The following is a 489049-nucleotide window of genomic DNA, read 5'->3' as shown; positions in this document are numbered from 1 at the left end:
TATACCCACCCCACCCACCCCGGATATTGCAAATGTGGAGGATGAAGCTGAAACATAGTGGCTTGCCACCTACTGTGCAATCCCAGGCATATTGAAACAGAAGAAGACACTGCTGGATCCAATGGGATTTGCTCCCATGTATGTGTGCATGGGATTGACGCCTTGGGCTTACTCCTAAGTAAGTGTGTATAGTATTGTAGCCTAAGGCTGCAATCCTATACCCATTTACTTGGGAGTAAGCCCCTTTGAATTCAATGGAATGTATTACAGTAGACATTTATTTATTTATTTATTTATTTATTACATTTTTATACCGCCCAATAGCCGAAGCTCTCTGGGCGGTTCACAAAAATTAAAACCACAGTAAAACAACCAACAGGTTAAAACACAATTACGAAATACAGTATAAAAAGCGCAACCAGGATAAAACCACACAGCAAAGTTGATATAAGATTAAAATACAGAGTTAAAACAGTAAAAGTTAAAATTAAGTGTTAAAATACTGAGTGAATAAAAAGGTCTTCAGCTGGTGACGAAAGCAGTACAGTGTAGGCGCCAGGCGGACCTATCTGGGGAGCTCATTCCACAACTGGGGTGCCACAGCGGAGAAAGCCCTCCTCCTAGTAGCCACCTGCCTCACTTCCTTTGGCAGGGGCTCACGGAGAAGGGCCCCTGTGGATGATCTTAAGGTCCGGGTAGGTACATATGGGAGGAGGCGTTCCTTCAGATAACCTGGCCCCAAACCATTTAGGGCTTTAAATGTCAATACCAGCACTTTGAATTGGGCCCGGACCTGGACTGGCAGCCAATGAAGCTGGAAAAGGACTGGCATAATGTGATCTCGCCGGCCAGTCCTTGTTAATAACCTTGCTGCCCGATTTTGTACCAGCTGAAGCTTCCGGACCGTTTTCAAAGGCAGCCCCACGTATAACGCATTGCAGTAATCCAAGCGAGAGGTTATCATGTATTTGCACAGTATTGCACTGCTAGTGTTTTTTGTGACATTCTTTTATCATGCTACAAAAATCTCATGGCAGAACATTCTTAATCAACCCCATTTCATATTTTAAAAAGAAAAAAAAACTTTTAAAAAACAAATAAACTCTACAAAGCTTACGTTGAATTCCTACATACTCAGAGCGTCCAGACTGATTGTCAAAAAACCAACCCACCCACCTACCCCCCAAAAATTCATGCATCCTAAGATGTATCAACTTGTGTTACTCTTTATTTCTTAGATAATCCAATCAAATGTTTTTCCCTCCTCAAGAGTTTGCCACTTTAAAAAGGGTTCAGCAGGAAGGAATTGGCTTCAATGATCCGTGTTTATTCTGGATCAACTCCCACCTGCAACAAGCTGATGTGTCCTGCAATCCTAAACATGTTTATTCTGGAGTAAATACCACTATATTCAATGAGGATCCCTTGCATGTAAGAGTGCTTGGGATTGCAGCCAATTCAGACCTTTGCCAAACTACATTTCAAACAAGGGTTTTGATTTGAACCCACCATCACCATTAAAAAAAATCACTGGTTTATTGGGGTTTTTTTCAGAACTAGAAGGGGAGCCAGGGAAATGAATCTTGAGTTTAAATCCTACCAGGTTTGGACACAACTTAAATCTCCATGACCCCAATATTGAGATAAGATTGTGTAAGAAGCAGTTAATAACACTTAGCTCTGGACAGCATCCTCCAGTTAATGATTCTAATAGAGTTCTGTGTTGAAATATATTTGATGCCTGGCTGAACTCAACTTTTACAAGAAATATAATACTGGAATTTAGAAGGGAAGTATTTGGACACTTTCCCTGCTGGTTTTACTAAGGGGAAAATGTGTATTTAGAAACACTTTGAAATATTGTTACAGGCTTTAGTATCCATTTCACCAACAGAAATCCCTTTAATATAAGAAAACACCTTAATTTAATCTTTAGAAAATGAAGTCTTTCCTCCCCCCCCCCGCCAAAAAAACAACAATGACAGTGCAGTGACTTCTTATGGACAGCTTTTATAAATGAATTTCAGAACAAATACAACTTTTCTTCTGTGGATTCTTTTCCTCTTCACCTTGTGAGTTTACAAATCTTTTTAAGATAACTTGGCTACTTGCCAGGAGGTTGCACAAACTGAATAAAGTTTAGGAATATGCAATGTTAAAACAACAGCATGGTTTTGTTTCAGTTTTCCAGGCCATTATTCTTTTGTTTTACTTTCATTTTCATTGCTTTTGTTGTAGATTGACTTTTGTTTTCATTTTTCCATTGGTTTTGATGTAGTCCCTTCTGCCGCTTGTATCTCTTGTATTTCTGTCCAAGTGAAATGAAATTAGTCTGCCTTCTATTATTCCAATAGAGAATTGGACCTGTGAAATTTCAGACAAATTGAACAAAGCATCCCAGTTTTAGTGACAATTAAAGAGGATGGTGTCTCTGCATTTCCAATTACTTTCAAAGGAGACCCGCCCTTTTTTCTGCTCCGTGTAACTTTGGTGTTTTCCTATCCAAATGGCATGATATTTGTCAGTATTATACTACTCCCTCTTATTATTATTTATTATTATTTATTTATATAGCACCATCGATGTACATGGTGCTGTACAGATAACACAGTAAATAGCAAGACCCTGCCGCATAGGCTTACATTCTAATAAAGTTGTAGTAAACAATAAGGAGGGAAAGAGAACGCAAACAGGCACAGGGAAGTGTAAACAGGCACCGGGAAGGGTGAAGCTAATATATCACATTTGCCAGATTTCAGTCATATTTTCACCTTGACATTAAATCAAGGTGAAAATCAAAACACATATGAAAAGGAAAACAAACACACCCAAATTAACTTTTGTACTTACTTTTGCTTTACTTTAAAACAAATGTAAATTGAATGAGGGTAGATTTGTTTAATTTTTTAAAGAATGAATACTTCTATAAAGTTATTCAAGTACCATCACGCTATGAAATATGGTAGATGGCCATGAAGAACAGGGTCTTTTCTGTGGTGGTGCTGAGGTCCTAGAACATCCTGCCAATGAAAGTTGGCTTCGCGCCTTGTTGCTATTCCCATTTCAGTGGGCAGTCAACACTTGTAATTCGGGGCATAGCTTTTTAAAATTGGTTTGTGATTGGTGCTTTTTGTGTTAATTCTGATTTTTATAGGTAGGACAATGACTGGACAAGGGAGAAGGTTCTATTTTCCAGCAAGAGAAACTTAGAGAAACTCCTGCCCTTTATACCCTTTAAATGTAATTTTAGCTTGACATTTTTGGTTTTATTTTGAAGTATTTATTTAGATATGTTTGCCACTAGAATATTTGTTTATAAAAAAGGGGATAAAAATACAAATTAAATTCCATTAAATTATTATTATTATTATTATTATTATTATTATTATTATTTCCCACCTTTTGTCCAGTGCTTGGCCTCAAGGTGGCATTACAAAATTTAAAACATATACATTTAAAACCTATAAATAGAAATATACAAAGTTAAAATATATTAAATACATTCCAATATTAAAACATTTTAAATGACAGTTTTATATCGAACATGAGCTCAATCACAGGGCTATAGTGCAATCCTACGCATGTTTAAATAAATAAAATGTTTACTCAAAAGTATGATTTCAATGTGGCTTACGCCATAGTAAGTGAATATAGGATTTTAGCTTGACACTGCAATTTCATACATGTCTCCACAGTCCCATGTCTCAGTCCCATTGATTTCAGTGAGCCTCATGCCCAGGTAATGATATCTACTTAAACTATCCAGCCTTAAACTATCACTTAAACGTAAGCCTACAACATTGAGGGTGCAGTTCTATACCCACTTATTTGGGAGCAACCACCATTGGAAATGTGTAGTTGTCAGTAGACATAGGTAAACTGATGCCCTTTAGATGTTTTGCACTACAACTCTCATAAATCCTGCCCATTAGCTATGCTGGCTGGGGCTGGGACTTGTAGTCTAAAATACCTGCAGACCATGAAGTTACCAGCCCCTGAATTAGTTGATCAAAACTAGTTTGACTAAAAAGGTACCCCTGAGTAGGTCAGCAGGCTTTTGTAAAGATATTTTTTAAAATTGTATTTTGGGTTGTTGTTGTTTTGGGGTGTTGGTTTTTTTACTGTTTTTAATTGTACACAATTTCTGTGTGGGTTTTTGGCAGATAAGGCACTATATAGATGTTAATAATAATAACAACAGAAATTTACCAATCTTCCCTGCCTGCAACCCTGTAGACGGCACATAGCAAAAAAAGGAGAAGTTCCATTTCCAATGCGAGGCCTGCTGTCTGTGACCATTTCTTTGCATCATCTACAAAGAGAGAAATAATGCTTCATCCAAATCATCCAATTGAGCTTTCTTTAAGCATGTGATAGACTACCTTAGGCTACCATCCTAAATGCATTTAATTAGGAAGTAAGCCCCATTATAGGACTTACTTCTGGCTAATATGTTTGGGACTAGACTGTCAAAATGCAAATTCCATCATGAACTAGTCAGATATGAAAAAGAAACAGGACTAAGGTGCTGTAATTGTTCATATACAATCTAATCCCATTGATGGCTACTCAGAGGTAAGGACCATAGGATTCAGCTGGGCCAGTTCCTAGGTAAACGTGCATGGGATTGTAGTCTTATTGATCCAAAACTAGGGATGGGTGCCCCAACTCTCCCCGAAGTGGTGACGGTAATTTGAGAGAATGCTGTGGGCACTCTCACAAAATGGTTGCCACGGGGGGGGTACCCATTCATAGGGTGACCATATGAAAAGGAAGGAGGACTGGGCTCCTGTATCCTCAACAGCTGTGTAGAAAAGGGAATTTCAGCAGGTGTCCTTTGTATGCACGCAGCACCTGGTGAAATTCCCTCTTCATCACAACAGTTAAAGCTGTAGGAGTCTTGCCCTCTTTTGTATCTGGTCACACTAGGAGGGCTCCTGCAGCTTTAGCTGTTACGATGAAGAGGGAATTTCACCAGGTGCCGCATGCACACAAATGACACCTGCTGAAATTCCCTCTTAAGTACCTCCAGTGAAGAAGAGGCCACCACTTCCAACAGCAGTCTGTTCCACTGTTCAACAGCTCTTTCCCCTAGAAAGTTCCTAATGTTTAGCTACAATCTGTTTCTCTAGTATTTCTTTCCAATGTTTCTAGCCCTGCCGTATTTTCTCTGTGACAGCCTATCAGATGTTTGACGCTATCATGTCACAGTTTAATCTTCTTTTGTGCAAGATAAACACACTGAATAAGAAAAAGATTAAGTTCAGGAATCAGCCCTCTTTTCTCAGGGCATCTACAAAGTAAAACTGAGAATAGATGGATAGATGTATGTTGCTTCTACTATACATCCATATAAGTGCATGCTAAAGTGACCATGCAGTACACATCCAGCTGTTTTACACAAGCAGTTGCTGATGATAACTTATTGTGGGACAATTGTTATTGGTATGAAAATTAGAAGAGGGAAGTGTTATAAGTATGTCCCTACTAGATATGCTTAAGGATTTCAGACTTTGTAAATTCCAATATAAACTGACCTGATCAGAACCTCTGAGACTTATGTGCAAATTGGAACTTAGTTATGCTTCCCATATGTTCCAATGCAGTTTTCAGCTCAAAAAACATAGCAAAATGTGTGTTCATTATAGGTATATTTTGAGAGAAAATACATTTAGGAATGCATACTTGGGGGGGGGCAGGGAAATGCCATGCGTTTTAAAATATTTATTTTTCATAAGATTTTTTTTAAAAAAAAGAATCAGAGATTAACATGGAAATGGCACAGAAGGGACATGGTTAAATATATGTGAAAATGACCAGAAAGAGACTTATTTGCCCATCCCTAGTCCTGATTTTTATCTGTGAAATATCTGGAAAAATGTGCCTTCCCATGACAATCACAAACAGAATATCCAAAGCAGTAAAATTATGCAAAGTTAGTGAAATAATACATGTTATGCTTAATTTGCATAATGTATGCAGCTTGCAAAATACAGCCTTTTGTGTTTCAGAATTTCCTTCAGAACTGTTTTGGGTTTTTTCAGCCCACCTCTCCATATAGATCCTTCATTCTGGTCTCTGTTCCACCTTCTTATCTATTCTTCATTGTCTTCCCCTAATGATTCTATGCAGCACTGAAGAATATTTCCCCCATCCCTGCCAGAAGCATTTCAAACAACTCTCTCCCCACCTGGAAACCAGGGATGGGGCACATTCTCTTCTCCACCCCCTCGTGTTTTCCTGAAAGTGTGAAAATATTCCGTGCTTTCTTGTGCTCTTCTGTGTAGCCCATAGTCAAAATAATTCATCTCCAAATTATTTTGGTCCATGTGGGGGGAAATAAACCTCTCACACTGAAGGTTAACAAGTCAGAGAAATTTGAGTGTGTCCCATTCAGTCGCAAATGGAAGGGAATCCCCTTCCATGACAGTCCCAAGAAAGTTTTGGGGCTTCTCCTGAGCCTCTTTTCCTTCTCACCAACCATTATTGAAAAGTATGAGGTTAGTGGTTTTTAAATAAATAAATAAATTCATAAACTTACTAATTACTTACAAATGGCGAGCTATACTTACTGAAATTCCCTGTTCTATGCAACTATTAAAGATGAAGGAGCCTTGTCCTCTTTTGCCACCCTAAGTGAAATTCTACATTTCCACTCAAAAGTAAGTACCGCTGAGTTCAATCGGTCTGACTACCAGAGAAATCATTATAAGATTGCAGCTTAAATCTCTTGACCTGAAAACAGTTGCTTTGCATATATTTATTGCACTATCCTTGCCTCGATAGTTTTCCCCTTCTTATTGAATGGTGTAATGGTTAGAGTGTTAGAACAGGAACATGGAACATGTAAGTTCAAATCCCAACACAGCCATAAAGCTTACCTAGGGCCAGTCACTCTTTCTCAGCTTAACATGCCTCTTGGGATTGCTGTGAAGGTAAAAAAAAAAAGTGGGGGCGGGCAGGGGGGAGAACGTGGTATACTGCCTTGAACCCTCTGAACATAAGGCTTAATTTAAATAGCCACAAGTTTTACAAATTATTAACCTTTTTAGCATCCTACTCTTCTTCAATGAGCCCAGGGTAACAAGACACAGAGCTTTGTGAGGTAGATTCAGCTGAAAAATAGTGACTAGCATTATGGGAACATGGTATACTGCCTTGAACCCTCTGAACATAAGGCTTAATTTAAATAGCCAGCATCAAGCCACAAGTTTTACAAATTATTAACCTTTTTAGCATCCTACTCTTCCTCAATGAGCCCAGGGTAACAAGACACAGAGCTTTGTAAGGTAGATTCAGCTGAAAAATAGTGACTAGCATTATGGGAACATTAGGGTGACCAACTGTCAGGATTTCCCCGGATTTGTCCTGGTTTTTGTTCTTTCCATGGTGTCAGGGGGGATTTTCTATAATTTTCAATAATGTCCTGGAATGACACACCTTCCCCTTTAAGGCTGCCATTAGCGTGGCAGGAGGGAATGACATGCTTTCTTGAGGCACATCATTCCCCCACCACGAGCTCCAATTGAGGTCTTGAAGGGAAAAGTGGGTCATTCGTGGACATTATAGAAAAGGCCCCCATTGGAGTGGATGGTGGTGGTGCAGAATGAAATCCTTTCCCCTCCTCCACACCAATCGGGTTCTTGAAGGTGGCGGGGGAATAACGTACTTTCTGCAGGACTCAGAAAGCTGCTTCCCCACACACACACTAGGAATCCTCTTTTTTGGTTTCCCAAATATGGTCACCCTAGGGAACATGGTATACTGCCTTGAACCCTCTGAACATAAGGCTTAATTTAAATAGCCAGCACCAAGCCACAAGTTTTACAAATTATTAACCTTTTTAGCATCCTACTCTTCCTCAATGAGCCCAGGGTAACAAGACACAGAGCTTTGTGAGGTAGATTCAGCTGAAAAATAGTGACTAGCATTATGGGAACATGGTATACTGCCTTGAACCCTCTGAACATAAGGCTTAATTTAAATAGCCAGCACTATTCTAAGGATTGCAATATGATAATGTGTGGCAGAGTAAGCAACATGAGTGAGCAGCTGCTCCTGTTGTGGCCCTAAGGGGGGAAGGCCAAGAGAAATGGGGAGATCTTTTTAAAAAGGGGGGAATGGCAAACTGCCAAATGTTGCTTGTTTGCAAGCTAAATTTGGCCCTTTTGGCACTGTAGCTGTCAAAGGGGCTACGTTTAGCTTGCAAACGAGCTAAATTTAATCATTGTAGCGCTCTATAGTGCTACGGAATGCTTTGCAGCCAAATTTTGGCAGCAAACTGACAATTTTTACAATTTGAGGCGGGCACCTAACAGACTGCGCTGTGGGTTAAAATTGCCCCAGATCTCTGGAATTTGCCCACTCCTGATGTATGGAAAGCATTTTAAAAACTCTACACATGTGTTAAATATTATTATTAGGATTATTGTAACGGTTACTGGGCTAATGATGGTGAAGTTCTTTGGACACTTAAAGCAGTAGGTTTGCTCCAGACTAAGGCTTTACTACTGCAATGTGCTCTATATGGAGCTGCTTTTGAAAACTGTTGGGAAACTTCAGCTGGTCCAGAATGCAGCAGCTAGATTGCAGGGTAGCATAAAATAGAGAGGCCACCAGTGAGGGAGGAAGCAGCAGCCAGGCACCTCTCCATCCTGCCTGGGTCCAGCTCCAGCTGAGAGCCCCCTCCCTCCTGCTACCAACTGTCTCTGCAGAGGCCACCAGTGAGGGAGGAAGCAGCAGCCAGGCACCTCTCCACCGTGCCTGGGTCCAGCTCCAGCTGAGAGCCCCCTCCCTCCTGCTGTCAACTGTAACTGCTGAACTTTCCAATTAAGACTGTAGTGCCTGAATTTGCTTTCCTTTCCCCCCTCCTCCTCCTCCTCCCTCCCAATCCCCTTTCCTTTTGTGTCATGTCTTTTAGATTGTAAGCCTGTGGGCAGGGACTGTCAAGAAATACTTTTGTAAGCCGCCGTGAGAGCCTTATTTGGCTGAATGGCGGCATAAAAATCCTTAAATAAATAAACAAAATAAATAAAAATAAATAAAATACAGCATAAAACTATAAATATATAAAATTTAAAACAATTTAGATGGCTAAAACAGTTTCAATAGAAAACTAGACCAGTTTAGATGGCTGGCGCAAATGCCCCATCATATGTCATTAAATGCCTGGGAGAAGAGAGCAGTCTTAACCTGGTGCTCAAAAGATCAGCATGTTGGTGCCAGGTGGGCCTGAGTGGGGAGCTCATTCCATATTTGGGGGCTACCATTTAGGCAATGGTAGCAGAAGGGTTTTTTAATTGATTAGGTGCTGTTTATTTCCTTCATTAACAGTGTGTTTAATTTAGTTGTTCTTATACTGTTTTAATTATGGTTTTATTGGTAATTACTTTGAAGTAGGACATAACCATCAGGGCTAGTAGCCATCGATAGCCATCCAAATTGGTGGCCATCACCACATCTTATGGTAGTGAATTTCATAATTTAACTATGCACTGTGTGAAAAAGTACTTCCTTTTATTTGTCCTAAATGTCCCACCAATCAGCTTTATGGGATAACCCCGGGTTCTAGCATTTTCAGAGAGAGAGAGAGAGAGAGAGAGAGAGAGAGAGAGAGAGAGAGAGAGAGAGAGAGAGAGAGAGAGAGAGAGAAGAGAAGTCTCCCTATTCACATTCACTGATATCTGCAGTGTTTGTGTATGTGTAGGGGTGAGGGGAACCTGAGGTCTTCAGTAATACAAAAACATATTTAACCAGTGTGTGCGTGTGTGTTCTTACAGAGGGAAATCCCTCTAAAACAGCTTACGAGGATTGAACATGCTCAGTGGGCACTGAATACTGTTGGAAGATGGCGTGGAAAAGGGGGATGCTGAGAGAGGGGGAATTGAATGGAGTATTCTGGCATGGTTGGCTAGAACCCTAAATGTGAACACTCCACACTTTTGTTGCAGGTCCCAGTTGTATAATTATAATATTAAAGTAATTGTTTTCAAGTAATTTAATAATGAATACAATTAATTTGCTATTTAAATCCAGGCCATTTACCAAAAAAACACACCTCTAGAGCAGTGGTTCTCAACCTTCCTAATGCCGCGACCCTTTAATACAGTTCCTCATGTTGTGGTGACCCCCAACCATAAAATTATTTTCGTTCTTCTCTACACGATCCATTGTCATGGGATGGTTTGCTAATGAAAATAATACATAGCTTTAATAATACAAAAGATGATACATGACATAGTTCAGTCAATACAGTTTCCTAAGACCATCGGAAATATGTGTTTTCCGATGGTCTTAGGCGACCCCTGTGAAAGGGTCATTCGACCCCCAAAGGGGTCCCGACCCACAGGTTGAGAACCGCTGCTCTAGAGCTATCAATGGAACCTACTACTCTGCATCTATTTGAAACAGATAAAGAGCATGAGCTGCAAAGCTTGGGCAATACAATAAGAAATATTTTTTTAAAAATTAAAACCGACCCTTTGGGGTATGCAGACTAAGGCCTTGTTGTAACTAATGTGATCAACCTGTGTTTAGACTGTACCATTGCAAATTGCGCAAGGGGAACACACATGATTAAATGCTTTCACATAAAAATAAAGAATCCTCCCTGAAGACCAAAAAGCTAGCATATCAAAGAGAATATCAGACTAGAACCATTTTTGTTTTCTAGGAGCAAGGAAATGTTTTGTATGGAGGAGTTCTCAGTCATGTGGGCAGGGTTGGCCCTACCATTTGGCAGAGCGAGGCAGCCTTCTCAGGTAGTTGATTTTATGAGCTGTGAAAAGGCGGGAGCTTATTTTTAACTGTGGTTTTTTAACTGCTGTAAACCGCCCAGAGAGCTTCGGCTATGGGGCTGTATATAAATGTAATGAATAAATAAATAAATTATTATTAAATATATATTTAAATTAAGAGTCGCTTGTAGGAGGCACCATAGCTGTTCCCCTAAAGCAGCAAAATGTCTTTGACCTGCAAGTCTCCTCCCACCCTTCCAAACCTTCCACCCTTCGAAAGATTGGAGCTCAGTCTGAGGTGATTTCTGTGCTCTTCCAGCCTACTGAGTTCACTAAATTCATTTTTATACATCTAGAACTACTTTTATAGATTCTCTCCCTCACTCTCCAGTTCTTCATTTCTTGTTTTCCCAAGCTGCCATGAACCTTGAATAGAGGAGATATAAAGCTCCATCACACCGGGGGTTAATACACTCCCTACCTTGCTTCTCCACCCGTTTTTCCTTCCTCAAGTTACTTCCTCTTTCAAAAAAGAAGAAGTACACAAAGAGCACGAGGCCCGTTGAATCCGCTGTTCTAATGGCGCTACTTCTCCTACACACAGCAGGAGAGAGCAGCAATTCTGCGCAAGAAAGTCTAGAAGGTGCGGAAGGTGCACAGGAAGCGGACGACATCATGTGAGGGACCTGAGCAAACTCCGTGAGTGCCCAGTAATGAGCGTGCAATAAAACGCTCGTTGGATGGAGCTTATAAACAGTTTAAATTAATCAATTATATTTTTATTAGGGCCATGCACTGCCTCGGATCCGAACCCCGAATCCGAAGTGGATCGGGGTGATTCGGACCCTTCCCAGCCAGATCCGAGGCAGTTCGGGTGAAGGCCGAGGCGGCCTGAAGCCAATTGACTCCAAAGCTTCAGAGCCGGCCCCCACCTCACCCACCCCACCAGTCTCCTTACCTTTTTTTTGTAGTTTTTAAGTTGAGAGCTATATAGCAAATTTCAAAGAAGTGCAAAAACTGAAGGAGAATGCTTTTTTTAATACTTTGGCAAAGTTTGGGCATCCCCCAAAGTTTGGTAATACTCCCTTCTTGTGTGTGTGGATGGTGTCTTTTTATCTACATAAGCATCTATTTCTTCGATTGTAAGATGCCATTGAATCTAAGGCGCACACTAATTTCAGTGCCACCAACAGGGAAAAAAAGCTTTGATTCGAAGAAAAAATAAATTTCTCCAATCAGCCAGCAAAGCAATTTTACAGTACATACACGCAGCGGAGGGGGAGAGGAACAGGGAGCGAGCAAGACACAGACACGCGCGCGCGCACCCACACGCACACGCATAGAGGCAGGTTACATGAATGGGAAGCAGGAACCAATCGTCCCCTGCCTGGGAACGGACAGCCACACATGCATTCAAAAGCTGGTCTGCACTATTCACACGGACGGGAGGGGGTGGGCGGGCGAGCCTAACCAGCGCTGCTCAGGTGATTCTTCTGCTTCCCATCTCCTTAACAGAGGCGAGGCCGAGCTCTTTGGAAGCTCGCTGGCCTGCCGGAGCTGGGGTCCCTCCCAGTCGGCTCCCGGCGGCAACGTTTGAGATGCTCCGAGACGTTGCCCCTCTCCCCCCCCCCGCTTCTCTCTCCACTCCCTTCTCTCTCGCTCGCTCTTCACCCCCTACCCTCTTTCCCCGCCTGTCCCGCTGCAGACTCGACAAATGTAATTACCGTATTTCTTCGATTCTAAGGCGCCATCGAATCTAAGGCGCACCCAATTTTTAGAGCTGTTACTTTAGGGGAAAAAGTGTGTCTTAGAATCGAAGAAATACAGTACATATCTACATATTAGTATGTAGGGTTGTATTGTACCTGGTTATATAGATGGGCATGTCTCTATTATCCTCTGTTTCTTTTCAGGTATTTATTTTCTTAATCCAGGATTTCAAGAGCCTGAAATTCTTCTCTGTGTTTACAGAACGAAAACTGTGTGTACACTTCTCTTTTCCTCTCCATGCCACATTTATATACCAACAGAGTCCTCTGGAGAATCTCCTTCTTTTCTGGCAGAAATTTGCCACTGAGAGCCTGTTGCTACTTTTTGTACAAGTAACAATGACTTGTTTTTCCATTCTCCCCTCCCTCCCCACTTCTTGTGAACCAGAAAAATGTTGCCAGTAGCCAGCTACTTCTGAAGTCCGAGGTCATGTATGATGGGTAGCAGTATTGTTGTTGGTGTGCTGGTGATACAAAATGCTATGATCCATAATCGCAATAATATGTAACCTTTAGTACAGGAATGGACAACCTGTGGCCCATGGCCAAATTTCATGTGGCTCAGCCTACTTTCGATAGCCCTCTGCAAGCGAAAGAAAGAAATGTTAGGCAAAGCAGCGTCCTCTTCTGTCGTCTTGGTTTTGGGGGCCTTTTTTTTTTCTTGTCCACCCTACTTGTAAGGTATTTCAATGTTACCATTCCTCCTTCCTCCGGCATATTATAGATGGAGGGCTGAGGCTAAGGCCTAGTCCTCAGTCACTGAGATGGTCAACCTGTGTCTGGGCTGTACCATTTCAGGCTGCAGAGTGAATGCTCCTCCATACATGTACACACACACCCTTGAAAGGACGCGAGATCTATCTTAGCATTCTCCCTCACCTGCTAATTTTTAGGTGCAGAGAATATGTGTATATGTGTACATAACACCAATCAGTCATCTCTGTCTCATTGTTGCTCATTTGCCCCATCTCTGGCCATGGCTAGACCTACCAGGTCTAGCGCGATGGAGGAGGGAGGATCTCGCGATATGGTTATCGTGAGATCTCCCCCTCTGTCTACACGCAGCATGCAACATCCTAGGAAGAAGAGGATGTGGCGCCCGCCATTTTGTGTGTTTTTTTTTCTTAAGGGAGAAGGAGTGCACGAGTGCTTGAGCACAAAATGTAAGTCATGTGAATGCACAGGGATGATCCCGGGGCGATACCCGGGATATCAGCAGGTCTAGCCATGGCCTCTGTCTCATTGTTTCTCATTTGCTTTTCTTGTCCTTGTGGACCAACCTGGTCGAGGGCAAGGTGAGTGGAGGGTGCTCCCCCTTTTTCTTTTTCCTGTTTACTGTTCGCTTACTTGGACAGGTCAGCAAGAGTGAGGAGGATCAGAGCCAGAGGGTTGGTAGTGGGCCTCCTGTGTGTGCCTTGGCAGATTTGGGCGGTGTGTACAAACAGCAGGGACTTAATCAACACGAGCTTATGACCTGTACTTACTGGCTCTGAAAGCAGATGCCACTTGGTGCAGTGGTTCTCAACCTTCCTAATGTGGTGACCCCCAACCGTAAAATTATTTTCGTTCTTCTCTACACAATCCATTGTCATGGGATGTTTGCTAATGAAAATAATACATAACAATAGCTTTAATAATACAAAAGATGATACATGACATAGTTCAGTCAATACAGTTTCCTAAGACCATCGGAAATATGTGTTTTCCGATGGTCTTAGGCGACCCCTGTGAGAGGGTCATTCGACCCCCAAAGGGGTCCCGACCCACAGGTTGAGAACCGCTGACTTGGTGGGATGAGAGTTGCCATGAAGTGCCATCCTGAAGTGAAACCGCAAGGGAGAAACGCATAACGAATTTTGGGGGGAGGAGAGAAAATGGTTTCTATAAGGCTAGCGATATTTCTCAGGCAGGTTCCTGTGTTTGTTGCTGGGTATCCTTAAGACCAGGGGGAGCCCCAAAACGATGCAGCTTGGAAGCAGGGTGCTGCCACTTTGATTTCCGCTTGCCATATCAAGTCCCTCTTCGTGGGTTGCACTCTTTGCTCTTAAAGTCAACCTTCCCTTCTCAGCTCAGCTGGAATCCCTGCTTCATAAACGCAAAAGAGGCTAATCATAGAGTTGAAAATAATTTGACTTGCTAATACCCAGAGGAGAAACATTTACTATAGCCACAAGTATTTTCGGGATTATGGTGTATAATGCTTCTGAAAGGCTTGTTTCTAGAGGCATGTTTGCATAAGCAAGATTGCCCCTTTTCTTTTCTCTCTCTCCCCTGAAGGAAACACTCATAAGCTATATATGCATTTCCCCAGAATGCATACAGCAAAACCCCACCACTGCCCAACCTTTTAGTAATCCCAAGCAATGACTTTCAGTATAAATGTTACGAAGCCTCCGAAGAAGAGGAGGGGATATTTCTTAGAGACCCGAAGCCCGTTTTGAGAATATAAAAGGGATGAAAGAGTCATTCCTTAAAGTCGAGCCCTGCTGTTATAACTGCTCTGCTCCTATTTGGCAGCACAAAATGCCTTCCCATGCCGAAGTGAAAACTGCAATTTCAGCTGGGCACTATTCCCCCCCTCTCCGCCCTTCCCGATTACATCAGAGGTCAACCATTAATATGCTCGCTAGGAGCCCCTCACGTTTCTCCAGAGCCCACAATGCTGCAGTTGTTGGATTGTTATTTGGGGGAGGGGAAGAGGGGAATACGGGACAAAGAAAGCAGGAGCCTGCTCAGCCAAGGGGTGAATGGAGAGAAGGTAAATCTGTCCTTTCCCTCTAGTCCAGCTAGTACCCATATTTGCACACAGTTACATCTTTCTATTTCTCTGGTAGGTCTGTTGGCCTGGGCCTTGTAGCCTCACTTATACATTTCTTTATAGCCGTGCCCATTTAGCAGAACTCCTTGTCATATTTGGTTTTTCTTTGAAATAAAGCGGCGAGAAGTACGCTAATAAAGTAATGATAAGCATATACAGAGTGCCGTTTTCTAATTGCTGAGAAATTGCATCCCTATCCTCACTTGCTTAGAATTAAGGGCCAGGGATTTGTTCTTTGTTACCACCATGGGTTGGCATCATTGGGCACCTGCCAGGGCCCTCACGTCCGCAGGCCCTCCTCCTCCTTGCTGTTGCTGCCTGTTCACCTGCCCTCTCCAAGGATGCGAACAGTGACAAGACGTGTGGAGACCAAGGAGCATCATCCCCTTGTTCTAACCGCTTCTTCTAGGCACATTGGGTCCAGAGAGAGAGAGCGCAAGCAAATGTGCAGTGATGATCGTGGCAAGGGCCTGCTCAGGTAGGGGGGCTCAGTGAGGAGATCTTGGCCCTGCCCTGCCCCCCCAAAAAAACCTGGAGGAACACTTGTTCCTACTCAGGTGTGAGTTGAAATCCTCCAATGTTTCATAGAGTCTCAATCATTTGTGCTTGCTATGAGAATTTTTAAAGTTTTAAACCCTGATTTTTGTATATTATGATTTCAGTTGTAAACTGCCCAGAGAGCATTGGGCACTATAGATGATGAAGATGATGATGTATTATGAGTACATAACTATATCCTTATTTTCATCTGTTAAATGCCAAGATGTCAGGGATAGGCACTCAGAGGCACCATAATCTTTAATAGCCCACCTCTTCTAGCATCCTAGCCCTGAAAATAGTTTCTGAGACCAAGAATCTTTTAAGTGGCATTAAAAAGAGTTAAATTTATGAGGAGAAAGACTATCAAGGGTAGGCACTAGTCAGTCAGGATACCAGCTGTTGTGGAGTAACAGTGGCAGGCGGTTATAGCTTCATGCCCTAGCTGTTGCCTAGAGGCATCCAGTTGACCACTGTGGTAAACAGGATACTGGACTAGAAAGCTGGCCTGATCCAGCAAGCCTTCAGTGTTCTTACACATTTCTCCCTGAGTTAGTTCAGCACCAACCCCTCCCTGCCCAATACCAAGTCATCCAGTCGGTCACTGTAAGTAGAGTTTCCAAGTCCAGGCCAGAGGGAGGGGACTGTTATACCTTTAAGAATTTCATAGCATGCAGAAATTCAGCAAAAGACCTTGATGGCATTCAGCATGTTTCATTGTATTCTTGTTTAAAAAACAACTACACCATCTTCAGAACCTCACTGAACACGGAGCTTTTCCCCTCTTTATTTTAGCAGGAAAAAACACAGAAAAAGGAGGTAAATGAAAGTGTCAAATAATGGCACTTTCCCACAATCCCGTTAAGTGCAGTAATTTGAAGCCCGCTAAAATAATCACACTAATTTCCTAATTGTTTTGGGGAGGGGACACCAACTTTGCTAGATTAAGGGCATTTAGCCTGTATATTCGTGTTTTTAAAAGGTAACAATAGAGGACCCTATGCAAGGTTCAATCCTGTAAAGCGCTGAGCATCTTCCATCACTGCTATAGTGCTTTTCAATCAAAGGTGCCACACTCTCTCCCAATCGGACATGTTTTTGGTAACTTGATGTGGTCACTGACTCTGACTAATCTAGCTAATTGCCCCCTCTTGTAATTTTACCTTTGTTTTGCATATGTCCCATTTAAATGTTTTTTTGGGGGGGTGTCGCCCCCCCCCCCCCGCTCCCAAACAACAGTAAAAACTTCAATGCATGAAGGAAACAGCTGTCGTTCGGCGGTGGCTTTTGTGAGCAGAAGGCAAAAATCAGTGGAAGAAATGCACCACCGCCCACTTGTAGGCTAATAATTACTCTTCTGAATGCTCCTAAATTAAATAAGTGTTTTAGCCACATGACTTTTTAAAGGTTTGAGATTTTTTGTTTTCTGTATGAAGAATAGATTTGAAATAGTTCCTGAAGGGCTCTGTTTGGAAGCGGATTATGAATGTATTTCTTCTGGAACTGTTAACTGTTCTTGTTGTAGCCTGGTATTTAATCACAGACAAATGTTCTTCTTGTGCTGAGGTTTTATCAAGTAATATGTGTGCTGCAGTGGAGAGAAGAAATCAACTTTTTAAAAGTCCACGGGCTGAAATTGTGTGTGATGCATTGCTTTGAGTTCAAGTGTGCCTAAGCTGCTCGTGGTGTCATGTTCAAGGAGAAACAGTTCTCTGGGACTTGCCAAGCTTTGCATAATGTGAAAGGCAGAGTTTCAATGGCTGTTATCTGCTCACCTCCTTTCGAGTAACCTACCGAACCAAATCCAGGCCTGGGTTTTGACTGGCAGCTCCAGTCAAACCTGAACGGCAGGTAGCATGGTTGTAGGAAGCTGGTGGGGGTGTAATACTTTTAGAGGTACTCTCTTCAGTTTAGAAATATGCAATTTGTTTTCGTAGGAAACCTCAAAATGTGTGACACTTGATACCCAGAAATTGCCCCCACTTTCCGAAAGAAAGAAAAAATGGCCTAACAGAATAGCTTGGTTCAGATCTCCATATCTTGGCTTATTAAATTGAGATATGCACAAATATGCTGGCCTGTGTGTTCTTTCCTCATCTACCTCTTCCCTCCTGCATTCTCAGAGTGCCACAGCTAAAGTATTCCTGGGCTAATTAACCATAATTTCCTGTTGCATCTAAATTGGGAAATGATAGTTACCAGATTGGAAACAAACCAGGATCTGGAACCATGAATTTTTATTTATTTATTTTATTTATTATTGCATTTATCTCCCGCCTTTTTTCCTCCAAGGCACCCAAGGCAGCGTACGTAATCCTCCTCCTCTCTATTTTATCGTCACAACAACAACCCTGCGAGGTAGATTGGGCTGAGAGTCTGTGACTGGCCCAAAGTCACCCAGTGGGTTTCCATGGCTGAGTGGGGACTAGAACCCATATCACCTGACTCCCAGTCCAACACTTTAGCTACTACACCACACTGAATGGGGTTTAAGATCCTGGTTTGTTCCAATTCTGGTACCCATCGTTTTCTGGTTCTAACGTAATGGTAAACTCTGGTTAATTAATCCAGGAAGTTTTTGATCACATGACAACAGTGCATGAGGGTACAAAACTCAGATATTTACTTCTCAAACAGGCCATTTTATATTGTGGGTAGCAAGATATCACAGTGTTATTGCTGTTTTTGAATTTGTAGTGATACAAGCTTGATTGCATCCCATGCAAAGAAACTGATTTCAGACCAGTATATGGACTGTGATGAGATTATTATTATTATTGCTGTGATTGTTACAATAATTACAATAATAGAAATGTTCAGTAAAGGGCCTCTTTGCTTAGCATACAAACAGCTCTCTGCTCACATTTTATGGCACGATGGGTAGGAGAAAAGGTGCTGGCGGAAACTGATGAGGTCATTATAGAGCAACTCCTTTGAAATACTTATTTTTATTTATTTATTTAAAACATTTGTATCTCGCCCTATATCATTAAGATCTCAGGGCAGCGTAGAGATAAAAGCATACGGTATAAAACAATAAATATGCACAGTTAAAAACAAATTAAACTAAACAGGTTCTATGGAACTAAACACTCATGGAGATCAAAAGCAACTGAGAAAGAACCACACTTTTTTGCTGTGAAGATAGAGGATGAGCCAAGCTTCTCTTTGAATGCTGTCAGAGGTGATGGTTATATGTGGGAATTAGTAGGTTCATCAGACCTACTTCTGTTTCTGAGCCTAACCTCATTGTCCTGGAGAGACAAGGCCCAGGTGGGAGACCTCAAAAGTAGTCCTTATAATATTTCTTATACCTCTCTGTTTTTTATTTTTAAAGGTGACAACGAGATTGTGAATAATATGTATGAAACAGAGGCAGACCTCCTAGCAGGCGAGAGTGGAGAGGAAGAGACAGAGGACAGCATCATGTCTCCCATTCCTATTGGACCTCCATCCCCTTTTCCCACGGGTGAGGATTTCAATCCCAAGGAAGGCTCACCATATGAAGCTCCTGTCTACATCCCTGACGACATTCCGATCCCTCCCGACTTTGAACTGAGGGAGTCCTCCATTCCAGGGGCAGGTCTGGGTATTTGGACCAAAAAGAAGATTGAAATTGGGGAAAGATTTGGGCCTTACGTTGCCTTTCCGATAACTACGTTGAAGGAAACAAGCTTTGGATGGGAGGTAAGACAGTTGTCATTGCATATATTTTGGCCTTGAGGTGCAGGAATGCTACAGTGCACCTTGACTGATGAATGGCTTCTGGAACAGGAAGGAATAAGAGGAAATGGTTGCTGATACCATGTTGTCTTGGCTATTCTGGGCTGTGATATATATTGTGCTGCATTTGGTGTTATTCATGGTACGACTTCATTCATGCTTACCCCCACCCCCATCCTTCCACCCGCACATGCACGCACATACTTCCCTGAACAGCAGGGTTGAGCAAACTGCCTCTAGGGCTGCATACCAAAGGGTCTAAGTTTGACTCTGCAAGCTATCAGTTCAGACCTCTGGGCGAGAGCAATCTGACCCTCCTATGGCCGGCTGTTGGGCAGGGAAGAAAAGGGAAAGAGAGTGGTGTGTGGCGAGAATAATGGGCATGACAGGAAAAGAAAGCAAGAAGGGTAGTCCCAACCACTGTTGTCTCTGACCTTGCCTTTCGCTGGCTCTGGCCCTGCCTCACATGAGGCCTCCAACAGGATCAACTTGCCATGGAAAGTTAGTGTGTGTGTGTGTGTGTGTGTGTGTGTGTGTGTGTGTGTGTGTGTGAGAGAGAGAGAGAGAGAGAGAGAGAGAGAGAGAGAGAGAAGAAATATTTCCAAGCTGTGAACACAGGGCTGTGTCAAGGTTCAAGGGGACTCTCATCAAAGTGGGCCGCATTCTACCTCAGTAGACTTTTTGTGGGCTTAACTGGCAATGGCCAGTGTTGGGGAATGGCAGCACTATGCACATGGATGCCATTGTAATTTCGTACAGTGCCCCGGAGCAATGCTACATTGTGGCCATTGCAAGGAAAATATAGTATCAGCTAGGGACGTATGAGAAATTTGTTTCTGTTCATTTTTGAACAGGGTTTACCCAGTTCACACCTTCCGGACTGAATACGGATTTCGACACAATCTGCGGTCGAAATCCATACATTTCCAAGCTTGCGATGTGATTCGCAGATCCCCCAAAAATGTATTTGGCAGCATACTTTTGAAAAACTGCATGAAAAAAATATGTACTTCGAAATGGAATTCAGAGTTCGGGTCTTACGCTGGTCAGCACTTCTCAGAGTGGTGCTTTTAAAGAGGATCTATGGTTTGTGCTGGGGTTACCAGATTGGGCCTGGGTGAACCTGTTCCTTTAGCACAGTTGATGCCATCCTCAGTCTCATTTCAAAAGCCCTCAGCATTTTATTATTTATCAGTTTATTGATTTAAAATACGTTTATCCTGCTCCCCAAGAACAACAACAAAAAGGTTTCTGGAGCAGCTTATAATCAATCAGCAAAAAGGACCGATCCTGCCCACAGGCTTACATTATAAAAAGACAACAACACCCAAGGGAAAATGGGATGGAGAGGGAAGAGATGGAACAGCCCTCCGTCCCCTTTCTTCTCCTGGGGGAGGGACAGTCCAACTGGAGTAGGCTCTGATGCGCCCTTTGCCTGCCCCTGACTCCCTTGCTCCTCTTTACCCACAGGGCAGCTGATGTCAGTCCATCTGGTTCAAGGGCTAGCAGAAATAGGAAAGTTGTGACCCAACCACTTTGGCCTCTGGTGCTGCAAAACCACTGCTTTCAGCCATACCCACCGTCAGCATTCTCCCCCACCCCCAAATTACTCATGAGGGAATGCAGCTCTCAGCAGAAAAGGGGTTGCCCAACTCTAGGGTGACCAACTGTCAGGATTTCCCCGGATTTGTCCCGGTTTTTGTTCTTTCCATGGTGTCAGGGGGGATTTTCTATCATTTTCAATAATGTCCTGGAATGACACACCTTCCCCTTTAAGGCTGCCATTAGCATGGCAGGAGGGAGTGACATGCTTTCTTGAGGCACATCATTCCCCCACCCCGAGCTCCAATTGAGGTCTTAAAGGGGAAAGTGGGTCATTCGTGGACATTATAGAAAAGGCCCCAATTGGAGTGGATGGTGGTGGTGCAGAATGAAATCCTTTCCCCTCCTCCACTCCAATCAGGTTCTTTAAGGTGGCGGGGGAATAACATACTTTCTGCAGGACTCAGAAAGCTGCTTCCCCACATACACACTAGGTGTCCTCTTTTTTGGTTTCCCAAATATGGTCACCCTACCCAACTCTGCTTTAGCAGAAGGGCTAAGCAAAACTTGCAAAATAACCAGACAGAATTCCATATTCATATCACAGAATTTGAATATTCTTTGCATAAAAATGAGGACTTAAAATATGTGTAGAATGAAGAGTTCACAGCTATATTGTATATTCAGTTCCCCAATGCAAACCTTTTTTTCATCAACTTTAATAAACAGCCTTTTCAAACTTACTGCTAAATGTCTCCAGCCAAGATCTCAACTCCTGCCCCATATAGAGAGTGGGGAGGAAGGGGGGAGAGAGAGAGAGCATCCATGTGTGATATGGACAAATTTCTCTGACTTGAGCAGGGACTGGGAAAGTGACACACTTTCTAGGAATATTTTTGTGTGCTCCTTAGGTTTTTTGGTCAGGCAATAAACTGAATTGCTGGCAGTTTTGCTTCCTGTTTGGAATGAAATTCAAGGCAAACACATGATGTAGCTCCTGGACAGGTTGCATTTAGTTCCAGCTAAATGCAACCTGTCATATAACAAGTACAACACAGGTCTTCTTAAGTATGGACCCTTTCACCAATATGGTGCATCTATATGTACTGATTGATTTCCATGGATAGATACATTCTTGGTTAGGCACCCCCAAATCTATTAAGCTGCATACACACTTCAAATAATATACACTTTAACACTCTTGCAGCCCAGTTCCTGCCCACCTCTTCTGCTTCCTGTTCCTCCCTGTTGGTTCCTGTGTTCTCCAAGAAACATAATGTTCTTACTTTGGGGAAGTGGAAGAACAGGCAGCAGAGTGCAGGGCAAACAGTATCATAAAGCCCTTGTTTTAAAATCTCTTCACTGGCTGCCAATTAGTTTCCGGGCGAAGTATAAAGTGTTGGTTAACACCTTTAAAGCCCTACATGGTTTGGGTCAAGGCTACCTATGGGATCACCTTCTCCCGGGCAGGATCTACACTACTGCTTATAACGGGTTATAATGGTTATGGCAACTGTTCAAGCCCAGGACACATTACGTATACAGTTTTCATACCGTTTTAAAAGTGTTATATATCCTGCTTGGTGTAGATTGGCCCCTGGACAACCCGCCCCACACACTCAGATCCTCTGGGAAGAATCTACTTCAGTCAGCCAAAGTTAGGCTGACGGGTATTACCCAGAGGACCTTCTCTTCTGCTGCTCCCAGACTGTGGGATGGCCTGCCGGAGGAGCCTCATCAACTTAAAAGTCTATCAGCATTTAAGAAAGCTATTAAGACTGATCTCTTCTGGCAGGCCTATTCAGTGTAATTTTAGGATGTTTTTTAAATGGTTTTAGGATGTTTTAACAATGTATATTGTTTTAATTCAATTTTATGTATTTTATATTTACTGTTGTTCCCCACCTCGATCAAAATGGAGAGAAATAAATTATTATTATTATTATTATTATTATTATTATTATTATTATTATTATTATTATTATTATTGTGGCATCTCCTGGAGCTGTCACTTGCACCTGGCAAGATCCACAATACCAGGATGCAAAGGTTTGTGAAGGTGGGGGCAAGCCCCAATGAGAACCTGAGTAAACTCAGGTTCCCTTGAATTGGGACCAGGGTGGCTAAAAAGCAATGATTTTTTTAAAAATAAATAAAAATCAGATTTTTAAAAAAATTTAAATCAGATTTTTTTAATTTAAATTGGATTTTTTAAATTTAAATTGGGTCTTTTTAACAAAATGCTTTTTGAGGAAAAATCTATCTAAAGAGAGTTTTCTATTTAAGATACATTATAGTCCAAAGGTTAGTCATCATAAAATAAGGATTAGTTTTTAATTATGTCATATGAGGCTGTTTAATTTTTTTGGTAAATCAGTTCCATTAATCCATCCACAATGTCATGCTCTTCCAGAGGTTTCTGTAAGATTATTTTTCTCCTTCTAATAAAGTACAGCAGAAAAGTTGTCCAAATATGAATGATTAACCTATTAAACCGGAGATAGTTCACCTCACAAAAATTTCATAATTATCTATCTATGATGTGTTTCTAATAGTATAACTAAATCAGTATTTTTTTGATATAACTGTAATCTGAAAAGTTGCTATTCTAAAAATGAAACCTTCATTTGGTTGTAAATATTAAGATTATACCATCCTGAATGAGTCTTTGGTAACTCTGAGTTGTGTAAAATATAGCGAGGAAGAGTGCACTTTTGGGGTGGGCAGTCACATGATTCATTCAAGTCTTTCTGAGTAGTGATTTAAATCGTGATTTCAATCATGATTTAAATCAAATTGATTTAAATCAAATCCACCCTGATTGGGACCATTGAATTGAGGCCTTTGAATTGGGGCACTCCCATTTTTTTGCAACCCTACTTTGAATAGCCCCTCCCTTGTCTATTCCTAGCTGCCATTAGTGGTGTACCTCTTTAGAGACTAGTTGATCTACAAGGACAGATATGTTTCTGGCTACTATTGGTGGCGTCTCTGTGTTTACCTGCAAAGGTAGATACAGTATGCTCCTGACTGACATTGGCAGTTATTTTTCTCCTAATCTGAGGATTGTCAAACACATCCTCCAATACTCTTCCATTCTCTTGCTTGTGTAGCCAGAGTCAAAGGCGGATAGACCTATGGCCCAGCTAGCCCCAGTAGGGCAATTTTGTGTGACAGCCCTGACTGAATGGGTTATTGAATGGAGGACTAAGTCAGATGAACCAATCAAAACTACTTTTTTCCCCAAAAGGAACCATTGCCAAATTTCTCAACTAAGCTTTCCACTGCATTTAACAAAGATGCCTCACAAGTTCTTTCTGCTCTAGGATGCTTCTACCATGAAACTCATAACTTTTTGGAATGTTTGATTAGCACCACCTTCCAGAGTTGCTTGTGGAAACATCTCTTCTTCCCACCTTCTCCTTTTCAGTCTTGGAAATATCGGGCCATTCCAAGGTGGGTGTAGACACGAGGTAACCTTTGAGTTGCACACATTAAATATATTTTTATGAGCTAAATGGAAACACCTTGTGGAATGAAGGAAAACATTCCTTAAGGAGTGCAACACATCAGTTTGAGGGCAGGGTTGGCTGCAAAATAGAGATGACTTTTAAGGCTGCATATATAATTATATATTAAGTTCCTGTAAGTTTAGGATTTCTTGTGAGTAGAGATCAACACAGAGTCCAATACATTTTGAGTGATATTTACATCCATAGGACAGTACTGATCGGTTTCTGGAGATCTGCTTAAAGTAGGGGTGTGGAACTGCTGCCCCCTCAGATGCTGTTGGATTACAACTCCCATCAGCCCCACCCAGCATGGCAAGGGGTCAGGGATGATGGGAGTTGTAGCTGGACAACCATCTGTCAGGTATGCTTTAGGGTGGATTGCTGCATTGAGCAGGGGGTTGGACTCGATGGCCTTATAGGCCCCTTCCAACTCTGCTATTCTATGATTCTATAACATCTTGAGGACCACAGGTTTTCCACTTCTGGTTCAAAGAGTAATCAGGCAACAGAAATAAATGTTTGCAGTTTGACATTGTGGGATACTGTTAACTGTAAAATGTAAACTGTTAATTTTCCCTGATGACTTTTAAGGCAATTAATAATATCATCTCAATCTTAAAATCTTATATTTCTAAAATCCCGAAATCTAACTGTATCTATTGTATGTATGTATGTACTTGTGTGCAAAATATTGTATATATGTTCCTTTCCTGGGCAAGGTTCCTGAACGAGTGGTGGCCAACCAGGTCCAGGAACTCTTGGATGAGACTGATTATCTAGATCCATTTCAGTCAGGGTTCAGGCCAGGCTTTGGCATGGAAACAGCCTTGGTCCCCCTGTATGTCAAGAGAGAGACAGGGGAAGTGTGACCTTGTTGATTCTCCTTGATTTCTTAACGGCTTTTGATACCATAGACCATGGTATCCTCATGGTACACTTGTCTGAGTTGGGAGTGGGAGGCACTCCATTGCAGTGGTTTCGCTCCTACTTGGATGGTCGGCTCCAAAAAGTGGTCCTTGGCGGATAGTGCTCTGCCCATGGATTCTCCAGTGGGGCTCTGCAGGGGTTAATTTTATCCCCCAAGTTGTTCAACATCTAAATGAAACTGTTGAGTGTGGTGATCTGGAGTTTTGGAGTACTGTGTCAACAGTATGCTGATGACACATAGGTCTATTTCTCATTCTCATTTTTGTCAGGTGAGATTACGGATGTGCTAATTGGTGTCTGGCTGTGAGAATGGACAGGATGAGGGCTAATAAACTGAAACTCAGTCCAGAAAAGATTGAGATGCTGTTAATGGGTGGTTCTTCTGGCCAGGTGGAGGATGTTCTGGATAGGATTGCACTCCCCCTGAAGGAGCAGGTTCATAGCTTGGGGATCCTCCTAGAGTTGTCTTTGTCACTTGAAGTTGAAATAGCCTCAATGGCATGGAGTGCCTTCTACCAGCTTCAGATGGTGATCCAGCTATACCTCTGTCAGGACAGGGATAACCTGGCTTCAGTTGTCTATGCTCTGGTAACCTCCAAGTTAGATTACTGCAATGTGTTCTGTGTAGGGCTGCCTTTGAAGACAGTTCATAAGATGCAGCTTGTGCAAAATGCAGCAGCTGGATTGATAACGGGGACCAGATGTTCCAAACATATAAGACCAATTCTGACCTGCTTGTACTGGCTGCCTGTATTTTTCCAAGCTCAATTCAAGGTGTTGGTTTTGAGCTATAAAATCTTACACAGCTCAAGACCAAAAGCATGTGCCCACAATGGTGACATCTACATATATGGGGCATAGTCCAGCCAGAATTAAGTACTTTTCAGGTCCTATTGTTTTTAATGGAAAAATAAATAAATGATGATATCAGCAAATAGATAGGCTCAGGGAGCCCTAAAAGGATACATATCTACCACAGCAAGTTTATGTGATTTTGTAACAAGAATATAAAATTATGGATATTTTCAGCATCCCAAAATTGCTCTTAAGTCTCAGTAATATCCTAGGTCACTTTACTATTACCTTGTGGCAAATGGCCTCCTTCTGTGCTTCTGAAATGAGACTGAGGCCTTAGCTAGACCTAAGGTTTATCCTGGGATCGTCCCAGTTCATGTAAATGACACACGGGGGATCCCAGGAGCAGGCAGGGGCGACCCCGGGACGATCCCGGGATAAACCTTAAGTCTATCTAAGGCCTTAGATTACTTTCACATTTTCAGTCATGTTTCATATCTCTTTTATTTGCTGAATGCTATGTTTGGTTCAGGCCATTTATTTTATCTGTCATATATGTTGTTGACTTTGTGAGACTATTTTCTACAGTGTATGTGAGAGAACACTCACTCTCTATGGTTCTCCTCATGTTTCTTCAAAGCTCCTTTGTTTCTTCAACTATTCCAAAAGCAACACATCTTTATCTCCCAGTTCAAACAATTCTAACCCACCTCCGTACTTTACTTTGGACTTAAGATAATAATAATCAGTTTCTCACATTTTTCCATTGCCCACGTTCCTTTGTTCTAACTTCCGTTCTCTCCATTAGACACATATAGCATTCATTGATAATTACAAGGGCTGCACCAAATATTCACTAGTTTTGATGTTTATTTTAGTCAACACTAGCAATTTTGGTTTTTTTTCTTTACCTGAAAATATTCACCTTTTAAATTATTAATTTGTGCTAGTGATGGACAAATCTGTCAGTTTTGCCTTCTCCCACATTTTCTTTTATTCTGAGGTTATTTCTGTCCTATTTTTTCCATACTGTTCTGTACTATTCATGAAAATACTGGTGAATGTTGATAAGTAAATTGAACGAAATTCTCACCCAGCTGCACTAGCCAAATTTAATAGGTACAACTACATCATACCTGCCTGTCAGAAGAGCCTGTCAGAAAAATGAGGTAGCAACCCTAATTCGGCACCATAAACATGGTTGAATACACAGGGATTTAAACACAGACTTTTAAGAGTTAAGCACTCAAAGGTAGGGATTTATGGATTTTGTAATTCATACCATCGCTCATTGGCAGAATCAGATTTTTCCCATTTCCTGAATTTGCACAAATTCGCACTTGCAAATATGCGCAACCCACCTCCCCAAATCCCCCCAATGCACATGTTCATGCTTTAGCCTATGGAGGAAATGTGCATTTTCTGCTGGTATTGTTTTTTATTTTATGTATTTTTCTACAACTAAATTTGCGTAAAATTCCAGAAAGTTAAAAGTCTGCCGAATCCATGCAACTCAGGAAAAGCCAGTCCACTGTGGAATCTGTAGGTGAGATTCATAGAAATCCAAACTCATTTGAGTTTGTTGTGGATTTCTCCAACATCCCTGCTATCAAAGCCCTCTTCCTGAATAGAAAAATAATTCAGTTTCTCTTTCTCCTGGATCCTTCTCTTGGGGGTGCTCCTGGATTTGTCGCTCCAAATGACAGCTCAGATAGATGCGACGGGCAGGAGTTCCTACTATCAGCTTCGGCTGATAAGCCAGCTGCACCCCTTCCTAGAGTTGGAAGACCTAAAGATGGTAGTGCACACGCTGGTAACTTTGAGGCTTAACTTCTGCAATGCGCTCTACATAGGGCTACCTTTGTGCCTAGTCTGGAAATTTCAACTAGTTCAAAATATGGCAGTCACCAGTACACCTAAGGGTGACCACATTACACCAATTTTAAAATCACTTCACTGGCTGCCAGTTAGTTTCCAGGCAAAGTATAAAGTGTTGGTTATCATCTTTAAAGCCCTACATGGTTTGGGTCTAGGCTACCTGTGGGATCGGCTTTTCGTGTACAATCCGGCCCACACACTCATGTCCTCTGGGAAGAATTTACTTCAGCCAGCCAAAACTAGATTGACAACTATTACCCAGATTGGCAAGTGTTACCCAGAGGACCTTTTCTTCTGCTGCTCCTAGACTTGCCGGGAGAGATTCAACAACGCAACAGTCTTTTTGAATATAAAAAGGCTATGAAGACTGATCTCTTCCAACAAGCTTACCCAGTCAAATTTTAAGAAGTCTGGCTGTTATTTTAACAATGTGTTCATTTTATATGTTTTAATCAGTTTTATGTATTTTATAACATTTTTGTATTTTATGTTGTTCCCTGCCTTGATCCAGAGGGAGAGGTGGGTAAGAAATAATAATAATAATAATAATAATAATAATAATAATAATAATAATATCTTTTAAAAATGAACTTCTTTCCATCCCATATATGAAAACAATTCAGATCTTGGTATGTTCTTATGAACATCTATCTAAAAGAAATCCTCACCCATTTCTATTTGGTATCTACTATTACTTCCTCCTTCATAAATTATTTATTTATTTATTTATATTTATTACATTTTTATACCGCCCAATAGTCGAAGCTCTCTGGGTGGTTCACAAAAATTAAAATAATTTTAAAGTATTATTCAAATGCACTTTTTGTGCAGATCAAAGTACAGATTTCTAAATGCGTTTCCTCTCAAAATATGCATTAAAAGGTATTTTGGTATGTGTTTTGAGCTGAGAACGATGTCAGAACATTTGAAAACCTAAGTTCCAACCCACACGTAAGCCTGGGAGGATCAGATCATGTCAGTTCATATTGTAATTCACAAAGACAAAATTTCACAATCGTCCCTATCTGTGAGTAACATCTCATTTGGCCCTGAAAAATGACCTGCATTAATTTGAAACTTTGGATTTCTATGCTTGCCTACATTTTCATTGCAAGGAAAAATTAGTCCAAAATGCAAGAAGTGGTTATACTGTGTGATGGGATTGCATTTCTACACACACCCTGCACTCCCAAGCCTATTACTCCCTTATTTGCTGACACAGAACGTCCAAGTCATGGCACCCAGAAATAAATCACACTGTATTTTCTCTTTATTACCCTTGGGACATTTGAAAACAAAACCAAAAGCGGGGCGGTGGGGGCGGTGGTGGAACTCACATGCATCCACAATGATCTTGATCATTTGCTGAGTAAATAATGACATTAATCACTGCATTGTTTATTTTGCTAATGAAGTACAGGCTGAGAAGTGACATCCTAGAGAGAGATATTAGGCACAGAATATTGGAGGCTTTCACATCATAAAAAGCAGGCAGAAAACAGAGAAAGCAGTCCTGCATGTTTGGTTTTTAGAGCAATCGGTGAGGTTTTCTGATAAATTCCCACCATTAAAATAATATAAATAATTTGACTATACTAGTAGTCTTGCTTCCTTTCTTTAAAATATCCAGGAGTTTTAAGAGGGGCGGGAATGTCTCAAATGTTTGAAAGATATTTTTTCGAAAACAAGATGTGTTACAATTTTGGAGTGGAGAATAACGGTCCCAGGGAGTGGGTTGCACCTTTTATTATTATCATTTTTATTATGGTTATTATTATTATTGTTGTTGTTGTTGTTAGATTATTGTATTAAGTAGTTTTCTTTATCGTTATTATTGTAGTAAAAATAAAAACAAATTTTAAAAAAATGGCCCCGGCCCCGGTTGATCCGGAGAAGCGCTGTTTTAGAGGAGGTCTCCAGGGATTTCCGGGTGGTCTGGTCAGGCTAGCTTTTTATTATCTGTACAGCTATAAATGGCATAATCTGAAGTAGGATTTGAGAAATTAATCTGTTCCTAGTCTATCTCAGTTTCACATGTTTTAAGATCTTTCTGTCCCATTTCTGCATCAGTTTGCAAATTAAAAAGAAAAAGAAACTACATACAAGTTTGCATTTACTTTCATATACAATTTCCCCAAACATATCCACTTTGTATGTAATTTGCCGTAATATACATGCTCTTTTATACAACGTTCCTTAATAGACACATTTTTGTATTCAGTGTTCCCTAACATACACCTTTTTGTACACATTTTTGAGATAAAAAATGCATCACAAAATGCTTATGCAATCCAAAGGATAACAGTGTTCTGACCCACATATTAGACCAGGTAGTGCATTAGGTTGGTTCACTTAAAAATGCAGACCAAATTAAACTCTCCCTGATCCATTGTCATGAAGATACTCTGGGTATCAAATTGCTATGATATCTGAGATTTACTGAGGAACAATATGACAATGCCATCTATGGGTGGAGATAGGCGAGGATTTCACTTGTTTTGGTTTTTCTTAAGCATTTTCTTCATGAATGGGGCATAAAGAATTCAAGGTTTGAAAATATTGAATGTGGGGGAAAGCAAAACTGGCAGGTTCATCCATCCCTCTCTATGGAGTCATGTTCATGAGCAAATGCATAAACAGTGACATGAGCCACTTTCAACCATTCAAAAGTAACACTGGTAGAGATTTTTAGCTGAGTAGCAAATGCAGAGTTTTTTTCAGGGACAAGGTCCAGTGTTGTATATCATAGAATCATAGAATCATAGAATAGCAGAGTTGGAAGGGGCCTACAAGGCCATCTAGTCCAACCCCCTGCTCAATGCAGGAATCCACCCTAAAGCATCCCCGACAGATGGTTGTCCAGCTGCCTCTTGAAGGCCTCTAGTGTGGGAGAGCCCACAACCTCCCTAGGTAACTGATTCCACCGTCGCACTGCTCTAACAGTCAGGAAGTTTTTCCTGATGTCCAGCTGGAATCTGGCTTCCTTTAACTTGAGCCCGTTATTCCGTGTCCTGCACTCTGGGAGGATCGAGAAGAGATCCTGGCCCTCCTCTGTGTGACAACCTTTTAAGTATTTGAAGAGTGCTATCATGTCTCCCCTCAATCTTCTCTTCTCCAGGCTAAACATGCCCAGTTCTTTCAGTCTCTCTTCATAGGGCTTTGTTTCCAGACCCCTGATCATCCTGGTTGCCCTCTTCTGAACACGCTCCAGCTTGTCTGCATCCTTCTTGAATTGTGGAGCCCAGAACTGGACACAATACTCTAGATGAGGCCTAACCAGGGCCGAATAGAGAGGAACCAGTACCTCCCGTGATTTGGAAGCTATACTTCTATTAATGCAGCCCAAAATAGCATTGGCCTTTCTTGCAGCCATATTGCACTGTTGGCTCATATTCAGCTTGCGATCTACAACAATTCCAAGATCTTTCTCGTTTGTAGTATTGCTGAGCCAAGTGTCCCCCATCTTGTAACTGTGGATTTGGTTTCTATTCCCTAAATGTAGAACTTGGCATTTATCCCTGTTAAATTTCATTCTGTTGTTTTCAGCCCAGCACTCCAGCCTATAAGCAGGGGTGGACAGACTTCAGATTTGTTATATCTATTTTGTTGTTTTTACTAGGACCCCCAAATCCAATAGCCAGATTCAAAAGTTAACCACCGAGGGCTTTATCCAGCTGTGTCATTCTGTTTGCACAGATGGAAACAAGGTTCTGAACTATGCACAAGAGAAGAATCCAACTAGAGTTATGTTAATACAGGCAGTTTTGCATTATGCTTGTACATTGTGTTGTTTAACCCATTGTGTATCCAGTTGCGCAGCCTGTTATGAGCCTGTTGTGCGACTGATTGCGCATTCCACCTGTACAACTGGTTATACAACTGCTTTGAACCATTGTGCATCCCATTGTCCAACTGTTTGTGCAACCAGTTGCATCAACGTAATGGGCAAATACTTGCGTAACAGAAAGATTTGACAAAGCTTTTCTAATGCCATTTGAGTTTCAGAATGTCACTGTTGCATACTGCCCTTAGAATTAAAGAACAGGGTGTCTCTGAGCATGTTCTGAGCCTAGGAATTTGTTTACCTTGCCAGAAATGACATGAACGCCAAACTGTCCTCATTGCAGCAGAGTAATTTGGGTTGAAAATATTATTTTGTTGCATCTATTGTTAAATAATTGGGAAAGGAAAGGAACCTCTCGTGCAAGCACTTGAGTCATTGCTGACTCCTAGAGGGACGCCTGCTTTCACTGACGTTTTCTTGGCAGACTTCGTAGCGGGGTGGTTTGCCATTGCCTTCCCCAGTCGCAGTTACCTTTCCCCCAGCTAGCTGGGTACTCATTTTACCGACCTCAGAAGGATGGAAGGCTGAGTTGACCTGAGCCGGCTGCCTGAGAACCAGCTTCCGCTGGGATCGAACTCATGCCGTGGGGAGAGTTTCGGCTGTCGCTTACCACGTCTATTGTTAAATAATTGGGACTGCTCTTAAATACCCGAGGGGGGAGCAGAAGTTACTTGCAGCTGCTTGGCAAAGGAGAGCAACAGCCAACACACACAGGTCTCCTCGCATTCAAACCCAGCCCTCTTTCAATATCTTTTTGTATTTTACTCCTATGTATTGTAAAGTTTTTGTGTGTTTACCTATGCATGTGTAAAGTTGATATGACCATGACGGTTGAAACAACGAATAAACAAACTTCCAATTGGGACTCAGAAGCTCTTGAAAATGTACTGTAAATTATCCAGTGATCTAGAAGTAAATCCCAATGTACCACTACCATAAGATCTTTATTTAGGCCATAGCTAGACGTAAGGTTTATCCCTGGATCGTCCAGGGGTCAAACCTGTTCATCTAGGTGACACACAGGGGATCCAGTGCTCAGGCTTGGGCGAACCCTGGATGATCCCAGGATAAACCTTAGGTCTAGCTGTGGCCTTAATCTGTAGTTTTTCTTTTCTAGCACTCATTTCACAGATATACTGAAGTATGATTTTCAGTCTAGATAAGGGATATATAAAACATTGTCCAAGCCGTTGAAAGCAAAAGTATTTCCTGCTGTCTCACTCTCCAATGTTCTATCAGAGACAGGATAAGAAGGTCACTTTTAGCCCACATTTGCCAAGAAGTCCAGAACTAAGTTTGGAATTGGTTGGAAACATGGGTATATAAGGAATGGGAGAGGGGAGGCATGTGTATGCACCCAGTGAAAGAATGACGAAGAATACTTCTGTGATATTTCTCCATTTATTTCCATAAGGGGTAATAACTTATCAGTAATCCGGCAGAGGGCATTTTCCTTAAAATAGAGCATTCTGATTCACAAGCAGAAATAGGAAATAAATGTTTTCTTTTCGTCTTCGAGAGACATCTATGAATACCAGCCCCTGAACTGGTATTTTATCATCTCTATTAAAAACAAGATTGAAAGCAAGAACCAAGAATAGCCCGTTTGTGACCACAGGGCTTGAAAAATAGCCCTTTTCCCTTGTCAGAAAAGTGTTGCAAGAATACAGGGTCCTGTTTTCTTTCTCTGGAATGTTATCCTTCCTACAATTACAATCTTCTACACTATCTCTGTTTCTCCCCCCTCTTCTCTTCTCTTTTTGAAAAGTCCAGGCAGGCAAGAACACTGAATCACAGTAGGTTTTTTTGTTGTTGTTTGGTTCTTTCTTCTTTCTTTTTAACGGCCATAATTTCTTTTAGTTTTTTAACAAACAAAAGGATAAATGTTTCTGGGCAGTGAAATTCCTGTTCAACACCAACAGCCAGGGAATGCTTACAGTAGGGATGTGCTCCGCTTCTAATCGGACCGTAGAAGCAGGAGCGGAGCGGGGGGGCTTCGCCTGCCCTTAAGGCGGAGGCGAAGAGGATTGGGGGGCCGGCGGAGCGTGGCGAAGAGGATCGAGGTGAAGGCGGATCCTTTGCCTCGATCCGGAGCTCCACTGGAAAGGTAAGTGGGGTTTACTGGGCCCTGCCGCTGTCGCCCATGCGGCGACGGGGGCAGGGCCTGGTAATCCCCCCCCTGCCCTCCTCTCCCTTACTTGCCTCCGTCCGCGGTCCGTCAGCATCTTCAATTGAGCCCGTGGTTCCAGCAGGAAGTCTGGGCCGCTTGCGGCCCAGACTTCCTGGTGGAACCGCGGGCTCAATTGAAGACAGCGATGGACCACAGACGGAGGCAGGTAAGGTCCCCCTCTCCCTTGGTCCATTACCGGGCTCTGCCACCATCGCCGCATGGGCGGCGATGGCGGCAGGGCCCGGTAACCCCCCCTATGGGGGGGGGAACGGAGCTCCGATCCGGATCCAGAGCTCCGAGCGGAGCGGAGTGGGCACAGGCGGAGTGGGGGCGGGGCGGAGCGGCCCGATCCGAAAATGGCGGATCTGAAAGTGAAGCGGAGTGGGGGGGTCCGTGCACACCCCTAGCTTACAGGAAGGATTGGGGTGATCACAACCTTGCCTGTAGGCTGGGATCACACTGATCTTGTGCGTCACCAGTAATGCCTCCCCTTTTCCCTACTCCAAGGCTCTCCAAAAATGTATCTCTGAGCAGAGCAAATTCAGAGACAGCTGCTTAAGTCATGTGTAGTCCCTGGCAGAACGTCCATTCACACCGGGGGACTGGATGGGTCTACAAGTCCCATCATCCCTAGTGGGAAAATGAAGCTGCCTGCCCTGTTCCTACCACGGAGACCCCTGATGTTGCTCTGCTTGGGACTGGGAGCATTTCTTGAGTATCTTAAGGTGAAATTCTGTGGGACTGCTGGTTGAACAACTGAGGTCTCCAAGATCAGAGGCTTCTGCTGGGCTCTTGTGGCAGGGTGGAAGGAGCAAATGATCCTTTTTTGCCTCTCTGTCCTCCTTTGTTGTATTTTTCACTAGATGAGCATCTGAATCTAGCTGATGTGTGTTGCCAAGAGTCAGGATTGTGAGGGGGCCTTTGGATCCAATGGATCATTGGACTGTCCTCGACGGTGCCCAGCAGCATGCCCCCAGCTCTCCATCGGCTTCCTTTTTCGGAGGTTGCAGCTCAGACCTCGAGGGAGGCAGTTCCGTAGCAGCTGGGAAGGATGAGTGTGTGTTGAGGGGCAGGATTCCTGCTCAGATTTCCCCCTCTGAAGTTGTAGCATTATCTACAGCCTTGGAGGGAAAACCTGCCGCTCCTATGGCCCCTCAGATGACTTCTAGGGAGCCATAGGCTTGCTCTTTTAAAGGCTTTGTTAGCATTCCCTCCAATCATCCCCTTTTGGGGAAAAACCCATGGATTCCAGGTCATCCCTATCAATAGCAGTATCACTAAGGGCCAAAAGCAGTTTTCCCTGTGGTAGATGCTTCATGCAACATCTAAGATCCTCCTACGGGTGCCTACTTGGAGGATGGCAACAAGAGAGAAGTCCTTCTCAGTGGTGGCCCCCCAGTGGTGGAATGATCTCCCTAACAAGGCCCGCCTGGTGTCAATATTGTTATCTTTTTGGCGCCAGGTCAAGTCTTCTCTTCTCCCAGGCAATTAACAGCATATGTTGAGTTTTTAATTGACCCCAGATCTATCTTTAGGCCTTACTGAGAGTTCAAAGTTGTTTTCAAATGTATATTGTCTTTGTGTGCCGTCTGTTTTTATGGTTTTAAATTCTGTAAGTCGATTTTTAATGTTTAATGTTTTAATCTTTGTAAACCACCCAGAGAGCTTCGGCTATGGGGCAGTTAGAAATGTAATCGATGACGATTATGATGATGATGATGATGATGATGATGTCATAGCTGTAAAATCTAGAGTGGCATTTTATTTAAGCATTTTATTCTCTTTATAACACACTTTCTCTATGTGATGGATTCAGCCTAAAAGGTGACCATGTTGCTCACAGCCATCCCCTTGCCCCTGGACATTCCTTGTAGTTCCAGAATGGAGGCTACACATCGTAAGCTCTGAAGAATGAGATTACTATTTGGCTCCCTAAACAGCCAATCTTTACAACTACGGCCTCAGCTAGACCTAGGGGTCTAAGTGGGACGGAGGGGTGAATATCTCACGCAATGACGTTGGAAAGCGAGGACGTTGCGCCCGCCATTTTAATTTTTTTTCTTAAAGAAGAAGAGCGCACGAATGCTCGTTCGCAGAAAGGTAGGGTTTTTTAAAATTTAAACTTAATTTCCCCCCAACAGAGCTCCTCGCCAGGAACCATGAGGAACCAGGACAACCCGCGATGCCCACCCACATGTTCCGTGGTCTCGGGATCATCCTGTGGAAAAAGTGGGCCTAAAGTGTAGGGCAAGATCCCGGGATCCCCTGTGCATCAAGTGGATGCACAGGGACCATCTCGGGTATCGCCCTGGGATTTCGCCGCATCTAGCTAAGGCCTATGTCTGTCATTGGATGGGATAAATCATTTCTATTGGAAAGGAATTTACTTTATACCTGGGATGGATAACCTGTTGACCTCCAGATGTTGCTGGACTATAACTCCTATTAGCCACAGCCAGCATGGTTAATGGTCAGAGATGATGGGAGTTAAGAGTCCAAGAACACCTGGAACGCCAGAGGTTTCCCACTCTTGTTTTATACAGTCAAGCAGCCACAAGGGATTGACTTTAACCTTCAGGAAACTAAGAGTGTCATCAGGCAAGATGCAGAAGGGATCGCGTTTCCCTACCGTCACTTTGCCTCCTGCTTCTGTCATACAGAAAGGACAAAAGCTTCCTCTTTCATCACATGGGGAAGAAAGCAATGACCACATGGCCCATTCAGTTGGCATCTGTATTGCACTGCTTCTCCTGCACCCAGCCCCCAAAATTGGATTTTACAGGTCTTTTTTTGTGATGGATAAATGAACAGAAGGAGCAGGAGATGCATGGGAGGCGGACGGCGTTGTGAAAAGGACCTGTGGAAATCCGTGAGTGGCCAGTAAGAAGCGTGCTATAAAACACTTGTCTGATGAGCTGAAGGAAAACTCCAACATGATGAAGGATGTTTCCCTCCTTGTGGTTATAAGACCCATTTTGAATACAGTTATACAGTTTGAATACAGACAAAATACAGCCATATGGATCTTAAGCCATGTAGGAATTTCACTAGTCTCAAAAGTTACCTTGAATTATTTGTAAATGTTTTGCCTAAGCAGGAACTTCCAAACTCACTTCATATTTTATGCTTTTGTTGAAAGTTGGTTGTGTTACTCTAATATGCATCCTTACTTATAATTAATTAAATATACATTATGTCCCATGTTGCTCAAGGTGGGATAAGTGGTTCTAGTTGACTTTCCCCCATTTTGTCCTCAAAACAACCCTGTGGGGTAGGTTAGGCTCACAGCTCCGATCTTCTCAATGTATAACCACTATGGTCTTAGCTAGACCTAAGGATTATCCCAGGCAAATGGAGGGGTCGTCCCTGCCTGCTCCCTGGATCCCCTGTGTGTCACTTGGATGCACAGGGATGATCCCGGGACGATCCTGGGATATAGGCCTGGTCTAGCTATGGCCTATATCACACCATGATCTACACCCAGGATGGGAGAGAATTTAGTTTTACTTTGCTTCTTGAGAAGAATGTACCCAAATTCACAAATTTCTCCATCAACAGGATAGAATGATTTAAAAAAGAATGTTGGTGCAAAACTGACCCATTTGTCCATTCAGGCAGGAAACTTTGAGGGATTAGCTCTTAAAAGTCTAGCTTTGAATATGGGGTTGAATTAGAGTTTCAGACAGGCAGTTCATGTTTTATAGCTATATGGCAGGCAGGTACAACTAGGATGTATGAAAAATTAATTTCAGTTCATTTCCTTTACCAGAATTTACCAAATTTGCATCTTTTGGATCCAAATGCAACTTGCAGTCAAAGTCAGTACATTTCTGAGCTTGTGATATAATTGGCAGACAAAAAATACAAGTGCAAAATGCATCTGACAACGTGTACAAGAGTTTTACAAATGAGCTTTGAAAGATGCACACAAACGCACTTTAATCAATGTGAGAAAAATGTATATATTTTTAAAAAATTGCACAAGTGATGTAAATGTTTTGAAATACGCATGAAAAAGAGCATAAACTTTTATGCAAACAGAAAAAGAAGCTCTCAATCTGAAATAGACACAAGTCAGAATGAGCTTTGAAATGGAATTTGAAGAGCATTGACAACCTCCATTATTATTATTATTATTATTATTATTATTATTATTATTTATATAGCACCATCAATGTACATGGTGCTGTACAGAGTAAAACAGTAAATAGCAAGGCCCTGCCGCATAGGCTTACAATCTAATAAAATCATAGTAAAACAATAAAGGAGGGGAAGAGAATGCAAACAGGCACAGGGTAGGGTAAGCAGGCACAGGGTAGGGTAAAACTAACAGTATAAAGTCAGAACAAAATCAAGTTTTAAAAGCTTAGGAAAAAGAAAAGTTTTTAGTTGAACTTTAAAAGCTGCGGTTGAACTTGTAGTTCTCAAATGTTCTGGAAGAGCGTTCCAGGCGTAAGGGGCAGCAGAAGAAAATGGACGGAGCCGAGCAAGGGAAGTAGAGACCCTCGGGCAGGCGAGAAACATGGCATTAGAGGAGCGAAGAGCACGAGCGGGGCAATAGTGTGAGATGAGAGAGGAGAGATAGGAAGGAGCTAGACCGTGAAAAGCTTTGAAGGTTAGCAGGAGAAGTTTATATTGGATTCTGAAGTGAACTGGAAGCCAATGAAGAGATTTCAGAAGCGGAGTAACATGGTCAAACCTCCATAGTTTGCTGATTCACCTAGCCCTAAGTACAATATCATCCTCTCCATGGTAGGAATACAGCCTGTACCTATTGAATTTGCCCAATGCATATGGATGAGTATTTCATGTGGTTAAGTTTTGATAAGAAGTTCCTGAAATTTTCAGATTTCTTCATAACTGGGATGGAAAGAACTAAATGTAAAGATCTTGAATGTGGGAGAAAGTGAAACTGACAGATTTATGGATCCTGACACTATACTGCTGTCCTTCATCATGAGAAGACATGGCAGGGCTTCTGTTTTGAGAAGCAGAAAAAGTTGGCTATGCCATACCAAAATGTGACACATGTTTTAATCCTTGAAAGATTTTTTTCTCCCTTACACGTAGACTCCATTTCTGGCCTTTCCCGAAAAGTAAACCCACACAAGTTCATTTGTGCAATTCTTCATTCTCCTTTTGCTTGCTTCATTTCTACTTTCTACTACAACAGATGGATAAGATGTTCCTTTTAGACCCTGAGGTTAGAAGTGGTTGTTGGTTAGGCTTAATTAAGTCCCAGACTGATAACCATTAAATTGGTTTACAATTAATGAGGACATGCCGGTTCAAGTGGAAAGAGTAAACAGAGGAGAGATGCAATACAGGAGAACTCATTCCTTCACAACACACTTTTTTTAAAAAACTATCTTGGTGATGTATCTGAAGAGAGGAGAACTGAAAATGTTCTCTATTTTTTCTTCACAAGTCATTTTGGTGGAATTCACTTGGCTATGTGTCAACAAGCCATTTCTAATTTAGAAGCTGGGATAACAGAACTTCTTTGTGAAATGCTGCTAGCCTTATTGGAACTAGAGCTAACACAAAATTTCTCAGAATTACACGGCTTGGGACCACAACGTGAATATACCCGGTCACTACGTTCAACATCTAAGGTCCTCCTCCGGGTGCCTACTCCGAGAGAGGCTTGGAGTGTGGCAACGAGGGACAGGGCCTTTTCGGTGGTGGCCCCCAGACTCTGGAACAATCTCCCTGACGAGGCTCGCCTGGTGCCAACGCTGCTATCTTTCCGGCGCCAGGTTAAGACTTTCCTCTTTGCCCAGGCATATGGCGGTACATCCTAATTACCCACATGTTTAGTTTTTAATCGGTTTTTAATGCTTTATGTGTGTATGTTCTGTGTTTTAGAGTTTTAAATTTTGTATACTTGTTTTTATCTCTATTTTAGAATTTCTGTAAACCGCCCAGAGAGCCCTGGCTATGGGAGCGGTATATAAGTGTAATAAATAAATTTCTCTTTTTCTGAGATTTTTCCTTTTCTCACCCTCCTCTCTAGAAAAAGAAGGCCACTTGGCAGAATTTTCTCATAATATCCACCACCATTATTTTTTTGTGGCAGCTGTCAATCTTCCATCCCAACAGTGGCCCAGAATGATACTAGGTCGTGGCATTGTGGAAGATGCAAAATAGTGGCCAGGCTATCTACATAATTGCTATCAATATATATAGCAACAGTAGCAGCAACAACAAAAAAGTGGGTGGGGGGAGAGCTGTCCTACTTCCACAACCTTACCGTTGTGCCTTACCGTCAAGAAATCCTTAGAGAATTTCTCCTCCTGCTGGATAAATTCAGCGAAATGATCTGCCCAATTTCTGTGCCCACAAATAGGGTGAACAATTTTGAGAGACCATCGGCCTCTTTTTGTGGGGGGTAGGGAGACTTACCTCAAAATGCCTCGGACATTCTGCCCAAGTAGGAACATCCAAATTCACTTCAAGATTTTCTTCCTTGTGAAATTCATTGGCAACTGAATTTGAAAGTAAATCTACAATACCCCCTTTATGTAAGAGCTCAGATTTATGATGAATGACAACAGTGTTTGTCAGTACTAACCCTTGAGGGTAAACCATTGTATTGCCTCTGGTTCTTATGCTCTGCCTTGCAATAAGCTTGCTGGTGGATTTGGACTGAGGGCAGGTCATTCTATAAAGAGAGGAGGTTGGCTTTCTTCCTACCTTCTTTTTTATCTGATTAGCCAGCAGTATGTTTCTTCCTTTTGAGATAATGCCCAAGTAAAGAAAATCTTCGGTTTAATTGCACATCTTATTGTGTCATCCCTGTTCAATCATGTTAGAAAAATACCTGCATTTTCCAATTCATCCACCTCCTTTTTTCCCATTTAGATCTTACTAAAGTCCATTCTACCTTATCAGCACAGTAATTTCACAAGCAGAGCTTAAAATTTCTGCCATTTAGGTCTCGGCCATTGTCTGTCGCAGCTGCAGTCAAGATAAACCCTCACCCAGAACAAAGTTGGCATGACCTTTTACAAGCTGAATCTGCCTTGTTTCCCTCCAGACTAATTTATCAGCCTTCATTTCAAGCCTAGATTCTCAGCAGAAGCCTGAAAGAACATTACAGAGAGCATGAATGAACAGGGGGATTAAGATGCTTGGCTTCTCCCCCACCTCCTTTTTCTTCTTTTCCCCTTTCTATCAGACACCTCCTGGATTTACCGAGATGTAAGCTGTAAATGACCGTAAGTTGCAAACTGCCTTAAACTTGGATTGTGAGGGCAGCCACTGACAAAAAAAAAAACCAAAACCCTATGCAAATGTTAAGGATAAAAGTAGAAACAGCAGCCAACACTTCCATTCCCCCAACCAATGAGAAGCCACAAAAGTGCATAGGCATTTGTGATAGTTAAAATTCTCCGTATCTGCTAACAGCTCTTGACTCTTTGGGCCAAGGCAGGCCTGCAGTTCTTCTGACCCACCAAACCAAAATTAGCCCATCCACTCTGTACTATGGGTTTACAAGATGCTAGCATCCCCTCTCTCTGTTTCTGCAATTCCAAGAAGTCAGCCCCAAAGGGAGGGTTACTGAGCTCTTGGTGAGCCTCTTTGGTAGATGACAGAATTCTCAGTCCAAATTAACAGTAAATAGCTGATAGATAAACTTCATTGTTTGGGGCTGCTATTTCAGCTCCTTTTTTTTGTGGGCCTGGAAAATTAAGCACATGGATCTTTGCGACAAGGTTTGCAGATGACTCAGTGAAAGCAGGCTTCCTGAGGCACACAGATGCTTGTTGCATGGAGACAAGTCATTTATTTGTTTGATTATTATTATTATTATTATTATTATTATTATTATTATTTATTTATTTATATAGCACCATCAATGTACATGGTGCTGTACAGAGTAAAACAGTAAATAGCAAGACCCTGCCGCGTAGGCTTACATTCTAATAAAATCATAATAAAACAATAAGGAGGGGAAGAGAATGCAAACAGGCACAGGGTAGGGTAAACAGGCACAGGGTAGGGTAAACAGGCACAGGGTAGGGTAAACAGGCACAGGGTAGGGTAAACAGGCACAGGGTAGGGTAAAACTAACAGTATAAAGTCAGAGCAAAATCATTTATTTATTTCATTTATATACTGCCCCATAGCCAAAGATCTCTGGGCGGTTTACAAAAGTTAAAAACAGTAAACATTACTGGTGATAGTTTCCACCAAGCATATATGTGTAATTATTATTATTATTATTATTATTATTATTATTATTATTATTATTTACATTTATATACTGCCCCATAGCCAAAGCTGTCTGGGCAGTTTACAAAGATTAAAATGTTGTACATTAAATATCGATGTAAAGAATTTAAATTCATAAAAGCATAAGAACAGACAACATACAAGGACAATATATATTTAAAACTACTGTGAACTCTCAGCCAGGCCTAAATATAGATCTGGAGTAAATTAAAAACTCAACAAGTGACAGAGATGGTTCAAGGAGAACCCCCAAGCTGTGAACCTGCTCCTTCAGGGGGAGTGTAGCCCCATCCAGAACAGGTTGAGCACCCAGGGTTGGTGCCAGACTATTTTGCGCCCTAGGCAAGGCCAGCGACTTGTACCCCACCCAAAAAATTGCCAACTTCAATTTTTAAGGACAGATGTTTTGTAGAAAAAAATAACACGCACAAAACTTGAAACTGCTAAATTTATTTTAAATTGCAAGAATATGTAATAATCAATTTTTGATTAACTTTCGCAAATCCAATTGGGGGGCACCAACCATCTCGCCTGGAGGGGTGCAAATGGGGTGCAGAAGCACAGCTTGGCCCCTCCCATGGCTGCACGTGGACATCCATGCATGCCCCACGATCACACACAGTACAAGATTTTACAGGCGGTCCAGAGGACAGCGTCTTCCACTTGTATTACTCCTGTGTTTTTCCACCTCTCTCTCTCTCCAGAAAAAAACCATTAAGAGAAAAAGATGGACTAGGTGTGTGACCAGCCTTTTGATTCATAGCTCTCAAAGCCCTCTTCCTGGAAGCACACTTAGGTAACGATCCTCTACTCAGTTACCTTGGAGTAAGCGCCATTGAACTCACTGAGGCTTACTTCTGAGTAGACATGTGTATGATCACCCTTAGTCTAACTAACTAACAAGTTAAAGGAAGCCAGATTCCGGCTGGACATCAGGAAAAACTTCCTGACTGTTAGAGCAGTGCGACGGTGGAATCAGTTACCTAGGGAGGTTGTGGGCCCTCCCACACTAGAGGCCTTCAAGAGGCAGCTGGACAACCATCTGTCAGGGATGCTTTAGGGTGGATTCCTGCATTGAGCAGGGGGTTGGACTCGATGGCCTTGTAGGCCCCTTCCAACTCTTCTATTCTATGATTCTATGATTCTAGACCAGGATTATTTATTTTTAAATGAAGGAAATATCTATGACAAAACACCCACTCACTCATAAGTAATGCCTCAAAGCAGTCACCACACTTCCCTTCCCCCCCGACTCCCAAGTATTTTTTCTTAGAATCTAGTCACCCCACTCCCTTTTGTTTCAGAATTATTAACATGGAAAAAATGTATACAGCTCTCCAGGAAATGTGCTAGATGCAAGTCAAGAAGCTGTAAGAATTCAAATCTCTTTTATGATAGCCAACTCATTTCTTAATGCTGCAGGGTCTGTCTTCAGAGCAATCTGTGCAGCAGCTCTTGCCCAGTCTGGTGCCCTCCAGATGTGTTGGACTACAACTCCCATACTCCTCAGCCAGCATGGGCAATTGGCTCAGGAGTGTGGGGTTTGTAGTGCAACATATCTGAAGGGGGCAGTTAGGGGAAGGCTGTGATACCTCCTCTCTCTTTCTCTCCCCCCCTCCTGTGTCCCGCATGATAAGAGTTACCGTATTTCTTCGATTCTAAGACGCCATCGATTGTAAGACGCACACTAATTTCAGTACCACCAACAGAAAAAAAAGCTTTGATTCCAAGAAATAATAAACGACCCGCGATTCTAAGACGCACCCCATTTTTAGAGATGTTTATATGGGGAAAAAAGTGCGTCTTAGAATTGAAGAAATACGGTAAATGTCATGTTATGCTGCTACTTGGGCTTGAAGGCAAAGCGACTGCAGGCTGCAGCTCTTGATTAAAGCAGACATTCTTGACCAGCTCTTTCAAAGGGGGCCATGGATTTGCTCTCGCCTTTCACCTCGCTCACTCCAACAACAGGAAGTCCAGAGAGAGAGGGAGAGTTTTGCTGGGGTCGCAAGCATTTCCTGCCTGCTGTCTCTGCTCAGCAGGGCTGCGCCAATTCCAGGCATCTTGTGGCTGCAGGTAGCGGCCACTGCCACCAAACCCCGCCACCGTGCTCAGGCGCGAAGTGTCTGTGCTGGCCAGGAAGAGCCTGCAGAGGCACTGGAAGCTGGAGACAGGTTGCGAGTCCCCGGGGCTGCGGACCAGGCAGGCCATGCGGCACCCCTCTGCGATCTGCGCCCTAGGCAGCTGCCTTGTTCGCCTATATGGTAGCGCTGGCCCTGTGAGCACCCTCCAGCCAGCCAGCAGAATCATCCACTAACAGCATGTCAGTCTTGTTTCAGTTTATTAGCCCTCATCCAGTACATTGTGTGCCAAGTGAGCACATCCACAGCCTCATCTAATGAAGATGAGAAGGGAAGTAGAGCGTACTGATGACAATTGACTCCAAAACTCCGGATGACCGCACTCAATGGTTTCATGCAGATGTTGAACAGCATGGGGGACAAACTGATCCCCTGCAGAACCCCATACTGAGGAATCCATGGGGCCGGGCAATGTTCCCCAAGCACCACGTTCTGGAGCCGACCATCCAAGTAGGAATGGAACCATTGCAATGCAGTACCTCCCACTCCCAACTCAGACGGTTGTCCCAGAAGGATACCATGGTCGACAGTTTCAAAAGCTGCTGAGAGATCAAGGAGAATCAACAGAGTCACACTCCCTCTCCTGTCTTTCTCCCGACATAGGTCATCATACAGGGTGACCCAGGTTGTTTCCGTGCCAAAACCAGGTCTGAAAACCGACTGAAATGGATCCAGATAATTGGAATGGAACATTTGCCACCAGCCTATAGTTATTAAAATTTTCTGGGTCCAGGGAAGATTTCTTCAGGAGTGGTCTCACTACTGCTTCTTCCAGGCGGCCTGCAGAGAGGCATTAATGACTTCCCTGGCCCAGCTCGCTGTTCCATCCCTGCTAGCTTTTATTAGCCAAGAGGGGCAAGGATCCAATACAGAGGTGGTTGCACGAACCTGTACAAGTCCCTTGTCAACGTTCTCAAGCTGTACCAACTGAAACTCATCCAAGGAAACAGGACAAAGCTGTACTCTGGATACCTTGCTTGATTCACCTGCTATAACACTGGAGTCTAAGTCCTCATGGATGTGAAAGAACTTATTCCGGAGGTGCTTAGCAAATATATTACAGCGGGCCTCAGATGGTTCTCCAGTGTCCTTGGGGCCAGCATGTAATAGCCCCCGGATAATAAAGAATAAGTTAATAAATAAAAATACAATAAATAAATTTAAAGCAGTCTTCACACAGATATCAGCTGCCAGCTAACTTTCTCCAGGAGGAGCCCCATCTGAAAATGGTCAGTGTTAGAGAAACAAAGGAAGTCAAGGAAGGTGGTTTCAGCAGCACCAGCAATGACCCCACAAAATTTTGAAATAAGCTTCCTCTGAGTAAGGCATGTCGGGCAAGGCATTTGTGACCACTTCACATGCTCCTTGGTGATGCATCAAAGCCATCACTGGTACCCAACCCGCTCTTGATGTGGTGACAAGAAACTCAGATATGACTATATCATGTCAGTATCACTTCTTGGTTCTACTTACATGTCAAGGTTTTCTTGGTAGCAAAAAGCTGTGATCGGGGCATTCTGAAGACTGTCCCCTATGCTAAAAAGTCAGTTGAACTTGATATTGGTTTCACCATATCACTAGTTCTAGTTCTAGTGCTATCTCCTGGCCGTGAGCAGGATTCCCTGGGGCAAGCTAGATTACTTGAGGAGCTGTACAGCAGGTAACGCCTGAGTTGTAGGACCTCAGAAAACCCCAAGGTCCAGAGTTCTAATGAGTCTTTCTGTGACCCATTCATTCCTAGAGAGTGGTGAGCTTAAAGGCCCAGTCTTTTAACTTGGAGCCTAGCACTCCATCTCTTCTCTGTTCATTCCCTCATAGCTCATTGCCTCCTCTGGTGATTAAGGAACATGGGGCCACAGGTGGGGAAGTGGTCAATTCCTCAGGCCCAGTGATTGTGTGCCCTGGGGATTCCTGTTCAGGGTCTCTTGACTAATGGGCTCAGGCCCAATGCCAGGTAGAATGGGATCTACTGGGTGCTTTCAATACATTGACAAAGGTTTTTGATTCCCAATTGTTTAACAATACCAAGTTAAACTGAAAGTTTAAAAAAATCTCAGACATGGCTAGCTTGCTCATCACTTGTCCGTCATCATCGTCATCAGCGTCATTGTCATCTATTACATTTCTATACTATCCCATAGCTGAAGCTCTTTGGGCGATTTACAAAAGATTTTCTTAGCTTTAGGTCTTTAGTGGTTGGAGGTAGGACTTTAGTTTTGTTGCCCCTGTATGTCTAAAAAGCAAAGCAAAATCTCCACAAGCAGACTAGGGCAAAATAAGGATAAATAATAAAGACTTGCTCCACTTACATAACATATTCCATGTCTCAGAATTTAGCTTTTCGTAGCATCGAATTTGGACTGCCTGGATGCAGATTTTTTTAAGGCAAGCTCACATTAGTTAGCCAATTACATAAACCCAATGGTTGCTTCAGACTTTACATTCTCATTCCAACAAGCCACAGTTTGTTGGAATGGGAATGATCCATGAAGTGGAGCAATTCCTCCTTGCTCCTCTTCTCCCCCTCTTTCACCTGCCCAACTTCAGATGAGACTTCCTTGTTTGTTGAACCATAATTTCCTGTGATATTCGAATTGGGAAACTGCAGTTTCAGCAATCCCTACAATCAAGAATCAAATTGTGTTCTTTGAGCTCAGCATTTGTTCTCACTCCCACAAACCATTGTTTGCTGGACTGGGAACATTACATCTGGATCAGGCCACTCTCTCTAATGTGGGTAGATCTATGCCAATCTACCTGATTTTAATTGTATTTTAGCAATAACATATGGAAAGGCAAGTTTGCAACATGTGCAGTAGGCTACGTGTGGGAGTGATAATAACATGGAAGACGAAGATTAAAAGGAAATATATTTCTTTTGTAAGTTTATTTTCTCAAGTTCAATGTTAACTTTTTCCTTCTCCTCTCTCTCTCTCTCTCTCTCTTTCACTTTAACAATGTACAGAATCCATAAATTCTGCCCCAAGGAGCTTGCAGGGTACCTAGAATCTCTGGACCCTTTGACATTGTCTTGTTAAAATCCTCCTTGCTCATTAAAATCTAAGCACAGCTGCAATGCACTCAAAAGCTAAGCTCCTCTGTTCGTTTCCCAGGAAACTGGACCCCAGCCAAAAACAACTTGCCCTATTTAGTGTGAGTATCTGTATTTTGCCCTAACAATATTTTCCCCATAACAGCCCTCCAATTCTCCTTCCCCTTCTACTACGCCTTCTCTTCCGTCCCACAGGATTCAGATTTGGCATAGTGGTGACCTCACCTCCTATCAGGAGTGAAAGTTCTTTATGTGAAGTAGAAACACTAGCTTAGTACCTATATATTTAGGTCCTTGGCCTTCAAGCTACTTGTACAAGCAGCAGAATTATCTGGATGGTGAAATCTCAGAAAGAGTGGGCTGTTGGATAATCATAGTGAAGCTTGCAGCCTTCCAGATGATGTTGGATGCCAACTCTTATCAGCCCCAGCTAGCATGGCCAATAATCAAAGGTGATGGGAGTTTTAGTCCAACAACCTCTGGAGGGTTGCAGATATATGAGATGCAAGACAGTACTACATTATTGAGAATGTCTGTTGGTATTGCAGACATTTTGACTGGGTAGGTGGTGGTAGTAATGGTGATGGGTGAACTGAGTAGATGTGTATGGGGACTCTTCTAGATACACATGAAGAGATGGATCAAGCTGGTGATAAATTAATTTTGCCTTCCTTTAAAGTGCCCCCAAATCTGTGTCCTCATCCTGGCTTCTGGCAGGGTTGGCCCTGGCATGTAAGTTGCATTTGACAGGGTGTGCCAAACAACAGCCTGTCATAAGAGCATAAGAAGGGTCCTGCTGGATCAAACTACCAACCTCCTGTTTTCTACAGCGGCCAATCACATGCCTATGGGAAGCCCATCAGTAGGACATGAAGACTTACCGCTGCTGCTTGTAGGTGTAGGACTAAAGTGAGTGGGCCAGTGGATAACCATGTGGATTAGTTATAGCCAGTTCTTTATTTTTGTGACCCTGGCAGGATCTACACTATTCATTACACCGTTGTTTAAGTGCATTGTTGCGTCCTCCCTTGCTACGTTACAAAATGCAACTTGAGCCCAGTCAATCGAAATACCTTTTCTTCTATCGTTTTACCCGGGCACACTCTTCTTTAGAACGTTCTTCATTATGCTCATACCGGCTCTGAAGTAAATCTCCTTCTTCCGGTGACTCTGAGCTAGACCTGCCGGGATAAGCCGGCAGGGAGGCGGGGCGACGCGTAGGGACGAGGGAAGCCCTGCAACGTCTTAAAGGGGCCACGTGCGCCCCGAAAGATAAGCAGTTTTTTTAAAAAATTAAGCCTCTGTCCCCTCTTTCACCGCCCTCCCTCCCCCTCCCCCTCCCCCTCGTCGCGTTGTGCCAGCTCTCCCTCCCCTAGAAAAGCCCTCACTTGTCCTAATCAGGAAGCAAAGACCATGGTCACGAGACATGACTTTGAAAGACGGCATTGAATACAACGAAAGGTTGGGGCACATTGTTAGTTTTAAAACGATTTTAACAGAAAGTGGAACGGTTTTAAAAGTCAGAAGAAACGTAACAACAACAGCATCACGTGACTGCTGACGTCATCTCTGCCAACTTGTTACGTTTCATCTAGACAAGTGTAGACGGGCTCTCTGTAGATGAAAACTCGTGCTAGCAAACTCTTAATTCTTTTTGTCTTCTATAATGCTGTAAGCTACCTATGGCTAGCTACTATTTCAGTACAGGCATGATAAGCAACGCCTCAGTTGGAGAGAATGAAGTTTCTTATCATCCAGCTTCCTCCTCCATCCCAGGATCCTTAGCAATTGTTTTGTGAGCTATGCAAGCACTCTTCCTGCCCTTTATATGCAGCTCTCAATCAGCCTAATCTTCCTCCACCCTCCGACAAAATTTTCTGGTCTTGTAGCAATGTAGGGAGACATCACCTTCCCCATGGAAATGGGGCCTTAAACTGCTCTCAGGTCCATGCCTTGGAGCTACACTGCTTTGCTCTGGTGCTAACTTCTTCGACTGTTGCCACTCCCATCTGTCCTGCAATGAGTAAATGTTACTTTTCCTCTTGGCCCAAACCCATGTTCCTCTTACAAAGGCAGATTCCCCTCCCACTAACATTTTCTCAGGTAGCAGATCAGCTCTTCACTCCCTTGCTCACCAGATGGAGCCACTATCAGCCCTGCACAATTATTTCACATGAGAACGAGTTGATAAAGAGGGAAGTAATATAGAGACAGACATGTGCTCCTGCTCTGGGATTGCTTGTTTTCTATATCCTTGAACTTGTCCCTGGTGAATCAACATCCCCATTTTGTGTTTTGGACAGGGGAGGGGAACCTGTGGCTCTCCAGATGTTATTGGATGCCAGCTCCTGCCATGGCTAATGGGTCAGGAATGATGGGAGTTATGGTCCAGGATTTGGAGGGCAGCCTTGCTTTTGGAGGCGATATCGGGGGTGCTTTTTTTTATTAAATCTTATGTGTTTGTGTGAGTTGCAAGAGTTGCCATGATTAGGTTTCATCTTGCTCTCTCAGGTCTCTAGAAGTACCCATCAATTGTTTGGAGATCTAACACATTCTCTAGTGAGAACTACAATCGCAGCTTTTAAAGCTCAGCTAAAAACTTTTCTTTTTCCTAAAGCTTTTAAAACTTGATTTTGTTCTGACTTTTATACTGTTAGTTTTACTCTACCCTGTGCCTGTTTGGTGCATTCTCTTCCCCTCCTTATTGTTTTATTATGATTTTATTAGAATGTAAGCCTATGCGGCAGGGTCTTGCTATTTTATTGTTTTACTCTGTACAGCACCATGTACATTGATGGCGCTATATAAATAAATAATAATAATAATAATAATAATAATAATAATAATAATAATAATAGTGCATATGTTCATAAATTAGGGTCCTTGAGGATCCTTAATTCATCATTGTGAATTCCAATATGAACTGAACTGATCTGCCTGGACTAATGTGTAAATTGGAACTTAGTTATCACTGGCTTTCATGCTTCCTGAATGTTCTAATGGAATTCTCAGTTCAAAATTTATATCAAAATAGATTTCAACTATAGATGTCAAGACCCAGAGAAAAACCAGGGGAAAATTGAGGGAAACTATAGTTTTATCCAGGGATTTGGGGGATTTTTTTGGGGGGGGGGAAATTCCTTCTATTTTTCTGCCCCCATTTTCCCCCAGTTTGGGGGGGTCCCTCACGTCTCTAATTTCAGCATTGTTTTTGAAGGAAAATGTGTTTAGAAGTGTGTATCTTAAGAGAAATTATATGCATGTAATTATATACATATTGAAATAGGAATGCTTGTGTTGATTTTTTTTTTAAAAAAAATCACAAATTAATGCAGAATGGAATGGAAGATTTATGGATGAATACATGCGAGAATGTCACCGACTGGAAATAGGTTCATCCATCCCTCACATAGTGTATCTTTCCCCAGTTTTGAGTCCCCAGATGTTGTAGAATTCCATCAACCCCAGCTGTCACGGCCAGTGGTCAGGCATGATGGTTGTTACAGTCCAGCATCATCAGGGCACTTAAGGTTGGGAAAGGGTGCTGTACTGCATGGCCTATCATGGTAACAATCATGTTTTTCTAGCATGACTTTAATGAAAAGAACAAAGACCATCTTGGCTTTTAAACTGATGAAGAATACGCTATTGTAGAATACATTAGTATGGCACGCTCAAGGCTGGTGTCAGGCTCCAAGTAGACACAAGCTTATGGGAGACCTCTTTGGAAGAGGAGGAGGAGTTCAAGCCCTCAGCATGCTTCTCACCTACACCATATCTGGGGTAACTTGAGGGGTCCTCTGTCAATGATGTCTCACTTGAGATCCCCAAGGGTCCCATCAATCCTGTCCTGCTCCATAGCACCAGAACACCAGCTGTGATGGCCCAAGTGGGATGCTCAGGCCATAGCTAGACCTAAGGTTTATCCTGGGATCATCCAGGGTTCGCCCCTGCCTGAGCACTGGATCCCCTGTGTGTCACCTAGATGAACAGGTTTGACCCCTGGATGATCCAGGGATAAACCTTAGGTCTAGCTATGGCCTCAGAGCCATCACTGGAGTGACTGCCTGGTGCCAGAAGACCATAGGGATGGACTATAGGAAATCAGTGTATTCCTTCCTGTTTCCTCATTCATATTTTTTTTAAAAAAAAAGCAGCATTAAATATATGTTGTAATTTTCTTTAATCATGCAGATTTTTTAAAAAATGTACTTTCTCTTATAATACCCATTTCTGAATTTATTTTCTATTTCAAAATATGTTTTGGTTCATTTTTGAGCCAAGAATTATGACAGAACATTTGGAAAGTGTAAAAGATGGTGGATTATTATTATTATTATTATTATTATTATTATTAATTTATTTATTTATATAGCACCATCAATGTACATGGTGCTGTACAGAGTAAAACAGTAAATAGCAAGACCCTGCCGCATAGGCTTACATTGTAATAAAATCATAATAAAACAATAAGGAGGGGAAGAGAATGCAAACAGGCACTGGGTAGGGTAAAACTAACAGTATAAAGACAGAACAAAATCAAGTTTTAAAAGCTTTAGGAAAAAGAAAAGTTTTTAGTTGAGCTTTAAAAGCTGCGATTGAACTTGTAGTTCTCAAATGTTCTGGAAGAGCGTTCCAGGTGTAAGGGGCAGCAGAAGAAAATGGACGAAGCCGAGCAAGGGAAGTAGAGACCCTTGGGCAGGCGAGAAACATGGCATCAGAGGAGCGAAGAGCACGAGCGGGGCAATAGTGTGAGATGAGAGAGGAGAATTAAGAGGCGGGGATGCAGTCAGTTTGTCTCAGAATTCACAAAACCAAATTCCTCAACCATCCCTACTTAGGATAGCTCTGGCCTATGGCTTAGGGGCCATTGAGTCCCACCAGCTTGTCCATGACACACATTTCCAACAATAGCTCCTTGATAATGGTATCTTTTAATATAAGTACTAGCGAATGTACCCAGCTTTGCACAAGTTGGAATAGCTGTTAGTTTGATACCATGCAGCCTTTAGGCAAAGTCACGCAGCTGTCAGAGTTGGACGCACCGTGCCCACATTGTGTGGGTTAAGCTGTGCCTGTTGGCACTGCTAGGCATGGTTCCAATCAGGGTGCACTCGTATAACCTCCAAAGGGAGGGGGCTCTCCTTTGCAAGGGGCTGCTTCACAGCAGAGGGTAGAGAGTAGCCTTCTCCCTTGGACTATGCCCTCCAGGCTTCAAACTGTCTTGGCTGGGCTGGTTAGGGACTCTGCCACCTGGTCTGTTACTTACTGACCTACAGCTCACCATGTCTTATTTAAGCCACAGTGGAGTTCAAACTGTGGCAAGTGGTAGCCATGGCTTATTGTGACATCCAAATTTGGTGAGGGTGGGTTGTTGGCATGGTTAACAAGCCACTCACAACCCATGGGCTGTGTTAGGGTTGTGGGAAGTTTGTTAACTGTGCCAACATCCCACTTTTGCCAGGTTTGGGTGTCACGATAAGCCATGGTGACTGACTGCTATGGTGTGCTGCAGTGATGGTATGAACCGGATCCCTATCTTTTAGCCACAACTCTCCATTGGCAGTGTGGATCATGATAATGCTGACCAAAATTATAAGATTTCTGTTATAACTACTGAAGTAATGTATGCAAAACATTACTTTTTTGAAATTTTAATTTTTGTGAACCGCCCAGAGAGCTTCGGCTATTGGGTGGTATAAAAATGTAATAAATAAATAAATAAATAAATAAATAAATAAATAAATGCAAAATGCTTTGATCAGAGATGCTTGTTATTGTTATTCCAGAATTAACAAGTTGCCATATGTTTCTTTTTTGCTTTGCTTTTTTTTTTTTAAAAAAAAAAAGAAGTAGTGATTTTCACATATTGGTTGGATTCATACAACACACTAACCCACGCTCAGTGGCTGAGTGTGGGTTGTTGTTGTACTACAGGTTATTGTGTTGTCTGAACACAGTATTGTGGGCTTCAATAATATGGACATATTTAAATTAGTGTAAATTAATTATTGTGTTTTAAAAACCAAATAACCCTGAAGTATACACCCCTAGGGTTCCCTTAATATGCATGATAAGTTTCAGGTGTCAGGTTTCAAGGACTTAGAACTCTAGCACTGACACACACACAACACACACACACACACACCCCTCTTCTTTTATTATTATAGATTTATAACATAGTTAAAATATGGATTACATTCCCCAAACCTTACAGTTACTTGTGACTGTCCTCGCCTAACTGCATTTGGAAAGGTGATGTGTAAAATAGACATTTTTTTCATCTCTTTTTCCCTTTGTATCCATTGGTCTGAGCAGATGAATTTAAGCCCATACAGAACACGACATATTTTCATCACCTATCAGTTCATTTCATTTCAGTCTGGTTTATAAAAATGAATATGCTCTTAATTTATAATCAGTAAAACTGCAGATGGAGTTCAGGGGTATAATGTGCCTTTTAGTTTATTACCTGTATTATCAGTGTTACATTTTCCACCCTGTTCCTTTATCCTTCATGATTTGTGTTTTCTCTACACTGGCGTTTTCCTCCTCTGATGAATTAACTGTCAATTGAAGTTAGTGAGATAAATCAAAACAAATGGATGCCATGCACCATATTGACTTTCTTACTGCCTAGTTTTGAAAAACCACTTTCGGAAAACTACACAATTATTATGTTCACTTGGTCCTGAGCCAATTTGCACAGAAGGGGGGAGGTGTTGGTGTAGAACCTCCACCACATTTCTGTTATATTCTACACATTTTTTCTTATTTTGTTTGGGGAAGTGTTTGGGATTTTTAGACAATAAAAATGTATATTTAATGTTGCCTAAGGGAGAATAATTGACTGCTGTGATGTACTTAGGATATGCAGAAATCAAAGCACACACTGGTTCAACTTAAGTGTTTCTCCTCAATTCCCATTCATATCGGGATTTTATATTTTAATATATTTTTTTTAAAAAAAACCAATTGGATTATTTCTGTTAGAACTTCACTCGGGATTCCTGTTTGTTGACAGTGTGGATTGACTTTTTTCTGGGTTCCTAGCAATAGCTGGGCACCCATCAGGGCTTGAAAGGCCTGAGATACAAGAGCAGTTGTCCAGTGGCAGATGGAGAAAGATAATTCTGGGTAGATGGTAAAGAAAGCAGGACCAGGCTTTTCAGTCCCTAGGAGAGTAGATGCTATTGTGTCAGAGTCCAAGGCCACAGCTAGACCTAAGGTTTATCCTGGGATCATCCAGGGTTCGACCCTGCCTGAGCACAGGATCCCCTGTGTGTCACCTAGATGAACAGGTTTGACCTCTGGACGATCCAGGGATAAACCTTAGGTCTAGCTATGGCCAATGATTGTAGACAAATGCAATAAAAAAGTAATCATAGAATTATTAAGGTGTGCAGTGTATTTGACCTTGTGTAAACATTATAAAAAAACTGATTGCAAGGAAGAACTGCTTTTTTCTTTCTTAACCCAGTAGTATGAGCTGGCACTGGTCATAGAATCATAGAATAGCAGAGTTGGAAGGGGCCTACAAGGCCATCGAGTCCAACCCCCTGCTCAATGCAGGAATCCACCCTAAAGCATTCCTGACAGAGGGTTGTCCAGCTGCCTCTTGAAGGCCTCTAGTGTGGGAGAGCCCACAACCTCCCTAGGTAGCTGATTCCACCGTCGCACTGCTCTAACAGTCAGGAAGTTTTTCCTGATGTCCAGCTGGAATCTGGCTTCCTTTAACTTGAGCCCGTTATTCCGTGTCCTGCACTCTGGGAGGATCGAGAAGAGATCCTGGCCCTCCTCTGTGTGACAACCTTTTAAGTATTTGAAGAGTGCTCTCATGTCTCCCCTCAATCTTCTCTTCTCCAGGCTAAACATGCCCAGTTCTTTCAGTCTCTCTTCATAGGGCTTTGTTTCTAGACCTCTGATCATCCTGGTTGCCCTCTTCTGAACACACTCCAGCTTGTCTGCGTCCTTCTTGAATTGTGGAGCCCAGAACTGGACGCAATACTCTAGATGAGGCCTAACCAGGGCCGAATAGAGAGGAACCAGTACTTCACGTGATTTCGAAGCTATACTTCTATTAATGCAGCCCAAAATAGCATTTGCTTTTTTTGCAGCCATATCACACTGTTGGCTCATATTCAGCTTGTGATCTACAACTCTCACATAAGGATAGGACTAAATTTTGGCACCTTGTTTCAGCTTCCAGGCATACTTGCTATCATTATGCCTGAATGGGAGAAGCATTTCCACTCTCTTTTTTAAATGTTAGTTAGATCTTCACCGTTGCTAGCAGATGATTTAGTTCTGCCACATTGTGACCTGGTTACCTGTGAGAGATAACACAAAGAAATTACAAAGGGGAGAGGGGGAGCCCAGGAGATGAATGGAATTCCTCCAGATCTTTTGTTCAGCTGTGCTGATTGGCGGACTGCAGTTCTACCTGCCTTATTCGCACTTACCCATAAAACTGGAAATTCTCCTATTGACTGGTTGATAGCAATTGTGGTGCCTATTTATAAGAAAGACCCATGATCTGACCCCAAGAACTTTGGTCTTATAAGTTTCTTGGATGCGGTCAGTAAATTATATGTGAGGCATCTTTTGGATAATTTAGGAAATTGGTGGGCTTAAAAAATCTTCTGTCAAAGGAACAAGGAGGCTTCCATAGCACCACCCTATGCTATTAACTCCATTCTCTGACTTCCAGGCACTACTCATTAACTCCCAGGCTCATAGAATCATAGAATAGTAGAGTTGGAAGGGGGCTATAAGACGATAGAGTCCAACCTCCTGCTCAATGCAGGAATCTGCCTTAAATCATACTTGACTGATGGCTGTCCAGCTGCCTTTTGAATGCCTCTAGTGTGTGAGAGCCTACTACCTCCCTAGGTCATTGATTCCATTGTCGTACTGCTTTAACAGTCAGGAAGTTTTTCCTGATAGCCAACCGGAATCTGGCTTCCTGTAACTTGAGCCCATTATTCCGTGTCCTACACTCTGGGAGGATCGAGAAGAGATCCTTGCCCTCCTCTTTTGAAGAGTGCTATCATATCTCTCCTCTTCTCAAGGCTAAACATGCCCAGTTCTTCCAGTCTTTGTTTCCAGACCCCTGATCATCCTCGTTGCCCTCCTCTGAACACGCTCCAGCTTGTCTGCATCCTTCTTGAATTGTGGAACCCAGAACTGGACACAATACTCAAGATGAGGCCTAACCAGTGCTGAATAGAGGGGAACCATTACCTTGCGCAATTTGGAAGCTATAGTTCTACTAATGCAGCCCAAAATAGCAATTGCTTTATTTGCCGCCACATCACACCATAACTCAGCTCCGCCTTCGGCACAAATTTGCTCTTTTGACCATCAGTTGTTAAGGAGAAATCAGACTTTGTATGATCATTCTTATGAGTTGTATGATCATATTCTGTACAATCATATTCTGGCAGTTTACCAGAAGTTATTACAACAAATAAGGGAGAGCAACAGGGGTGGCTGTTAGCACTGCTTTTTAAAAAAATTGTATCTTATGATTTTCTCTCATGTTGATATAGAGTTTTTCCCTCTCAGTTTATTTATTTATTTATTTATTACATTTCTATACCGCCCAATAGCCGGAGCTATCTGGGCAGTTCACAAAGATTAAGAGATAGGAGTATTTCTATTCTACTATATGCTGATGATACCAGTCTTCTGTCATATACCCAGTTGGGAATGCACTTTAAGCTTATATTGTACTAGGGAAATTCTACAAATTAACTATTCTAAAACTAAAATGCTTGTATTTGGGAAGAGAAGGAAGAAACACTGGTGGAAATTGGATAATCAGTTGCTAGAGCAACTTGACTCATATAATTATCTGGTTGTGATGTTTAAAAACACTGGATCCTGGTCTGCTCATTTGAAAGCCACTGCTCTGGTGGATAATGTAACTGCTAATGATATTTTTAGTGGATCAGATGCAAAGTTAGTGATGATCATGCTTGAGCTGTATAAAAACAAATGGAGACAGCCTGTTGTTCAGTGGGAACTTTCGTACAGAAGTCGTCCATCCATTTTGGCTTAAGATCGCCTTTCAACACGCCTTTCTTTTTGTCCTACTGTCATGTGAGGACACGGGGGCGGAACTGTGGGCCACCAAAATGTGTGAAAGTATTTCTAAATCAAATTTTTCTATGGGCTATTTGATTGCAAGGGGCTATGATGCAGCTCATCATGGAGTTTCAAGATGTCTGATTGATGTTTATTTTCAGACTCCTGATGTATTTTTGACAAAGTTCCATTCCAGTGTTCTGTGTGAAGATGTTGCAGCACTTTCCAGGAAATTGCCCCATTTTGTCTTTTATCTGCCTCTTAACTAAATGTAGATTAAACACCCTGAAGTTAATGGAGGATAAAGGACACTATAGTGACCAACATAAGGTCCAGTTAGATGCCAAAAGGTAGAGGACATGTTTCACTTTCTTTTGGAATGCCGATTGTATTTAGATTTGACGATTTGGTACTTTGATCTCTTTATGTGCTAGTGTTAGAGAGAAAAACATATTTTATTGGCTGGGATAGTTTATTTTGTGACATGTCACCATGTTAAATTTGTTAAGGTAGAGCTAGGGAAGAGGAACTTTTTATTTTCACAGAGAAAAACATAGTCATTGAGCTATCTTAATTAATAATTGTTAGTATACAAATCAGTTGTAAACTGTCTGTTAAATAATTTCATATTTTATTATCGTTGCTCCTTGTTTGATCGACTTGTATGATGACATTCTGTATTTTTCTCGTTTCTGTATTTACTTTAATATATATATGCAAAAGCCTGATTGGCTACAGAGCAGCAAACTGAACTGACTGATAAATGGAATTGGTCAACAGCCTTAACACCGTCAGTTTTAAGATGTGTTTCACATAAACTTATAAGTTAAGTCCTACTTAAAGGAGACTCACTGAAATCAGTGGTACTTAAATTATTCTGTATCCAGTCCATTGTGATGCATGATGAGTACCACTAAATCTCTGACAAACTGTGGGGAAAAACTCTCAGTTTGGGCAAAAATGTAGCCACCGCTCATCTATCTATCTATCTATCTATCTATCTATCTATCTATCTGTGTGTGTGTGTGTGTGTGTTGTTGTGTTTTGTTCATGCCGGGGGTGGAGAGAATGGGAAGGGATCTTGTAGAGTTAAAAAAAAAATCTTTTTAAGTGTGTGCTGGAATGGGCAAAAGAGAGAGGTAAAGCCGTCTCAGCAGTAGGTTAATTGGAGAGTGGAATATGAGTGCAGATAAGAACATGCAGCTCCCACAGACAATGTGCTAAGGAAGCAGGAGCTGGGGAAAGGACCAGCTGGAATTGTTAGTGAATTAACTGAAGTCAGAAACCCCTGAATGGAGCACAGAAGTAAAGGGGAAATGAAGGTTAGGGTATAATACAGTCTAAATTAGGTGGGCCATTCACAATACATAAAGGGGACGCTGAGATTCCTTTCTTGGAGAAAATGGGCAGGAAAGCTTACTTTGTTAGAATTTGGAGCTAGTAGGTGATTTAAAGGATGTACTTACCTACAACCAGGAGTGCTGAAACTGCATTATCCCACATGAAGCAAGCATTGCCAGCAGTGTCATGAACTTGCACAGCAGACTTCAGAAGGCAGTAAATCCATGGTGCAATGAAAGTTTGTGATTCCCCCCCCCCCAATGTAAAATTATTTGGCGACATGCCTACTGCTCTGCATTAGCTTTGCTTCCTTGCATGTCAGGGTCTCTGGTGTTTGAATAGAGAGCTCCATGCTTGGTGGCTGCAGTCTAGGCTGGTGATCACCTAGGTGAAGGATTTGATCTTTGTGGATTCCATTACAGCCTGACCAACACCTCATGGACTAATATGCAGATCAGAACTTAATTATCCACCAGCTTTTGCACTTTTCCAGTGTCCTGATGCAGTTCTCATTTCAACAAAACAAGAACACCATGCATTTTTAAATGTGTATTTTGAGGAGGGAACATTTCGATGCAAATTTTAGTGCATTTAATTGTAATCTCTACCTGGCATTGTATGTTGCTCAGAGCCATCTTCAAAAGGGTATAGAGGTATATACAACTTTGGTCGCAGGCAGTGTGAAGACTCTGGATTGGCTAGACCTAATATAAGAACATAAGAACCATGTTGGATCAGACCAAAGGGTTACCTACCGTAGTCCAGCGTTTTGCGTCTACAGTGACCAAATCGGAAACCCAGAAGCAAGACATGAGCACAATAGTATGTGCTTCATAACTAGTATTCAGAGTCATGCTGCCTCCGGTACTGGTGGTAATATCATGACTAATAGCTATAAATATCAGCATCCCGGCCATCTTCCTAGCTACCTGATCAAGAAAGGAATGCCTTCTCCCTGCTAGACTTCAGGCTCCACTTAAGGTCTGAGTTAGCTCTGAGTTAAAAAACAAACAAACTTACCTTACAGGTGTAGATTCAGGTATGGCCATTTGCCATTTCCCTAGCCTGACTCCAAGATTGAATTTCTGTTAACAGTCTCCATTACATTCCCTAGAACAGGGGTAGGCAATGTGGTGCCTATATGCCCCCGGACACCTTTCTTGGTGCCTGACAAGGTGTGCTGCCTATCCCACTTTTTTTAAAAAAAGTAATGCATTTTCTCATCAGCAGCTCGGATTGCTATGAAGTTGGTTTCTGTTGGTGACGAAAACTGTGGGTTCAAAGTAGTTGTTTACTGTGCTGGGGCTCAGTCTCCACCTCTTCTTTGTACTCAGTCTTTTAGGAAGGTTATTTGTGCTTTGCCACATCTGTCATGGCCGCCATTTTGTGCTTAGGACAGGTTTTCAAATTGTCAAATGTGCCCACAGCCCAAAATGTTGCCTATCCCTGCCCTAGAGCAAGGCTAGGCAATGCCAGGTCCACAGTCCATATCCAGCTAAGCCTTCTCAAAGATGGTACTTATTTGTGGAATCCCCCACCCCCACGCGCACACAAGAGTTTTGAGTTCTGGTTTTCCACCTGCTAGTATAGTTGGTTGAATTTTTACTATCAATTTGATAATATGTTATTGTATTATATTATTTTATTGGGAACCCCACTGGAAGCTGTTAGCTGTTAGTTGAATTCTCCTCCTCCTCCTCCTCAAAGCAATCAAAACATTGCACAGGAAAATACAGCACAATAAACGGAATAAAGCACATCGCTACTAAGACACAATCTGGTTAAGATTGTGAACATTCAAATAAAGAGGAAAAAGTCATACCATAAAGAAATATCCTAAATAATCTGGCCGATCAAGATTTGCCCCTCCATGAAAACATCCTCTTTTTAGACAACCCTGAATTTGGGTAAGTGTGTGGGGGGGTGGGGGTAGGGAAGGTCATGTGGTGCATTTAGGACACTGTCAGAACAGACTCTTCTCTGTATAAAGTGTATACATGGGTGGGAACCCTGTAAAAAGCAGGATTCCCAGATGCATGGACATTCCTGTGGAGTTCGGGAGAGGCCTGCTCAATACCACAATTCCACCCCCACACCAATTTCACAGTAAGCATACACCTTTCAATTTTCTCAAAAGAGCTGCTGTCTTCTTTAAATCAGCAACCTATCTGCACTATACCGAATCCAAGTAATTATCTGTCTAGCTCAACAATGTCTGTTCTAACTGGTGGTGGCAGTTTCTCAGCTCTGATATCTGATCACATCGAACTGGAGATGCCACAAATTGAACCTAGGGGCGCCTGCCTGCAAAGCCCATGCTTAGAATCATAGAATCATAGAATAGTAGAGTTGGAAGGGCCTATAAGGCCATCGAGTCCAACCCCCTGCTCAATGCAGGAATCCACCCTAAAGCTTAACCACAGCTGTATGAGACCAGCCCAAGAGAGGCCACTGTGGAATTCCCTACTAGCATGGTCTAAATTAGTATTTTCATAGAATCATAGAATCATAGAATAGCAGAGTTGGAAGGGGCCTACAAGGCCATTGAGTCCAACCCCCTGCTCAATGCAGGAATCCACCCTAAAGCATCCCTGACAGAGGGTTGTCCAGCTGCCTCTTGAAGGCCTCTAGTGTGGGAGAGCCCACAACCTCCCTAGGTAACTGATTCCACCGTCGCACTGCTCTAACAGTCAGGAAGTTTTTCCTGATGTCCAGCCGGAATCTGGCTTCCTTTAACTTGAGCCCGTTATTCCGTGTCCTGCACTCTGGGAGGATCGAGAAGAGATCCTGGCCCTCCTCTGTGTGACAACCTTTTAAGTATTTGAAGACTGCTATCATGTCTCCCCTCAATCTTCTCTTCTCCAGGCTAAACATGCCCAGTTCTTTCAGTCTCTCTTCATAGGGCTTTGTTTCTAGACCTCTGATCATCCTGGTTTTATTTATTTATTTATTTATTTTTGCATTTTTATACTGCCCGATAGCCGAAACTATCTTAGTGAGCTAAGAGAGTAAATTATCCACAGTTTGGTGAGTAAATTATCCACAGTTTGGCACATGGTGATAGTTCTTAGGAAAGCAGCAAGATTGTAAGAAAGGGATGGATACCATCATGATCAAGGCCAACCTGAACTAAAATTTCATGCGCTTTGCATAAGATGCCATCAGTCAAAAAGTAAGAGGTTATTATTTATGCGTTTACTTAAATGCATAAATAGTATGGTTGGTTACTATAGCAAAAACCAAACAAACAAAACGTTCCCAAACTCCCTCTCACAAAGATCCATAATAAAACCGTATGGTTTTTAGGAAGAAATGGCTCCAACTGGCTGCATTTGAGAGAGATGAGACAGGAAGCCCCTGCCATCAGCTCAGCTGGAACCAACTTCCGTTTTTCTCTTCCCTTCCCAGAACATCCCTCATTAACAGCCATTCTACCTGGGTGCATTCAGGAAAAGGTGAGATGGTGGTGTCCTCTCCATTGACTCCATATGACTCTCTCCATATGAAGAGAGACTGAAAGAACTGGGCATGTTTAGCCTGGAGAAGAGAAGGTTGAGGGGAGACATGAGAGCACTCTTCAAATACTTAAAAGGTTGTCACACAGAAGAGGGCCAGGATCTCTTCTCGATCCTCCCAGAGTGCAGGACACGGAATAACAGGCTCAAGTTAAAGGAAGCCAGATTCCAGCTGGACATCAGGAAAAACTTCCTGACTGTTAGAGCAGTACGACAATGGAATCAGTTGCCTGGTGAGGTTGTGGCCTCTCCCATACTAGAGGCCTTCAAGAGGCAGCTGGACAAGCATCTGTCAGGGATGCTTTAGGGTGGATTCCTGCATTGAGCAGGGGGTTGGACTTGATGGCCTTGTAGGCCCCTTCCAACTCTGCTATTCTATGATTCTATCATAGACCTAAGGTTTATCCCTGGATCATCCAGGCGTCAAACCTGTTCATCTAGGTGACACACAGGGGATCCAGTGCTCAGGCAGGGGCGAACCCTGGATGATCCCAGGATAAACCTTAGGTCTAGCTGTGGCCTTAGCCTTGACCAATTTGCATTTTGCCCCTTCCCTGCCAGAACAGCAATTCCATTGCATCACAGCCCTTTCTATCAATTCAGTTTGGAGCAACAGCCATTTCCACCCCAGAGTGCACAAATCTCTATTAGTAGAAAGATGAATAAGTTGGTTCCCCCCTCTTTTCCTATACTTATATCTGTACTCATTTCAAAGGCTTATGCCAGAGTTATTCCTTTGAAATGAGGCTCAGAAAAGCAATGAGTTGTTCAGTGACATTGCTTGAGAAACCGCTCGCGACAATTGCAAAGTCTGTAAATGGAACTTCGACGCTCATTTCAAACTAGCAAACATGACAGGAGCAGGAGATGGGAAAGTCAAAACAGCAGGAAGGGGAGGGGGCGCGGAGAAAAAGGCAGATCCTTTTATGAGATTAAAATCCCAGAAGTTTGAAGCGGTAAGCAGGTAGAGGCTTCTGGACCTCTTGATACTCAAAGAACACTTGAAAGTTTGCAAGGAAAAATATTCAGGGCAGCTAATGTAGGAAGTTTGAGCACAGCATCATCATCATCATCATCATCATCATTATTATTATTATTATTATTATTATTATTATTATTATTATCTTGACTAAGAAAGATCTGCGCAATATCTAAATTAGAATTACACAATAACAGCTGCTGCTTCTTCTTCTTCTTCTTAGGCCACAGGTAGACCTATGGTTTATCCTGGGATCATCCAGGGTTCGCCCCTGCCTGAACACTGGGTGCCCTGTGTGTCACCTAGATGAACAGGTTTGACCCCTGGACGATCCAGGGATAAACCTTAGGTCTAGCTATGGCCTTGGAGTGCCTGAACAGAACTCCATTGGAATTTTCTAGAGCTTAGAAAGAATTTCTAGAGAATTTTAGGTAGGAAGCCCACCCTCCAGTGCCTGCCCCAAGGGTAGTGCTCCTGCCTTTCCCCCCAGTTTCTCTGTGACTGCTGCAGCAGCAACAAGAATTTTCTCCACAAATTGCTTTACTAAAACAAAAACAACTGAGCTGAGTGTCTACTTTTACTCTTTCTTTCCTTACTTTTCTTTGTTCTAAATCTTTCTTTATTTCCTTCATAATTTTCGACACCTTGATCACGTCTGTCATTCACCTTTTCTCCAAGCTAAACCGTCCCAGAAGTTGTAGCTTTTCCTCATAGGGGAGTTGCTTCAGCCCTTTGATCATTTTAGTTTCCCTTTTCTGCACTTTTTCCCACTCTACAATATCATTTATTAGATTCACTGACCAGAATGGTACACAGTAATCCAAGTGTGGTCACATGGAGGGGTGAAGATCTCCCTCTCTGTTTACACGTGGTGCGCGACGACCTCAGAGGGAGAGGACATTGTGCCCACCATTTTGTTTTGTTTTTTAAAGGGAAAGGTAAGGGTTTTTTAAATAAAAAATCCTGCTCACCCCACCCCCTGAGGAGCTCTGCGCCCTGTGCTTGGGTTCCAGCTCCTCGCGAGTAACTGCGAGGCACTGGAACAAACCATGATGGTGGACCACCCTTTCCGCGGTCTCGGGATCATCCTGAGACCGTGGAAAAAGCAGGCCTAAAGTGGCCTAAAGTGTAGGGCCATATCCCGGGGCAAGGAAGGGATCATCCCTCCCTGATCCTGGGATCCCCTGTGCATCATGTGAACGAACGGGGACAATCCTGGGGATCGCCTCTGGAGAAAGCCCTGTCTAGCTATGGCCTGAGTCAGCATTTTCACTGAGCTATCCAAACAGCCCCAAGATTTCAGCCTTGGCAGGCACTGTTATCTCAAATTCCATCAAGATGTGATTTTTTTTTAACCCAACATGCAACTAATTAGACTGACTTACACTGAACTGCATTTACTATTTTGATGCCCATTCACTCCGTTTGGAGAGATTCTTTTGGAGTTCTCACAATCCCTTTTTGTTCTAACCACGCTAAATAATTTGGTGCCATCAGCTGTCTTGCCCACATCCCTTGCTCACTCTTAATTCCAGATCATTTATGAAAAGGTTGAAAAGCATTGCTCCCAATACAGATCCCTACAAGACCCCACTACTTGCATCCCTCCATTGGGATTATATATCATTTATTCCCATTTTGCTTTATGTTCTTTAACCAGTTACTGATCCATAGGAAGGCCTCTCTTCTTATTCCATGGCCTAATCTACACCAAGCAGGATATTGCACAATGAAAGCAGTATATAAAAGGCAGGAGCCACACCGAGCAGGATATAGCACTATGGAGCAGTATGAAAGTGGTTTGTGACTCAGAGGGTTGCCCTTTTTGCGGTTAAGGTGACAAGTTTAAGGAAAATGGAAAAGGAAAAACATGTTTTAAATGAGCCATGTAACAGCTTTTAAATCTTGTGGGGCCTCAATAGGAGCATGTACTTTTACCTTTTAAAATATTGTATTACCTTAATTTTAGACTTTTTTTAAAGTATTGCTTTAAGATTCATGTATTTATTGTTTGTTTTTAACATGTGTTTATTGTGTGTAGCCTCGTGTGGCGCAGAGCGGTAAAGCAGCAGTTTCTGCAGCCGAAACTCTCCCCACGGCCTGAGTTCGATCCCAGCGGAAGCTGGTTCTCAGGCAGCTGGCTTGGGTCGACTCAGCCTTCCATCCTCCCGAGGTTGGTAAAATGAGTACCCAGCTAGCTGGGGGAAAGGTAATCACGGCCGGGGAAGGCAACGGCAAACCACCCCGCTATAAGGCCTGCCAGGAAAACGTCAGCGAAAGCTGGCGTCCCTCCAAGAGTCAGTAATGACTCAGTGCTGGCACGAGAGGTTCCTTTCCTCCCTTATTGTGTGTGAAATGGTCTGAAGACTTATTCAATAAATGTTTGATTTTGAAAGCGGTATATGTCAATGGGCCCGAACAGCTCTAAGTGCACTTCAATACCACTATAAAGCATTAGTGTGGTTCCTGCCTCTGATATACTGCTTTCGTAGTGCAATATCCTGCTTGGTGTAGATTAGGCCCATGAGTACTACATTTGCTTAGGAGTCTTTGGTGAGGGATTTGTCAAAGGTCTTTCGGAAGTCCAAGTAAAAAATATCTACCAGATTTCTCCTGTTCACATGTTTAATGAGACTCAAAGAATTCTAAAATGTAGAATTCTATATATTTGATGAAGAGGTACTCTTTTTTGACTGCCCAGAACCTACTGTCATTTAATTTGATTAGGTGACCCCAAATCCTAGAATTAGGCAAGATGGAAGGGACCACAGTTTCCTCCTCCTTAATATATACAGCAGACATTGCTGCCTGTACAAAAGCTGTAGCTCGGTGGCTCAACCCACCCTTTGCATGAAGAAGGTCTTGGGTTCAATTTTTATTAGACTGTGTTTATTTTATATTTTTATACTAGCCCAATAACCCATTTCTCTGAGCAGTGTGCAAATTAAAAACATAAAAATAAAAAGTAACAATAAAATGAGTATGATAAAAACAAGATAGAACAAGTAAAACGGAAACAAAATTAATCAAGTTAGATTAAAATCCAAAATAAAGCCACCACAGCAAATAATAAAATAAGAAGTAAAGCCACCAAAGATCTGAATGCAGTTAAATTGCCAGGGAAAATTCCTGGCATCTCCAAGTAGGGCTGAGAAAGACCCCTGTTTGAGACCCTAGAGAACCACACCCAATGGACCAATCTTCATTTCCCTTTTGGGACTGTCAGAGCTGGAGTGACAGTGAAAAAGCTCGTCACGACATTGGCTAATTTGTGTTCCATTCATTTTCTCCTCAAAACCCATCAGGAGGACTGAAGGGCTGCTCTGCAGTTGACCTTATTCAACGGCAGAGTGATATACTGGGAAACAAGCCAGTTTCCACAATGCCCAAAAGAGCAAATTAGACGGAATCTTTGTTCTAATCTTACACACACACACACACACACACACACACACTCCCTTCTTTCTATGCCAGCCATGCTGTAGTTAAGCTCCAGCGTTTGTTCCATCAGTCGCGCTGGGGCTCACATCCTCCCTGGGGTGCCATTGCAAGTTGATAGCTGGAGGCCTTGCATTGGAAGCAGAAGGTGGTTGGGTTAGAAGGTGGAACTTAAGAAGGGTTGAAGTATTTGACACAAGAAGAAAGAATCACCATCAGGCATGCCTCACAGAGATTCTGAACAACCAATGGGGAAGAGCCCTTAAGGAAAATAGATTTACAAAAGTAGACACTTGCTCCAGACCTAGCAAGACTAAGGGCATGTCTACACCAGCCCTATATCCCGGGATCATCCCGGGATCATTCCTGTGCATCCAAATGCCACACAGGGGATGCCGGGAGATGGCAGGAATGATCCCTCCATTTTCCTGGGATAATCCTTAGGTGTAGAAAGGGCCTAAGACAGGAGTGTGGACAGCCATGCATAAAAGTAGACCTGATGTGTGTGCTCCAGTCTAGAGTCTCTGACATCATTTATTGGATCTGGTAACTAAGCTAGAACTTTGATTGGGCTGGAATTAAAATGCAACAGCAAGAAGGTCTTTCTCTAGCCCTCTTCAGCCATTCCTTTTTCTGTGTTGAATGAATGCATGAGGGGAAGAATACTCCAGCCCTACCTACCTCATTTCCCTGAATGTATGGAGAGCAACAGTCTGAAGAAGAGAGCCTCCTGTGTCTGTGGAGGTTTCTTAATCATATGGAATCTCCATGGATACAGACTGCTGCCCTTCATGCATACAGGGTGAGGGAGGAAAGTGGGCCTGGAGTGCTCCTTCCCTCACACGCTCATTCAACATGGAAGAAAGAATGCCTCAAGAGGGCTAATATTGACCAGCCAAATGCAGGAGCCATCTGAATTATATATTCCAGGACTGACCAATCCAGAGATAGCATAAATGCTTGCCAAGTGCAGGGGCTAGATACATCACACCCTAGGTACATTCATTTTAAAGGTGTATGGAAATAGGGTGACCAACTGTCAGGATTTCCCCGGATTTGTCCTGGTTTTTGTTCTTTCCATGGTGTCAGGGGGGATTTTCTATCATTTTCAATAATGTCCTGGAATGACACATCTTCCTCTTTAAGGCTGCCCTTAGCATGGCAGGAGGGAGTGACATGCTTTCTTGAGGCACATCATTCCCCCACCCCGAGCTCCAATTGAGCTCTTAAAGGGGAAAGTGGGTCATTCGTGGACATTATAGAAAAGGCCCCAATTGGAGTGGATGGTGGTGGTGCAGAATGAAATCCTTTCCCCTCCTCCACTCCAATCGGGTTCTTTAAGGTGGCGGGGGAATAACGTACTTTCTGCAGGACTCAGAAAGCTGCTTCCACACACGCACACTAGGTGTCCTCTTTTTTGGTTTCCCAAATATGGTCACCCTAATGGAAACACAAAGTGAATGAGCTTTTCTTTTTTCATTTGAGTTATACAAATGAATGGCAATGCAAACAAATGAGTTTTGAATGAAAATCCATTTATCTCTCATTTGTTTTTCATTTATTCCAGTTGGAATCCTCTGAAACAGCCTGTACAGGTCAAATAATGTTTGCGGGTGAGGGCAGAAAAGAGCATTTAGGTTGGGCCAATGTGCCTCTTTTACATTGCTAATAAAAATGGGGAAACTTTAACTTCCCTATCTGAAATTTTGAAAGTATGACACTTTGCATGCATAGTAGAATGACTGAAAAAGTTGTGCCATGGTTGGAAAACACAGAAGTTACAAACAGAACTGTGGCTGGGTCTCCCTTTGAAAGCAATGGAGAAGTCTATAGGATATGTGCCTATTCAATTGCCTATAAAAAGGGAAGTATTTAACTAATCCTTCAGGAACTTTGCAAGTCAGATGTCTTAAAAGAGTTTAAGACATCTGACTTAAAGACCACCTGAAAATTCCATGCTGTATGGATGCAAATATTGAAGTCACCGGCAGCAGAAATTTGGCTGAATTTATCACTGAAAGCAATGGGAAATGAAACCCAATGGGAACCAAAAAAACAACATATTTGTTCGAAATCAGTGATGAAAACAAATGAAAAGCAAATGAATGAACAATGAAACAAAACAAACTTTTAACATTGAAAAACAAATGGAATAACTAAGCCTGAAATCCTATACACATTTATCTGGGAGTAAGTCCTATTTAACTCAATGGCTCTTACTTCTGAGTAGACATGTGGATTACAGTGTAAATTAATTTCCCTCTTGCACATTCTTGGACCACGTCCTGAGCGCAGACAGCCCCAAGTACTAGCTTTGACCCGTGGGGTTCCAATTTCAAACTTTACCCAGAGTAGCATATTTTCTCTCAAAATATGCATTTCCAAAACGTATTTTGATACTTTTTTTTTTTTTTAGCTAAGAACTGTGTTGAAACTTCCAGTAAGTATCAAAACTGATGGATAAATACATTCTGATCCATCCTCATATTAGTATGAGAGGTGTAAATCAGGGCAGTTTATGCTGGAATTTGTGAAAATAGAATTCCTCAAGCATGCCTACCTATTTCTGCTTTACCAGGCTCTGTGTTGCATGCTCAGCATACTTAACTGCTCAGCATACTTAACTGCAAGACAGTCTATGAGATCTTTTTGTTAATGTGCTGTGTGTGAGAGTGTGTGTGTGAGAGAGAGAGACGAAACCGAGACTGTTATTGTACATTGCATTGCACAAGCAATCTACATTTGGCTCAATTGCTTATGTTACCCTTTCTCAGTAGCATAGATCTCATTTTATTATGCATTGTTCCCCATTCAACAGCACAGATGCCAGTCTAAATGGTAGTTGCATAACTGGCTGATCAGTGCATTGTCTTATACATGGAATTAGTACTTACCCCCTCACACACGCAACACCCCAGCCCTGCAAAAAGAAGAAAAACAGGGAGGGTGAAAGGAAGTAAATGTGACAGCATCCTCTAAACCCAGTGCTCTCCAGTACTGGGCAAAAGGCGGGATACAAATTATTATTATTATTATTATTATTATTATTATTATTATTATTATTTCACTACAAATTCCATTATCCATGCTGGCTGAATAGGGTGGGAGTTGTAGTCCATCACATCTGGAGGACACTAGATTGAGGATGGCTGATCTTCAAGCTTGCATCTATAACACCAAACTAGGCTGGCCCAAGACATTTTGCTGCCTGAAGCACAGCAGCAAATAATGCCCTCCCCCCAGTAAAGGAGCACCTGAGGTAGAAAATCACACAAATACACATCTCCTCCTGCCTAAATGTAAAAATATAGCAATGTTAAATTAAATAACTAACGATTTGATCTCTTTTCATGATATCTAAATATCTGCTGCCTGAGACAGCGACCTCATTTTGTCTAAGTTAAATTCTTTTCATTTTGGGAGCAGAAAAAAAAAAGATTCAGATATTTACATCATCCATGTTCCGCACCATAGACCTCTATGAGAACACAGCGAGCTTTTGGGAATGTTAAGTGACATGAATTTGACTGTGACAACCTTGCAGAGGTGAACACAGCTGTGTGACCCTCACTTTTTCCTGTGTCATTGCAAAGAGGCTGGCATGGTTCTAGCACCCTGCTGTCACCTCCTCATCTTCCTCCTTCTGGTGCCTCTAGGTCCTCTTAATTTCCCCTTCAATCTCTCACATTCTGCCCATGTCCGCACCCTCATTAATCAACGTCAACTAGCAGAGAGTAAAACAAGGGCGGTATTCTTCAGCTGCCCCACAGGCTTCATACATCCCATTGTTCAGGGTGGGGGGGAGAGATTCTGATTCAGATGCCCAAAAACAGCCAATGCAGCACATAAAAGAGATGAGACAAAAATGGAAAGAATTGAAGTTTGGGGGAGTGGGGGAATAAAAAAACAACTAAAATAAAAAAAGAGGAGGCATTTCCCCAGCCCAAGCACTCGAATAAATAACTCCAGCAATGATAATTTAAATTATTCATACATTTATGAAAACATCCATTGAAATGGGAAGTGTATGATGCTCTTTGTCTCTCTTACTCGTCTCTTGTTTGTGATTAACCTTTACTGTAACTCGGGAAGGCCGTGGCGTTTTCACAAAGACCAGCCTTTTCCTTCCATGGGAAAATAAGTTTTGTCCGATCAAAATGAAAGAAGGGAGGGGAACAACTATTTGAGTGGAGGTATTTTTGTGCTGAAGTTGCTGATTCTTAAAGATGAGCATTCGATTGGTCAACAGCCAGAATCCGCCTGTAAAAGACCAACAAGAGGCATACAATGCACGCTTGCTGTTCCACGCATAATCCATGCTTGACACAAGGGATGACTCAGACACCAAGAAGCTTGACACTTGCTGGCTAGATGGGATTGACTGTACTTAAGTAAGAACAGATACACATGCTGAGTGAAGATCACATGTGTAGGCATGGAGAAAAGAGAATTGCATTCTTCATCATCTTTAAACTCAGCTCCTTTACATCTGTATTCTTCTTGTTTGCTTGCAATTTTACCAAAGTAACACCTAGGTGACACTGGGACAGTTGTAGCTCAGTGGCAGAGCACCTGCTTTGAATGCAGAAGGACCCAGTTTCAATCCCCGTTATCACCAGGTAGGGCTGGGAAAGGAACCTGCCTGAAACTCTGGAGAGCCACTGCTAATACGGAGCTAGGTGCACCCTTAGTGTGACTCAGTATACAGCAGTTCCCTGTGTTTCTATAGCTGTCCGTGTTTACAGCGGAGTATGAATCCTTCTAACTGTCAAGACGCCTATAAACATGCATCTTGTGTACCTCTGCATGCTAGTGATCAGTAGGGGTGTGCATGGACCCCCCACTCCGCTTCACTTTAAGATCCGCCATTTTCGGATCGGCCCACTCCGCCCCGCCCCCACTCCGCCTGTGCCCACTCCGCTCCGCTCGGAGCTCCGGATCCGGATCGGAGCTCCGGTCCCCCCCCATAGGGGGGGTTACCAGGCCCTGCCGCCATCACCGCCCATGCGGCGACAGCGGCAGAGCCCGGTAAGGAGGAGGGGGGCCTTACCTGCCTCCGTCCGTGGTCCGTCGCCGTCTTCAATTGAGCCCGTGGTTCCACCAGGAAGTCTGGGCCGTGCGGCCCAGACTTCCTGCTGGAACCACGGGCTCAATTGGAGACGCTGATGGACCGCGGACGGCGGCAGGTAAGGGAGAGGAGGGCGGGGGGCGTTACCGGGCCCTGCTGCCGTCGCCGCATGGGCGACAGCGACAGCGGCAGGGCCCAGTAAACCCCACTTACCTTTCCGGCGGAGCTCCGGATCGAGGCGAAGGATCCGCCTTCACCTCGATCCTCTTCGCCACGCTCCGCCGCCGCCCCAATCCTCTTTGCCTCTGCCTTAAGGGCAGTCGAAGCCCCCCGTTCCGCTACTGCTTCTCCGGTCTGATTAGAAGCGGAGCACATCCCTAGTGATCAGCTCCTCATATGGCTGTACAGTTTATATTAGAACAAGAAATGCAGTAGCATTGTGTGTGACCTTCCCTAAGATTTCTTCTGTAAATTCTACCACAGTGAAAAGTAGGGATACTCGAGTATTTCACTGGGTCCACATTTTTAAGTGAACTGATCAAAATTGCACTTCCTAGACTAATTAATAGGTTGGGGTGCATTTATCCTTTGGATTGTATGTTTTTCTGAATTGTGCGATACTATTCTCAGCTCAAAAACTGTACTAAAACATTATTTCAGGGAAGATGCATACAGTGTTGCATATTTTAGGAAAATGCATACAAAAATTCAAATTGCAATAGGAACTATCCACAAAATGTATATTTCAGGGGAAATGCATACAAAAATTTGTATTTTAGGGGAAAATATATACAATTTAAATGTGAATTTTCATTCAAATAGTAAGAAACAGGACAGAATGGATTGAACATTTGTGAAACTGATATGGACCAGATACATCCATTTGTACTGAAAAGTGACATAGCATGGTTAGGAGGACATTTTTCTCCAAAAATATTAGTTTTCTCGAGAACAGGAAGTTGCATGTTCACATCCTAAACTGAATGCAGATACACACCCCATTCGAAGTGTTGACTGACTTGCAATTGCTAATATTGCTAATAACCAGTTTGCTATTCCACGTTGTGCCTAAGCACAGACAACTAGATCATTACACATTCATTCCCATTCTGTATAAGTATCTTAACAACTGAGCTGGAGCAGATGCAAAGATTTATCTAGTCCATCATTCTGTTCCCACAGTAGCCAACCAGAGGCCTATGAGAAACTCTCAATAGAAAGGGGCCTTCTCATAGAAGGTTCGTTCCTCCAACTGGTTCTGGGGGATTCACACACACACAACATAGATCACCGTATTGAGCAGGGTTTCATGGCTTTCTATGTAGCATTTTCACAGGGATGGCATTTTCATGGGAAGGAAGGGGTGGGGAACGCCACTTTCACCAATACCAGTTTATATCTGGATCCAACTCCTCCTCCTCCTTTATTTATTACTTTTTTATTTACTGCATTTTATCCAGTTTTTCAGATAAATATTGCCTCCCAAAGTGGCTCACATCATTAGAGAGAGAGAGAGAACCTGCCATTAGGCTTACAAATTAAAAAGACAAGAGACGTCCTGGTGGAAGAGAAAAATCTTGACTTGGAACTGAAAAGATATCAATGTTGGTGCCAGGCAAGCCTTGTCAGGGAGATCGTTCCATAATTGGGTGGCCACCACTGAAAAGGCCCTGTCCCTTGTTGCTATTCCCTGAGCTTCTCTTGGAGTAGGCAGCCGTAGAAGGACCTTAGATGTTGAGGGTAGTGAATGGGTAGGTTCATGTCAGGAGAAGCGTTCCGTCAGGTATTGTGGTCCCAAGCTGTGTATAACATAAAACCTAAACATGGGGCAGAGCAATCCCATGGAGCAATGAAGGAATGGAATAGGTGAAATTTGCAAATGCCTAAATGCAGAAATGAAAATAACTAAGTACTATCAAGTTTCTCCATCAAGCTCTGTCTGATGATCCTCAAGATATCTAGCAGTCATAGGGCCAAGCCATAAATGTTCAGAAGGAGAGGAATAAATATCAGTGTTTTTAGGATAGGTTTTGAACTCAGTTTAGTGGTTGAAATAGAAGAGACCAGGCATAAGGAACAAAGAGTAAATGAGATAGGGAAAAGCAAAAACCAGGGAGACAAGTTAAGGCCCACAAATGACAGGCTATCAGAATTAGGCAGACTAAAGTTCTCAATAAATGCAGAAAATCTAATTGAATAACATTAAACAAGCAATGCCGTGCATGTTAATGGACTGCAAACATGTTAGAATATGACGGAAATCCTAGGTCCTTCTCAGAACGATTAGATGGCTATATACAGAACACTAGCAAAGCTGTAAGGAAATATATTGTGTCATGTACTGGCTTTAGGCACTACATATCCAATCACTGCATTTCACTATTCCCAGACTCCTAATACAAGCAGAAGATTAAATATTTAATCTTCTAGATACCTTTTGTCCCTCATTTGAGAGGATACCAGCATGGGGAAATGGCGAGGGAGAGAATGCAAGATCACATATTTCCACTAAATGCTTTTATAACCTAATGCAAGCCTGGCTGAGTGTCCTTCCGGCGTCGCTACGATGTGTTGTTCCGCACTGAATTGCCACAGTAGCAGGTTTTCCTCTGACCCCCCCCCCGGTTCTCTTTTACTTTGTCCATACAAGGTAAATATCAAGATACTTTGGTTATGGCGTATCCGCTGTCTGTTGCTTTTCCTCTCACCCAAGCTACCAAGGCAGGATCTGGGATGATAGCCAACCGCCACAGAGAACATTGGAGTCATAAATCATCCCTTTTCCAACATCTGCAAAGGCCTCCCCTTTGGTGATGAGGATCTTCCCCTCCTCACCCCCACTTTCTCGCTTTTTATACTTTCCCTCTTGGACAAAACACCTATTGTCACAAGCCTGAGTGAAGAAGAATCTTTTCCCCCCTCACAAAGCGGCCTTCTGAAGCCAAGTTGTGAGCTGCCATCAGAGATGCCTGCATCACTGCAGGGAGCCTGTATCTTCCTCCTTCCTCCCTCCCTCCCTCTCGTACGTAGTTTTTCCCTCGCTCATGGGGGTCAGGCCAGCGCCTTTCATTCCAACTCCATATTCACATAAAGACATCAAGTAAAGAGGGTGGGGGGAACCTCTCCAGAAAGAATTATTAGGCATGGCTGTCAAATGCTTTATTGGAGGGTGGGGTGGTTAGAGGTTTCAGTTCTCTCCATGCCCTGCCATTGTTTCCAGAACTGATGTACTTTGCCTAGACCCATCGTGTCAACCCTGCGCCATGACTTCTGCCCATTCTTTCATTGCCTTGTCTGTTCCGTCACTTGTTCCCTCCTTGTTGATTGTATGGAATCTCTTGTCCGGTCGCCAAGAATGTTATTGTTTGGGATGTTTATTGAAAATGTTTTTTACTGAGAGTATTCAAAGTGATTTATGGAGAAGCTGAAGGAAAAAAATATATATTCTCAGCGAACTTTTCAGCAGGGGAAAAAGATGTAGGAGTTGCCACTGAAATCTTGCATAGAATGAAATTCAAAATGAATTGGGAGGTTTCTCTTCAGCTGAATTATCCAAAACAGTTTGAGGAAACCAGCATTTCTCTACCATCCCCATAAGGGTCAGCTCACACGTTACTCAGCAACAAACAAACCTAGGTTTGACTCCAAATACATAGTGAAGGAGAACTTGGGACCAGATTTAAAAGAGGGCAGGGCACCTGCAGCTTTAACTGTTGTGATGAAGAAGGAATTTCACCAGGTTCTCCATATATACAAATGACACCTGCTTAAATTCCCTTTTCTATGCAGCTGTTAAAGATACAGGAGCCCTGTCCTCCTTTTCATATGGTCACCCGAATTTAGTACTTCCAAGGGGGAAAGGCCATCTAGGGTGACCATATGAAAAGGAGGACAGGGCTCCTGTACCTTTAACAGTTGCATAGAAAAGGGAATTTCAGCAGGTGTCATTTGTACACATGCAACACCTGGTGAAATTCCCTCTTCCTCACAACAGTTAAAGCTGCAGGAGCTATACTAGAGTGACCAGATACAAAAGAGGGCAGGGCTCCTGTAGCTTTAACTCTTGGGATGAAGAGGGAATTTCACCAGGTGCTGTATGCATACAAATGACACCTGATGAAATTCCCTTTTGAATGCAACTGTTAAAGATACAGGAGCCCTGTCCTCCTTTCCATATTGTCACCCTAATCTATCAAAAATGCCAGGCATAAAATCATCCAACTCTGTCAAGAGATATATGATTATGCTACAAGCACTTTTAGCAATGAGGCTGTTGGCTTTGGGTTGGTGGCATCAACTTTTGATTTAGCACAGCCTTCCTGAATCTGGGTCCTTCCAGATGTTTTTGACTACAACTCACATCATTTCTGATTGTTGGCCATTGCTGGCTTGAGAGTTGTAGTCCAAAGCAGCTAGAGAAGGCCTCAATAGTATGTAGATTGTATCAAACTGAGACAAATGTACTCATAGGTTTTTCCAAACATTTGATCAGAGCTGAAAATGCCTCCCAACTGAGATATTCCTTGCCAAGGGGGAAGGTGTTCATTCTTTTACCTTGGAAACGGCAAGACAGAAAGACAAGCATGTGTCCCAAAACAGAAGGGGGAAAAATGTGACTGAAAAAAACTTTTATTCTGCCCAATACATTTTGGAAAGGAATTCCCTTCCCCAGGGGCTGCAATTAAAATCCCATTATAAAGTATTCTTAACATTTTGTAATACTTCTAAGAAACTAAACTTATATGAAAAGCTGCAATAATGAATAATATCCATTGAATCAACAATTAGTAACATTTATAAAATATAACAATTAAAATAAATTCTTATATAATTAGATCAAACAGTAGGTGAATTTATTTATTTATCTATTTATTTGTTGCATTTCTCTACTGCCTATAGCCAAAGCTCTCTGGGCGGTTCACAAAAATTAAAACCATGAAGTACAATTCAAAGTATAAAACAAGCAACAGTATAAAAAACACAATATAAAAGTACAATATAAAAACATAACCAGGATGAAACCGAGTAGCAATGCAGAGATTTATACAGATTTGAAATACAGATGTAAAACAGCAAAGTAAAAAGACTAAGTTGATAAACTGGTAAATACTGGGAAAATGAAAAGTTCTTTACTTGGTGTCAAAAAGAGTATAACACAGGTGCCAGGTGAACCTCTCTAGGGAGCTCATTCCACAGCCGGGGTGCCACAGCAGAGAAGGCCCTCCTCCTGGGAGCCACCTGCCTCACTTCCTTTGGCAGAGGCTCACGGAGAAGGACCCCTGAGGATGATCTTAAGGTCTGGGCAGGCACATATGGGAGGAGGCGTTCCTTCAGATAGCCTGGCCCCAAGCCGTTTAGGGCTTTAAATGTTAATACCAACACTTCGAATCGGGCCCGGACGTGGACCTGGATTTTTTTAATACAAAAAAATAGATTCAGTAGACATTAAAAATGTTAACAATGCTTTACAACGGAATTTTAATTGTCACCCCGAAGAAGGAAATTCTTTTCCAAAATGCATTGGGCAGCAGAAAAGTATTTTCAGGCACCTGAGAATGTTTTATCTTCTGTTTTGGCATTCTTTTATCTTGTCTTCATTCTTACTTGTTCTTGGTGACATCATTGCACAGGCAAATCTGATTGGCTGTATAACATTGTAACTTTATCCCATTCACTGTATAATAGGGTGACCATATTTGGGAAACCAAAAAAGAGGACACCTATGCAGGATCTACACTACTGCTTTATAGTGGTCCTGAAGTGCACTGACAACAGTTGGGACCCATGACACATCTACACCAAGCAAGATATAGCACTATGAAAGTGGTTTATGGTATGTGTCATGGGCCCCAACAGTTGTCAGTGCACTTCAATACCCCCTGACACCATGGAAAGAACAAAAACCAGGACAAATCCGGGGAAATCCTGACAGTTGGTCACCCTACTGTATAAATCCCAGATTACATTGGGTCAGTAACATGACAAAACCAGGAAGGAGGAAGGAGAAGCAGCTGCAGTAGTCCGGGGTGTTGAAGTAGCAGTACACAGGGGAAACAATGGTGCAAGGGAAAATTAAAAGGCCCGTGTTGATGGCTGGAGAGGGTTAGGATGGTGCATTTGATCCTCTCCACCAGCCTCTAGTAATGGAGAGGAATTGTGCTTGGGGGTGGGGGAGGGTTCTCCACAGCGGAAGCCCCCATTGTGCCCAGGAAGGAAGGACTTCTTTTGCCAGTGCCTTTCCTGCTGACAGCCCCCTAGATGGCTGGATGGGTAGAAGTTGGCTGGATGGGTAGAAGTCCATAGCTGGATGGGTAAAAGTTGGCTTCGGATCCTTTGAATCCAAACTCACTGTATTCCCTCACGTAGGTCTGGTTAGATCCCATCACCCATGCCAGCCGTAGAGCTGGGGTAGAAAATTTTCCTCCAGTTGTAACCAATGGGAGGGAAATGCAGAAAACCTCTGTTCTACCAAGAAAAAAAAAATCCCCTATGACCTTTTGCCCTGGCTGTCCTGAGCTGGCAGTGAATCCACCTTGGTACTCCCTGCCTACTCCACTTGCTCTATAAGTGCTTTGAGAGGGTGGAATTTTTACCTCACTGAATTTCTTACTTTCTACCCAAAAATCAAAATTTGGGAATATTCAGTGCTTCCTTAAGCAATTCCCAGTGAGAATCTTGGTGATTTTTTTTAAAATCTTTTTGAAACTTGCCTACTTCTCATATGCAAATATACATCATTACCCATATAGTTATTAATTCTCTGCTATCCTGCTTCCCCAAACCATTCAATGCAAAAGGGTGGGGGGAAGAGCACTCAGAAGTGCTTTTATTTTAAGGAGTCCCCATGGCCTTCAGGAATGGAGATAAATGAAGAAGTACGGTTAATCTTTTGGAAAGCTGATGCTGTGAAAGTTTAACAGATGAATACCCTATTAGAATGTGTTGCAAGCAAGAAATATATGCATATGCAAACAAAAAGTTTTAAGCATACCTATTTATTTGTGCATATGTGAGTGTGTGTGCACAGTTTAAAATAGAAGTGCAAAGTTGTCAACCTAATCCTACATTTTCTTCCAATTTTTCCCTCTGCAAAACATTTTTATTTCCAATTAGCAAAAGAAAAATTGCTAATTTGCTGCAGTTGGACAGACCTGATGTCTCAATCTGCAAAGTGTCAGTGCTGTGAAAGGAAATGTTTCACACTGTGCGGAGAGACAGAGCCATTCTAAAGAGGGTCAGGGCACTGGGCCCAGAAACTACATTGACTGGCCATAGTGCTAAATTACTCACACAAGACAGACATTGTCTGCAATGCCAGTGATCATGGTGGACTCACTTTCGTATTCTCCCTCTGTGCCTTCTCAGTGTGCGTCAGTGGGGTGGGGAGGGAGGCGAAGAGGAATGGACGGTCCAAGTTAAAAGGGGATACATGAAACAAAACCCAGGAAAGCACAAGGATTTTGCCTGTGGCATGTGCTATAGTTTGATTTCAAAAAATCTTAACAGCCTGGTTGAAGGTTATCAAGGCTAAGGTTTGAAATGGCCAGATGAAAGGCAAATGTTAAAAGAATAAATCACATGATATGCACCAAAATCTTTGGAATTTGAATGTGTGTGTCTGTGTGCATTTTAATTTGTTTCCTAGTTTTTGAATCTTTAACATTCCAGTCACATTTCACACTCTTCCCTGACAAGTTCACAATTTCAAAAATAAAGAACACTTTGAAGCGACTATTTTCTGAAAGCAGGGGCATCATTTAAATGAGATAAATGGGGAGAGGAGTAAGATGCCCTGCTTTAGGGCACATCCAAGATTAAATTGCACAAAAAAACCATAGTTCACATAATAGCAAATTAAGCAGGTGAGCGTTGATGGGATTATAGCCAAAACGTGGCCACTGAGAAACAAAAAGGAAGTATGAGGAAGCTTAGGAGACACGCTGGTTTGCAGAAATACAAAAAGAAATACAAACCAAACCAAACACAAAACCAAAATTGCCCAATAAGGACTGGGCATGCTTCGTTACAATAGAAGCATGAGCACAGGATGGAGAACGGGGGGGGGGGGGGGGGGGATGGGAAACTGAGGACAGGGAGAATGGAGAATCCTAGAAGAGGGCATGCCTCTGACGCTGTGACCTGGTTTGCATAACATGACAGCCCAGCATAGTTTCCGCAGGGTGGCTTATTAAGAACACATGGCTTGCTGTTGGCTTGTTCAGGGTGGCTTGTTTTCAGGTTGGCTTGTTGAGACAACTGAATGTGGTAGGATGACTTCATAATAGGCTGTTGGGAATGGCTAGAGAGCCACCCAGCAAGAGCAGCGAAAACCGCTGCCACTCCCCGAAATCTCACTAGTGCTGCCACCATCCATCCCCATCCATCCCTTCACAGTGCTTTCCACCCTGTGCTCCTAAAAAATGAGAAGAAAGGACACTTATTTTTAATTTTTTACTCTTGCATAAGTGCGTGCATTCGCAAGTCCACAACTATGAAATTTGTGTGATTTCCCCCTCCTCTTTGCCGTTCTGCCTTGAAATTTGCAGATCTTTACCCATTCACTCCTTTCCCTGCCTTGAAATTTGGGTATCTTTACTAATCCCGTCACTGCTCTGGAACCCGTATGTATAACTGGCATCTAACAACAGAGACTAGTGCAGAGAATTGACAAGCATGAAGTGGGGCCGAAAGTGGCTGGCAGTTGCAGGAGAAGGAGCCATTCACTAGCAAGGCAAGTGCCAAAGTGGAGGATGAAATTAAGAAGGACAGAGACGAGAAGGAGATATCAAAAAGCTTCGGCTATTGGGCGGTATAAAAATGTAATAAATAAATAAATAAGCTCAGCAAAATAGTGGATAGGTAGTCTTGTGTACTTGTGCAAGACCACAAAAGAAAAGTTTCAGAAAATTTACAGTCCTGGACCCAGTGCTTTTCAACATTTTTATTAATGATTTGGACGATGAGGTGCAGGGAACGCTTATCAAATTTGCAGATGACACAAAATTGAGTGAGGTAGCTAATACCCTGGAAGACAGAAACAAATTTTAAAGTGATCTTTATAGGCTGGAGCGCTTGCTTGAATACAACAGAAGGAAATTTAATAGAGATAAATGCCAAGTTCTACACCTAGGAAGAAGAGAAACCAAATCACAGTTACAAGATGGGGGATACTTGGCTCAGCAATACTACAAGCGAGAAGGATCTTGGAATTGTTGTAGATCATAAGCTGAATATGAGCCAACGATATGACATGGCTGCAAAAAAAGCAACTGCTATTTTGGGCTGCATTAATAGAACTATAGCTTCCAAATAATGCAAGGAATAGGTTCCCCTCTATTCATCACTGGTTAGGCCTCATCTTGAGTACTGCGTCTAGTTCTGAGGGAATCCATGATAGCACTCTTCAAGTACTTTGAAGATTGTCAAAAAGAGGAGGGCCAGGATCCTTTCTTAATCATCCCAGAGTGCAGGACACGGAATAACAGGCTCAAGTTACAGGAAGCCAGATTCCAGCTGGATATCAGGAAAAACTTCCTGAATGTTAGAGCAGTACAACAATGGAACCAGTTACCTAGGGAGGTGGTGGGCTCTCCCACACTAGAGGCATTCAGGAGGCAGCTGGGCAACCATATGTCAGGTATACTTTAAGGTGGATTCCTGCATTGAGCAGGGGGTTGGACTTGATGGCCCTATAGGCCCCTTCCAACTCTACTATTCTATGTTTCTATGAAAGGCTCCAGGAGTACATGCCATGAGCAGGCAGGAGGACTAAGGGGGGAAACAAGCCTTGGAAATCTGCAGAGTGTCCAATCGTTGGTTGGGTTAGCATGCAAACAAACAACCCATATCAATGGCTACAAGTCCTGATTGCAAGATACTACCTCCAGTATCAGAGGTAGTAAGCCTATATACACCAGCTGCTGGGGAACATGGGTGGGAGGGTGCTGTTGCACCATGTCCTGCTTGTGGGTTAACAGCTGGTTGGCAACTGTGTGAACAGAGTGCTGGATCAGAAGGACCTTTGATCTTATCCATCACGGCTCTTCTTATGTTCTTATTCTCAGGGTGGCCTTCTGTGAAATGCGAACTTGCCCTTTGTCTGGAATTCTGATCAGGAGCACTCCATGCTGAAATATTTTGTTGCAGTTCCCAATTATATTTCTATGAAGGCATTTGCTGTGGTTACTTGTTAATATCTCATAATCAGTGCTATACATACCTTTAAAAGAAAAATGGAAAAGGGAGATCGGCACCTTTGGCCTACACATCTACTACAGACGTGTATTTAATTTTTATAACAATAGTTAGTTACTAAAATGGTGAATTGGGTAGAGATATATGTTGGAGGAGAGCCATACACATTGGTGAATAGAGCTGCTGCTGCCACTTTTCCAGACTGGGGCTTCGAAGAAATGAATGAATCACCTCTCTGATTTTAAATGTTTTAATTGAGAGTACTTTTCTTTGGTTTTCATTTTATTTTAAATGTTTAACTGAGACGTTTTGTAACCGCTTTTAAAAAACATTTTCACTTTTGATGTTTTGTGTTATATTTTTTTATGCCATAAACCACTCTGAGATTTTATTTAGATATAGTCAAGCTGTCTATACATTGATTAGAGGTGCAATCCTATGCATGTTTAGACAGGGGCTTGCTGGGAGTTGTAGGCCTTGTTTTCTGTCTAGACATGCATAGGATTCTGCCTTAAATGAAGAATTAATAAGTCAGTGATCGTATTGAACATGGCGGTGCTTACTTTTCAGTAAATATACATAGAGTACACTATACATGCGTGAATGGTTGGTATCAGAAATATAAATGTTGAGTAGTTGTGCAATCCACAAACTTTATTCAGTAAAAGATACCTTTTAATAATATGCTGCTTTTAAATAATGTATTAGTTTTATATGTTTTAATCAATTATACGTATTTTATATGCATTTCTGTTGTACCCCGCTTCGATCCAGAGGGAGAGGCAGGTAACAAATAAATAAATATATTATTATTATTATTATTATTATTAATAATAATAATAATAATAATAATAACTCATCTCTTCACACCTAAAGGGACTGTGAAGGCTAGGAGCTATCCTTTAAGGTTAACTAGCCAAACAAAGGAAGGTAAGTTTCCTAGCAATTGGATCGTTTCCTGCCGTGACTGACAGGCTTTTACTGAACCACACCTTCAGGGAGGGTCCTCATGACACAACTAATGATGTGCAGCTAGTCTGATGGACCGCCTCCCACCTTCTCTCCACTCTGTCTGGTTGACCTTACGGTGGACTCTGGGATTTTTCAATTCCAATGACCCCACCCCACCCCCCGAGAAAGACTGAGTTCCTGAGGCAGGGGGTGGGAAGGGGAAGACCATCTCTGAACCTCGGCCTCCGGTTCGATAAGCTCCTGGGCAGATTCCTCCCTGATTTCTGGAGGGTCTTGGAGAATTTCCTCCCCTGCTCCCTGTCTTGTCTGGGCTTCTTCTAGTTCAGGCTCCAAGTCTGACTGAGCATCTGAAACCAAACCAGGGAGCCTGGGCCCATCTTGACATCCATTTTTAAGGTCCAAACCTTTTAACTTGTTATAATTAACGTCTTCTTTAAATATGATACTGGAAGATTGATTAAACGAAGACAAAGATCACATGGAATCTTCTTTACACCTTTCAGGGATTTTGATGAAGCAGCTATTCCACACACACACACAACACAGTTGATTATGCTTGCTCACCTGATGCAATAGTGGCAGAATTCTAACTCAGTGCCCTGATAACCTGAAGCTTAACTCTAAGTAATAGAGTCGCTTTCTTGGGCCATGACCACATTTGGAAGTTTGAGAAGCTGTACTGGGTACCACTGTACCAACACAAAATTGCTTTCATAGTGGGTGGATTTCTTTTCTTTCCTTTTTTCCAAGGACTGTTTCGGGGGGTTTTCTGAAAAATTGGGAAAATTGAACAGCTTTGGGTTATGAAATATCTTTTAGAATGATGAATAAAATATTTAAGACAAGGTATTTACATGTTTTACTCAGCCTTTAGCACCCAAGTTATTTATAAAAACTATGTAATAAAAGTTTTATAAAAAGACTAGACTAGAGATGGAAAATTGGGCGGGGGGGAATTGGGAAGAAATGTTTTTTAAATCTTCTCTGTAAGATCCCCAGTATAGTTATTAGTTCCATTTCTTCTTAAAGTTATTGTGCTATGTATCTTTTACTGAGAAACAATGCTCACTTTCCCAACATGTGAGTAGAGTCACATACAGAAAAAAAAAACACTATTGGTTATTGTGCCACTGCCGCCAGATGTGACATAGCAGCATATTTCTTTTTTTGAATTAACGTTAAGGCTTAGAATCATAGAATCATAGAAAAGCAGAGTTGGAAGGGGCCTACAAGGCCATCGAGTCCAACCCCCTGCTCAATGCAGGAATCCACCCTAAAGCATACCTGACAGAGGGTTGGGTTTATGGAATTCGCTGCCACAGTTGTAATAAAGTTCTTAAGGGTACAATCCTATGGGATGTGCCCTCCGAATTTGGAGGATAGAACGAGAGGTGCCTCCAGCCCTGAATTTAATTTAAAACTAGAGGAGAATTTTCGTCTAGCAGAGACTTCAGGGAGGGTGAGGGAAGGAGGCTGAGGTGGATATAGGATTTATTGGAAGGTTGCCACCCCAGTCTCATCCCCTCCCTACCTCCAGGAATGCCCCTGTTTGCCATCTCCGTTTTGCGAGCACAGGGAGGTAGCTGGAGTGGTTCTCTCTGTGCCAGCTCCGAGGGAGAAGGGGCACAGCTTCCTGGCTTCTAGCTCACAGCCCTGTCTAGGAGCTAGAGCCAGGAAAATGAACAACCCTATGTCTCCTCAGATGCTGTCTAAGGGCAGGATCTACACTACTGCTTTAAAGCACTTTAAAATGCTTTATAACAGTTTTGACAACTGTTGATGCCCAGGACACACTGCATATACAGTTGTCAAAACTGTTATAAAGCACTTTAAAGTGCTTTAAAACAGTAGTGTACATCCAGCCTAGGAGATTCAGAGGTTCATCCCATGTACACTTTTGTTCTAGTTTACCCTCGAATTAGCCCATTTCAGTTTTATAGTGCTTATATAGCATATGCAAACTTGTAAACTTGCACCTCTGCTGTGGCTCGTTGTGAACCTCCATTGAAGTTCACTCACACATGTAGTTATCCCCACCACCCAGATCCTCTTTATACCTCCTCCTACCGTTTATGGGGACAACCCCACCTCTGACAACAGGAGTTAGGATTTGCTTCTCTTGTTGCTGAACACCAAAGTAGAACGTTACGTAAAACTGCAGTCAACACTTTTGCATGCTTACTCAGTAAATAAATCCCATTGAGTTCAACAGAATGCATTTCCAAATTAGAACCCCTCGGATTGCAGTCTTAATTTTTGCAACTTTAAAAAGGGGGGGGAAACATGGGGCAGGGAGCAAAGGAGGTAGGAAGTGGCCGTCTCAACTCTCAGTGCATGGAGGAGGAGACTTCAAACGCAGTGCCAGGACCTCCAGTGACAGAGAAATTGAGAGGGAAATCACAGTCAGCAAGAGGATTAAGCCATACTTTCCCATGTGGGGGCTCCCAATAAAAACTGGACCCCCCATTGTTAAAAAAAAAGAAAAGAAAAGGTGGGGAGATACAGGATCCCACCTCCATGGAGAATGTTTCCATCTCTGCTTCCCCCTTTTGTGTCTCCTGCCATATCCCACTCAGCTTCACGTGCTCAAAGGAATGGAAGTACAATCTGTGTCCCTCCCCCACCAACTCCCATTCAAATAAGAACAAGAGCAACACATGTTTTTAGGGAGACGAATCAATAAGGAAAGAGACACACAGCCTGTGTCTGTGATGTTGGGAGGAGACCCACCCCCATGGAGAGCAAGGATGGGGTAGGAGAATGGGGCAGAGTAGGATGGAAAAGGACACATACACACACACACACACACACACAAAGATTCAGAAGCAGCCAAAGGACTTAGCTTGAAACTGACAAGACACTTGAGTGAAACTGACCAGCCTTGTATTGCTTTGAATAGCACTCTTATGGACCTATGGACCAGTGGAAAACTATAAACTGCAAGGGTTTAAGGGAGGAAAATTTTAAAAATCATATATAACCAACGGATAAAACAATCTGATTAAAATTTGGTATACTGAAAGCACTCCGTAAGACCTTCCACTGTGCCAATTTGGATCTCTTTATCTTTAAAAATGAAGGTGCTGCTGGCAAGGAGGGTGCATTTTCCACATGCTTTGAAGCAAAGGCTCCATTAAAAACCACACACAGATCTAAAGAGTCTCTCCCCCACACACACTTTCCTTTCCTCCCTCGCAGTCCTGTATACTGTATATAAGGGTGAGGGTTGTTGCTGCTGCTTTATGCTTGTTACACTGGGGATTAGCGGGTCCTGTTTCCCCTGCAAGGAGAGAATGGGGGATTTCGGAAGCAGGAGAAGGAAAGGTTTTCAATTGGCACACCCCTCTCTTTCATCAGCAATACCCCCTTTGAAACCACGCCCACAAAATAGCACAATGAAATTATGTTTGAAAATACATGTTAAAGTTTGAGCGATGTGCTTTCACATGACCGGAAGAACCAGACTTTCCGAGCATCAAAATATTTCGCTATGAGGGGCAGAAGAACCGCAATCATAGCAGGACACACCCTATTTCTTTGCACTTTTTTCCCCATATAAATATCTCTAAAAATGGGGTGCGTCTTAGAATCGCGGGTGTGTCTTAGGTTTTTTTTTTTTTCTGTTGGTGGTACTGAAACTAGTGTGCGTCTTACAATCGATGGCGTCTTACAATCGAAGAAATATGGTAGTTGACATCATCAGAGTCCTTTGCAGGGAAAGCAGACTATAACGTCCACATCATTTGAGTCCATTGCATAGAATTCGCTGCAGCAGCACAATATAAGGCCGGTGGGATGAAGCCTATAACGATTGCTCCCTAATTAGACTGTGCCACTAAATGCTGCTTCTAAAACAACAACCGCAGCTGGCGTGGGCAGACGGTTCTCTTTCATCTTTAAAAATGAGGGTGCTGCTGGCAAGGAGGGCGCATTTTCCACATTTCTTTTAAGGTGAAACTGCCTACTCAGGAGGAAGCAGTTCTTCCCTTGTTAATGCAACCTGGGCTCATTCTCTCGGATTGCAAAAGAGAAATCGCATTGAAGATGGTGAAAAAGAGTTGAGTGGCAAGTATACCACTGGACTCCCAAAGCAGGCAAGAAATCAATACAAAGAATGATCGGGAGCCAGTAGGGTATGCAGGAAGGGAAACCTCGGCAGCTTTCCCCCTTGGATGCGTGTGACTGCTTGCGCCTGAGCTGCCTGCTGTGCAAAATGGTTTAAGGTTCCAGATACCAGTGAGTTGGATTTTTAAAGGTTTCTTTTTCTTTTTCTTTCTTTTTCCGCTGCCTACTGCGACTTCCATTGAAGCAAAGGCTGTTAAAAACACACACAGAGCTAAAGAGTCTCTCCCCCCACCTTTCTTTCCTCCCTCGCTGTCCTGTCTCGCTTGATTTGTATATATGTGGGTGAGGGTTGCTGCTGCTGTTTTTTGCTTGTTCAACATGGGGATTAGCCACTCCTGTTTCCCTGCCAGGAGGGAGCGGGGGAGTTTGGAAGGAGGAGGAAAGGATTTGAATTGGCACACCCCTCTCTTTCGTCAGCAATACCGCCCCCTTGAAAACATGCCCACAGTACACCACATTGAAAACGATGGCTGAAAACACATGTTGAAATTTGAGCGATGTGCTTTCGCATGACTAGAAGAACCAGACTTTCCACACATCAAAGTACTTTGCTATGAGGGGCAGAAGAACCACAATCACAGCAGGACATAGGCGACGTCATCAGAGTCCTTCACAGGGAAAGCAGACTATTATGTCCACGTCATTCGCAGCAGCACAATATAAAGCTGGTGGGATGAAGCCTATAACGATTGCTCCCTACACTAAATGCTGCTTCTAAAACCTTTAACTGCTGCTACTAGAAACACAGTAACCTGGTTCTTATGGTGTAGGCATGGAACTGAGACCATGGCCACAGCTAGACCTAAGGTTTATCCTGGGATCATCCAGGGTTCACCCCTGCCTGAGCACTGGATCCCCTGTGTGTCACCTAGGTGAACAGGTTTGACCCCTGGATGATCCAGGGATAAAACTTAGGTCTAGCTACGGCTCATCACTAGAGATGAACTTTCACCATGAACAAAAAATAAGATATTTATTATCAGAAATTACTTACAAACAATAATAAAACTTCACTCTTCAGATAATAGGAATAAAGGTTCTTAAATTAAATATGGTTGCTTTCCATTCCTAATAGGTAAGAGTAGAGATCAACCGGTGCCCAGTCTGTGGGTGTGGGGCATGCAGCCTCCTGCTTCCTTGCTAAGCTGCCATTTTGCATGTAAAGAACCCTTTTGTGACTATAAAGAGGACATTTACATAAAATTACAAGTATAAATGGTCTATTTAGAGTTGGGTGAGCGCGGCGGTCCCCACTCCAGTTCGGGGGGCCAAGCTGGCAAGAAATCACGAACCTTCAAGCCCAAAACGGACGCTGCACCATCCCTAAGTGACAGAGTCTTTACCAGTTAAATTAAATCTTAATAGCTTTTCCTCCAGACCAGATTTCCTGAAGCTCCACCCCACAAACAGGAACAGGTTTAGGAATTTCCCTGAACTTCCTTTCCCTGAACTTACAAACAACAATAGCAGCAGCAACAACAACAGGTGCTGTGTACCAGTCTGCCTCCAATTCTTCTGGCGTCTAGGATGATTCAGATGATTCAGGGACTTCTTGCTCAAGTTCCCTGTGGTCAGACATAAAATATGAACCTAAACTATATTACGTATCATGTGTTTTGCTAATAAAATTATCATGCTTGGTATAATACATTTTAAAGCATAATTTATTCAGACAATAATTACAAATTTACTGAGTTTACTTTATTTATTTATTTATTTATTTATTTATTTATTACATTTCTATACTGCCCAATAGCCGGAGCTCTCTGGGCGGTTCACAAAAATTAAAACCATTCATAATATAAAACGACAGTATAAAACCATAATATAAAATACAATAAAAAAGCTCAACCAGATAAAAACAGCAGTAATGCAAAATTACAAATTTTAAACACCATGTTAAAATGTATTTATAGATTGTTAAAATGTTGGGAGAATAAAAAGGTCTTCACCTAGAGTCTAAAAGCATCTAATGTAGGTGCCAAGCGAACCTCCTTAGGGAGCTAAACGGCTTGGGGCCAGGCTATCTGAAGGAAGGCCTCCTCCCATATGTACCTGCCCGGACCCTAAGGTCATCTTCAGGGGTCCTTCTCCGTGAGCCCCTGCCAAAGGAAGTGAGGCAGGTGGCTACCAGGAGGAGGGCCTTCTCTGCTGTGGCACCCCGGCTGTGGAATGAGCTCCCTAAGGAGGTTCGCTTGGCACCTACATTATATGCTTTTAGACGCCAGGTGAAGACCTTTTTATTGCAGGATCCAGATGCACAAAGCTGGTAGAGACTTACTCCCAAAGGCTCACAGCTGTAATTGCTGCCCAAAGTGCTTCTACCAAGTATTGACTCAGGATGGTGAATACTTATGCAACCAACAAATGCCAACTTACTTTTGTTTACTTAACTTTTGTGCCATAATAAAAATATTTTGCACCTTGAGTATGTTTTATAAATCAAATGGTAAACATGCCAATTAACTCCATTTTAATTCCAGGTTGTAACACAACAAAATGTGTGCAAGTCAAGGGGGGCGGTTAGTGTAATCCATTTACACTATACCAGTGGTATTTACACTATACCATTTAATTTTGCTAAATCTGAAGTCGTGTAAGTAGGAATAAGGTGGTTCACTTGCTCCCACGCACTGCTTTTACTTGCTTCCACACTGCTTCTTAAATTATCTAGGTTTTGATTTCAGTCATGTCATGTTCTGAGCCAGACCCTGGGGTGCAAGGATCCTGAATGAATGTGTGCTGCTTCAATAAAGAGGAAGCCCCTCTTATGTGCTCAGCCTCTGACACATTGTTTTTCCTTAGATTTATTATCAGCTAAATCATTTTAACCATGACACAGCTAATGAATATATTACCCATGAAGAGGCTGTTGGTTTTATCCCTTCAGGAGCCAATCATTCTATAATTATAATCTCTTTTATCTGAAATGAATGAAATCACCATGCAGTGATAAGTCAAAGTTCACTGCATATCAGTACTTAATTTCAACGTGGACTTAGTTATGCCTAGTTCTCATCAAGGTGTCCAAACTGTGCTTAGAATCATGGCGTTGGAAGGTACTGTGGAGGCCATCTAGTCCAGCCTCCTGCTCTATACAGGATGCAACCACAGAATCTATGAGTATTATATATATTATACAGTCTATACTATAGCCAAGACTCTATTTCCCTACAGTTTTGACCCATTGGCTCTAATCCTGCCCTCTGAAGCAATAGAGAACAAGTCTACTCCATCATTAAACTGGCCCAGAATGCAATGGCCAGATTAATTTGTATTGATCAGTGCAAACATATTGCTTGAGTATTAAAAGACCTCCATTGACTCTCCATTTGTTAATGGGGTCAAGCATAGCCTTTGATTGTAAGACTTAAATGTCCCAGGACTGCTTAATCCCACAAGACCCTGCCCCAAAAATTGAGTCTTCTCTGGACATTCCATCTCCTAAGATTAAGTAAGTGAAGTGATCAGAGGGTAGGGATGTATCAGAATTGTCTCCCAAACTTGTATTCATCTTTGAAAGTGGGCTTTTGGTATGTGGGCACTTCCAAAAATGCAGGCGTGTTCAGAGGAGGGCAACCAGGATGATCAGGGGTCTGGAAACAAAGCCCTATGAAGAGAGACTGAAAGAACTGGGCGTGTTTAGCCTGGAGAAGAGAAGATTGAGGGGAGACAGGATAGCAGTCTTCAAATACTTAAAAGGTTGTCACACAGAGGAGGGCCAGGATCTCTTCTCGATCCTCCCAGAGTGCAGGACACGGAATAACGGCCTCAAGTTAAAGGAAGCCAGATTCCAGCTGGACATCAGGAAAAACTTCCTGACTGTTAGAGCAGTACGACAATGGAACCAGTGACCTAGGGAGGTTGTGAGCTCTCCCACACGAGAGGCCTTCAAGAGGCAGCTGGACAACCATCTGTCAAGGATGCTTTAGGGTGGATTCCTGCATTGAGCAGGGGGTTGGACTCGATGGCCTTGTAGGCCCCTTCCAACACTGTTATTCTATGATTCTATGATTCTATGATCTTCTGTATGCCAGCACTTCAGATATTTGAAGCCCACAGTCATGGACACCTTTGTGAGTAGGAAAGGAAAGGGGGACACATAGTGGCCTCATCTACACCAAGCAGGATATTGCACTATGAAAGTGGTATATAAAAGGCAGGAGCCACACTACTGCTTTATAGCGGTGTTGAAGTGCACTGACAACTGTTGGGGCCCATTGACATATACCATATACTGCCTTCATACCACTATATCCTGCTTGGTGTGGCTCCTGCCTTTTATATACCACTTTCATATCACTTTCGTAGTGCAATATCCTGCATGGTGGAAATGAGCCCCAAGTCTCAGCAAGCGCATACACACTGTGCCAACATTGTGGGGAGGAATTGGAGCCTGTTTATGCTGGCTCCTTCCTTCCTCAGGCTTCTTTACCTTTATAGCACCCACCTTCCTTATTTCATTGCAGGATTAGTGGGTTATGCTTCACAGAACTGAGTAGGATTTTTCTACCTTCTTTCAAATTGGCCTGGCTGACAGCTTCTTTCATCTGCTCTGCGCTGAGTGTTTGGGGACAGGCGCAAGTAGAAGGGTTAGGGTTATTAAACAGGTCAGTTGGCCACCTTTTGCAAGGATCTCAGGGAACTACCAAATACTGTAGGACAAGGGTTAGTGAGCAGCCCCTGAGGCACGTTTAGGGTCATTAGCAATTCCCAAGACTTGCCACTTAGAACTCTGGGACCCATAGCAGGGTACGCATTGCCGTTCAGGCTAACCTGGCTCATCAACCTGCGATTGTGCTTCAGGAGGAGGTGACTTATGAAGGCCGCCGTACTCGCCTGTAACGTGGGGTGAAGGGGAAGGGACTAATTTCTGCCTTTCTCTTTGGGCAGGCTCACCTGAATAATGCCCAGGCTAGCTGCCTGCAGGACCCTTAAGTACAGCTTCCTGCAGTCACCTTGTAGTTCCTATTATATTGTTAATAAATATGCCCTAGTTCACCTCTATAATTTGTGCATTGCATCTTTGCTCCTTTCTATTTGCAAAAGGAAAGAAAGAGCTTGATATCAAGGAGAAGGATTCTAGCTTAGGCTTCTTGTGGATATACTAGTTTTCTATGTGCAGGGAACTGTTTGCATGGAGAAACACTCAGTTATGTGATCCTGAAGTGATACAGCCCAGACTCAGGTTGACTTAGGCAGTAGCTAGACCTAAGGTTTATCCCAGGATCATCCCGGGTTCATCCCTGCCTGAGCGCTGGATGCCCTGTGTGGCATTTAGATGAACAGGTTTGACCCCAGGACAATCCTGGGATAAACCTTAGGTCTAGCTACGGCCTTAGTCAGGCCTTTGAAGACGTTTGAAGTAGTGCATACTCTGAAATTTGACAATGGCATAATTCAAGTGCTGCAGTTCCGTCAGCTCCAAATCAGGAATGGTTGGATTAGTCCATTTCCTGTCAATGTGATATGAACTGCAAGACATTGGAAATACTTTGGTAAAATAAAATGATAAAAATCTGAATTAATAGAAAAATCCAATCAGAGTCTTTATCTTTCAAAGGAGCTTTTGAGAACTCCAAGGGATTGCCATATATCACTGGTCTGTGTCTCTCAAATAGATAATCAATTTTCATGAACTCATCAATAATCATAGCTTGACATTTATTACCCTCTGAATTGTTTATCTTTCGGGCTAAGGGGGACAGCAGAGGCAATGATGGATGCCATAGAAGACAATTAAATGGCATAAAGGTAAAAGATTTAATATTATAGATCCAATCCAGTCAGAATTGAACAAGATTGTATAAATTATATGGGGATATAATAAATATGACATTTGCCTGCTTGAATAAATGCTAGCTATAAACCCAGGGGTAGGCAGAAGGGTTCTGGAATCTGCCCTGTGTTCATCTTTCAGGCTTAGGAGTGAACCTCCACTATCACTTGAACATACGTGAGTAGCATCTGCCAAAGACTTGGGATAGAGCACACTAGTTTGGTGTGCAAATGGAAATAGATATAGGTATGTGGAACAGAGAACATATGCAAACCAAAGAGACACAAAATGAGGGGGGATTCTCATTCTCTTTGCCTGAATTTGCTGTTTAAGCAAATTTGCATTGGAGTTTTTATCAATATTCTCAATTAGTATTGATAATATTCAATTAACTTTGAATATTATACCTTTGTCATTGTGGTAGGGGAGCATGAAGGGTTGTGGGGAAGAAGCATTGAACGTAGTTTGTCACTGCTTCCTATTACTTACTTTATTCCATCCTGAAGACTTCAGCTTTTCAAAGTATCCCCTGAGGTCTAATTTTAAATATGTTTTTTTTAAAAAAAGAAAATAAAAAAATCAATATTAAAAAAGTTTTTAAAAATGAATTCTGGACTTTTGCTATACGGGCGAACAAGTGATGCTTGTCATTGCCAGGATTCTCTGAACATCGGTTTCGTGCTTGATTCCCATTGGCATTTGTGATTAGGGAGATTGTGCAAATCAAGGAGTGATTGAATGTGAAATTTGCACAACTTTCCTCTGTTTTATTTGAACAAACTCCCTAAATTTTCTCCATAGACTGAAGCAGGGCTGATTCACCTTACAGGAGGAATTTGCACCATTTTAGAATATTTGCATAAATCAAATATAAGCACATGTTCAGCCATTTAGGAAAATTATCAAAGGACACTCGCTCGTGATCGTGTTTGGAGTTGCAAACAATGTGCTTGCATGTTTTGTGAGCAAAAATGAAATTTGCATACATCCCTAAGCAACATGTCCTCCCAACTCCGAAAACAAACACTGACAGATTACACTGGTTGCATTGGAGGCAAAAGTGAGGAGGAAATGAGCAAACAGTAGGATGTAATTTGTTTCTCGACCAGGAGGAGAATTGTCCTTCTAGTGCTATCTGAATGAGCTCAAGAGCCTGCCTCAGCCGGGGCATAATGCTAAATTATCATAGAATCATAGAATAGTAGAGTTGGAAGGGGCCTATAAGGCCATCGAGTCCAACCCCCTGCTCAGTGCAGGAATCCACCCTAAAGCATACTTGACAGATGGTTGTCCAGCTGCCTCTTGAATGCCTCTAGTATGGGAGAGCCCACAACCTCCCTGGGTAACTGGTTCCAATGTCGCACTGCTCTAACAGTCAGGAAGTTTTTCTTGGTGTCCAGCCAGAATCTGGCTTCCTTTAACTTGAGCCCGTTATTCCGTGTCCTGCACTCTGGGATGATTGAGAAGAGATCATGGCCCTCCTCTGTGTGACAACCTTTTAAGTATTTGAAGAGTGCTATCATGTCTTTCCTCAATCTTCTCTTCTCCAGGCTAAACATGCCCAGTTCTTTCAGTCTCTCTTCATAGGCCTTTGTAGGGCTTCTATGAACATTGTGGTGTGTCTTCTAATCATCTCTGAAACCAGGCTTCCCCACCCTGATGCTGTCTAGATCTTTTGGATTACAACCCCAATCTTCCCTGCCCATTGACCAAATTGGCTTGGGGTATTAGTCCAAAATATCTGGAATGTACCAGGTTAGGGAATGCTGTTTTAAACTAGCCACAGTTCTCTGAGTGAGAACTGAAGTGGTTAGTTTAAAAGGGCATGTGTAAGCCTGAGCTGCTGCTTCTCCCCTCCCCCTGTGGTGTGGCCATGAGGAGAAGATCAGAAGAATCCTGTTGCACTGTTAAACTAACTGAAGTTTTCCTAGGGTGACCATATTTGGGAAACCAAAAAGGAGGACACCTATTGTGTGTGTGTGTGTGTGGAAGCAGCTTTCTGAGTCCTGCAGAAAGTACGTTATTCCCCCGCCACCTTAAAGAACCCGATTGGAGTGGAGGAGGGGAAAGGATTTCGTTCTGCACCACCACCATCCACTCTAATGGGGGCCTTTTCTATAATGTCCACGAATGACCCACTTTCCCCTTTAAAACCTCAATTGGAGCTCAGGATGGGGGAATGATGTGCCTCAAGAAAGCATGTCACTCCCTCCTGCCATGCTAATGGCAGCCTTAAAGGGGAAGGTGTGTCATTCCAGGACATTATTGAAAATGATAGAAAATCCCCCCTGAGACCATGGAAAGAACAAAAACCAGGACAAATCCAGGGAAATCCTGACAGTTGGTCACCCTAGTTTTCCATTATATCCAATCTTGGGGGAACTTTAGACCTGGGAATTCTATGCATGCAAAGCCTGTGTTCTATCACTTTGTGGTCCTTTACTTATGCTTTGGTGCATGAGAGAGCTTTAAAACAAAACACAACTGGGAAACCATAGTCATATCTCTGTTATGAGATTCTAATATGTGTTCAGCAATAAAGGGGCTTGGTTGGGTTTGTGTATATGGTTGGTCTTAATTTTAGGGTTTAAAGTGAAGGTTATTTTTCCCAAACAAAACAGGGATTTGGCTAGGACGGAGTTGGCTTTTGTGGGTAAGTTTTGGCTAACATGGCCTAGTGATCTTGCTGATATTTAATAGTAATGCAGTGTCTGGCTACTTCATGATGTTGTTTGTTTGATGCTGCTGTGGGGGTTATAATATTATATTGTTGTTATTCTTACTGTTTTTTTAGATTCAAAATTGTGTATGTTGTATTCATTTCAATTGATTTATTATCTTATACTGTCAATAGGGATGCTTGAGGAATTTGGTGGTTATGAATTCTGTTATGAACTGACATGATCCACATCTCCCAGATTAGTGTGCAGGTTGGAACTCTCCAAATGCTCCCACACAGTTCTCAGCTCAAAATACTATCAAAATACATTTAGAAATATACATCTTGAGGGGAAAGTGTTTAGAAATGTGTATTTTCAGAGAACATACATTGAAATAAATATATAAATACCTGCAAATATTCAGGCAGGCTTTTTCAGATGAATGCAGAAATACGATGGAATGGACTTATGGATGAATGCATGTGAAAGTGACATCATTATTATTATTATTATTATTATTATTATTATTATTATTATTATTATTATTTATATAGCACCATCAATGTACATGGTGCTGTACAGAGTAAAACAGTAAAACAGTAAATAGCAAGACCCTGCCGCTTAGGCTTACATTCTAATTAAATCATGGTAAAACAATAAGGAGGGGAAGAAAATGCAAACAGGCACAGGGTAGGGTAAAACTAACAGTATAAAGTCCAAACAACATCAAGTTTTAAAAGCTTTAGGAATAGAAATTCCTAAAGGAATAGAAAGTCTGATTAAATCATCCCTAGTTGTAAGACAATTGGTGTTGTTTTTTTTAAGTAGGGTATAAAGATTAGCAGCACAGCATAATTATATGAATTATTTATTATTTATTTATTTATTTAAGGATTTTTATGCCGCCATTCAGCCAAAAAAGGCTCTCATGGCGGCTTACAAAAGTATTTCTTGACAGTCCCTGCCCACAGGCTTACAATCTAAAAGACATGACACAAAAGGAAAGGGGATTGGGAGGGAGGAGGAGGAGGGGGAAAAGGAAAGCAAACTCAGGCACTACAATCTTAGTTGGAAAGTTCAGCAGTTACAGGTGACAGCAGGAGGGAGGGGGCTCTCAGCTGGAGCTGGACCCAGGCATGGTGGAGAGGTGCCTGGCTGCTGCTTCCTCCCTCACTGGTGGCCTCTGCAGAGACAGTTGGTAGCAGGAGGGAGGGGGCTCTCAGCTGGAGCTGGAGCCAGGCACGGTGGAGAAGTGCCTGGCTGCTGCTTCCTCCCTCACTGGTGGCCTCTGCAGAGACAGTTGGTAGCAGGAGGGTGGGGGCTCTCAGCTGGAGCTGGACCCAGGCACGGTGGAGAAGTGCCTGGCTGCTGCTTCCTCCCTCACTGGTGGCCTCTGCAGAGACAGTTGGTAGCAGGAGGGAGGGGGCTCTCAGCTGGAATTAGGTATGCATAATAATATATGCCAATGTGGCTTCAAGATTGAAATACAAATACTTGGCTCAGTGAAATGAAACATTTCGTGTAGATCAGTTCTCTTTCCGGTTTTGTTTCTAAGCCCCTGTCTATACAATGTCGGGATTGCTCCTCATTAAATATAAACCCAATTTTTCGTTGATTCGAATGTAGGTAAAGAGCGTCACACTACAGCAGCAGCAGCTATTTATTTCCTGGTTTTTTTATAGTGAGTTATACATGCGCACATGCACATATATGCACATTTGCACATACGAAGCTACGGAGGAGAGAGGAGCGAAGCTATAAATTTTATATGCGGAGCTCCGCAGAGTCATATATAGACGGGGCAGACAAACCGGGAGCTGGTGGGGAGGAACATGGCAGCAGAGGGAAAGGAATGAGGCAGCAGAACACGTCTCCTTTGTCTGGCTGCCCATTTCCCCCTCTTTGTTTTTGTGAAGCGCCCAGAGAGCTTCACATATTGGGCGGTACGGAAATGTAATAAATATACAAATATATAAATACATAAATAAATTTGTTTTAAGAAGCTTTCTCTGCGGAGCTCCTCAGAGAGACTTCAAACTAAAATTGGCGTGAACAAACGAGGCAGCTGATTGGTGCGAAATCAGGAAATTGGTCAATCACATTGTCCTACCCTCAAAGCTCTGCCCACATTTCAAAATCTGATTTAGCTCCCCCAAAGACACATAGCCATAATGCAGTGCAAACTCAGACATGATCTAAAAGTCACAGTCAATCGAGAATGCGAAGATGCACATTATTGGGTTAAAAACCCGGTGCTATGGCGAATGGACAGCTGTGTCATGTAACCTAAAACACGAGTCTGCACATTTAGGTCGGGGTAAACAAGCTGTATAGACAAGCCCCAAATTACTGTCTGTTGTTTGTTTGTCATTCAAACAAGTTGAGAAACCTGTTCTGCAATCCATTGAATTTGTTTTGGGTGGGTGGGTGGGGGAGAGAATTTTGGTTGAGGTTTAAAGCAATGACAACATCCAAATCATCATTCTTCCTAATAATGGACTGAACAATGCAATGCTATCCTCAAATTCCTGTTGGGTTTGGGATATTCCTGCTGGCAAAACATCCGTCATTTGCTATGCTATGCTCCTCATCCAGTGGCTCTTTAATTTCATCCTAAGACCAGGGATCCCCAACCTTTTTGGACCTGTGGACACCACCACAAAATGGCTTCCCTCGGAGGATGTGGCTAGCCACACAATGGCTGCCGTGGGGGACTAGCTGTTCAAAACTGAGCTAAAGAGGTGGAGGAGGAGAAATAATGAGACGAAGAGCTGGGAAGGAGGAGGAAATAGTGAAGCAAAAAGGTAGAGGGGAGAGAATGAGCAAGAATGGGAGGGGTAAAACAGCAAGGTAAAGAGGTGAGGAGAGAAAGCAAAGCTAGAGGCTGAGAGGGAGGGGGAGCAGGAAGACAAAGTGGTAGAGAAAGCAAGGCTAGAAGCTAAGAGGTGGTAGTTAGAAATAGCAAGGCTAGAAAGGGAGAGAAAGGAAACTGTCGTAACATTTCCCAAGGTTTTGATTTTGATTTTGATTTTTATCGGTAGAGAGCTTGTGGGCACCCTTGAAGGTCCCCACAGTGCCTGCAAAGTCTGTCACTCAGTTAAATAATTTGTAGTTGATATTTATTTTAAATTATAAATTATTCAACTAAAGATAAATAAGGTGTCCTTGGTTTAACTGTTTAATCAGTTTACTAAATCCAATTAAATCTCTCCATACATGATAGCAGTTGAATATGTATATTGCGTCCATTCACATGCACTGTGTTTTGAGATTATGTGAATATTTTTTCTGTGTTGTAGGATTTGTGATGGCTCCATTCACATATACAAGTCATTACTTAACCTTGTAGTCGACAAGGGATGAACATGCATAGGTTACTGCAGGGGTTCCCAACCGTTTTTGACCCATGGACATGTTTGGGAATTTGAGAAACTGCTGTGGGCATCACACAAAATGGTTCCCATGGAGGATGTGGCTAGTCACACAACGGCCGCTGTGGGGGCCTGGCTAGTCAAAAGTGAGCTAAAGAGATGGTGATTGGGGAGAGAAACAGCAAGGCTGGAGGCTGGGAGGAAGGTGCAAATAGCAATATGAGAGAGAGAGAGAGAGAGAGAGAGAGAGAGAGAGAGAGAGAGAGAGAGAGAGTCTAGAAATGGAGAGAAAGAAAATGGCCCTAACGTTTTCCATGGTTTTAATTTTAATTTTTTTAAAGAGGTCAGGGAGGGGAGAGCGTTGTGGATGCTGTTGGATGTCCTCAGGGGTGCTATGCTGCCCCTTGGATTCTGTTGGAGACTCCTGGGTTATTGGACTAACTTTCCAGCAAGCTTTAATTAAAAGAGGGTAAAGACTGAACCCCCGAGCAAGTTCAGCTTCAAATTTCAGAAAATTAAATTCATATTTTGAGAAATACATTGAATTTTGACCAAGTTTTTGCTTGATCTCCAATATCATAGAGGAAGCAGACATTGAAAATAGTGCTGAGCAAAAAGCACCTCGTCTCCATTTCCACCTCGAATCTGGTGATTGGAAAAGGGATGAGCTTCTCCAAAATCTTCTTGACCCTACTTTTCGCATGACTGTTCCCAGCTGTTCGTGACCACTCTGCTTTTTCCTTTGCTGCTTCTTTTCTTGTTGTTCTTAGATTCCGACTGAGATTTCCACAAAATCTGCCCCTCCCCCATTTTTGCTTGGCCCTATTGAAAAGACTTAGAAAAGGCTTTGCCTTCATATGGATTTGCTTTCTACTGTTACTGTGGCAAAGATTTGGGCTGTGAAACTGGGACATTGCCAAATTCACAAGTACTTTATTATTCTTTGAGTTTTATATTAGCAAGCGTTTCCTTGGTGGTACGTCCAAAATTTCTGGCCAATCATAGGATTTGGATGCATTCAGATAAATGATTATTTATTTTGGATGCCTTGATCCAAAAACTGACTTTAATAAACCCTCTTCAATAGCATAAAGACATTTCCTCTCCAGCATCTGGGTGCATTATGAACATTTGTGGTGTCCATGAAATATTGCTCATAGTTTTAAGACATAAACAGAAGTGACTTTTGGCAGTCCTGCGCAGAGAGAGACTTCTCTTACCATCCATGTTCCTTTTGGGATAATAAAAGGAAGCAGAGTCAGAAAGACCTTGCAATAAATATTCAGTGTTGGATTTTCTGCAAAGCTGCATTCAGAAAACAGAGTAGAATCTCAGACATTTAGCTGTTTCTCCAATATTGTGAATAACTAGAGTGAAGATGCTTAAAACCAGACACCTCTAAAAGAATGTGCTAACAAACTCAGAGAACCTGCAGTCCTTGATCAACATTTTCAAACATCACTTGTTTACCTGTATTATTATAATTTTATTATTATATTTGTAGCCTGCCTTTTTTCCTCTCACAAGGAACCCAAGGCAGCTCACATAGCTTTCCTTATTATCCTCACAACAACCCTGTGAGATAGGTTAGGCTGGCCCAAAGACACTCAGTGGGGGTCATGGCGAAGTGGGGACTAGAACCTGGATCTCCTGAGTCCCAGTCCAGTACTCTAATCACTATACCACACTGCCATTCCTGGATCTAAATGTATGACTGGGAAGAGTGCATCCATAACACTGTAACAATGGATCAAAACATAAGCAAGTGTCCAATAGTAACTGGTCAATAATGGTGGACATAATATAAGAATGTAAGAGTTGCCTTGTTGGATCAAAAGAAGATCCAGTAGTTCCCAAACTTGGGCCAACAGATGGTGCTGGGTTACAGCTGTCATCATCCCCAGTCCATTTGGCCAGTGATTAAGGATGATGAGAGTGATAATCCAACAGTCTGGGGACCCAAGTTTGGGAATCATCTAGAACTCTCTTTCCCACAGGAGCAAACCAGAGGCCTGTGGAAGCTGAAACTCATATTATAATGAGCACACATCTCTTGTTTGTCCTGATAATCTGCGTTCAGATGTGAACTGGGGCGATTCATAACTAGCACAAGAATCATGTGAAGAAATATTTGGTCAATTGCATTGGCTGATCTTGCCTTCTAAGAGAGAGTCCTCACTGTTCCGTTTCATAATTGTGCAAACCTCTATAACAGCCTTCCCAGGGTGGCCCCTCCAGATGTTTTGGACCACAACTCCCATCATTTCCATGCTGGCTGGGGCTGGTGGGAGCTGTAGTCAAAAACACTGGAGGGATCTTGATTAGGGAATGTTGTTCTATTATTATTATTATTATTATTTATTTATTTATTTATTTATTTATTTATTTATATAGCACCATCAATGTACATGGTGCTGTACAGAGTAAAACAGTAAATAGCGAGACCCTGCCGCATAGGCTTACATTCTAATAAAACCATAATAAGACAATAAGGAGGGGAAGAGAATGCAAACAGGCACTGGGTAGGGTAAACAGGCACTATAATATCTTTTTTTAGATTATATTTTTTCTTATCTAAAAGGGACAGCACTTTAAAGCCATAAACTAAGCTAATTCACCCCCTGATTTTTTTTAAAATGTCTGATTCTTTTTCCTTTTTGATCTTGCAATAGCTCCTTTGAGACAGGGTAACCAGAATTGCACACGTTATTCTAATGGATGTCACTGAAACCAAATCCTTATCTGTCTGCACTTACCAAAGTCAATATGTACAGCATGGAGAGGGCCATCTTGTACCTACCGGCCATGTAGATGTTGAAACTGAGGAGCCTGTCAGAAAAAAGAAGGTGTGGCAACACTAATTCAATACCACAAACGTGGTTGAGCAAACCGGATGTCCAAGCCAGAAATTTAAGACCTAAGTACTCAAGCCCTGGGTCTAGATGTACTAATGTGTCAGTTTCGCTTTCTCCTACATTTAAATGTTTCAATCTCAAGTTCTTTCCATCCTGAATATGGCGATATTTGTGAGTTTGGGGAAGTTCCCCTCAATGACTAACTGAATCAAAATTCTCACACATCTCTAATTTTGACGTTTTGCTGCCACAGCATAGGAGGAGTCACATGGCAGTAGGTCCCAGCCAGATCAATGGAATGAAGGCCTTAGCAGTGGAGATTTTGTAAGATGCCTGGCAGAGCTGGCCTGGTCCTTGGGTGGTGGGAGCTCAGCTGACTGATTAGGGGCACGGGCAGCATCTTTGAGAAGCACAGCCCAGTTTTCAAAAGTTTGTAACACTGTCCTGATGTTCTCTAGCAGCCACCCACCTATCCTCCAATGCCTTGCTAGCCCTTCCAGAAAATTTCTAGGTATTAATAATCACATCAACATGATCAGTGTTCCTGCTCTATATCATGTAATTAGTGCTAGCTCAACAACAGATCTTAGCAGTTGGCCCCCTCTACACAGAGATGGGGAGGGAAAACTCACCGATACATAAAACTGATCTTCAGATGATTAAAATAACTGCCACCGTCTTCAAGAACATGGTTGGAGGAATTAGCACAATGTATATTAGCAAATCTTCAGGATCTTGTTCCTGATGCTTGCACACACACACACGCTTGCGCTCACAAGCACACACACGAGAGAGAGAGACTGAGACTGACTTTGGCTGTCTCTGGGTCACTGGATCTTCATTATGCCTCACTTAGCTCAGTAGGGAAAGCAGGTTAAAAGAATGTGGCATTGTATGCTAAAGCTCACTCTCTTAATAGTCACATTCTTCAAGGGAAAGAAGCAAGGCTGAAATGTGTGCATGTTGAATATTACGTCTTCTCTCCTCCCCACTAGTCCTGTGATTCTGAAGGTGTATCTGCACTATAAGTTTAGGGGCTGGTTTCCCTTTTCCCCTTCGGAGTGAGGAGGTGCTGTTCCTGAGAGGTACAGTTGGGTTGGTTTTTTAGAGGACCTAGGGTTCTCCCTACACACATGTGGATCCTCTCCTCCATTTCAAGTTTACTTCAACCATGGTTTGGAACTGCATTTCAGTTCATTATTTCAAATCTGACTTCAGAGTTTAGTATTAACCATGATGGAAATGTCATGGCAAACGATAGAACTGGAAGAAGGAATCAGTGTGCAAAAGGGAGGGAGGGAATGAACATGAACACATTCCCAATTCTTCCAAACCAACCATTGGGAAATTATCTTTATTGAGCCTTGCCTATGGTGAAATCAAGAACTATATAAATATTTGGTTATCTACAGGCCATTTCGATGGTTTCCTTAAGCAAGGTGTTCCTATCTTACCTTCTGCTATCCAACTGTCTAAAACTAAGGCTGTATCTAGATCTAAGGTTTATCCCTGGATCACCCAGGGGTCAAACCTGTTCATCTAGGTGACACACAGGGGATCCAGTGCTCAGGCAGGGGCGAACCCTGGATGATCCCAGGATAAACCTTAGGTCTAGCTGTGGCCTAAGTCTTTGGCCCAACATGTTTCACATCCCATTCTGGATTTCTGGATTTAACTCTCAAGTGGAAAGAGTTCAATCTAATTTCCTTAGGAAGATTCTGCATGGGAAATGCCACTATTTATCTGAAAGTGGGTATTTGATCAGTTAAATGCCAGGCTTGGATAAATATCCTGAAATGGTGGTTACATTTGCATATTTCATTTGCGAGCTCCTGCTAGCTATATTAATTTATTACTCTCAGATTCATTTGGTAGTCATTTGGATGATGGAATTGGAGAAGAGGATCCTTAGGCTGGGATTTTTCTGTTGATGTTCTGGGCAATTGTGGCTTAAAGAAGACACAACTCTTGGTTACACAGAGACTTAAGGCCTTGCTAGACCTGCTGGATAAGCCGGCAGGGGGGAGGGGCGACGGCACGCTAGAGTTAGCACGCCGTCGCCGGCTTCTAGACGCACGACGCGACGGGGCAACGGGAAGCCCCGTAGCGTTGGCCTTTTTTTCTTTTCTTTTTTAAAGGGACCATTGGACTTATGATTGAATACATGTGAAACTTATATGAACTGGAAATAGACATAGGCTGATCCATCCATCCTTAGGAGTAGGTCCTGTTGAACCCTGTGAGACTTATGTCTGAATAAACATTTATCAGATTTGTCTTCATGTGTCATATCTGATTGAAAATCCCACTTAGAACTGTTGAAATAAATGTATTCCTGATGTACAGAAGTACCTTAGAATCTTTTATAACCATCCTTATTTCAGTTATGAAGAATCTAAGTAAGTTTGTCACTCAAAAATGTTACTCAGATATTTCAAGTAACACAATCAATGGCAAGTTCATATGAGAGCCAGTGTAGTGGTTAGAGTGTTGGACTGGGAGTCGGGAAATCCAGGTTCTAGTCCTCACTCAGCCATGGAAGCTCACTGGGTGACTGAGGGCCAGTCACAGATTCTCAGCCCAACCTACCTCACAGGGCTGTTGTTGTGAGGATAAAACTGGAGAGGAGGAGGATTATGTACATTGCCTTGTGTTCCTTGGAAGAAAAAAGATGGGATATAAATGCAATAAATAAAGGCCAATTAATATGTTTTTATACAATGTCCGTTATAGATATGGGCAGTTTATGATCCATCTATGCTGATATAGCCTCTCAAAGAACTCAGTAGAGAAATGAATGTTTCCTTGTGTCTGTTGTTTTCATATAATCATAGGATCATAGTTAGAAGAGAACTTGAAAGTGACCTAGTTCAATCGCCTGCTCAGTGCGGAATCTGCAATGCAAGATGCAACTGCAGCATCCATTACAGTTGGCCAGCCAACCTTTGCTGAAATATCTCCAGCAATGTCTAATGCAGTGCTTTGGTTACTGGTATCTTAAAAGATTAAGAGTTTTTGGAGACAGGCATTACTTTTACAACTCCAGCATCCATTAATTCCCCACCCATGGAAGGCGTTGTCGTCTCTTGCAGGACTGGTCTCCTGGAATTCCTGCCTCAAAAAAAAGCAGTGAAATTACCACCCACTCTCTGTCGTCTAGAAGATGAAATAAAATATTGGGGCTTTCCAAACATAATATTATTATTCCAAGCATAATATTATCAAATTGTGCCTGAGATTGTTTCAACAGCTCTTAAAAGTGAATTCACCTGGCACCCCCCATCTGTTCGGATAAAACAACATTGTGCACTTTTTTAAAACTAGGAAAGCGATTATATGCTTACGATGAAAGTTAATCCATGGAGTTGCTGTGTTAACGTTTCTCCATAGTGAATATCAATGGCCCAGTATTACTTCAGAAAAAAGAAGAAATGGGGATCTATTTAATTCTCCCCATTGTTTCCTTCCCTCATACAAAACCATAACCTTCAGGAGCCATTCTCTCTCAAGCTAACTATTCTTCCCCCCACCCCGCATTTCTTTTTTAAATATCCTGCTTTTGAGTAGTGTGTAAGTCTTTACAGTGTTGTGGCAAAACAATGTATTTTATCTCCTGAACAAATCACACCGAACATTAGATAGCTTATTTAAGGCGGTGGATATTCAGTAAATATCTCCACATATCTTTTAATTATTTGGTGGTGAGTTGTTGTTGTTTTTGGTTGTTTTTAAAGGGGTTAAACCTTAAGTGTATAGTAGCCCAGTTCTGTGCAGGTTTACGGAGAAGTAAGTCCAATTTTATTTGGTGGAGCTTACTCCCCCTCTCCCAGTAAGTGGTCATAGGATTTCAGCCATAGACAAAAGGAAGCTCCCCTCAGCTCAGTCAGACTTTCTTCTGTTGGAAATTCCTTCTTCTGGAGCTGTGTAATATGGCCTCTAAAAAGTCTCAGTCCTATTTCTGGGCAGAGAAATTGGGTGGAACCATTTCACCTCAAATTATCCAAAGCGAGGAGAAAACCTCCAACGGTTTCTCATGGGCAGGGCTCACCATTAGTGGTACAATTAGGTAGATTTAGGGCCTTGCTAGACGAGTGTGGGCCGGTTTCCCTGCTGTGCGTCCAGATGATGCACAGGGGAATCCGGCGCCAGGCCGCGCTGAAGCCTCCCCTAACGTGCCATAAGCAAAGTCGCTTATGGAGCGCCTTTTTCGCAGCCCCAGCCTCAGGCCGGAGCTGCGAAACGTCTATCTACTTCCGTGGCTTTTTGCGGCTACTCGCTTACTCGCGAGTAGCCGCAGAAAGCCGCGGACTGGCCACAGCACTGAGCGCTGTGCCCATCAGCCGGGGGAGATCCCAAGGGGGGGAGAGGGGCAGGGGGAAGGCCGGACCCACCAGGAGAGAGGGGGGGAAGCTGGACATTGATGATGGCAAGGGAGGGGGCAAAGATCGGGGATGGGGCTGCCGAGGGAGGGGGGAGAAGATCGGGGATGGGGCTGCCGAGGGAGGGGGGAGAAGATCGGGGATGGGGCTGCCAAGGTGAGGGGGGGAGAAGATCGGGGATGGGGCTGCCGAAGGAGGGGGGAGAAGATCAGGGACGGGATCGGGGATGGCGGATGCGGGGAGGACGAGCGAGTAGGCAGGGGCCTATGGGGAGGGATCAGCAGCGGGTTGGGGGGGCTAAATTAAAAAAAAAAACCTTACCTTCTCCGCAGTCTTCGGGCCACACATGGCCCCTTTAAACTGAAAAAAAAAATGGCGGACGCTGCAGGGATCGCGAGGTCCCTGCGCATCTGGCGTCTGGAAGCCCCGGGTGCTCGCGCTAACGTCAGCTCGCCGTCGCCCCGCCTCCCTGCCAGCTTATACCGGCAGGTCTAGCAAAGCCCTTAATCTCTGAATGTAATGGTCTTTTACGCACATCCATCTATAGATAGTAATGTGTATTACTTCACTTGCTTCAAAGTGTAGTAAGAAGGACCTGCTGTCTTTGGGGAAGCTTCTGCCACAAATCCTGGCCTGGAAGCACCCCTTGCTCACTACTAGCTGTGGCAATAGCACAGCTTCTTCTCTTTTCCTAAGTATGCTTGGTTGCTACTGCCAGTGGCAGCAGCAGGAGCAACTCTGCTAATGGCCTGGCAGCCACTCCTTTGAGTCTGCCCCAGTGCCCCAGAAGGAGGGGTTGCTTGTGTGGGAGGGGGGAGGATGCCACAAAGCAAACCAAGAACATTCAGTGAAAATTCAATAAATTGGGCTTTTTCTAGAAGGGTGTGAGAAAAAGAAAAATCTTGGAAATTTTCTCCCCCCAAAATGTATTCGGATAAAATTTGGCTCAGCTCTTGTTTCAACCTTTTACAGCCGTACAACTCTACATTGTTTACAATTGGTCTGTAAGAGGAATTTGCTCCTATAAATGTACCAGGTATATATTATCATTTCCCCCATCTTACTGGGATGTCTCAACTTGACAGACACCTAGGACCTGTCACCCTGCTCCAATTCTGTTTGGGTTTTTTTTTCACCTCTCAGGATGCAACTTTGTTTTCATCTATTGCGCTAATGGGGGTCATTTTTCTCAGTCTATCAGATAGATTGACTAAGACCTTGTCATGTTCAAGTGACCGTTGGCTCAGTGGCTGGTGGGTATCAAACTGACATATCCCATCCTTTCTGTCAGGGTACTAGGCAGGGTTATGTTCCCAGACAGTGTAGGAAAAATAACTCGCCTCCCTATGGACACTAGCAGTGTTTAAAAAGGCTGCTGTTGAATGTATGTGTTTTCATCCTTTTTGCCACAGAGCTGGCTGACTTAAGTAGGAAGATGAGAAGGTGCCTTTTTCCTAACATTGGCATCACAGCAGAAAATAAAGGAAGGCTACAGAACTATGCACATTTACATAGAACATGGGTGCACAGCCCATGGACCACAGGGAACCCCAAAACCCCATTGTGTGGTCCACCACAACCCCGCACTTGCTGAAAAAAAAGTGGGCCAGTTGCCACCAAAAATCCCTGCCATCACAAGTACCTGGTGGTCCTGCAACTGAAGTTGCCTCCATTCCTGCTGGGATTCCCCGCCAGCAGCAGTCACTATTGAAAGTGTCTTCCTATTTCTGGACAGAAACCATAGAGCCTTCTTAGACTGGCTGCAAGTTCATCACCTACAGAATGATCTGTCTGCTGCTGTCAGAAGACTCTGTGCCCCTTTGTTGTCTGTCAGGGGCTCTGACTGGTATTGCTACCAGGAGAGGCAGTGAGAGACAGAGCAAAACTCACTGTAGTGGACTTGATGCACCTTTGTGAAAGTACATCTTTAAATGGAATTTTATTTCTAAGAATAAATGATTGAGGGAATGCAATGCCGTTAACATGGAGAAGTACAAGTAGTGGGAGGGGGAAGGATACCAATTTGAAAGTACTGTTAATATGAAAAAGTACAGGCGAGGGAATCTGAGGAAAAGCATGGGGTCAGCAATGCACATCATATTTAGCATGATTTCTTTAATCTCCATTCAGCAATTAGTGGGCAGTGTGGGCATATCTGCATTACCAGAACAGAAGATATATAAGCACTCCTCATTTACTTATGATTATTATGGATCATCTTAGCGAACAGGTTATCAATATACAAAGAACAGGACAATTCCATTCCCTTTTATCATTTTGTCAACATTGAGGTCAATTCTATGACAAAATTGAAATTAATTACTTGCTTTGCTTTATTGAAGTGAGGTTTTGACTCGCAATATTAAAAAGCAGCTTCTCCATCCTTGAAAATAATGTTAGTTTTGCCTAACTAGAGTGCAGGAAAAAATGTTGTCTTGGTTGGTTGGTTTTGTTTTTAATATTTGAAATGCTGTGAATGAAGTCTGGCCATATTCAAATTCGATATTAAGCCAGCCTGATGATATAGTTAAGAAAATAAATTTATGGCTAACAACATAACTCAATGTGGTGATTTGCCAGTGCTACATTCAGCTATCTTTGCTTTCCACAACCCAATGGGGAACCCTCTGGTTTAGACCAACATCTCTTTTTAAAATGGACTTGATATTAAAGAAGCAAGTGTGAAGTTTTATTGTTTATCGCCAATTATATATAGTGTAAATCTTTAGGGTGACCATATATAAAGGAGGTCAGGGCTCCTGTATCTTTAACAGTTGTATTGAAAAGAGAATTTCTGCAGGTGTTGTTTGTATATATGGGAAACCTGGTGAAATTCCCTCTTCATCACAGGTGCCCTGCCCTCTTTTAAATCTGGTCACTCTAGTATAGCTCCTTCAGCTTTAACTGGTGTGAGGAAGAGGGAATTTCACCAGGTTCTCTATATATACAAATGACACCTGCTAAAATTCCCTTTTCTATGCAACTGTTAAAAGATACAGGAGCCCTGTCCTCCTTTTCATATGGTCACCCTATGTAAGTATTTGCAATGTGTTAATGACTATTACTATTTAGGACGTAAGTAAGTGGTTAATGCTGATGGGAGGGAGATCGAGTGAAATAGGGTGACCATATGAAAAGGAGGACAGGGCTCCTGTATCTTTAACAGTTGTATTGAAAAGGGAATTTCAGCAGGGGTCATTTGTATATATGGAGAACCTGGTGAAATTTCCTCTTCATCACAACAGTTAAAGCTGCAGGTGCTCTGCCCTCTTTTAAATCTGGTCACAGTATAACTGCAGTATAGCTCCTGTAGCTTTAACTGTTGTGATGAAGAGGGGATTTCACCAGGTGCGACATGCATACAAATGACACCTGCTGAAATTCCCTTTTCAATACAATTGTTAAAGATACAGGAGCCCTGTCCTCCTTTTCATATGGTCACCCTAGAGTGAAATGAATGGGAAGTGAATGCTGGTGGTTCAAAGGTTTGGATTGGCAGTTAGAGGAAGGAATTAGAAAGAGCAGTAGAGTGTGTGTAGAGAGAGAAAGGAGAAGAGTCTGGGTTTCTCTGCATAAGGGGTTAGAAGAAAATAGGATCAACATGTTTTATTATTTTGGGGTGGAAGTGAATGGGAGGAGATAGAGTAGGAGATTAGTGGATCGAGTAGACATGGTTACAGATGAAACTGTACTGAAACAAACAAATATGACAAATAAAATTCTGTTTCATAAAATGGACTGGATTCTTGAAGTACCTGAGGTAAGGTACAGTGTTCTATGGTGGCAGGATAAGGGTGTAAAGCACTGCTTGTCAGGTATGATTTAGGGTTGTTGGACCCGATGGCCTTATAGGCCCCTTCCGACTGTACTATTCTACAATTCTCTGAATAGAGTGCTGGGCTGGTTGCTGCGAAGCCAGAAAAGGGTCAGTGAGTCACAAAGTCAGTGGGTAGTGCCACGACACAGGCTCTGAACACCAGACCTCACGTCTGCCACCACTTCTTATGGGGCGACACAGGCTCTGAACACGAGACCCGGCCGCGGCTACTCCCTGCTCAAGCTAAGCACCACCGCTTGATACGCCTGAGGCGAGGGGCAAACACTGCCTTCCTCCAATATGCGGAGAAAGGGGTTAAATGGAGAAGGATTTCAATAATAAAATAATACACTGTGAGTTATATGTGCGGAGGTGAATTATTGTCAGAGTGCGTGCTAAATGTATAAACTTCAGATAATATCTGCCAAACAGACACGTGGGATTTTTGTGGTAGTTATAAAAAAAATAATTGAAATTTCTTTTAAAAAGTTCACAAGCTTTATTTCAAAATAAAACTTTGAAAAACCCTTTTTAAAACCTTTCATCCAATCCTTCTACCCATTCACATGCACGCTTTCCTTTCTCTCACACAATCACTCTTGAGCTTTCTTTATTGTCAGTATTGTTTAATATACATCAACTATGTGCACACCACACTCCAAAGACACCACTCTCTACCCTGAACCTCCAATTTTCCAGAACTTAAGTACCCTCAACACAGAGAGCACGAAAGACTTTAAAAGTACCTAAAAAGTCTCCCCCAATCCCCTCCGTCCTTCCCTTATATATCACTCCTCCCCGTCCCAAGACATTCTAACTCCGCCCACTCAGGCCAACATTCTAAAAACCACAGACTTACAAACTTCAGACATACATTTGGGAACTGACTTGTGGGGTGTAACGCCACAGGTAGCATTCTGAGGACTTGTCCCCGAGTTGGGATCCTTTGATTATAGGAAAAAATAAAGGAAGCTCAAAGGGGGTTGTCACAGCAAGCAATGAAGAGATCAGACAAAATATATATCTAGTGTTGTCTCAAGAAGAGACTCCTTTCTCTTTGCACAGAGAAAGGAACTGCCCCTTTCTCTGTGCAGAGAGAAGCACAGAGTTATCAGTCCGTGCCTTTCTGTCCCTTTTCTGTGCCGAGAGAAGCGTGAAAGCTAGGGTGACCAACTGTCAGGATTTCCCCGGATTTGTCCTGGTTTTTGTTCTTTCCATGGTGTCAGGGGGGATTTTCTAGAATTTTCAATAATGTCCTGGAATGACATACCTTCCTCTTTAAGGCTGCCATTAGCATGGCAGGAGGGAGTGACATGCTTTCTTGAGGCACATCATTCCCCCATCCCGAGCTCCAATTGAGGTCTTAAAGGGGAAAGTGGGTCATTCGTGGACATTATAGAAAAGGCCCCAATTGGAGTGGATGGTGGTGGTGCAGAATGAAATCCTTTCCCCTCCTCCACTCCAATCGGGTTCTTTAAGGTGGCGGGGGAATAACGTCCTTTCTGCAGGACTCAGAAAGCTGCTTCCCCACACACACACTAGGTGTCCTCTTTTTTGGTTTCCCAAATATGGTCACCCTAGTAAAAGCATTGTTGCGAAATCCCACCTAGGTCTGCAAGGGCAGCAGATGCCCCCACATCCAGCCCTCACGAACCCAGGCAGACTGACCTGACAATAGGACGGACCCATGCCCAATGGCTCATGAGCCTTCAAGAACGGTCAAGTGTGGGTCTGCCCTGATCTCTCGCCCTTTTCCCCTTTCCCTCTGCCATGTTAATGGCAACCACCATTAATGCATGTGGGGGGGAATACACAATTTAAAGCCCCATTGGCAGAGGGGAGGGGGAGAAACATGTGATTCCCCAAGGCTGGGGAAATCGCATATTTCCCCCCTCCACTCTAATGGCAATTTCAATTTCCCCAGCCTTGAGGCAATTGCATGTTTCTCTTCCCCCCTTCCGCCAATCAGGGCCTTGCATTAAGAGGCCCTTTAAGACCCCCATTGGCCCAGGTGGGGGATGTCAAAGCGTGCTTTCTGGGGCTTCCGAAAAGTGCAGAATTCCCCCGATCATGCCAACGGCCAGGGGAATTGCACACTTTCTGGAGGTCCCAGAAAGCACGCTTTGCTGAGGGTTTGAGAGGCTCATTGAGCTCGCCAAACCCTAAGCAAGAAGCAATTGGGCTGTGGAGTTTTCTAAATCAGCAATTTTATAGCACACTTGTGACCGGCCAGTTTGTGGGTCATTTTGATGATGTCATGAACCTCCTGCACATCTATGGCCCCTTCCCCCAGTTATTCTGTTTTTAAAAAGACACCTTGGATATCCTAATTCTTCTGAAATATCTCATGCAGCTGAAGTTATGCTACAAAATACCCAGTAGGGGGCACTGTCCCATTGAATTCTATGAGGACATAAAATTTTCAATTACAGACCATGTGGTAGCCCTCTCCTCCTGTGTAGTTTAACTCATTACAATTGTGCAAGAGAAGCAGGAAGCAAAGCGCCAGTAAACACGATTTCCCTTTAATATAAGGAACCCCCGTGTTTCTCTCTGCAAAAGAAAGGGACTGCCTGAGCATTTGACAGGGCCTGGGAGAACGGAGGTTCCTCATTCCTGTTCAAAATGAATGAATTCAATATTTAAATGGAGGGAAATGGACTTGCACCAATGTGACCAGAACTAAAGGTCATTGTTAAAAGAAAGACACTTAGATCTGTATTTCTACACAGAAATACATGTAATGAGTTCATGATATTTATTTTCCCCTCTTCTTCTTAAGCAAAAACTGGCAAAGCCTGAATTGCATTTCATCTGCTCACAAACACTGGAGTTTTAGAGCCTGATAAAAATGCTGCCACATAAAATCAAACTGGCTCTGAAGAAGACTGAGAGGTTGTATTTAATATCCTGATCTCACCAGCCTATGATTACTGGGCAAGAAAAAGGTGCCATTTGGTCATCTGTGCCTTGCCTTCCTTCCGTTTGTCTTGGACGAAGGTTTGTAGTCCTCTACAAATGCTCCTCATTAGACAGCATGTTTAACTTCCTGATATTTGTCATGGATTACAGTCACAAAATTCAAGGGGAAAGGTTATTAATACTCCGTTTTGAAAAAAGAAATCCTTAGCGTTGATATTCTACATTTCAGTTTCATATTCGTTTTTTCTTGTAATAAACTTGTTAGTGATTCTTAATATTCACCATGCATTGCTTTCTTCATTCCACAACCTTGACTCTTTGTTGCAAGGATGTCATAGAATGGAGTGCAGGTTTCTTTGAGAGAAGCAGAAGTTTCATCTGAAAAGAGCTCCCCTTTATCCAGGGGGGATTTAGATCTGCCAATGCAGCCCTGTTCTGGGTAGCATCATTTATGAATACGAATTTGTCCTCTAAAAGAATCTCTCTGTGTGTGTGAGGGAGGGAGGCATGTCTAGATGGGGCAATATCCTGGGGATCGCCCCGGGATCATCCGTATGCATCCACATGACGCACAGGGGATCCCGCGGGCAGGGATGGATGATCCTTCCCTTGCCCCGGGATAACCAGGATGGCTTTAATCCTGACTTTTCCCATGGTCTTGGGATCGTCCTGAGACATGTGGACATGTGGGCAGCCATCCTGATTTCGTCCCGGCTGCTCGTGGGTAACTGCGAGGAGCCGGGAACCGGGCACAGGGGTGGGGTAGGGGGAGCGGGAGCGTTTGTTGTTGTTGTTTTTAAAAAAACACCAACCCTTTTGCTGAAGCGCTCAAGCACTCATCTTCAAAAAAAAAAAAAAAATGGCGGGCGCGACATCCTCCATCCTCCCAGGATGGTGTGCGCCACATGTAGACTAAAAGGGAGGATCTCACGATCATCCTATCATGAGATCCTCCCCCCTCTGTTGGTAGGTCTAGCCATGCCCAGAGAGAGAATCTTCATTCTTTGGAACTTCCTTCTACGTAGGATTGTACAAGAATTTCAGTTCAGTTCGCAAATCACTTGAAAAATGCCCCGTTCGCAACCCTGAACATGAACGGGAGCACATGTCCTCCAAAAATGTTCACAAATTCCCAAAGTTGTGTTTACAGCCACAAAATGCACAATTTTAAAAATTTAAAGTTTGGCATTTTTTAAATGTGCACTTTTAAATATTCCCATTTTCATGCACACGTTAAGAAATACACATATGTTTAAAATGCACAATTTTAAGTTGTGCATTTTAAAAAATGCTCATATTTTTAAAAAATCATATTTTCACACTTTATTCAATGGGGCGGAAGTATACACTTTTGAAAAATGAGCACTTTTCCTGTTCAAATGAACCGAAAGAAACAGATCACAAATCAGAACAGGAGTGGGCTGAACTAAGCTTTGAAGATAAGTTCAGAGAATTTCAGCAGGCTGAAGGTTTCCTGGTTTTCCTATCCCTACTCCCATGAAAGGTTGAGCAGACATATATGGCCACAGCTAGACCTAAGGTTTATCCTGGGATCATCCAGGGTTCGCCCCTGCCTGAGCACTGGATCCCCTGTGTGTCACCTAGGTGAACAGGTTTGACCCCTGGATGATCCAGGGATAAACCTTAGGTCTAGCTATGGCCATAATCTCTCCCCTCTCTTTTCAGGGTAAGGTGAAAATTTCAGTCAGAATAGACAATAGTGGGATAGATGGACTTATTCTGACTCAATGTACAACAGATTCATAAGTTACATTTCCAAATCATTTAAACCTGTTTAGACTGTCTTGGAAGGTCAGTCTATATATATATATTGTGTTGGATCCAAAAAGAGACAACCCATTAAAATTAATGGGACTTCAGTTAGTCATAACTAATTTATGTGCCATTGTTTTCAAATGAGCCTCCTATATATGACAGTCTGGATGCAACCCATAGTAAGTTAAGATTTATTTATATATTTATTAAGCATTTCTCACATTCTTCTTTCATAGAACTGAAGGCAGCTTACATGAGGTTCTTCTGTCTCCTGTCCATACATTGGGCAGATTTGCTTAGGTGAAGCATCAACGGGTTTTAAATGATGTCGGAGTTATTATTGTTGATTGTTGATATCAGGTGGAATAGTGAGAAAGAAATTGAAATTGGTGTGGTACCATGGTTTGAATGTGGTCCAGTGTTCAGAGTTTTAGCAACTGATAGAACTATCCTCCCAGAATGACAGCCTTGACGGCTAAGTAGAACTTCCAGGCTCAGAGGCAACATGCCATAATTGTATGACATTTCCCGGGATGCAAACATGGGGTTTGTGGGCTATTGCCTTCATTCCTTGCTTTCTCTCTGGAAGTATTTGGTTCGCCACTATTTTAAACAGGGATCTTTGGCTTGATCCAGTTGGGGACTTCTGGCGTTCTTATGGGAGTACCCTTACTTCCATCACTGTGAAGCCTTGAGTGGTTCACCAAAGGAGGTTTTGGCAATAGGGATGGACACATCTATCAAGTTCAGTTCTGCTCAGTTTCTCATTTTCCTACATTAAGTTCATTCTGTCCCATTTCTACATCAGTTTTTTTTTAAAAAAAAAAACTGCATGAAAAGTTGTATCTACTATTGTGCACATTTCTTCTAATATACACATTGTTGTATGCAAAATTTATTATTTATTTGCTATATTTTTATCCCATTTTTCAGACCATTATTCTCTCTCAAAACATCTCACATGAGGGTGGTTTTTTTTTTAAAAAAAGAGATAGGCCTTGTCATTAAGCTTGCATACGAAGGCAAGACACACAAAGGAAAGATGTGGAGGAAAAAGTAAGAGGAGAGACTTGTTCAAGGTTGGAACAATGCGGTGTGCTATAAGCAGGCATTTGAATGCACTTTGAACCTGGCTGATTTTCCTTTCCTGCTGTTCCTGCTTGAATAGCAATTTGTGGCAGGAATCTTCATCGCCTCCCACCAACTCCTCGCGCTCTCCTTTCAAGGTATTGCCAGGTGGCAGAAAACTGCAAGCTTGCCCAACTCATCTTGCAATGAGTCAAGCAAGCTCAGGGGTGCACAAATCAGAGATTGGGGTGCCGACCCAGTGATGGCTGGCTGAACTCTACCCCAAAACTGGATTCTTCTGACCACCTTAGAAGAGAACAAGCCCTTGCCCTCTTCTGTGTGACAGCTCTTCAGGGATTTGAAGTGTGCTCTCATGTCCCACCACCACCACTCAGTCTTCTCTCCTCCAGGATAAACATACTCTGTTCCCTTAACCTGTCCTCTTAGGACATGTTTTCCATACCACTAACCATCTTTGTTAACCTTCCCTGGACAGGTTCCAATTTCTGTGTAATACCTTTCTTAAAATTTAGCACCCAGAATTGGACACAGTACTCTGCAAGATCGCCTGCTCAAGGACCTCCACTTCCCTTACTCGGCTTCGTCCTTTTTCTTCTGCTGCCCCTTACGCCTGGAACGCTCTTCCAGAACACTTGAGAACTACAAACTCAATCACTGCTTTTAAAACTCAGCTAAAAATTTTTCTTTTCCCTATAGCCTTCAAATATTGAGTTTGTTCTGACTCTATACTGTTAGCTTCACCCTACCCGGTGCCTGTTTACTCTTCCCTGTGCCTGTTTGCATTCTCCTTCCCTCTTTATTGTTTACTACAACTTATTAGATTGTAAGCCTATGCGGCAGGGTCTTGCTATTTACTGTGTTATCTGTACAGCACCATGTATATTGATGGTGCTATATAAATAAATAATAATAATAATAATAATAATAATAATAATAATAATAATAATAATAATCAAAAGCATGTTGGGGCTGAAAGTAGTACAGATCTCATCTGGAGTATTAGCTTTATTTACGAACTTTCCTCCACCTGGGAGTTTTCAGAACAGGCCTCTTAGGTTTGGCCACTTTCCGCAGTACCTGTCTTGTGCCGTAGCCCATAGAGAAAAAACCAACTATTAATCATGGATGTTTTTGAGGACCGTCTGGAGGTTTAGGTGAAGTGTGCAATGCTGCATATTGAGGAGAAAATAGACAGACAGTGAGATTAACATTTGCACAGAAAGCATCTGAGTTAGATATTAAGCGAATTTCCCCCTATCCTATCCAAATTCAAATAACATCAAGCACACCTTGATCAAACAGCTCATCATCAGCCCATCAAAGACCTTCAACAGGTCTTTGCAAGCTAGTGCAGCTTAATGCACATTACTAGACTTAGACCAGGTACAAGTATCTGCTCAACCCTGAAGCTCATGAAGTCTATGACTCTTACCTACTTCATAGGGTTGGTGTGAGAATAAAATATGTGGGATACAAAGGGAAGAGGCAGTATACAACAGCTGTGATCCTTGGAGGATAAAAATGCAATACATTTAATAGTTCCTAGGGCCAATACAAGGTCACATGGTTTAGTGGCTTATCCTTTAAGGTATGACCTGTAATCCTTAGTTCCTATCAGGGATAAGATGTAGGCAACATTCCGAGGGAAACCAGAAGCCAGGAACCAGTGTTGTGCAATGAGGCAGAGTTGAGGGACTAAGCTAGGAGTTAAAGCTGAGCAGAGCTGTCCCTGCCATTAGGCAGAGTGAGGTGGTTGCTTCAAGGAATAAATTTGTGATACCGTGAAAGAGCAGTCATCTGTCTGTTATTTAATTCATTTTGACAACATTTTTATTCCCATGGACTTGTTAGATTTTCTGTCTCAGGTGCTAAGATGATTTGGCCAACATTGGGTACTATGCATCTTGACTGGGAGGGAAGGGGAGGGGGAATTTGCTGTTCTGTCTCAGGTAGCCAGTCCTAAAGTTGGGGGATAAATCAGAACGAGCCAGAACTGGGAAGACTGTTCAGGTAAAGTCACAGGCCCCAGTCCAAATAGGAAGCCCTTCCTGTCTAGGAGGCCCTCTAGCTCCAATGCCAAGCCGCTGTGGAGAAACCTTGGGTTCCCAGACAGGATAGTTGCTTGCCCCTCCAACCTGCCAGTAATTCCAGAGAGAGGCTCACTCGAAAAAGAAATAACATTTTGCAGTTTAACCCCCATTCTATGAGAAGGCTAAATTCTTCTGAAAATGTAAGTAGAGAAATTTCACACTGTCCCTAAATGTGTATAAGCCAAATGCGGTCTGCTGGTCTGGCCCAGTAGGACAGTCTTTTCCCTTTAAACCCCGGCTTAGTTCCGCTCCATCGCCCCAGTCCCATGTGCTTGCAGCGGGGCATGCGAAACTATTTAGCATGCGGTGTGGAGTGCTGATTTCTCCCGACAAACTTTGCTTTGTTCCTCCAGTGCTCACCTTTCGCTCTTGTTTGCTTTTCATAGCTTTCCAAAACCACAATTTTTGGTGTCTATTAAAAGCAACGTAAAACATTGGAGGAGTTAGAAATCTTTCATATTTAAAATCTGACACTTTGTTGTCACAGCTGAGCTCAGGAAAAACCCTGCCAACATATTTGAACTTAGGAAATTGGGCGGCCTTAGCCAGACCGGGTCATACAAACACACGAATGGAGCCAGACCCACTCAGCTGGCACATTTATTGGGCAGAACGTGTTGGGCTTCTGTTGTGTAGTGTTCCACACTGGAAAGGGAGAGAGAGAGAGAGAGAGAAATAGCTGGAGTAGACTGCGAGTTCCAAATTAGCTACTACGACTCCAGAAAGACATCTTGGAACCATTGCAGAGACTTCCCAGAAAACAGCTGTGCAAACGTGTCAGAAAGGAAACAGAATATTGAGGGTTATTAGGAGAGGAATAAAAAAGACTATAGAGAGTATATTTAGGTCTGAAATTATGCTGATAATAATGAGAGCAATTATTACTGATACTAAGAAATCAGCCTAACGCCCATGCGTGGAGGTAGACTCTGGGGGAATCCGCACGTCGTTCCGAGATCGCTTCTAAGCGACCCCAGTGCGGCGTGAAAGCGATCATGTAACTGGCCTTTGGAAGAGCCGACGAAGAGACGTCCTTCCCGCCCCTGCCGCCACCCGCAGACCTCCTCGCCAGCTGGGACGGAGAGCTTGGGGGAAGAAGGTGGGGTGGAGAGCTTCTTCCGCTCTCAACCCCACCTTCTTCAGCCGAGCTCTCCTTGCCTGTCGGCGAGAAGGTCTGTGGGTGGCGGCGGCAGAGGGAAGGACGTCTCTTCGTCGGCTCTTCCAAAGGCCAGTTACACGATCGCTTTCACGCCGCACTGGAGTCGCTTAGAAGCGATCTCGGAACGACGTGTGGATTCCCCCTCTGTAAATGGCAGGAATCTATATGAAGGGTGTGCAAGGAGATTTATCTTGGTGAAACTAGACCTCCACCAACATGATTAGGCATGAGGAGTGGGTTTGCTCCACCACAACTTCACGCTCAATTGCAGAGCTTTATTGTCCCCTTGTTATGGCTAGACCATGAGCAGCAGTCTGAAGTGAGCCAGAAGTTGGGAATGTGGAGCTGTGGGGTAAGTCAGTAGACAGGAGGACTGAGGAAAAAGCCAGGCTGAGGAACAAACCAGAGACAGGATCCAGAAGCAAGTCAAAACTGAAAAATAACCAAAGATAGAGGAACACATGAGGATTCAGGAATACCTTGTTGGTCACACAAGACCCAAGTGAAACAGAAAGCCCTCTTATACTTCTTCATACCCAGGGCAGTCCAATGGAAAGCTTGAGTGAGCAGTCTGAAACCAGGGCTTGAAAGTTGAGGACAGAGTGGCTCACACATCCAGGAGTTCTAAAAGACCCCTCCCTTCCAGAAATGAATGGCAGGCATTTACTTATAAGGAACTAGCTGATATGCCCAGCGTTGCTCGTGTCCGTGAATAGTGTTTATAACAGAAAGCAATTTTCAATATCTCCTGCTGAGGAAATTTTATTTATGGAATGTCCTGAAGGAATAATAGCAACTTGTACTGGTCATGACCATGAGTCATGGTTTGGTGGCAAGAGAAGACTCTTGGGAATTCCACGCAAGGCATGCTGGGAGTTGTAAACATAAGCCTCAGTGTTTTTTTTATTAAATTCTTTAAAAATACTTAAAATCCAACATTTAATGTTTTTAGATTTTTCTGGTACATTGTACAGCCAGACCTATCAGCATGCCAAATTTCAAGTTTCTGTTTGGGCCTCCTAAGATATATATCTGCAAGGTAACCATCTTAAAGTAGAAGGTCGGTGCTAGGCCTGTGAGTTAGCCTTTAAACAAATTTAATTCATTTCTTTTTTCCTGTCTTACCCTCATGACAACACTGCAAGGTAGGCTGGTCCTAGGCCTGTGAGGTTACTTTAAAACAAATTAAATTAGTCAGCTGACTTGTGGGTAGCTTGGTTGTTGGTGATGGGCCCAGAGCTGCACCCTCCTTCCTTTCCATTGCTGATGGCGCCTAGTACCCGAGGCAGCCAACCCAGGCGCTCTGCCTTCAGGCCCAGGATGGTGAGCCACTTCCAGATGATGGCTGCCAAAGCCTGATAAATCTTCCCTTCCACACAAGGCATGCTGGGAGTTGTAGGCATAAGCCTAAGTCCCTGAATAATGTGTTAATCTTTGAACACTGTCTGAGGTGTGGTGGAAGCCAACCGGAGAGCGGGCCTTCTTAGTTGTGGCACTCTGCTTATGGATTTCTTTTTCCCAGGCAGGTTTGCCTAGGGACTGCATTAATGGCCTTTAAGTGCCAAGTGAATTTTAAATAAATAAATAAATCCCAAGGCCTTTTAACTTGATGAGATTTTTTATGCTGCAGGTTTTTTTTCCTGTTACAACTAATCCACAACTTCCAAGACAGATGCAAGAATTACTGTATAAAGTTTATGATTTTTTATGTAAAAGCCTGACTTTACTATTGAAACAGAAGAGGGAATGGAGGAATGACTGATAGCTGAGGCTGGAATGGAATAGTGGGTGGGGTTAGTGGCAGTTGGGGAAAGTCAGTTAGAAGGAGAACAAAGACAGTTAGCGAGAGGTCAGGAAAGTGGGGGCTGAGTTAGGATTGAGAGATAGTAGCATGCCAGTACTACACCTCCCAGCATGCCTTTGGCAGCCCTCAGGTGCCCATGTCCTCAGCTCTTAGTGGACGTCCACAACTCTGGCCAAGTCTTGCTGGGACTACCTCAGCCCACACTTCTAACCCATGAAGTGCTCCATCAGGAGCTGTGACTGAAGGGCAGGGACTGAGCCGGGCACTTGGCCCCCTTCATCAAGCTTGTTTCTGCGCATGCGCAGAGTGCTTCTCTTTCCTCCCTCCCTCTTAAGGGTGAAGGCTGCACGTGTGCTTCACTCAGTTTCTGAGAAAACAGTGATATCAATACGGGGTGCCCTTGAGCATGTCCAGAGTTCGGCCTCTCAAAGACACACTGTTGTATCTAGTTATGATTTTAAAAGCACACATGGCAGGTGGGAGGAAGCACTGCAAATGGATGCAGTCCATTTATGTGGGTCGTTTCCTTTTATGTGGAATTGGGTTGACTGACTTTAGGAATCACAATGGCCGCCAAAGGCCAGTAAGTCTGGCCTCCCACCCAAGGCATGCTGGGAGATCTGTGCAAAGCATGCTGGGAGTTGTAGGCATAAACCTAGGTTTTTATTAAATTCTTTAAAAATACTTAAACCCCCAAAATTCATGTTGTTGTTTTAAAAAAAATCATCCATGTTCACAAAGACCGGTCTGGGTGAACAGCATTAAGCCAATACCATATGTTGAAGTGGGTAAACATTTTGGGACATATGTGACACACACATACTTTCCATTTTATAGGTAGAGAAAAATTAAAGAGATGCCCTCAAGGATTCCAACAGAGTCAGGCTAAACCTGACCATAATTTCTTGGTGGAGAGGAGGTATTGCTGCTTCTGGCTCATTTATTTTGTTCCTCTGTGACAACTAAATGTGGTCATATCTACATAGATGCAGAATGCAGCAACAGGATTACTAGTGTATGTTCATTTCTGAGAACATGTGATGCCTCTATTATAACAGCTGCACTGGCCTCCAGTTCATTTCCGGGCTTAACTGAAAGTGCTAGTGATTTGCCTTTAAAGCTCAGAATGATTTCAGCCCAAGTCACCTAAACCTGGGCCCAAACTCACTTTTAGATAACCTCCTCCCATATGAGCCTGTTTACTCTTTAACACCTGTAGGGGAGGTTCCTTTCCAAGTTGTCTTAGTCTGTTGCAGCAAAAATAACAAAGAGTCTTGTGGCACGTTTAAGATTAACATATTTATTTTGGCATAAGCATCAAATGCTGCAACAGTTTCAGGGGCATGATTGATGAGGACATGGATGAGGTCTCTATGCCCATAATGCAGTTGTGGACTTCCCTGCCAAGGAAGATTTGTTTGACCTCTCTCTCTCTCTCTCTCTCTGGCCCAGTTCAGACGACACGCTAAACCATGCTGCTTAACCATGTTGCTTACTTCAGCTAGCAAAACTAGATTAACAACTGTTACCCAGAGGACCTTTTCTTCTGCTGCCCCCAGATTGTGGAATGGCCTGCCGGAGGAGATTCGTCAACTTGACAGTCTTTTAGAGTTTAAAAAAGCAATAAAGACTGCTCTGTTCTGGCAGGCCTATCCAGTGAAATTTTAGAATGTTTTAAGGATGTTTTAAAGATGTTTTAATCATGTGTGGTATGTTTTTAATCATTTTTAACATGTATTTTATATCATGTTTTTATACTATTCGTTTTATACTTTGAATGGTTTTAGTTTTTGTGAACCACCCAGGGAGCTTCAGCTATTGGGTGGTATAAAAATGCAAATAATAATAATAATAATAATAATAATAATAATAATAATAATAACCACAAAGTGGTTAAGGGAATCCTTAGCCATGGTTTAGCATGTCGTCTGACATACGTTTTGGCTAAAATTTTGGTCCGTTAACCACATTGTGGTTAGGCTCACTAACCACATTCTGCAATGTGGTTAGTGGCACTAACCATGGCTAAAAGTGTTGTCTGACACGTGTCTGTGGTTAACAGGCCAAAATAATAGAGCCCAAAGTATAGAGTGGCTGAAATTGCCGCAGCTGTTCTATACTGTGGGCTCCGTGCCCATCAGAGGGGTGCTGGGGGGAGGGCGATGGGTTTAAATTTAAATCGCCCATCGGGTGGCTGGGCTGGGGGGAGGGCATGGATTGTTGTTTTTTTAAAAAGTACTCACTCCAGCGGAGGAGCGCTCCTGCACTTCTTTCTGTACCAAAAATCCATTTAAAATGGTGGCCGCGATGTGCTCCGCCCTCCAGGCATGTCGCGCAATGTGCGCGTGTAGAATGAGGGGGTGGTCACTGGATCCTCCGCAGGAATGAGTACTTTTTTTTAAAAAAAAAAAACACACCCTCCCCCCAACCCAGCCACCCTCCCCGATGGGCAATTTCTTTTTAAAACCGCATGACGTCCCCGCAGCCAAGCCACCCCCTGATGGGTGATTTAAATTTAAACCCATCACCCTCCCCCCAGCACACCTCTTCGGGCTCTATGATTTCTGCCCGATGGAGGACTTGGGTGCTGCATTAACCCTTTTGTGGTTAAGGAAAATTTAACCACAAGAGGGTTAATGGTGTCATCTGCACCTGTTTTGCATGTTGTTAGTGTAACCACAGCTGGCCATGGTTACATTAACCATAAATTCCAAAGTGTCCTCTGACTGGTCCACTGAGCTGATAGTTTACTTACTTTCTCTCTCTCTTGCTTCCAGCAAATGCTTACGGATCCTGAGACAGCTTTGCAAGACAGCTGCATTAAAAAGGTAGGACAAAGGCTGATTTTTGTACAAGTTGTGTGATTTCCATGTTTGGCTACACTATAACCTAGGCCATTTCCCCTTGTTAGTTGTGAGAAGATCAGAGTGATAGCTGTCTACCACAATCTTCATCTAAAGTTGTTGTCTGTCCCGTTTACGTATGTGAATGGCAAGGTCTTTTTCATTATCAGGATTGTGCATGTGCATTGTCTATATGTGGTTTGCAGGCTCAGCGTACAGATAAAAGAACGATGTGCGTGTTCTTCAGTTCTTCTTGGTCAAGTTGAATTGACTATTCCAAATCAAAAATGCAGAAATTCCATTTTCCTCTGTTGCAGTGGAAGGAGAATTGTTTGGTTCACCCTGGTCCTCGGTGGAAGCTTGTGAATTTGAATCCAGAACTTTGTGGCACTTTGCATTGTAACACTTGTCTAAAGAGAGGGGCTTATGGAGGGGCTTTATCTGCATTACATTCAAGGGTGTCATTATGGATTGCCTTGCCCTAAGTATGATTATTCCTCAGGGTTTTTGTTGTTGTTGTTGAACTATGGGTTTGTGTTGTCTGAACACAGCACATTCGCTGTAGGGTATCATGTTATCAGATTGCAGCAAGTGTAGCTTGTTACCCATGCAGTGCGGCTAGTTAACCGCCCTGAACAACCTAATAACAAATCATAGTTTCGCAAGGTGGCTTGTTAAAAAAAAATGCCCTACTGCATGTTTTACAGGCCACCCTAGCTGCGTTCTATCAACACACTGACCCATGGTTCAACAAACAATCCACAGTTCAAAACAGCCCATGCTCAACTATGTGCGGGTGAGCATGTTGTGTGAACAGCCCCATTATATTGTAATGGCAACAAATGCCCTTTTGCAGTCTTATCTGGAATATATATAGCCACGGGCATTTGGACCTTTCTGGAAATCTTTCTTCTCCTCACTGACCCCCGCCCCCACTGAAATCTGAATTCATGCTCCTGAATATAATAGCTGTCCTTTGTGCTATTGGATAGGGTGACCATATGAAAAGGAGGACAGGACTCCTGTACCTTTAACAGTCGTATTGAAAAGGGAATTTCAGCAGGTGTAATTTGTATATATGGGGAACCTAGTGGAATTTCCTCTTCAACACACCAGTTAAAGCTGCAGGTGCCCTGCCCTCTTTTAAATCTGGTCACTCTAGTATAGCTCCTGCAGCTTGAACTGTTGTGATGAAGGAATTTCACCAGGTTCTCCATATATATAAATGACACCTGCTGAAATTCCCTTTCCTATGCAACTGTTAAAGATACAGGAGGCCTGTCCTCCTTTTCATATGGTCACCCTACTATTGGAACATTTGCCTACTATATTGTTAGACATTCAGGTTGGGACAGTGCCCCACCTGGGGCCTGATAACTGTTAAAACTTTCCCCTCCCAATGCCATACCTTTTCCTTGGTGAGCCAGCGGGGTGGACAGTGGGCGTGGAGATCATATATTATGGCTGGTATCCTGGTGAGTACTGATGCAGTGTGGGTGGGAGAAGAGGTTCTGGGTTTCGATAAGCACACTGTGGTTACTTTGAAATTTAAGGGAAGTGTGACCAGGGGATGGGCAAGGACAGATGAGAGCAAGGCTGGACTGATGGATCAGGATGCCAGTCATAGGTGGGGTCTGGCAGATTCTGGTAGGGTGACCAACTGTCAGGATTTCCCCAGATTTGTCCTGGTTTTTGTTCTTTCCATGGTGTCAGGGGGGATTTTCTATCATTTTCAATAATGTCCTGGAATGACACACCTTCCCCTTTAAGGCTGCCATTAGCATGGCAGGAGGGAGTGACATGCTTTCTTGAGGCACATCATTCCCCCACCCCGAGCTCCAATTGAGGTCTTAAAGGGGAAAGTGGGTCATTCGTGGACATTATAGAAAAGGCCCCAATTGGAGTGGATGGTGGTGGTGCAGAACGAAATCCTTTCCCCTCCTCCACTCCAATCGGGTTCTTTAAGGTGGCGGGGGAAGAACGTACCTTCTGCAGGACTCAGAAAGCTGCTTCCCCAGACACACACTAGGTGTCCTCTTTTTTGGTTTCCCAAATATGGTCACCCTAGATTCTGGTGCATCATGAGTAGAGCTTTGCAGAGCCTGGGATATTATAGTGATTTATTTGAAGACTTTGGTATTACATGTGCAGGGACTGGCAGATTTTGATGAGTCATGGGTTGAGCCTATCAGCTTTCCTACCTCCAATGCTGGTTATCTGACCTAATATTTTATCCGCCAGACTGGCAAAATGCTGGTTAGTTAGGTAATACTAACAATGTTCTGTAAAACATTGTAAAAGCTAACTGTTATCTCCCTCACCACTACAATCCTGAGTAGATTGCTTCATGTAACCCACTATAGTAACACTAAGTATGTTGTCTCTGAGGCAGGATCTACACTACTGATTATAACAGTTTATAATGGTTATGACAACTGTTCAGGCCCAGGACACATTACATATACAGTTTTCATACCGTTTTAAAAGTGTTATAACCTGCTTGGTGTTTGATGGAGCAACTAGCTGAGGGTGAGCATAACAAACAACAATGTCTCATCACATCACCTATCTAAATGACTGCAACATTTGTTTGCGTAATGCCATGTTGGTTGTGCTTCATCTTGGTTGTCATTTTTTATTATTAAAATTCATATTTTTGGGTTTTACTGCAATAGGTTTTCATTCAAAATGATAGCAGTTTGAGATGGAAAACTAGAGCAACTATCTTTTTATGGCTGTCTTGCAATGACACTTTCCAAGTTCTGAAAGTTAAAATGAAACATCCAGATGGCTTTTGCCAAACATTGTAAAATTCTAGATGCGGATGGTTCCACAACCAGTTTCAGAAGAGATACATAGGCATATCTATACCCAGCACAGTCTCCTCGACCCTCCATGGGAAGTGGCAAATAATCTTTTCATGTAAAAGCTAAACTTGGGAGCTGGGATTCCCACATGAAATGCCCTGTATAGACCATCCCATGACCTTGCAGTAGTCCTGAACTTTTCACCTCATTCATCTCCATAACTTATCAGCCATTTATCTGGACTTCAGAGGAAGCCCATTATCCTGAGCTATGTGGGGACAATTCTTATGATCCTAACCTCATTTACCACAAAAATGGAAGTGCTGGTTCCATGTATTAGAGAACCACACAGCAATTTCTTGCACGCTATTTCAGTATGTTGTAAGGAAGACCCATCCCATTTATACGAAGTTGAAGTAATTCAAAGTGAGCACATCCATTGTATGTCTCTCTTTGCTGTAGCAAAGATGTGTCAGTTTGAAATGTCTGCCTTGAATGCCTCCGAGTTCAGTTGCTTCTTCTAAGTTTTAATTCCCCCCACCCTCTCTCTTTGTAACATAAACTATGACAATTAGAAAATTTGACACAAGCTTTAGCCTAAACACATTGTAAAGAAGCACTACCGTGAGTTTATGAGGTGATAAATTTACTGATGGGCAGTAGGGTTTTAAAGCCAGGGCAACAGAGGTCGAAGCAGTAGGGTAAAGAGTTCAAGTTTAAGCTTAATGGCTTGTGGAGGAACTTGCTGCCAAAACAGAAAGAAGGAATGCTCGGCAGTGGAGAAGAATAAAGAGTGGAAAAGTCTTCTCATACCATTTTTCCTACATCATGGCAGGACTTTTTTTCTTCCTAATGGTATAAGTAAAAATTACCACATTTGATTTCTGCAAAGGATGCTACAAACTAGTGCTTGAATTATGGGGAGGGAAAGTTGAGTGGGGGGGGTCTTCATGAAATCCACAAATGCCACCCCCAGCTCCTCCCAAATCATGCTCCTCCCCCCCCCAAATAGCCTTCTTAAAACAGTAACTTCAAGAGGCACAACTAATGGTAAGGGGACAGGCCTCCTCATTCTGTAAATTAGGCATGTGCTCCGCTCCGATTAGAAGCGTAGAAGCAGGAGCGAATTGGCCTGCTCCGCCTTGCCCAGAGGCGGAGTAGAAGCAGACCGCGGACCCCTAGAAGCAAGGCAAAGAGAAGCGCCCATTTTCGGAGCGCTCCGGTTTCCGCGGTCCGATCCGATCGCCATCTTGAAACATTTCGCCCATAGGATTGCATTGCGGAAAAGAAAGGGGGATAACTGTGTTGTTTTTGAAGCTATCTTTCTGAAAAATCTTGTGCTTGGAGAGTCATGGATGGGGTCATTTTGAGACTACTCTCAGCTCTCTGCGTGCTGCGGTTCGTGTGCTAGAATTTTTTTAAAAAAACAGTGGGAAAAATACCTTTTCCGAAGGGCTGAGGGGCAGAGTCAACTCCCGGTCATGATCACATGATCCCAAAGTTGGAGGAGGGGATAGGCAAAACGGGTAACTTGGGATTCTGAGAAACTTCTCTTTCTACTCTGAACAGAGTTTTCCCAGTGTTTTTTTTAAAACAGTAGCTCCACCAAATGCACAAACACAACCTGAAAACATACTAACAGATAGGAAACACACAGCAGTGCTACCCACCCTAACTTTGGGGAACAACTGAAAAGATGTGGTGCAAGGGGATGAGCTCCCCTAGGACATCCCATGTGGACATGCCCCCACTCTCTCCTGTACTTGGAGGGCCATCAGAGCCCTCCAAAGAGAGTAACCCGGTGGAGCAATGCCTATCATGAGTTGAAGTGAGAGTTCTACTCCTCAGAGCTCTCGTGGTGGAGCAATGGCTTTCATGAGTTGAACTGACAGCATTGCTTCTTAAAAGACTGGTCACTAGGACCAGTCAAATTGGCAGCTGCTTCCCCCTCCCCTGGGCACGTCCCCTTATTGCTAGTAAAAGACAGATATAGCCTTTTTTTTAAAGTTCTTCTTGTTGTTTATTCAGCAACACTGCTGCTTTTAATTCCACCCCTCCTTTGTTTATTTATTTATTTATTCCATTTTATATGCATTACTGGCTTATCCTTGACTCACTTCCTTATGCCCCCAGAAATGTCTGCTGCCTGCCTGCCTTCCCCCTCTCCTCCCCTGCCCGCCTCGCAGGGATGTTGTGTGTGTCTGGCTTTGACTCAGGGGAGAAGTCCTTCCTGCGCTCACTTGGAGTTTTGGAAGTTCCAAATCCATTTTTCAAGTGTGGAAGAAGATTCATAGGTTTATCTCTACTCCCCAATTCATGGCATGTTGGGATTTCCTTTGAAATGGCCCCATTGAGATGTCTGCAGGTTTAAGCCCCGCCAAAAATCATGGGATGATGGGACTGCCTTGAGTCTCAGCGTGCGGCGTATGTATCCCTGGATAAGCTGTCATGGTGGCGAGTTTGAGGGGGTTTTTTAACGTGCAAATTGACGGAGCTATGGAAAGGGGTGTGAATGGGGTGCCCGATTTTCAAAAATTCCCCAAAAATCAGGGGATGATGAGATTGCCTTGAGTCTTGGCGTGCGTGTGTATACCTCCATGAGGTGTCATGGTGCCAAACGTGAGGTTTCTAACTTTCACCAAAAAAAAGTTGTATACTTTTTTAGCTTAATGCAAGCCTATGGGGGGGGGGACGGAGCTCCGATCCGGATCCGGAGCTCCGCAGCTGAGCGGAGCGGACATGGACGGAGCGGGGTCGGAGCGAAGCGGCCCGATCTGCAAATCATGGATCTGGAAGAGAAGCGGAGTGGGGGGGGCCGTGCACACCCCTACTGTAAATCAAGCCTGAGTGAATTTGGTCAGTCAGGCTAAGCATACAAAGCAACACAGAGCTGGAGACTAGACTGCCCTCCTCAGACATACATAGAAACAGAAAGATATGATGCAGAATCCCTTTAGGTCAGCAGCTGCAGCAAAATGGTTGATAAAGAACTATGTATTTGCTGAGATATAACCACTGGTAAACTCATGCTAATAACAGTCCTCAGACAGACTCAGCCTGCTTCTAGCCACGTGACTAATTCCCTTCTGATGAGTGTATATGGCCCTTGCTTACCATGAACTGGATATTATCTGGGTTGAACTTGCGATTTTCCATTACTAACTTCAATGTGTGAAGCTGCTGTTCTGTCATTGAAGCTGCTATGTTCATATGGTCAGCTGTGATCTGGACACCAGCATTGTCACCAAACAATGTGTCGAATATAATTTGTCGGAATATTTACAAGGAAATTCAGGCACTACAATCTTAGTTGGAAAGTTCAGCAGTTACAGGTGACAGCAGGAGGGAGGGGGCTCTGAGCTGGAGCTGGACCCAGGCACGGTGGAGAGGTGCCCGGCTGCTGCTTCCTCCCTCACTGGTGGCCTCTCCAGAGACAGTTGACAGCAGGAGGGAGGGGGCTCTCAGCTGGAGCTGGACCCAGGCACGGTGGAGAGGTGCCTGGCTGCTGCTTCCTCCCTCACTGGTGGCCTCTGCAGAGACAGTTGGTAGCAGGAGGGAGGGGGCTCTCAGCTGGAGCTGGACCCAGGCACGGTGGAGAGGTGCCCAGCTGCTGCTTCCTCCCTCACTGGTGGCCTCTGCAGAGACAGTTGGTAGCAGGAGGGAGGGGGCTCTCAGCTGGAGCTGGACCCAGGCATGGTGGAGAGGTGCCTGGCTGCTGCTTCCTCCCTCACTGGTGGCCTCTCCAGAGACAGTTGACAGCAGGAGGGAGGGGGCTCTGAGCTGGAGCTGGACCCAGGCATGGTGGAGAGGTGCCTGGCTGCTGCTTCCTCCCTCACTGGTGGCCTCTGCAGAGACAGTTGGTAGCAGGAGGGAGGGGGCTCTCAGCTGGAGCTGGACCCAGGCACGGTGGAGAGATGCCTGGCTGCTGCTTCCTCCCTCACTGGTGGCCTCTCCAGAGACAGTTGACAGCAGGAGGGAGGGGGCTCTGAGCTGGAGCTGGACCCAGGCATGGTGGAGAGGTGCCTGGCTGCTGCTTCCTCCCTCACTGGAGGAAATTGATAGCCTTATATTGATAAGCCATTGATAGCCTTATCCTCCAGGAATTTGTCTAATCCCCTTTTAAAGCCATCCAAAATAATAATAATAATAATAATAATAATAATAATAATAATAATAATTTATTTGTTACCTGCCTCTCCCTCTGGATCGAGGCGGGGTACAACACAAAAGCAAACACCATAAAATACATATAATTGATTAAAACATATAAAACTAATACATTATTATAAGCAGCACATTATTAAAAGGCATCTTAAAAGTCAACTGGGTAGGCCTGCCGGAAGAGATCACTCTTTATGGCTTTCTTAAATTCCGGAAGACTGTTAGGTTGACGAATCTCTCCTGGCAGGCCTCTTCAGAGGAATTTTGGTTAGCTTCTAAATTCAACATGGAGAAAAACTTCAGAATAATGCTTTGGTTCTTTTGCAAATGTTCAACATTTATTCTCAAAATTTGACTTGACTCTTTTGGATGTAAATATTAAGTTGTATTGCTGAATTTTAAGATAATGATGATGAAGTGTCAACTACCTTTACACCTTACTTTTCTAAACACACACACATAAACAAAAATGCTAAACGTATCCATGTTCGCGCTGCTGCTGTTCTTATCGTTAGTCAAATCAGAATTTTTGCAACTGAGTCAAGTTGGAGAAATAAAGAAATTATTTATTTATAGAAAGCATTTGTATACAGCTTTTCATGTATGCATAATATGTAACCTCCCAACATGATTGATACCATTTTGAAATGACACAATATTAGTGAAGATTAATACAACATAAAATCACAACACTTTTAAAAGACCAATACACCGAACAATGGAACTAAGTGAAGCAAATTTAAACAGTCTACATCTGTCTTCACTAGAGATGGGGGAGAACTTTTTTTGGTCTAATTCACACTTTTCAGACTAATATGAGAATCGAAAAACTAACATGGACCAGAAATAGGCTATTTCATCCATCCCTACCTGGCTCTGAAAAGACCATGGAGACGGCACCAGGCGAGCTTTCCTGGGAAGCGAGTTCTAAAGGTGGAGACCATAACAGAATGGGTTCTATCCTGGATCACCCCTGACATGTCTTTTAGCTGATGTGATTAAGTAAATCGCAATGCCAGAGTGTTTTGGTGGTACCATTAAGCATAAACTTCATCAAGGTGCACATTTTGTCTGGGAATACTGGAAAGAGTAGAAAGCCAGAGAGAAATTTCCCTCCTCCAGTGAACATTGCAGTTCGACATGGCAAAATCAAGATCAGTTTCCTGTATGCCTTCTTGTCCCTTGTTAATGTTCCTAAAAAAAAATCTGTTTCAATTCAAAGAGCAGAAAGTGGAATAAAGTGACCAAATTCCCTACTTTGCTCGTGCATGATAAGCCGTTTCCATGGCAAGAGCCTTCTATGTTAAAGGGTCAGTGTTGGATGTATTTAATCTTTATTTTTTTTAAAAAAAAAAAAAAGTAGACAGATGCTTGAAAATTGTGGAGAAAGATAAAGAAAGAAGCAGGGCGACAGGAGAACTTGGGAGACATCTTTCTCCAGTACGTTCTCCCCTTTTAGCTTCTGTTTACTTAGAAGGAATCACCTAAGGGGCTACTGGAGGGAAAACAGCTGTGGGAGATAATCTATAGAGTTATCTATCTATCACTCTTTGTCGACCCAACTCCCCAGAGAGCAAGCAGAGAGACTTGTAATAAAAAGGCATTGCTTGAAGAGGCTTTAGGGATGAATAAAGAGACATGTTAAGGGCCAGCTGAAATGGATAGGCGACATTATTAAAGCTCAATAGCCTTCTTATCAAAATCCAATGGGATAGATGTTTGGCAAAAAGGCTTTAAATTTATTGTGACTTTCTGGTGAGTCTGGATTTAGTCTTTAATGAGAGTGAACTCTATAGAGAGACCAAGAGATAACGTCATAACAAAAAAGAGTATGAGATTCAATCTTTAAGATGATAGACACTTTCTTTTGTGTGTGCATGTTCTGCTCTAATTTATGTTATGACAGTTTCTTTAACAAGTAATTTTAAAATGTAATTAAGACAAATCAAAATGCAAAGAAAGTATTAATGAAAAAGCCCCTTTGAAGTCATTGTGTCTCTGTTTTGGTTTATTTCCTCCCCTAAATAACACAAGTAGGTTGAAGACTCTGTGTGTGTGCGCGTGTGCGTATGTGTGTTTTGCGATAATCTTAAAACCCATGGATTTTTTGGTTACTTTTCCTCTTTTGATTAACCTTATCAAACAGATCTCAAAATAGTATTCTATAACTAAACATGGCAGTTCATGAGAAGATTAATTCAAAATTTGCAAAATTCGCTGCTGATAAGCATTAAGCAGGTATGTTGCCTATAAATCTTTCTGTTTATATTGTGTGCTTGCATACATGCATACACACACACACACACACCATCCTCTATGGTCATTGAAGCCATCTGATACTTGGGGGAAGCATTGTTCAAAAGAAGATGATTGATTGATAATTATGATAATTTGTGAAATCATTATTTGGATATTATAAACATTGGTCGCCCCACTGCGAGGAAGTAGAGACATTTTCTAGAGGACAGGGCCATCAAAAATGCCCCCCAGTTACAAGGGAGAGGGAAAGGTCTCCTGAATTTTCCCCAGTGGGGTCTGTGGGGTTGATGAATGATGACCCAGAGGAGTGGGAAATCAGACTTCAATAAGCAGTCATAAAGGTAGTTAGAGAAGAGCAGAGGACCTTATAAGCTGTCTTTTGTAGAACAATTACTACTTAGGCTATGTTGCCTAAAGCCTTCGTAGGGTTTATACTAACAATACTAAATACACACACACAATCTACCTAAAGCTTTTTAATTTCAGCTGTTCAAAGTTCACAGAGTGCCCATATTTCCAACTCAGCACATGTACAATTTGTATTCTCAGGTAGAAGAAAAATACTTCCAATACATAGAGTGCAAAACTGAATAATGTTCTTAGTTCTTATTTGTGTTGGTAGCCACAGCATAGGTAAGAATGCCTTAAGTGATGTTGGCGAAGTAGCCTTGGTTCATACATTTGCTTTTGTATATAAAGCATTAGGGTTGAATGGTCTCAGTGTATAATCTGCAGCTTCAGGATATTAAGTTTTTTCTCAGACATGGAGAGGGGGATCTCAGGGTAAGGGAAAATACTATTTTTTGCCTGGATTCAGGATGTCTGATATTCACACCTTTCTCCAATATGTCCATCATACTCTAGAACCTGCTAGGTGCTGTCCTGGGTTTGCACCAGATGCTATTTAGCACCACCTTATGCTATTAACTCCATCCTCTGACATCCTGGCACTACCCATTAACTCCCAGGCTCATAGAACCATAGAATAGTAGAGTTGGAAGGGGGCTATAAGACCATCTAGTCCAATCCCCTGCTCAATGCAGAAATCTGCCTTAAAGCATACTTGACAGATGGCTGTCCAGCTGCATCTTGAATGCCTCTGGTGTGCGAAAGCCCACTACCTCCCTACGTAATTGTTTCCATTGTCATACTGCTCTAACAGTCAGGATGTTTTTCCTGATGTCCAGCCGGAATCTGGCTTCCTGCAACTTGAGCCCATTATTCCATGTCCTGCACTATGGGATGATCGAGAAGAGATCCTGGCCCTCATCTGTGTGACAACCTTTCAAGCATTTGAAGACTGCTATCATGTCTCTCCTCAATCTTCTCTTCTCAAAGCTAAACATGCCCAGTTCTTATAGTCTCTCTTCAAAAGGCTTTGTTTCCAGACCCCCAATCATCCTCATTGCCCTCCTCTGAACCCCCTGCAGCTTGTATGTATCCTTCTTGAAGTGTGGTGCCCAGAAATGGATGCAATACTCAAGATGTGACCTAACCAGTGCTGAATAGAGGGGAACCATTACCTTACACGATCTGGAAGCTATAGTTCTATTAATGCAACCCAAAATAGCATTTGCTTTTTTTGCAGCCACATCACACTGTTGGCTCATATTCAGCTTGTGATCTACAACAATTCCAGGATCCTTCTCGCTTGTAGTATTGCTGAGCCAAGTATCCCCCATCTTGTAACTCTGCATTTGTTTTCTTTTCCCCAGGTGTAGAACTTGGCATTTATCCCTATTAAATTTCATTCTGTTGTTTTCAGCCCAGTGCTCTAGCCTGTCAAGATCACTTTGAAGCTTGCTTCTGTCTTCCAGGGTATTAGCTATCCCACCCAATTTTGTGTCATTTGCAAATTTAATAAGCATTCCCTGTACCTCTTCATCCAAGTTATTAATAAAAATGTTGAAGAGCACTGGGCCCAGGACTGAGCCCTGCAATATCCTGCTCGTTACCCCCCACCAGTTTGAGAAGGTTGATAAGCACTCTTTGATTCCAATTCTGTAGCCAACTGTGGATCCACCTAATAATTCTTCCATCTAGCCCACTTTTAACTAGTTTGCTAATCACTTTGTCAAAAGCTTTGCTGCAGTCAAGATATATTATATCCACAGCATTCCCACAGTCCACAAGGGAGGTTACCTAATCAAAAATTAGACTGGCAGGATTTGTTCTTGACAAATCCATACTGGCTTCTAGTAGTTACTGCATTGTTTTCAAGGTGCTTACAGGGTTGGATTTCAGACTAACTGGTCTATAGTTCCCAGGTGCCTCCTTTTTGCCCTGTTTGAAGATAGGAACAACATTAGTCCTTCAGTCGTATAGCACTTCACCTGTCTTCCATGATTTCACAAAAATAATAGACAGTAGTTCCTGAGAGTTCTTCTGCCAGCTCCTTTATTATTCTAGGATGCAGTTCATCAGGCCCTGGAGACTTGAGCTCCTCCCAGTGAGTTTCAGGAGACCTGGCAATCCCTAAGCATCTCATAGAATGACACTTCCCTGAGGTAGTATTGGTTGCTGGTCTTCAAAGTAGTTGCAGGCAGCCATGCCTCAAGAGCTGACTTCCAGCCCTTTTTTGACCTGGTCTTTGGACAAGGAGATAGCCACAGCACCTCTCTGGGTTTGAGGCAAGTATGCCATCTGTGTCCTGGCTTGATTCCCTTGTTCCCCTACCAAGAAATGTTGTGCCTCTCCATGTGAGTGTGTGAGCAGTGGCAGCTCTCTCCTTCTCCAAAGCACAGAGCAAAGAGAGAGAGAGAGAGAGAGCTGAAAACCAATGTCAAGACATAGCTGGCTGCATCTGCTTTCTTGAAGAACCAGCTGCTACGGCCCCTGGGAAGCTTCTTTTGCATGATGCATCATTAAGATGCAAGCTTTTAATAAGATGTAAAATGTGTCCCTGCCTATTCCCTGGCAGGCTCAGCAGCTATTGTGGGGCTTCTTTCCTCCTCTCAAGCGTCATACTTATGAACCAGGGTTTAGTGCACTGAAATGTGCCTTAGATTGCACTCTCTAGCTTGAACCCAAGGAAGTTCACAATCAAATCTGAATGTACTGTGAAGCTTACATAATACTATAAGCCCATTTCTAAATGTATAAGAGGGGAAGACATGACCTGCAGTGTAGCGTATTAGAGTGAGGTGCCAAAACACACTTCCAAAACAAACCAGTGTAGCATCATATGCTCCCACCATCTTTATTTAGCATGGATAGTCTATGTTCTGGTCCCTATAAAATCACTTTTGTTCCTATGCTGTGTGTTAAGTACCTGAGTCACTAGAGCTATCATTCTTCAGTGATCAGCTCCCAATCTCTAGAACTGTTGTTCCCCAGCCTTGGGTCCCCAAATGTTGGACTACAACTCCTATCACCCCTGGACATTGACCAAACTGGCTTGGACTGATGGAACTTGGAGTCTAACAATATCTGGAGAACCAGAGGTTGTCCCACCCCTATTCTAGAAGTTAAGTTTCTGAGCAGGGAATGGATGCATTCTTGTCTCTAGTGTACATGCAGATAAATGTGTGAACATAAATATTAAGACATTGTGTAGTGCATAGGCTGTTATTTAATTTATTTATTATTGCATTTATATCTCACTCCCCCCACCCTTTGCAAGGAACCAATGGTGGCTTACATAGTTCTTTTCCTCACCATTTTATCGTCACAACCCTGGGGGTTGGACTTGATGGCCTTATAGGACCCTTCCAACTCTACTATTCTACGATTCTAGGTCAAGTATGCTGGCCTCCCCAGCTCTAGTCCAACATTCTAACCATTATACGACATTGACTCTCATTTCACATGTTGCAGCTGGTCATACTATCCCAAATTAACTCCATCCCATCCAATCTGAGAAGCTTTTAAATGGGTTCCGGACAGGCATTTGGGTATGTACAGGAGGAAGAGGCTTTTCCAGTGATCCTTGGTATGAGAATGAGGATATTTTACAAGTGCATTTCTACTTTCATCTGTTAAATATTGGAGGGTATGTGCTACCCAAGCAAGAAATAGTTTTGCTATATTTTGGCCTACATCTATAATATTTACTCCAAGCGTTTTAAATGAATCATGTTTGTCTAGTTAAAAGAAAAAGAAAAGTGTGTGGGGGGAGAGAGAGAAGGGGACTGATTGTGGCTTTAGAAGTGACCTAAACAATAGTGGATAAAAATCACATCCTTATGAATAACAATATCTACCAGTTATATCTAAAATCCAGTTTCAACACGGTCTTTTGTCATGAAGTTTCTGTTTCCTTAAGTACTTCAATTTCCTTGTTTTATAGGGTTGACTCTATGAAATAAAAGTATGTTTAGCTGCCACAAACAGAAGGAGCTTTGAGTTGATTTTTATAATCTTTTTCTTGAATAGGCTCACTTCGTTCCAATAAGCCTTTCAACAAAAGACTGGACAGGTGACTGAGAGAGTCTCTTTTTGTTGTTGTTGTTTTAAACAGCATCTTTCTCTCTCTCTCTCTCTCTCTCTCTCTCTCTCTCTCTCTCTCTCTCTTTCTTTCATTGTTAGACTGCTGTTAATAAAAGAACCAGGAGTCCATTAATTCAGTGAATGAACATATAGTAAAGTCAGTTCCCCTCTTGAGAACAATAATGTTGAGGTCAGCTTAGGTTGCCATGGAAACTAAGTACCTCTGAGAAGTTTGCATCCTTGATTTTGCTGAAATGAAGCATGTAACGCAAAGATGGGCCTAAAGCAGCTGCAGGAGTAGTCACAAAATGAAGTTTCATGGGCGAATAACATTTGATCCTTACATATCTGGTGATTTCCAAGCAAATTATCCAACGTCAGTGCTGCATGTAGCATCGAGCCAAAATGCTGTAGATTTTGCAAGTCAAGTTTGATAGAGGTGGGCTAGAGGCCTTCAAGAGGCAGCTGGACAACCATCTGCCAGGGATGCTTTAAGGTGGATTCCGGCATTGATCAGGGGGTTGGACTCAATGGCCTTATAGGCCCCTTCCAACTCTACTATTCTGTGATTCTAAGTGAAATAGGGACAGCTTTTTGTCAATTTTGAGGAGATTTCAGGGATCATGAGGCCAACCTAGCCCTCACCAGTCATTTTGTGATCCTTTCCATCTCTCCCTCCTTAATGCCCTGGATATTGCATCATTCTAGGGTGTTGTGGAGAAAAAAGCAGCCACTATTGTGGATGGGTGCCACCATTTTCCCCCCAGAATAGCACAATATTTGGGCTGTCCTGGGGGAAAAGATGATGGCTGCCAACTAGCCACCTCTAAGAAGATAAAGAAGTGGTGGCAAAACAATGTTTTAAAGAAGTCAATTACTGGTAACCCACCCACCCCAAAACTCTGCCCAATTTCTGTAACTCCTGAAATCACACTCATTACACCCCCACATCTGAATTGAACCAAAACTTTGAAACATTTGACCAAGTCATTGTGCACAATTCATGAATGAATCTATATAAATAAAAATGTAAATGTTCGTTTGTTCCTAATCTTAAATCTCCGAAAGTTCTTCACCGATTGCTTTAAAACTTTGACACAACTTTGCATTCGAATACGCGCGTGTTTTTATGTAACTATATTATAGATGGGGACAAAAGTTTGTCTTAGAATCGAAGAAATATGGTATATAAAAGCCCAGAGGCCTCCTCCAAGCCACTTATGCAAATAGGAGAGAAGTCATTGTGACATCACCAACCAGTAGGCCAATCCACTGCCTCTGCCTTCTCTCCTATTTCCATGTTCTCTCCTATTTGGCGCCATCTAGCGATGTTTCTCGGAACTGCGGCCTTCTATGGAAGTTCCAAGTTCTGAAGAAAGGTAACTGCCAGGAGATTCCGGCCTAGCAGAGGGGCCAAAACCCACTAACCTCCTCACCACACCTGTGACAGGTAAAAACATGCTTTTTTTGAAAAACAGCGCCATCTGTTGGACGTAAAAGGAACACATGCTGGTCAGGCTGGAAGATACATAAGCAGCAATGAAGCTGTATGGCGAATTCTTTCATTTTCCATACATGAACGAAGTCCAGCTGTTGTTCACTTAGCAGTACATCTAGAAAGTGGACAACGCGTTTATTTCACAGCTGCAAATGTGCAACAAATAGCCCTGAATCCACTGGCTACAACGTTAACTGCTTTCTTCACGTTATGTCAAAATGACGCGTGCTTCGTTCCATGTAGAATTGCGTCGTGAACAAAATTACAACACGGGTGATCTGTTGTCGTATGTGCAATCAAATATTCCTAAGCTAACGCTTGAGCAAAATGGCATTTACGATCAAATAATGCAAACTGTCAATAACGGGGTTGGAGAAATCTTCTTCTTAGATGCACCAGGAGGAACTGGTAAAACGTTCCTAATTACATTGATTCTGGCAGCAATTCAATCCCAAAATGACATAGCCTTAGCTCTTGCGTCGTCCGGAATAGCTGCGACATTGCTACCAGGTGGAAGAACTGCTCATTCCGCTTTGAAATTGCCATTGAACATAAAATTCATTGAAACTACCACGTGCAACATTTCCAAAGCATCCGGCATGGGAAAAGTATTGCAAAAATGCAAACTTATTGTTTGGGATGAATGCACAATGGCGCACAAAAAATCGCTCAAGGCTCTTGATCGATCATTGCAATATTTGCGTGGAAACATCAGACCATTTCAGAATGCATTACTATTGCTTGCAAGAGATTTCAGGCAAACATTACCTGTAATTCCTTGATCGACACCAGCAGACGAAATAAATGCTTCCCTGAAATACTCTACTTTGTGGCGACACGTAAAGATGTTAAAATTAACTACAAATATGCGTGTCCAGCTGCAAAACGATCGATCAGCTGAGATAGTCTCACGTCAATTGCTGGAAATTGGGAACGGAAAGGTGCCGGTTGATCTGACCTCAGGACGAATTTCATTGCCTCATAACTTCTGCAATTTAGTGACGTCAAAAGAAGAATTGGTTCAAAAAGTATTTCCCAATATTCAAACCAATTATAAGAATCACGATTGGCTGAGTGAACGAGCTATTCTTGCAGCCAAGAACAAAGACGTCTACGAACTTAACAATATTATTCAGTCTAACATTCAAAGCGAGGCAGTCACATACAAGTCCGTCGACACTGTTGTGGAAGCAGATGAAGCGGTTAATTCTCCAACAGAATTTTTGAATTCACTCAATCTGCCAGGGATGCCACCGCACGTACTGCAATTGAAAATCGGCATGCCAATTATCATGTTGCGAAATATCAACCAGCCAAAGCTTTGCAACAGCACGCGGCTTGCAGTAAAAAAATTACTAAGCAACGTCGTAGAAGCAACTATCTTGACAGGACCTTTCAAAGGTGAAGATGTCCTCATTCCTCGCATTCCTATGATTCCAACGGATATGCCATTTCAATTTAAGAGATTGCAATTCCCAATTCGATTGGCGTTTGCAATCACCATCAACAAAGCTCAGGGCCAATCTTTAGAATTGTGCGGTTTAGATCTAGACACGGATTGGTTCTCACATAGACAATTATATGTTGCGTGTTCTAGAGTCGGCAAACCAGACAATCTCTATATCTGCACAGACAATGGAACAACAAAAAATTTTGTATTCCCACAAGCATTGTTAAATTAAACATATTAGAAATGTGCGCTTTCTCTTTTCTTTCTTTTCCATTTAACCAGACTGAGCCACAGCAACGCGTGGCCGGGTACAGCTAGTACTAAATAAAATTATGGGAGGAGATCATTGGGATCTGCAAAAAAACCTATTGCAGTGTGGAGTGTTCCTGTTCAGGGTTCTATCCAGGCACATCCTCTTCCAGAATATTCTATTCCATTCTCCTGAAACAGAAAGTTTGTTTTCAGTTTTCACCTGCAAAAGTCAGCCAACGTTACATGGACAGTGAACATACTCAGTCCTCATCAGGCCCTAACCCACCCACCCAACAACACTTAGTGTTTTCTCCCTAAGTATTCTTTGAATTTCTGCAAACCTTGGAGTTTCCCTAAACCTGCTAATACCTTCCTCTTATGTGTGGATGGTGCCATTTTTGGGACCAAGCACTGAGAATGAGTTGGCTATTAGTTAATAGGATTTGACTACAATGCAAGGGTGAGTCACAGGGCAGAGTTCATCCCATAACTTTGCTCAGTAATTCACTGTGTGCCATGAAATATTCAATAATGGAACGATCCTATGAACCTAAACCAGTAATCCATTATTATTATTATTATTATTATTATTATTATTATTATTATTATTATTAGCACGTCAATGTACATGGTGCTGTACAAAGTAAAACAACAAAATAGCAACACCCTGCCACATAGGCTTACATTCTAATAAAATCAAATAAAACAATAAAGGGAAGGGAATGCACCACATGCATAGGGGACAATAAAACGAACAGCATAAAAGTAAGATCAAAATCATGGAGGAGACCACTCATTAACTCTCTGTATGGCCTTGCCTATTTACTGGCTGAAAGTTGGAGGGAAAGACACCATGAACCAAAGATGAAGGAGGAGGCAAAAAGAAAAATTATTTAGGGTGACCATATTTGGGAAACCAAAAAAGAGGACACCTAGTGTGTGTGTGTGTGGGGAAGCAGCTTTCTGAGTCCTGCAGAAAGTACGTTATTCCCCCGCCACCTTAAAGAACCCGATTGGAGTGGAGGAGGGGAAAGGATTTCATTCTGCACCACCACCATCCACTCCAATTGGGGCCTTTTCTATAATGTCCACGAATGACCCACTTTCCCCTTTAAGACCTCAATTGGAGCTCAGGGTGGGGGAATGATGTGCCTCAAGAAAGCATGTCATTCCCTCCTGCCATGCTAATGGCAGCCTTAAAGGGGAAGGTGTGTCATTCCAGGACATTATTGAAAATGATAGAAAATCCCCCCTGACACCATGGAAAGAACAAAAACCAGGACAAATCCGGGGAAATCCTAACAGTTGGTCACCCTAAATTATTAAGCTTTGGAGGGAATACCTCCTACTTCAGGAGCTGTAAAACAAACAAATAAACCATAAGAGTAGTATCTTGTGTACAACACCTTCATTCTTTTAAACAAAGTTTTAAGGGGCTTTTCAACATAAGAATCTACATTTCCTTAAACAACTTTAAAATATTTTTTTTAAAAAATAAAAAGTGGGCATTTATGATTATTATTTAAAATATATATTTTTAAAGTTGTTTAAGAAAATGTAGATTCTTATGTTGAAAAGCCCCTTAAAACTTTGTTTAAAAGTTGTCCACAAGATACTACTCTTATGGTTTATTTAATTGTTTTACAGCTCCTGAAGAAGGAGGTATTCCCTCCGAAATGCGTAGAGCTTAATAAATTTTCTTTTTGTCCTGAGTTTGTCTCCTCCTTCATCCTTGCCTATTTAGCATCAGCCTTAGCTACAGGTGGGCAATTCTGCTATGGGTCTCTCTCTGTGCATTGAGCATGACTAGAACACTCAGAGCTGCATTAGATTAGCATTTTAGTACACACTTGTTACTCACGGATTTTTGCGGGTCCCTCTCAGGACATTGTCTGCCTCCGTGTGCCTCCCTCCCCTTCTAGCCTTCTTCGCACAACAAAAAACACCCCAGTAAGTCCGACTTACTTTTAAAGATAGAAGTTGCCACTATCTCCTGCTGCGTGCAGGATAAGCAGCCGGATCAAAATGGCCCATTGAATGGGCCATGTGCAAGTTGTTTACTTCCTTTTTCAAAAGAGGAAGTATTATTATTATTATTATTATTATTATTTATTTATTTATTTATTTAGCACCATCAATGTACATGGTGCTGTACAGAGTAAAACAGTAAATAGCAAGACCCTGCCGCATAGGCTTACAATCTAATAAAATCATAGTAGAACAATAAGGAGGGGAAGAGAATGCAAACAGGCACAGGGTAGGGTAAACAGGCACAGGGTAGGGTAAAACTAACAGTATAAAGTCCGAACAACATCAAGTCTTAAAAGCTTTAGGAAAAAGAAAAGTTTTTAGCTGAGCTTTAAAAGCTGTGATTGAACTTGAAGTTCTCAAATGTTCTGGAAGAGCGTTCCAGGCATAAGGGGCAGCAGAAGAAAATGGACGAAGCCGAGCAAGGGAAGTAGAGACCCTTGGGCAGGCGAGAAACATGGCATCAGAGGAGCGAAGAGCACGAGCGGGGCAATAGTGTGAGATGAGAGAGGAGAGATAGGAAGGAGCTAGACAGTGAAAAGCTTTGAAGGTCAACAGGAGAAGTTTATATTGGATTCTGAAGTGAATTGGAAGCCAATGAAGAGATTTCAGAAGTGGAGTAACATGGTCAGAGCGGCGAGCCAAGAAGATGATCTTCGCGGCAGAGTGGTGAACAGAAACCAACGGACTGATGTGAGAAGAAGGAAGGCCAGAGAGAAGAAGGTTGCAGTAGTCCAACCGAGAAATAACCAGTGCATGAACAAGTTGTCTCTTGGCAGAAGAGACAGACAAAAATGATCGAATCCTGGCAATATTATACAGGAAAAAACGACAGGATTTAGCTACTGCCTCAATATGAGGAATAAAGGAGAGCGAGGAATCAAATATAAAGCCAAGACTACGAGCTTCCTTGACCGGAGTAAGCGTAACATCATTGACAATAAGAGAGAATGAGAGATGAGGAGAAGGTTTAGGAGGAAAAACAAGCAATTCAGTCTTTGCCATATTAAGTTTCAAACGACGATGAAGCAGCCAAGCTGAGATATCTGAAAGACATGCCGAGATAATGAGGACAAACACGTGGGCGGAGAATTATTATTATTATTATTTATTTATATAGCACCATCAATGTACATGGTGCTGTACAGAGAAGCAACGGTAAGCAAATGTGATTTCCCCCTCTGTGATGATGCTCCAAGTTGTGCCCAGTGCAGAGATGTAGTAGAAATAACCCAGCCTCATATAAGGCTGCTCATTCCATTTCTACGGGTGTCACTGCCCTAGGTTTATCTCCTTCTAATGTGCTGCATTAGCTGTAATTGGTGCATTTAATTGGTTCTCATGCAGAAACACGGCAGAATAATCCACTCCCGGAGGAAGTTTATCTTTTTGAATGCTCCTTCCGACTCCAAGGGTGGACATGCCCAGACTAAAGTTGTACCAAAATTCTACCCGCTCCCCTATGAACATTCCAGCCAAGCCTTGAGAAATCACAGACGGGATGGAAAGTTGCAGAGCGCCTTAGGGTTGTTGCGAGTAATCCCATGGCTTTTTAAAAGTGAATAAACAAATAAACAAAAATAACACTATAGCCACCATAGTCTAAAAGTGAAAGATCCAAACCCATGTGCCCCTGACAGTCTCACATGAATTTCCGTCCCCCTCCCATCTTTGTGGGTATTTCCTTTTTGCCCTTCTCTCCCACAAATTGCAAGAATAAGCAGGTCCAGAATAGCAAAAAGTAGGTATGAACTTTTCACGCTTATACACTAAGAGCACAGTGTGTCTCTATGAGGTACAGTAGAAGCTATGCAAGCAAAGACCTGGAAATTTCCCGTCCTCATTCCTCATGACCTTCAGCAGTGAATGTGATTTGTTGCAGGCAAGTTAGGTGATGACATTCCTATCACTGCTTTGCAGAAATGTGTCTCATTGTCTCATAAATTCATTTCCTGTGTGCATGTGTGGATCAGGTCAAAGAATGTGAAACATACACCAAGAATAGACCTAACTTCCAACCATCTTCCATACAAGCCAGGAAAATGCAATTCATCACAAGTCCTATACAATTCTGCTCCTGTGGTTGTGGGGTTTGGGTGTTGTTTTCTGGAGCAGAAGGCTTGGGTTTATTTATTTCATTTATCACCACTTTTCCCTTCAGGAGCTCGATGGAATACATGGGGTAAAATCCAACTTAAGTTTTACTTAGAGTGGACCCGCTGAGATTAATGGGACCTTAAGTCCCAATCATTTCAACGGGTCCACTTTAAGCCAGACTTAGGTTGGATTTTACCCATGGTTCCCCTCCATGTTTATCCTCACTTTAACCCTGTGAGGTTGGTTAGGTTGAGAGGTGGTAACTGGACTAAGGCAGGGCTCACTGCCCAAGACATTAGGCAGACCGAGGCGACTGCCTCAGGTGGCAGATGCTGAGGGAGCAGAGTGGCAGGGAGATTTTTGGAGGGCAGGACTCTGTGTGCATGCAGCCTGCCTTGCACCTGATAAGCTAGCTTGTTGCTTTCACGTATGGTGTAAGACACTGTCTTGCACCTAGAGTTGGTTTAAATTCAGCTCACAGTCCAGGCAGATAGGAAGGGGGGGGGTCATCTTGTATTCTGCTTGAGGAAGAAAAAAATCTTGAACTGGCCATGGCTCAAGATTCCTCAATCTGTTTTCTCCGGGCACTCGGTGAACCGCTGTTCCCACTTGTTCCCCCCTGAGCCCTTGTGTGAGTGCTCGGCAGCCGTCCATCCCTTCAGCACGTCGCCATTTGCGTGAAAATGTCAACTCATGTTTTTCTTGTCAATTAATTGTTGTGCAAATGGTGGCTATAAACCAGCAGCCCTCAGCAAAAGGGTTCCAGTAAGTTGAGAGCAGCGTCTGGGAAGCCAAGTGAGGGGGAGTCCATCGGCCATACTGCCTTTCTGACTCCTGTGACGTCCCTAACTCAGCACTGCAAACATGGTTGAATACACAGAGATTCATTGGACCATGTAGCTAGGAATCGTCTATTACACCTGGAAGCAGCTCTCTGAAAGTCTCAGGCAGAGGTTCCTGACTTTTTTTTTTTTAGTCCTCTGAGATCCTTCAACTTGAAATGCCAGAAACTGAACCTGGAATTTCTGCATCAAAAGGTTTGAAGAGGAAGAATCGTAGCTCAGTTGTAGAGCATATGCTTCACATACAGGAGGTCACAGCTTCAGTCCCCAGCAGCTCTATGTTCAGCTGGGAAAGACTTCTGTTTGAAATCCTGGAGATGCTGCCAGTCAGTATACACAATACTGAGATAGATGGATCAATGATTTCACTGGGTCTAAGGCAGTTTCTTGTATTCCTTAAGCTTCTTCCCTCATAATATAAAGCTTGATTTTAAAAATGGCGATCAACTTTCTTGTTTCAAGCTTATTTATTTATTTATTTATTTATTTTGAGTTCTTGGACTTCCCTTTAAATACACTACATTACTGTAAGCATCATGCAACAACACATGTATTTGTTCCATTTTGCCAGTATTTTGAAGAACTGGGATGACAGGTTCAACTTCGGTCAACATTGCTCATCAAGGTCCATGAACTTTCCTTGACCAGCCTCATTTAAGATGGCAAGTTCATATATCCAGTAATTACCAATCAATAGCCCCTTAGTGCACATGCCAATTAATCAGGTTGAGTTAAGGAGATTAACACTTCTACGTAAGAGTCTTTTCTCATCTTTATCTCCAAAAACCCTACTGAATCCAGTGGCATGAATTTGTGGTTTGAGTCTCCTTGTAAAAAGCTTGGGTTTTCAATATTGTCAATATCATAATGATCTAGGTGATTAATGGCCAATTGGCACAGCCTTTGCCTCACCCTTAATGCAAACAAATGGAGCCCTCTTTCTATCATCATGGTGACCTTTTTGTAAATCAAGTTGTTCTTGCCTGCTTCATCTTTCCTACACCCCCTGGACACACTTGTTGAGCCTCTATTAAATTGTCTGTACTGGCAGAGGATAAGGATGCTAAATTAATTATCTTCAAACTAATTTAGAGTCTACTCTACACTTTCAATTTTATTTGAATCTCATGGGAATGAGGCTAGATGTCTCAACAGATGAAATGTATAATTTGGATACTGAAATGCTCAATAACAGACACACAGAGAGAGGGGGGGATTTATTGTGTCTTAGCAAATTGCCATTATACACAAACATAGAACAAAAACCTATGCAATTTAAAACTCTACTAATAAACCATTAAGAGTTTAATAGTTTTCCATATAGCCTTTAGACCTCATGGCATGTATTTGTAGTAGGGATGTGCTCTGCTTCTAATCGGACCGGAGAAGCAGGAGCGGAGCGGGGGGCTTCGCCTGCCCTTAAGGCGGAGGCGAAGAGGATTGGGGGGCCGGCGGAGCGTGGCGGAGAGGATCGAGGTGAAGGCGGATCCTTCGCCTCAATCCGGAGCTCCGCCAGAAAGGTAAGTGGGGTTTATCGGGCCCTGCCGCTGTCGCCCATGCGGTGACAGCGGCAGGGCCCGGTAACTCCCCCCCCGCCCTCCTCTCCCTTACCTGCCTCCGTCCGCGGTCCGTCAGCATCTTCAATTGAGCCCGTGGTTCCAGCAGGAACTCTGGGCCGCTTGCGGCCCAGACTTCCTGGTGGAACCACGGGCTCAATTGAAGATGGCGACGGACCTCGGACGGATGCAGGTAAGGTCCCCCTCTCCCTTGGTCCCTTACCGGGCTCTGCCGCCGTCGCCGCATGGGCGGCGATGGCTGCAGGGCCCGGTAACCCCCCCTATGGGGGGGGAACGGAGCTCCGATCCAGATCCGGAGCTCCGAGCGGAGCGGAGTGGGCACAGGCGGAGTGGGGGCGGGGCGGAGCGGAGCGGCCCGATCCGAAAATGGCGGATCTGAAAGTGAAGCGGAGCGGGGGGTCCGTGCACACCCCTAATTTGTAGAGCGTTGACAAGGAATTTAGAAGTTCGAAAAGATACGTACTTCTCAGCATCCGACAATAGGAAACAAGCCTTAACAAGGGATGGCCTTCCCTTCAACGATCTTAACAATGGATGAATGTATTTGGTTCTGAGATCATTATAAATAGAGCATTCTAGCAGTACATGAATAGTATCTTCAATTGATACAGAATTGCAACTGCATACTCTATCCTTCTTAGGAACCCCCTTGTGACGACCCACCCAGTCTGTCAATAGAAGAGCATTTAATCTTGCCCGAGTGAAGGCTACCCTCATTTTAATATTTGGGAGATCTATGAGGTATTTTGGAAAAGATAAATACAAGGGAATATAGGAGGCATAGAAGCTATTAGATTGGCAAGTCTTGGGCCATAGCTAGACCTAAGGTTTATCCCTGGATTATCCAGGGGTCAAACCTGTTCATTTAGGTGGCACACAGGGGATCCAGTGCTCAGGCAGAGGCGAACCCTGGATGATCCAAGGATAAACCTTAGGTCTAGCTGTGGCCATGATCTCAGCCACCTGAGTTCGCATCTCAGGATTCTTAAGCCTTTGGAGCACTAACACTTTACCTTGAGTTAAGAGAAAAGAGATAGAGAATTCGAAGTTCATGGCAACCAGCTGCATTTTATGCTGCATTTTATGTTTGAGCCCATCTCTTCCAAAACCATCAGAAGAAATTCTGATACCTGCTTAAAAATTATTTTTAACCCCCAAAAGCAGGGCTAGTCTGAGAGCTTCAGCTTTGATTGTCATCACACCCAGTTCTGCATGGAGCAATTCTAATTTTGTAGAAATGGGAACTGCCAGGAGTCTACGCAAAAAAATATTTTGAGCTCTTTCTAATGGATCCAAGTTGGCCATAGCCCACAGTGGTGCTCCATACAGCAATTTTTGGCAGAACCCTGATCTTGTACAATTCTAGAGTGAGCTGAACCAGGTTTCCCCCTTTTGTACAATAGAATCGTTAGTCCATTTAACGTCCTACCCGGTAACAAGGTGCTTGATTGAACCTGAAAAGACCATGTGCCTGTCCACTGAAACACCACACCAAGATACTTAAAAGAAAATACTTGCTCCAGTTTATTCCCAGTTATGGGTTTTCTTAGATTTACCATAACTTCATTTTTTGGTAATTGATAGAGATGTCAAAAATATGTTGTTAGTACGTATTTCATTGTTATTTCTGTTTCTTAATATTTCCCCTGATGAAGGCAGCGCCAAAACAGGTTGGGGACTATCCTGTAAAATTGGGAACTACTTAACAGTATAAAAACCACCCTATTATGCACCCATTCACTTGGCTGTTATTCCTTCACAAATGCTGTGGCCCTCTTGTTTTTTTCTGCAAGAAGCTCATTCACTGCATCTGTGTATCATTTCTCTCCCCCACCCGTGATGCAGACCTGCCCAAATTCTCTGGCTCACTTTACTGAAAGAAAAGCAATGTTCTTTGAAATAGTAGTTGAGTATTTGTTCGTGTGAAAAGGAAGGGATGCTTGATTGTTTGCATGTAAGGAAATAAAATGCAAAATGGCCAGCATTGATATGGGTGCTTCTCTCTCTCTTCTCACTGTATCCCACTTATCGCAATGATGACTTGTGAAATAATATTCTGGATGACTTAGAGGCACACAGAACACTTCCCCTCACCCCCACCCCCGCCGGTTCATTTAAGAATGCCAGAAAGCCCCAGAGAGTTTCAGGAGTCTGTTGCCAGCCGGCCCCTGTCAAAGCTGAAGGCTGCACTGTCTGGGCCCCGAAATCAACTTCAGGAAGGTCATGTGAAAGAAAATCCTCCATCATCAGGAAGCCCTCGGCCTCCTGCCCTTTTTGACATTCTCTGACAAACCTTAAATCACCAGCCCTGGCAGCAGACAAAACACACAAATTTTGGAACGATAGCCCCCTGGGATTTCAAACCACTATTGCTAACTTTGGCAATAGTGGGCAACATAACGTTCTCTATATCAGAATGATAATGAAAGCGAATGTACTTTTAGTCATGATTTTATTTAATTTGAGAGGCGCTGTGCAGAATTTGATTAGTACACACCCTCTGTAGACAGAAGGAAAAGAAGATGAAGTCATCATTTTGTAGGAACAACAATTAATTTTTGTGAACCGCCCAGAGAGCTCCGGCTATTGGGCGGTATAGAAATGTAATAAATAAAATAAATAATAAAAAATAAACAAAACTTGGGACTCTTCTCCCACCATTATGCTTTCCTCCATAGGAGTGCTTTTTTCAGGTGATTTTTGGGCAAAAATGAACACATTAAACTTTTTATTGGAAGTAAAACTAAAACAGAAGTTCCAGAATGATTCACAAGCAGAAATAATGCATTTGTCATTATATATACACACACAAATATTTTTATTTATTTATTTATTTAAGGATTTTTATGCCGCCATTCAGCCAAAAAAGGCTCTCACAGCCGCTTACAAAAGTATTTCTTGACAAATACATACACACTGTGTTGACAAAGGACAATGTGATCAATATAGCAGATTATAATCTGTGCCAAGTACCAATGCAGCCAGGTTCAGGTCAACCCACATATTGGTCAAGATTCCCAGGGTCCAATTGGGGTGAACCAACTTCCAGACCAGACCTGAGATGCATGAATTCTTGGTAAATCCAAAGTCTGCTCCAGAAACAGCATACAAGAAGAGGTCCATGGTTTCTTGAGGAATATGATATTTGAGAATTTTAACATAAATTGACCTGGTTTGTACCTCCTAGACAAATGTAAAGATCAGAATTTAGTTATCCACTGTTTCCCACATTTCCCAAATCTTGCAAGCAGTTCTCGGCTGCCCTGCAAAATGATCAAAATACATTTTAAAATGCACATTTTGAAAGAAAATACATTTAGACATGAATATTTAAATGCAAATTTAAATGTTATTTTTAATGCAGATTTTTTTTAGCAGACTAATGCGTAAGCAGGATAGACTAGACTTATGGGAAAACTAGGGCTTAATTAATGTGTCAGTTTTGCTATTCACATGGTCATTTTTTATTTAATTATTTATTTATTTTTACTCTCAAGTTCTTTTCTTCCTATTTATGAAAATAAAAGGTGCATTTTGGTAAATTTGGTAAGAACCAAACTAAATTTTCATTTATCTGCTTCAGCTAAATTCAACAGGTGCAGTTATTCTCAGCATGGAGAGGACTGTGTTGTACATGCCTGCCACGTAGCTGTTAAAGATGAGGAGCCTGTGAGAAAAAAGAGGTGGCAACCCTATTTCAGTACTACAGATGTTGATGAATGCCCAGGGATTCAGACCCAAACTTTTAAGAGCTGAGCACTCAAAGCCCTCTGGCTAGATGGACAAATCTGTTCATTTCTCCCACATTTAAATACCTTAAATCTCAAATTCTTTCCATCGCCTTATGAAGAGATTAGCAAATTTTGATGAGTTCTTCTCAAATAATGTTCGCCCATCCTTAGGGTGAACATATATGAAAGTGACCTGGACCAGACTGATTCGCCCATCTGTCGCCATGTTTAGCTTGCCAGGGCATGCCGACAACCCCACATTTTTGAAGGCTCCAGGGCTGAGCAGCAGAGCCAAGCAAAGGACATTCTCCAAGGCCTCTGGCATCACTATCACTATGTTGAAGACAGCAGGCTTTGACAATATGTTGGAATTAGATTCAGGCACCTAAAATTAATAATAAAACATACCTTTCAGGTGACTGTGCTTTCTTAAATCTTAGGGGCAACACAGCCCAAGAAACAAAACATGCCGTATTACGTCCTGGCCCCTCTCAGTGATTGGGGGCAATGTTCATGATTGCCCACAGGCTTTCATGAGGATGGGGGAGGTCACTCTCTGGTGACCTGTGTGACTTCTCTGCAGACTGGCTAATTAGGAAGGCTTGCCCACTCTGAAAGTTTATCATATTTTAGTCTGCCAAATAGTGTTGTGTTTTCCCTCTGTAACCCAACTTCTGGTCTTCCGTAACGTGGGCTGCTTTTGAATAAATAGAGACGTAAGACAAATATGCCTAATAAGCAGACATTTTCTGGAATCAGCATGGGAACGACTGCAGCAAAACATGAAGCTTATTTAGATGCACTGAGATTAGACTATAGAGCAGCCAGCATTTTTCTTGGCCAAAATAAAATTTGGATGAAATGGAAGTGTTTGGGGTGTATTTTATATGTGAATTTTCCAAGCCAGATGGTGACATCAATAATATTACTTATTTTCAGGAATGCCTGATAGTTAGTTAACTGAGTTGTGCAGCACCATTAGGAGGAAAATATATATCATCAGAGAGGCCTCTTAGCTCTTTTAAGTCAACGAATCTGATGGCAAGGGAAAGGAGAATGGGGAGATGTTGGGGTGTTTCGTTCATCTCCAGGAAGAGGAATTAAAAAGTAGGAAATGACCAAATTAGATTTTTCCAGTAATACTGTCTTCATATTGAAATGAAGGCTAGGGCATATAATGATGATCAATCAAAAAGTGTGGTGTTTGTAGAATGTTAGTGTGGAGAGCCATTCTTTGGAATGGTCTGAAATGGGTTGAGCTTGCTGCTGACCTGACTTGACTGGTTGGAATAGATTGAATCAAGACAGACTAAGGCCACAGCTAGACCTAAGGTTTATCCTGGGATCATCCAGGGTTCACCGCTGCTTGAGCACTGGATCCTCTGTGTGTCACCTAGATGAACAGGTTTGACCCCTGGACGATCCAGGGATAAACCTTAGGTCTAGCTACAGTCTAAGTTAGGTGTCCAAATCAATGGAACAACTAGTGGTCGTGACCTAACTTACATTCTGTTGATTTCAATGGGAATTATGTTCAACTGAATTAGTCTGCATTCAACCTAATGTGTTTCAAGGATATTGTGATCCATTGGCCTGATTTTGGTCAGAGGAGGTTGACAGCATCAGGTTCTTGCAGGGGATTAACTCAGATGTTCTACGTAGAAGGGTGGTGTTGGAGGAAAAGACAGATGTAGTCAAGGAGCCAGTCCACATTCATCAATTGGATGAAGGGTTAGACCAGTAAAAGTAGGAGAATAAAGCCTTATTCAGGAATTCTTAAATTATATCCATAGAGGGGTTGTAGGGATTCATGGCTCAGCCTTTACCCCCTCAAATCCCAGCCACCCAGTGTTGAGTGGGAAGGCCAGTATCATACTGCCCTTATACAAATCTATGGTGTGACCACACTTAGAAGACTGTGTACAGTTCTGGTCCCCACACCTAAAAAAGGGTATTATAAAGCTGGAAAGGGTGCAGAAAAGGGCAACTAAGGCCTTAGCTAGACCTACCTCTTGTTCCACAACAGAGGAGGGACGATCTTGTGTTGTGATTAATGCGAGACCCCTCCTCCATTTACACATGAGGCGCGATGACCTCAGGATGAGAGGCATTGCGCCCGCCATTTTTTTTTTAAAGAAGACGGAGCGCTCAAATGCTCGTGTGCTGAAGGTAAGGGTTTTTTAAAAAAATAATTTAGTTTCTCCGCTCCCCCCACCCTAACCCCGATGGGCGCAGCGCTCCTTGCTCCACACGGGTAATCACAGAAATGGGCCACACGTTCCGTGGTCTCGGGCTCAACCCGGGACCATGGAAAAAGCGGGCCCAAAGGGGAGGGCTCTATCCTGGGGCAAGGGAGCTTCAGGGAAACTAGGAAATGTTGGGAATGCTGCCTCAATAAGGCTGTATGAGTTGTCAGTGGAAGAAGAAATTGGGGGATGAAGGAGCCAGGCTTCTTCCCATGTGTACAGTTTTAAATAGCTGCATAAGAAATGTCTGACGTTTTTTTAAAAAAACATAGAAATCTAAATCTTTATTTAGTCTTTCCCTCCACACTTATACTTCATATCCAGTTAACAAGATTCCCCCCACCCACCCAGAACACACTGTTGATGAATTAGGTCATAAGAGCAAGACTTATTATTCAATGCTGGAACTGTGCCTGGGATATTCCTGAGCCACAGCCAAGTCCACCAGCATCTGTTTTGTGATTTTTGTTCTTTTCTTGGAATACTAAAACTATGCCATCAAAAAGAAACAATGGCTGGTGTGGCAGAGGGAAGGTGGTAGACCTGCCTTTCTGGATTATCTTCCTGGACAAGAAATCAATCGGTGAGATCAAATAAATTGTGCTTGACATGATATACAGCAAGGGTGTCCTGCCAGATTTTTTGGCCTATAACTTCCATCATCTCTCACCATTGGCTATGCCGCATTGACTGATGGGAGTTGTAGGCCATAACTGCTGGAGAGCACAAGTCGCCCACGTTGGTTTACAGCAAACTAAATAACAGCAGAGGGAGGAGTCATCTTAAAAAAACATCACTAAAACACACCTCTTTGATGAGCTTCTAAAGACTTTGTTTGTGCAGTACTTAAGTTCTGAAAGGCGAGGTGCTCAGTTTCAAAACTGTCTACACGTTGTAGCATCTAACTAGAAAGCTTTGCCTCGTAAACCTCCAGAGATGTGTAGGACGGCTTTTAAAAAATATTCTTTCAGGATTTTCAAAGGTGCAGAGGTGGAGTTTAAAGCTGAGTCAAAATTTCTTAGAAGATTTTTTGTCTGAAAGCTTTTTTGAGACCTTTTTTCCCAGCCTGCCCACCCTTCTAGATACAGTCCATTGCGAACTCCCTGCGCACGCACACACACACACACACACACACACACACACTGTGGAATGACATTAGGTCCAGGGCATTGTAGAAGAAGCAAAATGGTGGTCAGGTTAACAATACCTTAAGGAAAAAAGGGGAAAAAAATGCACTACTGCCATTGCTAATGGTGAGCCCCACCCACAAGAAAGTGAGAATTTCTTCTCCCCTAGAGAAATTCAGTGGAATGATATCTGATCACAGATATGGTGGAGAATTTTGAGATACCATTTGCTCACCATTCTAGTTAACAATTAATAAAGGGAAAATATAATGGGTTACTTGGAATTGCTTGGAATTGAAGAAGGTATTTGGGAGTTTGGCATTATCAGCTGACAGTTACTAATATACTTTGATATTTATTTATAATCCTTCTTTGGAAATTGCTAAATACTTTGCCATAGTGATTTGCTTGTAGCCGAGAGATCCATGACTCATCATTCCTGGCTCTGGGGATATCATAACCCAGTGTCTACATTTCAGGCAAAATTTGTTGATCCCGAGGCAGTAGGAGTATTTCTACACCAGGGAAAATCCTGCAACTTTACTGCAGCTTTCTGCTTCAGTTTTCGCCCCACAATCACAACATGCTCCCTTTACACACACTTCCCTTTTCTCCTCCTCTTTTTCCATTTAACCGGGAGTTCTATATATTTCATTCATATAGCCACAAGATGGCACTGTAGTCTGCCTCTTCTTATAGCGTAAGCTCCTCTTTTCATGTTGAAACAGAAATGGTTTCAAATTAAGCTGCAGAAATCCTTCCAAGGTACAAGAAAGGCACTGGTGGGTTACAGTTTCATGTAATCAACCTAGAAACTTCCGTGAGTTGTCAGTCACACGCATGCTATAAATTGCTCATTTAAAGGAGCACCAAGTGGAAGACTTTTTATTTTATATTTTCTTTTGCCCCCCCCCGCATGCCTCTCAATGTATTTCCCCCCCCCCGCATGCCTCTCAATGTATTTTTCCTTATCTCCTGTCATTTCTCCTCTCCTTCTTTCATACATAACTTAAAACCTCCCCCAGCAACCCCAGTTTCTTGCAACCCTTCCTCCAGCTGGAGGTACTGAGTAGGCTGTAGCACGGAAGCTTGCCTGAAAGTGGGCTGAGACCCACTGGTGGCTGTGGCGCACGGTTTGAGAAATGTTGAACTAATGCATCTTTTACTGATAGGCATTTGGGATGCTCCAATGTGTGACATTGACAATTTCATGATATGTGGGGGGAAAGTGCATCCTTGAGAGTTTGGCATTTGTTCTATAGGGTCCTGGTTTTCTGTGATTGTTCTGATTACATACTGTAGCAGTCGATGGATGTAGTTCTAAAACACACATATAAGGGAAACTACCCCCTCTGCCATAACATGTGATGGAACAATGTCTGGAGTAAACCTCAGTTTACTCTTCAAATAACTTTGTGGCTTGGGTCTATGATGCTCACTATCACCATATTTAATTAAGTTCCCATTTAAACATCACCATTAGGGCATGCTTCCTTAACTATAGAAATTTCAGTTGCTGTCACCAAATAAAACCTCTCTACCTAAAATAATCTCATTACCCTAGTTCCCATGGCCTAGGCATGGGATCGATACCACCACTAGAAGCAACCTTTTAAAATAGTGTTTCCTTCAGATCAGATGTCCCTCCACCGCACAAACAGGAACAGGTTTAGGAAATTCCATAAATTTCCTAACAAATAGGAACAGATGCTGTATATAACTCTTCCTCTGCCTCCTGCTCTTCCTGCTGCTTCTGGCTTCTAGGATTATTCAGGTGTTTCAGGTACTCCTTGCTGAAGTTCCCTATGGCTAGATATAAAATAAAAACACAAAATAGGAACCCAACTTGGTTTGCTCATAAAGTTATCATGTTTGGTGTAGTAAATTTAAAAGTATAGTAAATTTAAAAGTATACTTTGTGCAGAATTACAAATTTACTGAGTTTACTTTTAAATGGTTTTTTTTTAATTTGATGGCAATTTTATGAACAAATCAAGTTATACCATGTTTCTAAAGTAATAAATTGACTTTAACTTTTCAAAGAGCACTAAAAAAAATTTATATATATTTTTCCATTTTCCACAAAATTTCCATTTTTCCTGAGACCCCAAGCTACACCCCACCCTGAAAAGAACATATTTTCCCAAAGGCTTTAATTACTGTCATGGTGAGGGCCGAAGCTCTCTGGTTCATTTACAAAAGTTAAAAACAGTAAACATTAAAAACAAATATACAAAGTTTAAAAACGTAAAAAGTAGATGTGTACTCCGTTCCAATTAGAATCGGAGAATCAGAAGTAAATTGGCCTGCTCCGCCTTGCCCAGAGGCGGAGTAGAAGCAGACCGCGGACCCTTAGAAGCACGGCGAAGAGAAGCGCCCATAGGCGGAGCGCTTCTCTTTTTGTGGCGCAATCCGATTGCCATTTTGGAAAATTTCGCCCATAGGATTGCATTGTGGAAAAGAATAGGGGATAACTGTGTTGTTTTTAAGCTATCTTTCTGAAACTTCTTGTGCTTAGAGAGTCATGGCTGAGGGTCATTTTGAGCCTACTCTCAGCTCTCTGCGTGGTGCGGTTCGCTTGCTAGAATTTTTGGAAAAATCGGGTAAAAAAAACGGGAGAGGTACCTTTTTGAAGTGCTGAGGGGCAGAGTCAACTCCCAGTCATGATCACATGATCCCAAAGTTGGAGGAGGGGACAGGCAAAACGGGTAACGGGATACTGGGAGACTTCTCTTTCTTAGTCTGAACGGACTTTTCCCAGTGTTTTTTAAAACAGTAGCCCCACCAAATGCACAAACACAACCTGAAATCATATACTAAGCAAATAAATAACAGATAGGAAACACAGCACTGCTATCCACCCTACCCTTGGTGAACAACTGAATAGATGTGGTGCAAGGGGATGAGGTCCCCTAGGGCAAGTGGACGTGCCCAGTGCACACACTCTCCCACTCTTGGAGGGTCATCAGAGCCCTCCAAAGAGTAACCCGTGGAGAGACTGAACACTGAAGCTAATGCCTGTCATGAGTTGAAGTGTAAGTTTGCTTCTTAAAGACTGGTCCCTAGACAGGGACAGTCAAAATTGGCACAATTCCCCCTCCCCCTGGGCACGTCCACTTCCCTCTTACTGGTAAAAGACAGATATAGCCTTTTTTTAAAAAATCTTCTTGTTGTTTATTCAGCAACACTGCTGCTTTTAATTCTACCCCTCCTTTATTTATTTATTTATTTATACCATTTTATATTATTTACACCCCATAGCCCAAGCTCTCCTGGCTTTTCCTCTTCAGTGAAGTCAGGCAGGCTTTCATTGTGGTTCAACTCCTTATTGTTGTTGTTGTTGTTATTATTGCTATTAATATTAATTAGTACTGCTATTATTAACATTATTATTTTGTTGTTTAGTAATGGCTGTGATCACAGTGCAGTCAATCAACTCTGAAGCAAGGATCACAAAGCTTTACTCTTATCCTCCTGGCCTCCTAGTTATGGGATGCAAAAGAAAAGGCATCTCTCTGTGCTGCTCCCACCTCACAGGGATGGTTTGCATTACTGGCTTTGAAACTATCCTTGGCTCACTTCCTTATGCCCCCAGAAAAGTCTGCTGCCTGCCTGCCTTCCCTCCCTCCTCCCCTGCCTACCTCGCAGGGATGGTTTGTGTGTGTCTTGCTTTGACTCAGGGTATAAGTCCTTCCTGTGCTCACTTAGACTTTTGGAAGTTCCAAATCAATTTTTCAAGTGTGGAAGAAGATTCATATAGGTTTATCTCTACTCCCCAATTCATGGCATGTTGAGATTTCCTTTGAAATGGCCCCATTGAGCTGTCTGCCGATCCCTGACATACTGGGGTGTCCAATTTTCATAAATTCCCCCAAAATCAGGGGATGATGGGATTGGCTTGAGTCTTGGCATGCATGTGTATCCATGGATAATCTATCATGGTGCCAAGTTTGAGGTTTCTAATGTGAAAATTGACAGAGATATCGAAAGGGGTGTGAATTGGGGTTATGGGTGATGCGTTAGAGGTCTAAGCCCCGCCAAAAATCAGGGGATGATGGGATTTGCTTGAAACTTGGCATGAATGTGGATCTAGATGGCATCTGTGAGGGTGCCTACTTCCAATTTTTTTTATCTGTCAAAATGTCGGAGAACAGTCCATGTCTGAAAATGGGGGGTCCGATTTTCATAAATTCCCCCAAAATCAGGGGATGATGGGATTGGCTTGAGTCTTGGCATGCGTGTGTATACGTCCATGAGGTGTCATGGTGCCAAACTTGAGGTTTCTAACTTTAACAGAAAAAAAAGTTGTAGACTTTTTTGGATTTCAATGCAAGCCTATGGGGGGGAAAGCGGAGCATCCCTGACAGGTGGTTGTCTCTTGAAGGCCTGTAGTCTGGGAAAGCCCACAACCTCCCTAGGTAACTGATTCCATTGTCATTCTGCTCTAACAGTCAGAAAGTTTTTCCTGATTTCCAGCCGGAATCTGGCTTCCTGTAACTTGAGCCCATTATTCCGTGTCCTGCACTCTGGGATGATCGAGAAGAGATCCTGGCCCTCCTCTGTGTGACAACCTTTTAAGTATTTGAAGAGTGCTATCATGTCTCCCCTCAATCTTCTCTTCTCCAGGCTAAACATGCCCAGTTCTTTCAGTCTCTCTTCATAGGGCTTCGTTTCCAAACCCCTGATCATCCTCGTTGCCCTCCTCTGAACACACTCCAGCTTGTCTGCATCCTTCTTGAAGTGTGGTGTCCAGAACTGGACGCAATACTCAAGTTGAAGCCTAACCAGGCCGAATAGAGGGGAATCAGTACCTTAATGGAACACCATCCATTGGACACTTGTCATTTCCCAGGCTGTATCTACATCTTCCAAAGATGGTCTAAATCTCATTTGGCCTGTCTTTCAGTAGCCCTGTTAACTGTTCATTTAATAGAGGTTCTTCTAAGCCAAGTGTGGGAAACCTGTGGTCCTAGACTTTCAGCCTAATTTCACATGCCCTCTTCAAGCGATTGTGAAAGACCTCTGGCTAGAATGATCAGTCTCTCCCTTGGCAGCCCACTGAGCAGGGAGGAAGTGACCGAGAGAAGAAAATGGGCTGCTGGAAAGAAAGAGTGAAAAGTGGTGGCAGAAATGGCCCTGGCCCAGTACAGACTTCTGCTCCACCACCCACCACCAGTATTGATTCCCAGCAGTTTACCCCTGAAGGAATGCAGACCTCAACATAGGGTAAGATAAATAATAATAATACTGGAAGCAGGTAGAAGTTGCAAACTCTGATAACGACTTTTAAAAAACCTTGATCAAATAATTTGGGAGGGGGGTAGGAATCTTTAAGCGTCCAAATCTCTGAAGCTATTTGTCCTTGCGGCTGACATTATTCAGTTTCTATGTAGTGACGCGATGGGTGGAAACATCCTTTAACTGCCAGACGGCACCTTACCGATAAGCTGGCCAATTAATAATACTGATTTGAAAAGCCCAAGAGTAGGTAAGAAAGCAAAGTCCTTTAGCAAGTCATATTTGCACAGCATTACGGATCCCTTTATACCTGATCTGGTAAACACAGTATTTGTGGAACTGTGCACTGTTGAAACGTCTGAGAGACTATAGCGATATGTCGGCCTGATAATTGGCCACTCCCAGCCATTCAGCACTCCTTATCATGCCTTTTGTACATACACACATTTTGAAAGAGACGACTCACTATGCATGTATTCCTCTTCATTTTGAATGACCTCAGCAATTCTACTGACCCACTTTATCAAGGGGGTTGGGGTTGGGCAGCAAGATTTTGGTTGTGCTTTACTGAGAAGCTTAAGCATTTAAAATCTGATGAGCCACGTGGCGTCTGCTCCACATGGCTCATTTCACAGTGTTTCCTCTTGCAAGAAATCCAAGACAGTTTACATGGTCCTCACCTTCTCTATTCTATCCTCAAAACATCCCTGTGAGGTAGGTTAGACTGAGAGTCAGTGACAGGCCTGAAGTCACCTAGTGAGCTTCATGGCAGTGTGGGGTCTAGAGTCCAAGTCCATAGCTAGACCTAAGGTTTATCCCTGGATCGTCCAGGGGTCAAACCTGTTCATCTAGGTGACACACAGGGGATCCAGTGCTCAGGCAGGGGCGAACCCTGGATGATCCCAGGATAAACCTTAGGTCTAGCTGTGGCCCAACACTCTAACCACGACACCCCACTGGCTCTCATACTATTTTCAAGGTATTTGTTATGATGGCTGTATGGAACTGCCATGTTCAGAGGCAATGTGCTCTTGAATGTTGGTTGCTGGAGAGGAGCAACAGAGGGGGAAGCTATTACCTTCATGCCCTGCTTGTGGGCTTCTTGGCAATTGAGGAGAACAGGATATTATTTATTATTATTATTATTATTATTATTATTATTATTATTATTATTATTTATATAGCACCATCAATGTACATGGTGCTGTACAGAGTAAAACAGTAAATAGCAAGACCCTGCCGCATAGGCTTACATTCTAATAAAATCATAATAAAACAATAAGGAGGGGAAGAGAATGCAAACAGGCACAGGGTAGGGTAAAACTAACAGTATAAAGTCAGAACAAAATCAAGTTTTAAAAGCTTTAGGAAAAAGAAAAGTTTTTAGCTGAGCTTTAAAAGCTGCGACTGAACTTGTAGTTCTCAAGTGTTCTGGAAGAGCGTTCCAGGCATAAGGGGCAGCCGAAGAAAATGGACGAAGCCGAGCAAGGGAAGTAGAGACCCTTGGGCAGGCGAGAAACATGGCATCAGAGGGGCGAAGAGCACGAGCGGGGCAATAGTGTGAGATGAGAGAGGAGAGATAGGAAGGAGCTAGACAGTGAAAAGCTTTGTAGGTCAACAGGAGAAGTTTATATTGGATTCTGAAGTGAATTGGATACTGAACTAAATGCAAATACAATTAATACAATTCAGATTTTTAGATATAAGTGTTTCAGATTTTTTTTTTAATCATGCAGACGTGTAAAGACCTGAACACTCAAAAGTTAGACAGTGGCTCTGAGTTGGTAATTCTTTGGAACAGCTAAACTGAAGTCAGCACAGAATACTTTTTGAGTAAACAACAAGTTTCATTTGCTTCACCAAAACATACATTACTTAGTTTTGTTCTCACTTCAGGAAATCTTTTTATAGTAGTAAGGGAAGTGGTGGGGGGTTGGGATACCCTTCATATTTCAAGCTGATAATGAGAAGTTAATAAACTTCGGATTTTGTTCTATGCAGGACCTCTTGACATCTTAATCTTTATTAAAGAGTCTTTAACTACCAAGGAGCTGCTGGTGCAGACTGGCACGGCTAGAATCGGCAAACTCGTGGATAGACTGGTCAAATGAACTGTTAAAACTCTCATCTGTAATCCATCAGGGAAACAATAAGTGTGGGGAAACATCTATTTTTCCATACATCAATCATGATTTCCTAAGTGGGTTCCAATTAATTTATATTTCTTTTATATTAGACAGCTCCTGAGATGGCTAATCTGAATGAAGCCTTTGCTTTATTAAAATTTGGAAGAAAAGCCTGCCCAAAGAATCTCCTTCCATCAGCATATCAAATGTGTCCTGTACAGTGCTGGAGGCGGGTGGTGGTGGTGTGCAGGAAGAATAGGGGTGTTTCATTCTTGACACACAGTTTTTCTTGACTGTTAAGATCATATTTGCCTCCCCAAGCTTCCATTCTCCATGTCTTTGGAAAGCCCTTTATGGATTGTGGGCTAAATTATTATGATTTTTTTTTATTCAATAAGCTTGAAAAAAAAAATGTTTCACTCTGTTAATGAAGCCAACAGAGATGTGAGATGTGAGAATTCCTAAATTAATTACTCACAAGAGGAAAATGCTGCAGTCCTTATATCATCAGAATCAAATACAGTCACTAACAATTCACCATCCAATTTTTCCATTTGATTTTGCTCACTGTTATACACACACACACACACACACACACACAATGAGCCGCTAATATAATATGAGCTTCAAGTTTACATTTCCCCCTCACTTTTGAACTTAATCTAGATAAACTGAGCCATATTTCTATCATGTATGCAGTTCTACGTGTCAAAATACCTTTTCTATTGATGCTTTAACTAGACAAGACATAGCAAGGATAGACATCTCTATACATTTAACGAGCTCATTTTTGTGAGAGCTTTTTTTTTTGTTTTTGAATTGCTGTTTGCTAATCTAGTGAGGGGAAAGGGGAGGACACAGTCTTTGTCAGTATTCAAGCAATTAAGATAATTAAAAAAGAAAGCTTATTGGGTAAACATGCTCTTAGATTGTGACCTCTTAATTAATGGACTACAGGGAGAAATTACAGCAGTGGGAAGATAATTAATGCATGCATTTAAAAGGGACTGCAAAACGAGGGCATTACAGTGTAGTAGAGGAAGGCTGAATCACTGGAGGGCTATGGGGGTGAACAAATGGAACCGAATAGAAGAATTAGATTTGCATTCGTGTGTCTCCAAACACTCAAGGAATCCAATTCAGTGAACTTGTGAGGTTGAGAAGCAAGCTTTCTTCACCTTCTTGCAAAATTTGTTTCAAAAGCCAAGTTGGGGAGTGAAATTTATTTTATTTTATGTTATTTATTACATTTTTATACCACCCAATAGCCAAAGCTCTCTGGGCGGTTCACAAAAAATTAAAACCATAATAAAACAACCAACAGGTTAAAAACACAAATACAAAATTCAGTATAAAAAGCACAATGTTATTTTCTTTACATTATTTCTTATTTATTTGAGGAATTGTTACCCCACTTACACGCAAACACACCCAGGATTCAATCAAAGCAGCTTACAGAGTATAAAAACATAAAAACAATAACTAATAATTAAAACACATTAGGTTAAAAGAAGCAGCAAACTCCAAAGAACCCAAAGCTAACAATAAATACAATTAAGCAACGGTTTAATTGTCTTTTTGAATGCTTTACACTATTTTCACAATAGTACCTTTTTTATAGTCAACTTCTGGGAAAAATTAAAAAATAGATCTTGTCTGATACAACTTGCATTTGGAAAAATGCAGTTAATACTGAACTCACTTGAGTGTGTATCTCTCTCTCCTCTCTCTCTCTCTCTCTCTCTCTCTCTCTCCTTTTTTTACCTTCCCAGTTATGTTTGATGTAGGTACTTTGGAAAAGCAGGGTGTAATGTACTGAATTCACACAGAGCAGTGGTGCAGCACGGGGCAACAAATTATGAGAGACGTCCAAAGGTTTTGGAGCATTTTGATCTAGGGAAAAAAATACAAAGGAGTGAAGAATGATAGAGGTTTATAAAATTATGCATGGTGTGTGGTCAATTTGGGATAGACAAAAGAAAGAACTACTTCAAACAACACATAACTATCTTAATTTCTAGAAGGACTAGTCAATGGTGTAAGTTTGTAGCGCCAAAATAAATCAGAAGTCTTGTAGTACCTTAAAGACTAGTGATTGTATTATGGCATAATATCATGCATTGGTTGAAGTGGATTCTAGCCCATGATAGCTTATGGCAATGATAGCTTTATGTTTATTTATTTATTTATTTATTTATTTATTACATTTATATACCGCCCCACAGCCGAAGCTCTCTGGGCGGTTTACAACAATTAAATAGTAAACATTAAAAGTATATAATTTTTTTTAAAAAAACATAAAAACAGTATAAAAACAACAGTATCCATTTAAAAACAAACTTAACGTTGTTTAACAGCATTTAACAATGCTAAGTTTGTTTTTAATGGACCCCAGAATTGTTGTTTTTAAATGGATACTGTTGTTTTTATACTGTTTTTATGTTTTTTAAAAAAAATTGTATACTTTTAATGTTTACTATTTTTAATTGTTGTAAACCGCCCAGAGAGCTTTGGCTGTGGGGCGGTATATAAATGTAATAAATAAATAAATAAACAAACATAAATTCGTTAGTCTTCAAGGTTCCACAAGACTCTTGGGTGATATAATCCACTTAACAAGTGTGTTCTCACAAGCTGTGGTGATGGCTACTGGCTTAGATGGATTTAGAAAGGGACTAGTTTGAGAAGGATAGGTCTGTCATTGAGTATTAGCCATGAGAGCTAAATAGAACCTCCATGATCACGGCATATGAGTTGCTGGTGCCTACTCCGAGAGAGGCTCGGAGTGTGGCAACAAGGGACAGGGCCTTTTCGGTGGTGGCCCCCAAACTATGGAATGATCTCCCAGACGAGGCTCGCCTAGCACCAACGCTGCTATCTTTCCGGCACCAGGTTAAGACTTTCCTCTTTGCCCAGGCATATGGCGGCACATCTTAATCGCCCACATGTTTAGTTTTTTTAAACGGGTTTTAATGCTTTATGTGTGTATGTTCTGTGTTTTAGAATTTTAAATTTTGTATACTCATTTTTATCTTAATTTTAGAATTTCTGTAAACTGCCCAGAGAGCCCTGGCTATGGGAGCGGTATATAACTGCAATAAATAAATAAATAAATAAATAAAATAAAATGCCCTAGCTGTGGGCATCTCAGAAGCATCTGGCTGTCCAATGTTGGGGAAAGGAGGACATTAAAGCGTCTTTTCATGGGTTTCCAGAATTGTCTTTTAAATTTTGCTCATCTTAGCTTCATTGATAATCCTGGCCTCTGTTCTGCATCAAATAAAAATGTGTGGATAATTATGATTCATAGCTTTTCTGTAGTGCTCAGGAACATGGAAAGCTGTCTTATACTGAGTCAGACTATTGCCCATCTAGCTCAGTATTGTTTACACTGGTTGGCAGTGGATCTCCAAGATTTCATATTTTTTTCCACCCTACCTGGAGATTTATTTATTTATTACATTTCTATACCGCCCAATAGCCGGAGCTCTCTGGGCAGTTCACAAAAATTAATGCTAGGGATTAAACCTGGAACCTTCTGCATGTAAAGCTAAGGCTATTTTACAAAAGGAGGAAGTACAAAGCCCTATCCTGGCTCTGAGAGGCCAGCTCTGGTACAGATCTGCAGAATTAGTGACCTGTGTAGCTGGTCCTTGGCCCTCAAGATAGCTGACAACCCCCTCCCCATTGCAGCGCTTCTCAGAAAAAGCAAAAATGTAGTAGCAGCAGCTAATGATTTTTAAGCACCATATGGAGACTGGAATAAATGTGTCTTCAGGGTTTATTTAAAAGCCAGCAGTGATGAGGCCATTCATATCTCCCTAGGAATGAAGTTCCAAAAGTGTGGGCCCACCACTAAGAAAGCCCTGTCCCTAGCGCCCACCACCCTAATGGCTCTTGCTGGTGGGCCGGAAGATAGGGCCTCTGACACTGATCTTAATGCAGGGTAGATGGTCTTTCAGATAATATGGTCCTAAAGCATTTAGGGCTTTAAAAGCCAAAACCAGCATCTTGAATTGGACCTGTAAACTACCAGGCAGCCGGTGTAAACAATACAAAATAAGAATAATATGATTTGAATGCTTAGTTCCAACAAGTGTTTTAACCTGTTGGTTGTTTTATTATGGTTTTAATTTTTGTGAACCGCCCAGAGAGCTTCGGCTATTGGGCGGTATAGAAATGTAATAGATGAATCTGTACCAGTTGCAGTTTCGAAATAACCTCCAAGGCAGCCCTACACAGAATACGTTATAGTAATCTAACCTAACCAATTTGTGGCTAGGCCAAGTTTCTCTAGATAGGACCACAGCTGCCAAACCAGCCTGAACTCCTAACAGCTGATGCCATCTATGCCTCCATAGACAGTGCTGAATCCATGAGTATTCCCTGAACGTGTATTTGGCCCTTCCAGAATCAGATCAAAACCATTTTCAAGATGAATGGATTTCCCACTCCCCACAGTACTTCCATCTTTTCTGGATTAAGTTTCAGCTTGTTAGCCCTCATCCATTCCAGTGCTGTCATAGAATCATAGAATAGCAGAGTTGGAAGGGGCCTACAAGGCCATCGAGTCCAACCCCCTGCTCAATGCAGGAATCCACCCTAAAGCATCCCTGACAGATGGTTGTCCAGCTGCCTCTTGAATGCCTCTAGTGTGGGAGAGCCCACAACCTCCCTAGGTAACTGATTACAGTCTTCCGACACCTGTCCAGGATTTCAGCTGCCTCCCTGGGATTAGATGATAGAAAAGAGAGGTAGAGCTGTGTGTTATCTGCAAATTAATGACACCTAAGTTAAAACCTCCAGATGATTTCTCCAGATGATTTCTGGAGATAGTAAAACCTCCAGATGATTTCTCCCAGCAGTTTCATGTAGATGTTGAAAAGCATGGGGGACAAAACAGAACCTTGAGTCATCCCAAAAGTCTGTGGCCAAAGGCTGGAACAAAAATACCCCAGCATCATCTTCTGTGTCTGTCCCCCCCCCCCAAGAACAACTGGAAATACTGCAACACTGTGCCCCCAAGTCACATCCCAGAGATATTGTCCAGAAGGATACTATGATCAATGGTATCCAAAGCCACAAAGAGGTTGGTAAAAGCAATGGGGTCATACTCTCCCCATAAATCATCCACCAGGACTTACCAAGGCAGTTTGTGTCCTGAAGCCATATTGGAATGGATCTAAATAATCAGTGTCATTCAAAATTGCCTGGAGCTGACATGACACCACTTGCTCCAAGTCCTTGTTCAGAAATGGTTCATTTGAAACTCGGCGATAATTCTCCATAGCCAAGAGATCTAGACCTGGCTTCCTCAACAGTGGTTTTACTTCTTCTTCTTCTTCTTCTTCTTCTTCTTCTTCTTCTTCTTCTTATTATTATTATTATTATTATTATTATTATTATTATTATTTATATAGCACCATCAATGTACATGGTGCTGTACAGAGTAAAACAGTAAGTCGCAAGACCCTGCCGCATAGGCTTACAATCTAATAAAATCATAGTAAAGCAATAAGGAGGGGAAGAGAATGTAAACAGGCACTGGGTAGGGTAAACAGGCACAGGGTAGGGTAAAACTAACAGTGTAAAGTCCAAACAACATCAAGTTTTAAAAGCTTTAGGAAAAAGAAAAGTTTTTAGCTGAGCTTTAAAAGCTGTGGTTGAACTTGTGGATCTCAGATGTTCTGGAAGAGCGTTCCAGGCGTAAGGGGCAGCCGAAGAGAATGGACGAAGCCGAGCAAGGGAAGTAGAGACCCTTGGGCAGGTGAGAAACATGGCATCAGAGGAGCGAAGAGGACGAGTGGGGCAATAGTGTGAGATAAGAGAGGAGAGATAGGAAGGAGCTAGACCGTGAAAAGCTTTGAAGGTCGACAGGAGAAGTTTATATTGGATTCTAAAGTGAATTGGAAGCCAATGAAGAGATTTCAGAAGTGGAGTAACATGGTCAGAGCGGCGAGCCAGGAAGATGATCTTAGCGGCAGAGTGGTGGACAGAGACCAGTGGACTGATGTGAGAAGAAGGAAGGCCAGAGAGAAGAAGGTTGCAGTAGTCCAACCGAGAAATAACCAGTGCATGAACAAGCGTCTTGGCAGAAGAGATAGACAGAAATTATCGAATCCTCCTTCTTCAGGACCACTGGAACTATCGCGTCTCCTAATGAGACATTGACCACTTCTGATATCCATGTTGTAAGCCCAGCCCTTTTAGTTTAGTGAGATGGTGAAGCTGTGAGTTTTGGCTGTGAAATGGGGGTGGGGGCAGCACGAGAGAGAAATTCTCCAATCAGTTTCAGAGGCAAGGGAGTAAAAGTTGCCACTTCTGAGACTCACCAACACCACTAGAGCTCCTCTCTCAGCAGAGTTGTAGCTGCCATCACACCCACCCCTCCACCAAATATAATGTTGTGTAATGAAATAGAGTCACTCTGATGGGGCTTCTGGGAATAAAAAAAATGGCAGCCCTATAGAAGCTGTGATTTTTTCCTGACCAGATGCAAATGGAGAAGTAGACCTCTTTATATAGACTGTTAGACCACTACAGTCTTCAGGGGAAGCCCTGCTGTCTGTGACACACCTTGCAAGGTTCCATCTGTCAGTAACATGGCAAGGGGCCTTCTCTGTGGTGGCCCCTTCCTTCCGGGATGACCTCCCCTTCTGATATGCCAGGCATTAATGCTCATGTGCTTTCAACATTTACTACAAACTTACTTGTTTACCCTGGCTTTTCCCAACCATTAAACACTATTATGCTTTTAAGATGTTTTGTAATATATTGTGAATTGCTTCGAACTTTTTAAAATAGGAAGTGGTATATAAGTATCAGAAATTAAAAAAAAAATGGGTAGCTATGGCAATACCATTTCAGACTGCAGGAGTGGACTTCCATGATTGCATGTTTAAAAAATATGACCTTTTCCAGTTCATGTCACTTTCACATATTCACCATAAATACATTATATCCCATTTAAGCATTAAGCTCCGTTTTTTTTTAAAAAAACTGCATGAAAATTTGCATTGAAACATTTATTTAAATACATATTTTAAAATGTATGTTCTCTCAAAATATGTATTTCCAAATGCATTTTCTAAGTGAAGGAAACTAACATGCCTGTAAGTAGAATAAGCTTAGAACTTTCTCTCTGACTGCTCATTTTCCATGTGAGGGCCTCTACCTACAGGTGAAAGTGTCATTGTCCAGGAAAAGCTTGCCCGGCTTTAGGCTGGATGCCCTTTAGGAACCCCCTTTGCAGATCTTGAATAAAAGTGGCCCAGTTTAATTCCAACATTTGTGTCGTCTCTTATTTCTTGCGTCTGCTCCACAAGGTGGAGACAGAGCCAATCCCTCTCTCGCTCCCCACCCAGCAGTCCGCTGGGGGAGAGATGAATTACTCTTCCCAGATGTCTGAACTCATTGTTTGCAGAGAGCTTTGGAAATAAGGGTGAGGGCTACAAATGGACCTACATGCCCACAGGTTGCCAAGCCCTGCTTAAGTGGCTGCTCGTATTTATCACTGAGCTGTGAAAAGCTTCGACTTGCAGATTCCTGCATGCCAATCATCTGCTAAAGGCATTGGATGGAGCATGTCTTCTTTTTCTGGCCTGTCGGAAACTCCTGGCCTGGGTGATCTTGGGTCAGTTCTGGCTTGTCTTATTATCATACCTCATGGTACTGTTGTGAGGTCAAAATGGAAGGATGAGATACAAACGTAAGTGTGATAAACATCTGCCTAGTATGGATCAGATAGCAGTGATGGTGCTGCTATTTCTCACATGGGATCAATCTCAACCCAAGCATTTCCCAGAGGAGCTGTAGCATTTGTATTTCTGGTGATTCTTTTAGTGACCCAGAATGAGCCAGGGTAGGGGTGGGGTGGGGAAGAAATAGAGAACAAGGTTTTCTTTTTACCACTACTGAATTAAGTAGTCTCCCTCTCTTGTATTTTTTTTCTCCATAGAGAAGAAATATGGTGTAACTGTATTTTCGGTGTAATAATTTTATTGTATTGTCTGTTAGCTCAGGGATGGGGAACCTCAGGCCTGCAGGAGTTATGCAGCCCCTGGGAATTCACCATGTTACCCAAAAGCTATTTCTAGTGTTATTTCCAATCAGTGATTGGATAAAAGAATATTAAAAGGCAGTTAAACTTAAATATAATTGAGTTGTGCTTTTGTGGACATGAGAGATGCTGCAATGGGGCTTACTTCTGAGTAGATATGGAGCTTTTATGCATGTGGTCATAAACATACTCATGGTGGTTCTCTTTAGATGACATTGCGACTCTCCAATTTCGCTTCTGTTTTTAAACAGCACCTTTGGTGAGGTTGTTTTTAGAGCAGAGGAAATGCAGTATTATTTGTGAAACAAAAGAAAATGGGTTTTCCAATTGTGTAATTGTGTTGTTCTGCTATACCACAATACCACCTAGAGGTTACATAGCAGAAAAGCAGGAAAGGAAGTACTCTTTGTGTAGTGCTTGCATCTCAATTCTGTGACCAAGTCGAAACTAGAGACAGCGGATTAGCGGTGTCATGTAGACAAGCTCTTGCATAGACTTGAGCTGTGCCTTGCATGCCTGAAAGCTGTTGCAATACTCAGTCCCTGACCTTCTCATGTTGAGAGGAAGTTCTGAAGGAACTGCTACTTGTGTTTGCTTGAATGCTCTGAAGGGCACTATTAGTGTTCATTTGAGGATGAGTAAAGACTTCCATATGATTGGGAAACATGGTTCCCAGTAGGATGGAGGGTTCTACACACATTCAGGCGAACACTAGAATAATAGAGTTGGAAGGGGCCTATAAGGCCATCGAGTCCAACCCCCCTGCTCAATGTAGAAGCCCTCTTCAGAGCTTGCTGCTCATGGTGGGAAAGTAGTGCAAAAGCCCATTGATAACTATGTCCCAATCCACAAGTTTTTGCAGGAGCTATGGATCAGGTCAGTTTGCCTCATGATTTACGAAGACTGGACTACACAGGCAGTTAGAGAACTCTGACTTGTATCTGGCTGGTGGCTCCAATGTCAGTGGGATGCTGAATCCGCTCTGTGTTTCAGTCAGAACTCTAAAGAAGCTATGCAAGGTGTGAAGCACCTTGGGCGGCTCCTTTAGAGTTCTGACTGGTCCTGACCAAAACTTGTGTGACTCTACTCCGGTGCCAAGTTCAGCGCTGGCTTCAGCACTGGACCTCCCCCAGATAATTTGTTTTGTTTTATTTATTTATTTATTTATTTATTTATTTATTACATTTTTATACCGCCCAATAGCCGAAGCTCTCTTTGTTTTTCGCAGAGGGATAGCCATGGTAGTCTGCTGCTGCAGCAGCAACAAAGAATCTTGTAGCTTCGGCTATTGCAGTAGTAAATAAATAAATAAATAAAATAAAATAAAATAAATGTTAAAACTAACAAATGTACTATGCCATAAGCTTTCAGGGATTGGAGTCCACTTCACCAGATGCTCTGCTGAGTTACAGGCATATATATATACATACATACATGAGTGTGAGTGGGGGGATTATAACAGTGAGGTCGAAGAAAAGTGAAATGAAGAAAATACAGATGTTAGCTAATATAACACTGGCTATTCACAAAGCAATTATTGGGTGATATCACAGATTTCTTTGTATAGATGAGCTAGTTAACATCTGTACTGTGATAAACATCACAGTACACATCTTATTATTATTATTATTATTTATTTATTTATTTATATAGCACCATCAATGTACATGGTGCTGTACAGAGTAAAACAGTAAATAGCAAGACCCTGCCGCATAGGCTTACATTCTAATAAAATCATAATAAAGCAATAAGGAGGGGAAGAGAATGCAAACAGGCACAGGGTAGGGTAAACAGGCACTGGGTAGGGATGTACAGTTAACATCTGTACTGTGATAAACATCTGTACTGTGATAAACTAGTACAGTGATAAACTGTACTAGTTAACATCTGTACTGTGATAAAAGAAACCTTTCCCCCTTTTCAAGGTTCAGGAGATAGAGTTGGACCTCTTGATGAATTGTAGCTCAGTTGTTTCTTTTATCATTTGCCTTTGAAGTTCCTATTCACGCTCCATTGTCTACAATACCTTGGGAAAGAAGAGGATGTAATCCCCAAAGTTACTGGCACATATTTCTCAAATCCAGCTCCTTGCTTAGTCTAGACAAGCCAGCCTGATGCCCTCCAGAAATTTTGACTGATAACTCCCAGAATGTGTGACCATTGGTTATATTAAATGGGAATGATGGGAGAACAAAATGTCTGAAGGGCAGCATGTTGGGGTAGGCTGGTCTACACAGAAGGCATCTTACATAATAGCTATATCCAGCAATGCCCTCTCCTTGTTCTAAATGTTACAAGATCCATATTGATGAGGGAATGGGGAAGGAATAGATGGAAATGCACACAATTGTTCCCCAAATCTTTTATCAATGACCCAAGTTCTCCCCCCCCCCCTTCTTCTCTTGTTTTACTAATTGGGTACATTAAATAATACATCCACGAGAAGACTGCCTAATGCAGGATACTTTTCAAAGCTTCTTTAATAATAATAAAAAAAACCTATTTGGGATTTCAACCATAATGGCTATCCTTACTTGCCAAAACATGACTTCTTAGCAGGTGATTTTCATCAAGTACAACTGAAATAGTACCTAAATGAATTAGCAATAAAATGGACTTAGGCCCACCAGTGGGAGCCTCCATTAATCTTGGTTTAATCACTAAAGAGATGCCATTCACTTTTCTTAAGAAGTCACATTTTTCTCCCCTTGCTGGCGAACAGATTTCATAAAGTAACATATTTCTAATGAAATGGCTCTGCTTGAATTAAAAACCCTGAAGGTTTATGCAGATTTCAGTTTTGATTACTGCTGGCATGGGCTCTTAGCTGACTCCGGAAGGTAGGTCCGTACTGAAAGGGTCCCAGCATGGAGTTCATAATATTCTTTGAAATAAAATACTGCACTTGTACTTAGTGGCTTTAATCAGCTCTGACTTTTGATAACCCAACAATAGCTAATTAGAATAACACCTGCCTTCTAAGTCATGTCATGTAGGTTACTGCCAACAAGAAACCTTGTATCTTAGCTGCGTGATTATTATAGAGTCGAAAATCTATCTGTAGAAAACACTAGAACTGACACTCTGCAAGTCTGGTAGCCATTAGGCAGGTTTTATTTTTTTCTGATGCATTTGAGTCTCCCACTACCACCACAGAGTCCCTCACTGGCATATGTGAAAGGGAAATGTTTTCAATTGAACCAAAGAGGCAAAAAAAAACCATGAAAAAATTGACTTTACTTTTATCATCCTAATTATTGCATGTTGTAGCTGTCTATATTTCTGAATAATGTGCATATGCCTAACCCTAGTTGGAAGAGATGAACAATTTATTCGTAGAATTTGCAGGGTTTTTGATGTCGATGAATTTGATTTTTGGTCTGCAATGTAGCTGCGGAGTTAAATTTTGCGTGGTTTCTAAACAGTGTAGGAATTTTACAGATGGATTCTGTAAAACATGGAGGTTTTATTTAAAATAAAACTTTAACATTATATATATTTAACAAGAAAACAAATGTTTTCTAGAATTAAAATAATAATAATAATAATAATATGAAAATAATAATTCCTTCTGCACTAGCCCTTTTTTCAGTTGAAATTAATAGTCCAATGAATTTCACTGTCAAATCTGCCAGTTCTAGTAGTCATAAATTGTTGTCTTGTTGAGGACCTTCTTTTACTCATTAATTTTGCTAACAAATAAGGTTTTTCCCTCCTTTTCCACAAAAGCCACTCAAGCAAAAACAAAGCCAAACATCAATCGTTAGCTACAGGCATAAAAAGTCCCCTCTAACAAGTGCTAGAGAGTTAACAACCGAGATACATCCAATGATAAAGTGATGGATGTTCCCTCCTCTGGGCATAAAAAAAGATAACAAACAGCATTTTTTTCTCTGTTGTTAAAGGGGAGATTACACTCCCAATAAAGGCCAAATGGGGAACTTCCCTGGCAAATTGATTGTAGCCCCTTCTCAGCTCTGTAATTTTACAATTCCATCCTGCCATTTAAATGCACAAGGAAAAAATAACTCGTCAGCAGAGTTTTTCTGCTATAGTTGTGTTGCCGTGTCTGCATTTTCTACGCCCCTGAGAGATAGCATTTGGGCCCATTATACCTGTTCACTGTGTCTTGACAATTTAGATATCTTAACTTTTGAACACACACACTTACGTATTTTGATGCACTTAGTAAATATGTTGAATGAAGTGCATCTCAGTGGAGCTCCTCTTAAATACTTTATTTATTTACAATATTTATATACCGCTCTCCATTGAAAATTTCAGAGCGGTGTACAAGATAAAATTAAAATAAAAACAGAATAAAACACTTAAAACAGATTTTAAAAGAAGCAAATACAGTGACTCATGGCTGGACGTTAAGGAAAGGCTTCCTGGAATAATTATGTTTTCAGCAGGTGCCGAAAGGAGTACAAAGTTGGTGCCTGCCTGACCTCCAGAGGCAGAGAATTCCACAGGAGGGGAGCCACCACACTGAAGGCTCTTCCCCGGGGGACTCCAATCGTAGGATGGATCTATGTGGAACCACCAGGAGCAGGCCCTCGGATGACCTCAGTGACTGGGCAGGTTGGTAGGGGAGAAGGCGCGCTCTCAGGTATCCTGGTCTCAAGTTGTTTAGGGCTTTGTACACAAGTACAAGAACCTTCAACCTGGCCCGGTAGCGAATAGGCAGCCAGTGCAGTTCCCTCAGCAGAGGAGTTACATGCTGGAAAGGGGCAGCTCCAGACAACAGCCGAGCTGCAGCATTCTGCACTAGCTCCAGCTTCCGGAGCAGCTTCAAGGGCAGCCCCACAGAGAGCGCATTGCAGTAATCCAGTCTTGAGGTTACCAATGCCTGTGCCACCGTGGCCAAGCTATCCCTGTCCAGGAGAGACCGTAGTTGGTGAACCAGCCGAAGCTGGTAAAAGGCACTCTGAGGCCACAACTAGACCTAAGGTTTATCCTGGGATCATCCAGGGTTCGCCCCTGCTTGAGCACTGGATCCCCTGTGTGTCACCTAGATGAACAGGTTTGACCCCTGGATGATCCAGGGATAAAACTTAGGTCTAGCTATGGCCTGAGCCTCCAGTGACTACAAACCTGTTCTTTCAGAGGAAGTGCAACCCCATCCAGAACAGGCAATGAGCCTGTCTCCCAGATTCGGGAACCATTCACCCACAGGGCTTCTGTCTTGCCAGGATTCAGTCTCAGTTTATTGGCCCTCATCCAGCCCATTACTGAGTCTAGGCACTAGTCCAGGACCTGCACAGCCTCACCTGATTCAGTTGTCACAGGGGGATAGAGCTGTGTGTCATCAGTGTATTGATGGCATTTACTGTAGCTCAAAATCCCCTAATGACTGATCCCAACAGCTTCATATAGATGTTAATAACATTGGGGACAAGATGGTGCCCTGTGGCACTCCATAGCTCAATTGCCAAGGGGCCGAGGAGTGGTCACCCAATGCTGCTCTCTGAAAACGACCCTGTAGGTGCCCTATCATAGAATCATAGAATAGCAGAGTTGGAAGGGGCCTACAAGGCCATCGAGTCCAACCCCCTGCTCAATGCAGGAATCCACCCTAAAGCATACCTGACAGAGGGTTGTCCAGCTGCCTCTTGAAGGCCTCTAGTGTGGGAGAGACCACAACCTCCCTAGGTAACTGATTCCATTGTCGTACTATGCTCTAACAGTCAGGAAGTTTTTCCTGATGTCCAGCCGGAATCTGGCTTCCTTTAACTTGAGCCCGTTATTCCGTGTCCTGCACTCTGGGAGGATCGAGAAGAGATCCTGGCCCTCCTCTGTGTGACAACCTTTTAAGTATTTGAAGAGTGCTATCATGTCTCCCCTCAATCTTCTCTTTTCCAGGCTAAACTTGCCCAGTTCTTTCAGTCTCTCTTCATAAGAGAGTAACACAGTGCCTCCAATGCTCATCCCATGGAATCAATTCAGGAGGATACCATGGTTGATGGTATCAAAATACTTTGTAGTTTCAAACAAGAAATACCATTGCTTACTAAAGGATTCTGGGGTGCAGCAGGGCCCATAACACCATTGGCTAAAAATATAGCGAACTACAGAGAGATCCAGGGCTTCCCTGTAGATGGACAGTTTGGTTTGGATCTTGAAATCCTGAGTTATCTAAGCTCTTCTGCCCCCCAGTTAAAAATAGTATGTGTACTGGAGACACATGCTTCTCCAGCCCCACCCTCCTTAACACATCTGTATTATGAGCACTTGCCTCTATACGAGCACTTGCCCGTTCACTGAGATCATTTGGAGGGGTTCTTCTCCAGGTGCACACATGTGGGAAAATTAATCTACATGGTCTACACGGTCTGGCAGTGGCTGATGAGCAGCCAATTCTTCTGGTTTTCAGTTGAGGTCCTTCACAGCTGTACCAGGAGATGCCAGGAATTGAAGCTGGGGCTTTCTTCATGCAAAGCAGGTGCTCTATCATTGAACTATGGCCCTTCTCATAGAATTATCACTAGAATAATTAGACAAGTTTGGGGTTTCTTACTTGAGTCAGAAAATGCTGAAAGGGAGACATAACAGAGATATATCATGTTGCTGCTGAAGGGCTTTCTTAATTGGATGGTGTTGCTTATTTCTTTGTGATTTTAATTATGTTTTAATTAATTGTTAAGCTGTTTTATTTAAGATTTCGTTTTAATTTCGGATTTTATTGTTCGACACCTCGAGCACCATTCTTTAGCTGAAAGGTGGAGCACAAATTAATTAAATAAATAAAATTATGAAATGAAGAAACATTTCACCCTCTTTTTTAATAATAAAAGCTTGGATTCATCCAATTAAGCTGACAGAAAGTAACTCCCAGATCCTCCCTGGTATATTATAAAGGAATGCACCAGGAAGACCTTATTCTGTGCCACACCAGTGGTCCATTTTGTTCCGTGATTGCAGCAGCTCTCCAGGGAAGAAATGAGTTTGGAGAAGGCTGGTGTAGAGGCTTTTAGAAAAAATGTATACCTGGGGTGCAGAATCTTGTGAGTGCTGAATTCCATTTTGGTGACGCTGTCCTTTCAAATTCCAGTGGCAATTGGGGCCAAAGGCAAAAAGGGCTAGGGCCAAAATTCCCCAAATACCAGGCTATTTTAGCTTAAAAGGCTTATTGTCAGTAACAAAGGAGAGGCATTTCAACCTTTTAGGATGAGGAAAAACTGCACAAAAGTCAGGAAACCACCAAATGATAGGTGTTGGGGGAGCGGGGGAGGGGAGGATTCAGCCCCTCGCCTGACGTTCTGCACCCCTGATATAAAATGTACTTTCCAGAAGGCCTATGGCCTTCATAGTAATTGCCGTGTATGTTGTGTTGATTAAAGCAAAGCAAGAATGCATAGGAGGTGTGTGTATGACAGTGGGATTGAGTATTGCTGTAAATTTGCCATGCCTTTTTAATGCTAGTTCGCCAGTGAATGTGCTCTTGGGTTTCTACTCCCACCTTAGTTATTCTTTCTCCCTACTATCATTTGTCATGTTAACCTCAAGCCAAGAGGCCGGGCATCTTCTTTGTATCAGTTGTAATGTTTGCCATACCCGATCAGTGTGATTGATCATTGCCTTCGCCACAGGTTGGTAATAAGCTGTTTTGAGAGACTCCCACATTTCCCAAAGGACAGAAGTAGCATGACAGCCTTATAAACTGGCCATTCATCAACATGTTCCCTGGTGGTGACTGTCTGAAAGCTAGGAGGCAGGTAGCCTGTCCGATTTCGCCCAAGCCTGAGTCTTGCTTGAGGGAGCAGTTTCAAGGCTCAGCAAGACACTTAGTAAGAAGCATAATAATTATCTGACCCTTTGGCTGAATCAAAATACCCAAGTACACGCACTGTATTTTAAGTTTGGATAAAATGTCTTTAACATGTAACCCAGTTCTAGGGTTGGCTGACTTACACCACTAAGAAATTTTGCTAGTCTAATTAAAACTCTTGGGCTTTCTTTGAAATTCCTCAAATATGAGGAAGAAAGTCTCAATTCACAATGATTTTCATTTTAGGAGGTATTTCAGTATCAGGTCTGCCAACTTCTGGGAGACAGTTGTGGCAGGAGTCCATTTAGCACAACCCCATCAGGTTATACTTGAAGTTGGGATTTTTTGCCCCCACGTGCATCACTTCACATTTGCTTACATTTAGATGCCCACTTTCCCAGCTTGTACCGATCCTTCCGGAGCTCCTCACAATCCCTTTTTGTTTTAACCATCTTAAATATGTTTTGTATGAAGAAGCTAATAGTGGTGTTTTACCTAGGGTGACCAACTGTCAGGATTTCCCCGGATTTGTCCTGGTTTTTGTTCTTTCCATGGTGTCAGGGGGGGATTTTCTATAATTTTCAATAATGTCCTGGAATGACACACCTTCCCCTTTAAGGCTGCCATTAGCATGGCAGGAGGGAATGACATGCTTTCTTGAGGCACATCATTCCCCCACCCCAAGCTCCAATTGAGGTCTTAAAGGGGAAAGTGGGTCATTCGTGGACATTATAAAAAAGGCCCCAATTGGAGTGGATGGTGGTGGTGCAGAATGAAAGCCTTTTCCCTCCTCCACTGCAATCGGGTTCTTTAAGGTGGTGGGGGAATAACGTACTTTCTGCAGGACTCAGAAAGCTGCTTCCCCACACACACACTAGGTGTCCTCTTTTTTGGTTTCCCAAAAATGGTCACCCTAGTTTTACCACTTATAATATTTTGGCTTAAGGACAAGGAGGCAGAGACCACTTTTTCATGAGTGTCATCTCTGCCTCCTTGTCCTTAAGCCAAAATATTATAACACCACTATTAGCTTCTTCATACAAAACATATTTAAGATGGTTAAAACAAAAAGGGATTGTGAGGAGCTCCGAAAGGATCGGTACAAGCTGGGAAAGTCGGCATCTAATGTAAAGTGATGCACGTGGGGGCAAAAAATCCCAACTTCAAGTCTAACCTGATGGGATCTGAGTTGGCAGTGACAAACCAAGAAAAAGATCTTGAGGTGGTGGATAGCACAATGAAAATGTCAACTCAGTATGCATCTGCTGTAAAGAAGGCAAACACCATGTTAGGCATTATAAGAAAAGGAATTGAGAACCATACTGCCTTTATACAAATCTATGGTGTGAGCACACTTAGAATACTGTGTACAGTTCTAGTTACAACACATTAAAAAAGTCATTGCAGAGCTGGAAGAAGTTCAGAAAAGGGACGCTAAAAGGGGACTGAAGCATCTCCCCTATGAGGGAAGGTTACATCAACTGGGATTGTGTAGCTTGAGGGGGGGAAGAGAGTAAGAGGAGATATGATATAGGTGTATGAAATTATGCATGGTGTGGAGAATGTGGTTAGGGAGACATTTTTCTTCCTCACCCATAATACTAGAACCCAGGGTCACCCCATGAAGCTGATTGGTGGGAGATTCAGGACAAATAAAAGATAGTACTTCTTCACACAGCGCAGAGTTAACTTATGGAATTCACTACCACATAATGTAGTATTGGCCACCAATTTGGATGGCTTTAAAAGGGGGTTGGATAAATTCCTGAAGGAGAAGGCTATCAATGGCTACTAGTCCTGATGGCTATGTGCTACATCCAGTATAAGATGCAGTAAGTTGCTCAGGAACATGGGCTAGATGATCCGTTACTCTGATCCAACATGGCTCTTCTTATCTTATGCTCTACATGAAAAACACATGAAGCTGCCTTATACCAGATCAGACTGTCTCTCTAGTCTTGTATTGTCTGTTCTTTGGGGTCTTCAGCAGGGATCTTCCCATCATCTGCTACCTGAACCTATTTTAACTAGAGATGATGATGATTTCAATTTATACCCAACTTATATACAAAATGAGCCTCGTGTGGCACAGAGCGGTAAAGCAGCAGTTTCGGCAGCTTAAACTCTCCCCATGGCCTGAGTTCGATCCCAGCGGAAGCTGGTTCTCAGGCAGCCGGCTCGGGTCGACTCAGCCTTCCATCCTCCTGAGATCGGTAAAATGAGTACCCAGGTAGCTGGGGGAAAGGGAATAACGGCCGGGGAAGGCAACGGCAAACCACCCCGCTATAAGGCCTGCCAAGAAAACGTCAGCGAAAGCTGGCGTCCCTCCAAGAGTCAGTAATGACTCAGTGCTTGCACGAGACGTTCCTTTCCTTTCCTATATACAAAATACCCTATGTGGCAGAGGTTGAGTCTGGAGTAAATTTTGCTCTCAGTTTCACTTTCTCTCACATTCAGTTTTTTTTTAAATCTCAAGTTTTTCCCATCTTGTTTATGAAGAAATTTGTGGATTTTGGTAAATTATTCCCCAAAAAATGAACTGAACAAAATTCTAACCTATCCCTAACCTGGAACTTTTAATGCAAAACGTATGATCTTATTATTATTATTATTATTATTATTTATTTATTTATTTATATAGCACCATCAATGTACATGGTGCTGTACAGAGTAAAACAGTAAATAGCAAGACCCTGCCGCATAGGCTTACAATCTAATAAAATCATAGTAAAACAATAAGGAGGGGAAGAGAATGCAAACAGGTACAGGGTAGGGTAAGCAGGCACAGGGTAGGGTAAAACTAACAGTAGAAAGTAACAGTAGAAGTCTGCACAACATCAAGTTTTAAAAGCTTTAGGAAAAAGAAAAGTTTTTAGTTGAGCTTTAAAAGCTGCGGTTGAACTTGTAGTTCTCAAATGTTCTGGAAGAGCGTTCCAGGCGTAAGGGGCAGCAGAAGAGAATGGACGGAGCCGAGCAAGGGAAGTAGAGGCCCTTGGGCAGGCGAGAAGCATGGCATCTTCCACTGCTTCCCAGTCCCTCCCAATTTATCAGTGGTGAATGTTGCAGACAATTCAGCATAATAAGATTAGGGTGAGTTCACTACCAGGTCAGAGGTTGGAGATGACAGATACAGCCTAAATAATGACAAAATCCCATTGGTCAATCCTTCTAATAGCATCTGACTCAACTTGCTTTTTCAACATGACTTTTTTTTTTTTATTGAAATAACTGTGAAGTTATTTCCTTCTTTTAGAAAGTACAGTTTTAATCTTAATGAAAGATTTAATGCCCACTGAAGTGTAAAGCAAACCACTGTGTTACAAGCATGGCCTAATCAATCAAATCTACATAGTTCACAGAAAAGTACCTGTATGAGGTTTTTATATCAAAATGCCTGTAATAATAAGGGACGTTTATTAGCACCCATAAAGCTGTTTGAATTTAATCCCTCTCTAAATAACACCAACAGCATTAAAGCAAATCTCTCTATAGCAAGCCCAAGTATGTCATAAACAGCCTGCAATGCAAAGCTTAAAAGCCATTACAGAATACTCTAAAAGATTCATAGACTGTAATAGTGATTGGAGACTCTATCAAGTGGGTAGGGAAAACCCACAATTACAATGGACAGCCCTTGTAATATAGTAATATGAAGTATTAACCAAGTGATCACCTATGTATTTCAGTGCAAAAAACACAGACATTAATTAGAACTCTGTCCATTCATCAGGTGTAAAATAGTTCTGAGAACTTGGAGTTGACGGCTTGGATGTTTCCCATTGCATTACAGTGTAAATGCTGGATTCAGACCAAGGTCCATTGAATCTAGCATGCTGCTTCTAAGAGCAGGCATCCTCCAAGGAATTCACAGACAGGGAAGTAGTGTCCATCTCTTGTGCTCTGTCAGAAGAGACTGCTGGAGTAGAGTTGATATGGACAAAGCAGAGCAGAGTAGAGATGGACAGATCAGTCTAATTCCAGTCTATGTCAGTTTTGCATGTATTCAATCATAAACCACTCCATCCCATTTTTAGCAATCCATTAAAAAAATTAAAAACACTCAAATTTGCATTTAAATTGTGTACATTTACTCCTAAAATATACATGTTTGTATGCATTTTTTAGCACAGAAGTACATCACAAAATGTGGGCAATCTGAAGATGAACTGTGTTCCAATCATCTTATTAGTCCAGGCAATGTGGATTAGGTTGCGTCTCTTAAAAATAAAGACTAAACAAAATTCTCCAGCATCCCTAGTTCAGAGTTGAATGTTCACAAGTGAATCTTTTTGCAGTAGAAATAGCCCTCTTAGTAGGCCTGAAATGTTCCCCATCCTCCTTTGCTGACTTTGATGTTCAAAGCTAGGGTGACCAACTGTCAGGATTTCCCCGGATTTGTCCTGGTTTTTGTTCTTTCCATGGTGTCAGGGGGGATTTTCTATAATTTGCAATAATGTCCTGGAATGACACACCTTCCCCTTTAAGGCTGCCATTAGCATGGCAGGAGGGAGTGACATGCTTTCTTGAGGCACGTCATTCCCCCACCCCGAGCTCCAATTGAGGTCTTAAAGGGGAAAGTGGGTCATTCGTGGACATTATAGAAAAGGCCCCCATTGGAGTGGATGGTGGTGGTGCAGAATGAAATCCTTTCCCCTCCTCCACTCCAATCGGGTTCTTTAAGGTGGCGGGGGAATAACGTACTTTCTGCAGGACTCAGAAAGCTGCTTCCCCACACACACACTAGGTGTCCTCTTTTTTGGTTTCCCAAATATGGTCACCCTATTCAAAGCACCAATTGACTGCTGGGGATATCATGGCCAAATTAGATTTGGATACGTGACAATATGTCTGGGGTTGAGCCAGGTCATTTTTGAGTAAGGACAACGTTTCTAGCATCACATAGTTCTTACCTTTTACCTGAGACTCCTCTGCCTGTGCATGGCCAGACCCAGAAGTCAAACCTAGGGAGTGATTTAATATTTCTGTTGAGGTTCCCATGTATAAAGTTACTAATCTCAGTTTATTTTATTTAAGATTGTAAGCCTATGCGGCAGGGTCTTGCTATTTACTGTTTTACTCTGTACAGCACCATGTACACTGATGGTGCTATATAAATAAATAATAATAATAATAATTATTTATTTTTATATATTTATTGAATTTCTATACCACCCAATAGCCAAAGCTCTCTGGGCAATTTACAGTTGCGTTTCTTCTATCGAAAAATATATAAAACATTTGCAAGCAAGGGTAGTGAGAGACTAACCTTTGATCCAGAAAGTTCAAATATTGCTTCTGGCATGAGCCCTGTTCACATGTGTTCCATGGAGGGAGGGGGCAGGAGTGGCTCCTGCTAATCTTGCACCCAAAGTCAGAACATCGACCCCCAACTCAGCCCCTAACAGCCACGTGTAAAAAAGGAGTGCCTCCATGCAAGCAAGATCTCAAGCTCATGAAATGCCTGTGCAAACAAAACCGTATGCACACAGATGTTCCTTTTCACATGTCCTACTCAGTACCTACTGAGTGGTAAGGGGTATAGCCAGTGTGGCAATATTGGGGAAAGTCTAGGAGGGCCCATGCCCACCCCTCTGTGGGAAGCGCACACGAAGAGAGTTATGAACTCTCTAAATGGCATTAGGCAAGCCTACCTACCTCTCTCCCCCCTTGGCTCTATTTCTCATCCTCAGACCTCTTAAATACAACAATGCTGAACAGATTTAGTAAAAATTGCTGAGATTATGTATGTGAAAGTACCATGCAAAACTTTATCATTATCACACTAATATACTCTTGAGTTTGGGCTTCCCTAAGGAGCAAGGAGGGTGTTCGGGAGTGTTTGTATGGGTGGGATGAGGTGGTCAATGTGGTTGGATCAAAGCTCTGAATGAAAAGGATATTCAGTGGACAGGAGGCCATAGGTTGTGTAGTGGAATAAAGGGTGACACTGTTTTAAGTCTGCAGCTGTGGTTAATGGAGGGGAAATCGAAAGGTAGTTTTCTCACTGGAGTTTAATGAACCCTGCTTCGGAGAGAGAATAAACGGAGCTGGCCTTTGGCAGTAGAAGACAACACTGGATGTCTCTGTGCTTTCAACATCATCCATACAAAGTGAGCATGAATGCACAAATTCATAGCTGAACTTGTCCAACTTCAGAGGGTTGCCTGCTCCTGTCATATTGCTGTCTGTTCTTAAAAGCCCAGGAGGGAATCCCATACCGGGAGGGGGATTCTGCTTAAAACAGTGCAAGCTTTTAAAATAAGAGTGAGCTTTTATTCACAGACAAGGTTATCCAAAGAGACTCACGGCCAGGCTTTCTTGAAAATGGAAAATGCTCCTTTTAGTGTGTGTGTGTGTGTGTGTGTGTGTGTGTGTGTGTGTTTAAATGGAAGAAATCATCCCACATGCAAAACAGGGTTTAGAACACTAGATTCAATGAACTGCATCTCACAGAATCATAGAATAGCAGAGCCAGAAGGGGCCTACAAGGCCATCGAGTCCAACCCCCTGCTCAATGCAGGAATCCACCCTAAAGCATCCCTGACAGATGGTTGTCCAGCTGCCTCCTGAATGCCTCTAGTGTGGGAGAGCCCACAACCTCCCTAGGTAACTGATTCCATTGTCGTACTGCTCTAACAGTCAGGAAGTTTTTTCTGATGTCCTTTGAATCTGCAAGCCTATTGCGGTGCGGAGGTTGATAAATAACGAAATGAGACATGTACAGTTGGGTTGAAACAGGGCCACATTTATTTAAGATCTGCAACGGGTGAAATCCTATAGGGCATCCAGTATGGCCTGTCTTCAGGCCCTTCTAAGATAGGTGAGCCATTCATGACATGTGGGTTGGCACTGGACCATTCACTTTCCCCATGGGCCCGCCACTTGTGGGGTAGGGAGACCTTCTGGTGTCATCCCCAACCCAAGGCCACAGGGCTCTGGGTGGGTGAGAAGGGTTGGACTCAAAGGTAAGCCTTATCTCCCAGCCAGGCCCAGGGGCGCAAAGCTGGGAGCCCTCAGGTCTTACCAGTCACCCTAACAGTGCCTGTGAATGCTCACCATTCCCAAATCCCACTCTGGATGCCCGTACCTAGCCACCTATTAGCAAATGTGACCAAACTGATAATCAGACACATCAACCTATTTAATACTCCCTATCTGTCTTGCAGTGTGGAGTAGGCGAAAAAACTCATGAACAATTCAGAACATGAGTGAAAAAAAATCCTACTTGGCCTCCTAATGGCAACCAGCAAACTCACACAGGGAGGGAGGGACCTGTGCAAACTGATCGGAAGCTGGGTGGGGTGAGTTCTCCTTTATAACCCCATTAGTCCCCTCCCAGCCTGGTGGCACCTTACTGTGCCCATCCTATAGCTGGTGGGGACATCTCGTTCCTCTCCCCCGCCCGCAAAGGCCTCCCCATGCCCACACTGTGCCGGGCGTGGCAGAATTGCACTTTTTGCCAGCACAAATTAGTTCTGGTTGCATGGCAAGTTCATTGCATACTCTGCAACACTCCTCATCCAATTTCTTAATTGATAACAGTGGTGCTAAGTTTATTTCTGGACTATACTATTTGGGTCTGCATATTGGGGGTTCACATGATTGAATATCTCACCATCCAAAACAATTTCCTACACTTAAAAAAACACTTGATGTCAGGGAGTAGAATTCTGGCCTAGACTTCTCCCCGACATGCTATATGTACAGATAACATTTTTCTCTCATAGGAAAATATTCCGTCATACACTTCCCACACCAGCATAGGTACATTCCATTAACACTTTTACCGCTTCATCTACTCGTTGCATAAACTTAACCCATCTGGCTGCATCCATTTGCAGTCCCTGATGAGGCATGGCGTAAATGTTACCTGATCCCATGCCCCAAATGCTATGCATGTTGAAATTGTTGTGAAACAAGGCTCCAATTTTCAGTCATGATGGAATGTGTTTAGGATTATCTCTGGAAGATGTCCCTTTTAAATCTACCCGTACACTACACTCAACATCTAAGGTCCTCCTCCGAGTGCTTACTCCGAAGGAAGCTCGGAGGATGGCAACAAGGGAGAAGGCCTTTTCAGTGGTTGCCCCCCGACAGTGGAATGATCTTCCCGATAAGGCTCGCCTGGTGCCAACGTTGTTATCTTTTCGGCGCCAGGTCAAGACCTTTCTCTTCTCCCAGGCATTTTAACAGCATTTTAACAGCATTTAATAACGTTAAGTTTGTTTTAATGGACCCCAGAATTGTTGTTTTAAATGGATACTGTTGTTGTTTTTATACTGTTTTTATGTTTTTAAAAAATTTTGTATACTTTTAATGTTTACTATTTTTAATTGTTGTAAACCGCCCAGAGAGCTTCGGCTGGGGGGCGGTATATAAATGTAATAAAATAAATAAATAAATAATTTGCCACCGACCTAAAGTTATTTAGATTTTCTGGCATCTCCAATTAGGGCTGTGTTAAACTCCTGTTTGAAACCCTGAAGAGCCACTGCCAGTCAGTGTAGACAATACTGAGCTAAATGGACCAATGATATAAAGCAGCTTTCTGTATTCATAGTATTGGGAAATGCAAAATGAATGGATTAGGCAGGAAGCCTTTGGACATAGGAAGCCAGACAAACTCTCAAACCTTGAGTTGAAGATAATAAAGCAAGGAATTGACTTGAGGAAAGAAACAATTCCAGGAGACAGCTAATGGGCTGACTTCTTGTGATATCAAGCCACGATCTTAGTTCAGGAGCCAGATGTAGTAATGCATTTAGTGGTCTCTGGCATTTCCTTTCCATCTAAGAAAGTAAAACAAATGCACGCAAAAGAAAGACTGCTGGAACGGCTTTCTGAGTGCCTACAGAACAACCAAAAGAGAGCTGAAATTGCCAAACCTTAATTTAAACCCTAACCTTGAGGGTGCTCTTATGCTATATATTTGGCCATTGGTATTTCTCCCATTACTGGAGAAGTATGAGAGCAGAAGCTGCTTGTGCCAAATATATTTGCCTGCTAGAGTGTTTAAAAGAGTGGAAGGCACTTTCTCTGAATTGTGAGTTGGCAAGGCCAAATGGGGCCTATCAGTATTTTAAGGTCTGTTCTATTGCAGAAGAAGTTCATGATAGATATTTGATTCCCCTTTTAAAAGGGAAAGCGTACTGGTCCATTTCTCATGTGTAAAAATAATAATTATGGTAATTATTAAGTTATTTATAAGCTACACACACACACAAGTTTTAAAGTACTTCAGACAAGTTTGTTCTGGATCCTGCAAACATCTTTAGTATAGTAGGGTGACCAACTGTCAGGATTTCCCCGGATTTGTCCTGGTTTTTGTTCTTCCCATGGTGTCAGGGGGATTTTCTAGAATTTTCAATAATGTCCTGGAATGACACACCTTCCCCTTTAAGGCTACCATTAGCATGGCAGGAGGGAACGACATGCTTTCTTGAGGCACATCATTCCCCCACCCTGAGCTCCAATTGAGGTCTTAAAGGGGAAAGTGGGTCATTCGTGGACATTATAGAAAAGGCCCCAGTTGGAGTGGATGGTGGTGGTGCAGAACGAAATCCTTTCCCCTCCTCCACTCCAATCGGGTTCTTTAAGGTGGCGGGGGAATAACGTACTTTCTGCAGGACTCAGAAAGCTGCTTCCCCACACACACACTAGGTGTCCTCTTTTTTGGTTTCCCAAATATGGTCACCCTAATTATAGTGTCTAACGTAATGGCAACGTTATAGTCTATATATTAAGTTGAAGATGGCTGAGGTCAAAACATTTTGCTTTAAGTTTTTACATTGTTTGGTTAGCTACTTTAGTGTATATGTGTCTGTGTTCTCGCAAACACAAATACACACCCTATTTATGGGTTGGATCCAGACTAAGGTTGCAATTCTATACACACTTATCTGCAAGTAAGCCTCATTGAACTCAGTGGTGCTTACTTCTGAGTAGACATTTTCAGAATTGTGAGTTAGTTGACCGTAATTCCCATTGAAATCAACTGGATAAGTTAAGTCCCAATGGGACAAATTTAGCCATGACTAAACTCAAGTTACATTGATTTCAACGGGAATTATATGCAACGAACTTAGTCTTGATCCAGACCTATGTTTCTAAACAAAAGTATTTAAAAGTTTATACTGTAGATTGCCAAGGTGATAACAATTCTTATTAATCATAATTGATTCTAATTTTGGACTAAATTAAAAATTTCCCCTTGTTTAAATTGTTTTCATTCTTTATTATCTTACTGTTTTAATAATTTGTTTACTTATTTATAATATGTATATTATTTGCCACCCTTCATTATATTAGATTTTATGTTATTTTGACCTATGGTTGTAAACTACATTACTACTGCAACATATGTTAAGGCAACTGGGGACATTGCAGGGAAGAGGCCACGGTTTAGTGGCAGAGTCCTGACTTTGCAAAGGTCCCAGGTTCAATCCCCAGCATTACCAGGATTGGGAAAGTCCGCTGACTGGAAACCTGGTGTCACTGTCCATCTGTGTAGGCAATGCTGAGCAAGGTGGAGTGATGGTCTGACTCATTATAAGGTAGTTTCATATGTTCCTGTGTTCAGGGAGGCAAATACTTCTATGGCCCCCCCTCATCTTTCTGTGCACTGCTCCTGGCTGCTTCTTTCCCCAGCCTACAGGTTTGGCTCTATGATTTTTGGATTTATTTGTTTATTTATTTTATATACCACCCCATAGCCAAAGCTCTCTGGGCGGTTTACAAAAGTTAAAACCATCAAAAATATAAAAACAACAGTATAAAACAGTATCCATTTTAAACAACAACAGTTCTGGGGGCCATTAAAAACAAACAAACGTAGCATATGTTGTTAAATTCTGTTAAATGCCTAGGAGAAGAGAAATGTCTTGACCTGGCACCGAAAAGATAACAATGTTGGCACCAGGCGAGCCTCATCAGGGAGATCATTCCACAGTTGGGGGAGCCACCACTGAAAAGGCCCTCTCCCTTGTTGCCATCCTCTGAGCTTCCCTTGGAGTAGGCACTCGAAGGAGGACCTTAGATGTTGAGTGTAGTGTACGGGTAGATTTAAAAAGGACATCTTCCAGAGATAATCCTAAATACATTCCAGATGTGGCATCATTCTGTTGCTAAACAAAATATGTGGTGACATGATATTATCAACCCAAATTGGAGTGAGAGCTAAGCTTTCTGCCTTCACTCTGTATGGGTGAATAATTTCAGCCCATTTTGCAGCCCTTACCCCCAATCTCCAGAACAGGTGGATGGTGCATATCACAGGGTGGACTTGTGTTTGTGTGTGGGGGGGGAAGCAGGTTCCATTTTGGCATAACTGTACTAAGTTTTACAGAAGCTCTATTCCCCCGCTCGTGCTCTTCGCTCCTCTGATGCCATGTTTCTCACCTGCCCAAGGGTCTCTACTTCCCTTGCTCGGCTTCGTCCATTTTCTTCTGCTGCCCCTTACGCCTGGAACGCTCTTCCAGAACATTTGAGAACTACAAGTTCAACCGCAGCTTTTAAAGCTCAGCTAAAAACTTTTCTTTTTCCTAAAGCTTTTAAAACTTGATTTTGTTCTGATTTTTATACTGCCTGTTTGGTGCATTCTCTTCCCCTCCTTATTGTTTTATTATGATTTCATTAGAATGTAAGCCTATGCGGCAGGGTCTTGCTATTTATTGTTTTACTCTGTACAGCACCATGTACATTGATGGTGCTATATAAATAAATAATAGTAATAATAATACTGTAACTAGCACCAACAAGTTAGACACACCTGACCTGTGGGCACATTTTCCCTTTAGTTCTTCGTTTATTTTTAATTTATACACGGCACTTACACAGATTCTCAGGGCAACTTAGAAAAAGTTAAAATTGCAATAAAACAAATTGAAATGAAACAGTTAAAACAGCTTCATTGCTGTATTTTGGACTAATTACAGTTTCTGAAGCAAAGGCTGCCCCATGTAAAAAGTGATCACTCATTCATAGAAGAAAAGTCCATCTTTGTTTTTCATTCAAGTCAGACTCCAGAATCAGAATAACCTCGAATATAACAATATATCAGCTGTGCCCTTAAATCACAGTTTGGGTAATTAAAATGAATCTTCACCAATTCATCAAAAGTTGAATAACTGCCAATCAAATCGATTAAGGATCATAACCTTATAATCTACTGTTCCCCAAATGTCATCTGCACTGAGTTCTATAATATTAATTTTAACCAATTAATTGTTCCATTAATTGTTTTAAAACTATTCAGCTACACATTTTTATGTTCATGTTTACTGCAGATCTTCCTGCAGGAAAAACCTAATATGAGTCTATTCAGTAGTCCTCTGGATTTCAATGGGGCTTACTCCCAGGAAACCGAGTATAGGATTGCTTCCTTAATTAGACTACAAGATTACATCATTTCACGTGTTAAATGGAACAGCACTTTAGGATGAGGTTAAATATGGTGTTTGGGAGATTTTAAAATGTATTTCTTTAAATTATTTATTTATTTATTTTATTGCATTTGTATACCACCTCATAGCTGAAGCTCTCTGGGCAGTTCACATAAGATAAAAACACTTAAAAACAATGTACAAAAATTAAAAACCACAAAAACATGCAAAATGCACATCCATTTCAAAACACTATAACAACTTTACAAATGATGAGCTGAAAAACAGACCCAGGCTCATTAGATATTGCTAAATGCCTGGGAGAATAGAAAAGTCTTGACCTGGTGCCGAAAAGATGACAATGTCGATGCCGGACAGGCCTCATCGGAGATTATTCCACAGTTGGGGGGCCACCACAGAGAAGGCCCTCTCTCGTTGCCACCCTCTGAACTTCCCTTGGAGTAGGCACCCAGAGCCTACTCCAGACTCTCCCTGAAGGAGCAGGTTCGTAGCTTGGGGGTTCTCCTAGACCTTAGATGTGGAACGTAGTGTTCAGGTAGGGTCATGTTGGGAAAGGCGTTCCGTCAGGTATTGTGGTCCCAAGTCATGTAGGGCTTTATAGGTTAAAACCAACACCTTGAATTGGGCTGGGAAACATAGGCAGCCAATGCCAGCAGGCCAGAGTGGGTCTTGAACCTTCTGGCCCTGGTTATCAATCTGACCACTGCATTTTGCACAAGCTGCAGCTTCCAAACCGTCTTCAAAGGCAGCCCCATGTAGAGTGCATTGCAGTAATCTAATTTGGAGGTTAGCAGAGTGTAGACAACTGAAGCCAGGTTATCCCTGTTCAGATGGGGCGTAGCTGAGCCACCAACTGAAGCTGGTAAAAGGCACTCTATGCCACTGAGGCCACCTGGCCTGAAGTGACAGAGATGGAGAACCCCCAAGCTACGAACCTGCTCTTTCAGGGAGAGTGCAACCCCATCCAGAACAGGTTGAACACCCTCCATCCAGTCAGCAGAACCTCCCACTAACAGCATCTCAGTCTTGTCTGGATTGAGTTTCAGTTTATTAGCTCTCATCTAGTCCATTGTTGCAGCCAAGCACTGGTTCAGCACATCCACATCCTTACCTGATGTAGATGAGAAGGAGAAGTAGAGCTGAGTGTCATCAGCGTACTGATGACAACACACTCCAAAACTCCGGATGACCGTACCCAACGGTTTCATGTAAATATTAAACAGCATGGGGAACAAGACTGACCCCTGTGGAACCGCATACTGGAGAATCCACGGAGCTGAGCGTGGGGGGATGATGGAAATTGTCCACAGCAGCTGGCTTTGTACCTGGGGCATAGTCCTGCAGGGAGTGGCAGTATGTTCAGGCAGTGGTGATGGTGGCAGTGGCAGCAGCAGGCACCCTCTCCCCCTCCCACCCCACGTGCTATTGTCTTCCCCCTCCTGCAGGCAGTGGCTCTAATATTGTTGTTCTAATAATGTTGTTCTAATTATCATTCTAATATTGTACTGAAATCACACACAAAACTTGATTTAGTATCAGGAGAGTTCTCCTCCTTGCACTTCTTTCTTTCAAATGATTTTCTGATGCAAGCGGACAAGGAAAGAGAGAAGTCTTCACTCTTTTCAAATAGGACTTGTCCAGGCATTTGATGTGATGGAATGATTATCATCTCACACCTGTACAAACTCCTCATGAATGAAGATCATTCTCAACGTTTCTCCTCAGAAAAGTACTCAAAGTGTTCACATTGTCCCATCTAACCCAATGTAAACAGTTGTAGGGTTTAGTGTTTATAGAGTAACACACCGAGTTTCACCATTGTATAGAGTAAATCCTGTAGGTCATCCCTATATGAATGGCTTTCTATAAAAAAGAAATATAGAGGGTGCAATATGTGTGCCAGTTGGGGTGTGCTAGAGGAGGGGGTATCTTACATGTCACTCCACTTCTGAAATCCCTTCATTGGCTTCCAATTCACTCCAGAATCCAATATAAACTTCTCCTGTTGACCTTCAAAGCTTTTCACTGTCTAGCTCCTTCCTATCTTTCCTCTCTCATCTCACACTATTGCCCCGCTCGTGCTCTCCGCTCCTCTGATGCCATGTTTCTCGCCTGCCCAAGGACCTCCACTTCCCTTGCTCGGCTTCATCCTTTTTCTTCTGCTGCCCCTTACGCCTGGAACGCTCTTCCAGAACACTTGAGAACTACCAACTCAATCACAGCTTTTAAAACTCAGCTAAAAACTTTTCTTTTCCCTATAGCTTTTAAATATTGAGTTTGTTCTGACTCTATACTGTTAGCCTCACCCTACCCGGTGCCTGTTTACACTTCCCTGTGCCTGTTTGCATTCTCTTTCCCTCCTTATTGTTTTCTATAACTTTATTAGATTGTAAGCCTATGCGGCAGGGTCTTGCTATTTACTGTGTAATCTGTACAGCACCATGTACATTGATGGTGCTATATAAATAAATAATAATAATAATAATAATAATAATGAATGGGGCCCTTCCTTTCTCCCAATGACAGCTCCAAGCATATTTTGTTGGTTCCAGGCATAATCTGTAGATTAGAGTCATTGAAATCAATGGGACTTAAGGCAGTCATAACTAATTTAAGTCTGACTTACTTCAGTGGGTCTACTCTAAGTATGACTAAGTCTTGGATCTTACCCATAGCCTTGCAAACTGCTCTTCAAACTAAGGCCACAGCTAGACCTAAGGTTTATCCTGGGATCATCCAGGGTTCGCCCCTGCCTGAGCACTGGATCCCCTGTGTGTCACCTAGATGAACAGGTTTGACCCCTGGACGATCCAGGGATAAACCTTAGGTCTAGCTATGGCCTAAGACTCTTAAAATTCCGGTGTTGTGCAAGAGTGCAACTGGGGTAAGTGATTGCCAGATAGAAATGAAAATCATACCTGATTCTCTAGAGACTGCATTGTTAAGGATGCTGTTAATAATTTTAATAAAATATATTATATAAAATTTATTACTTTTACCCTTGTTTTCTGTCTGTGGATAGAAAAAATGTACAGCTGTTAATATAATAATAACAATAACAACAACATCAAAGTAATAACAACTTCAAAAGATCCAGGCTTAGAAAGCCATCCTACACTTGCCAAGCCTCTGCTGGTTGGAGCACCGACAGAGCCTCTGACATTTCCAAACCTCTTGCTGGCGGGGTGGAAGTAACAATGGAGCTGCTCTGGAAGGGAATTGTATTACTTAGTATTACTAACAGTAGTAGTATTGATGAAGCAAGAAGTGTACTTTTTCTGGGCTGGATCCCGGCTAAGCTACAAATTAGTTAGGACTTGATGAAATATTTTATTTCAAAGTTCCCATTGAAATAAGGGGTACTTTAATTCAGTTGACTTACAATACTATCCTATGCATATATATACTCTGACATAAGCCCTATTGAGTTCATTCAGGCTTACTCCCAAGTAAGTGTGAATAGGTTTGCAGTGTTACTCTGAATGCAGCCTTTGTTGCAAATTTGTGTTGCAGTAGACCAGGCGATACAAATGTGTGTTGCAGTAGACCAGGCGAAATCCTTAGCTAGACCAGGCGAAATCCCGGGGCGAACCCTGGGATTGTCCCTGTGCGTCCACATGATGCACGGGGATCCCAGGATCAGGGACGGATGATCCCTCCCTTGCCCCAGGATCTCGCCCTCCACTTTGGGCCCGCTTTTTCCGCGGTGGCCTGTTGCCGTGGCTTGACCTAGCTCCACACGAGCGCTGTGCCCATCGGGGGTAAGGTGGGTGGAGCAGGGAAATTAAGTTAATTTTTTTAAAAAAAACTTACCTTTGCGCACGAAGTTTTGTGTGCTCCGTCTTCTTTTTTTAAAAAAAATAAAAACAGCAGGAGCGATACCTCTCCTCCTGATGTCGTCACGCCTTACATGTAAACGGAGGAGGGATCATGCGTTAATCACAATGCGAGATCTTCCCTCCTCCGTCGTGGGATAGAAGGTAGGTCTAGCTAAGGCCACCATCTTAGAAGAAGTAACTCCTTTCTATTTCTGAAAGAAGGGAAATGATGCTTTCCTTTTACAGTAGTTATAAACACTTCTATTAAACTAATAATTCTTTCTTTTAAATTCTGCCCGATTAGCCAGGGTACCCTTTTCAGCAATGAGATAGCATGTATGGCAACCGAATGTCCCACCACCCACCAGCACCAAGCAATTTGGTGTTCCACTGGCAACATTCCTCTGGAGAACTGGGGTGTCTCTGAGGAATGTTGAGAGCAGGGGTGGTGACATCACATCCTAAATCTTGGTTCCACAGAACATCCCAGGAACTGGAGAGACCCAAGCCAGCCCTAGGGCTGGTGCAACAAAATTCATCACATTGTAGTCAATGGGAGAAGTGGCAAAAAAGTGTCATCCTCCCTTAAAATCTTATTTTACTTCTTCAGTGATGGGGTGGGTTCCTTCCAACTTTAGAAAAATCTCATAGTAATAGGAAATCCTATGTACTCATACAGGTACATTGTATTTGGCTGCTGTTTAAAAAAAAATACAGCAGAGAGGAGCAATTTCACGACAAAACAAAAACTACATGTCCTGCTCAGCAATCCAGAATGTCTTTCATTTATCATTTATTTTTAAGTATATTCATTTGAAGCACATCATAACTGCTGTATAAAGGTGCCCTCTATTGTTCAAAGTTGGTTCTACAGCCACTAGTGAAGATGGCCTTCTGGGTTAAATTTGCACTACTGAGACAACATTCCCCCCACCCATCCTCTGTTGTTGCAGAATGGCACGTCTCAAAAGATGCCCCAAAATTGCTGGATCTTGGGGGGGGGGGGGGAGGAAGAAGAGAAGTGGAAAAAAGTAAAATACTTGTGATTTCTGATTGACTATTAAGGTTTAAAGAGCAGAGGGAGAGATTTCACCCCCTTGGGAAGTGAATAAAGCTAGTAAAACATAATAAATTGAATATGTGCCCAACAAGAGATCACAGGAAAAACTAAAGAAAGAAAATGGTGCAAATTAATTTCTCTGAATGGACTGGGTGCCATACAGTATGTGTTACTTTTTTTTAATAATCAGGATTATTGTTTACATAACATTATGTAAATGGACTTTGGGTCATACCAATGAGTTCCTGGTTCCTTCCATTTTCTTTACAGTTTTGCTTTGGGAGCATATGCTGAATGTGGAGATAATGAAAGTTGGGAGAACGTTGTACATCCAAAGTTACACAAGTCAACTTCTGCTTGCACAGCAGAATTTGTGTGCCCCCTTCTCCCCACTGAGTTTCCTCGCAATCTGCTGTGGATGACCCCTCAACCCTCCAGAGCAGTCTGGGGGTGGAGGTGGGGCTGCCAGGGGAGGAAGAATCCACTCCTCTGATGGATGCTGTTCTGTCAGTGCACTGACACAATTAGGTTTTTCCCGTAGAGTTGGATCCAGATGACTTTCGTTGATCAACAGAACCTGTGTTAAATTATTATTTGATCCAGTGATTTCAATGGCATCCAAAACTGACTTGGATGGAGCAGTAGTTTTGAAGTACTTCCATAATACAAAGAAGCTGAAGTTTGGTGCATGCATGTGAGTCCTGACACTTAGGCCACAGGTAGACCTAAGGTTTATCCTGGGATCATCCAGGGTTCGCCCCTGCCTGAGCACTGGATCCCCTGTGTGTCACCTAGATGAACAGGTTTGACCCCTGGATGATCCAGGGATAAACCTTAGGTCTAGCTATGGCCTAAAAAAGGCTTGGACATTTAAAACCTTTTTTCCTTGAAATCTCCCTTATAGCAATAGCCAATATTGCAGTACAGAGTAAACCAACGCCATAACGGTATAGGGTGCAAGATGTATGAGTTTCCAAACAAATTCTGATTGCAGGAGGGGAGCATGCAGCTGTGTTTGCAGAATGTGAGCAGTATTTAATTACTAGTAGACTTTATGAGTCCTCCTGAAAAACCAAGAAAAGTACTTCTTGGTGTTTTCAAAGCCTTCTAATGGCATTCTGGACTTTTTCTGTGATTCCTTCTGAATTATGATATATCCCAGATATCCATTCAGTCCTGCACTATGAGGTGCTAGCTAGACTCGAAAGACAGACTGGCCAGAGGCAGCTCTGCCATTAGGAAGAGTGAGGAAGTCACCTCAGACATCAGCTGATGCAGACAGGCAGCATCCGGGCCCAGACCACTCTCCTTGAGCCCTGTGACAATACCCGTCCTCCCAAGTGCATGCTCGATGCTGTCCTGAACTGGTTGGCTGTCTTGCCAACTCATGTTGCAGGCAGCATGTTCATCCAGTAAAACTAGAAAGTCATCAAAGGAACATTTTTCCCAGAGCAATCCTACCAGCTGCTGGGTGGGGTAACTCCAAGGCAGAGAAACTGTTTTATCCAAAGCTTTATTGAGCTCACACTTACAGGACGGAGGCACAGAGTTTTTCTTCTCCCCCAATTCTCATTTTTTTTCTCCATTTACATTTTCCCTCCCATTGCTTTCAACAGGAGGGAAATTATTATTATTATTATTATTATTATTATTATTATTATTATTATTATTATCTATTTATATAGCACCATCGATGTACATGGTGCTGCACAGACCACACAGTAAATAGCAAGACCCTGCCGCATAGGCTTACAATCTAATAAAGTTGTAGTAAACAATAAGGAGGGAAAGAGAATGCAAACAGGCACAGGGAAGTGTAAGCAGGCACCGGGTAGGGTGAATCTAACAGTATAGAGTCAGAACAAACTCAATGTTTAAAAGCTATAGGGAAAAGAAAAGTTTTTAGCTGAGTTTTAAAAGCTGTGATTGAGTTGGTAGTTCTCAAGTGTTCTGGACACCACCTTCACTGCTGCCATATATTTTACCCAATTCTGGGGGTGTTTGGGGGAAATGGGAAGGCTATGGATCCTGTGGATCCCCTAGAATCTACCGCAGCACTCATACAGCACCCATCCTGTTTGCCTCTTCTGAAACAGCAAGGGCCACAGATATTTCCATGACAGATGGGAACGGGATTGCAAGGTCAGATCTGCCCCTCCAAGGGCTTCGTCCATAACATCCTATGGCCCTCATAGAATTGCAGCCTCAGTGACCTTAGGATTCCCTGGCACAACATTTCAGCTGGACCACATCAAAACATACAATGTATAGAGGAACAGTGGGTCTTTTTTGCTTCACAACTTTGAATTATCAGTCACATTTCATAACTGTGTTGTGCTGGGAAATTATCTTTCAAATTTCTAGATTGCAATACAAGGCCAATAATTATTTATTTTTTCAGAAGTAATTTGCTTGTTTTGCTAAAACAATACTAGCCAGGAAGACAAAAAAGAAGATAAATATCTCCATGGCTCTTTCAATTGATAATTAATATCCAATACTGCTGCTGCTTCCTATGTCCAAGGGTGAAAGGAAAGATTTGAATGTGTGGGGAAGGGGAGTCTGTGTCATCTGTGGGGTGCCCCAGGTTTCTATTCTATCCCCCATGCTGTTCAACATCTATATGAAGCCACTGGGTTTTGGGGTTACGTGTCATCAGTATGCTCTACTTCTCCTTGACATTGGCGTCAGCTGGGGCAGTGAAGATGCTGCACCAATGCCTGGTGGCTGTAATGTGCTGGATGAGGGCTAATAAACTGAAGCTGAATCCTGATAAGATGGAAGGTCTGTGGATTGGTGGTCCCCGAGTCTGGAATTCCCTTGGAAGTATTCCTAGATCCATCCTTGTCACTGGAAGCCCGGGGCAGGATCTACACTATTCATTACACCGTTGTTTAAGTGCATTGTTGCGTCCTCCCTTGCTACGTTACAAAATGCAACTTGAGCCCAGTCAACCGAAATACCTTTTCTTCTATCGTTTTACCCCGGCACACTCTTCTTTAGAACGTTCTTCATTATGCTCATACCGGCTCTGAAGTAAACCTCCTTCTTCCGGTGACTCTGAGCTAGAGGCGGGGCGGCGGGGCAACGCGTAGGGACGAGGGAAGCCCTGCAGCGTCTTAAAGGGGCCACGTGCGCCCCGAAAGATAAGCGGTTTTTTAAAAAAATTAAGCCTCTGTCCCCTCTTTCACCGCCCTCCCTCCCCCTCCCCCTCCCCCTCGTCGCATTGTGCCAGCTCTCCCTCCCCTAGAAAAGCCCTCACTTGTCCTAATCAGGAAGCAAAGACCATGGTCACGAGACATGACTTTGAAAGACAGCATTGAATACAACGAAAGGTTGGGGCACATTGTTAGTTTTAAAACGATTTTAACAGAAAGTGGAACGGTTTTAAAAGTCAGAAGAAACGTAACAACAACAGCATCACGTGACTGCTGACGTCATCTCTGCCAACTTGTTACGTTTCATCTAGACAAGTGTAGACGGGCTCCAGGTGGACTCCATGGCTCAGAGTATTTGGAGTCAGTTTCGGCTGATCCGCCAGCTACGGCCTTTCCTGGACAAGGATAACTTAGCCACAGTAGTGCACACACCGTTCACTTCCAGATTCGACCACTGTATTGCACTCTATTTGGGGCTGCCCTTGAAGACAACTCAGAAGTTGCAGCTAGTGCAAAATGCAGCAGCTAGACCGCTGATCGGTACATCTTACAGAGACCAAATAACATCGGTCTTAAAGGAACTGCACTGGTTGTCTATTTGCTTAGGTCGGAATTCAAGGAGTTGGTAATGATGTTTAAAGCCCTAAATGGCTTGGGACCTCGATACTAGAGGGAGTGCCTCTGCCTATGTATATATGCCTGCCTGAGACTTGAGATCTGTTGGAGGAGCCCTCCTCCACATCCCACCAACTTGAGACGTATGCTCTGGTGGGCTGTGGGACCCCGGCTGTGGAATGCCCTCCCCTGAGAGGCCTGACTGGCGCTACCACTAGTTTCATTTCAGTGCCGAGTTAAAAGAGTGGTTTTTAACAAAGCCTTTGATGGCTAAATTCACCAAGCCTGTAATTGTTTTAACTGGTTTTACTGTTCTTAAATTCTAGACTGATTTTAGCTTATTAATGGCTTGATTTGTTTTTAGCTGTGTATATTTATTTATTTTATATTGTTATATGATTTTATCTGTATGCTGCCCTGAGATCCTTGTGATATAGGGTGGGATACAAATGTTTTAATAAATAAAAATGAATTTAATAAATTAAAATGATGGCTAAATCCAACCACCCAGCCCTGCCTGGACCATAAGTGATGGCGGCTGATAGTAGTGTCCAGTGCCTGAGGGCCACAATTTTAAATTCTCTACGATGAACCAGACTCTAAAGCAACACATTGTGAAAAATGAGATCATTTTTGTCTGTCTCTTCTGCCAAGACTCTTGTTCATGCATTGGTTATTTCTCGGTTGGACTACTGCAACCTTCTTCTCACCGGCCTTCCTTCTTCTCACATCAGTCCGTTGGTTTCTGTTCACCACTCTGCCGCAAAGATCATCTTCTTGGCTCGCCGCTCTGACCATGTTACTCCACTTCTGAAATCTCTTCACTGGCTTCCAATTCACTTCAGAATCCAATATAAACTTCTCCTGTTGACCTACAAAGCTTTTCACTGTCTAGCTCCTTCCTATCTCTCCTCTCTCATCTCACACTATTGCCCCGCTCGTGCTCTTCGCTCCTCTGATGCCATGTTTCTCGCCTGCCCAAGGGACTCTACTTCCATTTTCTTCGGCTTCGTCCATTTTCTTCGGCTGCCCCTTATGCCTGGAACGCTCTTCCAGAACATTTGAGAACTACAAGTTCAATCGCAGCTTTTAAAGCTCAACTAAAAACTTTTCTTTTTCCTAAAGCTTTTAAAACTTGATGTTGTGCGGACTTTATACTGTTAGTTTTACCCTACCCTGTGCCTGCTTACCCTACCCTGTGCCTGTTGGCATTCTCTTCCCCTCCTTATTGTTTTACTATGATTTTATTAAATTGTAAGCCTATGTGGCAGGGCCTTGCTATTTACTGTTTTACGCTGTACAGCACCATGTACATTGATGGTGCTATATAAATAAATAATAATAATAATAAATAATAAAAATGAGATTGGCAGCTATACTCAGCCATCTGTGGAGGTGTTGCTTGGCTCTCTGAGGATGCCAGGTTGCTAGCTCTTGTCTTGCTCCCAAATATCCCTTCCCCCCCCACACACACATCATTTTACATTTTCCAAGGCATTCATGGTAGGTTGGTTTAGCAGGACTGGTCTGTTGCATTATTATTATTATTATTATTATTATTATTATAATATTTATTTGTATCCAGCCTTTTGCCCAATGCTGGGCCATAAGGCGGCCTTACAAAGTTTAAAACATACATGGGGGGGACGGGGACAAAACCATAAACGTTTAAAATACACAACAAAATTATAAGACATTAACATAGATGGAGGGCCAGATTATTCTGCAAAGGCCTGCTGGAACAAAAAAGTTTTAGCCTGCTTCCGAAAGCCCATCAAGGAGGGAGCCAGTCTAGCTTCCCCGGGAAGAGAGTTCCAGAGCTCTGGAGCAGCCACCGAGAAGGCCTTCTCCCATGTTCCCACCAAGCGCACCTGTGAAGATGGTGGGACTGAAAGAAGGGCTTCTCCAGAAGATCTTAAAGCATGGGCAGGCTCATAAGGGAGAATACGTGCCTATATAAAATGCAACTCTGTGGAGAAGTTTCACCTGTTGACTTTGTGCCTGTCACAATACTGTTCAAGGCATAGAGGCCCTGATACAAACATTCAAGTGGCATTTCTCTTACCAGGACCCATTGGCTCTGACAAGTTCCTAAGTGGAAAGAACTCACAAAAGTGTTTTCTTAGTGCAGTTCAGGAAAATATATATCCCTGTTGTATCACGGTGCTGTAGCCAGTAAAACATCAGGTGTCTTGGTGTATAGGGAAGTTGAGTTCCCGAGGGGCAATAATAGAGCAGGGAGGCATCAGTGAGGCAGTTGCACATTTCAAAATATTGTATTATTTAAAAATGCAGCCCACATTAGACTGCTGAAACCGGATATGCCAATTTCAGCTCTATCAAAGAATGCAGCTCTCTGTTTGCAAAGACTAGAGGCAAACCCTGCACCTAAAAATCCCTTGAGCTGTCTTTCAGAGAGTGATAGTTACGGAAATTAGCAGTGCAGAAATTCATACTAATCATTCATCAGGAGCCTTATTAGCTGTCTTAGTAATGTTATGAAGAACAGGCCCAGCCTAGTGACATGAACAGCTGCAGAAGGGGCTTCTTCAACTCACAGCTGTGGAAAAATGATGACTTGCGGATCTTCAGAATGGCTGTTAAGGTGGAATTTCTTTCTCTTGTTGGAAGCTTAATTTGATTATTTAGGGCTAAGCTCACAGTTTGAACTAGGGCTGTGCAAGTGAGGTACTGGTTCCTCTCTATTCAGCCCTGGTTAGGCCTCATCTAGAGTATTGCGTCCAGTTCTGGGCTCCACAATTCAAGAAGGACGCAGACAAGTTGGAGCGTGTTCAGAAGAGGGCAACCAGGATGATCAGGGGTCTGGAAACAAAGCCCTATGAAGAGAGACTGAAAGAACTGGGCATGTTTAGCCTGGAGAAGAGAAGATTGAGGGGAGACATGATAGCACTCTTCAAATACTTCAAAGGTTGTCACACAGAGGAGGGCCAGGATCTCTTCTCGATCCTCCCAGAGTGCAGGACACGGAATAACGGGCTCAAGTTAAAGGAAGCCAGATTCCGGCTGGACATCAGGAAAAACTTCCTAACTGTTAGAGCAGTGCGACGGTGGAATCAGTTATTGTGGGCTCTCCCACACTAGAGGCATTCAAGAGGCAGCTGGACAGCCATCTGTCAGGGATGCTTTAGGGTGGATTCCTGCATTGAGCAGGGGGTTGGACTCGATGGCCTTGTAGGCCCCTTCCAACTCTGCTATTCTATGATTCTATGAAACCTCGGGCCTCGGATTCGGAAATCCAAATAAAGGAGGTCATTTCATGGCAGATCTGCCATTTTAGGATGGATCCGCCATTTTCTTGTACAGCCTTAGGCTGCTCCCCAGGCTGATCAGCTGCTTCCCCTCCTTATTGTTTTACCATGATTTAATTAGAATGTAAGCCTATGCGGCAGAGTCTTGCTATTTACTGTTTTACTCTGTACAGCACCATGTACATTGATGGTGCTAAATAAATAAATAAATAAATAAATAAATAAATAAATAAATAATAATAATAACAACAACAACACACTCCACTCCCCCTTCTCACTGCAGCCCTGCCAACTTTCCAGATCTTATGTCATTCCAGGGCGTTGTGAGGGCAATGGGGGGTGACTGGCACCAATAAAACAGACAAACACCTTTTGCAAAGTGGCCTTTCTCTAGGGGACTGAGAAAAGGAAAAATTCCAGAAAAATGGCTCATGAAAATTTTCAGCTCAGCCCTCCCCCAGCACCAAATACAACCGTATCCAACTGTTGAAGCTAATTCTTCCTGGCTTTTCCACCTTAAGAGGGACCAAAGAGATCAAGCTTGGAATAACAAAAGGGACATTTCTGGCTGCTTTATCATATCTCCAGTTAAACTGTTGCTCCTCATGTGTTGAAAGGGATGCTTCTTTAATAAGTACAACATAAATAACCTTCACTCTTGACTGGCTAGATGAAAACGTGACAATTTAAAAATGTAAATGTGCAAGAAAGCAAAACTGACAGATTTGCCCATCCCTAGTGACATCTAAGTCCTTGAAGCAGTCACATGATGCATTATTCTTCCTTGTTCTCCATTAGGTGTCAAGTTGCATTCTTAAACTCCTCCATTACCAATGCAGCACAGAATATTCTTTGCCTTTCTCCATGTCATTATAGGTAAATCTAATAAATAGTAAAGAAAAAGAAGAAGTTACGGTTCTTTTTCTCCTGCATAAGTTCTTTGAGAATTTTTTTTTTGGGGGGGGGGAAATGTAAAAATGAATTGAAACAGAATTCTCACCTGACTACACCAGCCAGATGCAATTGATACAGCTATTTCCAGCAGTGGAGCAAACCATGATGTCTCTGCTTGCCATATACCTGTTAAAGATGAGGAGCCTGTCAGAAAAATGAGGTGGCCACCCTAATTTAGCACCACAAATATGGCTGGATACACAGGGATTCAAACCCAGATTTTTAAGAATTAAGTACACTCAAAACCCTGTCCTGGATGGATGCATTTGTCAATTTCAGCTTCTCCCATATCCAGTTATTTCAAATGTCCTTCTTTTTGTCCAGAATAGGGAGAATTTTGTGGACGTTGATATTTCTAAACAAAACTGAAATGAAACAAAATTCTCAGTAATTCCTAATTCTCGCTAAGGTGGTGAACTCATGTCTGGCTTGTACTGCTTCAGACTGTGGACCTGGTGGGAGCAGCTCATATGAATGATGGTTTCCAGAATTACACACACACACACACACACACACACACGTGTGGGGGCGGGGCTGTGGGGATGATCCTGCATGTAAAAAGCTACTATGGAAGGAAGAGTTGTTCTAGCTTAGCATTCCCCTTCACATTTAACTTTTTGTATGCTGGAATTTTTAATTTATTTTTATTTTTGGTATGGAAGCATGTTCTGTCACATGAAGACCAACTTGCATTCAGAAGTGGCACAACAGCGGTGACACAGATTGAGGGGTAGACTGTAATCTATACTTCTTTCCCTTGTTTTCTGGATGTAACTCAGGGTAAAGATTATAACCCACAAACATGGCTTTGACCGCCTCTTGTGATGCTGAAGGAGATGACCCCCTGCAACAAATCTAGCTCAGGGGACCTCAACCATTTTGAAATAGTGGGCACATTTTGAATGTTGAGAGGGGTTGTGGGCACTTTCACAAAATGGCTGCTATTGAGGGGGGGCTTGCCGATTCACAAATTGGCTCCCATGATTGGTACTACCAGTCACAAAACTACCATTTCCCATAAGGCAAATTGGTGATCTGCTTAGTTGGTGTGGTGGATCTCATTGCAATTCCATTCTTTGAAAAGAGCTGAGGGATGATGTCCAGACCTCCTTTCGACAGCCTTCAGGCCACCAGTTCAAGACCAAGTGCGAATTTGAGTGAGAACAATAGCCCTGCTCACTTGACCATTGTGTATATGTTTATAATGTTTGTAGGTGAGAAACTGTCTTATAATGAGTGAGAACATTGGTCGACCTGCCCTGTATTAGTTATTCTGACTGGCAATGGATCTCCAAGGTCTCATCTGAAGAACTTTCCCTGAGATCCTGTTTTACTAGAGATAATAATAATAATAATAATAATAATAATAATAATAATAATAGCTCTGGAAGAGCATTCCAAACAAATGGGGCAGCCAGAGAGAATGGGCAAAGCCAGGCAAGAAGCTTTTAAACTAGAGATGACAAATATCCCTCTTCTGTACCCCTGAGGGTCCTTGAACTTATTCATGGTGTGGAGAAAGATATTTTTTTTTATTTCTCTGTGGTTACCGATTGAAATCGATTGGCAATCCATTCAGGATAGTCAAAAGAAAGTACCTCTCCACACAATTAACTGGCTTAGATGACTTTAAAATGGGAATAAATACATTTGATAGAGAAGAGGTCTAGTGAGAATTCTTGTAACTTGAACTTCCATGTTCAGAGGCCCATTGCCAGTAGCCAAACAATGGTTTGGATCCAGGCTTAGTCGTACTTCGAATAAACCACGGCTTGGCAAGCAGGGCCTGCGGGTGTTCTGGCACCTGCCAAAACCTCTACGTTTGGCTGCTCCTATGAAAAAGTCAAATTTCACATTAGAAACAGTTAGGAAAGGAATTGGAAATAAAACTGACAATATCATACTGTCTTTATAAAAACTTATGATGTGTCCACACTTGGAATGCTGTGTATCATTCTGATCACTGTATCTAACAAAGGATATAGTAGAGTTAGAAAAAGTCCAGAAAAGGGAGGCATTTTTCTCCCTCTCTCATAATACTAGAATCCTGGGTAATCTCATGAAGCTGATTGGTGGGAAATTCAAGACAGACAAAAGGAAGTACTTCTTCACACAGCAATAGTTAAACTATGGAATTCACTTCCACAACATGAAATGACAGCCCCTACTTTATATGGTTTTAAGGGGAGGATAAAGCTACCAGTGGCTACTAATCCTGATGGCTATATGCTACCTCCAGTTTCAGGGGCAATATGCCTATGTACACCAATAGCATACTCCCACTGATATGTACATGAGTGGGAGTATGCTATTGTACTCAGGTCATACTTGTGGGTTTCCCACCGGCATCAGATTGACCACTGTGTGGACAGAATGCTGGACTAGATGGAGATTTGGTCTGATCCAGCAGGGTTCTTATTTCCTTCATGAACCTACTTCGGCAATATGGGGAACAAACAGGATGAGATCGTACCAATACCTGACTGTGTGTGGGCACACGTGCTCTGTGATTGCCATAATCCAAAATGGAATGCACTTCGAAGCAAACAGAGATTATAGCCATCTTTAAATATCTCAAGAGCTGTCACATAAATGATGGAGTACATTTGCTCTCTCTTGCATCAAAGATTAGGACTCAAACCAATGGATTTAAATGATGAGAAAACAAATTTCAGTTTAGGAAGAACTTGCTTAAGGTATGAGCTGTTTGTCAGGGGAACCAATTTCCTTGGAAGATAGTGCACTCTTGCTTCTAAGAGGTTTTCAAGTAGAAGCAGGATGGCCACCTATCAAGATAGCAACGGATTTCCTGTGCCAGAAAGGGGTGGGTTAGATGTCCTTTAAGGCTCTACCAGTTCTAAGATTCTATCGTTCTGAGTTACACTGGAAATGCTTATATTTTTCAGGAAAGTCTCTATCCCCCATTTTAGGATAACTGTTAAAATGGGATTGTTAAAGCCAAGTTGATATTCTGGGCTCTCGGTTACGAAATTATTGTAATCAGTGCCTAAAAGATTTGCATCTTGCAATATGCTTGCCCACGGAGGTGTAATGAAACCTTCTAAAATTGCTACAGATGCTGGTTTTGATAATAGTCTGTGGCTAAAGGTTGTATTGATAGCTGTGTAGTGATTCATCCATCTATGAACCAGGACAAGGTATTAATAAAAGAGATTGTATTGCCCTGGGGCGAACTAGAGTAGAAACTTATCAGAAAGCACTGAACTTTGATGTGAGGTGGTTAAAATATAATTCCATCATTCTTTATAAATAAAAGGATTGGGATAGCCAAGCTACAAACTGCTGATCATAGTGTATTATGCATGTGCTATATTTTATGAGTTTTATTGTCTGTGGAACAATGGGGGTCAAAGCTGATATTATGCTTCAAAACCTTTATTTTTTCTTGTGCATGTGCTTGCAGAATTCATTGGCCTCTGTTTTTGTGGGTGCTTTTAACAACCATCCATTGATCTATCTACCCACAGAATTTGTCAGGAACTGTCTTGCATGCAAACCCAGTAAATAATATATAAGTCAAGGTAGTGATCAGGTAGCAAAGTTTGTTGGTGTTACTGATTTCCAAAAGTTCCCCACCAAAGACTCCTGAATAAACTTAGTAGACATGGAATAAGAGGTGAGGTCCTCTTATGGATCAGTAACTGGTTAACGAACAGAAAACAGAGAGTAGGAATAAATGGTCAGTTCTCCCGATGGAGGGAAGTAAATGGTGGGGTCCACATGGATCGGTATTGGGACCAATTCTTTTCAACTTGTTCATAAATGATCTAGAATTAGGAGTGAGCAGTGAAGTGGCCAAGTTTGCTGACAACACCAAATTATTTAAACTCCATGTTAGGCATTATGAGAAAAGGAATTGAGAATAAAACGGCCAGTATCATACTGCCCTTATACAAATCGATGGCGCGACCACACTTAGAATACTGTGTACAATTCTGGTCACCACACCTAAAAAAGGATATTATAGAGCTGGGAAAAGTGCAGAAAAGAGCAACAAAAATGATTAAGAGGCTGGAGCATCCCTATTTATAGGCCACCCCAGAAAATTCTCTGGCCAGCTTACAGAGTAAACTGGCCTTACACAGCTTGTGACCACCATACCTGACAGAACACCTCTCCCGACATGAACCTACCCATACACCACGCTCAACATCAAAGGTCCTCTTCCGGGGCCTACTCCAAGGGAAGCTTGGAGAATGGCAACAAGGGAGAGGGCCTTTTCAGTGGTGGCACCTCAATTATGGAATGATCTCCCCGGTGAGGCTCACCTGGCATCAACATAGTTATCTTTTCTGCGCCAGGCCAAGACTTTTCTCTTCTCCCAGGCATTTAACAGCATTTAACATCTTATGCTGAGTTTTTTAACTGACTCCAGAATAGTTGTTTTAAACGGATATTGTCTGTTTTTGTTTGTATTTTATGCTTTTTATGGTTTAAATGTTTGTATATTTGTTTTTAATGTTCACTGTTTTAAAACTGTTTAACTTTTTTATTTTAAACATTACAAACAAACAAACTTTACATCACATATAATACATATAAACAAAGGTATACACAAAACAACTACACTAAAATGCAATAAAAAAATTAAGGATAAGGTTAAAGTATATTTTTGGCCCTCTTTATGCCAGAAATGCTAACTAACTTCTTAATTACTATTAATATGTTAATCAAATTCAATTCTTTCTTATGACAGCTGAATCTCATACACAGAATCATACTCCATTTCTCTCTAATTCTTTAATTACAATTGATAATAATCAAATTTCCCTCTTTTTTCTCTCTTTTCTTTCCCTGTCTTAATACTTAAATCCACAAACAAATGCATCATTTTTCTCTGTCTCTTGCAAATATTCTATCAAATGTTTCCATTCCAACATAAACAGAGTTGTTGATCTTTCTCTCATTATCACTGTGAGTTTTGCCATCTCTGCCAATTCCAGCATCTTCAGCATCCATTCAGTAAGAAAGCGTCCAGTTTAATTTCTATATTTGTCTCTAATATTTTTTTTATTGAAGAATTTATTTGAGTCCAAAATGTTTTGGCTTTTTTACTAGTCCACCAAAGATGATAAAAGGTTCCTTCTTTTTCCTTGCATTTCCAACATTTTCCTGAGGCACCCTTATACATTTTAGCTAATTTTACAGATGACATATACCATCTGTACATCATCTTATAAAAATTATCTTTAAGTCTTGCACATAATGTAAATTTTAAACCATTTCCCCACATACTTTCCCACTCTTCCATTAAGATGTTATGTCCAAAATATTGTGCCCATTTTATCATACAATCTTTTACTTGCTCATCTTCCGTCTCATATCTTAACAACAATTTATACATCTTTGCAATAACGTGTTCACCATTTGTACATAATGCCATTTCAAATTCAGATTTTGTTTGTTCAAACCCATGATTCTTCTTATCTATTTTGAACCTTTCCATAATTTGTGCATAAGAAAACTATTGACTGTTTTTAACTTTTGTAAACCACCCAGATGGCTTCGGCTATGGGGCGGTATATAAATGTAATAAATAATAATAAAATAATAATAATAATAATAATAATAATAATAATAATAATAATAATAATAATAATAAAATCCATTTTTAAAAAATCTCATTACAATAAAATATGATTAAATGCAGCAAATAAATCAACCAATTAAAACCATGGAGAAGACGAATTAAAGAAGCCACAGAGATAAAACATTAAGAACCACAAGATAATTTAAAAGGCCTCAAGATTTACTTATTTTTAAAAAACTTTGCCTGGCAACAAAAGATTAATGCCACAAACAGGGAGACATTACCAGAAAGGCCCTTTCACTCATAACTAGCTGCCATACCTAACTTGGCAAGGGAACTTAGAGAAGAGACTCAAATAATGATCTCAAAAGATGGATAAGTATACATAGATAAAGATGTTCCTTCAGGCATTGAAGGAAAGATGACCAAGTCCTCAATTTGAATAACTTGAAAATAGGGTGACCAACTGTCAGGATTTCCCCAGATTTGTCCTGGTTTTTGTTCTTTCCATGGTGTCAGGGGGGATTTTCTAGAATTTTCAATAATGTCCTGCAATGACACACCTTCCTCTTTAAGGCTGCCATTAGCATGGCAGGAGGGAGTGACATGCTTTCTTGAGGCACATCATTCCCCCACCCCGAGCTCCAATTGAGGTCTTAAAGGGGAAAGTGGGTCATTCATGGACATTATAGAAAAGGCCCCAATTGGAGTGGATGGTGGTGGTGCAGAATGAAATCCTTTCCCCTCCTCCACTCCAATCGGGTTCTTTAAGGTGGCGGGGGAATAACGTACTTTCTGCAAGACTCAGAAAGCTGCTTCCCCACACACACACTAGGTGTCCTCTTTTTTTGGTTTCCCAAATATGGTCACCCTACTTGAAGAGGACAAGGCTCTATTTGAAGGTGTCCTCTATTTAATGGTCTGGCCAGTCCAAGTCTGGTTTCAAGTCAAAGAACTATAACAAGGAAGAACAAAGACCTTGAAGTTGCCCATCCAGAGTTAGCACCTAGATAGCAGACTGAGCAGGCATGCAATCTTCAGTATTATTGTGAAATGTGTTGTGTTTCTATTTTGATTATAGTTATTACCTCTAAATTTGTATGTCTCCATATACATTAGCCTATGCAATGTTAAGCAGATTGGTGTCCTCTTTTCTCCTCCTTTTTAGTGATGCATTTCTTCTTTTTTGGCAATGACCATGTTCAGCCGACACACTAAGGATGTAGCTAGACCTATGATTTATCCCAGGATTGTCCTGGGGTCAAACCTGTTCATCTAAGTGCCACACAGGGCATCCAGGGCTCAGGCAGGGATGAACCCGGGATGATCCTGGAATAAACCTTAGGTCTAGCTACGGCCTAAGACACAGTGGTAAAGTATTTTGAGCTAAACATTATGGCTTAGTGTGTCATGTGAACCATGACTTGGCATGTCATGTGAACTATTTCTAATCATGGTGGCTACATCGCCACAGTTTAAACATGCTCACTAACCAGTATGTAAGTGGCAACCCCAATCAAACTGCTTTTAAAGGTGAAAAATAGCAGTGTGAAGTGGGCCCAGAAATGGACTGAGAGAAGGCCCCAACCTGAGCAATAAGACAACACCTGTCATCAACGCTGGGGCTAGCTCCAGAAGAGTGTCCTTTGATGTGGGTCCACTGATAGAGGAGGTGGCTACCAAATTTAGTAGGAAGATCTTTCAGAATGAGCTATCAGTGTCAGCAAGTGCATCTGCCAGCTGCCAAGGGATACAGCTCACTGAAACCAATGGCCAATCTACATTGGGTATTTTAGTGCAGAGCGAGAGCTCATTATGGGCATTAATGACACATGTTGTAGTCACCAGTCCACAGCAACTACGTAGCTTCCCTCGAAAAAAAGGCACATTTTTGCAAAGTCGTTTTATTGTGTCTTGTTTCCTTAAACATTTTATTTATTTATTTATTTAGAATATTGATATACCGCTCCTCATTGAAAAATTTTTGGAGCGGTGTACAAGGTAAAATGAAAATAAAAATAGAATAAAACAGTTAAAACAAAATTTAAAAAGAAGCAAAACAACAACAACACAGAAATCCAAGGCTGCATGTTAAAGAAAGGCTTCTTGGAATAAAGATGTTTTCAGGAGGCGCCGAAAGGAGTACAAGGTTGGCGCCTGCCTGACCTCCAGAGGCAGGGAATTCCACAGGAGGGGGGCCACCATGCTGAAGGCTCTTCCCCTGGTGGATTCCAATCGGAGGATGGATCTAGGTGGAACCACCAGGAGCAGGCCCTCGGATGACCTCAGTGACCAGGTAGACTGGTAAGGGAGAAGGCAGAGCTCTCTCAGGTATCCTGGTCCCAAGTTGTTTAGGACTTTGTACACAAGTACAAGAACCTTCAACCTGGCCCGGTAGCGAATAGGCAGCCAGTGCAGTTCCCTCAGCAGAGGAGTTCCATGCTGGAAAGGGGCAGCTCCAGACAACAGCCGAGCTGCAGCGTTCTGCACTAGCTCCAGCTTCCGGAGCAGCTTCAAGGGCAGCCCCACATAGAGCACATTGAAGTTCCACTGCAATGCCCCCTGTCCCCCACCCCCAAATCCTGCATAATGGGCCTACCTAGGAGTGTGTCTGTGACCTGGCTGTGACCTAGTCAAGAGGTCTTTTCTGATGCATCATCAGGTGTGGGCCATCCGCATTCGCAGTAGGGGGCTTTGGAGACAGTCTCCCTTTTCCGCTTCACTTAGCATTATTTCACAGTAATGTTGTTCCATTCTTCACTGCTGCACTATTTCACATTTGTGTAGTTGTGCACTTTCAATATAGGGCACTTCAGGCTTTCCTACTCCAGTTTCTATTTTTACATTGCACTATTTCACAGTTGCAGTGCTTTGGTTTCAGGGGCCGGGATAGAGCTTTCCTGATTCACTTTCTTTACCTCATTGCTACTTTGCAGTTGCATACTTTAGTTTTAGGAGCTTTAAGAACTTTTCTTGCCATACCTTTGTAGCTACTTCACTGCTACTTACAATGGCAGTAGCGGAGTCACTCAGCAAGGGCAGTGGGGTATCGTGGAAACACATTTAAATCATCAGTCTCCTCAACATATACTGGGTAGTAACTCATTTTCCAACATTACAATGACCAAGACTTCAGCTAGACGAGGGGGGTAGAAGGGCGACAATGCTGCGATTCTATGATCGTGGGATCGTCGTTCCCGTTTACACGCACCATTTTGTTTTAGTTTTTATCGGAGAGAGAGGGCACAAGCGCTCGCGTGCAGAAGGTGAGTTTTTTTTTAAAAAAAAAAATCCCCTCTCCCCACCTCCACCCCTGATGGGCACAGAGCTCTTGAGAAGCTCTGTGGCCCATGCCCGGCTCCTGGCTCCTCGCGGTACTCGCAAGGAGCTGGGACAAACCGCAATGGCAAGCCACACTTCCCACAGTCTCGAAATCATCCCGAGACCGCGGAAAAACTGCAAAAAAAGGGTAGGTGATATCCAAGGGAAAGGGAGGGATCATCCCTCCCTGTTCCCAGGATCCCCTATGCATCATCCCTGGGATATTACCCTGTCTAGCTATGGCCCAAGGCTGCAGGGAGCAAGCAGGGCGTTCAATAATGTATCTCCAGTATTATGACAGTGCACATCTTCGTATCAGTGTAGCCATTCTAGAATGGAGTGCACTTCTGAAGACAAATGGTGAGTCAGCGGTGAAGCTTTCTCCGCTGTGGCACCCCGGTTGTAGAACGAGCTCCCCAGAGAGGTCCGCCTGGCGCCTACACTGTACTCCTTTCGTCGCCAGCTGAAGACCTGTTTATTCACTCAGTATTTTAACACTTAATTTTAACTTAAATTTAAATTACACTCTTTTAACTCTGTATTTTAACCTTATATCAATTTTGCTGCGTGGTTTTATCCTGGTTGTGCTTTTTATACTGTATTTTGTATTTGTGTTTTTAACTTGTTGGTTGTTTTGTGATGGTTTTATTTTTTGTGAACCGCCCAGAGAGCTTTGGCTATTGGGTGGTATAAAAAATGTAATAAATACATAAATAAATAAATGTGAGGGGAGAGGTCTACAGGAGCATAAACTACAGGGGCATAATTCATCTCTTCCATCACACTTCCCTGAGCATGGAGAGGGGTGGGGAGAAAGCCTCTCTCATTTTGGAGTAGCACCTATGCTGTTGATGACATTCAGTTCCGTTCATGGGACTCCACACACCCAAACCCAAAGTACCCACACACCCAAATTTCAAGTACCGTTTGACCCTTAAAAGGAAGTTTTTAGGTAATGTTTAAAAAAAAAAACCTTTTTTTTTGCTTTTTGTGAGGCTGACAGACCAAAACGATTTCATGAAAATCTAGTATAATCAGAAAACAATTCACAATCTGGCTCTAGGTAGATGGGTCAGAGGACTGACCAGCATCAGCAACAACTAGCAACATTTACTTATTCACTTACATTTATTGTTTTTATTCAAATTGATGCAGATTTCAAAGTCCTCAAACTGAACAATTCAAAATTCTTATTCTGATTTCCACCTATCCTAGGGTGACCATATTTGGGAAACCAAAAAAGAGGACACCTAGTGTGTGTGGGGGGGAAGCAGCTTTCTGAGTCCTGCAGAAAGTACGTTATTCCCCCGCCACCTTAAAGAACCCGATTGGAGTGGAGGAGAGGAAAGGATTTCATTCTGCACCACCACCATCCACTCCAATGGGGGCCTTTTCTATAATGTCCACGAATGACCCACTTTCCCCTTTAAGACCTCAATTGGAGCTCAGGGTGGGGGAATGATGTGCCTCAAGAAAGCATGTCACTCCCTCCTGCCATGCTAATGGCAGCCTTAAAGAGGAAGGTGTGTCATTCCAGGACATTATTGAAAATTCTAGAAAATCCCCCCTGACACCATGGAAAGAACAAAAACCAGGACAAATCCGGGGAAATCCTGACAGTTGGTCACCCTAACCTATCCTCCCTCAAATTTGTGTACAAAAGTTAATGGTGGATTCCAACTTTTGCTATATGCAAGTTTAAAAAGTATTGTCTGTTCAAAAACACCTTTTTTTAAAAAAAAGAAAAGAAAAGGGTGGGAGCAGACAGAGGATCATGTAGGGAGTGAAGAGGATAGGAGCTTGGGAGGGAGGAAGGGAGGGAGGAGGAAGAGATGGGCTAAGGGATTGATGTGTTCCTGTGCTTCTTGGACGTATCTGTGGATTTAAATGACATCTCGAGGGACAGGATCAAACTTCCAGATTCAATTCATCTATCAGATGAGAGAACAAGACCTGGCTTTCAGTCAGAGAGGAGCTGAAGGCTTCTATTGGAGACCACACAGATAAACACCGTCTTCTATTCCATTTGAAAACATTTCAGGGGAGAATCATCTGTCACTCGGCTCCGGGCCGGAGGCCTTTCAGTTCTGATTAAAGTAGAGAGTACAGCACAACACTGGTGCTTTTGAAATCCTCTCTCCAATCCTTCTCACCATCTTAACTTCGCAGCTTCCCAGAATTTGAAGCAAACCGCCTGGCATTCATATATTACTGATAGCATTCTCATTTCCAAGAAAGGATGGACGGTGCTTAGCAAGCATTAGCTGTAACCAACTCTTTTCTTTACCTAGCAGTTGCTTAGTGTGTGTGTGCATTTTTACACTGGAGATCACATATTCAAAAATAAGTGCAAAGTCTCCTAAAGGTATTTTATGTTCTTAAGCATCTTGAAATAATACAACTGGGGGAAATGGGGTAGGGGGGGAACTGAAACAAATTCTCCTGGTATTAATTTGTGTGCAAAAAAAATCTGAATATGTACTCCATATCCATTTTCTCCCAACATTCCCCATTATGGATAATATTGGATTTAAGTGTCTTGGGGTGCATAGGCACATCAGCACTTAACATGATTATCTTTTAATTCTTCTACAAGTTTGAAAGTACAACCCCTTGCATTTCTACTCAGAAGTAAGTTCCACTGTTTTCAGTGATGCTTAGGGCTCCATCACACCAGTATTTTATCACACTGTCATCATGCCTGCTTTGCAGTTTTGCAGACACCCCACCTCTTCCCCTCCCTTTTTTGTGTTTTCCTAGAGTGGGGAAAGTCTGGATTATTTTCCCCAAATGGAATTAAAGCGACTTTCAGCCCCCATGTAGTGTTAATCTCTCACTATTTCCTTTGTTTGGGCATGTGCATTGAAGGAAGAGCTTGCTGACCATGTACATTGATTGTGCTATATAAAAATAATAATAAATAATAATAATAATGAAAGGGGAGGGCAGGGCGGTTCTCCTCCTCCTCCAGCACAGTGTTGAACCAATGGACTTATGGTGAGTTGGTTGAATGGACTTTTACTGCTCCAACGCCCATTCTCATTGCCTGCAGAAATGGAGCCCAGCTGATGAAATGTTAAATTGGTAACTTGCTAGACAATAAAGCCAGACTGAGGAGGGGAAGGAGCCCACACCCATCACAATGTTACAACCAATGAACTGGAGGCAGAAAGAGAAGGGGCGGGGTGGAGTAGAAGAGCAAACAAGTGAAAGGGAGGATTCATCGATATAACACGATGCCACAAACCCACGTGAAAGGGGCTATTAGCTTGATGCGCTAATGAAACAGAGCTAGAAATCGCGGAGACAAACGGGGGAAAGTAGGTGTGATGAGCCCTTATTTCCTATTAAGTGTGTTTAGGATTGCAACCTTAGAGAGCAAACCTATCTTTGGGGTGGGGGAGCAATTATGGCAGAGCAACTGCCAAAATCAAAGCCTTGGCAGCTCACTACAGACAGGGTGGGAGATGGGGCAGGATTTTTTTCATTGTGCTAGCACCAGCATAGCTTGGGACCAATTTTGTGGATGTGTTGGGGACACCTGTGGATTCACAGCTACCAAAACCCAACCCCATTTCCCCACCACCACCTCCATTGACAGACCATTGACAGCCAGTGTGGAGTAGTGGTTGGAGTGTTGGACTGGGCTTCAGGAGACCTGGGTTCTAGTCTCCACTCAGCCATGAAGCTCACTAGGTAATTTTGAGCCAGTCACTAACTCTCAGCTAGCCTGCTTCACAGGGTTATTGTGAGGATGAAATTGAGAGGAGAATTAGGATTAGTCCTTACTCCAGGAAATAAAGCCAGACTGCTCACTTGAGGGAATGGTATTAAAGGCAAAACTGAAGTACTTTGGCCACATAATGAGAAGACAGGATACCCTGGAGAAGAGGCTGATGCTAGGGAAAGTGGAAGGCAAAAGGAAGAGGGTCCGACCACGGGCAAGATGGATGGATGATATTCTGGAGGTGACAGACTTGACCTTGGGGGAGCTAGGGGTGGCGACAACCGACAGAAAGCTCTGGCGTGGGCTGGTCCATGAAGCCACGAAGAGTCGGAAGCGACTGAACGAATAAACAACAACAACACTGCCTAGGCATCATTGGTGGAAAGGTGTGATATAAATGTAGCAAATACATCTATAAAATAAATAAAGGGGTCCAGCTGAGGTTTCCATAGTTGTCATCCTGTCTATGGACCTCTCTCTCACTTCCTGTGGCCCCTCCAAGTTGGCCTCCTGGTCAAGATAGAATTGCTTCTGTGTATGTGTGTGTTTTCAAGTACCCCTTGAAAAAGAAATTCAAAACAACAAATGTAAAAAGCTAAAATATTGAATTGGAATATAGCCGAATTTGGTGTTTGTGAATAAATCCAAGTAGTGGCTCCGATATATAAAACTAAAATCCTTCCACATAGAAAACTAGGAGGAAGAGTTCCCACGACCTCTCATTTTCTGTGTGTAGGGATTATAGAAATAAGGAGGGGGAAGAGAAGCTCCCACCTCTCATCTTGAGGGCTCCCACTTACAGGCTGAAGTGATATAGCCTAGATACAGGCTATGTCGGTGAAGCTAACCTTTTATAATCCAACTATTCTGTCACTGGGCAGCATACAACAAACAGCTTTTTTAAATGTACAGTTCTTTCAAGGCTTGTTGTAATACAATCGGCATAATTCTCTGTCAACAGCAGCACAACATCATGTCTCTGAGAGTCGTGGATATGACTAGCTGAGGGGTTATAAGAGCTATAAGGCCAGCTCTAGACATAATGATACCCAAGACAGGGTCTTTGGATCTCCCTTCCATTTGTTCAATTTTTGAAGACCTGTTCTTTATTTTATTTTTTAGCCTATTTCATGGCTTGTATACATAATATTTATGTATGAGTGATCCATGTCATATAAGGTAATGCATTTGTATGATGGGATCTCTAAATCTATGTTTATTTATGCCATATGGGTTGTTTGAACTATTTCAACTGTTGTGTGGGTAGTTGAGTAGATAGGTCATGACAGCTACACCTCCAAGACCACCTTGGTTACCTTGTCCTTAAATCTAACTATATTGCTCGCTCTCCTAGCATCCTACTTTTAAATAGTTCTGAAAACATAAGGCATTTCATTATTTCGAAGGGAATTGTGTGTTCCCCCTCCCACAGCCCCACTCAGCTCTCTCTCAACTTGGTCAGAAAGACCATAGTTAAGTGGTCACTAGATTCAATCCCCCAGGATCACCATATAGGATTGCGAAAAATGAGTATCTGAAACCCCAGGGAGCCACTATTGGTCAGTGTAAACAATACTGATCTAGGTGGACTAATGGTTTGGCTTGGTACTAAGTAGTTCCTGTGTCCCTATGACCTCACCATAAGTGTTTGCTAAAGGTTCAAAGTTTCGCACCTTATGGATCCCAGCAAAAACCTGTTTGTGTCTCATCAGCCTCCTGATTCCTACTCCTCTCACATTCTATCTTGAATTGGCACTGCACAGGCAAAATTTATGCAAGATTGCCAGTGACTTGCAAGTATTCAGTGTATTCCATCAAGGATTATTCCCACGCAACTTTCCCTTGAAATAAAGAGAAGCTGTACTTGATAGATTGCATCCATTGTTGCTGTTACAACTGGCCCTTGTGAGCATTAAAGAAACAAAAACAAAAAACAAATCACATGCGTATACACAGGAAAAGATGGAAAATTTCCCCTTCCAACACTCAAAAAAGAAGTTTTATTTTAAAGTCACAAACACACACCCCTTTTCAAGTATTAAAAGGACAGGTTGGTTAACTTTGTCTTCTAAGTAGGAGAAGATGCATTTTCATCTCTCAAGACAAGGACCCTAGTGAGTGGTTCCTGGCTCGTTACATTAACTAATTTGAGATTGAATTATCAAATTTGCTCATTGCTGCTAGCACTAATTTGAAACCGTACAATAAAGAACAGTTTGAGAAGCCAGATGAAAGAGTGCCACCCACTGAGGCCCCAAGACCTGTCCCTAGCATATCACAGCAAGGTTCGGAAAGATTTTGGATAATTGCAGTCATGAGCTGCATTTGATTGAAGAAAATTATACCCTTGGCTTGCTTTCTTGCTTTCTTTTTTAACTGCAAGGTTGTTTTTTGGTAGGTTTTGTTTGTTTTGGGTGGGGTTGCATAGGGGAGGGGTTTTTTGGTATTGGTGATGGACTCTATCCACATTATGCACTGAAAAGTCTATAACTAGGGTATTTTATTGAAATCATACTTTTAGAATCTTCATTGCAATCCAAATGGCAGATGAAATAATGGGAGGTTGGAATTAGTAGCATGTAATGCTTCTGGGATGCTCTGTATTTTTAGCATTTGGATGAGTCACCTATCCTAGTCTAGTACAGCAGTAAAGACCAGAGTTAGGTCCTTTGTTTGCTTAGTATTTTACAAAGAACTTACCAAAGTTTGCAAATTTCTTTATAAGCGGGACAGAAAATACTTGAGGTTTAAAACAATATAGACGTAAGAGAAAGCCAAATAGACAGATTCATCTACCCAGACAGAAGGCTTTTATTTTTTATTTATTTATTTAAGGATTTTTATGCCGCCATTCAGCCAAAAAAGGCTCTCACAGCGGCTTACAAAAGTATTTCTTGACAGTCCCTGCCCACAGGCTTACAATCTAAAAGACATGACACAAAAGGAAAGGGGATTGGGAGGGAGGAGGAGGAGGGGGGAAAGGAAAGCAAATTCAGGTACTACAATCTTAGTTGCAAAGTTCAGCAGTTACAGTTGGTAGCAGGAGGGAGGGGGCTCTCAGCTGGAGCTGGACCCAGGCACGGTGGAGAGGTGCCTGGCTGCTGCTTCCTCCCTCACTGGTGGCCTCTGCAGAGACAGTTGGTAGCAGGAGGGAGGGGGCTCTCAGCTGGAGCTGGACCGAGGCACGGTGGAGAGGTGCCTGGCTGCTGCTTCCTCTCTCACTGATGGCCTCTGCAGTGACAGTTGGTAGCAGGAGGGAGGGGCCTCTCAGCTGGAGCTGGACCGAGGCACGGTGGAGAGGTGCCTGGCTGCTGCTTCCTCCCTCACTGGTGGCCTCTGCAGAGACAGTTGGTAGCAGGAGGGAGGGGGCTCTCAGCTGGAGCTGGACCGAGGCACAGTGGAGAGGTGCCTGGCTGCTGCTTCCGCCCTCACTGGTGGCCTCTGCAGAGACAGTAGGTAGCAGGAGGGAGGGAGCTTCAACTATGGGGCAGTATACAAATGTAATAAATAAATAAATAAATAAATAAATAAATAAATAAATAAATAATAGTAATAATAAATAAATAAATAAATAATATCAACAACAACCACAACAACCACATTGAACTGGGCTTGGAAACATGCAGGCATCCCGTGCAACTGTGCCAGATGGAGCATTATATGTTCAGACCTCATGAATCTTCCTATCAATCTGGGTGCCACATTTTGCACAAGCAGTAGCTTCTGAACCATCTTCAAACACATAGAGTACATTGCCATAATCTAACTTGGAAATTACCAGAGCATAAACTACTGAAGCCAGGGTATCCCTGTCAAGATAGGGGCCCAGCTGGGCCACCAACTCAAGCTGGTAGAAGGCACTTCATGCTACTGAGGCCACCTGAGCCGCAAGTGACAACTATGACTCCAGGAGAAACCCCAAGCTATGAACCTGCTCCTTCAGGAGTACTGCAACCATTCAGAACAGTTTAAACACCCTCCTTTCAGTCAGAAGAACCACCCACTAACAGCATCTTGTTCTTGTCTAGATTGAGTTAGAGTTTATTAATTCTCATCCAGTCCATTGTTGCCACCAGGCACCAATTTGACACATCCATAGGCCCACCTGGTGAGGATGAAAAGGAGAAACAGAACTGTGTGTCATCAGCATACTGGTGGCAACTCACTCCCAAACTCCTAATAATCCCACTCAACATTTTCAGTTAGATATTATACTACCCTTACTGGAGAATCCATTGGGCTAAGCAATACTCCATGCACCACCTTCTGGAGCCAACCATCCAAGTGGGAGCGAAAACAATGCAGGGCAGTACCCTCCACTATTAACTCAGACAATAGTTTCAAAAGGATATTACGGTCAATGGTATCGAAAGCTGCCAAGAGATGAAGAAGAATCATTAGGGTCACATTCCCCCTGTCTCTCTCCTGTCATACAGAACTCTTCTCTCCAAGATCACAGAGGAGAGGGCCTCCATGTTCAGATGCAGTATACCTGTGATTTTAAGAGAAAGACATTCGGATTGCAGTCCGGAACACTTGGAGTATGCCAGCAAGCTGCTTCCCTTAACCATGCTAACCACCATTTAAAATAAATAAATCACTAGCTTTCAAAAAAATCATCGTTATTTGTAATGGGCTTAATGACTTCCTCCTTGTAAAGGGAAGGCTCTGTGACTCAACAGCAACAAAGCTCTTCCCTAGTAAATCCAAGCTGAAGAGATTGAAAACACTTTGCACATTCTCAATGAAACTGCAAATGTTTCATATGTTTGAATTTATTTATTTCAATGTTCCCGGCAGTGACTTACGATATAGCATATAACCCTGTGTATGATCATTTTGAGTATGGCGTGGTTATATTAATATAACCACGCCATAATAGTGCTCAATAGTAATATTTTGAGCACTAAAAGCATCTGATGAATTGGACTGTGTTGGAAAGTTTATGCATCATACATTTGTTACTCTTTAAAGTGACACAATACTGTGTTGTTTTTTACTAAAAGCAAATGTGGCTGTGTGGGTCATGAGAAAAATTTCAAAAATCCATACTTGAGCAGTACCTTCACTAGTCCATATATGGATTTTGGACCTTTCCCCTTTCACATTTTTAAAATAAAAAATAAATGGAACGCTAATGACCAAGATCGGTAATACCATCCCTGTTTCCCTAGACATAAATCCCATTGAGTCCAGTGAGACTTCCTCACCAGTAAACATGGTGATTCTGAATCACTTGTATTCTTCAGCCTGCAAAATAGCTTGTTCCTTTTACTGTTATGCAAAGAGAGCAGTTGCAATGAACAAAGATTAGAGAAGGAGAGAGATGACCTTTTGATCAGTTGCCTAGGCAATCAGATAAAGCTGTATTACACATATCTTTGTTAGTCATGCATGCCCTCAGGCACTGTTTTTAGAAACAGCGAAACAGCATAGAATCTCATAAATTCTCTAAAGAACTGGGCATGTTTAGCCTTGAGAAGAGAAGATTGAGAGGAGACATGATAGCACTCTTCAAGTACTTGAAAGGTTGTCACACAGAGGAGGGCCAGGATCTCTTCTCCATCATCCCAGAATGCAAGACAGGAACTAATGGACTCAAGTTACAGGAAGTCAGATTCCAGCTGGACATCAGGAAAAACTTCCTGACTGTAAGAGCAGTACAACAATGGAACCAATGAGGTCGTGGGGTCTCCCACACTAGAGGCATTCAAGAGGCAGCTGGACAACCATAAGTCAGGGATGCTTTAAGGTCGATCCCTGCATTAAGCATGGGGTTGGTCGCAATAGCCTTATAGGCCCCTTCCAACTCTACTATTCTATAATTCTATGAAAATTATTCTAAATTATTTCCCCAAATTTCATGAATTTTGGATAGAATCATTGATTCAAGCCCGCCCTAGTTGCCTCCTCTTTCCACCACCCCGCTCTACCTTCCAATGTTTACCCTGAATTTTTATGCTGTTCCGATTTGTCTTCATTTTATTAGTGATCATATTTATTTATTTATTTATTTATTTTATTACATTTATATACCGCCCCACAGCCGAAGCTCTCTGGGCAGTTTACAACAATTAAAAATAGTAAACATTAAAAGTATACAAAAGTTTAAAAAAACATAAAAACAGTATAAAAACAACTGTATCCATTTATAAACAACAATTCTGGGGTCCATTAAAAACAAACTTAACGTTGTTAAATGCTGTTAAAATGCCTGGGAGAAGAGAAAAGTCTTGACCTGGTGCCGAAAAGATAACAATGTTGGCGCCAGGCCAGCCTCATCGGGAAGATCATTCCACAGTCGGGGGGCCACCACTGAGAAGGCCCTCTCCCTTGTTGCCATCCTCCGAGCTTCCCTCGGAGTAGGCACTCGGAGGAGGATAGATAGATAGATAAGAGAAGAGAAGAGAAGAGAAGATAGATTTAATCTTGATAGTATCATCTTGATGTCATCTTGTCACACACTATGGAATGGTGAGTTGCGATGAGCCATTCACACGATTGCTCCTAAGCTCTCTCTTCAGTATTGTGGAGCTTGGAAGGTTCCCTGGTTTACTGGGACACTCCACAGAATGAAACAGGCTGGAACAGGGCAGGAGCATAAGTGGTGTGAGACTCGTCAGAAAGGTGATCAAGCACATGTAAAAGCGTATATTTGCATCTTCTTTGGTTTGTGCGTTGCTTTCATCTAACCCAGTGAACCCAATACTGGGACCCTTCGATGCCTGCTGTAATGAGTTTGCAAGATACTTTGAGGATGAAATCGCTGCTCTTCATGCTGACGAACACTACTATTGATGCAGTGTCTGTTGAGGTTTCCAGTTCATCATCTTATCCTGTTTTGTGGGGTTTTTTTTCCCATTTCTGGAGCCTGAGAATGTAGACAAGATGCTTGCATCTGTACAACCCATCACATGCTCTCTCGACCCTTAACCCTTCATGGCTTAATCGAGCTAGCCACTGGGGGTGGGGAGTAGGTTGACCAGATGGATCAATACCTATCAGGTCTAAAAAGCATTTAAATAAATCAACTGTACTGGTCAGATGCGAACCACAACCTTTCCAGGACATTCTTTGTGAGACACTGGATGTGAAGACTAGAATTTCTCTTCTGAACATGTTGGTGTTCCTTGTGAAGGGAGAGTATTGGGGAGCAGGGGTAATATTCAGACATATGAGTTCAGCACGGTTGGTTCTATAGCTATGGAATTCAAAAGCAAACTCACATTTGTAGGGATTGTAAAGATTGTGGTTTTCAAAAGCAGTTGTCAAAAGGCCATAAGATCATCAAAAGAAAGGGCCTCCTGGATCAAACCAAAGGTCCATCTAATCCAACAACCAGATGGCACCAGGGAGCCCACAACAACAGCCAGAATTAATAATAGCCCGTTCCCATTGTTGCTTCCCAGCAACTGGAATTTAGAAGCAATCAGGAACATTGGTGATTGGTAGCTGACTGCAAGTTATGTCATGAATATCTGCATGATCAAGGTTTGAATTAGTGGAAGTGACCAGGCAGACAAGCCTCCAAACTTCTATGGGGTGCTGATGAGAAAATTAACCCTCCCTTACTTGCACATGTCATCCGTGTGTGTGTGTGTGTGTGTGTGTGTGTGTGTGTGTGTGTGTGTCTGTATGTGTTTGTAAGGGAGATGAGGGGATCCTGGCCCTGTCCACACATGGCCTTCAGGGCTGCTTTAGGTGAAGCCAGTAGTATAAAACTGATATGTCAGTGATAAAGGTTTTCCAATGATGGACACATGGCAACCTGTTCCAATTCTCAGTCATATTCTATCACGTATGAATTTTCCTTTCCCTTTTTATTTTTGTTAAAGAAGCAAATGTTTAATGAAATTAAAGGGATTGTTATGAAATCCATTAATCTTGCTTGGCTATGTGTGTGCATATTAATTTATTACACTTTTATATCTCTCTATCTGAATGGAGTGCAGGTTAGCTACTAGGTTCTCCTCTTTGGGCTCACTGACCCAAAGCAATAGATCAAGTTTTTTGAACTCTGGGGCAGAGGAATCCAAAAGAACATCAATGCTGCATCAAACTGGCATCACACATACATATTCACACTGCTTTAGGCTTTTAAAGTGCAGGCTCAGGCAGGATTTATTTACCCCAGCGAGTGCAAAAGCTTAGTGAACTGCCCAGAGATCTCCAGCTATTGGGCGGTATAGAAATGCAATAAATAAATAAATAAATAAATATGAAGGCCCATGCACCACAGTACAGAGAACAGCTCCCATAGTGCCCAAAATAGTGTCCACAACAATGTAGGAACAAAGCCAGTCTATAAAACGCATGGTCTTCGATGTCTATATACTAATGCCCAGAGTATGGGGAACAAACAGAATGAACTCGAACTTTTATTACTTGAAGGCAAATACGACTTGATAGGTAAAACTGAAACTTGGTGGGATGACTCCCATGACTGGAATATAGCAATTGAAGGATATAACTTGTTCAAAAAGAACAGAGGAAATAGAAAGGAAGACGGAGTTGCACTATATATTAAAAATTCCTGAGAAAGAAATTGCCAGTGTTTCAAGGAAGTGTGATGTAGTCATGATGGGGGACTTCAATTACCATGGTATCTGTTGGGAGACAAATACTGCCAAAAGCGGCCCTTCCAAGAAATTCCTGACATGTGTGGGTGATAACTTTCTCCTACCGAAAGTGGAAGAAGGATTGGTAATCCTTGACTTGATATTGACCAATAGGGATGACTTAGTGGATAAAGTGGCAGTTACGGGAACTCTGGGGGAAAGTGACCACGTCATACTTGAATTCTTGATTATAAAGGGGGCAAAAGCTGAGTGTAGCCATATACATACTTTGGATTTTAGGAAAGCTGATTTTAATAAACTCAGAACTATGATAAGTAAGGTCCCATGGCAAGTGAGCCTAATGAGAAAAGGGGTGCAAGATGGGTGGGAGTATTTAAAAAAGGAAATTCTAAAGGCATAATTACAAACAATTCCAACAAGGAGAAAAGATAGAAGACAACAGAAGAAACCAATGTGGCTCCACAAAAAGCGTAGAGATGATCTGAAAACAAAAAAGGATACATATAGGAAGTGGAAGAAGGGCCAGTCTACAAAAGAAGAGTACAGACAGGTGGCACAGAAGTGCCGAAATGGTGTCAGGAAGGCTAAAGCTGAGAATGAGCTGAGGTTAGCAAGGGATGCTAAAAGCAATAAAAAGGCTTTCTTCAGATATGTGAGTAGTAAAAGACAGAGGAAAGAAATGGTGGTTCAACTGCTTAATGAGGATGGCAAATTGATAACAGATGACAAAGTAAAGGCTGAAGTGATCAATTCCTACTTTGGCTCAGTCTTCTCCCAAAAGCGGGTCTATGAACCCCCTGGAAAAAGTGAAGCAGAAGTTGAGGGGGAGGATTGCAGTTTGAGATTGATAAACAAATGGTCAAGGAACACCTAATTTCTTTGATTGAGTTCAAATCTCCAGGGCCCGATGAACTGCATCCTAGAGCAATGAAGGAGCTAGCGGATGAATTCTCAGAACCTTTGTCTATTATCTTTGCAAAATCATGGAAGACGGGTGAGGTGCCGGACGACTGGAGGAGGGCTAACGTCCCTATCTTCAAAAAGGGCAAAAAGGAGGAACCTGGGAACTACCAGTCAGTCTGACATCCATCCCTGGGAAAATTTTGGAGCAGATTATAAAGAAGTCAATCTGTAAGCACCTTGAAAACAATGCAGTGATTACTAGAAGCCAACATGGATTTGTCAGGAACAAATCCTGCCAGATTAATTTGATCTCATTTTTTGATCGGGTAACCTCTCTTGTGGACTGTGGGAATGCTGTGGACATAATATATCTTGACTTCAGCAAAGCTTTTGACAAAGTGTCCCATGATATTCTGATTAACGAACTAGCTAAAAGTGGGCTAGATGGAACAACTATTAGGTGGATTCACAGTTGGCTACAGAATCGGACTCAAAGAGTGCTTATCAACAGAACCTTCTCAAACTGGGGGAGGTAACAAGTGGGGTACCGCAGGTTCAGTCCTGGGCCCAGTGCTCTTCAACATTTTTATTAATGATTTGGACGAGGAGGTACAGGGAACGCTTATCAAATTTGCGGATGACACAAAATTGGGTGGGATAGCTAACACCCTGGAAGACAGAAACAAACTTTAAAGTGATCTTGATAGGCTGGAATGCTGGGCTGAAAACAACAGAATGAAATTTAATAGGGATAAATGCCAAGTTCTACATCTGGGAAATAGAAACCAAATACACAGTTACAAGATGGGGGATACTTGGCTCAGCAATACTATAAACGAGAAGGATCTTGGAATTATTGTAGCTCGCAAGCTGAATATGAGCCAACAGTGTGACATGGCTGTAAAAAAGGCAAATGCTATTTTGGGCTGCATTAATAGAAGTATAGCTTCCAAATCGCATGAGGTACTGGTTCCTCTCTATTCAGCCCTGGTTAGGCCTCATCTAGAGTATTGCGTCCAGTTCTGGGCTCCACAATTCAAGAAGGATGCAGACAATCTGGAGCATGTTCAGAGGAGGGCAACCAGGATGATCAGGGGTCTGGAAACAAAGCCCTATGAAGAGAGACTGAAACAACTGGGCATGTTTAGCCTGGAGAAGAGAAGATTGAGGGGAGACATGAGAGCGCTCTTCAAATACTTAAAAGGTTTTCACACAGAGGAGGGCCAGGATCTCTTCTTGATCCTCCCAGAGTGCAGGACACGGAATAACGGGCTCAAGTTACAGGAAGCCAGATTCCGGCTGGACATCAGGAAAAACTTCCTGACTGTTAGAGCAGTACGACAATGGAACCAGTTACCTAGGGAGGTTGTGGGCTCTCCCACACTAGAGGCCTTCAAGAGGCAGCTGGACAACCATCTGTCAGTTATGCTTTAGGGTGGATTCCTGCATTGAGGCCTTATAGGCCCCTTCCAACTCTATTATTCTATGATTCTATGATTCTATAAGGCTGTCGTCAGGTTTTCTACAATCTGCTCGTTTCCACAGCCATGACACTGAATTGCTTCTTTTAATCTTTTGGATCAAAGCAGGTTTAGATGGAGGCAGCATTGTTGGGTCAATCCCTTTAACTTTGAAGAATGTCTTAGACTGGTCATCCAAAACACCCTAAAGTTATACTACATTGAGGGCATTATGGGATAATTAAGTAGTGGCTCTAGATCCAGTTCGCTGACACTGCAGCCAGGGAAGCTAGAGGAAGCTTACTGATGTAAGAGGTGGCCCACCAGAGCACAGTTTGTCCAGGACCCCTCAAACCTACACCTGGGCCTGGTAAAATGTCTCTGTGTTTAAGGATTGCTGTGTTCACTACTCACTAAAAACTTAATTCATACAACAGAGCTTAAACTCTGGCCCAGTTAAGTGCCAGTGGAAGACTGGGGCACATGATTGTCTCTATGAGGTGCATGTAGGGTGACCAACTGTCAGGATTTCCCCGGATTTGTCCTGGTTTTTGTTCTTTCCATGGTGTCAGGGGGGATTTTCTATAATTTTCAATAATGTCCTGGAATGACACACCTTCCCCTTTAAGGCTGCCATTAGCATGGCAGGAGGGAATGACATGCGTTCTTGAGGCACATCATTCCCCCACCCCGAGCTCCAATTGAGGTCTTAAAGGGGAAAGTGGGTCATTCGTGGACATTATAGAAAAGGCCCCAATTGGAGTGGATGGTGGTGGGGCAGAATGAAATCCTTTCCCCTCCTCCACTCCAATCGGGTTCTTTAAGGTGACGGGGGAATAACGTACTTTCTGCAGGACTCAGAAAGCTGCTTCCCCACACACACACTAGGTGTCCTCTTTTTTGGTTTCCCAAATATGGTCACCCTAGGTGCATGTAGATTTTGTGGGGTTTGCTTAGGTCCCTGCTTGGGGGGGGGGAAGAGAAAGCCAAATCCTTAATTATCTCTGTAGTAATGTATGTATGTTTTAAAAGACAGAGTACTGGAAGCTAATTCGAGAACTTAGTGACAGAGAGGAAACAGGGACAGGAATAAATGGCCTGATGATTTACTCAGGTTACATCATTTTCTTCCCCTCAAGAGCCTATAAATCTCCCGCTCCTTGTAAAAACAGAATTTAAAAACAATTGAGAGCTTCTCAGACGACCCCTCAGCTTCCCGGCACAGTGTCGCCTTTCACAGGGCCATCCAACTTGGTTCGTATTAGATTGTCGGGGAGCCCCTGCCTCCAGCCAAAACTGTTAAGATATTTTATAGTCATCCTAGCAGTTGAGATAACACTCCCCGCGTACATATTGCAGGGCTTTAGCTAAATAGCTGGCTTCCTGGCTTTGCTGTCAACTTGTAGAGTCATTTATTCACACATTTTCACAACGCTCTCCTCCGAACTCCATCCTACCATCATCCCTTTCCCTTCAGTAATATTTCTGATCAAAGTCCTTTAGACTAGCTTGTAGCAGTGCTTATTGATTTATTGATTTATAAATAAATAAATACAATTTTAAATAAATCCTAAATAAATAAAAAAAAATATTTGTGAACCTGGGCGGTTCACAACATTTAAAACCATTTGAAATATAAAACAACAGTATAAAAACATGATATAAAATACAATAAAAAGTACAAGCAGGATAAAATCAGCAGCGGTGCAGAAATACAAATTTAAAATACAAATTTAAAACAGCAAAGTAAAAATTAAATTTATAGACTGTTAAAATAATGAGAGACCTGGCATCTAAAAGAATATAGTGTAGCTGCCACGCGAACCTCCTTAGAGAGCTCAGTCCACAGGCGGGGTGCCATAGCAGAGAAGGCCCTCCTCCTGGTAGCCACCTACATCACTTCCTTTGGCAGGGGCTCACAGAGAAGGACCGCTGAGGATGACCTTAGAGTCCAGGCAGGTACATATTCCTTCAGATAGCCTGGCCCCAAGCCGTTTAGGGCTTTAAATATTAATATCAGCACTTTGAATTGGGCCCGGACCTGGACTTTAATTTTAAGGTCTCCCATCTAAAAGGAATGAGGAATTAAATTTGATTTCTTTCCTCTCCAGCATTTGAATAATAGGATAACACAGTGGATACCAGCAATCCCGAAGGTAATCAACTTTATTAACAGTACTTTAAATCTACAGGGTGAGAAATGGGGTAGAGCAGAAATTTGTTCAATTCATTTTAATTTCAAACTTTCAAACCACTATAAGAACATAAGAAGAACCATGCTGAATCAGAACAAGGATCTATCAAGTCCACCATTCTGTTCACACAGTGATCAACAAACTGCCTATGGGAAGCCCACAAGTAGATCATGAGTGCAAAAGCACTGTGTGAAACGAAGCTAAGTTCTCATTTGAAATTCACATTTTTCCAAATTTAATACAAAAACGCATTAGAGAAAGTAATATTCAAATACGCATTATATTTTAGGGTGACCAACTGTCAGGATTTCCCCGGATTTGTCCTGGTTTTTGTTCTTTCCATGGTGTCAGGGGGGATTTTCTATAATTTTCAATAATGTCCTGGAATGACACACCTTCCCCTTTAAGGCTGCCATTAGCATGGCAGGAGGGAGTGACATGCTTTCTTGAGGCACATCATTCCCCCACCCCTAGCTCCAATTGAGGTCTTAAAGGGGAAAATGGGTCATTCGTGGACGTTATAGAAAAGGCCCTCATTGGAGTGGATGGTGGTGGTGCAGAATGAAATCCTTTCCCCTCCTCCACTCCAATCGGGTTCTTTAAGGTGGCGGGGGAATAACGTACTTTCTGCAGGACTCAGAAAGCTGCTTCCTCACACACACACTAGGTGTCCTCTTTTTTGGTTTCCCAAATATGGCCACCCTATTATATTTGGGGAAACTGTTTGCCAAATATACTTATGAATATTCATGCAAACTTTTTTAAAACAAATTATCAAAGTTCAAGATGAATCAGTTCATCTTGATCTTTAGAAAACTGGAAAGACTGGAAGAAATGAGAAGCTGTGAGAAACCAAAACTGACAGATCCATCCATCCCTAGAAGTGGGGGAGTGGGGAAGGACTGTTAGATGAGCACATAGTCAAGGTGCATATATCACAGTAGGAGTGGTCTGTGTTCTTCCATTTTTCCTCTAATGTGCGCAGGGATGGCCACAGCACCAACAAGATTTAAGAGGGACTCAATCTTCTTACATAAAAAGAGGGAGGTGTGACTTGTCACTTCAGATCCTGGATTGGGCAATGTGGGGACCTAGCTGTGAGGCCCAAGCTCTGGGGCAGACTGCACCTGGGGAGAGACAGTTCTATTGCAGGCAAACCATGATATACAGGACAGGGGCAGATAAAGTGGTCAAATTCAGTCAGTTTTCAATGGGTTCGAATTCTTAAGAACTTAAGAATCCTGTAGTTTAGGTCAAAGGGTTATCTAGCCCAGCATTCTGTTTCTCAAAGTAGTTAACTAGATGTCCATGGGAAGCCTTCTCCTGATATTGTTCCCCAACAACTGGCATTCAGAAGCTTGCTAAATCTGATTCTGGAGGTTCCATAGAGCCATCATAACTAATTGTCATTGATAGCCTTATTCTCCATGAATTTTAAAATCATCTAAGTTGGTGGCCTTCACCATACCTTGTGATAGTGAATTCCATTGTTCAACTCTGCACTATCAGGAAAGAAACTATCAGTGGTTTTGAACCTTGTTCTCTTCTGCTCAGTGTTTGAGATATGATTGTAATTTCCTTATCCAGAACAAGATTAAATAGGTATACACTTCCTTCACCAAAAGCAGAATGAACTCTTCAAACATCTTCCTGTAACCAGCTGTAAAGTTGCGGGACATAGGAGATACAGCTAACTGTCAAGATAGGTAGACATTGAAGGTCAAACTGTCCAATTCAGTTGGGGAAACTTTGATGTCAGTCCCTTCCTTGGGCAGTGATTTTTGCATCTCCATCTATAATTTGTCTCTAAAAAGATCAAATGTCTTTTGGAGAATAGGTCAAAAGGTTGTAAGAGACTGGAAATTATTTGGAAGACAAAAGTTATCAAAAATATTCTTGACTATATCCCAATGGTTCAGTGCCCTCCCCCACCCCTGCAAAAGGTATAGCTCAACTAACTTTCATTAGTTAACTGTGTTGCCTGCTTTTTTTGTATCTGCTGTGTACATTCGAAGATAGGGAAATATGTTTTAAATAGGGCAACCACCAAAAACACAGAGTTTCAGCTCCAACTTGGATAGGAGAGAAGTCTATAAAAATACAGCCTATCAGAACAGTGGTATCAACTCCTCAGTTATGAAATAAGTTTATAGAAGGGAGTTAATGAGTGAGGTTCCTTTATTTGTCACATGGCTAAATAATATTCCAGTCAAAGAAAGGAAGAAAGGTACTCTTTGTAAGAATACTACTACAGAGAAGAGAAATAACTGGGGTAAGCCTATCACTTCCACAACTCAATCAGGAGGTCATGCCCTTGATATGGATAGAATAGAAACTAATAGTAAGGCAACACTTTCCCTTCTGGTAGAATCTCAATCTTTAGATCAACATAGGATTGTAGAACAATCCCTGGATTCAGAAAGGAATGGTGGGAAGAAGCAGATGTGACTGGAGAAGAAGAAGCCAACAGATGAGCTTTGTATTCTATCATGGAATATTGCTGGTTGGTGGAATAAAATGGTGGGTGAAGAATTTTTAAAATATCTACATGGTTACAACAAAATTTGTATACAAGAAACATGGCATTTGGAGAATACCCATCTATATATTCAAGGATTTATCATTTATGATAAACCAGCTATTAAAACAGAAAATGGGGAGAAAACGCAGAGAGGTGGGATGGTTTGATACTTCTGATCCGTACCAATTTTAAGGCTACTGTGGAAGACCTAGCACTAATAAACAGTCAATACATTCAGTCAATACATTCAGCCCAAACTTGTCTTTTCCCCTATAGGATTGGCCCCATTGACCCTAACAGTCGCTTTTCACTCAACACTGACAGAGAAATTACTGACTTACGGGTTTACAACTGGCAGTTTAATAGCCCTTGAATACTTTAAAGCTAAACTTACTATTAAACAATGAATATGGGAAACAGAACAACTGAGCTATTTATGTTCTGTCAAAAATATCACTTCTTTGGGGGTAAGATACTTGACCCTGCAAATTATTTGACCAATTTAACTTCAAATTTAGAAAAACTTTTACACTAGCTTGATTTAATATTTTGCTCTCTCTGACTGATATTCAGCTTGCGATCTACAACAATTCCAAGATCTATCTCATTTGTAGTATTCCTGAGCCAAGTGTCCCCCAGGGGGTTGGACTCGATGGCCTTATAGGCCCCTTCCAACTCTACTATTCTATGATTCTATGATCTTGTAACTGTGCATTTGGTTTCTTTTCCCTTGCCATTTATCCCTGTTAAATTTCATTCTGTTGTTTTCAGCCCAGTGCTCCAGCCTAACAAGATCACTTTGAAGTTTGCTTCTGTCTTCCAGGGTATTAGCTATCCCACCCAAGTTTGATAAGCATTCCCTGTACCTCTTCATCCAAGTTATTAATAAAAATGTTGAAGAGCACTGGGCCCAAGGCTGAGCCTTGTGGTACCCACTCGCTACCTCCCCCCAGTTTGAGAAGGTACCATTGGTAAGCACTTTTTGAGTCCAATTCTATAGCCAACTGTGGATCCACCTAATAGTTCTTCCATCTAGCCCACTTTTAACTAGTTTGCTGATCAGAATGGCATGTGGTACTTTGTCAAAAGCTTTGCTGAAGTCAAGATATACTATGTCCACAGCATTCCCACAGTCCACAAGGAGATTACCTGATCAAATTCCGCTGGCTTCTAGTAATCACCACATTGTTTTCAAGATGCTTACAGACTGACTTCTTTATAATCTGCTCCAACATTTCCCCCAGGGATTGATGTCAGACTGACTGGTTTATAGTTCCCATGTGCCTCCTTTTCCCCCTTTTTGAAGATAGGGACAACATTAGCCCTCCTCCAGTCATCCGGCACTTCACCCATCTTCCATGATTTTGCAAAGATAATAGACAGTGGTTCTGAGAGTTCTGCTATCTCCTTTATTACTCTAGGAGGAAATCTACACATCAATTCGAAGGCGCACTCCAGACGCAGGCAAGCGCCCCGAAGCTCCAGGTGTAGACCCTGGCTTTGAGAGGCGGGAAAAGACGCCTTTTCTATTCTCAGTTCTCAATGGGGAGATTCCCAGCTGCTGTTGATCAGCTCGGGATTCTAATACTGAGCGCGCTTACACGCGAGTAAATCCTGTTGAACCCAATTGGGCTTCTGAGTAGACATGTATATAGGATTGCTTTGCTCGTGCTGCCGCTCCCTCCCTCTCTCCCTCCCTCCCTCTCTCTCTCTCTCTCTCTCTCTCTCACACACACACACACACACTGTTCGACCAGCCGCCGCCTCCCCTCCCACGCCCTGGTCTCTCCACGGTAACAGCAGAGCAGCAGCGTTGCGAGTGAATGCGAGTTGTTTCCCGGACGAGCAAGGCAATCCTATATACAGGATGGTCGAACAGTGTGTGTGTGATCCTGCTACCAAGCATTTGTGAACACCCCTGATGGAATGCTTGCACTTGACCTATTATTTTCTTTGATGATTATTTATTTATTTATTTATTACATTTTTATACTGCCCAAAGCTGAAGGGCATATAGGATGGTTTTAGCTTAGTATATCATGCATTTTTCTTCAGTTGAAAAACATTTTATGATTTTCTTTGATTTATTTTTAAATCTCAAGTTATTTCATACTTTGGACCTCTAGAGTTGATTTGATGCTAAGCAGAAAGTGCTCATGAAATATGTCTTTCTGGTCCTGTACCATTGCCAGCATGACCCGTCTTGCAAGATAGTATGTCTATGTCCATCCCATCAAGAAAGCATTAGTAGCAAAGCTGCAACTCTTTTGTTGTTTCGTTGGGATCTGTACAACACAGTTTACAGTTTCACTTAAGTCTTTTCTTTGGCCTGTCCAGCCTGACACACTGAGGAACTGAGCACAAATCCACTTCACATTCACACTCCAGGCTTCTGAGTTCACCTTCTTTTTCCACCCTTGTTCTTCCTTGGTTTAAAAAGATAAAAAATAAAGGCCAAGACACAACATGGTTGGTTTCGGTATCCTTCCCACCCACCCCCTGCCAGCACGGTCAATCGGCCATCTTCCCCTGCCCCACAATGATTTCAGCAGGAAAATCACAAATTCTGTTGGTATCTGCTGCCATTTTCTTTCATAAGGGTATTAAGGAATTGCTTTTTTTAAAATGATAAAATCAAATGAAAGCAAGATCTCAGAGATGCCAAGCAGTGTTCAGCATCAAGCTGCAGCTTTGCTGGTGCCCTAGTTCCCCTCACTGAGTAGATAGGCAGGGCTTTTCATACTGTTTGACAGCTATCTCCTCAGCTGTGTCACTGAGTTTATATACCTCCTTTCAGCAGCTCCTGATAGGAGTGACAGCTGGGGAAGGGGGGTCTGTTTTGTCTCAGGGAAAGAAGATGGAGAAAGGTGGACTTTCAGCAGTAGCCAAGACCACACTGGAGCAGTGAGGGTTACAATGTCTCCTCTGTCTTCTGAAGAAAATAGTTCTTGACAGGAATCAGTTTTCAGTCAAACTGCTGTGGCTTCTCCCATTATGGGAGGCCCGGCCTCCAGGCTGTCCTGCAGGTAACATACCTGTTATCATCCAAGAGACAATTGAATTTACTGATTCAGTTGCCTGTTGTTGTTGCTCCTGCTGCTGCTGCTGTTCCATAAGGCTACGGTTAAATAAAATACCGTATTTCTTCGATTCTAAGACGCCATCGATTCTAAGGCGCACCCCATTTTTAGAGATGTTAATTTGGGGGGGGGGGAAAGGGCATCTTAGAATCAAAGAAATACGGTAGTTTGTTTCCTGTCCAAAAGCTGCCTGAATTTCCTGTCTGTGTCTGCCCTCCATCTCGGAGTTTTGTTTCTGCTGCAAAGCAAAACCCCACCGCCCTCCCTGCACAGACGCAGGACGAAGCCAGAGCCCTTCTGCCACCCTCCTGCTTCCTCCCCGCTGAGCCCAGGGTCGCGGCAGGAAGGAGCGGCAGGGGCTGCGGGCAGGAGGGGGCCGGCCGAGGGGCAGCCTGAAAGGTTCGGGGGGTCCTGAGCACAGAGGGGGAGACGAACCCTGAAAGGCCTCCAGCCGCTCTCCGCTGCATCCAGGGCGGGAAACGCCAGAGTTTGGTTTCGCGCCTAAGAAGGGAGGGAGAAGGGGCGGGGAAGACGCGAATGGCTCCGTTTCCTTTATTGACTCGGAGTGACTTCTGCACCGCCTCAGGCAAAAGATCCTCCTAAGTGCCGCCACCCCCCCCCCAAACCCTCATATAGGGGGGGGGGGGGCGGATTCAGTCATTAACCCTCGTTGGAGCTCAGAGGATAAAGCAGCAGCAGGTTTCCAGGAAGGAAAAGCAACGCCCCTGCAGAGGAACGTAACCACCAGGACTAAATAGCTTTGGATAGCCTTCTCCTCCGAGGATTTATCAAACCCGCTTTTGAGCCATCCAAATCGGTGACGGGACATACTAAAACAAAGGACAATACCATATTTCTTCGATTCTAAGACGCCATCGATTCTAAGACGCAGTCCATTTTTAGAGCTGTTAATTTAGGGGGGGGAAGTGCGTCTTAGAATCGAAGAAATACGGTAGTTCCTTGGCCAAAAATATATACAAGGAACCGACAAATCTTTAACTTTAGAAGTATGTACACATGTGCTTTGGATAGATAGACCCCCTTTTCTCTTTTCTTCCGAAAAGATGCATTTCATGTTGAGCATGACATTCAGTCCAGAAATTAACAGGGCAGAGCCACAGGAGGCACACAAGCAGTGATTCTCTCGGAGGACAGAGGGGCGAGAAGCAGAATGTGGCAATTTGTGCAGAATTCAGCTGCTCAAGAATTTCAGGTTTGATTTCTTTAAAAGAACAAAGGCAGGGGGCTAACAGCCCAGTAACATGAAATATACAAATGTCCAGATTATGAGACCATTCTTATTTCAGAAATAATATCTGATGTGCTTGTTGTTTTAATCAGGGGATTTATTCAGTAGCTAGCTAAACACAGATTGCAGCTCTTTCTAATAACATGCATATAGACAAGCTACATTGGAAATTTCTTAATAAATGAAAAATGTACCTTAACTTGAGACAGAGTCAAATGCTCAATGAAATGAAATTTCTGCTCAGATGTGCGGAATAACGGGCTCAAGTTAAAGGAAGCCAGATTCCGGCTGGACATCAGGAAAAACTTCCTGACTGCTAGAGCAGTGCGACGGTGGAATCAGTTACCTAGGGAGGTTGTGGGCTCTCCCACACTAGAGGCCTTCAAGAGGCAGCTGGACAACCATCTGTCAGGGATGCTTTAGGGTGGATTCCTGCATTGAGCAGGGGGTTGGACTAGATGGCCTTGTAGGCCCCTTCCAACTCTGCTATTCTATGTCCACTGTCTGAAATGAACCAATTTGTTTTTGAGTTCTGCCCTTGTCCAGTTTTGCAGCAGTGCAAAATGGTGCACTTTCCAGTAGCCGCTATTCCCTCCCGCTACCGACCCCTGAGAACTACTGGACAATTTCATCACCCAGGCACTGAAATGCTGTGATGATATATATTTGCAAAATTACTTTTGTTTTGTTTTTTAAAATAGACTTCGTTCCTTCCTTAATTCTGTCTGTGAAGAATTGGCTACAACCAGTCCACTTTTCTATTTTTGGGGCTGCAGTAAAAATAACAATTATTATAAGAAGTTTCCATTGAGGCTATACACAATTAGGAGCAGCCAACATACTTAGAAAGATATATCTGTTATAGTAATTCTGTTTAGCCTGACTTTGTTATTTGACCTCCAGGCTGATAATGTTATTGATACCTGACATATCAGATCTCTGAAATCTTTGCTTTTAACCTGAGTGCTGATTCTGTGACATGGAGAAAGAGGCATGAGGGTGTGCCTTTTGTAGAGCAAGAGGGCCTGGAAAGTAAGGTATAAAGTTCAATACAAGGAATTTTTGAGAAATTCCTTTATTTTGAATTCTTTATTTGGAAATTCATGTTATAACCCCCTCCCCAACATACACATATTATAAGGCTGAACTAAAATAGCTTCTCAAAATTCACCCAATCTACAGGCAATGAAGTAAGTATGGTGGTATTTTGCTGAATATTCTCTGGGGAGGGAACTCCCTTAGCATTTTTCAGGGTGTTGCAACGTAAGGTTTTTATACTTTTTTCCATGCTGTTGTAAGCAACAGAAGCATGAACATCAGTGCTCTTGTATTGCCAACTTGGAAGCCATTTTGTCCCCATCCCCACCCCAATACCCTGGTCATAATGTACATCTTTCCTTCTACTGGCAACTAGTTAAACATTGAAAAGGAAGGGCTACTCAAGTCTGGAGCATTTTACCTCAAAAAAATATTCCACTACATGCATAATGGCAGGAAATGGCAAAATGTTTTGCTGCCCCTTTTTGTTAGAAGCCACGGCACAGAGCAATAATCCCCCAGCACCACCTTCTGGAATCGGCCATCCAAGTAGGAGCGGAACCACTGCAACGCAGTACCTCCAACTCCCAGCTCAGACAACCTATCCAGAAGGATACCATGGTCGATGGTATCGAAGGCCGCTGAGAGGTCCAGGAGAACCAACAGGGTTGCACTCCCCCGTCTCTCTCCCGACAGAGGTCATCCCACAGGGCAACCAAGGCAGTTCCCGTTCCAAAACCAGGCCTGAAACCCGATTGAAATGGATCTAGATAATCCGTTTCATTCAAGAGTGCCTGGAGTTGTCCTGCAACCACCCGCTCAAGCACCTTGCCCAGGAAAGGGATATTAGCCACCAGCCTGTAGTTGTTAACGTCCTCCGGGTCCAGATTAGGCCTCTTCAGGAGTGGTCTAATTACCGCCTCTTTCAAAGAGGCTGGCACCACTCCCTCGCTCAAGGAGGCATTTACAACCTCCTGGACCCAGCCGGCGATCCCCTCCTTATTTGATGTAATGAGAGTCAAGGGGCAAGCACACAGGTGGTCGACTGGCGCTGGGGGAGGTTATCCGGAGATGTGGACTGAGGTGTCATCAATATGCGGATGATACCCAGCTCTACCTTTCCTTTTCATCAAACCCAGGTGAGGCAGTGGCTGTTCTGAACCAGTGCCTGAGCACGGTAATGGACTGGATGAGGGCTAACAAACTGAGACTCAATCCAGACAAGACGGAGGTACTGTTAGCGTAGGGTGACCATATTTGGGAAACCAAAAAAGAGGACACCTAGTGTGTGTGTGTGGGGGGGGAAGCAGCTTTCTGAGTCCTGCAGAAAGTATGTTATTCCCCCGCCACCTTAAAGAACCCGATTGGAGTGGAGGAAGGGAAAGGATTTCATTCTGCACCACCACCATCCACTCCAATTGGGGCCTTTTCTATAATGTCCACGAATGACCCACTTTCCCCTTTAAGACCTCAATTGGAGCTCGGGGTGGGGGAATGATGTGCCTCAAGAAAGCATGTCACTCCTTCCTGCCATGCTAATGGCAGCCTTAAAGGGGAAGGTGTGTCATTCCAGGACATTATTGAAAATTATTGAAAATCCCCCCTGACACCATGGAAAGAACAAAAACCAGGACAAATCCGGGGAAATCCTGACAGTTGGTCACCCTATTTTAGCGGGTGGTTCATCTGTCCGGCGAGGTGATGTTTGCCCTGTCCTGGATGGGGTTGCACTCTCCCTAAAGGATTGGGTCCGTAGTTTGGGGGTGCTCTTGGATCCAGAGCTGTCAATTGAGGCACAGGTGAACTCAGTGGCAAAGAGCACCTTTTATCAGCCCAGCCTTGACCAGTGGGGGTTGCCCTTAACTAACTACTTTCTGGATCCTCCCAGGAAGCACAACCCATTCAGGCTGAATCTAGCAGTTATTTCATATTATTACAGTGGCCTAATTTCATGCCGCTCTTAGGCTACTTTCAGTTCAGACCTCTGGCACCTGCCTTTGCCCTGGCAGCTGACTGGGTGGGGAAGAAGAGTGGAAAAGAGGTAAGCCAGTAACCTTAATGCAGAGGAGCAGGTTTCCTAGCTTCAAGCACCATTTCAATCCTTTGTTGGATGGAGGGGTAGTATAAATTGAAATAGTACAGTAAAGATTCTTTCTGCAGATTTCCTTTGAAAATAAACTGAAAGAAAAGGCAAACAAGTGTTAAGCACCCATTGTCTACATTTTCCTCTCACTTGCTTCTTGCCCACTGTACATCTCACAGCCCACCAGACAGACACACACGCACACGCACATATCACATTCCCCCAGTAGCTGGAGCAGAATGGAAAACAAAGAAGGGAACAACCATGGAAAGCTCCCTCAGAAGTTCAAAGGCCTACCAAATGTGAAACGTAGGCCTGCGTTGCCTATCTTGTAAATGACATACCTCACAGAACAATTTGGCGATGACTGTGCCTTGTCAGCCCATCATGTCCTGCCCTCTTGCTCACCCACAAGTTCAGAAGGCAGGGAGGGGAAAAGCTTTCATGTTGCATAGCAAAGTTGAAGCAAAGCCTAATTGTTTCAAAGAGGTCAATAAGAGATTGGCAGCCCACACATTGCTACTAGGTTCATCCAGTGTCACAGATTTTACTTGTGACTGGTTTTAGCTCTCAAATTTGAACAGGAGAAACAAAGTTAGCATTTATATTAGAGGTAAGCTGAATTTTTTTAATGTCCTTTTTTGGGGGGGAGGGGGGGAGAAAATTGCTGATTCTTTTTCTTTATCTCACACACCACCACCACCAACCTTAAAAAGAAAGGTCACTATTTTATTTTGGTGATGGCTGTTATTTCCTCCACCACCACAATGACGTTAGGCCTGGGTACTAAGGATACAAACTGGTAACCAGGATGCCAACACAGTTCTCGCTACATACATACTGTGGCACAAGAATAACAACAAAACCCTTAAGAGAAAAAAGATGTTGTCCTACGGCCATTGCTAATGGTGAGCCTGAGAAAGTTCAGTCCGTGGCATCTCTAGATAAAAGGATCTGGTACCAGAGGATGGGAGAGATGGACGCCTCAGACCAGTTCTGGGCACCAAACTTCAAGAAGGATGCAGACAAGCTGGAGTGTGTTCAGAAGAGGGCAACCAGGATGATCAGGGGGTCTGGAAATAAAGCCCTATGAGGAGAGACTGAAAGAACTGGGCATGTTTAGCCTGGAGAAGAGAAGATTGAGGGGAGACATGATAGCACTCTTCAAATACTTGAAAGGTTGTCACACAGAGGAGGACCAAGATCTCTTCTCGATCATCCCAGAGTGCAAGACACGGAATAACGGGCTCAAGTTAAAGAAAGCCAGATTCCAGCTGGACATCAGGAAAAACTTCCTGACTGTTAGAGCAGTATGACAATGGAATCAGTTACCTAGGGAGGTTGTGGACTCTCCCACACTAGAGGTATGCAAGAGGCAGCTGGACAGCCATCTGTCAGGGATGCTTTAAGGTGGATTCCTGCATTGAGCAGGGGGTTGGACTTGATGGCCTTATAGGCCCCTTCCAACTCTACTATTCTATGATTCTATGACCCAGGACTGTGGAGAGCTGCTACCTTCTACAATAGTGGACTTGCTGGTCCAATGGTCCAATATGGTATAAGGCAGCTTTTAGAAAGAGTCCATATAGTTCAGAAGCTTTGTATGCAGAAAGTCCCATATTCAAACCCCAAGCCATCTCCAAGTAAGTCTAGCGGAGACTACAGCCTGAAACCCTGAAGAACCACTCCTGGTCAATGCAGACAATACTGAAACTAGATGGACCAGTGGTCTTACTTGGTATAAGGCAGCTTCTTATATTTTACCAGGGAGGTTTCATAGCTCAATCATAGAGCGCTTGCTTTGTATGCAGAAGGTCCTGAGCTCAATGTCTGGCATTTCCAGTTAGGGCTGAGGAAGACCACTGTCTGAAATACTGGAAAACTAAGACTAGTCAGTTTTCAAGTAATACTGCTATACTGAGGTCGATGGACCAATGATCTGGCTCCATGTAAGGCAGCTTCCTAAGTTTTTCCTGAGCCTTTTTCAGAATCTTGGCATACAGACACTAAGCTGATGAAACTTTTCCTAGCACAGGAAAATGGTTACCATTTCCACCTGCCGTAAATGTTCAGTGTGGAAACATTCTCTCTCTCTGAAAAAGAGTGCTTGAAATGGCTGTCTCTTTAAGAGGGAAAGCTTTGGCTGGCTACAGCCGCCTCATTCTGATTCCTATCACCAAGTGATGATGTGTGGGTTCAGTACAGAGAACAACAGCTTGAATTCTCAGCCAAGAGGGGTTAAGGGTTCCTTTCAGACTTCGCTGACCACCCACTTCACCTTGTGCTTGTCAAGCTAGGCAGTGTTTCTTAACCCTCGCCTCGACGGAGCTCATGAGGTAGCTTGGGAACATTTTGTTCAAATCAAACATTTTTTAAAAAAGAAGAAACAAACGAATGAACAAAAAATCCACATAATTTGCAAGCAACTACTGTTGCTCTAGGACATACTTTGCTTGAAAGGATGCAATTTGTTATACCCAGAGATAGATTTTTGGATATTGATATACGGTTGACTGGTCTTTTCACCTCCTTTAAATGAACACTGGCATGCCTCAAGTGGCCGTTGCCTCAAGTATGTGTTAGAATCTCAACCCACCAGCTATTTCTTAACTCAAGTAGTCTGGCTGTGAAACTTGATAAAAACGCTTTCAAAGTTTCGGCCAAGTATTATTATTTTTTAATAGCTGGTACAGTAAACTCAACCTTAGCCTAACACAACACCATTTTTTCTCACATACTTTTAATTTGTGAAATGCTTTACTGTTGTTTGTTGTTATTTTTACTGATTCAATTCTAACTGCCCAACGCTCTAAACCCCTCCCTTACCCATAAAGAATTGGTATTTATCCTCCTTACGGCAGCTCGTTTAGAAATAGCCGAACACTGGAAGGATCCGAAGGGCCCTAGACTCACTGGATGGAAAGGGAAAGTGTGGGATATAGCCTGCTCTGAAAAATTAACCTACCACCGCAGAGTCTCGTCGGGCCAACTTAGCTATGACCCATTCAATGAAATATGGTCTCCTTTTCTCAATTACATCAATGGTACAGATGTGGCATCCAACTCTGGTTTAACAAATCTTCCTCTGACCACAGTAAATTGAAGGAAACAAGCTCGGTTCGGCAACTACAGAAATCGTGTTTGTGTATTTATTAGAAACGCTGTCTGACTTGTAAGTTTTTATATATATTTTTAACTTTTTAAAAAACTGCTTTGTTAAATGGAGTTTAATAAATAAATAAATAAAAATTCTAACTGTGATTTTCAAAGTCTTCTTCATGACCCACCTTTCCCATGATGCCTGTTAAAGGAAGTTAATTCCCATGATGTAAGTTAAAGGAAGCTAGATTCCAGCTGGACATCAGGAAAAACTTCCTGACTGTTAGAGCAGTACGACAATGGAATCAGTTACCTAGGGAGGTTGTGGGCTCTCCCACACTAGAGGCATTCAAGAGGCAGCTGGACAAGTATCTGTCAGGGATGCTTTAGGGTGGATTCCTGCATTGGGCAGGGGATTGGACTTGATGGCCTTGTAGGCCCCTTCCAACTCTGCTATTCTATGATTCTATTGCTTCAGCTTTTACAGGCCTGGTATAAACACTCGGCATCCTGGGGCAGCTGCCTTGGCAGGGCCCCATCAGCACAGACACCATTTTAGTTTCTCGCACCGTCCCAGAAGAACACTTCATTGGGTGCCCCAGGGCATCATGGGAAATGAAAAGGCAACTCTCAGTCATCAGAAATCAATTAATAAATATTTATGCAGTCCTTCTGAAAATGATTTAAAGGTTTCCTTTTTAGAAAACCTCTCTCAGTTCTTTTGCAAGTACCTGTCTATTTTCTATTGTGGCACCTTATTTCTGGAATTCCCTTTCTCAAGATATCCAATCCATTTGTAGTCATCTTTATAGAAATATTTTAGAATGTAATATTCTCTCCTAAACTACAAAAGAGTCATGTAGCACCTTAGCAACTTAAGTTTTAGTTCTATGCTTGCTTCCTACTTGATAGGTTATCATGTTGTGTGAACCTAGCCATTATGCATGAACCTGTAGCTATGGGTTGTTAAGTATGGACAACTCATGAAGAGAACCCATAGTTTGTTTAAACCATGGGGTGTTATTACATACAAACCATAGGTTGTTTTTCCAGGCTATAGAGGTGGCAGTCAAGAACGTATCTGGTTGAGCTTTTATATTGTATTTTATATTATGGTTTTATACTGTTGTTTTATACTTTGAATGGTTTTAATTTTTGGGAGCCGCCCAGAGAGCTCCGGCTATTGGACGGTATAGAAATGTAATAAATTATTATTATTATTATTATTATTATTTATTTATTTATTTATTTATATAGCACCATCAATGTACGTGGTGCTGTACAGAGTAAAACAGTAAATAGCAAGACCCTGCCGCATAGGCTTACAATCTAATAAAATCATAGTAAAACAATAAGGAGGGGAAGAGAATGCAAACAGGCACAGGGTAGGGTAAGCAGGCACAGGGTAGGGTAAAACTAACAGTATAAAGTCCGCACAACATCAAGTTTTAAAAGCTTTAGGAAAAAGAAAAGTTTTTAGTTGAGCTTTAAAAGCTGCGATTGAACTTGTAGTTCTCAAATGTTCTGGAAGAGCATTCCAGGCGTAAGGGGCAGCAGAAGAAATAAATAAATAAATAAATAAACGTTAAAAAGCCAACTGCTCTACATGCCAGTAGTACAATGCCACAAAGGCATTTGGGATACAGGGAGGTAGTGGGCAAAGGGAAGCGGGAACCAAACAACCCAGGAATTGAACAAACAATCAGCAGTTTGCTTGACTGTCTGGCAGCCAAATCGTGATAATATTGCACTGTCGCACAGGTATTATGGTATAAGCTTTTGTGGACTGGAGCTCATTTCATTGGATGGCATGGAGCGTTACCCTCAGGTGGCACAATGGTATAGAGAGAGAAAAACGTCATCACTTTTTAAAATATTCAAATTAAAATATTCAAAAACATTGGAAGTATGTAAATTCAATGATTCCTAGCCATCCTGCGAGCAACTCATTACACTTCATCAAGAAAACAAAATCAAAGCCCATAATCCAGCTGCTCAAACAGTTCATGGATTCCTAGTGTAAGAGATTTATTTATTTTTTGGTCTGTCTTCCTTTGTCTGTAAAACCTTTCCTGGGAGGTTGAGTTCAACACACACACACACACACACACACACACACACACACACACACGCCTTCCATCCTAGGCTACCCAAAAAAAGCCTTTTCTTCATCTTTTCAAGGTACTGCAGCCCAGGACATTGTCACCTGTTCAGTTTCTGGCAAGAAACTGAACCCTTCCCCCGCCTCTTGCAGCCATGATTCAGGGTCAAGAGGTAAGGAGATAAGGCCCCCCCACCCCGCTCTTTGTGAATGAGAGCTTGACTTTCAGTGAACAGGAAGTAAGAATGAATGGCAGGAGAATGGCAGGAATCAGAACAGCGAAACTCCAACCTGCTTTGATCTGATAAGGAAGAGACATTAAACTTAACACTGACAGGGAAACCTCCATTCAGCAGTCAAGCAGAAAAGGAAGCTCTGGGCCCACAGGGCATTGCAACCATTGTACAGAGAACCCGTGGGATGTCTACTGTTACTCTTCTCCATAGACTAAAACCTGTGTCCCGAGGTGTGCCCAAAAACATCTGGAGCTGATCATCCACTCTTTAGTCTAGGGTGACCATATGACAGGGAAAAAACGGATTTGACAGGATTTTTGGTAACAAATCTGGGAAGGGGGGGGAATTATGAAATTTGAAGACAAATCCAGATTTTTCCCATCCTCCCCAGCCAAAAGGGCAGCTCGACTTTAATGGGAATTAATGAAAATGCTTAAATCTCTGTCATTTTTAAAGCTAAAGTGATGAAACTTGGCACAATGATTGCTCTTAAAGAGGACTTTAGCCATGCCAAGTTTTATTTATTTATTTATTACATTTATTACTTTTATTACATTTATATACCGCCCCCCAGCCGAAGCTCTCTGGGCGGTTTACAACAATTAAAAATAGTAAACATTAAAAGTACACAAAAATTTTAAAAAAACATAAAAACAGTATAAAAACAACAACAACAAGTTTGAAGGAGATCTGTTCATCCATTGAGTTTTAGGATTTTTTTAAAGGAAAAGAGCTGATAGTTGGCACCATAATAGCTCCTAAGGAGGGATTTAGCCATGCCAAGTTTGAAGCAAACCTGATCATCCATTGATTTTATTTATTTTTTTTGAAGTTCAAGGTTTTAAAATTATTGTTTTAAAACACCGCTGGAGCCATATCTTTCAAACTCAGGTTGTCAAACCTCCTTTTTGGGGTCTTGCAACTGGAGCAGTTTCAGCTGTTGGCATCAAGGGGATCTCCAGTTTTTAGCTAAGAAGTGCTGGGTGATCTGGGCACCTTTTCTGTTGCAGATTTGGTGGGTATTCGGAGCTCAGCAGAGGCGAGGCATCCACATATCAACATGTGGGAAAGGAGAGGTCAGTCAAAGTAACCCATGAGGCAAAACAGAATGGGCCAGAGGCCTTTTTCTCAAAGTTCCACATCATGGGTGATGAAGGCTCATCCTTAGAGAAAAACTCTCACGACCAACAGTGAGGTGCCAGTCAAAAGAGAGGCTCTCATCTTTGTGGATGCCCTGTTGCTGCAGGTATTGGAACCTGGCATGCCATTGCTTTGCTTCGCTACCTGTTCCTTTCCACTTCACTTTGTTTACTTGTGAGCTAGGCTCTATCTGCACTGCTGGCATGCAATGCAGAATATTTGAAGTGTGTGTCAGAGAGAAATAGATAGATTTGCAACTTTGGCTGGCTGGCATATCTCCTAAAGCTCCATCTGACAAGCATTTTTATTGCATGCTCCTTACTGGGCACTCACAAAGTTTGCTCAAGTCCCTCACATAACATTGTCTGCCTCCCGTGCACCTTACGCCCCATCTGGCCTTCCTTGCGCCACAAAAAAAAACCCTCTTTAAGTCTGATTCTTTTTAAACTCGGAATTGCTGCTCCCTCCTGCTGTGTGCAGGAGAAGCAGCAGCATTAGAACAGCAGACTCAATGGGCCTCGTGCTCATTGTGTACTTCCTCTTTTGAAAAAGGAAGTAACTAAGGAATGAAAACATGGGCAGAGAAGTGAAAGTAGGGATCGTGTTAACCCCCGGTGTGATGAGGCTTTTAGAGACAGAGGCCTTAGCTAGATGGGGCTTTATCCCGGAGCGAACCCCGGGATCATCCCTGTGTATCCACATGACGCACAGAGGATCCCAGGACCAGGGAGGGATCATCCCTCCCTTGCCCCGGGATCTTGCCCTCCACTTTGGCCTTCTTTGTCGGGAGCCATGCACAGGGCACTGAGCTCCTCAGGAGCGCTGCACCCATCGGGGGTAAGGTTGTGGAAGCAGGAATTTAAATTATTTTTTTAAAAAAAAATGCTTACCTTTAGTGCATGAGCGTTTGTGTACGCCTTCCTCTTTAAAAAAATATTTAAAATGGCAGGCGTGAAGCCTCTCTTTGTGAAGTCATCGCACGTCGCATGTAAACGGAGGAAGGATCTCGCATTAAACACAATGTGAGATCTTCCCTCCTCTGCCGTGGGATAAAAGGTAGATCTAGCTAAGGCCAGAGTTAGACTGAAGACACAACTCAGAGATGGCTGTAGCTGAGCCCTGAGTGGCTGGTGGGTCACACACAGCCTTTTTAAGAGTGTCTCAGAGTTCAGTGTTTAAAAAACAAGAGCCACCAGATGCAACCAAGCTATAAGCTGTTACCATACATGTGCACACTGTGTACAAGTGCACAGCCTGGCTGGACGGTTGGGACACTTGGCAGAGAGAGGGGTGGGGGATTGTTTGAGGCTGGAGATGTTGGCTGGCTGGCATAAGGCAAAGAGAGGCTGAAGGCAACCCAGATGCACCTGTAGCTTGGCCCTGAGAGGCTGGCTTGCCAGCCAGAGTGTTTGAAGAAGAAGAAGAAGAAGAAGAAGAAGAAGAAGAAGAAGAAGAAGAAGAAGAAGAAGAAGAAGAAGAAGAAGAAGAAGAAGTTTATTTATATGCCGCTTTTCCAGACAAAATAATACTTTAAGAGACTCAAAAGGATAATAAGACAAAAACAGTGGTGGCTGGTTGAGCTTATTCATTTTTTCTCAAAGGATTTTTTTTTCCTTTGGAAGCACAAAATTCTTACTTTCAGTGTTTTTTCTGAGTGTAGGTAACCATCCATGTATAGATGTGGGAAGCAACAATGTTGTTCAGTTCAAAAAGCCACAACAAGTTGTTTTAGAACTGGCCCAAAGATTATGATTCTTTGGTTTCAATGAATCATAATCTTCTTCTTCTGGCAACTCTTTCAATGAAGCAATAAAGCACATTTGGCACAATGGTTCTCCTCCACCCACTGGATTTCAGAGGAGCAGCTGTCAGATCTGCATATAAAGTCTGTCTTATCATTTGCTCCAACGTTCCATTTTTTAAAAAAATAGTTTTTGAGCTACTTATTGATATACCACCAGCAACCAGGATGGGGATTTATTGCAAGTAAATCTCTCTTAAAATAGGTTGGGGCAGCCTGAGATCACAGTAGGGTGGTGTGGGAGGCCTTCACTAGTGCTGCCATACTGCAGCCATGTGCTCACGTCGAAGCACATGTGGGGCTGATAAATGTAATTGGAGATGAGAGGAAATGTTTGAGCCCTGAACTTCCTTAATTACATAGAAAAAGGGCTTCACTATGGTCTATCCTGCACAGCTTTCTGAGCCTTTGGAAGAAGAGGAAATAATCTTTGAAATAGCTTTATAATGTTATGCTTCCTTTGACTGGAACTGCTGTGACAGCATTCAAGCTGAGACTTCTGGAACACCATCAACAAAACACGATCTGGCAATGTCCAGAGTATGCTGAAAATCTCCGTTTTTGAAAAAACACAATTAAAGGTGAATTCAGATATTAATTTGGTCTATTTTCTATATTTACAGATGTGACTTTGTCATAATAAGATTGGGTTGGATTCAGACTTAGGGGGTGGATCTACACTACTGCTTTAAAGCGCTTTAAAGCACTTTATAACAGTTTTGACAACTGTTGGGGCCCAGGACACACTGCATATACAGGTTTCAAAATGTTTTATTATTATTTATTATAATTTATTTATATAGCACCATCAATGTACATGGTGCTGTAAAAGTGCTTTAAAGCGCTTTAAAAGCAGTAGTGTAGATCCCCCCTTAGTCATACTTAGAGTAGATCCACTGAAATCAATGGGAGATTAGTCATCACTTAAGCCCCATTAATTTCATTGGGACTACTCTAAGTATGACTAAGCCTAGATCCAACCCAATAAGAATAAAAAACCCTACATCAACAATAATAACGTTTATATTGAACATTTCAGGTCTTCAAAATGCTTCACATCTATCATCCATATGTATTAATTTAGTAATCCTTGTCTAAACTGCCCTGGTGGAAACAAACCAAGAAACGTTAAAAAAAAGATACAAAACTCACATAACTTTTAAAATAAAACAGTATCAGAATGAAATCAGCAACAATAGAGCAAGGTCTAAAAAGCACTAATACATGTTTATGAAACTGAAAAGCCTGAAAAGGCTTATTACAAACTGGTCGATATGCCCGGCATCACTCAGGTCCATGAATAATGTTTATAATATTTGATAAATAATAAATTTCTCTGCAACTTACTCATCTTTAGGTTGGTTGGGTTTTTTTAGTTTGGTTGAGTTAGTAAATTGTTTTGTTAGAATAAATGGAAAATTGTGTTAATAAGAACTGTATTTTAAATTTGTGATAAACCACATTTCTTATTTTACCTGAAATGCCTACACTTCCCACCATGCCTTGGCCAGAGCAGGCATCTAAACTTCAAAAATAATCAGGACACACAACACCCTTTCTACACCATGGCACTTTTTAATTAAATTTTTTTTTAGTTAAATGTTCAACCATTATGCCACTACTGTGGAGCCACATCGAAGATGAAGCAATTTTCAATATCCCCTGCTGAAGAAATTTAATTTTTGGAATGTCCTGAAGGAATAATAGCAATTTGTACTGGTCATGATCATGAGTAATAGTTTGGTGGCAAGAGAAGACTCTTGGGAGTTCCACCCATGCGCCTCAGTTTTTTATTAAATTCTTTAACAATATTTAAAATCCAAAATTTAATGTTTTTAAATTTTTCTGGTACATTGTACAGCCAGACCTATCAGCGTGACAATTTTCAAGTTTCTACCAAGCATTGCTCGGGCCCCCTAAGATATATGTCTGCAAGCGTGTTCAGGGGAGGGCAATCAGGATGATCAGGGGTCTGGAAACAAAGCCCAATGACAGTGGTTCTCAACCTGTGGGTCGGGACCCCTTTGGGGGTCGAACGACCCTTTCACAGGGGTCGCCTAAGATCATTGGAAAACACATATTTCCGATGGTCTTAGGAACCGAGACATTTCATTTATTTGGAATTAGAAATAAATATTTCACAATATATAATTACATATTGTTTTTGTGATCACTATCCTTTAATTATGTTCAATTTGTAACAATGAAAATACATCCTGCATATCAGATATTTACATTACGATTCATAACAGTAGCAAAATTAGTTATGAAGTAGCAACGAAAATAATTTTATGGTTGGGGGTCACCACAACATGAGGAACTGTATTAAAGGGTCACAGCATTAGGAAGGTTGAGAACCACTGCCCTATGAAGACAGACTGAAAGAACTGGGCATGTTTAGCCTGGAGAAGAGAAGATTGAGGGGAGACATGAGAGCACTCTTCAAATACTTAAAAGGTTGTCTCACAGAGGAGGGCCAGGATCTCTTCTCGATCCTCCCAGAGTGCAGAACACGGAATAACGGGCTCAAGTTAAAGGATGCCAGATTGCAGCTGGACATCAGGAAAAACTTCCTGACTGTTAGAGCAGTACGACAATGGAATCAGTTACCTAGGGAGGTTGTGGGCTCTCCCACACTAGAGGCCTTCAAGAGGCAGCTGGACAACCCTCTGTCAGGGATGCTTTAGGGTGGATTCCTGCATTGAGCAGGGGGTTGGACTCGATGGCCTTGTAGGCCCCTTTCAACTCTGCTATTCTATGATTCTATGAAACTAGATCAAAGAAAAGCTGGAATAAATCCTAATGGTGTCAAATCGGCAGTGTGTAAAGCTGGAGTTGTGCTATGAACTTGAAGAGGAAGGACTTTCCGATGTCTGTGATCAAGGGAGAAGAGGATTAAATGCCTCTCTGCAACAAAGGGAAGCAAATCTGATCCTCCACCCCACCAAGAGCCCCCCTTTAAGTTCAGTGGGGCTTACTCTCAAGTAAGTGTGCTGAGCTTCTTATGTCTACTCAGAAGTAAGCCCCATTGATTTACATGGGTCTTACTCCCAAGTAAGTGTTCTGAGCTTGTCGACTCAGAAGTCCCATTCACTGAACGGAATTTTTAAAAAAGAAAAGCCATTCCACCAACTACAGTGAAGGAAGACACCACCACTGAAATAATAAGTAAGGGGCTCATTCCTCCAAATTTCATGGGCACAAATCTCGCCAACCTAAATTCACACTGAGTGTGAGAGGGGTTTTTTCCCACTTTAAACTGCCCTCCTTCCCTCAATCTTTCACCAAACTTCTTGAAATTTTCAGGGTATGTGAAACCAACATTTCTTTCTGGCACTTGTAAATTTCAGGAAGATTGGTGAAACATTTTCAATTTTATGAACGTTAGAATGACCCCCCCCATTACACCTTTATAATGGTAGAATGCTTTTTTTTTACTCTCCAACCTTAACTAAAGGGACACTGCCATGTCTCTTTAAATTTGTAGAAATCCGCAACAGTGAAATGGTGTAATAGTGTGATTATGCAAGTACTTTTTAAATATTCCTTTAAAACCAGAGGATGTTTTTTAAAAATTGTATTGTGAGTTTTTATCATCCTTTACCCTAATTTTTAGCCTATGTGCAAAACATCCCAAAATCTTGAGATCCTGCCAGTATTGAACATGAGAGGAACCAAAAGAATGTTGGGATCCCACAAGATTCATGGAACAGAAATGTGGGAATCTGCTCGTCCTAGTTTGGACCCAGGTCATCTTACTACAAATTGTCCATTACATTGCATTGCTTGTTAACAATTGGATTGACACCTCTCACACATAGAATCTAATTTTTTCCTTCTAAAGTCATTGTCAATCAGGAGTGAGTAACCTGTGGCATAAGGGGCCAACAGGCAGGGTTTGGCTCTTTATCAAAAGCCCTCTGTAAGAAAGCAGTTCAAGCCACTGGCAAGAATGATCTGTCCCTCCCACATTCAGCCTGATGGGTATAAAGGGAGGGGGGGAGAGAGAAGGATTTTAGAAATGGAAGCGAAGGGACAGCAGAAAGAGAGAGAAAAGGGTGGCTCTGAACATGGTGACCACTAGTTTTGGCCCCGCCCACCACCATAATGCAATTCCCAACAGATTATCCCTGAGGACATATGGATCTCAACAGAAAAATGGCTTTCCACCTTTGTTGTATATCATTGAGCGACTACAAAATGGAAGCCAACTTGTTAATTGTCTCCCTTTTTTTGTTCTAATGCATCTTTGTCACGGACCTTGTCACCATTTCCAAATCCTCCCATACTTTAATTTCTCAAGAAGTTGCCTTCCTTCAACCTCTGTCTATGAGACCTGGGCAATTACTCAGCAGGTCTTGTTCACTCTGAAGTTGTCAAATTATGTATGGGCTGTATCACTTCAGACTGCAACAAGACCTGTACATGATTCAGTGCCCTCAGTACAGAAACAAACAGACAAAAGAACAAACTCTACAGCCCTGCACATAGAATACTAGAGTGTCAGGGGAAATAATGTATTGCATCCTCACATTCTCTGCATTTTTCTACATGCAGAGAATTTTTCTATATGGAAGAGCTTTCACTTTTGAGAGACCCTGTCTTAACAGGTTGACCATCTAATTGAGGATTGTACCATACAGCAGGGCCTCCTTAGAGACTAATTTCCTTCCTCACAGGAAATGCACCAAAGGTTATCTCTGGTCGCCTTTAAGCAATGTTGAAAAGCAAGCCTTTAGTGAATTTATTAAGAGATATTTTTGTGATTTTTTTTAAAGGAAATGCTCCTTTAGTCTTCTAGCTTGAATGTCAAAGTGATAATGTAAGCTGTTTTGAGCTTGGTAAGAAAAACCAAGGTTGTGGAGGTGGGTTTTTTTTTCTAAATTAAGTAAATAAATCCTTTACCCTGTTGCTTTCAGTTGGATTGACTGCTCTGTGGATTGCAGCCAAAGGTTCTCTAGTATAGACCATTAATGCAAGCTCTGATTTTATACCTCATATACCTGAGGGATGTATCATAACCCAAAAATCCCTCTCTCTTTTTTTTTTTGTAAGAGTTTATTATTATTTCTGTTTGGAGTGCAGCTATATTACATTATATCCTTGGCAGTCAGAAAGCCAAGCCAAAACTACATAAAAGACCCTTATGTTGGCCATCAAGTTCACCTTCTGTGGGTCATTTGCATTGCTGCCAACAAACACTGAAGACTCTCAGTTTTGTCTTGGAAATGTGGTCTAAAAAGACTTTCATGTGGCAGCCTTCTTTTCCTTGTGCATAAATGAGCTGTTGAATGTTCAGCGATTTCCTTCCTGGTGAGAAAGGAGACTTGCACATCAAGATTGTCTAATTTGGCAGCTTAGACTTCCTGAACACACCTTTCTTCACTGGTCTAGATTGGGAAGAGGGCAGGGCTGGTGCCAGACTATTTTGCACCCTAGGCAGGTCCTACCGGTCCGGCCTTCCCCCCCTATCTCCCCCCCCAGGATCCCCCCAGCCCGATGGGCACAGCGCTAAGCGCTGTGCCCAGTCCGTGGCTTTTCCTGGCTACTCGCGAGTAAGCGAGTAGCCGCAAAAAGCCACAGACCTTGCTAGACGTTCCGTAGCCCCGGCCTCAGGCGCGTTAAAGCAGGCTTCAGTGCGGCCTGGGCCCGGATTCCCCTGTGCGTCATCTGGACGCACAGCAGGGAAACCGGGTCTCAAAGGCCCTAGGTCTGATTGGAATTGAAGTCCAAAACATCTGAAGGGCACCAGGTTGGGAAAGACAGCTCTAGAGAGTAGCAGTGGAGTTTGTAGGGAGAATCTTTAGCAGTGGAAGGAGAAATGAGTATGCTTGATCAGTGGAAGAAGTCTGACATCCATCCCTGGGAAATTTTTGGAGCAGATTATAAAGATGTCGATCTGTAAGCACCTTGAAAACAATGCAGTGATTACTAGAAACCAGCATGGATTTGTCAAGAACAAATCCTGTCAGACTAATCTGATCTCATTTTTTTATCAGGTAACCTCCCTTGTGGACTATGGGAATGCTGTGGACATAATATATCTTGACTTTAGCAAAGCTTTTGACAAAGTGCCCCATGATATTCTGATTAACAAACTAGCTAAAAGTGGGCTAGATGGAACAACTATTAGGTGGACTACAAAATCGGACTCAAAGAGTGCTTATCAAGTATTTGAAGAGTGCTATCATGTCTCCCCTCCATCTTCTCTTCTCCAGGATAAACATACCCAGTTCTTTCAGTCTCTCCTCATAGCGCTTTGTTTCCAGACCTCTGATCATCCTCGTTGCCCTCCTCTGAACACGCTCCAGCTTGTCTGCATCCTTCTTGAATTGTGGAGCCCAGAACTGGACGCAATACTCTAGATGGGGCCTAACCAGGGCCGAATAGAGAGGAACCAGTACCTCACGTGATTTGGAAGCTATACTTCTATTAATGCAGCCCAAAATAGCATTTGCCTTTCTTGCAGCCATATCGCACTGTTGGCTCATATTCAGCTTGTGATCTACAACAATTCCAAGATACTTCTCGTTTGTAGTATTGCTGAGCCAAATATCCCCCATCTTGTAACTGTGCATTTGGTTTCTTTTTCCTAGGTGTAGAACTTGGCATTTATCCCTATTAAATTTCATCCTGTTGTTTTCAGCCCAGTGCTCCAGCCTATCAAGATCACTTTGAAGCTTGCTTCTGTCTTCCAGGATATTAGCTATCCCACTCAATTTTGTGTCATCTGCAAATTCGATAAGCATTCTCTGCATCTCCTCATCCAAATCATTAATAAAAATGTTGAGGAGCACTGGGGCTAGGACTGTGGATCCCACCCACCCCGAAAAAACTTTCCCATAATAACGTTTATTCAGCTCAAGGACTATATCATTCTGCAAAGCACAGAATATAATCCTTTTCTTTTTGGGAGAATTGTTTTCAGATCAAATGCTTAATTAATTGTGGTCCAGTTCCTTCACAAAAACAGGTTAATGGTTTGGTTGTCTGTATAGAAACGCATCTTTCTATAAATGAAGTGCCCTACTTAGACTTGGACAGAGCAGAGGGAGGCCTAGAAGCTGCCCTTTCCTGGTGTGTATTGTGTAGAGGTCCTTTTTTTGTATTTGGCATTTTATGCCTCCTTGGATATTTTTTTTTTAAATTTCATTTTATTTTCATCTCCCATTGCAATAAAGTATGCCAGCTGCAGGGCTGGTGTAATTTCTTCCACCCTTGGTCTGGGAGAGGGTGTCATCAGAAGGAAGGCTTGAATTCTGCAGCTCCACAGTCTCTCTTGACAGGATGCCCCCTTTTTGTACTCTCTGGCGTAGGAATAGCAGCAGTGGCTACAAAATGGTGCTTCCCAAGCAAATGTGTTTAGCATCAGCACAGCAGAAACTCCCTTTTATTCTCATGATCATGGATGGTGCTATGTTTTAAGTGAATTTAAAATGCAAAATTACACATGCTCAGAGTATTTCTTTTTTGGCAACAGTCCCCCCCCTTTTTTTTTTCTTTTTCTTTCTCTAAGATATCAGGAATGTACTATAAGTTATGAAGCATGGAAAGGCATGGAGGGGGGGGGTGAAGAGCAATATTCACAACCGAAGGAATTCCCATTCAGAGTTTTGCCAGACATTCCATCCAAGCAGGGCATTCAGTATTAATTTCTTTCCTGGTTTTTCACCACTCACCCCACTGACATTCAAATTTCTGTGGCTGCTGCATGTTTTTATTTTATTTTATTTTTGGTATTTCTGCAAGCCTTGGGATTCTCAAGCAAGCAGATATCTTCGTTTTGCTTCTCGGTGACCCAGGGCACATCTATGCGGCTTTGCTTTCCCGAACTTAAATGCTCATATTTGCATTTTACGTTACATGACACAGCCGTCCATTCACTGTAGCGCCTGGGTTTTAGGGCAATAATGCGCATCTTTGCATTTGCAATTTAATGCAACTTTTCGATAATGACCGAGTTTGCACCGCATTAGGGTTATTTGTTTTGGGGGAAGTTGAATCACATTGTGACATATGGGCGGAGCTTTGCAGGTAGGACAACGTGATTGGCTGACTTCCCAATTTCCCACCAATCGGCTGCCTCGTCCCTTCGCGCCGTCCCCCGCCACGCGCTGCCCCTTCCAAGGCGGGCAGGTGTTTGTTGGTGATCTCTTGGTGGTAGAAGCCTTTCCTGGGGGAGGACATGGCAGCTCACTTCTCACCTGGCTTTCACAACAAAGAGGGGAGCAGCGGCGGGGGCAAGAAAGAGCAAGAGCAATGAAGGGGGTTGCTGAGCTGGGAGGGGGGCTGACTTTGGGGCCGCTCCTTGGCCTGGCACGTGTCTGCTGTGCGTGCCCCTCGCTGGCTCGCTTGTGTGTGGGGGGGGTTCTTTCTCTTTTCCAGCGTCTGTTGAACCGCCTTCTCTCCCTCTTCCCCTCGCTTGCAATGCAGGATCCTTGGTCAATTACCAGCCTAGAAAGTAAAATAACATCTGCCCCTTTAGGGAGGGGTAGGGCAGCAACCTATACGCATTCTACCGGGACAAAGAAACTCTGGCACTCACAGTTAATGAAACATATCCTGGTTTTTACCAACTACGCAAAGCCAGCGGGCAACCTAACTCAGCAGGAGCGCATGTGCATTTCCTGCAACTTACATCAATCCTCCCTCCAAAGACAGCAGGCTTGGATCAAGACTCAGTACACAAAACAGAATATATCTTCAATAACTATAAAACAGCACAAGCTCTAATCACCTTCGCTACACCATCCATTGCAGCCAGAATTTATGATATTAAAGAAGAACGCTGCAGGTTTGGTATGAAAGTGAATAGATATTTTAAAGATGTTTCTCCGATTTTTTTCCCCTGGGAAACTTCAGAAGAGGGTGTGGGCACTTTTGTAGCCCACCCCATACACAGCCACCGATTGGAGATCTGATTGATTTAAAAACTTCTAACGACTCCTCAGGTAACAGTTTGCCTAGGGTGACCATATTTAGGAAACCAAAAAAGAGGACACCTAGTGTGTGTGGGGGGGGAAGCAGCTTTCTGAGTCCTGCAGAAAGTACGTTATTCCCCCGCCACCTTAAAGAACCCGATTGGAGTGGAGGAGGGGAAAGGATTTCATTCTGCACCACCACCATCCACTCCAATGGGGGCCTTTTCTATAATGTCCACGAATGACCCACTTTCCTCTTTAAGACCTCAATTGGAGCTCGGGGTGGGGGAATGATGTGCCTCAAGAAAGCATGTCATTCCCTCCTGCCATGCTAATGGCAGCCTTAAAGGGGAAAGTGTGTCATTCCAGGACATTATTGAAAATTCTAGAAAATCCCCCCTGACACCATGGAAAGAACAAACACCAGGACAAATCCGGGGAAATCCTGACAGTTGGTCACCCTAAGTTTGCCCCACCCACTGAGAGACTCCATTCTCCATAGTAATCTGGAACAAACAAAGGCGGAGGCCTCAAATGATGCCTCGCAATCCTTTTATCTTGAAGAACAAAAGCTTATAGAAAGTTTTGATGCCCTACCCTGGCAAGACAAATGTGAGAATTTATCAAGACTATCAACTCTGATGGAGATATTGAAAGGGAAAATTACTCAGAACACTGTGCAACCGCTTCTTCAAGATTCTGTGGTATCTGCGGTATCTGGGAACCCCAGTAAAAGTGGACCAACTAGGACAACTAAGGATAAGTTTGACAACTACAGTGTACAGAATATAACCTACAAGTCACAATCCCCCAATAATATGGAGGAGGGGCACCTAGGTCTAGGGCCTTTAGCAACACAGTTTCCCATACGATGCCACAATGACAGCTATATGAACTATAGTGACCAGGGTGATAACTCAGATCAAATCAGCTGTCTTTTAGATCATTATGTGGATAAGAACACAATCCATAAGATAGGAACATTATACCCTGATATCAGTATAACGAAGAGATCCTTACACGGCCTTCTCTTGATATATAAAGGTGAACTTATATCCCTGATGGGCCCAGAGACAAAGCAGGAGTTGAAGGATATGCAGGAATTCAAAGATAACGGGGCCCAATCAAGGAAAGGCCGTAAATAGAATACAAATCCAGCAATATATGAAGGAAAACTAACACTGAGCCCAGTTGGTGAAGATATCCCCTTAGAAAGCACTAAACCAAAGCCGTGTAGCATACTGAAACCGAGCCCTGGTGAAGATTGACAAGACCTAGATAAAAGTAGATGTAACAATCAAATTTCACCTCCTGGTCTAACTAAAAGGTTCCATCTGGAAGCGCAACTTCAACTACTGTCTTGGAATATTGCGGGGTGGGAGAACAAGCAGAACGATTTGGCGTTTGTACAATATCTGACTAACTTTCATATATTTAGTCTACAAGAAACCTGGACACAAAAAAATAGAACTACAAGGCTATCAAATCTTCTCAGTACGAGCAAAAAAAACTTTCAAGAAAGGGAGGAGCTGTGGAGGCCTAGCTTTGGGGATATCTGCCAGTCTAAACGTTGTGACCCAGGAAATAGTTATTGCCTCATCATTTTTGCAAGCCATTCAGTTGACTAACCAAGAAGGGGCAGACTAACGTGTATAAACGTATATACCCCCCTAGAGGATCCAATTACTATCCTGCTAACATATGGGACATGCTGGAGGCCTTCTTAGATACTGTTAGACAACAGTATCTTTTATGCCCAATTATTGTAATGGGAGATTTTAACGCAAGGATAGGAGATGAATATTCTATTGCATTAAATAACCTATAGCTAAACATGGAAGATATAGCATACATGCCGCCTAGGAAATCCAGGGATAAGACAATAAACAAGGCGGGTATCTGTCTAATTAGATTAATGTTTAAGTCTACAATGTTCATAATGAATGGTACTGGTTTAGATGAAACAGCCGGAAACTTCACATATGGCTCCCTAAAAGGGGGAGCGTTATAGACTACTTTTTGCTAAATGCCTTATCTGCTCCATACGTAAAGAATTTTTCTGTGGATGCTCAACCAATGAGCGATCATCAACCCCTGATCCTGGAACTAGTAGGGATACAAGACATCAAGAAAGGCCCGAGACTAGATCTCCCATACGCCCAGTCTGGGAAACGGATTGAGAAGGGATGCAAACCTGTAGCTGAAGACATCAGATGCCCTATATAGCAAAAACATGTTGTTACTTAGAAAAAGATTCCTTGGAGCAGACCCATACAATCTGCTACCACTGTTCCACAAGATAACAAGTCAACTCGGCACTATTTGCACAACTATGCTACCTCCTAAGCCAAGACACTACGTGGGAAGCTGGTTTGACCAGGAATGCAGCCAAGCAAGACAGGAACTTTATACCCTGAGCAAAAAGGCTCAGGCAGGAGCTCATAACTCCCAGCTGTATGATCTAACAATAAACGCCATCAGTATAGGAAATCGCTAAAACAAAAGCAAATTGCCCACTATACCCAACTATGGGCAGACATCGAGCAGGCTGCCACGGCTCGAGACTCAACCAAATTTTGGCAGCTGGTTAACTGCAAACTAAAAGATACTACCTATGGTATGGTCGCTCCCATTATGGCAGAAACATGGGAAATGCATTTCCAAATAGCTTTCAATCCGGTGGTTAAGACAAATCTGGATACGAATTTTCTATCCCAATTCCATCTTCCTAGTATTATAGAAACGGATAAGTGGCCAGATGTAACTGTTAGTGAAGTAAAGCATCTAATTCTGAGCTTAAGGAGAAAGAAAGCCCATGGGGAAGACATGCTCCCACCAGAGATCTTCTTGGATAACATAAACTGGTGGGCCCCCATATTGGCCAAGCTATTCACCTACATCAATACAAACGGCAAACTGCCTAGCGGATGGGATCAAAGTATTGTGGTCCCTATTTTCAAGCAAGGGGACAAATCGATACCAGCAAACTATCGTCCTATTAGTTTACTAGACATATCCTCAAAATTGTATACAAGATTCCTGTTAACTAAGGTCGAGGATTGGGTAGATCAACATAACATCATCGGTGAAGAACAAGCAGGCTTCTGCCATGGCAAATCAACTACAGACCAGTGCTTTGTGCTAAATCACCTGAGAGTAAAATAGGTCCATGCCCCGAGGAAGTATCTATATGCAACCTTTGTGGACCTAACGGCAGCTTTCAACAGAATAAACTGGGAGAGGTTGTGGTACAAACTATGGCACTTTGGGATGGATAAACGCCTCCTTTCCTCCATTCACTCCCATTGAGAGGAGGGGAGTCGTTGACTATGAATGAATGAATGAATGAATGGAGCGGGCTACCTCTCCCCTCCCTGTTTCCAAGCTGTTTTGGGGATGGGCTCTTTGCTCAGCCTGAGGTCCAACAGGAGAAGCCATTTGTGTCTTCTGAAAGGACCGGGCACTCTTGTTTTCCCATTGTTGTTTTTAAAAATAAAATCATGTGAGAGAGAAAAAAATTAATTCATGAAATAAATCGCTGCTGCTGCTGCAGCGTGATGCTCTTTACCTACATTCGAATCAATGAAAATCCGGGTTTATATTTAATGAGGAGCCATCCCGTTGTCATATAGGCAGGGGCCCAGTTTTGGCTGAGTTCCTCTCAATCAGTCACCATCTGAATTCACTATGGCTTCATGCCATGATTGGGAAAATCTTTAAGAGGCAAGAATTCAAATTACAGTAAGAGCGCTCACAGGTCCAGAATTCATTGTGACTGTAGAGGACTCTGCAGCATGCTCCCAATTCAAATACCAGCACAGCTAGATGTTCTGGGCCCAGTACCTAATGAGATCATGCCAAGAAGCAAAACAGCTGTGGAGCTCAATCCTAGTTCAAGTTCCAAGCTCAGCCTTGTCTACAAAGCAAGGTGTTCCACTTTTGCCTCCGCCTGAATGTAGAAAATAACCTGGAGTCTTTTATGGAACTTTTATGGATGTTTTACCTCTGCTAAAGGCTGGGCAAGGTTGGAGATGAAAAATGTCACCTCTGATTTGGCTGGGCACTGCACCTCTTAAGAATCAAGATGGCTCAACACATATTGAACACTCTGTCTCTCCCCTCTCCTCCAGCAATGAAATAAAATACAACGCTTTAAAGTGCTTAACTTTGTCTGAATTGTGCCCTGCATAAATAAATACAAATGTTGCAAAGGCACCACCTTTAATGTATTTGAGTCCAGAGGCTCAGGCAATTAAATTATTCAGAGGCTCCAATACACCAGGAAGTGTGGCAGGGCACATCTTTGGCTTAATGTGATCAGGGGTGTAATACAATGCCTCAATCATTAATGCAGCAGTCCAGCAAGGATCTGTGGAAATAAACAAGTTGTCTTTAAAAGAATAATTGTAAAACATTGTTGGGATTTGTGGGGTCTGTGAATATACTCCAGTGGGGTTCGTATCAGAATGGATCACAGCCTTTGGCCCTTTAAGAACATGCGTGCTCTTCTTCTTCTTCTTCTTCTTCTTCTTCTTCTTCTTCTTCTTATTATTATTATTATTATTATTATTATTATTATTATTATTATTATTATTATTATTTTATATAGCACCGTCAATGTACATGGTGCTGTAAAGAGTAAAACAGTAAATAGCAAGACCCTGCCGCATAGGCTTACATTCTAATAAAATCATAATAAAACAATAAGGAGGGGAAGAGAATGCACCAAACAGGCACTGGGTAGGGTAAAACTAGCAGTATAAAGTCAGAACAAAATCAAGTTTTAAAAGCTTTAGGAAAAAGAAAAGTTTTTAGCTGAGCTTTAAAAGCTGCGGTTGAACTTGTAGTTCTCAAATGTTCTGGAAGAGCGTTCCAGGCGTAAGGGGCAGCCGAAGAAAATGGACGAAGCCGAGCAAGGGAAGTAGAGACCCTTGGGCAGGCGAGAAGTATGGCATCAGAGGAGCGAAGAGCACAAGCGGGGCAATAGTGTGAGATGAGAGAGGAGAGATAGGAAGGAGCTAGACAGTGAAAAGCTTTGTAGGTCAACAGGAGAAGTTTATATTGGATTCTGGAGTGAATTGGAACTCAGAGTGCTTTCATGCAACAGTCAGAGCTAAGGATTTTTAAAAAGGAAAGGAAGATATTGAGTAGGAACTTGAGTAGGGCTCTCAAGTAAACTGTTCAATGGATTTCACCTAAAGCAAAAACAAAACAAAACTGGAAACGCCTGCTCTGCCAATCCATCCTAGGAAGAGACAACAGTAACTTCAGTAAGATGAATGACATTTTTCATGAGGGTTTTAACAGCATTTAACAACATATACATCAGCGCACTGTGGCTTATTTAAGGTGAGACTGCACTGCAGGTGGGATACATGCGAGAGTTACTCAACTCTCACATAACTTATGCTCACTGGGTTTTCATAGAATCATAGAATAGCAGAGTTGGAAGGGGCCTACAAGGCCATCTAGTCCAACCCCCTGCTCAATACAGGAATCCACCCTAAAGCATCCCTGACAGAGGGTTGTCCAGCTGCCTCTTGAAGGCCTCTAGTGTGGGAGAGTCCACAACCTCTCTAGGTAACTGATTCCACCGTCGCACTTTCATAACACGGCAGCCTCTGAGCAGGGTTTGGATATGCCACCTGGTGCCTGTAGGTGCTGTGGCTCAATCATGGGTTAAATAACCCATGACCAGCTGCAGCATGTCATCCTAACCTAGTCACTGCTTTTGTTATGTCCCCTGGTTCTAAGGCTCCAAATTACCCTGAAGAGAACTCAGTTTCAATGAACCCTCAATACGCCATTTTATAACTTCCCCACCTGAGAATGTAAGTCCTCATTATTTGACTCTGAGAATGATTCTTCTGCAAATCCTCCTATCCCTCAGCTACCCATGAGCCTGAGTCTGCAAAAACAGACACTGGCTCTTTTAGGAACTACAGTCAGCATCCAGCAGTGGTGGAGCCGTTGAAAAACCAAGCTCTGTCAGCTGTCTTAAGGCTAGGGATAGCCGAACCTACCCTCAACTGCCTTGCGCGCCGCTCGCCAGACCCTTGCCATCCACCCACCCACCCCTATTCTGAACGCAGAGCAAGCCGCTGGACGGCCCACTGGTGAGCAGTACTTGGCATACCGCTGCCCCACAATTCATGATTTTGCGGGAAATTTGGATAAGCTTTTTACATAAATCATGATTTTGCATAAAATGGCAGCTGTATATAGCACCATTTATACTAGGGTGACCAACTGTCAGGATTTCCCCAGATTTGTCCTGGTTTTTGTTCTTTCCATGGTGTCAGGGGGGATTTTCTAGAATTTTCAATAATGTCCTGGAATGACACACCTCCCCCTTTAAGGCTGCCATTAGCATGGCAGGAGGGAATGACATGCTTTCTTGAGGCACATCATTCCCCCACCACCACCGAGCTCCAATTGAGGTCTTAAAGGGGAAAGTGGGTCATTCGTGGACATTATAGAAAAGGCCCCCATTGGAGTGGATGGTGGTGGTGCAGAATGAAATCCTTTCCCCTCCTCCACTCCAATCGGGTTCTTTAAGGTGGCGGGGGAATAACGTACTTTCTGCAGGACTCAGAAAGCTGCTTCCCCACACACACACTAGGTGTCCTCTTTTTTGGTTTCCCAAATATGGTCACCCTAATTTATACCTGCAAAGTTGGGTAAGTTGTGCTATTTATGGCTATCATTTTGTGCAAAACTGCAATTTATGTAAAAAGCTTACGCACAATTTTTCACAAAATGGTGGCTTGTGGGTTGCCTCCAGCTTGCCCAACTCAGCACGCACTGAGCTGGGCAAGCTCAGGAGTCCATGGACTAGTGTCCTGGGAGCCGAGTGGGTAGATGTTCACTGGACTCCACCCATCCTCAGATTCCTGTGACATCCCTACTTAAGGCCTCAGTTTGTGAGAGAGGGCCTTGGGTGCTTTGTGGAATTCCCTCCTAAGAGAGGCTAGGTTGGCTCACTCTCTGTTGTACTTCCACCAGCAGGCAAAGATGTTTCTGTTCAAGTATGCCTTTGGTTGTAAAATGGTCTGTTGGGTTAAACAACCCAGTGATGGGCTAAACAACCCAGCAGTTAGCCCAACAACAAATCGTGGGTTAACCAAGGCAACCTGCTCAGCAGGTGATCATGGGTTGTTGAGTAAAAGTGGAAGAGGCGGGTGTGTTGCAGGCAGTGCACCCGTTCTTTCCCATTCATGCACAACAACCCAACGTATTTTTTTAAAAAAATGATGGGTTTTCATTATGTGCAAACCAGGTCATAAAAATATTTTAAAAACTGCGGATAAAAACAGCATCCAACCCAACAGATATTGTAATGAGTTATAAGCAACTCCCTTGCAGACAGCAATGAGAATCCTCAGAGGCTAGAATCAATCTGTCAATAAATACCAACTTGTTCTCCACTCTCTTCAGAAATCAGTGTTATGGGTCAGTGCATCCGATAGCATCTTGAATTTTCGCTTAGAAAATAAAACAATTATTTTTGGCAACTTGCATTGATTGACCGCATATCTGTGTGTGTGTGGAGAGAGAGAGAGAGAGAGAATAAGAGAGAGAGAGAGAGAGAGAGAGACTATACCTTTGCATTCCCATCTGTGTCTTTCAGAAATAGTAAAACCCTGAAGGAAATTCAGTAAACCAATTGTTTGCTTCATCGATTGCATTTTGAAGTAGGAAAAAAAAGGCTGCAGACAGTGCAGTGTTAAATTATTAACTAAATGTTCCTGTCCTCCAGGGACATGTTTCTGTAAAGATCACCAGGAAGAACAATGATTTTCTTATGAAATTAATAGCTGGAGGATGTCATCAGATAAAGAAACTCCCAAAGCAGCTGGAGGAAAAAATGCAAGTGTGGCTAGCAAACATGTAGCTATTATTTATGTTTAATGTGTGAATAAAAAATGACGGTCCACACATGTTCACTAGGGCTGTGCACGGACCCCCACCCCCGATCCGCTCCACACCCAATCCGCAACTTTCAGATCACGTCCGCTCCGCCCCATGCCGATCCGCCTATGGTCCGCTCTGCTCCGCTGCGGAGCTCTGGATCTGAATCGGAGCTATGCAGCAGCAGCGCCGCCACCAGGTAAGACCCCCTCCCTCCTCCCCCCTTACCTGGCTCCATCACGTTTCAGCGGCTGCTTCAACTGAGCCTGAGGACTCAAATCGGCCTTCCGGATTGAGTCCTCAGGCTCAGTTGAAGCCGCTGCTGGAATGCGACGGACTCAGGTAAGACCATTCCCCCCACCCCTTTACCTAGCTCTGCCGCTGTCATCGCACGGACTGCGGCAGCGGTGGCGGCACCAGGTAAGGCCCCCCTCCCTCCTCCCCCTTACCTGCGTCTGTCACGTTCCGGCAGCGGCTTCAACTGAGCCTGAGGACTCAATCCGGAAGACCGATTTGAGCCCTCAGGCTCAGTTGAAGCAGCCACTGAAACGTGATGGAGCCAGGTAAGGGGGGAGGAGGGAGGGGGGTCTTACCTGGTGGTGGCGCTGCTGCTGCATAGCTCCGATGCAGAACACAGAAAACTAATGTTTGTAATTAGTTTAAACCAGTTAAACAGCCTTTTGCCTTTAAAACAATGAACAGATTGAATGCCAGTAAAGATCCCTAATTTTCGTGTCTGCTTATGTTCCAACATCATGTTACCCAGCAGGGAAGAAATAAAGGTAAGGAAAGGAAAGGAACCTCTCGTGCAAGCACTTGAGTCTTTGCTGACTCCTAGAGGGACGCCTGCTTTCGATGACGTTTTCTTAGCAGACTTTATAGCGGGGTGGTTTGCCATTGCCTTCCCCAGTCGCAGTTACCTTTCCCCCAGCTAGCTGGGTACTCATTTTACCGACCTCGGAAGGATGGTAGGCTGAGTCGACCTGAGCTGGCTGCCTGAGAACCAGCTTCCGCTGGGATCGAACTCAGGCCGTGGGAAGAGTTTCAGCTTCAGTCACTGCCGCTTACCACTCTGCGCGTGGTTTAATAAAAAATATCAGCTTTAACATCTGAAGACAGGGTTAGGAAATGCTTTTTTAAAACCAGTGTCAAGATCTTTTACTTTCTATATTCACACAAAAAGTTTTCTGTAGCAGGGACAAAACTGTACTTATCTAAACGTTAAGACCACACAAATTTGGTAGTCTTTTGTGGCAATGCTTCTTAGGTGAAATGAAGCACATGTGTCACATGTTATGTGACAGAGCAATTCACAACTTCAAGAACATGATGCTTTCATTGGGTGGGGGATCTGCTGCTTCTCAAAAGAATTTGTGTGAAATTTTCTTTTAAACAATATGCAGTTCTCTATCACCCAGAAACAGTTTAATTTGGTCTACTTTAGGTTTCCCTGGGAACTTTTGCTGTCCTGGTGGTCATCTATAAGACGCCGGGATTGCGCCTCATGATTTTTTAAACTGTTTTTTCTTTTGCTGATTCGCATCTGCTCAAAGAATGTCACACTTAAGGAACAACAGCGATTTTTTTTCATATTGAAGTTATTAATGCGCACATTTGCATATATACACATGTGTGGCTATGGATTATAGCTGAGCGAGGGGAAATGAATGAGCAGGGGGAAAGGAAAAGTAGGGAGGAAGGAACGAGTGGGGGAGGAACGAGCGGGGTGGAAGGAATGAACAGGGGAAAGGAACGAGCAGGGAAAAGTGCAGGAGAGAGAGAGATGTGGCAGGAGGGGAGGGGAGGGGGCAGAGAGATTCTCTTGTACTGAAAGCGAGAATGATAGAATTTGAACTGAAAGGGCACGAAGGGACGAGGGAGCAAGAGGAGGATGTGATAGGTGGGAAGGCAGGTTTCCTTTAACTTAGGAAGTATAACAAATCACTTTGTTCTGCCCTGGCAGATACACCCACCTGTCAATATGCGAGTTTAACTCACCCATTGACAGATGATTTTAACATGCTCTACATGCAGAGGGTGCTTAAAAGTCGCGGTAAAACACAATTTTGATGATGCGCATTATTGCTTGTAAAACATGGTGCTGGGGTGACTCTACGGCTACGTCATCTGTCCAAAGACATGGAAATGTGCAGTTAAGGCCCCGAAAACAACTCCTTTAGATAAGCCACTGATGACCTGTACTGCCAGAGTCCAAGAGATATGCCTCACCCTCAAAAAAATTCTTGCAACGACAACAGTTTGTTGCTTATTAGCCAATCAGGCCATGCACTTACAGAAACATAATAAAATACTACTCACGCCAGAGGTAATACCAAAATACAAGAGCAGGTTAAAACATCTTGTAATCCTCGACAATATTTGCTGACATATTATGTTATATTAATAAGTGACTTTTGTTTCTCCAGAGCCCGTTTGACAAACTTGTCAGTCCTATATGACGTATAATAGTCTGTGCCAGCCAGTAGTGTTAGAATTATGCTTGCAGAGGAGATATAATCGAAACCAACAATTAAGGGCTCAAGATATTGTTTCCTCAGCTCTGTGTACAATGGGCACTCAACTAGGAAGTGTACCATGTCCTCTGCCTTAAGACAGCCAACTGGGAAATCTGCTTTTACACTGTTGTGGGAACCTATATCATGCCTTCACCTAGGGTGACCAACTGTCAGAATTTCCCCGGATTTGTCCTGGTTTTTGTTCTTTCCATGGTGTCAGGGGGGATTTTCTATAATTTTCAATAATGTCCTGGAATGACACACCTTCCTCTTTAAGGCTGCCATTAGCATGGCAGGAGGGAGTGACATGCTTTCTTGAGGCACATCATTCCCCCACCCCGAGCTCCAATTGAGGTCTTAAAGGGGAAAGTGGGTCATTCGTGGACATTATAGAAAAGGCCCCAATTGGAGTGGATGGTGGTGGTGCAGAATGAAATCCTTTCCCCTCCTCCACTCCAATCGGGTTCTTTAAGGTGGCGGGGGAATAACGTACTTTCTGCAGGACTCAGAAAGCTGCTTCCCCCACACACACACACTAGGTGTCCTCCTTTTTGGTTTCCAAATATGGTCACCCTACCTTCACCTCTATCAGCTGGAGTGAATTCAGTCTGCACAAAGTCATAAGCCATCCCAGCTCATATGAGGTGACAGAAGTTAAGTACGGAGGGACCTTCCCTGGGAAGGTAATAATACTTTTATATATCATGTTGGAATGACTCCCAGCATTATTTCTCGGCCTTTTGGCTAAGATCAAGTGTAATAATTTCTTGCACTGCCACAGCTCTGGACTGTCGAGATTTGCAATCCAGCACAGTTGCATTTGTTCCCATTGTTGTCAGAAATGGTTTTGAGGGTTTTTTCAGTCACCTACACACGGGCTCAGTTCAGACAAAATGTTTCTCAGTGGTGGTTTTAGAACTATATGTTGGAGTTTTTACACTACTATTGAGAAATGTGTTGTCTGGCAGGAAAACATGCAACTGTGGAGTTTTTTTTTTTTTTTTTTGAAAACACTCCACACAGAATATCCATTCTGTGCAAAGGAGAGTTCATGCACAACCGTTGTGTTGCGTGTTGTATTGTGGCCTCCGTGGAGTTTTCTTTTGCATTGAGTTGACTCTTCCCACTGGCTACAGAGTTCCCTGGCAAGAGCAGCAAAAGGAGTGAGTGCTGCTCTAGGAGAGCTGCTGGGATTGGATTTTTGCAGCAGTGGCTGATGGGATACCATTGGGAGGACCGCAGAAGGAGAGAGGACAGAGAAACTGTCAATCAAACATTGTGATAGATTTTACTCAACTCCATGGTAGTCCACAATCACACAATGGTGGAGTTAGAACATGTTGTGTGGGATGTACCTCTTAAACTTCAACCATTGAGTGGAGTTTTCATGCTGTGTTGACTAACGTGTTGTCTGAACTGAGCCATGGAAAACAGCTGTCACAATTTATCCATATTTTGTAGAGATTTGGGTTTTTTTTTAATTTAATGTTTCAACTAGATGTATGCCAGGAGAAAACATGTTGTTTCCCCATTTGTTTCTAAAGTTTAATTTAATTTGTAGAGGTGTGCTCCGCTCCGATTAGAATCGGAGAATCAGAAGCGAATTGGCCTGCTCCGCCTTGCCCAGAGGCAGAGTAGAAGCAGACCAGGGACCCGTAGAAGCACAGTGAAGAGAAGCGCCCATAGACGGAGCGATTCTCTTTTCGCGGAGCGATCCGATCGCCATTTTGAAAAATTTCGCCCATAGGATTGCATTGCAGAAAAGAAAAAGGGATAATTGTGTTGTTTTTTAAGATATCTTTCTGAAATTTCTTGTGCTTAGAGAGTCATGGCTGGGGGTCATTTTGAGCCTACTCTCAGCTCTCTGCGTGGTGCGGTTCGCTTGCTATAATTTTAAAAAAATATGTTTAAAAAAACCAGGAAAAAGTACCTTTTCGAAGTGCTGAGGGGCAGAGTCAACTCCTGGTCATGATCCCATGATCCCAAAGTTGGAGGAGGGGATAGGCAAAATGGGATACTTGGGATACTGGGAACTCCGGATCCGGAGCTCCGCAGCGGAGCAGAGCGGACTATAGGTGGAGCGGGGCGGAGCGAAGCGGCCCAATCCACAAATTGCGGATCTGGAAGAGAAGCGGATCGGGGGGTCCGTGCACACCCCTATTAATTTGTTTTATTTTGCACTCATTAGAATTGCATTAATTAATTAGTTTGTTTTTCTACTGATTTTAATGGAAGACCCAAGAAGTCTTCCGCTGCCAGTAACTTTGGTGCTTTCTATCCAAGAGTATGTAATTTCCAGGCATTCTACAGTACCTCTTTCCCACGGCATTAGACATGCCATATTTCAAATGGACAGGACAAAGTCACCCTTCGTTTAGAGGCTATCCAAAAAGGGTACAAATGTGTACCCTTCCCATAGCTTTCAATGGGAGACCCATCGGCATTTCTTGTGCTTGCAACATCTGTGATTTTGATTGTATTGGCAAGACATTTTCAGGCACTCTGTTAACTCTTCAAAGGATCAGACCCGCTGAAAGTTGGCAGGTAAAAGGTGCACAAACATAGCCAAACAACTCTCCTAACAAAATTGAGTTTTTCGCTATCTCAGTTCCATTGTTCTCCCTCTTGACCATCTCCCTGTGACCTTTCCGTAAGCTGTACATACTGTTCTAGCTGACCTCATCAATGCAAAACAATGCTTCTAAACAAGATAACTAAAAATGAATGAATTCACTCTTCCAAATTCCCATTAATTTGTATTATGAAAAGGAATTAATGAACAGGGCTTAAAATGAATGCACACTCCTAGTTTTAATTCCCTTTTTAGAAGTTACATTCCTGGGTGGAAGGTATACTGTGCCATTTGACTCTAGTGTTCATAACATGTAAACAGAAGTGCATGGGCACTAAAGTACTGTGTGCAGTTTTACACGTCACCTCCATTAAAGTTCATTTTTCATTTCATTCATTCATTTCCATTATGTCCCTTAGCCAAAGCTCTCTGGGCACTTCACAAAATTAAGAACAATATATATCTAAAACAATTTAAAACCAATTTAAAGCCAGAGACAATCCCAGAACTGGTCAAATGCCTAAGAAGACAGGGTAATTTGAACTTGGCAGTGAAAAGAAGACAAGGTTGGTGCCAGGCAGGCCTCATCAAGAAGATCATTCCATAACTGGGGGGCCACCACTGAGAAGGCCCTCTCTCTTGTAGTCACTCTTGAATTGGGCTCAGAAATGTAGAGCCACCCAGTGTATCTCTTTTTAACTTTTGATATTGCAAGTGTTTTTGTTATTACTATTATTTTCCTGCTCTATCTTTAACCAAAAGAACAGGCAAAGCCATGGACACATTCTATTTGCAGACAGAGAAATTAGAACCATTTCACTGAATTTCTGTCAGGGAAGGAGAGATTCTTCAACAGTTTCTCACAGAAGGGCTTATCTTTAAGAGTGACAATAGCACATCTTCTTCTTCTTTTCTCCTAAGGGTGTACTGTGGCTGCTGGAGTGTGTGTGTGTGTGTGTATGCTGCTGCTGCTGCTACTGCTGCTGCAAAGGTCATCAGCAGCAACTGTGTTGGCAGCTCATCCATCCTTTTGCTTCCTCCACAAAGCCCCAATCTACTGTCACTCAGGTACATTGTAATGGTTTTGGGGGAATATCAGCTATCACATACACATATGTGTTATTTTGGCTGTTATTTTAATAATGTATTCATTTTTAGGGTGACCAACTGTACGGATTTCCCCGGATTTGTCCTGGTTTTTGTTCTTTCCATGGTGTCAGGGGGGATTTTCTAGAATTTTCAATAATGTCCTGGAATGACACACCTTCCTCTTTAAGGCTGCCATTAGCATGGCAGGAGGGAATGACATGCGTTCTTGAGGCGCATCATTCCCCCACCCCGAGCTCCAATTGAGGTCTTGAAGGGGAAAGTGGGTCATTCGTGGACATTATAGAAAAGGCCCCAATTGGAGTGGATGGTGGTGGTGCAGAATGAAATCCTTGCCCCTCCTCCACTCCAATCGGGTTCTTTAAGGTGGCAGGGGAAGAACGTACTTTCTGCAGGACTCAGAAAGCTGCTTCCCCACACACACACACTAGGTGTCCTCTTTTTGGGTTTCCCAAATATGGTCACCCTATTTTATATGTTTTAATCAGTTTTATGTATTTTTGTATTCAGTGTTGTTTTCCGCCTCAATCCAGAGGGATAATAAATAAAATTATTATAATTATTATTATTTCATAGACTCATAGAATAGTAGAGTTGGAAGGGGCCTACAAGGCCATCGAGTCCAACCCCCTGCTCAATGCAGGAATCCACCTTTAAGCATACCTGACTGCTGCCTCTTGAATGCCTCTAGTGTGGGAGAGCCCTAGACAATTGGTAATTGGTTCCATTGTGGTAACTGCTCCAACAGTCAGTAAGTTTTCTTGGAAGACACTGCAAACTGGCCTTATTCGATAAAAAGAAAAAAAATCTCCCAAAAAATACCCTTTGAGAAATTTCAGCTAGCCTCTTTGCAGTATAGGGCAGGCTATTGCAGAGTAAATTAATGCCTTATTATAAGTAAGTGGTAAAGATCATTCAGTAAGCTGTAGTTTGGGGAGCGGGGGCAGGTCAACTTGAGAACAAGGGTGTCTCGTTTTGATCTGTGAAATTGTTGAGAATATTATTGTAAAGATTCTGGGAGTGTGCTTCTCTGATTGCACACTGCTTTACTGATACCTAAACCAGTCAGTTGGGTTGCTTGTGCTGTCAGGTTGGCCCACGTCTTTTCCTGGACATTGTGTTCCATGAGTCTGAGTGATTGCATTTATGCCTTTGACACACGCACACGCACACAAACACACACACACACACGCACAAAAGCTAGCATAAAGCAGCTGAGCTGAACTTAATATTTATGCCCAGTGCCTATTTGTGATGGGAGAGGAGGAGGGTGCGGAGGGTTATGACTGGTGAAGGGGGCTCATTGTTCCATGTTACTCTCCAAAAAAAAAAAAGTGGCAGTGACATAAAGCCAGCCTTACCCCCAATCCATGACTGTTGCATGCTGAGTCTTCTTTTGTTCCTCAAAAAGAGAATGCACAGCTTCTGCCACTTAAATGGGCCATTTTTCTTGCAAAATATAGCTTTCACAAAAAAAAAGGAGCACTTTTTGGAACAAGATCCTCACTAAGGTAAAAAGTCCTGGCACCATTTCATTCAGCACTCCAGCTGTTTGAGAGCAGGCCTTTCTTTCTAGTGTCCAACCTATAATAGGTGCAAATGAGCAATTTTATTTTTTGTATGCTCAAAAAGGGACTTTTTGGGAGTGCCTTGTCATCCCGCCCCAACCCTGAGGGAATAAAGACTGTATTTTTGGTAAATTAAATGAATTCAACTTTGCTCCCGTCACATTGCCGCAAAGAGAGTTAAACCAGGATGTGAGGTTTTGTTTGAAATTATATAAAAAAAATCTTGAATTATAGCAGCTGTAAGTAAATGTAATGTTAGAAGCAAAAGAAAAAAGAAAGGACTTTACCTTGGCCTTATCAGCTGCTTCTGGTGAAATTGTCTCTTAGCCACATTCCGAGACTCAAGCTCCTGACTGCCAGCAAGGGACGTCTCTCTGCAGGAGATAAGAATAGACAAGTCTTCTTGGCCAAGAAGGTGTCAATAGGAAGCACCCTGACAGATGATGAGTGCTAAAGCCTCTGAAAAGGTGCTGACGTGGCTACGCTAACTTAATGAGGTCATTGTTGAAGTCACAGTCCCCTGCTGATAACCTTGCAAATCCAAGTTATGTGAAGATAGCAGGAGAGTGTTCAGAATCTCCTGCCCTTTATCATTCTCTCGCTGTCAGCTCTAGCCAACAAGATTAACGGGAACTACCTCTCAAAAATTAAAATTAAATGTTTCCATTTTATGGAATGGTTGTGGATTACGCTTATTAGGGGTGTGCACGGACCCCCCGATCCGCTTCTCTTCCAGATCCGCAATTTGTGGATCGGACCGCTTCGCTCCGCCTATAGTCCGCTCCGCTGCGGAGCTCGGGATCCGGATCGGAGCTCCCCCCATAGGCTTGCATTGAAATCCAAAAAAGTCTACAACTTTTTTTCTGTTAAAGTTAGAAACCTCAAGTTTGGCACCATGACACCTCATGGACGTATACACACGCATGCCAAGACTCAAGCCAATCCAAGTGTCCCCTGATTTGGGGGGAATTTATGAAAATCGGACACCCCATTTTCAGACATGGACTGTTCTCCGACATTTGACAGATAAAAAAATTGGAAGTGGGCACCCTCACAGATGCCATCTAGATCCACAATCATGCCAAGTTTCAAGCAAATCCCATCATCCCCTGATTTTTGGCGGGGCTTAAACCTTTTAACTCATCCCAATTCACACCCCTTTCGATATCTCTGTCAATTTTCACGTTAGAAACCTCAAACTCGACACCATGATAGATTTGGTGGGGCTTTAACCTCTAACGCACCATCCATAACCCCAATTCACACCCCTTTCGATATCTTTGTCAATTTTCATGTTAGAAACCTCAAACTCGGCACCATGATAGATTATCCATGGATACACATGCATGCTGAGACTCAAGCCAATCCCATCATCCCCTGATTTTGGGGGAATTTATGAAAATTGGACACCCCATTTTCAGACATGGACTGTTCTCCGACATTTTGACAGATAAAAAAAATTGAAGCAGGCATCCTCACAGATGCCATCTAGATCCACATTCATGCCAAGTTTCAAGCAAATCCCATCATCCCCTGATTTTTGGTGGGGCTTAATGAAATTTTTGGCGGGGAATTTATGAAAATCGGACACCCCAGTATCTCAGGAATTTAAAGCTGCAGACAGCTCAATGGGGCCATTTCAAAGGAACTCCCAACATGCCATGAATTGGGGAGTAGAGATAAACCTATATGAATCTTCTTCCACACTTGAAAAATTGATTTGGAACTTCCAAAACTCTAAGTGAGCGCAGGAAGGACTTATCCCCCTGAGTCAAAGCAAGACACACACAAACCATCCCTGCGAGGCGGGCAGGGGAGGAGGGAGGGAAGGCAGGCAGGCAGCAGACATTTCTGGGGGCATAAGGAAGTGAGCCAAGGATAGTTTCAAAGCCAGTAATGCAAACCATCCCTGTGAGGTGGGAGCAGCACAGAGAGATGCCTTTTCTTTTGCATCCCATAACTAGGAGGCTAGGAGGATAAGAGTAAAGCTTTGTGATCCTTGCTTCAGAGTTGATTGACTGCACTGTGATCACAGCCATTATTAAACAACAAAATAATGTTAATAGCAGTACTAATTAATATTAATAGCAACAACAACAACAACAACAACAACGAGTTGAACCACAATGGAAGCCTGCCTGACTTCACTGAAGAGGAAAAGCCAGGAGAGCTTGGGCTATGGGGTGTAAATAATATAAAATGGAATATATAAATAAATAAATAAAGGAGGGGTGGAATTAAAAGCAGCAGTGTTTCTGAATAAACAACAAGAAGAATTTTTTTAAAAAGGCTATATCTGTCTTTTACCAGTAAGAGGGAAGTGGATGTGCCCAGGGGGAGGGGGAATTAATGCCAATTTGACTGTCCCTGTCTAGGGACCACTCTTTAAGAAGCAAACTTACACTTCAACTCATGATAGGCATTGCTTCTCCACTGGTTACTCTTTGGAGGGCTCTGATGACCCTCTAAGGGTGGGAGAGTGTGTGCACTAGGCACGTCCACATGCCCTAGGGGACCTCATCCCCTTGCACCACATCTATTCAGTTGTTCCCCAAGGTTAGGGTGGGTAGCAGTGCTGTGTTTCCTATCTGTTATTTATTTGCTTAGTATATGATTTCAGGTTGTGTTTGTGCATTTGGTGGGGCTACTGTTTTAAAAAACACTGGGAAAAGTCCGTTCAGACTAAGAAAGAGAAGTTCCCAGTATCCCAAGTATCCTATTTTGCCAATCCCCTCCTCCAACTTTGGGATCATGGGATCATGACCGGGAGTTGACTCTGCCCCTCAGCACTTCAAAAAGGTAAATCTCCCGGGTTTTTTACCCGATTTTTAAAAAAATTCTAGCAAGCGAACCGCACCACGCAGAGAGCTGAGAGTAGGCTCAAAATGACCCCCAGCCACGACTCTCTAAGCACAAGAAGTTTCAGAAAGATAGCATCAAAAACAACATAGTTATCCCCTATTCTTTTCCGCAATGCAATCCTATGGGCGGAATTTTCCAAAATGGCGATCGGATCGCGCCGCGAAAAGAGAAGCGCTCCACCTATGGGTGCTTCTCTTCGCCGTGCTTCTACGGGTCCGCTACTGGAGTTCACAGAAAGTGAAATTTTGTGGTGAATTTGGTAGTTTTAGAGATATTTGAAGTGAGTATAACTAACTTCTCAGAAAAGCAACCCAAATTATTTAATATACAAATTCTGAGTTGGAACAAGGCTTAGTCATATTAGAGTAGATCCACTGAAATTAGTGGAACTTAAGTGAGACATTGATTTCATTGGGTCTACTCAAAGTATGACTACATCTGGATCCAACCCACTGTTTTAATAATGCAAATGTCATGGATGACCAGGCCAGGATGACTCTTCAGATGAAGAACCTGGGATTGCAGAGCCTGAAGATGATGTGAAATCCCTTGATGCTAGTGTTACCCCAGGCCCCCTCCAGCATTTGCAGGGAAGCAACACTAGGCCTTTCAACAGTGGTGGATCCTTAGGAACGCATGGATTTATTTGGTCTACCAATATTGCACTCCCTATGTCCTTTTGTGTGTGAAGAAGGCACAAAATTAGGAAAACTCTAAGGCTCAAGGAGTGCTGAGTAACTCAATATCCTCAAGCCATGACATTTCTGATTCTAGAGTCAGAGTTCCAGTTATTTTGCATCCAAACTGTGTTTTGGGGTTTGGGGTTTATATAAGTTTCAAAGCAGACATGCTTTACATCCCCAACCAAGTAATGATAAGACCACATCTAATCTGAACACCCAATTGTGCAAATAAAAAACAACACTTGTTTTCATGAACGTGTGTGTGTGTGTGTGTTGATTGTTGTGTATGTGTGTGTGTTCACAGATTGGGCATTCTGTTATGTATAAAAGTCCCTGCCATACAGGACAAAGCCTTCCTCTATGTAGGGATAAGTGAATCAGCCTGTTTCTGGTCCATATTACTTTCACATGTTGAAAGGCCCTGGTGGATGTCCTTTATTGGGAGAAGGACAGAAAGTGTATGATTCTGTTACTCTTAACCAGTTTCTCAGCAGCTTTTGATACTATGTGTTGAGCATGGTATCCTCCTGGATAGGCTCTGTGAATAGGAATTGAGAACACCATTTTGAGAACACTCCAATCTATAGGGCAGGTTCCAGAGAATAGCATTGGGAGACTGTGTGTCAGCCCCTAAGTGCCTCAAGGTACCATCTTGACTCCAGTGCTATTTAATATCTTTATGGAGCTGCTGGGTGCAGTCATTGTGATATCTGGGGTGAGGTGCCATCAATATGGAGGTCTGTTTCTCCATTACATCTGAATTAGGGGAGGCCATGAACTAGAGGTCATGAACTGGCTTTGGCTATTGGGCAGTATAGAAATGCAATAAATAAATAAATAAAATAGACCAGTGCTTGAACACAGTAGTGGGCTGGATGAGGGCCAATAAACTGAATCTTGATGGGATGGAAGCACTGTGAGTTTAGGGGAATTACCAGCTCTGGATCGGGTTGCATTCCCCGATGGAAGAGGTTCTCATTTTGGGAGGGCTTCAGGATCCATTGCTATTGGAGGTCCCACGTGGCCTCCATGGCTAGGAGTGCCTACTACCAGCTTAGGTTGGTATCCCAACTGTGCCCATTCCTGGACAGAAATAGCCTCTCCACTGTGATCCATGTATTAGTAACCTCAGGATTAGATTAATGTAATGCACTCCATGTGGGGCTGGTTCAGAAGCTGCAGTTAATGCAGACTAGAGTGCCTTACTACACACATGGTAAGTGCCTTACCACACCTAGGCTAAATGTTCTGCACTAGCTGCCAGCCTGCTACTGGGCTAGGTTTAAGGTGTTCGTATTAGTATACAAAGCCCTGTGCAACTCAGGATAAGGTTTTCTCAAGGACCACCTGCACCTATTCCAACCTTCCATACTGTTATGATCTTCAGGGGAGGCCTTGTTGTCCATGCCATAGCCTGCAGATTTTCATACGGTGGCAACACATAGATGGGCCTTCTCTGCAGTGGCACCTGCCCCACATCATGATTTCCCTCATGATTTCCCAGTACAGCAGCCCTCAGTGCTGGCATGTTTTAGGCATTTATGTTTCTGCTCTAGCCTTCCACTAGCCATGAGCTATTTTGTAATTGGTCTCTATTACAGTTCTATTTATTGTATTATTTATTCATTCATTTATTTATTTATTTATCTATTTTTGTAAGCCACTTTGGCATAGGTGTGAGTCAGAAGCATTTTAGAAATATGGTTGATAAATAATTAAGAAATGGGTTCACCCATAATCTACAGCACAAATATTTGCATTTAAATAAAGATTTTCTTCTGTTTTAAAAAATAATTTAATTAATCATTTTCTCCAAAAAGTCATGGAATTGCTCATTCTGAATTCCATTTATGAACAAGTTGAAAAACATTGCTCCCAATACAGATCCTTGTGGGACCCTACTGTTTACATCCCTCCATTGGGAAACTTTGCCATTTATTCCTATTCTCTGATTTCTGTTTTTAAACAGTTGTTGATACCTAAGAGGGGTTCTCCTCTTATTGCATTACTTCTAAGTTTGCTCAGGAGTCTTTGGTGAGAGACTTCATCAAAAAGCCTTTTGCAAATTTTCTTTTGGATTTAAAAAATGCAAATTTATTTATTTATTTATTTATTTAAGGATTTTTATGCCGCCATTCAGCCAAAAAAGGCTCTCATGGCGGCTTAAAAAAGTATTTCTTGACAGTCCCTGCCCACAGGCTTACAATCTAAAAGACATGACACAAAAGGAAAGGGGATTGGGAGGGAAGAGGAGGAGGGGGAATTAATGCCAAAATGGGGTGAGGGAAAGTGAAACAAACCAGAAATAAACTGGTTTGTCCATCCCTATGTAGAGCACATTGGCTCAGTAAATGATTACCTATTGCTCTTGCATACTATGCCCCAACATCTCAGCCTAATTTTGAGCCTATGTGTATTTCACTGACTGCCTGTAAGGTGTGAAGATGGAATTTCCCAGCATTTCCATATAATTATGAAACAATGCCCGAAATTTGAACTGAGTGGCAAAGCTACCACTAGCTGGGTTTATTTATTTATTTATTTATTTATTTATTTATTTAAGCATTTTTATGCCGCCATTCAGCCAAAAAAGGCTCTCACGGCGGCTTACAAAAGTATTTCTTGACAGTCCCTGCCCACAGGCTTACAATCTAAAAGACATGGCACAAAAGGAAAAGGGATTGGGAGGGAGGAGGAGGGGGGAGGAAAGGAAAGGAAATTCAGGCACTACAATCTTAGTTGGGAAGTTCAGCAGTGACAGTTGACAGTTGGCAGCAGGAGGGAGGGGGCTCTCAGCTGGAGCTGGTGGAGCGGTGCCTGGCTGCTGCTTCCTCCCTCTCTGGTGGCCTCTCCAGAGACAGTTGGTAGGAGGAGGGAGGGGGCTCTCAGCTGGAGCTGGACCCAGGCATGGTGGAGAGGTGCCTGGCTGCTGCTTCCTCCCTCACTGGTGGCCTCTGCAGAGACAGTTGGTAGCAGGAGGGAGGGGGCTCTCAGCTGGAGCTGGACCCAGGCATGGTGGAGAGGTGCCTGGCTGCTGCTTCCTCCCTCACTGGTGGCCTCTGCAGAGACAGTTGGTAGCAGGAGGGAGGGGGCTCTCAGCTGGAGCTGGACCCAGGCACGATGGAGAGGTGCCTGGCTGCTGCTTCCTCCCTCACTGGTGGCCTCTCCAGAGACAGTTGGTAGCAGGAGGGAGGGGGCTCTGAGCTGGAGCTGGACCCAGGCACGGTGGAGAGGTGCCTGGCTGCTGCTTCCTCCCTCACTGGTGGCCTCTGCAGAGACAGTTGGTAGCAGGAGGGAGGGGGCTCTCAGCTGGAGCTGGACTCAGGCATGATGGAGCCTCTTTGATAGATTTCTGCAGCCATTTAGAGATCTACCAAACCCACTGCAGGAATTTTATTATTGTCATTGAAACTATGCAAGTTGCCATCAAATTCTGTATAAATTGTGACCAATTATCTGTTCACGTTATCTGCTTCTCTCTGCTCCAAACCAAAACAAACAACCTTAATAATTCCCATCTCAGATGGATTAATTTACATGATTCCTTAGCATATAACTGTTACTCATTTATTCATTCATTCCTTTATTTATTTATTTATTTATTTATTAAAACTCTCTGGGTTATTATCTTTAACAATAACAAATTTAAAATAGTTTGAAAACAAGTTATAAATAAGTAACAATAAAACTTCCAGGTCACACTCTCTTTTAAATCATTAACATCAGAGATGCAAAAAGTGTGGCTTACAGATTGCCCCCAAATCCCTGTCTGGCAGCTTCATTCCTAAAGTGTCCTAAAAGCTGTGTTCAAAGATTCCTATCTGCCTCCTCTAAGATGCTGTTGAGATGCCCTAGGAATGAGGCTTCTATAGCAGAAATCCGAGAGAGAGAGAGAGAGAGAGAGAGAGAGAGAGAGAGAGAGAGAGAGAGAGAGAGAGAGAGAGAGAGCATGTTTTCCTTTGGATTTGGAGAGAAGGGAAGGGTTAGTATGGATAAGTGATGGAGAGATGGGGGGGGCATAAACTCCTTTCCCCGACAGATTACCCTTCAAGGCAATGCAGCAAAAGTTGCCTTTCCCTGACTTAAAGTGGAGGATTTTTAAAAAGATATATTAGAATGCTTACAAGACACGCACAGTGCGAGGAGTGAGTGAATGTCAGTGTGCATGCATTCCCATGTGTGGTCCCCATCACCTCTCCAGACACTCAATGTTGACCTTGAGAGTGAAAAGGTTGTGACCTGATTAAGGTCACCACCCGAGGCCTTAATCTGGATGGTGTATACCTAACCCCTTCAGAGGTTAGGTACACAGCTTCTGGGTATAGAACTAGGGTAGTACTTATTTTTTTCATAACATTTTTTTCTGAGAAAATTCCTGAATTTTTTTTTATACCATACCTGAAAAAAGGGGGGCAATTTGGGCATGGCTTTTCTGGATTCAGAGGTCACAGAGAAATAGTGCTGTGCGACATCAGGATACTGATGAAGGAAAGGAAAGGAAAGGAACCTCTCGTGCAAGCACTGAGTCATTACTGACTCTTGGAGGGACGCCAGCTTTCGCTGACGTTTTCTTGGCAGGCCTTATAGCGGGGTGGTTTGCCGTTGCCTTCCCCGGCCGTTATTCCCTTTCCCCCAGCTAACTGGGTACTCATTTTACCGACCTCGGGAGGATGGAAGGCTGAGTCGACCCGAGCCGGCTGCCTGAAACCAGCTTCCGCTGGGATCGAACTCAGGCCGTGGGGAGAGTTTCAGCTGCAGAAAAAGTGGAGGAAGGAACTAGAGGATCGGCAATCCTTGACTTGAATATAGTCACCCTACAGTTGGCTACAGAATCGGACTCAAAGAGTACTTGTCAATGGAACCTTCTCAAACTGGGGAGAGGCAACGAGTGGGGTACCACAGGGCTCAGTCCTGGGCCCAGTGCTCTTCAACATTTTTATTAATGATTTGGATGAGGAGGTGCAGGGAACGCTTATCAAATTTGCAGATGACACAAAATTGGGTGGGATAGCTAATACCCTGGAAGACAGAAACAAACTTCAAAGTGATCTTGATAGGCTGGAGTGCTGGGCTGAAAACAACAGGATGAAATTTAATAGGGATAAATGCCAAGTTCTACATTTAGGAAATAGAAACCTAAGGCACAGTTACAAGATGGGGGATACTTGACTCAGCAATACTACAAACGAGAAGGATCTTGGAATTGTTGTAGATCGCAAGCTGAATATGAGCCAACAGTGCGATATGGCTGCAAGAAAGGCCAATGCTATTTTGGGCTGCATTAATAGAAGTATAGCTTCTAAATCATGTGAGGTACTGGTTCCTCTCTATTCAGCCCTGGTTACGCCTCATCTAGAGTATTGCGTCCAGTTTTGGGCTCCACAATTCAAGAAGGATGCAGACAAACTGGAGCGTGTTCAGAGGAGGGCAACCAGGATGATCAGGGGTCTGGAAACAAAGCCCTATGAAGAGAGACTGAAAGAACTGAGCATGTTTAGCATGGAGAAGAGAAGATTGAGGGGAGACATGATAGCACTCTTCAAATCCTTAAAAGGTTGTCACACAGAGGAGGGCCAGGATCTCTTCTCGATCCTCCCAGAGTGCAGGACACGGAATAACGGGCTCAAGTGAAAGGAAGCCAGATTCCGGCTGGACATCAGGAAAAACTTCCTGACTGTTAGAGCAGTACGACAATGGAATCAGTTACCTAGGGAGGTTGTGGGCTCTCCCACACTAGAGGCCTTCAAGAGGCAGCTGGACAACCCTCTGTCAGGGATGCTTTAGGGTGGATTCCTGCACTGAGCTGGTGAACTTCAGCTGGTGCAGAATGCAGCTGCCTGAGTATTGGTGGGGGCAAGAACTCGATCACATAATGCCTTATCTTGATATGGTGTTGTTACTGTTGTTTTTATTGCTTCTTTTATTGTTTTTATTGCTATTTTACTGTGCTTTAATATTTTAACTGTTTTTATGTATTTTATTGCTGAAAGCTGCCTTAGGATGGCTTCTGCCCTGAAAGACAGCCAAGAAACACACACACACACACACACACACACACATATAAAGCTTTAAAAAATGAACATTTGAATGTCACTTATCTACTGTACAAGCATGTATTCAAAGCAGTATAGAGGGAATCAACACCAAAAATAATTAAAAGAAATCAATTAAAATGATACTACAAAAAAGGTGGGCAAGGAGGTGGTGGTGGTGGTGGTGGAGAAAAGAAAATGGACAGGGGGGTTGTTGGTAAGTTCCTAAAAGAAATGTTTGCATGAAAGAAAGAAAGGCCAGCAAAATGAGAATCCGTATTGATAAGAGAAACAGAAGCTGAAATTCAAATTCAGAAGTTGCAGCAAATAAAAAATTGCTACGCGTGGTTTTAATATGACAGAAAACAATGATACCAGCTGGAGCATTTATTTATTTATTTATTTATTTGGTTTCTACCCTGCCTTTCTACCCCAAAAATTGGCACACAAGGTGGCATCGCTTCACCATCTTTCATTATCTTTTTAAATTGTTGCTATTGTTATTATAGGCAGGGCAATGCTAATCACATTGTTGGGGAAACACGTTACACTAAAGTAGATACATACAAAGAAATGCCCCCAATTTGTATGACCTCTGAGGAGGAATTACTGGATTAGTAACATGTACAAATGAACAGGCTGGCTCTAGAGCTTGTAGCAGTTTGGGGCAAGAAAGCTTTTTCTTTCGTTCTTACCTGGTCACAACAGATTAGGGTGCATCCTCTGTATGCCTTGCAGTCTAATCATTAAGGTATTCCTGAAACCTCTTTCATCCCAGCTGCTTGCTGGCGTTTGGAGGGCATTCTAGGAGTTATGATGAGAGCTAAGGAAAAGTTGCCTTATAATGAGTCAGATCACTGGTTCATGTGGCTCATTATTATTATTATTATTATTATTATTATTAATTTATTTATTTATTTATATAGCACCATCAATGTACATGGTGCTGTACAGAGTAAAACAGTAAATAGCAAGACTCTGCCGCATAGGCTTACAGTCTAATAAAATCATAGTAAAACAATAAGGAGGGGAAGAGAATGCAAACAGGCACAGGGTAGGGTAAGCAGGCACAGGGTAGGGTAAAAATAACAGTATAAATAACAGTATAAAGTCTGCGCAACATCAAGTTTTAAAAGATTTAGGAAAAAGAAAAGTTTTTAGTTGAGCTTTAAAAGCTGCGATTGAACTTGTAGTTCTCAAATGTTCTGGAAGAGCATTCCAGGCGTAAGGGGCAGCAGAAGAAAATGGACGGAGCCGAGCAAGGGAAGTAGAGGCCCTTGGGCAGGCGAGAAACATGGCATCAGAGGAGCGAAGAGCACGAGCGGGGCAATAGTGTGAGATGAGAGAGGAGAGATAGGAAGGAGCTAGACCGTGAAAAGCTTTGAAGGTTAACAGGAGAAGTTTATATTGGATTCTGAAGTGATAGTGTCTGCACTATCTAGTGTTGCCTCTCCAGGGCTTCAGACAGTAGTCTTCCCCAGCCCCACTTGGAAATGCTGGGGACTGAACCCGAGACTCTACCACTGAGCTATGGACCTTCCCCCAACCACATCAGGATATTTATATGCCTGGGCCAAATAACGCCAACTCTTACTGGCAGAAGTTTTCCAAGGTCTTAGGCAGAGGTCTTTCTCATCACTCCCTACTCTGCCTCTGAGATATGGTACCACTATGGTGTCAAGATCGGGGTACCAAGATTTCTGGGCCCTGACACCTGGCTGACTCGGCAGATCAGGGCCAGGGAACGTGAAGGCAACAAGCACAGAAGAAAGAGCCATATGCAGGTAAAATCAGATGGCTCATCTTTAGAGCAATGTGCAGATGGACTTAAACAGGGCATGTGCGCAGGTTTTGTGAGCAACGAAATTCTCATACATTCTTAGTATTGGGCAAAAGGTGGGATACAAATAAATATAACAACAACAACACTTCCCTACTTGAACAACAGAATGATTTAGTGGAGCTCCACTAGGCGCTATTTGAGTTTGTGAAATGACCGTGTTGGATACTGACCAAAGTCTCCTTGATCCTAATACAATACTACTACATCACACTGGCTTTCAAGTATGTATAAGATCATAGCCTTAATTTCACGGATCAGAGAGACAAACTATTTTGTCTAATTGTTTTAAGCAGCTGATTTATTATTATTATTATTATTATTATTATTATTATTATTATTATTATTATTATTTTAATCTTTTGCTTTAGGGATAGAGGTGAGCTAAACTAAAATAAATGAATCATTTCCATGGATTAATAATTTGGAAAAGTATATACCTTGCTGATGTTTCCTTTTGCTCGCACTGTGGTCCAGAATTTTAGAGTCTTAAAACGGAAGGCACGCAGGGCCATCCCATGTCTGGTTTTAATACAAAACCAGACACTCTTTCTCCACCCCAACCCCCGCTCTTCTGGTTGGACATATTTGGCTCCTGAATGGTTTGACAGTAATGATTAATATAGTGTATTAGGAGATTCCAGGGAAAATATTTGAAACCAAGCTGTGTAATTTAGTTCTCATCAGCTGGTTGGGTCTACAGGCCTATTAAAAACAGCAGGGGACTTGCAGACTTAATCACAGAGGCTGCACCCATACAAGGGCGGGGGGAGGTGGGGTCAGTCCAAGACGTTTGGTGTTCAAATGCCAGTCCTTTCTCCCCTTAATTAATACAGGACATCTCTATCAGGGAGCCCCTGTGCAAGCCTTATTAAAACAATGGGAACTGTGCTTGAGTGCCACCCTTGTGATCATGCAGCAGTCCCCATTACTGGCATGTCCCACCACTGTCCTGAACCTCCCTCAGAGGTAGTGTATCCATGTCTGGGGCTCAAAGGGGGAGGGATCTGTGAAGTCAGAGAATCTGCTGAAGATCACTACCCAGGAAAGTGTCCCAACTCAAGGGGCTACAGATTCAGGGAAACCAACGCACTCTGAGTGGCCCCATCACCCCCAATTCCCCAGGAGCATAGATCTGAGCAGAGACCCAGTACCTGGAAAAAACAGTACCCATCCAGCAGTGTAAGGCCTCCTTTTCCCTCCTCAAGAGGATGGATCAAGAACTAGTACATATTCTAGATTAGAATTCTCCTGATGCTCAAGGAAGATGTGGGGGAACAGGGCCAGCTATAACATTCTGCAGTTGATGAGTAGTCATTATTGATGCAACTTTTATTTATTAAATCTATATTCCACCGTTGCACCAAAAGTGGGACTGAAGGCAGCTAACAATAATAAAATATGGGACTAATCTACACCAAGCAGGATATCTTTTAGATTGTAAGCCTGTGGGTAGGGACTGTCAAGAAATACTTTTGTAAGCCACCGTGAGAGCCTTTTTTGGCTGAATGGCGGCATAAAAATGCTTAAATAAATAATAATAAATAAATTATTATTATTATTATTATTATTATTATTATTATTATTTATTTATTTATTTATATAGCACCATCAATGTACATGGTGCTGTACAGAGTAAAACAGTAAATAGCAAGACTCTGCCGCATAGGCTTACAATCTAATTCACACATACCATGTCACTCCGCTTCTGAAATCTCTTCATTGGCTCCCAATTCATTCCAGAATCCAATATAAACTTCTCCTGTTGACCTTCAAAGCTTTTCACGGTCTAGCTCCTGCCTATCTCTCCTCTCTCATCTCACACTATTGCCCCGCTCGTGCTCTTCGCTCCTCTGATGCCATGCTTCTTGCCTGCCCAAGGGTCTCTACTTCCCTTGCTTGGCTTCGCCCATTTTCCTCTGCTGCCCCTCATGCCTGGAATGCTCTTCCAGAACACCTGAGAACTACCAACTCAATCACAGCTTTTAAAACACAGCTAAAAACTTTTCTTTTCCCTATAGCTTTTAAACTTTGAGTTTGTTCTGACTCTATACTGTTAGCTTCACCCTTCCCGGTGCCTGTTTACACTTCCCTGTGCCTGTTTGCATTCTCTTTCCCTCCTTATTGTTTACTACAACTTTATTAGATTGTAAGCCTATGCGGCAGGGTCTTGCTATTTACTGTGTTATCTGTACAGCACCATGTACATCGATGGTGCTATATAAATAAATAATAATAATAATAATAAATACCATGGTTTATTGCCCCACCCAGGGTTTCTCCTGGCAAAAGTTAGAACAAACCATGATTAGTGTTCTTAATCCCTTGGTCGTTTGTCTCCGTCCTTCGCTTACTCCCTCCCTGTATCCCAAATGCCTGTATGGTGCTGTAGTGCTGGCATGTAGAGCAGCTGTGGTTTTTTGGGGGGTGAGGGGTTACTGGTCTTAAACAGTATATAAAAGGCAGGAGCCACACCAAGCAGAATATAGCACTTGAAAGAGGTATATGGTATGTGTCAATGGGCCCCAACAGTTGTCAGTGCACTTCAGTACCACTATAAAGCCGTCGTGTGGCTCCTGCCTTTTATATACTGATTTCATACAGCTCTCATAGTGCAATATCCTGCTTGGTGTAGATTAGGCTACAGACTAATAAACTCTTAATTAGAACATAACATAAAAACAAATATATCTAAATGGGTTTGATCATTGCCTCTCTTTCTTGGGCTCACCCCCTTTTCTCTCTTCTTCCACACCCAGTGGGCTGAAGTGGGAGGGACAGATCTCTCTTGCCAGAAGTCTGAACCGGTTCCTTTCAGTGAGTTCTCAAAAATAGAGTGAGGGACATAAGAGAGAGAGAGTTCAGCGATTCAGTACACAGGTACAAGTACAGTGAACACGTCTTCAAAGTACTGTGGCCAGCACCTGCTGCAGTAGGACGGGGCCCACCTGAGGGTCACCTCAAATCTGGGCCTGGAAAAATAATGGGGCAGGCTCAAGGGTCACATAGGCTAAGGGGTCTGGAAGGACTGTGGATTATTGTCAGGAAGGAAGTAGATAGCTCTTGTGAGGCTGCTATATATTTTAGATAGCATTGTCACACAAAGGAGGGCCAGGATCTCTTCTCGATCCTCCCAGAGTGCAGGACACAGAATAACGGGCACAAGTTAAAGGAAGCCAGATTCCGGCTGGACATCAGGAAAAACGTCCTGACTGTTAGAGCAGTGTGATGGTGGAATCAGTTGCCTGGTGAGGTTGTGGGCTCTCCCATACTAGAGGCATTCAAGAGACAGCTGGACAACCATCTGTGGGGGATGCTTTAGGGTGGATTCCTGCATTGAGCAGGGGGTTGGACTCGATGGCCTTGTAGGCCCCTTCCAACTCTGCTATTCTATGATTCTATGATTTCCAAGAGTGGCTTCTGCTTTCACCAAAGCATTATGACCTAGCAACCCTATGTAGGTAGTAAGGGCCATGAAACCATGCGAAGAGGGGCCTGGCATTCTCATATTGACTGGAATTAACTAGCCAATTCCTTGGCTTCAGGCGCCTAGTATGATTCTCAATATTAATTAGGAATTGTGACCCCATCTAATTGAACTGTGAAACCCTCTGGGCAAAAAAGCAGAAATAAATTACAGATTGAATGAAAAGGTTACATTTAGAGTAACCTGGAAGGGATTACTCCCAGGCAATGTCTTGTGTGAGGATAGGACATTATTTCATTCATTTATTGACAACATTTATACTCTGCCGTTCCACTGCAAACACTTGGAAGGTAGTTTACAATCCAAAATAAAACCATCTCAAAATCTACATAAATGAAGAGAATCTATTTTGGGATGTATGTGTGTGCGCGCGCACACACACACACACACACACACACCACTTTGAGAAAATAAAATTGGTTTTAATGACCATGAAAGAGAGATACCTCCCTGGATCCAGAAGTTTATACTAACTATTGCCTGGTCACTAATACCCCCATTTTGGGGCAAGGTGCTTGACAGGTAGTGGATAGAGAGTTGCAGACATTCTTGGAGGACACTGATTATCTCAACCCATTTTAGCTTGGGCTGAAATGTGGTTTGGGGTCAGAATTGGATTTGGTCACTCTGAAGGATGACTTCTTGTGGGAGAGTGATAGAGGCCGTGCTATTCTGTTGGTTGTGCTTGATTTCTCAGCAGGTTTTGATACCATTTACCGTGGTTATCCTTTTGGATTGTCTCTCCCAGTTGGGAATTGTTCTACAGTTCCGCTCTTCCTGGTGGGGACAGTTCTAGAAAGTAGCATTGGATGGCTGTGCCTTGGCTTCCTGGCAATTATGCTGTGGGGTGGTGTTGAGTACCATCTTGCCCCCAGCAGAGACTGGTGGGTCATCAGAAATGGAGCCAAGAGGTCAGCAGAGGAAGGACAGTCTTTTGAATCCTGAATAGCCAACAACCCATACCACGGAAAGGGGAAACTGAGGTACATGACCATTAGTGCAAAGGGGATGGGGGTGGAAATTTGCTCAGCCACACAAAAGCTCCTTTAGGCCCAAGTTCTTCCTGTTCAAGGAATAACTCCCATTGCACAGAGAATCTACTGACATTAAACTCATGACTGCAAAACAGTGGAGGGAATACACTCAAAACGATGATGATGATGATGATGATGATGATGATGATGATGATAATAATAATAATAATAATAATGATGATACCCTTAGAACTGAACCTTCCAGATACAAAGCATGCATTGCACTACTGCACTTTAGCCCCTCTCTTTTTTAACGCTATCCTATAATACTCATGTTAAGAATGGTTAAAATGGGTTAAGCTAAGTCACTGTATTCCTCCCCACACTCATTCCATAAGGGTTTTATGAGGAACAAACCTTAATATTTATCTCTGCTAAGTTCAGTTTACAGATCACAGTTGAGGCCAAGAGGCAATTATATGTGCTTAAGGAATGACCCCATCCCTATTGAAATGAAGCGTGAATGAGCAACAACTACTCAGATGCAGTTACTAATTTTTTCTGAACATGATGATATTTTATATAAAATTAAAACTTCCCAGATTTCTGAAACCAAGAAATTGGTTTCTTGTCAGTTGAAAAGTTTTCAAAGGTGGAAGTGTGTCGAATTCTATTTGGTACCCTTGTGAAATGATAGCAATGACCCATGTATCTGTTGTTATATGGGTCCACGTTGAAAGGAATCTTGAAAGACGGTGGCTGAATGGAGTGGTGTGGTTGACATTGCAGTCAAAGGTGCCGTTTGTCATTGAAATCATTCTTCCATCTCTGGTATCGAGACCGAATAGAGGGGAATTGGCCCTTGTTTTGTTGTCGCTGTTGTTGAGGTGGGCGATTCTGTTGGAATCTTTCACGGTCATTTTGGTAACGTGTGTTACCAAACGTGTGTTACCAAACTCTGCAAGGGTGGGGGATCTGTTGAAATGATTCAGCCTTGGAGGCTAATGGGTTTGACTCCAGAGGAGCCTGGGGGATTTTCCTGCTGCCCTTGTCACTCTGTGGAACACAGATGTCCCAAGTGGTCAATACGATTGGCTAAGTGCTCTCTCTCCCTCTGTAGTACTGGCAGTGTCTTGATATACTGTACATCTGAGCTGAGGGAAATGAAGCAAGTAGGACAACAGCTAGAATGCAGGTAGAGGAAAATGTGCTGAATAGGATCAAACCCAGCTTAGAGCTCATTATAGATACTATTCCATAGTGGTAAAGGTGCAAAGAAGCATTTCTTTCCTACCTCCATTGCGTTTCACAGTGCTGTTCAGTGGAGCTTTTCTGGGTGGTGAGTGACCTGTTGCAGTCTGGCCCAGAGACAGAGTTGTTTGAATCCGCAGTAGCATGGTGTAACACATTTGTGTGATACTGTCAAGATAAAGTCACTCAAATGCATCACAACCTAGGCTCTACAGTTAGTGCAGTCCCGGTAATAGAAGTGTCCAGAACATCATCTAGTTGAGTTGTATGGGTCAGTTTCAGAGGTTGAGGCCTGAGATGTGGACAGGATGCTTGGTCATGTTTGGCCAACCATTTGTATGCTTGACCTTCTTAGATTATTACATATAGTAGGGAGAGGGTGACCAGCTGGATCCAGGAGTTTTTAATTCCTCTTTGCGGGGGGGGGCGCACCAGCCACTAAAACAGGCAGTAATTAGGCTATTCTTTAAGAAACCAAACCTGGACCCAGAAGATGAAAACAACTATAGGCTGGTTGCTTATATGCTCTTCTTGGGCAACAGGTCTATAGTTGTAAATTTGTAATTTTGCATTGCTGCTGTTTTTATCTGGTTGAGCTTTTATATTGTATTTTATATTATGGTTTTATACTGTTGTTTTATACTTTGAATGGTTTTAATTTTTGTGAACCGCCCAGAGAGCTCTGGCTATTGGGCGGTATAGAAATGTAATAAATAAATAAATAAATAAATAAATACATAAATTCAAACTGTTTGAGTAAGCTGTTTGGGTAAGCTGATCATCTCCAGGCTCTTTTGGATGACACTGTTTTTCTAGACCCATTTAAAACTAGCTTCAAATCTGGATTTTTGAAAGGAAACTACCTTGCTCATTCTGTAGAATGACCTGAGCAAGGAGAGGACCTCTCTTGGACCTCTCAGCAGCTTTCAATACCTTCAGTCATGGTATTCTTCTGGTTAGGCTGTTTCAGTTGGGATGTGGGGGTACTGTACGAGGTAGTTCTACTCCTACTTGGATGGTTAATTCCAGAAGGTAATGCTAAGGGATTATTGTTTTGCCCCATGGCAAATGTGCTATAAGGTTCCTTGGGGCTCTATTTTATCCCCCATGCTTTGCAAAATCTAGGTGAAACTGCTAGGAGAGGTTATCCAGGGATGTGTGCTAAGGTCTCATGAATGTGTGTATGACTCCCAGCTCTATCTCTGCTTTTTCTCTAATACAGTTGATGTTCTGAACCAGTGCTTGAGCAAAATAATGCATTGGATGAATACACTGAGGCCATAGCTAGACCTAAGGTTTATCCCAGGATTGTCCTGGGGTCAAACCTGTTCATCTAGGTGCCACACAGGGGATTGAGTGCTCAGGCAGGGGCGAACCCTGGATGATCCCAGGATAAACCTTAGGTCTAGCTGTGGCCTCAGACTCCATCCAGACAAACTGGAGACCATTTGTTGGGTCAAGTGGCATTCCACCTGTTCTGGAAGTAGTGGCACTCCTCAAAAGGAACAGATTTGTAGTTCAGAGGGGCTGCTCTTAGATCCAGTATTGACAGGAGAGGCAAAACTGGCCTCCGTGGCTCAGAATGCATTTTATCAGCTGAAGCTGATATTCCAACTATGACCTTACCTGGAAAGAGATAGCCTTGTGGCAATTATTCATGCTCTGGTGACTTCTCATTTGAATCACTTCAGTGTGTTATACATTGACCTTTGAAAGTGCCCCAGAAACTCCAGAAAATCCAAAATAGAGCAGCAAGACTGCTATTATTATTATTATTATTATTATTATTATTTATTTATTTATATAGCACCATCAATGTACATGGTGCTGTACAGATTACACAGTAAATAGCAAGACCCTGCCGCATAGGCTTACAATCTAATATTGTAGTAAACAATAAGGAGGGAAAGAGAATGCAAACAGGCACAGGGAAGTGTAAACAGGCACCGGGTAGGGTGAAGCTAAACAGTATAGAGTCAGAACAAACTCAATATTTAAAAGCTATAGGGAACAGAAAGGTTTTTAGCTGAGTTTTGAAAGCTGTGATTGAGTTTGTAGTTCTCAGGTGTTCTGGAAGAGCGTTCCAGGCGTAAGGGGCAGCAGAAGAAAAAGGACGAAGCCGAGTAAGGGAAGTAGAGACCCTTGGGCAGGCGAGAAGCATGGCATCAGAGGAGCGGAGAGCACGAGCCTGGCAATAGTGTGAGATGAGAGAGGAGAGATAGGCAGGAGCTAGGCCGTGAAAAGCTTTGAAGGTCAACAGGAGAAGTTTGTATTGGATTCTGGAGTGAATTGGAAGCCAATGAAGAGATTTCAAAAGTGGAGTGACATGGTCAGAGCGGCGGGCCAAGAAGATGATCTTAGCGGCAGAGTGGTGGACAGAGACCAGCGGACTGATGTGAGACGAAGGAAGGCCAGAGAGAAGAAGGTTGCAGTAGTCCAACCGAGAGATAACCAGTGCGTGAACGAGAGTCTTGGCAGAAGAGACAGACAAAAATGGTCGGATCCTGGCAATATTATACAGGAAGAAACGACAGGATTTAGCTACTGCCTCGATATGAGGAATAAAGGAGAGCGAGGAATCAAATATAAAGCCAAGACTACGAGCTTCCTTGACCGGAGTAAGCGTGACATCGTTGACAGTAAGAGAGAATGAGAGGAGAGGGGAAGGTTTAGGAGGAAAAACAAGCAGTTCGGTTTTTGCCATATTAAGTTTCAAACGACGATGAAGCAGCTAATTGGGATTGGCCGATTTGATAATGTTATGTCCGGGGGGGGGGGTTCCCCTTCAGAAACACTGCCTGGTCCTATCCGGAGATGAGCATTTGCAGTCACTGAGCCGTTATTTTTGAACTTCTATACAGAAGCCCTCAGTTCTCTGTTTTCCACCCATCCCCGAGGTGTTCCTGCCTTTTCCAAAGTGGAACATCTTCTGAAAATCTTAAAATGATACCAGATGTGCTGATGATGTTAGGGTAAAAAAAAAAAAGTGCCATCCATTTGGGAGTTTCCATATGCTCATTTTCTTCCAGTCCCCCAAACCCACCCTTTTCTGTTTGACTTATAGTGAAGACACTGCTTCAACAATCCCAACAGTGTCTTGTTACACAGTGTACCATTCAGAAGCACAGATAGCCTTTTATGATGTGAGATAGCTGCGTGGGACAATGAGGCGAGCATTGTGTCGTACAATCTGGTTTTGTAGTCAGTAGTAGACCATACGGGTGTGATTTTGACCTTATAGAAAGAAGCACTAGAAAACCTCAGAGTGCACCACTGCAGTGTTTAACTTTTCATTTGATCTGCTGCATTACTTGAATGCATTTTTCCTTAAAGGTGGCATAAAAATAATTTAAAATAAAATTAAATAAAAAAAAATAATCCTTTGCCTCCTTATCCGAAGCTCCTTGTAAACTAAGAGTTTTTGCAACATGCAGCTATCACTACCACCCAATTCTGAAATTCAGACAAGACACAAAGAGTGTGCAAATGGCATAACCTATTCTCAAAGTGTAATTTTGCTTTTATATTTCTAAAATGAATTGTTTAACTTCTTGAACTTTAGTTGATTAATCTACAAGCAAGACCAATACATAGCATTAAAACCCAATCATGAGCAGCTATTTGGACAGTGCAGGGGTGGCCCCAGAGACAGGTGTGTGAGGGAAGGCAATGAATTGAGAGGAGGCAACGTGGCAGAACGGATCAGCTCCTGTTTACCTGAACTAGGGTGACCATATTTTGGAAACCAAAAAGGAGGACACTATGGCCACCCTCAAGGAGGCATGGCCACCTCAAAATGCCCACGCCAAGGCGGGGCCAACTTGACATGTCCAGCCCCCAGCCTTTTATAACTTTTAGGATCATATTATAGATGCTTTATAAATACCCTTGATCTTCTAAAGTAGAGATGGCATAAGAAGATGAGCAAGCCCCTTAATAAGAGGATATCTTTATTACTTCAAGGGCCATGAAGGTTAATGTAATAGGCAAATACATTCAACTAGGGTTTTTTCATAATTATCCTTTTTCTGCAGATTGCGGTTTAACTTCCACATTGACAAGGCACATTGGTGTCAAACATTTCAACAAAATATTTATTTATTTATTAATAATACATATATACTGCTTATTATTAAAAAATCTCCAAGTGGTTTACATACAAAAATTAAAAATAATATTTAAATACAATATTAAAATGCTATTAAATACAGGTCCAACTACAACAAAACAAATACATTGAAAATACATTGAAAATTACAATGACAATACAGATACAATACAAAAAGCATTAAAATCAATCAGCATGTGATCAATTACAATATTTATAATCCAAAGAAGTCCTGAGTGAACAAGTACATTTTTCTGCCACCTGAACTGCACAGGGGACAGTTTACCAGAGAATGGGCTGATAAGTTGGTAATGGTGCTGAGGTCATCAGGGCCTTCAGTCGGTAATGGGTGCTGAAATCATCAGAGCCTCCAATCATAAAGATGGATCTAGGAGCACCTCCAAACTATGTGCATGCTCCTTCAGAGGGAGTGCAACCCCATTCAGAACTGGGTTTCTGTCTTATCAGAATTCAGCTTCAGTTTACTGGCCTTCATCCACTTCATAACTGCATCCAGGCACCAGTTCAGCATCTGCACAGCCTCTCCTGATTCAGATGTCACAGAGAAATAGAGATGGGTGTCATCAGCATACTGGTGACACTTCGCCCAAAATCTCCTAATGACCACTCCCAACAGCTTCATATAGATATTAAATAACATTGGTGATAAGATAGTGCCCTATGGCACTGCATAGTTCCACTACCAAGGTGCTGAGGCACAGTCGCCCAATGTTATTCTCTGGAACCAAACCTGAAAGTAAGAGCTAAACCACTGTAAGGCAGTTCTTTCAGCTCCCAACTCAGGGAGACAGTGCAGGAGGATACCGTGATCAGTGGTATTAAAAACCACTGAGAGAACAAGACGAAGTAATGGGAACTTCTCCTGTCTCTACTCTGAAGAAATGACCAAGGCCTATTCTGTCCCAAAACTGGGCCTGAACCCATACTGGAATGGATCCTGATAATCCATTTCATCCAAAAGTGTGTACAGCTGAGACCCAACCATTCTCTCGAGCACCTTATCTAGGAAGTAGATATTTGTGACCAAATATCTACTTCCTAGATGGTATAGATCTTTGAGTCAACTTGCTGTCTTCAAGGCAATACAGATCACACCATCACACAGTTATACGTTCACACCTCCTCTGGTCCATCCTGTCAGTCCTCCATGGCTAGCTCAAAGAAGCTGTAAAGGGCAAGGGTTGAGAGAATGTGTAGTAGGTTGTACAGATACAAGCATCTTGTCCACATCCTCAGGTTCCAGGAACTGAATCAGATCCCACAAAACAAGATAAGATGATGCACTGGATACCTCAACAGATACTGCATCAATAGTGGCATTCAAGTCAGCATGAAGGTGGGCAATGAGCTGTCCAGCAGCCTCAAAAGTTCTATACTTCTTCTCCCACCACCATAGCTTCCAAACCAACATCTATAAATGATATTCTGCCCCCTATCTATATCCTCCCCCAGTTACATGGGCAAAATGAAAACACAGCATATGGCAAAATGGTTATTTGTTGCCTTGACAATTACATTTGCTTCATCTCTGAAAGCCAGATGGGGGGACATAATGGAAACCAGACCCTTGCCACAGTTTTAATTAGCAAGGCCCTGACAGAAATGAATACAATTCTGAATGACTGGCCATGGAACAGACCAAAAACCTTACAGATTGATTTTTTTCCTCCATAAAATTTTATAGCTTCTTAAAGAAACACCATTTATATATTTTACGAGGTCTAATCATTCACTAATGCTTATATGGAGTGCACCTGTGGCACTCAGTCCCATGGATAGCCTTGCACCATTCCCAGCAACTCGCACTTTTGACCAACCCCAACAGGTATAAGGAAGAAGAGGGCAGCCTGACTGCAGTTACCTAGCAACCATTCTAATAAGGCATGGCAAAGAGATTTATGAGCATTTACATTCGTTGCATTTTTATACCGCCCAATAGCTGAAGCTCTCTGGGCGGTTCACAAGAATTAAAACCAAGAAATTCAACATGAGAAAATACAATATAAAAGTTTAAAACTACATATAATATATATATATAAAATAAAACCTAGCAGCAGTTCAAAGATTTAAAACAACAGAAACTGAAAGACTAAAATGCTTGCGAAAACAAGATCCTCACCAGGTGCCGAAGAGAACACAACATAGGCACCAGGTGAGCCTCTTTGAGAAGCTCATTTTATAGGTATTTATCTGCTGATGTGCATGTTTGATGTTGTGAAAGATATATAGAAAAAGATATATTTAAGCCCGGCAAAATGTATTACTCAACAAATGTTTCTTAGGTCTAAAGCCTGACAAGCCTTAAGCCATCAAAGTCAATCTGGAAGTAGGGTGACCAACTGTCAGGATTTCCCCGGATTTGTCCTGGTTTTTGTTCTTTCCATGGTGTCAGGGGGGATTTTCAATAATGTCCTGGAATGACACACCTTCCTCTTTAAGGCTGCCATTAGCATGGCAGGAGGGAGTGACATGCTTTCTTGAGGCACATCATTCTCCCACCCCGAGCTCCAATTGAGGTCTTAAAGGGGAAAGTGGGTCATTCGTGGACATTATAGAAAAGGCCCCAATCGGAGTGGATGGTGGTGGGGCAGAATGAAATCCTTTCCCCTCCTCCACCCCAATCGGGTTCTTTAAGGTGGCGGGGGAATAACGTACTTTCTGCAGGACTCAGAAAGCTGCTTCCCCACACACACACTAGGTGTCCTCTTTTTTGGTTTCCCAAATATGGTCACCCTAGTACTATGACTGTTGTGGTTGTTTATTATGTTATAAAAAATAAAGAAATGGTTTTATATAAGTGTAAGTTCCTTTTTTAGTATTTAGTATATTATTATAGTAGTTGTGTGCCTTTGCTACTCATTGGTTGCTATCATTTACTTTTTGTGAACCGCCCAGAGCGCTTCGGCTGTTGGGCAGTATTAAAATGTAATAAATAAATAAATGTGACTGAGGCCATGCCCCCTTGGGGGCCGGACATGTTGAGTTGGCACCGCCTTGGGGGTGGGCATGTTGGGGTGGCCACGCCTCCTGAGGGCGGCCATTTTGTCCTCCTTTTTGGTTTCCAAAATATGGTCACCCTACTGGAAGCATCTGCTTGGGAGAAATGTTTGAAGAATCTTGAGAGACGCAAAAGGAAAAAAAGCAATTTTTTATAAATACTAGCAAACATTCTCATAGAAGTTTTATGCAGGCCAAAGACAGAATAAATGCATGTTCTCAGCCAAACTGCTCTGTGGGTGTTTTCATTGCCTGTCTCTAGCATGGCATGTCCTACTGGCAGCAGGGCCAAACTCTGGATGTTTGCGGCAAAACTTGTGAAGATCTTGAGTTGGTTCTGAATTTTCCATAAAGCAAAACGTTAAAAGTTTCTTCCGGGCAGAAATAGCTAAAGAATTTCTAGGAAAGCAAAGAGTAAGACTAGTGGCGTTGCTCAGCACAAATAAAAGTACATCAGATATCAAAATGCAGTGTCATTCCAGAGCTTTGGGGGCAAAGAAAAATGGCATTTAGAGGATGGAGGACCAGCAGGGGCTTATTCATACATCTCTGCTCACTTTGACATTATTATCATATGGCTGAAACATGTTCCCTTTTCCCTTGCTGTCCTTTCCTGGTCTTTTGGTGCAGTTTTTAAAGATACAAAGTGTCCGTTTATTGAGCTGATCAATTCAGAAAGGGTCTAGCAGTAAGCCGAGAATATTTGGATAAACTTGTCAGCCCATGAAAACAAGAAAAGATCTTTTGTCTGCAAAGAGAGGAGAGAAAAGAGAGACCTATTACACAACTGTAGGATCGCTGGATTTTGTCCAATAAAAACTTAGCTTGGCATAGGATGAGGAAAAAAGGCGATTGGGGTGTCTGATGAAGGATCTTTTACTTCAGGTCTTAAGTGTGTTTGATTTATTTATTTATTAGAACATATGCCTGACACCCTGTTGCATACTTGCAGTCTGTGTGGCAGAGGCCTTCTTAAGAACATTGTCCAAAGGGAACTTTGTATTAAGTGAATGGAGAGTTACTAGAATTGGGGAATGATAGGCAAAAGAAGTAAGCCCACAATGTAAATTTGCTTTGCTTGGCCTATCAGGTTTTGATTTCCCCAGTTTGCTTATCCTCTGGCCACTTATCTTTATTTTATTTTATTTATTTATTTAAGGATTTTTATGCCGCCATTCAGCCAAAAAAGGCTCTCACGGCGGCTTACAAAAGTATTTCTTGACAGTCCCTGCCCACAGGCTTACAATCTAAAAGACATGACACAAAAGGAAAGAGGATTGGGAGGGAGGAGGAGGGGAGGAAAGGAAAGCAAATTCAGGCACTACAATCTTAGTTGCAAAAGTGACAGGAGGACTCTCACTGGCCAGTGTCCGATATCTGAGGCTTTCAAGTTAGAGGCACTGACTGGCAGTGTTTAATCATTTCAATTTTTTTTTGAAACCCAACAATCTAGTTAGGAAAATTCTTAGAGACCCCTAGTTTTCCTTTGTTTGTATACTTCTGTTGGCTACTATGGGTCCCCTTTCCCAGCTATCATTCAAATTGCAGTCTTTGTTATACTTTGATGTGAGGTGCCAGCCATTCATAGACCTTAAATGTTTTAATTGCATATCATCATAGAATCATAGAATGGCAGAGTTGGAAGGGGCCTACAAGGCCATCGAGTCCAACCCCCTGCTCAATGCAGGAATCCACCCTAAAGTATCTTCCCTACTACAGGGAACTTGTGCTTTTTTGCTGTCCAATATTAGATAAGTGGAACCTAAGATTATAACAATAACAACAAGAAATACCTTAAGCCATCTTTTGTTTAGGTGATCTAATATTTAGAGGGAGAATGACAGACAGTCATTTCTATGCCGTCAATTCGCCCGAATCATCCTTTTATAAACTATCAGATCTCACCACCACCACCACAGCTTAGTCATAGTTTCTTTCTTAGTTATAAAGCTCCAACCTTCTTGCTCTTTTCTCATGAGATGGAAATGTTTTACTTGTACATCCTGTATACTAATACAGAACTCGTTCTCCATGTGATAATCTTTATGTAGCCAAACTTGCACCATCCAGGCACAAGAGAGAGGTATCAGCAGGTTTGGGGAAAACCTGTTGTGGGTTTCCATAGGCATCTGGTTGGTGCAAATGGAAAGCTAGACTAGATAGGCATGGCTGTTCTTATTTTCTAATCTTAAATCCAGGGCTTCGGAAAGTGCACAATTTTTATGGAGGGGGGGACCCCAAGATCAGGGTCTTAAAAACAAATAAAGAGGACTGAGCATGCTCAATGAACATGTAATGCTGACTGAATGTTTGATAAATAAAACAAAACAAAACAAAAGTGGAATAACAGAAGGATAACCGTGGAATAATTCAAGAAGGATGCAGACAAGCTGGAGCGTGTTCAGAAGAGGGCAACCAGGATGATCAGGGGTCTAGAAACAAAGCCCTATGAAGAGAGACTGAAAGAACTGGGCATGTTTAGCCTGGAGAAGAGAAGATGGAGGGGAGACATGATAGCATTCTTCAAATACTTAAAAGGTTGTCACACAGAGGAGGGCCAGGATCTCTTCTCGATCCTCCCAGAGTGCAGGACACGGAATAACGGGCTCAAGTTAAAGGAAGCCAGATTCCGGCTGGACATCAGGAAAAACTTCCTGACTGTTAGAGCAGTATGACAATGGAACCAGTTACCTAGGGAGATTGTGGGCTCTCCCACACTAGAGGCCTTCAAGAGGCAGCTGGACAAGCATCTGTCAGGGATGCTTTTAGGGTGGATTCCTGCATTGAGCAGGGAGTTGGACTCGATGGCCTTGTAGGCCCCTTCCAACTCTGCTATTCTATGATTCTATGATTCTATAAGACTCAGAATGAAATGAGGTATCCTGAGAGGAGATGTCTGGAACCCTGAACAGGGACAATCCACACTACATTTTGTTGCAGGTCCCACTTGTGTTTTACAGTCAGTGCTCTACAAGGGGTGATGCAAGCTCTCCCAATGCTTCACCCCTCTCCATTGCTGCTGCCATATCACCCCACTCCCATGGCCACCATGTCACCTACCCCATCCCTTTGCCCATCCCTTGTACCATGGGCGATACAATGTCTGACTCAGATTAAGGACTCTGAAGAGCTACACCATCTGCAGAATTCCACTAGAGATGGACGAATCCATTGGTTTCCAGTTCATGTTAGTTTTTCATGTGTTCACCCATAAGTCCATCCTGATCTGCAAACTTGTTTTAAATTCACACCAAAAATGCATTTAAATGCCTACTTGAATACATATTTTAAATGTATTTTCTCTCAAAATACACATTTCTAAACCTATTTTCTCTCAAAATACATGTTTTTAAGGAACTTTGGTATATGTTTTTCAGACAAGGATTGCATCAGAAAATTGGGAACTACAACAGTAGGCAGATAACTAAGTTCTGATTCACACATTAGTTTAGAAGGTATGGATCAGGTCAATTCATATCAGAATTTGCAAAGTTCAAATTCCTCAGGTATCTATAAATTCTTCTAGAGATTTGGATTTCCAGACCAACAAATGTAGATGACAAGAGGCCTCATTCCACAGCCTTGGAAAGATAAAGAAACTCTCCTGATCTATATATATAAATCCCAGACTGCTCTCCAAGCCAGTTTTAGATTTTGCCTCTGGTGCCATCTAGGGACGTTCCTCGGTACTGCGGCCGTCTATGGAAGTTCCAAGTTCCGAGAAATAGGTTTTACCCTCTGGCACCATCTAGCGACGTTTCTCGGAACTGCAGCCTTCTATGGAAGTTCCAAGTTCCGAGAAAGATAACTGCGAGGAGCTTCCGGCCTAGGAGAGGGGCCAAAACCCACTACCCTCCTCACCAGACTGCTCCTCTACACCTGTCGTATGACGGGCTTTTTTGCTAGTTGTGGAATAAAAGTGAGAGTGTTGGACTTAAAAGGGGAGACCTTGAGTTGGAGAGGAGGTGCCATTTGCTACAGTGCCTTAAGCAGCTAAATATCTTGGGATGGCCCTCCACTCAATGGAGAGAGCGAGAAAGAGAGAAATTGGCCACGCTCACATCAAGCTCATTTAGTTTCAGATATTTAGCTGAGATCTTCCCAAATTGAATCTCTGCGATGGAAATCCCACTGAAGGGGCTACATTTAGGGGAAGGCAAGCCAGTCAACTTCTTGAAGCATCAAATTCAGGGGGAGGGTGCTGTCACATGGCTATCCACCCAGCTATCCACTCAATTGCTGTAACAAATAGCACACACTGTTCATTCAGCATGAGTAAATGCAGCGCTACTTGTCCTACCATGCAAAATGTATTGTCTGTTACAATAAGGTTAAATCATATTTGTATATTGTGCATCAAAGTCACAAAATGATCTAACAACGCAATTCAAAAGTAAGGTATTAAAAAACAGAATAAAATGGTGGGGGGATGCCAGAGATGTCCCTCGCCTAGGGTGCAGTGTGATTTAGGGTCAGCCCTGGAAACGAGTGTGGATTTGAGTGCCAGCACGAAGTGATGGATCAGTCAGCCAGCCGGAAAAAGACTCTGCTTTCATGACTGGATTACAGTCTCATGTCAGCAAATATCACAGTGCCGAGGCAGTCAAGATGAGAAAACATTCATGTGAAAGCCGTTGTGGGTTCTCCGTTTTTCAATGTGCTACCATTAAACTGCAGGAGTTCTCAAGGCAAAGGGTTTCAGAGTACCACAGATATGACCACAAATTTACACATTTGAAGCAGAGAGTTTTATGTTTTGAAATTGCCAGTGGAAGGGAGGGAAATTGCACCCCCTCCCAGAGCTGCTGCTCTTAGCAGCAAGGAGAGTAAAGTTTTTGTAAGGCAGGAAACAATACTGAGAAGAAGAAGAAAAAAAGTGTCATAATTGTGGGAAGAAGCCCTGTCCTCATAACCTTTTCATTGCTTGCTTTCTTTCGTTTTGTTTTTGTTTTCAATCGTCACCCACAGAATTTAATTAGTTGGTTACTTTCCGTGGTGTTTTTTTTACACTCATGTATTTTGTGTTTTAAAAGGTGCAAATAAGGAAAGTTTGTGAGCACTATATAAATGTGAACTAGGACTGAAGAGACCCAGGTTCAAATCCCCATTCATCTGTGAAGTTATGGGTGTCCTTGGGTCAACAACCTTCTCTCTTCCTAACCTACTTCACAGGGTTGTTGTGAACAACCTCACTTCATATATCCTACATAAGCTCCCCATGTACCTGACAGTCCCGTGACGAGGAAGAGGGCACACTTATACAGCTGCAGAGGGTACTGAGCCTTTAGCATTGTTACCTTGACTTGACCAGTCAAGTTATTTTGACACCTGAGATAGAAAATCCCACAAGCACCTCTTCCCATCCCTAACAGTAAAAGTATAACAATAATACATTAAAGCATATATAGTAATAGTGATCTCAGCTCTCTTAGTGCCTGTGTGTAGCCAAAACATCACCATCTGATCACAAAACGAAAGTATCAGCAGGTGCAGGGGAACCCCAAAGTTTGCAGAAGTACAAAAAATATTTGGGGAAAATCTTCAGGCCCCACAAAACAGCTCAGTGAAGACTGAGCATGCTCAATGGACCTAGCATACTGACTGACTGTTAGGGCAGGAAATGGACAAATGGGTGGTGGTAGAATGGAGTGTCTGGAATCCTGAACAGGAGGACTCAAACAATGCAACGTTTTGTTTCAGATCCCACTTGTAACTTAGAATGTGCTGCCCTTTCATCACACCCCAAATCAGCCACCTCCCTCTGACTAACTTTAGGTTTGGTTCTGATTGAATGGCTAATAAGAGATTAGGTTCCTTACCAAGCTTCCAAATGAACCGTCTTAAAATCTAAAAGATGCAATGCATCAAGAAAGCAATTGAGAAATGGAATGCGTAGCCTCTCTCAACCTCAGGCTCCGAGATGTTGGACTACAACTCTCATTATCCCCGGTCAAGGTTGGGAAAGGCCAAGTTAGAAGATGAAAATTCTCAACAGAAACAAATAAATCGGGGAGGGGTGAGTCTTTAAATGCTTATTGATGATGGATGGAGAGGGTCTGATGGCAAGGAGGGGGCAAAAGAGATGACATGTAAAGGGCCATTTAAGTACATGCATATAAACAAGAAATAGAGGTGGTAATCTTGGACTTAAGCGAGCAGTGAGAAGTGAAAGAGATAGGAGAGAAGATAACATAGGAAAAAGCAAGATAACAGAGACCTTTAAAGGTAAGTAGAAGAAGCTTGAAGTAAGGACATAGAAAGAGCCCTGCAGGATCAAACCAAGGGTTCATCTTGTCCAGCATCCCATTTCCCACCATGGCCAACCAGTTACATCTTGGAAGCCCACAAGTAGAGCATGAAGGCAACACCCCTCTCCACCCACTGGCTGTCCCTCTGAGCACAAATATCTCATTTAGCTGTGATGTCTGATAAGTGACAAAGGACCTATATTCTACAAATTTGTCCAGTCCCCCTTTTAAAACCTTTAAAAATGTGGTGGCTATCTCTGCATCTTGTAGCACTGAACTCCACAAGTTAATCCCAGCAGTTTACTGGATGTGAAAGAGCAGAAGCAACCAGTGCATTAGAGTGGGTGATCAAGCAATATACAGAAAAGGAATGGGGAGGCAGGGAGAACAGCCATAAGTGAGGAGAGGAGAGACGTAGATCCCTTTCAGCAAGACATTGTACCACCTCCTTTTTCACAGAATGGATCCCAGTCAGGGCCGCCGCTTCCATAGAGGCCAGTTAGGCGGACGCCTAGAGCGCCAAGGTAAGGGGGCGCCGAACGGCGCACCCGGAAGTCGCCCTCCCACTCCCAGAGCCGCTCTGGCCAAGTGAGGGCAGCTTCCGGGGGCGCCGTTCCGAAGCCTTCCGCCCTGCTCCCCAGCGTCGCTGGCTTGGCTTCAGCTGGGCGCCTGCCCAGCAGCTGAAGCCAACCTGGGACACTGGGGGGTGGGGGCGGGCGGCTCCACGTTCTGACTTCCGGCGCGCGCCGGAAGTCAGGACGTGGAGCCGTCTGACTGCCCTCCACCAGCTTCCCGGCTTGGCTTCGGCTGGGGGCTCCCAGCCAAACCCAAGCCAGGACGCTGGGGGGGGGGGGGAAGGAACGGCTCCACGGATTGTCTTTGGCTGCCCTCCCCCAGCTTCCCGGCTTGGTTTCGGCTGGGGGAACGGCTCCACGTTCTGACTTCCGGCGCACACCGAAAGTCAGAACGTGGAGCCGTCTGACTGCCCTCCCCCAGCGTCCCGGCTTGGTTTCGGCTGGGGGCTCCCAGCCAAAGACAAGCTGGGATGCTGGGGGGGGGGGCGCAGCAGTGGCAAATGGACGGATGGAATTGGAGCTGCCTGCCCACCCCACCGCAGCGTCCCGCCAAGCCAGGAGGACTTCAGGCGAGGGACAGGTAACCTGTCTCCGCCTACCTGGGGTGGGGGTGGGGATACGGTGGGGGGGGTGAAAGCAGGTCACCTTGCCTAGGGCGCAAAAAAGCCTGGCACCGGCCCTGATCCCAGTGCCTTACCCAGCTCCACATGCACGCTAACTTTCCCAGCTGTTGGCCTCCATATTTCCCCTGTGTCCCTGCATGAGGTTTTGACAATACAGACATACTTACTGTTCTCAATTCATGCATGCATAAATAAGAAATTGGGTTTGGTTGTTTTGGTTTTTTTAATGCTTTCTAACTTCCGTCAAACAAAATGAACATACCAGGCAGGTGACAAAGTCAGTTTACAAGCTAGGAACATGTTCGGAGCGATGTAGCGACTGGGCCTTTAGGCATACGTGGGAGGCACTTGCCAAAGCTGGGTCCGTTGCTTCATGTACCCAAGCCAAAGATTCCATTAGCTGAAGTGACAACAGATCCCCCTGCCGTTCTGGCTAACACAGAGCAAACTCCCAGATCAGAGAAGCAGGAAACTTCAAAAGTTCAAAATAAATTGCAAATAGTAACATATCCAAGCCGATAACTTTTGTTTTTATCCATTAGGTGTTTGATATAAGCAGAATCTTTGATTAAGCAGACCAGATATGTGTGACACAAAACTTGATCAGAATTTTGGAATGGAATATAGATTCCCATGATTCTGCATTGGGCTGATCCAAATACCTCAATCAAATTGCAACAGGAAGTGGAGAAAGTGGGACTTTAAACTAAATGTTGTAGTCTTTAAGTCAGTCTCTTCCCCCTTCCACCAGTTGTGTTTAATACTTCTGCAGAAGTACAAAATGATACCATGGCCATGCGTGTGAGGTTGGGGTATTTGCTACATAAGCAACTGCACTCACAGCTTGAAGATGAGAAATAGATGAAATGATACATTTTAGGTTAATGGAAATTAATAGGTGGGGTGAAATGAGATAGTTTGAGGTTTTGAAAAGCTCTGAACTCTAACAGTCCATCCAACATTTCATCATTTCATAAGAGTGAAAAAGTAACATGGGCAGATATGTTTAGGAATACATTAATTGTCTGATGTGTGTAAAACCTGTTGCCCTCTAAATGCTGTTGGACTACAACTCCCAGCATGGCACATTTGGTGGGCACCAGGTTGGGACAAGTTGATCAATATATATATATATATATATATATATATATATATATATATATTCATTTTGCTGAACTCATTTATAGGACATAGATTTAGAAGCAGTTCTGTGACAGAAATGGTTTTCATTTTCTATAAGTCTGCAACACGAGAATCTAACGCTGTACCATTCTATTTTGTTATTTTAAAGAAATGCGCGCACACACGGTGTATGAAATCAACCTCTTTTTTCTACCTTCTCACACACTGGCTTTCATATTTTGGGGACACTTATCAACAAAATTAGAGAGATGGTTTTCTCAGTACTGCAGATCCATATCATTATTGCACGTTATCCACAGTTGATAGAGTTATCCACAGCTGGCTTAATTGCACATCATATTCTCCACTTGCAGCTGTATATTATACTGGCCTTTACGGCCAACACCCGCATCTTGATTTGAGCTCCAAACAAACAAGCAGCTTAGAGGAGTTCATTCAGGATTGATGTAATAAGTTCCCTGCCCCTAATCCCAGCCAGTAGCCAAGGAGCCATATGTTGTACCTGCTTAGGGTGACCAACTGTCAGGATTTCCCCGGATTTGTCCTGGTTTTTGTTCTTTCCACGGTGTCAGGGGGGATTTTCGATAATTTTCAATAATGTCCTGGAATGACACACCTTCCCCTTTAAGGCTGCCATTAGCATGGCAGGAGGGAATGACATGCTTTCTTGAGGCACGTCATTCCCCCACCCCGAGCTCCAATTGAGGTCTTAAAGGGGAAAGTGGGTCATTCGTGGACATTATAGAAAAGGCCCCAATTGGAGTGGATGGTGGTGGTGCAGAATGAAATCCTTTCCCCTCCTCCACTCCAATCGGGTTCTTTAAGGTGGCGGGGGAATAACGTACTTTCTGCAGGACTCAGAAAGCTGCTTCCCCCCACACACACACTAGGTGTCCTCTTTTTTGGTTTCCCAAATATGGTCACCCTATACCTGCTGCAGCTTCCAAACTGTATTCATAGTTGTATGATCACATGTTACATTAATCAAACTTGGAAAGTACCAAAGCACTTGAGAATCCTCACTTCCCTCTGCAAAAAAATGTTTGGTGTGAAAATCTTTGCTACCTGCCTGTAGATACTCTCACATAGCTTGTTACCTTTCCTGTGTGAAGAAAGTAGAAACTGCAGGTCTCTTGTTTGAGAAAAGAAATAATAAAAAAGCATTTCCCACACCCCACATTTGTGTCTTTATTTGTGAGAATGTCTGCAATTAGAATTACTGTTCATTGTAGTTGGACTTCATTTCTTAGGTTCAAGCCAAGTTACTTCTCCTTAAGTATGATTAAGAATGGTGTCTCGGAATCAAACACAGATTTCTGTTCAAGGCAGTTAGTTAGTTAGTTAGTTAGTTAGTTAAAAAAAAAAGAGGAATGTGAATGGAAGCCATATCCTTGACCTCAGATCCCTTCTCCCATAATCCCAAATATATGTTGTCTGTCTACAATCAGAGACTAGTTGAAGGCATTCTGTGTATGCTCAGAAATATAATGACATTTTGGACCAGTTTGCATAAACAGCACAGGTGCTAATTTTTCTTCACACCATCTCTGCCATGTGCTGAATTGCACTATAGACTACTGCAGCCATTGGTGTGATTGTAGAGGGATCCCCTCATCCATGAACATCACAATCATAGAGTTTGCTGCTAGGCACAGTGGGCTGTATCTGTGTCCAGCCCTGGATTCTGTGAAGGACCGAAGGCCAGGGACAAAAGGATGCAGTGAGAGCAAAGATATGGCGAAATTTTCCATACCGATTTGAACTGACCAACAAATCTCAGGCTGTAGATGACTCATATGCCTGAGATTGCTTTCTTTCTCTCTCTCTCTCTCTCTCTCTCTCTCTCTCTCTCTCTCTCTCTCTCTGCACTTCTTATTGACTTTAAGCAGTTACTGTCTTCTACCTTAATTACTCTTGTTGAATTTAAACACTCTTGCTTTCTCTTTCAGATTGGTGATGACCTGGGTACAGATAAATTCTGTGTTGATGCCAGCCATCCAGGAAATGGAAACTGGCTGAAGTACATCCGGGTTGCCTGCTCTAGTGAAGAACAAAACGTAGCAGTGTGTCCCATTAATGACCAGGTATGATCTGGTTCCATTGCACCCCACCCTTCCCTGCCTTCCCCTATTTCTCTGCCAGTGTGTTGAATCTTGTAGCTTATCCTAATGTGTCAGTTTTTAAAAACGAAATGACAAGGGGAAGCATTCATTTAGGTAGCAAGATTGGAGTAAGCATACCACAGAAATTTATCATTTGGGTTAGGTTGAGTTTGAAAAACCAAACAAGTGCTTACTCTGCAACATGGAAGATGCTGGGCATGCAAGTTAGCTATGCTCAATCAGTCTATGTGTTGCATGGAAACTCTTTGCAAAAGCTCAGAAGTGCAGAGCTGGGTGGCAGCATACAGCCTGGATCCCTACCTGACTTCCTTGTCACCTGTTCAAAATGTGGTCCAGGCACAGTCCTAACTGTATGCGAAGGACTTTGAATATGTAAAGTGCTAAGTGTAGCATGAAATGCTTAAGTGTTATAATTATTGACATACTAGCTGATATGCCCGGCATTGCTCAGGTCCGTGAATAATGTTTATAACATTTATTTGATAAATTATAAATTTCTCTGCAACTTATTCATCTTTAGGTTGGTTGGTTTTTCTAGTTTGGTTGAGTTAGTAAATTCTTTTGTTAGAATAAATGGCAAATGGCGTTAATACAAACTATATTTTAAATTAGAGCGTCATGATGAACCACATTTTTCGTTTTACCTGAAATGGCTTGGCCGGAGCAGCTGTCTAAAATTCAAAAACAATCAGGACACACAACACCCTTTCTAACAGCTAAAAAAGATGTAAACCTAAGAATATGTTTTCAAAATATTGCCCATATATGTGAATAACATATAGGAGGGAAGCAGATCTCGGTGGACGTGGAAAACTGTTGTATGCATGTGTTCTGAAGCTATTATTACAGAATACTTTATTGGCAAAATGCATTATAATATTTACATTTAACAGATTTTGTCAGAGAGCCAGGATGGTCAAGGCCACTGGTGACTTGGGCCTTTTATCTGACATACCTGTGCTCTGAAGATACACCATGACAGTTTTTAATTTTATTTTATTTTTTCAGTTAAATGATCAACCCACCACCTTATGGTGCTGGTGGCATTATGCCACTGCTATGGAGCCACATAGATGATAAAGCAATTTTCAATACCTCTTGCTGAAGAAATTTTAATAGCAATTTGGCTGAGTGATCCATCACTTTGTGCTGGCGGAATAATAGCAATTTGTACTGGTCATGACCATGAGTCATAGTTTGGTGGCAAGAGAAGACTCTTGGGAGTTCCACCCATGGCATGCTGGGAGTTGTAGGCATAAGCCTCAGTTTTTTATTAAATCCTTTAACAATATTTAAAATCCAAAATTACACATTTTTAGATTTTTCTGGTACATTTTACAGCCAGACCTATCAGTGTGCCAAATTTCAAGTTTCTACTTGGGCCCCCTAAGATATATGTCTTCCATGTAATCACCTTAAAGTAGCAGGCTGGTGACTACATTAACTGGCTAGCTGGCTGCTTGTAATGTCACCAAGGAACTGCCTCTGTAATCCCTAGAGCATTTTGGCATTATTGGATTCAAAGAGGGATTGTGAATGGTACCTTCTCAAACTGGGGGGGAAGGTAATGAGTGGGGTACCTCAAGGCTCCGTCCTGGGCCTAGTACTCTTCAACATTTTTATTAATGTCTTGAATGAGGAGGTGCAGGGAATGCCATTTGCAGATGGCATAAATTTTCACCCTGGAAGGTGGAAACAAACTTCAAAGTCATCTTGGTAGGCTGGAACGCTAGGCTGAAAACAACAGAATGAAATTTAATAGGGATAATTGCCAAGTTCTCCACCTAGGAAAAAGAAACCAATTGCACAGTTACAAGATGGGGGATACTTGGCTCAATGGCTCAGCAATACTACAAGTAAAAAGGATCTTGGAATGGTTGTGGATCACAAGCTGATATTTATGAACAGCTTGTAAATCCATAGACAGAAATTTACAGACGTTGGCTTAATTAGGCACCAGGGAGATCGTGGGATCTTCCATACTGGAGACATTCAAGAAGCAGCTGGACAACCATCTGTCAGGGATGCTTTAGGGTGGATTCCAGCACTGAGCAGGGGGTTGGACGCGATGGCCTTATAGACCCCCTTCCAACTCTGCTGTTCTATAATTCTATGATTTCAGTTGTAAACTTGGTGAGTAAGAAATGTACTCTGAGCTCTCTTCTTCTATTATTTCTGTTGTCACCGTTTAATCCTATATTCCCTTCAGCTGTTTCTGCAGCAACACCCAGGACCAAAGCAGACATTACATTAAAGATATAGCAAGCACTATATTCTAGGGTCTAATGTAATTATAGGGGTCTGATCTAGATCATCTCCTATATGCTTACACTAGAGTAAAAAAACAAATGATGCAGTGACTTGCTAAGGAGGCAGTGAGATGGAGTGGAAGGCAGAAGCCAAAGCTTGCTGGCTTCCGAGAGGTATGGAAGCCAGTGTGCAGCAGCTGCCCCACCTCTCCCGGAAGTCTCGCAAGACGCAAGAATTCTGGGAGAAGCGGGGACATCGGTATTTCCCCAGACATTATTAAAAATCCCCCTGGATTCCCAGGAAGAAGCAAAAACGCAGGCAATCCAGACAATTAGTCACCCCATAGGTGACTAATACATAGGAGTATGGGTTGCACTTGCTGATTTCTGGTCCAGGGCTAAGATACAAACAGAAGAAATAAACATCAGAAGTAAAATGCTCCTCCTTTTCCTAAGCTTATCAAGAAGAAGGAGGGTGCTTCCAAATAATGCTTTTATTGCATCACTCTGCTTCATTCACAGAATTTTATGTGGGGTCTAGATGGTGACATTTTCTAATCTTTCTTTCTTTCCTTTTTCAAACTAATGTTACAACATTCGTCACTCTTTGGTGCCAAACTGTATCTCTTTGCCCAAACTGCTTTAGTATTTTTTGGAAATAATTTTGGAAGGGAAACACCAAAAAAGCTATTATGTCCCATTCAAAATAAATGTCTCCAAGTGAAGTAATCAATATTGAAGGTATGTGGGAGACCCGGTATATATTTAGTATAATTCTCTCTCACACTCTCTCTCTCTCTCACACACACACACACACACCAATCAAATTTGCATATAGCATCTGTCAGTGCCTAGAAACAATATAAACAAAAGTTATATCGAATAGGATATATTTGTCCTAAATCTCCTTGCCAGTAAGTTTCATTGAATGACCTCCTGTTTTAGAATTAGGAGAGAGAAAAATGTCCTCCTACTTTCTCCATCCCATGCAGTTTTGTAAACCTTGTTCATATCCCAACCCTTGCTTAGTTGTCTTTTTTTTTCTAAACTAAAACTCCCTCATGGCTCAGAGCACTGAACAGTATTGGCATTGTCTCTAGCCTAGAACGTGGCAACTTTATATCCATAGTTAATCATCTGTGAACTGCAGACTCCATTCCAGAACTCAGAACTCTGAGTTCCGAAATGGAGGAGGCCCTTTGCAAACATGCATCTCTATTCACTTCGAAATACCAAGCAAGATATGGGCCCTTGGCAAAGCATGATCTGGTAGAAGAAGGCAGGTTGCAAACAATTAAAAAACAAAACCAATGTATTCAATCTGTTAAAAAAGCCAGGGGGTTGGATCCAGGTTATGTTAGTTAAACCTAGCCCCCCTGAAATCAATGGGACAAATTGGTCATGACTGATGAATTCCATTGATTTCAATAGGAACTAAGTTTCTTTGTGTGGGATACTTATATACTGCTTTTCCATTTAAAAAAAGTTCTCAAATCAGTTTACATAGCTAAAAAAATGTCTAGCAAACACTTTTCAATAAAGTTGCTTACACTCAACAGTGGAGGGCTTTCCATGTGTAGATCTTCCACAAAGGAAGCTCCCTCAACTTATACTTGATTGTCTACACAGGTTCTGGCTGTCCTGGAGAGCAACACTTCCCCGGATCCAACTGTTCCACTTCCCCTCTCCCCAAAGACCAAATTTGGGAATGGAACAGAATATGACCAGTTAGGGAAGTAGGGCTGCTACTGCTGTCACATAATCAGAGAGCTGACTTGATGGCTGTTAGATGTCCCACAGAAGGGGGCCTGATGAGCTTGCCCTCCTCTCTCTCCAATGTCAATGACAGTTGTGGGCTGTCTTGGCCTCAGCAAAGACCAACCCCTCCCAGGAAACACCTGCCCCCAGATCAGACCCAGCAGCACAGCAAGTAACAATGTCCAGGCCAGGAGGAATCCAAGAGGGCAATAGGTTTCCTATCCACAGCATCCATCTATAAACCATAGTCCCAGGACAAGTTTTTATTCCTAAAAGCTGGTTCCTAACTGTATTTGCATTAAGGGAGGAACGTCATTAAGGAAGGAACGTCATTAAGGGAGGAACATCACGACTTCAGCAAAGCTTTTGACAAAGTACCACATGACATTCTGATTAACAAACTAGCTAAAAGTGGGCTAGATGGAACAACTATTAGGTGGATTCACAGTTGGCTACAGAATCGGACTCAAAGAGTACTTATCAATGGAACCTTCTCAAACTGGGGAGAGGCAACAAGTGGAGTACCGCAGGACTCAGTCCTGGGCCCAGTGCTGTTCAACATTTTTATTAATGATTTGGACAAGGAGGTGCAGGGAACGCTTATCAAATATGCAGATGACAGAAAATTGGGTGGGATAGCTAATACCCTGGAAGACAGAAACAAACTTCAAAGTGATCTTGATAGGCTGGAGTGCTGGGCTGAAAACAACAGAATGAAATTTAATAGGGATAAATGCCAAGTTCTACATCTAGGAAATAGAAACCAAATGCACAGTTACAAGATGGGGGATACTTGGCTCAGCAATACTACAAATGAGGAGGATCTTGGAATTGTTGTAGATCACAAGCTGAATATGAGCCAACAGTGCGATATGGCTGCAAGAAAGGCAAATGCTGTTTTGGGCTGCATTAATAGAAGTATAGCTTCTAAATCATGTGAGGTACTGGTTCCTCTGTATTCGGCCCTGGTTAGGCCTCATTTAGAGTATTGCGTCCAGTTCTGGGCTCCACAATTCAAGAAGGACGCAGACAAGCTGGAGTGTGTTCAGAGGAGGGCAACCAGGATGATCAGGGGTCTGGAAACAAAGCCCTATGAAGAGAGACTGAAAGAACTGGGCATGTTTAGCCTGGAGAAGAGAAGATTGAGGGGAGACATGATAGCACTCTTCAAATATTTAAAAGGTTGTCACACAGAGGAGGGCCAAGATCTCTTTTTGATCCTCCCAGAGTGCAGGACACAGAATAACAGGCTCAAGTTAAAGAAAGCCAGATTCCGGCTGGACATCAGGAAAAACTTCCTGACTGTTAGAGCAGTGCGACGGTGGAATCAGTTACCTAGGGAGGTTGTGGGCTCTCCCACACTAGAGGCCTTCAAGAGGCAGCTGGACAAGCATCTGTCAGGGATGTTTTAGGGTGGATTCCTGCATTGAGCAGGGGGCTGGACTCGATGGCCTTGTAGGCCCCTTCCAACTCTGCTATGCTATGAGTCTATGATTCTATGATTCTTTTTTAAATATTTATATTTTCAGTTTTATTAGTTTCAGACACAATATACATATGCAACTAAACTCAAGGATAACTTTATAAAAATATTAAGTTTTGTTTTAAGCTGCAATCTGCTATAACTTTCAAAGTAATATTTCCAAGAAATAGGGAAGGCAGAGCCAGGGATGTTTGAGTTTACTGAAATTCTCCAAACTTTACTTCAAAGCTTAGTTTGACTCAGTCCCATTCTCTTTTGAAACCTGTATTTTGGTTTGTCTGAATGGGAGAAGTTGTGCATTCTGAGAAAATTGGGTGTTTTTCAAATGCTCACTTGGGCCATAGCTAGACCTAAGGTTTATCCCTGGATCGTCCAGGGGTCAAACCTGTTCACCTAGGTGACACACAGGGGATCCAGTGCTCAGGCAGGGGCGAACCCTGGATGATCCCAGGATAAACCTTAGGTCTAGCTGTGGCCTTGGTGAGTGCCAACACAATTTTGGGAATTGGAGAAGAGTTTTTGAGAAAACGCACTCCCATTCATGTTTGTGATTGTGAATTGGGCATCTTTAAGTGATTGCAAACTGAAGCAAAATTATCTTATATTCCTTCCAAGAACACATTCTGATTGAATCACCTATCCCATTGAATTACAAACATACCAATGAACCAGTCAATGGATTGAATCCAGACTTAGTTGAACTCAGGTTCAATGGGTACTAAGTTAAATTAACTTACAGCATAATTTTGTACAGAAGTAAGTCCCATCGAGTGCAGTGGTCTTACTCTCAGGTAAGTGGGTATCACAATGCAATCCTACACAGGTTGCTCAGAGGTAGAGATGTAAAATTTCTAGAAATTTTGAAGCCATGGGGGAAAAAATCATATTTTTTTCTGGGGGAGGGGGTTTGGAAAAAACCAGAAATTTTCAGGAAAATTGAAATAAAGCAGTATTCGCACTTTTTGCAGATTGAAAGTCACTTTGTTACTTTAGGAACATAAAATGTAATTATGTCCAAGTTGGTTCGGCATACCATTATTACATTTGGTATATTAAAAGAACAGTGTACTCAAAACGATTATTACAAATTGAATTTACTTTTTAATCTTTTTTAAAAAATTGGGTAACAAATGGAGCTACAAGCTTCTGAACTGTTAGGAACACCTGAACTGTAAGGGGCCTCTTTGGTTTTGCCAGTTTATGAGGAGCAGGCAAAAAATAAAAAAAAAAACAACAATAGAAGAAATCATCAACAATAGTAACAAAGAAAATTATGTATGTCTCCGCTAGTCCTCCACAGTGTCAAGCAGACATAAGGCACCCATTCCCATAAAAAGAACTGAGAAAAAAAAAGGGGGGGGACCAAGATTCAATGAACATGCATGAAATTTAATCAGACTCATTTTCTGAGCTATAACTATCACTCTCAGTTTCAGTCTCTGCTTCAATGGCAGCACTACCCCCCTGAAGCAGAAATGCATTTTGCTTTTGCATTTGAGAGTTGTAGTCTGGGGCCTTAGCTAGACCTAAGGATTATCCCAGGCAAATGGAGGAGTCGTCCCTGCTTGCTCCTGGGATCCCGTGTGTGTCATTTGGGTGCACAGGGATGATCCCAGGACAATCCTGGGATATAGGCCTGGTCTAGCCATGGCCTCAGTTTGCAACCTGGGACTTGCTTGTCTTTGGTGCACAGAAATTGTAATAATCTGATACTGTAATAATCTGATACTGTCCAAATGATTTTTAGAAATCATTTGGAGAAGTAAATATCTGAACACATTTGTCTTAAACATTCTATTCATCATGCTAAGATAAAACATCCCATAATCCATTTTTCTTCATTTTTTTCAATTTTACCAATTTTTCGGAAAACCAAAAAACAAAAAGTCTTTGGGGGGGGGGGGAAATGGGGGAAATGTTTTTTCCTGACTTTTTCAGTTTTTTCCCCAGGCCTTCACATCTCTACTCAGAGGTAAGCCACAGTGAGCTTAATGGGACTTACTTCCACGTAGATGTTAATAAATTGCAGCATTAGTCTAGATCCAATCCAATGTTGACCTTAATTATAATTAACAATGTATTTCAAAGAATTTATAATTTATATTAATTAGGGTGACCGTATTTTGGAAACCAAAAAGGAGGACAACATGGTCGCCCCCAAGGGGTCGTGTCCAGTACCAAAGGGGCGTGCCCACCCGAACATAGCCATGGTCACACGTCTGATTTTACAGCACACATTTAAGACAAATCTGTTCTACATAACATATTAATGTTAAAATCACTGAAATAAAGAACAAGTGAGAGATTCAAAGTATCTGAAATTAACTTCACTCACTCCTACTTTTGTAGGTTTTGCTGTACTTTGAAGCTTTTGCTATACTCTGTGTGTTACATTCTCCCCTTCCCTCAAATATCTTTTCTGGCTGTATCTTCACTCATTGCAAGCTGCTGTTGTTGTTAACAGGGTTTGCTACTGCCCCCAGATCTGTTTCAAATTTGGTATTGCTAAAGCTCTACCTAAAAGCTATCATGGTGCCAACTTTCAGCTCTTTATCTTTAAAAATGACAGTTTTAAAAATAATAATTTTAAAACCTCATTTTTTAAAAGAAAATCCAAAAAAAGTCAATGGATGAACAGGTCTGTTTCAAATTTAGTGTGGCTAAAGCTCTACCTAAAAGTTATCATGGTACAAAGTTTCATCTCTTTATCTTTAAAATTGACAATTTTAAAAATAATAATTTTAAAACCTCAATTTTAAAAAAAATCCTAAAAAATCAATGGATGAACGGATCTGTTTCAAATTTGGTGTGGCTAAAGCTCTACCTAAATCCTTTCATGGTGCAAAGTTTCATCTCTTTATCTTTAAAAATGACGTTTAAAAATAATTTTAAAACCTCAATTTTTAAAAAATTCCTAAAAAATCAATGGATGAATGGATCTATTTCAAATTTGGTATGACTAAAGCCCTTCCTAAGAGCTACCATTGTGCCAAGTTTCATGTCTTTATCTTAAAAAATGTTGGAGTTATAAGCATTTTTGTTAATTGCCATTATAGCTGCTCTTTTGGGGGGGGGAATCTGGATTTCCCCTCCCCCTCCCAGATTTGCCATGAAAAACCCGGACAAATCCGGGCATATGGTCACCCTAATTTATAACCTTCCCAAAATAAAGTTTCATCTTAAGCAAGTCATGGCACAATTCTATTAAACCCAAGTTCCAAACTTTTTACCTCCAATCATCCTTCACTACAGGCCAGCTTCTTTATTTGTGTGTGGATGCTGCTGTATTTATTTATTTATTTACTTAGAATATTTATATACCGCTCCCCCTTGAAAAATTTCAGAGCCATGTACAAGATAAAATGAAAATAAAAACAGAATAAAACAGTTAAAACAAAATTTAAAATTATAATATGCATGTTGAAACAAAACTCTTTTTGGGAGACACAGATCTTAGCTATGATGTTACATTTCTAATAAAGCCTTCTACAATATCTGAATCTTCATACATCCTCACCAGATAGGAATATGCACCAAATGGACATTTCTCTGACATGCACTTTTCAACTGCTGAAAGGGGGAAGTTCAAAACTAATACGTTAGTAGTAGGGACGGACAAATCTCTTAATTTTGATTTTTTCCCACTTCCTCATTAATCTAAAATTCAATTTCTTCCAAATTTTGGGAATTTTTCCAATCTTTTGTATAGCTTGTCCTGAAAGTTGAGATTTTTTAAAGAGATTGCATGAAAATACGTATGAATTATGTGCCATTTCTCATGATACATGTATTTTATATGCAATTTTGCATATTATACACATTTTCAAGTAATTTTTGTAATTTGATACGAATTTTAAAATGTACGTTTTGTATACACATACACATTTTTGTACTGATTTTTTTGATGGGAGAACTAACTCCATTGCAAAATTTGGAGAAGTGCAGATTTCAAAAGATAAGTGTGTTTCAGTTGACATATTGGTTCAAAAGTTCAAATTAGGTAAGTTCGCATTAAAATATTAATCAAACACATATCTCCCACTTTCCTAATTGGTACCATGTACCCTGTTGTTAGCCAATAGTTTTTGAAACCTGATAATATCTTGCAAGATGAATAAGACACGTCAACCAGTTATTACTGTATGTACTTATTTCCATTTGTGTTTTCTTCAGTTTAGCTGAACTGACATTTGTATTTCTTCTGTTAATTATTTTTGGGTATTCCACAGGCAAAGCTTTAGAGTTCTAGTTTTCAGTTCTTTCTTTTAGTTTGGCTGGAATAATTCATTTCTGAGGTTTCAGGAGACTGATATTTTGATCAGATTTGACCACTGGATGACCTGAAGTAATTTTAGGGTTTTATACCTGGTTTTTGCAGAGTCCATGAGACCATATACACCAAGCAGGATACAACACTTTGAAAATGGTTTGAAAACTATATGCAGTATGTCCTGGGCCCCAATAGTTGTCACTACTGTTATAAATAGGGTGACCATATTTGGGAAACCAAAAAAGAGGACACCTAGTGTGTGTGGGGGGAAGCAGCTTTCTGAGTCCTGCAGAAAGTACGTTATTCCCCCGCTGCCATAAAGAACCCGATTGGAGTGGAGGAGGGGAAAGGATTTCATTCAGCACCACCACCATCCACTCCAATTGGGGCCTTTTCTATAATGTCCACGAATGACCCACTTTCCCCTTTAAGACCTCAATTGGAGCTCGGGGTGGGGGAATGATGTACCTCAAGAAAGCATGTCATTCCCTCCTGCCATGCTAATGGCAGCATCAAAGAGGAAGGTGTGTCATTCCAGGACATTATTGCAAATTATAGAAAATCCCCCCTGACACCATGGAAAGAACAAAAACCAGGACAAATCCGGGGAAATCCTGACAGTTGGTCACCCTAGTTATAAACCATTTTAAAACAGTAGTGTAGATCCTGCCCCAATACGTGGATTTATCTTCTACTTCCTTCAGATCTTGGGATGAATTCCACTGAGGCATTTGGATTCTGAACATTGCCATGAGTAAACAATTTAGCTTCTCACATTTCCGAAATGTTTCTCTTCCATCTATGACAAGTGTAAAAAAAACACCAGTATCTCATTCAAACACATAATAGTTTTTTCACCACTTTCCTTCTGTGGACCCAGCAAATTAAACAGAACTCCAATAATAGTTTTAAATGCACAGAGAACCTAATAAATACTTATTATTTATAATCTGGAAAGCCTTTCTGGGGGAAAAAGATTAAAAAAACTATTTTACTGAAAAAAACATTGACGCCTCTTCCAAATTGACACAAGTCAAGCCAGCATTCTCATTGCTGCAATGAGGTGACATTCATTTGCGAAAACAACAAAGAGACCCCACATACCTTAAAAGACTCACACATTGAACATGTGCTCTCATAGCGAAGAGCCTACCTTGTTCTTCAGATGCATAAAGTAGACAGTCTGTTTAATCCACAAATTACTCTTACAGCACAAATGTATAGATCTTTACTTGAAGATACATCTCACTGAATTTACACTCACAGGTAAGTGTGCCAGGACCACATCTGTAAAGTCATGTTTAAAATATTTTTATGATGATAGTATTGAATCAGCAGAAATGAGAGAAACAAGAGAAGCAAATTAATCATGAGCCTCTTTACCAGGCAGTTCAATTATTGTTGTTGTTTTGTAATTGTAATTATTCTAATTCCAGACATTAACAAAGAAGTAAATGGATTGTTTGGTGTTTTGCTTCTGGTCTTTTTCTTCTTTCCCAAAATACTAATAAAGTTTTCAGCCTCTCTGGAAACTCGGGATTTCTGGCTCCCATAACACAAACTTCCTTTTCCTTTGAATTGCAATAGGGTTGCAATTCAACATTCTTGAGGCAGAGAAGCTGAGTTGATAAGAGCAGCGGGTGTGTCTCGGCATGGAGGGGTTTTTTATGTTTTTTTAGGTAATCAAGAGAGGATTAAGTAAGGGAAGGCTTTTGCAAGAGAAGGGAACTCTGAACTGAAAATGCTGTTACAGAGATAGACGCATCCCCTCCACTCCATTCCTGATGTCTGTGATACCTGCCATTTCCCTCTAATTGCATGCAGAATGGTTTTTGTCACCAGCTCTCTTGATTCCGGAATAATCCATAGGGATTCTTTAAATTTAACCTGGTTGTCTCCGCTCAGGGATTTTGCACAGGAAAATCAGGTTAGCATTTTCATTGTTTCATCCCTCTCCCTCATACTCAGGCAATTCTTTTTCTTTTCTTAGTTCCCCACCCCCCACCCCTTTGTCACCTTGTATTTTTCCGAGTGTCGGCATTCTGTGGTCTGTTAACCTTTGATTTGCAATACCAGGTAGAATGGGCTGTGCTGGGAAGGCACTATTAGAAGCATCTTATTTTTGAGCTATCGTTAGACCATGACCTATAGAATTGTGCTCTTAGTTCTGCACACCTGATAAAGCCTTCAGTATCCTCCCACTTCAACCCAGCATCAGACCTCGCCTCTCCTTCAATTCACTTCAGAACTTAAAGAAGTTCTAGAAGCACTCTGCAATGTAGTTTTGAGGTCAGTTGTCCATCAGGTTAGGGGGAGTCCAAAATCTCACTTAATGTGACTAGGCCCTTGGGTACTTATAAAGTAGCTCCCCTGTTTATTGAAGCAACTGACATTCAGAAAGCTGGAAATGAATTATACAGAACTCTCCTTAAGTATCCAAGGTCTTTAGAAGTTGCCCTATCCACTGCAGTCTCCTATAAACTGTTATAGAGGATGTACATTCTTTGTTGCCACTGGTATGAGATGACTGGAATAGAATAGAATAGAATAGAATAGAATAGAATAGAATAGAATAGATGAATAGAATTTCTATTCATATGCTTTGTTGCATTACAAACGACAGTGTTTTCGTTCTAGTTTAACACTTTGGCTTATTTGAGACCTGATGTCCTTCTTTATGTGTCCTCCTAAAAGAAGTTTTTAAGAGATGGTCCTGAAACCACTGCTAGATGAAAAGAAAAATGCAGAGGGTTATATATAAATCAGGAAGGTGATATTGTCTTTGGTATAAACTAATAATGTACAGTACTTAATTATGATCTTGTACTGCATTTTTGAACATTGTTTGGATTTCTTTTTTAATGTAAATGATTCATAAATATTAAATATGTACCTGTTCCATCATTTGTCAGACATATAATTTTAACTGGTAAATGGTGCCCTCTAGTGGATGATATGAGAAGACAAGAATTAAAATTCTTGGAAAATTAAAATGCCTTTAAAAAGAAATGGAAATGCACAAAGCCGCTAACAAAAACCTTTTGAAACCAGCAGTTCGTGAGTCAGCCATATATGTTTATTAAATAATATCTGACAAGCTACTTGGCTAAATGTGAATGAGAAGTGCCAGAATGTATTCACTTTTTTAAAAAAGGTAAATAGAAACAGGGAAGAAACAACCCATGTTTTGTGGCCATGAGGCAAAGGCACTATTGGGATATGGTTCCTTCTGTGTTACATGGGGTGGTATCTATTACACATTGAATATATCATTCTTTCAGGTTTAGCATTTCCTCTGGAGCCATTTAGAGGTACCACCAAATTTTGGCTAATACCAAATTCAAGGCGAATGCAAGCAAAGCTTTTGAGACATCTGTAGGATTTTCAAAGGGCTTTAAAAAAATGGAATTGGAAGAACTTCAGGAGTGAATTTATTTTGTCTCCAAGGAATAATTGTACTGTTTGAAAGATACTACTTGTAGAAGGGAGATACTTGTGTGCAATTGTTACAGAAACTTTATGGCAGGTTCAATTAGGTTCCTATTACAAGTTTATGATTTTTGAATCTATCTATCTGTTGTCTATCTATTATTATTATTATTTATTTATTTATATAGCACCATCAATGTACATGGTGCTGTACATGGTGCTGTACAAATAGATCTAAATCTAGATCTATTTGTGATATCAGTATGCATGACACAAATAAAGGCAGATACCTACCTGCTGTGGAGAGCTTACAATCAAAAGTTTAGACAATGCAGAGCCAACATTTCTCAGAAAAACATTTCTTTCTGAGAAAAATTCTGAAATTGTTTTTATTCCCTAGAAAAGGAAGGCTGTTTGGGAGATTCCCTCCCCCCCCAAAAAAAAAATGCTTTCCACCATTTTTTGCATAGTGGCTGCCATTTTCTACCCTACGTGATGCCCCAGAATAACTCTAGGTCCAAGGTAGTGCGGAGGATTGCCAATGGCATCCAGTTTGCCAACACAGTTGAAGTGACAAAAAAAAAAAGAAACATGGGGAAAAAGGAAGAAATTGCCACTGCTAATGGCAACACCCACCCACCCATCCCCGAGAAACATTTGGAGAACTTCTCCCCATTTGATGAAATGGTCCTCCCAATTTCTCTGTCCACAAATACAGTGGAGAATTTCAAGAGGCCATTTGTGCACAAATCTAGGGCAGGCAAACGGAAGGAAGAGACCTATGGTGTTTACATGTTTTGTTTTCGTTTTTTTGCTTTAAATGCCCCCCTCCTTGAATGTGCCCACCTCCTCACCACTCCCACTGTTGCCACCTGCTGCCTATTCTCTTGTCTCCTCTTCTGGACTCAATCTGCACTAGTTTCCAGAGGGAAAGGCATGTAGAGATTACTACTGCTACTACTAGTTGTTGTTATTATTATTATTATTATTATTATTATTATTATTTATATAGCACCATCAATGTACATGGTGCTGTACAGAGTAAAACAGTAAATAGCAAGACCCTGCCGCATAGGCTTACAATCTAATAAAATCATAGTAAAACAATAAGGAGGGGAAGAGAATGCAAACAGGCACAGGGTAGGGTAAACAGGCACAGGGTAGGGTAAAACTAACAGTATAAAGTCCGCACATCAAGTTTTAAAAGCTTTAGGAAAAAGAAAAGTTTTTAGCTGAGCTTTAAAAGCTGCGATTGAACTTGTAGTTCTCAAATGTTCTGGAAGAGCGTTCCAGGCGTAAGGGGCAGCAGAAGAAAATGGACGAAGCCGAGCAAGGGAAGTAGAGGCCCTTGGGCAGGCGAGAAACTTCTTTTCCTAGCTCCCTTCACTTCTCACTCATTTGGAGAGGGCAAATGAACAGGCAGCAAGGTCAAGGAAAGGGAAGAGCAGGGCCAGGATGCTACAGGGAGTGGAATGAGCCTTTACAGGTCCCCAACAATGCTGCCACCTAATGCTGTTTTTGGGAGAAGGAGGCAAGGAATGTCTCTGAACTAATGTAGTTTCAAGCACTTAATTTTAGTGTTTAAGGGTTGTTGTTTTTTAAAATGTAATTCTATTTATCTGCAAGAAATCCTGAAATGATTTTTTTAAAAAAAAAACCTAAACATTTATCAGCTTGATTGTCACATCTCTTGCTATCTTTACCACATCACACTAAAGGTACCACCAAATTTTGGCTAATAACAAATTCAAGGTGAATGCAAGCAAAGCTTTTGAGACATCTGTAGGATTTTCAAAGGGCTTTCAAAAAATGGAATTAGGAAGAACTTCAGGACTGAATTTATTTTGCCTCCAAGGAATAATTGTACGGTTTGAAAGATACTACTTGTAGAAGGAAGACACTGAAGGCCTTGCTAGACCTACTTTGAATCCGATTGGGAGGAGGGGCCAACCGGAAAGTAGTGTGGGCTGTCGTCCCAGTCTAAATGTCAAACGCGACGGGCTGCAGGAAAGCCCCATCGTGTCTGCCATTTTTTAATTTTCTAAAGGGCCGGGTGCGCAGGAGCGCACCATTGATTAAGGAAGGCTTTTTAAAAAAAGGGTTCCCCACTCCCCCCTGCCCCGATTTCCCCACCCTGGCCACAATCCCCCCACCCGTGATCTCCGATCCCTCCCATCCCCCCTGGCTCCATTTTCCCCCATCCACCTCGCTCCGTTTCCCCCCCACCCCATCTCCCCACCCTGCCCTGATGGCTGCAGCACTCCTGTGGAACACTGTGCGCCGTCCGCCGCTTTTCCAGGCTACTCGTGAGTAACTGCAGTAGCCATGGAAAGCAGCAGAACGGGCTACACCTCCGTGGTCTCAGGGTCAGCCCAAGACTGCGGGAAATACCAGGTCACAACCGGTGCCGGTTATCCTGGGCCAAGGGAGGGTTATCCTTGCCTGAGCCCGGGATCCCCTGTGTGTCATATGGATGCACAGGGGCTACCCTGTCATCTAGCAAGACCCTTAGTTTTTGTAGGATCTTTAGCAAATGTTTCTGTTAAGAAGGAGGCTCATAAGTATTGGAAGACAAATGAAGCAACTGCCATTTGGCATAGTAGCCAAGCTTTAAAATATAATCTCTTAGCATGTAACAGTTTCTTTCCATGGATATTTTTCACCTCTCCATGTGCTGGTCTTGTGTACTTGGGACACTTATCCCCATGGTGGATATTTCATAATGCAAGTCAGAACAGTTTTTTTATTATTATTATTATAAACCATTGGCTTAATTGTTGCTCAGATTCCCCATTCAAAGACCGGGATGTCTGTTTAACACAGTGCACACTGGAATCATTGCTCTTCATTGTTGCACAGCTGGCTTAGTTAAGTATGACGTTTGAACATCAAGTTATTGGGTTGTTTTTGCAAATCCAGTGGTAACGTTCTCAGTCTGGCTGTTTGTTCAGGATACTGATCTGCAACAGGTGTGTGTGTGTATCAAGAGTGGTAAAATATGGATTTTGTTTGTTTGTTTATTACATTTCTATACTGCATATCAACCAAAGTTCTCTGGGCAGTTCACAAAACAAAACTTAAAACCATAAAATTCAATAGCATAGTCAAACATAATATAAAAATCATGCATTTAAAACAGAGTAAAACTAAAGTGGGAACCCAGATAAAAATCAGCATCGGTGCAAAAATCCAAACATGCACAAAAATCTTTTTTAAAGAAATAATGAAGGGCTATTTATTTATTTATTTATTACATTTCTAAACCGCCCAATAGCCGGAGCTCTCTGGGCGGTTCACAAAAATTAAAACCATTCAAAGTATAAAACAACAGTATAAAACCATAATATAAAATACAATATAAAAGCTCAACCAGATAAAAACAGCAGCAATGCAAAATTACAAATTTAAAACACCATGTTATTTAAAATTTATGGATGATATTCTGCAGGTGACAGACTTGACCTTGGGGGAGCTAGGGGTGGCGACAGCCGACAGAAAGCTCTGGCGTGGGCTGGTCCATGAAGTCACGAAGAGTCGGAAACGACTGAACGAATAAACAACAAATTTAAAATTTATAGATTGTTAAAATGTTGGGAGAATAAAAAGGTCTTCACCTGGCGTCTAAAAGCATATAATGTAGGTGCCAAGCGAACCTCCTTAGGGAGCTCATTCCACAGCCGGGGTGCCACAGCAGAGAAGGCCCTCCTCCTCTGAAGAAGCCTGAGGAAATAACATGGAACCTAAAAGAGCACAATGTAGGCACCAGGCGAATGTCTCTGGCAAGGGCATTCAACAACCTGGTTGCCACCACTGAAAGGGCCCTCTCCTTAGTTGCCACCCACCTCATCTGAGTCGGCAGAGGCACCCAGAAAAAGGCCCCTGTGAATGATCTTAGGTTCTGGGCAGGTGTATATGCAAGGAGATGATTCTTCAGATAACCTGGGGCCAAGCTGTTTAGGGATTTGTAGGAGTTTGAATTGAGCCAGGAAGTGGGCTGGCACCCAGTGGAAATCATAAAGCACTGGCATAATATGATCATATCAGCCAGTCCCCATTCATGAACTCACTGCCATAGTTTGGACTGTTTTCAAAGGCAGACCCACATATTATGCATTGCAGTAATCCAGATGAGAGGTTACCAGAGCATGGATAACTGTAGCTAGGCTATATCTGTCCAGATAGGAAAGCAGGTGGTATATCAGCCTAAGCTGATAAAAGGTAATCCATGCCACTGAGGCCACCTGTGCCTTCACTGACGATGCTGGATATAAGAGCACCCCCAAACTACAAATCTACTCCTTTAGGGGGGAGTTCAACCCCCCTCCAAAACAGATTGAATATTGGTCATCCAAACAGAGGAACTACCCACTTACAGTACCTTCATCTTAGATTGAGTCTTAGTTTATTGGCTGTCATCCAATCCATTACTGCACCCACTCAGGACACCACTGCCTCACCTGGGTTCGATGACAAGGAGAGATAGAGCTGGGTGTCATTTGCATATTGGTGACATCTCAGTTCATAACTCTGGATAACCTCCCTCAGTGGTTTAATGTAGATGTTGAACAGCATGAGGAATAAAATAGAGCACTGTGGCATCCCATGGAATAACTGCAAGGAGACAGAGCAATGATCCCCCAGCACCATCTTCTGGAATTGGCCATCGAAGCAGTACCTCCAACACCCAGCTCAGATAGCCTATCCAGGAGGATACAATGGTTTGTGGTATTGAAAGCTCCAGAGAGGTTCAAGAGGATCGAGAGGGTCACATTCCCCCTGTCTCTCTCTTGGCAAAGATCATCCCACAGGGCAACCAATGCAATTTCCATTCCCAAAGCAAACCTGAAACCCGATTGAATTGGACCTAGTAATCAGTGTCATTCAAGAGTGCTTGGAGTTTGCTGGCATCCACCTGCTAAAGCACCTTGCCCAGGAAGGGGATGTCAGCAAGCAGCCTATAGTTGTTATCACCTTTTAGTTTTTTTTCAGGAGCAAACCAGTTTCAAAGTTACATGGAGCTCCACTGTGGCTCATTTTATGATTGAGGTATTTCCAAACCTATAGATCACTATTGGATATGCAGAGCTCAGCTTGAAGCTAATGCTGATGAGAGTTCTTGATGGGAGTGTCGTATGCTCATCAGAGACATTCCTGCATCCCTAGATTAGATCTAATAAGTCTACAAGTAAATACAGAAGAAGTTAGGGAAAAATTCAAGAGAGCACTAGAGGAATGATCAAGAATCTAGAAGACAAATGCATACATGAAGGGAGTCTTTCACATTAACTTCAACTTCAGTGAAAGCTCCATAGTGCAATGTGTGGGACATTTTCCATTATTATTATTATTATTATTATTATTATTATTATTATTATTATTTATATAGCACCATCAATGTACATGGTGCTGTACAGAGTAAAACAGTAAATAGCAAGACCCTGCCGCATAGGCTTACATTCTAATAAAATCATAATAAAACAATAAGGAGGGGAAGAGAATGCAAACAGGCACAGGGTAGGGTAAACAGGCACTGGGTAGGGTGAACTAACAGTATAAAGTCAGAACAAAATCAAGTTTCCAATCCTAAAGTGAACAAGTTGTGCAGAGCTTTGGCTCACAACACTTATTTGGGTGTGTGAAACCACCTTTCTTGGAGTGTTTTCAAGGAAAAATTGAGTACAAATCAGTCCATGGTATTTTAAGTACTGAATAGTTTGCCTTAGAACAAGCAATTTGGAATGGAATAGAGGATGCCTCAATGAATCATGATCTCCATGTGTGTGCATGTGTGAAACTTCCACAAGGCCAATCACCAATACACACACATCATGTCAATGCAAGTTGTGTGCTTAGGGATGTCAGAAAAATCCACAACTGAACCAAATAAGTTTGGATTTTTATGCATCTAACCTGTGGATTCCCCAGTGGACAGACTTTTCCCCTGTCCAGTTGATTCCATGAACTTGTGGAATATTTTTCTAATCTTTGGAAATTTTGTGCAAATTTCATCATAGACAAGTGCACACACACACACACACCCTGGCAAGAAACACCCATTTTCCCCATAGGCTAAAGAGTGGAAATGTGCTTTTGGGGGGAAATGTCCACATGGGTAAATTTGCGTAAATTCGCTTTTGCCCAAATTTGGACACTAAAAAAAAAATCCAATTCCATCACTAAAGAAGCTTGACAATCCACAAAACACAGACAGAAGAGATTTCATATAATCCGTATATCCCTATTTGTCTTGCAACCATATCAAAAGTGATCTTTGTGAATTTGCTAAAAAGTTGAGGTTTGAGCTCGATGTAATTGTTTTTAGTCCACGAAAATCTGGCAAATGTGTTGTAGAAATTACAGTCGGGTAAAAGCTGACTTTGGGCATTATCAAACTGATCAAGCAAAAACTCTCTTTGCCCATTTTTTTTCAGATGACTCAGTGAGACACAAGTGGCTGTGCAGATTTAATTTTTTCCTTCTCTTTCTTTTTGTGTCGTAAATGTCTAGATTTATTATAAAGTTATTAAAGAAATAGAGCCTGGAGAAGAGCTGCTGGTGTATATGAAAGAAGGCACTTATTCTGCTGGGAACCTGCCACCCAGCTTGGAAGGTGAGACCAATCCCCCCTTCCATTCCTTTGAAGACATAAGCCTCCTTCCCCACCCCAGACACATGTCATGAACTGTATATATAATTTATTCTGTCCAATTATATGAATGCAACATATTGTCGTCAGAACTGGCTCCTGTGTTTAGGAAGTAAGCTTCAGCATGTTCCTTATTCTCTGGTTAATAAAACGGAATGTCTTTGGGATCCAAAACTGATTTTGTGTGTGCTATAATAGTTTCATCTGGAGTGCATGGAATCAATGCCTGATCATGCACTGTTACTGATTATGCCACAACAATAAAAGGATTTGTGTGCGCTATCAGCTTTTCAGTAGATATGATGCACATAGCAGAGGAGGGGGAAAGTGAGGAATTTCAGGCATCCACTGCCAACGAGTCTTAGGGCAATCCTATGCATCTCAACTCCCAGCGTTCACTTTTTCTCTCTAAGCATGCATAAAATTGTACCTTCAGGGAATTAAGGCAAGAAGGCAATTAAATGGCAATTAAGCCCCAAACTTTTCATTGCAAGTGTTATCTTATTCTCTGAAGACTAGTTTACTCGTCCCTTCTGACCCTTCTGACCACAGTGTCCACACAACCTCTTTACAGCTCAAAGGTGCAATTAGATCTCATGGTAGAGTCCTTGATTGTACCACTTCAGAATGTGGGTGTGGGGTGGGAAATCGTGTTTGAAATTCTCTGCCACAAGACAAAAAAAACTATGACGTGGTATTATGTTATGGGCAGCTCTGATAAGAACAGCTATGGACAGTGGTACTCTGTATGTGGCAAGTAGTATAAATGGTTGCAAGAGAAGAATGACCGTACAGTGGACCGAAAGCCTAATCCACACTAAGCAGGATATAGCACTATGAAAGCGATATGAAAGCTTTATATAAGAGGCAGGAGCCACACTACTGCTTTATAGCGGTATTGAAGCGCACTGACAACTGTTGGGGCCCACTGACACATACCATATACTGGTTTCATACCGCTTTCTTGCTTGGTGTAGATCTGGCCTAAGTGTGCTAGATAGCCCCAGCTTTGCCATGAAACTATCTGAAGAAATCTAATAGGCATGGCTTCTAATTTCCATTTCTTTGAGACAGAAGTGTAAATCCATGTGATACATGTGAAATTGCCCAGATTGAACAGCAGGTATATGGTAGGGCGACCATATTTTGGAAACCAAACAGGAGGACAACATGGCCGCCCCAATATGTCCAGCCCCCAAGGGGTGTGCCCACCCAAACATGGCCTTGGTCACATGTCTAATTTCACAGCACGCAAGACAAAGCTGTTCTACATAACATCTTAATGTTAAAATCACTGGAATAAAGAACAAGTGAGACATTCAATGTATCTGAAATAAACTTCACTCATTCCTGTTTTTGTAGCTTTTGCTGTACTTTGAAGCTTTTGCTATACTCTATGTGATACAGGCTCCCTTCCCTCACATATCTTTTCTGACTGCAAATCCTTCACTGGATGACCATAGTCTCAACTTTCCTAACATTTAACACTCTTTCCCCATCACCTTTCTCATATCCATACTCACACATTCAGCATACTGCTACCACTGAACAAATGAAGCAGTTGACAAGTACAGAAAAATCTAGTACAACAAACAAGCAAACAAGCATACTATTACCCTGCAAACATTAGCCATGGAACAAAATGGACTGAAGGCTAGCACCTCTTAGCTTGTTTCAACTTCAACCAGACATAACAGTCAAAAACAACAAAGACAAATACACCTACCTCATTGACATAGCAAAACCTAATGACAGAAATGTTGCAGAAAAGGAAGAGGAAAAGAGAGAGAAATATACACCACTAGCTATAGAAGTTAAAGACCTATGGCAACAGGGAAAAGTTACAGTTATTCCATTAGTCACATCCGTCACCAGCATTATATCAATTATTATTATTATTTTTTAAAGAAAACCTTCGGAATTCAGGCCTACAAAAATACATGCACACCAACATCCAGAAAGTAGTCATACTTAAAACATGTTCAATAGTCAGAAAATGTCTGAATCAGTAAAAGACAGCATGACTTGGCAAAGCCCATCATGTCCATCTAGAAAAACCACCATGAGCAAGAAAAGAGAGATTGATGATGATGATGATGATGATGATGATGGCAACCCTGTTAATTTTTAAAAAAGATTTTTAAGGGTGGACAATTATCAGCATTATTATTTTTTACAAAACGTACGTCATGCCAATTCTATCAAACAAATTGGAGAGGAAGGTCTATGGGTCAAAATGCATCATTTAATAGAAATATTAAATAATCGTGCCGGCCAAGGAGAAGGGCAGATCAGCGCTGGGGGCAGGGACTGGAGGACATGTTCCTGGAAGTATCGTGCCAGAAAAGGGGGGGGGGGAGGAAGCTCCATTCTAGAGCAGGGTTGGGGGCTCATTTGTGGGGAGGGTTGTGTCAAATTGATTTGATGCAGGCCATGAGTGCTGGAAGCTGTGACAGGTTTGGGAGTGGGTCGGGAGAGATGCTGTGTTGATCAGCGCTCTGTCAGCTGCCATTTCGTGTGCTCTGGGGGCTTCTAATGTTATACAGGAAGAGAAGGGAAACCCCGTGGGGGAGTGAAAAAACAAGCTGAAGGCAGGGGCGGAACCAAGGATAATCTTGCAAGTTGTTATTTTTTATAGAAAAGGATTTAATAAAAGCAGCTAACGCGTTTCGGATGGAAAACGTCCTTCCTCAGGGCTATCTGAAAACAAAAACATCTTTTGTAACAAAATATTAACAATAGAAAAAAGATTAAATAATACACTTTCCAAGCAGGTGTGTCTTGAAATACATATTATCATGGTCAAAAACAGTTTCAAAACGATAATTAAAAGGAGACATACATATTTAAAAACAAAAAGTTACCCTAATGTTACCCTATTGGCCATGCTGTCATGACTCCTGTAGTTGAGGCATTCTCAGATTTTGGGCTTTTCAGCTGAACTGTGTGTTCAGAACTGAAGTCTGGTACAGTCTTTTCTGGACTGTAGCAATTCAAACTAGAGGTCTGTTGATAGTTAGGGGGGAAATGTAGCAGAGAAGGTGAATAAAGATGGAGGAGCTTCATTTTGGATTATCTGTTTCCATCTTAAAGATTTCATTTTTTAATTCCAAAATGACACATTTCTGAATCTACTCAGGAAGAAAACCAAACACCCCAATCTTGCTTTGAACAATGCTCCATTTTGCCATTCTATGGAATTTATCTTCCTCTTAATAGTGTATCAAGAAGCAAGCAGTTGCTAACTAATTGCTTTCCAAATGTAATAGCCTATCATCATCATCAAACATTTTACTTTTTCACACTTTTTCTTTCTGTTCTTTTTTATTATTCCCTTTGCTTTCAACAAGGCTTTCACTCCTTATTTTTCTTTGGAACTCTGAATTGCCTGAGAAAGGAAATGTTTCAATGTTACACACAAAGATAATTATCTTTTTCTTTTTTTAATCTTTCTTCCAAACCACAGCCAAATGTAGCAGACCCCCTTATCACTGCAGGAATTTTGAGCAGGGCTCTTGAATTCCTTTCAGATATGCTTCTGATAGATTAGCATGTAGATGCTACATAATTGTGTTCCCCTTGGTCTCTTTGAAAGCTATTATGGATTGGTGTGTTTTTTGGGAGGGAGGAGGGCTACTGATGGAACGTAAGAAACACAACGTAATATAACACAAGCTTGACAGAGAGGACTGGTAGAGAAGAATTGCTGTGAGATTATCAGCCTTAATGCCATGAGCCCTAAACCAAAACCAATAGTGTGCTATTCCATCTCCATGGGTGGGTTGGGATATACTTTGTTTGGGGTTTGACGGCAGTGCTGGAGTTGCCATAGCCAGGGCCTTGCAATCCCCTCACCCTGCTTTTTTAAAAAGTGTTTCATTCCCCACAATGCCCCCTGGCACATCCATCAGTCTGAGAGCTATGTGAGAGATTAAAATGGTGGCTAAACCAGCACTTCTAAAAGTGCAGCTGCCTTCCACCACCACCAAGGTATGCCAGTAGAGGATGAGACAAACGAAGAATGCTTTCCTCAGCCCACCCTTAACCGGCTTACAAACCTGGTGTAAGCCCTCGAGCGGGGCAGGGAGAGTCATGGGAATGTGCTACCTTCTGGGGTTGCTTCTAGTTTCAGCTTCAGATTTTGGAGAGGGATGCCCATTGGTGCTGACCTTTCAAAACAGGACTGGTCGCATCCCCCAAAATTCCTTCCTTGGGTTTCCCACTTCTGCAATGGTTTTATGGTCTCTGCTTTGCGGCTGCTTCATATAGAACTGGAAGACAGGATAAAAAGAATTGTTACACTGTACAAACTGATAAAGTGTCTAGCTCTCAGCGTTAGCAACTTAGTCGTCTTCATAGAATCATAGAATAGAAAAGCAGGAAGGGACCTACAAGGCCATCGAGTCCAACTCCCTGCTCAGTGCAGGAATCCACCTTTAAGCATACCTGCCTCTTGAATGCCTCTAGTGTGGGAGAACCCACAACCTCCCTAGGTAAATGGTTCCATTGGTGAACTGCTCTAACAGGAAGTTTTCCCTGATGTCCAGCTGGAATCTGGCTTGAGCCTATTATTCCATGTCCTGCACTATGGGATGATCGAGAAGAGATCCTGGCCCTCCTCTGTGTCACAGCCTTTCAGGTATTTGAAGAGTGCTATCATGTCTCCCCTCAATCTTCTCTTCTCCAGGCTAAACATGCCCAGTTCTTTCACTCTCTCTTCATAGAGCTTTGTTTCCAGACCCCTGATCATCCTGGTTGCCCTCCTCTGAACACGCTCCAGCTTGTCTGCGTCCTTCTCCAAGTGTGGTGCCCAGAACTGGACTCAGTACTCAAGACGAGGCCTAACCAGTGCCGACTAGAGGGGAACCAGTACCTCACTCGAGTTGGAAGCTATACTTCCATTAATGCATCCTAAAATAGCATTTGCTTTTTTTGCAGCCACATCACACTGTTGGCTCATATTCAGCTTGTGATCTACAACAATTCCAAGATCCTTCTCGTTTGTAGTATTGCTGAGCCAAGTATCCCCTATCTTGTAACTGTGCATTTGGTTTCTTTTTCCTAGGTGTAGAACTTGGCATTTATCCCTATTAAATTTCATTCTGTTGTTTTCAGCCCAGTTCTCCAGCCTATCAAGATCACTTTGAAGTTTGTTTCTGTCTGCCAGGATATTAGTTATCCCACTGCCAATTTGATAAGCATTCCCTGCACCTCTTCATCCAAATAGTGAAGAGCACTGGGCCCAGGACTGAGCCCTGTGGTACCCTACTCATTACCTCCCCCCAGTTTGAGAAGGTACTGTTGATAAGCACTCCTTGAGTCCAATTCTGTAGCCAACCGTGGATTCAGCTAATAATTGTTCCAACTAGCCCACTTTTAGCTAGTTTGTTAATCAGAATGTCATGTGGCACTTTGTCAAAAGTTTTGCTGAAGTCAAGATATATTATGTCCAGAGCATTCCCACAGTCCACAAGGGAGGTTATCCAATCAAAGAATGAGATCAGATTAGTCTGACAGGGTTTGTTCTTGACAAATCCATGCTGGCTTCTAGTAATCGCTGCATTATTTTCAAGGTGCTTAAAGAGTGACTTCTTTATAATCTGCTCCAAAAAATTCCCAGGGATTGATGTCAGACTGACTGGTCTGTACTTCCCAGGTTCCTCCTTTTTGCCCTTTTTGAAGATAGGGACAACATTAGCCCTCCTCCAGTTGTCCGGCACCTCACCCATCTTCCATGATTTTGCAAAGATAGAAGAAGTGGTTCTGAGAGTTCTTCTGCCAGCTCCTTCATTACTCTAGGATGCAGTTCATCAGGCCCTGGAGATTTGAACTCGTTCAAAGAAATGAGGTGTGCCTTGACCATTTGTTTATCAATCTCAAACTGAAGTCCTGCCCCTTCAGCTTGTACTTCACTTTTCCTAGTGTGGTCGTAGACCTGATTTTGGGAGTAGACTGAGCCAAAGTAGGAATAGAGCACTTCTACCTTTTCTTTGTCATCTGTTATCAATTTGCCATCCTCATTAAGCAGTTGAACCACCATTTCTTTCCTCTGTCTTTTCCTATTCATATATCTGAAGAAAGCCTTTTTATTGCTTTTAGCATCCTTTGCTAGTCTCAGCTCATTCTCAGCTTTAGCCTTCCTGACTCCATTTTGGCACTTCTGTGCTACGTGTCTGTACTCTTCTCTTGTACCCAGGCCTTCCTTCCACTTCCTATATGTATCCTTTTTTGGTTTTGGGTCATCTTTAAGCTTTTTGTGGAACCACATTGGTTTCTTCTGTTGTCTTCTATCTTTTTTACTTTTTGGAATTGTTTGCCATTGTGCCTTTAAAATTTCCTTTTTTAAAAAAAAACTCAATTTCTCACTTGCCATGGGACTTTACTTATCATAGTCCTGAGTTTATTAAAATCAGCTTTTCTAAAATCCAGAGTATGTGTATGCTTCCTTTAAAAAAAAATCAAGTATGTCATGGTCACTATCCCCTAAAGTTCCCATAATTGCAACTTTATCCACTAAGTCATCCCTATTGGTCAATATCAAGTCAAGGATAGCCGATCCTCTAGTTCCTTTCTCCACTTTCTCTAGGAGAAATTTATCACCCACATCTGTCAGGAATTTCTTGGAAAGGCCGCTTTGGGCAGTATTTGTCTCCCAACAGATATTGGAGTAATTGAAGTCCCCCATCACTTCTACATCAAAAGTTTCATCCTCATCTTCTCCTTGATTGGTTGGTTGGTCGGTAGTAGACTCCGACTATCATGTTCCTTTTATTCCTTTCTCCATTTAATTTAATCCAGATGCTCTCGATGGGGCTTCCAGGTTCATCCTTCTGTATTTCTGGGCAGGGGTAAGTATTTTTAACATATAGTGCAATTCCGCGTCCCTTTGTATATCTTCTGTTCTTTTTGAACAAGTTATATCCTTCAATTGCTACGTTCCAGTCGTGGGAGTTGTCCCACCAAGTTTAAGTTATACCTATCAAGTTGTATTTGCCTTCAAATATTAAGAGTTCAAATTTGTTCTGTTTGTTTCCCATATTCTGGGCATTAGTATATAGACATCGAACACCATGTGCTTTGTAGTCTGGCTTCATTCCTACGTTGTTGTGAAGTTGCCACCATCAGAAGCTATTCCAAACACACACACATACATACATACACACACACACACCTGAAGGAAATCTCAGAGATATTATTTTCAGAGCCCTGAAGTTTCTCCAGCTCTGTTCAACTATCCAAAGCAATTTCTGACCCTGCTTTTAAAAATACCATATTGTACTCTGAAATCGCCGTATCTTTGTATACCTCTTCCAATCCTCCAGTGATTTAAGAGGTTATGTATTTCATGTGCTCTTCTTTTGATGTTCCAGGGTCCTTGCAGGACCTTTCATATCATGAAAAAAACTTCAATATCACTGTCTCTTGTGAACCTGAAAAGGTGTCTGGCATCCACTAATTCTATTATAGGGTACCTGGAGGTTTACTCTGGGAAGTTCAATTTGCAGTTCAAGCATCTTTTCCTTGCTCTCGCTCTCTCTCTCTCTCTCTCTCTCTCTCTCTCTCTCCTCTCCTCTCCTCTCCTCTCCCTTGCTCTGGCTTCTTCCCTTTCACATTCATCACTGGATTCCACAGCAGAGATGATCCTCCTCTGCTTCTGAAATTTGGACCACAATAGATCTATTCTCACTTCCTTCTTTGCTATTTCCTAGTCCTGACAAAAATCAACAGAAAGAAGAAGAAACTTCCTGTGTGTGTATTTGCACTTCCAATTTCAGAACCAGTTTTTGGTATTTGCTTAAAACAGTTTTCTCATTTGGAATTTCTCCAAAACTCTTCCAAACTGTTAAGGGTGTGGGGTTGACTTCTCCCTAATGGGAGACTGCTTCTTTTTACAGATTCCCCTCCAAAAATTTGTTGATAGGCTGCTACTCGTCAGGGTGAAGCTCCTGATACAGTTTAGTCCGTTCAGCTACATGGGGAGTTTTGGAACTTCTGTCAAGAACCCTTCTCTTCAGCCTAGGAATTACTAGGAATTACTAATTCAGCTCTAGGAATTACTAACTAGAAAGGTGTTTTGTATTTCCTTGACCAAAGCCCAGAAACCCTTTTTTAAAGCTCAAGAACACAAATGGTAGTTTTGTAACTGTGCAGTCCTTCACATAGGGAAGAGATTTTAGTGAAATATTCACTTTTCAAACATGCCCAAATATTCAAAAGCAGCTTATTTTGGGAAAGAATGAAAAGGGAAAAGGGAAGGGAAGGCTACCATCACACACGCAGAATTTCAAATAAATTAAATAAAGTGAAACAAAGTTATATAGTTACAAGTTACCTACTTCAATAGAATCTTGGGTTCCAGAGCATATGCAGAGTTCATCACAGTGTGGATGGCCTGAGAGAGAACATCTTGGCCTCTGATTAGATGGTATTGAAGGCTCAAGAGGAGTGAGCAAACTCGTACTTTTATGGGAATCTGAGTTCAATAAAAGCTGGCCCCTTTGCAGAAAATGATTGCTGTTGTCTAATTACATGATGTCCTCTATTTCTGATGTCAGTAGTCTAGCCAGCAAATGAGAAAATTAGTGGCATGACCCACATTCTTAACTTTAAACTTGCATCTCAAAGAATGAGTCAGTTTGCACCAGTTAGCCCATTATATATAAAAAAGAGATATTTGGATGTATGTTGGAGAACATGAAGGTGATATAAGTCTGTTCAGGTGCCCCTGCGTGGTGGTGCCAGATGGTCTAGGGCACTGGTGGGCAACCTTGGACTGTGGGCCTAATCTGTCCTATGGAGGTAATCAAGTTTGTGGAAGTTTGAGTTCAATCCATGGGCTTCTCTCTTTCCCCAAGCGCCACCCCCAGGCTCCTGACATTTTGGGAGAAGGCAAGGTGAGGAATTCCATTGTTATCCCCAATCCAGAACTTTCCTGCATATGTGCCTTCTCTATTGGGTCATCTCCAATGGGAAAAGCCCCACTCACAGAGAAACCCAGGTCCCCACTGATGCACTGGGTGGATGACCCACCCAGTGAGCCAGCCAGGGAACAGATTATATCAGGGGACATAGCCATGCCCCCTTGATGTTGTTTACCCCATGGAGGACTGAATGGTGGGGTCATCTTGCTCCCCACTAGATTTTACTTGCCTACGGCTGCTCTAGGGAATACTGTTGAGCTACATCAGAAGTAGGGATTTGTCATAGTCCCATTGAACTCAGTGGGGCTCAGACATGCATAGAATTGCACAGTTAGTCTCTGATTCCTTCTCCCTTTAAATGTATTTTAAAGCCTTTCGGATGCCTTTTAAACTTTTGGGTCTGCTTTTGAGTTAAGCATCTTTCAGGTTTTGCAAGACATTCTTATTTCACCAAAAAAAACTGACAAGTTGAAAAACTGACAAGTCATTTTAGTGGGAATGAATCAGTGTTATTTTGAATCAGCCCTAGTTAGTTCTGAACTTTGTGTTCTCACACACCTTTACCAAGAGAAAAAAGTCAACTGTTACAGGCTTTAAATTAGCAGTAAAATGTTAGAGGAAAGTATAATTTTAACTACAAAATAAGTTTCTGAAATTGAGAGGATAAATGCTGGGGAATTATGGGGAGGTGGCTACAGTAAAAGAAAAACACAGTGGGAATTGAAAATTCTGTTTCTAGCATATTGTTGGGAGGAAGAAATTCCACTGCACCCCAACGCCACTCCCAGAAGTTGTTCTGTTGGAAAATGTACAGCACTAAACTGATTGTTTAGCTTGGCACTCCAGTCAGGATGCTGTCTTGTAAATGTAATAATAGCTGCCCTCCTTTTAATTTGTTTGACCTTGAATACAGTAATTTATTACTTTCACCCTCTGCCTTCATATTAAGCTCTTAGTACCTAGGTCAACCCAAAGATGGATGGATCAGTCTGTTTTGGTCCATGTCAGTTTGCATTTCCATTATAAGTCTGTTCTATCCAGTCTCTGCAAAAATTTATGAGATATAGATATAGATATATATCACATTAAAGTTCACCCTTTCATACAGAATTTTCCCTAATCTTTGAATTTTGTATGCAACTTTCCCTAACGTAGGCATTTTTGTATGCAATTGTTGTGCCAAGAACTGCATCATAAAATTTAGAGAAGTATGCATCTTCATCATCATTTATTTGTATCCGCTTTTTCCCTCCTAAAGGAAGCCCAAAACAGCTAAGAACATCATCATAAAGAAATAAATGCAAAAGGTTAAAAAAAAATACCAGTATGAAAATATCAAATAAAATATTAATCTAAAATACTAAAACCCAATGGGGTCATCCCATGAAGTGGATTAGTGGGAGATCCAGGACAGATAAAAGGAAGTACCTCTTCACACAGCACATAATTAAACTGCTACAAGATGTTGTTATTAATTTGGATTGCTTTAAAAGGGGTTTAAATGAATTCCCAGAGGAGAAGCTGTCAATGGCTGCTGGTCCTGATAGCTATGGTCTCAGAGGCAGGCAGCCTATGGCCACAGCTAGACCTAAGGTTTATCCCTGGATCATCCAGGGGTCAAACCTGTTCACCTAGGTGACACACAGGGGATCCAGTGCTCAGGCAGGGGCGAACCCTGGATGATCCCAGGATAAACCTTAGGTCTAGCTGTGGCCTATGTATACCAGTCAGCAGCTGCACTCCTTGACCCGCATGGGAGGCCTGCCTTTGGGACCCTCAGGCTGAACTGGAGGCAGAGCTCACTCGGCTGGGTCCGCCTGTTTGGCCCCTCCCCATCTTTGCGCCGATTGCCTCAGCAGTCCCCTGCTGTTGCTGGGGCTGTGCAGCCACTCTTTACAGCCTTCCTCTCTTCGCTGCTGGCCTGTTTGCTCCCACAATTCGTACTGAGAAACTAGAAGAAGGTATTGGCATGCTTGGGGAACATCAGAATTTCCAGAAATAAAAAGATACTTAGCGGGGGAAATCTTAAGGCAAACTAGGGTGACCAACTGTCAGGATTTCCCCGGATTTGTTCTGGTTTTTGTTCTTTCCATGGTGTCAGGGGGGATTTTCTAGAATTTTCAATAATGTCAGGAATGACACACCTTCCCCTTTAAGGCTGCCATTAGCATGGCAGGAGGGAGTGACATGCTTTCTTGAGGCACGTCATTCCCCCACCCCGAGCTCCAATTGAGGTCTTAAAGAGGAAAGTGGGTCATTCGTGGACATTATAGAAAAGGCCCCAATTGGAGTGGATGGTGGTGGTGCAGAATGAAATCCTTTCCCTTCCTCCACTCCAATCGGGTTCTTTAAGGGGGCGGGGGAATAACGTACTTTCTGCAGGACTCAGAAAGCTGCTTCCCCCTACACACACACTAGGTGTCCTCTTTTTTGGTTTCCCAAATATGGTCACCCTAGGTAAACATAACCTCCTGCCCCACCCCAAAAGAACATTCAAAGACGACAAAGCATGCTCAATGCCCACAGAATAATACTAGAGAATCTGCTGCAGGGAAAATGGAAAACTGGAGCAAGGGTGGAATGGATGACCGGCTCGCTAAATACTGAACAGGTTACTCCAGACTGTGTGTTGCAGGTCCCATTTGTTCCTTTAAATGCTCAAGAGTTTGGTTTGAAACTTATATGGGTACAATAGCATCTAAGCATGATTCTGTGTTTTCTGCTTTTGGGGAGTGATGCATATATTTTGGAATTAATCCCTCATAAATTCTAGTGCAGGGTCTATTTCAGCAAGCTTCATGGGCTGGCATGCTACCATGCAAAGAAATGTAAAACTCTGATGTCACTGTCGAAGGCATGAAGGTCCCATGCCCCTATCTCAATATTTCTTCCTCAGACTAGCATCTGCACTACAGTACCACTTCAAGCAGGAAGTGAGGGGTCATACTTGTTCTCCATACAGAAAAATTGGTGTGATAAGAAGTTGTCTTGTGCCGCATTAGACTAGCTCCTTTCAGGAGTTCAAAAAAGGGAAGCATGGAGAGGTGACAAGCTCGTGCACTTTGACCACTCTCCCTCCACTCTGACTTCCCTGTGTTGACAGGGAAGGTCTACAGTGAATCTCTAAACACATTTAGTTAAATGTGCTTTGTGCAGTTAGGAACCCCAGTTCACTCCTCCACACTTCAGTTTCTTTGAATCCATTGCTGCATGCAAAGCATATCGTCTACCACTGAGCTATATTCCTGAACAGAAAACTAGCATAGGATGAAGAGTTGTAGCCTGGCTTTCTCCTTTACATGGTAGTTGATCATGTGTGGATCTTCCCCCTTCAAAAAAAGATCAGCAACAAGGAAAATTCAATTCTGTAATTGGTATACATTGTGCAAATAAAGCACATTTATATTGGTTGGCTTATTTTGCCTATTTTTTCTCCTGCTCAGTGATAGAGCATTGGCTTTGCATGAAGGAGGTCCTTGGCATCTCCACCTAAAAAAAGAATCAGATAAAAGGTGGTAGGTAAGATCCTTCTTCGCCTGAGATCCTGGATTGATGCTGCCAGTCAGAGTGGACAATATTGGGCTAGATAGACCAAAAGTCTAATCTGGTTTCTTTGTTTCTTTGTTTAGAACATCAGTAAAGAGAAGTAGGCTAAATTCTTCTTCAACCAATGGGCTCATTAGGTCAGGCTTCATGGTTCCCCCCAACACAGCAACATTGGTGATGACCACATTTGCTCTATTATTTTGTAGAAGTGCACACTTTCCGCTGTGAGGACTGTGATGAACTTTTCCAGTCGAAGATGGACATGAGGCGGCACAAGAAATACTCCTGCAATGCCGTCAGCTCACTCTACGAGTCACTGAGCGAGGAGATTAAGCAGGAGGGCGCTACAGATGGACAGGTCCATGAATGCAAAGATTGCGAGAGGATGTTCCCAAACAAATATAGGTAATGTCATTGAAATCAAATTATCATTTTTATTTTTTCATTTATTTAAGAATTTAAAGGCCACTTTTCAAAACAAATTTCCTCAATAAGGCTTATACTTAATATCCTAAAACAAATTGTGTGTGTATGCGTGTGTGATAGATAGATAGATAGATAGATAGATACACACACACACTTAACTAAAAGCAGGAGCATAAAAAATCGAAGCAGACCAATATAAGCATATTACCATTAAAAATGAAGGGGATGCATTAAAAATGCAACTCATGATTCCAATAAAAAGTGGATTATAATAATAAAAGGTCTTTAAAGCCCACTTACAAGCAATCTGGGGCCTTAGCTAGACCTAAGGATTATCCCAGGCCAATGGAGGGGTCGTCCCTGCCTGCTCCTGGGATCCCCTGTGTGTCATTTGGATGCACAGGGATGATCCCCGGATGTAGGTCTGGTCTAGCAATGGCCTGAGAAGGAGCCAAATGGACCTCCTTCAAGAGGAAGTTCCATAGACATAGCCACCAATGAAAAGGCTCTATCTCTTGAATCTAGTAAACCAACTGATCTTAATGGTGGGCCTACAAGCAGTGCTTCTGTGGCTGATATTTAGGTCCAGACAAGTTCATATGAGTGAAAGCAGTACTTCAAGTAATCTGGTCTGAACACTTGGATCCCACAAACTTCTGATCCAGTGCATTATCTGCCATGCTTTGTTTCTATAGGGATCAAAAATACATCCCATAGAAGGAGTGATGCCTCAATGGGCAGAGTATATGTTTTGCATGCTAGAGCTCCTAGGTTCAGTTCTCTTCATTTACAGCTAAAGGGGTCTTGGGGTGTGGGATCAAGAAAGGGCTCCTTGTGTAAAATGATGGAGAGCTGCTGGGCTTGATGGACCAGTGGTCTCTCTCAGTATAAAGCAGCTTTATACAGCTATGTCCCCCTGCATCCAGATTCAGACAACTCACACTCCACTGCACTTGTGGGGAGGACAGCTCCCTCTCCTATATTCCCAAGAGCTCCGGCTATTGGGCGGTATAGAAATGTAATAAATAAATAAATAAATAAATATATTCCACGGAGGCTCATATCCCTCCTCCTGCTGCACTCCAGTGCTGAAATTCCCGGTTTTTTATTTGGTTTTGCATGTGCTCCCCCACATCATAACCGCAAAGTGGAGAGGGCTATGCCATTGAATTTCAGTGGCACAGTAGGACTGAGTTTTTCATCAAGAGTGTGCAAAAAAAAAAAAAGGCTGGGGGGCTGCATGCAGCCCATGGCCCATGTGTTGACCACCTCTGCTCTGCAGGGAAAATGAGTGTCTGGGATTGCGGTCATACACTTATGAGAGTAAGTCCCATTGAACTCAGTGAGGCTTATTTCTGAGTAAACATGTAATTCTATAATTTTTTGATGCAGGACTTACTCCAAAGTAAGTGCACATAGGATTGCAGCCTGTTGATAGTAATGACACTTACTTTTGAAAAAAAAACATGCATAGGGTTACTCTGCTAGCATTTGAAATCCTTGCCTTAAAACACAGCATATCCATAAACTCTTATATCTACAAACTGCAATACAAGCCCATCTCTCTCAAGCAAAACAGACACACACAGCTCAGCTCAAGAAGTCTCAGCAACTGATTTACTATATAGAGAGTGTGCCATCAGACAAGTGTTTTATTGCACACTCGTTACTGCCCGCTCAAGGTTTTTCTTGCTCCTTTTGATGACAACATCCCCCTCCCGTGCATTTTTTGCTACTTCTGGCCTTCTCTCCGCTACAAATAAGTTCCCTGTAAATCCCTGAAGCAAAATGTGGTGCCCTTTCCTGCTGTATGCAGGAAAAGCAGCATGATCGAGTCCAACCCCAATCTCCACTGTGCCTGGGTCCAGCTCCAGCTGAGAGCCCCCTCCCTCCTGCCACCAACTGTCTCTGCAGAGGCCACCAGTGAGGGAGGAAGCAGCAGCCAGGCACCTCTCCACCGTGCCTGGGTCCAGCTCCAGCTGAGAGCCCCCTCCCTCCTGCTGTCAACTGTAACTGCAGAGGCCACCAGTGAGGGAGGAAGCAGCAGCCAGGCACCTCTCCACCGTGCCTGGGTCCAGCTCCAGCTCAGAGCCCCCTCCCTCCTGCTACCAACTGTCTCTGCAGAGGCTACCAGTGAGGGAGGAAGCAGCAGCCAAGCACCTCTCCATCCTGCCTGGGTCCAGCTCCAGCTGAGAGCCCCCTCCCTCCTGCTACCAAGTGTCTCTGCAGAGGCCACCAGTGAGGGAGGAAGCAGCAGCCAGGCACCTCTCCACCATGCCTGGGTCCAGCTCCAGCTGAGAGCCCCCTCCCTCCTGCCACCAACTGTCTCTGCAGAGGCTACCAGTGAGGGAGGAAGCAGCAGCCAAGCACCTCTCCATCGTGCCTGGGTCCAGCTCCAGCTGAGAGCCCCCTCCCTCCTGCTACCAAGTGTCTCTGCAGAGGCCACCAGTGAGGGAGGAAGCAGCAGCCAGGCACCTCTCCACTGTGCCTGGGTCCAGCTCCAGCTGAGAGCCCCCTCCCTCCTGCCACCAACTGTCTCTGCAGAGGCTACCAGTGAGGGAGGAAGCAGCAGCCAAGCACCTCTCCATCCTGCCTGGGTCCAGCTCCAGCTGAGAGCCCCCTCCCTCCTGCTACCAAGTGTCTCTGCAGAGGCTACCAGTGAGGGAGGAAGCAGCAGCCAGGCACCTCTCCACCATGCCTAGGTCCAACTCCAGCTGAGAGCCCCTTCCCTCCTGCTACCAACTGTCTCTGCAGAGGCCACCAGTGAGGGAGGAAGCAGCAGCCAGGCACCTCTCCACTGTGCCTGGGTCCAGCTCCAGCTGAGAGCCCCCTCCCTCCTGCCACCAACTGTCTCTGCAGAGGCCACCAGTGAGGGAGGAAGCAGCAGCCAGGCACCTCTCCATTGTGCCTGGGTCCAGCTCCAGCTGAGAGCCCCCTCCCTCCTGCCACCAACTGTCTCTGCAGAGGCCACCAGTGAGGGAGGAAGCAGCAGCCAGGCACCTCTCCACCGTGCCTGGGTCCAGCTCCAGCTGAGAGCCCCCTCCCGCCTGCCACCAACTGTCTCTGCAGAGGCCACCAGTGAGGGAGGAAGCAGCAGCCAGGCACCTCTCCACCGTGCCTGGGTCCAGCTCCAGCTGAGAGCCCCCTCCCTCCTGCTACCAACTGTCTCTGCAGAGGCCACCAGTGAGGGAGGAAGCAGCAGCCAGGCACCTCTCCACCGTGCATGGGTCCAGCTCCAGCTGAGAGCCCCCTCCCTCCTGCTACCAACTGTCTCTGCAGAGGCCACCAGTGAGGGAGGAAGCAGCAGCCAGGCACCTCTCCACTGTGCCTGGGTCCAGCTCCAGCTGAGAGCCCCCTCCCTCCTGCTGCCAACTGTCAACTGTAACTACTGAGCTTTCCAACTATGATTGTAGTGCCTGAATTTGTTTTCCTTTTCCCCCTCCTCCTCCTCCTCCCTCCCAATCCCCTTCCCTTTTGTGTCATGTCTTTAAGATTGTAAGCCTGTGGGCAGGGACTGTCAAGAAATACTTTTGTAAGCCGCCGTGAGAGCCTTTTTTGGCTGAATGGCAGCATAAAAATGCTTAAATAAATAAACCCCCTGCTCAATACAGGAATCCACCCTAAAGCATCCCTGACAGATGGCTGTCCAGCTGCTTCTTGAATGCCTCTAGTGTGGGAGGCACACCCCTTTCTGTCCATCAGCACTGACGTAGAGCTTCACCACATTTGGTGACCCACACCTTTCTATCCATCAGCATTGCCTTACCATGGCTTTCTGCATATGCTTTCTAGAATGTGATTGGCGCCATTACATGGGTGGTCATGTGGCTTGAAATTGAGTACTTCTTGTGTTTGCTTGCTCCATGTGCTCAATTCATTTTAATGAGACATCGCCATCTAGTGGCTGAATGGGCCATGTGGTCATTGTTCACTTCCTCTTTCTTCCCCTGTGTGAAGAAAAAGAAAGTATTGTGGGACAGAAGCGGAGAGAAAAGCAACGGTAAGAACACGCGATTGCCTCCCCCTGTCTGATGATGATCAGAAACTCCATCAACAGTGAGACTTCTTGTCCTGGATTTCCCACCAATCAGCTTCATGGGATGACCCTGGGTCCTAATATTATGGGATAGGGAGAAAATGTCTCCCTATCCACTTTCTCCACACGATGCATAATAGTCTCCTTTTTTCCAAACTGAACAATCCCAGCTGTTGTAACCTTCCCTCATGGGGAGATGCTCCAGCCCATTGATCACTTTAGTGGCCCTTTTCTGCACTTTTTCAGTTCTACAATATCTTTTTTAGGTGTAGTGACCACAATTGTAACAGTATTCTAGGCGTGGTTGCACCTACAAGGCCATCTAGTCCAACCCCCTGCTCAATGCAGGAATCCACCCTAAAGCATCCCTGACAGATGGTTGTCCAGCTGCCTCTTGAATGCCTCTAGTGTGGGAGAGCCCACAACCTCCCTAGGTAACTGATTCCACCGTCGCACTGCTCTAACAGGAAGTTTTTCCTGATGTCCACCCGGAATCTGGCTTCCTTTAACTTGAGCCCATTATTCCGTGTCCTACACTCTGGGAGGATCGAGAAGAGATCCTGGCCCTCCTCTGTGTGACAACCTTTTAAGTATTTGAAGAGTGCTATCATGTCTCCCCTCAATCCTCAATCCTCTAGAGATGGAATGAAATGCAGGCACAGAAGTCACTAACATTGTATTTGATTGTATCCTAAGAGCTAGAGGAATTATTGTCAATAGCATCTTCTATTTACATGGCATTTTAAAAAGAATGAACAGACTGGTCATTGAGACCATGGTATTATTTCACTAAGACTAAGCTATATTAAGACACTAGGAATTTGCCAGTGAACTTTGCCAAAAGCAATTGTGTATGTGGGCAGCCGGGAGAGGGCAGGTTTGGAAGTTTTGGCTTCAAGGAAATGTTGATGTAAGTAGGAAGAGTTATAAATGACAGATAAGAGTTCTTTCACGTTCTCTGTGGTTTGAAGACATAAAGATTCAAAGTTTGTTAATGACCTGGTTAATGCCAATTTTTGGCCACCTTGTGAGCAAATACTTTAATTTGGAGTTTCTGCATTCACCCAGTTTGTGTTCCAACTAAAAGCTCCATCACACCAGCATTATAGTCTGCTGTCACAGTGCATTGCATGCAAAAGACTCGGATGATGCTGAACATGTCCTGCTGTGATTGCGTTTCTCCCCACTCCCCCTTAGTGACGTATTTCGGTATGTGGAAAGTCCGGTTCTTCCAGTAATGCAAAAGCACACTGCTCAAACTTTAACGTGTATTTTCATCCATCAATCCAATATTCTGTGGGCATGTTTTCAAGGAGCGGTATTGCTGATGAAAGAGAGGGGTGCGCTTTTTCTCCAGTGGGTGTTTTTAAATTTCAATTAAAATCGTTTCGTCCTCCTGCTTCCTGGCTGCTGGGTTGAATGAAAGAAAAGTCTATTGTACTTTCGTTCCTCCACCTTTGCTTCATGACTTGCTTTGAAGGGCGAAGTGAGAGGGGGATGCATTGGTAACATCGTAGGGGGGATGGGGGAGGGTGTTCCTCATCTTCATTCCCTAGGAGGTTGGGAGAGGCTACATGGCATGCTCTCTGGGCTGGTTTCCCCACCAAGGTCTAAAGCTGGACTGGGCTGCCTGTGTAGCTTCTCTCCCCTCCCCTTTCCCTCTCAATTGGAAGTGCATGACAAGGGGAACACTATGCAACTTCCAGTGGCAGCTGTTAGGAGTTTTAGTTGATTAATCAATTAATCTATGGATTAAATTTCCATGTGGGTTATAAGCAGTCCCTCTGGAGCAAGAAGAGGTCCCATTGAACTCTGCGTTCTTACTCCTGAGTAGGCATTTTCACCTTAAAAGAAATGTGAAAAATGCACCCTCCTTGCCAGCAGCACCCTCATTTTTAAAGATAAAGAAATCAAAATTGGCACAGTGATAGCTCTTAAGGAGGGCTTTCAGCATGCCCAATTTGAATCCGATTGGATCATCCCTTGATTTTAAGGGATTTTTAAAATGGAAATTAAACAAATGCATACATCTGCATAAGTTTTAAAGATAAAGACATCAAAATTGGCACAGTGATCGCTCTTAAGGAGGACTTTCAGAATACCAAATTTGAATCAGATTGGATTTTGATTTTTTTTAATGGTTTTTTAAATTTCCCTGCTTAAATTCTTTTCCTCTTTTTTGCACAAGTGCGAAGGATTGTAGGATTGATCTTCTATTGCTTTGAACATGTGAAGTTGTGCATCTTCAAGTTCATAAACTACAGATCTGCTGGTTCCCTTACTCAAAAGTAAATCCCATTGATTTCAACTGCTAAAATCACCTGCAGTCTTACCTTTGAGTAAACCCCATTGAACAGAGAGAGTCTTACTTCTGAGTAAACACATATATAACTGATTTTTAATAGTGTAGTCACTCAGAAGCTTTCTTTTTTAAGTTTTAAAACAGCAAACTGGAAAGAACTGTTCTGCAACCCCATACTTATTTCTGATGTCTTACTTCTGTTTACTCAGAAGTAAGTCTCTCTGTTCAATGGGGTTTACCCAAAGGTAAGCCTCCACTAGCAGCTGATAGTAGTTGTAGTTGATTAATGAGTTAATGTATGAGTAAACGTTGCATGTGGGTTATAAGCAGTCACTCTGGAGCAAAAAGTATTGCTTCATTTGAAAATGTTTCACACCATCTGTAAGAGGCACCTGCCCTGTCCTGGGAGATATGACGCTGCTGGAGATTTCAGAAATATTTTTATTAAAAGCTATGTATGCAATGTGCCTAAGCCTCCAGGTGGAAACCCAGTTAGCCTGTTCCCATTTCCACAAGCCTTGTGAATAACCATGACAGTACTTAGGGCCACCATGTACATTGATGGTGCTATATAAATAAATAATAATAATAATAATTAGGGGAGAAAGAATTATTTTCCAAAAGTGCGGAGTAACAAGAGAAGCTACTCTCAAGGAAAAAGCAGTGCAACACCCAGTTGTCCAACAGGATGAATGGAGGGGGAGTTATCCAACTTCCGACAGCCAATAAACTGTAGGGGTAGGTACAAAGGAGATCAATGGGCAGAGGCGATGGTGAAAACAACAAGGTGAGAGTGAACCTCAGTGGGATAACAGTGAAGCACTACAGGAGAGGTGTAAAGACACTTGGGACGTATATGCACACAGGTGTAAGTAAATTCACAAGCTTTCATACGCTATGGAAACAAAGTGGGATCATTCTAGGGAAAACCAGGACAAATGTGTAGGCGTGATGGAGCTCTGAAGCAATTCTGTTAGCTGCCTCCCCAAATGTTTCTGTGGTTTGCTTTTGCTTCTATCCACAACCATATTTAGAACTCCTCCAGCGATTATTTCCCCCTATTTAAATTTATAGAGTTTCATAAGAGTGTCAGTCAAGAACATCAATTGTCCTTTGTTAGGGCTATAAATAGATGTTAATGTTATCAATTTGCCTTCTATCCATCCCACCACAAAAATAAACCTTCCATTTGTGTCTTTGAGTACTGCTACTTCAACAAACGGGCATTTCTTGGCAATAAGTATAAGGACTCCACATGACTTAGAGGTGCCAGGGGTACAGAACTGATGTCTTATTCACCCTTTTTTAAATACATTATGATTCACTGATTTTTAATGCATCTCTTGAAGGAACACCACAGCTGGACAATGCTTATGTAGTTCTGCTAGTACCCTGACCCTTTTAATTGGAGTGCCGAGAACCTTAACACTTACAGTTAAGAGGCAAAGATCCCTCCCACTTGTTCCTCCTGTTGTTGCATATATCTTACGCAAAGTGTACAAGAGGTGACCACGTAGTCACCATAGGTGACCATATTAAAGCATGCACTATGGGAACAACTTGGGACCAGGTTACCTGAGAGAGCGCTTTCTCCCTTACCACATTGTCTGATCACTGAGGTCATCGGAGGGCATGCTTCTGGTGGTTCCACACAGACCTGTGGCCCGAATGGAATCCACCAGAAGAAGAGCCTTTAGTATGGTAGCCCCTTTTCTGTGGAACTCTCTTCCCCTGGAGGTCAGGCAGGCGTCAACACGAGGTTGCTTCTGGCGCCTTCTGAAAACAACTCTGTTTCAAGAAGCCTTCCTCAACTAATTCCCTGTTTTTCTGGCTCCTTTGTTTTTAAATTGAACAATTTTAATTTGCTTTTTAATCTTCTTTCTTTTACTGTTTATACTTATGTTCACTGCTCTGGAATCTGTGTAAGATAATTGAGCAGAATATAAATATTGTAAATAATAATAATAATAATAATAATAATAATAATAATAATAATAGGAATTAAAGAACCAATTCAACATAAAACTGAAACAGAATCTGAACCATACCAGCTTTGTGCCACCAGTTCCGTGGCTTGTAGGGAAGGACACCCTTCCTCTAACCATGGTAGGATTCTGGGGGACTATATTGTACCCTCTTTATAACCATTCTTTAAAGTGCTAACTCTTTCTCTCCCAGCTTCAGTTGTTAGTCTAGTTTAAGCTTTATATAACACAATAGTATTAATTTTATTCTCCTTTATATCCTACCTCCCCTGCCTCTGGTTTCTCATATTACCCAACCGCATAGGTGAGTATATCAGCCATGTTGCCCCAGCTGCACAACTGTTCATGTTGAGAAATATCAAAAGGGACCTTTCCTCATGTTGTCAGTACAGGGAATCCATTGTTATTGTTGTGGGCTGAGAAATCAGTCTGCCACAATGGCAGCCAACTTGTCTGGCACTGTCTAGCTCCTTCCTATCTCTCCTCTCTCATCTCACCCTATTGCCCCGCTCGTGCTCTTCGCTCCTCTGATGCCATGTTTCTCGCCTGCCCAAGGGCCTCTACTTCCCTTGCTCGGCTTCGTCCATTTTCTTCTGCTGCCCCTTACGCCTGGAACGCTCTTCCAGAACATTTGAGAACTACAAGTTCAACCGCAGCTTTTAAAGCTCAACTAAAAACTTTTCTTTTTCCTAAAGCTTTTAAAACTTGATTTTGTTCTGACTTTATGCTGTTATTTTTACCCTACCCTGTGCCTGTTTACCCTACCCTGTGCCTGTTTGCATTCTCTTCCCCTCCTTATTGTTTCATTATGGTTTTATTAGAATGTAAGCCTATGCGGCAGGGTCTTGCTATTTACTGTTTTACTCTGTACAGCACCATGTACATTGATGGTGCTATATAAATAAATAAATAATAATAATAATAATAATAATAATAATAATAATAATAATAATAATGGCAAATCATAGTTCCTTATTGTTTCAAGTTGCTGGGGTTTGCCTTTTTTCTTCTTTTCCTTCATTCTCCTAAAAGCTGCTATGTCTTCATAGGATAGTGGATCTTTATTGTTGAGTGCAGGCAGTGGTGGGGCTTCTAAGCTGAGAAGTGCTGATGCCTCCTTCACTTGTTCATGTGTAGAAGCCATAAGGACTCTGCCTTTGTGTTTTACTATTAGCTTGAATGGAAACCCCCAGTGATACGTGATTCCTGTCTCCCTCAATTTCTCAGTATAAGGTTTAAACAGCCATCCTTCCTGCAGGGGGCCTGCGCTAATGTCTTGAAAGACTTGTAGGTTTCTGCCATTATATTGAAGATCACGACTGTTTCGTAGCTCTTGGATGACTTTTTCTTTCGGGCAGTACTATGTCTCAAGGTTGAGTGCCCTCTACTGGTCTGTGTCCTAGCGTTCTCTGTGCTCGCTCGCTCTGTCATCCGTTTTGATTGTCGTTTTTAAGTTTAGAGTTGTAAACAACTTTACTAAGAATCCCACTACATCTTCCCCTTCCTCAGATTCTGGCAGGCCGCAGATCCTAAAATTGTGACAGCGATTCCAATCTTCCTGCTCCTCTAGCCTCCTCTAGCCTAGTTATCTCTGTCAATTTTTGTATTTTTGACTCTTGTGTAAGGCCTAGGTTTATAGCCCCATTAGCAGTACTTGAAATCCCTGCAAGTTGCACTGAGACTGAGTCTAAGGTCATCTCTGTAGGAGAGACTTCTTTCTTAAGGGCTGCAGTCCAATCCTGCTAAATCTGCCCTGAGTTGTGGACTTAGAGGGAGTATGTCAATTTCTGCTGCAAGGGTGTTAATCAGTTTTGTGCCCTTTGAGGCTTTTGGTCTGCCCTTTGCCATGTCAGTTCCTTGCTGAGGAAGCTGTATCAGAACAGAATGGACGTTTTGGTACTTTGCCATATCGTCCACTTCTTCGTTGTTGCATCTCCTATCTGGGAGTGACTGAGAGGAGGAGAGTAGATCGCTGTTAATAAGTGCCTAACAGGAGCTTGGGGTTTGCCTCCATTATGCTTTGTGGCAAGCCATGCTGCCCGATTACAATGACTTTTATTCAAAGCCCGATGTGTTTTGGGTTTTTTTTTTTTTTTTTTTTTTACTTTCTCAAGGGCACTCTTGCAATCTCTGCTCACTGTTTTGTGCAACCTAGTTGCACAATACACATCCCTCAGAGGATACTACAGATTACAAGGACAAACAGGAGCCGACACCCAGAACGCCTTATTCACTTGTTAGTAGGGATGTGCTCCGCTTCTAATCGGACCGGTGAATTAGAAGCGGAGCGGGGGGCTTCGCCTGCCCTTAAGGCGGAGGAGAAGAGGATTGGGGGGCCGGCGGAGCGTGGCGAAGAGGATCGAGGTGAAGGCGGATCCTTCGCCTCGATCCAGAGCTCTGCCGGAAAGGTAAGTGGGGTTTACCGGGCCCTGCCGCTGTCACTGTCGCCCATGCGGCGACAGCGGCAGGGCCCGGTAACCCCCCCCTCCTCTCCCTTACCTGCGTCGATCCGCGGTCCGTTGGCTTCTTCAATTGAGCCCGCGGTTTAACCAGGAAGTCTAGGCCGCACTTGCGGCCCAGACTTCCTGGTTGAACCGCGGGCTCAATTGAAGAAGCCGACGGACTGTGGACGAAGGCAGGTAAGGCCCCCCTCCCCCTTGGTCCCTTACCGGGCTCTGGCGCCATCGCCGCATGGGCAGCAACGGCGGCAGGGCTCGGTAAACCCCCCTGCCCTCCTCTCCCGGCCTTACCTGGCGCCACTCCCCTCCACTGCGGAGCTCCGATTCGGAGCCGGAGCTCTGCGGCGAAGAGGAGCGGAGTATGGGCGGAGCGGTGTGGAGCGGAGCGGGCCAATCCGAAATTTTCGGATCGGCCTGCGGGGCGGAGCGGGGGGTCCGTGCACACCCCTACTTGTTAGCCCTCCACAATGAAAGAGAGCAGGTCTTGCCTCCTGACTCTGACACTAACACCAGCATCTCTGTGCCCATGGGCCCCCACTCGTTCCATCCCTGTCCATGCCCAGCTCCCTCTCTCGGATCTCTGTGTGTTTAGCAAAGTGTTTTCACTTTGTGCCACTGGTGGAACCGCTCTCACCAGCCAGAACAGCGACTGGCGTCTTACTGACGGCTGATACAGACATTGTACAGCTTTCCAAATGGACTGTAAAATCCAGTAGGCTATTATCAGAGCTGCAAATCAATTAATTGAATTTGTCTGGTTCTCTTTGACAGCTTGGAACAACATATGATCATCCACACCGAAGAAAGGGAATACAAATGTGACCAGTGTCCCAAGGCCTTCAACTGGAAATCAAACCTGATTCGTCACCAGATGTCACATGACAGTGGCAAGCGATTTGAATGCGAAAATTGTGTGAAGGTATGGCCATGGGCCAATTACTCAGAGAAACAACCCTTGGGGGAATCTTCTCTAAATAATAATAATAATAATAATAATAATAATAATAATAATGATGGAGTTTTGGAAAAGTATAAAAACCCTAATTCTAAAAACATGAGAAAGGAAAAGGCTAAAGCTGTTGCACCCTCTAAAACAGGTTGGTATGTCAGCATGTAGCAATGTGCTTGAAGTAGTAAAGGGATGAGGAACTTTTTTTCCTGTTCAGGTTCACATTCCCTTGGGACAATCTGTTGGAATCTGCATGGTAGTCGTGGGCAGGGTAAACAGAGATGAGTTGGTACCCAACCAGCTGTGAATGGGGCCAAAGCCAAAAGTGGCATTTTCTGAGGTCTGAATGAATCGCTTGCAGAATAAAGGGCCTAAATACAGCCCAAGGGCTACAGTTTGTCTACCTCAGACATAATGACCTGGTTTGCATGATCATCGTAGCTTAAACAAGCCATGGTGAGCACCAGGCATGATTTGAATAATCACAGGCTGGCCATGGCTTGTCATGTTGCCTGAACTGGGTGGCACAACTTTTTGGAGGGACCCTCCAATAACTGTACAATAGCTGTCCAACAAGCCACGTCTCGCAGGTTTGGATGAAACGACATGTTGCACCTGGGCAGAAACTATTCAAATCATGCTCAGCACATGCCACAGCTTAAACAAACCACACTGATCTTTTAAACTGCAGTGATCATGTGAAATGGCCCAGTATATAACGTTCACATCACTGTTACTTCAGTTTCATTAAACCCTTAATGTGCTTTAACTCCTCTCTGTTCATTAAAGCATTAAGTATTAAACATTTAATGTTATTTAATCCTCTGCTTAGGGTAGGTTTCACTATCTCTCAGCCTAACCTATCTCACAGGGCTGTTATGAAGGCTAAATGGGCAAGAGAAATCTGTATGATGCTCTGAGCACCCTAGAGGGCAGGTAGGATAAAAATTAGAGATTAGATTTTGGGCAGATGATATTTGACACTGTTCGATTGGCAATACCATATAGTATTGAACAGTATTTACCAGATTACATGCAATGGTATTAATATCTGAGAGCATTTATATGCAATGTTTTTTAGACTGCAAATATATTCATAGAATCATAGAGTTGGAAGGGGTCTATGACATGGCCATCAAGTCCAACCCCCTGCTCAATGCATGAATCCACCTTAAAGCAGATGGTTGTCCAACTGCCTCTTGAAGGCCTCTAGTGTGGGAGAGCCCACAACCTCCCTAGGTAACTGGTTCCATTGTCGTACTGCTCTAACAGTCAGGAAGTTTTTCCTGATGTCTAGCTGGAATCTGGCTTCCTTGAACCCATTATTACTCATTTAACTAAAGGTAAGCCCTATTGAACTAAAATGAACTTACTTCTCAGTAGAAATATATAGGATTGCTTTTTAGTACATAAATAATTCCTATTGGAAATCACAAATGACTGCTATTGTAAATGGTCACTGTGCTTACGATGCATATATCTAAACTTTAATTGAATTGTTACAGATGGTACTCTTTGCATTTCATTCCCATTTGATCTGCTCTACCTCCCAACCCCATTTTGGGGGTAACTGCCTACTAAGAATAACTATTCATATGTGTCATGAAATGGACTCTGTTCTATGAAAAATTATACCATAACAAAATGATTAGTTGTTAAGGTGCTACTAGACTCCTTAATGTTTTTGCTGCAACTTACTTAAAAGAGATGCCCCTCTAGAAATTAGTATCTCAAGGTGTTTGAAAAATAATGTGTACGATTAGTTAGTATTTAATTGTAACTGAGAGCGATATTTAATGTAATAGTATTAATTATTTAAGTGCATTGCATAGTTTGCATGTTATGGGCTTTTGTATCTGGCATCAAAGATGACATGCAGTGATATTTAGTGTTTGACAGCTGACAATATATATACCTGACAATCCAGGCATATTCATAAAATTCAAAAATTTCCTAAACTTGACATTTCATTTTTTTAAAATACATTTATAATGTGAATTTGAATTCAAAATGTTACATTCCAAATTTCACCGGCAAACCTAGAAATTTCACCAAATCTCAAAAATGCTTGCAAATAGTTGTTTCACATCTAATTAAAAGGATACAGAAATAGAAAGGGCAGAGGAGACAGATGGGAGATTGTCCCATGAATACATTCCAGTGTGGAGGAAAATGCTGACTGAGAATGATCGGAGCTGTACATTTGGAGGGCACCAGGTTGGGGAAAGCTGCCTGGGAGTAATGCATGGATGCTTGCTGGTATATGTGTTGAGCTTATCTACAGCTGTACGAACAACAAGATAAAATGCAGCCCTTCTTGACTTTGTTGCTCAAGACAATTCTTCCCCCCCCCCCTTTCCAGGTATTTACTGATCCCAGCAACCTCCAGCGGCACATCCGTTCACAGCACGTCGGCGCAAGGGCACATGCCTGCCCAGACTGTGGGAAAACCTTTGCCACGTCATCTGGTCTAAAGCAGCACAAGCACATTCACAGCACTGTCAAACCTTTCATATGTAAGTTGTCATGGCTCTCTCCAAGAACTAGCTGCCGCTATAATAGCACATACTCTGAGCTGCAACCACTTCCCCCCAGTTCCCCCCAGTGCCAGCTCTGCCTGCATGAGCAGCTACTGTAATTTTACGTTTCACAAGATGAAATTCCACTACCAATTTTTTTCCCCTTTATGCACAGCTCCTGTTTTTTTCAGTAAATATTCACAGCAGTTTTTGACAGGTTCAAAGCTGAACTCCACAGTAAGTCCAGACAATTTTGCCTGTGTTTTTGCAGTATGTCACTACACATACCCTATTTCTTTGATTCTAAGATGCACTTTTTTCCCCCCACACAAACCTCTCTAAAAATGGGGTGCGTCTTAGGGGTTTTTTTTTCTGTTGATGGTACTGAAATTAGTGTGCGACTTACAATCGATGGTGTCTTACAATCGAAGAAATATGGTATATATACACACACAAAGAGAGAGAAAGTGAGTGGATGTGGAACAATAGCATTAAGAGTGGACTGTTGCCCACTTGCCCTGCTTGTATGTGTTTGACTACTGCGGCCAAACGTCTTGACTAGATAGGCTTCTTGTCTGATCCAGTGGGATGTTTACACACATATCAGTTCTCCACTTCATTATTGATTCTTATTGAGCATAAATTTACAACTGACAGGTGCTGTTGGGAAAAAGTAGGCTGAGGGGAGACATGATAGAGGCGTACAAAATTATGCATGGAATGGAGAATGTGGATAGGAAGAAAATCCTGCTGCTACCAGGCAAGTTTTGGAAATGCAAAAAGAAGGTAGTTGGAAGAAGAATTCTTTGGCCAGTTCTGTAGTATGCATTTCAGTATCCAAATTAGTTTCACGTAGGAAGCCTTTTCAGCCAATATTTCCAAAGAGGCCTCTGTTTGAAGGGCTGTCCAGTCCAAGTCCAGTATAAATATAGAGAATAAGAATGGCAAGGAGGAACATTGGGCTTGCCCATCAACAGCATCTTATGGTAAGATGTATTGAATTCCTATTTAAATTCTAGAAATTAATTCTAAATTTGCATCTTTTTATATAAATTAGCATATATAATTTTATACAATCTGCGTTGTCTTTTGTTACCTTTTTAAAATGATGATGATGCATTTCCTCTATTTCTCTTCTTGTGGTATGGAAATTCTCCGTTAAATAGAGGTGCCTATATATTTTAATTGGATACGGTCTAATGTTTTTAAATAGGAATAGAGGAATGCTAGAAGAGAACTGTGTGCATGTCTGGATGTAGGAGAGATTCACTTGAACCCCCCTCACAAATTGCATCATCCCATCCCCTGTTATGGATGTGTGCAATGCCTCCCAGATGTTCAAAGGGTGTATGAAGGACCCCTATGAACATGCTAAGTATTTATTTATTTATTATTAATTTATTACATTTTTATACTGCCCAATAGCTGAAGCTCTCTGGGCGGTTCACAAAAATTAAAACCACCATAAAACAACCAACAAGTTAAAAACACAAATACAAAATACAATATAGAAAGCACAACCAGGATAAAACCATGCAGCAAAATTGATATAAGGTTAAAATACAGAGTTAAACAGTATAATTTAAATTTAAGTTAAAATTAAGTGTTAAAATACTGAGTGAATAAAAAGGTCTTCAGCTGGCGACGAAAGGAGTACAGTGTAGGCGCCAGGCGGACCTCTCTGGGGAGCTCGTTCCACAACCGGAGAAAGCCCTCCTCCTAGTAGCCACCTGCCTCACTTCCTTTGGCAGGGGCTCACGGAGAAGGACCCCTGTAGATGATCTTAAGGTCCGGGTAGATACATATGGGAGGAGGCGTTCCTTCAAATAACCTGGCCCCAAACCGTTTAGGGCTTTAAATGTCAATACCAGCACTTTGAATCGGGCCCGGACCTGGACTGGCAGCCAATGAAGTTGTAGAAGGACTGGCGTAATGTGATCTCGCCAGCCAGTCCCTGTTAGTAAACGGGCTGCCCTGTTTTGTACCAGCTGAAGCTTCCGGACCATTTTCAAAGGCAGCCCCACATATAATGCATTGCAGTAATCCAAACGAGAGGTTATCAGAGCATGGATAACTGTAGCTATCATGTGCACGCACACACACACATGTGCACACAACTCTTTCACACAAGGGGAGATCCTAACCTAATCTGGATCCCCCCTCACATACGGATAAACGTCAGTATACTTATAGGGCCCTTTACAAAGCCACTGAACACACAGCTCACAGGGCTCAGCTCCACCTCATAAAGTTGCCCCCTTTCATTTTTCAAGAGTTCGCCACTCCTTTTGCTACAGAGCCACAAAGCCACCAATTTTAATGAATATTTTTTTTTAACCATTATATCAGCAGTTGAAAGTGAGTCTCAGGTGAGGTAATGAGAGGTTGTAGGTGGACTACAGAGTAACTTATTTTCATGTGTGGCCATTTAAATGCATGTATACTAGGAACAACGTGCATGTAGCAACAGTGGCTAAGAGACTGTGATGGGAACCAAGTTGTTTTAGGTTCAAATTCCACTTTGCCATTAACTCACTAGAGGTGGCCGTAGGCAAACCACGTGCTCCTATTGGTGGTGCAATAGCAATGGCAAAGGATCACACACACACAAGGAGCAAATAAAGTGTTCATTTGTTTTTGGAGTTTTAAAGCAGTTAGAAGGTGCAAAAGCAAGGGTCACTCAGGGTGCAGAATTAATTAATTGATCTGGATGCATCACAGAGCCTTGGGTTCAAACAGGAGTTACAAGGGGGAAATGTTGCCTTGCAGCACGGGGAGCTAAATAAGTTTTGTTTTTTAGCCTTTTTGTAGTAGTAATGGTTTTATTCTCTTAGAAGCCTGAACTGATTTGGGGGCTGTCTTGATGTTGTCTTTGCCCCAGGGTGGCTCCAAATCTATGCTGTGTCAATTATATGACGCAGCCGCAAATTCAAAGCCACTCCGGGGCAAAGAAGTGAAGATGCACGTCTTTTCCAGCCAGAGTGACGTCAGCCCATCTTTTCTGCTGGTCTGTCCTTGCTCAGAGCCACTCCAGGAGTGTTCACAGGCAGAAGTTGACCTATTGGTCCATGGAAGCCGGGGGAGGGGGCGGGCCTGGTGAGTTTAATGGCCACCAGAAAGCTCACGCTGCCTCTCCTCGTAAGGACTACTTGCCGCCTACCACACACCAGTGATAATGTGAAGACAGCTCCTTGCTCTGCTGTTTTATACTTCTGGCTGCTTAGTCAGGGGACTATGAATGACTCAGTAAAGTTTGCCAAGCCCTTCAGCTTCTTGATCCATTCTGCTTTATTTCGCCACTTCTATTAACATGTGTGAGGCACTGCATATGTACACAGCAAGGGATGGGATAATGTGATATGTGAGGAGTTCAAGGGCTCCATCACACCTACTTTTTTATCCAGCTTTCATCCAGTGTATCCCCCTTCGTTTCCTTAGCAAGTTGAGTGTGGGGGCACTTTCATGTCTGTGCGTTGTTGTGCTCTTTCAGCTCATGTGTGATTTCACCGAGAGCACTACTATGCTGGTGAAAGCTCAAGCCCCGCCCCTTGGGAAAGGTTTACAGGGGAGGAGGAGCAAAGGTTTGTTTTGCTTGTTTCAAATGGTGGGCAGATGAACAATCACTTTAATTTCTTTTGTAAAGGTAATCAAGTCCCCTCCTTTGCTCCAAGGTAACCAAAATGCTTACATCTGAGTAAGTTTTAAAGCTAAAGAGATCAAACTTCGCATGATGATACCTCTTAAGGAAGACTTTAGCCATGCCAAGTTTAAATCTGATTGGGTCATCCCTTGATTTTAAGGATTTTTTAAAATGGAAATTAAACAAATGCTTACGTCTGCATAAGTTTTAAAGATAAAGAGATAAAAATTGTCACAGTGATAGCTCTTAAGGAGAGCTTTCAGCATGCCAAGTTTGAATCAGATTGTGTCATCCCTTTATTTATTTTATTCCCCCCCCACACAAATACTTTTCCTGGTAGTCCACAAGTGCGAAGGATAAATCTTTCATTCATTTGATCATGCGAAGCTTTGCATCTTCAAGTTCATAAACTACAGATCTGTTGGTTCCCTTACTCAAAAGTAAATCCCATTCATTTCAACTGTATTTACATCCCAGTCATACTAAAATCAGGTGCAGGCTTACCTTTGAGTAAACCCCATTGAACAGAGAGAGACTCATTTCTGAACTGAAGTAAGACCTCAGAAGTAAGCATGGGGTCTTTCCAGTTTGCTATTTTAGACTTTAAAAAAAATAGTGAGCACACTATGAAAAGTCAGTTCTATATGTGTTTACTCCATGACAGTTATATTTGGCACTTTTAGGCAAATAAATGGATAGGACATGATAGAGGTGTATACTATTATGCATGATGCGTAGAAGAGGATAGAGATATTTTTCTCCCTCTCTTATAAAACTAGAATCTGGGGTCATTCCATGAATGGTGGAATATTCAGGACAAGCAGAAAACAGCAGGTCATAAGAGATGGCTTTAAAGGGGGCTTGGTCAAATTCATGGAGGATAAGGCTACCAGTAGCCACTAATGATGGCTCCAGGATCAGAGTCAGCATATCTCTTAATACCTGTCATTAGGGAACAACAGCAAGAGAAGAAGAGCCTTGCTGTTGCATCCTGTGTCCTACAGGGGCCATTCAGATGACTATAGGAAGTCTACAACCAGGATATGAGGGCAATGGCCTTCCATTGCCCTCATATCCTGGTTGCGGACTTCCTATAGTCGTCTGAATGGCCCTTGTAGGACACAGGATGCAACAGCAAGGCTCTTCTTATGTTCTTAACAATGAAAGAACGAGGACTAAACAAAAAAGATATGAGACAGCTTCATACAATTACATTCTCATTCCTAATCAGTCACTTTTCCATTAGATTAAAGTACTCAGTGTTTAGACTTTTGCTAAGGCTTCAATCAAGTGATTGTTTGGTGGTGGTGGTAATTTTTGGCTTATTTTAAATGTGGCAAAGGTATTACTTGGCATTATATTTTTATACTTAATAATAATATAACAATAATATATATATATATATATTTAAAAAATGGCTCATTTCAGTTACATCATTTCAAACCAGTTCTTTCATATTAATTTCATACTGGGTTTGGTGTTTTGGTTTCTGTTGATGCTTTAGGTGAGGTCTGCCACAAGTCCTACACGCAGTTCTCCAACCTCTGCCGACACAAGCGCATGCATGCCGACTGCCGGACCCAGATCAAATGCAAGGACTGTGGCCAGATGTTCAGCACCACCTCCTCGCTCAACAAGCACCGGCGGTTCTGTGAGGGCAAGAACCATTATAACCATGGGGGCATTTTTGGACCAGGCTTGCCCCTGACTCCCAACTCAGTGATGGACAAATCCAAGTCATCCCCCACTCTCAACCATGCCAGCCTCGGATTTAATGATTACTTCCCATCCCGGCCGCACCCAGGAGGACTTCCATTTTCTCCTGCTCCCCCAGCATTCCCAGCCCTTGCTCCCGGTTTCCCTGGTATTTTCCCTCCCTCGCTATACCCCAGGCCCCCTTTATTACCCCCTACACCTCTACTCAAGAATCCCATTAACCATACTCATGATGGCAAGCTTCCAAGCCCTCTGGGCAACCCAGCCCTCCCTCTGATTTCTACCATGAGCAACAGCAGCCACCCCACCTCAGGGGAGGAGCGATTTAACAGCAGCAGCCTGGGGAACTCTTACCTGGAGAAGCTCAAAACCAGGACTAGTGATATGTCTGATGTGAGTGACTTTGAGGATGTCAACACGACCACAGGCACAGATCTGGATACTACCACTGGGACGGGCTCTGATCTGGAGAGTGATGCAGAGAGCGACCGGGACAAAGTGAAAGAAAAAAGCAAGCAGGCTGAAAGCAAGCCAGATTTCAGCAGCAGCTCGGTGTCCGCTAGTTCTGCCAACAACATGAGTGATCTCCCTCTTTTCTACTCCCAGCATTCCTTCTTCCCTCCCCCAGAGGAGCAGTTGCTCCCCATGGCAGGAGCAGCCAATGACTCTATAAAGGCTATTGCCTCCATTGCAGAGAAGTACTTTGGGCCGGGCTTCATGGGCATGCAGGAGAAGAAAATGGGCTCCCTCCCTTATCATTCTATGTTTCCATTCCAGTTCCTTCCCAACTTCCCCCATTCTTTGTACCCTTTTACAGACAGGACCATCAACCACAGTTTGCTGGTCAAGGCTGAACCAAAGTCACCCAGGGACTTTCACAAAATAGGTAGCACCAGCTCTGAGTCACCCTTTGACCTTACCACAAAACCAAAAGAAATTAAGTCAGTCTTGCTGCCCCCCAAGGTCTTACCAGTGCACCTTTCCGGAGAGGAACAGCCACTAGATTTGAGCATCGGTAACCGCATCCGGGCGAGTCAAAATGGGAGCCGGGATTCCCGGAAGAACCACATGTATGGAGAAAGGAAGCTCATGGCCAGTGACATATTACCCAAGATTTCTCAGGCTCAGATGCCACCACAGCCATCATTGCATTATGCTAAGCCATCTCCTTTTTTCATGGACCCCATATACAGGTATTAACATACCCTGCCTTAATCACTGCCCCTTATAGGCTGCCCCACACATGCATTTGGTAAGTTGTGCCTGCTGTGTCTGGGTGCCCTCCTGCTCATTCTACTGAGTGGGGGCTTAGAACTCTCCCCCAAAGTCCTGCCTTGAAGGCACACAGCTGATGATAATGGTGACACATGCAGTGACTGGTATCTGCAATGCTACTGAGTCCTCCCCACCCTTATGAATGATCACCCACCGCTATCCTACTTGCCAAGCAAAGTCTTCTGTTAGGCATGCCTGGTGCATGGTTACACTGTGCTTGCTTCAGCAGGAAGTGTTGGGCTTAAAGAACCTTTAAAGTTGGGTGTTTTGTTGTGGTTTTAATTTTTGTGAACCGCCCAGAGAGCTTCGGCTATTGGGCGGTATAAAAATGTAATAAATAAAATAAATAAAATAAATAAATGGTTCCTGAACCTCATCCCCAATGGTGCAGTACAAGTACACTTATGTCCAGCCTCTGCATCAGTCGTCCCCAACCCACTGTCCTTTGGATGTGTTATACTACAGTTCCCAGCTGGCTGGGGATGATGGGAGTTATAGGCCAACACTTCTGGATGGCACCTTGTTGTGGAAGGCTGCCCTTTGTTATCCAATTCACCCCGCTTAAAACAGCTGCTAGGGTCAGGATTACTCCATTTTTCTGGTCTTCTTGGGACTGCAAAAAGTTTGTTTGTATGGGGTGTGAGGAGAGGGGGAATTTGCCAAGCACTTGAGAGGCTACCATAGATAGTAGGCTTAGATTAAGACGAATTTTCCCTGTTGAAAGAGACAGATGGAGAGAAAGAAGAAGGAACTCCAGTTTTCCCAAAACTGCTTTTAAGACTGGTATTACATGGTTATGTGGTCTTACCTGCCTGCTTCTACTATGAGTTTCAAACAAGTTTGGACAAAGTCTTCAATTTTCTTTGAGTCTCCCTTTTATTCACGCTCCTGTATGAATGCCATTCTAGAAGGAGTGAGGAACCTGTACCCTTCAGATATTATTGGACTGTAGCTCCCATCATTGGCCATGCTGGCGATAGCGGATGGATGTTGGAATCCAACAACATCTGGAGGAGGTTGTGATCCCCACTCCTGCATTACAGTTATGAGAAAATGTATTGGCAATTTTAGCTTCCTTCCATGGAAAACAAAGAGGATAAGGTAGAGATGAAGTTATTCCTGTGGGATTCCAGGACCTCTGCATATGGGCAGGAAATTATACTAGAATAACAAAGGCTGGAGAAGTCTTTGCCAATCAAAATAGATGTTGAGAAACTGCAAAGGCTCTGAAGACAGATGTAAGTAGGATTTGGGTGGTGGTGGGTGAACTGTCAAAACTTTTAAATCCAAGTAATGATGTAATGGGTTAACTCAGCAGTCTTCCTAGCTTGGAAAACATAGGAAAACAAGTGGGATCTGTGACAAAATGTTGTAATGCATCCTCAACCCCTAACAGGATTGCTCCTGTTCAGAGTTCCAGCCAGCTATTCCCCCCCGCAAAAGCAGGGTATTTTACTTTCCTCTCTCTTTTCTGATATCCTTTTCCAGCTATCACTCAGCGTTCTATGGCTACTGAGCATGTGGCAGTGGTGTCTTGGCGCACACTACCACTTCACAACCCATGACTGCTGGGTCATTGCCAGCAAGGCATTTAAACATCACAGCAGGTTTTGTGTGTACCAGGTTTTCCTACCTTCTAAATTAACATTCTAAAATACAGAAAAGAGAGATCCATTTAATTTAATCCTGGCAGATAAAATAACTATCTTATATATGAAATCTAAAACTGTCCACGCAACACAGTAATGTCTACTCCAACTGGCAGTGGTTCTTCAGATATCAGTTAGAGGCTTTCCCAGCCCTACTAGCTAAGCTAGAATCATGAGTATTATTATTATTATTATTATTATTATTATTATTATTATTATTTATATAGCACCATCAATGTACATGGTGCTGTACAGAGTAAAACAGTAAATAGCGAGACCCTGCCGCATAGGCTTACATTCTAATAAAATCATAATAAAACAATAAGGAGGGGAAGAGAATGCAAACAGGCACAGGGTAGGGTAAACAGGCACTGGGTAGGGTAAAACTAACAGTATAAAGTCAGAACAAAATCAAGTTTTAAAAGCTTTAGGAAAAAGAAAAGTTTTTAGCTGAGCTTTTAAAGTTGCGGTTGAACTTGTAGTTCTCAAATGTTCTGGAAGAGGGTTCCAGGCATAAAGGGCAGCGGAAGAAAATGGACGAAGCTGAGCAAGGGAAGTAGAGACCCTTGGGCAGGTGAGAAACATGGCATCAGAGGAGCGAAGAGCACGAGCGGGGCAATAGTGTGAGATGAGAGAGGAGAGATAGGAAGGAGCAAGACAGTGAAAAGCTTTGTAGGTCAACTGAAGTATGGCTCTTTGCCAACAAAGGTCCCTTGGAGTTGATCTATGCAACCCAATTCTGCTTGCCTTTCCTAGCTGCTGTGATATCTTCCTGCTGCCACCCTTAGGTAATCCATGATAGATACTAATAATCCTTAGGAGAAACTACTAGAGATCAGCAGTCGACTTAGCTCCTGTTTTCTGATGTATTGTGTTCCCCAACACCACAAATTACACCTTCACTGATACCTTCATCCTGATGCCTGGCAAGTTTCCCCCACTTTTTTTAAACTACATTCCTGTCCCAAAGGCATCTTATGTACTGTATTTTCTTCTGTTCTTTGAGGCCCCCATAAGGTATGTAACCCTCTGTGTTGCTGTCCAGCAGGGTGGAAAAGCGGAAGGTGGTCGACTCAGTGGGAGCACTAAAGGAGAAATATCTAAGGCCTTCACCACTGCTTTTTCATCCCCAGGTAAGACCAAGAAAGACTGAGTATTGAATATCCATTTAGCCTTTTTGGTGTTCTGTCCTGATCTTGAGCAGGAGCACATGAGGAACACCAGGTCACCTGAGGTGGAGCAGACTACCACTTCACAACCCATGACTACTGAGTCATGACCAGCATCTAAACATCACAGCAGGTTTCATTTGTATCCTGCAACTCACGGTCCTGCCGCTCTGTACAGCACCATGTACACTGATGGTGCTAAATAAATAAATAAATAAATAAATAAATAAATAATGAGGTCAGAGTTGCAGGACCTCAGAAGGCTCCAATGTGTAGCAGAGGCAGTGGCAAACAGGGCATGCTAGGGCCCACTGGGACTTACAATGGTCACCACAGCATCCTTTCTTCTTATTTCAAATAAAATTTTATAGTTGGGGGCAGCCAGCCAGGCATGTCCAAGGTTAGAGATGCTCATATTATTATGTTTACTTCAACAAAATGGTAGTTTCTCCCAAGTAAATGTGTTTAGCATCCAGGCAGCAGAAGCAAATTCCATTTTATTACAGTGCTTTCCTGCAAAGCTACACATTGATAAAGTCAGGGACTTGCCCCTACTTTTTCAGTGGGCACGAGGTCAGTACGGACCCTGGATGAGCCAATCCAGGGCCCATCCAGGGGCGGTCCCTGGTGGAAAATAGCCGGTGAGGGCAGGCGGGGGTGCTCCGATACCCAGATGGCTGCTGGATATCCTGTGCTCCCTCCTTGGCAGCGAGATTACCCAACACTACCATGGGGAAGTAAAACTGTGGGGTTTTGAAGGAGGTGGTACCAACTCGGTGCCGTGAAGACAGCCTCCTGGAGTCATGATGGCTCTATAACTTAAGTGTATTTAATATGTGAAGCTACACATGTTTAGAATATTTCTTATTTTCTTATTGTCTGGGTTGGCAAACAGTTATTTTGTTTTGTTTAAATGTATCAGGAATGTAGAAGCCGTTATAAAGCATGGAATGGTGGGGGGGGGGGAGAAATGTTAGTTGTTCACAATTGAAGGAATTTCTATCTAAAGAGGGACCCCCATAGAGCCATTAAGTGCATAGTCTAAATTAAACTAGGACCTTAGAATGATTTTAGGATGTTTTTAGTAAGTTTTTATGATGTTTTAACAATGTATATTATGTTCTTAATTCAGTTTTATGTATTTTATAATTACTGTTGTTCCCAACTCGATCAAAATGGAGAGGCGGGTAAGAAATAATAATAATAATAATAATAATAATAATAATAATAATACACGTATTTCTTCAATAGTAAGACGCCATCGATTGTAAGACGCACCCTAATTTCAGTACCACCAACAGAAGAAGAAAAAACCTAAGACACACCCACAATTCTAAGACGCACCCCATTTTTAGAGATGTTCATATGGGGGAAAAGTGCGTCTTAGAATCGAAGAAATAGGGTAATAATAATGACAGTACCATGTTCAAATTATGTGAGCTGGGAGCACAGGGGTCCTGTCCCCTTTACTTTTTGTGGTGGCTTCCAGTATGAGGACTCCTAAGAGCAGTGATCTTGATATAGGGATACTAAGCGACATCTTTCATCCATCTTGCTCCATCTTGCCTACTCTAGCTGGTGGCAAAAGCAATCCAGGATCTTACCCCCACCCCATTCATTTCTGGACCTTCTTCACACAAAGTCACTGCTCTACCCTGGAGCTATGTGGCTCTCCCAACTAAGTGGCATCAACTTTCTGAGGCAGAGATTTTTCCCAAGACAGCTACTTCAAATCCTTATTTATTTATTTATTTATTTAGAGTATTTTTCTCCCGCACCTCAGCCAAAAGGCTCTCGGAGCGGCTTACAATGTATCAATAAAGAAGACAGTCCCTACCCTCAGGCTTACATTCTAGAAAAAGACATGACACACAAGGAAAAGTGTATGGGGAGGGAAACCCTTAATCTAGAGATGCCAGGGACACTACCACTTAGCCACGGCCCTTCTCTTCAATCACAGGAATATAGGAAGCTGTCTTTTGCTGAATCAGACCATTGGTCCATTTAGCTGTCCAGTGTTGCAGACAGGAGACTTTTCCAGCCCTACCTGGAATGCGAACCTGCAACTTTCTGCATGCATACAAACACATACTTTCTGCATACAAAGGTGCTATGGTACCCTGCATAAAAATGGAACCGTATGACAGAACAGACTCGTGGTCCAACAAGCTCAGTATTGTCTACGGCGGTGGTTCTCAACCTTCCTAATGCCGTGACCCTTTAATACAGTTCCTCATGTTGTGGTGACCCCCAACCATAAAATTATTTTCGTTATAAACGAAATATAACTAATTTTGCTACTGTTATGAATCGTAATGCAAATATCTGATATGCAGGTTGTATTTTCATTGTTACAAATTGAACATAATTAAAGGATAGTGATCACAAAAACAATATGTAATTATATATTGTGAAATATTTATTTCTAATTCCAAATAAATGAAATGTCTCGGTTCCTAAGACCATTGGAAATATGTGTTTTCCAATGATCTTAGGCGACCCCTGTGAAAGGGTCGTTCGACCCCCAAAGGGGTCCCGACCCACAGGTTGAGAACCGCTGGTCTACAGTGACCGATAGCAGCTCTTCAGAGTTCCACACAGGGGCTTTTCCCCTGGATATGACAGAGAATGCCTGGGACTGTCTGCATGCAAATCATGGCAACCTCACATGTATTGCTCATGAAAAAACACTGCAATCCTACGCATATTTTCCTGGGAGTAATCCCCATTGATCACTGAGGTGTCTCACATGTTTGTACTACTTTCCCTGGAACACCAAAGACTAGAAACATTTTTTGTAAAAAGATGAGAGCTGAATGAGGGGTCCCTAATGTCGAAGAGACCCTGTTCAATAGCCTCATTATGCTGCCTTGGTGATGGCGGACCCTGCCTTTTAGCTGGAGCTCAGGCATGAAGCATTCGCATCCATTTCAATCTCCCTTCTGTTGGAAATAGCAAAAGTCTACCCCCTAGTTTCATTTACAGGGCTCACTCATGCATTGTTTCCATGCTGAGGCATTTCCCACCTTGAATTAAAAGCATTGACATCTTTGTGAAAGGCCGATGATTTCACAGCTAAACTTAGTTCCTTCATTGTTTTGTCTCAGCCCAAGAGTTTGGTTAATAACTTCCCTTGATTTTCCTTTTGAGAGGGCCCTACAATGGTGGCAGGCTAGCCAGGAACATCCTGCGTTTGTGTAGGTCAGAACAGTGGGGAGAGCTGCCTTGAAAGAATCTGATAGCTATCCCAGCAAATCTGGTAAGAAAGATATACGCTCTGAACAAGAGCACACACCGGGGAATCAGAAGGATAAAAACCAAACTAATAAAATTGAGACCGGGGGAAATATCTGTCAAGCTATCTATACTTATTATTATTATCTGGGAGTGATCTCAGTTCTCTGAATGCCAATCCTTATGAACTTGAAACAGCACTGCCTACGTACAAGACAGAGGTATCTGCACTCCTAGGGAAAACCCAAAGGTTTGCAGAAGTGCAAAAAATCTTTAGGAAAAATCCCAATGAGGCAGGAACCTCCAAAGCATCCCAATGAAGACTGAGCGTGCTCAGGGACTATGGAATGCTGACCGGCTGCTAAGAGAAAAAAAACTAAAATTGCAGGGGGTGGGGATGGAGTGTCCTGGAAAAGGGCATGGCTGGCTGGCTATATTATTATTATTATTATTTATTTATATAGCACCATCAATGTACTTGGTGCTGTACAGAGTATATCCCTCAAAAGCAGCACTCCACGCTGCAACATTTTGTAGTAGTGGTAGCAGCAGCAGTTTTTGTCTGTCTCTACTGCCAAAACTCTCGTTCACGCACTGGTTATCTCTCGGTTGGACTACTGCAACCTTCTTCTCTCTGGCCTTCCTTCGTCTCACATCAGTCCGCTGGTCTCTGTCCACCACTTTGCTGCTAAGATCATCTTCTTGGCCCGCCGCTCTGACCATGTCACTCCACTTCTGAAATCTCTTCATTGGCTTCCAACTCACTCCAGAATCCAATATAAACGTCTCCTGTTGACCTTCAAAGCTTTTCACGGTCTAGATCCTGCCTATCTCTCCTCTCTCATCTCACACTATTGCCCCGCTCGTGCTCTCCGCTCCTCTGATGCCATGCTTCTTGCCTGCCCAAGGACCTCCACTTCCCTTACTCGGCTTCGTCCTTTTTCTTCTGCTGCCCCTTACGCCTGGAACGCTCTTCCAGAACACTTGAGAACTACAAACTCAATCACAGCTTTTAAAACTCAGCTAAAAACTTTTCTTTTCCCTATAGCCTTCAAATATTGAGTTTGTTCTGACTCTATACTGTTTAGCTTCACCCTACCCGGTGCCTGCTTACACTTCCCTGTGCCTGTTTGCATTCTCCTTCCCTCTTTATTGTTTACTACAACTTATTAGATTGTAAGCCTATGCGGCAGGGTCCTGCTATTTACTGTGTTATCTGTACAGCACCATGTACATTGATGGTGCTATATAAATAAATAAATAAATAAATAATAATAATAATAATAATAATAATAATGTTTCAATGATGCACCTAATTTTTGCTTTTGTGTTTATTGGATCATGCCAGTTGTTGAAACCAAGGCAAGATCTACACTACTGCTGTTTTCTACACTACGATAGATTGTTTTCAAACCACTTTCATAGTGCTATATCCTGCTTAGTGAAGATCTGGCCCAAATTACCAATTCATATAAAATCTGGCATTTTGGAAACCATTAGCCTTTGGAAGTTAGTGACAATAGATTCCAAATAATTGTGTTCAGGATTCCTGTTGGGTGCCTTTGGGGAAAAAAAATAGACAAAAGAAGGCTTTTCCTTCTGCATTTATTTGTATAATATGGGCATGAAACAGCTTCTGTCCCCATCAATCAATGGGTTTATGATTACTCAAACTGTTCTCCCATGTGATGACAGTTTTTCTTCTACATTTAAGGGATGAGTGGGGGAAGGGGAGATTTTGAGCCAGCTACTTGTTCCTTAAATAGCAAAACACTTTATTATTATTATTATTATTATTATTATTATTATTATTATTATTATTTATATAGCACCATCAATGTACATGGTGCTGTACAGAGTAAAACAGTAAATAGCAAGACTCTGCTGCATAGGCTTACAATCTAATAAAATCATAGTAAAACAATAAGGAGGGGAAGAGAATGCAAACAGGCACAGGGTAGGGTAAGCAGGCACAGGGTAGGGTAAAACTAACAGTATAAAGTCTGCACAACATCAAGTTTTAAAAGCTTTAGGAAAAAGAAAAGTTTTTAGTTGAGCTTTAAAAGCTGCGATTGAACTTGTGGATCTCAGATGTTCTGGAAGAGCGTTCCAGGCGTAAGGGGCAGCAGAAGAAAATGGACGAAGCCGAGCAAGGGAAGTGGAGACCCTTGGGCAGGCGAGAAGCATGGCATCAGAGGAGCGAAGAGCACGAGCGGGGCAATAGTGTGAGATGAGAGAGGAGAGATAGGAAGGAGCTAGACCGTGAAAAGCTTTGAAGGTTAACAGAAGTTTATATTGGATTCTGAAGTGAATTGGAAGCCAATGAAGAGATTTCAGAAGCGGAGTAACATGGTCAGAGCAGTGAGCCAAGAAGATGATCTTCTACCAAATGGAGAGTCCAGGGCCTTAGAATTTTTAAATAAAGCCATGACATATCACCCTCTGCAATTACATGCTGAAACATCAGAGAAAAACAAAAGCCATCTCTGAGCACTCAGCAAAGGGCTGAGAAGGTCTGGTCCTTGAATGAATAGTGCCCTGGGTGAGGAGTACCTTTGGTGCCCACCCCCTGTGGTCACTTCTGCAAGGCCACCCAGAAGATTTATGGGCCCTGGTGCAGGTGTGATTTCCATCAAGAACAGCATTGCTCAAAACCTTGACCTCTCAGCCATCATGCTTCAGTTCGTACTAGACAGAGTTGGAAAAGCCACATTCTGAGCAATAACAGTGTACAGTACAACACAGCAAAACTATCATCATCATCATCATCTTAAATTTTTATTTATTTATTTATTTCATTTATTTCATTTCTATACCGCCCAACAGCCAAAGCTCTCTGGGCGGTTCACAAAAATTAAAACCATGAAGAGCATAATAAAATAACAAACAATTTAAAAACACAAATACAAAATACAATATAAAAATTTATTTATTTATTACCCACCTCTCCCTCTGGATCGAGGCGGGGAGCAACATTAAATACAAACATTCCATAAAATGCATAAAACTGATTGAAAGCATATAAAACTGATACAAGAGTAACAACCAGACATCTTAAAATTCATCTGGTTAGGCCTGTCGCAAGAGATCAGTCTTTATGGCTTTCTTAAACTCAGAAAGCCTATTAAGTTGACAGATCTCTCCCAGCAGGCCATTCCACAGTCTGGCAGTGGCAGAAGAGAACGTCCTCTGGTTTTGGCTGACTGGAGTAAGTTCTCCCCAGAGGACCTGAGTGTGGGGGGTGGATTGTATGGGGCAAGGCGATCCCGCAAGTAACCTGGACCCAAACTGTGTAGGGCTTTAAAGGTAATAACCAACACTTTATACTTCTCCCAGAAACTAATTGGCAGCCAGTGAAGCGATTTTAAAGTTGGTTTAATATGGTCACCCTTAGGTGCACTGGTGACCAACGTGGCTGCCATATTTTGCACTAGTTGAAGTTTCCAGACTAGGGACAAAGGTAGCCCTATGTGGAGCACATTGCAGAAGCTGAGCCTTGAAGTTACCAGCGCGTGCACTACCGACTTTAGGTCTTCTAACTCTAGGAAGGGGCACAGCTGGTGTATCAGCCGAAGCTGATAGTAGGCACTCCTGGCCATCACATCTATCTGGGCTGCCATTTGAAGTGATGGATCCAAAAGTGTAACTGGTTGACACAGCTCCAAACCCAGGTTAGGGCCATTGACAGTAAGCATCTCCATCTTGTCTGGATTCAGACGGTGGAATCAGTTACCTAGGGAGGTTGTGGGCTCCCCCACACTCGAGGCATTCAAGAGGCAGCTGGACAACCATCTGTCGGGGATGCTTTAGGGTGGATTCCTGCATTGAGCAGGGGGTTGGACTCAATGGCCTTGTAGGCCCCTTCCAACTCTGCTATTCTATGATTCTATGGCTTTGCAATGGCGGCTACATCATGTAGGTGACATGCCGGTACTGTGAAGCCACTGTGAAGCCACTCCAGGGCAAACCTTTCATGTAGACATGTCTCTGGAGAAGCCACCTGTGAGGGAGGAAGCAGCAGCCAGGCACCTCTCCACCGTGCCTGGGTCCAGCTCCAGCTGAGAGCCCCTTCCCTCCTGCTACCAACTGTCTCTGCAGAGGCCACCAGTGAGGGAGGAAGCAGCAGCCAGGCACCTCTCCACCGTGCCTGGGTCCAGCTCCAGCTGAGAGCCCCCTCCCTCCTGCTACCAACTGTCTCTGGAGAGGCAGACCAGTGAGGGAGGAAGCAGCAGCCAGGCACCTCTCCACCGTGCCTGGGTCCAGCTCCAGCTGAGAGCCCCCTCCCTCCTGCTACCAACTGTCTCTGGAGAGGCCACCAGTGAGGGAGGAAGCAGCAGCCAGGCACCTCTCCATCCTGCCTGGGTCCAGCTCCAGCTGAGAGCCCCCTCCCTCCTGCTGTCACCTGTAACTGCTGAACTTTCCAACTAAGATTGTAGTGCCTGAATTTGCTTTCCTTTCCCCCCTCCTCCTCCTCCTCCCTCCTAATCCCCTTTCCTTTTGTATCGTGTCTTTTAGATTGTAACCTGTGGGCAGGGACTGTCCAGAAATACTTTTGTAAGCCGCCGTGAGAGCCTTTTTTGGCTGAATGGCGGCATAAAAATCCTTAAATAAATAAATAAATAAAAAATAGACATGCCCCCAGAAGAGGCAACCTTCCCCATTAATTTATTGGGATATTTTCCCTGCTACACAATGCTACCTAGCCATAAGGAAGACTGATTTAGCATAGGCCTGTTCTTAGTGTGCTGTTTATGCTATTGTACCCCCTTTTGTTGCTGTTTCCCCCACATTTTTTTCTTCGTTGGGGCTTCTTTTTCCTTTATAGAGGTATCCCAGCTAATCAGGAATTTCAGTAAGTGTGCATGCAGCACCTGGTGAAATTCCCTCTTCATCACAACAGTTAAAGCTACAGGAACCCTGCCCTCTTTTGTATGATGTCACTGGAGGAATTAAAATTGTAAGTGTAAAGGGCTTCTTTGTGGCTTACAAGTTTCAAAAGACCTGATTTAGATGAATACAACTGCCTAAAGTCAAGAGAGAGATGTTGTCTAAATTAATCCTTTGCTTTCCCACTGTATTATGTAAGCATGGAATTTGTTTTATGGGTGTTTTATTGTTCTTGCTTAAAATTTGGAAGCAATAGATTGCTGCTCACATTATGCATTGAGTACCCAAAAGTGGGAGGAACAAGAAAGTGGAATGCTTAGGCCAGACTCACATATGTCCACCTGAAAAGAAGTTGGACGGTTTTAGGTCTGTCTGTCCTCTAGGATCTACACCATTGTCACGACTTTGAGGTGACCACTGCTGGTGAAAAATCTTTCCCTTTTATAAATAGATGTCGGCAATAGAAACTATGACAGAGAAACTGGAGAACTTTGCAGCCATGAAGACAGATGCTGGTGCCTCCTTGCAACCCCTTCCGCATCATCCCTTTAACTTCCGGTCGCCACCCCCAACGCTATCTGACCCAATTTTGCGCAAGGGCAAAGAACGTTATACCTGCAGGTAAGAACTAAGGGAAATCGCCAGGCAGCAAGAAAACAAGAGGTTACGGTTGGGATGCAAGAAAATAGAACATTGTAGCGGAGTATGCTCTGCACTAACATACATTTATGCTGAGCCAAATCAGGCACCTACCAAGGCACCGTAACTGCAGAACTCCTCAGTCCTACTCCTCCCATTGCTGTTGCTGCCTATTTACTTGCCCTCCCCAAGTGTATGAACAAGGACAAGTAGGAGCAATCTCCACATAGCTTGCCCTCTTCTTCCGGGCAATGGGGTTTGGGCCCAGACAGTGACAACAAGTGCATGAACGTTGATAATGGCGGAAAGGAGGGAAGCCACTGAGAACAGTTTGCTCCCCTCCAAAAAAAATCTAGTGACAACAATTTGTGTGTGTTTGTGTGTGTGTGTGTTTGTATTGTTCAAAAAGCCAGCATGTGCTTTAACAGATGTGCCCCATGATGTTATGCAATGTCACAAGTTGTGCTTGCTTACAATTAAGAGCATTTCTACACCAGGCTAAATCCCACATCCTAACCAGCTTTCTTCTTCCGGTATCTTTACGGGTTTATGATCAGCTCCTTTAGACAGCGGACATGTGATTTGAATTGAAAACGTCGTGTCTCAGCAATGCTCTATATGTACAATGAAACAGCTCCATCTAGTGGCTGTGTTATAGCGCAACTCCGGCATTACACCTGCCGATATGCCGCATTAACTTTTATTTCAGCTTATCTCCGATCTTTTTAAAAGCGGGATAAAGCTTGAAAAGTGCAGGAGACGCTCTGGAGGTTGACGACATCATGTAAAGGACCTGCAAAGATCCGTGAGTGGCCAATCATGAGCATGCAATAAAAGCCTCATGTATAAATGCTCTTACTCTTCATGCACCACACTTTTCCTTGATCTTTCATACCCAAATCCAGATGGGGAGGGTGGATCACACTGTCCCCACACTGTCCTGGTCCTGAATTGCTTTATGAAGAACCTGAGCCTTACTGTGTTGCTAGAAAAATGTTCCTTTGAGTTGACCCATGTCAGTTTGTTGCACTGAAAGATGGCAGGATGGGTTAAACAGTTTGAATGGGTGTGCTCCTGTAGCATCCCTCACTATCTTTATGCCGGCTCATCAGGGGAGTTTTTTTGAGGCACTACAGTAATACTGAATGACATGAGAGTTAAAGTTTCTTATTCTGAATTTGGAACTGCACCATGAGGAAGGAGAGAGACATAGTTTGTTTTACAGTTTTTGGAGAGGTACCAAGAAATGGAGTATTTTGGCAGTGTGCAATTGGGGAATGTCCTGATTTTGAGCATGCCAGTGTTGGTTAATTTCAGTGATTTTTAGGCCAGTGCATCTTTCCCTCTAAAAGGTGCTCACAAGGACTTATACAGAATATCAAGTTAAAGCAACTGAGCTCAAAACCTTATGCCATACATCCTTTTTATATAAAGTTGTGTTGGGATGATGCAATCTGAAGCAAATGAGAGTGCTAGAAGGGTATGCTTAACCCTTCCACTTACTGTCGTATTTCCCAAGAACTCCTGCTTTATTGGGAGGCAATAATGAGGTCTGCCAAAAGTCTAATCTCTAGGAACTTTCCTCTAGGCAAAACTATGCGAACTAAGCAAGACAATTGTCCCTTCAAGAAGAAGAATGGAAAGCCTTTTCCCAGACTGCTTTAACTTTAGGGAGACTGGTTCTGATGCAGCTTCTGACAAGATGCTAGCCGGGCTGACTTTCTCTCATCTTCCTTCAGCTCTGCCCGTTTTAGTCTGCGGATCAGCTAGCCTCTCAGTGCTCTTCCCCTCGGAAGAATACTGATTTCCCACTGAGTGTGCATTTTCTACACTTGAGGAGATAAGCTCTGGAGAAGGTTCATTCCCAGCTGGTGAAGAGCCCGTGAGAGCTGCCTCCCCCACTGGTATAGGTGGATATGTTTCTGGCGTCATCTCTTCTGCTTCAGAATCTGATTCTGATTGATCAAAAGAAACTCCTTCCCCCAGCCTAAGGGAAGCAGGGCTAGACATGACACTTACCACCTTTTTCCAGCTGCAACACAAGAGCACCCAACCCATTTTATCCCTACTAATCATCTCAGATCCCGAAGCAAGATGTCTTGCAGCATACTTACTGGTGAAAATGTAAACGTGGTTGTGAATTAATATTTTCAAAACTTGTTGCTCATTATTGGCACCATCAATCACAGTGGTGCTAGGAAACATGACTGCAAGTACCACACCCCAATTCACTAGCAGCAGTACCACTCCCGTTCCTACTGCATCAGAGGAAAGCTGCCCCCTTTTCAGAGCAGAAGGCTCTGACCCGGATAAGCTTCAATGTGGATGCCTCTCCCCCCACGCTTCTGCCAGCCAACTCATCCCTCCCAATCTCTCTCTCTCTCTCTCTCTCTCTCTCACACACACACACACACACACACACACACACACACACACACTCCCCTTTCCTTCTCACTGCAAGCACATGAAAAACACACACCACACATCACACTCCCTCTCTTCCAGGATCCCTCCAAAGCCCAACCCAGGTTGCTCCCAGCTAGCTCCCCTAGCCTCCTCTGCCTTCCCACTGTTCTCTGTAGCCCCCTCTCTGCTGGACATCCACAGGCTTCCCTGATCCCCCTACTAACTTACTGCTCTCATCGCTAGCCCCCTGCTGCTCTCTTTAGCACCCCTCTTCTCTCTCTCTCTCTCTCTCACACACACACACACAAGACAGCAGCAACAGGAGGCCCTATTGCTTTCTCCCCTCCCCCTTCTTTTTCTTGGTGGTGGGGCACGCTGCAGAGAAAGTGTTGGCTTGCAGCTACCCACCATCTTCATTTCTGAAGGATGTGTCTCTGAGCCCCATATGAAAACAAAACTGAAAACAAAATTCTAGGTTAAGCACACATTTTGAGACACCTTGTTTCTTAGTTTTAAATGCACATGCACCCCCGCCCCATTTGAGTTTTGTGGCCAGCTCCAGTTGGTGGCCTTCAGGGTTCTAGTAAAAAAAAACAGAGTAGATTCTGCAAATTAGAAGTCCCCACCACCACCCCTGACTGACTTAAATTATATGTCAAGCATATTTGAATAATGTTTTGCGATTTATTCTGCCCATGTCATCTAGGATGTTGACGTTTCACAGGACATTGATCAGATCATTTCAAACATATGTTTCTTCTTTATGGTCTCTGTGCATCACAAATATTTTGTGCCTGCTCAGAGCTTCCTTTGGAACTTTCTAGAGCTGAGACTTTCAGGCAGGAAGCCGGCCCTACTTCCCTCCCATGCAGGCTCCACCTTTCCCCTCAGTTTCTCTTCCATTACTGCAGCGCAATCCGACCCAGTGACTATACAGCCCTCTGCTTCCACCTGACAAGTGCCTGATCTATAGTCCATTACAACAAGGACAAAGTCCAAACATTCTTCACTGGATCAAGCTAGCAAACCCAAGAAGAAGTCTAGGTCGGCATCCTACCACACCCATCTCCTATTCTGCAAGAGGATAGAGCTGTACCTCAACAAGAACTGCCCAACTTTCACCACCACCACCATTATTACTCTCACCTATTCCCATGGTTCAGAGACCACCCGTGGTCTCAAATGAAGTCCATGTTACTGGCTCCCAAGGGACTATTTGCCTCCCACTATTTTGCATATCTCCTCGGTAATGTCCCTCTGGACTCCAGCATAGGCTCACCAGAATCATATTATTCAAGATTCTCAGACTGCTTCAATATGGGCGGAAAGAATGGTGAGAACCCTATATGGGTTGATAGTCTTAATCACTCTCTCATTCCTGGGATAAGAGGTTGCCTCGAAGACAAGAGGTTGCTTCTCCACCCAGCTGCTACAAGGAACAGCCCTGGTATTTTGAGCCCTATACTTCTTGAATCCAGAGCGACTTGCCCAGTTACAGAAGGTCGGCTGACCTTAGTGTGCATATGGCATGCCCTGTTGTGGCCATACTGTCCCAGCCTCAGAACCAATCACCTCAGTGCCACAGGAAAAGTGCTTCCAGCAACTCCTATAGTCCTTGTCCAAACATCTTCAACACTGTACTCAAAACAATCGATCCCGATCACACGGGAATCACTTCCGTCCTTCATAGTCTCCACGGTGACACAGACATCAGTGCCTACTTGTCTCATAGCACCTGTTACTAAAGCCCTGACTACTCAGAGGCACCTCTAGGATCATCAACACAATTAAATTCAGACCCAGAAAACTAACACTCATTTTTTCTTCCAATAATACAACCAGCTTGCTCTTGTTGCAGCTGCATGCCATATTGATCTCAGTCAGGAACACAAACATTGCACACACTTTGCAGATCACCACTATTGGAGAATCCTTTCCATCCATATTCTCTGTTCCCTTTTTTGTTTCTGCCTTTCCAATTGTATTGGACTAGTCTGTCCTCCCTGAAGTTTAATAACAGAGTCCCCTACTATATGCAAAAAACCATATTTTTTTTCTTTTTGTTAGGGGCCTTCCCCTTGGCCTCCCCTGCCAAACTCCCCTGAAAAACTCTTGTTTTTTCTCCCTATGCGCTCAGTCTGATCGCTCACTTTATGGGAGCTCACTTCCTTATGTATCTTCTAGACTAGCTGGGGCAGCTTCCTCTGCTCTGCTCAGCTAGAAGTCAGGAAACAGAATGAAACTCCCCACCCACTCAGCTGCTGAGAGCAATTTAGGCCATGCCCCTTCAGTCCCAGCACCAGCTCTCAGGACACACCCCTTCAATCACAGCTCTCAGGAGCACATGGCAAGCACATTGCGACTTTGAATAGGCAGTCTCCTGGATTTACTTGAGGCCTCTCTTCTCTTTGCCTTTGTTTCCTATTCCACCACACCTCCTTTGACAAACTCCTAATCGCTCTCCATCCTGATCAGGACTCACCTCAGATGTTTAGCTCCTAATTGTTTTCAATCCTGATCAGGACTCACCTCAGATATGACTACCACTACCTGCTTCAGTCTGTCTCTCTCTCCAGTGGTGGACTGTTGTGCCCCATTTTAGTTGAGGCCTTGCTTTTCAAAAGAGACAGCCATCCCGAACAGTAACTAATTTAAGCTGGAGAGTACATTGCATCCATATTAGATCCATGTCTGTTGGTCTTCAAGAGAAAGGTGATGCCACAGCAGTGCTCTGGATTCACTGTTTTTACAAAAGACTCTGGTCTCATTCAATGACATCATCCAAAACTTGGTTGTGCAAATTTCAACTGACACCACCACTACTGTTTGTTATATAAGCAAACATGGGGGTACCCAATCAAGGATTCTTCTCTGGCTTATTTTGGATTTCTGACACTGGGCCATAGAATGATAGATCAAGTTTCTCACCATCCACCTGGTTAGGGCAGAGAATATGCTGGCTGATGCATTGAGCAAGACAGGTGGGACGTCATATGACAGGGTGATCTTGCAAAATCACTGTCAACAATAGGGTGTTCCCCAGATCAATCTCTTCACTACCATGAACTCCCAATGCCATCTTTTGTGCAGCAGAGAAGGCTTCAATTGTTACTCTTTTGGCAATGCCTTTCTGTACCAATGGGAATGCAACTTTTCTGTATTCCCACCCACCCCAATTCCCCTTATGTTGGCAGAAATCAGGAGGGACAGTGCGGACACCATTTTGCTCACCCCATAGTGATCCAGGCAACTGTGGTTTGCCACTGTACTGTCCCAGTTGAGGGGAGTCAGGGTGATGCTACCACATCCTTCCTTCCTGACCCAGCAGAATGTCTGAGTGTAACATCTGGATCTCGCTTCCCTCTGGTTGTCATCCTGGTGGATTTGCCCTCCTTGCCCATCTCTTTGGATATTGATCAAGTTTTAGAGGCAGTGCAGAAGCCTGTTTAAATGGGCAGCATTCCAACTCTATGTCAATGTTTCTTCAATCCATCCAGTTCCTTTCACCATGTTTTCCAGGTTTTGTTGATGCGTTATGAATGAGGACTTGCTTTCGCAACTCTTTGAATGTACCTGTCATTATTGTCTATGTTCCATTGCCAGTTTCACATCTGACACCTAAGATATTCTTAACTGGACTTAACAGCCACCTGGAGATTTTCCATAGTTCTGACTGCCTGATTTCCAAACCTTTCAAACCACTGGCTACATCTGGAAAGTTCATTTTCCTCATTACTATAACCTCTGGATTTTGAGCAGGTGAACCCCCAGTCCAGTTCCCTGTTGACTGTCCTCCACAGGGACAAGGTGATGGATCCAAATGTTCTGCCTAAGGTAGGGTCTTCTTTCCATTTGAGCTGGGATATTACTCTTTATGCCCTTGGAGGTTTCTCTTCATACTTTAGATGTATGAAGGGGCCCTAGCCTTCTACCTTTATTGGACCTCTTTGTTTTGAAAGACCATGAAACTCTTTGTCTAGGGGAGCAAAACTAATAAGGGTGCTCCTGTCTTAACGCAATGGCTATCTGCTTGTGTTTCTGAAATGGTTAAGCTTTGCTATGCCCTGGCTCGACTACCTGTACTACAATCGGTATGAATCCATTCCACTTGGGCTGTCAACTCCTCAGTGGCTTTCTCCAGAGGTATCCCTCTTCAAGATGTATGCAAGGCTGCTTCCTGGTAATAGCCCATGACATTCATTAAACATTATTGCCTCAGTATTTGGGCAAGGATGCTTCAATTGGAAGGAGAGTGCTCTCCTGACCACTAACTCGACCACCTGTTCCATCTTTTTTGGTAAGCCAGCTGGTTAATCACCCCTATATATGATGCACGGAGACCATGAAGAAGGACAGCTTACTTACCTATAACTGTAGTTCTTCAAGTGGTCATCCGTGCAGTCACACAACCTACCCTTCTGTCCCACTACCAGTACTCTGATATCCTTTTCACTATTCTTCTTGGTTTGCTGCAAATCCTTCAGAGAAACTGAAGGGAAAGGTGTGTAGGAAGGGGGGGGAGGGGAAGGATTCTCGCCTCAAAGTCTCCACTCTAGAACATTTTGACAGAGGCTCTGTACAGGCACAGAACTCTTATTTGTGATGCAAACTGACCACTTGAAGTTACAGATAAACAACCTGTTTAGAAACTTGTTTTTAACAAACAGAAAATCACATATACAGATTGCTGTGGCTTTGTATCAGATTCTGTTTTGTGATAATAAATAGGACTGGGCTGAGATTAGGACTGAGCTGAGCCATTGTTTCCCACAATGGGGAATCTTTAGCCAATCAGGATTTCATTTTACACGAAGGAGACCATGTGCAGGGGCAAAGCTGGTGCATGCATTGTTGGTGAGAGGGCAAGGCTAGCTGTTGTGAACCCACAGTCCCTCATATGAGCTTGAGGTGGGTTGTATGAATCCCCTGTGGAAGTCATCCAAGTGTCTTTATGTGTCTCTGGTTGATTGATGTAGTTAAAACATTTAACAAGAAGACATCTTGTCAAATCAGTGAATGTAGGCTCGCCATATGAAAAGGAGGACAGGGCTCCTGTATCTTTAACAGTTGCATTGAAAAGGAAATTTCTGCCGGTGTCATTTGTATATATGGAGAACCTGGTGAAATTTCCTCTTCATCACAACAATTAAAGCTGCAGGTGCCCTGCCCTCTTTAAATCTAGTATAGCTCCTGCAGCTTTAACTGTTGTGATGAAGAGGGAATTTCACCAGGTTCTCCATATGCAACTGTTAAAGATACAGGAGCCCTATCCTCCTTTTATATGGTCACCCTAGTGAATGTAGGTTTACCAAAACATGCTTCATCCAATAGGGTTATCTCCTCCCCATTGCCATGTTAGGATGTGATATCTGGATCAAAATGTGCTTAAAATTTACCATCTTTTCACCTTTTAGATACTGTGGTAAGATCTTCCCACGTTCAGCAAATCTTACAAGACATCTCCGGACACACACGGGAGAACAACCTTACAGGTGAGTAAAAACATAGCTTGTGAAATCGGGACCTACAGTAGAACAGTGAAAAAGAGAATTTGGAAGTTTGGGCCTAAGGATTTGGGGAAGGTACAATAAACCCTTTATTTGACACAGATTTTCTATGGAACTGATTGTCACAGGATTATGGGATGGTCATTAGCATAGATAAGTAGTGGGCTTCTCAGATTCATGAAGGTCAATCAATAGGTGGTAGTCATGAAACCTCAAAATGTTCATATTCAGAGGCTGTATACCATAGGTGCCATTTCAGAACTCAGGTGCCTTTTCTGAGTTATGTGTAGGGTGGAAGAATCCCAGCAAGGTTTTAAAGAAAGTGCTGAATTCTAATAGTATTTGTTGTTCCTCATGCTAACTCTAGCAAAGAGAACTTTTGGACCAATTTCTTGTGGGATGAGATGGTGTTCAAAGTGAAAGGGGAGAGAAACTGCCAGTGGAGGGTTGCCATTTTTCTACAGAATGCTCTTTGAAATGATGCTACATCATTCCTCTGGTTTCAATTTCTTACTTCTTTCTTTCTTTTTTTAACAAGCTAATTATCTAGCTTTTACATTCTATGCTCAGTTCCCATCACTCAAAGTTAAAGTGTAGGCTGGCTGGAGACTCATTTCAAAGATGTCAGGAACATCTAAATAAATGAACAGATAGGCAGCAAACACTTGCTTAGTCGGCACAAGACTCTTTGAAGTCCTTGAAAGATGGAAGGGGGAATCTGGGAGATGCCCCTCCAACATACATGGCGACAGCAAGTAATGTAGGCAGTGAACCAGGAAATCCAGAACTAGAATTGCATGCTCTTTTGTTGCTTATAAAAACTTGTAAGTCATAAAATACTGGACACGGACATGCAATTTTTCTCTCTCCTAGCTTTACATCTTCCTGTTCTGGCATCATTCCAGATGTAGGACACAATGCAGAAATAACTTGTCTTCAAACACTTCAGACCTTACAAGATGTGGCTGTGGAAGCTAGTTTTAATTTTTTTTTAAAGATATTAGACATGAGAGCTAGATGAAACCTCCATGTTCAGCAGGAGTATACCAGGTGCTGAAAGGGGTACGATGCCATTTCCTATTCTACTTGCAGGCTTCCCAGAAGCATTTGGCTAAACTAAAATAAACCTTTGGGCTCATTGAGCAGGATTCTTCTTATGATATTATGGGGTGGGCTACAAGAGCGTGTAGCATCTGTTGGGGCCAGAGAGACGGGCTGCTCACCCTTTTGCCCAATGGCATCCCTAACTGGGCTTGCTGACATGGTCTTGAATGTAATGGGCAGGATGAAGGCCAATAAGCTGAAATTGAATCCCGATGAGATGGGGGCACTGTGGGTAAGTGGTTCCTGGGTACAAGACTTCAGGAATTTATCCTGTTCTGGATGGGGTTGCGTTCTCCATGAAAGAAAAGTATGCAGTTTGAGGGATGTTCCTCGATTCATCGTTGTCATCCAAAGCCCAAGTGATAGCTGTGGCATTTGAGCACCTTTTACCAATTTTGGCTGGTGTGCCTGCTGCATCCATTCCTGGACAGTGATAACCTGGCCACTGTGATCCATAAATTGGTAACCTCAAAGACTGAACTACAGTAATGTTCTCAATGTGGAGATGCCCTTGAGGCTGGTTCAAAAAAAAATGCAGTTAGTGCAGAATGCTACAGCAAAGTTCTTGAAAGGAGTGACTTGTCATGCACACTTGTGCAATACTGGCTGACAGGTTAGACAACTATGATCTTCATGTGCCATACCATGCAGTATCCCATCTGGCAGCAACATGGCAAGGGGCCTTCTCTGTGGTGACACCCTCCCCCTGGAATGACCTCCCCTCTGCAATACATCAGGCACCCACAATCATGCACTTTTGACAATTCCTAAAAAGCTTTACCCTGTTTGTTTACCCTGGCTTTTCACAATCATTAATTTCTCTAAATGTTGTTATGCTGTAAATGATGTATTGTTTTGTAGTATGTTATGAACCGCTTCAGGATTTCTAAAATGGGAAAGTATATAAATGAAATGAAAAAATTAAATAATATTTTCTTACCATTCCAGTTAGTTGACAATCCAGAAGGGAAGGGGACATGTGGCAGCAACAGATATGGTGGTAATTGGTAGCTAATTGGCTCTGAGTTGGTGTGGGGGTGTAGCAGTGGCTTCCCCTGTTTTGCAAACCATATGCTTTTTGAGCTCCTATACAGTAAGGCTTAGCTCAGAGTAGGGATGTGCTCCGCTTCTCCTCAGAGCGGAGAAGCAGGAGCGAATTGGCCTGATCCGTCTTGTCCAGAGGAGCAGGAGAAGCGAGCTGGGGGCCTGGAGAAGCATAGCGAAGCGAAGCGGCCATAGGCAGAGCGCTTCTCTTTTCATGGAGCGATCAATCCACCATTTTGGGTTTTTTTGCCCATAGGATTGCATTGCGGAAAAGATTATCAAATAACTTTTTTGTTTTTAAAGCCATCTTTCTGAAATTTCGTGTGCTTAGAGAGTCCTGGCTGGGGGTCATTTTGAGCCGACTCTCAGCACTCTGCGTGGTGCGGTTTGCTTGCTATAATTTTTGGGAAAATAGGGTAAAAAAAGTGGGAGAGGTACTTTTTTGAAGTGCTGAGAGGCAGATTCAACTCCCAGTCATGATCACCTAATGAAGCATCCTCCAATCCCAAAGTTGGAGGAGGGGATAGGCAAAACGGGATACTTAGTAACTTGGGATACTGGGAAACTTCTCTTTCTTAGCCTGAACAGACTTTTCCCAGTGTGGATGAGGGTGCTGCTAGCAAGGAGGGTGCAGGTATGCTGTCTAGGGCTGTGCACTGCCTCGGGTCTGAATCCCAAATCCAAGGCGGATCGGGGTGATTCTGACCTCCAAATCACCAATCCAAGGCAGTTTGGGGGGGTCTCCGGATCATTCCAAAGCCGAGTGGAACTTTCCGAATTGATTCGGAGATTTGGACTCCATTTTAGATCAAACCGCGTTTTTGCCCATAGGGATTCATTGTGATTTATAAACGCCTCTAACTTTTTTTATTTTTAAAGATAAAAACATGAAACTTGGGGAACTTAGATATTGCTTCATGTATGTCATGTGTGTAAATTTTCAGACAAATATGTTCAGTGGTTTTGTCATAATCTTTTAAAAAAACTTTTAAAAGGGAGGGGAGAGGAGTTTGTGGGGGTAATTGACAGCTTCATCTCCCAATTGTGCTGATTAGTGATCACACCACCGCTGTAACCCCCCAATCCAGCAGCCACCAATCACAATGGTGGAGGAGGGCTTAACGAGGGAGAGATCAGCAGAGATCTTTCATCCTTGTCTCTTTGTGGGTAGAGACTTAGAAGGGGAAAGAGTGTTTTTTCGGAGCTTTGTGTGTTTTTGTTGCGTTTAAGAGGTGTTTGTTAGATTTTTGGTTAGGTCTTCTTTCTTTAACTTTCCCTGTTCTCTCTCTCTCTCTTTAGCATTTAATTTTATTCTGCTGTTTATTATATAAACTTTAGTTTGTTTGTTCCATTCTGTGTGTGTTCCAGCCAGGTGTCCTTTGTGTTTGTCTGAGTGTGTTTCCATTATTAAAAAACCCAAATATATTATATAATTATATCTTATCCTCTGTGTGTGTGTGTGTGTGTGTGTGTGTGTGTTCAGTCAATCTTGTTTGTTAAAAAAAACTTTTAAAATATATTTTTAAAAATTCTATCCTATGTGTGTGTGTGTGCGTGCGTGCGTGTGTGTGTTGGTACTAGTCTGCCTGTGTTACTGTAAAGCAGGCTGTGTTGTACACAAGCACACCATTTGTCTTGCCAAAGCTGCACACAAACACATATATAAATATAAACTTCTTTATTTTACAATGAAAGGCAGCAGCAGAGGCATTCAGGCAGTGTGAGGCAGGGGGCTAGGTGTGAGTGCTGTGCCAGCAGCACTAGTAGGCAGGCTGTCCAGTATTACATTCTTCTACTTTGTGTAGCCATTAGCCCCATTCTCTGTGCTGTACCTACCTAGTCCCTAACTTACAGTCCTTCACTGCTAATTGGAGTCTGAATGGGAACACCCTCAGGCTCTGCTAGCCCAGCTTTTACAACACAAAAGAAAGAGAACACTGTGAAGGGGAGATTTGCACTTCAATGGATAGTGTCTGATCTTCTCCTGAATACACAGACCTCTCTTTGCTAAGGGAGACTGCTTGAACTCTTCCTTTGAAAAATCCAATTTTAAAAAATTAATTACAACAAACCCTGTGAACAGATCATTTTCAAAATTTCCACAGATGACAACCATGAACCCATCTATAAGCTCAGAAAATTTCATGTTGCTATCTTGAAAAATTAAAAAGTTATAGGCGTTTGTTTCTCCCAATGGAACACTATGGAGAAACGTAACCAAATCACTATTCGGAGGTCTGAATCTCACCTTGGATCCAGCTCCGAGGTGAGTCAGGGGAGGTCCGGATCAGTCCAAGGCAGATCAGGCCTGATTTCGAAGGTCCAGAATGGGCTCCGAAGCGGATCGGGGGTCCATGCACAGCCCTAATGCTGTCAGGTATGCTTTAGGGTGGATTCCTGCATTGCGTGGGGGGTTGGACTCGATGGCCTTATAGGCCCCTTCCAACTCTACTATTATATGATTCTATGATTTTCCACATTTCTTATAAGGTGAAAATGCCTACTCAAGAGTAAGAACATAGAGTTCAGTGGGACCTCTTCTTGCTCCAGAGCAACTGCTTATAACCCACATGCAAATTTAATCTATAGATTAATTGATTAATCAACTAAAACTCCCTTTTATTGAAAAGGAGAGAGGGAAAGGGGATGGGAGAGAAGATACGCAGCCCGCTGGAGAAAAGGCATGCTCCTCTCTTTCATCAGCAATACCGTGCCTTGAAAACATGCTCACAGAACATTGGATTGAAAATGATGGATGAAAATACATGTTGAAGTTTGAGCGGGGTGCTTTCGCTTTACTGGAAGAACCAGACTTTCCACGCGTCAAAATACATCGCGGGGGGGGGGGGGAGGAACCGCAATCGTAGCAGGACATGATCGACGTCATCTGAGTCCTTTGCATGCAATTCACCGCAACTACAATCTACAATGCTGGTGTGATGGAGCTTTATGTCCAAACACAGAAAACTGTTGTTTTCTTAATCCACGGTTTCATGAAAACAAATCTAATTTCTTCTGAAGCTATGATTTTCTGTTAAGTGTGAACCATGGCTGAATGTTTCCAACACCATCCCTGGGAATATTTGGGTACCTCTTTTTAGCAGGCACTGTCAAATTTTGGGTCCTGTAGCAACTCTGGTGTGTGTTTCTGTGGTGGGAAGATAGATTTAGGGAACAAAAGGTGTGCAGGATCAGAGGCAAATGCTGTGGATTCACTACAAGGGACACAAGGTCTTTAGTGACACTTTTGTTGGTGGTACTTGCTGTCTTGAGTCCAGCTCATTTTTCAAAACCAGCAAATCTCAAGGTCACCACCTCCCCAATTTGTGGAGACTGTTTCCTAAATGTTTATCTACTGCTTCCAGAAATAATAGGAGCGCAAGTCATCGTCCCAGTGGTAGCACATTTGGAAAGTGTGTGCTCTCTGCACAGTGAAGAATTGTGTCACTTTCAGCCCTTCTTTGAAATGTTATGGTTAAGAAAACAAACTCACCATGCTTTGTATCGATTGTCTGGAGGATACAAGTGCTAGCAAATCTAACGAGCAGAAAATTTCTTTGTGAATGCGCGAGTCTCTTGTCCTTAGCAAACTGTGCTGAGGAATTTGGGTACAATTGGTCTGACTCTTGCTGAGGACTGACTGAAGCGCTACCAAAGAAAAATATACTCAAGTAGAGATTTATGGCGTTTGGGGCTTTGGCCTTAATCAAGCACTTTAAATCCACATTTCTGAGTGCCTCCATGCTGCCCCCTTCAGGGAGTTTAGAGGACTTGAATATTTGTGGTTGTTGAGTTCCACAATCTTTTTCTAGATATTATTATCACTGCCAAAGCTGTTGCCACCATTTCTATCTCTGATCCAAAACGGCAAGTATACCCTCCCCTACACATTCACCCAAACACAAGAATAGGGCTGTAGTTAATACCTAGTTCTGGATTTAGCAAGTGGGGCAAAGGGGTTTGGAACTTCCTGTCCTACATACTAATAGCAAATGCATTATGGAAGTGCTTGCCATAATGTAGCCAAAGCAGCACTATCCACAAGATGGTATCAGTGGGCTTTGGGAAATCTCAAGTTTTGCAGAAGAACAATAACTATGTTTGTAACATCTGCCTACAACCCAATGTGCATAGTCTTCAAACCCACTATATTCTCCATTTTGCCAAGACAGAGATTTGAATTAAGATTCAACTGCTAGTCCGGTTGGCTGGGGAGCCACCATGTTATCTTTCAGATGGCAAAATGTCACGGGGTGGCTTTCCCTCGTGGCTTGTTTATGGGCATGATTGTCCACTCTCAGAAACAGGATGTTGGCGTGGACATGCCTTTAGTCTAATCAGGCATTGCATTGGTTTTTACCACCTGATAAATTATTTTATTTTTACAGCATTTCCCCCCTGATCTTCAGCTAAAAAGGTTTACTAAGTGGCTTACAAACATCAGAAATAAGACAATCTTTGCTTGCAATCTTTGTCATGGCACAAAAGGAAAAGGGATTGGGAGGGAAGAAGGGAAAAGCAAACTCAGGCATATGATTCGTAGTTATCAAATTCTGCAGAGCTGGATCTAAGCAAACCTAAGGACCACTGTTTCCTCTCCCTCTGATGGCAGGATAGCTGGAGGGGAGGGGGGGCTCTCAGCTAGGTATGATGGGAGGATGCCTTACTGCTGCTTCCCCTCCCTCTGATTGTCTCAGCAATGTTTCTGTTTTGTTTTAATGTCTTTTTTCAGGTGTAAATATTGTGACAGGTCATTCAGCATTTCATCAAACCTCCAGCGCCACGTTCGAAATATCCACAACAAGGAGAAGCCATTCAAATGCCATCTGTGTAATCGGTGTTTTGGCCAACAGACCAATCTCGACCGGCACCTGAAAAAACATGAACATGAGAACGTCCCAGGTAAAAGCGGAAGATGATGCAAAAGAACAATTAACCATGACTTCCGATGACTAACCATGACTTGGTTAGAGATGGATGGATTTCAGCTTCTCTCAGTATCTTGGTTTTCCAGTCTTCATTTCGTTATATCCCATTTCTGCATCAGTTTGAAACGTTTTTCCCCGTGAAAACTCATGTGCATTTTTGTGCATATTCCTCATATGTATTTTGTTTACAATTTTACCTAATATACAGTTTTTGCAAATGTTTTCCTTAACATAATTCATGTTTATATTCCAAATATACATGTTTTTGTGTGCAGTATCCTCTAATACTTGTATGGATGGTTTTTAATTGGAGAACTGCATTGCAAAATTCAGAGAAGCGTGAAAGATTCTTCTTTCTGGTTTCTGTGCATCACACATCTGGGCTCGGCAGCTGTCGTTTTGGGCAAGTTCTACAGCTGAGGAGTTTGAGTGGGAAGCGTCCCCCATTGTCCCAGTGTGCATATTCCTGGCAGGTGCCCTCTTAGTCCCTCAGTTCTCTTTCAACTAACATTATGGTAGCCTCACTAATAAACTTCTCTGTGATCAGGTTGTCTGATAGTGTTTGTTTAATGCTGAGGGTTTTATTCTGTTTTTTAAATCATGTTTTTCTCTCTCCTTGTGCTATTTTGTTTTGTGTTTTGTTTGCGATCTAGTGATTGCCCAAAGTGTTTATGGCCCTCAAGACACCATTTCATAAGTGAGGGAATAAGTGGGAAGCTACTAGGGTGGGGGAAGGAATCCTGCTATAGGAGTTCCCCAAATTGAGCTTCTGCACAGGCGCAGAGCCCATATGTGTGACCACTTGAAGAACTACAGTAAGCAACCTGTCTATTTTCAGTATGCATTTCAGTTTGTGTATTATCATAGAATCATAGAATCATAGAATAGCAGAGTTGGAAGGGGCCTACAAGGCCATCGAGTCCAACCCCCTGCTCAATGCAGAAATCCACCCTAAAGCATCCCTGACAGATGGTTGTCCAGCTGCCTCTTGAATGCCTCTAGTGTGGGAGAGACCACAACCTCCCTAGGTAACTGATTCCACCGTCGCACTGCTCTAACAGTCAGGAAGTTTTTCCTGATGTTCAGCCGGAATCTGGCTTCCTTTAACTTGAGCCCGTTATTCCGTGTCCTGAACTCTGGGAGGATCGAGAAGAGATCCTGGCCCTCCTCTGTGTGACAACCTTTTAAGTATTTGAAGAGTGCTATCATGTCTCCCCTCAATCTTCTCTTCTCCAGGCTAAACATGCCCAGTTCCTTCAGTCTCTCTTCATAGGGCTTTGTTTCTAGACCTCTGATCATCCTGTTTGCCCTCTTCTGAACACGCTCCAGATTGTCTGCGTCCTTCTTGAATTGTGGAGCCCAGAATTGGACACAATACTCTAGATGAGGCCTAACCAGGACCGAATAGAGAGGAACCAGTACCTCACGTGATTTGGATGCTATACTTCTATTAATGCAGCCCAAAATAGCATCTTGCAGCCATATCGCACTGTTGGCTCATATTCAGCTTGTGATCTACAACAATTCCAAGATCTTTCTCGTTTGTAGTATTGCTGAGCCAAGTGTCCCCCATCTTGTAACTGTGCCTTTGGTTTCTATTCCCTAAATGTAGAACTTGGCATTTATCCCTATTAAATTTCATTCTGTTGTTTTCAGCCCAGCACTATTAGTTTAGAAAGTGCAAATTGGGTAGATTTACACTGAAATGTGAACCAAATTACTTTCTCCCCCTTCCCCACCATTGGACATATATTACACATTTAGCAGCAAAAAACACTAAGGAGATCAAAGTTCGCACAGTTTTTAGGGATGGGGATAAATCAGTCTACTTCAGATCTATGTTATTTTGCATGTGTTCACCCATAAATCCAAACCATCCCATTTCCGCATAAATTTGCAAATTTAAAAAATCTGCATGGAGATTTACACTTAAATATGTATTTAGAAATAAATGTATTTTCTCTCAAAACACAGATTTTGAATGCATTTTGATACATTATTTGAACTGAGAACTGTAGTGCAAAGATGGGGGACAGCAAAGTTTCGCCAAGACATTAATCTGGGATGGTCCACCCCAGGAGACGGATGGAATCCAATGGATTTCTGAATGCTCTTGGGGATTTTCCAGTGGAGAGAGCTTGTGATTCAGCCAAGGCCCTAGGCTCACTGTGGAACAGTGAGATGCAGAGGGACATCGACTTGATTGCACCTGTAGAGCCCATTCTGTTCCTTGGTATTCTGGGGAGCTGCGGTCAATGAAACACAATGCACATCGGCTAGAATGCAAATGGCATAAGACTCGAAGTGAAGATGACCGAGCACACTGTAGATCGCATAATTGTGGGGCGAGGCAGCTTTGGAACAGCATGCCCGACTGGAAGCCACCCTTGGAGAGTGACTTCTGGGTGTGCTGTCCCGAAGCCGCCCGCCCACCCCAGCGTCCTGGCTTTGCTTCGGCTGGGCGCCCACCCAGCTGAAGCGAAGCCAGGAAGCTGGAATGAGGGGGCAGGGGGGCATCCCAAAACCATCCCCTCAATTTTTCGTGGAAAAAATTGTCTTCCACGAAACCGGTCCCTGGTGCCAAAAAGGTTGGGGACCGCTGTTCTAGAGTACAAAGCCCTAAACAACTTGAGACCAGGATACCTGAGAGAGCGCCTTCTCCCCTATCAACTTACCTGGTCACTGAGGTCATCCGAGGGTCTGATCCTGGTGGTCTCACATAGATCCATCCTCCATTTGGGAGTCCACCAGGAGAAGAGCCTTCAGCGCGGTGGCTCCCCTCCTGTGGAATTCCCTGCCTCTGGAGGTCAGGCAGGCACCAACTTTGTATTCCTTGCAACGCCTCCATAAAACGTTGTACCAGGAAGCCTTGGTTTATTTTGCACTTTTTTTCTTTTAAAAATGTACTTTTAATGTGTGTGTTTTCTGTTTTTATTCTATTTTATTTTGTCCACCCCTCCAAAATTCTGAATGGGGAGGGGTATATAAATAAACAAATAATCTGGCAGTTGCAGATAAGATCAGTTCATGTCTGAATTCAAAGGTCAAATTCCTGAAGCATCCCTAATTCTTCCCCTATTAGGCCTATTTAGACAATACACTATAGTTGGGCTGCTAACAGTTTTGCAGCAAATGCTTAGCGAGTGTGTTTAAACCGTGGTCATGTAGCCACCCTGGTTAGGAATGGTTCACACGACACACTAAGTCATGGTTTGCATGACACACTAAGCCATAATGTTTAGCTCAAAATGCTTAACTACTGTGGCTTAGCATGTCGTCTGAACAGGATTGTTATCTTTTCATATTCCTAAAAACATATGCAAGGTTCTCTATAACATTTTTTTTAAATTAACAAAACCTTTAATCTCAAATATGGGTAGCACAAGCTTGAGAGAGAATAGTTGATTTATTTGACATGCCACAAAAGTATAACCATTGACTATTTTATAGATATTGACAATTTCTCAAAGATAACAAAAGTGAACAAGTTTCTTCTCCCCCTGCTTCAAACATGTCTGGGGTCCAGGGCTTGACCCCAATCAGTGGAATGAGTAGGAGAGCCCCTAAATGCAGCAGGGTTAGTGCATTACCATGATTCATGGAAGCTACTGAGCATTTTCAATCCTCATTGATGGTTTTATTCTTGGGGGTTCCCCCATTTGTTTTTGTCTTTTTAATGTTTTGTCCTTCTGCATATCTCAGGGTTCATTTGTGCTTGTTAAAACTTACTTCTTACTACTCACTGGCCCGTTTTGACTCCCAATTCTATCTGTACTCAAGCACCTGAATTCACTATTGATGATGTTGTCTCTGTGAGCATTCTGAACCTTCTCTTCTTCATACCCTCTTAACAGGATCCAAACATTCCCTGCAGCCACCAACATTCTGTTAGCATAATCGGTTTACACTTCAGGTCTTAATGTTACCTTATCCTTCTGTTCCATTACCCTAGTGAGCCAGCATGCTGGAGTCATCACGAACCACCTGGGGAACAATGCTTGCTCACCAACCTCAGAATCAGACAACCATGCACTGTTAGATGAGAAAGAAGATTCTTATTTCTCTGAAATCCGAAACTTTATTGCAAACAGCGAAATGAACCAATCATCAACTTTAGCAGATAAAAGGTATGTGAATGTATCATACAGGAAAACTGGAGCTGGAATAGCATTCACCAGTTGCCAACCAGCCCACTGCAGCCTGTGTTAAAAACATGAGGGCTTCAACTGGAACAACATGTGCTGAAGTTGGGGCCTAGTTGGTTGTTGCTCCAGATTTATATTTAATAATTTATTTCATTTATATACTGCCCCATAGCCGAAACCTCTTCCAGCAGCAAGTCCATCTTCGGGTATTTTGGTACTCTAGCCAAGCAGATATTTTGGGACCACTTCCCTCTCTTCTCTCCCTCCTCCTGTTGGTGACAGCAACTGCATAGTGGGAGAGTGGCCAGCCAGGCCTTGGTGGAGTGAGGCACTGGTGTGTGGGCTCTCCTGGTGAGGTGTGGGAAATGAGCAATTCACTGCTTCTCCCATTCCTCTATGAGGGCAGGCTCTGGTAGGATCATTTGGCTTAACTAGTCATCCTGTTGCTTGCTAAAGACATAAGAGAACACAAGACAAGCCCAGCTGGACCAGACCAAAGGCTTACCTCATCCTGTTTCCCACAATTGCCATGCGGATACTTCAGGGAATCCTCTAAGTAGGGCATGAAGTCAGCTGCTCTCTAGCAACTGCCTCTGTTCCTGGAAATAGTATATAGCCTTCTTGACTAGTAGCCACCTAAAACTAGTAGCTTTATCCTCCATGAATTTGTCTGATCCCTTTATAAAGGCTTCTAAACTGGTAGCCATCACCACCCACTTTTTCCACACAAAGCATAATTTTCTAAATCTCTCTTTTCTTGATCATCATTTTTCTAAACCAAAAAGCCTCAAACATTATAACCTTCCCTCATAGAAAAGGTACTTCAACCCTGTGCTATAACCAGAAGGCAGGAAGGCAACATTTACACCAACAGATGTGACCTTCGGTGGGAAATTCAATTTTGCTTTCCATTTGTAATCCCTTCTACTAATCCTTTATGGTCACACCCTGCAGGTCTGAAATCCAGAATGCTGATGGCACCTCCCAGTGCCATGATCTTGCAAATGACAAAGTGGAAGATGTGGATGAAGAAGAGGAAGAACTGGAAGAGGAAGATGATGACAGCCTAACAGGGAAGTCACAGGATGAGACAGCATCACCGACAACAGAGCCGCAAGGAGGATATGAGGATGAGGAAGATGAAGAGGCCACCTCCCTTAACATGAATTTTGACCGCACCCAAAGGTGGGTGGGAGAGTACTTCTCAGTGGGAGGAAACACCTACTTTTCCTGCCCCGCATTGGCAAATCATGGATTGACCATGAATCATCCATTCAGCGTGGCTATAGCATTAAACTTAAGAGGTACCATTTCCTCCCAATGAAGAGAGTTCTCAAACTTGCCTTGAGTTGTGGCAATTGATGAAGCCACTGAACATTCACATCCCATACAAGCTCCTGCTGCCTGCAGGGAGGCCTTGGATGCCTCAACACATATGCTGTTCATCCAAGGCATCTGGGGATTATGGGAAGTGACCCCCAGGTGTCTTGATGCGCCATACTTTCATGAGCATAGCCAAGCCTCGATGCAGGCCCATCCATGAAGCAGGATAAGGTGCCTGCATCAGGTTGCGGAGCAAGAGGAGTGGTGAATTGCACCTCTCCTCCCCCTCTTACCCCCACTAGGAGGGCCCACTGCCACTGCACTTCTCCCACCATGTCATTTCTGCAGTAGTGGGCTCCCTAGAACAACTGTCTGCACTCTACTTTTCCGATCAAGAGCCACACAGCCAGAAGAAGCAGGTGTTGCACAACAGGTTGCAAGAGCTCACTTCGGTATTGTGAGATCTGGTTAAGCTCTCGCAAGCTCTCACAAGACCTGGATGGTTGCTTCTTCCAGCTGCGTGGCTCTCCATAGAGCTGGTGTGGTAGCAGCAAAGATAAAGGGGTGTGTGGTGCGGGAAGGGGGACGTGATACAGTGACACGTGTTACTTCTCTCTTCAGGCGGCAAGAGTTTGTGCTAGTGCTGCACAGATAGGAACCTCTCAGTTCCCCTCTTCCTCTGGTAATAAACATGCAGTGTAGGTGGGATGGTCTCATCCAGTTCAAGAGAGATACAGGGTGCTAGGAGATGCCTAAGCCTTATCTTACTCTTGATGATATAATCTGGAGCACGATAGTGCCTAAAACTCTCTATACTTACCTTGTTTCTCTAGGGGTGAGGTCAGGCCTTTCTCACTGTCATTGTTCCTCCTCATGGTGCCAACAAAAGGGACAGAGTGATAGAGATTGCCTGTTCTGTACAGGGTCTGGAGGCTTTTGGGACCTCTTTGTCTCTTGAAGTCCATTGGTTCTGGGATCACCAAAAAATCGCACAATCCAATGGAGATCTAGGCCTGTCCACTACTGAAAACCCTTGGTTTAACTGACCTATACTGCAATGCAAAAGAATGCTAGGGAAGCTATGCAGAGATGGTACATAGTATATAGTGGTGCAAGCAGTATACATCCCTGCTTGTTTTAGGGAGTGTTCGAGCACAAATGACATTTACCATAGGGATGGTGCCGAAGATGGCCAGCCAAGGGTTAGTTCTCAGTGCGCCCACAGCAATATTTTTAAGTATTTCTTCCACGTAGAACATTACCAACATGCCGTGAGTCACCATGCCCTTGATTTACACCCGTAGCACCTGCTGGTGAGGACCTGGTGAAACCCTGGGCCGGTTTGCACAATCACCACAGCCCAACGTATTATTTAAGCCAGAGTGGATTGTGGTGTGTACCAATGCCCATTTTGAATATTCAAGCTGTGGCAGGCAGTTGTTTCTACATATTCAGGAGAGTATTTTAAGTTACACAGACACATATGCATTTGTGAAACAAAAAAACTTCCAAGCTTATGGAACATTGATGGCAGTTAAGCCTATAAATAAAGGTATAGAGAAACCAAATGTTGGGCATATTTGAGTTTTTCCTCTGAAAACAACAAAAAGAAAATGGAGGACAAGCTTGCTCAACCTTTGTCAGCTTTCAGGACAGGAGGATTGATGTTAGGGGATGAATGCATGCCATGACATTACAAATGTCCGTCCTGCATAATATACTAATTTGTTAATAGTACTTACATACCACTTAATATAGTAAAATCTCTAAGCTATATAGAACAGGATGGTTCAGAAGATGAGGAAAGGACAAGTTTTCCATTTGCTGTTCTTCAGAACATTCCCTACCCCCTTCCAGTGGCCACTAGATAGCTATAAAAGATTTGGGGCTAGCAGATCTCTAGTAGGGGCAGGTCCTGAGCCAGGATTGGGGGGGGGGCATCAGCAAACTGCCATTTAGTGGCCCCCCGCTTATTTTCACAGGTATGTAAGACTTGCCTGGCAGCAAAGATAGGTAGCTAGAAAGCCACCATTTAAAATTTCCCACAGGACCCCAGATCAGCCAACTCCAGAATATTGTGGGAAATAGAAAATGGCAGCTTCCCAGACCTAGCCACGGGGGAAGGTGGGCATGTTTCAGCATTAGTGTGTCCTGTCAGAGTACTGGACCTTGGGCAGCTGCCCTAAGGTCCCAGATACTGATGCTGGGCCAGGCTTGAGGGAAGGAAGAAAATTATTTTATTCCTTCCCTAGTCTTGAAACTCCTCAACCCCTACTGCCATAAATAGCATTACCAGGCTCCTCTTCCAGGCTGTTTGGAGCCCTGAACAAGTGTGCTCTTTTAAGGTTATTGAGAATGCACTGCTAACATTATGTTGCAGTTTCCACATTTGTTCTCTGATTTCAATATTCACTTTGAAAGTAGAATATTTAATACAGCCAAATGATTGCAACAAAAAAAAACCCTTATCTTGCTGAGTATTCAAATACTTTTGATGCTTTTTGTCCCCCTGGCTATTGTATTTGTCCTCATTTGCCATTCTGCCATTTAATCCATTTGGCTGTGATGTCCAATATTATTTTGTTTACGAGTATCTGCAATATTGTCACCTCAAATGCCATCATTACATGGTTGAAAAATCATATAGAGTGCCATCATCAATAAGGTGAAAGAGCAGCATGGGCAAATGAGGACAAAGAGAGAAAGAAAAGCGGAGAAGGGGGAGGAAAAGAAGACAGAAAATAGCACAGAGCATTGAAATAATGTGAATAGATTTGCAACAAGTATCAAAAATAGCCAGAAAGGAGGCACTTTAATACTCATGAAGAAGAACATGAAATGAGGTAAGTAGTCCTACTTAATGACACAACGATGTCCTACATGACAAATACTTTTAAACAGTACCAGGGGCAGGGTTAGGGGGAATGGAGAAATCCACACGAACCCTTTATTAAATTGCAGCAACATTGTCATTGCAGCAAGAAAAGTAATAAGCATAAGAGGTCACTTTCACCCTGCAGCAATGATCATTTTGACGTCTCCACTTGGCTCGCACTAAACCAGGAACCCCAACATGTAAATGCCATCAGCACACAGCATCAGCAGTAATTCCTGCAATCCAGTCTCATGCAATCACCCACTACCATACTTATTTGTTCCTTATGTCATGTGTAATGCCCTTGTCTATCTATTGGTCTACCTGTCCATGTGATGCTTTCTTTCATGCATTCTGCATGTGGCTTCTGGTAGCTCCATGATCTGTGCATGTCAGCCCCCAACTTTGGCGACACTCACCTTTGCCCAACTATGAACCATCAGATGCGCTAACAGGTCAACACCTCCCCTCCCCTCCTGGTCATTGGTACAGGTGTATTGAGGAGGACGAAGCCGGCTTGTTAGATTTGGAGCAGATGCCGCATTTTGGGAAGGGGCTGGATCTACGCAAGGCATCCGAGGAAGCTTTTGACGTTAAAGATGTGTATAATTCCACCTTAGACTCTGAGGCAATAAAACAGACTCTGTACAGGCAGGCTAAAAATCAGGTAGGTGTCTATTGGGACTTTTCCTTAGTTTCCACCCCCCCAGAGGTATTATGGAGTAGTGCCCATTTGATTTCTGTCCACACTGAGTTGGGGTTCTCAAGAAAAAAGAAGGCACTGTAGGCAGCTCACTGCCCAACAGCAGCAACAAAATATTAGATGGGAGTGTTTTCATCAGTTTATAGATTGGGCTTTCTTCCCTTCTAAACCCTGAAGGATCATAGCATAATAGAGTTGGACGGGCCATTGAGTCCAACCCCCTGTTCCATGCGGGAATCCACCTTAAAGCATCCCTGTTTTAAGTGCTTTAAGAGATGGTGGGAAAGTGAGAGAGGTGTATCTGCATGACAAACATACCTTGAGTTTTATGCCTGTTTAACTGTCATGGCTTCCTGCCCACCCCCTGCCCCCACAAGCATCCTGAGGAATTGAAGTCAGTCAGAATTCTTTATAAGAGTTCCCTTACCCTTCTTCAGAGAACTACCATGTTGAGGTTTACCTGGAAAGACAGAATCACTGTTAAACCACTTTGAACTTTGTAGACTAGATAAGCCCTGGCGGAGAAGTGCCAGGTGCCTTCCTTGCTGCGTTCCTGGGGAACAACGGCTTTTCATCTTTGTTCAGAGAGAGAGAGAGATCATTTCCTGTTTTCCACGCATGCCTCTTGTCTTTTGTCTTTTGTCCTTTTAACTAATATGCTAAAAATGTACTAATTATTTATGGATGTTGTGCTAGTTGTTGCTTTTTCCACATTATTGCACTTGTTTTTGAGAGAAAGATTTATACAATGCCTACACAAATGTTGCTGCAGGACGGTTACTTTGTTGAAGGTACTTAAGATTGAGGATAGATACGCAAACTTTTATTTCCCAAATTCAGCATCTTTTTTTGCTATTCGCTCTGAAACCCATTCTCTTCTCTTCTTTGGTGAGAATTTTTCCCATCATCTCCCCAGATTCCCATGGATTTCACGGGGCGGATCCGCACGTCGGACCCAGAGCGCATTTATGCAACTCTAGGGCATCCCAGAAACGAGAGTCTGTACTTGCCTGTTAAAAGAAACTAGGAAGAGACGGAGCCGCCGCCGCCGCCGCCGCCGCTCAGCTCTCCCCGGCCAGCTCGGAGACCTCTTTTTGAAGAAGGCGGGGGTAGAGAGCTTCTTCCGCTGTCCACCCAACCTTCTTCCGCTGAGCTCTCCGTCCCGGTCGAGGAGCCGGCCGGGGAGAGCTGGGCGGCGGCGGCGGCGGCGTCTCCGTCTCTTCCTAGTTTCTTTTTACAGGCAAGTACAGACTATTGTTTCTGGGGTGCCCTAGAGTCGCATAAATGCGCTCTGGGGCCGACGTGCGGATCTGGCCATGGTCAATATTTGGGGAAGAAAACTGAGATGCCCACCCTACCATCCTTTTTTGTACTGGGTCAGTTCAGTGTCCTAGGTAACCCAGTTTCACGTAGTGACCAGATTCCAATACCTAAGGAGATTTTACTAGATATTGGTACTAATAGCATAGTACATTCCTTGTTTTGTTCCCTGCCAGCCTTTCTATGCTGATAGTATCCTATTAACAAGGGTGGAAATTGTTTTCCCTGGCTTAAAACATCTCTTTACCCTACTATCCATTCCAGTACACACAACAGCTTCAGCTGGTCGTATAGAACTGTAATTAATTAATTAATTAATTAATTAATGCATGCCTCTGGGTGAGCAGAGATGGCCTAAAAACTGAGCTGGTTCAGATGTAATGGCCTAACTATGATTTGGCCGCAGTGTATAGGCTTTGTGTTCATACACTCCTGGTAGCTCCTCCCACTTCTTCCTTTCTTTTTTTCTGATTCCCTTCTTGGTTTGTACAAACCATTGTGTGTGGTTTACAATTCCAGTTTGAAGGAACACTGGTTTGCACAAATCATAGCCTGGTTATGCATAAACCAAGAGGTAAAGGAATCAGAATGGGGACAAGGCCGAGGAGGGAAGGCAAAGGGAGCGACAGCCTCAATAGCCTCAAAGTCAAGCCATGATTTCATTATTATGTGTAAACTGAGTCATTTTGATGCTTCATGTCAGAGAACCAATGGTATTTCTCCATTCAACCTCTTAAATGAACATGATGCACAAACCGTTTGAGGAAGTTCTTCTGCACAAACCTCACTTGGAATGAACAGGGCGAAATTGCATCTTGGAATTCTGACACATGATTCTTTGCTGACAAGGATCTGACCAGCATGTACTGACACCCTCTTTCCCTTGCTGTGTTTTCTCATTTTGCCCATAGGCTTATGCAATGATGTTGTCCCTTTCTGAGAACACTCCCCTCCATCCTTCTTCCCAGAACTCTCTGGATGCTTGGTTGAACATGGCAGGAGCTGCTCCCGAACCAGGAGGCTTCAGCTCCATTGGTCATCTCTGAGAGGTTGAAGGAGGCACCTGGCCAGAATCCCAGCAAGGAGGCAGAGGTGCCACACGTGGCCTCTCAGACCACCTGGCAAGTGGAAAATTGACAGAAAGCCCTCGGGGCTTGCCCATTGGGAGGAGAAAACAACCATGGACGGCTCATTCCCATTTTCCCAAATGTAGGGAACCACCACACCCAGGAGCCTGCCGTCTCAGATGCATAGCACATACCAGGAGTGAATTTGCTTCCTGCATGGGAAATACCAGGTGCATTTGTTGTTAGCAAATCAAATACTGTCCCTTCTAATGTTACAGACCCTATTGCTGAGCCAGCACGAACCTACTTGTAAGCAAAACAAACCTTGAAGTCCTTTGACCCTCATATCCAGTTCCTCAAAGAAGACAATGGTTTTCTAGGCCATGGAGTCACTGGAGTTCCACTGAGATTAGGACACTGTTGATTTTCTCCTGTTTCATTCCCGCCCTTTTTTTGAAAAAGCAAAAAACAAAACAGTGTCAAATTCTATGCCCTCATGTCCATGTATGGATATAGTGTAAACACTTACAAGACCTTGCTGCGGGTAACAACCTCTAAATGTATTGTTCCCCAGTGGGCTCAAGTTCATTTTTTTAAAATATCTCTCTATATATAACCTCATGCCTTCATTGTCTTCAGCCTCACAACTTCCATTGTTGCTTTGCTTCATGACAGCAGGTGTATTCTGAGCTGAGTCTACCACCAAGACTATTCCCACACCCGTCCCACAATTGCAAAATTGTGAAGGAAACAACCTGTACATTTGAAGCAAGCAGACTTGGTGATATTTCTCTGCCCTCTGAATAACATGGTGGACTTAAATATTCCTGTGTAGCTTAAAGCAGAAATGGTTCTGGGGAGAGACAGAGACCCATCTGCCCTGTTAAATGGGTGCCAATTAGGGATGGGCAGACCCTCCTCCTTCGAACCCAAGAAACATCAGTCTTATTGAAATCCATTTTGCTTCTCTTAGAATCCCTCAGATGGAACCCCCAAATCTGCCTCAAAATTTCATAGTCAGTGAAATTTTGATATGTGTCTTTGTGAATTGGGACTGCTTTATGGGGATTAAAAGATCTAAAGCCAACATTAACTAGAACATCATGCTAAGGAAAAAGCTGCACAATTTTCTTTCACTGACAGGCTGCTGGCCAATCTTGTGGAATACATTCAAGGAGTTCTCTGGTTCTGTGTTAAGCCACAGCCTGATGTCAGGTCCACTCACATCTGTGGGAAAATGTCACACCATCAGATATCAGTCTTACTCCTCTTTCCCACCTTCTGGAATCTAAGGGCCACTCTTTCCCACCAGATTCCAGAATCACAATTTGGCCTGATTCAAAAGCAAGGGCACATTTATACAAATAATATCAAGCTTGTGTTTAAGGATTTGTCTTTTGTTTTCATTCTTCTTTTAATTTAGGGTTGCAGATATTGAGTTCTGATTCTCCAACCTACTTTCCCTCAATACCAGTGTTTTAAAGCAATCAGCGGATTAGGTTCTGAGACACAGAAATAATACTGGAATCTTATAAGTGAATATTGTTGCAAGTCCAGCTTTCATTTTGCTTGGGTTAGTTCAGTATTTGTCTGCAAATAAATGATTTTAGGGGGAAACTGTGGTAATCTTGGGCAACAGAGGTTTGGAGATAACCATCTAGGAAGCCACAGTCTCATTGTAGTTACTTCTAGGATAGAAACTAGATGCTATGGAGTGGAGGGTGTGTGGCTTTTACTAAGCCCCATGTGTATCTTTTTTCTCTCCCCCATATTGCCTAGTACACAGGAGTTGGGGATACTGCGTAATCCATCATGAATTTCTATGCTATCACTCCACATGGCTGATGTTTGTAGTAGTTTAGAAACTTTCAACATGATGATGGCACATCCTACATTTTCTGTTAGTTGACATCATGAAAGAGAGAAGGGAAATAGGACAGCCAGGGCTACTGGGTTGGAACCAGATTTAGACATACCTTAGAGTTAACTCATTTCAACAGGTCTTTTCTAAGTATATCTAATTCTGGATCCAATCCACCACTTTCAACAATGACCACACATCTTCCATAACGTCTAGTGCCACCCTAAGAAACAGTATTTTTCTGATATCTTTGTGTTATCATACTTTGCATTGTGGAATGATAGAATATCGCTTCTCTTTCCATGACTAGACCAGGCCTATATCCCAGGATATTAATTTTTGTGAACCGCCCAGAGAGCTTTGGCTATTGGGCGGTATAGAAATGTAATAAATAAATAAATAAATAAAATAGGATTGTCCCGGGATCATCCCTGTGCATCCAAATGACACACAGGGGATCCCGGGAGCAAGCACGGACGACCCCTCCATTTGCCTGGGATAATAGGTCTAGCTAAAGCCTCTGTCATTTTGTCAATCTCTTTGCACAAAACTCATTAATATAATTGCCCATAGTCAGACACTGTCAAAATGAGTTTTCCTTCCAGGTCTGCTTTTCCCAAGAGCCTATTTACACAACAAATCTATTTACACAACAAATTTAGAACAGGATTAACTAATAAAGCTTCCCTCCAAGGATCATGGGCATTGTGGTTTGGTCAAGGGTTGTCATGAATTCTGTTAGAGATGGCTTGCCCTCTTCACAGAGCTGTATTTCCCAGGGCTTCTTTGATGTGGGAAAAGGCTGATAATCCAGATTAACGTTTGAAGTGTAAATACGCCCTGAAGCAAAAATTTACAGACGTACAAAAATTACCAGAAATTATTCCCAGGTCTCAAAACCAACAGCACATCTAGACTCTTTTAGGCGCTATGGTGTCTTTTTGCATGTATTAGACTTTTTTTAAAAAAAAAGGTGAACAGTTTCAATTTTTTTTAAAAAAAAAAAATCAAGCTTATTTTTTAAAGAAGACGCTTGAATCTTAAGTCTTGTATCGGGACTGGCTCAAGACATTTCGCTGTTTGAAGCTGAGTACCCACCCCCTCAAGTCAAGTTACCCAAAATCAGCCAAGTTAACTGAGGCAAAATATCCCACAAGTGCCTCTCCTCCTCTTTGGCAATAAAAACACAATAATAAATTAAATAGCTAATACTTTGATGCCCATTCATGACACCTCATTCTGCCTATAGCCTAATAAATTGGAAGGCAGCCATGTTAAAAATCACTAATTCTACACCTCCCCAAGCCTCTGAAACCCAACTGATTCTGTAATTAATTGGGATCTTGAAAGGTGAAAAATTAGGATAGGAGCATATATACTCAGATTTTAGCATATGCATTTAAATTGTTGCTTCAGACATCATCCTGCCCATCACCACCAAGATTTCTCAGTGCATGCAGGAAGCCTACCTAGTCTTACTTATTTTTCTTCTGTCCCAGTATCATCTACTTTTGGTTAGCAGAAGTTCACCAAGGTCTTGGATCATTTTTGAACCTGGAAAGGTCTGAGACCTTCTGCATCCAAAGCTTCTATTCTACTTTGTGATACCTCCTACACACTCTCCTGCCCTTCTTCAGCACTAGACCAGCATGAAGGACTAACTGCTGGCTTTCCACTCCACAGATACCTAGGTTGGTTCCAGAATTTGTAGTGTCATCATACTAAGCTCATCAGTAGGTGTCCTTAACTACTTAGGGATGACTGGGAGCATACAAACCAAGAGAATACACCCATACTCTGCCTCAACTTTTGTCTAGTACTCTTATCACACCCTCCGCTGTATTGCACCCCATTCGTCTTAGAAGAGTCAAGAAGTGAGAGACCTCTCATTTCTCATTGAGCTTCCAAAGGAAGCTGGAAAAACATTGGAGGTGGCTTGGGGAGGATTTTATGAACTTCAAGCCCTCACTATTTGCCCAACCTCACTGAGCTCAGGGCCGCCCGTACCTTGCACATCCCTCTGTGCACACTTCCAGGTCTTGAGGAAACAGGAAACTTGAGCCTCCGCCTCCCCTGCCCACTATGGAGATAGGGCATCTTCCTACCGGCAATGGCAGTTGGTTGCCCATTGGGACTGGTGGGACAATGGAAAGGGCAGTTAATGGTAGACAGAGCCAAAGAGTCACAGTATGTGGGGCCAACTAGATCTTGTTTTCTTCCTGTCCTCCTCCCTTGCAAAGTCACGTAAAGGCACTTGAGCAATATTTTACATTTACATAGTATCTGACTAAGTTGAAGAATAGTGGTTGGTTCAGAATGGTTAGGTGCAGTCATGCATCCTTCTGCACTGGGAGAAAATGTGCCGTCTCCACCCCCCACCCCCCGATCCTCCATTTACGCATTCCACTTCTTAAATAAGGAGTTTGGTCCGAGCAAAACTCAGTGTTGAAATAAAGCTTTGAGCAACAACAAAAAAGGTGGGGTGAAGAATGTCTTTGGAGCAGCACACTTGGTTCATTGCTGTGCTGGGAGAAAAGGCATCCACCACACCACCACTCTTTGAATAAGGAGTTTGGCCCCAGAGCATTCAGCCCTGAAAAAAGAAGAGAAGGAAAAGAATTTGTTCTACAGTAAAATTAATTGCAAGACAAGGCTGAAATCCTATGAGTAAGCCCCATAGAATAAAGTGTAACTTCTCTGTGGAATGCATAGGATTGCAAAGGAAAAAGGGGGGAACCTAGGAGGGACCCCCACACCCTCCCATTAAAGCCTAATAATGACAGAGGTTGTGCAGTGAGCATGAAATCTTATAGAATTATAGAGTTGGAAGGCGCTGATAAGGCCGAGTCCAACCCCCTGTCCATTGCAGGAATCTACCTTAAAGCATACCTGACAGATGGCTGTCCAGCTGCCTCTTGAATGCCTCTAGTGTGGGAGAGACCTCCCGAGGCAATTGGTTCCACTGTCATACAGTCAAGAAGTTTTTCCTCATGTCCAGCCGGAATCCGGCTTCCTGTTACTTGAACCTATTATTCTGGGTGCTGCACTCTGGGAGGATCAAGAAGAGATCATGGGCCTCCTCTGTGTGACAACCTCTCAAGTATTTGAAGAGTGCTATCATATCTCCCCTCAATTTTCTCTTCTCCAGACTAAACCTGCCCAGTTCTTTCAGACTCTCCTCATAGGGCTGTTTCAAGATCCCTGAACATGCTCCAGGTTGTCTGCATCCTTCTTGAAGTGTGGTGCCCAGAACTGGACGCAATACTCAAGATGTGGTCTAACCAGTGCCGAATAAAGGGGAACTAGTACCTTGTGCAATTTGGAAGCTATACTTCTATTAATGCATCCCAAAATTGCATTTGCTTTTTTGCAGCCACATCACACTGTTTCTGCTTGTGATCTACAACAATTCCAAGATCCTTCCCGTTTGAAGTATTGCTGAGCCAAGTATCCCCCATCTTGTAACTGTGCAGTTGGTTTCTTTTTCCTAGGTGTAGAACTTGGCATTTATCCCTATTAAATTTCATTCTGTTTTCAGCCCAGCACTCCAGCCTATCAAGATCACTTTGAAGTTTGTTTCTGTCTTCCATGGTATTAGCTAGGGTTGTGCAAGCCTCGGGTTCGGAAATCCGAATAACGGAGGCCGTTTTATGGCGATCCGGCATTTTAGGACAGATCTGCCATTTTCCTGCACAGCCCTAGGCCCCCCATGCTGCCTACAACTCCCAGCATGCAGTGCCTGGGAGGGCTGAACTTATCAGGGCTTAGGAGCAGAGGGAATACTGAAAATAGCTGCCACCATCCCCAGTTCCTCCTTGCAATCGGCTGCTTCCCAGGCCAACCAGCTGCTGCTGCCTCAATCAGAAAGTCTCCATTGACCCTGGAGGGGTCCATGTGACTTTTGTATGCCTGAAACAGGCAGCTGTAGGGCACCTGCAGAAGTCACATAGATCCTTCCAGGGTCAATGGAGACTTCCTGATTGAGGCGGCGGCAGCAGCTGGGCGGCCTGGGAAGCAGCTGATCGCAAGGAGGAACTGGTGATGATGGCAGCTATTTCATGTTTTCCCTCTGCTCCTGGGCCCTGTTAAGTTCAGCCCTCCTAGGCACTGCATGCAGGGAATTGTAGGCCATATGGCAGGGTGGCCATATGTAAAGGAGGACAGGGCTCCTGTATCTTTAACAGTTGTATTGGAAAGGGAATTTCAGCAGGTGTCATTTGTGTATATGGGGAACCTGGTGAAATTTCCTCTTCATCTCAACAGTTAAAGCTGCAGGTGCCCTGCCCTCTTTTGCGTCTGGTGACTCAATATAGCTCCTGCAGCTTTAACTGTTGTGATGAAGAGGAAATTTCACCAGGTTCTCCATATATACAAATGACACCGGCTGAAATTCCCTTCTCTATGCAACTGTTAAAGATACAGGAGCCCTGTCCTCCTTTTCATATGGTCACCCTTAGGGTGACCATATTTGGGAAACCAAAAAAGAGGACACCTAGTGTGTGTGTGGGGAAGCAGCTTTCTGAGTCCTGCAGAAAGTACGTTATTCCCCCGCCACCTTAAAGAACCCGATTGGAGTGGAGGAGGGGAAAGGATTTCGTTCTGCACCACCACCATCCACTCCAATTGGGGCCTTTTCTATAATGTCCATGAATGACCCACTTTCCCCTTTAAGACCTCAATTGGAGCTCGGGGTGGGGGAATGATGTGCCTCAAGAAAGCATGTCATTCCCTCCTGCCATGCTAATGGCAGCCTTGAAGGGGAAGGTGTGTCATTCCAGGACATTATTGAAAACTATAGAAAATCCCCCCTGACACCATGGAAAGAACAAAAACCAGGACAAATCCTGGGAAATCCTGACAGTTGGTCACCCTAGTCACCCTACCGTATGGGGTGCCTAGGGTGCTTCAGATGGCATAGAGAAGCTCTTTGGTAAAAAAACGCAGGTTTCCTCTCAAAGGCACAACAAACGAAGAATTCCTTCACATGAGCCTGAACCAATAAGTGGAGAATTGGACACATATGGAGGGACTTTTGATAAATTAGCTCTTCTTCATATATTGTATTTTTCGGTGTACGCAAACATAAATTTGTTCATGCTAACAAATCATGGATGTGCACATTTTTGCGAGAGCGGGGGTAAAACCGTGATGTCATCCCTATCCCAGGAAAACTCAGGGGTCGTCCCTAGATCACAGTGGGATCAGCTGTGTGTCATGTGGCCCAGTAGGGATGACCTCAATACTATTCTGGAATTAACGGCTGGTGTGGGCAGCAGGGAGAGTGTTCTTCACAGGCGCTCTGCTACCCATCCCCACTCTGCTCACTTATACTGGAGAGAAAGAAGAGTGGCTGCCAAGTCTAGAGGAACATTCCGAGTATGTGCAGATGGTGCACATGCTCAGTAGCTCAGGCAGCAAGTCCAGTGGAGGAGGATGGAGAAGACAACCTGATGAGGAGGGAAGTGTGGCCCTGTGTCAGTGTAAGCTGGAGAGAATATTTTAGGACTAGGAGAGGCAAAAGTGCTGTGCGGGTGGGAGGGGGGTTGTTGCCCATCTGAACATAGCAGAGAGCCCTCTCTGCCCTGCCTACCCCTCCATCCCATGGACGTGTGACTAGAGAAACTCCATGGCAGCAAGAGTGTTGCTGGCAGACTCTATGGTCACAGCCTTTAACCCTCCAGGAGCCTATTTTAACCACTGGGGAGCCCAGCCCGTCACATGTCACACTAAGCCACCCCGGGGTCATTTAGCCCTGCTGCAGATGGTGTGGTAGCACTCTTCTCCCACCACATGACACACTAAGCCACTATAGTTAGGTCAAAAGCCTTAACTTAGGGTGACCATATTTGGGAAACCAAAAAAGAGGACACCTAGTGTGTGTGTGGGGAAGCAGCTTTCTGAGTCCTGCAGAAAGTACGTTATTCCCCCGCCACCTTAAAGAACCCGATTGGAGTGGAGGAGGGGAAAGGATTTCATTCTGCACCACCACCATCCACTCCAATGGGGGCCTTTTCTATAATGTCTACGAATGACCCACTTTCCCCTTTAAGACCTCAATTGGAGCTCGGGGTGGGGGAATGACGTGCCTCCAGAAAGCATGTCACTCCCTCCTGCCATGCTAATGGCAGCCTTAAAGAGGAAGGTGTCTCATTCCAGGACATTATTGAAAATTCTAGAAAATCCCCCCTGACACCATGGAAAGAACAAAAACCAGGACAAATCCGGGGAAATCCTGACAGTTGGTCACCCTACTTAACTACCATGGCTTAATGTGACATCTGAACAGGCCCCAGAACCTTTTATAGTTATAGTCAATCATGATTTCTCTTTTGCCACCATGCCAAGCAGCACTGAGCGTAGCAGTCCCTGACACATGTGCAATGCCCCTGGATGCCAGCAATTGCTCAGGAAAGTCGCATAGGACGGATTCCTTATCTGTGAATATACTTATATACTTATTATTAGAAGCTACCCTAAGATGTGAGGCAGAACATTACATTCCTTGGCACTTCTGTTTATGTAAGGAAAAACCTTTATGTAGGGGCCAGTTGTTAGTTCGTTTGTTTAATTATATTGGGGTATTTCATGGGGCTATGGATTTTTTAAAAAAAAAAAATTAAAGGAAAGGAAAAATACATTTTCTGTTTTGTTTGTTTGTTCCTTAACAGTATTTTATTACGTTAGGTATATTGTGAAAAAAATATATTAATTTAAGTAACTAGCGAAGGACCAAAATGGTTTAATCAAGGCCATATGTGGTGTGATTAGTAACCAGGGGGGAATTTTTTTGTTCATTCTTGTCATCGTTATTCATATGCCAAATTACTCACACATAATAACAATGCAATTCTGACTGCCAGTTTTCCAGACGTTCGTATATTATTGTTAATTTGTTGGTTAAAAAAATAATTAAGGAATGTTTGCATTTAGAATTAAACATTCTATTTGTTTTTATTTTATTTAGGGTTTGGTTTGGCAAAACAGGGTGGTGGGTTGTGTTAGTGTGATGGGTAGGGGGGGGAGGGCAGGAAAATTACACTGATATATCCCAGAAGATGTTGTTAGGCACATGCATGTTCACCATGAACACAAAATATAAATACCAAACCATAATGCTTGTGACATTCCATATTAGCAACTGGATAGCTTTTATTTCAAATATACCATAACTGACACTTTTGAAGAAGTGTTCCCCTCTCCTTCACCCCACCATACCTCCTGTGTGTACTTCTGAACTAATCTGACGATTCATTGGTTGTGCTTCAAAGATCACCACTTGCAGTATCATTTGTTAGGAGTATCATTTGTTCCCACATGGATGAGATGAAAAGGATATGTGTCAGTGGGCTTTATGAGCTTTGTCAGCTCTCCAGTTATGTCTTGAATCTGTCCTCCAGGGAATCTGTCCTCCATGGCGAGTCCATAGGTCTTCACAACATACTTGAGTTTCAATCCCACTCAGCAGGGAGTCTCCCACAACGGCTTCTCTTCTTGTTATTGTAGGCCTTGGTATTGTTGCCTCTGCTCAACTGACCTTCTGCCTCTTGCTCACTGCTGCTTGGGCCCCCCTGTAATTCTTCCTCTGCAGGCTGTCCTCCAGTCTCATCTTCCAATACCTGAAAGTAGTTACATAGCTCTAATGGTCCCACTGGTGCCAAGTGTCTTCTACTTCTTCTGCTTCTAACTATCACCCTTTTCCAGGGAGTATCCTCTTCATTGGCTTTCTTCAACTCAGCATTCCCACTTCTGCTTCAAACCATTGTTGTTCTTCCACCTCCCGTGCTTCTCTCTGCCCCCATCTTTACAGCAGCACTTTGGCGCCACGAGATGCCTTGCTCCCGCACTTTCATTCCTTCCCGGCATATGCACAGGAAGGAACACATGTGCGAACTTTCCCAGTCTTTAAAAGTAAAATAAAATAAAATGGGGGAGAAATGAGGCAGCCAGAGGAGGATGCAAGGAGAGGGGGCAGGGACAGGGCAAACCACCTGTCCTCTCTCTGGCTGTCCGTTCCTTACCCCCATTTCTTTTTATTTTTATTACCTGTATCTGCGCAGCTGCGCAGATAAAGATAATAAAAATTTAAAAGGGGGAGGAATGGCCCCATTCCTCTCTTCCTCCATTTTTTTTTTTTTACTTTTACAGGTGCGTGGCTGCCCATGGCGACCAATCAGGGGGCACCATCAGCTCCACTGCCAAAAAAATCGGGGTAAGTGACCAACCTTTTTGGAACAGAGTTTCCAGGTTTGCCCCCAGATGGTTTCACATGCTGCATCACGTGCTGCTACTGCAAAGCCACAGCTGGGCAAACCCTTTGTGTAGACATGCCCTCTGCTGTTGAAGTTCCACTGTTCTGTCTAAGAACCCTTTGTCTTCTCTTATTCCTTGGAGGGTAGACACTTGTAGCTCAAGTATACTCCCTTTTTCTTCCAATAGTGTGCCATGTTGATTTCGCCATGTTGATTTCAGGCAGGGACACAAACACTGCACAAATCTTGCAGGTCACCACTACTGGAGAATCCTTTCCATCCGTAATCCCTTTTTGTTTCTGCCTTTCTAAGAGTAGAAACAAAGCCCTGTGCTTTGTCGTGTCCTCGCTGAAGGTTAACACCAGAGTCCCGCACTATATGGGTGCGTCTTAGAAGAACTGTTGTTGTTGGGACCTACCCCTTGACTTCCCCTGACAAACTCCTGTTTACTCTCCCTGTTCACTCGCTCTGATCGCTCTCTCACTGGGAGCTGGCTTTCTTATGTAGCTTCTAGTCAAGCTGGGGCAGCTCCTCTGCTCTGCTCTGCTAGGAGTCAGGAAACAGAATGCGACTCCCCGCCCACTCAGCTGCCTGGAGCAATCAGGCCACAGCCCTTCAGGCCCAGCAGCACCTTTCAGGGCTCATCCCTTGACTATCACTGACCATCTGTTGTGTCCTGTGCATGTGGTTCCAATAAAGTAATAAGATTTGTGGCACCAGTCTGGAGCGGGATGAAACATCTCTGTCAGCACCCCTTTTTCTTTTTTGTGCCATAGTCCCAATTCAGGAAGAATTTTGCCCACATACAAAAAAACTCCAACACATTCCTGGTGATGGATTGTTCTTGCTAGATCACTGTAGGTAATCTTGTTTTAATGTGGAGATTGCCAGGATCATCTGACAGCCAGAATATTTGAATGCACTGGCAATCACTATCTATTTCCCCAAAATCATCTTGACACCAGGAACGCACTTGCGTGTGGGTGAGATTCTGGCCAGCACAGTTGACCGGATCAGTATATAATGTTGAAGTATTTGAGAACTGAAACAACCAGCATCCAAAATAAATGGGAACTTGGGAAGGAACCTGATCCACCCTTTCTTTCTTTCCCTTTAAAAGGGGTGCACAACCTTTTCAGGTCTGAGGGCCACATTGAGTGCCTGTCAGGTTGGCGGGGCTGCACATGCTTGCACACGTGCAGTCACATACAACTCACACACGTTTTCACTCATACTTACCCCAGCAGCAATAGGTCTTACAGCGGCCTAACCCACCCAGCCACCCCAACACAATCACCAAAGAGAGAGAAGAAGAAACACTCTAGAATACATGCTCTATGGTTTCCTAGAACAAAGGCTTCCTGGGACACTCTACGAATAAGGTTCCTGCTCTGTGGCAATCCTAGAGCCTGTTCTTAGACTTCTCTCACCCACCCACCCATTTTGGGTGGTGACAGATGCTGGGGGCAGCCTGAAGCTTGGAGGCTCAACTACTGGCATCCCTGCTTTAAGATCTATATCTAGGAATGTCACTCGATCAAAGAAATCTGAACTGATTGTTTAACTTTTGGTTGGGTAACTGATTGGTAAATCAATTAAATTTGCATAAACTTACATAATCTAAAAAACAATTCTTATGTTTTGTTTATTTCAAGAATGCACACAAATTTTGCAGCGAACAGAACATTTAGAAGAGGCATTCTCTCACATGAAAGAATGCTTATTTGGAAATGTCATCTCTGCCAGATCACACACTACAAATTCTTGCATTGAAAACCATTAAAAATTGAAAACAAAATGCTGCTGAATTAATTTAGTTTTTACTCAAGAGGGTTTTTTTTAATTTCTTAATCTAACCCAAGAGTTCAGAACCTCTCAGGCCCAGAGACCAAATCCAGACTTCCAAGATTCCCCAGAAGGCCTTACACACTTTCCCCAGATTGTGGGCAGACTGTTCCGCTATTTAAAAGTTGAAATGCTCTCTTAAAGCTTAGTTACTGACAGAGCTTTAAGCTAAAACATGCTGATATTTTTTGGGGTTTGGGCCTGTCCCTTCTGCCTCCACCATAATGGTCTCCAAGTGTTTCTCCAAAATGGAATTCAGCCTTGGGCTAAAACAGGTTCTACACCTTTGATCTGATATATCTATTAAAAGTTGCAGCCCTACCTACCTTACACATTTTGTCAACACATGCACATGGAGCCCATAGCCAATTCAGCCCCCTTCCCCAAATGATGAAACTAGCTATCCCAAAGTGATATCCACACCTAAGAGTTCATCAACACTGTATTGACTTAAAGTTTACTTTAAGTCAATACATCCTCCATGTTAGTTACCCAGTGGGGTAGGGAATTGACCCACAATTCAGTGTGATGCTGTGATTTTGTCTGTTGGTGCCTCCCTTACCTACTATTTTAGCGGAAGAATTGTGCACATCTGATTATGCTGTTCTATGCAAAACAAAACATGAAAGGGTTTATTCTGCTATGTGCACCCTTGTTTAGAAGACGCATCGAGAACATGAATGAGGTTCTATTTGAGGGAGAATGTTGCCTTCCAAAAGGAACTCCCATTCATAGAATCATAGAATAGTAGAGTTGGAAGGGCCTACAAGGCCATCGAGTCCAACCTCCTGCTGAATGCAGGAATCATTTCAACAGGGTTTCAGAGAATGGATTCACAATTAGTATATCAGACAAGAAGTTCACACTTGTTAGATCCACATATTAAACACGTGTCCTTGATTTCAGTCTCTGTGCCACAGCTAGCAAGGGAATCTTTTGAAGTTTCATTGAATGATGAGAGAAGTGGTAGAGAGGATAATGGAATCTGGTTGACTTTCTCTGCTTGGGAGCTCTTAATAGCTGCCAGTCCATACAGCATATTTCTGGATGGATTCCACCAGTTGCATCTGCCCAACTTTGCAATAGCCCACCCCATGCCACTATCCTAATCTCAGGTACCGAAATGTTGTTGTCGTTTTGTTTTAATATTTTGCTGTGGTTTTTCAGTCCTTTGCCCTTCAAAGAACATGTTCTAGTGTGCATGCAGAGCACTGTCAGTCCAGGTGACCTTTCCTGCAAATTGTAGGATAAAGTCAATGGTTGTGGGCAAACTGTCTTTCAAGGAAGATTGTCCACTATTACAGATTTTCTCATGGAGGAACCCTGATAGGCTTCTCTCAGAAATACCTTTGAAAAATGTAGTATATCCATGTGCAAGAGGAAATGCTCCCTTCTCTTGAAATATAGGCTTTGTAATCAGAATTAACAGATGCATGGCTGTGAAGACTTGGATTGGTGCCCTCCAAATGTTTTGGACAACTTCCATCAGCCCCAGCCATCATTAAGGGATTAGAGGATTTTTAGTCCAATACATCTGGAGGGCACCAGGTTGCCTATCTCTGGTGTAGGTGATCAAATTGCAAAGGCTAAAGATCACAAGGAAGATCACCTAATGCCCTTAGCACAAGATTTTGCAAACATAGGTAGTCAATTTATGACCATTTCTGATCATTATTGTATTAAAACTACAAGTTGGAGGCCTTTATTGATTGATTGACTGCATTAAAGGAAGATTCTTTAAACATGAGATCAATTGATGTACAAGGTCTCTGAAATCTTCGCTATGAAATTGTATTTCAAAATAATAGCTTCACTCCTATAGCAAATACTATGCAACAGAGGGCAGGGGTGGCATGTTAGTGGTGGATGGGGCCCTTTTCTCTTTCGCTTTCTACCATGCCCTCCTCCATCTCTGTCTCTCTCTTCCTCTCCCCCACCCTGCCCCAGCCATATGATTGAATTGATCACTGGCAGACAGGTTTTGACATTATGTGAACCGCCCAGAGAGCTTCGGCTATTGGGCGGTATAGAAATGTAATAAATAAATAAATAAATAATAGGTCAAAAACTACATGCAGCACTAGGGCCGCAGATGATCTACCCCTGCTGTGGAGCATCAGCTATTATGTGGGGCTTTCATAGTGCTAGTGAATCTACTCAATAGAGACAGATGTTGTGTAAATTGGGAAGATCAGAATGAAGTTGCTAATGGGAGATCTAGGGAGAAATATCCCCCCCCCATTTCATGTTTACTGGCTCTTTCCTTACCTCACCTGTATGAATTCGAGTCAATTCTACAGTGTGAAGAATTCTGGGTGGTATCTGGTACACCATTGACTCTGCCCTATGCATTTCTTGAGATTCTAAATCCCAGTTTCACTGTGAGTAATCACACTGATTTCCATCTCTTAATTGCCTCACTATCCCTGCCTCTCTGATAGTGTACCCCCACCCCTGATTTGGACAGTCACGTTACTAAATCATAGATCAAGGTCATAGATCTGGAAATGCAATGGTGTGGTGCATTTACCCTGCCTTCCTAAAATTGCAGGTTGTGCCAAAGAACTATTAGGAAAAGGAGAAGCAACAGGAGGGAATATCCCATCTAGCTGGCCCAAAGCGAGTCAATGAAACATCTCTGACTTGGCCTAAAAATTAAGGTGGAATCTACAGGGCTTTTCCTATTGCCCAGTTCCTCACAGTTGTGTGATTCTGGTGGAAATTTTGTACAGAAGAATATGTGACACTGACAGAAGTGTTCAGTGCAGAGTTAAACCTGCAGGGGGAGATCAGTTGAAAAAAATATATCTGCACAGTAACCCTGTTAAACCCAGGGTTCCTTCAAAGGATAGTGAGGGGTAGCAAGTACCCTCTACATATGGATGGATGGGCTCACACAGCTCCTACTCCTGACCAGGTAACTGAGTAGTGAGGCTGCTGAGGCAGCCTGCCTGGAAACGGAAGCATCTGCTTGCTATGGTGGGAGCAAGTGAAAGAGACTTCTTTAACCACCTATAGGGTTTCTTAAAAAAATCTAACCCTTAATATATTGTGACTAAAAGCTTGGGGAGCAAATATGGTAGAGGGGGATATTTTAGGAGAGTACTTGCTACCCCTCACTATCCTTTGAAGTAACCCTGGGCTTAACAGAAGCAGGAAGAGATAAGTTAGATCAGCAGTGAGGAAAACTCTCCAGGCTGGTTCACATGATCGCCCACCGTGGCCTATTGGGGGGTTGCTAGGTGAATTGCTGCACATGCCAGTGTGGTCGGCCAGCCATTTTAAATATTCAGTGCCTTGCTGCGGTTTGCCATGTCATGTGAACCCAGGGTTAACTATCCCTTGCATAACCCACAGCTCCTGGGTTCATTCAACATCGAATAAGTAAATCCCTCCCAGCATATGCTGGGACTCACCACAGCCCACTATGGCTTAAACAACCCACAGTAGGCTGTTTTGATCTTGTGAACCAGGTCTCTGTATGCTTAGGATACTTTCTTTCTGTATTAGTGCTGTCAAATGCCCAATTATGTGGGTGTTCTCCTATACTATGAGGCTTCTATAGGTTGTAGAAGGTGACTCTGAGCAACAAACCATGTATACACACTCAAAGAAAATACACAAGTGTAATCTAGCAGCATGCTTATGAAAATCCCATCCCACTGTGCAATTCTAAATTATTCTAAATTATTCTCCAGGTGAAGTACCAGAAAAGTGTGTTTTCAAAGCAACTGGGTCCTTTTAAAAAAATGGTCCTGTGAACTTTTTAAGTCCATAAGGAAGCCAGTAAGAAAAGTATGAAAAGAAATTAGAACATTGTTAGCAGTATAAGCAAGGAAGCAATGTAATTGCTAAACTGCATTTCTTGACGGAAACACAAACCACTTTTGTCGTTAATCCCTATCAAAAACATCAGCACTTAGAGGCTCTGTAGCTAAGTGATAGAGCTTTACATGCAAAAGGTCCCAAGTTCAGTCCCCAGCATCTCCAGGTAGGCCTGGGAAAGACCCCTCTCTGAAACCTTGGGGAGCCGCTGCCTATTCAGGCATTCTGCTTTAGGGTGTAATGCAGGGGTGAGCAGACTTCAGGCATGTGGAATCTATTTTGTTTATTATTTTGTTTTCCGGTGGACTGTATCCATGTACAAATTTAGGCAGTAAAAAAGCATTAGATGCACTGGAATGAGTATCTCTCCAAACGTACTGCAAGCTACTGACTTTTCATTATTTTATTATGTTGTATTTTATTTTAGTTGTGGTTTGAAGGAGGGATTGATGGTATAGAAACTTACAAAAATCATGATATAGAAACTTACAAAAATGAAGGTAATCTATGTGAACCTCTACCGATGTGTGGGTAAAGTCATTTTGTTATATAATGATCAATAGTGTTATTTACAAAACCATTGAAGTCTTTTACTTTATATTTAATAGATACTGTGATTAAAATGTTTTGTTTCGCCTGATTCAAAGTGTTTTTTCTTTTTCTCTTTCCTGCATGTCTTTGGTTTCTTGGTCCTTAATACCACTTTTATAATTACATTTTTGTAAGAGTAAATGGCAGCGTTGGCTGTTGTTTTTATACCAACTGGCAATTTACAGACAAACAATTCTAAAGCTATTTCTCAAACAGGACATATCTGAGGCTGCAATCCTATACACACACTTACTTGGGAGTAAGTCCCACTGAACATTGGAGTAGACACATATAGGATTGCACTGTTAAACTCCTTTAATAATAACTTCCTCTCCCCAGGGAACACTGAGAACTGCAATTCAATGGGGTGAGGGTGGAGGTTCTCTAACAAGGAAATCCCAGCATCCTCAATAAACTCAGTGTTGCACTTAAGTGTTTTTAGACTCTGGACTCAATGATGTTACTCTTTAAATGGTAATGCATACTTCACTTCAAAGTGTATTAAACTAATTCTGCTGTACGGTGGGGCTTTCTTTGGAGGAGAATCCTGCTACTCTGCTGTTTAGGACCCTGGACTTCTGCCCCAAAGTCCTACCCTGACGTCAGTATTGAGTAAACTCCAAGTCTCAAGCTTCTCTTGGGGGAACTCAATACATTTAAAACAAATACAAAGCCCATATATGTTTATAGTGCAGAGATGCCTAGTTGTCTTAGCTATCTTTCTTGCTATCTTCTAAATGCAAGCTTTTTTAATGTTGGTTTTTTTAAAAATTCATTGTAGTAAGGATTATGATTTGTGTATCGGTTCTCATACTTCCCCTTCCTGTTTCCCATACATTGTTACAATATACACATTTCACCATGGGTATTTTATTTCCTTTTAGAACTGCATAGGTTTTTTTAATCAATTGTAAATGTCTGTTTTTCAAACGATGTTTTTAAAACATTGCGAAAGAGAAAGGTGCTAGTTCCTTAGCATTCTGGAGTGTATATTGCTTCCGTTCTGTTTATAAGTTAAAAGAAGTGCATGACTTGTGTTTAGCAGTCATTATTGTGTGTTTGTGAATTTTTTATTAAAAAAAAATCAGTAGATGCACTTATGTATATGTGATTAGGGATTTTATTTGGGATTTTTGTTTATTTTGGTTTTGGTTGTTGTTTCATTTGTGGATTTTGTTTGTTTGTGATAGGGGCTAGAAGCCTCAAACTGCCAAGGAAAATTTTAAATAAGTGGCAGTTATTAATTAATATGAAATCGCTTTGTCGGGAGAATAAATGAAGTTTAAAAAGAAGAAAAAGTGACACATGTAAAATATAATGAAATAAAAGGCGATTGTACACAAAAATCACTTTGAAGCTTGTGATAAAAATATGAAAAACAATGTACTTGTGTAGAGAAATTCTTTTAAAAATGAATAGAAGCGCTGATTTTGAGGTTAATGCTGTAGAATAGGAATGTATACCAAATGTAATCTTTCCAATGCTACAATGGATTTATACATGAGATTGATATGCAATAAACCTGTGTGCTTTTTTAAAGGATGTTCCTCTTTATTTTCCAGGGATGGGTGCAAAGTGGGAATCTTGCCTGTGCTGGGAATAAATTCATGCATAATAAACACAATTTCTTGGACACTGAGTCCGAGGTAGGGGAAGGGCATTTGCACCTATTATTAAAATAGCAGTAATTGACTTACTCCAGCAGTAGTTTCCACAGTCAAATACTTCACTCCTGTTACTATCAGGCACCTAACTTGTGACTGAGTTTGTACTGTGAACAGTACAGAGTACTTATGAACAGTAAAGAGTACTACGGCTGTTTTAAGGGTGTAGGTGTGAATGCAGGTGTGTTTTAAGGGTATAGGTGTGAATTTATATACCGCCCCATAGCCGAAGCTCTCTGGGAGGTTTACAAAAGTTAAAAACAGTGAACATTAAAAAGTATACAAAATTTAAAACCATCAAGAATATAAAAACAGTATAGAAGAATTTATTTTCAGTGCAGGGTTTAGAAGTCTTCCCCACCCCCATCTGTGGCTGCTTGGCTTGCTTTTGCCCTTGGCTCCAGTTTTTCTCTTGGACGTTGGCCTACTTGCAGTCCATACACGGCTAAAGAACAAGCTTTACAGCTGCAAACAGATGTGCCATTTTTCAAATATTCCCCTCCCCGCAAATGCTTTCAAAGTCAAAGAAGACATAACAGCTCTATGAACAGATTTTGGCAGCAGTTTCCTATATTGTATTGAAGGAAAAAGTGATTTCTAGAGAGGAATCAACAAGACATGACAGCCAGATGAATGCAGCCATTATAGAAGGGAGAAGCAGTATTTGCAAAATTAAAAAGGTCCTTAAAGAAAAGGTCCATTGTTAAGAGGATGAGAACACCACATGCAGTTCATTCACATCCAAGCTGAGGAAAAAACCATGAGACTAGGTAATGCCTTATTGCCATCCTTATTCCCCTCCATAAAAAGACTTCCCACTCTTAAATGATCTCATTAATGTACGGCCAGAAGCGCCTTCTCCCAAATCGTGTAATTTCGCTGTGGAGCTGTAAGCTGTCTCGAGAAAAAAGCACATGGTAACAATGATGAGTCCATGTTGCCCACCTGCAGTAACACGGCCCCAACCGCGACATCTGAGGCGTCCGGCTCCACCACAAATGGCTCCACCCATCCCTTGCCAGCAGTCCATGTTCCAAGTAGCGTAGCCCGTGGTCCCAGAATCCAAAACTCTCACGTCGGCACCACCTTCGTAGCCAGTTGTTTATCTGGAGTATTTTTCTTTCCCTTTCTAATCCTCTTCCAAGAACCAGGAGGATGGATGAGAAAACTACCTGGGCCCCAAAGTTCTTCAGTTTCCTTCCCAGAGCTTCAAAGTCTGACCTGATTTCTTCGTAGCTCCACTTGGCGACATCATTTGTTCCCACATGAATGAGAAGAAAAGGGTATTGGTCCGTGGGCTTTATGAGCTTCGGAAACCCTTCAGTCACATCTCTAATCTGTGCTCCAGGGAGACAGCATACCTCGCGAGTCCATGGGTCTTCATGACACACTTGGGTTTCAATCCCACGCAGCAGGGAGTCTCCCGCTGCGCAATGACTACTCTTCTCTTCTTCTTGGTCGAACAACCTTCTGCCTCTTGTTCACTGTTGCCTGGTGTCTCCTGTAATTCTTCCTCTGCAGACTGTCCTCCAGTCTCAGCCTGCAGTAGCTGAAAGTGGTTGCTTAACTCTAATTTTTCCACTTGTGCAGAATGTCTTCTAGTTCTTCTGCTCCTAACTGTCACTCTTTTCCAAGGAGTTTCCTCTTCATTGGCTTTCCTCACCTCAGCATACTCCACTTCTGCTTCAGCCGGCTGTTGCTCTTCAATCTCTTGTGTTTCTTGTTGCTGTTGCAGTTCCACCATTCTGTCTAAGAACTCATCTTCTCTTATTCCTTGGAGGGTGGACATTCGCCGCTCAAGTCCTCTCACTTTTTCTTCCAAAAGTGCCACCAGCTTGCACTTGTTGCAGGTGTACACCATGTCGATCTCAGGCAGGAACACGAATATTGTACACACTTTGCAGGTCACCACCACTAAAGTCTCCTTTCCATCTATATTGTCTATTTCTGTTTTCATAGAATCATAGAATAGCAGAGTTGGAAGGGGCCTACAAGGCCATCGAGTCCAACCCCCTGCTCAATGCAGGAATCCACCCTAAAGCATCCCTGACAGATGGTTGTCCAGCTGCCTCTTGAATAACACGGAGGTGAATCCACCTAATAGTTGTTCCATCTAGCCCACTTAGCTAGTTTGTTAATCAGAATGTCATGGGGCACTTTGTCAAAAGCTTTGCTGAAGTCAAGATATATTATGTCCACAGCATTCCCACAGTCCACAAGGGAGGTTACCCAATCAAAAAAAGAGATCAAATTAGTCTGACAGGATTTGTTAATGACAAATCCATGTTGGCTTCTAGTAATCACTACATTGTTTTCAAGGTGCTTACAGATTGATTTCTTTATAATCTGCTCCAAATTTCCCCAGGGATGGATGTCAGACTGACTGTTCTGTAGTTCACAGGTTCCTCCTTTTTGAAGATAGGGACAATGTGGGAGAGCCCGCAACCCCCCTAGGTAACTGGTCCATTGTCGTACTGCTCTAACAGTCAGGAAGTTTTTCCTGATGTCCAGCTGGAATCTGGCTTTCCTTTAACTTGAGCCCGTTATTCCGTGTCCTGCACTCTGGGAGGATCGAGAAGAGATCCTGGCCCTCCTCTGGGTGACAACCTTTTAAGTATTTGAAGAGTGCTCTCAGGTCTCCCCTCAATCTTCTCTTCTCCAGGCTAAACTTTTGTGTGTGTTTTTTCCTTTCTGATTATAGTGGAATTGCCTGTGCTTTGTCCTGTCCTCTCTGAAGGTGCACAACTATATGAGAATGTCTTCAGAGAGAAAAGAATATTTTTGTTTGTTTGTTGTTGTTTTGTGTTTTTTGGGATTTTTCTTTTTTCTTTTCTCCCCCCCCCCCAGAGACCTCCCCTGCCGACTCCCCCGTCAAACTCCTGTTTGCTCCCCCTGTTCGCTCTCTCTGATCACTCTCTTTCTCTCTCTGGGAGCTGGCTTTCTTTTCAAGCTTCTAGTTCATCTGGGCCAAGTGCTCTTCTCTGTTTCTGCTCAGCTCCAAGTCAGGAAGTAGAATGATTTCCCTCTTAATCCTCACAACAACTCTGTGAGGTGTATTATTTATTGCATTTATATCTCACCTTTTTTCCTCCAAAGAACCCAGCGCGGCATACATAATCCTCCTCCACTCCATTTTATCCTCATAACAACAACCCTGTGAGGTGGGTTGGGCTGAGAGTCTGTGACTGGCCCAAAGTCACCCAGTGGGTTTCCATGGCTGAGTGGGGACTAGAACTCGGATCTCCTGACTCCCAGTCCAACACTTTAGCCACTATGCCACACTGGCTAAGGTTGAGAGACAGTGGGCTTGTTCAGACATCACCTAAGCCACTATGGATCGCTCAAAAATGCAATCCACTGTAGCTTAGATATCATTGGAAGGGGCTTTCTCCCCCCCCCATGGTTCAACTACCCACCTTCTTTAGTGGGGTTAGCAGGGTGTGGGTAGCATGCTGTGTAACACGCTCCCCATTCTTTGCAGGGCCTGTGCAAATAGAAAAAATGGCCAAACATAAAGTCAGGCAGCAAAAGGATCTGCCACTTCCGGCAATGCTGTTGCCAGCACAAGCAATCTCTATGGTCGCATAGCCCTTTGGTCCACTAGAGCCACCTGAGAGGTCTGATTTGCGCCATGGAACATGCTGGGATGTGTGGGCGAAGTGGTGGGAGGCCACAAAGTTACTCGGAGTGGGGAGAGGTAAATCATGGCACTCAACGTGGGTAACAGTCTGGTGATGGGCACACATGTCATGGCTTTCCTACCCATGTGGATAACTTCCCTTCCCTCTCCCCCCCTTGTGATTGTGTGAATGGGGCCAGTGACTGGCCCATAGTCACTCATTAAGCTTTGTGGCTGAGGGCGATTTGAACTCCCCAACTGAAGTCCAACACTCTGTTACGTTGTGGCTCCCAGATTTCATATCAAGACAGGATTGCAGTCTAATCCAGAGGAATATTAATCCCTCCCTCCCAACCTCTGCTTACTCAGTCCCATCTCCTGTCCCATCTACCAACTTAACACTTGGTTCCTCTCTTTCTTTACCTGGCTGAAGTGGAAGATCGAGCTGCTAAATTCTAGAAGGTGGGTGCTTCTCTCCATCCTGGGTGTATATGCTGCTACTACAGCAATGACCCAGACATCAGGAGCCCTAGGAAATGTAATTTCCCAAGGGTACCTGATGTCTATTTTCCAAGGCCTCTGGATTGCTTCCATATCAACGGATGGAGGAAACCAAGTGCTTCCTCTGCCATAGTCACTGCAGCAGGGCATAGAGGTTGACATAACCAAGTTATTTTCCAACTTTTAAGGAAAACAGCACAATTAGCTGAGCCCATTCATTATCTAGGATTACCTTTCTAGCAGCAATACGGTTCACTAGGGAGGCAGGTAGAGTTTGTAAACCACCAGATTCCAGTGCCCATTCAGTCTCCAAAGAGGCAAAGAAGTAGCATTCCATTCAAAAAAGATAATTTGCACATGCTCAAGAGCATATTGATTTTAGGTCCTCTTATCTTATTTTTTTTTAAGAGTATTCCCTTTGGGGGGGAAGGAACTTTTCACATGCTCAGAATTAAAATATACAGATGTAAAGGTGTTAACACTGTAGAGAAGGACAAGGATCCTGTCGTGTACCAAAGAGGAATTTCACAGGTACTCTTCATGACAAGCTATACTGGCTGAAATACTGCGGATGCTCAAGCCTTAGCTCAACAAAGTAGTCTTGCCTTTATTTCTTGATCACTGCAATGAGCAGCATCCCCCAGCAGAGGGCAAGCTGTGGCAACAGAATCAATGCTCTGCATTTGCCATTCAAAGCATTTCTTAACAGCTTGATTTATGTGAGATTTATGTGAGATTATATGTGATCTTCGTTTTCTGTTATTAGAACGCCCAATGTAATTTCCTTCTTCAAATGCAGTTGCAGCACTGTCTCTCCACTCCAAGAGCTAGTATAGGGTAGTTCAGTCTTTCCCAACTTGGTGTGCTCCAGCTGTTGTAGACTACAACTCCCATCAATTCCTTATAGCATCCCAGCTGAAGTCCAAAACATCTGGAGTGCACCAGGTTGGGGAAGGCTAGCATAGTGGCTAAGAGGCTGAGCTGAATTCACAAGGTGGCCTTAGTCAGCCTCCCAATTCTCTGTCTCAATCCCCACCCACCTGCAATATGGGAGATAATAAAACTGACTTATGTAAAGACTTTTGAATGCTTGAAAGCGCTACACAAATGTTATTATAGCCAGAAATTTTGGTACATTGGGAATGGAGGGGAGACAGTAAGAAACTCAGGAATGGAATTTTTCATCATCGGCCCTGCCCTGCCCCACCATGCCACCCCAAAGAGCTGAGCAGCAGATCTGCTAATTACCCGAGCAAAGAGATGACCGGGTCAAATCATCTGGTTCTCACCTGTCTCTGGTTGCTAAGTAGCACACATGTGGGGTTGGAGAGCTCTTTTCCCTTACAGCCACCACAGATCTTTAAAGAGCAGCAATTGGAACAGCCATAACAGCAACATCATTTCTCCAGAGTCTTCATAAAACACCACTGCCTTAAAAAAAAAATCTGCATATTATGTACTCATTTTCACTCAGCTGCCTTCAAGGCCTGTTATCAGGTGAAACAGGGATAGAAATGTTCTAAGGTTTAGAAAAGTCGGAAAGAAAGGTTTTATTGGAAAAATGCCTTTTAGACAAAGGATGTTTTGGTTTCCTGGCTCCAAACTCGAAGACAGGGCTCATGGCGCTCCCCTCCCTCTCATAGCTGGTGTGGGGAGAACTGCCCTACCTCTCCCCATTGGATAAATAGCCCAGAGATGAGGCAAGTTCATGTAGGAGGAAAAAGGGAAGAGGACCAGGCAGCTGGCTCCTTTGCCAACCCACCCACCTTTTCTACCCCTTCCTGAAGAGTGCGTGAGATGAAACCACCCATCTAGCTAAAATGTAGAGAGAGAGAGAGGCACTTCTGCATAACATAAAGCTTTTGGGTTTGGGGGCTGGTGAGTTCTCAGGGCAGAACCCATAGGATTGTACCTGAAACAGCTTAAAGTTACTCTGGGACAACAAGAAATGGATTATTTTAACTGACATGGAACCACTTCATTAACTTTATAAATACCACAAAGAATACAAAGAAGCCACCAACCACTCCAAAGGAACTCTAAACAGACACTACATAGCAAAGACATATGGCATTGACTTGTAACTCTCATACAGCCTCTCTCAAACCTTGTTAATAGTCTTAACGAATTCCTTTAATTTAATAGTTGTTTTGTAATTCATGTTAATAGTACTAGGAAGATGAATAAGAAAACACTAAGAGAGAGAAATAGAAATATTTAAAGGCTGCAATCCTATGCACCTGTTTACTTCACTGAATGAAATATACTTCTGAATACATGTTTTGGATTGCACAATGCATCCAGAACCTAAATGCAGGTAGCATAATAAATGTGAAATAACCTAATCATGTGCTTGTCCATTTATCTTACAGCACGTTTACTCATTGGTCAGCACACAGGGAGGCAAACTGAGCAAATATGGGTGGAATCCTGTCTGTTGCACCCCTTTTCTTACCTCTAATAAACACATTAGTGTTTATTAGTGTTTATTATTAATAAACACATTAGCCCTGCTCTTTAGGAGAGTCATTGGTACGCTTAAAAGCTGAAAATTTAGGGAGAAGTGTCTGGAATATCTATGAGGCAGCAAGCCCCTGCCCCCAAGGGGATTACTCTTTGGATAATCAGAGGCAAAAGAGGAGAAGGGCTCCTGCACTCTTAATAGTTGTGTGGAAGAGAGAATGGCAGCCGTTGTAGCTTGTAGGATAAGCTACACCTGCTGAATTCTCTGTCCACAAGAGTGGGTGGGAGGTAGCTTGCTATCTACTTGGTGATTTGCAATTAGTTGACAAGGATTTCTGACTTCTAAATGTTTAACTACAGAATGACGCTCTTCCCACCCACGCGAAATGATACTGCTGAAATCAAAAGAAGAGCGAGGGGTGGATAACGAGGGGTGTGTTTTTGTGTGTTGAAGGGCGGTGACCGCAGTTCAGTTTTAGTAGTCAAAACAAATCTCTGGGCTTCTAATAAAATACAAAAAATAAAATAGATCTGGCAAGCCTATTCTTAGAACTAGTCACCGTCACACCCCACTTTTTATGGCAACTCTTTAAGACCTCCATGTGGCGAAAACAACAGCTCTGCGGCTCAACTAGGAGGTCGCTATGCGTCCACCCAGCTCCCATTGAAATCAATACGGCTTTGGCTCCCATATTAACGTCACAGCAACCTGGCGGTTGGACCTTTGTGCTCGTGGAAAACTCCCTGCACCTGCAAGCGGCTGAGCGTCTCACCTGGCGCAGTCAAGGACGCCCAGGAAGAGGTCTTTCGGAGCAGCCAAGCCCTACCTGGAAGAGGGCGGGGCCCGGCTGAGAAGCCTTCTGCGCAAAGGGCGGGGGCGCTTGCCCAGGTGCGATTGGGCGCCCAGGTGCGATTGGGCGCTCAGGCGCCTCCCTGCTGGGTCGTTTCTGGGCTGCGCCGTAGTACCGGCGGCAGCGGCCAGAGCACCGGCGGTCTTCCTCCAGGCCGGTGCAAAGGTCCCGCAGCTGCCGGCGCTGAAGCTAGAGCTCGCCAGCGAGCGGCGGCGGCACAGGTGAGTGCTGGGTCGCGTTTGGAGAGGAAGGCCCGCGGGTGCGTGCGGGAATGAATGGCGCAAGGGGGCGCTGGGCCGAAAGGAGGCTGGGTTGGCGTGTTCTTGCTGTGGGTGAAGCGGCGTAAGAATGGAGAGACGGTGCTCAGGGAGGGTACCCAGGTATGGCTTCAGGTTTGTTCGGGTCGCATCTAGGCTGAGTCATGATTAGAGGCATGTGTCGGATCCTGGAATGGATCCTGGTTATGTTTTCCATTGATTTGTTAACTGCTGAGGATCTGGAGGAACAGAAGACTCAGCAGAAACTTAAAGGTCAACTCCACACCTGGACATTGAGTGTCATAATTGAATAATTGTCTAACTGGTTGTCTTCAATTAAGGGTTGCAAGGAGTTGCGTCATTGTACAGGTTGTCTATAAAAGTAAATTTATAATTAAAAGTAAAATGCAAGGAGTTGCGTCATTGTACAGGTTGTCTATAAAAGTTGTCTGTAAAAGTAAATGTATTTTCATGTGCATGTATAACTTCCATGACCCTCATGTGAGCTGTATTGACTGACCGTTTGGAAGTATCTCTACTGCCATAACTAAATTATATATTTATATATTTATATATAAATTTATATATTTATATATTTATATATAAATTTATATATAAATATATAAACTATATATTTATTTGCCAGTAAAAAAAGGTTTGTTTTAACCTACATAAATCTCTGTCTTAATTCACGTCTTTGCTGACTTGGCTGAGAACCTAATCTCTGCTAGTCTCTGTAGGGCCCAGACAGAGATTTAACGCAAAAGGTTATATGCCAGAAACCCAGTCTGTGCAATAACTAAACAGCTTCAAAAGCCATAACTCAACATCATGATCAGGTTAATCCAGAAAGTCTCATCGACGTTAGCAGGTCCACTGTAAGCATGACTAAATCTGGGTCAAGCCTACTGAGTTTTATTCGGTTTACTTTCGGGTAAGTGGCACAGGCCCTCGCAAGCCTGATACGGATGTGCTTTACTGAGAAGCAAGTGGCTTAATCCTGTGTCAGGATTAAGTGCGCATTGGATTTTAGCCTCGTAGGCCGTCCTTCGTGTACCTGGTGACTCAAAGGAGGAACTAGTTTAGAATGGACTCATTAAAAGGAGACTTGTCGGCTTTCCTTTAGGAGTTCTGAAAGAATTTGTTGAACTAGCAATATGCAACTTATCAGTGAAGTCACCCTCCTTAAGGGATATTGGAAGATAGCCAATGTATTTTTGTCTGATCTAGTGCAGTAATTCTTAAGTTCCCCTTTAATTCCTACCTGACTCTGTTTTACCCATTTCCCCCTGCCTCAGGAGTTGATGCCCATCAATTCCTTTTACCCATCATCCTCTGCCTCAGGAGTAGGTTTGCTAGCTTTTTTCCTTCACCTGGCTTGGTGGGCCAACACTTGGAAGTGTAACAAGAATAACACTTAGCAAATCAACACTATAGCACTCGGAGTGTTTGAAAGTTCTTCGTATGCGTTACTTCAATACATCTTATAGCCCTGTGGGATGAGTCAGTATTATTAGTCTCATAAAAATATTAAGGAAAAGGACTGACCTGCAGCTGCTGGCAGGTTTCCAGCCAAGCTGAGATTTAAACCAGGAACTTTCCAACTTGTGTTCAGGTGTTGTGTTTCCAACTAGCTCTCACTGAGAAAGTGAATCATCTCAGCATCTATCTGTGGGTTTCATCTGTGTGGCTTTTCAGAGATTAAATAAAAGCAGTTCCTGCTATTGAGTTTATGGTTAAGGACATATTCCCTAAGTAAGTGTGCATGGGGGTCACAACCTTAGCAACACAGGACCTTTTGCGTGCAAAGCATGGCCTCTTCCGCTAAACGATGGCTCTTCTCCTTTGTAATCAAAGGGCGTTTCTTTTCTAAGGTTAGGGCTGGAAGGAATGTTGGACGAGTAAATAAAGCAATCTACGTTGCCTGCCGGATTGCATGTTTCAGCAGGTTCAGATTGTAAAAAAAAAAATCCAACTGCTCATTAACTGAAGTGTGCATAGGATAGGCCTAATTATTTTATTCATTCAATACACTTAAATCATACCTTCCTCCAAGGAGCTCAAGGTAGCAGATTTGTGGGATAGTTCCAGCTGGGAGCCTGACACTAATCCAGCCTGGTGCTCTCCATATCTGTTGAAGAGGAACTCTCATTATGGTGTATGATGCTAATAATGATGACTGGACATCAGGAGTACGTTAGTCTGGGGAAGGCTGCTCTAACCATTACAATATACAACAGTGGTATCAGTGGTATCTGTTGGGGATGCTTTAGGGTGGATTCCTGCATTGAGCAGGGGGTTGGACTCGATGGCCTTGTAGGCCCCTTCCAACTCTGCTATTCTATGATTCTATGATTCACTTCAGAATGCAGTAATTGCAGGGAAAGCTTCTAGGAGGAGGGCTTTCTCTGCTGTGGCACCCCGGTTGTGGAATGAGCTCCCCAGAGAGGTCTGCCTGGCGCCTACACTGTACTGCTTTCGTCGCCAGCTGAAGACCTTTTTATTCTCTCAGTATTTTAACACTTAATTTTAACTTAAATTTGAACTTTGCTGTTTTAACTTTGTATTTTAATTTTATATCAATTTTGCTGCGTGGTTTTTATCCTGGTTGTGCTTTTTATACTGTATTTTGTATTTGTGCTTTTAACCTGTTGGTTGTTTTATGATGGTTTTAATTTTTGTGAACCGCCCAGAGAGCTTCGGCTATTGGGCGGTATAAAAATGTAATAAATAAATAAATAAATAAAGCTTTGTTTTGGATGCTCTATCTTTTTTAATCCTGTATTATTATTATTTATTTATATAGCACCATCAATGTACATGGAAAATTAGCATATTAGGTCGAGGCCTGGCCTGCACCAATTTCTCCCTGATGTGCTAGATTTCTGAGTGTGGGAAGAGAGAGAGGTGAGGGGCATTTTATAATATGAAGCCCTGTCTGGAGTTTGAAGTGGTAAATCCAGATACAGGCTATCTTGGTGAGAATTAGGCTACAATCCCAGTTCAAATTTCCAGATGTAGGGACATTTATTGTTCTTGTAATAAAAAGCCAGTGTGGCATAAGAGACGGAGGTTGCACTCAAGGATCTGGGAGTAAGCCCCATTAGACTCAATGGGATTTATTTCTGAGTACACATATGAGCAATCTCACCTCTTCCATGAATTCAGTAGGCGGCAAGCAATCCTCACTCTTTTGTCCTTAATTCACCCATTTGCAATATGGGGAATGATAATGCTGAGTTCCCATTACCCGGCTGTTGTAAAGGATTACAACTGGATCATGCATGTGAAATGCTTTTAACACTGGAAAGTGCTTTACAAAAGTTAAGTCTTATTCTGTCTTGGAACGGAAAAATGTTTCCACACAATTGCTCCCATGACAACCTTTTTTCTTCTATTATGTATCCCTACTGTGCCCCTGGTCCTTCTTTTGTTGTGCTGCTGTTTTTAAGGATTTGGAATCCTGTTTATGTTTTGGTTTGTTTGTTAAATGTAACAGATTTTAAGCAAAATAAAAAACAAAGCCTTAATTCTTAAGGGCTTCAGACAAAGCAAGCTGCATTTTTACAGTATTTACATACCATCCAATAATAATGGTTATTTATTTTACAAATAAGTTTTAAAAACCATAAAGACATAACAATAAAACAAGCATGGAATGTAGCACAGAATAAAATCAGAGTAAAGCTAGCAAAAGGCAACGGTATCAATGCAAAGAATCTAAAAAGTACCAAAAGCTTAAAATTTAAAATCGAAAGCTCTTCACATAATACTGGAAGGACAGCACAGGCAAGTCCTTGTGGGGAAGGGATTCCACAATTAGGTTGCCACCACTGAAAAGGTCTTCTCCCCAGTAGCCACCCATTACACCTTATTTGGCAGAGGCATCCAATAAAATTGCATGTGGAATAGGCTTAATCCGAAAGCACTCCAAGCCCACAATATAAAGATATGTGGGATAATGTAGCACAGGTAACAAACAGAGTGCCGGCTTTAGAGATAGAAGCCTTGAGTTCAAATCCACTTTCAGCTTGCTGTGCGGCCTTCAGCAAAGGAGCTTCACTCATTCTGATGCCACCCACAGGGTGTGCAAGATAATAAAAAGGATAGATTGCTGTAACCTACCCCTTGTAGGAGGATGGAGCAATGACAACATAAGTACTTGTCTTCAAGGGGTGGGGCTAATTAAAACAGGGCATGACAGGATAAAGAGAATAAGCGTAACAAATGGGACCTAGAACAAAGTATTTCAGCATTTCAGGATTCTTGTCTGCCATGCCTCTCATTCCATGACCACTAAGCATGCTTAATCCTCATCAGACTCTTTTAGGACACCCCACCCCCCAGTAAAGTTGTTTTGGTGTCATTGGCAAACTTGGCCACTTCACTGCTCACTCCTAGTTCCAGATCATTTATGAACAAGTTGAAAAGAATTGGTCCCTGGGGGACCCCACTATTTACTTCCCTCCATCGGGAGAATTGACCATTTGTTCCTACTCCCTGCTTTCTGTTCTTCAACCAGTTACTGATCCATAACAGGGCCTCTCCTCTTATTCCATGACTGCTAAGTTTGTTCAGGAGTTTTTCATGGAGGACTTTATCAAAGGCCTTTTGGAATTCCAATTAAACAATGTCTACCACATCGCCCATCTACATGTGGATACATTACATGCATAATCCTTCCAACAACACTGCAAGAAAAACCAGTATTATTAACCTGATATCGCAGATGAGCAACTTGAGGATGATAAATTATGTGTTCCCGAAGCCCACCTAGTCAAGTTATGGCAGTGGTGAGGTTTGAATAGGGGACAATATTCAGGTAGGTTAGAGACTAGGGTTCAGTTAAAAATACTTTTAAATTTTCCACCAAAGCAGATGGGTAATACTAGTTTCTTCTTTACGAATGTTTTAAAATCTGGACAAAGGTCACAAGCAGCTCTTTTAATGCACAAACATGCAGAAAGCAGTCTGACCAGTCTGATTAGTTTTCAAAGCTCATGAGAGCCGGAATTGTTCTCCAGTTCTCTATAGCAGGCTGGGATAAAAGGACATCTCTTTAAAAAGTGTCAAGGGCTTCTGTCTATAATCAAATAGAACTATGTACCCAGACACCTTGCACGGACTTCCCAGTTTAAGTATTCGTTTGCCCCCCCCCCACTCAAGAATGTGGTTCAGTGCTTCATTTCTAAAGAAGTTCCTTATCACTCTCTCTCACAGTGAACTCAGGTGGCGAGTGCAAACCTGTTAGGAGACAAAATGGTGCTACTGAGAAAAAAGAGTAAAAAAGTAAACCTAGTCCATCCAAGAAATCTTTGGGGGGGACAACCCTAAAACAGTCCAATAAAAACTGAGTATATTCAACATCTACAAGACTATAGGGGAGGACATGAAAGAGGGCATGGCTAATTGACTGGACCCTGAACAGCAGCACTCCTCACGCAAGATTTTGTTACAGGTCCTACTGGGTTATGATTATTAACTTCTCTGGTAAATGCTCTAATAACCATTTGAGATGTAGGATCACCACCAATTTAGATGGTTTTAAAAGGGGTTGGATAAATTCCTGGAAGAGAAAGTTATCATTAGCTACGAGCCCTGATGGCTATGTGCTAGCTCCAGTATCTGAGGCAGTAAGCTTATATACCCAGTTGCTGGGGAACATGGGCGGGAGGGTGCTGTTGCACCATGTGCTGCTTTGTTGACCCCTGGCCAGCAGCTGTTTGGCCACTGTGTGAACAAAATGCTGGACTAGATGGACCCTTGGTCTGATTCAGCATGGCTCTTCTTATATTTTTAATGCCAGATCATATGCAAGAGCTGTAACAGAGGGGTGGGGGAATATTTTCCCACCAAATCGTAACATCTAATTGAACTGCCGTCATTGTTAAATGTGAGTGAGTGCCATTTTCTGGGGAAGAAAACAATACGCCCAGCCTCTTGACTTCTGCTGGGTGGTAAGACCTTTTAAAATCCTGGTCACTCATTTGCTTTGGCCTTTTTAATATTATTTTTATCTCTGACATGCCTATTTACATGACAAAATATTAAATTGATATCTTTCAAACTATAATAAATAAGAAATTTTAACATTGGTCAGTTCATATTTCCAACATTGGATTTTATCTTTTACATATTAAACTATGTAAAAAATATATTAAGCAATCTTCTATCTTCTATCTTCTTCTATAATGTTCGTTTGTTCCTAATCTAAAATCTCCGAAAGTTCTTCACCGATTGCTTTGAAATTTTGACACAACATTGCATTCAAATATGCGCGTGTTTTTATGTAACTATATTATATATGGGGACAAAAGTGTGTCTTATAATCGAAGAAATAGGGTATATAAAAGCCCAGAGGCCTCCTCCAAGCCACTTATGCAAATAGGAGAGAAGTCATTGTGACATCACCAACCAGTAGGCCAATCCACTGCCTCTGCCTTCTCTCCTATTTCCATGTTCTCTCCTATTTGGCGCCATCTACCTGTAATCCCTACATCAACACCAGCAGATGAAATAAATGCTTGCCTGAAATACTCTACTTTATGGCGACACGTCAAGACGTTAAAATTAACTACAAATATGTGTGTCCAGCTGCAAAACGATCGATCAGCTGAGATATTCTCACGTCAATTGCTGGAAATTGGGAACGGAAAGGTGCCGGTTGATTTGACCTCAGGACGAATTTCATTGCCTCATAACTTCTGCAATTTAGTGGCGTCAAAAGAAGAATTGGTTCAAAAAGTATTTCCCAATATTCAAACCAATTATAAGAATCACGATTGGCTGAGTGAACGAGCTATTCTTGCGGCCAAGAACAAAAACGTATACGAACTTAACAATATTATTCAGTCTAACATTCAAAGCGAGGCAGTCACATACAAGTCCGTCGACACTGTTGTGGAAGCAGATGAAGCGGTTAATTATCCAACAGAATTTTTGAATTCACTCGATCTGCCAGGGATGCCACCGCACATACTGCAATTGAAAATCGGTGTGCCAATTATCATGTTGCGAAATATCAACCACCCAAAACGTTGCAACGGCACACGGCTTGCAGTAAAAAAATTACTAAGCAACGTCATAGAAGCAACAATCTTGACAGGACCTTTCAAAGGTGAAGATGTCCTCATTCCTCGCATTCCTATGATTCCAACGGATATGCCATTTCAATTTAAGAGATTGCAATTCCCAATTCGATTGGCGTTTGCAATCACCATCAACAAAGCTCAGGGCCAATCTTTAGAATTGTGCGGTTTAGATCTAGACACAGATTGCTTCTCACATGGACAATTATATGTTGCGTGTTCTAGAGTCGGCAAACCAGACAATCTCTATATCTACACAGACAATGGAACAACAAAAAATATTGTATATCCACAAGCATTGTGAAATTAAACATATCAGAAACGTCCGCTTTGTCTTTTCTTTCTTTTCCATTTAACCACACTGAGCCACAGCAACACGTGGCCGGGTACAGCTAGTACAAAATAACATCGGAAAAACTTAATACTTTTTCACTTCTCAAATTCCATAGAGAATCAGAACACTTTCCAGTTGCTTTTCTCGGCCTGCGAGGCCGGCTCCATTGGATGGCAAAGTTGAGTGTCTGCTTGGGTCCCACTTTGCTCAGAGTATCCAGAAAGATAATGTCCAACTTTAAGAAAATTCTCAATTTGCATATTTTGCCTGTTCCAGGTTGCGGGGGGGACATTGTTGGCTGATGATGACGATGATGTTTTGCTACCTACCCAGGATTTTGGTTCTGTGGATTTTGAAGATTCAAATTGCTTTGAGCCTACCATGTGAGATAATTTGTTCCTTGTTTCCCATGCTGGGAAGCTGAGTCCCTGATGCCTTCTCTGTCCCTCCCTCCTTCCCTTTCTCTCTCTCTCCCTAGGCTATATAAATCTGCACATGGTGTCATAATGTCCCAACAGCATTCAAACACCTCCATGGGTGATGAGGCTATTCTCCTGCAGCATCAGTTTACCTCGAATTTGCATATCAGTCCCCATGCTGTGTCCCCACATGGAAAGAGCCACTCCCTGGCTGCGATGGACAGTGCAGAGGTTTTGCCTGAGCGCTTGCCAACTCCCACTGGGACAAACCGAATCATTCTCAGCACGGAAAGCTCCGCTGCTCTCAAAGTGGGCACACAACAGCTCATTCCTAAGAGCCTGGCTGAGGGCACCAAATCCAAGCCCCCTTCCCGGCACCAGAGTTTCTCCGGAAGTGTCCTAAGTAAGGAGGGAGCCCGATGCGACCCAAAGCGCATGTCAGCCCCCAGCATTTCTTTTGATGATCTGGACGAGATGGATCTGAGCAGCGGGATGCTGAAACGCAACTTGCGCAATATGTCATACCGGGCTGCGATGAAGGGCATCGGGAATGGTGAGGAACCGGAGCCGTCCAAGACTATCAATAGCCTCAAGCCACTGTATGAAGAAACCAGTGACCAAGGAGCTCATCACTCTGGAAGAAATAAGGTAGGCCTAAAGCAAACCAATTGGGTCTAGTAAAACAACAGAGTAGGCAGGGTGTTGCCAGCTGTGCTCCTTCAAGAAGGATGCAGATAAGCTGAAGGGGATTCAGAGGAGGGCAACCAGGATGATCAGGGGTCTATAAACAAAGCCCTATGAGGAGAAACTGAAAGAACTGGTTATGTTTAGCCTGGAGAAGAGAAGGCTGAGGGGAGACATGGTAGCACTCTTCAAGTCCTTGAAAGGTTGTCACACAGAGGAGGGCCAGGATCTCTTCTTGATCATCCCAAAATGCAGGACATGGAATAGTGGGCTCAAGTTAAGGGAAGCCAGATTCCGGCTGGACATCAGGAATAACAATGGAACCAATTACGTAGGGAGGTCATGGGCCGCTGACATATGTAAACTGCTTGTGATGCTAGGGGAGAGTGTGTTGAGGATAGATCAAAGAGGAGGGGGTTAAGTAAATAGTACCTAATGGGCATGGAAGCAAGGGCTGGTGAAATCTAAATAGCATTAGGGTAAAAATCCTCCTGGGCCCACGAGGGCAGCAGATGCCCCCGCATCCAGCCCTCACAGGCAGACCCACCCAGCACAGGCCCACAACCAACTCCTCTCAAGACTTTGAGAGCACTCAGGCGTGGGTCCGCCCTGATCTGCGCCCTTTGTCCTTTTCCCCTGCTACATTAATGGTGGCGACCATTAATGTAGCAGGGAAAAAATACGCAATTTCCCCAAGGCTGAGGAAATGGCTTATTTTTCTCCCTTTACTCTAATGCCAGCGGAGGGAGAAAATACGCAATTTCCCCACTGATGGGGAAATCGCATCCCCTCCTCCCACACGCGCCACTCAGTGCCTTAAAGGCCCTCTTAGCCTGGAGGGGGAGGCAAAGCGCACTTTCCTGAGCCTCTGGAACATACAGAATTCCCCCAGCGTGCCATTAGTGTGGCTGGGGGAATTTCGCACTTCCCAGAGGCCCCACAAAGTGTGCTTTGCCTCCCCCTTCATGCTTCAATTGGGGCTTTAATGGTGTGGCAGGGGAGGCGATTAGTGTGGCTGAGGGAATTGCACACTTTCTCGAGGCCCTGCAAAGCTTGTGCAGCCTCCTGAGCCCTCGGCAAGCCCAGCTCCTTGGAGCAGGGGACCCCACGAGTTTGCTAAAGCCTACTTCTAAATCGATAAATTGCGTTCAGCCAACCAATCAGATTCAGAAAGTGTGGATTTGCAGACCATGGTTTGTGTTAATTATGGAGAGAGACCATAGTTCAATGAGGGAGGAAGCAGCAACCAGGCACCTCTCCACCATGCCTGGGTCCAGCTCCAGCTGAGAGCCCCCTCCCTCCTGCTGCCCACTGTGTCTGCAGAGGCCACCAGTGAGGGAGGAAGCAGCAGCCAGGCACCTCTCCATCGTGCCTGGGTCCAGCTCCAGCTGAGAGCCCCCTCCCTCCTGCTACCAACTGTCTCTGCAGAGGCCACCAGTGAGGGAGGAAGCAGCAGCCAGGCACCTCTCCACCGTGCCTGGGTCCAGCTCCAGCTAAGAGCCCCCTCCCTCCTGCTGTCAACTGTCACTGCTGAACTTTGCAACTAAGATTGTAGTGCCTGAATTTGCTTTCCTTTTCCCCCTCCTCCTCCTCCTCCCTCCCAGTCCCCTTTCCTTTTGTGTCATGTCTTTTAGATTGTAAGCCTGTGGGCAGGGACTGTCAAGAAATACTTTTGTAAGCCGCCGTGAGAGCCTTTTTTGGCTGAATGGCGGCATAAAAATCCTTAAATAAATAAAAAATAAATAAATGCACATCCTTTGCATGCAACATGCCCTAGGTTCAATCGCTGACATCTCCAGCTAAAAGGATTATGGAGAAGGTGATGGGAAACGTTGCAACATTGGCCCTGGAGTGTTGCTACCCATCAGTAGACTAGATGGAGCAATAAAAGACAGCTTTCTAAATTCCTAACTATAGTTTGACATGCCATCTGATTTGGTGATCCAGAGCTCCAGCTGTTGTTCTCTTGCCTAAGGCTGCTACATCATTAAAAACTGGAGTGCTGAGTGGACACTCCCTGGTTAGAGTTTTTAAGCAGAGGCTGGATGGCTGCTGTAGATTTCTTGCGTTCAGCAGGGATTTGCAACAGATCTGAGGTGCATAAACATTTAGGCCCTGAGAAACATATCTGGGCACAGACGTGTGTGTGCGCACAGGCACACCTAGGTGTGCAAATGTACATCTTCCCAGTGCAGCCCAAATAACTTCATGGGGCCACATCCACTGATGTCATTCAGCCCACAGTGGGCCTAGTGTGAGGGGCAGATCACACCCACACACACCTTTAAAAGGTTCTGCACCCCTGCTTTAAATCGCAAAGGTGTTTAAGGAGCTAGGCTTTAAGGAAAATGCCTTGAATTGCTCTTTTCTCTGATCACTGGTCAGGGATAACGCCAGTCTGGTTTGCTAAAGCTGCAGGCTAGCTGATCAGGCAGTCATTGGATTGTACGTCCCTGGACTCGATCTTTGAGGTCCTTTCTAACTTTACATTTCTATGATTGTTTGCCTGCTTTTAAAGAATCTTAAGACCTCTTTTCCTGTATATGTGGGTGCTTGAACCATGGCTTGTGCTCTAAGCCATGGTTATGGCTTGCATGAGCTATGGTTTTGTGGAATCTTTGAATTGAGCCTTTGACTTCAGAAATGAACCTGCACCATTATGAGCCATGCATGCGTGTTTAAGATGCTAGCTTAGATTTTCCATTAATCTTCTTCTAAACTTCCATCCCCAGCCTAGATCATCTATGATTGAGTGGATGAATGTTGTCGAACTTGCAGCTGGCCTTAATTATCAAGGCCAGGAGAAGGAAAGCAGTGCATTTAAATCAAAGCAGTTTTAAAAAAGTGGGGGATGGGTTGGGTTTGGGATATCCCAGGGAATCAGAGTTAATTGACTTCGCAGATTGATTTGGGATTTTAGCAAAACATTTCCTGGGAGAGTTAGATTGTTTTGGAAAGGGCTGTGGGCAGCACCACCACTGTATGCAAACCCCTCCTGCTCCCTTGAGGCATCAGCTTATTGGGAGGCTTCAAATGACATCAAGAAAATAAGTAAAGAACACAAAAAGACTTCTCTCCACCTTAACAGCATTTTGAAATTCTCTTACGGGCAGAATAAAAATCCCTTACTGAAAATGATTATTGTAGGATGTAAGAAATATGTCCAAATTTAATGCCAATTGTTGTACAAGTCAGCAATAATTTTAAGGTAGTTGGGTCAAAGTTCCCAGGAAGACAAATTAAACCTGAGTCAATCAAGGTCTTTCCATCCCTTAAAAAGAAAAACTAAAACGAGTAAAGAGCAGCAAGTGTGGGGGTCCCAACATGCCCAAGGGGCTACAAGTGGCTCTGGAGAAATACCTTGCTCATGTAACTTACTTTTAGTTTTCAGTTTAGTTTTATTGTTTTTTTAATCCTAGGTCATCGCAATATTTTTTCAGTTTTGAAAAGCAAGCCCAAGAGCCCAAATCTCCTCTTTTGACATTCTGTACAACTGTCACCACATGCTGCATCGATCCCAATGAGAACTCCGACACCGACTCCCATTTTGGTACCAGTACCGATACCAACATCGATGCCAAATGCTTCCGTCTCTGATTCCCTCACTGAAGCTGGAGGTGGGGAGGTTGGCCTGGCAAATTCCATCATTTTAAAAATTGTCTTTGGCAGATTGGGATGATGGGAGATTTAGCTGAACTCTGCATGATGAGGGTTGGTTGATGCTAAGATAGTATGTCTGATGGAGAGTGGCTTTAGCAAACTAAAGTGACCATGTAGTTGTTGATGGCTTTTGACAGAGAACCTTTGGTCGGCGGCGGATGCAGAAGCACAGGGGTTCCTTCAAGGATGGTGAGTATATGGTCCAGGATGCTGGACTTTAGGCACATCCAGACATAATGAGGTAGCCTTCCCTTTGCAAAAGCAAGCACTCTGCACCTGATCAGGACCCTCTGTTCCTTCTGATACTTACTTTAAAAAACTTTTCCCGCAGGTGGAGTTGCACATATATTTAAGGCATTCAACCTGAGGGACCAGAATGTTTGACAACAAAATGTGGCATAGGATCAGGGAACTGCTCACCCATGCCTCTCCCATGTCTGCTGCTAGTAATTGTTCCCCTGCAGTTGGAATAGGGATGAGTCATACGTTAATTCCCAGTAGGAATTTAAAAGTGTAGGACCTGCACAAAATGAAGTTCTCTTGTTCAGTGCCCCAGCCAACCATGCCCTCTTCCAGGATACTCCATTTCATTTCTTCCCCCACACGTTTTATTTTTTTTCTACCGTCTCAAACATTCAGACAGCATTTCATGAGCCTACACAGTCCTCCATGGGATGTTTTGGGGACCCCTAGTCTATTTTTTTCCCTAAAGTTTTTTCTTCTGTATAACTTGGGCTTTGTCCAAGCCTGTTGATATCTCCCTCTTGGGCATGGATCGGCCCATTTTGGATACAGGAGGACACTTGGAAAATAGGGATGTGCTCCGCTTCTAATCGGACCGTAGAAGCAGGAGCGGAGCGGGGGGCTTCGCCTGCCCTTAAGGCGGAGGCGAAGAGGATTGGGGGGCCGGCGGAGCGTGGCGAAGAGGATCGAGGTGAAGGCGGATCCTTTGCCTCGATACGGAGCTCCGCCGGAAAGGTAAGTGGGGTTTACCGGGCCCTGCCGCTGTCGCCCATGCGGCGACGGCGGCAGGGCCAGGTAATCCCCCCCCGCCTCCTCTCCCTTACCTGCCTCCGTCCGCGGTCCGTCAGCGTCTTCAATTGAGCCCGTGGTTCCAGCAGGAAGTCTGGGCCGCTTGCAGCCCAGACTTCCTGGTGGAACCGCGGGCTCAATTGAAGACGGCGACGGACCACGGACGGAGGCAGGTAAGGTCCCCCTCTCCCTTGGTCCCTTACCGGGCTCTGCATGGGCGGCGATGGCGGCAGGGCCCGGTAACCCCCCCTATGGGGGGGGAACGGAGCTCCGATCCGGATCCGGAGCTCCGAGCGGAGCGGAGTGGGCACAGGCGGAGTGGGGGCGGGGCGGAGCGGCCCGATCCGAAAATGGCGGATCTGAAAGTGAAGCTGAGTGGGGGGTCCGTGCACACCCCTATTGGAAAACAAGTTCACTATGGAAACATTAGATTAATATTAGTAACACACCTCCCTGATATGGCACAAAGGCTGGGGGTATGAGGGTTTGGAGAACCAAGCAAGGAAGTGGATGTATAATCTGAAAAAAACTAGATAAGTTTCTCAGGATCTTGGTGTCGTTACTCTGTTTTGATTTTCTTCTCCAGATCCCCGCCTGTATCAAGAGATTCGTGAGAAAGGACTCAACTCTATCAGTCATGAGTCAGATGATGACCTCCTAGAGGTAGAATGCATCCCAGAGGAACCTCCTCCTGCCTCTGACTCAACCATCATGGTGAAAAACTATCGGCCTGTTCACGTCACATGGAGCCAGCTCCCTGAGGTAGGCAGGAGAGGTAGTCAGATGAGACAGGAGGCCATCATGTGGAAGGAACACCTTCAATTTTATTTTGAAGTGTGTTTATCTACTTTTTAAAGAAGTTTAGATGGTTCCGCTCTGCATGGTGGATGCTTATGAAGACTTACATTTGAAGATTACTGCAGTCAGAGTTGTTTGTTCTGGCATAGGATCTCTGGGAAATTTCCCTCGTGCCAAAAAGAGAGCAGTGTGATTGCCAGATAGCTTCCCTGGGCGTGAGTGCTACAGTTGGGGCATCACAGTCTAAAAGGCCCTCCTGGTTGCCACCACGTGGTGGGGTGAATGAGGAGATTATCAGCATCACGGCACATGGGCCTGTTGCTTAGGAGCAGACGTTCCTTCAGATACTTGCAAAAGAAGCAACGGTAACCGTGTTGACCATAAGAAAATTTCTAAAATCCATGTTGCTGTAGTAGCTTTATTAGGCCAACCAAAGGATCACAAAAATAGCGTGCAAGCTTTTAAGATCCCCAGATGTTTTCATCAGGCAAGGTGCTATAAAAGGCAGGGTGGGGGCAGGATGGGGAGAACAGGAAAATGCGACTAGATGCAGCAAGTTCCAAGTGCAGACGCTAACCTTATGCAGATGTCCTTGAGGCCCAGTGTTGGGCAAAAGGCAGGATACAAATAAATATAATACTAATGTCTGCCTGCTTCTGTACATTTACCCAGCTTCGCTCTCAATGCGCGATCTCAAAAGGTGCTTTCAAAAGCTTGGGCAATATTTTTGTGATCTTTTGGTTGGCCTAATGAAGGCCAATCAAAATGGGACTTATGCCCCATGCCACAGGGTGATTTATAGGTACACATTGAATTGAGCTCAGAAATGGATCAGGAGCCTGCTGTCTGCTTTGCCATTTCTTTGGTCAATGTTTCTCTAACTGTCTCCCTGCCCTTCCCAATGTGTGGTTCAGAAGTTACCTTCAATAGCCGTAACCGTATGGTTTAGCTAGGATGATGTGACACGAAGGAGTGTTTGCCTCCAATGCTCACCTTCCTTCGGTTATGTGGCCTGTTCCTGTCCGTCCTTCCTCTCTTTTCCTTTTGTAGTTGAAGCCTCTACAACCAATAATAAAAATTGGCAGTTCCACCTCACCAGCAAACTGAAATGGATTGATAACATTTGCTTAAATGCAACGCTGTGTTTTGCTTTAGCCAGGGCCATCATAAAAAATCCTATGGAGATAATCCAGTGCAGGGCTATCCGATGCAGGGCGCCCAGAGACGGAGGCGATCCTCACCACCATGCTTTGGCCACCCTCCATTTTTGGCTAGATAGGTGATTTTGCCAGTGTAGCTGGGAAGCTTTGGGGGCAGGGAGAGGGGGAGGCCACACAGTACATAAAGCAGCTTCTATGGTCTCCTCCCGTACCTGCCTCCGGACTGCCCCCTCCATACTCGGTTTATGAGCATGGAGACCTAGCTGGCATGGCGAGAGCTGCACTGGCTAGAGAGGGCAAGGGAGGGGGTGGGGAACATGGTTTCTGGGAACCGAAAAATCTGATGGCCCTCTACCCTCTGGTTGGCTGTTCTTGAAGAAACACCTGCTTCTTGTTAAGGACAATAATATAACGTAGTTTTCCACAGGTACAGGAAGCAGGCATCCTGGAGCTGATATTCCCAGAAGAACGCAAGAGGCAAGAGGTAAGAGAGTCAACAAGGACCAAACAAGGATCCCACTTGGGATAGTAGAGGTTTGTTCTTGCTAATGCTAAAAAAATGGGAAGGGTGGCATGCTTTTAGTGCTTCTTCCTGACGTAGGAATTCTCCTAAAAAGAGAATCTCTTTTTCAGGCCCTGTAAAGTTTTAGTTTTATCTATCAATAACCATGTAGTTATCTGCTGTTTTTTTTTACTAATTAGTTGTAGAATCATAAAGCTGGAAGAGACTTCAAAGGGCCTTCTTCTCCCAATGCAGGAAAACTGCTGCTACAGTAGGGTTAGGTAACCTGCTACTCTTCAGACGTTTTGGGTATAACTCCCATCATCCCTCACCATTGCCCATTTTGGCTGGGGATACTGAGAGTTGTAATCCCAAACATCTGGATGACATCAGATTGTCTACGTTTGTCCTTGTCAAATGATTGCTTTTATTCAAGCAAAAGACAGGTCCCCCAACTGTTGAACAGCCCATATCATTAGCAAACAAGGTAGTCCCCACTCATGTTCACCTCCTTCCCTCCTCTCTCCCCCAAATCTTTACACAGGCCATTTTTGAGATCATCACATCTGAGTATTCCTATATGCATAGTCTGGAGATCCTGGTGGACCACTTCTTGAAATCTGAGAGGCTGAAGGAGACCATGACTCAAACAGATCATCACCACCTTTTCTCCAACATCAGGGATATCCTGGCTGTTAGCAAGAGGTAAATCTCAAGGGGCAGAGAGCTTTAGGCAGCTTTCTGAGAGCTTGTGTGGTGTATCTGTTAGAGCAGGGGTAGGCAACTCTGCATCTGGTCAATGTCTGGATGAGGCCCTCTGATGGTCTTCCATGTTAGTTTCCTGGGAGGAAATAAATTCATACAGGTCGCAGAATCCCACTCTCTTTGCACAGGTTGATTTATTTTGGAGCACCCTTTTTTTAGCACTTAGAATACTCATTGCCTGGGTAAATGCCCCAGCCTTGTAAATGCATTTTGAAAGTGTAGTATGTCTGCACCTCCACCCTGTGAGGTAGGACAGGCTGATGTTGTGCAGACTTCTACTGTTACTTTCTACTGTTAGTTTTACCCTACCCTGTGCCTGCTTACCCTACCCTGTACCTGTTGGCATTCTCTTCCCCTCCTTATTGTTTTACTATGATTTTATTAGATTGTAAGCCTATGCGGCAGGGTCTTGCTATTTACTGTTTTACTCTGTACAGCACCATGTACATTGATGGTGCTATAGAAATAAATAAATAATAATAATAATAATAATAATAATAATAATAATAAGAAGAAGAAGAAGAAGAAGAAGAAGAAGATATCCTTTTGCCTATGTTTCTCAGAGATAATACTTGTAACTATCATGAAATATTAATATTCAACAACTCATAACCTAGACATATCGGAATCCAGCTTCATGCTTTTATATATGGAGAAGGAATGACGCCCTGTTTAAGAGCCTATTTAATAACCACGTTAACATATTTGCCAAGCAGTCTAACGCATGGGTAGGTCAGCTTCCATGCTAGAGAAGAGAATCAAATCAACTCCAGTTTCCAATCCAATATGCTTATTAAAGCATGAAACAAAGAGAAATTCAAAGGAGGTAGTTGTTTTGAAAAATAAAATGAAACCTCAAACTATCTCACTAAACTTTAACTTTGGTAACTCACCAAAACAGTGGGTGGTGGGAGGGTCTACCTGCGGCTCCCTGGCATAACGTATTTTATTTATTTATTTATTTAAGGATTTTTATGCCGCCATTCAGCCAAAAAAGGCTCTCACGGCGGCTTACAAAAGTATTTCTTGACAGTCCCTGCCCACAGGCTTACAATCTAAAAGACATGACACAAAAGGAAAGGGGATTGGGAGGGAGGAGGAGGAGGGGGAAAAGGAAAGCAAATTCAGGCACTACAATCTTAGTTGGAAAGTTCAGCAGTTACAGTTGACAGCAGGAGGGAGGGGGCTCTCAGCTGGAGCTGGACCCAGGCACGGTGGAGAGGAGCCTGGCTGCTGCTTCCTCCCTCACTGGTGGCCTCTGCAGAGACAGTTGGTGGCAGGAGGGAGGGGGCTCTGAGCTGGAGCTGGACCCAGGCACGGTGGAGAGGTGCCTGGCTGCTGCTTCCTCCCTCACTGGTGGCCTCTGCAAAGACAGTTGGTGGCAGGAGGGAGGGGGCTCTCAGCTGGAGCTGGACCCAGGCACGATGGAGAGGTGCCTGGCTGCTGCTTCCTCCCTCACTGGTGGCCTCTGCAAAGACAGTTGACAGCAGGAGGGAGGGGGCTCTCAGCTGGAGCTGGACCCAGGCACGATGGAGAGGTGCCTGGCTGCTGCTTCCTCCCTCACTGGTGGCCTCTGCCTTTTTGCTATCAGTGCAAGGACAGATGAAAAATTCCACAATACAATTTGATGGGGTTGTGCAGCTCCCAAGAGGGGTGGTAGATTCATACTGCCCAATCAATAGCCTGGGAGGACCTGGTCATACATACTCCAGGTTATCCCTACATTACCTATCTAACATAAGCTGAATCAGCCTAGAATCTGTAGAGAGGTAAATTTAGGGGTCTATAAATGGTGGGGGGGGGCAGTTTGGTTCATCCCAGGGATCTTATCAGCATGGTGATCAGTCTGCTGGCCCCACCCGCACTTATCCTGATTTCTAGGAGCTGATGTGTTTATGGATGTAAGCGAGTAGGCTCTATAGAAGTGGGATTATGAGAACATAATAAGTGCCACGCTGGATCAGATCAAGGGTCCATCTAGTCCAGCACTCTGTTCACACAGTGTTTGAAGACCAAGGGTAGGGGAAATTGGTCTATTACCTGAATGGGGGCTTTTGATCATGGAAATTCCATACTCTGGAATTCTGACCCCTGCTTTGTTAAGTACATCTGGGGCAGCTCAGGATTTCATGGCCTCCATGACAACCATGGGACTGTCGCAACATGCCATCGCCCAACGCATGTAGCAGGGCATGCTCTTGACCTGTTTTTCACAACTGGGCGTGGAGCTGGTGATCTGAAAGTGGGGGACCTCAGATCAGTCCCTTTGTCATGGTCAGATCACTGAGGTTTAGACTTACAGTGGCTTTTCCCCTCTGTAAGGGTGGGGGGGACCTATTAAGATGGTCCGCCCTCAAAGACTAATGGATCTGGATGGTTTCCAAAGTGCTCTGGGGAGTTTTCCGGCTGATAGGGCTGGTGCTTCTGTCAAAACCCTAGTTGATCTGTGGACCTGGGTGGTTGACACGATTGCTCCTGAGCGCCCTCTCCTGAGTAGAGTTTGTACGGCTCCGAGGTGTACCCCAGAGCTGAGAGTGATGAAACAAAATAGGAGACCGTTTGAGGGCAGATGGAGGCAAACTCCTAGTGGATGCAACCAAACACTGGTATGTGCTCTCCATGACAACCATGTAAGGTATATTCAGGGGCAGTGAGAGACGCAAACAATCCCATAAAAGCAGTTGAACAGCATAAAACGCAAGCAGGCACAGCAGATAAAATCCATTGTAAAATTAGGGTCTACCATATTGAAAATTATGTGCCCAATGAGGCAAATGCTTTTTGGAACAGGAAACTTTCAAACAGTTGGTGGAAACCATCAAGGTGGTGGTGAGGTATATATCAATATCATGGGGTAAAATATTCCATAATCTGCTTCACTGCACTGATATGTTCTTTGTGCTGAATTTCAGCATTTAATGTATCATCTCTCACTGCTGTCTGTGGCAAATGCATAAGTTCTCAATAAGCATGCGTAAACACTTAGTAAACATTGCTGGGTTTCAAAAATAGCTTCCTGATGAAACTACCATTTGTTTCCCATCCTCCTCCGTTTGTTTGTGTCTCTAGCTTTTTTGAGGACCTGGAAAAGCGGCATCAGGAGCATGTCTTGATCCCGGACATCAGTGATATTGTGGAAGCTCACGCAAGCAACCATTTTAACCCATACATTATCTATTGTTCCAATGAGGTCTACCAGCAGAGGACCCTTCAGAAGCTGTTGTGAGTGACTGCAGCCCTCCCCTCACATATCAAGAGATTCTTAATGGGGTTTAATTTTGAGCCCCATGCTTCTGTGATAGCTGGTATCAGGAAGGGGCTAAATCCCAACCTGGAGATTGGGAAATCATCAGTTTGAACTCACTGTGGCTGTTAGCACCACACGATAGTCCACCATGGGGTATTTAACCCATATTGGGGCTGTTCGCATGTGCAAGGTGCATTTTGAATATGCAATCCCCGCTTGGGGGTTGTCACGTCTTGTGAACCCAGTGGGTATGGGTTATATGAAGGTTAAACAACTCTCACATCACCCTGAAACAGGCCATGGATTATGCAAGGGTTGTTTAACCCTCACATAACCCACGCCAGGTTCACATGACATGACAACCCCCAAGTGGGGGTTGCATATGCAGCCTGGTTTCTGCAGGCACCATGGCTTGAACCATGTAATGGCACAATAAAGATGATAACACTCAACCACAAAAATTCACTTAGAAATGTAAAATAGACGCAATATATTAGAGAGAGAGAGATAGTTTGTAATCAATCTACAGAACAACTTCTCATAGCTGGTACATATTCTTAAATCCCTTTAAAACAAATTCACCAGTGCAAAACCTCCACAACAACAATTAATAAAGGAAAACAGAAACAGAAAAAAAGTCCAATGTTACCAGCACTTGAAGTTCACAGTAGCATTTTATGTTTTTACAAACTGCCTAAGAGCAATTTTTTTAAAATAAATAGTTCAGAAGTATATCACTCATGCACAAGGGACAGGTGCATAGATGACATTCATAAGGTGTCTATCAAACATTTGTAATGAAGCATCTAATAAATAGGGCATCTATTAAACATTCATTATAAGACATCCAATAATTTCATAAGGTGTCTAATAAATAATTTCATAATAAGGCATTAATAAAACAGTTGTCCGGTACATATCCTGTTTCAAAAAATCTTCGTCAGTTGGATGCTGTAAACGATACAAAAATACCTCTCTCAGCATTGGTAACCAGTCACATGAGTTGTCATATACGACATCCAATACAGAAAATCAGAATATATTGGCCTCACCAACTTGTTCATAAAGGGAGCCGTGGCTGTACATTTAGGGTGGTACCCTCCAGTATTGTCTATGGAAGAACATAGTAAAACTTGTAGTTATAATTATAAAATATCCCAAACCTAAATTGGTTATACAAAACTGTACAAAAGACTATCATGGCTTACTACCATATCATTTTCACGTTTCAAACCGCCAGATAATGCTCTCAACTACTTGAAGAGCATCATCAATATTATGATTTTCAGTTTTTAGTTATTGACAGGATCTTTCCCCTTTAGTATAACCATCGTAATTTGAACAAAGAGCTTCTTCAAAAGGAAGCTGAGTGGATTCATCGACTTAATTGTGTTCAGCCTCTTGGACTTCACGCCAGCCTAGATCTCACAGCTTTCCTCCCTTAGAGGTGATTTATTAGCCAATTAAGATACTTTACCTACACTTTATAAGAACCGGGAGCTTTTGAAACCTCTTCAAGTAGTTGAGAGCATTATCTGGCGGTTTGAAACGTGAAAATGATATGGTGGTAAGCCTTGATAGTCTTTTGTACAGTTTTGTATAACCAATTTAGGTTTGGGATATTTTATAATTATAACTACAAGTTTTACTATGTTCTTCCGTAGACAGTATTGGAGGGTTCCACCCTTAAATGTACAGCCACGGCTCCCTTTATGAACAAGTTGGTGAGGCCAATATATTCTGATTTTTTGTATTGGATGTCGTATATGACAACTCATGTGACTGGTTACCAATGCTGAGAGAGGTATTTTTGTATCGTTTACAGCGTCCAACTGATGAAGATTTTTTGAAACAGGATATGTACCGGACAACTGTTTTATTAGACACCTTATTATGAAATTATTGGATGTCTTATCATGAATGTTTAATAGATGCCCTATTTATTAGATGCTTCATGACGAATGTTTGATAGACACCTTATGAATGTCATCTATACACCTGTCTCTTGTGCATGAGTGATATACTTCTGAACCATTTATTTTTAAAAAATTGCTCTTAGGCAGTTTTGTAAAAACGTAAAATGCTACTGTGAACTTCAGTGCTGGTAACATTGGACATATTTTTCTGTTTCGGTTTTTCTTTATTAATTGTTATTGTGGAGGTTTTGCACTGGTGAATTTGTTTTAAAGGGATTTAAGAATATGTACCAGCTATGAGAAGTTGTTCTGTAGATTGATTACAAACTGTATATATGTTGCATATATCACTTATATCTCTAATATATTGTGTCTATTTTACATTTCTAAGTGATTTTTGTGGTTGAGTGTTATCACCCTTATTGTGCCTGTTATTTTCAACCACAGCCTTTATCTTGGACCATGTCATGTCATCTGAACCTGCTCACAAGATGACTTAGCCCATCTGTTCTCTTTCAGTTTCAATTCCTCCTTTGATTTATTTGCAGGGTTGTTGTTGTTATTATTATTATTATTATTATTATTATTATTATTTATATAGCACCATCAATGTACATGGTGCTGTACAAAGTAAAACAGTAAATAGCGAGACCCTGCCGCATAGGCTTACATTCTAATAAAACCATGATAAAACAATAAGGAGGGGAAGAGAAAGCAAACAGGCACAGGGTAGGGTAAACAGGCACTGGGTAGGGTAAAACTAACAGTATAGAGTCAGAACAAAATCAAGTTTTAAAAGCTTTAGGAAAATGAAAAGTTTTTAGCTGAGCTTTAAAAGCTGCGGTTGAACTTGTAGTTCTCAAGTGTTCTGGAAGAGCGTTCCAGGCGTAAGGGGCAGCAGAAGAGAATGGATGAAGCCGAGCAAGGGAAGTAGAGACCCTTGGGCAGGCGAGAAACATGGCATCAGAGGAGCGAAGAGCACGAGCGGGGCAATAGTGTGAGATGAGAGAGGAGAGATAGGAAGAGATTGTTGTGAGGGTTATGGCTAGATAATGCATATGAAGTGCTTTGAACACTTGAAATCACTATACAAATGTTAAGATTTATTTATTTATTGTATTTCTCTACCACCCAATAGCTGAAGCTCTCTATTGGTAGTATTATTGCTATTCTCCTCTGTGTGTACACCATGACACAGCATTGGACCAAAGAAAATTCATCTGAGAGCATGTGTAAATTACATTTCTGTCACCACTGTCCAGACTCTCACCTCTGGCACAAGTGGAGGAATATTTTTTGCTCCTATAGGAACCTTGCTTGTTTTGTGGAAACATTTTTGCAAAGCAAGCAGGGCTGGTCAGTTGAGCACCGGCTGTTTGGTGCACGTGTTTCCTTCCCCCTGGAGACAGAAAGAAGCACTTGTGCCAAACGACTAGTGCTCAGTTGGCTGCATTGGGAACGGGAGGAGGAGAAGAGAGTGTCACTCTGCTTTCCTCCCACTGACTCTGCTATCATGGCAATGGTCATGACGGTGAGACCACTGCCGAAACAGTTGTTTTATGTGTCTACTTTAGACATTAATGTAAAATGACAAGGGTCCGTCCTTGCCGCCACCACAGTAGCAGGAATGGGAGGGGGAAACACCTCCCTTCTCTCAGTGCTGTCTCTGCTACTGTGGCGGTGGTGAAGAGGATAGCTCAGTCATCTTTTTTTTAAAAAAAAAAAATCTATTTTTATTGATTTTCAAGTAAGGACAAATTCAATAAACACACAGAGTAAAAGAAAACACTCAACAACAATATAAATGTTCCCACAGCACCACTATAGAAAAGCATGGGTGTTCATTCCTTCAATAAGCACTTGGTACAGAAAAAGATGCAGGTTAGGTTAGAACCTCTGACCAAAAGGATTCCTGAGTCATTGGGGGTCTAGGTTCGCCAGGATTCACATTAATAAATGTGAAAAAGTCCAACCAGTTTTTCACAAATGTGTCTGATGTTATTTCTCCTCTGCTATGTTGTGTCAACTTATCATTTAAAGCTAGTTTCCAGATCTTATCAAACCAGCGTTGATGGTCAAAAGGTCTGTCGCTTTTCCAGAATTGGGCAATTTCCCACCTGGCTGCAACCAGCAAATGGGTAACCAGAGATTTGGGAATAATGTTTTTATTGGCATTCCTAAAAGTAGAAAGTATTGCCAGTGCTGGGTCAGTTTCTACTTCAACATGAATAATGTTTGTAATGGTTTGGAAAACTCTTGACCAAAAAGTTTTGACCTGTTGACATTCCCCCCAAAGATGAATATAAGTGCCAGGAACTGAGCAACCACGCCAACAGAGCGGGGATATATTACCACTAATATGGTACAGTCTAACAGGGGTGATATACCACCTGTGAGTGATTTTCAGAGTGAGCTTGAAGAGGACAGGTCAGTCATCTTACGTAAGTGGCAGACACGGAAAATGACTGGGGTCTGTGCTTGTTGCTGCCAGTGCCCACCACCACCTCAGTAGCAGGGATGGAGGAGGGGGTAGGTGCTTCCTTCCCCTCCTCACCTGCCTGCTATGGGAGCAGCAGCGGTGGGGACTGATGGCTCAGCTAGGGAGCGGGTGCTCGGGTGCTTGCCCGACATGGCATAGGCTGATTTGGGTAAATATAGGTGCCCGTGAACTCGTGTCTGGGGGCCAAGCAGGCAATTCCTTGCTGAGCCTTGAGCTCCAATCAGACACTCACACGATCTCTCAGTGCAACCTGCCTGATGCCTAGCTCTGAGGACTTTTGTGAACTGTCCAGAGACCTTTGTTTATTGGGCAGTATAGAAATGAAATGAAAACCCCTTAGCAGTAGGCGTTGCACAAAGGGGATCTCTGGGAAGTCCCACAAGCTGCTTCCCTGTTGCGACAAATACCGCAACATAATAGCCGTTGTTGCAGCTCTCCAAAAAGCCCACGCAGCCCAGATGTCGTGCTCTGAGGGGTCCTTCCCCTCAGAGTGCAGCATTTGCAAATTCCAGGGCCATTTCACCCAGAATGCATTGCTTTAAGGAAGGACTCTGTGAAGTGAGGCATAGAGGGGAGGCAGGCAGTAGCTGCACAAAGGAGGAGGAGAGGGCAGCTGCTAGAGGAAGAAGGCAGCAGCCACTGCTGACAGAGATGGTGGCAGCATACCTGGAGAGAGGCTGGCATATTGCCAGATGTCTCACATCGGGGCAAAGCCCTGTTCCATGTCTCCACACCACCCCCCTGAGATTCTTGTGATATAGGGCAGGATGCAAATACCTTAATAAATAAAATAAATACCAGATGTCTTGAGACATCCTGATGTGGAACAGTCTCCAAAGATGATGTAAGGTAGGAGGGAGCAACTTTCCGCCTGCAAAGGTTTGAGCACTCTCTGCAGGCCCCACCCACTCCACTCCCTAACCTTGCATGTCTAGTGTACAAAAATGCATGTGTGAACCAGATCGGAAAGTACCTAGGATGGGGGGTTGGGACAGGGCAGAGGGCATTCAGATTGTTCATACAAAAAACGTAAAGAACTTTTATCTGATCTGTCGCAGAGCTGTGAATCCTGCCTTTAAGGAGACCCTGAAACACATTGAACAGAAACCAGAATGTGGTAGCCTTCCTTTGATCTCCTTCCTCATTCTCCCTATGCAGAGGGTGACACGCCTGCCTCTCCTGATGGATGTGAGTTAAAGCAGGGAGAGCAGCACTTGCTAGTCAGTTGTTTGGGGAAATCCTGCCAAATTGCTTGTCAGGGTAAATATGGGAGCTCTTTGTCCTGATATTCAAACTATATAAATGATGCATTAGGCCCTGGTGCTGTTTATGCTTTTGCCCACTTATTCATTATTTATTTATTTATTACATTTCTATACCGCCCAATAGCCGGAGCTCTCTGGGCGGTTCACAGAAATTAAAACCATTCATAATATAAAACAACAGTATAAAACCATAATATAAAATACAATAAAAAAGCTCAACCAGATAAAAACAGCAGCAATGCAAAATTACAAATTTAAAACACCATGTTAAAAAAATGTTGGGAGAATAAAAAGGTCTTCACCTGGTGTCTAAAAGCACATAATGTAGGTGCCAAGCGAACCTCCTTAGGGAGCTTATTCCACAGCCGGGGTGCCACAGCAGAGAAGACCCTCCTCCTGGTAGCCACCTGCCTCACTTCCTTTGGCAGGGGCTCGCGGAGAAGGACCCCTGATGATGACCTTAGGGTCCAGGCAGGTACATATGGGGGGCGGCGTTCCTTCAGATAACCTGGCCCCAAGCCGTCTAGGGCTTTAAATGTTAATACCAGCACTTTGAATCGGGCCCGGACCTGGACTGGCAGCCAATGAAGCTGGAAAAGGACTGGCGTAATGTGGTCTCGTCGGCCACATCGTTTGGCACCAGGTTCCCTGCCCCTTTGCTTATCTGCCACATTAATTCAGCTCATAATAAAGCATTAGATATTGCCATCCTTTATAGCTAACTGGAATGTTTAGTATCCTGTAAATCTAATCTAGTACATTCTAATTAAGGTTCTTCCTTCTTAATTTGCTACTAGCAGCTATGTTTGTGCAAAGATCAGTTTGTGAAAATATTTGGCACTGCAGTGTGAGCAAAAGTTATCTTGTAACGTGGGGAAAAAACACCTTGCCTTAGGTCTTGCTTTAATCTAGCAGTTGCAGTATGACAAAAGTACTTGGAAAATTAACTTGGAAAATAGCTGTCTTGCAAAGTGATTGACTTTTCTTCTAGGGCCAGCTTGGCTCTTGAAATGCCAGTCCTGTACTCTTATATGATGCGCATTTATCTGAATTGTCTGATTTATAATCTTTGCATGCTTTATTCTGATTTTGCTAGGCATAATGAGGAAGCAAGGAGCATAAAAAATGTAGAATGGTGAAGGGACCTAGTCCTGACCCTCTGCTCAATACAGGATCTGCAATGCAGGGTGCAGCTATAGTATCCCTGAGAGATGGTAGCCCCACCTCACCAGAGAAGGAAAGCCCAACACCTGACGCAGTCAATTCCACTTTTGAACATCTATTTCAATTGGTCCTTATAGGAATTGGTTTCCAGATCCTCTAACCATCCTGCTCACTTTCCTCTGGAATTGCTCCAGTTTGTCAATCTATTTATTAAAATGCAGCTTCTATGTTGTGCCCAGAACTCCAGATGCAACCTAACGATAAAGAGTAGAAAGTTGTTTAAAAAATACAAAAGAAAACTAAGAAATGTAGGAAGCTGGACACTGCCTCTCCCATTTTCCCTGCAGTACCATTTCTATGCAGAATTGCAGTGCATAACCCAGCCCTGTTTTATAGGTTTTGTCAGCCTGTAGTTTTAAAAAGTGGTGTGATTGTCCTTCCCATTTCAGACTGTTTGCCAAAAAACCCAGATGCATACCCCAACTTATGAAGCTACCACCCAAGCTCTGAAGGCAATGAGTAAGGTAAGAGACTTGTTCCCACAAAGCCCAGAAATGACAGATATTTGTAACTGAGGCTTTAGTTGACTGATTTGGTTGAACTGATTAGTCTAGTTCACTGGGGGAAGAACACTATTTTTCCCCAGTGTGTTAGTGTCGTAGGGAAAGAAAGACTGAATTGCACTTAACGGGAGCTTGTGGTTTTCTTTAAGTGGCTCTGTACAATCCCACACATTTGGAACTGTGCATGTGCAGGCTAACGGCATGGCCAGTACCCATTTCTGGGGATCAGATAAACTACAAAAAGAAAAGCAATTATTAAAAGTTCTGGTTGACTATTTCCTGTTAGACAGCTGGCTTGTGAAATTAGCTTTATATTCCATTGATGGAAGCAAAATTACAATTTATTTCAAACATTTTTTGGCTGCCTTTCAGGGCAGAAGCACTCACAAGGCAGCTTACAACAATAAAATACATAAAAGCAGTTTAAAACGTTAAAAGCAATAAAAACATACAATAAAATAGCAGGTAACAAAAAAATCATCAAGAAACAATGGCAATAGCAGCAAAACAGAAGATCACAGTAAAATAAAACATTTTTAAGGCCTTCTTAAAAGCCTGCAACGATGGTGCATGGCGGACCTCCGATGAGAGTTTGTTCCGAAGGTGTGGGGCCACTGCAGAGAAGGCCGTCTCCCGTGTGGACACACACATAATTTCTCTCACAGGTGGGCAAATGAGAAGGTCCCCTCTTTATGATCTTAAAGTGCGGGCAGGCTGATATGGGTGAAGGCGGTCCTTCAAGTAACTTGGTCCCAAAATGTTTAGGACTTTAAAGGTCAAAACTAGTTCTTTGAAATGGGCTCAGAAACACACCAGTAACCAGTGCAGCTGGTGCAGTATAGGCCTCACCCTCACCAATACTTGAGCGGTCACATTCTGCATCAGCTGAAGTTCCTGAATCATCTTCAAAGGCAGCCCCATGTACAGCCCATTATAGTAGTCCAGCCTGGACATGACTAATGCATGGATAACTGAGGCAAGGTCCATCCTCTCCGGAAAGGGGGCCACAGCTGGCATTCCAGCCAAAGCTGGTAGAATCCCACCTGGACTTCCTCAGCTCAGAGTCGCGTAGCACTCCCAGACTGCATACTTTGTCTTTTAAGGGGAGTGCAACCCAATCTAAGACCAGATGTAAACCTCCACCCCAAACCTACAATAACTCTGCCTTGTATGGATTATATTTCAGCTTGTTCACCCTCATCCATCCCAAAACAGCCTCCAGATACTGGTTCAAGTGTTCCATAGCCTCCCTGGGATGTGCAGATGAAAACGAGAGGTAGAGCTGAGTATCATCCACATAGTTTTTTTTATTTATTTATTTATTTATTACATTTTTATACCGCCCAATAGCCGAAGCTCTCTGGGCGGTTCACAAAAATTAAAATCATCATAAAACAACCAACAAGTTAAAAATACAAATACAAAATACAATATAAAAAGCACAACCAGGATAAAACCACGCAGCAAAATTGATATAAGGTTAAAATACAGAGTTAAAACAGTATAATTTAAATTTAAGTTAAAATTAAGTGTTAAAATACTGAGTGAATAAAAAGGTCTTCAGCTGGCGACGAAAGGAGTACAGTGTAGGCGCCAGGCGGACCTCTCTGGGGAGCTCATTCCACAACCGGGGTGCCACAGCGGAGAAAGCCCTCCTCCTAGTAGCCACCTGCCTCACTTCCTTTGGCAGGGGCTCACGGAGAAGGGCCCCTGTAGATGATCTTAAGGTCCGGGTAGGTACATATGGGAGGAGGCGTTCCTTCAAATAACCTGGCCCCAAACCGTTTAGGGCTTTAAATGTCAATACCAGCACTTTGAATCGGGCCCGGACCTGGACTGGCAGCCAATGAAGTTGTAAAAGGACTGGCGTAATGTGATCTCGCCAGCCAGTCCCTGTTAGTAAACGGGCTGCCCTGTTTTGTACCAGCTGAAGCTTCCGGACCGTTTTCAAAGGCAGCCCCACGTATAACGCATTGCAGTAATCCAAACGAGAGGTTATCAGAGCATGGATAACTGTAGCTAGGCTATCACTGTCCAGATAAGGGCGCAGTTGGTATATCAGCCTAAGCTGATAAAAGGTGCTCTTTGCCACTGAGTTCACCTGTGCCTCAAGTGACAGTTCTGGATCGAAGAGCACCCCCAAACTACGGACCCGATCCTTTAGGGAGAGTGCAACCCCGTCCAGGACAGGGCAAACATCACCTCGCCGGACAAATGAACCACCCGCTAACAGTACCTCCGTCTTGTCTGGATTGAGTCTCAGTTTGTTAGCCCTCATCCAGTCCATTACCGTGCCCAGGCACTGGTTCAGAACAGTCACTGCCTCACCTGGGTTTGATGAAAAGGAAAGGTAGAGCTGGGTGTCATCCGCATATTGATGACACCTCAGTCCACATCTCCGGATAACCTCCCCCAGCGGCTTCATGTATATGTTAAACAGCATAGGGGATAAAATAGAGCCCTGCGGAACCCCATGGCTTAGGAGCCACGGCACAGAGCAATAATCCCCCAGCACCACCTTCTGGAATCGGCCATCCAAGTAGGAGCGGAACCACTGCAACGCAGTACCTCCAACTCCCAGCTCAGACAACCTATCCAGAAGGATACCATGGTCGATGGTATCGAAGGCCGCTGAGAGGTCTAGGAGAACCAACAGGGTCGCACTCCCCCTGTCTCTCTCCCGACAGAGGTCATCCCACAGGGCGACCAAGGCAGTTTCCGTTCCAAAACCAGGCCTGAAACCCGATTGAAATGGATCTAGATAATCCGTTTCATTCAAGAGTGCCTGGAGTTGTCCTGCAACCACCCGCTCAAGCACCTTGCCCAGGAAAGGGATATTAGCCACCGGCCTGTAGTTGTTAACATCTTCCGGGTCCAGATTAGGCTTCTTCAGGAGTGGTCTAATTACCGCCTCTTTTAAAGAGGCCGGCACCACTCCCTCTCTCAAGGAGGCATTTACAACCTCCTGGACCCAGCCGGCGATCCCCTCCTTATTTGATGTAATGAGCCACGAGGGGCAAGGGTCAAGCACACAGGTGGTCGACCGGACTTGGCCAAGCACCTTGTCCACATCCTCGGGCCTCAATAACAGCACATAGTGATGGCATTTCAGCCAAAACCTCCTGATGACTTCCCCCAGCAATTTCATGTAAATATTCAAAAGCATGGGGGACAAGATAGAACCTTGTGGCACCACAGGCTAACAGCCATGGGGTGAAATAGAATACCCCAGCACCACCTTCTGAGACCGCTCCTCCAGAAAGGACCAGAACCACTTTAAAGCTGTGCCTCCCAAGCCCAATCCAGATAAATGATCCAGAAGAATACCATGCTTGGTGGTATCAAAAACCACTGAGAGGTTCAGGAGAACCAACAGGGTTGCACTCCCCCTATCCATTCCCCTATGAAAGTCATCAAACAGGGTGACCAAGGCAGTTGGCAAATTTGAGACAGGGCAGTAGTCATCTAAAACCATAGGATCTAAATTTGGTTTTTTCAACAAGGGCCTCACCACAGCTTTAAGGCCTCCTTGACCACAGCTCAAGGAGGCCTTTACCACCTCGGAGGTCCAGATATCCAGCCCAGCTCTGGCAGCCCAACTCTGGCAGATTTCAAAAGCCAGGATGTGCAAGGGTCTAAAGGACAAGTAGTAGGCCTCAATCCTCCAAGCAATTGTCCACATCCTCAGATTGCACAAAAGGTATCCGTAACATGAATCCATCCATATACAACTTTGGCATAACAATGGTATCCAAGTCATCACGAATACAAGCAATTTTATCTGGAAAGTGTCTTGCAAATTGTTCACCGTGGGCCTTTGATGGTTCAGGTTGTTGCATTCCAAGGCCCATGGCTAAGAGGCCTTTGACTACGCAAAAGAAGTCCGCTGGATGACACTGAGCAGATGCAATATTGGCAGGGAAGAAAGCTTTCTTCACCGCCACAGCGTAAGACCACAAAAAGATTCCTTCCTGTGTTTGGTTGTATTTGTTCCAAGTCTTCTGCGATTTGCTCTCTAATCATCGACACAGTCGTTTCATTGCCCTCAGCTCCTCAGAATACCAAGAAGCTGACACAGTTCTGCGACTTGGTCAAGGATGTTTGGGAGCGATAATATGGATAGCCTGGGTCATCTCCTCATTCCAAGCAGTGACCAGGACCTTGGCAGGACCACAGGCTAAGCCTGCAGGAAAATCCCTGAGAGACTTCAAAAAACCATCCGAATTCATCAGCCTCTGGAGGAGGACCATCAGATTTGGTCCCCTCCAGAGATTACAGGTAGCCTGAAGGTCAAAACTGATCAGATAATGATCTGTCCATGTCAAAGGAGTCACCACAGGATCTCCGCCTGCAGACCGTTTTCTCCCAATCCAGCACAGAAGTCCAGGCCCAAAATGTGTCTTGCCATGTGTATCTCGGACAGGCCCATGGTTCACATGGCAGCCATGAAATCCTGACAAAGTAGCCTCAACATGAATATTGAAGTTCCCCAAGACCATAAGCCTTGGGCTCCTCAACATCATGCTCGAGACCACCTCATTCAACTCAGGCAGGGAGAATGTTGGGCAGCAGGGTGGGCGGTACACCAACACCAGGTAAAGACATTCAAAACTGGTCGGCTGTTGGACAGGGTGTCTGACTAGGGAGAGGGAATCCCTGTTAACCAAGGCTACCCCCCCTCACTGCCCCTCTAAATGAGCTTGGTACTGCATAAGAAACCCTGGTGGACACATTTGGATGAGATTAATTCCTCCCCTTTCATCCAACCACGCTTTGGTAACACAGGTCAGGTCAGCATATTCTTCAGGCAAGCCATGAAAGTTACTGAGATTGGAAGGTGGACTGGAAGGGGATAAAGCATGTAGGTGTCTTAATCGTCCCTCTCTATAAGTCGTTGCCTCCCACCACCATAACACCTTCTGCCTAGCACTACATCTATAGAGGCCCCAACTTTCTCCACTGGTAAACACATTTTGGGCCTGCTGGAACTACATTCCATCTTAGGGTTAATTGTTGTTGCTTGCTGCTATGATAGTTTGGCGCACTGGGGGAAGTTAGGTGGTGGTACTTCCACCCAGGTGTAGATGTTCCTGTTGCCGTTTTTACTGTTGTTCTTGCATCTTCCGGGGTGGGGACTCAGTTGTGCGCTCTTGCATGCGTCTCCAAGTGTGCACTTAGCGCCTCTGCATGCCACTGCCTTTTGTACGTGCAAAAGACAGCAGAGGGTGGATTGACTGGAGAGCCAGCAAGATGTTTCAGGCAGAACCAAATTCCCCCGCCTCTTTCTCTTCATCCTTCCATGTGGCTGCTCTCTTGATAGCAGAGATATTCCTCAGGGTTGTGGAGAAAGTGACATCCCTGTGGATATTCCTCAGGGTTGTGGAGATATTCCTCAGGGATATTCCTCAGGGTTGTGGAGAAAGTGACATCCCTGTGGATATTCCTCAGGGTTGTGGAGATATTCCTCAGAGATATTCCTCAGGGTTGTGGAGAAAGTGACATCCCTGTGGATATTCCTCAGGGTTGTGGAGATATTCCTCAGGGATATTCCTCAGGGTTGTGGAGAAAGTGACATCCCTGTGGATATTCCTCAGGGTTGTGGAGATATTCCTCAGGGATATTCCTCAGGGTTGTGGAGAAAGTGACATCCCTGTGGATATTCCTCAGGGTTGTGGCGATATTCCTCAGAGATATTCCTCAGGGTTGTGGAGAAAGTGACATCCCTGTGGATATTCCTCAGGGTTGTGGAGATATTCCTCAGGGATATTCCTCAGGGTTGTGGAGAAAGTGACATCCCTGTGGATATTCCTCAGGATTGTGGAGATATTCCTCAGAGATATTCCTCAGGGTTGTGGAGAAAGTGACATCCCTGTGGATGAGGGAAGGAGGCAAAGATATGGGGGAAAGGGAGGACCTAGCAAGTTTTTCAAATGACTGAGAGGTGAAGAGCTTCTAGCCAGAACCAGGAAGGCTGTGAACCACTTGGCTGTGAAACTGAGTCCCACAAGGTGCTTTCTGAAGATCCAGATCAGTGTCTAGAAGTCTGCTTCCTTCTAATTGGATCTCCTTGTGTATTCAGAAGTAATGCAAATGATACAAAGGCATAATAAGTTATCATGAGCGAGAGGATACTTATCATGAAAGTATATCACATGAAAGTATACTTTGTCTCTCTTGTTTTTCAGCTTGTGAAGAGATGCAACGAGGGCGCCCACACCATGGAGAGGACAGAGCAGATGTACACATTACAGCAGCAGCTGGAATTTGGAAAGATCAAGGTGAGATTCAGTTGGGTCTAATTTTTTTCCAGCCAGGCTCTGTGCTTTAGGCTTGGTGTAGACCAGGAAGGATCACTCTCTCCGAGGAGTCCAGGTCAGTATACATGATTCCCCTGCATTAACCTGATCTACATTACAGGGTTCATGGGAGAGCCACCAGATGGCTATCACATGGTGGCTGAGCTGGGGATTTCATCCCAAGCCTCTACAACCCACATCCAACATTCTGTCTACTATGCCATGCTGGCTTTCTGAGATCCTAGCTTAATTGCCCCTCTTCCCAACACTTCACAGCCCCTAAGAAAAATTAGCTGTTTAAAGAAAGAAGGTAGACAGAGGTGAGGGGGGCTGGCATTGTTGAATAATTGCTGAGGCCCATGCCCCAACAGATAGCCCCCAACTACATTGAGCAGGGGGTTGGACTAGATGGCCTTGTAGGCCCCTTCCAACTCTGCTATTCTATGATAACCCCAGTGTAAGCCTAGAGGAAGAAGGAAAGCAAATAGCAGCAATAGGGACTACTCAGGGAGAAACCACCCCTCCTTCAATTCCTAGAGGTGACACTGGTAAAGATAAAGATGACCATTCCCTCCTCCTTTCTCTACATCTGTAGGAAGTTTCTGAATTCTCAACAGTTAGAACCTGTTGTCCACATGGCTGATCTGTTGTTGTTGTTGTTAATTGCATATTAAATGCTCCATGAAATTCCCCATGTTGTTTGGCCTTGTCATGATCGGCTGGGCAATTTAGGTGCCAAAGAAAGGAGACTTTTGTGGAGGGAGGGGTGCAGCTCAGCATCGCTCTATGATTGCCAGTTCATGTCTGGTTCTGAGATGTTGGTTGTTAGGGCTGAATCTAATAACTTGGTCAGTGTTGCTATGGGTCTCTCTCATAGAACTTCCCACTGATTTCTGCTTCCCGGTGGCTGCTGAAAAGGGGGGAACTCTCCCTCCCCCTGACAGAAGAGGGTGGAATTTTCCGGAAGGGCTCTGGACGTGGGAACTGCTATCTCTTTGTGTTCAATGATGTCCTGATCATCACCAAGAAAAAGAGGTGAGAGGGGGAGTTCTTGGTTTTGGAGTGTTTTTTCCTCCATGTGGTTTGTGAAGAGTTTTACTTCATGAATACTGTGGACTAGGGGTGTGCATGGACCCCCTGCTCTGCCCCGTGGGCCGCTCTGCGCCGCCCATACTCCGCTTCTCTTCGCCGCGGAGCTCCGGCTCCGAATCGGAGCTCCGCAGTGGAGGGGAGTGGCGCCAGGTAAGGACAGGAGAGGAGGGCGGGGGGGGGGGGTTACCGGGCCCTGCTGCCGTCGCCGCCCGTGCAGCGACGGCAGCAGAGCCCGGTAAGGGACCAAGGGGGAGGGGGGCCTTACCTGCCTCTGTCCGCGGTCCGTCGGCTTCTTCAATTGAGCCCGCGGTTCAACCAGGAAGTCTGGGCCGCAATTTTATTTGGGAAGTACAAGGTAACAATGATGTAACAACAAAAACATAAACACACAGCCTGTTTTGCATTGTTCATCACAGGTTCTATACAAATTTTAAGATCATTATCCCTGAACATACACATTACAGCCAGAAAATTGTTACTTTTCAATTAATAGTCTTGCTAGTTATTACATCCTTGCAAAAATAGGACTGCACACTTCGTGGATGCGGGTCTGTAGATGCAGCATTAATGTACGTAATAAAGGGGAACTAGGTTTTTTCTTCATGGTCTCTGTGCATCACACATATGGGCCCTGCACCTGTACGAAGCCTCAGTTTGGGAACATGCTATAGCTGAGGAAATTAAGTGGGAACCCCTCCCCCACCATCCCAATGCCACGTCCATAGGGGGTTCTTGCTTGTTCCCTCTGTTCTTCGACTGCCTTTCTTGCAAGCCTCATCAGGAACATAGACTGTTGGACTAAGATCGTTATTTCTTTAAAAGGTTTTTGGCTGAATTTTTATTTTTTCCTTTCTGTCGTTTTCTCTCTCTTTCCATTATTATCATTTCCGGTACACCTAGACGTGACCATATTACACCAGTTTTAAAATCTTTTTACTGGCTGTCTGTTAGTTTCCGAGCAAAGTATAAAGTGTTGGTTATTACCTTTAAAGCCCTACATGGTTTGGGTCCAGGCTACCTGCGGGATCGCCTTCTCCCGTACAATCCGCCCCGCAAACTCAGGTCCTCTGGGAAGAATCTACTTCAGCTAGCAAAAACTAGATTAACAACTGTTACCCAGAGGACCTTCTCTTCTGCTGCTCCCAGACTGCGGAATGGCCTGCCGGAGGAGACTCATCAACTTAACAGTCTACTAGCATTCAAGAAAGCTATCAAGACTGATCTCTTCCGGCAGGCCTATCCAGTGGAATTTTAAGATGTTTTTAGAATGTTTTAGGATGTTTTTAACAATGTATATCATGTTTTAATTCAGTTTTATGTATTTTGTCACTTATTGTTTTTCCCTGCCTCGATCAAAGTGGAGAGGTGGGTAAGAAATAAATTTATTATTATTATTATTATTATTGTGATCTCTTTGATCGTGGGAAGTGTGTTAAAAGGTCCTTCGCAAATGTGTTAAGTATGGGGGCAAATTCTCTTACAGTGACACCCATTCCCCCTGCTTGCTGTGTTTGGGAGAGGAACACATTGTGGAGACCTGCCCCCACTGTGAATCTTTCACCAAACAAGTGTGGCTAAATCAGGCAGACAGGATCCTGAACTTTGGAAACAGGAGTTTGAGGCAGTTGAGAAGCCCATCGCTCAGACCTATCAATCTGGGTCGTCTGCAGGTGCTCCCACTATAGCATTATAGCACTGCACAGCAGGAATTGCTAGCATCCCCATCCCATCCCACTTGGGCTCCACACACTGATCCATCAGCATTGGTCTGTCTCTAGCCCTCTCAGCAGCAAAGAAGCTAACAAAGAAAGCAAAAATACCAAAGCCTTTGTTGTACACCCAGGCAAAGGAAGAAGAAACAGGGTTCTGATGAGCCTGAGAGAATCCCTAGAATCCCTCAGAATCCCTAGAATCAAAATAATTGCTGTCAACTTCAGAAGGAGAGATCAGAGATTTCTCCCCTCCTTGACACCAATTGGTCCTGACCGAAATGGTCCAGCAGCCTCTAGCTTTTCGGCCCTGAGGAGATTCTTGAAACAGAGATCACTGGGTCCTTATAGAAGGGATAGAGGAGAACCATACTGATATGTCTCATACCCAAGAGAATGCTGTATGTCAGATTGGGAAATTTCTCTCGTCGTGATGTCTCCCCCTGGAACATTACTGATAGGACAACTGGAGGCCAAGAAATAAGAGGTACCTCTGCTATAGCTACATGCAATATTTAGGGACTGTATCACCTCGGGAGTAACCGATCCTGTCTGTACCTCCATCACTGTGACACCAGCCAATACCGATGGCGCCTGCACCTACAACCACCCATAACTTCATCCCCCTTCCACTGCTGACAGGTCTACAACATTTGCCTCATTCGTGCGACATTGCAGCAGCTATCGTAGGATGGGATGCCTCACTTCACTCCCTGGCTTCCCGTGGCTGGCCATCCAGCCAAGCCATCTCAGCTCCCACTTCAACTGCAATAGGATTCACTCTCACAGCAATCCTACAGAGAGGATTATCAATCAGTTGGCTTCCTTCTCATCACTGGCTCTTTCTATCTCATCCTCAGATGTAGCCATAGGAATACAGAAGGGAGCTGGATGGTGTATATATGACCCAGCTTTGTTGCACTGGGTATTCAGTGCAACACCAACTCAGGCTTGAGGATCGGCAGGGGGGAGTCACCATGATCCATAAAAGTTCAATCTCGCTCACCAGGAAACCTCTCCGCCCTGGGATGTACCTGTTTAATTACCAGTGTGACCCTTTGCCTATCTTTGCTTACTTTGCATATTGTTAAATAGTTTTTTCTATTGTATTGGTTTGCCTATCAGCATCCCCTTTTTGTCACTCATTATAATATTTTTGGGCAGTTGTATGCTTTTTAGCATTTTTTTGGTTCAGGATTCCAGCTCCTGGAAAAGACTATGCTCTATAACCCTGAAGAGCTGCTGCCTGTCAGTGCAGACAATAATGAGCCAGACAGGTTGCTGCAAAGCTATTGCCACCATGTTGGGCGATGGTGAAATTGTGAAAGTGGGTCCCATGTTGCAGGTTGGGACTTTGAGGTAGGTCTCGGGTCTGGACCAGCTGAAGACCACTGAAGAGGATCTAACGTTTTCCTCTTTTGGTTCTAATGAATTAACTTTGATATGGAGTGACAATGAAAATGATCATGGATAAGGCTGCTTGTTCTAGAACACATGTGGGAAACCACAGCACACTCTGCTACTGTTGCTGAATTGTAGAAATGCCTCCACAAATCATGCTCCCACAAGCCCACTGTTCAGCAGGCAGAACTGAGCACGATTTTATTGGGGAGGACAGCATGCCAGAATGATCTGCCCCAGTTTAATTAACAGCTGAATGATAGGCATGTGGGAGTGCAACTTTGATTATGTGTGAGAGAGACAGACAGAAAATCCCTGCAAGTATTGGTGGGTCAGAATCTGGGGTAGCACACTGGGCACCTACCAAGGACTACATCCTAGCAGGGGACTCACTGCTGACCTCCAGAGTCTCCAGAGACAATGTGTAGGTGAATGAATGTGACAAGCCCCTGACCCACAACCACATGTGATCCTCATTATTTATTTATTTAAAACATTTATATCCCGCCCTATATCATTAAGATCTCAGAGCGGCGTACAGATAAAAACATACCATATGAAACAATAAATATACACAGTTAAAAACAAATTAAAACATGATCCAAGTTAAACCATGATCCAAATTAAACCATGATCCAAGTTAAAATCATTTAAAAGCAATAAAAGCAGTTAAAACATTTAAAACTATGTGCCAGTGAGTTTAACCATCAAAGGCTTTGTTAAAAAGCCATGTTTTTACTTGGCGTCGAAATGAAATCAGCGTTGGCGCCATTCGGGCCTCCAAGGGGAGGGCATTCCACAGTCGGGGTTCCACAACAGAGAAAGCCCTCTCCCTTGTCCCATCATAGCGTATATGTTGCATTGGTGGGATGTGGAGAAGGGCTCCTCCAACAGATCTGAGGTCTCGGGCAGGCATATATAAGGAGAGGCACTCTCTCAAGTATTGAGGTCCCAAGCCGTTTAAGGCTTTAAACGTCATTACCAACACCTTGAATTCTGACCGGAAGCGTATAGGTAACCAGTGCAGTTATGTGGTCTCTAAAAGATGTACCCGCCAGCAGTCTAGCTGCTGCATTTTGCACTAGCTGCATCTTCCGCGTCATCTTCAAGGGCAGCCCCACGTAGAGTGCATTGCAGTAGTCTAAGCGGGAAGTTACCAGTGCATGCACTACTGTGGCTAGGTTGTCCCTGTCCAGGAAAGGCTGTAGCTGGCGGATCAGCCGAAGCTGACCCCAAGTACTCTGTGCCACAGAGTCCACCTGGGCATCCAGTGACAATGATGGGTCTAGGAGTACTCCCAAGCTACGTAACTGCTCCTTCAGAGGGAGCGCCACCTCATCCAGACTCGGGAACCACCAACCCACAGAGCTTCCGTCTTATCAGGATTCAGCTTCAGTTTATTGGCCCTCATCCAGCCCATTACAGCCTCCAGGCACTGGTCCAGCACCTTCACAGCACTAGCTGACTCCGATGACGAGAAGTAGAGCTGAGTATCATCAACATACTGATGGCACCCAACCCCCAAACCCCTAATGACCTCACCCAATGGCTTCATATAGACGTTGAACAGCATGGGGGATAGAATAGAACCCTGTGGCACCCCACAGCTTAATTGCCATGGGGTAGAACAGGAATCCCCCAATACCACTCTCTGGGATTGGTCCCGCAAGTAGGAGTGGAACCACTGTAACACAGTGCCTCCTATTCCCATCTCGCAGAGCCGACCCAGTAAGATACCATGATCAATGGTATCAAAAGCCACCGAGAGATCCAGGAAGATTAACAGGGTAGCACTCCCACTGTCTTTCACACGGAGTATGTCATCAGTCAGAGCCACCAAGGCTGTTTCAGTGCTGTGCCCTGGCCTGAAACTAGACTGAAATGGGTCCAGATAATCCGTTTCTTCCAAGAACGTCTGAAGTTGCCTGGCCACCACACACTCAAGCACCTTGCCCAAAAAGGGGATATTAGCAATGGGGCAGTAGTTCTCACATACCTCTGAGTTCTCATGAGTAGAGAGGTTGCTTGCCTACCCTGTTTTCGAAAATGGTGATCATAGTATTTCCGTGAACTGTTTCACAGAAATGGAGGCAGCAAACTGTGTGTGCATTATTCTGTTATATAAATGTGTTGATCTTCCTGGTTCCATCTTGTGTATTTTTTCTTTTCCATTTTATTTCTTGCAGTGAGGAGAATTACATAGTCCTAAACTATGCAATGCTGGATCAGCTATCAGTGGAGAAAATTGAAAACCCAGATGCTCCCTCATCTCCCCCTGGCAAGCCAGGTTCAAGTGGGGTTTTCCGCAGTGGCAACTTGTTCCGAGTGGTCCTGAACAAAGATAGCGAAGGGAAACAGGAGACGATTGTACTGGCCACAGAATCCCTGTGAGTATCATTGGTTTGGCATCAGAAGTTGCCAGCACTATATGCCTGCTGACTACACTAGGGTGACCATATGAAAAGGAGGACAGGGCTCCTGTATCTTTAACAGTTGCATAAAAAAGGGAATTTCAGCAGGTGTCATTTGTATATATGGGGAACCTGGTGAAATTCCCTCTTCATCACAACAGTTAAAGTGCAGGAGCTATACTAGAGTGACCAGATTTAAAAGAGGGCAGGGCACCTGGATCTTTAACTGTTACGATGAAGAGGGAATTTCACCAGGTTCTCCATATATACAAATGACACCTGCTGAAATTCCCTTTTTCTATGCAACTGTTAAAGATACAGGAGCCCTGTCCTCCTTTTTCATAGGGTCACCCTAGACTACACCCTTTACAAGAGCAAGGAAAAGCTCTCTTCCACTAGCTGCTTGTGAGAATTGTCACAGATAGAGAGGGCACTTGAATGGGTAGTGGTGACCATGACAAGGAAGAACTGGAGCTACTCAGGGAGCTCTTGCTGAAAGACACGCCCCCCCCCCAAATAAAAACAAAAACAAAAAAACCCTACCTGATGCGAACAGTGAAGATCACATGGGTTGCCAGCTCTCCAGAAATGGTGGTCTTTGTCTGCACTTTTGCAAACGTATGAAGAACTAAGCTGAATGAGCCAAAGGGCTGTCTAGTCTAGCATCCTCCTTCTCATAGTGTCCAACCACATATTCCGAAAGAAGCCCACAAGCAATGCTTGAAAGTAATAGCAACTGTGTGTGTTTTAACCTGTTGGGTGTTTTACTGTGGTTTTAATTTTTGTGAACCGCCCAGAGAGCTTCGGCTATTGGGCGGTATAAAAATGTAATAAATAAATAAATAAATGAGTCAAAGGCAGATTAGCTTTCCACTGGCAAGCCATTTAGCTATTGCACTTATAGATGATTCACCTCAATGGACTCATTTAATGCCCTTCTAAAGCCAATGAAGCCACATTTTATGGCCACAAATTCTACGAATCAGACACTGCGTTTTTATGGGAAGAAGTACTTTGGCACATTTAAGAGACGCTTCTTTTGTCTCCCTACTGCCCAACACAATAATGACCAAGTTTTTGTTCATATATAGATTCAGTTAGTTTTAGGAAACCTTGGATAGTGTGCAAGGCAATGGCTGGCAAGATCACGGAAGCCAGAAAGGGATTCGGCTAACTTTGATGCCGAATCAAAGGCCTCCCTTTGGGCTCCCACTCCACCTCACAAGCTTCGTAATGCGCACATTTGCTTCACTTTTTGCATTATGCATTCAAAACAGACAGGCATACCTTAAGGTCAGATGCAACTGCTGCTTCAGGCAGTAGGGCAACAGAGTGGGAGAACTGGATTATGGGAAGATCTCAGTTGCAAACCCCAAGTGAGTGTAGGATAGTGAATATGAGACTGAGCTATGAAGTGGGAAGTCTCCCATTCGGATCTCATTAGGTGGCCTTAGGTAAGCCTTTCTCAAATTCACTGCATTCATTGATGGCCTTATAGGCCCCTTCCAAGTCTACTATTCTATGATGGGGGATAATAACACTGATTGACTTGATAGGGTTGTTGTAAGGCAAGGGTAAGCAACCTATCCCTCATTCCCTTCTGGGTAATCTTTTTGGTGGCCATGTGGTGGCAGTGCACAGATGGTGAGTAAGGCCAAAGCTGAATTTGGTGCCTTCTAGCTGTTTTGGAATACAACTCACAGTATTTCTGAACATTTGCCGTGCTAGATGGGTATGAACAGAGCTAAAGTTCAAAACATCTAGAAGGTGGGAAGACTGAACTAGATAATTTGTGTAAACCAGTCTGAATGCTTGGAAGTGCTATACTAATGTTACTGCTATCTCTGTAAATTAGGGGAAGGTGAGGGCTAGCATCTAAATTTCCCCCTTCTGCAACCAAAATACCATGCATAGCATACAGCCAGCCCTATTTTGAGGGGCAGACTAGTGCCCCTCAAAATGTTTTATGATATGATTCTAGCAGGATGAGCTGAGGGAAATGGGAGCCAAGGTATTTGACCAGACCGGCTGAAGACATCCCTCATGAAGGCTCCTCCTCCACTTTCGCCACCAGAAGCCATTCCAGCAGGGTGAACTGAGGGAGATGAGAGGATTTGGGTGCTTGCATAAAATGCGAACTGAATTAATTTCTTCTCCATCCCTAACCAAAACATCTGGAGAGCATTGTATTGCCTACCATTGTAGTAGGTTACTTTGCACTACGATTGCGCTTCTGTTTCTCTCCACCACCCCAATTGCATTATCTGCTTGTGTTTTCTGAGAGGGGGATAGGGAAACACAAGTTTTTTTAAAAAAAAATACGCACACTCTCTTTTTGCATTTGGCAGGAGTGATCGTGCCCGATGGATCACCGCTTTGATGCACAGGGAGGATAAAAGCACTAACACTGTGAAGAAAAGAGGTACAACTTTTTGATTTGAAAACTTTGCTCTTCCCAAAACAGGACATGGGAGGAAGGGGGATGTTTCTCTCTTTCCCCCTTCTCTCTTTTTGCCCTCCTCCACACTGTTTCTCAGTTCCTTCTGTTCCTTTATTTTTCTCAAGAGCTTAAGCAGGTGGAGATTACACGGGCTTACCTGGCCAAGCAGACAGATGAGATTTCTCTCCAGCAGGCTGATGTTGTTCTGGTCCTGGTCAGAGAGGAGGGTGAGTGTGCTTTGGAGAGAGGGTAGGAATTATGGGACTCAGATTGAGTACCTGTACAGTACTCAATCTGTATGGAGACTTAAGGGGAGACCCAGGCCCAAATCCCAAATAGTAAGGGAGACCCAGGCCTAAATCCCTACTCATATTCCCACCTAATGGTCACTGAGTGTCCTTAGGTTACTCATCTTCTCTCAGCCCAGTCTACTTTACTTGTGGTTGTAAGAATAAATTAGGGTAAGAGGTAAGAGGCCTTGAACTAACCTGGTAATGTCCTATTGAATTAAGAGGGGCTTACATATAGAATTGTACTGTTAAATATAAACATTGATATAGCCAGTAGATTTTTGATCGTACCAGTTTTCAGCAGTTTAATATGTTATCAGAAAATCTTCACTTTCTACTTAAGTTGCCAGGTCTTGATACAAGAAGGCACATTGAAAATATCCTCTAGATATTTTGGACGGCAATTTCCATCAGCCCTAGCCAGCAAGGACTATGAGAAGTGAAGTCTAAAACATCAGGTGGATATCAGGTTGTCTACCCCCAGATGAAATTTGTCAGCTGCATGATTTTGTGATAAAATGACATGGGTGTGAGACTCATCATCTTGAAAATCCTTAGTTTTAGGGTTTTTAAACAACAAGGGATTCTAAGTTTTAAAACCTAGAACAGGGATGGGCTTGTGGTTCTTCAGATGTTTTGGCCTACAAGAGCTAGTGTAGTGTAGTGGCTAAAGTGTTCAAGTGGGAGTCGTGAGATTGGAGTTCTAGTCCCCACTCAGCCATGGAAACCCACTGGGTGACTTTATGCCAGTCACAAACTCTCAGCCCAACAACCCACAGGGTTGCTGTTGTGAGGATAAAATGGAGAGGAGGATTATGTACGTCACCTTGGGTCAGCCCTAGTCAGCATATGCAGTGGTGACTTAGAAAAAAATATATGTAATTCCTGGAGAAATCACAGTAATGTAAGATGAACAGGATGTCCACACTGCACGAGGCAAGTCTAAGAAAGTAGCTTTGGGAATGGATACCTCAATTAAATTCATAGTGAGGGAAATTGACTCTTCTTATCCTCATAATGCTTTAGTCGCATATGCAAGGGGAAGAAATGTCTTTGGTTTTCTATAGACGCTTGGACGTCTTTGTTTTTCAGGTTCCTCATGTCTCCTTCCAGTCCCACTTTCAACATGTCTAAGTTTATCTTTTCCTCCTCCTAGGCTGGTACTTAGGAGAGCGTCTGCGTGATGGGGAGAAGGGCTGGTTCCCACAGTCCTGCGCCCAGGAGATTACCAACCACAGCGCTGTGAAGCGCAATGTCCAGCGCATGGAACGGTTGCGCATAGAAACGGATGTGTAAGCTGGAACATATTGAATATTAGTACACCGGAGATTTCTTTGGATATGAAGCTATCCATGGAGCCAGGACAGCAAACCTGGATGTTTCTCCTGGTTTGAAAGTGGGCTTCCTTTCTCTTTTGTAGGATCTGGTTTATAAGGAAATTCATCAGAAATGAGTAACATTTCAGCAGAGTTGCACCGTGTGTGCGTGCGTGTGAGTATGTGTATCAAACCTTTACAGATTTATCAACTGTAATGATAAAAGAACCATGTGTATGAGCAGCTTTTGTGACCTGTGGATAGAGACATCTTGCCCTACTCCCTCCCTCCCCACACACACACCCCAAAAAATCCCTCAATTCCTCACTTCCCAGTGAGAGAAGTCTGAAGGAAGTATTTTCAAGACAACCGTATACATTCTTTCCCTCGTCCCTTTTTAGATGAAACCACTCCGCTTAGGTACTCTTGCACATTTTCTTGCAGGCAGGATTAAGAACTTTCTTTGGTATGTTGCTGATTAAATGAGACCAAACCTATTTTAAAAAATATATAACATACATCCTGTGTGCATGTTTGGAGGCCTGTGAAAATGTGCTTGTTACTATTTCTAGCTCGCTTCTACAACTTGTAACCAGATGTCCATGGTGGAACTAACCTGTGGTTATTATCACTTTCTGTGACCTTGGATCCTGGAATCTGAAGTATTCTATGTTCCCTCCAGATGCTGTCTAGTGGCCATAGGATTGCTCTCTCCACTTCTTTGTCTCTCTTATATGGGAAGCAAAACAACCCTCAATTCTTAAATCCAAATTTCATAGCATTTGCTTTTCTACTGTCAGTATCTAGTATATACTGATAGTGAACTCATTCTAGAACTGTGGGTCCTTATGATACCAAAATAGCACCAGCCACCTACAAGAGGTATCAGCGGTCTCGGGGAACCTCGAAGTACAAAAGTACAAAACATTACTGAAAAATGTGGGGGAAATTCAAAAACACCCTGAACAAGAGCCATTTGGTGGTGGTGGGAGGATTGCAAGGTGAAAAAACAGGGAGAGGGGGCATGGTATGGATATCATGAAGGATGTGTCTGGCTGGCACCTTGAAGAGGAGCACTCCACACTGCAACATTTCTGTCGCACATCCCAGTTGTAAGTTCTGTCTGGAGCTCCCTCTTTGCTGCTGTGTTTCTAAAGTGCCTTGTAAAGATGTCTATCTTAAGATGTCTATCTTAAGTTGTCTATCTTAAGTTCCACATCAATATAACTTCAGAGGTGTGTCCATTTTGGAAGCTCTACCTAGAAGATACCCCAAGAAGATACCTCTTAATGAAGAGAGCCTTGCCAGTTATCCATGCCCGACCACAGTTATTCAACATCCAGAATTGAATAACTGTGATATATTTATGTAGCTTGGGGTATCATGGTCTTGGAAACTTTCATATAGTTAAGAATACTGCCGCTACCTGGGACTTAATTAGTTTTAAACCTGTTCAGACAACACATGAAGCCACAGTGGTTAAGCACTTTCAGCTAAGCATTATGGTAATGTAAACCATTCCTAACCATGGTAGCTACATAATCGCGGTTTAAACACACTCACTAACCATTTGCTGCAAAAGGGTTAGTGGCCTAACTATGGCTTAGCATGTTGATTTCTGTGCCATTTCTAAGCATAATTATAAGTGTTAACGTTTTTTAAACTCTGTCCAGCATGGCTAGTAGGGACCACCACCTCCGGACTACTTATGTGGTCCTCCCTGGACTCAGAATCCTACCCTGAGTAATCACACGACATTCCCTGAGATCTCTGCATTCTAACAAATTGGGCAGGCAATTAGTGATCAAGGTTTTTTAGCTGTCATGTCCCATAAAATACCATTATACCATGTTGAATAAACTCTCTGTAGCTTGAAATACTGCACAGGTATACTTAAAATGTGTTGTGACATTTTGATTAATAATCTTCACCTCCACTTTTGTTCTGTTCCTAAATGTTTTCTAGTAGTTGGGTCTATTCGTGTAAGTATCCGGCAATTTGTGGTAAGAAGGTGCTACTTTGCTCATGTTTACTTTAGGAGTATATAAGTCATTTAAGATGGGGACCCCTCCAAAAAAAATCAATTAGAAATCAGTATGGTGGCCATCTTACAAAATGGCGGACTCTATCTTAAAAATGGCGTAGATAAGCAGTTGAGGTGTCTTTTATAATGTTTTTTTTTGTCAAAAGATTCAATGGTACTACTTTAAAGTAGGCATTTTAATGAATTTGCTTAAAAAATGAGAAAAATGAAAAAATAAATACTTTTTATTGTAAAATTCTGTTGTAAAATACCTACTTTAAAATAGTACCATTGAGGGTTTTTTACCAAAAAAAATTATAAAACACACCTCAACTGCTTATCTATGCCATTTTTAAAATAGAGTCCGCCATTTTGAAAGATGGCTGCCATTTTTTGGGGGGGTGTTCCTATCTTAAATGACTTATATAGGCCTAAAGTAAACGTGAGCGAAGTAGCACCTTCTTACCACAAATTGCCAGATCTTAATTTTTTTATGTGAACATCCTCCACTATAGATGTTTATGAAATCAGTAGTACCTTTTTAATGTTGTACTTAAATGCCTATTGATTTCACTAAATGCCTATTAAAAGCATTTAGTCTGTACTACTAAGAAGGTACTTAGAAAACAAGTTGCATGGCTGTATATAAAACTGTATTTTGTGTGCATCAAATATTAAAGTCTGCTGTTCTTGTTATAATTATCTAAAAAGGGTATGATATTTAGTTATTTTCCATTTGTTTTGGACGTAATACTGCCATGTATATAGCAAAAGCATCCATTTAATACAGAATAGCATAAAGTATATGCAAATAGATTTTTCTATGAATAACATAACATCTCTTTCTGGACTTGTGAGCTGCATAAAAATAGGTGATCAGGAGTAGTGAGGATTTGGGGAAAGCACAGACAGCAAACGAATCCAATTTAACTTTAACTCTGTGAGACTCAGGTTTATTTTAGTTGAGGGAATGTACCACACACGTTAATTACACACATGCACGCTTGTGCATGTGTTGATACACATCCATTATTTATATGTATAATTCTTCATAGAATAGTTTATCCAGTTTTGATAGTGTGAAGTCTTTCCTTCCATTTCAGAAGCTGTTTCTTAAATTTGGAAGCAATACCTTCACCATTCTAAGAGGTACCACTCAAAACTGATTCCATGCTTTTTTTCTTCCGAAACTTATCCTTGGATAGGTGTAGAGCATCCATAGAAATTCTACTTCTTAATAGAAACTAATTCCTCTCAGTATTATGATTTAGCTGTGTGTCCTCACATCTCAAGAAGTAAAGTTGTTAGACCTGAGGCAAAGGCCCTGGTGGCAGTATGGTGCAAGGTGATGCCTGCCGAGGGGGAAAGTGGTTGCACTGGTAAATACTCAGGGACACACGTTAGGTCCTATTTTGAATAGAGCCATAGAAATGAATGGGAATCAAGCAAGGGAGCCAGAGTGCTAAAAATATCCAAAGATCAAGAACTGCTCAAAACACATGAAAATACGGGAAATGCTTATAATGGTCCTGGGATGAAAACTACTGATACCCCAACAAATGCCAAAAATGTAAAATATTTAGGAATATATTTACCAAAGTCAATACAAAATGTGATCAAACTAAACTTTAAACCTTTATGTACCCAAGTTTTCGGTTATTTTAAGAATGGGGGGAAATTAAAACTTTCATGGTTAGGGAAAATTGCGGCTGTAAAGATTCTGCCCAAAATTTTGTATCTATTTCAGACCTTGCCTATTTCTCTCTTAGTGAAATACTTGAACACATAATGGATTTTATTCATGAAAAGAAAGGTGAGATTATCAAAACAGATTCTCTATACACATTCCAGAATCAGGTTTTCCTGATTTGGTGTCATATTATGATGCATTTCATCTGAAACAGCTCAGGGAGATTAGATAGATTAGATTGGAGGTAACCAATAATGAATTAATAGAACTAAAAGGATTATCATTCTGACCAGATAAATGGAAACTATTGCAGGTAATAATAACCCATTTTTGCAGGCAGCTATGGAAACTCTCCATTATATTTTGATCCAAATAAACTAGAAATGTTTCAAGGCTGGGAAAAGACTGGTCCGTATAGACTGAAAAACTTATTTGTGGATATGTGGCCTAGATCTGGTGAACAACACAGGGATAAGCTTCAGAACCGAAAGACAAATTGGTTTCAAATTTGTCAGGTTTCTTCCTTTACAGCAAAGCCTCAAGTGAAAGCAGAAGTCGTTCACTGCTGACTTTGAATCTGTCATTGCAAAAACAAAGTTAAAGGAGGTAAAGGAGGGCAACTGTAAACACACACAGGTCTCCAATTCAAATCCAACCCTCTCTCAGCCAAGGTGCTGCCTCTGGTAGCCTCATCTCAAATACCTGAGGGAAGAGCAGAAATTGCTTGCAGCTGCATGGTAAAGGTCGCTAAGCGCGACGCTAAGCACAACACTAAGCGTGCACCTAGCATGCACTTTGCACAAGCCTAGCGTGTACCGAGGTGCACACCTTGGGCGCACCTAGCGCACGCTTAGTGTCGCGCTTGGCAGTATGCCAAGGCGATGCCTCTGGTAGCTTCGTCTTAAATACCCGAGGGAAGAGAAAGAAGTTGCTTGCAGCTGCTTGGTAAAGGACACTAAGTATGATGCTAAACGCGCACCCAGCGCGCACATCGTAGACACCCAGCGCGCACATCACGCGCACACCTCGTGGGCACCAAGTGCAACGCAAAGTACAATGCTAAGTGCGCCCCTAGTGCTCCCCTTGGGCGCACCTAGTGCACACCTACTGCCCACCTAGCATGTACTTTGTGCAAACCTAGCGCGTACCTAGGTGCGCACCTTGCGTACACCTAACATGCCCTTATTGCACGCTTAGCATCGAGCTTAGCATCGCACTTGGTGGTACGTCGAGGCGATACCTCTGGTAGCAATAAAAAGGCTTTCTTCAGATACGTGAGTAGTAAAAGACAGAGGAAAGAAATGGTGGTTCAACTGCTTAACTGCTTAACGGGCACCCTGTGCAAATCATAGAAACATGGAATCATAGAATAGTAGAATTGGAAGGGGCCTATAAGGCCATCAATTCCAACCCCCTGCTCAATGCAGGAATCCACCCTAAAGCATCCCTGACAGATGGTTGTCCAGCTGCCTCTTGAAGGCCTCTAGTGTGGGAGAGCCCACCACCTCCCTAGGTCACTGATTCCATTGTCGCACTGCTCTAACAGTCAGGAAGTTTTTCCTGATGTCCAGCCGTAATCTGGCTTCCTTTAACTTGAGCCCGTTATTCTGTGTCCTGCACTCTGGGAGGATCGAGAAGAGATCCTGGCCCTCCTCTGTGTGACAACCTTTTAAGTATTTGAAGAGTGCTCTCATGTCTCCCCTCCATCTTCTCTTCTCCAGGCTAAACATGCCCAGTTCTTTCAGTCTCTCTTCATAGGGCTTTGTTTCCAGACCCCTGATCATCCTAGTTGCCCTCCTCTGAACACACTCCAGCTTGTCTGCGTCCTTCTAGAATTATGGAGCCCAGAACTGGATGCAATACTCTAGATGAGGCCTAACCAGGGACAAATAGAGAGGAACCAGTACCTCACGTGATTTGGAAGTTATACTTCTCTTAATGCAGCCCAAAATAGCATTTGCCTTTCTTGCAGCCCTATCGCACTGTTGGCTCCTATTCAGCTTGCGCTCTACAACAATTCCAAGATCCTTCTCGTTTGTAGTGTTGCTGAGCCAAGTATCCCCCATCTTGTAACTGTGCCTTTGGTTTCTATTTCCTAGATGTAGAACTTGGCATTTATCCCTAAATTGGTATTTGAAGAGTGCTATCCTGTCTCCCCTCCATCTTCTCTTCTCCAGGCTAAACATGCCCAGTTCTTTCAGTCTCTCTTCATAGGGCTTTGTTTTCAGACCCCTGATCATCCTGGTTGTCCTTCTCTGAACACGCTCCAGCTTGTCTGCATCCTTCTAGAATTATGGAGCCCAGAACTGGATGCAATACTCTAGATGAGGCCTAACCAGGGACAAATAGAGAGGAACCAGTACCTCACGTGATTTGGAAGCTATACTTCTCTTAATGCAGCCCAAAATAGCATTTGCCTTTCTTGCAGCCCTATCGCACTGTTGGCTCCTATTCAGCTTGCGCTCTACAACAATTCCAAGATCCTTCTCGTTTGTAGTGTTGCTGAGCCAAGTATCCCCCATCTTGTAACTGTGCCTTTGGTTTCTATTTCCTAGATGTAGAACTTGGCATTTATCCCTAAATTGGTATTTGAAGAGTGCTATCATGTCTCCCCTCAATCTTCTCTTCTCCAGGCTAAACATGCCCAGTTCTTTCAGTCTCTCTTCACCCTGTGCCTGTTTGGTGCATTCTCTTCCCCTCTTTATTATTTTATTATGATTCTATTAGAATGTAAGCCTATGCGGCAGGGTCTTGCTATTTATTGTTTTACTCTGTACAGCCCCATGTACATTGATGGTGCTATATAAATTAATAATAATAGGGCTTTGTTTCATAGGGCTTCATACTCTCTTTGATTTAGATAGCCCAGCTGCAGATGAGCCTCTAGATCAGCGGTTCTCAACCTGTGGGTCGGGACCCCTTTGGGGGTTGAATGACCCTTTCACAGGGGTCGCCTAAGACCATTGGAAAGCACATATTTCCGATAGTCTTAGGAATCTGTATAGACCGAACTATGTCATGTATCATCTTTTGTATTATTAAAGCTATCGTTATGTATTATTTTCATTATTAGCAAACCATCCCATGACAATGGATCGTGTAGAGAAGAACGAAAATAATTTATATGGTTGGGGATCACCACAACATGAGGAACTGTATTAAAGGGTCGCGGCATTAGGAAGGTTGAGAACCACTGCTCTAGATGGGCTTAACACAGCTTCACCCGAGATGCTGGGGGTGGGCGCGCGTGCGCACACACTTACATAGAACTTTAGATAACCCGGAAGCTGGGCTTCTCCGCAGGGGCGACTCTTCCTTGGTCTACGTCTATGCGCTTCTCCCCGCCTCCCTACTCCTGGCTCACGGGCCCCGCCCCCTGGAATGGCCGTTGGGCGGCGCGTAGCCTGTGGCGGCAGCGGCCTGACGCGTTCAGTCGCCGGCCATGCTGCAGCTGCGGGACTCGGTGGACGGCGTCGGGCCGGGCGGCGGCGGCGGCTCCGGCCATGACGACGCGGCGCTCCTGGTGCCGGCGGCAGAGGCCGACGTGCCGTTCACGCCGCCGGGCGAGCTGTCCCCGTCGTCGTCGGCGTCCGCGCTGCCGGCGCCCAGGCAGACCCTGCGGCCCCTCACCGTGCGCAACCCCACCCGCGGAGGGCGCCTCAAGGAGTACTTCGTCTTCCGGGTACGCGACGCCAACCGCCCCGCGGGACGCGGAGGGAGGGAAGAGCCGGGGGTCTTCCTCTGTGAGGAGGGCCAGGCGTTGGATCCTGGCTCACAGTCATAGAATCATAGAATAGCAGAGTTGGAAGGGGCCTTCAAGGCCGTCTAGTCCAACCCCTTGCTCAAGGCAGGAATCATAGAATAGCAGAGTTGGAAGGGGCCTACAAGGCCATCTAGTCCAACCCCCTGCTCAAGGCAGGAATCATAGAATAGCAGAGTTGGAAGGGGCTCTCGCCGGTCCTTTTTGTAATGGTTATGGAAGTTTTGGCGAAGGCACTAAGGGAGGATGAAGAGTTAGAAGGAATTGGAGAGGTAAGGGAAATAAAGTTAAACATGTTTGCGGATGACACTTTATTGACCATTAAGAATCCATTAAGAAAATTAGAAAGAATTAAATATCAGTTGAGGGAATTTGAGGAAATTACAGGGTTAAAAATAAATTGGTCTAAATCAGAGATGATGTTGTTTAACTATACCAAGAAGGAAGAAAAGGATGGGGAATTTAAGGGAATGGAATTGAAAGTTAAGAATGAGATTAAATATTTGGGAATTAAAATTACAAAAAATGTAGAGAATCTTGAAAAGGAAAATTTAACGAGGTTAAAGAAAGAGGTATTAGAGAAATTGGAGAAATATAAAAGATTAAATTTATCTTGGTTCGGAAGAATAGCCTTAATAAAAATGAAGATATTAGCTAAAATTAATTTTGTATTTAGAATGTTACCTATAAAAATATCAGAAACCGAGATAAAAAGTTGGCAAAATATTATTAATAAATATTGTAATGGAGAAAAGAGAGCAAGAGTGAATAAAAATAATTGGTACCTAAGCCAAAAAAAGGGGGGAATGGGTCTCCCAAACATAAAATTATACTACGTAGCAAATAGATTAAGACATGTTGTAGAAGCAATTATGGGAGTAGGAGATTTATATTGGATGGAAGAAAAAACCATAAATAAGGTAGAGATGAATTTGGAGAATGTTTTTTTTAAAGACGGAGGAAGAAAGTGGGTTGGAAGTATAGATAATCCACTCCTGAGGACTCAATGGGAAATTTGGAGTAAATTTAAAGGGAAGCTGCTTCCGAGCAACTCTCCCTTAGCACCGATAATAATGTTAAAGAATTTCCCAGAGGATCTAAAGGGTAGATTATGTAAAATATTAAAAGAGAAAAATAAAATAAGATTAAAGGATTGGGTAAGAGATATTAAAACAAGAGAGGATATGGAAAATTTGTTAAAGGAGAAAAAGCTATCTTGGTTAGAATATGGTCAATTAGAGCAATGGAATAAAAAGTGGATTAAAGATAATAGAATGTGCAGAAAGATGACGAGGTTTGAAGAATTAGTAGTAAGTAAGGAGGAAGGGAAAGGAGGGAGTATAGTTTCAAAAGGATTAATGAGTGAAATATATAAAATATTGTTAGAGAAGGAGTTTAGAGAGAATACAGAGAAAATGGTTTGGGAATCAGATTTGAAGATACAAATAGGGCGACAGAGCTGGGAGGGACTATGGAAACAAAGAGTGTTGAGAAGTTTATCAGTAAGAATAAAGGAGAATTATTTTAAAATCCTATGGAGGTGGTACCTAACCCCGGTTAGATTGAATAAGATAAGTGATCAACATTCAGCAAATTGTTGGAGAGGTTGTGGGGAAAAAGGAACGTATTTACATATGTGGTGGCAATGCAAATATGTACAAAGATTATGGAAGATGGTGTTCTCAGAAATTGAAGAAATAGTGGGAATGAAAATAGAACAAACACCAAAAATAGCATTGCTGTCACTATTTGAAGATATAAAGTGTGGAAAAGGAACTATAGAGCTGATATCGAATTTGTTGGTTGCAGCACGACTGATGGTAGCTAGGAACTGGAAGGTCCAAGGGGAATATTCTATTGAGGAATGGTACAAAGAAGTATGGGATATAGCCATTAATGATAAACTGACATGTAATATTAAGTGGAGAAAAGGCGTAACTAAAATAAATGAGTTCGAAGGAATTTGGAAACAGTTCCTAGTGTTTGTGTTTACTAAGGGAAGTGGGAAACCACCAGCAGAAGAAACGATTAGATTTTGGACTCAAGAATGATCCCGAGGTGGGGGGTGCACTTTTATGTTAAGAACGAAGATGTTGTAGTATGATAAGGTATATGTAATAGTTTTTGATATTTGTACTCAACAATCATTCAATATGTATGCAGCAGATATTTGATGTTTTTTTTTTCTTATTGTGTTTTGTTTCAGTTATATTTTGGTAATGTTTATCTATGTTTATATAGTGTTGAAAATGAATAAAAATTTAAAAAAAAAAAAAAGAGTTGGAAGGGGCCTACAAGGCCATCGAGTCCAACCCCCTGCTCAAGGCAGGAATCATAGAATAGCAGAGTTGGAAGGGGCCTACAAGGCCATCTAGTCCAACCCCTTGCTCAAGGCAGGAATCATAGAATAGCAGAGTTGGAAGGGGCCTACAAGGCCATCTAGTCCAACCCCCTGCTCAAGGCAGGAATCATAGAATAGCAGAGTTGGAAGGGGCCTACAAGGCCATCTAGTCCAACCCCCTGCTCAAGGCAGGAATCATAGAATAGCAGAGTTGGAAGGGGCCTACAAGGCCATCGAGTCCAACCCCCTGCTCAAGGCAGGAATCATAGAATAGCAGAGTTGGAAGGGGCCTACAAGGCCATCTAGTCCAACCCCTTGCTCAAGGCAGGAATCATAGAATAGCAGAGTTGGAAGGGGCCTACAAGGCCATCTAGTCCAACCCCCTGCTCAAGGCAGGAATCATAGAATAGCAGAGTTGGAAGGGGCCTACAAGGCCATCTAGTCCAACCCCCTGCTCAAGGCAGGAATCATAGAATAGCAGAGTTGGAAGGGGCCTACAAGGCCATCGAGTCCAACCCCCTGCTCAAGGCAGGAATCATAGAATAGCAGAGTTGGAAGGGGCCTACAAGGCCATCTAGTCCAACCCCTTGCTCAAGGCAGGAATCATAGAATAGCAGAGTTGGAAGGGGCCTACAAGGCCATCTAGTCCAACCCCTTGCTCAAGGCAGGAATCATAGAATAGCAGAGTTGGAAGGGGCCTACAAGGCCATCTAGTCCAACCCCTTGCTCAAGGCAGGAATCATAGAATAGCAGAGTTGGAAGGGGCCTACAAGGCCATCTAGTCCAACCCCTTGCTCAAGGCAGGAATCATAGAATAGCAGAGTTGGAAGGGGCCTACAAGGCCATCTAGTCCAACCCCCTGCTCAAGGCAGGAATCATAGAATCATAGAATAGCAGAGTTGGAAGGGGCCTACAAGGCCATCGAGTCCAACCCCCTGCTCAATGCAGGAATCATAGAATAGCAGAGTTGGAAGGGGCCTACAAGGCCATCTAGTCCAACCCCCTGCTCAATGCAGGAATCATAGAATAGCAGAGTTGGAAGGGGCCTTCAAGGCCATCTAGTCCAACCCCCTGCTCAATGCAGGAATCATAGAATAGCAGAGTTGGAAGGGGCCTACAAGGCCATCTAGTCCAACCCCTTGCTCAAGGCAGGAATCATAGAATAGGAGAGTTGGAAGGGACCTACAAGGCCATCGAGTCCAACCCCCTGCTCAAGGCAGGAATCATAGAATAGCAGAGTTGGAAGGGGCCTACAAGGCCATCTAGTCCAACCCCTTGCTCAAGGCAGGAATCATAGAATAGCAGAGTTGGAAGGGGCCTACAAGGCCATCTAGTCCAACCCCCTGCTCAAGGCAGGAATCATAGAATAGGAGAGTTGGAAGGGGCCTACAAGGCCATCGAGTCCAACCCCCTGCTCAAGGCAGGAATCATAGAATAGCAGAGTTGGAAGGGGCCTACAAGGCCATCGAGTCCAACCCCCTGCTCAAGGCAGGAATCATAGAATAGCAGAGTTGGAAGGGGCCTACAAGGCCATCGAGTCCAACCCCCTGCTCAATGCAGGAATCATAGAATCATAGAATAGCAGAGTTGGAAGGGGCCTACAAGGCCATCTAGTCCAACCCCTTGCTCAATGCAGGAATCATAGAATAGCAGAGTTGGAAGGGGCCTACAAGGCCATCTAGTCCAACCCCTTGCTCAAGGCAGGAATCATAGAATAGCAGAGTTGGAAGGGGCCTACAAGGCCATCTAGTCCAACCCCTTGCTCAAGGCAGGAATCATAGAATAGCAGAGTTGGAAGGGGCCTACAAGGCCATCTAGTCCAACCCCCTGCTCAATGCAGGAATCATAGAATAGCAGAGTTGGAAGGGGCCTACAAGGCCATCGAGTCCAACCCCCTGCTCAATGCAGGAATCATAGAATCATAGAATAGCAGAGTTGGAAGGGGCCTACAAGGCCATCGAGTCCAACCCCCTGCTCAAGGCAGGAATCATAGAATCATAGAATAGCAGAGTTGGAAGGGGCCTACAAGGCCATCGAGTCCAACCCCCTGCTCAATGCAGGAATCCACCTTAAAGCAAAGCTAATACTAAACGTATTAGGAAGCTTAATTCTGCAAGCTCATAGTAGATCAGAGAATCCTAAACTTCTCTGTATAAGTTGCTTTGGAATCTGATTTATACCTCTTGTAGTCCTTACTGAAATTCTTGCTTTTATACAACTTGATTGATTACATTTGTCTTTATACTTAAGCATCTGAAATTAAAAGAAAATGATTTAATCCTTTTCCTCACTGATAGAATGTTAGGAAACTCTGGAAATGGGAAGGGGGAAATAAGTTTTGTTTTCATTTTAATGTAGCCAGGAACCATAGAACAGGCTGTGAATGAGATACGTGTGGTTGTGATGCCCACTGAAGATGGAGAAGTGCAAAGCGTATGGCTGCTGACTGAGTAAGTAGCAGATCTGGTGGGAAGATTGTACATGGTTTTCTTTCCCTCTCATCATTTTGAACAAAATAGGGGCTTCAACACATTGGAACAGTTCTGTTAACCTCAGACATTAAGGCCAAAGAACACTGCATACAAAGATATTGAGATTTGGCAGGACATAGTTCATAGTTCCTGACAGCTCCTTTGGTGCAGCCTCTTTAAAAACAAGCAGACCATGCCACCCCTGGGTTGTCAAAAGTAGCATGAGAGATGTAAACAATTGCTACTTAAGCACTCTGATTTGGTAGAATGCCCAGACTAGGAACTAGACTGACTTGTTTTGCATGAAGCAGCAGGGTTTTGAAGATCATGGCTTCCAACAAAATATCTGGCTCCTGCAAATAAGAATGGAGGTTACTTCTTGCTTTCTAGCCTTGCTTTTTGTTCAAAACAACAATGAACATTATTGCCTATGTTCAAGCCAATGCCCAAAAGACTTTTCAAGTGCTCTTGAGGCAGCTGTTTTCCCCTTTAGAGAGAAAGAAAAGGCAAAACAGCAGGTTTTTTTTAAAAAAATCCTTCATTGAACACTATTCTACAACTCTTGAATTGTGAGCACTAGCTAACCATACCGCAACCATCTTAAAATATATAAATATAACTGCTGACCATGAAATAAAAATGGAACTTCCAACCAAAACTGGGATGAACATGCATATGATTCTCAGTTATATTTAAAACAAACAAGTAGCTTTAAAGAATGCTGTTCTTATCTTACTGTTCTTATTTTACTTCTATGTCCAGTTTGAGGGATGGGAGGAAAAAATAGGCTGATATCTTTTTTTCCCCCTCTCCAGAATTGACCATTGGAACAATGAGAAGGAGCGCTTGGTTCTTATTACTGATTGGTGTCTATTGATCTGTAAATATGACTTCATCAGCCTCCAGTGCCAGCAAGTAATCAGAATATCGCTTAATGCTGTTGACACAATTTCAATTGGAGAATTTGAGTTTCCTCCTAAATCACTGAACAAGTGAGTTCTGTGGTTGCTTGTTTAAAGAATAAGACTTGTAATCATTAATGAGCTACACCAGCTCCTGACTTCTATTGGTTATTAAGTGACTGGGTTTGGATGACACAATAGCCAACCGTTGATTATTGTGTTATCTGGCAAGCCACATCACACTTGTTTATTTCCCCAAAATAACCAATGCAAAAAGTCAACGGTGTGCAGAGTTGACTATCTGAACAACTGTTGATTATTGTGTTGTGTGGCGGTCTCCTTTGACTATTTCATATGCCTACAGAGTTGTGAGGCAATAGCAGTAGAATCCCCTGCTGCTCTTGCCCTATAGGTATGTGTCAGCCATCCCGGGAAGTGTGTTGGGAGTTGCCGATATTGGCAGCCCCTGGGTGGGGTGCACAATTGGCAACCCCCCACACGCTTCCCAGGACGTGCAAGTGCCATCCCTGGGTGGGATGCTGAGAATGGGGACGTGAGGATGTCTCCTGCGGCTTTTAAGCCACAGGAGAGATCCTTGCCCCCCCCCCCCCCCCGTTCACCAGCACTTTTGGGAGAGCAGGGACCCCCCCGGTCCCCATTTGCCAGCACTTTGGGGAGCGAGGGTGCAAACATCTTGATAGCCACAGGACAGATGTGTGTGCCCCACCCAGGAACGGCATGTCCTGTAAGAATCCCCCTTTGTGCTGGGTTCTGACAGTGGGGGAAGCCATCACCACTCTTTGGTGGGGAGGGCAAAACCATGTGTTAATTGTCAACTCCATGGATAACTATTATGTTGTGTGGGGAGTACCCTCTAAATAGTCATCCATGGAGTTGACTAACGCATGATTGACTATTGTGTTATCCGAATGCAGCAATAAGAAGCTATTTCTTTCCACATAGTTCAGATTTATGTAAATTTCAGCTCTGTCTTTCCCTTTTAGTTTCTAGCCACAATCTTCCCATTCAAATCTTTCACCTATATTTAATCATTACAAACTTTTGGAGATTTCATCGGATACATATTTGTAGGCATGTCTGTAATTTTCAAACCTAGAGGGGGGAAATTGCCAAATTTTAGTACTAAAATTTGTGGACATTTCAAAACTGAATTATAGAGCTTGAGTGAGCATGTAATCTCTCCATTTTTCAGGCGTGAAGGCATAGGAATTAGAATTCAGTGGGATAAACAAAGTCGTGCCTCCTTCATTAACAGATGGAATCCATGGTCCACAAATGTACCATATGCCACCTTCACAGAACATCCAATGGCTGATGCAGATGAGAAGATTGCATCTCTTTGCCAAGTAAGCTGTTGTCATATATGGTTCATATATGTTTTTTTATTTATTTTTATATATATATATATATATATATATATATATATATATATATGTTGTCATTAGATGGTTCGAGATGAAATCAAGGCCCAAATCTACAACAAGGAGGATATAAGACTTTGAAAACGGTTTGAAAATTGTATATGTAATGTGTCCTCGGCCTGAACAGTTGCCAAAACCGTTAGAATCCATTATAAAGCAACAGTGTAGATCCTGCTGAGGTCTTTCTACCTTTGCTTAGGGAGAAAATGTAAACAGTTACTGTAGAATTTTGGTGTTTATATATAGGGCAAACCAGCATCCTTTCTGTCTATGAAGCCTCAGACTGAAGGAGCAAGGGGTAGGACTTATTTTAATACCCTAACATTTCCCCTCGACCCTTGAAATGTGGGATTTTTTTCCTACTTGGCTTTCCTTAGCACAAATTCACATAGTCTTAAGAAACACTGTCTTGTTGTAGGCACTTCCAAGAAAAGTACACTAGAGTTAGGGGTAGACAACTTGGTGCGGCCTGAAATCTCCTGAGCCCTTCAAATAAATGACATATCCAAAGAGGTATTGCAGATGTACCGAATGGTCTGGTGTCCCTCCAGTAGATTTACTGTTGACACATGCACTGTCAGCAAATGTCTTTTGAGAGCCTCCTGTTTTAAAAGTTTGGCAGTAAGATGCTACAGGAAATAAGCTAAATTTGTTCCTTTTTATGCCTCCTTAGGGGTTTGCCATGGTTTTGTTGTTGCTGCTGAATTTCCACAGCATGATGACAGAAGTGTGGCCCATGGGACAGGGCAGGGTGGAAAGTGACCCCAGACCACTCAGTCATCCACTTCTGCATTCAAGTATTGAGCCAGAATTAACCCAATCTTCTCATTTTAAGTGACATGTTCCTCACTGTGAACATACATGCAACAGTGTCTGCTTTCATATGAATTTTTGCCACATGGGATTATACTTGCTCCTCCAGTTGCAGTTGGAACTGCATGTGTTTTTAAATCAATGATTCAGAAACTCTGTAATTATTAACAGGCATGTGTTTATATTTTAAGTTAGATAACTTCAAAACTCAACTGATCCAAGCTGTGAAGAAGGCCCATAAGGACTGCCCTCTGCCTGGGAGGGCTAATGGAGTTCTACTTCTGGAGCGCCCTCTTCTCATTGAGACCTATGTGGGATTGATGTCTTTCATCAACAATGAGGCCAAGCTGGGCTATTCAATGACAAGAGGCAAAATTGGATTTTAAAGATTGCTATTTAAAGGTAGCCTACTTCCACAAATCAAAAAGTACAGGAGAAGCAAATCCCTGGAAGAAAGAGGGAGAAAAAAGCAAGAGAGTTTTCACTTCATCTAATGGAAGTCTTGCTTATCATAAAATTCATTTCTGAGTCAACACATGAGGTGGCCTTACAGTGATTGTTGTCCAGAGTTATTCCTCACCTGCTCTCTCATCAGCCAGTGAGCAATATTACCATCCTATCGTATTCCAGTTAAAATCCTCTCTCTCCCACAGTGTCTCTCAAGAAAGACACCAGTATGTTTCAAAACATGTTCATGTTTTTTCCTTATAAACCATATTGCTATTGCAAGCATCATGTATGCTTGAGATTCTGTTATGTAGTGACATGCAATGTGTAAAGCATAACCTGCCAATTTGGTAGGTTGTGAGATATTTAGCCAATGTGACTATCTTCATTGAATCAGTTACTTTCTGCTAATCTTTGGAAACTACGTTTTAGTTTAAATGCAGTTGAGTGATTATACTGTTCAGGTGCAGATGCACCTAATTATGGTTTCTTGTTGCAGCACAACATCAAAAAAATCCTCACTGTGAACATACATGCAACAGTGTCTGCTTTCATATGAATTTTTGCCACATGGGCTCAAGTTTTTGTATCTATAGAAAAAGGGAGTTTTTGATTAGCTTTATACTTTTTTAAACCTAAACCAGATTAATAGCACCAAAACATGTATAAACAGATGGCCACAAGATACTACAGACAGTTATCCCTTAACTGAAATTGTACAAGCCTCTCTCTATTAAAGTGCAGTGTATTAAAAAGTGATATTATGCTCTATTGCATGAATGCCCTATGGCTGGGATCCAAAGGTTCCATGTGAGTTTTGTGCATGAGGCTATTTCAGTAGTTCTTTATATCCATCTTCCAAAAAGGCACCTCTAAAAGTCAAGGCCCTTTCAGATGGCATTCCATCAGCAAAGGGGCTGTCGCCAGAAGGAGGAAGAATAGCAACTAGCATGCATGAGCTTCTTTGGATCCTAGTGATTGTCTTATCTTTACTAATTCACCCTTTCTAGAAACGCTTTATGAGCTGTCACTTAATAAAGTTTTGTCCCTGTACTCATGAAATACTGGTAATCAAATATTTTATAGTGTTTATTTGCTGAACAGTGTGTGTTCACTGGCTGACATTTTGTGTCAAAATGATATGGTGCTAGAATGCAACTGAGCGCATGTCCTTTTTGGTTTTAAGGTATGTATATTTAAGCTTAATAAACTTGAAGTAAATGTGAATCTTAAACTGTATTCTTTTTGGCAAATAGGATAATACTGGCTTAAATAGTGTGCATGTGTTAAAGAAGTCAAAGGCATGCTGCTTTGTTAAGCAAGGGAAAGCATTTTAAAATCTATCGCCAAAGTCTTCTTTCTTTGCATCCCTCCCTCTTGTTTTCTCATATCTCTGCAGCATCTCCCCAACATTGCTGCACTACCATTATGTTCCTTCCTTCCCACTCCCTCCAGTACCATTGCTACACTCCCATCTGTCATGCTTCCCTCACACACCCCTTCCATCCTTCGGTTTTTATACGTGAGTTGCTTCTGCTCCCAGGTACTTGAGGCAAATACCATGTTAATAAAACTAGTGTTGAACTGAAAATTTCTTCCACTTTTTACCATTCTTACTCAGTTTGAAAAAATGGAATTTATTTTGAAAAGAAATTCAAAGGAGAAGAATTTTTTTTTGAGAAATCCTCAGGGGTTGGATTTGAGGTTCTTGTACTTACCTTACTTAGGAAGTTGCCATGGAGTGCATAAATGTCCTCTCTTTCACTGTAGTCATCTCTCTGGCAACCTGTAGTCTCTTTGGCTTCCCACACAGTTAAAGCCCAAAAGACATCATGCAGTAATGTCTCCCAAAGGGCTTTTTCTGGAACGTTGTCACTGGTGATGTATGATTCTAATCCCCCAAATGTAAGTATAATTCTAATTCCCCTGATGTGTGATTTTAATTCATTTAAAATTCTTCTGTAATAAACAAAATAATTGCTTTCAAAACCTGGTAGCCTCTGACTCTTAGCTTTTCAGGGGTATCAGGTTTTCCTAAGCACCCAGTGTAAAATGCCAAAAGATCCCTCAGGTATGTGTTTAGTTTACATGTATGTAAGATGCATGTCCATGTAAATTAAAGCATACTTTGTAACACTATGTAATTAAAATACTGGCTTTGAGATTAGATTTACAGAGAACTTGAGAAGGCAGCTGAGGTTGCACTCCTATGCACTCTAATCTGGGACTCGGAGAAAGCCCAAATGGCAATTGAACTTAGTGGAACTGACTTCTGGGTAAACTGGCATAGGATTATGTTTCCCATATGTCCGGTTTGGCCTGGACATGTCTGGAAATGGGGGGGGGGAACCGGGTCGGGGGGGGAATCCCATTTTATTCAAAATTGTCCGGGAAACACATGCTGGCCCTCCTAGGCTTCCGTCTGGGCTTCTGCTTGGTTGATGCAGTGATGCCGAAGAAGCAGAGGCCCGGACGGAAGTCTGCGAGGGCCTTAAAGCGCACGTTTCCATGGAAATGTGCACTTTAAGACCCTCCTAGCCTTTGGGGTGGATTTAGGATGGTTGTCCAGCTGCCTCTTGAATGCCTCTAGTGTGAGAGAGCCCAGAACCTCCCTAGGTAACTGGTTCCATTGTTGTACTGCTCTAACAGGAAGTTTTTCCTGATGTCCAGCCAGAATCTGGCTTCCTGTAACTTGAGCCCGTTATTCCATGTCCTGCACTCTGGGATGATTGAGAAGAGATCCTGGCCCTCCTCTGTGTGACAACCTTTTAAGTATTTGAAGAGTGCTATCATGTCTCCCCTCAATCTTCTCCTCTCCAGGCTAAACATGCCCAATTCTTTCAGTCTCTCTTCATAGGGCTTTGTTTCCAGACCTCTGATCATCCTGGTTGCCCTCCTCTGAACACGCTCCAGCTTGTCTGCATCCTTCTTGAATTGTGGAGCCCAGAACTGGACGCAATACTCTAGATGAGGCCTAACCAGGGCTGAAAAGAGAGGAACTAGTACCTCATGCAATTTGGAAGCTATGCAGCCCAAAATAGTATTCCTGCATTGAGCAGGGGGTTGGACTTGATGGTCTTATAGGTCTGTGGGAGGCACAAGAAACTATTCCACTCATAAATTGTGGAGAGGATTGGAACATAGCTCTGAAATAGCCAATGTCAACCCTAGAAACTCAGTGGGACGTTCGGGGACTGAGAGAAAAATTAGCCTGAAGGGAAATATCCCTTTAGATAATCTCTGTATTTTGCCGAATCAGGTTCAGGCAGACAAACCAAAGGGTCCAATGAATGGGCTGGGAAGCTCATCACGTAACCAGAAAGAAAGTGATGCTGGTAGGAGCGAACAAGCGATGGCAATAATATTGGATTGTGTGGAGAACAACACAGGACAAATCAATATTAGCAACGCTACTGTGGGAGGTAAAACTTTTAGCCAACTACCATACACCCAACCTAAGAAAAGTAGCTCTCAATTACTGGTTTCTGTGGAAATCAATCTATTAGCAGGAGCTGCCAAGCAGGGCCCATATCAAGTGGATAGAGCACAATTACCTTTTCAATCACCAAAGAGCCAGCTAGTATATTCTACCCCTCCTTGGCTGGCAATGAGATACTTGGATGATGATGAAATAGGGCCTTCTGAAACATGCCCCTCGAGACAGAGGCAAGCAGCTAATACCCTACTGCCAACTCAGAATTTAAATACTAGTAGTTCCCCTGATAACTCTGCATGACAGAATAAAGAAAATGGAGTTAAGTCCCCCCATTATAAACTGGAGCAGCAGAAGGACTTTGTACTGGGTAGGCATTACCAGCATTTTACACCCACCTGAGCACTACTTTAGACCCTCTCAATGCAGATTAATTTCTTGGAATATAGCAGGATTGATCAACAAAATAATTGATAAGGAGGTAATTAATTTCCTGAACCAATATTCTATTATTTGTCTCCAAGAGACTTGGGTACGCTCTGAACATCCTGGTATCAGTCTCAAGGGTTTTAACTATTGGTCAAAGCCTGCCCACAAATTGTTAAAATATGGGAGGCTTATCACCTATGTTTCTAACTAAATATATTAAAAGCACTGAGATTAGTGTAACTAGCCCTAATATTCAGTGTGTGAATATATATAATTCAGATGCTCATATCAATATCTACTTGATAAATACTTACATCCCACCTAGAAATTCCAAATATAACAGCAACACCATCTGGGGTGAGATAGATGAATTCATTGAACAGCTCGAGTCTACAAGTCAGGGGGCTTCTATCATTTTAATGGGAGACCTTAACGCCCACATTGGCCCAAATGAAGAATGCCTTCTGATTGAGATCAATTTACATAACTCTCAAGCCCAACTCTCCCCTTTAAATGCAGGAAGGGAGTCGAGGGATACTAAGATTAACGACTACGTTAAAGCATTTTACAATGTAATCATGAAATACAACCTTTATATTCTTAATGGGAACCACCCTAATGACAACCCTGGTAACATAACCTTCTTTGGCTGGGGTGGAAGTGTCATAGAGTATGTGGTGGTCTCTATTGACTTGATTACCTTTATTAGTAGCTTTGAAGTATATTGTTACCCTGAGAGTGACCACGATCCAATCCTCCTATCACTTATGGTGCCATTGAAGGTGCATAAATCACAAGGGAACAATTTTGGGAATACGCTAGCTATAAACCCCCTGGAAAGAATTAGATGGTCAGCTCAAGTGGAACATCTACTGCTTGAGACTCTGTATGATGAAAATTGGCTTAGACTTCATAGTAATTTTATCCTTAACCCAGAGAATAAGGAGTTGGTCTTGAGGTTTTCCTAACATTTTACAGATATTGAAACCTCTATTCTCTAAGAAAAGGCCCCTAAATCCAGCTAATGCTATTTCTTCCTCTGGATGGTATGACAGAGAATGCAAATTAGCTAAATCAAATCTCCAAATGATTGCAAGAATAACTCACGAAGTTCAAGCCCCCAGACTAATTTCCTATTACAGTCAGTTACGATATAAATATAAGTCATTATTAAGACAAAAAAAGTCTCTATATGCTAAAACACAATGGACGGAGCTCTTAATGGCTGCTCAAAGTAAAGATTCACAGAGATTCTGTAAACTTATTAACAAATAGAATTCTAACAGTCATTCTAACAGTCATTTAGCGATAGAACCAAATATCCCCTCACATATATGGGAGGCTCA

General features: G+C 43.0%; 3 protein-coding genes and 1 long non-coding RNA gene across 4 annotated transcripts; 3 read left to right on the top strand and 1 right to left on the bottom strand.

Annotated features, from left to right (window-relative positions):
- Window positions 1-18736: 18736 nt before the first annotated feature.
- On the top strand, window positions 18737-398153 carry PRDM16 (PR/SET domain 16). Its single transcript, XM_063145447.1, has 17 exons — window positions 18737-18740; window positions 19198-19547; window positions 123882-123932; window positions 306392-306526; window positions 326262-326364; window positions 339074-339272; window positions 350847-350994; window positions 353387-353540; window positions 358688-360092; window positions 362869-362956; window positions 371565-371734; window positions 379573-379650; window positions 386546-386715; window positions 390694-390868; window positions 391841-392071; window positions 395577-395751; window positions 398019-398153. The coding sequence occupies exons 1-17, from the start codon at window positions 18737-18739 to the stop codon at window positions 398151-398153; spliced, it is 3771 nt and encodes a 1256-aa protein (XP_063001517.1).
- A 33675-nt stretch (window positions 398154-431828) lies between these two features.
- On the top strand, window positions 431829-467962 carry ARHGEF16 (Rho guanine nucleotide exchange factor 16). Its single transcript, XM_063145051.1, has 14 exons — window positions 431829-432389; window positions 436223-436274; window positions 437704-437879; window positions 439503-439559; window positions 440122-440282; window positions 443412-443564; window positions 449064-449193; window positions 450884-450958; window positions 457183-457275; window positions 458171-458328; window positions 463682-463882; window positions 466255-466328; window positions 466472-466573; window positions 467793-467962. Exons 1-14 carry the CDS (start codon window positions 431829-431831, stop codon window positions 467930-467932), a joined length of 2133 nt encoding a protein of 710 aa, XP_063001121.1. The 3' UTR covers window positions 467933-467962.
- On the bottom strand, window positions 464456-467820 carry LOC134411325 (uncharacterized). Its single transcript, XR_010026339.1, has 3 exons — window positions 467607-467820; window positions 466504-466557; window positions 464456-464576 (listed from the first exon to the last, which is right to left on the bottom strand). It is a non-coding gene; the product is annotated as an uncharacterized LOC134411325 (long non-coding RNA).
- A 7130-nt stretch (window positions 467963-475092) lies between the features above and the next one.
- On the top strand, window positions 475093-485068 carry TPRG1L (tumor protein p63 regulated 1 like). Its single transcript, XM_063145206.1, has 5 exons — window positions 475093-475347; window positions 480125-480216; window positions 481053-481229; window positions 482353-482506; window positions 483586-485068. The coding sequence occupies exons 1-5, from the start codon at window positions 475108-475110 to the stop codon at window positions 483778-483780; spliced, it is 858 nt and encodes a 285-aa protein (XP_063001276.1). The 5' UTR covers window positions 475093-475107; the 3' UTR covers window positions 483781-485068.
- Window positions 485069-489049: the final 3981 nt, after the last annotated feature.

The sequence above is a fragment of the Elgaria multicarinata genome, chromosome 20 (genome assembly GCF_023053635.1).
Source record: "Elgaria multicarinata webbii isolate HBS135686 ecotype San Diego chromosome 20, rElgMul1.1.pri, whole genome shotgun sequence".
NCBI lineage: Eukaryota > Metazoa > Chordata > Lepidosauria > Squamata > Anguidae > Elgaria > Elgaria multicarinata.
The sequence above is the reverse complement of the archived record's forward strand: the minus strand, read 5'-3'. Positions and strand labels throughout refer to the sequence as shown.

Bases quoted from the DNA above. Each gene is read 5' to 3' on its own strand.
- PRDM16 (XM_063145447.1), top strand. The intron at 360,093-362,868 runs GTATTAACATAC...GTTGCTGTCCAG, and splicing joins TTCATGGACCCCATATACAG to CAGGGTGGAAAAGCGGAAGG. The intron at 379,651-386,545 runs GTGAGTAAAAAC...GTCTTTTTTCAG, and splicing joins ACGGGAGAACAACCTTACAG to GTGTAAATATTGTGACAGGT.
- TPRG1L (XM_063145206.1), top strand. From the start codon at position 475,108: ATGCTGCAGCTGCGGGACTCGGTGGACGGCGTCGGGCCGGGCGGCGGC. The intron at 475,348-480,124 runs GTACGCGACGCC...ATTTTAATGTAG, and splicing joins AGGAGTACTTCGTCTTCCGG to CCAGGAACCATAGAACAGGC. The intron at 481,230-482,352 runs GTGAGTTCTGTG...TCCATTTTTCAG, and splicing joins CCTCCTAAATCACTGAACAA to GCGTGAAGGCATAGGAATTA.
- ARHGEF16 (XM_063145051.1), top strand. From the start codon at position 431,829: ATGTCCCAACAGCATTCAAACACCTCCATGGGTGATGAGGCTATTCTC. The intron at 436,275-437,703 runs GTGAGTATATGG...TTTCTTCTCCAG, and splicing joins CAGGGGTTCCTTCAAGGATG to ATCCCCGCCTGTATCAAGAG. The intron at 466,329-466,471 runs GTACAACTTTTT...ATTTTTCTCAAG, and splicing joins TAACACTGTGAAGAAAAGAG to AGCTTAAGCAGGTGGAGATT.